This window comes from Heptranchias perlo, chromosome 6 (assembly GCF_035084215.1).
Source record: "Heptranchias perlo isolate sHepPer1 chromosome 6, sHepPer1.hap1, whole genome shotgun sequence".
In the NCBI taxonomy this organism is placed as follows: domain Eukaryota; kingdom Metazoa; phylum Chordata; class Chondrichthyes; order Hexanchiformes; family Hexanchidae; genus Heptranchias; species Heptranchias perlo.
Genome location: NC_090330.1, coordinates 34,214,632 through 34,791,347, shown reverse-complemented (window position 1 = coordinate 34,791,347; position 576,716 = coordinate 34,214,632). Strand labels below are relative to the sequence as shown.

Sequence of the window (576,716 nt, the reverse complement as noted above, 5' to 3'; positions counted from 1 at the left end):
TTGGGCATAAAGGAGGACATGGCATCCACAGAGCAATAATATTCTCTGATGCCGGAAATTTGTCAAAATGTAAATAATATTTATTGGGTATAGTTATAGGACTCCTCGACAGGAGGAGAGGGAGACAGGAAATATTTTTACAGATAAGAGAGGCCTGTAAAAAGCCTAGTACATTAATCATAATTACCCAGAGACTAGAAAAACAGTAGAGGAATAACCAAGGAGGACTGTATGTTTCTGGAGGGGGTGTAGGATTATTTGCACAGTTTGAAAAATGACCAACAGCCAAAGGCCATTCTAGATCTAATCTTTAGTAGGACCCAGATATGGTCAATAACATAGAAGTAGCAGAGCATCTGGAATACAATAAAAAATTAATAGAGCTAAAATGATCCAGATGCAAAAAGGAGAGTGACACAAAAATATTCAACTTTAAAAGAAAAGATTTAATCGGAAATGGTAAATGAGTTAAAAAGGTTAAATAGAACAGTAAAATGGTTGGGAGATCTACAACAAAAAAGTGGGAAGGATTTAAGGAACTTTTGGTGAGGCACGATTGTATTAATTCCAGTTAAGATTAAAATGTAAATCCATTCCAGCTAAAATTAAAGGACAGTGAAAGGTAATATGATTAAAGTTGGGATATAGGGATCGATAATGCCATCCTGGAGCAATGGCGGGACTGCTACTCTTCAAGCACTCTATTTGCCTGCACTCCTTTGAGCCAGTCTTGTTCACAGAGCTGGGTGAGAGTTGGGTGAATCTGCTAAACGGAGTGGCTTGCTATACAGAGTGACAATGGAAATTTGGTCAGAGTAGGAATTAGGTGCTAAGTAATTTAAACCAAGGAGCAACAGTAAATAGGCAAATCAATAAATAAATAATCAGTGTAATTAATTAGATCTAATGGGAAAAAAATAAAATTAACTAAATAGAGAATACCAACATTAAAGGGATCCAAATTGCATTAAATAAAAATCTGGTATACATAAATAATAAATAGAAGTTAAGGGGATACTAAAATAAATAAATTAATAAACAAAAAACAAGGCTAACTAGTTACAAATTCATCTGAAATCAAGCTAAATCCATCTACTAAATATAATCTAGCTTTAGTATAGTTATGGAAAAGGACAAAGATAGAACAGGAGTTAAAGTTCTCAATTGGGGAAAGGCCAATTTTACTAAGTTAAGCAGTGGACTGGAAACAGCTACTTGAAGGTAGCTTGTCAGAGCAGTGGGAGGCATTCAAGGGGAAGATTCAAGGGTTGCAGAGTAAACATGTTCCCACAAAGAAAAAGGGTGGGGCTGCCAAATCTAGAGCCCCCTGGATGTCAAGGAGCATAGAGGGTAAGATAAGGCAGAAAAGGAAAGCTTATGTCAGACACCGAGAACTCAACACTACAAAAAGCCTAGAGGAGTATAAAAAGTGCAGGGGTGAAATTAAAAAGGAAATTAGGAAAGCAAAGAGAGGGCGTGAAAAAATATTAGCAAGTAAAATCAAGGAAAACCCAAAGATGTTTTATAAATACATTAAGAGTAAGAGTATAACTAAGGAAAGAGTAGGGCCTATTAGAGACCAAAAAGGTAACCTAAGTGTGGAGGCAGAAGATGTTGGTATGGTTCTTAATGAATACTTTCCATCTGTCTTCACAAAAGAGGGGGATGATGCAGACATTGAAGTTAAGGAGGAGTGTGAAATATTGGATGGGATAAACTTAGTGAGAGAGGAAGTATTAAGGGGATTAGCGTCTTTGAAAGTAGATAAATCACCAGGGCCGGATGGAATGTATCCCAGGCTGTTAAAAGAAGCAAAGGAGGAAATAACGGAGGCTCTGACCATCATTTTCCAATCCTCACTGGATACCGGCATGGTGCCGGAGGATTGGACGACTGCTAACATTATACCATTGTTTAAAAAGGGAGCGAGGGATAGACTGAGTAATTACAGGCCAGTCAGTCTAACCTCGGTGGTAGGCAAATTATTGGAATCAATTCTGAGGGACAGGATAAATCGTCATTTAGAAAGGCACGGGTTAATCAAGGACAGTCAGCATGGATTTGTTATGGGAAGGTCGTGTCTGACTAACTTGATTGAATTTTTTGAGCAGGTAACAAGGAGGGTTAATGAGCGTAGTGCATTTGATGTAGTCTACATGGATTTTAGCAAGGCTTTTGACAAGGTCCCACATGGCAGACTGGTCAAAAAGTACAAGCCCATGGGATCCAAGGGAGAGTGGCAAGTTGGATCCAAAATTGGCTCAGTGGCAGGAAGCAAAGGGTAATGGTCGACAGGTGTTTTGTGACTGTAAGGCTGTTTCCAGTGGGGTTCCGCAGGGCTCAGTATTAGGTCCCTTGCTTTTTGTGATATATATTAATGATTTGGACTTAAATGTTGGGTACATGATTAAGAAGTTTGCAGATGATACAAAAATTGGCCGTGTGGTTGATAGTGAGGAGGAAAGCTGTAGACTGCAGGAAGATATCAATGGACTGGTCAGGTGGCAGAAAAGTGGCAAATGGAATTCAATCCGGAGAAGTGTGAGGTAATGCATTTGGGGAGGGCAAACAAGACAAGGGAGTACACAATAAATGGGAGGATACTGAAAGGTGTAGAGGAAGTGAGTGACCTTGGAATGCATATCTACAGAACCCTGAAGGACAGGTAGATAAGGTAGTTAAGAAAGCATATGGAATACTTTCCTTTATTGGTCGAGGCATAGAATATAAGAGCAGGGAAGTTATGCTGGAACTTATAAAACACTAGTTAGGCCACAACTTGAGTACTGTGTACAGTTCTGGTCACCACATTACAGGAAGGATGTAATTGCAATAGAGAGGTTACAAAAGAGATTTACGAGGATGTTGCCAGGACTGGAGAATTTTAACTATGAGGAAAGATTGGATAAGCTGGGATTGTTCTCTTTGGAACACAGGAGGCTGAGGGGCGATTTAAATGAGGTGTACCAAATTATGAGGGGCCTAGATAGAGTGGATAGGAAGGACCTATTTCCCTTAGCAGAGAGGTCAATAACCAGGGGGCATAGATTTAAAGTGATTGGTAGAAGGATTAGAGGGGATCTGAGGACATTTTTTTTCACCCACAGGGTGGTAGGGGTCTGGAACTCACTGCCTGAAAGGGTGGTAGAGGCAGAGACCCTCAACTCATTTAAAAGGTGCCTGGATGTGCACCTGAAGTGCCGTGACCTACAAGGCTACGGACCAAGTGCTGGAAAGTGGGATTAGGCTGAGTGGCTCATTTTCGGCTGGTGCGGACACGATGGGCCGAATGGCCTCCTTCTGTGCCATAAATTTTCTATGATTCTATGATGTAATTCTATTATATCTAGAATTAAATTACTACTAATAAGTAAATGAATATGTAAAAACTAGAAATGGCAGTGCAGGCTATGTGTCGGGACTGTGATATGTGGGAGTTTGTGGACAGTGAGACTGTCCCAGATTGCAGGGTAGCGGGAACCAAGGGGAGATAAAGGAGGAGGTCCCAGATTGCAACATCTGCAGGAAATGTCTCTGCCATGAGACACTCCAGCTAAGCTAGAGTGTGAGCTAGAGACACTCCGACACATAAGGGAGGGGGAGGAATTTCTGGATCATTTTCTCCAGAGTAGTCACACCTCAGATGAAAGCACAGGTGCAGGAAGGGAAAAGTGTGACTGTCGGTCAGCAGGGTAGCAGGAACCGAGGGGAGATAAAGGAAGAAGTCCCACAGACATTGGTCCTATCCAACAGGTACAATGTACTTGATACCTGTGAGGATAAAGAAAAAGACTGCGGGAGGACAGCCACAATCTGACCTAGGCACAATGGAGCAGAGGGCTGTCCAAAGTGAGGAGGAGCAGAATAGAAATGTAGTAGTTATAGGGGATTCAATAATTTGGGGGATTGATACCATCCTCTGCAGCCACAACCGAGGGTCCCGAAAGGTGTGTTGCACACCTGGTGCCAGTAGGGGATATCTTGTTGCATCTGGAAAGGAATTTGGAAAGGGAGGGGGAAGATCCAGTTGTCGTGCCTCATGTCGGGACCAATGACATAGGGAAGAAAAGGGAGGAGGTCCTGTTGAGGGACTATCAGAAGTTAGGAGCTAAATTAAAAAGCAGGACCTCAAGGGTGGTAATCTCAGGATTATTACCCAAGCCATGGCTAATTGGCATAGGACCAAACAGATCAGGAAGGTGAACAGGTTTCTAAAGGAGCAGTCTGGAAATGAGGGGTTCCATTTCAAGGGACACTGGCACCAGTACTGGGTGACCTGAACTCTGCTCTTATACCTTTTTTTAAATCTTTAAACTATCATTTTTACTATTGTTTCTGATTGAGCCCTCTCCCCTTTTATTAGTTTAATGTCCTTTTTAACACCCTATTTATCCTTTCTGCTGGAACCCAGCCCAGTTCAGGTACAGCACATCCCAATGGTACAACTCCCTCCAGGGTTTGAAAGGAAGTAGGTGAGGAAATTGCAGATGCTTTAGCCATAATCTTCCAAAGCTCTCTCAATTCAGGAACTGTCCCTTTAGGTTGGAAAATTGCAAATGTAACTCCATTATTTAAGAAAGGTGAGAGAGAAACTAGGAAATTATAGACCTGTTCATCTAACATCTGTTGTGGGGAAGTTATTGGAATCTATAATTAAGGACAGAGTGGCTAAGTATTTAGAGAAATTTGAACTGATTAGAGAGAGTCAACATGCATTTGTAAAGAGTAGTTCGTGTCTAACGAGCCTAGTTGAATTTTTTGAGGAAGTAACTAAAGTAGTAGACAGGGGAATGTCAATGGATGTAGTTTATATGGACTTCCAGAAGGCATTTAATACGTTTCCACATAAGAGACTGTTGGCTAAAATTAAAGCTCATGGAATTGAAGGCAAATTATTGACCTGGTTAGAAGACAGAGAGTAGAGATAATGGGTATGTACTCAAATTGGAAGGAAGTGACTAGTGGTGTCCTACACGAGTCTGTGCTGAGGCCTCAACTATTCACTATATTTAGTAATGACTTTGATAACATAATAGAGAGCCATTTATCCAAGTTTACCGATGACATAAAGATTGGTGGCATCGTAAGTTGTGTCGACGGGAGCATAAAATTACAAAGAGACATTGATAGATTAAGTGCGTGGGCAAAACTGTGGCAGATGGATTCAACTCAGGTAAGCGTGAAGTCATCCATTTTGGACCAAAAAAGGACAGGTCTGAGTATTTTTTAAATGGTGAAAAGCTAGGAATAGTGGAGGTCCAAAGAGATTTAGGGGTCCATGTACACAGATCACTAAAATGTAGTGGTCAGGTACAAAAAAAAAATCAAAAAGGCGAATGGAATGTTAGCCTTTATAATGAGAGGGCCAGAATATAAAGGGGAGGAAGTTTTGCTACAGCTATACAAAGCCCTGGTTAGACCACATCTGGAGTACTGTGTACAATTCTGGGCACCACATCTTAGAAAGGATATATTGGCCTTGGAAGGAGTGCAGCGCAGATTCACCGGAATGTTACCAGGGCTCCAAGCATTAGATTATGAGGAGAGATTATATAAACTTGTCTTATATTCCCTGGAATATAGAAGGTAATGGGTGATCTGATTGAGATTTTTTCGGATTTTGAAAGGAATTGATAGGATAAGTAGAGAGAAACTTTTTCCACTAGTGGGGGAGTCTAGGACAAGGGCACATAACATTAAAATCAGAGCCATTCAGGAGAGAAGTTAGGAAACACTTCTTCACGCAAAGGATAGTAAAAGTGTGGAACTCTCTCCCACAAAAAGCAAAAGATGCTAGCTCAATTAATAATTTTAAATCTGAGATCGATAAATGTTTGCTGGCCAAGGATATTAAGGGATATGGAGCCGTGGCGGGTGGATGGAGTTAGGATACAGATCAGTCATGATCTCATTGAATGGTGGAACAGGCTCAAGGGGCTGAATGGCCTCCTGTTCCTATGTTCCTTCCTATGTTCCTATAATGCAAGTTCATTTACATAAAATTGCTGTATTCCTAACACAGCGGATGATGCTGGGAGCACGTGAGGAGTCAAGTGGCACGTTATCCAGCACCAGCAGCTCTTAAAGGATTCCTGTTCATCCTTGAGGCTGTCCCGATACTGAGAGGGAGAAATGGTTGAAGCAAGGGAACAAAACAGAACTGCCCCGTTCAATGAAGCAACTTTAGAGGTCCTGCTTCAAGAGGTCCAGCAGAGAAGGGTGGTCCTATTAGGAGCTGAAGGTCATGCTGCAGTCAAAAGCCTGGGTGGAGGTGGTTGAAAGAGTAAATGCAATGTCACCTGTGCACCAAACCTGGGAGCAGGTGAGGAAGAAGTGTGCTGGACTCAGTTGCCAAAATTACATTTGCTTTATTTTACAAAGTTGCCGTACAATGCATGTCAACAGCACTTTTACTGCAACCTTGCGGGAGCATCATAGAGGGAGAATGCACAGCACTCTGGAAACATATGTACTTTCCAAATGCACTGGGCTGCCCATGTTTTAGCAGGGCAATCTGTATTACTACCATATCAATGTGTTTGTCTTGAGGACCATTAAATATAACAAACAACAAACATCAAGCATCTGTCAATATAAGTTACCCGTATGCTGCACATTCACAGAATTACACACGGTGCCTACTGGGCTGGCACTTGAGTGATAACATCTCTCATATTCCTCTTTCCAACATATGTCCCTTTTGTACCTGGTTTGAGAGTGTGCCAAAAAGCCTACACACTTCGGGGGCATGTATGAAGACACCATATTTCTGACCTCCTGACCAAGCTTCAGGCCACCATGGAGAGTATGGCCACTCCAGGTTTCTCTGAAGCAGGAGTCTGCCTTAATCAAGGTCCTAAACTGTAGCAGAGCTTCCCTAATGAATACTCTAACTGAGGCTTTAGAGACTTTGGGCTCCATTCTACAGCAATCTGTCTTGCCTAGACTCACCATTTTAGGGAATGAGATTGACAGAGCCATAATGCAAGGCTTCAACAACCTCATTGTTGCCCAGTGGTTTGCCCCCATACAGGTCTTTGGGCATGGGAATAGTAGGAACTGGCATGGATGGAGATGTCGCTCAGGGAAATATCCATATCACCTACCTGCTCTGTTCAAATGACTTGAAAGTGAACAGGCCCTGGTAACCACTGCAGCTATTTACAGGGTCATCTACTGATCCAGAAAAATACTGGAGCAGCTCCATCAACAGAGGCTGATATTTCCTCCTTTCATCAGGGAAATATTGAGGAGCATACAGTTAGGAAGTAGAAGTTTCACACCATACAGATTACTTAAGGGGAAGCACATGGAAACCACAAACTTTTAGGTAACTAAAACTGGGGCTAACTGGTACTCTATTGTGCTGTGACGTTTCATTTGGAATAAAGCAGAATAAGATAATTAGGAAGAAATGCAGTTGTATTTATGAGTGTTGATATAAGACTAATAGTTTATTTGTCCAAGGTGTGGCGCACATGTGCAAATGACTCTGGTACATTGCACAGTGGTACAGGTACTTAAGTTTAAAAAAAAGACTTGCACTTATATAGCATCTTTCACAACCTCAAGGCATCCTCAAAGTACTTTACAACCAATTAAGTACTTTTGAAGTGTAGTCACTGTTGTAATGTAGGAAATGCAGCAGTCAATTTGCGACTAGATCATCTGTTTTAGGTGTTGGTTGAGGGATAAATGTTAGCCAGCACACTGGGAGAATTCCCCTGCTCTTCTTTGAATAGTGCCATGAGAAGAAAAACTGCTTCTGAGTGAATGGTTGGTTCAGCTGACATCACTGGTTGAGATCCTCTTTTGCTATTGGCTGGCTACCCTCTTCTTAATGATCCATAGCAATGGGCCTTTGCACTATTCTGGGATACCTTGACTGGCATATACAGCAATACTCCCCTCGTCCAGTCGAGGTATCTGAATCTTTAATTCAGTATCCTGATGGTCGCTGCACCAAGACCCTGATTGTTGTACATGCTTCATTGTATTTTGTTCAGATCTAATCTCTGGATGCATTAAAAGAATCATGAGTCAGGGCTCCTTGATTGCTAGCAGCCATCCATGGTGAAAGGAATATTCCTGGCCAGGACAAACAGTACATGATGCAACTATGCATGACAAGTAGGGTGATTCGTTAGAGATTTTGTTCTGTTGTTTGGAATGACACAGTGTCATAAGAATTGAAGGCACCTGTCAACTTGACAGCCACTGACAGATTCCTCACTGCCCTCGAAGTGGTTTCAAGGTTTGGCTGCAGGATATTGTAAAGTTCTGTCATGCCTTTGCTGCTAAAACAATGTCTCTGCATGCAGAAACTTAACTGGACCAGCCACATAAATACTGTGGCTAGAAGAGCAGGTCAGAGGCTGGGTATTCTGCGGCGAGTAACTCACCGCCTGACTCCCCAAAGCCTTTCCGCCATCTACAAGGCACAAGTCAGGAGTGTGATGGAATTCTCTCCACTTGCCTGGAGGAGTGCAGCTCCAACAACACTCAAGAAGCTCAACACTATCCAGGACACAGTATCCCGCTTGATTGGCACCCCATCCACCACCCTAAACATTCACTGCCTTCACCACCAGCGCAATGTAGCTGCAGTGTGTACCCTCCACAGGATGCACTGCAGCAACTCGCCAAGGCTTCTTCGACAGTACCTCCCAAACCTGCGACCTCTACCACCTAGAAGGTCAAGGGCAGCAGGCACATGGGAACAACACCACCTGCACATTCCCCTCCAAGTCACACACCATCCCGACTTGGAAATATATCTCCGTTCCTTCATCGTTGCTGGGTCAAAATCCTGGAACTCCCTACCTAACAGCACTGTGGGAGAACCTTCACCACACGGGCTGCAGCAGTTCAAGAAGGCGGCTCATCACCACCTTCTCAAGGGCAATTAGGGATGGGCAATAAATGCTGGCCTTGCCAGCAATGCCCATATCCCATGAATGAATAAAAAAAAGATTCCTCAGACATGTACAGATATAAATGCCTTGGCCTGTAACACAGATGGCCAGCTCATTCTTGAACTTTTAAGGTGTGGAGGCACTTTGCTTTCATTCCTCCACTGATCCTCCTCTTATTCTCCAGAATCTGCAGATAGACAGAGATGTACAGTGGGTTACTCATAGGTGCTATGAGTTTCTGTATAGTTTCAGTCCCTTTGGCTAACACATGCAGATGGGAGAGGGACTGTGGGGGATGCAGCTTAAGAAACTGTAAGAAGCACTGGCAGCGAATGCTAATAAACAGAAAAATCAATGAGTTAAAATACAGCGACTTGATGCAACTACCATACAGACTTCTAGTAAAACCATTCGTCCCATTGTGTCTGTTCAAACCTTTTTCTACACCAATCCTGAACTAATCCCACCGCACTGCACTCTTCCTGTAGCCCTTTATCTTCCTCTGCTTCAAATATTTATCCAATCTTCCCTTAAAAGAAGCAATGGTCTCTGCCTCAACCAATCCCTGTAGCAAAGAATTCCATGCTATCCAACAACCCTGGGGGTAATTTAGACTTTGTGCGATAGTGTAAAATTGGTGATAGTGAATCGGCAGCCTGTTTTACATCTCTCCTGATTTTTATTTCCATTGAAACATATGCATTTCTAAATTCTCACTGATTTTATCTAGAATTATGGATTCTAGGAGTTTGCCCACAACTGACATTAGAGTAACTGGTCTATAGTTACATGGTTTATCCTTCTCTCCCTTTAAGAAATAAGACCCAACGTGGCTGACTTTGCATTCAATGCCTGTTTCATATGAACACTGAGTGACTGTAGTGCTGGTCAAGTGCTGAGAACACACTGTCAGGCAAGGGCCTCATTAACAATTTTTGGAGACTTTAATGAACGTGGCACATACCCGGTGACATAGACGCTTTCTAACTGTATTATCCTTTGCAATGGGCACATAGCAGGCATCAACACACAAGAATATAGTTCACCTGTGCTCAATTTGCATTAGTTCAATGGGTGATGACCATTATCAGCCCACAAAAAGAAGTATTAATGATAAGCAGTAGGAAAAAGAAAGAATCCAAAAGGCAGAGTTTGAACGCGTGCTGCACACAATTTTTTAATATACACCAAAAGTGGCATATGGATGAAAGCTCATCGACCTGAAATATTAATTCTGTTTCTCTCAGATATGCTGCCTGACCTGCTGAGTGTTTCCAGCATTTTCTGTTTTTATTTCAGATTTCCAGCATCCGCAGTATTTTGCTTTTATATAATTAAAAGTATCTATTAGTAAGAAACACACACAATAATTACAAGTGCACTCTGCTAGCCTGCCAGGACTATCATTTCACTTGTGGGTACAGCAGCTGTACCCGCCTGCAGACTGACTTCATTTTACTGGCGGCATCTGGCACCATAACAGATGTGAAAGGCTTTCAGTGTCTCATGGTGGTCATGTAAGGTTGGGCGTGAATTGGCTTCATTAGTGAATGAAATTTATAAGTATAAAATTCCAAAATATTGATACATTTAAAAAAACAGCATTCTCATAAGGAATGAGGGTGCATTAAATTTACATTTTAATAATACTGTATACAACAATTTTATAGTTACTTAATGAAATCCTCAGTTCTGCAGTTAAGTAAGTGATCTTTTTGTACTAAGAGCATTTTCTTTGCTGTGTTTCCTTGCACTAATAGCTTGGTCCACACCATTTCTCATTAGCTGATTCGTTGATTTGATTATATACATTTCAAATTATCTATAGAACCGGGTGTAAAAGAAACTGAGCCCGAAACTTAAATTACTTTGGCGCAAAAGTGAAGTATTTCTGGCATAAGGGACTGGAATTTCGGGTGTAAGTTAGAAACACCAGATATCTCTTTTAAGATACACGTTAAGTTCCAGTAGAATTGACTGCTAGCAGAAGATGCTTCGACCCCCAAAATAACACGTGCTGCTAATGACAGGATAATGAGGGCCAAAGCGCAGTCTCAGAAATTCCATCACTTACACCAGAATTCCAACTGTCTTAAGTTATCTGCATGACTTGTCAAACCAGGAAGTGATTGAGTTCACAGGCTTTGAATGTCCACACACTTTGTCTGAAACATCATCTTCAACTGAAGTAATTACAAAAATCTGTTCTCAATTACTCCATTAAGAAATGATTCTTCTAGCTGCCTTTCAGCAGTTTCAGGCAGGGTTATCTTTTGTTTATCTGAAACATCCCTTATCAAAGTCACAAATGACATCTCATGTGATCGTGACCATGGTAAACTATCCCTCCTCATCCTTCTCGGCATGTCTGCAGCCTTTTGACATGGTTGACCACACCATCCTCCTCCAATGTCTCTGCTCCTTTGTCCAGCTGGGTAGGACTGTGCTCGCCTGGTTCCATTCTTATCGATCTAGTCATAGCCTGAAAATCACCTGCAATAGCTTCTCTTCCCGCTCCTGCACCATTACCTCTGGAGTCCCCCAAGGACCTATCCTCGGCCCCCTCCTATTTCTCATCTACATGCTGCCCCTTGGCGATATCATCCAAAAATACATCAGGTTCCACGTGTACGCTGATGACACCCAGCTCTACCTCACCGCCACCTCCTCAACCACTCCACTGTCTCTCATTTTTCACACTGCTTGTCTGACATCCAGTACTGGATGAGCAAAAATTTCTTCCAACTAAATATTGGGAAGGCCGAAGTCATTGGGCCCGATATTAGGAGGGAGGCGGGTTGGCAGCGGGGAGTCGACTGGGCGCATGGGTTTTGCGCCCAGTGAAATAGGGGTGCTCCGCACGCGATCGCAGCCTAATTGAATGTACTTACATGTGCTTCCAGGTTTCCCGTTCCAGACCTGCGCAGCGGGCACACTGTGCACCCGCATCACGGGCTGTCAGCAGGAGGAGCCCTATTTAAAGGGGCAGTCCTCCAATGCTCCTCTTGCAGCAAAGAACCAAATTGGCAGCATGGAGCAAGCCAGAGGCAAGGCTGCTTCAAGGTTCTCAGACTCCTCGCTCCAGGTGCTGCTCGATGGGGTCAGGAGGAGGAGGGAAACGTATTTCCCAGCGAACGGGAGGAAGTGGCCTGCCTCTGCCACCAAGAAGGTCTGGCCCATGGTGGCAGAGGAGGTCAGCAGCAGCAGTAACATCTCCCGAACCTGGGTCCAGTGCAGGAAGCGCTTTAATGACCTAACCAGGTCAGCCAAAATGAGTATACTTACACATTCTCCCACACTCCGTCTTCCACATCACCTCCACCACCACACAACTCCTTCTTCACTGCAACCACAACGCTCTCGCAAAACTCCTCACATCCACTCTACCATCATCCTCACCTTGCCTGCACTTACTCACCGCCCCAGTTCCCATTTCAACACTACCACGTGACCCAATCCTCATACAATCTCATGGCTATGTCTCACAAGCACCCTCCCATGCATCTCCCTCACAGTCACCCCCACCCACACCAATGCATGCAGCGGTCACTATGCAACCATCACTTAATAGGAACACAGGAATATAGGAACAGGAGTAGGCCATTCAGCCCCTCGAGCCTGCTCTGCCATTTGATAAAATCATGGCTGATCTGTGATCTAACTCCATATCCCTGCCTTTGGCCCATATCCCTTAATACCTTTGGTTGCCAAAAAGCTATCTATCTCAGATTAAAATTTAGCAATTGAGCTAGCATCAATTGCTGTTTGCAGAAGAGTGTTTCAAACTTCTACCACTCTTTGTGTGTAGAAATGTTTTCTAATCTCACTCCTGAAAGGTCTGGCTCTAATTTTTAGACTGTGCCCCCTACTCCTAGAATCCCCAACCAGCGGAAATAGTTTCTCTCTATCCACCCTATCTGTTCCACTTAATATCTTATAAACTTCGATCAGATCACCCCTTAACCTTCGAAACTCCAGAGAATACAACCCCAATTTGTGTAATCTCTCCTCGTAACTTAACCCTTAAAGTCCAGGTATCATTCTAGTAAACCTATGCTGCACTCCCTCCAAGGCCAATATGTTCTTCCGAAGGTGCAGTGCCCAGAACTGCTCACAGTACTCCAGGTGCGGTCTAACCAGGGTTTTGTATAGCTGCAGCATAACATCTGCCCCCTTGTACTCTAGTCCTCCAGATACAAAGGCCAGCATTCCATGAGCCTTATTGATTATTTTCTGCACCTGTTCATGACACTTCAATGATTTATGTACCTGAACTTCCAAGTCCCTTTGGACATCCACTGTTTTTAACTTTTTACTATTTAGAAAGTACCCTGTTCTATCCTTTTTTAATCCAAAGTGGATGACCTCACATTTGTCTACATTGAACTCCATTTGCCACAGTTTTGCCCATTCACCTAATCTATCAATATCGCTTTATAATTTTATGTTTTCATCTACACTGCTTACAATGCCACCAATCTTCGTGTCATCGGCAAACTTAGATATGAGACTTTCTATGCCTTCATCTAAGTCGTTAATAAATATTGTGAATAATTGAGGCGCCAAGACAGATCCCTGCGGGACTCCACTAGTCACATCCTGCCAATGTGAGTACCTACCCATTATCCCTACTCTCTGTCGCCTTTCGCTCAGCCAACTTCCTAACCAAATCCGTACTTTTCCCTCAATTCCATGGGCTTCTATCTTAGCTAACAGTCTCTTATGTGGGATTTTATCAAATGCCTTCTGGAAGTCAATATAAATAACATCCATGACATTCCCCTGTCCACTACTTTAGTCACCTCTTCAAAAAATTCAATCAGGTTTGTCAGGCACGACCTACCTTTCACAAACCCATGCTGGCTCTCTCTGATTAACTGAAAATTCTCGAGGTGTTCAGTCACCCTATCCTTAATTATAGACTCCAGCATTTTCCCCACAACAGATGTTAAGGCTAACTGGTCTATAATTCCCTGGTTTCCCTCTCTCTCCATTCTTAAAAAGCAGAGTGACATGTGCAATTTTCCAATCTAGAGGGACGGTTCCTGAATCTAGAGAACTTTGAAAGATTATAGTTAGGGCATCTGCAATGTGCTCACCTACTTCCTTTAAAACCCTGGGATGGGAACCATCTGGTCCTGGGGATTTGTCACTCTTTAGTGCTATTATTTTCTTCATTACTGTTGTTTTACTTATGTTAATTTTATTGAGTCCCTGTCCCTGATGCAATATTAGTTTTCTTGGGATTTCGGCATTCAATCCTCTTTTTCTACTGTAAATACTGACGCAAAGTAATTATTCAATATGTCCGCCATTTCCCCATTGTCAATGACAATATCCCCACTTTCAGTTTTTAAGGGGCCAACACTGCTCCTGACCACCCTCTTTTTCCTAATATAACTATAAAAGTTCTTCGTATTGGTTTTGATATCCCTTGCAAGTTTCTTTTCATACTCGCTTTTTGTAGCTCTATCTGTTTTGTGACCCTTTGTTGATCTTTGTATCTTTCCCATTCGCCAGGTTCTGTGCCATTTTTTGCCTTTTTGTATGCCCTTTCCTTATGTCTTATACTGTCCCTTACCTCTTTAGTTGTCCATGGCTATTTTTTTTGGCAATAGAGTTCTTGCCCCTCAGGGGTATAAACCGACTCTATCACGATAAATGTTTCTTTAAACATTTCCCACTGATCATCAGTCGTTTTACCCATTAACAGATTTGCCCAGTTTACTGTGGACAGTCTCTGTCTCATCCCATTGAAGTTGGCCTTACCCAAGTCTAGAATCTTAGCAGCTGATTCATTTTTTTCCCTTTCAAACATTACCTTGAACTCAATCATGTTATGATCGCTATTGGATAGATGTTCACGCACAGTTAAGCCGTTAACTAAATCTGGTTCATTACTCATTACTAAATCTAGTATGGCTTGCCCCCTTGTTGCCTCTAGGACATACTGCTGTAGAAAACTATCCCGGACACACTCAAGAAATTCACTACCTTTCTGACAGTTGCTAGTCTGCTTTTCCCAATCTATGTGAAGATTAAAGTCCCCCATTAAGACCACTATGCCTTTGTTACACGCTTGTCTAATCTCTGCATTTATACAATCTAGCACCTCAGAGCTGCTGCCAGGGGTCCTATACACAACTCCCACTATAGTCTATTTCTCAATTCAACCCATAGGGTCTCTGTTGGCTGCTTACCCCTCGTTATATCCTCCTTTATCATTGAAGTGATTTCATCTCTAATCACTAAGGCTACTCCTCCCCCTCTTCCATTTCCCTATCTCTCCTGTAGACCTTATAATCTGGTATATTTGGTTCCCAATCCTGACCATCCTGCAGCCATGTCTCAGTAATAGCTATCATGTCATACCCTCCAATTTGAATTTGTACCTGTAGTTCATTTCATTTATTCCTTATACTCTGTGCATTTGTATATAGAACTCTTAGTTGGGCCACACACCCTAGCCTGACCTTCAGCTTTGATGCTGGGTCAATCGCTTTACACCTTCTAGTTTTCACTTTATCTGTAATGCCTAAAGTACATTTTCTTTATGCTGCTCTACGCTTTTCCCTTTCACTTGTTCTTGAACAACTATTTGTATTGTAAATTTCCCCGGGTCCTCTCCTCTCTTGCTGCTTTCAACTTTACTCTCTTCTGACTCCCCGCTCAGGTTCCCATCCCCCTGCCACTCTATTTAAACCCTCCCCAAAAGCAGCAGCAAACCCCCCTGCAAGGATATTAGTCCCAGATCTGTTAAGGTGCAACCCGTCCGGCTTGTACAGGTCCCACCTTACCCAGAATCGGTCCCAATTACTCAGGAATCTAAATCCCTCCCTCCTGCACCAACCCTCCAGCCACGCATTCATCTGATCTATTCTGCTATTCCTATACTCACTAGCAAGTGGCACTGGGAGTAATCCTGAGATTACTACCCTTGAGGTCCTGCTTTTTAACTTATTTCCTAACTCCTTATATCATGCCTCTCTGTGTTTTGCCTTGAAAGGAGAAGAGATGCCAGGAGGCCCAGGAGAGGGATGACGGCGAAAGGGGACATGGAAGTGGGGACGCCACTCAAAGCGCTCCCACGTCTCACCTGTTGCCCCCTCTCAACCAGTACCTGCAATGCTGCCTCCTCTCCAGTTGGCCGAGTCTGCCCCTGCACAGGTGCAGGTGGAGCAGTCTTTGGAGGGGCCCTCACGGGCACCAAAACCCAGAGGGCGTCCGCGCAAAGCATCTCGTCGGTCAGGGCATGGACAAGAGCAATCTGTCACAACCTCTGCTGAAGCCACAGGGGTAGCACCACGTAGAGGTTCCCGTAAACGTACGGCTAAGGTTTTGTGAGCACAAAGGGGATGCACAAGGATAAGAACATAAGAACATAAGAAATAGGAGCAGGAGCAGGCCAATCGGCCCCTCGAGCCTGCTCCGCCATTCAATAAGATCATGGCTGATCTGATCCTAACCTCAAATTTAAATTCATGTCCAATTTCCTGCCCGCTCCCCGTAACCCCTAATTCTCTTTACTTCTAGGAAACTGTCTATTTCTGTTTTAAATTTATTTAATGATGTAGCTTCCACAGCTTCCTGGGGCAGCAAATTCCACAGACCTACTACCCTCTGAGTGAAGAAGTTTCTCCTCATCTTAGTTTTGAAAGATGTATGACAGAATGTCATGTTTTTCATTTAGTTTTGTTTGTTTTGCCAAGCACATTAAAATTTGTTATCACCACTACTGTCACTTCTTTGCAAATCTTGTCTGGTTTGTGCAATAATTCCCTTTCCTGAGGATCACCATGAAGACCCATACCTGATGCCACCCATTGTGTCACTGCAGAGTGGGTGTAGGTGTATTTGCAGGGCTCTTTTGTGCAGACGACTGAGAGATACCAGCGATGTCCCCGGTGGCACCCTGGAAGGATCTGGAGGAGAAGTTGTTGAGGGCAGTGGTGACTTTGACTGTAATAGGTAAGAAGATGATGCTCGGGCCAGCCGGGAGCAGCTCGGCATCAAGGAGGCTGCAGATGTCCACGATTACAAGTCGAGTGACTCTGAGCCTCCGTGTGCACTGCTCCTCAGAGAGGTCCAGGAAGCTGAGCCTCGGTCTGTGAGCCCTGTGGCGAGGGTAGTGCCTGCTGCGACGCATCTCTCTCTGCGGTTGCGCTCCCTCCTGCTGTACAGGTGGATGTGCCACAGCACTGTGTTGTGGAGCTCCACGTGTCAGAATGTGGACGGCATGGCCGGCGAGGCTGATGATGCTGTTCGCCCTCCGAGGAGGTCATGACTGCAGCTATGGCTTCCCCCATCTGGAAGATGTATGTTTGAGGGGGTCTGCAAGGTAGGTAAATGTGACTGCACACCGGGGTTGAGGTTCCAAGTTGGTGAATTTTAGTGTTAGGAGGAGGGTGGTAGGCCAAACTTTGTCCAAAGTGACAGAGTGGCCTCCTGCAATGAGTGAGGGTCTTCCCCCCACCCACCTGTCAAATGGACCTTTGCAGCTCCCACAGGCTGGTGGCTGCAACACGTCTGTTTCAACTGGGAGTGTCTCCCCCAGTACGGGAAACACGCTCAGTTTAGATGAAAATCCCACCCCTCCTAAAATATCCTACAAATCAGGTCTGCAAACGACCTGAACTATCAAATTAATTGATTTAAGTGGGATCCCGCATGCAGAAGCTGCGCGCGCATCTAAGCGCGACATTGGGGAACCCAGAAGTGGGCGGGTTGGAGCTGGGCTCCGGACCCGCCCTCGGAATCCCTAATTTTCAGAGCCCCCCCCGCCACGAACGGCACCTGCTCGGCCATCGTAAAATTGACCCCATTGTCTTTGTTCCCCGTCACAAACTCCGTTTCCTAGCCACTGACTCCATCCCTCTCCCTGGCCACTATCTGAGGTTGAAACAGATTGTTTGCAACCTTGGTGTGCTGTTTTATCCTGAGATGAACTTCCGACCACACATCCGCTCCACTACCAAGACCGTCTACTTCCACTTCCGTAACATCACCCGTCTCCGTCCCACCTCAGCTCATCTGCTGCAGAAACCCTCATCCATGCATTTGTTACCTTGGGACTCAACTATTCCAATGCTCTCCTGGCCAGCCTCCCATCTTCCACCCTCCATAAATTTGAGCTCATCCAAAACTCTCTGCTGCCCGTATCCTACCTCGTATCCTAAGTCCTGTTCACCCATCACCCCTGTGCTCACTGACCTTCACTGGCTCCCGATCCAGGAATGCCTCGATTTTAAAACTCTCATCCATGTTTTCAAATCCCTCCATAGCCTCACCCCTCCCTATCTCTGTAACCTCCTCCAGCCCTACAACCCTCCAAGATCTCTGCACTCTTCCAATTCTTGCCTCTTGCACATCCCTGATTTTAATCACTCCACCATTGGCGGCCATGCATTCAGCTGCCTAGGCCCCAAGCTCTGGAATTCCCTCCCTAAACCTCTCTGCCTCTCTACCTCTTTCACCTCCTTTAGGAAGCTCCTTAAAACCTACCTCTTTGACCAAGCTTTTTATCACTTGTCCTAATATCTCCTTACGTGGCTCGCTGTCAAATAACACTCCTGTGAAGCACCTTGGATGTTTTACCACGTTGAAGGTGCTATATAAATGCAAGTTGTTATTGTTGTTGTTTCCCACCCTTCTGTCATGAAGCACTTACCATGGGGTTCAATATGGGAATTCCCACATAGGTCCATATAATGGAGGCAGAACAGGAGCAGGAGGAAGAAGAAATGACAGAGGCACATATGATGAGGCTACAGCAAAGGTGAAGCCAATCGACTAGGAGGTACCCTTCCACTAGAGTCTACAGACCATGCTACTCCCTTGATAATGTAACAGAAGAGATCTGCTTAAGGATGCAACAATTTAGTAAGGAGGTACAGAAGGGGCTCTGGGGATGATTTTAGACTTCCACCTGAAACAGCCATGGAGTCAGAAGAGCACGGCCCTGGTGTTGGGAGGCCGGAACCATTTTTAGGTTCGGACCTTACTTAAATGCTGCCAGCAAGCTGCAGGCAACAGGAGGGTGGGGGTGGGGGTGGGGAGTCGGGGGTGGGGGAGAAAGCTGATCTCGGTGGGGCTCATACACAGGCTTCTCTGTTGGGGAGACAGATGCAGATGTTCATGGTGACACCACCCACTTCAGTAGTGCTGCATTGGGTCAAATTCTTTATGGATATTGGCACTGAGGATGGCATTAGACCTCCATGACATCTGCCATATCCTACACGATGGACCTCAGAGCCTCCATGTGAGTGTGATGCTGATCCAGCATTTTCCTTTTTAGAGCAGGAACCCAGAGATGAGTCTGCAGTTTCAGGAGCCAGGGCCTGACTTCTGTGGAGCTAGCGCAGCTTACTTTCACATCTGACTCCTCTGGCACCATGAGGGTAATGAATAAAACAGTGCCCTATGTATAAAGAGATGGCCAGGAAGGATCAGTGGGAGCAGGTAGCTCACTTTGGCTGCTCTGGTGAGGTAATTAAGTATCTTCCTGCACTGCAAAGGAGTCCTTGGTCTCAAGGAGTTGGCACTGCCACAGCCACCTCCCTCTACAGAGTGCATGCCACATTCTTGGTGGATGTTCAGCCCCAAACTCCAAATAGCTTGTCCCTTCTGCTCCATATCTCCAGCTCCCTGAAACTTGCTGCTTGTTTCTTTGATGGGCCTTCCATCCTTGTCATTCAGATTGCCTGATTCCTCCAATCTTGGTTTTATATCCTGCTGCTGCACCAGCTCTCTGCCTTGACCCCAGGTTTGTTCCAGCCTCCACCGCTCCTGCCCCCATCCTATTCCTCCTCCTCCAGGTATTTTCCAGGCCCACCTCTTCATGGCCTATTTGGGGTCTAACCCCTGCCCCTTCAAGATTCCCCTCCTCCCCATTATATTTGAGGCATTGTAGGCAGCATGCTTTCCTCACCCCATTTAAATTAGCTGACCCCACAATTTATGACTTTATGGCATTCCGTCTCAGTTCCAATGGCACGATGGGAATTTCAAGCCCACTTTTTTTTAAACAGGTATTTCTAGAAGTTACCCTTTTAATGTTTTTGAACCATATATTTTATGTATCTACAAAGAAAAATGGTACTATACAGATTGCTAGCCAGTGAATAGCCTTACAGCTAATACAACAGATTGTTTTACAGTACACTCACGCATGACCTTATACCGTTGTCTAGTTAAAGCTGAACAAGGAGTTCATAGACACAAAAAGAAACCCATGCATGCCAGATCCCACATCTTATGACAACTTACCATTTGTTTGTCTGTTTGAAGAGAAGTGTACTGAAGGCTTTCATGGAATTTTGTTCAGAGCTATTGATCTTATTAAGAGTCGCAAGATTTCCCTGGGTTGGAAGCACTATATTTTTCAGAATGGGCAATCAGTTGTTCTGAAATTTATTATTACTGTGTCTCATTTGAACCCTACACTGACTATGCCACATCCCTGTTATGGCAAACTCCTATAAACAATAGAGCCAATTTTCCTCCCAGCCCCATGTTGACATAACATAGGTGTGGTGGGACTTATGCACCCCTGAACCTGACCAATTTCCCGGGGTCAGGTTAATTTTAATATCCTTAGCAGGTTCACAATGGAATTCTCACCTGTGTCAGGAAGCCCGCCTCAAGGGAGGGAGTAAAATCACTACTGCAGACCTTGAGTCCCTGTCACAGTATAATCTGGCTGTCTGCCTCTAGCGTGGCCAAAGAAATTCTTTTTTTACATTAACAAAAATGGTGTAGCAAGTATATAACCATTGCCTTACAATCAATTACACTCCTTTGGGGCATTTAAAATGCCGTTGTAATGCCATAAACTAATAACGCATGCTGTTCCTGGTACCCAGCATTGCTACAGAAATAATGGGAAATATATTGTATGATACATCGCCATTTCTTGCATGTCATTACAATAAGCCCATTCATATTTGGGCAGATACATTGAATACGCAACATTACTTCTGGTGGGAAATCCCAGAAGTGGCAGCAGGTGGCAGGGAGTCGGCTGAACGTCTCCCCGCCTAATTTTTCATCCTCGCTTACTGGAGTTACTAAGGGAGCCACCATAGCTCCAGAGCAATATCAGCATAGAGGAAATATATATTACATAACAGTTATCTGCACAATCTAGCCAAATAAACTATTGCGGCCATTGCACAACATTTTACATCAGGACTCATGAATACAATAGCATTTCTCTTCAACTATCTTATTCTGCTACATCCCAAGTGAAGCCTCAGTGCATTAGAGTAGCAGTTAAAACAAATTTTATTTATCTAAAACAGTGTATGATACAGTTATGTTCAATGTGGTTTACTCTGGTGGTTCCCCTTTGTGAAAATATGGTGTGTCTTCTACCTCCTATAAATGTGCCCCTTCTGAGTGTTTCCTAAGTGGGATGAAGAAGTGAGTATCTGCCTGTAGGGATGGAGGTGGTCCAGGACTCCTTATGCCCGCCTTTGCTTCCACTGCTGGACACTTCTGTAGTAATTTGAACAGCGTGGCTGGATATTAGAAATTGTCATCACCCTGACAGACATCTGCAACATCTATGTCAACTCCTGCCACTCTCTTGCTGCTCGGCGCTCTCTTTGCATGACCAAAGATCAGTGCGAAAACAGATTGCTGGGCAGAAAAGGGATGTTGTAGCCTGGCATTATGGCGACCTCGATCTGAATTTCCCCACATGGTGAATCCAGACTGGAGAGACTGCTGATGAGTGCAGATCAAGGTTCCCAGTCAATGCACTCATGATGGAAGCTATGGCTCAACTTAGGACTTTGGCCAAGGTGCGGTGCTGCAGAGGGCCCTGGAGTGGACAGCAGCCCCTGTGAGGTCTGAATCCCTGGGCTCAGCAGCTGAGGGAGTTCTGGAGCTGGCCCTCTGGCCAGCAGACTGTGGCTTCTCCAACTGCACCTGGAAATGGGTGATGCAGAATGCTGTGAGCTATTAGGTTAAGTCCACACATTGGGCTCTGCTGCTTTCTGCTCTTGGGCACTTGAAACAGGGCTTAAACGGCAACACATTCCAGCACTCTGTGCTGCAATACTACACTGTATGCCTGTGTGAGAGAGTGAATGACTGAATGAGTAAGGAGATAAAGAATGAAAAGCAAAGGATAATATCAATCATGAGTTTGGGGAGGCCTCCAAACTCAAACTCTCTCATTCCTTCTTTTGGCTCCTGAGGTCAGAATAATATTAGAAAGTAATTTGTGCAATATCCCAGTGTTCCCACCAGGATATTGTTGTGAATTGTTACTAGGGACCAAGCTGTTTGCTGAATTGGATTTAAAAAGCCCAGATGAAGACTGGTGATGTCATTTCTGAGGCTTCTTCCTTTTTTTTGAGTTTTTTCCTCCGTCTGTTCAGCTCATCAAGTATTTTTGTGCCCATTGTTGCAGCACTGCCATTTTTTGAAACAACAATAATAACAATAAAATAGGTTTCCCCTGGGCATCTCCCTTTAATTGTGTTTTTTGGAGGATGACAGAATTGTGCCGTGTAATCCAAGATGATCTGCAGTCAAACTTCTCCAGAGAATTAGCTGTCAAAGTCAAAACCACCCTTAATGTTTATGCTGCAGGATCACTGGATGTCAGAGGGGACATCAGCAACATAAATCAATCAGGCTTCCATAAATGTATAAAGCAAATGAACAATGCCTTGTTTGCTCAAGCTGGTTGGGCCACTCAACGCCTGATACAATTGGGCAGAGTGTACACGGCACACGCTCCATCCATTTGTACCTGAAATTGCCTACAGCCAGCCTAGGACCCCTATTTGCATAATTAAGCAGCCTTCTGCCTGATCGGGCAGGCGGGCTGCTTGCCCATTTGCAGACCTGCCTGAAAATTGCATCGGGGGGCCTTGGGTGTTGATGGGCAGCCAAGATGTCCCCCCACGACCTCTGATTTTCAATTGCTGGACACCCATTTTTCATGCAAAAAACATTCGGCCAACAGCTGAAAATCATCTCCATGCTTCCTGTGAGTGCAGCTCCCCACTGGGAGTACCACATCACAGAATTTCTCCTAGTATATCCAAGTGTCATCATACAGGCTGTTATGACATGCACATGAATTATGCAGATACACTAAATGAAAAGACTATGTTGTGCTGAATGCAGATAATATTATGAATGAAGGAACACATAAAAGTGAAGGCTGTGAGTTCAAAGTCACCCTGTTGCATAATGAGCATGAATAGTAAACAGTGAAAGTTGTTAACATATTGTGAGGGGGAGGTAATTAATTGTAAGTATCAAACATACTCAGCACACAGTACAAATGGAAGGTAATATTATGTGTTCTTACCTTAGCTGATCTGTTAAGGCCATTAAACTTCTTGCAGCATTACTTCCATGTGCACTGAATCGTGGAAGTAGCAGTGACTAGCACTATTTTCTCCCATTCCCCTTAGCCTGTTTTTCTTGGGGCCCTACAGCACACAATGCTAAAGAGGAATCCTCCACTATCTGACTTCCTGCAGAAAAATGTTTGTGGCCCCATCAGATGAATGTGCTGTTGTCTACTCCCTGTACTCTTTACAGACATTTCTGGCCAAGCTACTTTTCTGTTTCTCAAAGTACAAAATCGCCATGCTTTATGCTGCCAAGGGCTTTTAAGTACTGCAGCAGCTCCAGATTTCCAGCCCACCAACAGGCAAGCTACCAGTCACAGATGTTTTCAATGCTGGGAACTCAACTACATTATTATGAGGCTGACTCTAGAAATATATGTGAGGTCAGCACAAAAAAGGTCAGCGGTTGTTATTCCCTCACTGCCTGACTTCCAGTCGTACATACATTTAGTCGGAAAATCAAGGCCCATGTGTCTATATGATCAAATGATATACACCTATACATACAAAGCTAAGATCCATGAGCATGCAGAGTGGAATATGGTGAGTTATTCATTAAAATTAGGGTCCAAAGCAGGGTTGCCACAAATGGGGGCAGAGGATTGGCAGTTCTGTGTCACCTTTCTGCTTATGGAGTAACAGACTCTTCATGTAAATTCTGGGGAATTTAGCTGTCAACATAAAATTAAATATATTATATTTGACTGGAAACATAATGCCCAGAAATATTAAGGTACAGAGAAAACCACCTCCCAGTGTGTACATGGATCATTCAAGCTACAAGGATAATTGTGTAAGGCTGAGACATGTAGGGTTTGTCAATGCCAAGGTGACTAAATCCTGATTTTATTTGTCAGGTGAGAATGCAGTTATTAATGTACTTAGCAGATCATCAACGAGCATTGCTCCTTTGCTTTTGGCAAGGTCTGTTTTGTATCCTAAGAACATAATAATAATCTTGATCCTATTAAAGATTTTATAGAGTGATAGAGAAATTGATGTACATAAAATACCCCAAATCTGCTCAGTGTAAGGCAGTTGGTGGACATTTTGCACGTTGCATTTGTGGGTTCAGGTCATTTGAATCTCATAGATAAGTGTTTATAAATCACTGGTTAGACCTCAGCTGAAGTATTGTGTCCAATTCTGGGCATAACACTTTAGAAAGGATATCAAGGTCTTAGAGAGGGTGCAGAGGAGATTTACCAAAATGGTACCAGGGATGAGGGAATTCAGTTAAATGGGGAGATTGGAGAAGCTGGGATTGTTCTCCTTAGAACAAAGAAGGTTAAGGGAGATTTAATAGAGGTGCTCAAAATGATGAGGGGTTTTCATAGAGTAGATAGGGAGAAATTGTTTCCATTGGCAGGAGGGTCGGAAACCAGAGGATACAGATTTAAGAAAATAGGCAAAAAAGCTAGTGGGGAGTCATGTAGGTACCAACGACATAGGTAGGACTAAGAAAGAGGTTCTGCTGAGGGAGTTTGAGCAGCTAGGGACTTAAATTAAAAAGCAGAACCACAAAGGTGATAATCTCCGGATTATTACCTGAGCCACGAGCAAATTGGCACAGGGTACGTCAGATCAGAGAGATGAATGCGTGGCTCAAAGATTGGTGTGGGAGAAGTGGGTTTCGATTCATGGGGCACTGGCACCAGTACTGGGGAAAGAGGGAGCTATTCCGTTAGGACGGGCTTCACCTGAACCATGCTGGGACCAGTGTTCTGGCAAACCGAATAACTAGGGCGGTAGAGAAGGCTTTAAACTAAATAGAGGGAGGGGAGGGCTCAGGTGAGGCGAAGTTTAGATTGATAAAGAGAAAAGACAAGGAAGTAGTACAGGAAAGTGATGTGGGTAATGATAAACAGAGTGTGTCTGGAAGGGACAGAGCGTACAAACATAAGAGTGCACTAGCAAATGGGGCCGGGGTAGGAAAGAATGGTAAAAAGACAAAATTAAAGGTTATTTATCTGAATGCGCGCAGCATTCGTAATAAGATAGAGAAATTGACAGCACAAATAGAAACAAATGGGTATGATCGTGGCCATTACAGAGACGTGGTTGCACAGTGACCAAGGTTGGGAGCTAAATATTCAGGGTTATTTAACATTTCGGAAGGATAGGAAAAAAGGTAAAGGTGGTAGGGTAGCCCTGTTAATAAAGGATGAAATTGATATAATAGTGAGAAATGATCTTGGCTCAGAAGATCAAGATGTCGAATCAATTTGGTGGAGGTAAGAAATAGCAAGGGAAAGAAATCACTGGTGGGAGTAATATATAGGCCCCCTAATAGTAGCTACACTGTAGGGCAAAATATAAATCAGGAAATAAGGGGGGCTTGTAAAAAAGGTAATGTAATAATCATGGGCGATTTTAACTTTCACGTAGATTGGACAAATCAAATTGGCAAAAATAGCCATGAGGAGGAGTTCATAGAATGTATTAGGGACTGTTTCTTAGACCAGCAAGGGAGTCAAAGGATATGGGGAAAGGGCGGGAAAGTGGAGTTGAGGTAAAAATCAGATCAACCATGATCTCACTAAATGGCGGAGCAGGCTCGAGGGGCCAAATGGCCTACTCCTGCTCCTATCTCAAACTGGATATGAAATTCTATCACGTTATGATCACTGCTTCCCAAGGAATCCTTTACTTTGAGATCATTAATTAATCCTGTTTCGTTACCCATTACCAAATCCAAAATGGCCTGTTCCCTGGTTGGTTCCCCGACGTATTGGTCTAAGAAACAGTCCCTAATACACTCTACTCCGTGAGTTAGCAAAACCCTTCTGAATTTATGCTAGCTAGAATGCCAATCACCTGAGTCAGCCCCAGCTGACAGTAGATTACCAGTTCTAACCAGTCACTTAATTAACTAGGTGACCAACTGCCACTTCAGGCTGCTTGTTTACCATTAACTGAAAACTGCAAGTTAAGATTAAATTTAAGTTAAATGCTTGATGCCAAACTTAGTCAAATTTTAGATAAAGATCACTGCACCACACTTCACTTCCTTCTCCTCTCACTCATACTCTGCACCTCCTACTCTCACCCGAGCCCGACTGCACATCCTGTCCCCTGTAGAAGAAAATGTGCTGGCCTTCACAGGCAGGGTGGAGAGTAATGGCCATGGCAAGTGGCAATGCTGGAGAAGACGTCGCACAGGGTTTCTTCACACCTTATCCTATTTTTCGTTTCTTATTTTTATCTCACCCTAAGCACCCTGCATGACAAATCGTAGCTGCTTTCAGCAGCTGCTCATCTCTCCCCGATCTCCCTTCACACCAAAAGCTAATCCATGTCCCTCTTTCATTTCAGGTGCTGAAAATGTGGACAACCCTCTACCACCTCAGGAAGAGGACAGCATTCCTGAATATGCAACATCACCTGCTCTAACCCAGCAAACACCAGCTCAGAGATTGGCAATACACGTACTTTAGAGGGTAGGCTAGAGGAGGGGTCTTCAAGTAGTGAATCACCGACCACAAGTATGCAGGAGCTAGGGCAGGGGATAGGACACCACAGATGCCAGTGTCTGAGATCACATACTAGCTCTGCTGTAGAGAACTCAGATGCTGACTTTGGGTGACCAGGCAACTGAAGAAGACTGATGGGCAGAAACCTGGAAACGTCAGGTGCACTGGGCAACCTGCCAGCAAGCTTGCGCCAGCTCCAACTTGTGTCAGGGCTTTGCGCAGAGCATGGAGACCATTCTGTCCAACATGGAGCAAGTGGTCAGCTCCATTAACAAGACAGTGGCACCCACCATGATGGAGCCTCAACTGACAATTCTGACAGTTTCCAAGGAAGCTCATATGGCTGCTAATTTTGCTCTGGGGGCCACTGTTGACAGAGGCTTCCAGAGCATCAAATCACTCCTGCACTGTCTCACGCAGAGATGTAGGAGTGCCACCCCAGGAGAGTGGCATTGTTTCCATGGGAGAGGCACCTACTCCCCCACCACCCACTCTGCCATTGCCCTGGTTAATGCCACACAGCTAGCTGAGCCAGACTGTCCCATCCTGCGCTGAAATGCCAACGTATTCAGCAGGGCCCAGAGCTGCTCAAGGTTGCCCGCCACAGCCATCTGTCGCGTCCTCAATGGAAGCTCAGCAGCCTTCCACCTCCTAACCTGTAGCACAGGGGATACACCTCGTGGGAGTATTAAGATAGGATAGCACACAAAACAGGCACTATGGGTTGCACAAGGGTGATTCTTAATTATTCCTGTTAAATTTTAGAAACAGATGGAATTGAGTTGTTGCATTAAATTTCTTTTCTGGATTTGCTGTTGGTGTTAATATTTGTAGTGAAATGAGGGCAAGACCCATAAGGCTGGACTGAAGGGAGGTAATAGGATGGGTGTAGTAAGTACGGAGGTGATAAGGATTATGGGACTGTTGGTGTATTGGGGATGGGAAGGATGGTTCACGTGAAGCATTTTTGGATGAGCTGCTTTCTGAGAGCTCTGGCAGCTTGGGACCCTGGCGGTCAATGTTGCTCCTGCTCTTCCTCCACATTGTGCTGCTCTTCCTCCTCCTCCTTCTGCTCCTCCTGCACTTCTTGCTGCCCAGGTGGTGGTAAGGGCTGGTACCTCGTTATCGCGAAGTTATGCAGCATGCAGCAGGTGATCACAAATCTCGAAACACGGTCAGTGCTACAAAGCTACAAAGGACTACAAACCTCCTCCTGAATGGTCCAAGTGGCGGAAGCATTGCTTCAACTCAATGATATTTCTGGTGGCGGTATGGCTTTCATTGTACACCAGCTCTGCAACTGTGCCCAGGTTCCTGACAGGAGTCATGAGCCAAGTATATAGGGGATAGTCCTTGTCGTCCAGTAGACAGACCGTGACCTGATGGCCTGGTTAGAATAAGGGCAGCACAGAGGACTGGCGCAGGATGAATGAATCATGACTGCTACCAGGAAACCGGGGACAGACATGCATGATGAACTGCCTGTGGTCACAAACAAGTTGGACATTGAGGGAGTGGAATCCTTTTCTATTTAGAAAGATGCCAGGCTGGTGATGGGGAGCACTGTGGGTACAGTCAATAGTACCTCGCCTGGGAAGCCTGCAATGGGGTTGAAGCCTAGTGCTCCGTCATCCTGCTTTGCTCTGTCCATTTGGAAAGTATTGTAGCTGTTCCTCCTGACATAGAGAGCTTCAGTGATCTCACCGATACAAAAGCGAACAGCAAACTGGGAGATGCTGCTAATGTCACCTGCTGCAGCCTAGAATGGCCACATGGCATAAATGTTGAGGGCAATGGTGACCTTGACAGCCACAGGTAGTGGCATCCATGCCCTGGTTCAAGGCTCGAGTTGTGGCTGCATCAGGAGACATAGCTCGGTGATAACCTCCTTGGTGAAGTGAAGGCACCTGATTTGTTGCTCCTCATTGAAGCTAAGGAAGGATGGATGCTCCCTGAAGACCAGTTGTGGGTATGGTCTCCTGCACAGTGCCCTCCTCCTCCTTCTTCCTACTGCTCCCCCTCATCCTCCAGCCCCACAGGCAGACCCACCAAACCACCCATGACTGCAGTAAAACTGTTTTGAAGGCAGGAAATGACCATCTCCAACAAGAGAGAGTCTAACCACCTCCCCTTGGCATTCAACGGCATTACCATCACCCGAATCCCCCACCACCAACATCCTGCAGGTCACCATTGACCAGAAACTTAACTAGACCAGCCACATAAATACTGTGGTTACAAGAGCAGGTCAGAGGCTGGGTATTCTGTGGCGAATGACTCAGCCCCTGACTCCCCAAAGCTTTTCCACCATCTACAAGGCACAAGTCAGGAATGTGATGGAATACTCTCCACTTGCCTGGATGATTGCAGCTCCAACAACACTCAAGAAGCTCGACACCATCCAGGACAAAGCAGCCCGCTTGATTGGCACCCCATCCACCACCCTAAACATTCACTCCCTTCGCCACCGGCGCAACGTGGCTGCAGTGTGTACCATCTACAGGATGCACAGCAGCAACTCACCAAGGCTTCTTCGCCAGCACCTCCCAAACCCACGACCTCTACCACCTAGAAGGACAAGGGCAGCAGACACATGGGAACAACACCACCTGCACGTTCCCCTCCAAGTCATACACCATCCCGACTTGGAAATATATCGCCATTTCTTCATCGTCGCTGGGTCAAAATCCTGGAACTCCCTTCCTAACAGCACTGTGGGAGAACCTTCACCACACGGGCTGCAGCGGTTCAAGAAGGCAGCTCACCACCACCTTCTCAAGGGCAATTAGGGATGGGCAATAAATGCCGGCCTTGCCAGCGACGCCCACATCCCATGAACGAATAAGTTAAAAAAGAGTCAAAGGCAGTCCAGCACTAGCAAAAACTTGTTAGTGGAAATTATTTGTACAAGGCAGAAAATAGGCACAAAAAGCCCAGAAGTTAACCAGCAACCTAAAGGGCCAAAGCAACTAAACTGTATGGGATGGATGAGCTCTTTCTATAGCGTTGCTGCAGGGTCCTAGCTGCCACAAGTTGTTGAGTGAGTTTATCAAGTGGCAAATCAGGCATTGGTGCAGCCCAATTACACAAAAGGGTCCTACAACAAGCGTAGGATCCGTATTTAAATATTTTAATGAAGCTTTTTAATACTTCCGGCGTGCGTAATTCAATATGGCGGGCAGTGCACTTCTGGCGCAGAATGAGTGTACACACACCATCTGCCATATTGGTACCTTCGGCACTTGTTTTACATCTGTAAAATGGCTGCAGCGAAATCGAATTTTTAGGCAACTGACTTTGATCCGATCCTTCTGCTGAACACACTATTTTTTTTTATTAGAGAATTTTCCCATTCACTTTTGTTTTGACTGGGTGCTACACTCACCTTTCTATTACTCCTCTGTTGAGGCACAAATGATCTTACTTGTTTGATTCGTGGGCAAGAATTTTACAGTCACGATCAAAGCTTTTCAGCAGGTGAATGCACTTCTCTGTGACATCAGCAGAAGTCCTTTTATGTTTTTTTAATGTGCACTGTAATATCCCAGCCTGAGTCGGAAATTAATCTTACTAGTTAACAAAAGATGTGTTCTGAAAATCTACATTTGGCAGAACCAGAGGGCTCTCAGTCTGAGTGGAGCGGAAAACAAAGCTTTTTTTTAACATGTGGAATGAATACAAGCGTAGTGATGCAACCAAATTTTAAATGGGTCAGACTAAAGACTTCTGTGATTTACTGAACAAATATTTAACTAAGCATTTGTTCTATTTATCACCACATCTACAAAACAATGTTCTTGGTCCTTTTGAATAAGTCTTCCTTAGTCTTTAATTTTTCAAGTGGTAAATATTCAAACTTACCAATTACGTTTGGATGTTTTTTTTATTTTGGAATTCATACCCAACTGCTCCAGACTTATAGCTGTAACCTGTTGAACGACACATTAGTACAGCATTGACATTCCTTTATACAGCAATATGGATTTTGTATGACTTCTAAAAATACTTCAAAATATCTGGACAACAGCTTTAATCCTATGTTATGTACACGTACAAAACAGTTACATTTCTAATGTAACGCAAATGAAGGGTTAAAAGTAAATCTAATGTGAGCAATTTATGATAGACAGTATTAACTTACCAAATTTTAAATAAACCAACAACAAATCAATTAGTTTCATTAATGGCATGAATGAATGATGTGAAAGAGTAAAACCCTTGAACTTTCATTTTGCTAGACAATAGTCGTTAGAAACAATCTAAATACGATCTCCAAACAATAGCACAATCTTAAAGATGTTAGCTACTTTGTTTGTGCAATTATTTTACTTTTTAATGGGGAACTAAATGCTCATACTGAGTTATTGTTTTCATGACATTAGCTTTCTTATGATTAGTCTTCTCACTATACCTCATTAATTGTAGGTAAGTAAGTAAATTATTATGCTCTAACTGAACTTTTAAAGACTTCATAATCACATAACATAACCAGAATTGTAAGCAGGAAGAAGGTGCGATGAAATCCCTGATGACCTAATTAAGAGAGCACTGAGCACTGATCAGTATTGTAACAAACAGCTGAGAAACGTCCACAGTAATTAAATGGATTGAAAAGTGAACCATGTAAGGAATGAATGGCCAGGACTGAAGTTTAGTTACCTTCGAGATTTAGGTGACAGGTATTATAAAGCATCATTTTTTTTTTATTAATAATTTAATCCTTAGACTTCTGGCAGCTTTTGGGAATTCAAGTTCCCTGGGCCATTTTAAAAATATTTTTGGCCTACGCACAATGATAATGAAACCCAAATATTTATCCTAATTCTAATAATTGCTCTAATAAAGCTACTCATATGTCAGAAACAGCTTTATTATTGTAATATCAACTTACACTACTGAAATAAATACTTAAACACTAAGATCTCTTGTAGCATTGCTCATGGTAAGTCAGAGAATTTAGGGATGTTTTGTTTGCAGAAAAAAAGTGGCAGGATCTTTCTCAGTCAGTGCCAGTGCAGGGTCTCTCTCACTCAGTGTCAGTACCAGGATCTTTCTCAGTCAGTGCCAGTACAGAGTTTCTCATTTACTGCCAGTACTAGGTCCTTCTCAATCAGTGCCAGTGTCTCCCATTTAGTGCCAGTGCTAGGGTCTCTCATTCAGTGCCAGTGCCTCTCATTTAGTGCCAGTGCTAGGTCCTTCTCAATCAGTGCCAGTGCCAGCGTCTCCAATTTAGTGCCAGTGCTAGGGTCTCTTATTCAGTGCCAGTGCCTCTCATTTAGTGCCAGTGCTGGGTCTCTCATTTAGTACCTGTGCTAGGGTTTCTCATTCAGTGCCAGTGCTAGGGTTTCTCATTCAGTGCCAATGCTAGGGTTTCTCATTTAGTGCCAGCGCTAGGGTCTCTCATTTAGTACCAGTGCTAGGGTTTCTCATTCAGTGCCAGTGCTAGGGTTTCTCATTCAGTGCCAGTGCTAGGGTTTCTCATTCAGTGCCAGTGCTAGGGTTTCTCATTCAGTGCCAGTGCTAGGGTCTCTCATTCAGTGCCAGTGCTAGGGTTTCTCATTTAGTGCCAGTGCTAGGGTCTCTCATTTAGTACCAGTGCTAGGTCTCTCATTTACTGCCAGTACCAGGGTCTCTCATTTAGTGCTAGTGCTAGGGTCTCTCATTTAGTACCAGTGCTAGGGTTTCTCATTCAGTGCCAGTGCTAGGGTTTCTCATTCAGTGCCAGTGCTAGGGTTTCTCATTCAGTGCCAGTGCTAGGGTCTCTCATTTAGTACCAGTGCTAGGGTTTCTCATTCAGTGCCAGTGCTAGGGTCTCTCATTCAGTGCCAGTGCTAGGGTTTCTCATTTAGTGCCAGCGCTAGGGTCTCTCATTTAGTACCAGTGCTAGGGTTTCTCATTTAGTGCCAGTGCTAGGGTCTCTCATTTAGTACCAGTGCTAGGGTTTCTCATTCAGTGCCAGTGCTAGGGTTTCTCATTCAGTGCCAGTGCTAGGGTTTCTCATTCAGTGCCAATGCTAGGGTTTCTCATTTAGTGCCAGCGCTAGGGTCTCTCATTTAGTACCAGTGCTAGGGTTTCTCATTCAGTGCCAGTGCTAGGGTTTCTCATTCAGTGCCAGTGCTAGGGTTTCTCATTCAGTGCCAGTGCTAGGGTTTCTCATTCAGTGCCAGTGCTAGGGTCTCTCATTCAGTGCCAGTGCTAGGGTTTCTCATTTAGTGCCAGTGCTAGGGTCTCTCATTTAGTACCAGTGCTAGGTCTCTCATTTACTGCCAGTACCAGGGTCTCTCATTTAGTGCTAGTGCTAGGGTCTCTCATTTAGTACCAGTGCTAGGGTTTCTCATTCAGTGCCAGTGCTAGGGTTTCTCATTCAGTGCCAATGCTAGGGTTTCTCATTTAGTGCCAGCGCTAGGGTCTCTCATTTAGTACCAGTGCTAGGGTTTCTCATTCAGTGCCAGTGCTAGGGTTTCTCATTCAGTGCCAGTGCTAGGGTTTCTCATTCAGTGCCAGTGCTAGGGTCTCTCATTCAGTGCCAGTGCTAGGGTTTCTCATTTAGTGCCAGTGCTAGGGTCTCTCATTTAGTACCAGTGCTAGGTCTCTCATTTACTGCCAGTACCAGGGTCTCTCATTTAGTGCTAGTGCTAGGGTCTCTCATTTAGTACCAGTGCTAGGGTTTCTCATTCAGTGCCAGTGCTAGGGTTTCTCATTCAGTGCCAGTGCTAGGGTTTCTCATTCAGTGCCAGTGCTAGGGTCTCTCATTTAGTACCAGTGCTAGGGTTTCTCATTCAGTGCCAGTGCTAGGGTCTCTCATTCAGTGCCAGTGCTAGGGTTTCTCATTTAGTGCCAGCGCTAGGGTCTCTCATTTAGTACCAGTGCTAGGGTTTCTCATTTAGTGCCAGTGCTAGGGTCTCTCATTTAGTACCAGTGCTAGGGTTTCTCATTCAGTGCCAGTGCTAGGGTTTCTCATTCAGTGCCAGTGCTAGGGTCTCTCATTCAGTGCCAGTGCTAGGGTTTCTCATTTAGTACCAGTGCTAGGGTTTCTCATTCAGTGCCAGTGCTAGGGTTTCTCATTCAGTGCCAGTGCTAGGGTCTCTCATTCAGTGCCAGTGCTAGGGTTTCTCATTTAGTGCCAGTGCTAGGGTCTCTCATTTAGTACCAGTGCTAGGTCTCTCATTTACTGCCAGTACCAGGGTCTCTCATTTAGTGCTAGTGCTAGGGTCTCTCATTTAGTACCAGTGCTAGGGTTTCTCATTCAGTGCCAGTGCTAGGGTTTCTCATTCAGTGCCAGTGCTAGGGTTTCTCATTCAGTGCCAGTGCTAGGGTCTCTCATTTAGTACCAGTGCTAGGGTTTCTCATTCAGTGCCAGTGCTAGGGTCTCTCATTCAGTGCCAGTGCTAGGGTTTCTCATTTAGTGCCAGCGCTAGGGTCTCTCATTTAGTACCAGTGCTAGGGTTTCTCATTTAGTGCCAGTGCTAGGGTCTCTCATTTAGTACCAGTGCTAGGGTTTCTCATTCAGTGCCAGAGCTAGGGTTTCTCATTCAGTGCCAGTGCTAGGGTCTCTCATTCAGTGCCAGTGCTAGGGTTTCTCATTCAGTGCCAGTGCTAGGGTTTCTCATTCAGTGCCAGTGCTAGGGTCTCTCATTCAGTGCCAGTGCTAGGGTTTCTCATTTAGTGCCAGTGCTAGGGTCTCTCATTTAGTACCAGTGCTAGGTCTCTCATTTACTGCCAATACCAGGGTCTCTCATTTAGTGCTAGTGCTAGGGTCTCTCAATTAGTGCCAGTGCTGGGGTCTCTCTCAATCAGTGCCAGTACCAGGTCTCTCATTTAGTACCAGTGCTAGGGTTTCTCATTTAGTACCAGTGCTAGGGTTTCTCATTCAGTGCCAGTGCTAGGGTTTCTCATTCAGTGCCAGTGCTAGGGTCTCTCATTCAGTGCCAGTGCTAGGGTCTCTCATTTAGTACCAGTGCTAGGTCTCTCATTTACTGCCAGTACCAGGGTCTCTCATTTAGTGCTAGTGCTAGGGTCTCTCAATTAGTGCCAGTGCTGGGGTCTCTCTCAATCAGTGCCAGTGCTAGGGTCTCTCATTCAGTGCCAGTGTTAGGGTTTCTCATTCAGTGCCAGTGCTAGGGTTTCTCATTTAGTGCCAGTGCTAGGGTCTCTCATTTAGTACCAGTGCTAGGTCTCTCATTTACTGCCAATACCAGGGTCTCTCATTTAGTGCTAGTGCTAGGGTCTCTCAATTAGTGCCAGTGCTGGGGTCTCTCTCAATCAGTGCCAGTACCAGGTCTCTCATTTAGTACCAGTGCTAGGGTTTCTCATTCAGTGCCAGTGCTAGGGTTTCTCATTCAGTGCCAGTGCTAGGGTTTCTCATTTAGTGCCAGTGCTAGGGTCTCTCATTTAGTACCAGTGCTAGGTCTCTCATTTACTGCCAATACCAGGGTCTCTCATTTAGTGCTAGTGCTAGGGTCTCTCAATTAGTGCCAGTGCTGGGGTCTCTCTCAATCAGTGCCAGTACCAGGTCTCTCATTTAGTACCAGTGCTAGGGTTTCTCATTCAGTGCCAGTGCTAGGGTCTCTCATTTAGTACCAGTGCTAGGGTTTCTCATTCAGTGCCAGTGCTAGGGTCTCTCATTCAGTGCCAGTGCTAGGGTTTCTCATTTAGTGCCAGCGCTAGGGTCTCTCATTTAGTACCAGTGCTAGGGTTTCTCATTTAGTGCCAGTGCTAGGGTCTCTCATTTAGTACCAGTGCTAGGGTTTCTCATTCAGTGCCAGAGCTAGGGTTTCTCATTCAGTGCCAGTGCTAGGGTCTCTCATTCAGTGCCAGTGCTAGGGTTTCTCATTCAGTGCCAGTGCTAGGGTTTCTCATTCAGTGCCAGTGCTAGGGTCTCTCATTCAGTGCCAGTGCTAGGGTTTCTCATTTAGTGCCAGTGCTAGGGTCTCTCATTTAGTACCAGTGCTAGGTCTCTCATTTACTGCCAATACCAGGGTCTCTCATTTAGTGCTAGTGCTAGGGTCTCTCAATTAGTGCCAGTGCTGGGGTCTCTCTCAATCAGTGCCAGTACCAGGTCTCTCATTTAGTACCAGTGCTAGGGTTTCTCATTTAGTACCAGTGCTAGGGTTTCTCATTCAGTGCCAGTGCTAGGGTTTCTCATTCAGTGCCAGTGCTAGGGTCTCTCATTCAGTGCCAGTGCTAGGGTCTCTCATTTAGTACCAGTGCTAGGTCTCTCATTTACTGCCAGTACCAGGGTCTCTCATTTAGTGCTAGTGCTAGGGTCTCTCAATTAGTGCCAGTGCTGGGGTCTCTCTCAATCAGTGCCAGTGCTAGGGTCTCTCATTCAGTGCCAGTGTTAGGGTTTCTCATTCAGTGCCAGTGCTAGGGTTTCTCATTTAGTGCCAGTGCTAGGGTCTCTCATTTAGTACCAGTGCTAGGTCTCTCATTTACTGCCAATACCAGGGTCTCTCATTTAGTGCTAGTGCTAGGGTCTCTCAATTAGTGCCAGTGCTGGGGTCTCTCTCAATCAGTGCCAGTACCAGGTCTCTCATTTAGTACCAGTGCTAGGGTTTCTCATTCAGTGCCAGTGCTAGGGTTTCTCATTCAGTGCCAGTGCTAGGGTCTCTCATTCAGTGCCAGTGCTAGGGTTTCTCATTCAGTGCCAGTGCTAGGGTTTCTCATTCAGTGCCAGTGCTAGGGTCTCTCATTCAGTGCCAGTGCTAGGGTTTCTCATTTAGTGCCAGTGCTAGGGTCTCTCATTTAGTACCAGTGCTAGGTCTCTCATTTACTGCCAGTACCAGGGTCTCTCATTTAGTGCTAGTGCTAGGGTCTCTCAATTAGTGCCAGTGCTGGGGTCTCTCTCAATCAGTGCCAGTACCAGGGTCTCTCATTTAGTGCCAGTACCAGGGCCTCTCATTTAGTGCCAGTGATAGGGTCTGTCTCAATCAGTGCCAATACCAGGGTCTCTCATTTAGTGCCAGTGCTAGGTCCCTTCTCACTCTGTGCCTGTGTTTCTCTCACATAGTGCCAAGGCCTCTCTCACTCAATGCTCTTTCACTTAGTGCCAGGGTTTCTTTAATTCAGCATTAGTGCCAGGGTCTCTCATTCAGTGTCAGAGTTTTTGCCTGCACGATCCGACCCAGAGACCACTCCAGGTTATAATCACACTTTGGGTGAAGAAGTGCCTCTTGACATCACTTCTTTATTTGCCTTTTACTAATTTGTACTTGTGTTCCATTGTCCCACAGTCATGATTTAATTTGAAATAGTGCTCCAAACTTTGCAAAGTGTTCACTGTCGAAGTACCAAAATGCTCCTGGTCCAAAAATGCAAACTTTAAATGCAGCCGGCAAAACCACCTTTCTTTAAGAATGACAACTAAGCAGACCTTGTCTACCCAGCAGTCATGCACTTAGTTTTAATGGCAAGGCTAATGGTGTAGACAGATCCTTGACCAAAATCATGAATTGCAGTGTGGCTCCTGTTGTAAGTAATTTCCACATTTTAACGAGGGCTGCACATATCGGTAGCGTGCCATCACAAAAAAGCCTCAAAACACATTGAAAATCTGGTCGATTTCCTGACCCATCCACTGTCCATGAGCCCCATTCCATTGGCAGAGCCTCATAAAATTGGCCCTACAATGATAGCCTATATATATATACTTTACTGCACGATAGGAATGGCAAATAGCATAGTAAATTTCTTCACCTGATTAATTCACTGTATGTTTTATTTAGCAAAATTTGAAATTCTTAATTTCTCCCATACCTTTTCTTCCCCTGTGCATTAATACTCTCACATGCCAGGTGGGCTGTAACAAGATTTCAAATCTATCACCATAGAGGTGTAAGGTTTAAAACCACATCCTATATCATGAGTTGATCTTTAACTAGAAATTTTCTTGTTGCAGTATACAGCAGTACTCAACATCTTTTTTTGGCACCAAAGAAAGTGAGCACTATAAAGTACCTCAGCTACAAAGCACACTGATATTTTATAAACAACTCTGGTCACACCTTTAGAGTGATGCACTTCCATCATTACGCAAGGAGGTTGACAGGTTGGAGAGCAGACACTCAGTCTGGAGAATGATCCTGGCGCCAAGAGGTCTACTCCGAGTTCATTGTAAAGTAACATAGAAAGATATATTGACATAACTCATCTGCCCAAACCGTTTCAATGTTTCCCAGCCAAGCCTTTGAGTGTACTTAAAGTCAACTGTGTGCAATATGAAATGACTATGCCACTCTATGATGGGTTATTCCAGTCAATATACTCTATTAGCAGGAGGGAGGTTGAAAACACTTAAATTATTGTTGACTTTGTATCCAGGGATGACACAGACTCAGAATGACACATGCTTTTAGTTCCTCTCCATCTTTCTCCATTCAGTCAGTCTAAGTTTTTCCAGGAACTTGATCTGAAGGAGCACATCAACAAAACCTATGACCATCATCTGATTAAGAATAAGACACGCAACAATAGTAATACATTTCACATACTAATAGACTTTTATCCAGGAATCTATGGGGCGCTAGTTTATGAAATGCTTAATGTATTCATCTGAAGTTCCTCTCTGCTATTTTAATGGAGGTGTTAAGTCAATTATTTTAAGCCGATTAACATCTCCACTAAAGTAGCAAAGAGAAATTTCAGATAAGTGCATTAGCTGTTCGTACAATAATGAAGTAATTTCAGGGCCTTTGTTTTGGAAATTGCTTGTAGCAGAGAAATCTCATAAATATATGGAGAATGGTGAACTCCTTTGTAGTTTGCCATCTGAATAAATACCTGACATTTGAGTGATCCCATATCATTTTATGTTCCAACTCAATATTATGTGAGTCTCCATGTCATTTTGCATTGGCATTCAGGACAATTAAATGTCAGCTTTGGTTCAGTGGTAACACTCTCACCTCCAAGTCACAAGACAGTGGGTTCATGACCCACGACAGAGACTTGAATCCATAATCTAGGCTGATACTTCATTGCATTACTGAGGGAGTGCGGCACTGTCAGAGGTGCCATCTTTCAGATGTGATGTCAAACTGAGGTCTTGTCTGCCCTCCCAGGTGGATGTAAAAGATCCCGTGGCACTATTGGAAAAACAGCAGTTGAGGCCTCGTGGTATCCTGGCCAATATTTATCCCTCAACCAACATTATAACTAAATTATCTGGTCATTTATCTCATTGCTGTTTGAGGGACCTTGCTGTGCACAAATTGGCTGCTGCATGGGTGATGCACACTAGGGCCAATATTACAATCCTGGTGTAAGTGCTGCCAGTCTGGGAGAGAAGGGCTGGGTTTACTGGATATTGTCAGCACATTCAAAGAAGCTCCCTTAGCTGCTGGTTTCTTGCACAGGTAATATCTATATCATGGGGTGGAAGGTGGAGGAAGCATATGTGTTTGTGGTCCTCAAAGGCTGCAGCTTCATTTTAAATAGATACATCCACTTTAAAGGAAAGTGGCTGCATCTGGGGACAAGAAAATCGGTGAGCATTTTTAAAGGTTTTTAAAAGTTAGGAGCTTTTACAAAGGCTGTATGAAGGTAGAAGAAATGCCAGATTGGGCTAAAAGGAAGGAAAAGTCAATGTGCAGGCATGAAATGGCACCTATGGAAAAGTGGCAGAGTGGCATTGCACTCAATCTGCTGTTTGGTGCCTGATGAAGTGGACATGGTGCTACACATGGTGGCTGCAAGGAGGGATGCTCTGTTCAGCACTCTAGGCCACATTCCCCAGAGGTGGACAGAACACTCGCCTCAAAATTCCATGGTGTGTTGCTCTTGATTTGCATCATCGTGTCTGGAGTTGACCCCAACTATGCTTCGCAGTGCTGCCTGCATCTGCCAAAGGATTTCCAATGCAAATCCCACATAAAATGGGAGTAATGTTCCAGGAGTATTTGGAAATTAGAGTGCAGTTTTTAAAATGCCTAGTCTGGCTGACAATTGTAGCAGTGGTCTGGGGAGCAGCAGGTATGTTTCAAAGTGCTTGGCTCAGTGACTTCACTGTCAGGTAACTGCACTAGTTGGCTCATGTGTCATTGTGTCCCACTTTTCAAAAATATCTGCCACTGCAAAATCTGGCACTGACAACCAAGACAGGAACAAGGGCATGGCAAGGAGGAAAAGATATAGAGCTCACAATTTCACTGACACATATTTCCAAACACTCCCCGAAGAGAAAGAGCAGAATGGAGACAGACTGCTGGATCTGTATGGCAGGAGTTCTCCGAAAACCGTGTCTTGTGCCAAGTGGAGGGAGGGGCACTAGCCCTGAGTGTTAACCCTCTCACGCTGTAGACCAGTGCTGCAAGGTTCAATGACTTGACCAGGGCTGGCAACTTTCCTTTTTCTTCCCTGGGCTCCAGTACACTCTTCTTCATCTGCAGATCAGCTAACATATACAGATTGTCACCATAAACCAATTGTGGCCACATGGTCAACCACTTCCACATCACCAAATGCATTGGTAGGGTTTGTACTAAGGACTGCCAGGCCCTCTTCCTCTTGCTTTTTAGTACCTGATTTTAGTACCTGTATGTCTGAGGGGTCTCCCTCTGTAGCCAGTCATTCCCTAGCATTATGCGCTATGTTCTCCTGCAGGAAGAATCATTGTGTGAATTGGCTGAATTAGTCTCCAAACCTTTTTGTTACAGGGAATAATGGAAGCAAGGTCACGAGATGTGAGGCTTCAAAGGGCAAACATGTATTGTAGAATGTGAGAGAAGGTGTATTATAGGGTTCCATGTGAAAGAGGTGCTGAAGCATGGACCAAAAGGTGCACTGTGAAACCAGTGATTGAAAACGATGAGGGAATAATGCCTTTTTTCTCAGAATTTCACCAAGCAGTCGTGACACTTTGCTGGCAAGTCACTTACCTTTGCTGCCCATGTGAAATCATCACACTTCTTCCTAAATTGTAGAGGTGTCCTGGGGTTTTGGAGTGTCACTCACTGCCAGAGTTTGCCCTGCGAGGGTCCTACGTTTTACTAGACAATGATACTAAATACTACCTACTTATTCTGGTGTCAAATCCGCATCAGTATCAGAGAAAAAAATTCTCTGGACTGGTCTCCATCCAAAACATTAATCTGTCTCTTCAAATACTGACTGAGCCACTGCATAAATTCCAGCATTTGTTAGTTTAACTACAAAGAGTTGAGTTTTAACTAGCCCATATTTTTAAAAATCTGATTCATTTTTAGAGACATTCCTTAAATGAATGGGGCCTGAGTGCAATCCAGTAACATGGGAAGTGGCGGGGGCGGGGGGGGCAATTTTCCAGCAGCATGGGAAGTGGGGGGCAACTCCCCAGCATTATGGGAAGGAAGGGAGGGAGGAGGGGAGGGAAGGAAGCAAAATAGAAGTAGTTGTCCTTATAACCTCGTGTCTGAAGTTGATTGTCTATAGCTTGCTTCTGTACTCTCACAAAGGCAATATCCTTCTTATGATTAGATGACCAGATATGCACACTGTACTCTATCAAAGCGATTTTGATCAGTACTCAATTCTTCTGCTGATGCAACCCTGGATCTTATTTGCTCATACAATTTCCCAATACACACTTCCAACAGGCGAGACTCCCTGCCAGGAGCACAATTTTGCAAAGTATCATCTGGGCAGGTAAGTACTGAAAATATGAGGAAAAAGCTCTCTGAAAGTGAAGCTATGAGATTTAAAGTGAAAGGCTGTATAAATTGAAATACCATTTTAGCTGTGGGAACTGTGCAGGTTTGATGATGGGATATTAGATTATTTCATACAGCTAATGTTAAATTCTGATTGGCTCATAAAAACATGATTTATATTAGAAGGAAAAATTGAAATTAAGAAAAACAACAGGAAAACATATTCAGATCAGCTTCCTACAAAGAGTTGTGACAATCTCCAACATTGTGTATATTTGTATTCTTCAAACTGTCATGCAATGTGGTATGTAGAGTTCACTTTTGAAAATCTAGTACCAAGATAGTGTTTCATTTAGGGAAAGGTTGCTTTGTCAAAATAGTAAGTCTGCCCAAGCTGAATCAGTTTTACAGTGAAACCTTTATGTAGAGTTCAACGTTTTGGCTTCAAACCAGATTTTTTTTTTGAAAAAGACTTGGCACAAAATTCTTTGATTCTTCATGTTTGATTTTTGTGACTATTTGAGAAGGAAGAAACTAGAGCTAATCCTCAATTTTCTGTAAAATGAGACACTTTCTCTGAATGGAACTTTTGTCACTTTAAAATATTCAATCAAACAATGTTGAGGATTTCAGTTCATTCTAAGAACTATAACTGAAAGATATGTGTGAGAAACTTTTAATGTGATTGAATAACTGAGGCACACTGTGGTTCTGTGAATAAAGGGGAAGTTCAAAGATTAAAAATCATTGTACTGTTTCTAATTTTTGCTTTGGCCTTGATTCAAACCAAGATCAGCTCTGTGACTCAATGGTAGGAGGAGGAGGGGATTTACTAGAGCACATGGTTAATAATTATGTTTTTGATGTTGGTCAATATTTTGGAAGCTTTTTGGTTAAACATCATTAGGACTAATTTGGAGGTTAGCCCTCATATCAGAGTTCTCAAACATAGTGTAGATGATGAATTGTCACTGAGTGAGTCATAGAACAGAAGGAGGCCAGAGGATGTGGCAGTGGAAGAGGAACCTGATGCTCCTCGGGAGGCCCAGGAAAAATCTGTCCCTGACTCTAGAGAAGACAATGATCTTAGGGGTTGTGCTATAAAGAGAAGTTGCTAGCGTGTGGAGGCTCTGAGTACTATCTCACATGATGTGCTGCATATGGCTGTGACTGTGGTAGGGTTCAATACTGTCCTCTGTGGCACAATCAATCAAAGAGGAATACTGATTGATGCCTTGCATCCTAGAGTGAATGACAGCTGCAGGAACATCTGCCGTAACAGGGAGGTTTCTAGGCCTTTGTTTATTGCTATGAAATTTGTTCAAGACTCAGAATATGTTAGACACTTTAATTTGTTTGTTATTTACATGCCAATATAAACTGGAACTGAAATTGCTAACATGGATTACTTTCAGAGATTCATACATGTGAATCTAAGTGAATCCACTGAAAAGGGATCCCAGGGCAGTAGTTGCCAGTAGCTCACTCGAATGACCCTATGGAAAAAAACATGTGGCAGAGTTATTACTTTCTCCTATACTGTGCAGCCCAACCTTGTACATGATATAGTCTGGAGTTTGTCCTGTAGGAGAGTGCAAAGTCCTGCAGGGTGCCAGAAAAGGAAATAGGTCGTTGAAGAGATAAGTCTAATGAGATGATCAGGAAAGGAGTAGAGTGGTCTGTAGACAATGCTCTCAGGTCTGTCTCTTCTCTGGACCTGGCTGATTCATCTGGCTTTATCATTAGCCTCTTACTGATCACGATCTTCTTTCACCAACATACACTGCAAGCTTAAAAACTGCAATTCCATGTTGCAGCCATTGATTACCGTTCCAGCAGAATTAAATCAGTGTAAACAGTCTTGCAAAATACTTCAAAATGAAGCCCGTGGCACCCAAAGTGCAGCCCCAAATTTATTTATTTACTATTTTTTCCCAAAAATACCAAACCAAACAGAAATAACAGCAGCAACAAGTTTTGAAGATGGTAGGAATGACTATCACACAGTCCTTCTGAAGACAAAGTCTCTTTTTCACAGAGAGGAAACTCTTCATTGTGTAATGTGGCACTATCACCATGCTAAGTGGGACAGACTAAGGTCAGATCTAGTAACCTAAAACTAGGCATCTTTGAGGCACTGTGGGCTATCAGCAACAATAGTAACTTCACAGCCTGGCACATTTCTCACTCCTTCACCACCATCTAGCCAGGAGAGTGGTTCAATGTAGTGGGTGTGTCAGGAGCTGCACCAGGGATACTTTAGAATGATGCACCAACCTAATGAAGCTACAACTCAGGGCTACCTGCATGCTAAACATCAAAAGAAGCAGGCTCCAGCCAGACATAAGTGGTTCTACAACTAATGGATCAGAGCAAAGATTTGTAGCTCTACCATAGCCAGTCAAGAATGGCGGTGGACAATCACACAACTAACGGGAGGAAGAGGCGCCATGAACATCCTCATCCTTATCCTCAACTATCCAGATGAGTGCAGGATAAGGCTGATCCTAATGGCCCATGTCTGAGTCTGCACCACGATACTGCCAGTGTCCAGCCAATGTGTTTCATGCCATGTGACATTAAGAGGTGCTGTGTAAATGGAATATTGCAAAGGCCATGGACCATGGCAACATCCCGGCTGTGGTGCTAAAGATCTGCACATCAGAACTAGCCCCCCCATAGCAAATCTATTTCAGTATAGTGATTACACTGGCATCTATTCAATAATGTGGAAAATTATCCAGCTATGTTTTATCCATAAAAAGCAGGGCAAATTTAACCTGGCCAATTACCACCCTAATAGCCTCCACCCAATCATTAGCAAAATGATGGAAGTACTCAATAGCCTCATCAATAACCTGCTTATCAACGTGCTGTTTGCCTTCGTCCAGACATAGACATGAGCTAAATGCAAGAGCAGAGACAAGAGTAACTGTCCTCAACATCAAGGTAACATTTGACCAAATATGCCACCAAATAGTTCTAGCATTTGGAGTCAAAGGGAAAACCTTCCAGTGGCCGAGTCATAGCTGGCATACAGGAAGGTGGTATGGTTACTGGAGGCCAAACATCAATGTCCTGTGGTACTGCCAGAGTTCTTCAGGGCCAAATGCTCAGCCTAATCTTCTTCAGCTGCTTCAGAGGAGGTCAGGTGTGTGGCTGCTCACTGACAATTCTAGTGTTCAGCTTTATTCACATCTCCTCCAATAACGAAGGAGTCCATGTTAGCCTACGGAGGAGCTCCGTAGTATCCAGGAATGTGCTGACAAGTGGTAGGTAACATTTGTGCCACATAAGTGCCAGGCCATGAACATCTTCAAGATGAAAAGGCCCAACCACCTCCCCTTTATCTTTAATGACCTTCAACCTCCCTTGGGTGGGGTGGGGAGATTTAACCTTTGACTAGAAGCTGAACTGGACCAGCTTTATCAACAAGAGTAAGGCAATGGCTGGGTACTCTGCAACAAGTGGCTCACAGCTAGATCCCTCCAAGCATCTCCATCAACTATAAGGTTGGCAGGAGTATGAAGGGATACTCAGCGAGGCCTAGATGGGTGCAGCCGCATCAACACTCAAGAAATTCAACACCATCCAGGGCAAAGCAATCTGCTTGATCAGCGCCCCTGCCACTAAACATGATATTCATCGCCACCACCACCAGGGCACTGTGATTAAAGTATGTGCTTTCTATAGGATGCACTGCACAACTGTCAAACTTCAACAGCACCACCCAGCTCTGTGACCTCTACCACTGAGAAGGACAAGAGCAGCAACAACATTCCTTTAACACCACGGGATCAAAATTCTAGCGTTTCCTAACACCATCATGGGTACACCATGAGAACAGGGACAACTGTTCCGGAGCAGGAGCGGGAGACCCGGTGAGTATAAACAGAGCTGTGAAACTGATGGAGTGGCATGAAAGCGGAATCAAAAGATCAAGAAAAAGTCAAAAAGTGACATCACAGCACAAGGAACAGTGCCAAGGGTAAGTCAGTAAGTATTTAGTTTATTGATTAGTGTTTTTAGTGGTTACTGTTCTTAATGGTTAGTGTCTTTAATGGGTGGTTAGTGTTTTTAGGGGTTAGTGTTTTAGTGTTAGCTGAATAGTAAATTGCCTTAAAGCTAAACAAACAGTTTAATTAACTGTTCGCTAACATGGCAAGTCAGCTGGAACCCGTCGCATGCACATCCTGTTCCATGTGGGAATTCCAGAACACTTCATGTGTCCTGGAAAACCATGTGTGCAGGAAGTGCCGCCAATTGCTTGAGCTCAGAGTTTCAGAGCTCGAGGGGCGGCTGGCGTCACTACAGTGCGTACAGGAAGCTGAGAGTTTCGTGGATAGCATGTTTCAGAGGTGGTCACCCTGCAGCTACAGAGAGTTCAGGCGGAGAGGAGTGGGTGACCACCTAACAGACTAAGAGGAACAGGTAGGTAGTGCAGGAATCCTATGGGAGTGTGGCACTCACAAGCCGGTATTCGGTGTGGACACCTCAGAGGAGTGCAGTCGGGAGCAAATCCATGGAAACATGGGAGACTCGGCTGCATGGGGGCACAAGAAATGCAGTTGTTATCAGGGATTCAATAGTCAGGGGGATAAACAGGCGTTTCTGCAACCGTCAACGTGAGTCCCGCATGGTGTGTTGCCTCCCTGGCGCCAGGATAAAGGACATTACTGAGAGGGTGTGGCTGGAGGAATGATGCAGGAGGGAGGGCTTCAGATTTCTGGGGCATTGGACCAGTCTGGGGCAGGAGGGATCTGTTCAGGATAGATGGGTATGGCAGGGGATGAGCACCAGGATGAAACATTAGAGAGGAGAAACAAGGTGCAGAGGACTGGGAGGGACAAATAGCACTAGAGTAAAGAGTTCAAAAATAGGACGGATCAGACGGTGGGCAAATGCTAAGCAGTCTAAGATGAGTTTGGAGTGCATGTGCCTAAATGCACGTAGCGTGATAAATAAGGTTGGTGAACTGCAGGCTCAAGTCGCCACATGGGACTATGATATAGTGGCAATAACAAAGACCTGGCTCAAAGAAAGGGAGGATTGGGTACTTAATATTCCTGGCTACAAGGTATTCAGGAAAGATAGGGAAGGAAAGAAAGCAGGGGGGGGGGTAGGGTGGTAGTATGGATGAAAGAAACTATTATATCACGAGAAAGTGCTGATGTAGTTGAGGGATCAAAGACAGAATCTATTTGTTTAGAATTAAGGAACAATAGGGGAGCTATTACACTACTGGGTGTATACTACAGGCCACCAAATAGTGGGAAGGGGATTAAGGAGCAAATTTGCAGGCAAATTACAGGAAGATGCAAGAACTATTGAGTAGTAATAATGGGGGACTTCAATTATCCCAATATAGACTGGGACAGTAACAGTGTAAAGGGCAAAGAGGGGGAGAAATTCCTGAAATGTGTACAAGACAGCTTTTTTGAACAGTGTGTTTCCAGCCCAATGAGGAAGGAATCTAGTTCTGGGGATTGATGTGAAGCAAGTGGAGCATGTTTTAGTGGGGGAGCAGTGATCATAATATCATTAGATTTAGAATAGTTATGGAAAAGGACAAGGAACAATCAAATGTTAAAATACTTAACTGGAGGAGGGCTAATTTCAGTGAGTGAAAAAGGGATCTTGCCCGGGTGCATTGGAATCAAAAATTGGTAGGCAAAACAGTAATTGAACAATGGGAGGCCTTCAAGGAGCAGATGATTCGGGTACAGAGTTGACACATTCCCACGAGGGGGAAAGGAAGGGCACCCAAAGCTAGAGCTCCCTGGAGGACTATAGATATAGAGATTAAAATGAAACAGAAAAAAGAGGCTTATGACAAATGTAAGGTTCATAACACAGTAGAGAACCAAGCTGAGTACAGAAAGTACAGAGGAGATCTAAAAAAGGAAATAAGAGGGGCAAAAAGAGAGTATGAGAATAGATTAGTGGCTAACATAAAAGAGAAGCCAAAAGTCTTCTATAAACATATAAATAGTAAAGGGGTAGTCAAAGGAAAGGTGGGACTGATTAGGGACAAAAAAGATGATCTTATGGAGGCAGAGGGCATGGCTAAGGTACTAAATGAATACTTTGCATCGGTGTTCACTAGAGAAGACGATGTTGTCATTGTAGCAGTAAAGGACGAGGTAGTATCGATATTGGGTAGGATAAACCTAGATAAAGAGGTATTTAATAGATTAGCAGTACTCAAAGTAGAAAAGTCACCCGGTCCAGATGGGATGCATCCTAGGTTACTGAGGGAAGTTAACATACAGGTACAGCAAGCATTAGGAAGGCAAATGGAATGTTTGCCATTATTGCAAGGGGGTTGGTGTAGGAACATAGGAACAGGAGTAGGCCATTCAGCCCCTCTTGCCTGCTCCGCCATTTGATAAGATCATGGCTGATCTGTGATCTAACTCCATATATCTGCCTTTGGCCCATATCCCTTAATACCTTTGGTTGCCAAAAAGCCAACTATCTCAGATTTAAATTTAGCAATTGAGCTAGTATTAATTGCCGTTTGCGGAAGAGAGTTCCAAACTTCTACCACCCTTTGTGTGTAGAAATGTTTTCTAATTTCACTCCTGAAAGGTCTGGCTCTAATTTTTAGACTGTGCCCCCTACTCCTAGAATCCCCAACCAGCGGAAATAGTTTCTCTCTATCCACCCTATCTGTTCCACTTAATATCTTATAAACTTCGATCAGATCACCCCTTAACCTTCGAAACTCTAGAGAATACAATCCCAATTTGTGTAATCTCTCCTCGTAACTTAACCCTTGAAGTCCGGGTATCATTCTAGTAAACCGACGCTGCACTCCCTCCAAGGCCAATATGTCCTTCCGAAGGTGTGGTGCCCAGAACTGCTCAGTACTCCAGGTGCAGTCTAACCAGGGTTTTGTATAACTGCAGCATAACTTCTGCCCCCTTGTATTCTAGTCCTCCAGATACAAAGGCCAGCATTCCATTTGCCTCATTGATTATTTTCTGCACCTGTTCATGACACTTCAATGATCTATGTACCTGTACCTCTAAGTCCCTTTGGACATTCACTGTTTTTAACTTTTTACCATTTAGAAAGTACCCTGTTCTATTCTTTTTAGATCCAAAGTGGATGACCTCACATTTGTCTACATTGAATTCCATTTGCCACAGTTTTGCCCACTCACCTAATCTATCAATATCGCTTTATAATTTTATGTTTTCATCTACACTGCTTACAATGCCACCAATCTTTGTGTCATCGGCAAACTTAGATATAAGACTTTCTATGCCTTCATCTAAGTCGTTAATAAATATTGTGAATAATTGGGGCCCCAAGACAGATCCCTGCGGGACTCCACTAGTCACATCCTGCCAATGAGAGTACCTACCCATTATCCCTACTCTCTGTCGCCTTTCGAGTACAAGAGTAAGGAAGTCTTGCTGCAATTGTACAGGGCTTTGATGAGACTACACCTGGAGTACTGTGTGCAGTTTTGGTCTCCTTACCTAAGGAAGGATATACTTGCCTTAGAGGCGGTGCAACAAAGGTTCACTAGATTGATTCCTGAGATGAGAGGGTTGTCCTATGAGGAAAGATTGAGTAGAATGGGCCTATACTCACTGGAGTTTAGAAGAATGAGAGGTAATCTCATTGAAACATAAAAGATTCTAAGAGGGCTTTTTTTTTTTTATTCGTTCACGGGATGTGGGCGTCGCTGGCAAGGCCGGCATTTATTGCCCATCCCTAATTGCCCTTGAGAAGGTGGTGGTGAGCCGCCTTCTTGAACCGCTGCAGTCCGTGTGGTGACGGTTCTCCCACAGTGCTGTTAGGAAGGCAGTTCCAGGATTTTGACCCAGCGACAATGAAGGAACGGCGATATATTTCCAAGTCGGGATGGTGTGTGACTTGGAGGGGAACGTGCAGGTGGTGTTGTTCCCATGCGCCTGCTGCACTTGTCCTTCTAGGTGGTAGAGGTCGCGGGTTTGGGAGGTGCTGTCAAAGAAGCCTTGGCGAGTTGCTGCAGTGCATCCTGTGGATGGTGCACACTGCAGCCACAGTGCGCCGGTGGTGAAGGGAGTGAATGTTTAGGGTGGTGGATGGGGAGCCAATCAAGCGGGCTGCTTTATCTTGGATGGTGTCGAGCTTCTTGAGTGTTGTTGGAGCTGCACTCATCCAGGCAAGTGGAGAGTATTCCATCACACTCCTGACTTGTGCCTTGTAGATGGTGGAAAGGCTTTGGGGAGTCAGGAGGTGAGTCACTCGCCGCAGAATACCCAGCCTCTGACCTGCTCTCGTAGCCACAGTATTTATATGGCTGGTCCAGTTAAGTTTCTGGTCAATGGTGACACCCAGGATGTTGATGGTGGGGGATTCGGCGATGGTAATGCCGTTGAATGTCAAGGGGAGGTGGTTAGAATCTCTCTTGTTGGAGATGGTCATTGCCTGGCACTTATCTGGCGCGAATGTTACTTGCCACTTATGAGCCCAAGCCTGGATGTTGTCCAGGTCTTGCTGCATGCGGGCTCGGACTGCTTCATTATCTGAGGGGTTGCGAATGGAACTGAACACTGTGCAGTCATCAGCGAACATCCCCATTTCTGACCTTATGATGGAGGGAAGGTCATTGATGAAGCAGCTGAAGATGGTTGGGCCTAGGACACTGCCCTGAGGAACTCCTGCAGCAATGCCCTGGGGCTGAGATGCTTGGCCTCCAACAACCACTACCATCTTCCTTTGTGCTAGGTATGACTCCAGCCACTGGAGAGTTTTCCCCGATTCCCATGGACTTCAATTTTACTAGGGCTCCTTGGTGCCACACTCGGTCAAATGCTGCCTTGATGTCAAGGGCAGTCACTCTCACCTCACCTCTGGAATTCAGCTCTTTTGTCCATGTTTGGACCAAGGCTGTAATGAGGTCTGGAGCCGAGTGGTCCTGGCGGAACCCAAACTGAGCATCGGTGAGCAGGTTATTGGTGACTAAGTGCCGCTTGATAGCACTGTCGACGACACCTTCCATCACTTTGCTGATGATTGAGAGTAGACTGATGGGGCGGTAATTGGCCGGATTGGATTTGTCCTGCTTTTTGTGGACAGGACATACCTGGGCAATTTTCCACATTGTCGGGTGGATGCCAGTGTTGTAGCTGTACTGGAACAGCTTGGCTAGAGGCGCAGCTAGTTCTGGAGCACAAGTCTTCAGCACTACAGCTGGGATGTTGTCGGGGCCCATAGCCTTTGCTGTATCCAGTGCACTCAGCCGTTTCTTGATATCACGTGGAGTGAATCGAATTGGCCGAAGACTGGCTTCTGTGATGGTGGGGATATCGGGAGGAGGCTGAGATGGATTATCCACTCGGCACTTCTGGCTGAAGATGGTTGCAAACGCTTCAGCCTTGTCTTTTGCACTCACGTGCTGGACTCCGCCATCATTGAGAATGGGGATGTTTGCAGAGCCTCCTCCTCCCGTTAGTTGTTTAATTGTCCACCACCATTCACGACTGGATGTGGCAGGACTGCAGAGCTTTGATCTGATCCGTTGGTTGTGGAATCGCTTAGCTCTGTCTATAGCATGTTGCTTCCGCTGTTTAGCATGCATGTAGTCCTGAGTTGTAGCTTCACCAGGTTGGCACCTCATTTTTAGGTACGCCTGGTGCTGCTCCTGGCATGCTCTTCTACACTCCTCATTGAGCCAGGGTTGATCCCCTGGCTTGTTGGTAATGGTAGAGTGAGGAATATGCCGGGCCATGAGGTTACAGATTGTGGTGGAATACAATTCTGCTGCTGCTGATGGCCCACAGCGCCTCATGGATGCCCAGTTTTGAGCTGCTAGATCTGTTCTGAATCTATCCCATTTAGCACGGTGGTAGTGCCACACAACACGTTGGATGGTGTCCTCAGTGCGAAGATGGGATTTCATCTCCACGAGGACTGTGCGGTGGTCACTCCTACCAATACTGTCATGGACAGATGCATTTGCGACAGGTAGATTGGTGAGGACGAGGTCAAGTAAGTTTTTCCCTCGTGTTGGTTCGCTCACCACCTGCCGCAGGCCCAGTCTGGCAGCTATGTCCTTCAGGACTCGGCCAGCTCGGTCAGTAGTGGTGCTACCGAGCCACTCTTGGTGATGGACATTGAAGTCCCCCACCCAGAGTACATTTTGTGCCCTTGCTACCCTCAGTGCTTCCTCCAAGTGGTGTTCAACATGGAGGAGGACTGATTCATCAGCTGAGGGAGGACGGTAGGTGGTAATCAGCAGGAGGTTTCCTTGCCCATGTTTGACCTGATGCCATGAGATTTCATGGGGTCCAGAGTCAATGTTGAGGACTCCCAGGGCCACTCCCTCACTGTACCGCCACCTCTGGTGGGTCTGTCCTGCCGGTGGGACAGGACATACCCAGGGATGGTGATGGAAGAGTCTGGGACGTTGGCTGAAAGATATGATTCTGTGAGTATGGCTATGTCAGGCTGTTGCTTGACTAGTCTGTGGGACAGCTCTCCCAATTTTGGCACAAGTCCCCAGATGTTAGTAAGGAGGACCTTGCAGGGTCGACTGGGCTTGGTGTTTTGCCGTTGTCGTGTCCGGTGCCTGGTGGTCCGATGCCGGGTGGTCCGTCCGGTTTTTTTATTCTTATGACTTTTCGTAGCGAGATTTTACAACTGAGTGGCTTGCTGGGCCATTTCAGAGGGCAATTAAGAATCAACCACATTGCTGTGGGTCTGGAGTCACATATAGGCCAGACCGGGTAAGGGCGGCAGGCTTCCTTCCCTAAAGGACATTAGTGAACCAGATGGGTTTTTACGACAATCCGGTAGTTTCATGGTCATCATTACTGATACTAGTATTTTAATTCCAGATTTTTTATTTAATTAATTGAATTTTTAATTAATTAATTGAATTTAAATTCGCCAGCTGCCGTGGCGGGATTTGAACTCATGACTCTGGATTTTAGTCCAGGCCTCTGGATTACTAGCCCAGTAACATAACCACTATGCTACCAGGGTAGATGCTGAGGGGATATTTCCCCTGGCTGGAGAGTTTAGAACTAGGGGACATAATCTTAGGGTAAGGGGTCAGACATTTAGGACTGAGATGAGGAGGAATTTCTTCACTCAGAGGATCCTGAATATTTGGAATTCTCTACCCCAGAGGGCTGTGAATGCTCAGTCATTGAGTATGTTCAAGACTGAGATTGATAGATTTTTGGGCTCTAAGGGGATATGGGGATCTGGCGGGAAAGTGGAGTTGAGGTCGAAGATCGGCCATGGCCTTATTGACCGTAGGGCCTAATCCTGCTCTGATTTCTTATGTTCTTAGGTTTCCAAAGGCATTTGATAAAGTACCACATAATAGACTTGTTAGCAAAATTAAAGCCCATGGGATTAAAGGGACAGTGGCAGCATCGATACAAAATTGGCTAAGTGACAGAAAGCAGAAAGTAGTGGTGAACACTTGTTTTTCAGACTGGACGGAAGTACACAGTGGCATTCCCCAGGGGTCAGTATTAGGACCACTGCTCGTTTTGATATATATTAATGACCTGGATTTGGTTATAGAGGGTATAATTTCAAAGGTTGCAGATGACACAAAACTCGGAAATGTGGTAAACAATCTGGAGGATAGTAACAGACTTCAGCAGGACATGGACTGGTGAAATAGACAGACACATGGCAGATGAAATTTAACGCAGAGAAGTGTGAAGTGATACATTTTGGTAGGACGAATGAGGAGAGGCAATATAAACTAAATGGTACAAATTTAAAGGGAGTGCAGGAACAGAGAGATCTGGGGGTGTATGTACACAAATCTTTGAAGGTGGCAGAACAAATTGAGAAGGCTGATAAAAAAGCATATGGGATCCCAGGCTTTATTAATAGAGGCATAGAGTACAAAAGCAAGGAATTTATGCTAAACCTTTATAAAACACTGGTTAGGCCTCAGCTGGAGTATTGCATTCAATTCTGGGCACCCCACTTTAGGAAAGATGTCAAGCCCTTAGGGAGGGTGCAGAAGAGATTTACTAGAATGCTACCAGGGATGAGGGACTTCAGTTATACGGAGAGAATGGAGAAGCTGGGGTTGTTCTCCTTAGAACAGAGAAGGTTAAGAGGAGATTTGATAGAGGTTCAAAATCATGAACAGTTTTGATAGAGTAAATAAGGAGAAACTATTTCCAGTGGCAGAAAGGTTGGTAACCAGAGGACACAGATTTAAGGTGATTGGCAAAAGAACCAGAGGCGACGTGAGGAAACATTTTTTTACGCAGCAAATTGTAATGATCTGGAATGTACTGCCTGAAAGGATGCTGCTAGCAGATTCAATGGTAACTTTCAAAAGGGAGTTGGACAAATACCTTAAGGGAACAAATTTACAGGGCTATGGGGAAGAGAAGGGGAATGGGTCTAATTGGATAGCTCTTTCAAACAGCCGGCACATGCACGATGGGCCGAATGACCTCCTCCTGCGCTGTACCTACTGATACTGCAGCAGTTCAAGGTGAAATCCCACCACTACCTTCTCAGTGTTACATAGAAACACTGAAAATAGGAGCAGGAGTAGGCCATTTGGCCCTTCGAGCATGCTCCGCCATTCAATATGATCATGGCTGATCCTCTATCTCGATACCATATTCCCGCTCTCTCACCATACCCCTTGTTGCCTTTTGTGTCTAGAAATCTATCTAGCTCCTTCTTAAATATATTCAGAGACTTGGCCTCCACAGCCTTCTGTGATAGAGAATTCCACAGGTTCACCACCCTCAGTGAAGAAATTTCTCATCTCAGTCCTAAATGTCCTACCCCGTATCCTGAGACTGTGACCCCTCGTTCTGGAACCCCCCCCCCCACCCCGTCAGGGAAAACATCCGCCCTGTATCCAGTCTGTCTAGCCCTGTCAGAATTTTATATGTTTCAATGAGATCCCCTCTCATTCTTCTAAACTCGAGTGAATACAGGCCGAGTCGACCCAATCTCTCCTCGTATGACAGTCCTGCCATCCCAGGGATCAGTCTAGTGAACCTTCGCTGCACTCCCTCTATGGTAAGTATATCCTTTCTTAGGTAAGGAGACAAATACTGCACACAATACTTCAGGTGTGGTCTCACCAAGGCCCTGTATAACTGCAGTAAGACATCCTTGCTCCTATACTCAAATCCTCTTGCAATGAAGGCCAACATACCATTTGACTTCCGAACTGCTTGTTGCACCTGCATGTTTGCTTTCAGTGACTGATGTAGAAGGACACCCAGGTCCCTTTGTACATCAACATTCCCCAATCTATCACCATTTAAATAATACTCTGCCTTTCTGTTTTTCCATCCAGTGCATAACTTCACATTTATCCACGTTATACTGCATCTGCCATGTATTTGCCCACTCACTCAACTTGTCTAAATCGCCTTGAAGCCTCTTTGCATCCTCCTCACAACTCACGGGATAAGGGGAAGTTACAAACTGGTTTGTGAGCTGCTCATAAGCCATGCTGTCATGATGAAAACTCAGCTGTGCTATTTAGTTATGTTAGTCCTATAGAGAAACAAATATCTTGATCATTGTCACATTTTGAGATTTTTGACCATTTTTCCACAGAATGGGTTTGTAAAGTAAAAGAGTTACTTTTAATGTTGGGTTTTTAAAACAAGTAAAATAAGGCACCTAGAGACAAAAGGTACTTAATAATGAAAGTTGCTTTCCCCAAAGATTGCAAACAATAAGCAATTTGATAGATTGTCTCGGTAATCGATAAATAGCATGCACACTTTGTGTTGGAAGGTCTTTGATCCCTTTCCATCTGTGAGTAGAGGAAGACAAAACACAGAGAAACAGGAAGGCAGTCAGGCTTTTAAAGAGAAAATCATGGGTGTGTATCCGCACCCATCAAAGTGGAATTTTAACCCATGGTGCTTATCAGCCCCTCCCCCCAACCATTTCGATCACTTTGGCTTTGCTTCACACATTTCTTAATCCACCTGCTCCATATATGGGAATTCCTCCTGTTATGACTCTCAAGGCAAGAAATGTGAAATAATTTTAGAATTCTACAGGTGATTCCTTTTAGGCCGCCACTTTTCTACTTCACTATTTTGTTAATTGACAAATACAAAAGTGTTAATCAGACCCAGGTGAGATCATACAAACCATTGAACACTTCTATTTTAGTTTTTCTGCATTGCTTCTTTTAACCAGTGTCATTTCACTCCATTTCAAAAGCTTCTCTTACACTTAGTTTTATTTTTAAAATGCAGTTCCTGTTGGTGGCTTGATGTGATGCCACACTGCTCCACCAGTTTCTGACTCACATGAACCTCGGAGGGAAAAATCAACAGAAATTGCATTGTCATCAGCCTCCATGCCACATTGTTACTCAGCTTGGCCAAGATCTTGTGCAGTAGATCATTTCCGAAAAAATACATAGAAACATAGAAAATAGGAGCAGGAGTAGGCCATTTGGCCCTTCGAGCCTACTCCGCCATTCAATATGATCACGGCTGATCCTCTATCTCAATACCATATTCCCGCTCTCTCCCCATACCCCTTGTTGCCGTTTGTGTCTAGAAATCCACCTAGCTCCTTCTTAAATATATTCAGAGACTTGGCCTCCACAGCCTTCTGTGATAGACAATTCCACAAGTTCGCCACCCTCAGTGAAGAAATTTCTCCTCATCTCAGTCCGAAATGTCCTACCCCATATCCTGAGACTGTGACCCCTCGTTCTGGACCCCCCCCCCACCCCAGTCAGGGGAAACATCCTCCCTGCATCCATACTGTCTAGCCCTGTCAGAATTTTATATGTTTCAATGAGATCCCCTCTCATTCTTCTAAACTCGAGTGAATACAGGCCGAGTCGACCCAATCTCTCCTCGTATGACAGTCCTGCCATCCCAGGGATCAGTCTGCTGAGCCTTCGCTGCTCTCCCTCTATGGCAAGTATATCCTTTCTTAGGTAAGGAGACCAATACTGCACACAACACTCCAGGTGTGGTCTCACCAAGGTCCTGCATAACTGCAGTAAGACATCCTTGCTCCTAAACTCAAATCCTCTTGCAATGAAGGCCAACATACCATTTGACTTCCGAACCGCTTGCCACACCTGCATGTTTGCTTTCAGTGACTGGTGTACAAGGACACCCAGGTCCCTTTGTACATCAACATTTCCCAACCTATCACCATTTAAATAATACTCTGCCTTTCTGTTTTTCCTTCCAAAGTGCGTAACTTCACATTTATCCACATTATACTGCATCTGCCATGTCTTTGCCCACTCACTCAACTTGTCTAAATCGCCTTGAAGCCTCTCTGTATCCTCCTCACAACTCACAATCCCACCTAGTTATGTGTCGTCAGCAAACTTGGAAATATTACATTTGGTTCCCTCATCCAAATCATTGATATATATTGTGAATAGCTGGAGCCCAAGCACTGATCCCTGCGGTACCCCAATAGTCACCGCCTGCCACCCCAAAAAAGACCCATTTATTCCTACTCTGTTTCCTGTCTGTTAACAAATTTTCAATCTATGCCAGTATATTACCCATCCAAACCCATGTGCTTTAATTTTGCACACTATCCTCTTTTGTGGGACTTTATCAAAGGCCTTCTGAAAATCCAAATAAACCACATCCACTGGTTCTCCCTTATCTATTCTACCAGTTACATCCTCAAAAAACTCCAGTAGGTTTGTCAAACATGATTTCCCTTTCATAAATCCATGTTGACTTTGTCTAATCCCGTTGATATTTAATAAGTGTCCTGTTATCACATCCTTTATAATAGACTCTAGCATTTTCCCTACTACTGATGTTAGGCTAACCGGTCTGTAGTTCCCTGTTTTCTCTCCCTCCTTTTTTAAATAGTGGGGTTACATTTGCCACCCTCCAATCTGCAGGAACTGTTCCATAATCTATAGAATTTTAGAAGATGACAACCAATGCATCCATTATTTCCATGGCTACCTCTTTTACTACTCTGGGATGCAGATTATCAGGCCCTGGGGATTTATCGGCTTTCAGTTGCATTAATTTCTCCTGCACTTTTTTTTTACTAATACTAATTTCCTTTAATTCCTCTTTCTCACTAGACCCTTGGTTCCCTAGCATTTCTGGGAAGTTATTTGTGTCCCCTCCCGTGAAGACGGAACCAAAGTATTTGTTTAATTGCTCTGCCATTTCCTTGTTCCCCATTATAAATTCTCCCATTTCTGACTGTAAGGGACCTACATTTGTCTTCACCAATCCTTTTCTTTTTACATACTTGTAGAAGCTTTTACAGTCCGCTTTTATGTTCCTTGCAAGTTTACTCTCATACTCTATTTTTCCCCTCTTAATCAATCTCTTGGTCCTTTTTTGCTGAATTCTAAACTGCTCCCAATCCTCAGGCTTGCTACTTTTTCTGGCAACTTTATATGACTCCTCTTTGGATCTACTACTATCCATAATTTCTTTTGTTAGCCATGGTTGGACCGCTTTTCCTTTTGTGTTTTTGCACCAGAAAGGAATGTATAACTATTGCATTCGTTCCTCAAATGTTAGCCATTGCCTATCCACCGTCATGCCTTTTGATGAAGCTTCCCAATCTATTATAGCCAACTCACTCCTCATACCTTCGTAGTTTCCTCTGTTTAGATTTAGGACCCCTGATTTGGATTGGATTACTTCACTTTCCATCTTAATGAAGAATTCTATCATGTTATGGTCACTCTTCCCTAAAGGACCTCGCACAACAAGATTATTAATTAACCCCTTCTCATTGCACAAGACCCAATCTAGGATAGCCTGTTCCCTAGTTGGCTCCTCAACGTACTGGTCCAAAAAACTATCTTGTACACACTCCAGGAATTCATCCTTCACAGTATTATTGCTAATTTGGTTTGGCCAGTCTATATGTAGATTAAAGTCACCCATGATTACTGTAGTATCCTTGGTACATGCATCTCTAATTTCCTGTTTGATGCCATCCCTTACATTACCACTACTGTTTGGAGGCCTATAGACAGCTCCCACCAGTGTTTTCTGCCCCTTGGTGCTTCTTAACTCCACCCAGACTGATTCTACGTCTTGATTTTCTGAGCCAATATCCTTTCTCACTATTTCATCCTTTACTAACAACACTCTACCTCCTTTTCCTTTTTGCCTGTCCTTCCTAAATATCGGATACCCTTGGATATTCAGCTCCCAGCCTTGGTCACCCTGCAGCCATGTCTCCATATTCGCAATTATATCGTATCAGTTTACATCTATTTGCGCTGTTAATTCGTCTACCTTATTACGAATGCTTTGTGCATTCAGATACAGTGTCTTTAGATTTGTCTTTTTAACATTTTTAGACATCTTAACATTTTTTTGTACTATGGCCCTATTTATCTTATTACCATTTTTTCTTACCCGGACTCTATTTGTTAGCGCACTCTTTTGATTGTACGTTCTGTCCCTTCCTGACACAATCTGGTTATCCTTACCCCAATCACTTTCCTGCACTGCTTCCTTGTCTTTCTTTTTAGCATTTTAGATTTCTCTCCACCGGGACCCTCCCCTCCTTTATTTAGTTTAAAGCCCTATCTACCTCCCTAGTTATTTGATTCGCTAGAACTCTGGTCCCAGCATGGTTTAGGTGTAGTCCGTCCCAGTGGAACAGCTCTCTCTTTCCATAATGCTGGTGCCAGTGCCCCGCGAATCGAAACCCACTTCTCCCACACCAATCTTTGAGCTACACATTCATCGCCCTGATCCTATTGACCCAATGTCAATTTGCTTGTGGCTCAGGTAATAATCCAGAGATTAATAACTTTGTGGTTCTGCTTTTTAATTTAGTCCCTAGCTGCTCAAACTCTCTCAGCAGAACCTTTTTCTTAGTCCTACCTATGTCGTTGGTACCTACGTGGACCACGACAACTGGATCCTCCCCCTCCCACTCCAAGTTCTTCTCCAGCCCGGAGGAGATATCCTTAACCCTGGCATCGGGTAGGCAACATAGCCTTTAGGACTCATGCTCCTGACTGCAGAAAACAGTATCTATCCCCCTAACTGTACTGTCGCCTACTACAACCACCTTCCTTTTTACACCCCCCCACTTGAACGGCTTCCTGTAACACGGTGCCGTGGTCAGTTTGGTCGTCCTCTCCACTGTCCCCGCACTTGTCCACAAGGGTTGCAAGAACCTCAAATCTATTGGACAAGTGCAGGGACTGAAGCTCCTGCAACACTACCTCCTGGATCCCCGTACCTGCCTCACTCGCAGTCACACCCTTCTGTCCCTGACCACGTGTCAATTCTAAAGTATTTAATCTAAGGGGTGTGGTTGCCTCCTGGAGCAAAAGGTCCAGGTAGCTTTCTCCCTCCCTGACGTCTCGCAATGTCCGTAGCTCGGACACCAGCTCCTCAACTCAGAGCTGAAGTTCCTCGAGCCGCAGACACTTGCTGCAGATGTAGTCGCCCTGGACAAAAATATCCACAAGCTCCGACATACTGCAGCAACAACACATCTCCTGTTCTCCCATTATTTTATTTATTTCATTAATTAGTTTAGTTCAAATTATTTACCTCGTTTAACTTATTAAATTAAGTTTAGTTTTTTAAAATTTAGTTATATGCTATATGTTAACTTAAAACTTAGCCCACAGTCACTACCAATCACTTACCTGCCTCACCTGTGACGTCACACTGCAGTTTTCTCTTATTGTTGCAGGTCTGCTGCTGCTTTTATCCCTGCTCTCGGGCCTCGGTCTGCTGCTGCTCTGGTCCGCCACTGCTCTGTGGAAAAAGTTAGGAAAAGCAAGGCAAAGCAAAGCAGCACCTCCTTCCCCCACTTCACCAAACTCCCACACTTATCAAACTCCCAAGTTGTTCACTCTGCCCGATGCACAATCTCTTTTTAAAAGTGACCTACTATCCATTCTATGATATAATGTAGTTATATACCAGCTGAATAGTTCCCTTACTAGTCAAGGTATGCTGTATAATTCTTTTAAATAATCACTCTTTTGCAGCTGTAGTGATACCCGTGGTGGTAACACTAAGCTGAAATACCTTTGGAATTTATTTGCCAACTCAAGCAATGAAGATAAATCAACTTATATGAAAATAGATGTTTTAATGAAAATAGACAAGTACAATACTGAATAATAACAGCCCAACTTCCTGTCATGTGGTAATTTGAAACTAATCTGCCCGGTGGGAAACCGACAGGATGGGAATGAGAGCCCGTTTTACACTCTGCCTGATTTTACTTTCCAAAAGGGCCCCCAATCTAATCCTGTCAGTTTCCCACCGGTCAGGTTAAGTCAAAATTACTATGCGTCAAGGGTGAATCCCTACAATAACTTTTATGTCATTTAATATGAAGATTAATACAAAACTAGATGAGAGGGAATGGGTGCACATTTTGCAGTATTTTCAATCGAGTGTAAAACTATGATTTTAATTTTAATAAAATTATTAAATTCCATCCCTGCACCATTATTTCTGGAGTCCCCCAAGGATCTATCCTCGGCTCTCTCCTCTCCCTTACTTACATGCTGCCCCTTGGTGACATCATCAATGGCCTCAATATTAAACATCCCCACGACCGGCGGGAGAGGGGTTAAAAATGAAAACACGACCCCAACCCGCCGCGTTTGCGCCGTCGTTTTTACGCCGACGGGTTTCGAGGCGTGCGGGTGTCCCGCCAGAGAGGTGGACGCCTCGTTCACATATTTAAATCAGGCTCCCAGGGTGCAATTGGGAGCCTAATTTAAATTTAAACAGTTGCTGAGCGGGTTTCCCAGGGCTCGGGAGACTCAGCAGTGAAAGGGAGACAGGAGCTGCCTGCTCAAGAAGGTAAGTGCCTTTTACAGCAGTCCTTGTGGGCCAGGAGGAGCAGGATTGCTCCGCCCGGTTCCTCAAGGAAGCCTTCAGCCTCCACTCTACCAATTGCGGGCTCTCTCTCCCCCCTCCCAATCACCGATCTTCCCACCAAGTCCCTACAGCTGCTCCATGCCGCAATCGCGGCCCACCCTCAAGTTTGTCCCTCTCTTGATTGCCGGGGACTGTCCTGAAGGGTTCCAGGCTGTGGCCTCCTACCACTGGTTTTCCCGCCCGGCAGCCAGCCAGCCTCTCAATTTGGCTGGCTCCCGGGCGGGAAACGGAAGAAAAAAAATTATAACTAGGGCCTGCCGTTAAATTCGGCAGGATCTCCTTGTCCCCAGCTTTGCAGAGCATTCCCCGCGCTACACCGCACCCTCCCCACAAATATCAGGGCCCATAGGGTCAGGTTATATATATACTCCGAAATCGAGCTAACCTCTCCACCACCTCTCTCGACTGCGCCCCCATCCCACTGCCTTTGTTGTTACATGTGTGACTGACATCCGGTCCAGGATGAGCTGCAATTTCCTTCAGCTAAATGTTGGGAAGACTGAAGTCATCCCCTTCGGCCCCTGCTACAAGCTCAGTTCCCTCACCACCGATTCCAATCGCCTCTCCAGCCACTATCTCAGGTTGAAATAGACTGTTTGCAACCTCGGTGTCATATCTGATTTCAAGCTGAGCTTCCGACCCCATATCTTCTCTAGTGCAAAGACCATGTACTTCCATCTCTAACATTGCCCGTCTCTGACCCTGTCTCAGCCCATTTGCTGCTGAAACCCTCATCCATGCCTTTATCACCTCCAGACTCAACTATTCCAATGCTCTTCTAGCCAACCTACCATCCTATACCCTCCAAAAACTTCAGCTCATCCAAAACTCTGCTGCCTGTTAACATATCCCGCACCAAATCCTGCTCATTGACCTACATTGGCTCCCAGTCCCACAACGTCTCAAATTTAAAGTACTCATCCTCGTGTTCAAATCCCTTCATGGTCTTGCCCCTCTCTATTTTTGTAACCTTCACCAGCCCTACAACCCTCTGAGAACTCTGCATCCTTCAACTCTGGCCTCATGCATCCCCGACTCCCTTTGTCCCATCATTGGTGGCTGTACCTTCAGCTATCTAGGCCCTAGACTCTGGAATTACCTCCCTATACCTCTCCGCCTCTTTCTCCTCCTTTCAGACCCCCCTTAAAATCCACATCTTCGAGCAAGCATTTAGTCACCCCTCCTAATATCTCCTTTTTTGGCTCAGCGTTGATTTTTGTCTGATTATGCTTCTGTGAACACCTTGGAATGTTTTTCTATGTTAAAACTCTATATAAATGCAAGTTGTTGTAAAATCTTCTTAGAGAATGAGTACAAGCATAGTTCATCGCCAAACAGAAACTTTTTATTGATGTTCCAATCATATTTAAGGGAGTCCCTGAAACCATACCCACCCATGTTTGTAATAAGATAAACCATCATGACTTGCATTATCTAATCTTTTAAACTTTTAGAATAAGTTTATTAGTTATAAGATTTTCAATGGTTTAATAAGATCAGAGGAAAGAGAAACCTCTCATCTGAAAGAATCATTCTTTTATAGGTTAAGATGATAAAACATAATTGTGTATATTTTCCACAGAATACTAATTTTAGAGGAACAGTAAATGAGTATAGAGCAGAGTTCCTCACATTAGTCACGGCTGTGGTCACTAATTTTAGCAAAAAGGAAGCTTATGACATTCTGATATAAAAACACATGATACTTACAGTCTTGATGCATTTTTTGATTTTGTACAATGTAGATAGTGCCAATTCTTTTCTTGTAAATAGAATATATGTTTTTAACAAGGAGAAAATATAACTTGGAAATTTTATTGACCACTTTCAGCTCGGGTGCAGTTCAACGATCTGGTTTACTCAATCCACATAAGAACATAATAAATAGGAGCAGGAGTAGGCCATAGGGCCCCTCGAGCCTGCGCCACCATTCAACAAGATCATGGCTGATCTTCGACCTCAACTCCACTTTCCTGCCCGATCTCCATATCCCTTGATTCCCTTACAGTCAAAAAATCTATCGATCTCAGTCTTGAATATATTCAATGACTGAGAATCCACAGCCCTCTGGGGTAGAGAATTCCAAAGATTCACAACCCTCTGAGTGAAGAAATTTCTCCTCATCTCAGTCCTAAATGGCTGACCCCTTATCCTGAGACTAAGCCCCCTAGTGCTAGACTCTCCAGCCAGGAGAAACAACCTCTCAAATTACCCTGTCAAGCCCTCTCAGAATCTTATATGTATTAATGAGATCACCTCTCATCTTCTAAACTCCAGAGAGTATAGGCCCATTCTACTCAATCTCTCTTCATTGGACAACCCTCTCATCCCAGGAATCAATCTAGTTAACCTTTGTTGCACCGCCTCTAAGGCAAGTATATCCTTCCTTAGGTAAGGAGACCAAAACTGTACACAGTACTCCAGGTGTGGTCTCATCAAAGCCCAGTACAGTTGCAGCAAGACTTACTTACTCTTGTACTCCAACCCCCTTGTAATAAAGGCCAACATACAATAGATTTAATCTTACTAGAGTACTTTAATGTGCAAGACTCAAGGTTTATGCAGTGATTAATAAATCCATTTCTAAAAAGTCAAAAAGATACCAGTAATCTAAATACATATATTGACAGGTTGCTCTTAAAACCAAGATTTTTTTTTAAAAGTTAAAGCTAATTGCAAATGCTATACACAGATGATTCAGTTCATAAAATACTAAATGAACAGACAAGCCAAAGTTAACATTAATGTTAAAAAAGTTTAATATAATTGCATCTTTTATATTGCTATATATTTTAAGGTCACAGATATGAGAGATAAACCTCAACAGAATCTTGCTTCAGTCTGACTTAATTTCCTTATTCAACTTTGCAAGAGCAGCTAGACATGAATCTCTCCACTGTCTTCGTGAGTTGAGGTGTTCTGGATCAGGTGGAATCCTTTGAGACATTGCCTAGGTGGTTGAAAATTATTCAAGGCGGTTACATATATGTCTAATGTTCAGCTTAAAGAGAACTGTCCATTTCACTAAAATAATTTCAAACCATTAAAACTTTTCAGAAACTTCACCAAATATAATCTTTACTTGTAGAAGTCTTTTTGCATATAATTAAATGACCTCTTTTGGCTTACTTTACTTTCTTGAATTACAAAATGCACATTTTCTGACTAGTTCACTGATGATGGTTTTAACAGATTTATTTCAGTTTCAAACCTATTTTTCATGCTTTTCCAGAAGTTTCAAAGTAGTATTTTTCTGCCTTTTAGGGTTCTCTCCCTCACCCATGAACAAAACTTCAACAGAGTTGGCAAGTAGTTGACCTGCTCCTACACTGCTACTATTGTTGTTCTGAAGATGGCTGCTGGAAGGTTTGCAAGAGATTCCAGAGAGACTTGGCCTCAGATTTTTCCCCTCCTTTCTGGGGAAGTAACTTACTTATGCTTTTTCCTACTGGAATGACTGACAGATGGGGAGCTCTAACTTGCATATTCTTATATTATTAAAATGAGTATGTCGGTCGCAAAGTCCATTGAAAAGTCCTATGTAAACATCTTCCTATAGACTTTCCCATGTTAAATATATCCACATCTACCTGTTAAAGCTTGGATGTAACCCTTGCCTGTGACACCTGTACATAGCGCTCCAATAGGATTTCCAGTGTTAATCTGAGCACTGAGGTGTAAAAGTATTAAAAATATCCTGTCAAAATATTGAGCTGAATCTTCAGTTTACAGTTTCAGTTCTCCCACCACTGGTGGTGCTGAAGGGCAATTGAATTTACCTACTAGCCCTTGGCTCCATTTCTCTCTACAATTTAAAAAAATAAATAAATGTGGGTCCACACATTTTGAAAGTAACCAGTGGCTGCTATTTCCCTGTAGCAAATTTAAAAAAAAAATGTCAGCTTCATCTCCCAAGGATTTGGTATCTAGGATTGCAGGCCTCCATCTTGTGCCTCAGGAAACGGCTCACCCGCCACTTGATCTCCATAATTACTGCTTGATGTCCACTGCCTGCGAGCTAGGGTTGCCAACTGTTTGGAGGCATTACTGGAAGTTTGATCACATGAGATTCTGGCCACATGACACCTACATATGTTGCTGCATTTACCTTATATAGGTTGGGTCCCCTGTAGCTCAGTATTTTTGCTCGTGGTTTTGAGCCAGCAGCTTTTGTGCGAAAACTTCTAAGAACCATGAGACGAGCCACGGGCGGGGGAAAGAGGGGGAGCCGCGGGGAAAGCAGAGGTGGGAGGAACTTTGATTCCACCAGTAACTAATGGTAACTCACTGAAATTGCACTGATAACTAATAATAAAGTGGTAACACTCAGCTTCGCCTCATAACTAACAGTAATACAATAACTCACTGGTAGTAATAAATGTAAAGCCCCGATATCCTACCTGTAACTAGTAGTAATCCTATAACCTGCTGATATTCACCCTAAAACCATAGCCAAGATCCCGCTGCATTGCACAAGGTGCGGTTAGGCTCCCCAGTCAATGCCACTTTTAACTGGCCCGATCTCTCTCCCTATCTCCTTGGACTCCGGTTCCGTGTGAAGGTGACAGCTCTGAACTGGGAACCTCAATCAGAGCTGATCTGTGCTTGCATTTCACATGTTAAAACCGGGCAGCATGGATCGATCTGAACCAAACCAAGAGATCGCACACAGCGCAGTGGGCTAAGTGTTTGGGGTATTTCTCACAGGGCAACGTTGTCCTAAACTCAGCTCAGCACCAACATTTCTAAACTACTCTCCCTGAACTTGGACTCGAAAAAGGAAAGTTTTCATAGAATTATAGAAATTACAGCACAGGAGGCCGTTCAGCCCCCGGTGCTGGCGTTCTCTCCTGTAACCTCATTACCTCCCAAAGATCATCTTATATTCTTCAGTTTTAAATATTTAACCCATTCCCTTTGAGATGAAGTTTTCGTCTCTACCTCAAGAGTCACGTGGCGAAGTATCCCACTGTTTAATAGTCCTCAGTTCAAGAACTTTCCTCCTCCCTTCCCCTTATTTCATCCAGTAAGAATCCTTGGTTTCCGTTCCCCAGTTCCCCATTCACTCACCAGTGGAAATAATCCTCTGTCAGTGCCGCTCCCACTCACCACCTTGCTGCTGCTGCTCCCAACTCTGCGGGAAATGCTGGTCTCCATGCCCACCCCCAACCCATTTCTCCAACACCCCCCGCTTGGGCGCCAATCCCCCAACCCCTAGTCCCCTTTGAGGAAGTAACGGGCAGGGTGGATAAAGGGGAACCAATGGACGCAGTATATTTGAATTTCCAAAAGGCATTCAATAAGGTGGCACATAAAAGATTACTGCACAAGATAAGAGCTCATGGTGTTGGGGGTAATATACTGGCATGGATAGAGGATTGGCTAACTAACAGAAAACGAAGAGTCAGGATAAAAGGGTCATTTTCAAAATGGCAACCTGTAACTAGTGGGGTGCCGCAGGGATCAGTGCTGGGGCCTCAACTATTTACAATATATATCAATGACTTGGATGAAGAAACAGAGTGTCTTATGGCCAAATTTGCTGATGATACAAAGATAGGCGGAAAAGCAAGTTACGATGAGGACACAAATTGTCTGCAAAGGGATATTGACAGGTTAAGCGAATGGGCAAAAATTTGGCAGATGGAATATAATGTGGGAAAATGTGAAGTCATCCACTTTGGGAGGAAAAATAAAAAAGCAAAATATTATTTGAATGGAGAAATACTACAAAATGCTGCAGTACAGAGGGATCTGGGTGTCCTCGTACATGAAACACAAAAAATCAACATCAGGTGCAGCAGGTAATCCGGAAGGCAAACAGAATATCGGCCTTTATTTCTAGGGGAATGGAGTATAAAAGCAGGGAAGTCATGCTACAACTGTACAGAGTGCTGGTGAGACCACACCTGGAGTACTGCATACAGTTCTGGTGCCTTTACTTAAGGAAGGACATACTTGCATTGGAGGCAGTTCAGAGAAGGTTCACTAGGTTGATTCCGGGTATGGAAGGGTTGTCTTATGAGGAAAGATTGAACAGGTTGGGTCTATACTCATTGGAGTTTAGAAGAATGAGAGGAGATCTTATTGAAACATACAAGATTCTGAGGCGACTCGATAGGGTAGATGCTGAGAAGATGTTACCCCTCATGGGGGAATCTAAAACTAGGGGGCATAGTCTCAGAATAAGAGGTTGCCCGTTTAAGACAGAAATGAGGAGGAATTTCTTCTCCCAGAGGGTCGTGAATCTTTGGATCTCTTTACCCCAAAAAGCTGTGGAGGCTGAGTCATTGAATACATTCAAGGCTGAGTTAGACAAATTTTTGATCAGCAAGGGAGTCAAAGGATATGGGGAAAAGGCGGGAAAGTGGAGTTGAGGTAAAAATCAGATCAGCCATGATCTCATTGAATGGCGGAGAAGGCTCGAGGGGCCGAATGGCCTACTCCTGCTCCTATCTCTATCTCACCTATGGTCCTTCTCTCCCCAGCCCTCAAACTCCCATCCCCAGTCTCCCTCTCCCTGAACCCCCATTCCCCAGTCTCTATCTCGCCCCCCGAGCTCCCGTTCCCCAGTCTCTATCTCTCTCTCCCACCCCCCCCGCCCCCCCAGGGACCCCATCCCCCATCTCTCCCCCGGGGACCCAATCTCCTCTCCCCCCCCCGCCCCCCCGGGGCCCCCAATCCCCAGATTCCCTCTCCTCTCCAAATCCCCAGACCTCCATCTCTCTGATACCCTATTCCCCAGTCTCCCCACCCCCAGTCACCTCTTCCCCCTAACTCGAGCCCCTCCATTCCAGAGCCCTCCCGAATGTTGAGACTCTCGGATTACATAGAACCACCGCCCCCCCCCCCCCGATTGCTGATGCTCCCCTCGCCGATTGCTGAGACTGCTCTGAAAGCTGACACCCACGACTCCTGACGGTGCTCCACGCGGTTAGGGCTCTCTGAGGGTGATGTCACCAAGCCGGAGGCTTCTCTCAGTAGCCAGTGATTTCATGGAGCGGGGGCGCACTGCGCAAGAAATTTAACTGCTGAAACTCCTGGGCTGCTGGAGGCAGCATTCGGGGGAGGAACCCCTGGTTCCGGGAGACTCCCGGACATTCTGGGAAAGGAGGGAATCCTATTGCGAGCAGATCTCCAATCAGCACCGGTTGTCCCTTACCTATTCGCGGGCCTCAGACTGGATCTGGGTCATCTCTTTGGCTGCTTGTGAGCCTTCGACTGGTGCTCATCCTATTGTTAATCTTTTTATAGCATTTTGAGCACTTTAAAGAAGAAAATCCTTCCTAAGACCTAAATTCCACAATTTTTAGAAATGTTAACATATAAAGGTTTAAGGAACACATTTGTTGTTTAAACTCTTTAGAGTCAGCCTGATGGGTGTTTCAGGGGTCACACAGATAAGTGAGATGGAGGATAAGGGAGAGGGTCAATGGAGTTCAGGCAAAGAAGGAGGAATAAGGAATAACACGACGAGGGATGCGTATTAACATGGAGGTGGGGGGGCAGGGAAAGAGATGAGTCCAGGGTTGGTGAGCTGTTAAGAGGCAACCAGATGAGGTGTGGACAGGAGAATATAGCAGGTGAGCCAGTAGTATAAAGTCAAAGTGATGGCAGCATGATAGTAATACAATGGGATGATGATGATGGGAACAGGGTACATATGTGCACTGTAGCCTGCCTGATGTGGCAGATGTCTCCCGAGGTGGCTTGAAAGTCTCACGTTGTGCTAACCTTCACTTTTACAGCCATCCCTGATGAACCCAAATGATTGGGCAACAAATGGCATAACTCTGCGGCAGTCTGTCTTGTGATGTAGAGTTGGCAAAGATGAGACTCCTCTGACATGTCTCAAGATAGCAATGGGTGTGACTAGAATGACTCAGGGGCTGTTAGACTTGCATTTATTGGCTCCTCAAAAACAATTCCTTCTCAGTGCATTACTTTATGCAACACATTTAGAACTCCCAAAGGAATATCCACCCTCACTGGTAAAAGCCCCAATGCGCCCAGTTTTTATGAGTGAGGTTCGTGCTGTGGGCGAAGCCTCGCCTGAAGTCAGAAAATCTAAAAGATTCTTCAGAACCTAATTTAAATCTGATTAAGAAGCCTGCACATGCTGAAGTACAGATCTTAAAAAAAAGCTCCCAAAAGTGCTACTGGAAAACCTGCATGCAGAGCACATCCAGCACACAAGGTCCTGTGCCTGATTTTATGGCAACACCAGCTGCTGGTCAGGCCTGGCAAAATCACCTCATAATTCCAAACAAAGGACTTTCTACCTACCTGGTTAATTTTCTCCATGACTTCACCAGAAAATTCAGGAACGGGTCCAAAAGATGATGAGACTCTTCTCATACCCACGTCATAACGTTCACAGTAATTCTTGAGACCTAACAAATTGATAAACTAATTAAAATTAGAATTTAGGCAAGTTTCTGGCGGTTTCAATTTCCTACATGCTCCGAATAGGGAACATAGGAACAGGAATAGGACATTCAGCCCCTCAAGCCCGTTCTGCCATTCAATTAGATCATGGCTGATCTGTCCCTCATCTCCACTTGGTACCCTTACCTAATAAAAATGTCAATCTCGGACGTAAAAATTTCAATTGTCCCAGCATCTACAGCCTTTTAGAGGAGAGAATTCTACATTTCCATTACGCTTTGTGTAAAAATGTGTCCTGATTTCACTCCTGAATGGCCTAGCTCCAATTTTAAGATTGTGCCCCCTTGTTCTGGATTCCCCCACCAGGAGGAGATAGGTTCTCTGTATCTAATCTATTGAATCCTTTTATCATTTTAAACACCTCAATTAGATCATCCCTCAACCTTCTAAACTCAGGGGAATACAACCCAAATTTATGCAACCCGTCCTCATTATTTAACCCTTTAAGCCCCAGTATCATTCTGCTGAATCTGTGCTGTACTCCCTCCAAGGCCAATATATCCTTGCTGAGGACCGGTGCCTAGAACTAAACATCACACAGATGGGGTCTGACCAAGGCGCTATACAACTGAAGGATAACTTCCTCCCCTTTGTAGTCCCACCCTCTTGAGATTCTATTAGCTTTTTTGATTACTTTTTATACCTGTGCACTAGTTTTTAGTGATTTTGTGCACCTGGACATCCAAATCCTTTTGCTCCACCACAGTTTCTAGTCTCTCGCTATAAAGAAAATATTCCAATTTGTCTTCATTGGATCAAAAGTGGATTACCTTACATTTCCCCATACTGAATTCCACCTGACAGTTTTGCCCACTCACTTCATCTGCCGAAGTTCCTTTGTAACTTCCGGCTCCCAAACACACAACTTACTGTTTCTCCTACCATAAATCATGCAACACTGATTATCAGGTAAGTACATAGTTACAAACAATAAAATCAAAATCAGTTTTGGTTCAGTCTCTACCCATGATCTGCAATTGCCACAGTCATGGATTCATTTAGGAGCTGAGCGACATTTGATGAGGGTTTTTACTGTAATGATAAATGTGGAAATGGAGCTGTTTGAATGCAGTTAAACAAGCCTGGGCACACAAGCTTGTCATCCCTTCCAACAAAGAAGTTTAGTGGTTTGGAGATATCTAAATAGCCCCATTCAGTATCATGAACAAAGTGTTAATTCCACATACTTTGCCATAATACAAAAGAGGGAACACGAAGGACATATAAAGAGGTAAATACAATCTTTATAGGGGCATTAAACTCTTCAGTTGGTAATTCCAATTGGATAGTCAACATCAAAATCTCCTTTGCGTGTTTTGTATGAGAATGGTCTCGAAATGGCTGATCCCAGCCGTCACCTCTTATACCAATGTCACTACTGATGAGTAACAGAGTGGGGTTTAGGGTTACCAGACTCCCCTGTGATTGTTCGGGAGTCTCCCGGAATGGAAGATGAATCTCCCGGAACTTCTCGCACGACAGCTGCTGGCATGAAATTATTAGCAAAGATGTGGAGGACCCTATTTACCTTTATAAGGTAAATGCAATAACATTCGCAAACCTCCAGGAATACGTCCAACCAGAGTTGGTAACCCTAGTAGGTTTGGAAGTCCAGAGAGCTGTCTTCAGTTAAGATGGCTACAATGCCTATATGGAGAACATTATCCTGGGTTGGTTGTCATACAAATATATGGGGAAATCAGACCTATTCCACAACATTTGAGACAAGGTAGAGTACAGCTGGCCACCCCAAAAATATGCACTCATTCCCAAAATCTCAATTTGGAGTGATAGTGTTCTAGTGGGGGGGCGGGTGGAGAAAAGAAGATTTCTGTCCAAATTCAATTTAATTAATATTTTGTTCCTTATTTCCATAAGGTTTCATTTCAGCTTAATTTTATGCTGTTTTCTATCCATTCCCTGATTTCTTGGGCTAAATTTGAGCAAAGACTATCTTGAGACATTCTTTAACTTGCTAATTTCTTTTTCTAAAAACGTATTTTCTTTCTTTAATTTTACATTCTTTTTTACGTTCCTTTTGACTCTAGAGCACTGCTTCTGGCCTTTTCTTTAGCTTATTCTTTCATTGCATTACACACAATCACTTATCTGACTCAGGGAAGGCAAGAAGGCAAATTAGAAAGGTCTAACCACCAACTTTCAGCACTCAGGGAGGCCTTCGAACTGGTTCAGTGATACTTGAGGGCTTTAAAAAAATTACATTGATAAATATCAACATCATAACCTGACCCATGTTCTTCAATGTTATCAAAATCTTGATCTGCTAAACTTTTCTCTCGCAAGTAAGAATGATTTTAGTGTATGAGTACTTAGGTACTGAGATGACATACTTTGCTACAGCAAACTGGGATACACCAGCACTCACCTTCTGCATTGAGATGAATAGTTTCAAAAGGTCCCATAAAAGCATAGCGCATTCCTAAACCTGCAGACATCACAAGGTCTACATCCTCAGGTGAGAGTATGCCATCCTGATGAAAAGCAAACAGAAGCACTGTTACACAGATTAAGGAACATAAGGGGTAACTTTCCAGCCGCAATGCTGGCAGAAGCTGCGCCTACTCAAAGCACATATTAGAAACTTGGACATACGATTTTTTGACCATTAAAGGTCAGAAAATCAAGCACGGCACCTGCTTGAATTTCCAATCTGTGCTTCTGGTGAGCAAGGCTCCCTGCCAGCAGATGAAGCTGGAAAATTCCAGTAAAGCCAACTTCGCCCTAATTCCAGTTGCACATAAATCAAAAGATTGCGTACTATTATGGGGAATTCTTCTGTGTCTGTTAGCAAAGCACTGGGATTTTTAAGATCACTGTATTCCCGTTGTGGAAATCAGCAACTAAAAACTGTAGTGAATCTTTTAATTTTAAAATCAGTGCCAAAAAACTTACCACATAATGAGACAGTCCGGGAGCCATTCATAGGACAAATGCTTTGTTCTTAGTATTGTTCTAATATTACATTGTCACTGCCTCTAGGACTGTTAATGCATAATTGTGGTGCTCCTGAAGCAAATCGCACTACATGTTGCAAGTGTATAAATTCATGGGATATGTTTGGGGGGGGGGGGGGTAGGGGGAAGGGTGCGTGGTGCCACACCATATCACTTGCCCTATCCAATTAATACCAAGTTTTGAGGTCTTTTGAAAGCTAGTAATGGCAATGCCTGAACATGTTACCAGGGAGCACCAGGTGCTGTTGCCACCAAAACAAGGAGTCATGCAAAAAAATAATCAGAACATTGTGCCAGCGCTTTCCTGGAAGAATTGAAAGCTTGCCAGAAAACCAATGAATACCAGAGAGAAAAATTAAATTCCTTTCCTACCAGCACTTTGTCACTTATTGACTATTTTGGTATTCAACTGTTCCCTGTACTGTACCACCCAAATACAAGAAATTAGAAGGAACTGTTTTGGTTTTAAATTAGAATGGATAGTTTTTTTTTAATTCGTTCATGGGATGTGGGCATCGCTGGCGAGGCCAGCATTTATTGCCCATCCCTAATTGCCCTTGAGAAGGTGGTGGTGAGCCGCCTTCTTGAACCACGGCAGTCCAAGTGGTGAAGGTTCTCCCACAGTGCTGTTAGGGAGTTCCAGGATTTTGACCCAGCAATGATGAAGGAACGGCGATATATTTCCAAGTCAGGATGGTGTGTGACTTGGAGGGGAACGTGCAGGTGGTGTTGTTCCCATGTACTTGCTGCTCTTGTCCTTCTAGGTGGTAGAGGTCATGGGTTTGGGAGGTGCTGTCGAAGAAGCCTTGGCGAGTTGCTGCAGTGCATCCTGTGGATGGTACACACTGCAGCCACTGTGTGCCGGTGGTGAAGGGAATGAATGTTTAGGGTGGTGGATGGGGTGCCAATCAAGCGGGCTGCTTTGTCCTGGATGGTGTCGAGCTTCTTGAGTGTTGTTGGAGCTGCACTCATCCAGGCAAGTGGAGAGTATTCCATCACACTCCTGACTTGTGCCTTGTAGATGGTGGAAAGGCTTTGGGGAGTCAGGAGGTGAGTCACTCGCCGCAGAATACCCAGCCTCTGACCTGCTCTTTTAGCCACAGTATTTATATGGCTGGTCCAGTTAAGTTTCTGGTCAATGGTGACCCCCAGGATGTTGATGGTGGGGATTCGGCAATGGTAATGGTAATGCCGTTGAATGTCAAGGGGAGGTGGTTAGACTCTCTCTTGTTGGAGATGGTCATTGCCTGGCACTTTTCTGGCACGAATGTTACTTGCCACTTATGAGCCCAAGCCTGGATGTTGTCCAGGTCTTGCTGCGTGCGGGCTCGGACTGCTTCATTATTTGAGGGGTTGCGAATGGAACTGAACACTGTGCAGTCATCAGCAAACATCCCCATTTCTGACCTTATGATGGAGGGTAGGTCATTGATGAAGCAGCTGAAGATGGTTGGGCCTAGGACACTGCCCTGAGGAACTCCTGCAGCAATGTCCTGGGGCTGAGATGCTTGGCCATCAACAACCACAACCATCTTCCTTTGTGCTAGGTATGACTCCAGCCACTGGAGAGTTTTCCCCCTGATTCCCATTGACTTCAATTTTACTAGGGCTCCTTGGTGCCACACTCGGTCAAATGCTGCCTTGATGTCAAGGGCAGTCACTCTCACCTCACTTCTGGAATTCAGCTCTTTTGTCCATGTTTGGACCAAGGCTGTAATGAGGTCTGGAGCCGAGTGGTCATGGCGGAACTCAAACTGAGCATCAGTGTGTAGGTTATTGGTGAGTAAGTGCCACTTGATAGCACTGTCGACGACACCTTCCATCACTTTGCTGATGATTGAGAGTAGACTGATGGGACGGTAATTGGCCGGATTGGATTTGTCCTGCTTTTTGTGGACAGGACATACCTGGGCAATTTTCCACATTGTCGGGTAGATGCCAGTGTTGTAGCTGAACTGGAACAGCTTGGCTAGAGGCGCAGCTAGTTCTGGAGCACAAGTCTTCAGCACTACAGCCGGGATGTTGTCGGGGCCCATCGCCTTTGCTGTATCCAGTGCACTCAGCCGTTTCTTGATATCACGTGGAGTGAATCAAATTGGCTGAAGACTGGCTTCTGTGATGGTGGGGATATCGGGAGGAGGCAGAGATAGATCATCCACTCGGCACTTCTGGCTGAAGATGGTTGCAAACACTTCAGCCTTATCTTTTGCACTCACGTACTGGACTCTGCCATCATTGAGGATGGGGATGTTTACAGAGCCTCCTCCTCCCGTTAGTTGTTTAATTGTCCACCACCATTCACGACTGGATGTGGCAGGACTGCAGAGCTTTGATCTGATCCGTTGGTTGTGGAATCGCTTAGCTCTGTCTATAGCATGTTGCTTCCGCTGTTTAGCATGCATGTAGTCCTGAGTTGTAGCTTCACCAGGTTGGCACCTCATTTTTAGGTACGCCTGGTGCTGCTCCTGGCATGCTCTTCTACACTCCTCATTGAGCCAGGGTTGATCCCCTGGCTTGTTGGTGATGGTAGAGTGATGAATATGCCGTCCCATGAGGTTACAGGTTGTGCTGGAATACAATTCTGCTGCTGCTGATGGCCCACAGCGCCTCATGGATGCCCAGTTTTGAGCTGCTCGATCTGTTCTGAATCTATCCCATTTAGCACGGTGGTAGTGCCACACAACACGTTGGATGGTATCCTCAGTGCGAAGACGGGACTTCATCTCCACGAAGACCGTGCAGTGGTCACTCCTACCAATACTGTCATGGACAAATGCATCTGCGACAGGTAGATTGGTGAGGACGAGGTCAAGTAAGTTTTTCCCTCGTGTTGGTTCGCTCACCACCTGCCGCAGGCCCAGTCTGGCAGCTATGTCCTTCAGGACTCGGCCAGCTCGGTCAGTAGTGGTGCTACCGAGCCACTCTTGGTGATGGACAGTGAAGTCCCCCACCCAGAGTACATTCTGTGCCCTTGCCACCCTCAGTGCTTCCTCCAAGTGGTGCTCAACATGGAGGAGGACTGATTCATCAGCTGAGGGAGGGCGGTAGGTGGTAATCAGCAGGAGGTTTCCTTGCACATGTTTGACCTGATGCCATGAGATTTCATGGGGTCCAGAGTCAATGTTGAGGACTCCCAGGGCCACTCCCTCCTGACTGTATATCACTGTACATCCGCCTCTGGTGGGTCTGTCCTGCCGGTGGGACAGGACATACCCAGGGATGGTGATGGAAGAGTCTGGGATGTTGGCTGAAAGGTATGATTCTGTGAGTATGGCTATGTCAGGCTGCTGCTTGACTAGTCTGTGTGACAACTCTCCCAATTTTGGCACAAGTCCCCAGATGTTAGTGAGGAGGACTTTGCAGGGTCGACTGGGCTTGGTTTGCCTTTGTCGTGTCCGGTGCCTACGGGTCCGATGCCGGGTGGTCTGTCCAGTTTTATACTTATTGTGACTTTTTTTAAGCGAGATTTTACAACTGAGTGGCTTGCTAGGCCATTTCAGAGGGCAATTAAGAATCAACCACATTGCTGTGGGTCTGGAGTCACATATCGGCCAAACCGGGTAAGGATGGCAGGTTTCCTTCCCTAAAGGACATTAGTGAACCAGATGGGTTTTTAAGACAATCCGGTAGTTTCATGGCCACCATTACTGATACTAGTATTTTAATTCCAGATTTTAGTTAATTAATTGAATTTAAATGTCGGGATTTGAACTCATGACTCCGGATTATTAGTCCAGTAACATAACCACTATGCTACCATACCCCTATGTTTACCATTGCGGGGGATGTATACAATCTTCCTCGTACAACTCATCAGAAAAAGTTACATAGATTACATTAAAACTTAGTACCAACCACACAAGTGTGAGGTGGTGCATTTTGGTAGGAAGAATAAGGAGGCCACATATTTCTTGGATGATAAGAGACTAAATGGGATAGAGAAACAAAGGGATCTCGAAGTACAGATACACAAATCCCTAAAAGTAGCGACGCAGGTTAATAAGGCCATAAAAATGGCAAAAAAGGAACTGGGGTTCATTTCTAGAGGATAGAATTGAAAAGCAGAAAAGTTATGTTGAAATTGTATAAAATCTTGGTTAGTCCACACTTGGAGTATTGTGTACAGTTCTGGTCTCCATATTATAAAAAGGATATAGAGACATTAGAGAATGAGCAAAAAAGGTTCACAGGGATGATACCAGAACTGAGAGGATATACTAGGATGCTACCGGGACTTGATGGTTTGACTTACAGGGAGAGGTTGGATAGACTGAGACTCTTTTCCCTGGAGAGTAGGAGGTTTAGGGGTGATCTTATAGATGTCTATAAAATAATGAGGGGCATAGATAAGGTAGATAGTCAAAATCTTTTCCTAAAGGTACGGGAGTCTATAACGAGGGGGCACAGATTTAAGGTGAGAGGGGAGAGATACAAAAGGGTCCAGAGGGTACAATTTTTTCACTCAAAGGGTGGTGAGTGTCTGGAACGAGCTGCCAGAGGCAGTAGTAGAGGCGGGTACAATTTTGTCTTTTAAAAAGCATTTAGACAGTTACATGGGTAAGATGGGTATAGAGGGATATGGGCCAAGTGCAGGCAATTGGGACAGCTTAGTGGTATAAATTGGGCGACATGGACATGTTGGGCCGAAGGGCCGGTTTCCATGTTGTTAACTTCTATGATTCTATACTTATCAGGAAAGACTAAACAGGTGGGGTTCTTTTCTCTAGAAAAGAGAAGGCTGATGGATGACCTAGAAACATAGAAAATAGGAGCAAGAGTAGGCCATTCGGCCCTGCTCCGCGATTCAAAATGATCATGGCTGAATGTCTAACTCAGTACCCTGTTCCTGCTTTTTCCCCATATCCCTTGAGCCCTTTAGCATTAAGAAATATATCTATCTGGTCATGGATGGATGTCTTTAAGATAATGAAAGGGTGTGATCGGGTAGACGTAGAGAAAATGTTTCCACTTGTGGGGGAGTCCAAAAATAGAGGTCATCAATATAAGATAGTCACTGATAAATCCAATAGGGAATTCAGGAGAAACTTTTTTTACCCAAAGAATGGTAAAAATGTGGAATGCGCTACCACAAGGAGCAGTTGAGGCAAATAGTATAGATGCATTTAAGGGAAAGCTAGATAAGCACACGAAGGAGAAAGGAATAGAAGAGTATGCTGATAGGGGTAGATGAAGTAGGTAGGGAGGGAGGAGCCACATGTGGAGCATAAACACCGGTACAGGCCAGTTGGGCCGAATGGCCTGTTTCTGTGCTGTAGACTCAGATTATTCCAGATAGTCACCTTTCAGCAGTCATAATGACAAGTGTATGCTTTGAAACCTGTAACATTTTACTCCTACCAATCATTATCAGCAAGCTTTGGTTGAATTTCACACATTTGAAATCTATTGTTCTTAGTTTCAAAGTAGAACTTGGGCGGGTGGGGGGGGGGGGGTCAGAGGTTGGGTGACAAATGGGAAAAAAGACATTAAAGCAGGCTAAAAAAACATAAAACAAACAGAAAAACCAAATTGTCTTGCAAGTTCAAGAACTTCACAATGCAAGATTCCAATTGTAAAGAAATCTTCAATTCAAGTTTTGCACATTATATATTTTTTGAAGTTTGAACTATAAACGATCAACCAATCCAATTATTAGAATTTTAAGCTAAAGTTATAACAAAAATTTTGCTGGATTAAGTTACAACAGCTGAAATTGTGATCACTAAATAATAATTAACTCGTAGCATTTGAGTAAAAGACAGATCGTCATGCCTCTGTGGCCCATGTCACACTGCTTACATTGGCAAAATAGATTTAAAGCTGCAGTGCCCATAATTGCTGCAATCATTTAATTAAATCCAACTTAGTTTAGCCAATTTGAAACGAGAAAGAATCCACAAGGAGTTTTTTTTTCCCCAACCTGGCTTATTTAAACTTCACCATATTTAATTAATCTTTAAAATGTAGTATTTGTGGGATATTATAGTTTTAAATATTCTGTAACATAACTGTTTTCAAAAAGCCTGTTTTAAAAAAAGTCAAAGAATTAGTTGGTAATTTTATCCTTATGACAAATTATATTCGCTGCTGTAGCTCATGTATTATTTAAACACTGAAGTGCCCAACAGCAAAACCACAAGGGGTTTTATTCAGTTGGTGCCTCTGCACCCGAAACATTGGGGGGAATTTTAACCCTCCAGGAGAGGGGCGGTGGGGATTAATATTTCAAAAATCGGAAACCCAACCCCAACGTGAATACTTCCAGTTTTAACAGCGGCAGGTTGGGGAGTGGGCGATTAACCCGCTCTCAAGAGGTGGATCAGTAATTTAAATAGTTAATGAGGTTGCATGCCTCAAATTTTACCAGAGTTTTAAAATTTAACGGCTGCGGGCTGGGTTTCCCAGGACTCAGGAAACCCAACACCTTAAGGAAGGCGAGAACAGTTGGATCGAGCAAATCAGTGCCTTTCCAGCAGTGCTATTGGGCCAGGAGGAGTGCTTCCCCCCAAACTCCAAGCAAACCTGCCGCCATCAGCCTCTCTCCCCACGATCGAATGACCCCCACTCCCCCACCGCGATCGACCGACACATGATCTCCCTCCCTACCTCTACGATCTCTCCCTCCCTCCCTCCCTCCTCTCCATTCCACTCCCTTGCTGCGGCTTTGTGCCACAGGCCTTCCTGCCTAACAGCCAGCCAGCCTTTCAAACTGGCTGGCTGCCAGCCAGGAAAAAGAGAAAAAAAATTAAAATGATGTTCTGCCATTAAATGTCTTAAAAACATAAAATGGGACCAAAGCATGAAGTGTACATTTAACTGCATTCAAAACACAAAATTGATTAATGCTTATTATATAAATAAGGAATTACTGACCTAGAGCTGTCAATTATATTTAAATCAGGTTGTGACATCTTCGAACTCAGTACTGTCCCCAAACTTCTTATTTCCTCACCAATAGTACATTCTCCAGTCTGCAGCAAGCAGCATCCTTCCAGAGGCCGGGGGTACACTTCACCAGGCCACCAGCTTGATGAACTTTTGTGCTCTTCAAGGTGAGGGATGATGGTGCTGGAAAATGAAATACTTTCCCATTTGAGGCAACTAGGGCTAAATTCTAACAGGGAGCCAGCAAGAGAGCGGAGAGGGGGATTTCCTGATAGGAAACCTGGAAGTATGGGTTTCCCAGACGTCCTTACGATTTTGACATAAGGACATCTTTCAATTTTTTTCAATAGGTTTCCAGCCCGACAGCCACTTAGACAGGTAAGCTGTATGTCAGTCGGACGGGAGAGCAGCAAGGGAGTGGATGCCAGCAGGTAGTTCACAAATTTAATGGCAGATCAACATTTTCATTTTTTGCCTTTTTTTCCTGGGTCGGAGCTCATGGGGGGGATGGGGGACGGAAATAGTGGGTCGTTGGAGGCCGCAAGATGGGGTGGGAGCGGTGTAGGAGGCCATGGGGTAGGGGCGGGGTCCGGTGGATCATGTGTGTGGGATCGTGGCAGGTGAGCTTGTTGGGCCTGGAGGAAACACCCATGCTCCACCTGGCCCACAAGCAGTGCAATAAAGGCACTTACCTGTTCATCTGGCCCTTCTTGTCTCCTCTTACGTGGTGTGAAGCAGAAGGCCTGGGAATCCCTGCCCCCAGGAGTTAAAAATAAAAATTCTTTTAAAATGGAGGCCCGCAGCCTCCATAAAAGATTTAATGACCGACCCGCCTCCTGAAAACTGGTTGGTCGCTCGCCCCTGTTAAAATCGGAAATTGAAGGCGAGTTGAGGTCGGGTTTTACTTTTATTTTTAAGAATAGTTTTTACCTTCCCACCTGCCTCCAACCCACCCATTCATAGAGTGAAAACTTACCCTATTGTCAGCACCACTCACTGCTAGTTCAGATATTTTTAGTCACCCCTCCTAATATCACTTTCTTTGGTTCAGCATTGATTTTTGTCTGATTACCCTTCTGTGAAGCGCCTTGACATTTTTCTACTTTAAAGGCACTCTGTAAATCCAAGCTGTTGTTATTATTCTTGTTGTACGGCACAGCCAGCTTCATAGCAAAGCTCCCCCTAGTCTACCCAACAATACTTCTTAGCCAAGACCTCACAAAAATCCTACTGGATCTCTGAGCATAATTCTTTGATGTCCATCCCCTATTGAGCTTTTCTCTGTTGGACTTCCATCCATGGCTATCCATACTCTCCTCTCTTGCATTGACTGGGCCCCTCTGCCTCCAAATAAGCATGGCTCAGTTTAACTTTAGCTTGCCTGCAATTTTAAGTCTGCTATACTGCTGCCCTTGCACCTTCATTGCACAACCTAAACATTGAGAACTTTGGACCCAGCTCACCCTGATGAATTACTACTTCTTCTGACGAAGGAGATAATCTCCGAAAGCTTGTGATTTTAAAATAAATTTGTTGGACTATAACCTGGTGTTGTAAGATTCCTTATACTTCTTCTGTGGGTGACTTGAACTCATGCTGATCTGGTGGTTCTTGGATTGGAACTGCTCCTCCTGTTTTGGCTGCTGCTACCTTGGTTCATGAAAGCGAATCACCACTCCACCAACCTTGTTCTTGCTGCTGGTCTGTTGCTCTTCTCCAGGACTCTTCCTTGGATCTGCTCATGCTTAGGGACGCTGACCTACTTGTGTTCTGCAGCAGTCCAGTTTTCAACTCTTGGTTAGGACTCTCGTCTCACTTCAGTTGGGATTGCTTTCCTGCCTTCAATGCTCTTTACTGCCTAGAAGTTTCAACACAAATTACCTTTGCTGCTCCACTGGTTTCCTCGGGTTGAACTCTTGCTGTCCAATGGCCCCTGGGCTCAAATCTGCAGGTTCCCAGGCTGAATTCCACTATTCCTCTAGTTCCTGGGCTGAACACCACGGGCTCTATTTTAGCACCCGCTATCAGGTGCGTTCCTGGCAGGGGGGCTCCGAAAATCAGGGAATCCCGGAGCGGGTCGGGAGCCCGGCTCCAACCCGCCCACTTCCGGGTTCCCCACAGACGCGCCGACGTGCGCGCGCAGCCCCTGCATGTGGGACTCCCACAGGCAATTAAAGCCAGCGGGGTGCCACTTGAGAGTATTTACCTTGCTATTTCAGGTCATTAACAGACCTGATTAAGGGAATATGTCAGGAGGGGTGGGATTTTAGAAACAACTGGGACTGTTTCCCATACTGGGGGAAACACTCCCAGTTCAAATGGACGTGTTGCAGCTATCAGCCTGTGGCAGCTGCAAAGGTCCATTTGACAGGTGGGGGGGAGACCCTCACTCATTGCAGGAGGCCACTCTGTCACTTGGGACAAAGTTTGGCCTCCACCACCCTCCTCCTGACAATCAAAGTCACCAACTTGCACACTTACCCCGGGGTCCAGAGACATGTACCTACCTTGCGGACCCCCTCAGATGTACATCTTCCGGATGGGGGCCGCCGTAGCTGCAGTCATGACCTCCTCGGAGGGCGAACAGCATCACCATCCTCGCCGGCCAAGTCGTCCACCTCTGACACGTGGAGCTCCACAACACAGTGCTGTGACACATCCACCTGCACAGAAGGAGGGAGGGCAACCGCAGAGAGAGATGCATCGCAGGGGGCACTACCCTCGCCACAGGGTCCACAGACCGAGGCTCAGCTTCCTGGACCCCTCTGAGCAGCAGTGCACACAGAGGCTCAGAGTCACTCGACATGTAGTCGTGGACATCTGCAGCCTCCTTCATGCCGAGCTGCTCCCAGCTGGCCCGAGCACCATTTTCTTACCTGTCGCTGTCAAAGTCACCACTGCCCTCAACAACTTCTCCTCCGCATCCTTCCAGGGTGCCACCGGGGACATCGCCAACGTCTCTCAGTCGTCTGCACAAAAGAGCCCTGCAAATACACCTACACCCACTTTGCAGTGGCACAATGGGTGGCATCAGGTGTGGGTCTTCATTGTGATCCTCAGGAAAGGGCATTATTGCACAAACCAGACAAGATTCGCAAAGATGTGGCAGTAGTGGTGCCAATATAATATGTGATGTGAGTTGATCAGAAATTAAATAGAAGTAAAAACCATGACAAACCCTCAAACATCCTTGTGCATCCCCTTCATGCTCACGACTCGTTTGCCTTATGCTTCCTACTGCACATATGTGATGCATGCCCTGTGGCTGCAGCACAGGTAGTGGCAGGTTGAGTGAGGCTGACTGTGAAAGAGATGCATGAGAGGGTGAGTATGAGATAGAGCCATGAGATTGTATGAGGATTGGGTTGAGTGGTAGTGGCGGGATGAGTACTGGCGAGGTGAGTAAGTGCAGGTAAGATGAGGATGAGGTTTGAGTGGGTATGAGGGGTGATGTGACAGAGTAGTGTTGGCAGTGCAGAAGGAGATGTGGGGTGGGGGTGGTGATGTGGCAGACGGAGTGTAGGGGAGTGAGTAAGTGTGCTCACTTCGGCTGACCTACTTAGGTCATTGCAGCACCTCCTGCACTGTATGCAGGTGGGCGATATGTTGGTGGTGCAGGTGACCTCCTCTGCCACCTCGAGCCAAGCCTTCCTGGTGGCTGAGGCAGGCCGCTTCCTCCCACCCGCCGGGGGGGGGGGGGGTGAAGATCTCTGTCCTCCCCCTCCTCCTCACCCCATCTAATGATACCTGGAGTGAGGCATCATTAAACCTGGGAGCAGCCTTCCCCCTGGGCTGCTGCATGCTGTATTTTTTCCTATTTGTTGCAGCATCTGTCAGTGGAGGACTGCCCCTTTAAATAGAGCTCCTCCAGCTGACAGAACTTACTGCGCATGCGCAGCCCGCCCGACGCGCAGATCAGCAGCGGGGAACCTGGAAGACCAGGTAAGTGGATCCAATTATGCTGCGATCGCGCGCGGGGCAGACTGATTTCGCCGGGCGCATTACCCACGCGCCCAAAAGCCCCCCCGCCGCAAACCCGCAGCCCTGGCAATATTGAGCCCCATAGCTCTGCTGGTTTTTTGGGCTACATTTGTTCATCTATTGTCTCCTGAGCTGGACCCCACTCTTGCTTTCCCAGTCTGCATGGTCCTCTGCTGGTTCATTGGATCAAGTTCTGCTTTTCCGCTGGCTCCTGAATTAAATTCTGGTCCTTCACTAGCTCCTGTTCCATACTCTGATCCTCTGCTGAGTCCTGAACTGGATTTCACCCCTCTGCTGGATCCCAACCTGAGGATTCCCCCTCAAGATACTGGATTAGTTACTTTTAGCTTCTATCCTAAGAATCTTCCTGGCCATACCAAGTTTTTTGACACTATTTAGGGATCTTGCTACCTGGCAAGAATGGAGAGGGCGGGCTGTTAAAATTACCGTAGAGGACTTACCACTCCTTTCCCTGAGCACCATTTTAGTCAGCCGAGGAGCCCACCAGAGGGAAGCAGGGGACTCATAAATACATACAAATTGGGTCCTGTGACGTTAGGATTAGGATCCTGACGCCATTTTAATGTGAAATTACGGAAGTCCCGCTCAGCACCCAACCTGCCAGTAAAATCTAGTGGGTTAGTCTCTCGGAGCCACTGAAGCAATGTTCAAAGGGGCATGCAGCTGCAGGTAATTGTGTGCCATTGTGCCTGGAGAGTTTTCATTTTCCAGAAGGCTTCTTTCTCACATTTTTTGCCTACTTACTGTCAGTAAGATCTATCCACTTATCATTAGTGCTTTTATTGCGAGTTTCGTTTAGATGGAAGAACTACTGGGCGAAGAGGAGCAGCAGCCTCAGCAACCAGCATGAGCAACAGCTGGGCCTATTATAAGACAACAGGTGCGGAGGCCTCCATGTAGGAGGCCATACCCAGCACATAGGGTGTACAGACCAAGAGTCACTTTCTTGGATCTATCTGAAGAACAATGTATCTGGAGGCTGTACTACTCCAGCAGCCTCCTGCAACAGGACTTGCTGCCTGCTGAGCCAGGGGCCATGCTTTGCCAGTGGCTCTCAAATTTACCACAGTCCTTAGCTACTTCGCCACTGTCTCCTTCGAGTCTGCTACAGGGGACATCTCCTGCATCTCCCAGTCTGCAGTACACAGCTGCATTGAGCAGATCTCCAATGCACCAGGCTTAAAGGGTTGAATTATGAGGACAGATTGCACGAATTTGATTTGTATTCTCTCGAGTTCAGAAGATTGAGGTGTTTAAAATGATAAAGGGATGCGATAGCTTAGATACAGAGAAACTATTTCCTCTTGTAGGGGAATCCACAACAAGGAGGATCGACAGATATTTGTTAGGTAATGGTATCAAGGGATATGGATTAAAGGTGGTTAATGCAGTTGAGGTACTGATCAGCCATGATCTGACTGAATGGCGGAACAGACTCGATGGGCTGAACAGCCTACTTACTCCTTTTCCTATTCGCCAGGGCTAACCAGTACATCACCTACACTATTGACTTCAACAGTCACCACAAGAGAGGTCTGTGGTTTGCAGTAGTGGCTGGCTTACCGCGCATCCAGGGCATTATTGACCGCACATGTGTTGCCACCAGGGCACCTGAACACCAGCCAGCAGCAGTTGTGAATAGGAAGGGCTACCACTTCATTAATGTCCAGCTAATCTGATCAAAGAAACAAGATCATGTAAGTTTGTGTAAGGTTATTGCTCAATAACCATCCTGGTCATCCCATGGCATTGAATATACCTATTTGCTCAGGCATGGTGAGATTATTGAGAAGTGTTATGAGCCACCCACCCCCCTTATCCTCCAGCAGCCATCCTGTCATATTGGAGGAAGGGTCAAATATTAAGAAGATGATTGAGTGTCACAGGATAAAAGCATTGTGATAGCTGCCTGGGTACCTTACACAAACTTACATGATCTTGTTTCTGTGATCAGATTAGCTGGACATTAATGAAGTGGTAGCCCTTCCTATTCACAACTGCTGCTGGCTGGTGTTCAGGTGCCCTGGTGGCAACACATGTGCGGTCAATAATGCCCTGGATGCGCGGTAAGCCAGCCACTACTGCAAACCACAGACCTCTCTTGTGGTGACTACTGAAGTCAATAGTGTAGGTGATGTACTGGTTAGCCCTGGCGAATAGGACTGCTGATGCAGAGGTTCAGATATCTGGACATTCCCTACAACATGCTCTACAGAGTCTCCCGCGTCAAAGTGGTATGCTGCAATCTGCACATACTTGCCATACAGCGAGGCCTGCATTTAGAGGAGGCAGAGCAGCAGCCGCAGTCCTCATCAGACCAAGGTGAAGGCAAGGAAGAAGCAGAAGAGGGAGGGCCACCTCAACGCCTTGCAGCCAGAGATATAAGGGATGAGTTAATTGCTCAGTGATTCTGCTGACCTGTTCATTACCCTGCCCCGAAAATTTACACAAAACCTTTCTGCATTAACAGTCGTTTTACATCCTTCACCACTCCCACCATCCTGCATTAAAGAACATTGAAAACATTCAGCCAACTTTTTTAATCAATCATTTTCTGATAATGCCAGACTCAGAAGCTGCTATAAACCCACAATGAAGGCCAAAGTAGTAAATGTGATAAAAGTGAAGAATTTAATTCCCAGCACAATAATTGCCTTCCATTCATTTCTCTCACAAGTGTTAACCCACAGTGCCTTTCTTATAAGAAGGTTTCCAACTCTACTGCTCCTACAAAGTGCTTTCCTAATGGCCTCAGCAAAGATGGTGGAAGGCTGCTGTTGCTCACACTGGGAGCCTTGAGATGCCATTAACTTCTGGGTGTTTGAGCCTGACAGAGTCTGGCCGCAGACTACTACTTTGGATGCTGCCAGGGCAGTCTGGCCCATCTGACCTCCTGGCACATTGGTGGGTATTGGTTGAGGGGATGGTACGGCCACTCCTATGTGGCAGGTGCTCATCACTTCCACTGATCTGCAGGAGAGCAGACTACAGAAGATGAGTGACTCCTTGAAAGACATGTGGCACACCAGTCAGTCCAAGGTGGATACCTGTCTCTCCAATATGGAGCCCAGAGTGCGCATGGCAGCCATTTGACAATCCCCCCACCCCCAGTCTTCCTCCTATCCCTAGCATTATATGCTGTTTTGTCCTGTAGAAAGAGGGGGTGAGAGTTAGGGTGCTGTTGAAAATTGATGAAAAGTGGATATGTAGGGCTTGTGCATATAGTGCATATGCTGAGAGCTGGAGAAGAAGGTGGCGACATGATGAATGTAAAGGCAAGTGTGTAGAATGTAAAGTGAGGAAGGAGTCCTGAGACGAGTTGCTGGTTCTGCAAGTGTTAGATATGAGAAGAGAATGCTATTAGTGTCTGGTGTGAAGGGAGTTAAGGAAGAGGTGAGTGTTTTTGGAAAGAGGAAGAGAGGTGGTGCAGTGTATTCTTGTGATTGGATGTTAAAAGATGTGATGGAGGTGGGGGGGGATTGTTGAGAGTGGTGGGGAAGGGGGTGTTGGCAGGTGTTGTTGAGAGAGATGGGGACACGAGGTGCTGAGCTCACCCCTGCTGCTTTTGTGAGAACACTGAAGCCAGGTCCTGGAAGTGATGCTGCTGGCACTGACTTCCAGCTACCTCTGACGAAGCCTGCTGGATAGTGGCCCTGGGGATGGTCCTGCAGTACAATACCTCCCTGCTCGCCTTCAGAGAAGCACCAACCTGGGGGCAGCTCTGCTACTCATTCTCCTAATGGTTCTTCTTCCAGCAGTACAATGAAATCTGGCATCAGGGAATACAACCTCCCTTTAAGAGGTGCATTCCCGCTTTAAATAGGTCTCAAATGGCCCGCCGGAAATTGTGCTGAGAAGATTCCTGACGCGAATGGGTGAGCAGCCCATCAATCAAATTAAAATGGGGCTCGGGCCTCAGGCTGGCGAAGTCATGGGGCTTGCCACTCATCTCACTCTCCGTCCATCCAATTCCCACCCTGAGATACAATTGGGGCTTCAGTTTTTACTGATTTCCACCAATAAAATTCACTCATTTTTTTCAATGGTGAATCAGTAAAAGCCGATTTCTTCCAAATTTGAGAAAACCCCCCAGAAATTTCCCATTGTCTTCTTACCAAAAATTGGGTCCAGAGATGTCCGTGATGTCAGCACACATGTTGCATGCTGTATATGTGATGCTGAGGTCACTGCTGCAATGTGTGTAGATTTCTCAACCTGATTTTACACAGGAAAAGAAATAAAGGCTGTGCAATTTGATTTTTTTTTAAAAAAGGGAACTGAATTCTTCTTTAGGTATTACTGTGAGAACTATATTCTTTATACTACAGCAAATGTCAGTCTTTCATTCCTGGTTAGGTATGGAGCAAGGACAGCAAAAAGAACATCGGTTGAGGGGTAAAATGGGCTCTTGATTCGTTATCGTGCTACCGCCAAAGACCAACTTCACCCCCCACCCCATGAAACAAAGACTGACTCAGGTCACACTCCAAGGCATTGTTTACTAAAAGCACGATCACAACTGTTGTCTTGGGCATAATCTTCAACAATTGTTAACGTCCCACCATCATAGTGACAAGTAAGTGGTTGGAGCCACAGCAACGAACGTAGTGGGGGTAGAATTTCCACAGGGATTCCCCATATCTCATCATAACTTCAGCGGAAGATTGGCGTAAGCCCTGGAGAAATGGCAGCTTCTCCAGGGTTTCCGCTGAAGTCACAGTGGGGAATCAGGAGAACCCCTGTGGAAATTCCACCCCAGATTCTTCTATTTTACTTTTAACTTATTAAAAAAAAATCTATCTACGGGTGTCACATTTTGAGATTTTTGGCTATCTGACCTTGGAAGAGTTTTGGGTAATTTTTATCAAGACGTTGCTATTAAGTTAAATTCACCACAAAACAGATTAGATTCAAATAAACCAGCTGGAGAAATGAGGAAATGAAAATCTATCCCATGGTGTTACCCATATATTACATCAACTTGAGACAAGAAGAGGGGTTCGTTAGGACATTTCATTAAACAACAACTACAACTTGCATTTATATAGCGCCTTTAACATAATAAAACATCCCACGGCGCTTCACAGGAGCATTATCAAACAAAATTTGACACCGAGCCACATAAGGAGATATTAGGACAGATGACCAAAAGCTTGGTCAAAGAGGTAGGTTTAAAGGAGCGCCTTAAAGGACGAGAGATAGCAAGGTGGAGGTTTAGGGAGAGAATTTCAGAACTTCGGGCCTAGGCAACCGAAGGCACGGCCGCCAATGGTGGAGCAATTAAAATCGGGGATGCGCAAGAGGCCAGAATTGGAGGAACAGAGAGATCTCGGAGGGTTGTAGGACTGGAGGAAGTTACACATATGTTTGAATGGCTTCCCTCAAGTAAGTCCAGTGAGTGGCAGCTGCCAGGAGTCCACACCTAGGACAGCGGTAGCAGCTTGACTGACCAATCCCGAGTCCTGGAGAGCTGAGATTGGGTCAAAGGTCAAGTCTTTGGCTCCCCATCTAGCTGGGACAATGGTTGTCAACAAAAATCTGCTGTGGAAGACTGACACAGAGGGGAAGATAACGCACTCCATAAGGTTGGCGCCAACTAGCTTCAGAGATTTGCTAGATATTAAAGTAAATTTAGCCTGCCAGCAGGGATAGTGTGGTGTGCTTTGTTATGTTCTACATTATGAGGACTGTTATGAAAGTCCAACTTTTTCACAATGATTTTCAGTCTAGAAATCTGGAAAAACAAAGAAAAGGTTTTTTTTTAAATTGGCAATAGAAACTGACTCTAATAGTCCTTACCACTAGTGCATATAATCCAAGGTTGGCCCACTCCAGAACCAAGTCCCCCATCCTGTCTTTTTTGGGCTATTCCCTGGCCTTGCTCGGCTTCTTCCTCCTCATCTCTTATAACTCCTCTTCTCCAGTATCATGTCCTCCCAATCCCTCTCTCCACTTGATAGTAGCCTCCAACTTTTCTGTCATGTTGCTGTCCCAAGCTCGAGTCCTCCTTGCATGAACCTCCAGCCTCCTTCTGCTCCTCCTCTGATATTCTCCTCCACACCAAGTCACTAGTTCTGCCAGAGCAGCAGCTGTCTCATCCTCTGTTCCCAGCGACTATCCCATCCAGATTTCTCCTCAACATCCCTTTTAACTCTTCCACTTCCCCTTTTACACCCTACCAGTGGATCACCAACCACTATTCCGCTCCATAACTTCCTCCAGAAAAAACAGATAGGCATCTCCTCAAATAATCCAGCTGCTGGAGAATTTACTATGAGGGGATCGCAAGTAAGAACCTACTTAGTATTTCTACACAGTTGAGATCAGGTACACAGTGCTATTGAGGAATCACAGGCACTTGCTCTGCTTCTAATCACACTATAGTGCGACATAATCGCTCCAACATCTTAGTCCAGCCCTATTGTATTTATCAATGGGATAAATTTTAATCCCATGAATGGGTGGTTGGGGGCAGGTGGGAAGGTAAAAATTGTAAAAAAGTAAAACCCAACCCCAACTCGCCTACTTCCGATTTCAATGAAGGCGGGTCGAGGGGCGGGCAACTAACCCGCTCTCAGGATGTGAGTGTATCAGTAAAATCTTTTAAGGAGGCTGCAGGCCTCCACTTTAACAGCATTTTTGTTTTTAACTCTTGGGGGCTGGGATTCCCAGGCCGTCTGCTTCATGCCACCGTAAGAGGAGGCGAGAAGGCCCAGATCACAGGTAAGTGCCTTTACCGCACTGCTTGTGGGCCAGGAGGAGCAGGAGTGTTTTCTCCAGACCCAACAAGCTTAACTGCCGCAATCCCACACACACGATCGGCCGACCATCGCCCCCCGCCCCCAACACTCTCTGAACCCCCCCATGACTGAGCCCCTGATGACTACTGACTCCGATGACCCCCCCCCACACCAAATCTAAGACATCTGCTGGCATCCGCTCCCTGGCTGCTCTCCTGTCTGACTGCCAGCCAGTCTGTCAATCTGGCTGGCCGTCAGGCAGGAAACCTACTGAAAAAAACTGAAGGACATCCTTACATCAAAATCGTAAGAACGTCCTGGAAACTCATACTTCCAGGTTTTGTGTCAGGAAATCCCCCCCCACCCCCCATCTCCCCGCCTCTCTCTTTTGCCGCTCCCCGTTAAAATTTACTCCAATGTCTCTGCCATTATAAATCAGTTTAAGTGCCATCAGTAAAAATACCACTCTACACTTTCACTTCACACTTCTGAAGATTCGAGAAACAATTTAGGGTTCTTCAACTCTGTTCAATCCCAATATGGAACTCAAGCTCTTTTGGTAGCTGACACCGAACATGCTTCAGTTTTGTCTGGTGTCATGCTTTAGTGTCCAATTTAATTTAATTACTGTTTCAATGCCACTCTACAAATTTTGGAGTTTATTAACAATGAACAGATTTATACCCAACTGAGATTTGAGGGTGTAGAATTGCTGTTCCAATTGTTCAGAGAACTTTTTAAATCAGACAACAATAAAGTTCTGTAAGGTCTACAATTCACCTGAATGAGGATAAAGAAAGTCTGCATCACATGGGATATTAGTATTTTTCACATAAATCCATCACCTGACAGGATAATATTAAAAAAATCTGAAAAATGTATTATAAAAGATGGGATGAACAGAGATCAAAAAGACAAATGTAACACTCATTGCTATAACAAAATTCTAATTCAGTCATTACAAGCATGTCAAATGCCAACAGTTAAAACAAAAACAAGGCACAGCCTGTTAGTTCACACTTGCAACACACCACTTTTACTTCCAACTTCTATCACACCAGAGCCTCCATATCCTGAAATCTGAGCTATGCATCATCTTCAATTTAACTTTAACTTGGTCAGAAGGATTTTGAGATAATGATTAATTTGGAGAAAAAAAATCTGCAAACAGCTCTGCTAGGTGCAGACTTTAAACAGTGGGTAAAGTTTAATAGGAGGTGTTCTGGAAACCTTTAGCATTCCTTCTGCCTCAATCAGCATCACACCTTTACTGTAGGGTCAAAGTTTAGGAAAATGTGCATGTTAAAATCCAAATTTTGGTATATATTAACATCTCGTTCCAAGTTAACAATAAATTGAAAGCAAATTAAAAGCCTATGCCTCAGGGTGTATTAAAATTCAGTGTTGTAAGCCTGCCTTAGTTTGAGGAAATTGTAAAGAAGGAGTAAAGGGATTGATCTTTTAGAATGAGGCTTAGTTGGGAAACTCAATAGGGAATTAAGAAAAATATTTTCCACCCACAGACAAGCTTAGATTCATCTGATCACTTGACTTACCATGTCTTTTCCAACTTTTTCCATCCGTGGTGGTGTCTCACACTGTGGGCCTTGGCCCTTCATTTAGGTTTCTTGGCAACTAAAATAAGTGTTTCAGCCCTCACCACAAACTCCTTGCACTGATTCCATCCCCCTCCCCCGCCACTGTTTCAGGTTGAGCCAGACTATTTGCAGCCTCAACATCCTATTCGCCCTTCCTACCCCATACACTATCCGTCACAAAGAATGCTTACTTCCACCTAAGTGATATTGACTGCCTGAACCTCTTCCTCTGCCCATCTGTTGCTGAAACTCTCATTCATGCTTTTGTCACCTCTAGGCTCCACCATTCCGATGTTCTCCTTCTCCACCCTCCATAAACTTCATCTCATCCAAAACTCTGTTGTCTGTATCCTAACCCATACCAGATCCTACTCACCCATCACCCCTGTCCTTGCTGAAATACAGCCCTCAAATTTAAAATTTTCATCCTTGTGTTTGAATTCCTTCCTGGTAGACACTCTGCCCAGTAGACATAGAAGAGTCAGGAGCAAGAGAAATGGCTGACTACTCATGGGGCAGCTTGGAAAAACAGACAGAAGCAGGAAACCATTGTGCATCTGAAGTTGTCCAATCGTTATTCAGCGCTGAATGCCTGTAATGAGGACGTGATCAGAGATACAGGGGAGAGTAACCATAAGCAATGCCATAGTATTGTACAGCAAGTGGTTACCCAGTGGGACAAAAAGAAAGAGGATAACAGGAAAATGGTAGTTGGGGGAGATTCAATTATTAGAGGGATAGACAGCTTTTTTTGCAGCTGTGATAGTAAATCCCGAATGCTGTGGTGCCTCCATGATGCCATAACGGAACAGGTGGAAAAACTTTTCGAAAACGAAGGAGAGCAGCCAAAGGTTATGGTCCACGTAGGAACCAATGACGTAGGAAAGAGTAGTATGGAGGTCTTGCAGAGATAGAATGAGGAGTTAGAGTCAAGGCTGAAGAGCAAGACCTCAAGGGTGGTAATTTCAGAATTACTTCCTGTACCATGAGTTGGGCAGGTTAGGCAAGGATAGATTAGATCCATTAATGTGTGGCTTGAGAGATAGCGCAGGAGTTGAAGCACTGGGGCAAGCTGTTGAGGAGGGATGGACTTCACTTGAACTGAAGGGGTACCAATCTGCTTGCAGAAAGGGTAAATAAGGTAGCAGGGGTGGATTTAAACTAGTATTGCAGAGGGAAGGGGAAAGCAGAACATATTGCAGGTTAAGAATGATTAGGAAAGCGTAAGTAAGGATATTAAAAGATAAAAGATGGTAGAAGGATTAGAGGAGAGCTGAGGAGAATTTTTTTCACCCAGAGGGTGGTGGGGGTCTGGAACTCAATGCCTGAAAGGATGGTAGAGGCAGAAACCCTCAACTCATTTAAAAAGTACTTGGATGTGCACTTGAAGTGTTGTTTGCTACAGGGCTATGGACCAAGTGCTGGAAAGTGGGATTAAGCTGGATAGCTCTTTTTCGGCCGGCACGGACACGATGGGCTGAATGGCCTCCTTCTGTGCCGTAATTTTCTATGATAACCTGAATTGTGTTAATATGAATGAAAGGAGTTTATGGATTAAAATGGTTGAGCTTGAATTGCTGGTACATAGGGAAGAAATAGATATATTGTCGGAGTGACTGAAACCTGGTTGAAATCAAATGATGATTGGGGAGTTGACTTGCAGGGGTATAAACTGGTTATGTGTCTGTCTAGAAAGGACCAGGGAGGTAAGGCAGGAGGGGTGGGGTGGCATTATTTGTTAATAAATTGGATACAGTTTTTTGAGGAAGTCACCAGGTAAGGCTGACTTCAACGGGATGAGACAGAGACAGTCCACAGTAAACTGGGCAAATCTGTTAATGGGTAAAATGACAGAATGTCAGTGGGAGGTGTTCAAAAAAGAATTTAAGGTGATACAGAATCAGTTTATACCCCTAAGGAGCAAGGGTGCTACTTGCCAAAAAAAAGCCATGGATGACAAGAGAGATAAGGGACAACATAAAACTAAAAGAGAAAGCATCCAAAAATGCAAAAAATAGCACAGATCCTGGCGACTGGAAGAGATACAAAGAACAGCAAAGGGTGACAAAACAAATAGTAAAAGCCACAAAAAGGGAATATGAAAAGAAACTTGCAAGCGATATCAAAATCAACACAAAAAATGTTTACAATTATATTAGGAAAATGAGGATGGTCAAGAGCAATGTGGACCCCTTAAAAACTGATAATGGTGATATTGTAAATGAAAATAAGGAAATGGCGGACATGTTAAATAATTGTTTTGCGTTAGTATTTACAGTAGAGGAAGAGGATAGCATGCCGGACACCCCAAGGGAAGTCATTTTGAATCAGGGATGAGGACTCACCATAATTAATGTAAGCAAATTAACAGTAATGAAGAAAATAATGGCACTAAAGAGTGACAAATGCCCAGGACCAGATGGTTTCCATCCCATGGTTTTAAAGGAAGTAGGTGAGAACATTGCAGATATCCTAATTATAATCTTCTGAAGTTCTCTCGATTCAGGAACCGTTCCTTTAGATTGGGAAATTGCACATCACTCCACTATTTAAGAAAGGTGAGGGAGGGAAACTAGGGAATTAGAGACCAGTTAGCCTAACATCTGTTGTTGGAAATTACGAGAGTCTATGATTAAGGATAGAGTGACTGAACACCTTGAAAATTTTCAGCTGATCAGAGAGAGCCAGCATGAATTTGTAAAAGGTAGGTCAAGCCTAACGAACCTGAGTGAATTTTTTGACGTGGTGACTAAAGTAGTGGACAGGGGAATGACTATGGATGTTGTTTATATGGATTTCCAGAATGGATTCAATAAATTCCCTCATAAGAGACTGTTAGCTAAAGTTGAAGCTCATGGAATTGAGGGCAAATTATTGACCTGGTTAGGAAACTGGTTGAGCGGCAGGAGACAGAGTAGGGATAATGGGCAGGTATTCAAATGGTCAGGAATTGACTAATGGTGTTCCACAGGGATCTGTGTTGGGGCCTCAACTATTCACTGTATTTATTAACGATTTAGATGTCGGGATAGAGAGCCACATATCCAAGTTTGCCGATGACACAAAGATAGGCAGCATTGTAAGCAGTGTAGATGGAAGCACAACATTAGAGAGAGATATTAATAGATTAGGTCAATGGGCAAAACTGTGGCAAATGGATTTCAACATAGGCAAGTGTGAGGTCATCCATTTCGGACCGAAAAAGAATAGATCAGTGTACTTTCTAAATGGTGAAAAGCTCGAAACAGTGGAGGTCCAAAGAGACTTAGGGGTCCATGTACGTAGACCCCTAATGTACATGGGATACATGTACATTAATATATCATGGACAGGTACAAAAAATAATCAAAAAGGCTAATGGAATGCTGGTCTTTATATCTAGAGAACTAGATTACAAGGGGGTAGAAGTTATGCTACAGCTATAAAAAGCCCTAGTTAGACCACACCTAGAGTACTGTGTTTCAGTTCTGGGTACCGCACTGTAGGAAGGGTATATTGGCCATGGAGGGAGTGCAGCGTAGATTTACTAGAATGATAGCTGGACTCCAACAGTTAAATTACGAGGCGAGATTACACAAAGTGGGGTTGTATTCCTTGGAATTTAGAAGATTAAGGGGTGATTTGATTGAAGTTTTCAAAATATTAAGGGGAACTGATAGGGTAGATAGAGAGAAACTATTTCTGCCGGTTGGGGAGTCTGGACTAGGGGACATAGCCTAAAAATTAGAGCCAGGACTTTCATGAGTGAGGTTCGGAAACACTTCTACACGCAAAGGTGGTAGAAGTTTGGAACTCTCTTCCACAAACGGCAGTTGATGCTAGCTCAATTGTTAATTTTAAATCTGAGATTGATAAATTTTTGTTAACCAAAGGTATTAAGGAATATGGGGCTATGGCGGGTATATGGAGCTAGGTAACAGATCAGCCATGATCTCACTGAATGGCGGAACAGGCTCAAGGGGCTAAACATAGAACATACATATCATTTGCAGGGAACGATACTGAAAGAGGTTGAGAGAGAAAAAGATCTTGGTGTTATTGTACATAGATCACTAAAGGTTCATGACCAAAGTGGAGAAACTGTAGCTAAAGCTAAACAGGTATTGGGTTGTATTAATAGAACCGTTCAGTATAAATCAAAGGACACCGTTTTAACACTAAACAGGTTGCTTGTCAGGCCGCTGGAGTACTGTGTCCAATTTTGGTCCCCCAACATGGTGGGTGATATGGTGGCCTTGGAAAAGGTCCAGAGGAGAGCTACAAGAATGATTCCTAGCTTAAAGAACCTCAGCTACTCAGATAGGCTCAAGGACCTTGGTCTATTTACTTTAGAGCAGCCCAGACTTGAAAGTGACCTGATAGAGGTCTATAAAATAATTAAAGGGCTGGACAGCTGATTGGTGGGACCAAGGGACACAAATTTAAACTATGTAAGAATAAGAATAGACTGGATGTTAGGCAGTTCTTCTTTTCCCAGATAATTGTGAGCCTCTGAAATATATTGCCAGCTGATGTGGTGGGTGCCGACTCTCCATGCCTTCAAGAGGGAGCTGGACCAGTTCCTGACTGGGGCAGAGATCACATCATATAGAAGTAAGTGTCTTTATAGACAACACTTGGGCCATGTGATCTCCTGGACTAGTTTCGGTCCTTTGAGGAGGTCAGAGAGGAACGTTCCAGTGTATTTTTTTCTCTTAATGGCCCTGGGTTTTTTTCTCTGGTTTTTTGCATCTCCCGGGAAATTAAATGGCTGTGGGGGTGGGTGGGAAGATGTGTTTAGTCATGATGGTCTGGCAATCATGGTGTGGGGCAGGCTTGATGGACAAGCTGGTCTCTTTCTGCCCATCAATTTCATATGTATTACAGAAGGACTAGTTACAATGAAGCGGTATTGAGTCTCTTTGAATAGAATTAAAAGACTCTAAAGGGAAAAAGTTAGTAATAGAAATATGCTACTGGCCACCAAATAATCAAAGGGACAGTGATATGTCTTCTCATCTCCAGCAAAACTATATGAGTGCCAAGTCTCCAGTAGTAATCCTGGAGGACTTCAATCTTCCTGCGATTGAGTGGAGTGCACAATGGAGACAGTCTGCATACGAGCGAAAATGTATTGATATTGTGAGGGATTCGTTTAAAACAGTATGTTAAAGAACCCAAAAAAGTGTAATGCAGTATTGGATTTAGTTCTAACTAATGAGGAGGGAACAATAAGCCAAGTAGAAATAGGGAAACATTTGGGATCCAGTGACCATAATGTTCTCACATTCAGGATAGACATGACGGTAGAAAACAAAGGATGCCAATAAAAAGATAAATTTTAAACAAGATGATTTTCAGGGTATGAGAGAATACATGGGAATGGCAAAATGGGAAGAGATACTGGAAGGAAAGGATGTGGAAGGAAAATGGAATCGTTTCAAAGGGATAGTTTTTAAAGACGCCAAAGGAATTTATCCCTGAAATAGGTCAGGAACAGAATAAAAGAGTAAGATCAGTTTGGATTACTAACAAATTTGTGAAAGGAAGAGATAGCATATAACATCTTTAAATGTTCAGGAAAGAAACAGGATGGGGAGATCTATAAAGATAGGCTGAGTAATGCCAAGAAACGGGCGAGGACTACAAAGAGGGATCGTGAGAAAAACATAGCTGGAAACATAAAGCAGAACGGTAAAGCATTTTTCAAGTATTCCATGAATAAACAAAGGGTGAAAAGATGGGCTGGCCCACCAAATATGACACTGGAAAAGTGGTATCCAAAGATAGAGAAATTGATGAAGTACTTGACTGTAATCTTTCAATGGTGTTCACAAAAGAAATGGGGGGAAAATGCCAGAATTGGGAGTACAGTTTAAAGGTCAATGGAGACTAAAAAATTTTAAAATCACAAGAGAGGACATATTAGGGAGGTTGCTGTAGTTCAAGGTAGATAAGATTCCTGGCTCGGACAACTTTTGTCCCAGGATTCTGAAGAAATTGGCTCAAACGATTGCAAGTCTGCTTGCAGATATTTTTCAATGCTCGCTGGACTGCAGGCCAAACCCCAGATTGGAAAATAGCAAATGCGATTCCCATCTTCAAAAAAGGAGTGAGGGGTGAACCATCAAATTATAGACCTGTAAGCCTTAATTCCACTGTTTGGAAAGTGTTTGAAAGTATTACGAGAGATATTATGAGGAAGCATCTTGAGAAGCATTAGCTAATCCGAGACAGCCAGGGTGATTTTAGGAGTGGAGGTCATAGTTGACTAATTTATTGAATTTCTTTGAGGAGATGACAGACCTAGTAGACAGTTTCTCGTCAACAAATGGATTCAGGGTTCTTAGCAATGCACCAAGAGAATATGTAGATAGGTGGGCTAGATGGACTAAAGGTCCTGCCTGTCACTATGCTTCTAAAATGGCATTGGGGTCCTACATTTGTCATAAAAAGCTGTTTTGCATAGATTAATGAGGCTCCTGCCCGATTCAGGTGGGCATCTCGGCTGCCCAGCCAAAAACCCCAAGAAAAATGGTAGTGGAGCATGAACGGTGGGGGCGGGGGGGCTGGGGGTAAGTCCACCACCTCCAATTTAACTCCGTTTCTGCAAGGCAGAGGGAGTTAAAATCTCCCCCATTATCTGGTCATTCATTCACTGTTTGCGGGTCCTTGTTATATGCAAATTGGCTGTTACGTTTGTCTGCATGAGGGTGTGAAAGGTGCCATATGCATTTTGGGTAACTGTAGTGGAAATTGTTTAGACATGCATAAAATGAGTTTTTTTTTAATAATTGTTCTGGTGAGTTATCTAAGTTAGCATTCAAAAGAAACAATAATAAGCCCTTATTTCTCTCATGATCCAGTGGTTTTAATTTAAAATTCTCTACCCTGCTCAGTGTCCCACAATCATCCACTTCCCCTCTCCTACTCTGCATGTCCTCCCTTCAACTATGGGCTGTTCCCTGATCTCCTACTCCCAACACCCCACACTCTGGCCTTTCTGCCCACTGTTGCACTGGCATCATGCAAAAACATCTAACCGCAGTACATTCTCCGGACTACGTTAGCACAGGAGATCCACAATCATACTTAATAGTTTTAGCTCGGGTACTGCATGTGCCACCTGTATAGCAAACCAAGACCCATTAACATTTATCAGATGAGCAACCATGTTACTACTTTACAGAACGGCAGTAAATCTAGAGGAAAAAAAAGTGTTTTTCTTTTTTTTTCTCCAAAAAGAAAACAAATTTCTAAGCCAGTTACTGCTCATTGAGAAGCAAGGCTACATGATCATGATCAGTACAGGAATGTGGAGCAGAACTTGGAGGGGTAAGGAACACAAAGATATCTTCTATCAGCAGGGGTAGAAAGACAAAGTCCATGATTCTGAGTGGACACCAGTGTTCGTTATGTCTCCAAAAACTGCTCAGGTAAATTCCATGTATGATATGGTCACTGCTTGCACTAGCCTGAGGTGACATATTTGTAACATGGAGAACTGCTGTGATGTTCCAGTTAACAGATTCACACTACAACAGTAACTACCTTTACATCAACAATTTTTTTCCATGTATATACATCCAAGCATCACCACCACCCACTGCTATAACCTATACTTGTGGTTTTGAAAGTGAATTCCAGGGGACAGGATCAGACTGCCGGAAAGATTGGGATCTGATGGTAGAGCAGGGAATAAGCAGTAATTCAGCATCTAAGGAATGGAGGGTGCAGTCGAGGACGTTTGACTGCAGAAAATTCCCTAGATAATATGGACTGAGGCCATAGAGGGAGTTGAAGATGAGGATTTTTAAACTTATTCTTTGAAATTACTCAACCACTGTAATTAAATCTTTCTGAAGCAACAAAAGTAAATTAAACAAGTAACTATTTATGTGTAATAGCCACATTTTTTCCTGTCAATTAGGCTTTTCCAGGTCACAAGCCACTCCCTGGAGAATAGGCAACCTGCTCTCAGATGCCTAGTAGTGGCACTCTAATTGGTTCCTGGAAGGTGCGAGATACACAAGCATTAGATTTTTTCTTTCCTTCCCTGTGGGAAAGTGTCCGATCTCAGGAACATGCAGGAGAAATCACCAGAAGCCTACCATCCTATGGCACAATGTAATGGAGCACCAATCTGCTATGTCATTAAACGTGTGTACTAATATCTTAACAATCAACATATTTAGTTCTTAACCATACAGATGGCTAATTGCAGTATCCAATAGTTGATTTTACTAATCACATGATTGCTGTAACACTCAAATCCTCATAAATACACAATAAATTGTAAAAGACGGCATACATACATTGACAAGTCTCCATGACTCTCCAATGATCGCATATTGAATTCGATTCAAAACAAATCCATCAATCTCTCTTGTCAGTTTGACTGGTGACTGGCCAATATCTTTCATAAGTGCATAGGTCTGTTCCAGAACAGCAGGATGTGTTTCAGGATGAGGAACTAGTTCAACCAGGGGTACATAGTATGTTGGATTCACCTGAGAACATAAACACAATGGGCTCGATGTTAGCAGGGCTGCGGGTTTGCGGCGGGGGGCTATTGGGCGCGTGGGTAACGCGCCCGGTGAAATTAGTCAGCCACCCGCGCGATCGCAGCCCAATTGGATCCACTTACCTTTTCTTCCGGGTTCCCCACTGCTGATCTGCGCGTCGGGCGGGCTGCGCATGCGCAGTAAAATCTGTCAGCTGGAGGAGCTCTATTTAAAGGGGCAGTCCTCCACTGACAGATGCTGCAACAAATAGAAAAAATTACAGCATGGAACAGCCCAGGGGGAAGGCTGCTCCCAGTTTAATGATGCCTCACTCCAGGTATCAATAGATGGGGTGAGGAGGAAGGGGAGGACAGAGATCTTCCCCCCGGCGGGCGGGAGGAAGCGGCCTGCCTCTGCCACCAGGAAGGCTTGGCTCGAGGTGGCAGAGGAGGTCACCTGTACCACCAACATATCACGCACCTGCATACAGTGCAGGAGGCGCTCCAATGACCTCAGTAGGTCAGCCAAAGTGAGTACACTTACTCATTCCCCTACACTCCGTCTGCCACATCACTGCCCTCACCCCACACCTCCTCTGCACTGCCAACACTACTCTGTCACATCACCCCTCATACCCACTCAAACCTCATCCTCATCTTACCTGCACTTACTCACCTCGCCAGTACTCATCCCGCCACTACCACTCAACCCAATCCTCATACAATCTCATGGCTCTATCTCATACTCACCCTCTCGTGCATCTCTTTCACGGTCAGCCTCACTCAACCTGCCACTACCTGTGCTGCAGCCACAGGGCATGCATCACATATGTGCAGTAGGCAGCGTAAGACAAACGAGTCGTGAGCATGAAGGGGATGCACAAGGGTGTTTGAGGGTTTGTCACGGTTGTTACTTATATTGAATTTCTGACCAACTCACATTACATATTATATTGGCACCACTACTGCCATGTCTTTGCAAATCTTGTCTGGTTTGTGCAATAATGTCCTTTCCTGAGGATCGCTATGAGGACCCACAACTGATGCCACCCATTGTGTCACTGCAGAGTGGGTGTAGGTGTATTTGCAGGGCTCTTTTGTGCAGACGGCTGAGAGACGTCGGCGATGTCCCCGGTGGCACCCTGGAAGGATGCGGAGGAGAAGTTGTTGAGGGCAGTGGTGACTTTGACAGTGACAGGTAAGAAGATGGTGCTCGGGCCAGCCGGGAGCAGCTCGGCATGAAGGAGGCTGCAGATGTCCACGACTACGTGTCAAGTGACTCTGAGCCTCCGTGTGCACTGCTGCTCAGAGAGGTCCAGGAAGCTGAGCCTCGGTCTGTGGACCCTGTGGCGAGGGTAGTGCCCTCTGCGACGCATCTCTCTCCGCGGTAGCCATCCCTCCTGCTGTACAGGTGGATGTGTCACAGCACTCTGTTGTGGAGCTCCACGTGTCAGAGGTGGACGGTGTGGATGGCGAGGCTGGTGATGCTGTTCGCCCTCCGAGGAGGTCATGACTGCAGCTACGGCGGCCCCCATCCGGAATATGTACATCGGAGGGTCGGTACATGTCTCTGGACCCCGGGGTAAGTGTGCAAGTTGGTGACTTTGATTGTCAGGAGGAGGGTGGTGGAGGCCAAACTTTGTCCCAAGTGACAGAGTGACCTCCTGCAATGAGTGAGGGTCTCCCCCCCCCCCACACCTGTCAAATGGACCTTTGCAGCTGCCACAGGCTGACAGCTGCAACACGTCCATTTGAACTGGGAGTGTTTCCCCCAGTATGGGAAACAGTCCTAGTTTTCTATAAAATCCCACCCCTCCTCACATAATCCCTTAATCAGGTCAGTTAATGACCTGAACAAGCAAGATAAATACTTTCAAGTGGCATCTCGCTGGCTTTAATTGCCTGCGGGATTCCCACCAGCGGGGGCTGCGCGCGCACGCCAGTGCGTCAGTGGGGAACCCGGAAGTGGGCGGGTTGGAGCCGGGCTCCGGTCCCGCTCCGGGATTCTCCGATTTTCGGAGCCCCCCCACCAGGAACGCACCCGATAACGGGTGCTAAAATGATGCCCAATGCTTCTTCTAACTTTCCTTAACAAAGCAATTTTGTGACATTGAAAACTTTGCAGATGGCGGCAAGGGACAGTAAGCTATTGTGCTGGCATCATTTAATACCCACTATATAGTGGGACCATGAGTCCACAACATCCCACAGCCAACCATATCAAAAAAACTCCCTTCTTTATTTTCAATACCTACATTTAAAAAAATAAAAGTCTAGACTACATGCAAATAAAATACTGCTGATAAAGGTGTAAATCACTTCAATTCAAGCTGCTGCTGGCATACTCGATAGGCAATTCTGCAATCCCATGCTCTTTATGGAAAACCGTACTTGCAGGAATTCAGGTCTGAGAAGGTTACTTCTCTCATGCGAGAAGCATTATAGTACAGTACTTACATCCTGTAAAGCAATCACTATTTATTACCACCCTCAGAAGTGCCTCCTGACATCACCCCTGAATGGCAAGTTGAACCTAAAAACGTGAGTCAAAATTGCACAATTTGGATAAATTTGAGCTAATCCAGAATTTACTACATTCAGACCCCTACAGAAGCATGATTTTAATTTGGAGTCAGGAACTCAGCGGGTGGGTGGATTTGTGCATGGGGAACCCAGAAGTCAATAGTGTGCATTTAAATCTGCAATTGTAACTCAATTGCAGGCAATTATCTTTGCTTCCAGGTTTCGCATCTCCAAGCTGCGCAGCGGGCCTACTGCGCACCCGAATGACGCGATTTAAAGCTAACTATTTAAAGGCCCAGTCCAAGATTGGATTTTGAAGGAAAAAGGAGAAATGGAGTCCAGGAGCGCAACGGCTGTGCCTAGATTTGCTGATGGCTCCCTAGATGTACTACTGGTTGCAGAGAGAAGCAGGGGGGAGGCAATTTATCCCAGTGACGGGAGGAAGAATTATAGAATGGTTACAGCACAGAAGGAGGCCATTCGGCACGTCAAGCTCCTGCCAGCTCTCTGCAACAGCAATCCAGTTAGCCCGGTTCTGTCACCAAGAAGGCATGACTGGAAGTGGTTGACGAGGTGAGCAGCAGGAGCATGGTGCCCAGGTCTTAGATTCAGTGCAGGAAGCGTTTTAATGACCTAACCAAGTCAGGAAAAGTGAGTACATCTGCTGATTCACCCATATCCTGTGAAATGCAATGCGTCCCTCTCACTCTATCTTGGCAAGCCTACTCCATCACATCACTCCTCACACCCACTTAAGTTTCAGCATTAACTAACCTTCATTTTCTATGCACTTCCTCACCTCCCCATTTGTGCACCCACCACTGCCACTCACCCCAATTCTGATTCAATGTGATGCATCTGTCTGATAGTCACCCTCTGAGGCATCTATTTCATGGTCAGCCTCATCCAAAGCAATGCATCCATCAGGTGAATACATCACCTTCAGTCACTCACAGGTCTGTTTTTTCTCCCCTTGTAGAAGAGAGCGCAAAATGCATGACAGGAGCAGAACTGGAGGTGGACCACCACAAATAGTCCAGCTGACAGGTGCAGAGGAGGAGCCATAGAGATAAGTCGCACTGTTGCACGCCTATCCGTCGGAGATGGAGAGACTGGCAACCAGCAGATGGCTGGTGACAGAACTTTAACATCTTTCACACACATGATGAATTGATTTTATCAGTGATTATACTGACCGAGGTCACTGATTCAGCCAGTGGAAAGATTGTCAATTTTTCGATGAATAATTAATATCGGCTTCTGCTGTCTTCCAGGACCTTCACGCCTTCAAGAAGCTGCCGCGATGGAAGAAAGTGATTCCTCAGAGGATCTCATTCCTTCTGAGGGCGCAGTCACAGGACATACAGCCATGCACCAGCGCAGATACTGGCACTTTGGTGGATCATGTTAGACAGTTAGTTGGGTTGTCATCTGGTGATTCACCACTCACAAGTGTGCACAAGCAGACACTGGTGGCAGGGGCAGCTGTGGAGCATCCTCTCCAAGCTCTGCTTAGCTGGACACTGATGCTGAACCCCAGGGGCCATTGTTGAGAAGGAGGATGCTAAGCGGTGCAGCAGCAACTTTGCAAAGTAAGGGAAAAGTGCCACGCACTCTCTCCACAATAACAGAGAGGATGGAGGAGTCCAACTCCATCGCTAATGGATTGGTGGTGCAGGTAAGTGTGGGAATGTCTGCGATGGAGAGAATGGTAGCCTCCATTGCGCTTCAAGCACGGCTCTCACGAGTCCATTCAGGCCATGACAACAGCCGTGCAAACTCTGAATGCATCACATCTGCCGCCTTAAACTGGCAGATACTTTAGCTGTGGCCTTACAACGTGTCACAGATCTGCTCCAAGCTGCTGTCCAGCAGAGTGGTAGGAGTGATGTGGCCCTGGCCCAGGAGAGGGACGATGGCGAAAGGGGACATGGAAGTGGCAACTCCACTCAAAGTGCTCTCACCCATTGCCCCGCCGCCAGTACCCCCACCCCCCCAACCAATACCCACAATGCTGCCTCCTCTCCCGATGGCCAAGTCTGCCCCTGCACAAGTTCAAGTGGAGTAGTATTTGGCGGGACCCTCACGGGCTCCAAAACCCAGAGGTCGTAGGCCAAGAGCATCTCAGTCAGGGCAGGGACCTGCCACTAGCTCTGCTGAAGCCACAGCGGATGCACCACATAGAAGCGGTAGGAAGAGAGAGGCAAAGCAATTGTAATTCAGTAAGGGTATGCACAAGGGTGTTTGACGAGCTGTCGTATTAATTTATATTTTTTTTGTTATGGCACATTAAATTTAATAATTATCACCACCACTGCCACGGCTTGGCCATTATTGAGTCCCATTTGTGAAATCGCCCTTTCATGTGCTTCATCATGAATGCCAAGACATTATACCATCCATTGGGCGCGTGAGCAATGGGTATATGCGCGGTTGAAGGACTGTTTAGTGCAAACGGCAGGGGGATTGGGGGTGGTGGTTGTTCCAGGCGGCCTGAGTATTTCAAAGTCTTCAATTTGCACGTCTCATTATGTGAACCCGTTAGAGATGAAGGAATCCCTGGCATCACGGGCAGCAATGTGCGCCGCTGCTCTGGTAATTAATACCCTATCTTCATTTCCCTCCTCCTCCTCTTCAATATTGCCGCCAGATGAGGGTGCTTGATGAGCGCGTTCAACTTCCTCCACCTGTAACCCTCTCTGCTGCGTTATGTTGTGCAGAACACAGCACACAACGATTATTCTGCACACACTTGCTGGTGAGTACTGAAGGCACCTGAAGTGCATCTTCAACATTCCTATGGCTTGCTCAATGACACACCTGGTGGTCATGTAGCTCTGGTTGTACCGATGCTGTGCCTTGTTGGTGAGGTTTCTCACTAGTGTCATGAGCCACGTCTGCAGCGGGTCTCTCTTGTCTCCAAGGTGTCAGCCCGTAAGTCTCTCTTCTGTGTGGGAGAGGTCCAGGATGTTGGACGCACGCAAAATGAATGAATCATGACAGCTGCCAGGAAATCTGGCACATACCTGCAGAAATCTTCCGGGTCGCACACCAGCTGAACATTGAAGGAGTGATATCCGTTCAGTTTAAGTCCTGGCTTACGTGGAGGTCCTCGGATTGCTACGTGTGTGTAATCAATTGTGCCCTGCACTCGTGGGAAGCCAGCCAGAGTTGAAACCCACTGCCCACAGTTTGGCTGATGTCGTCGCAGGGGATGTTGACGTAGTCAGATGCGCTGGCAAACAAGCCATCTGTGACCTGTCGTATACACTTATGTGCAGACGACTGAGACACCCTGGAGATGTCACTGGTGATGCCCTGGAAGGATCCAGAGGCAAAGAAATTGAGCTTAGTGGTTACTTTAATTGCGACGGGCAATGCGTAGCCAGCCACCAGGTCCAGCCGAGGGCAGCTCTTCATTAAGGAGCGCGCAGATGTCTGCGACCATCAGCCAACTCAATCTCAGCCTGCGTGGGCACTGCTCCTCAGAGAGATGCAGGAAGCTCAGCCTCTACCTGTAGACCCTCTCATGTGGGTAGTGCCTCCCGTAACCTCAGACCCTCCGTTGATCCTCTGTGCTCTTCTACAGGTCCTTGTTGCGCACCTCTGTTTGTTTTTGTTTTTTTTTATTCGTTCACGGGATGTGGGCGTCGCTGGCAAGGCCGGCATTTATTGCCCATCCCTAATTGCCCTTGAGAAGGTGGTGGTGAGCCGCCTTCTTGAACCGCTGCAGTCCGTGTGGTGACGGTTCTCCCACAGTGCTGTTAGGAAGGGAGTTCCAGGATTTTGACCCAGCGACAATGAAGGAACGGCGATATATTTCCAAGTCGGGAAGGTGTGTGACTTGGAGGGGAACGTGCAGGTGGTGTTGTTCCCATGCGCCTGCTGCCCTTGTCCTTCTAGGTGGTAGAGGTCGCGGGTTTGGGAGCCTTGGCGAGTTGCTGCAGTGCATCCTGTGGATGGTGCACACTGCAGCCACAGTGCGCCGGTGGTGAAGGGAGTGAATGTTTAGGGTGGTGGATGGGGTGCCAATCAAGCGGGCTGCTTTATCTTGGATGGTGTCGAGCTTCTTGAGTGTTGTTGGAGCTGCACTCATCCAGGCAAGTGGAGAGTATTCCATCACACTCCTGACTTGTGCCTTGTAGATGGTGGAAAGGCTTTGGGGAGTCAGGTGGTGAGTCATTCGCCGCAGAATACCCAGCCTCTGACCTGCTCTCGTAGCCACAGTATTTATATGGCTGGTCCAGTTAAGTTTCTGGTCAATGGTGACACCCAAGATGTTGATGGTGGGGGATTCGGCGATGGTGATGCCGTTGAATGTCAAGGGGAGGTGGTTAGACTCTCTCTTGTTGGAGATGGTCATTGCCTGGCACTTATCTGGCGCGAATGTTACTTGCCACTTATCAGCCCAAGCCTGGATGTTGTCCAGGTCTTGCTGCATGCAAGCTCGGACTGCTTCATTATCTGAGGGGTTGCGAATTTAATTAATTAATTAATTGAATTTAAATTCACCAGCTGCCGTGGCGGGATTTGAACTCATGACTCTGGATTTTAGTCCAGGCCTCTGGATTACTAGCCCAGTTATGTTACTGGGCTAGTAGATCCCAGAACTGCACGACATGCCTGCTGTGGATGGTGATGTGCCTCCTCCGCAGATGTACTGTGGAATAGCTCCATTGCGCCCCCCCCCAGTTTGAGGGGCTCCAAAATGTAGGTAAATTTGTTTGAACGTAAGAATTCTCAGTCTCAAAGAAATCTCAGTCTAAACACAAAGAACTCCCAGCCAAATGTTTGTCTGCGAGATCTGAGAGCCCAGCTGCAATACCTAACCCTTTATTGAGATGTGTCAATCACTGGTTTAAAGGGCCAAATGAGCTTCGGCTGCAACTCACCGCCGTTTCTATGGCGTATTTCAGAAGCCATGGGAGATACGTTCAGGAGAAGTTAAATCCATTTCTGTTACAGAATCCACAAAACGTTAAGTAGCTAAAGTGTTTCAACTACCTGAATTGGCCCTTTATATATCGACCCACTGGCTTTAAGTGACGACGGGATTTCCGGGTTTCTGTTGTGCACGCGCATCCAAACAGCTGGGTTAAACCTGGAAATGGGTGTGTTGGAGCTGGGATGCGGTCCCGCTCCAAAAACTAGTTTTTTACTGCCCACCCACCCGGTCTTGGGGGTTAAAATTACCCCCCACCGGAGTCCTGGGTCATTTCCATTAAAGCTTTGCTTTGGAAGGAAACAAGGACCGATTTTTACCCACTCTGCCCTGTGGGAATGGGGTGGGTCGGCAGTTAAAATCGTTTTGAGTATTTACCGCTCCGTTCCCAATTCTTTCTCACTAACCGCCATTTTAACCAGTTTCTTTAGTTAGCCAAGGTGCCCGTCAAAGTCAGATGGGGGCCTCATGAAAACATGCAAATGGGTGTCTTATGATTTCATTAGGATCTCAACATGATTTTAATGCAAAATTGTGTAAATCCTGCCCAGCACCCAACCCGCTAGTAAATCCAAGCGGGACGATCTCTCAGACAATAGAAGCACTATTTAAAGGGGCTCTCAGATGCAGGTAATTAGATTATAAGGATCTGTGTGCCATTGCGCTGTTTGGATTGCCAGGAGTGTTTCCAGTTTCCAGATTGCTTCTTTGAGATTTTTTGCCGTACTTACCCCCATCAAGCTCGAACAGCTCATCATGGGTGCCATTATTGCCAGTCTTGTTTTGGATGAGAAAGAGGTGGAGCAAGGGGAGCAGCAGCTTCAGCAATCAGCAGGAGGGCCTATCAGAAGACAGAAGAGGGGGGCTGCTCTAAGGACACCTTACCCAGCACACAGGGTTCTACAGGACGGTTTCTTGGATCTTGGATTCAGGACGGGGTCAGGCTTTGCCAGTAGCTGTCAAGTCACCATAGCCCTTAACTTCACTGCCACTGGCTCATTCCAGGCTGCTGCAAGGGACGTCTCCCGCATATCCCAGTCTGTAGCACATAGTTACATTATGCAGGTCATCAACGTTCAGGGCTAACTAGGACATAACTCTTCCCCATTGACATCAACAGGATAGAGCTCAGGGAATTGCAGCAGCGGCTGTCTTCCCTCGCATACGCAATGTGATAGACTGCAGGCTGCACACGTTGCCATCGCCAGTCGTAAATAGGGGGAAGGGCTACCACTTAATTAATGTACAGCTCGCCTCCAATCACAGAAACAGAATAATACAAGTTTGTGCAAGGTTCCCAGGCAGCTGTCACAACGTTTTTATCCTGTAACATTCAACTATCCCCCCCAATATTCAACCCTTCCAGGAACGTGACAGGATGACTACTGGGAGACAAGTGATACCCCCTACATACATGGCTCACGATACCCCTTCGCAACCCCACCATGCCTGAATACAGGTAAAATCAAAGCCATGGGACTACCAGGATCATAATGAAATACCATAGTGCTCCTCAAATAAAGGTTCAGATGGCTTTTTCAGGTGTGTGGGCTCCCTACAATTTGCCCCACAAATGGTCCCGCACACCATTGTGGTGTGTTTCATCTTGCACAATCTTGTCAGCCAGAGAGCAGTGCATTTGGAGGTTAGCACAGAAGCAGCAGCAGGCAAGGAAGAAGTAGAAGAATGACACAAACTTCTGCTCTTTGCAGCTAGAGAAGCCAGGGAAGAGTTAATTGCATAGCGATTCTGCTAACCTGCTCATTCCCCTTCCCTGAAAACCTACACAAAGCCCCTCTGAATAAACAGTCCTTGTTGTATCCTTCCCACTCCCTTCATCCTATATCACGGAACACTGAAACCATTCAGCCAACTTCTATATCAATCATATACTGACAATGCAAACTCAGAAGCTGCTATGAAACCACAACACAGACTAAATTGCCAAATGTGATAAACGTGATTAATTTAATGCCAAACATAATAACTGCCTTGAATTTATTTCTCACCCATGTCAACCCATGGTGCCTTTCTTGAGTGATTTTACTAACTCTACTACTTCTACGAGGCACTCTTCTAGTGACCTCTCCTCGTAGCTGGTGGGAGGCTACAGTTGCTCACGTTCGGATCCTTGAGATGCTCGTGGCCGGCAACTTCTGGGTGCTCGAGGCTGCGAGGGTCCAGCTCCAGACTGCTTCACCTCAGCTGCTGTTGGGACAGTCTGGCCCAGCAGACTTCCTGGCACCATGGTGGGTGTACATTGAGGGAGTTGTGAAGGAGCAGACATGCTGAGATCCTGAAAGAGGGCAACACTTATTGCTCCCAGAATGCCACTGCCACTCCTCTGGGGCTGGGGCTTATCGCCCCCACTGATCTACGGAAGAGAAGACTGCAGAAGATGAGTGACTCTTTGAAAACCCCTATTCACATGGTCCATCATTCTCTCTAAGGTGGACATCTGTCTTTCCAACGTAAAGCCCAGAGCTTACATGGCAGCCATTTGAGTTTCCACCAAAGCTGCAAAGGTTGTGACTCCTGATGTGAGGGTCCGTCTGCAGCGTCCCTGGAGGTGGTCCCACTCTCCAAGATAGACTGCGGAGTGCTGATGCCATACAAGATGACAACACACAGGCTGGAAGTGGATTCCTCCGTACTCTTAGCAATAATGTTGAAATTTCATTGCAGTCCTTCCAATACCTTGTATAACTGCTTGTGTGAAGCAAGCATCTTTCTTTTCATAACTGGATCCCTGAAGTCCTCATTGTTCTAAATGGACAGCCAGACAGTGAGGGGTTAATACTTACAGTTGCTTGTAAACTTTATTTGCTGGGATTCGCAATACAGCCAATGCATCCCTCACACAAAAACCCAGAACCTTGCCCCAAGCCTACTCTCTTATAGGAGCCGGAGAGTTCCCAATTGCTCATGCACCTGAGCTTAATATTTAACCAATGTTGTAATTGATTTATATACAATTAACAATCATCTCGATCCTGTTCAGCAGAGCTGGCAAGCTCTCGCCTGAGCTGTCCCCTTCACCAGTACGTGCTGCTGTTCACTGGTGCAGAATGATTCACCACATGCAGACCCTCTAACTCCCTATCTAACCCATGCAGAGTGCCAATCTTGGTGCTGGTGCTTGGGAGGGATGAAGTGCATGATGGTGCATCTTCAGGGGCATTGTCCTCCTCTGAGGTGTCTTCTGCAGGAGGCTCTTGCTGCTGAGAAGGGCCTAAAGGAAAGAGAAAAGGGTTAAGAGTTAGCATAGCACTAACAGTCTCCAAAATACAGCTTGAAGTTGTCAAGCTGTCTAAATGTGCAATTTGTTGAGGTGAATGAACGATTACAAGTAATAAGCAGGCCTCCTGCTCAGATAAGCCCCCAGCATTGCCTTCCCCAATGATTATGGCTTTTGCTGGGCCAATAATCTCCAGGAGGTCCTGCTCCGTTTGGGTGAGGACTATGGTGTCAGGTCCCCCAGTCTATCCCCTTTCCCTGGCATTATATGCTGTGTTGTCCTGCACAAAGAGTGGGTGAGAGTTGTTGAAAAGGAAACTGGAGATGTGTACGGCTTGTGCATATAGTGCAATGCTGAGAGCTGGAGAAGAAGCAAGATAGAATGAAGATGCAAGGTGATGAATGGAAGGGCAAGTGTGTGGAATGTGAACTGAGGAAGGAGTTCTGAGAGGAGTTTCTGGTTCTGCAAGTGCTAGGATGTGAGAAGAGAATGCTGTTAGTGTTTGGTGTGAAGACAGCAAAGGAAGAGATGAGTGTTTGGAATGAGGAAGAAAGGTGGTGCAGTGCCCTTGTCACTAGAGGGGAGGGGGATGAAAGGAATGTTGGGAAGTATTATTGAGATGGATTGCTGTACTCACCCTTGCTCCTCTTGTGAGATCATTGAACCTCTTTCTACACTGAACTCCGTACCGGGATGATGCTGCTGGCGCTGACATTCTCAGCCATCTGTGTCCAGGCCTGCTGGATATCAGGCCTGGAGAACTTCCTGCAAGCCAGGAGGAACAGTACATCCCTCCTTGTCCTGATCTACTCCACCAGGACTTCCATTGAGGCATTAGAAAACCTGGGGGTAGCCCCCTGACTCATGATTGCTATGGGAATTGTGTCCACCATATTGTCATGAAATCTGAACGCAGGGAATGCAACCTTGCTTTAAAATTTGCATTCCTGCTTTAAATAGGCCTCGGGTGACTGCCGGATATTGCACTGTGAAAATGGGCAGACTGCTCGTTTCCCAACATGATTGGGTGGGCAGTTCTTCAAGCATATTAAAATGAGGCCCAGGAGTTAAAATCGCCAGAGGCTGATGCTGGCAACGTATGGGTGGTTTGACACTCCCCCCCGCCCGCCTGATTCCCAATCCAGGTTCAAACTGGGGCTACAGTTTGTAATTTTCTGACTCAGCTGTAAGGATGCAAGTTGAGATTTGGAATTTTTGGAACCTCAGTCAGAATGCAAATCAAAGGCTTTATTCATCCCTAGTTTACAAGTATAGAATTCCTATTGATAAACATTAGAAACTAGAGGCTTTTGCTGCTCAAAGATCAACTTGTGGAGTGATAATAATCATGGCAGCAGCAACAGATTAGATCCACTATGATTTCTACAATAAACAGAGTTTTGGAGTTTCTGTTTGATCATTTCATATATGCATGCTTTGCATCTGAATATTGCTAAAATGACCATTACTTAAGGGAAGATTTTCTACCTTGGTTTTGTTGGCACAAGCCAGGGTTGCCTATCAGGAAATTTAACACCCCTTGGCTTGTGATTTTCTGACCATTCATTTTAATGAACTGTAACATTTACTATTATATACTTTACAATGGCAGCAATTTGCAATTTCTTGTCACAAGATTTATTTAGTTTCAACTCAGCATTCTGATACATTGTTTTATAATCAAAACTTCTATTTTCACCATTGTAAATGCTATGATTTAAATGATAGCATAAAATTTACACTAGATAAAGATCTTTAAACAATCTTAAGCTATCCTATTGTAAGCACACTTCTCTACATATTCTTAGATACATAATCCTGATAAGTATGTGTAAACAAAGTTCGGTAACCATGCACTGTAGATTTTCAATCAATTATCTATGAACAGCCAGATACAAACACTTCTACTTTAAGCATAACTGCTGCATACTGCAGAAATACTTACAGGATGGGACACAATGCATTGTTTAACATGTTTAAGTCCGCTGAACAATTTTGATGGTAAAAGGCAGGAGGTAGAACTGCTGAGAATCACATCGTCATTAATGAGGTCATCTAACTCTTGAAAAACCTTCCTCTTCAGTTCCAAGTTTTCAGGAACACATTCCTGCATCACATAAAAACACAAAATAGGATCAACATAATTTATGACTGTGCATGCTGCAGCTATGAGGTAGAATGATGTACAGAAAAATAATCTAATGAACATTTTAATGAGGAAAAACATTAAGAGTAAACTCTGGAGTACAAGATGCCACTCTGAATCAGAAGAAAATCAGATTTGTTCCTCTTCACCACATCTGGGTCCCAAGAGAGTTGAGCTGTTAAGCAGAGGTGCCATCTGCTTAATTCACTATCTGAAGTAGAATGACACGATCCAAAGAAAAGCAGGGAGTTCTTCAGGTGCCTGTAAGAAGGCAGCAGGTGAGGGGGGCTGCTTGTAGAAGGCCAAGAATTACCATCTTGGATATTTCTGAGGAGCAGTGCAGGAGGAAGTTACGCTTCACCAGGCAGACTGTTGCTGAACTTTGCAACAGGATCTGCTGTCTACTGAACCAGGGGGCCATGCTTTGCCTGTGGCTGTCAAAGTTACTACTACCCGTAACTTTTGCGCCACAGGCCCCCTTCCAGCTGCTACAAGGGACATCCCCCATAATCTCCCAGTCTGCAGTGCACAGATGCATCAAACAGGTTACCAATGCCAACCTTACCAGAACAAACAAATACATTGCCTTCCCAATGGATGCCAACAGCCAAATGAGAGCGCTCTGGGATTTGCAGCAGTGGTCAGCTTCCCTCATGTCCAGGGTATAATAGACTGAACTCATGCAGCTATTAGGGCACCAGAAAATGAGCCAACAGTTTTTGTCAACAGGAAAGGCTTCCACTTCATCAATAATCAACTGGTATGTGATCACCGCACAAGAATCATGCAGGTTTGTGCCAGTTTTGTTGGCAGCTGCCACAACGCCTTCATTCTGTGACAATCCATCTCCCCACTTTTCCACCCATCTAGGAATGTCAGAGGATGGCTACAAGGGGATGAGGAATGCAATTAAGTGCTCTCAATTACATATGGCACCCATTTAGGTGCAGACTTAAGATTTTTAATTGTTTTCCCCATACAGCTGGTTGTTTAAAACCTTCCTCCTCTTTTTTTTTCTTTCCTTTTTACTTCCCTCCACTGCTGCATTGTATTTGCTTGGCCAAGAGTGCTTTCCTGTAACAGATTGAAAGAAAGTGAGTGAGATGCTTGAGTTGACTTCCATTCTAACCTTTTCTCTCTTTCCAATGGGTTGGCTAAAGCTGGATTTTTGATGTGGGAAATTTAAGCTGCAAACCTGTGACCTGCATTCACTACATCACTGGAATGCCTAGTCAGTTCCTATTTCTATAACTCTGCCACAACTTCCTTTATAAGCAAATACAGTTCTCTAATTTTTTTTAAAATGGCTGTGAACAGCAACTGTTCATTTCAGAAATACACTGTTCCATGGTTGGTTCCAAAGCTGACGTGCAAGCATAAAAATTGCTGTTGCTCTTTGATTTTTAAATTAAATATTCTAAAAATTGCAAACTTTAAAAAAACCACAATACTTCTGAACATTGCAGTGCCACTGAATATTGAAGAATGAATGTATGGCATAGAGTGGAGGAAAGTATGTGTGTTTTCCTTCACCTTACTTTGGCCTAGCCAAACTCTGCAGAAAGGGAAGTTGCAGAGCAGAGACTATTTGTGGGGTGAGTATCAGAAAAGTAAGCTATTGCTTGACTGTTGTCCTTACTTTCTAGTAGCTGACTAAAAGCAACATTGCAGAGTCCAGGCAACAGGCCACTTAGCCTTTTACTGCACTTGCTATGTAGCCCGTGAAACTAGAGCAAGGGGAGAAAGAAACAAAGCATGTTTTAAAAACCAATATAACCTCACTTGTTGTCTTCTCCCCTTTGCTAAAAAAGTAAGATTCATTTGACAACTGATCCCCTATTTAGATTTGAGGGGTAATCAGAAGGGGAAAGTGACCAATATAACTTTTCTAGTATTGAACTGGACGTGACATTTATCAGACTAACTCACGTTGGATGGATTCTGAAATCATGGGGCGAGTGCCCTGAAATCATGGAGGCTCAGAAATTGAGGGGAGGAGAATGGGGGATTAGGGGAGAGATGGAGAGAACGGTTTCCCCTCTTCCCGCCCTCGGTTTCCCCTCTTCACCGGCTCATAGGGAGCCTCCTGGTTCTTGGAACTTCTCGCACAACATTTCGAGGGGGGAAGGGGAACAGCCATAAGTCATGATCCATGTGGGAACCAATGACATAGGAAAAAAAGGGGTGAAGTCCTGGAATCAGAATTTCAGGAACTAGGGAGGAAGTTAAACAGCAGAACCTCAAAAGGTAATAATCTCTGGATTACTCCCTGTGCCACGTGCTAGTCAATATAGGAATAGTAGGATAAGACAGGTTAATGCATGGCTGGAGGAATGGTACAGCAGGAAGAGCTTCAGATTCCTGATGCATTGAGACCAGTACTGGGGCAAGAGGGATCTGTTCAAGATGGATGGGTTGCACCTCAACAGAGCTGGGACCAATGTCCCAGAGGTTATCTAGTGCTATGAAGGAGGGTTTAAACTAATTTGCCAGGAGGATCAGCACCAGAATGAAACATTAGAAAGGAGAAACAAGGTGCACAAGGACTGGGAGAGACAAATAGCACTAGAGTAAAGAATAGTTCAGAAATAGGATAGATCAGATAGGAGGCAAATGCAAGGCAGTCTAAGATGAGTTTGGAGTGCATGTGCATAAATGCACATAGCGTGGTAAATAAGGTTGGTGAGCTGCAGGCTCAAGTCACCACATGGAGCTATGATATAGTCACACTAACAAAGACCTGGCTCAAAGAGGGGAAGGATTGGGTACTTAATATTCCTGGCTACGAGGTATTCAGCAAAAATAGGGAAGGAAAGAAAGGAGGGGGGAGTGGAAGCATTAATCAAAGAAACAATTACAGCACTGGAAAGGGATGATATAGTTGAGGGGTCAAAGTCAGAATCCATTTGAATAGAGGAGTTATTACGCTACTTGGTGCATATAATAGGCCACCAAATAGTGGGAAGGAGATAGAGGAGCAAATTTGTATGCAAATTATAGAAAGATGAAAAAACTGTATAAAGAGTAGTAATAAAGGGGGACTTCAATGATCCCAATGTAGACTGGGATAGCAACAGCGTAAAGGGCAAAGAGAGGGAGGAATTCCTGAAATGTGTACAAGAGAACTTTCTTGAACATTGTGTTTCCAGCTCAACAAGGAAGGAGGCTTTGCTGGATCTAGTTCTGGGGAATGAAGTGGGGCAAGCGGAGCATGTTTCAGTGGGGGAGCATTTAGGGATCAGTGATCATAATATCATTAGGTTTAAAATAGTTGTAGAAAAGGATAACGATAAAATGTGAAAATATTTAACTGGAGGAGGGCTAATTTCAGTGAGTTAAAAATGAATCTTGCCCAGGTGGATTGGAATCAAAAATTGGTAGGCAAAACAGTAATTGAGCAATGGGAGGCCTTCAAGGAGGAGATAGTTCAGGTACAGAGTAGACCCATTCCTGCTAAGGGGAAAGGAAGGGCATCCAAAGCTAGAGCTCCCTGGACAACTAAAGATATAGAGATTAAAATGAAACAGAAAAAAGGAGGTTTGTGACAAATATAAGGTTCATAATACAGTAGAGAACTAGGCTGAATACAGAAAGTACAGGGGAGATCTAAAAAGGGAATAAGAGGGGCAAAGAGAGAATATGAGAATACATTAGTGGCTAACATAAAAGAGAAGCCAAAAGTATTTTACAAACATATAAATGTTAAAAGGGTAGTCAAAGGAAGGGTGGGACCGATTAGGGACAAAAAAGATCTTCTTGTGGAGGCAGAGGGCATGGCTGAGATACTAAATGAATACTTCCCATCTGTCTTCACTAGAGAAGAGGATGCTGCCATTGCAGCAGGAAAGGAGGAGGTAGTAGTGATATTGGATAGGATAAAAATAGATAAAGAGGGGGTACTTAAGAGATTGGCAGTATTCAAAGTAGAAAAGTCACCCAGTCCAGATGGGATGCATCCTAGGTTACTGAGGGAAGTAAGAGTGAAAATTGTGGAGGCTCTGGCCACAGTCTTCCAATTCTTCTTAGATATAATTTGGACAGAAGGGATACAAAGGCAAAAACAGGACAAGTATTTTCAATTCAGAGCTCAATTAGTTAATGCACTATGAATATGGAAAAAGGCACTGTAAGGAACCAACTTAATGAAGAAAATATAGTCGAGTGAAGAGATCACTTCTTAATTGACATGGCATTTGGAAGATGGTGCACTTACTTAAACGGAGGTGAAAAAATACACACGCCCGATGGCTCAGCCAGTAAATGTACTGCCCAATGTGGAACTGAGCCATATAGACTAGCCTGGTTCCAGATTTAATTCTGAGTTGGCTGATCAGTGCAGAAGGTGGAATGCTACAATTGGTTTAATGCCTTTGGGGGTTTGGGGAATGCCATGGGTTCCTGCTCCTAACTATCAGTGACCACTTCTGGGAAGTGCACGTATATGTCAGGTGAGGAGAAGATCTATAATACTTCTCACCACACAGCTGGCAAATACAAATTGCCTACATTCACAAATGAATAATGGCCACTTGGGTAAGGTACTAGATGGTAACTGGCATCTATGGAACCATACACCAGCAAGAGTCGAACATGATGGAGAGAAGGAAAAACGGGGGCAAGAAGAAATTAACTCATCTGGAAGTTTCAGGGGCTGACGGTAGCAAGAAAGAGCGGGGTAAGAGGGAATTAATTTCTTTGTTTATTGAAGAGAACACGAAAAGTTAAAGAATCAAGTTATTTATTAATTTATTGAAAGAAACAGTAGAGGAAAGGAGGTTTAATTCAGTAATGGTTTTGTAACGAAAAGTCAGGGTCTGAAGTGATTAATTATTGGCTGCATTAGGTCAGAGGTGAAAGGAACTGTTCAATTATTCTTGAAGTAAAGGAGGGTGATGTAAAGTATTTATTCATTTTTAGTTGAGTTGCATCACAAAAAAAACTAATTATTCAATGAGCTATTGTTTTAAGTTGAGTGCTGAGGTAAATGCTACTTACTCAGTTGTTTATTAATATTAACTGAAAGTGTGAGGCAAATATTTATTGCATCAAAATAGAACAAGAGTGTAACGATTTATCTAATTATTAATAGTGGAATTGAGTGAGGTAGGAGAAATATTTTATTTAATTGATTTTGAACAAGGAAATGCAGGAAAGTATTAGTTTTTATTTAATCCTCGATGTGTATTGGAAAATTACTTGCAACAGAGACCTGAGCAAAAGTGCGGATTTGGTAAATTAGGCTTAAAATGAATGGGTGTGAAGCATTCAATTGAACCCTTACCGGAGACTGGGTGGAAGAAGAACAATTAGGTAGTAAGAAATAAAAAGAGAAAGGGGTAATTGCTTTAAAAAAAGGCAGGACCAATAAGATACAACCACAGAGCAAAAGAAAAGCTTTGAGCAGAAATTATGGATGACACGAGAGTAAGGAAAAGCAGAGTGATACGTCAAAATTAAAAATAATGAGCAAGCATCAGTTTGAATATCGAGCAACCGTGAAGCCAAAGCAAGTTGGATATGTGTGAGATATAATGCCATCAGAATGTAGGTTACAGTTTTTATGCAACAGTCCACAGTACAATAGATACTGGACAGCGAGAGTGAAGGCCAGTTGCTTTGGGCAGTAAGGATTCTTAGATGCAATTCACCTATGAAAAGCTTAAGTAGTTACAGTATTCCTCATTTGAAGAACTTTCATTTATAAATAGTGCCCTTAACATAGTAAAACGTCTCAAGGCGCTTCACAGGAGGGTAATCAAGATTGGGGCAGAGTCTGATGCCTGCTGTTGATTCTTCCTTCTCCTAAGGACTCATTTGCAGTCTCCCCCAACCCTACACTTAACTGCCGACAGCAGATTGGCGCAACTATGTACAGTAAGCATAGCAGAACTGTGTTGAACTTTCATGAACTAGAAACCTTTAAATATTAGTTTTTAAAAAGAGCCTTCTACTCATCTATATCTAATATGCATGTATGTAGATTTAAACATAAATGGTCAGTGACCAGGGGGCATAGATTTAAAGTAATTGGTAGAAGGATTAGATGGGAGCTGAGGAGAAATTTTTTCACCCAGACGGTGGTGGGGGTCTGGAACTCACTGCCTGAAAGGGTGGTAGAGGCAGAAACCCTCAACTCATTTAGAAAGTACTTGGATGTGCACTTGAAGTGACCAAGTGCTGGAAAGTAGGATTAAGCCTCTTTTTCGACCGGCACGGACATGATGGGCCAAATGGCCTCCTTCTGTGCTGTAACTTTCTATGATTCCATGAAATCCAGAGAATCAACTCCAAATCCATGATTTTTTTTTTAAATTAGTGGTTTCTGGTTGAACTTTGCAACTTTTCTCACAGGCATAGCTCTCAGCAGTCACAATGAAGGTCACGGGGTTTCTTTTGTAGAAAACTGTAATCCTTTGTGTTTCAAAAATAGTCCTTTGGTTTCAAAGTTCTCAAATTTAGGCTCAGGGCAGCTAGAGCATCTCTCTGTTCCTCAGCCACGAAGGGCTGGTTGTAGGGCTGGACAAGGTTTCAGAGATAGGGAGGGCGAGGCCATGAAATGATTTAAACACAACTAGGAAATGTTTTTGAATCTGAGGCATTGGGGGACCTGGAGCTGACCTATGTCTGTGAGCATGGGTGGGTGAGATAGTGCAGGATAGGATACAGGCAGCTGAGTTTTGGATTAGCTAAAGCTTATGGAGAGTGGAGGATGGAAGGCAGGATAGGCAAGCATTGGAATAGTTGACAAAGGTATGGATAAGATTGGGAGAGGTGACAAAGGCATGGATAAGATTTTCAGCAGCATAACATGGCTGTAGGAGTTCCTCAGGGCAGTGTCCTAGGCCCAACCATCTTCAGCTGCTTCATCAATGACCTTCCCTCTATCATAAGGTCAGAAGTCACTCCAGACAAGTGCCAGGCAATGACCATCTCCAACAAGAGAGTCTAACCACCTCCCCAAGACATTACCATCGCCAAATCCCCCATTAACATCTTACTGGGTGTCACCATTGACCAGAAACTTAACTGGACCAGCCACAATGCTGTGGCTACAAGAGCAAGTCAAAGGCTGGGTTTTCTGCAGCGAGTGACTCACCTCCTGACTCCCCAAAGCCTTTCCACCATCTACATGGCACAAGTCAGGAGTGTGATGGAATACTCTCCACTTGCCTGGATGAGTGCAGCTCCAACAACACTCAACACCATCCAGGACAAAGCAGCCAACTTGATTAGCATCCCATCCACCACCTTAAACATTCACTCCCTCCACCGTGGCTGCAGTGTGTATCATCTACAAGATGCACTGCAGCAACTCCTCAAGACTTCTTCGACAGCACCTCCCAAACCCGCGACCTCTACCACGTGGAAGGACAAGGGCAGCAGGTGCACGGGAACACCACCACCTGCATGTTCCCCTCCAAGTCACACACCATCCTGACTTGGAAATATATCGCCGTTCCTTCATAGTCGCTGGGACAAAATCCTGGAACTCCCTACCTGACAGCACTGTGGGAGTACCTTCACCACATGGACTGCAGTGGTTCAGGAAGGTGGCTCACCACCACCTTCTCAAGGGCAATTAGGGATGGGCAATAAATGTTGGCCCTACCAGCAACGCCCAAATCCCATGAATGAATTTTTAAAAAAAGATGGGCTGAGGCAGAAGCAGAGGCAAGCAATGTTACAGAAGTGGAAGTAGGAGATCTTTGTGATGAAGAGGATCTGGGGTCGGAAAATCAGCTCAGGGTTGAATAGAACACCGAAGTTGCAAATAGTCTGGTTCAATTTGAGACAGTGGTCGAGGAAGGGGATGGAATTGGTGGCAAGGGTATAGAGTTTGTGGAGAGGACCAACGATGATGGCTTCAGTCTTACCAATACTTAGCTGGAGAAAATTGCAGTTCATCCAAGTCTAGATATCGAACAAGCAGTTTGACAACAGAGGTAATGAAGGGGTGGTGCAGTGGTAGAGCTGGATTTTGTCAGCACACAGTTGGTGACTGTTCCCATGTCTGCTGATGATGTCACCAAGAGGCAGCACATAGGTGAGGAAGAAGAGGCCAAGAATAGATTCCTAGGAGATTCCAGAAATAATAGTGCAGAGGCGGAAAGAGAAGCCAATGCTGGAGATGCTCTGGCTACAAATAGATAGACAAGTGGAACAAAGCGAGGGCAGTTCCACTGAGCTGGTCAACGGAGGAGAAGCATTGGAGGAGGATGGTGTGATCAACTGTATGAAAGGCTGCAGAGAGATCAAGGGATGTTATTTGTGACTCTAAGGAAATTAAGGGGTATGGGGATCGGGCGGGAAAGTGGAGTTGAGGTCGAAGGTCAGCCATGATCTTACTGAATGGCGGAGCAGGCTCGAGGGGCCACATGGCCTACTCCTGCTCCCATTTTTTAATGTTCTTATGTGACTTTATTTAGGGTTATATTGGTGCTGTGCCAGGGGTAGAAACCTGACTGAAGAGATTTGAACTGGGAGTTGCGGGAAGATGGGCACGGACTTGGGAGGTAACAATATGTTCAAGGACTTTGGAAAGCAAAGGGAAATTGGAGATAGGACAGCAGTTTGCAAGAACAGTGGATGGTTTTTTTGAGGAGGGGTGATGATAGCAGTTTGAAAAGGAGGGACAGTACCCAAGGAGAGGGAACCATGTACCATGTACAATGTCAGCTAGTATGGGGACCAAGGCGGCAAGTTGGGTGGTTAGTAGTTTAGTGGAAATGTGTTCAAGGGAGCAGGAAATTGAGCTCATCTTGTGCATAAGATCTGAGAGGGCATGTGGGGAGATAGGAGATGCAGGTTCAGGGCTGAGGGGGTGTCTTGGAGAGGTTTGGCTTGGTGGGATAGAGGATGGAGGGAACAGCAAAGACAGCTGAACAGATGATCTCAATCCTAGTGATAAAAGTCACTATGCTCCTTGCACTTTTTATTGGAGTTGAGGGAAGAGAGGGCAGGCGAGAGGCATTTTAAAGAGATAGCTGGCAGTGGAGAAAACAAGCTGGCGGTTTATCTTTGCTCTCCTAGATGATCCTGGAATAGTGGGTGGTTGTGACAGAGGAGAGTAAAACTAATAGTGCTTGATGTAGGTCTGGTGAAGGATATCTCAACCAGTTATGTGCCTGGTACAGTCAAGTCTGTGGTCTTTGGCTTTGAGGAAGCAAAGATGGGGCCATACCAGGAGGAACAACTGGAATGGGAGAGATTACAGGTCTTATTGGGTACAAGGGCATCAAAGGTAGAGCAATGGGTTAAGCAGATCAACAGCTGAAGTATTGTGAATGGAAGGCCAAAGGCTAAGCAATTGGGAGTTTGAAAGCGGAGTTGTAAGTGATATGGGGGGCTTTTCCCAGGGACGTACACAGAGAAATTGAGGTTGGAAGGGGGTGTGGGTGGTGAGGAATACAAGGAATTAGTTAGAGATGGCCTTGTCTGTGATCGAGATGGGAGTACAGAGGCCAACGGAGATGGCAAGGTTGATGGGGTGGTTGTGAATATGGTTAGGACAATTTATATGGAGTGAGGTTTAGGGAGGACAGAAGGGTAGTAATTTCAGGGGAGAGAGGGTAATGGAAGGTTGAGATGGAAGTTGAAATCACTGAGGATGAGAAGTTGCTCAGTTCAGAGGCAGAGGAAGAATACCTTGGCGAGAAACATGGGGTTGGGCTTGGGTGGGTGGTAGACAACTAAAATTGTAAAAGGAGGAGGGCTGGAACATGGCGAGGTGCGCGAAGGAGGAAAAGCTGCCAAAGCCAGATATCAATGCAATCACCAACAATAAGGTTGTGGATGGCAAGGGTCTCATTCATGAGTTGAAGAGCATTCTGGAAGGAAATATGGAGTGGGGTAGTGATCGATCCACTGCAGTGTCCAAGAGGTTAGTGGTGGGTGGAGTGAGCAGGATGAGAAGGAGGTTGGTGCCATTAGCCCCCAGCAAGCATGTTGGGTGGGAAAGTTTGTGAGTGAAGAGGATGGGGTAGTTGGCATTGATGCTCGTGACAGGTGCCTCATTGGTGACATGAGAAAAACACTTTTTTTTTTAAAACAGTGAGTGGTTAGGATCTGGACTACCCGAGGGGTTGGTGGAGGCAGATTCAATCATGGCCTTCAGAAGGGAACTGGATAAGTACCTGAAAGGAAAAAAATTGCAGGGCTATGGGGAAAGGACAGGGGAGTGGGACTAGTTGGATTGCTCTTGCATAGGAGCTGGCGCGGACTCAATGGGCCTTCCGTGCTGTAACCTTTCTATGATTGGATGCTTGAGAGAATGCCAAGAGAGGCACAGAGGGTAGCTGTGAGCTTATTCAAAGGGGATTCAAGGAAGGCACAGGAGTAGTGATGGGTAGGGATTAGGAGTGGGCAAATGAAAGGTAGCATGTCTGGGTGATAGGAAGAAGAGAAGTCAGGAGAGAAGGACCTGAAGAGAAAAGTAATTGGCTCGGGTCTGAAGCAGCATCGAAAATGCACAAACGAAATGGACATAGGTTACATAGTCATTGGAAAAGATTAGAATAGATACATCCTGATCGTAAACTGAGGATCTTCCCCCTTACTCCAGGTGCCTTCTATCAGATGGATCAAATATCCTTATACTCGGTACCTTAATGATACAATAAATATTACACTATCTGATTAATCAACTGTCAGCCCACGGGTGCAAAACATCACAGGATCAACAACCTCACCAAACACTAAGGGGCTAATTTTAACCTAACCTACCGGGTGGGAATGGGGTGGATTCGGGTCAGTCGGGAGTAAAATGGGTCCGGGTGTAAAACAGTTGGCCGACCCAATCAAGTCAGCTTCCCGCCGAGTTAAAATTAGCCCTAAATCACTGCACAAAGCAAGGCTCACAAATTCCATAGAAGCTGTCCATTTTTTTAAAAAGTCTCCATCTGCAGGTTAGAAAACATAGATACATAGAAAATAGGAGCAAGAGTAGGCCATTCGGCCCTTCAGGCCTGCTCCGCCATTCAAAATTATCATGGCTGATCGTCTAACTCAGTACCCTGTTCCTGCTTTTTCCCCATATCCCTTCATCTCTTTAGCATTAAGAAATATATCTATCTCCTTCTTGAATACATCTAATGACTTGGCCTCCACTGCCTTCTGTGGTAGAGAATTCCACAGGTTCACCGCCCTCTGAGTGAAGAAATTTCTCCTCATCTCAGTTCTAAATGGCATACCCCGTATCCTGAGACTGTGACCCCTGGTTCTGGAATCCCCAGCCATCGGGAACATCCTCCCTGCATCTAGTCCTGTTAGAATTTTATATGTTTCGATGATATCACCTCTCATTCTTCTAAACTCTAGTGAATATAGGCCTAGCCGACCCAATCTCTCCTCATACGTCAGTCCTGCCATCCCAGGAATCAGTCTGGTAAACCTTCGTTGCACTCCCTCCATGGCAAGGACATCCTTCCTCAGATAAGGAGACCAAAACTGCACAATACTCCAGATGGGGTCTCACCAAGGCCCTGTATAACTGCAGTAAGACATCCCTGCTCCTGTACTGTTCCAGAGTCTATAGAATTTTGGAAGATGTGGATAAAGGCAGCGATACATGGTCTGTCCTGATCCCCCGAAGGTTTATCAGGTAAAGGCACCAATCCTTGGCCTGTGCTGTCTCTCTGATGGCTTATTGGGTAAAAATAGCACATCATCCAACTGATTCAATCTTTTAGCCACTATGCTCACAGAGTTTGGAATGCTCTCTCATAATCACTTTACCTTGCTAGCTTTTTGCTTTCTTTCAAAACCCTCCTCAAAACTTCTCCAACTGAAATAGTGTTCCCCCCATTCCTTTCCATCTGCTGCTGAGCATCCTTTTCTCACTTGTAAAGTTCTCAGAGACACTTTTCTACATAATTGCTATATAATGTAAGTTGGTGCAGACGTTTTTCTCTCTTCTTTTAAGATAGTGGTTTATGATTCATTGGTTTATTAACTGGACATTTAAGACAATCAGAATTTCTTGCTCTACAAACATAATCCAACAATCCACAGGTGTGTACTCAATTATATACAGATAGATATGCAAAGTATTTCCACAACTCCATCCCAGTTAACCATGTTACCCAGTAAATAAAATAAAAGTAGAATCATAAAATGTCACAGCACAGAAACAGACCTTTCAACTCATCAAGTCTGTACTGCTGTTTTTCTCTACATGAGCCACCTGAGTGAAATCCTGCTCTTCTGCTCACTCCCCTTATCTTTTTATGTTCCTCTTTCTCAAGTAACTATCTAATTATTTTTTAAAAGTACATATGGACTGTGCTTCAACAATGGTTTGTGATAGAAAACTTCACATTAAGAAGAAGAACTTGTATTTATATAGCACCTTTCATTACCTCTGGACGTTCCAAAGTGCTTTGCAGCCAATAAAGTACTTTTGAATTAGTCACTGTTGTAATGTAGGGTAACAATGTAACCAATTTGCACATAGCAAGGTCCGATAAACAGCAATGAATAAATGATCAAATAATCTAGTTTAGTGATGTTGGTTCAGGATAAACATTAGCCAGGACACGGAGAACTCCCCTGCTCTTCAAATAGTGCAATGGGATCTACCTGGGAAATCAGATGGGGCCTCAGTTTAACGTCTCATCTGAAAGATGGCACCTCAGTACTGCGCTGAAGTATCAACCTAGATTATATGCTCAAGTCTGTAGAGTGGAGTTTGAACCCAGGACCTTCTGACTCAGAGGCGAAACTGCTCTGAGCTAAGTGTAACCCATTATAACCTCCTTCTGTGTAAAAAACAGGTTTCTAGTCTCCCTCTAATTCTTTTTATGATCATCTTAAATTTGTGCCCTCTCATTACCATCTCACCTAATAAAGGAAACGATTCATCATTAGTTACCGTACCATAATTCTTTACAATTTTGAAGATTCCTATCAGGCCGACCCCCCTTATCCAGTTTCAGCTGCAGTGAAAAAGCCCTATCTTCTCAAGCAATTCTTTCTGGCTATAACCCTGATAACATGCTAGTGAATATACACTGCACTTTTTTCATTGCTTTCTTAATCTTCCTTTAATTGGGTGCCCAAAACTGTACATAATATTCCAAATGCAACCTAACAAGTTCAATATTACCTCCTTGCTTTTGTATTCTATGCCAATGGATACAAAACTAAGGATACTGTTTGCCTTTTTATGGCTTTATCTACTTGCGCTGCAATCTGCATATCTACTTACTAAGATCCCTCAGTTTTTATACTCCTTTTAAAATCTTATCATTTAAGGTGTACTTCCTTCCCCAATTCTTCCTTCTAAAATGTACTTTATACTCTATAATGAACTGCATCTGCCACCTATATGCCCATCCTGCTTGCTTATTTATGTCCTCCTGCAGTTTATCACAATCGTCAACAAGATTTGCCAAACCCTAACTTAGCTTCATTGGCAAATTTTGATATTGTTCCTTCAACTTCTAAGAGCATTTATAGCAAAATATCTCAAATATTACACATTCACAGCACAGAACTTCTTTTGTCCACTTTTTCCAAGCGTAACACAAGGGAATTTTTCATTAAGAAAAATAAGTTTGCTTCTGTTAGAAAATAAAAAATGTATAGTAAGGGTGCAATTAGAAACATTTATGCAACCAAGACAATTCATCTTCATCAGTTAGACTTTTGAAACTCCTGTAACCAATGGGACTTCAGTACGTGTCCTATGTTTTTCTTGCTCCAATCCATTCAGACTACGTGCTACATCAAACTGGCTAGACAAGTCAGATTTCATTTAAAAGTTAACTGCTGCAAAGCCTAAGCCTATTGTTATTCCTGAGAAAATCTGAAGCTACAGTTAAGTGCCAAGGAACTGTACCAAAGTATGACCTTGTATTTCAAAAGTTAATAAACTAATGCTTTGGGTGTGTTTATAGCATAACTCAGTACTGACAGTCCTACAAGGATGAACTGTTATGTTCACCTCATACAATCCATATGTGTCAGAGTGAGTAGAGGCTGTGGTTAACCTTGGTACCTACAGTCTTGCTTGAAAAATGAGGCAACAATGTAACAAGGTAAAACATTTACATGACACCATTGTTAATTACTAAATGAGCTCTGTAACTCGCATTCCATCAGTCTGCCATATGTTTTTCTCTCTATTGACAACAGTTGTATGTCTGATAATTTAAAAAGGGTCACAATTCCACAGTGTTATTCTCTTTTTTTTCATTCATGGGATGGGGGCATCGCTGGCAAGGCCAGTATTTATTGTCCATCCCTAATTGCCCTTGAGAAGGTGGTGGTGAGCCACCTTCTTGAACCGCTGCAGTCCGTGTGGTGAAGGTTCCCCCAGTGCTGTTAGGTAGGGAGTTCCAGGATTTTGACCCAGCGATGATGAAGGAAATGTGATATATTTCCAATCAGGATGGTGTGTGACTTGGAGGGGAACGTGCAGTTGGTGTTGTTCCCACGTGCCTGCTGCCCTTGTCCTTCAATGTGGTAGAGGTCACAGGTTTGGGAAGTCTTGGGGAGTTGCTGCAGTGCATCCTGTAGATGATACACACTGTAGCCAGGGTGTGCCAATGGTGAAGGGAGTGAATGTTTAGGGTGGTGGATGGGGTGCTTTGTAGATGGTGGAAAGGCTTTGGGGAGTCAGGAGGTGAGTCACTCGCCGCAGAATACCCAGCCTCTGACCTGCTCTTGTTGCCAAAGTATTTATGTGGCTGGTCCAGTTAAGTTTCTGGTCAATGATAACCACCAGGATGTTGATAGTGGGGGGATTCGGTGATGGTAATGCCGTTGAATGTCAAGGGGAGGTGGTTAGCCTCTCTCTTGTTGGAGATGGTCATTGCCTGGCACTTGTCTAGTGCGAATTTTATTTGCCACTTATCAACTCAAGCCTGGATGTTGTCCAGGGCTTGCTGCACGTGGGCATGGACTGCTTCATTATCTGAGGGGTTGCGAATGGAACGGAACACTCTGCAATCATCAGCGAACATCCCCATTTCTGACCTTATGGTGGAGGGAAGGTCAGTGATGAAGCAGCTGAAGATGGTTGGGCCTAGGACACGGCCCTGAGGAACTCCTGTAGCAATGTCCTGGGGCTGAGATGATTGGCCTCCAACAACCACTACCATCTTCCTTTGTGCTAGGTATGACTCCAGCCACTGGAGAGTTTTCCCCGATTCCCATTGACTTCAATTTTACTAGGGCTCCTTGGTGCCACACTCGGTCAAATGCTGCCTTGATGTCAAGGGCAATCACTCTCACCTCACCTCTGGAATTCAGCTCTTTTGTCCATGTTTGGACCAAGGCTGTAATGAGGTCTGGCGCCGAGTGGTCCTGGCGGAACCCAAACTGAGCATCGGTGAGCATTGGTGAGTAAGTGCCGCTTGATAGCACTGTCGATGACACCTTCCTTCACTTTGCTTTCTCTCTCACATTACTTAGATAGGATTGTGCCTTGCGTGGCTGCATAGGATTAGAGCACAGATTTTTACGAACTTCCCAAAATATTCTACTAATTGAGACAATTAACCCAAAATAAGCACACAGAATTGCAATCAATACTCTTGATGCCACAAGGAATAAATGTACAGATTGTCATGGCAATGAAGTATAAAGACGAGAAGGAAATTTTCATCTTCGCCACATGGGAATAATTTGACAAAGCAGATCGTCCAGCTGTTATAGAACCTGTCCGATTTTCATTCCAATGAAACCGGTATTGCCGGGAAAGCCGATAGTTCTAGTTGCCTTTTTACAATAAAGTGCGAGCACGAGCTGGTCATCTTCAACGCGGTTTTCTGCCCAGTAGACAATTATAAAACAATCCCGGATGCATCCCTGGCTAGAACTGAAATCTGATCGATTACATCATTGGCAGGCAACGTAACTGTAAGAACCGCAATAATGTGTGGAGAAATACACTAGAAGGACCATAGTATGACGCACTCTAAACTATTATTGGGAGTGCAACCACATTGTCAAAAAATGTGAAGTGGTTGAAGGACCTAAACAACATTTATATAGTACCTTTAACAGAAATATCCCCAGGCACTTTACAGTGACTGGAGGGGCGAGGGAGAAAGAGAGAAAATCAATAAGATAAAAGAATGGACACTGAGCCATGGTTGGTAAGTTAGGAGAGGTGACCGAAAGCTTTAACAAAAAAATTGGTTTTAAAACGGCTTTTAAAGGTGGAGATGCTGAGGGTTTTAAGGAGACAGTTCCAGAGAGAAGGACTGAGGCGGCAGAAGGCTCTGCCATCAATGATGAGGTGGGAGGGTGTAAAAGAATTCACAAAAGACCAGTAGAGGACTGAATGGTGTGGGAGGAGAGAGGCAGGCTGTGGAAGGATTTGAAGACAAAGATAAGGATTTTAAATTCAATGCATTGGGGAGCAGGGAGCCAATATAGGTTAACAGAGAACGGCCTGTACTTAGTGTAGGACAAAATTTAGGTGTCTGAGCTTTGGATAACTTGGAGTTTATGGAAGGTGGAGAATGAGAAGCAAGGAGGGCATTGGAGAGATCAAATCTAGAGGTGACAAAAGCAGGGATAAGAGTTTTAGCACCATTGAGGCTGAGGTCAAATTGGACACCAAGATTTTGTGTGGTCTGGTTCAGCCTGAACGAGTGGTTAGAGTGGAGGTGGAGCTAGTGGGAAGGGGGTAGAGTTTATGTTGGGGGCCAAAAATGATAGCTTCAGTCTTCCCAATATTCAGTTGGAAGCAATTTTAACTCATTCATGACAATGTCAGGCAGGCAGTCTGACAATAGAGTTGTAGGGTCATGGAATGTGGGGGAGGGAAAGAGCTGGGTATCATTAGCATAACTGTGGAAGTTGGTCCAGTGTCTGTAGACAATATTACCAAGCACGTAGACGAGGATACATCCTCGGGAAACTCTAGAGAAGCCAGTGCTGTAGATGTGTTGGCTGCATTCAGATAGTTAGGAGTGGAACAACGGTGGAGAGGTAATGGAGGAGGTTGCAACATTTGATTATGTCAAAATGTTGCTGGGAGGTCAAGGAAGATAAAGGAGGGATGCAGCATCATGGTCACAGTTACAGAGGATGTCATTCATGACTTTAGCCAAGGCAGTCTTGGTGCTATGAGCACAGCAAAAGCCAAGCTAAAGAGATTCAAACAGGGAGTTTTGGGATAAATGAACAAGGGTGTAACATTTGCCGTATCATAGGGTTTAGAATAGCTTTGGAAAAGGACACGGACCACTCTAAAGTAAAAATACTCAATTGGAGGAGGGCCAATTTCAATGGGATGAGAACAGATCTGGCCTGGGTAAATTGGAATCAAAGATTGGCAGGCAAAACTGTAATTGAACAATGGGCACCCTCTAAAGAGATGTTTCGGGTACACTCTAGGCACATTCCTACGAGGCAAAAAGATAGAGTAACTAAAGCCAGAGCTCCTTGGATGGCAAAAGAGATACAGAATAAGATGAAACGGAAAAAAGGGGTGTACGACAGATATCAGGTTGATAACGAGTGAGAACCAGGTTGAATAGAGGAAGCTCAGAGGGGATGTGAAAAAGGAAATAAGAGGGGCAAAGAGAGAATATGAGGATAGACTGGCGGCCAACATAAAAGGGAATCCAAAAGTCTTCAACAGGCATGTAAACGGGTAGCAAGAGGAAGGGTGGGGTCGATTAGGGACCACAAAGGAGATCTACTCATGGATGCAGAAGGAATGGCTGAGGTACTAAATGAGTACTTTGCATCTGACTTTACCAAGGAAGATGCTGCCAGAGTCTCAGTAAAGGAAGATATAGTTGTGATACTGGATGGGCTAAAAATTTATGAAAAAGAGATACTAGAAAGGCTAGCTGTCCTTAAAGTAGATATGTCACCTGGACCGGATGGGATGCATCCTAGGTTGCTGAGGGAAGTACAGGTGGAAAAGGAGAGGCAATATAAACTGAAGGACACAATTCTAAAAGGGGTACAAGAACAGAGAGATTGGGGGGTATATGTACACAAATCACTGAAGCTGGCAGGGCCAGTTGAGAAAGTGGTTAAAAAAGCATATGGGATCCTGGGCTTTATAAATAGAGGCAGAGTACAGAAGCAAGGAAATCATGATGACCCTTTATAAAACACTGGTTCAGTCACAACTGGAGTAGTATATCCAGTTCTGGGCACCGTACTTTAGGAAAGATTGTGAAGGCCTGAGAGAGGGTGCAGAAGAGATTTACTAGAATGATTCCAGGGATGAGGGACTTTAGTTACGTGGATAGAGTGGAGAAGTTGGGTTGTTCTCCTTGGAACAGAGATGGTTGAGAGGAGATTTGATAGAGGTATTCAAAATCATGAAGGGTCTAGACAGAGTAGGTAGAGAGAAACTGTTCCCATTGGTGGAAGGGATAAGAACCAGAGAGCATAGATTTAAGGTGATTGGCAAAAGAACCAAAGGTGACATGAGGAAAAACTTTTTTACACAGCGAGTGGTTAGGATCTGGAATGCACTGCCAGAGTAGGTGGTAGAAGTAGATTCAATCATGACCTTCAAAAGGGAACTGGATAACTACTCGAAAGGAAAAAAAATTGCTGGGCTACGGGGATAGGCTGGGGCATGGGACTAGCTGGATTGCTCTTGCATAGAGCCGGCACGGACTTGATCGGCCGAATGGCCTCCTTCCGTTCTGTAACCTTTCTACGATTCCAAATGATTCTAACTAAGCAGATGGGTTGAAGGTGGATTTTGTGAGAAGTGAGCAACAATGGTGATTTTCAGAGGGAGAGAGAGGGTACCTGAACAAAGGAAGCCATTAATGATACTGGCCAGCATAGGGGTAAGGAAAGAATAGTTTAGCGGGAAAAAAAAAATCAAGGGAGAACGAAAATTTCTCAGAAGAGATAAGCTTAGAGAGGCAGGAGGGAAGTTCAGGGATTGGCGCTGGAGTGGATGGTCAACTTATGGGAACCCCACCCATGGTCCCGACCATTCTGATATGGCTGGCGTTATAAAGAGGGAAAAGTGGGTGGGGGAGGGAAGCCTCAACCCGTTACATGGGATTTCCCAACTGAGGTTGTGACCCTTTTCCGAGCTGGACTCAAGACTCCTGCCAGAGTTACAGTGAGAGCTTAATGAAGCAGCTGAGAAAATTTGGCCCCACTATTCCACTTGCCACAACACAACTACACAACAACTAGATAAATGAAAACTTTACTATGGGACTCTTGTTGCAGCTCAGGTCCCACAGGAAAATGAGTGCAGCGCAGGCACAGAAATTGTACTGAATAGATTTTTCAGAAAAACACAAAAGTGGGGGGGAAAACAACTCCAGGTTCAAAGACACTGAGAAAAGCAGACACTTGGGGCTCAATTTTCAAAGTAAAAAATGGGTGGGTTGGGGGCGGGGGGGGGGGAATTGAAAATTGCCACCGTTCAAACCCGCCCATTTCTGGTTTTCTAGGGGGCGGGCGGACAACCCGCTCCTAGGAGGCGCGTCGAGCCTTAAAACCTTTCAAAGAGGCATCAAGCCTCCATTTCTAACTAACTCCCTATTTCAACCTCGGGGGGCTGGGATTCTCGGGCTTTCTGTTTTACGCCTTGTGAAAGGAGGTGAGAAGGCCCGGTAAGTGCCTAGAAAGACACAGCTTGTGGGCCCAGAAGAGCAGGAGTGCTTCTCCCAGGCCCAACAAGCCTGCACTGACCCCCCAACCCCTCCCGATCGCGGACCCCCTCCCCCAATCCTCCCCCTCCGACCCCGACCCTCGTGGACCCCTGCGATGACCCCCAATCCCATCCCCCATGACTCGCGACCCCCGTGCCCACCTATGCCCCATGTCCCTCCATCCATGCAAACAAAGACTTACCTGCAGACAACCTCTCCCTGGCTGATCTCCCGTCCGACTGAGACCAGCCTGTCAATCAGCCAGTCAGACAGGAAACCAACAAAAATAAATAAAAGAGGTCCTTACGTGAAAATCGTTAGGCGGTCCGGGAAACCCGTACTAATGGGTTTCCAGACTTCAAATTGACGCCCTCCACCACGGCCTCTTCCCAGCTCCGTTTGAAAATTGAGCCCTTGATGTGCATAGTGAGCTTCGTAATTAAAATTTTTAAGAGGTTGAAAGAATTTTAAGCTCAAAAAGCAATCCATTCATCAGGAAGATTTCTAGAGCCAAAACTGATTACACAGAGATAAATGAGTCAACTAACACAGAATGGTGTCAAACAAACTCAATTACCTGTCCCCAGCAGGTTAATGACACAGCAAAGTGTCGGATTTCCAAAATATAAATGTTCCCTATATTATAAAATTGACCTACTCCAGGAGGTTTAAAGGAAAGCATTAGGTTCCAAGGTACATAATTCCAGCTCTCCTCTGATGTTCAACTCCATAATTTCCCCTTCACAGAGAATTTATGTTTTCAGGTGAATGATTTTTTTTTACAACCCATTACTGATAATAGACAATAACTTTTCTCTCCAGGTGATGTTAATATTTCTTATGTTTAAAAAAAAGTGTAAGATTCTTGACCTTGGCTGTCCTCATTTCTTTACTGTAATGTAATGTAATCCACCATTTTCCTTATTCATTTACTCTCCAAATACAAATAAATTATGTCAAAGTGGTAAAAAGGAGGTGGGGTTCTCTACGACTTAATGTCGAGGCCAAACTGGAGCACCACAGCAAAGTGCTTGTTGCTGTGAGTTGTCAGATCAAGACAATAATGCTTTGTGAAACCATGTAAAGTACTCCATGTAGATGCCTTTCAGGTGTGGTCAAGAAAAAAACAGTTGCATATTGGCCAATGATGCGGCTAAAACATAAGTAAATAAATTAACTTGTGCCTGGCAGATCAGTCAGCTAAACAGTAACCGAAAATCACATTCCATTATTCAATCATCTAACTCCTTCTTAGTAATTAATTAGTTTACCCAAGATTTTGCAATCAAACAAAATAGCTGCTTAGATTAACTAAAATCCTTGGCTCTAAACTACATTAATTGCTAAGGCACTGTAATCAGCAGTTAAATGGTACTTCCGTTGTAGTGAGGAGTCATAAGGTAGCAGGTAAAATTTTGGCATTGTTATTTCTTAGGATAAGTTTTACTTCAGATACTGTTGCAATACTCAGTTGGCAGATCTGAGTCGCACTTGTGGCTTGCACTGAACTCAGCAACAACAAAGCTCTGCACACCTGCTAGGATATTGCCACAAAGCTCTGATTGGCTAATTTTTAATATTATGGGAATGTAGGAAAGAGCAGCACCTCTCTTATAACATTGGAAAAGAAAATTTATTAAGTTTCAAGTCGAGTTAACCATCTGAGCACTTTTAAAATGTGGCTTCACACCAGGCTAGGGTTACCATCCAGCATTAGAGGTGCCACACACTCTTCCCTCTGGTGGGTGTAAGATCACAGACCTGATTCGCAAATTATAGTTCCACTTTCAAACCAACGCAAAAGTGCCTTAGATAAGCGGAGATACATTTTAGGCATAAGCTGTACTACCGTATCTGCATAGAAACAACATAAGATGCCACAGTAATAACTTCGACAACCTGAGCTAAAGTAAAAAGAATTACTTTCTTTAAAGAATTAATAGCTGCAAATGTGTCTATCAAAGATCTGATCTTTTTGTGTAGACTTATAAACAAAATATTGAACTAAGTTTGCTGTCAAAAGCTAGGAAGCTGCATTGGCTGCCATGTGAACCGTAAATAAACCAGATAAGTGATTCACAAACCTTTTCAGTGCATACACCACCAAATTCTCTTAGCCTCTCACAACTCACTAGCAATGGATACAGGCATCAGTATGTCGGATCATCTGAGAGAATTTAGAAGTTAATTTAAAATCATTTTCAGGGAAGTGGTGAACTCCATAATCCTTTGTAAAAACAAACAAGACTTTGAATATCAATGTTCAGAAGCAAGGGCTCAATCTCCCTCTACCAAGAGGATTCATTTTTATCTTTCCATCAGTATGGAATTCACATGGCCATTTACTGTAATACTAGAGTATGGGCTGTGAGAAAAAGAAAAGGGAAATATTAAGTTGCACTATTTGAACTTTCAAGGGTGGTGCTTTTATGTGTGCATATCACAGAACTGTAAAGAAGCAATTTAAGATAAAAAAAACTGATCAAATAAATTTGCATATTTTTGGGCAAAAACACATTTATTTCCCTAGGGTATTGATGTGATTTTTTTTCTGCTCTCACAACTCTGATAAATTCACATTCAGTAAAATAGATTTGGGTGGATGGAAAAACTCCAGTAGATTTTTACCTGCAGCAATGTTGGGATTTAAATGATTGTAGTTTCGATGTAACTCTAGCACAGAAACAGGTCATTCGGCCCAACTGGTCTATGCAAGCGTTTATGTTCCACATGAGTATCCACCCTCCCTACTTCAACTAACCCTACCAGCATACCTTGATAGAGTATGCCAGTATCAGATAATGCCATATCAGTCACAATGTAAGATGCTGCTTAAAAGATCCATTTAGTACTGATCATTTCATATGTAGTGGATCAGAGCTGATGGCCATTCATTCATTCCAAGTAGGTCTTCCAACTAAAGTAGATCTTTTTGACCTGGTTCATTTTTAAACAAATTTTGATATACAATGTCAGCTTTCTTGTGCTTTCAATGCATGTGTTGCAGTGTATAGTCTCAGGTTGCTTGTACAAGATTTTGACCGACCCCATTTGGAAATTGTTTCCACTCAGCGCTCCCCACCAAGTCAGGGATCACACCCACCAGGGGGGCACTAGACAACAAATACCCTTCGTTAATCAATAACACTGCCATTAGGAACAGATAATTGGAATATTATCCTGGTTCCATTCCTGGATATTCCTTTATTATTCCTGGAAATCCTTGCCAAGCCATTTTTATTTAGTATTGTAAGCTTTTAGCTTGTGCAATTTACTTGCCCACAACTGAAAAGAAAAATCCAAACAATTTGGCTGGCCCTTTCAATGACCAAGCTGTAAGATGGAGACTTTTGAGAACACTGCACTGTATCTGGCCCTTCATCTGAGACAAAATTCTTGCCTATATGAAATCTCTCAGTTCTTGGAGGTCCAACAAATCCTTCAGTATTGAGCTCATCAGAATTACTGCTGTCTCCTCTGTTCAGATATTGTGAATGATCCTGGGTAGGCTATGAGAGGAAATGGTGGAAAGGCATAAAGGAGAGCATTCAATACTAAGAGTAAACCACAGGGGAACATCCAAAACTAAGGGTGTCTTAGCTCCTGTAGCACTTAGAATTTCCCATATGACTGATTACTAGAGAACTTCACTTGTTTCCAGATGAATAACCCAATATATGGTTGGCCCTTGCCCTTGCCCCCTTGCCCAAGTTTGCCCTATAACAGCCTAAACCGCTATGAAGCATTGCAGAATACAAATGATGAGGTTCTGAAAAATAGCAATGGCATATCTACATTGCACTGAAACACAGGAGTTAGAAATACCTTCTTCCTGGTTTGCTTAGTGTTTGAATATAGTGGTGTTCTCTGTCTGGATTTATTCCTTATAGAACAGTAGAGGCTGCCATATCACACAACACTCAAGCCTGATAATGTGCATTTACACAAAAAGGGGAAGATAATATAGCCTGTGAGCAAGTAGTCTTGCTAACCATTCTGCCTAGGATTGAAATGTAATTAAGGCACCTAAACAGAAGAGAGAAAAAAAAATCCAACCTTCATTATCCAATTAAAGCTCTGCTCCCCATGCTCTCAAACTTTTCTGACCCAGTTCTTCGTAAAGTTCTGCTCTGCCCCATGCAGCAGTTCTAATACTGCAGGAGACACAGCAGGAAGAAAACAGTTGGATGCATAAAGGAGAACGAGGTAAAGATGGGAGAGAGAGCATGTAGGAGGTGGATGGGATAAAGTGTGGGAGGGGGAGAAAGGGGGCAAAGAGAGAAAGACATCTACAATAAGTATACACACACCAATGAAAGATAAGATGCTCGAATTAGAGGCTGTTGTGGCAGTAGGAAACTCCAATGTTGTAGCAACATCAGAAACATGGCCGATGCTGGAAGATCGCAACAAATACAAAATTGAGGGGTATACAGAGTTCAGAAAAGAGTGGACAGGAAAGAAGGTGGTGTAGCCTATAGGTCAGAGACACCTGGAAGAAAATTGACGATTATCCTGTGGTTGGTGGAAATTTATGCATTAAACATCCCTGGTCAAACATCTTTACAGCCTTCTTATGGAGGCATACTCAGCAAGTTACACTTAAATTTTACATAACATTCATGCCCATATTACCATCGGCAACTGACGCCGAAATTTCCTGTCAATCTCACTAGCATAAAATGGAATGTAAAAGTTGCCGTAAATAAGCAGAAATCAGCGTAAAAAATCAGGGCCTGAGGAAAGTGCAGAGTTCACACCATATATTCCTTCGTTATGTATGAAAATTAAAATTTGATGCAATCTAACCATTATTTAGGCACATTAGGTAAAGCGTGTTTAAAAAATGCAATTGTGGAAGCTTTTCAATTTTTAACGTGACTTATTCTGATGCCATAAAAATGCATTCAAAGAAAATGAAAATACAGTACCAGTGTGTGTAAGGGGAAAAAATTTATGACTTTGGATCCTGATGCACCTAAAATTTTGGGCCTAAATTTACACCCATTCTGAACCAGCGAAATTGTAGGAAATTCCTGTTTTCCGTTCTTTTGCATAGGGGTGGATCTATGTTAATAAGCAGAGGAGGATCTTGGTGATGGCTTTGAAGAACCGGTGCAGAATAGCGAGGAAATTCAGGCATAGCGCGAGAACAGGAGTAAATCATTTATGCCTGACTTTTCTCTCTGTTCTGGGCCAGAAATTGGCATTAGGCCACTATTATGCATTTGTATGGGTGCAAATTTACAGGAAGTTCTGGACCCTTTAATGCAAAAAAGGTTCCAGGGGTATACTGCAGACCGCAAAGTCAGAAGGAAAACAGAAGATAGGAATGGCATGCGAGAACAGGAAAGTTATTTTAACTTTCAAATCACCCAAATATAAATTGAGAATACCCAAGTGGCTTAGAGTTGTATTTGGTAAATGTAATGCATGACTGTTTCATGACCCAGTGCATCAGGGAAGCCATAGGAGGCAGTGTACATCTTGACCTGGTATTTGTAAGTGACTCATAACATACAGGAAACAGAACTCATGATTAGGAGAGTTTGTTCAACAACACTTAATTAGAGGACAAGTGGGATATCTTTAAAAGCATAATGTTTTGCATTCAGGATAAATATATACCTAGAATCGGCAAGCATTGATTAAACAAGCATGCGCATAAATAGATTAACATGGATTAACTTCAACCATCAGAAGTGGAATAAGGAGGAAGGAAAAACTCTACAAATCCTGCAGGGAGAAAGAATGACCTGAGATGAATGTAGGGATATGCAGAAATGCATTAAAAAGGTGATGAGGGGAACAGAGAGACCTAGGCAAAAGCATAGCTGTAGACACAAAATATAACAGTCTGAAATTCTTTTCAGTATTTCAACAGTAAGAGGGCAGTAAAGGAAGAAGGGAGAACCAAAAAGATGCAAATAGGGCCTGCCATTTTCTATGGTACAGTTCCCAGCTTTGCTCCCTTAAATCAGAGGGCTGCAAACTCATGCGCGCCTGGTGAACAACCAGTCTAGACTTCCATGCTCATATTTGGGACATGGGACAATCATGTCAAGCAGTACCGTGCCTTGGGTCTCCTCAACCAAAGTGGCATACTACTCCAGGATCATTCTGGAGGGCAAGGACCACTCGATGCTCCTTTTCTCTGTCTCCTCACATCCTTCCCCCATCTCTTCCATCCTCATCTCCAATACCAAGTGTGAAGAGCTCCAAGATTGAAACCATCCATGCAACTGTCTGTTGCTACCTACCTTCCTCTCTGTTCTGATTCCAACCTCCCTCTAGCCTTCCACCCACTCTAGCCCTGATCTCCTGCCGCTCTGCAGTTTCATTCTCATCTCACCATCATTCTCCAAGCTCATCTCTTTATTGAGTCCCACCACCAACTCCCTTGCTTTCCCCCCCCCATTCAGCTCCACGCGGCCTCTAGGCTAGCTGGTGTTGTTAACTGGACCAGCCATATAACATCATGGCTCTAAGAGCAGGGCAGAGACTAGGTACTCTGTGATGAGTGGCTCACCTCCTGATCCCTCCATTTACTAGGCTCAAGGAAGGAGCATGATAGAATGCCCACAACTTACCTGGATGGATGCAGCTACAAAAGCATTCAAGATGCTTGACACCATCCAAGACAGAGCAGTCCACTTCACTGGCGCCCCGGCTTCTCTACTCAATATCTATCCCCTCCATCATTGATGCACCATATCTGCAGTATGTAATATATACTCTTTGCACTGCAGCAACTCACCAAGGCTACTTCAAATGTACCAACCAGCCCTGCAATCTATACCTGGCTTTCTCTTGCTTTGAGTTAAAAGAAATATTTTCTTCACGTACAAAACTGTACTGAGTTTAATATAACCTAAATGAGTATTAAATGCTCTTAGCAAATCTCTGCTTTGTTGACCTAGACACAGGTGAATCAAGCATTTGCTTGTGGAAACTTGGCTTGTACATAAGTAACCATTGTAACCCAGTGGAAATACTGACCTGGACATGAATAGCACCCTCTACTGCTTGTGCAAGATCACTACAGGCACTGATCAGCAGCATTTGTTCCTCAGGTTTGCAGGTTCCTCTAAGCATGCCAGTCCTCTCAAGTTCATTCAGCTGCTGTCTAAATTAAGAACAGAATGTATGTTACTATCTATGTGACAAATAGGGAGCTTCATCACCTTTCATATCCGAATATTTTTAATGTCTATCACCTCAACTATCTAGAAGATCTGGCTTGTCCCATTTAAAATTTTCCTTACTACAAAAAGCCAGCCTAGATCTTTGTACGAAAGAACATTTCAGAGGTTTATGGCCCAGGTAAAGGGAGTGGCGCGAGAGCAGACCCGGCCCAGGTAAAGGGAGCGGCGCAAGGAATCAAATAAAAATTTTTTTTCCAAGAAGTCAAAAAGTGACGTCATAAAACAACGAGGAGCGTAGAGGTTAAGTTAGTAAGTATTTAGTTTATTGGTTAGTGTTTTTAGTGCTTATTGGTCTTCGTTGTTAGTGTCTTTAGTGGTTGGTTAGTGTTTTAGTGTTAACTAAACAGTAAATTGCCTTAAAGTTAAACAAACGGTTTAATTAACTGTTCGCTAACATGGGAGGCCAGCAGGGGCCCATCACATCCACATCCTGTGCCATGTGGGAACTACAGAACACTTTATGTGTCCTGAAAAACCACATGTGCAGGAAGTGCCACCAACTGCTTGAGCTTGAGCTCAGAGTTTCTAAGCTCAAGGAGAGGCTGGCGTCACTACAGTGCATACAGGAAGCTGAGAGTTTTGTGGATAGCACGTTTCAGAAGGTGGTCACCCCGCAGTTACAGGGAGTTCAGTCGAAGAGGGAGCGGGTGACCACCAGACAGACTAGGAGGAACAGACAAGCAATGTAGGAGTCTGCTGGGAGTGTGGCACTCAAACCGGAATTGTGTTGAATACCAGTGAGGGTCTTGAAACCTTGGGAGAGTGCAGTTAGGAGCAAATCCACGGCACCGTGGAAGACTCGGCTGCACAGGGGGGCACAAGAAATGCAGTCGTTATAGGGATTCAATAGCCAGGGGGATAGACAATGAGAGGCCTTCAAGGAGGAGATGATTCGGGTACAGAGTAGACACATTCCCATGTGGGGGAAAGGAAGAGCATCCAAAGCTAGAGCTCCCTAGATGACTAAAGATATAGAGATTAAAGTGAAATAGAAAAAGGAGGCTTATGACGAAAGTAAGGTTCATGATACAGTAGAGAACCAGGCTGAATGCAGAAAGTACAGAGGAGATCTAAAAAAGGAAATAAGAGGGGTGAAGAGAGAGTATGAGAATAGATTAGCGGCTTACATAAAAGGGAACCCAAAGTGGGACCGATTAGGGGCAGAAAAGGAGATCTTCTTGTGGAGGCAGAGGGCATAGCTGACGTAATAAATGAATACTTTGCATCCGTCTTCACTAGAAAAGAGGATGCTGCCATTGTATCAGGAAAGGAGAAGGTAGTAGCGATATTAGCTAGGATAAAAATAGATAAAGAGGAAGTACTTAGGAGATTGGCAGTACTCAAAGTAGAAAAAAGTCACCCGGTCCAGATGCATTCTAGGTTACTGAGGGAAGTAAGGGTGGGAATTGGAGAGATTCTGGCCACAATCTTCAAATCTTCCTTAGAAATGGGGACGGTGCCAGAGGATTGCAAATGTTACACCCCTATTCAAGAAAAGGGAAGAGGGATAAACCAGGCAATTACAGGCCAGTCAGTCGAACGTCGGTGGTGGGGGAACTTCTAGAGGCAATAATCTGGGACTAAATTAATTGGCACTTGGAAAAGTATGGGCTAATAAATGAAAGTCAGCATGGATTTGTTAAAGGAAAATAGTGTTTGACTAACTTGATTGAGTTCTTTGATGAAGTAACGGAGAGGGTAGATGAGGGTAGCGCAGTTGATGTTGTGTATATGGATTTTCAAATGGCATTTGACAAAATACCACATAATAGACTTGTTAGCAAAATTAAAGCCCATGGGATTAAAGGGACAGTGGCAGCATGGATACAAAATTGGCTACAGGGGAGAAATCAGAGTAGCGGTGCACCATTACTATTAGGACTACTGCTCTTTTTTGATATATATTAATGAATTGATCTCGAGTATGGAGGGTATAATTTCAAAGTTTGCAGATGACATGAAACTCAGAAATGTAGTAAACAATGTGGAGGATAGTAACAGACTTCAGGAGGACATAGACAGACCGGTGAAATGAGAGATCAAATTTAACGGAGATAAGTGTAAAGTGATACATTTTGGTAGGAAGAATGAGGAGAGGCAATATAAACTAAATGGTGAAATGAGTGCAGGAACAGAAACATCTGCGGGTGTATGTACACAAATCTTTGAAGGTGGCAGGACAAGTTGAGAAGGCTGCTAAAAAGCATATGGGATCCTGGGCTTTATTAATAGAGGCATATAGTACAAAAGCAAGAATGTTATGCTAAACCTTCATAAAACACTAGTTAAGCCTCAGCTGGAGCAGTGTGTTCAATTCTGGGCACCACACTTTAGGAAAGATGTCATGGCCTTAGAGAGGGTAAAGAAGAGATTTACTAGAATGGTACCAGGGATGGGGGACTTCAGTTATGTGGAAAGACAGGAGAAGCTGGGTTGTTTTCCTTAGAACAGAGAAGGTTAAGGGGAGATTTGATAGAGGTATTCAAAATCGGCAAGAGAGCCAGAGGCGACGTGAGGAAACAATTTTTTTATGCAGCGAGTTGTAATGATCTGGAATGCACTGCCTGAAAGGCTGGTGGCAGCAAATTCAATAGTAATTTTCAAAAGGGAAATGGATAAATACTTGAAGGGAAAACAGGGCTATGGGGAAAGAGCAGGGGACTGGGACTAATTGGATAGCTCTTTTAAAGAGCTGGCACAGGCATGATGGGCCAAATGGCCTCTTCCTGTGCTGTACCATACTATGATATTGCAATCTTGACTCCGTGTTTGCTTTGTTTAGGCAAATGGTCAGTTAAGTCAAACGTATTTTGAGAATAAGTGGAAAATGGATTTGTCTCCAACTTCTGTTGACAATACTGGTCACAGTCCTGGGAGCAGCAAACAGTTTCTATAGGGGTAGATCTTGACTTTGTGTGATAGTGTAAAACAGTTGGCAGCCCGTTTGACATCTCTCCTGATTTTTATTTCCATTGAAGTCAATGGCTGTAACCAGGAAGCAGGTTTCTAATGGGGAACATTATGCAGCGGACATAGGAGGCCGAGGCCCACAATGGGAGCTGGAAGCAGCGGCAAACCGCAGCTAAATCCTGAAGATTAGGCAGTGGAGCAGGAGTCCACATAACGGACAGAAGACCACATATGGGGCAAGGAGCAAACATTTGGGGGAGGTGAGGCCTTGGTTCAGGCTGCAAGAAGAGGTTGATAGGCTTGGGTTTGGGAGCAGGGACAGACCATAACAGGAGTCAGAGGCGGCGAAAACTATGGCTAAAGTCATGAAGGTTAGACAGCTGGAGGCGGCTCGATTGGCAGCATAAGTGACAGGGAGGCACCTCAAATTGGAGTACAGGGAGGTAATAGGTGCCTTGGATCATGGAGCGGGCCTCAAGTGGGGTTAGGAATGAAGTGGGTTGGCTTAGAGGTGGGTGGAAAGAGCAGCAAGAGGTCGTGGAGATGGACGACCACAACGATGTTTTGCACTGATTTGACCGGATTGCGCTGAAAAAGCCAGCGCAATCTAGCGGAAACTCTGGGCCTCCATGCCTACTTAAGGCAGGACTGCACCTCTTAAAAGTGAGGTTGTATCACCCACTTAAATTTTTCACTGCACAACAGTGGAACATTTTTTTTTAAGGAGGCAGCTGTGTAGGAGGGACGCTGCTGTATTTCAGATGCCTTCCTGAAGGTTCTAATGGAGGACAAGAAGGAAGCAGCTTTTTCCCAAAACCCGCAAGGCCACCATGAAGCAGAGACGACTGAAAGCTCAGTGCCACCAGCACCAACCCCAGGACCTGGCTACAATGTAGAAAGAGGTTCAATAACCTCAAGAGCAGCAAGGGTAAGTACAGCTCCTCCCCTCTCAACACTTCACACCACTCAACAATTCTCTCCCTTCCATCAAACGCTTCAGCATACAATCACAAGGGCACACTGCAACACCTCTCTTTCTCATTCTAAGCCATTCTCCTCTCACATTCTACCACTTTCATAACTGCCAACTATTCCCACACTCCTTCCTCACTTCACATCACACATATCTGCCTTTATATTCATCACTTCTCCATCTCCATTTTGCGTCTTCTACACCTCTCAACACATCCACAATGTGCATAAGCCCCACGCATAGCACTTACTTTTTCAACACTCACTAACTCCCACCTCTGTAGGGCAAGACCACGTATAATGCCATGGAGAGAAGCAATACCAGGGGAGGAGTACCCAACATCATAGACCTCATCCAAGCAAAGCAAAAAGACCTAGAGATCATTGGCCCGGAAAAAGTCACGTGTATCAGGGATGAAGAGGCTGGCGGCTTACCTCAGCAAGGTATCTGCATGTTACTTGTAACCTTCATTCACCTCAACTAATATGCAACCATCAGAACTTCAAGTTGCATTCTTAAGACCTGCAAATGTCCAGCTTCTATCTGCCATCTTAACTCTTATCCCTTTTCTCTTTCATTTAGGTCCTTCACAAAAAGACACCTCAGAGGAGGGATGTCCTGCTGAGGATGCACTGTCACACGCTCTATCCTTCCCAGGTACCAGCTAAGACAATGGTATTCCACGTGGGGTTAATAGTGAACTAGAGGGCTCTGCACACAGTGAAACACCCAGCACCAGTGGGCAGCAGCGGATATTGATGGGCAGAGGTAGAGGCCCTTTCCCTGCTCTGCTGATTGCAGCAGAGATGAGGACTTCATGGTCCCAGCCAAAAGAAAATGTCTGGCATCAAACAAGCAGTTATACGAGGTATTGGAAGGCCTGCCAAGAAGTTTCAGCACTATGGTGGAGAGTGTGGAGGAGTCCGCTACTAGCCTGTGTCCTGTCATTTCACATGGCATCACCACTCTGTAGTCAACCATGAAGAGTTTGGTCACTTCCAAGGATGCTGCAGCAGGGCTCTCACAACAGGAGTCCATGTTCACAGGCTTTGTGGGAATCTCAAACAGATGCCATCCATGTTAATTGTATCCATGTGATTTATATCAATTAATGTTAATTGTATTCAGGTAGTGTATATTAATTGAGGCTCTCTTGTATCCATATATAAGAGCTTATCTAGGGTGTGGTGTGTACAATGTGGAGCACTGTGAATAAAGGCTTGGAAACAACGCAAGACCTGGCTCTAGTATTCTATCCTTCACCACTGGGCGATCCAGTTTAGAACAATCCAGGCTCTGAACTCCACCATTGACAGATTGGTGGATCGAAGTTGTCTGAACATTCTTTAATGTAGGGTTAAGGATGCATCAATGTCTGTTAAGCAGGCCTGCTCTGTGCAAGTTCTCAAAGCAGGGTTATGATTAGCTCAGCGGAATCATTGAGCAATAGGCTGGTCCCTCGGAGCTCTTGCTGAAACTTAATGAGCTGGCCCTCTTTTTTTCTGCTGATTTCTCCCCTTCCCCCTGGCCTTCCTTGTTCGTGAGAACTCACTGCTATTCTGCCTCCTCCAAATGCAGGCCTCTATGTAAAGTTGTGCAGTATGCAGCACACCTCAACGATGCAAGAGACTTTATCTGGGGCACATTGTAGTTAGCCCACTAAGCGATTGAGACATCTGAATCTCCGCTTCAGCACCCCTATGGTGTGTTCTTTAGTGGACTCCTGGCTTTAGTTATATCTGTGGTCTGGTGGGTTTGCACTTGGGTACTGGTAGCCATGATAGGGGGTATCCCTGGTTCCCTAGCAGCCATCCTTCACGTTCCTCAAATGTGTTGAATACTGAGGGGATGGTAGATTGTCTCAGGATAAATGCACCATGGCAACCCCCTGGGTACCTTACACGGACCTGCATGATGGTGTTTCTGTGATTGGCCACAAGCTGGACATTAATGGAGTGGTAGCCCTTCCTATTCATGAATGCTGCTGGCTGGTGTTCTGGTGCCCTGATGACAACATGTGTGCAATCAATGACGCCCTGAACACAAGTGAAGCTAGTCACTGCAGCAAATCTCAACTGGCAAATCTGCTTGATGCAGCTGTGCCCCATGCAGACTGTGATATGTGGCTGATGTCCCCTATAGCAGCCTGAAAAGATCCAGTGATGAAAAAATTAAGGGCTGTGGTGACTGGCAAAGAACGCCACTCAGTCCAACAGGCAACGGGTCCTATTGCAGGAGGTTGCAGAGGTCTTCAACAGCCTGCCTAGAGAAGCACAGCCTCCTCCTGCACCGCTCCTCAGATAGGTCCAAAAAGATTACTCTTACATGTTACACTGTGCGTAAGATAATGGCTAAATACTTCAGACTAATAGCTAACTCTGACTTTGTCTAGCTGGCTAGCGCAACCGATTGTTCCAGCTCGTACAAACTGCAGCCTAGCACAAAATTAGCCATTGCCTTCTAACAAGGAAGCAAGATAATAAATGTTAGTAGAACTGAGAACTCTGCAAGGATGACTGTTAACCTTGTTACCCTCAAGGTAGACAGTTGTTTCGCAAAAAAGGCATTTGTGATACCCTCGGCAACTAAGATATAAAAGAGTCAATATAGCCATGGGTAGGACATCTTGGAGCTACTGGACTACTCACCAGAAATACCCAACAACCCTGGGTCTGATCAACCCACAATCTAGCATAGAAGCGCCAGGTTGTATATCTGCTTGCTAACTAAAATTTTGATAATCTGTACCATACTGTAACGTACAATTGGCTACTAATTTGTGCCATGTTTGGAGTATCAATAAACTCTCATATCCCAAAAGGAAACTCGTTGTCTGAATCTGTAACTCTGCTACATTTGGTGTCCAACGAGGATTTAAATACCCAATTGGGGAGTGAGAGTCATAATTGATAACCAAAACAGGAACTTGCATTGTTTATACATATAAAAAGTGGAAATGCAGGGTATCGGTAGTGTAGGTAACCACTGAGGTAACCAATATCGGGGTGTTGGTCGTGACCGAAGTGACGTAGCCAACACAGGAATTTATGTCAAATTTGAATTGGCTGGAAGACCCATTAAGGGGTAGGTGGTCTAACATGGCGACACCAGAATGTTCATTGATAGAAAGACCAAGAAGTATATTCAATAAAATAGGGATATGCGCAGTGGTAACCTGAAACAATTAGAAGATAAAATGCACCAATTGATAAAAGAGACTAAAAGAAAATGAATGGAAGGCGGAGCTCATGTTGTTTCAAACACAAGAATTATCTGGACTCAGACAGGAATTAGAACAGGCTGAGGAGTTAATTGACATACGAGGTAAAGGGGAACAGACGGAGAAGGTATTGGGAAAAGGAAAATAGTGCGAGGATAGGGTACAGGGGTCGGTAGTCTATTTACTGGCTACTGTGGCTAGTAAGACCCATGAGATGACTGAAGTAAAAGCAGAGAATGAAGAATTAAAAATTAGACGGACCAAACAAAGACAAAATGAAATTAGTGGCCACCACCCATACTATGGTTGAATTAATGAAACGGGATCAAGAGAAACAAATACAGGGTCCAGACCACAGCTCCTGCCGCAGGGAGATCCTTAAGTTAAAACAACAAATGAAGTCCCAGAGAGTCATGGGTCTAGCATGAAAAACTGAACATCATTGGATTGGTGAGGATGACCATTATCCGGATTAGACCCCCATGGCACCGGTACTTGTGGTCAAATGGGAACCCCCAAACAACCAGGGAGAATCAAGAAAGGAGACCCACAGAGTCATGGTTGTGTGTAACACCACCCAGATACAGGACATGGTCAAAATCATTCCCTGAATTAAATATAAGGGGAACCAAGTCCTATCCTTTTAACCATAGAGCAGACTGCCGAGTTACACAATTGCGACTTGGGGGAGGTCAAATTTCTACTCCATGTACGTCACCCCGAGGTTTATAAAGTACTGCCTGCAGTGGTCCGTAATGGCAGCTCAAATTGGGAAATTACCGCTGCCATGCTCTGGAAGGCAGCAGGGTATGGCACTAATGCCAGCTGTACACGTATAGGGTCCCTAGTTGACTATCATCAGGAAGTCGGGGAAAACCCCACTGCTTTTGCTGACCGCTTATGAAACTACTACAAAGCAGTGTTTCCCGGTCATGATTGCGAAAGACTGGACCAACAAGTGTCGGATCGGGTATTTGATAAGGGCTGCCCATGAAACCTATTAAGCCACTGGGGATATTTATGACTTCTCCAATGCAGACCATAATGAAAAATGGGTCATGAGCTGGATGGAAAGGAAGTTTGAACAATTTAAAGCTAGGAAAGGCAAAGTGCACAGCATCCAACAGACTGACCATGGGCGCCATCCACCAGAAGGCGGGGTAAACATGGGACAGGAAAATTTTATGAGGAAGGGATCAGGTATAGGAACGAGGGTAGAGACATCGAATGTTGGACGCATGGGGGAAAAGGGTAACTTGACGAGGTCCTGCCCCTCTCAACCAAAAGGGAAAAGGCAACCCAACAATGAGGTTGGGAAAGAACAGGAATAACTCTTTAAACAATTTAAAGAATGGCAGAAACTAGGTGGACCCAAAGCATGCGACACTGGTCGCATAAACAGGATACAAGCTTCTGCCCCTCCGGCAGAGGGGTCTGGCCTCCTGCACCAAAGAGTCCTTAGCAAGATTGCAATTCAAACCATTTGGGAGGCCTCATGTCGATGTTCTAGTAGGAGGCCACCAGAAACTCTTTTTGATCGACACAGGGCCATCTTGCACTTGCATTTGGGGGAATCTTCCTCCTCAACATAAAATTGTCAGAACTATAAAATTGGGAGGTTTTGCTGGCGGCGTCAACAGGGGATGGCTGGCCTGAACCAACCTGACAGTGGATAATACAGACTGTCAAGTGGTCACCACCTAGGTGCGAAACCGATCAGGAAAGGCAGATGGAATTTTGGGGGTACAATGGTTTGATAAATAAAGGATTGTGGTAGAGATGGCCAATGACTGTGGAAAACAGGGAAACTGGGGCTGGGATGCATCAAAATCAAAAAGGATGGGTGTATACACCTGATTGGAGTCCAAAAGACAAACAGGGTGTCGGGCCACACAGAAAAACGATTACAGCCAGATAAAACAAGAGGTAGATATTGTCAGGGTGGATCTCCAGAGACCCAACCGACTATACTACTTCCCAAAGGGGGCAGAACAACCCATCTTGAGACTGTCTAATCCCCGTTAAAACAAGCGGCAGCTACTAATAATTCACCCATCTGGCCAGTAAAGAGACCAGACGGATCATGGTGCCTGACCATTGACTATAGGGAAATTAATAAGTACATACACTCTGAGTCACTTACAGTAGCCTCATGGTCAGAAACTCTTAAGACGACACTGGCAAAGTCACAGGTCTTTTCCGTTTTAGATATTTCAAATAGGCTTTGGTCGGTGCCCCTAACCAAACAGTGCCAGTATAAATTCGCATTCACTCTCCGCGACCAACAATATACTTGGACTTGCCTGCCACAGGGCAATGCACCCTCGATTTTTCACCAAATCTTAGGAAATGTACTAGCAGATGTCACAAAGCCTGAGGGCACAGATTTAAGGTGATCAGCAAAAGAGCCGGGGCCACATGAAGAAACATTTTTTTCTGCAGCGAGTTGTAATGATCTGGAATGCACTGCCTGAAAGGGTGGTGGAAGCAGATTCAATAGTAACTTTCAAAAAGGAATTGGATAAATACTTGAAGGGAAGAAATTTACAGGGCTATATGAAAAGAGTAGGAGAATGGGACTAATTGGATTTTTTTTAAATTATTCGTTCATGGGATGTGAGTGTCGCTGGCAAGGCCACAATGTATTGCCCATCCCTAATTGCCCTTGAGAAGGTGGTGATGGGCTGCCTTCTTGAACCACTGCAGTCAGTGTGGTGAAGGTTCTCCCACAGTGCTGTTAGGTAGGGAGTTCCAGGATTTTGACCCAGCGACGATGATGGAATGTTGATATATATCCAAGTCGGTATGGTGTGTGACTTGGAGGGTAACATGCAGGTGGCGTTGTTCCCATGTGCCTGCTGCCCTTGTCCTTCTAGGTGGTAGAGGTCGTGGGTTTGGGAGGTGCTGTTGAAGCTTTGGCGAGTTGCTGCAGTGCATCCTGTAGATGGTACATGCTGCAGCCACGGTGCGCCGGTGGTGAAGGAAGTGAATGTTTAGGGTGCTGGATGGGGTGCCAATCAAGCGGGCTGCTTTGTCCTGGATGGTGTCGAGCTTCTTGAGTGTTGTTGGAGCTGCACTGATCCAGGCAAGTGGAGAGTATTCCATCACACTCCTGACTTGTGTCTTGTAGCTGGTGGAAAGGCTTTGGGGAGTCAGGTGAGTCACTCGCCACAGAATACCCAGCCTCTGACCTGCTCTTGTAACCACAGTATTTATGTGGCTGGTCCAGTTAAGTTTCTGGTCAATGGTGACCCCCGCAGGAAGTTGATGGTGGGGGATTCGGCGACGGTAATGCCATTGAATGTCATGGGGAGGTGGTTAGACTCTCTCTTGTTGGAGATGGTCATGCCTGGCACTTGTCTGGTGCAAATGTTACTTGCCGCTTATGAGCCCAAGTCTGGATGTTGTCCAGGTCTTGCTGCATTCGGGCACAGACTGCTTCATTATCTAAGGGGTTGCGAATGGAACTGAACACTGCAATCATCAGCAAACATCCTTATTTCTGACCTTATGATGGAGGGAAGGTCATTGATGAAGCAGCTGGAGATGGTTGGGCCTAGGACACTGCCCTGAGGAACTCCTGCAGCAATGTCCTGGGGCTGAGATGATTGGCCTCCAACAACCACTACCATCTTCCTTTGTGCTAGGTATGACTCCAGCCACTGGAGAGTTTTCCCCGATTCCCATTGACTTCAATTTTACTAGGGCTCCTTGGTGCCACACTCGGTCAAATGCTGCCTTGATGTCAGGGGCAGTCACTCTCACCTCACTTCTGGAATTCAGTTCTTTTGTCCATGTTTGGACCAAGGCTGCAATAAGGTCTGGAGCTGAGTGGTACTGGCGGAACCCAAACTGAGCATCAATGAGCAGGTTATTGGTGAGTGAGTGCCGCTTGATAGCACTGTGAACGATACCTTCCATCACTTTGCTGATGATTGAGAGTAGATTGATGGGGCGGTAACTGGCCGGATTGGATTTGTCCTGCTTTTTGTGGACAGGACATACCTGGGCAATTTTCCACATTGTCGGGCAGATACCAGTGTTGTAGCTGTACGGGGACAGTTTGGCTAGAGGCATGGCTAATTCTGGAGCACAAGTCTTCAGCACTACAGCCGGGATGTTGTCGGGGCCCATTACCGTTGTTTTTTCCAGTGCACACAGCCGTCTCTTGAAATCACGTGGAATGAACCGAATTGGCTGAAGACTGGCTTCTGTGATGGTGGGGATATCGGGAGGAGGCCGAGATGGATCATCCACTCGGCATTCTGGCTGAAGATGGTTGCAAACGCTTCAGCCTTGTCTTTTGCACTCACATGCTATACTTTATACGTAATGGTATAAAGATTAACCGAAGGAAAGCTAAGATTGTCAGGGCTCAGGTACAGTGTCTGCTCAGTGATTTTAGAGCATGAATCTAGACAGGTAGCAGGCGATAAGATATCAGCTACAGGCAAAACACCGATGCTCCTTTACCTAGGATGTACTTAGGCTTGGTAGGCTATCATCGGGAATTCACAAAGAATTTCGCAGCCAGAACAGTGTTATATACTCTCCTTAAAAGGGGAGCAGTATGGGAATGGGGGCTGGTTCAGGAATAGGCAGCTACTGACTTACAGAAGGTTGTGGCCTAGGCATTGGCACTCAAGACACTTAACCCTGATGAGCCTTTTTGTCTAGAGGTGGAGGGAGGTCTTCCGATTTCTCACTCTCCACGGTTCTATTACAAGAACGTCACGACATTCAGATCCCGGTTGGATATGCCTCCCAAGTCTGATACCCGTAGAGCCAGCGTATAACACCTGTGAAAGACACTTACTCGTGGTATGTTGGGCTACGAATAAATTTGCCTACATAACCAATCTGGGACAAGTCACCCTACTCACTGCCCACACCCCAACCGAGTTATTGTTGTCCGGACACTAAAGGATGGGGCAATCTCTAGTAACCGAGTAGCAAGATGGACCTCAGAACTACAAGAGCGCAACTTCGAAGTAAAACACACCTCTCTATATCTAGCGGCAGGGTTACTTCTCTTGGGAAACCCGCATGGTGCTACTGTCAATCCCTGAACTGGGGAGGGCCCCTTCCAACCAAAGCCTATGTTTTTGTGGACGGTTCCAGTAGATTAGCACCAGGCGGACCTACAGCAGGATTTGGAATCTATATCCAGAGTTGGAAATTGAGAAATGCGTCAGGTTTAATAACGGCCGATCTGCATAAGCAGCTGGCATGGTTCAGCATATGATCCGTACTATCAAATCCAGACTAAAGTCCATTTCCGAGGTGGGGAAGAATTGGGATGTTGTATTACCTTTAATCCTGATGGCCAGCACTGGTCGGACAATGCGACAACCTGAGGTATGGCTGACTGGCGGCTTGTCTGCTCCTCAGCAAGACTGCGTTCACGCTGACACGTATATGGAACAGCTCCACTCCCACCTTCACCAAGTGTACCTCAATGCCGCTAATAACAAAGGCCACTCAAACTACATAACGGTAGGAGGGACCACCTTTTGCCAAATCATGACACCCAAGGTGAGCTTGAGTTATGACCCACCAGATTCTAAACTACTGGACGTCAGCCAGGAGCATCAAAACCATTTCGCTTCCGAATCATCAGCTACCGATTTTAATACCCAATTACTGTATAACGATGTTAAGTTTGACATTTTTCCAGTACTTTTTAATCTATCACAAATTGAAATGCCCTTTGGTTTATGTGATAAGAACTAAGAGATTCCACCAGCAGATGTTGACCACCGAGATAAGGCAGTTTATAGAGAGGAACTCTCAGGAAGCCCGACACTACCAGCCGAGCCAGCAAAGAAATTCACAAAGGAAGTGGGGTTTAGGAATGACTGGGTATAGGAGCTGCAGGAGCTACTGCGGTGTGGAACTGAATAGATATAGAGAACATATGGGAACAGGACGAGACTATAAGGAAACAACTTAAGGGCATCTTGAAGGGAGAGAATAAGGTAGCCCAGGGCTCACTGAATGAGCAGCAGCAAGTTTTGGTCTCGACGAGGGAGATAAGTGATAACTTTAATAAGACTCAGAACAGGATAAATGAGATCAGGAATATTAATAAGTCTAATAGCCGGATCTCAAAGGTTGTGCCATGTAGCATGTGTGGAACTTTTGTGCTCTCGCAACTACATAAGGGGCTAGAGGACATTGAAAACAATAGTATACCTGCATTTATAACTAATGAACAAATGGCCAAATGGAACCCAAAAGAGGGCGAGCACTGTGATGTACAACATCTGGAGTCCGTATATCCGGTGGAACAATCCTGCAGCGAATGGCAGGATGGCCAACCTCTGGCTTTAACATTAGCCCTACCCATTCTCACACCAGCCAATAGCCCCTGCAAGTCTTTAAAGTTACATCCATAGGGGTGAAAGAAGACGATGTGCATAAGGAATTTGTCAACTACCCTAGAATTCTGGTGAAGTCAAATCTCACCTGGATTACACCTGACCTATCATGTTGTTCGCTGATCAAAGACACCTGGATTTGTAAATGCAGCATGTTGCAAAATAACATGCCTGCATGTGGGTTCACATTAGATGAGCACTCCCCGAATTGTACAGCGTTGGAAACCAGGAAGAGCGAAACATGGTTACGTGGGCCGAGGGAGATATTGTGTGACCATGTCAGATAACCGCTACCGATATGGGAGTAAGACCTGTCCGGTGAGTGCCCTAACTTTCTGTTTTAAGCCGGAAGAACCAACAAAGGTGGCTGACACCATCGTGATTCCAGTCCAGACATAACACAACAAAGATCAGGGTTGAAATGGACCTCCAAAGCATGGCACAAGAAGCTGTCATAAAGTTCAGACATCCCATTCTATATCCCTCCATGAGCCTTAAGACGAACATACTGCCAGGTCAGAAAGACACCTCACCAAACTCAAACAAGAGAAAGAGGCCGCAGCTGATCAGATTAATAAGCTAGGCGATCATGAGTCGTGAGAGGTTGTGTACAACATAGGACAGCATCCTTGGGCTAGAATTCTCTCCCAAGTCTTAATGATCTTACAATGTGTGCTCGTGCTTGTCACATTTATCCTGTGTATTAAAGGTCGACAGCTTTATACCCACCTCGATCGCGAGGACGACATGGTGTGATATCGTGCAGTCCAAAGATGAGTTAAGCCTTAGGCTAGCCTAAAGGCTCAACAGGAGGAAGATGTGAGATAATGGCTAAATACATCAGGCTAAGACCTTGTCTAGCTAGCTAACGCAACTTATTGTTCCAGCATTCACAAACTGCAACCTAGCACAAAATTAGCCATTGCCTTCTAACAAGGAAGCAAGATAATAGATGTTAGTAGCACTGAGAACTCTGCAAGGACGACTATTAACCTCGTTAATCTCAAAGCAGAAGGCTGCCTCGAAAAAAGGATATTCGTGATACCCCAAGCAACTAAGATATAAAAGGGTCAGCATAGTTATGGGAAGAAGGTATCTTGGAGCTACCGGACTGCTCACCAGGAATACCCAAGAGCCCTGGGTCTGATCGACATACAATCTAGGATAGAAGAGTCAGGTTGTATATCGGCTTGCCAATTAAAATATAATAATATTGATAATCTGTACCACACTGTAAAGTACAATTGGCTACTGATTTGTGCCATGTTGGAGTATCAATAAACTCTCATACCCCAAAAGGAAACTCGTCCGAATCTGTAAATCTGCTACACCATGTGTGTTGGATGTGGCTTACTATGTATGAGCAGGCCCTCTCACCTGCTTTCTTTGGAGTGGCACAGCTGCTGACAGTGATTGCTGAGGCTGCTACCCCTCCTCCACCTCCTACTCCTCCAACTGTTCCTCAATCCGGAATAGTGAAGCAACAATAGCCCATACAAAAAAAGATAAAGCTTACTGACGGTGATAACGGCAGAAAATTGCGAAAAAAGCGATCTGTAAACTGGAAAATCTACCAGACAGCAAAAAACTCATCTCATTCAGGAGCTGCAGCTGAGAGCATTTTTGAATACACCTTCAAAAGCTCCCACACAACAATCCTGTCAAGTTTTCCTGGTGGGTCCATGACTGGGCGGGGATTCATCTATTTTAGGTTAAAATGGCTTGCGGGTTCCAGATTATGTCTTCAGAGGAGGACTTCACATTTTAATAGGCCCCCGCTTGCCTGGTTTGGGTACCTGTTCCAAATGGAAAGTATCACCAGTTAAAATGGCAACCGGCATAAAAGGTTTGGGAACGGTGCGACAAGCACCCAAATGCGATTTTAACTCCCTAATCACACTGTTCCCGCTAGTTGGGCAGGGTTAAAATCGGGGCTCTCATTTTTGAACCATTTTTGCTTTCTTGGTTTAGTGATCAGGAGTAGGATCCCCAAAATACTGTTTGTAATGAGAATCCCTTTAAATCTCAGTAATCTGATGAATTACACATTATCTCAACCATTTTATTTCAAAGTACAAGCCACAGGCCACCATGTCAAAGTAACAACAAAAAAGTGCTGGTGTTTACTAGAGGTTCCTTTTTCTAGAACCAAAACTGCTGACCTAAAGTTCTTTCAGTAAAAACCCTACAGATGTTTCCTGACTAAGCCTGACTTTTATGTTTTAGCAACCATCTACTGGCAATGGCAGTATCCTGATTTAAAGCTGCAATGCCAAACAATTTGGAACCCTACCCGAACAGTTAAATATGCAACTTACCCATTTGACATAAGTCGAAACCGTCTGGTTTAAAATATACAAGTTTTAAAAAAATATCTGCACATTCTTAGCAGACATATCACACAAGTATACAAGCAGAACAAGACCAAAAAGATCTAAACTTGTGGAATTACGGAATTATTTTCTAAGAATTATCTTGTAAAGCAACAAAACAAATGCAAGACAACTGGTTCTCAAGTTTAGAAATTTTATCAGCAGCCAGCTGTTACTTTTAAAAACGTCTCACAGCCTTTTGATTGCTTCTCAAGGTTGGCCCTGCTTTTTTTTCCCCCTGGTTTGAGCCCTGGGGTTTTTTCCAGTTTGTTTTGCCTCTCTCAGGAGATTACATGGCTGCAGGGGTTGGGTGGGTGGGGGGGGGGGGGGGGGGGGGGGGGGAGGGGTAGGAAGTGTCTTGTCATGGTGCTCCAGGCATTATGGGTCAGGCTTGATGGACCAGCTAGTCTTTTCCTACCTGTCATTTTCGGATGTTCATAAAGCTATACCAGAGTTACATTCAAGGGACAACGAACACATAATATTTAGATTCATCAACAGCTTGGTGGCACAGTGAATTGGCATACCAACATGCTGTGTCATAGCGTGGTAAAGAAGCATATTTGTGCCTGGGATTCCAAACACAGTAAACTTTCCATCTCAGTTCAGCCATCAGTGAAAGTACAGGATCGTCACATCTGCACAGGAACAGGGAGTGAAATATTAGAGAGTGAATCACATCACACCATCATATTGAAACGACATCTCCGATGGGAAATGGTGCATTGCGAGGAGAGTCCACAGAAAAAAAAAAATGAAACAAAAAAGTGGTTCCCCCCTATCAACAACGCCAGGTTCCACATGTACGTTGACGATACCCAATTCTACCTTACACTACCTCCCTTGACCCCTCCACTGTCTCTGATTTGTCACACTGTTTGTCCGACATCCAGTAATGGATGAGCAGAAATTTCCTCCAACTAAATGTTGGGAAGTCCGAAGCCATTGTCTTCTGTCCCCGCCACAAACTCCGTTCCCTAGCCACTGAATCCATCCATCTCCCCGGTCGCTGTTTGAGGTGAACAGACCGTTCGCAACCTTGGCGTTGTATTTGACCCTGAGATGAGCTTCCGACCACATATCCGCTCCATTTCCAAGACCGCCTACTTCCACTTCTGTAACATCGCCCATCTCCGTCTCAGCTCACCTGCTGCTGAAACCCTTATCCATGCCTAAGTTACCTCCAAAACTCTGCTGCCCGTATCCTAACTCATACCAAGTCCCATTCACCCATCACACCTGCGCTCACTGACCTACATTGGCTCCCGGTCCAGCAACGCTTCCATTTAAAAATTCTCATCCTTGTTTTCAAATCCCTCCATGGCCTCGCCTTTCCCTATCTCTGTAACCTCCTCCAGCCCTACAACCCTCCAAGATCTCTGCACACCTCCAATTTTGCCTCTTGCAAATCCCCGAATTTAATTGCTCCACCATTGGCAGCCATACCTTCAGCTGCCTAGGCCCTAAGCTCTGGAATTCCCACCCTAAACCTCTCCACCTCTCAACCTCTCTCTCCTCCTTAAAACCTACCTCTTTCACCAAGCTTTTGGTCACCCACCCTAATAGCTCCTTATGTGGCTCGGTGTCAAATTTTGTTTGTTAATTGCTCCCATGAAGCACCTTGAGACGTTTTACTACATTAAAAGCGCTATATAAATGCAAGCTGTTGTTGTTGGTTGTCCCCATGCAATGAAAACTCAAACAGCAGATTACAGATGTTGCTGAGAAGTTTTCTTACCTTCAGTTTCATCTGATTACAGACTGGCATGTCACTGCTAAATGACAACAGAATCAGATCATCTATTACATAGAATTACATAGAATCTACAGCACTGAAATGGCTGCATATACAGCACTATTCCCGGCCAGAACAGAGATGATTGGGTAATTCCCCTGTCAATCACTGTTGTAAATGACTGGGACTGATTTTACTGACATATGTTCAGTTGGTTGCAGTTTGTAGAGACTCTTTTTAAATAAAGACTGTAAATAGACCTTGTTTGCTTTGCTGGTTGCTGAGTAAATAAACATTGTTGGCTTTGCTGTAAAATACACTGCTTGGCTGCAAGTCCTGCCGGACCCATGTCCTGCCCCCCCTCCAACTCATTGGCTGATTCAGTGGTGTCAATAGACACGCTGCACAGGAACAGCCCAATTGATCTATGCTGGTGTTTATATTCCACTCTAATTACTTCTTTGCACCTTGATAGTTTGAATAGTTTTGTTTTATTTTTATAAACAGGAACGATCTCCGTGCCATAACGGATAGGCCCCAAACCCACCCAATGATGGGCCTCAGGCCTTATTTACATGAGACCGGCAAATTGCAGACACCTGCTGGCGCTTCCAGGTAGCTCGCCGGAGGAGAATATTCCAATTTAGGGCTGTTGCGTTGCAGGCAGCGGCCCTCAGGTAGGTCCTTGGAGAGGGGAGAGGAAGAAATCAGGAAAGAAGGGTGATCGAGAGAGGAGGGCAGTGATTGGTCATTACGGGCCGCTAGTTAGACTGAACGTAGACCATGTTTTCCTGAATGCAGGCAGCGCCAAGGGGGCCTTAAACAAGAGTTAGGTCCTCTATTTGTATATGCAAACAGACTAATGCCTGTAATGGAGGAAGTGGATGGGGTTTGTCTGGTGGGCTGCTTTGTCCTAGATGATGTCAAGCTTCTTAAGTGTTGTTGCAGCTCCACCCATCCTGGCAAGTGCAGAGTATTTCATCACACTCCTGACTTGTGCTTTGTAGGCAGTGGAGGGGCTTTGGGAAATCAGTAGGTGAGCCACTCGCTGCAGAATACCCAGCCTCTGACCAGCTCTGGTAGCATAAAAATACATAGTTCATAACATGATTAAAGTTGCCTATAAAATTGTCTTTTGTGTGTTTGAGTAGATTCACTAATGTTTTTACATGAATGCCTCAGTTTCACCTAAAAGCCTGGGCTTAAAATTCATACTTTGGCCCAGAGCAATAATTTTGTTACCTTCATGGAGATGTCAAAGTCTATGCATGTGCAGAATTTCACATCAGAACTGGGAATGCATATTTCTTCATAGTGTAAAAGGATTTTTTCCAAATGATTTGAAAAGAAGTTAAGTTTCATATGTTAATTTTTAGTTGAGAGACAGCACAAGTCAGAGACAGCTAGTCAAACATAGAAAGGGGGGAAAAAAGTCCCTTTCCTGAACCTGTCAAGTAGTTTTCTTTCTCCACATACATAACACAATTTGAATTTAGAAAGTTTCTCAAATAGATGCATAGGATTTGATTATCATCACCTGTGTTTTAGTAACAGTTAGAAAATGTAAACATTCTAATTAATCACAGCTACGTTAGCTATGTATCTAAGTGCAGAGAAGATATACATATTATTTAAAAATTAACATGTGCACACACTTCCTGTCTGCACATCCTAATTTCTTAGTTTCTTGTTTTTGTCAGACTTTGTGTCAACATTTTAACCATTATAAATTCCGAAAAGGAATTATACATTCCTTTCTGGTGCAAAAACACAAAAGGAAAAACAGCCCAACCATGGCTAACAAAAGAAATTAAGGATAGTAATAGATCCAAAGAGGAGTCATATAAAGTTGCCAGAAAAAGTAGCAAGCCTGAGGATTGGGAGCAGTTTAGAATTCAGCAAAAAAGGACCAAGAGGTTGATTAAGAGGGGAAAAATAGAGTATTAGAGTAAATTTGCAAGGAACATAAAAGTGGACTGCAAAAACATCTACAAGTATGTAAAAAGAAAAAGATTAGTGAAGACAAATGTAGGTCCCTTACAGTCAGGAATGGATGAATTTATAATGGGGGACAGGGAAATGGCAGAGCAATTAAACAAATACTTTGGTTCTGTCTTCACGGAAGAGGACACAAATAACTTCCCAGAAATACTAGGGAACCAAGGGACTAGTGAGAAGGAGGAATTAAAGAAAATTAGTATTAGTAAAAAAAAGTGCTGGAGAAATTAATGGGATTGAAAGCCAATAAATCCCCAGGGCCTGATAATCTGCATCCCAGAGTACTAAAAGAGGTAGCCATGGAAGTAGTGGATACATTAATTGTCATCTTCCAAAATTCTATAGATTATGGAACAATTCCTGCAGATTGGAGGGTGGCAAATGTAACCCCACTATTTAAAAAAGGAGGGAGAGAAAACAGGGAACTACAGACTGGTTAGCCTAACATCAGTAGTAGGGAAAATGCTAGAGTCTATTATAAAGGATGTGATAACAGGACATTTAGAAAATATCAATGGGATTAGACAAAGTCAACATGGATTCATGAAAGGGAAATCATGTTTGACAAACCTACTGGAGTTTTTTGAGGATGTAACTGGTAGAATAGATAAGGGAGAACCAGTGGATGTGGTTTATTTGAATTTTGAGAAGGCCTTTGATAAAGTCCCACATAAGAGGATAGTGTGCAAAATTAAATCACATGGGATTAGGGGTAATATACTGGCATGGATTGAAAACTGGTTAACAGACAGGAAACAGAGAGTCGGAATAAATGGGTCTTTTTCGAGGTGGCAGGCAGTGACTAGTGGGGTACCGCAGGGATCAGTGCTTGGGCCCCAGCTATTCACAATATATATATATGATTTGGATGAGAGAACCAAATGTAATATTTCCAAGTTTGCTGTACAGAAGGCTGTGGAGACCAAGTCACTGAATATATTTAAGGAGGATTTAAATAGATTTCTAGACACAAAAGGCATCAAGGGGTATGAGGAGAGAGCGGGAATATGGTATTGAGATAGAGGATCAGCCATGATCATATTGAATGGCGGAGGCTCGAAGGGCCGAATGGCCTACTCCTGCTCCTATTTTCTATGTCCACGTTTATAATGGATTTTACATAAGTAAACTTGCCATGATGTAATTGCACAATCTGGCCACTGGGTGGAGCGAATTTGTAACCTGTTTCTCAGAGCTCTGAAGATATGTTTTCTTCAATGTAAACATTTGAATTTGAGATTTCTTGTTTTCATTTTATAATATTTAGTTTTTTCTCCCCTTCTAAATTTTTCTCTAACCCCTGCTTTTTCAGTGTAGCTCCCAAGCAGCGGGCTTTCCATTCAGACGCCCACTCTGCCTCACATACTCTTTGATTCCAATACAGAAACCCCGGTCTGCCTCTCCCAACCTTAGACTCACTACATCCTCCCAATTTGCCCTGGATGGTGGTCGGCCATCATTGTCCCCAGCTTGTGCGCATATTTATGTTCCACCCACGCCGGTCAGCATGTTCTTGGCCGCTGCTGCTTCCTGGTCCCACCGATAAAGATACTTCAGAAGTATCTTTCGTATCTTTCTTTAATAACAAGAAACATTCACTCCACAGCATTTTCAAAGAGGTAAGACAGTTGGGGAATGGAATGGACAGCAGAAAATGAAGTATGTTGTAACCTCTTGTTTAACAAACTAGTATCCCTACTGAAATAAAAACAGAAAATGCTAGAAATACTCAGCAAGTCAGGCTGCATCTGTGGAGAAAGAAAGAGTTAACATTTCAGGTCGATGACCTTTCGTTAGAACTGAAAGAAATAAAGATTTAGCAGTTTTGAAGCAAGTACAGAGCCAGGCAAAGGGGGAAAGGAAGGGGAGAGGAGGAAAGGAAACTAAAGGTAAGTTCTGTGATAGGGTGGAGAGCAGGAGTGATTAAATGACAAAAGGGATGATGGTGAAAGGCAAGGAGGGTGGTAAAGAAACAAAAGATGGGTCTAGAGGAGCTGTAAGTTGTAACAGCAGAACTGTTACCAGCACCTGCTGCCCAAAAAGATGGGAGCAGTGGTTATTATCTGAAGTTTTTGAAATCAATGTTGAGTCCAGAAGGTTGTAAACTGCCTCATCGAAAGAGGAGATGCTGTTCCTCAAGCTTCCGTAGAGCTTCAATGGAACAGTGTAGGAGGCCGAGGGCAGAGAGGTCAGAGTGGGAGTGGGACGGAGAATTAAAACGGCAAGTGACCGGAAGGTCAGGGTCACGCTTGCGGGCTGAGTGGAGGTGTTCGGCAAAGCGATCACCCAATCTCCCCAATGTAGAGGAGACTGCATCATGAGCAGCGAACACAGTATACAAAATTGAAAGAAGTACAAGTAAATCGCTGTCTCACCCGGAGGAAGTGTTTGGGGCCGTGGACAGTGGGAAGGGAGGAGATGAAAGGGCAGGTGTTGTATCTCCTGCACTCGCACAGGAAGGTGCTGTGAGAAGGAAAGTGGGCGTTGGGGGTCATGGTAGAGTGGACCAGGGTGTCGCGGAGGGAACAGAAGATGTGTTTGGCGGTGGCATCGCACTGGAGGTGGCGGAGATGGTGGAGGATGATACATTGAATGTGGAGACTGGTGGGGTGAAAGGTGAGGACAAGGGGGGCCCTATCATGGTTCTGGGAGGGAGGGGAAGGGGTGAGGGCGGAAGTGCGGGAAATGGTCCAGACACAGTCGAGAGCCCTGTCAACTACAGTGGAGGGGAATCCTCGGTTAAGAAAAAAGGAAGACATATCGGAAGCACAGGTGTGGAAGGTGGCATTGTCAGAACAGATCTGAGTACCTGAGTTATAGAGTCCAATATTATTATTCAGAATTGATGGTTTCAATAAATTCAGTCTTCAGGTAGGCATTTAGCAACGTTTGAGAATTTTTAAAAATTCTCATTATTTTCCTGTGAATGTGCTAGATGTGTTTGTACTCCAGTACGCCAGGTGAGGTTTCACCAAAGCAGTGTACGATTGTAGTAAGACTTCCTTACTTTTGTACTCAAACCCCCTTGCAATAAAGGCCAACGTTCCATTTGCTTTCCTAATTGCTTGCTAACTTTTTGTGTTTCTTATACGAGGACACCAAAGTCTCTCTGAACACCAACATTTAATAGTTTCTCTCCATTTAAAAAAATATTCTGTTTTTCTATTCTTCCTACCAAAGAGAATAACCTCACATTTCCCCATATTATACTCCTTCTTGCCTACTCACTCATCCACATAGTATTACAATTCAAACTTTCTCCCTTTTTTATATATTCTCTTGTTATGTATGAATGTAACTCAGATACTGTCCCCATCTTTTTCAATGCCACCTTCATCATCACCTCCTCAATAAAACACCCTTGATCCTCTGTCCTTGCAAATTATCACCTCTTTCCTCTCCAAAGTTCTTAAACGTGTACTCACCTCCCAAATCCTTGCCCATCTTTCCCGCAACTCCTTGTCTGAATCTTTCCAATCAAGTTTCCGCTCCTCCCACAGCATCAAGACAGCCCTAACCAAAGTCACAAATGACATCCTATGTGACTGTGACCATGGTGCATTATCCCTCCTCATCCTATATGACTTCTCGGCGCAATTGATTGCACCATCCTCTCCAATGCCTCTCCTCCATTTTCCAGCTCAGTGAGACTGCCTCACTTGGTTCCAATTTCACCTATCCTATTGTAACCAGAGTATCTCCAGCAATGACTTCTCTTCAAACGCCTCTGGAGTCCCCCAAGGATCTAGCCTTGGCCCTCTCCTCTTCCTCTTCCTCATCTACATGCTAAAACCCTTGGTGACATCATCCGCAGATATGGGGTCAAATTCCACATGTATGCTGACAAAACCAGCTCTATATCTCCACCACCTCTCACGCCCCCTTCAATGCCTCTGTTGTCAGACCGCTTGTCCAAAATCCAGTCTCAATGAGCTGCAGTTTTGTAAAGGAATATAGTTTTCACACATATGTAGGAGGAATTCAAAGGGTTAGACTTAACAGGGTTATGGTTGAGAAATAACAGGAACCAGCCTTAGTGCTGTAATACTCATGGTTAAAACACACACAGCTATGCTATCTGAGGCAAAAATAGTGAAACAAAGGATGGGCCTGTATGTCCAAACATGTCGCTAAACAACTATATTCCAGAATCAAGGAAGAACGATTCATGGGCCCCTAAAAGTGCTGATAAGAGAAGCATCTACAAGTGGCATAAATTTGCTGCAGTAAAAAGGGGAGCCAGGGGTTAACTCAGTGTATAAGTAGCCAGCCCGTACTCAGACTCAGGGTAGAGGAGAAAGAAAGTAGAAGCGAGAGGAGCGAGAAGCGGACACACCTTCTACCCAGAACGGAACGAGTAATATAATTCTTGTTCTGTACTGTTAACTATTGCTTAGACACTTACATGTGTTGATCTTTGTGTGAAGTTAATAAAGTATCACTATATCCAATTGGAGTCAAGTCGAATCATTCTGACAGTTTCCTCTGGCTAATCATTGGAAAGCTATCATCTTAGGCTCCCACCACAAACTCCATAACCATGGCACCGATTCCATCCTCCTCCCTGACCATTGTCTCAGGCTAAATCAGACTGTTTGCAATCTTGACCCAAAGCTAATTTTCCAACCTCATATCGTTACCATCACAAATGCCGTCTACTTCCACCTCCGCAATATTGCCTGCTTCTATTCTCCTGGTCCCCGATGCCTCAAATTTAAAATTCTCATCCTCTTGTTTAATCCCTTCATTGCCGTGCCCCTTCCTATCTCTAGAACCTCCTCGAAACCCCCACCTACGCCCTCAAATCTTCATTCCTCAGACTCTGGCCTTTAGTGCATCCCTCCCTCCCTTTGCACCATCATTGGCGGCCATGCTTTCAGCCACCTAGGCCCTCGCTCTTTAATTCCCTCCCTAACCTCGCTGCCTCTCCACCTCCCGCTCCTCCTTTAAGATTTCCTGAAAACCTGCCTCTTCAACCAAGCTTTTGGTCATCCCTCCTAATATCGCTTTCTTTGCCTCGTCGTTCATTTATCCCTCACGCCCCTGTGAAGCAAATGGAGATGTTTTTTCTGTGTTAAAGGCGCTACAAAACTGCAAGTTATTGTTGGACAGTTTTGACCTATTTTATCTTCTTTCCCAGTACAATCAATTAAACGTTACTATTTATGGGACATTTTACAAAATAAGTGTGTTTGCAAATTGAGCAGTTCAGGGGGTGGTCCAATTGAAAGGATTTTGAATTTAATGTTTGTGATTTTGAGTTGCATGGCTACTGATCACTGAAGCCCTGGTTCAGTGTATTCAGTCAGCACACAGCTAGGTTGCTGAATGAAATGTTATAGTGAATTTTCAATCAGGTATCTGACATTCACGGAAACCCATCACCATGTTTAAGAGTGTCTACAGAGAAATCTACAACCTACAGGATTTTTCTTTGCCCAACATGGAGATTACACTGCCTGCCCATCAGTGGTAGATCAAAGGCTTAGAGACCCCCAAGTGTATGCGAGGGTAGTGCTGGAGTTAATAGCTAAAAGTGTACAGCTTATGAGAGTTGCTTCAGTTCTTGTGCTTGCTTGCATCTCAACCCATGACCTCAGACTCTCCAACCCTTGACCCCACTGTGATCCCAGAACTTCACGACCTCTAACTCCATGAGCCTACATAGGCAGAGAAATAGGTCATTCAGCCCCTTGAGCCTGTTTTAACATTTAATTAGATCATGGCTGCTCTGTACCTTAACTCCATTTAGTTGCATTTATTCCACATCCCTTGATACCCCTACCTAACAAAAATCTATTGATATCAGTATTGAAAATTTCAATTGACCCAGCATCCACAGCCTTTTGAGGAGTGAGTTCCAGATTTCCACTACCCTTTGTGTGCTTTGATTTCACTCCTAAATGGCCTAGCTTTAATTTTAAAATTCTGTCCCTTTGTTTTAGATTCCTGCACCAGAGGAAATAGTTTCTCTGTATCTACCCCTATCAAATCCCTTTATCATTGTAAACACATTGTTTAGATCACTTCTCAACCTTCTATCAAGGGAATACAAGCCAAGTTTATGCAACCTATCCTCTTAATTTAACCCTTTAAGACTTGGTATCATTCTGGTGAATCTGCACTGTACCCCCTCCAAGGCCAGTATATCTTTCCTGAAGTTCAGTGCCCAAAACTGAATGCAATACACAGATTGGGTCTAACAAAGGCTCTGTAAAACCGTAACATAATTTGTTCACTTTTGAATTCCCACCCCCTTGAAATAAAGGCCAACATTCCATTAACCTTTCTGATGACTTTTTGTTGGATTTATGATGGATTTTCAGAAGGCTTTTGATGAGGTAAAAAGTTTCCTGAGACACATAACTTAATGTGCATGATATAGAGAAAATGTAGCAGCTTGGATAGAAAGTTGATTGTCAGACAGGAAACAAAGAATTAGGATTAATGAGTGTTGTTCGGTTCGAGAATGGTTGGAAGTGGTGTATACTAGGGGTCGGTGCTAGATTCACCTTTGTTCCTACTATGTGATTTTTTTTATTCTTGGGATGTGGGCGTCGCTGGCAAGGCGGGCATGTGTTACCCATTCTAGACAGAGAAAGGATATCGAAGTTAAACTTATACAGCTACACCAGCCAGGTATAGCCAGTTAGTCTTCAGTTGCCTAGGCCCTAACCTCTGGAAATCCCCCCCAAACCTCTCCGCCTCACTACCTCACTCTCCTCCTTTAAGACGCTCCTTAAAACCTACCTCTCTGACCAAGCTTTTGGTCACCTGTCCTAACCGCCTTATGTGGCTCGGTGTCAAATTTTGTTTGACAATTGCTCCTCAAACGCCTTGCGACGTTTTACTACGTTAATGGCACTATATAAATGCAAGTTGTTGTTGTCGTCGTCATCGTCCAGATACAGCTACCAGGATGAAAGGTTAATTTACCCAGGAGCAGAGAATCCAGGAAGAACAGATAGCACCTCTACAAATGGTGGTTCACAACTGTGACATCTCAGAAGGCTAACACCATCCTCCCAAAGGCGGGGGAACATGTTAATTCACACCAGCTTATAAGGACGAAATTGTATAAATTCTGGAAATATTGCTAACTACAAGCACATAGACTTTAATCTATTCAATAGACTGGCTATCTAATGCTGTTAATTTGTCAGCTATCTAAGGAGTCTAATCCAAAATTAATTTCACCAATTTATATCAATCTGAGACAACGATCTCAACTGTAAATTTATAAATCAGCAAGCAGTTCATACTGAATTACTGTGACATAATTGAACTACCTTTGTAACCTGTTATTTATTTTGTCAATTATATCTTTCTACTACTCAAAGTTTAAGTGCTGCTAACTATGCTTCTGAGGTTAATAAACAATTGTTAGTTCACGCCTTTGTTTTCTGACTTTGATGACTGGCAAGAAAGGATTAATTCATTCACTCAGTAGCTTATGCAGATCCTGATGGGAAGTTGATAGTGTAAATGCCAATATAATCCAAACTGGTCAATATATGACAGTTTCGCAAGCCAAATTTAGGTATCATTAATTCCTAAGCATAAACTAGGTGATAAGCTCCAGACAGTTTCTTGACGGAGGAGTTACGGTGAAGGGTTATGGATTCATCTGGTGTCCCTGATGAATATTCTTGTCAAGGTATTAATTCCAGTGTTCTTAGATGCCTAAGTTTGATTAGTTTATCAATTATCTTCCCCCTTTCTATCATAAATGTCCTTATTTTTTTTAATCTCTTTTTCTATTGTCATGCCCTCCATGTTAATCTCCCTGGTAAGTAGAGGCAAACTAATTATTAAGTATTTCTGCCATTTCGCTGTCATTACCTGTGAGTTTATCATGTGTATCCCATAGCAGCCCTATCTCTATCCAGATTTCTCGTTATGCGACAGTAGAATACTTTACTACTTCTTTTTATATTCCTTGATAATCTAATTTCATAGTTTCTCTTCCTTATTGTTTTTTTGACTTCTTTCCGAACCTTTTCGTATTCCCATTTGTCATCCTCGTACTTAGTGTAAGCCTTTCACTTTAGTTTCAATCTTGTCCTTATTTCTGCATTCATCCATAGTGTGTTTGTTACTGACTAGCTTGTTCTTGATTTTTAGTGGGATATATTTCTCCTGGAATCCATTGATCACCATTTTAAACATTTCCCACTGCTGTTCTGTTTCTTTGTGTATCAGTAAATTTTCCAGTTTATTTTCCCTAGTTTTTTCTCATCCCCTTAAAATCAGTTTTTTTCCAATTTATTATGTTGTTCTTTGTCTTACTTATATCCTTCTCAATCTTTATCTTAAACCTTATTATGTTGTGATCACTATTGCCTGGGTGTTCCCCTACACTAACTTCTCTTATCTGTTCTGGTTCATTTTCCATCACTAGGTCCAGCAGTGCTTCCTCTCTTGTTGGGCTTTTTATATACTGGGTAAGAAAGGAGTCCTGCACACATTGTTAAAACTCTGTTCCCTGTACCCCTTAATCTACCTCCTCTTGCCAGTTTATTTGGTGGTAGTTAAAATCACCCATGCTTATTATTCTATGTCCTTAACTCATATCACATATTTCTTCCTCCACCTCCTTTCCACTATTAGGAGATCTGTAGTATACCCCTATCAGTGTGATCAATCCCTCTTAACTTTTATTTCAATCCATATAGATTCTGCTTCTAACCTTCTGTTCATAGTATCAGAGTAGGTACAACACAGGAGGAGGCCATTTGGCCCATCGCGCCTGTACGGGCTCTTTGAAAGAGCTATCCAATTAGTCCCATTCCCCTGCTCTTTTCCCATAACCCTGTACATTTTATTCCCTTTTGAAAGTTACTATTGAATCTGCTTCCACCATCCTTTCAGGCAGTGCATTCCAGATTATAAAACTCGCTGCATAAAAAATGTTTCCAATTGTCGCCTCTGGCTCTTTTGCCAATCAACGTAAATCTGTGTCGTCTGGTTACCGACCCTTCTGTCACTCAACACAGTTTCTCCTTATTTACTCTATCAAAACCATTCATGATTTTGAACACATCTATCAAATCTCCGCTTAACCTTCTCTGTTCCAAGGAGAACATCTACAACTTCTCCAGTCTCTCCACATGAAGTCCCTCATCCCTGGTACCATTCTAGTAATCTCTTCTGCACCCTCTCTAAAGGCCTTGACATCCTTCCTAAAGTGTGGTGCACAGAACTGAACACAATACTCCAGCTGTGGCCTAACCAGTGTTTTATAAAGGTTTAGCATAACTGCCTTGCCCAGAATCGCATTTGCTTTTTTAAATGCCTTCTCAACTTGTCCTCCCGCCTTCAAAGACTTGCGTACTTACACCCCCAGGTCTCTCGGTTCCTGTACTTTCTTTAAAATTGTACCATTTAGTTTACATTGCCTCTCCTCATTCTATCTACCAAAATGCATCACTTCACACTTCTCTGCAATAAATTTCATCAACCATGTGTCTGCCCATTTCACCAGTTTGTCTATGTCCTCCTGAAGTCTGTTACTATTTCCGAGTTTCAGATCATCTGCAAACTTTGAAATTATATCCTCTATAGCCAAGTCCAGGTCATTAATATATATCAAGAAGAGCAGTGGTCCTAATACTGACCCCTGGGGAACACCACTGTATACTTCCCTCCAGTCTGATAAACAACCAACCATTCACCACAACTCTCTGCTTTCTGTCCCTCAGACAATTTTGTATCCACACTGCCACTGTCCTTTTAATCTCATGGGCTTTAATTTTGCTAACAAGCCTATTATATGGTACTTTCAAATGCCTTTTGAAAGTCCATATACACAACATCAACTGCACTACCCTCATCATCCCTCTCTGTTACTACATCAAAGAACTCAATCAAGATGATCAAACATGATTTTCCTTTAACAAATCTGGCCTGACTTTCAATTATTAATCCATACTTATCCAAGTGCCAATTAATTTTGTCCTGGATTATTGTCTCTAGGCTGACTGGCCTGTAATTGCCGGGTTTATCCTTCTCCCCTTTTTTTAATAGGGGTATAACATTTGCAATCCTCCAGTCCTCTAGCACCGTCCCATATCCAAGAAGGATTGGAAGATTGTGGACAGAGCCTCTACAATTTCCACCCTTACTTTTCACCTTCAGTAACCTAGGATGCATCCCATCTGGACAGGTGACTTTTCTACTTTGAGTACTGCCAATCTTTTAAGTACCTCCTCTTTATCTATTTTTATCCTAGCCAATATCACTACCACCACCTCCTTTACTACTACGATGGCAGCATCCTCTTCTCTAGCGAAGACCGATGCAAAGTATTTATTTAGTATCTCAGCCACGCCCTCTGCCTCTACAAGATGATCTTTTTTGTCCCTAATCGGTCCCGCCCTTCCTTAGATTACCCTTTTAAGAACATAAGAAATAGGAGCAGGAGTAGGCCATCTGGCCCATCAAGCCTGCTCTGCCATTCAACAAGATCATGGCTGATCTTCTACTTCATGCCATTTTCCTGCACTATCCCCATATCCCGATGCCTTTAACGTCTAGAAATCCATCGATTTCTGTTTTGAATCTCTATTTTAATCTTTACATGTTTATAAAAAACTTATGGGTTCCCTTTTATGTTAGCTGCTAATCTATTCTCATACTCTCTCTTTTCCTCTCGAATTCCCTTTTTTTAGATCTCTTCTGTACTTTCTTTATTCAGCCTGGTTCTCTACTGTATTATGAACCTTACATTCGTCATAAGCCTCCTTTTTCTGTTTTATTTTAATCTCTATATCTTTAGTCATCTAGGGAGCTCTAGCTTTGGATACCTTCCTTTCCCCCTCGTAGGAATTTGACTACTCTATACCCAAACCAACTCCTCCTTAAAGGCCTCCGATTGTTCAATTAATTATTCCATAACTATTCTAAACCGAATGATATTATAATCAATGTTCACCAAATGTTACCACTGAAACATGCTCCACCTGTCCCACTTCATTCCCCAGAAATAGATCCAGAGCTGAATCCCGCCTGGTTGGGCTGGAAACACACCGTTCAAGAAAGTACTCTTGTACACATTTCAGGAATTCTTCCCCCTCTTTGCCCTTTACACTGTTACAGCCCCAGTCTACAATGGGATAATTGAAGTCCACCATTATCACTACTCTATAGTTCATGCATCTTTCTGTAATTTGCCTGAACATTTTCTCCACTATCTCCTTCCCACTACTTGGTAGCCTATAGTCTACACCCAGTAACATAATAGCTCCTCTATTGTTCCTCAATTCTAAACAAATAGATTCTGTCTTTGACCCCCTCAACTACATCATCCTTTTCCAGTGCTATAATCGTTTCTTTGATCAATACTGCCACCCCTCTCCTTTCTTTCCTTCCCTATCCTTCCTGAATAACTTGTAGCCAGGAATATTAAGTACCCAATTCTCCCCTACTTTGAGCCAGGTCTCTGTTATTGCCACTATATCATAATCCCATGTGGTGACTTGAGCCTGCAGCTCACCAACCTTATTTACCACGCTATGTGCGTTTACGCACATGCATATTAGACTCATTTTAGATTGCCTCGATTTTGCCCCCCATCTGATCCCTCCTATTTCTGAACTATTCTTTACTCTAGTGCTACTGACCCTCCTAATCCTCCGTGCAACTTCTTCTGCTCTCTAATGTTGCATCCTGGTGCCCACCCCCCTGCCAAATTAGTTTAAACCCTCCCCCATAGCACTAGTTAACCTCCCCTTGAGGACATTGGTTCCAGCTCTGTTGAGGTGCAACCTGTCCATCTTGAACAGATCCCTCCTGCCCTAGAACTGGTCCCAGAATCTGAAGCCCTCCTTCCTGCACCATTGCTCCTGCCACGCATTAAACTGTCTTATCCTACTATTCCTATACTCACTAGCGCGTGGCACTGGGAGTAATCCCTAGCTCCTGAAACTCTGACTACATGACTTCAACCCTTTTTCTTTCTACATCGTTGGTTCCCACAAGGACCACAACTTCTGGCTGTTCCCCCCTCAAAATGTTCTGCACCCTCTCAGTAATGTCCTTTACCCTGGCACCAGGGAGGCAACACACCATGCGGGACTCACGTCGGTGGTTGCAGAAATGCCTGTCCATCCCCCCCTGACTATCGAATCCCTTATAACAACTGCATTTCTTTTGCTCCCCTGTGCAGCCAAGTTTCCCACGGTGCTGTGGATTTGCTCCTGACTGCACTCCCCTGAGATGCCAACATCCTCACTGGTAATCAACACTGAATACCTTTGTGAGTGCCACACTCCCAGGGGACTCCTGCACAGCCTGCCTGTTCCTCCTAGTCTGTCTGGTGGGTCATCCCTTTCCGCCTGAACTCTCTGTAGCTGTGAGGTGACCACCTCCTGAAATGTGCTATCCACGAAACTCTCAGCTTCCCGTATGCACTGTAGTAACACCAGTCGCCCCATAAGCTCAGAAACTCTAAACTCGAGCAGTTGGCGGCACTTCCTGCACGTGGTTTTCCAGGATACACAAAGCGCTCTGGAGTTCCCACATGACAGGGAATGTGCATGCAACGGGCCCCAGCTGTCCTGCCATGTTAGCTAGTTACTTAAACTGTTCATTTAGCTTTAAGGCAATTTACCATTTATCTAACACTAAAAAACATTAACCAACCACTAAAGACACTAACCACCAAGAACAATAACCACTAAAAACACCAACCAATAAATTAAATACTTACTGACTTACCATCTGTGCCCTTCCTTGTCTTATGGCGTCATTTTTTGACTTTTTCTTGATTTTTGATTCCTTGCGTGGCTCCCTTTATGCTCCACTCAGTTTTAGTCAAATTCCCAGTTGAAAGCCCTCACTCTGTTAGCACTTAACTCCGTTAGAGGTTCACTTTACCAACCTCTATGCTCAAAGATTTGTCCCTTTTTTCCCCCTTTGCCAACCTCTGTGCTCGATGTTATGTCCCTCTGTGTTAGAATCATAGAATGGTTACAGCATAGGAGGCCATTCCGCCCATCGAGCTCAGGCCAACTCTTTGCCAGAGCAATCCAGTCAGTCCCATTCCCCCGCTCTTTCCCCAGAGCCCTGCAATTTTTTTCCCTTCAAGTATTTATCCAATTCCTTTTTGAAAGCCACGATTGAATCTGCTTCCATCACTCTTTCAGGCAGCACATTCCAGATCGTAATTACGCGCTGCGTAAAAACTTTTTTCCTCATGTTGCCTTTGGTTCTTTTCCCAATCATCTTAAATCTGTGTCCTCTGGTTCTCCACCCTTCCGCCAATGGGAATAGTTTCTCTTTATTTACTTTATCTAAACCCTTCATGATTTTGAACACTTCTAACAAATCTTCTCTTAACCTTCTCTGCTTTAAGGAGAACAACCCCAGCTTCTCCAGTCTATCATTCCTGGAACCATTCTAGTAAATCTTTTCTGCACCCATTCTAAGGCCTTCACATCCTTCCTAAAGTGCAGTGCCCAAAATGGACACAATACTCCAGTTGTGACTGAAACAGTGTTTTATAAAGGTTCAACATAACTTCCTTGCTTTTGTACTCTATGCCTCTATTTATAAAGCCCAGGATCGCGTATGCTTTTTTAACTGCCTTCTCAACCTGTCCTGCCACCTTCAAAGATTTGTGCATATATACCCCCAAGTTATTGTTAGTTATGTTCCTTTTTTCTACTGCCTTTATGTTATCTCTAATTAGTACAACTACTCCACCCTCCCCTTCTTCCTTCCCTATCCTTTCTGATTATGTTATAGCCTGCAATATTTAGTTGCCAGTCCTGTTCTTTATGTAGCCATGTTTCAGTTATTCCTGTTACATCTAGTTCCTCGTTACGGATTATTACCTCCTGTTCCCCCATTTTATTTTGGACATTGTGCACATTGCTGTACATCCAGTTTAATTCGTCTTTAATAGTTATTCCTTTTACTTTATTTTTAACAGTCCCCTATACTTCTACTTTATAACTGTATTTGTTGCTTGACCATTTATGTTATCTTTATTCCTTACCCTGGTCTGACCTTTACACTCACCTACTGTTTCTTTTATCTTTAGGCTCTTGTCATTGCAACCAGACCCCTCCGCCCATCTTGCTTCTTAAGGAAGGTCTTAAAAGGAGTGGTTGGTGCAGAGGTTTAGGGAGGGAATAGGGCCTCGGCGGCTGAAGGCACAACCACGAATTCTATTTGATGTTTTTTAAAAGATCGACAAACTAAGTAACTAATTGTCTATATTAAAAATGCAGGTGATAGTATGAAAATGAATATAAATTGGAAAGGCTGCTATTGTATATATTGAAAATACAGGTGATAGTATGAAAATGAATGTAAATTGGAAAGGCTGCTATTGTATATTATTAAAAATACAGGTAATAGTATGAAAATACAAGGGCAACTATTGTGAATTCCGTACATTGCATCATACTGTACCTTATATTTTCAATTGCGAAGGTGACCTGTTGCTGAACAACATCATAAAGATTGACTCTGTACCCTGCGCTTGCAAACACCATGGCCCAACTCCGTCCAACGATTCCACTAGTAATTAAAATAAAAAGTTTGGATAGATCGTATCACTCAAATTGCAACTTTACAAAATAGAAACGACATAGTTCCTTCCATCGAATATTATTCTAACGAACGATATATCCGCCTACTGTAACTTAAGACAAAACAATTACCTTCCCACGATTAAGATGCTGCCCTTTTTACAGTCGCTCATGTTTACTTTTTTGAGGAAAAGACGTTCTACAACCCAGGCTCGCGCGGCCTCTGGCGCTCACCCGAGGGCGGGGCTATGCTCACAAAGTGTTTGCAGTCATCAGTGCCAGCGTGCAAACCCATTGGCTAAAGGCTCCTGATTGATGGAGCAAAATCACGGGGCGCGCCCACCAGCAGTGAGCAGCATGGGTCACAGTTCCGGGGTAGAAAGTGAAGATAGTTGGAGTCCAAAGATGTTTATTAGGTTTTGTACGTTTACATTGTCAAAAGCACAAAAAGCAACGTTCAATTTCCCATTTTCCTGTACTGAAGGTGCAGACTTTACATACTGGCATCTAAAAAGGAAAGAACTTGAGTTTATATAGCCCCGTTCACGACCTCAGGATGTCCCAAAGTGCTTTACAGCCAATGAAGTACCTTTGAAGTGTAGTCACTGTTGTAATGTGGGAAATGGGGTACAGCAAGCTCCCACAAACAGCAATGTCTTAATGACCTGTGACAATGTTTTAGTGATGTTGGTGGAGGGATAAATATTGGCCAGGTCACTGGGGAGAACTCCCCTGCTCATGGGATCTTTTACATCCACCTGAGAGGGCAGATGGGGTCTTGGTTTAACATCTCATCCGAAAGATGGCACCTCTAAGAATGCAGCATTCCTTCAGTACTGCACTGGAGTGTCAGCCGAGATTTTGTGGTCAAGTCTCTGGAGTGGGACATGAACCCAAGACCTTGTGGCTCAGGCAAAAGTGCTACCACTGAGCCAGACTGGATGTCACCAGAGGCATCAGTAGCCCGGATGTCCTGGTGCTATGTCCGGTCCACGGACATCCAGGCACTAAAAGTCGCACTTAGCCCTGACTCCACTAGATGTGTCAAGGAGGCTCAAGCGTGTGGAGTGATCCCATCCGAACTTCCATTCGGATGGAATTTCTCATTGGCGCGATGCCCAGAAACTTCCCTCGGGAACCTGCGCCTCACAACTTCAGCCATCTCTCAGAAATTCCCACCGTGGCATTCCACTCTGCGTGGAGGGATTTCTTGTACAGGCTGCTCCTGCACACGCTCCACTTCCTCGCCCTCGTCTTCCATCCAGATACCATCTTGCTGTCTAGCGGAGTGGGGGGCCCCAATGGAGTGCGCTGTGCTCCGGAGTCCTCCCCTGCACCACTGGGGATCTGGGATGGAGAGTGTTGCACAGAGCAGTCCCATCTAATAGGTTTTTAAGCAATTTTATGGACTCCCAGGCCTTTGTGACCTGGATGTGACCGTTTTCCATATTTCTGTTCAATGTGAGAGGTTGCAGCCCCTCTTCCACTATTTGAAGGGGCTGTTCCTCATCTTCTGGCACCGCATCAGTCCCACGCTCCTGATCTTTGGCCACACGTTGTGGATGGGGGGGGTGCTGACAAGTCGGAGGGCCTCCTCCTGTGTCTGCTCCTAGGCCTGGCCAAGGTGGCCATCTACAGGACAAGATTGGACACAGCCCATAGGGTTGGTCACCCTGGCTGCCTGCCTTTCTTCAGTGGTCATGACCGGGAGTCGGGAATAGTATGTTGTCTCCCTGGTGACAGAGTGAAGGACATCATGGGTGGGAAAGCAGTCAAAAGTCGTGCTCTATATCGGAAGCAGACAGACATAAAATTTTACAGCACAGGAACAGGCCATTTGGCCTAACAGGTCTATGCCGGTGTTTATACTCCACAGGCGTCTCCTCCCGCCTTACTTCATCTCGCCCTATCAACTTTTCCTTCTATTCCTTTCTCCCTTATATACCGATCTAGCTTCCCCTTAAATGCATCTATGCTAGTGACCTCAACCACTCCATGTGGTTTTCACCACTCTCTGAGTGAAGTATGCTTGAGAGGTCTTGCATAGGAAGTTTATGAAATTAGGGATACTAGATTAAAAAATAACAACTCAAAAGTGATAGTCTCTAGATTGCTTAATAGGTTAAGCAGTAACCTGATATGCTGGACAGGTTAATGGGAGGAAGATTAGGAAGGTCAACATGTGGCTGCTGGGCTGGTGCAGCGGAGAAGGGTTCATGTTCCTGGAGAACTGGAGTTTTTTTTTTATTCGTTCACGGGATGTGGGCGTCACTGGCGAGGCCAGCATTTATTGCCCATCCCTAATTGCCCTCGAGAAGGTGGTGGTGAGCCGCCTTCTTGAACCGCTGCAGTCCGTGTGGTGACGGTTCTCCCACAGTGCTGTTAGGAAGGGAGTTCCAGGATTTTGACCCAGCGACAATGAAGGAACGGCGATATATTTCCAAGTCGGGATGGTGTGTGACTTGGAGGGGAACGTGCAAGTGGTATTGTTCCCATGTGCCTGCTGCTCTTGTCCTTCTAGGTGGTAGAGGTCGCGGGTTTGGGAGGTGCTGTTGAAGAAGCCTTGGCGAGTTGCTGCAGTGCATCCTGTGGATGGTACACACTGCAGCCACAGTGCACCGGTGGTGAAGGGAGTGAATGTTTAGGGTGGTGGATGGTGTCGAGCTTCTTGAATGTTGTTGGAGCTGCACTCATCCAGGCAAGTGGAGAGTATTCCATCACACTCCTGACTTGTGCCTTGTAGATGGTGGAAAGGCTTTGGGGAGTCAGGAGGTGAGTCACTCGCCGCAGAATACCCAGCCTCTGACCTGCTCTCGTAGCCACAGTATTTATATGGCTGGTCCAGTTAAGTTTCTGGTCAATGGTGACCCCCAGGATGTTGATGGTGGGGGATTCGGCGATGGTAATGCCGTTGAATGTCAAGGGGAGGTGGTTAGACTCTCTCTTGTTGGAGATGGTCATTGCCTGGCACTTATCTGGCGCGAATGTTACTTGCCACTTATCAGCCCAAGCCTGGATGTTGTCCAGGTCTTGCTGCATGCGGACTCGGACTGCTTCATTATTTGAGTTCTGGAACAAGGGAAAGCTATACCAAAGGAATGGACTTCATCTGAGTCAAGATGATACCAACATCCTTGGAAAGAGGGTAAGTAGAGCAGTGGGGGAGGATTTAAACTAATATGGTAAGGGGTGGGAAAGTGTAGGCTTGAGACTGGAAAGGGAGAGCAGAATTAATAAAGCTGTTGGAATGGAAGCAGGTTTAGCTGAACAAAACAGTGAGAAAATATTACCAGAGGAAACAGGGAAAGAAATAGGTTTAAGGTAGTGAAAGATAAAAACACTGTTATGGAATGGACAAGGGATTTCAAAAAGTTAAATGAGAAAACCAGGAAAAAAAATGAGTCAATATTCAAAAAAATTGGAGTCAGGATTAAGTGGTGTGACTGTGAATGCACAAAGCATTGAAAATAAAATCGACAGAAGTAATAATAATGATGATATAGCAGCTATAACAGAAATGTAGATCAGCTTTGGATTGGACTGTGAACTTAATTTATCTAGTTTTATAACATTGGATTTATTAGTGACTATTTTATATTTATGACCTCTAGTTTTGGACTCCCCCATAAGTGGAAACATTTTCTCTATGTCTACCCTATCAAACTCTATCATTATCTTAAAGACCTCTATCAGGTCACCACTCAGCCTTTGTCTTTCTAGATAAAAGAGCCCCAGCCTGTTCAGCCTTTCCTGATAAATATATCCTCTAAGTTCTGATAGCAGCCTTATGGATCTGTTTTTGTATCTTCTCCATTGTCTCTATATCCTTTCTATAATATGGAGATCTGAACTGTGCACAATACTCCAAGTGTGGTCCATGTGTGGTCTAACCAAGGTTCTATACAAGTTTAACATAATTTCTTTGCTTTTCAATTCTATCCTCTAGAAATGAACCCTAGTGCTTGATTTGCCTTTTTTATGGCCTTATTAACCTGCATTGCTACTTTTAGTGATTTGGACCTTAGATCCCTTTGCTCCTCTGGCCCATTTAGACTTTTATTATCCAAGCAGTATCTGACCTCCTTATTCTTCCTACCAAAATGCACCACTTCACACTTTTCTATTTTTCCATTCTGCAAGTTTTACTAATGTCTTTTGAAATTGTACTTCCGATTCTTGAGTCCAAGTCATTTATTTAAATGGTGAACAACGGTGGTCCCAGCACCAATCCTTGTGGAACACCACTTCCCACCTTTTGCCAGTCTGAGTAACTACCTTTAGCCCCTACTCTCTGTTTTCTGTTTTGTACCCAGCTTGCTATCTACTCTGCTACTTGTCCCCTGACTCCACATGCTCTGACCTTAGTCATGAATCTACTATGCGGTACCTTATCGAAAGCCTTTTGAAATTCCAAATATATTATATCTACTGCATTACTTTTGTCCACCCTTTCTGTTACTTCTTCAAAGAATTCAATAAGATTGTCAAGCATGACTTTCCCTTTTGAAATCCATGCTGACTACTCTTTATTAAATTTTTGGTTTCTAGATGTTTTTCTATTACATTTTTGAGTAAAGATTCCATTATCTTTCCTACCACCAACATTAAGCAAATTGGTCTATAGTTCCCTGGACTTGTTCTGTCTCCCTTTTTAAATATAGGAATAACATTAGCTGTCCGCCAGTTCTCTGGCACTATTCCCTTTTCTAGTGAATTTTTATAATCGCACCTCCGCTATCTCCTCCCTAACTTCTTTTAATATTCGCGGATGCAATCCATCCAGGGCAAGAGTCTTATCCTCCCTAAGTTTGATTAGTTTATCAATTATCTCCCCCTTTTCTATCTTAAATGTTTTAATATCTTTTTTGACCTCTTCTTCTAATGTCCTGCCCACCTTGTTAGTCTCCCTGGTAAATATGGACGCGAAGTAACTATTCAATATTTCTGCCATCTCGCTGTCATTATTTGTGAGTTTATCTTGTGCATCCCTTAGTGGGCCTATCCATATTCTGATTTTTCTTTTGTTATTTTTGTGTTTGTAGAATACTTTACTATTTCTTTTTATATTCCTTGATAATTTAATCTCATAGTTCCTCTTTGCTTTACGAATTGTTTTTTGACTTCTTTCCTAACCTCTTCGTATTCCTTTTTGTCATCCTCTCCTTTATTGTCTATGTACTTAGAGTATGCCTTTTTCTTTAGTTTCAATTTTACCCTTATCTCTTTATTCATCCATTGTGTTTCATTATTGGCTAGTTTGTTCTTGCTTTTTAGAGGAATATGTTTCTCCTGAACTCTATTGATGACCATTTTGAATATTATCCACCACTGTTCTATTTCTTTGACTGTCAAGATTTTTTTCCAGTTTACCTGCCTTAGTTCATTCTCATCCCCTCAAAATTAGCTTTTTTCCAATCTATTACTTTGGTCTTTGTCTTACTTATGTCTTTCTCAATCATTATTTTAAACCTTATTATGTTATGATCGCTATTCCCCCATTCCCCTCTCTCTTATCTGTTCTGGTTCATTTCCCATTACTAGATCCAGCAGTGATTCCTCTCTTGTTGGGCTTCTCACATATTGGGTAAGAAAGGAGTCATGTACACACTGTAGAAACTCCATTCCCTTTTCTCCTTTCCCCACCTCTTCTTGCCAGTTTATTTGGGGGTAGTCGAAATCTCCCATGATTATTATTCGATTGTTTTTACTCATTTCATAGATTTGTCTCCATATTTCATCCTTCACTTCCATTCCACTATTAGGTGGTCTGTAGAATATACCTATTAACGTGATTGATCACTTCTTATCCTTTGTGTTAATTTATATGGATTCTGTTTCTATCTTAATGTTACTTATATCCATTTTTCTATTGCAATTATGTTGTCTCCAATTAGTACAGCTACCCACCCCCTTCTTCCTTCCCTATCCTTTCTAAATACATTATATCCTGCAATATTTAACTGCCAGTCCTGTTCCTTATGTAGTCATGTTTCAGTTATCCCTACCTCATCTGGCTCCTCACTATGAATTATTGCTTCCAGTTCCCCCATTTTGTTTTGGATACTGTGCACATTACTGCACAGGCAATTTAATTTGATTTTAGTAATTGTTCCCCTCTCTTTGTTTTTAACTGTAATTTTGTATTTATCTCCTATGATTGTATTTGTTCCCTGACCGTTTATGTTACCCTTATTCCTTAACTTGGCCTGACCTTTACTCTCATTTCCTATTTCTTTTTTCTTCAGACTTATGTTGTCTTCCTCAGATCCCTCCCCCCGTCTTACTAGTTTAAAGTCCTTTTGACAGCCCTATTTATATTTTCTGCTAGGACACTGGTCCCATTCCAGTTCAGGTGGAGCCCGTCCCAACAGTACAGCTCCTTCCTGTCCCAGTACTGCTGCCAGTGTCCCATGAAATGGAACGCCTCCTTCCCACACCAGTTTGTTACTGTATTTAGCTTGCTAGATACACCATGAGCCCTCTTACGATCTCCTATACTTCAGAAAGTGATAGAATAAACACTATGGGCAGCATTTTAGCACCCGCCAGCGGGTGCGTTCCTGGCAGGGGGGCCCCCGGAAATCCCGTAGCGGGACCGGAGCCCGCCTCGAACCCGCGCACTTCCGGGTTCCCCGCTGACGCGCCGGCGTGCGCGCGCAGCCCCCGCTGGTGGGAATCCCGCAGGCAATTAAAGCCAGCGGGGTTCCACTTGAAAGTATTTATTTTGCCTGTTCAGGTCATTAACTGACCTGATTAAGGGATTATGTGCGGAGGGGTGGGATTTTAGAGCAAACTGGGACTGTTTCCCACACTGGGGGAAACACTCCCAGTTCAAATGGACCTGTTGCAGCTGTCAGCCTGTGGCAGCTGCAAAGGTCCATTTGACAGGGGGGTGGGGTGGGGGGTGGGGGGTGGGGGGGAGACCCTCACCCATTGCAGGAGGCCACTCTGTCACTTGGGACAAAGTTTGGCCTCCACCACCCCCCTCCTGACAGTCAAAGTCACCAACTTGCACACTTACCCCGGGGTCCAGAGAGATGTACCCACCTTGCGGACCCCCTCAGATGTACATCTTGCGGATGGGGGCCGCCGTAGCTGCAGTCATGACCTCCTCGGAGGGCGAACAGCATCACCAGCCTCACCAGCCTCGCCATCCACGCCGTCCACCTCTGACACGTGGAGCTCCACAACAGAGTGCTGTGACACATCCACCTGTACAGCAGGAGGGAGGGCTACCGCAGAGAGAGATGCGTCGCAGAGGGCACTACCCTCGCCACAGGGTCCACAGACCGAGGCTCAGCCTCCTGGACCTCTCTGAGCAGCAGTGCACACGGAGGCTCAGAGTCACTCGACATGTAGTCGTGGACATCTGCAGCCTCCTTCATGCCGAGCTGCTCCTGGCTGGCCTGAGCACCATCTTCTTACCTGTCATTGTCAAAGTCACCACTGCCCTCAACAACTTCTCCTCCGCATCCTTCCAGGGTGCCACCGGGGACATCGCCGATGTCTCTCAGTCGTCTGCGCAAAAGAGCCCTGCAAATAGACCTACACCCACTCTGCAGTGACACAATGGGTGGCATCAGTTGTGGGTCCTCATAGTGATCCTCAGGAGAGGGCATTATTGCACAAACCAGACAAGATTCGCGAAGACATGGCAGTAGTGGTGCCAATATAATATGTAATGTGAGTTGGTCAGAAATTCAATATAAGTAACAACCGTGACAAACCCTCAAACACCCTTGTGCATCCCCTTCATGCTCACGACACGTTTGCCTTACGCTGCCACATATGTGATGCATGCCCTGTGGCTGCAGCACAGGTAGTGGCAGGTTGAGTGAGGCTGGCCGTGAAAGAGATGCACGAGAGGGTGAGTATGAGATAGAGCCATGAGATTGTATGAGGATTGGGTTGAGTGGTAGTGGCGGGATGAGTACTGGCGAGGTGAGTAAGTGCAGGTAAGATGAGGATGAGGTTTGAGTGGGTATGAGGGGTGATGTGACAGAGTAGTGTTGGCAGTGCTGAAGGAGATGTGGGGTGGGGGCAGTGATGTGGCAGACGGAGTGTAGGGGAAAGAGTACGTGTACTCATTTTGGCTGACCTACTGAGGTCATTGGAGCGCCTCCTGCACTGTCTGCAGGTGGGCGATATGTTGGTTGCGCTGGTGACCTCCTCTGCCACCTCGAGCCAGGCCTTCCTGGTGGCAGAGGCAGGCCGCTTCCTCCCGCCCGCCGGGAGGAAGATCTCTGTCCTCCCCCTCCTCCTCACCCCATGTATTGATACCTGGAGTGAGGCATCATTAAACTGGGAGCTGCCTTCCCCCTGGGCTGCTCCATGCTGTAATTTTTTCTATTTGTTGCAGCATCTGTCAGTGGAGGACTGCCCCTTTAAATAGAGCTCCTCCAGCTGACAGATCTTACTGCGCATGCGCACCCCGCCCGACGCGCAGCTCAGCAGTGGGGAACCTGGAGGACCAGGTAAGTGGATCCAATTAGTGGATTGGATGCTACAATCGCGTGGGAAGCTGACTAATTTCACCGGGCGCGTTACCCACGCGCCCGATAGCCCCCCCGCCGAGAACCCGCAGCCCTGGTAACATCGGGCCCTATAAGACTGTGGCAGGCTATAACCTATCGAATGGGTTTATTAAAAATAACAGATAAACAAAGACAATGTAACAGTTTTCACTATTTTTACAGAACTTTTAACTCACAATAAAAGATACACTTTTGCTAACTCTACTAATACTCAACCTGGATCTGCATCCATAACCTAACTTGTATGTAAGGTTTTACCAGACCCACAGAATCTCCAGCCCTTATCTCAATTGATGCAGAAGCATTAGGAGCATACTCCCTACCTTTTTGAAGTTTGATTAGGAATAATGGAAATCAATAATGTATCTATCAAATCGAATAAAGCTGCTAAAGTTAAAGACACAGAGGGTCTGCAATAACCATTAATAAGTGTTGAAGATTTTTTTTTATTCGTTCATGGGTGTGGGCATCGCTGGCGAGGCTGGCATTTATTGCCCATCCCTAATTGCCCTTGAGAAGGTGGTGGTGAGCCGCCTTCTTGAACCGCTGCAGAAGGTCAATCCATTCATCACCCAGTTGAAAATGTCTTTAGTTTTAATGGATCAGTCACAGACCAAAGCAAGTCATTGTGCTAAATAATTCTTAATTGAAGAACATTTATTCTTAATGAGCTTTGCAAATGAAATCTATTTGATTGGGAACAATGTCCTCTCGGCTCAATTAACTATGAAAACAATGGATCTTGTCTGCAGTGGTTTCTGTATTTTGAACTAGATACTGAATGTGGCAAAAAACTATACATCTATCTACCTTTATGTTATTAAAAATCCAGTCTGCATGCATTTCTTCAATACAAACCTTACTTCCTATCACACTTTGTGTCAACTTTTTCATTATAAATTCCTTTGTCCGCATTTAATATTGAAAACTGCTATGTTAACTGTCATGACTGTAACTGTAGGCTATTGGCATCTGATGATTCTGTGAACCTAATTTCTAGTCTGTCTATCCCAGCTTGGTCACCATCGCTTTTGTTTGTATCTGATTTTTTCCTCTATGGTATGTTAATTTTAAACTTTTAAATTTAAGACTTCTTTTGTTTTCTATTTTTAATATTAATAATCTTTATTTCCTTATAGTTTTTCCTTTGCCTCCCCAGCTCTTTCATCTGAGTAACATGGCCCAGCTCAGCTACCCTCCCCACCTCAGTGTTTCACCCCAGTAGCACAGCTCCGGCTCATGACCCTGTTCTGCTCGGTCCCCCACTGTTATATTCCAATAGCACAGCTCCTGCTGAGGGCTGCATGCTGCCTCTGCTCCCACTGCTTAAATGCTGCAGCTGCCCACCTCTGCCAGGTGACCGCATCCACAACCTGTTTTTGGCTTCTACTGTTCTCCAGGTCAGTTACTGGGCCATTCTGAAACCTCAGGCCAAGCCTGCTAGTTTCCCTCTTGACTGCCCAGCTTATCCTTTTACAGCTGCTTGATTCTCTCTTTACTCCTCTCAACTTTCAGGTTTCAGGTTGCAAAGTCAATGGAATCCAGCAAATTTATTAAATAATATGTGGCTGAGTTCCTATGTAAACCAGCAAATTCATTAAATAATATGTGGGTTAGTCTCAATGGTGTTCAACAAATTCATTAAATAATTAATTGATCACCCATGGTATTGCACACGGGAAGTCAAGACCAAGTGTAGTCTCCAAGTGAAGCAAGATTAGGGGGCATGGGATAAATTGGACCAAGGCGCACAGAGTTAAGATTTTAATAAGATATCGGTAAACAAAGAAATAGACTTGGTTGTATAATAGGAGTTTCTCTGCAGTACAATGTTGGGAGACACAAAACTGAAGTGCTACTGCACCACCACTGACAAGAGGGTACAATAACAGTGTGACAAGTTTACATAGGCATTTTCCATTGTAATGTGGACATAAGAATTTATAATGGAAAAATTGACATAAAAGTGTGACAAAAGATGTGGAATGAGAAGAAGTACATTTTTTTAGACAAGAAGGTGTAAGATTTGTGGAAGAGTTTCAATGGAATCCGGCAAATTCATTAAGTAACTAGTTGATCTCCTGTGGTGTTGCATATGAGGACTCAAGACCAAATGTATTATTCAGGTAAAGGGCAGGGAGATAACTTGACCAAGGCTGGGTGGGGGAGGGGGGAAGAAGAAAGGAGAGATAGAGATGAGGAAGAGAGAGAGAGGATGGGAAGAGGTAGAAGGAGAGGGGTGAGGGGGAAGGGGAAGCTCTTTCCACAGTCAGTGCACTGAAACACTCTCACTCGTAGAATAGAATTACAGAATCATAGAATCCTACAGCTCAAAAGGAGGCTGTTCAGCCCTTCGTGCCTGTCCCGGCTCTTTGAAAGAACTGTCCAATTTAGTCCCACGCCCCAGCTTTTTCCCCATCCCACAACCCTGCAAATTAGTCCTCTTCAATCACATGTCTAATTGCCTTTTAAAAGTTCCTATGGAGTCTGCTTCCAACACCCTTTCAGGTAGTGCGTTCCAGATCTTAACAACATTCTGTGCAAAAAAATTTCTCCCAATTTCCCCTCTAGTTCTTTTGCCAATTATTTTAAATCTATGACCTCTGGTTACCGACCTACTTGCCAGAGGAAACAGTTTGTTTTATTTGCTCTATCAAAACCCTTCACTATTTTGAATACTTCTATTAGGTCTTTCCTTAACCTTCTCTGCTCTAAGGAGAACAATTCCAGATTCTCCAATCTCTCCACATAACTGACGTCCCTCATCTCTAGTATCACCCTGGTAAACCTCTCCAAGGCCTTGACATCCTTCCTAAAGAGTGGTGCACAGAATTGTACACAATACTCCAGCTGAGGCCTAAACAGCGATTTGTAAAGGTTTAGCATGACTTCCTTGTTTTTGTATTCAATGCCTCTATTTACAAAGCCAAATATCCCATATGCTTTCTTAACCGCCTTACCAACTTGCCCTGCCACCTCAAAGATTTATGAATATACAACCCCAGGTCCCTCTGCTCTTGCACCCATCTCAAAATAGTACCATTTAGATTATATTGCCCCTCCACATTGTTCCTCCCAAAGTGCATCACTTCACACTTATCTGCACTAAATTGCTTCTGCCATGCGTCTGCCCATTTCACCAGTCTATGTATGTCCTCCTGAAGTCTGCTACTATTCACCTCACTATTTACTACGTTGTCAAGTTTTGTATCATCCACAAACTTCAAAATTGTACTCCCCGTACCCAATCTAAGTCATTGATATATAGCAGGAAAAGCAATGGTCCTAATACCGATCCCTGGGGGACCCCATTGCATACTTCTCTCCAGTAAGAAAAACATCCGTTCACCACTACTGTCTGCCTCCAATCCCTTAGCCAATTATGTACCCAAGTTACCACCATCCCTTTAATCCCATAGGCTTCTATTTTCCAAGTAAGTCTGTTATGTGGTACTTTATCATGTGCCTTTTGGAAGTCCATACATACATCTATTGCACTACCTTCATCAACCCTCTCTGATACTTCGTCAAAGAACTCAGTCAGGTTAGTCAGACACGATTTGCCTTTAACAAATCCGTGCTGGCTGTCCCTTGTTAACCCATGCTTCTCCAAGTGAGAATTAATTTTATCCTTGACAATGGTCTCTCGTAACGTTAGGCTGACTGGCTTGTAGTTACCAGGTTTATCCCTCTCCCCTTTTTTGAACAGTGGTGTAACATTTGCAATCCTCCAGTCCTCTGACACCACTCCCATATCCAAGGAGGATTGAAAGATTGTGGTCAGAGCTTTCCTCAGCAACCTAGGATGCATCCCATCTGAACCGGGTGACTTGTTAACTTTGAGTGATGCCAACCTATGTAGCACCTCCTTTCTATCTATTTTTATCCTATCCAATATCTCTACTCCCTCCTCCTCTACTGCGACATTAACTTCATCCTCTTCTTTTGTGAAGACAGATACAAAGTACTCATTCAGTACCTCAGCCATGCCCTCTGCCTCCACAAAAAGATTTCCTTCTTTGTCCCTAATCGGCCCCACCATTCCTTTAACCATCCTTTTACTTTTTATATGTTTATAAAGGATTTTTGGATTCCCTTTTATGTTACCTGCTAATCTTTTCTCATATTCTCTCTTTACCTTTCTTATATCCTTTTTCAATTTCCCATGCAATCTCTGTATCCTGCCTGGTTTTCTACTGTATTCTGTACCTGACATTTGCCATAAACCCTTTTCCATTTTATTTTAAACTCTATTTCCTTTGTCATCCAGGGAGCCCTATCTTTCCTCCTTATGGGGATATGCATGGTTTGCACACAAACTATCTCCGCCTTGAAGGTCTGCCATTGCTCATTTACTGTTTTCTTGGCCAATTTTTGTTTCCAGTCCACCTGTTCTAGATCCCTTCTCAAATCACTGAAATTGGCTCTCTTTCAGTTGGTATTTTCACCTTTGATTTTTCTTTGTTCCTTTCCATAACTACTGTAAACCTAATTATATTATGGTCACTATTACCTAGATGTTCTCCCACTGAAACACACTCAACTCACCCTACTTCATTCCCCAGAACTAGATCCGGCACTGCTTCCTTCTTCGTTGGGCTAGAAACAAACTGATTAAGAAAATTCTCCTGTACACATTTTAGGAATTCTTCATCCCCCTTGCCCTTTCCCAGTCTATATTAGGGTAACTGAAGTCCCCTGCTATTACTGCTCTATTATTTTTACATTTCTCTGAAATTTGCCGACAGATTTGTTCCTTTATCTCCATCTCACTATTTTGGGGTCTATAGTAAACACCCAACAAAGAAACAGCTCCTTTCCTGTTCCTTAACTCTAACCAAATAGATTTAGTCTTTGAACCCTGCAGTATATCATCCCTCTTTAGAACTCTAATATCAATACTGCCACCTCCCTTCCGTTCTTTTTTCCTTCCCTATCCCTCCTGAATACATTGTAGCCAGGAATGTTTAGTTCCCGTTCCTGCCTATGTTTAAGCCAGGTCTCTGTTATAACCACCATATCATAACCCCAGGTGGCAACTTATACCTGCAGTTCATCAACCTTATTTGTAAAACTCCTCGCATTAACACACATGCATTTCAATACCATGCTAGTCTGCTTTGCTTTATTCCTCCATCTAATTCCTGCTCTTTTACAATATTCTTTATTCTGTTGTTATTTGTTCCTCTTCGTTTTCTATGCATCCTGTCTCACCTCTCTGCTGCTGCGCCCTGGTTCCCCTCCCCCTGCCAAATTAGTTTAAACCCTCCCCCACAGCACTAGTTAACCTAGAAGGAGAAGCAAGAGGAAGGGAGAGAGTGGGGAATGAGAGGGAACAGAGAAAGGAGAGAGGGGTAGGTGTAAAAGGGATGGAGCGAGGAATCAGAGGGGTTGGGGGAAGGATGTGAGTGGGGAAACGCACGAGGAAGGTGAAGCGGTAAGGGACAGGGGAGAAGGGAATGAGGAAAGAGGACAGGGATAGGGAATGGGTAGGGATGAGAGGGGCAGGGCTGACAAACTATCAGGGGGGAATAGGCAGGAGACAGAAAACTCTTTGGGAGGGGGTTGAGGATTTGGGCCATGGTTGGTAAAGTGGCAGCAGAAGACTGACATTTTCAATGCTGCTTCAGATTTGCTGCCACATTGGTTGCAATGGACCAACACTCTGACTTTTGGCTTGTTCACTGTTAGCAAGTGACAAGGGGTGGCAGTGGCCCAAGATTTCAGCAGCATAAACCAAGAAATGTTGATGGAAGGGTTTGGGGGGGTGGGGGGGAGAGAGTCAGAATTACTGGCACCAGAAAAGGGGTATTTCGTCCTTTAAAGTTTGTTAACAGGGCCCTTTCTTATTGTGAGAGGTATTTAGAGGGCTAGTGCAGAAGGAGTGGGAATAACTTCAGTTCGATAGCAGTCATTGGGTTTCTTTGGATTGTTGGGGAGGAGGCATATAGAGTTCCTGATGCTTCATTGGTGCTTGGTAGAAATTTTGTGTTTACCTTTTATTTATTTTATCAATTTTATTACGTTTTAAAAACACTTACTTTCCGCCTCATTATTACAGCCAATGAAGTACTTTTGAAGTGTAGTCACTGTCGTAATATAGGAAATCCATGTGTTGGATTCCTTTGACTCTTACCTCTTGCATCACGATTTTGTTATGCCTGGAAGTCACAATTCTGCGACACCTTGGCTAACGCTTGGGAATTAATTTTTACACAGAATTACATAGAATGTACAGCATAGAAACAGGCCATTCGGCCCAACGGGTCCATGTCAATGTTTATGCTCCACACGAGCCTCCTCCCACCCTTCTTCATTTAACTCCATCAACATATCGAGTTACATCAAAACTACAGCACAGAAACGGGCCTTTGGCCCAACTTGTCTATGCCAGCATTTATGCTCCACATGAGCCTCCTCCCTCTCTACTTCATCTAACCCCATCAGGATAACCTTCTATTCCTTTCTCCTTCGTGTGCATATCTAGCTTCCCCTTAAATGCATCTATGCTATTTGCCTTAACTACTCATTGTGGTAGAGCATTCCATGTTCTTACCACTCTTTGGGTAAAGAAGTTTCTCCTGAATTCCCTGTTGGATTTATTAGTGACTATTTTATATTTATGATCTCTAGTTTTGGACTCCCTCACAAGTGGAAAGATTTTCTCTACGTCTACCATATCAGACCCTATCATTATCTTAAAGACCTCTATCAGGTCACCCCTCAGTCTTCTCTTTTATAGTCAAAAGAGTCCAGCCTTTTCAGATAAGGATAAGGATATCCTTCTATTCCTTTCTCCCTCATGTGTTTATCTAGCTTCCCCTTAAATGCATCTATGCTAATCACCTCAACTACTCCTTGTGGTAGCGAGTTCCCACATTCTAACCACTCTCTGGGTAAAGAAGTTTCTCCTGAATTCCCTATTGGATTTATTAGTGACTATCTTATATTTATGGCTCCAAGTTCTGGTCCCCCCGCAAGTGGAAACATCTCCTCTACGTCTGCCCTATCAAATCCTTTCATAATCTTAAAGACCTCTATCAGGTCACCCCTCAGTCTTCTCTTTTCTAGAGCAAAGACCCCCAGCCTTCTCCAGTGCCTCTCTATCCTTTTTATGATATGGAGACCAGAACTGTTCACAGTACTCCAAGTGTGGTCTAAACAAGGGTCTATACAAGTTTAACCTAACTTTCCTGCTTTTTAACTCTATCCCTCCAGAAATGAATCCCAGTGTTTTGTTTGCTTTTTTTATGGCCTTATTAACCTGCGTCGCCACTTTTAGTGATTTGTGTACTTGTACCCCCAGATCCCTCTGCTCCTCTGTCCCATTTACACTCTCATTTTCCAAGGATTATGTGGTCTGCTTGTTCTTTCTAGTAAAATGTACCTCTTCACACTTATCTATACTGAAATTCATTTGCCAATTACACCCATTCTGCAGGTTTATTAATGTCTGTATTCCTGTATTTTGTCACAGTCCTCCTCAGCATTAACTATACCCCCCAATTTGATGTTGTCTGCAAATTTTGAAATTGTACTTCTGATTCCCGAGTCCAAATCATTTATGTATATGGTGAACAACTGCGGTCCCAGCACCAATCCTTGTGGAACACCACTTCCCTCCATTTGCCAGTCTGAGTAACTACCTTTAATCCCTACTCTCTTTTCTGTTTTGTAGTCAGCTTGCTATCCATTCTGCTACTTGTCCCATGACTCCACATGCTCTGACCTTAGTCATGAGTCTACTATGTGGGAATTTATCAAAGGCCTTTTGAAAATCCAAATATATTACATCTACTGCATTGCCCTTGTCTACACTTTCTTTTACTTCTTTAAAGAATTCAATAAGGTTGGTCAAGCATGACCGTCCCTTTTGAAATACGTGCTAACTATTCTTTATTATATTTTCGGTTTCAGATGTTTTTCTATTACATCTTTGAGTAAAGATACCATTATCTTTCCTGCCACTGACGTTAAGCTAATTGGTCTATAGTTCCCTGGGCTTGTTCTATCTCCTTTTTTAAATTTAGGAATAACACTACCTGTCCGCCAGTCCTTTGGCATTATTCCCTTTTCTAATGAATTTTTATATATATGTAATAGTGCCTCTGCTATCACTCCACTAACTTCTTTTAATATGCGTGGATGCAATTCATCCAGATCAGGGCTTTTAACCTCTCTAAGTTTGATTAGTTAATCAATTATCTCCCCCGTTTCTATCTTCTAATGTCATGCCCACCATGTTAGTCTCCCTGGTAAATACTAAGGCAAAGTAATTATTTAACATTTCTGCCATTTCGCAGTCATTACCTGTGAGTTTATCACGTGTATCCTTGGTGGTCCTATCCCTATCCTGATTTTTCTTTTGTTATTTATGTGTCTGTAGAATACTTTACTATTTCATTTTATATTCCTTAATAGCTTAATTTTGTAGTTTCTCTTTGCCTTCCTAATTGTGTTTTTGATTTCTTTCCTAAAGTTTTCATATTCCCTTTTGTCATTCTTTCCTTTGTTGTCTATGTACCTAGTGTATACCTTTTTCTTTAGTTTCAATTTTGCCCTTATTTCTTTATTCATCCATGTTATGTCATTACTGGCTATTTGTTCTTGCTTCTTAGTGGGATATATTTCTCCTGGACTCCATTAGTCACCCTTTTAAATGTTTCCCACTGCTGCTCTATTTCTTTGTTTATCAGTAAATTTTTCTAGTTTATTTTCCCTAGTTCCATTCTCATCCCCTTAAAATCAGCTTTTTTTCCAATTTTGGTCTTTGTCTTACTTATGTCCTTCTCAATCTTTATCTTAAACCTTATTATGTTGTGATTGCTATTGTCTAGATGTTCCCCTACACTTAATTCTCTTATCTGTTCCCATTACTAGATTCAGCAGTGCTTCCTCTCTTGTTGGGATTTTTACATACTGGGTAAGAATGGAGTCCTGCACACATTGTAAAAACTCCATTCCCTGTACCCTAACCCTAACCCTCTACTTGCTAGTTTATTTGGTGCTGGTTAAAATCTCCCATGATTATTATTCTATATCCTTTACTCATTTCACATATTTGCTTACATATTTCTTACTCTGCCTCCTTTCCACTATTAGGTGGTCTGAAGCATGATCGATCCTTTCTTATCTAGCTGCCTGCTTCTCTTCCACAGTCTTGACCGTGCTCGGGTGGCCCTGGAGAGGGAGCATATGGTGTCCATCGGTACCCTTGATGCCTTCCATGACCAGTGGGCACTGCAGAGTATGGAGTGTCTTGTCGACATCCATAATAAAATCCTGATTTAGTTGGGAAGGTATCCCTTTGTTTTTGGTGGCATTTGATGCTTATGTTATTTTAGTTTGATTGGACCATCAAATATTAATGGTGCCCTAAAAGGGGCACTTGTTATGAGGATTTTTTTTCTTTTTTAAGTGTGCAAAAACACCACCCTCCTCTTCCCCTTCCTTCTGTTGGGTGTAGATTTGAACAACCAGACCCCTGCTGTTGATGGTGTCTTTCTTTCTTTCTTTACTGCTGTTGTTGTTGTTGTTGTTGTTTCTCGTTCTCGCTCCTCTGCAAGTCCTCTCCCTCCATGTAGAGTTCTACTTTCAAATGTGGAGGAAGCCTCCAAACACCTGTACAAGGTGTAGGAAGCCTCCAGGCACAGTTCTGGACCTGCAGTAGCCACCAAAGTCAGGAAGACGAGTGTAGCAGCAGTAATGGTGACTTTTTGTTTGTTGGCCCTGGGGCAGTCCAGTATCACCCTTATTGGTCCATCAAAAAATGTAGCCAGCTGACGACCCAAGGCAATAAGTTCGTTTACTCGCCGGTCTCACAGCAACGGAGCGCTCGCCAGCATCGACATCGTCTGCAGCCAATCACATCTGTCCTTCTATTCATGCCCTTCAACTCGTCCAATCAGATTGTTCATTTTGCTTGTCGTCGCACCGGCGCTTTGTATTGTGGGAAGGAAGCTGCCGGATTGTTGTTGGATTGTGGCCGTTTGATTCAGAACTTTTGAATTTTGCTTCGTTTATTTTTTGTTTCTGTCGGAGGACACGAGCTGGTTGAGAGGTATTTACAATGAATACTTTACTATCCATTCTCGATTGCTTCAGATTTGCAGGAGCAGACGAAGGTTCGCACTGTAAGTAAGGTGGCAGTAAGTCTGCCTCGCTGGTTATCTGGGAAACATGTCCATGCCTTCTGATGTGATACCCAAAAGACTGATAAAGATCCCAGAACACCATTTAATAAACAAAAATGACTTAGTTACCATAAATCAGTGGCCCCGATGGCATGTTCTACATGGAATAACACCCTTATTTTTATAAAACAGCACCTCCTTTGACTCGCCATGAGTAACGTCACAGGAGATCTACTGGTAATATATTTAAAAGTCTTGCTTATAACAAACATTTCCAGTAAATATCTCACTTGCTGGGTGTCACACTTTGCTGGTAACACCCCTATTGTTACAAAAACAGTCTGATTTCCAATGTGCCATTAGCAACACCGCAGAAGGTGTGCTTAATATATACATATAAAAATAAATAAACTCTGATACACATCAGTATTTGAATTGCTGCCTGATTAAAAAGGTTATATATTTTAATATGGTAGTTCAAGGTGTATAGGAAGAGCATGATTACGGCCTGTTACTTTATTGAACAAACTGAAAAGGAGTATCTTGGCCTTACATATATTGTAATCCCAAAGCTGAATGTGACTGATGTTACTGAGTTGAACTAAGTTATACTGTGTTGAATTGAACAGGCATGATGTGGAGATGCCAGTGATGGACTGGGGTTGACAATTGTAAACAATTTTACAACACCAAGTTATAGTCCAGCAATTTTATTTTAAATTCACAAGCTTTCGGAGGCTTCCTCCTTCCTCAGGTGAACGAGGAATTGAACAGAGTTAGTGTTGTGCTATTGAAATTTCAAAACCAAGTTATTATTTTGTTTTGTGATTAATAATACTCATCCTTGTCTGACATAAAAGTAGTGGAATAAAGTATTACTTGCACAGAAAATTATATTTTTGTTTAGCATTTGATACCTTCAGGGTGAGTCAAGAGTTAAATGGGTCAATTTAGTTTATGTAGGATGACTTAAGAGGCAATTAGGTATCATGCATGAAAACCTATAGAAACAAATCTAAATTTCAATCAATTATTTCTACAGTTTACAATGCAAACATTTTATGAGACTAGCCTATCTATAATCATAAGCAGGTTAGAAATTCCTATCAATTTAACTGAAAAACTTAGTTTGCAAGAACAAACTCCATTATGGTACAATGTCAAATTTAACTCTAGTTATATTGTTCATGCAGAGTGAAATAATGGAGCATGTGCACTTGGCAGCACTAGATGAAGAGGATTTGTACTCTGGATATAATGACTACAACCCAACTTATGATACAGAGGTATGGTTACTTGAACATTGGTGCTTTAAATAGTTATTTTATCAACACAAGTTTATACAGTATTTAGGTTAGAACTGAGTGGGATAAATCTGTGGTTCATTTTGTTGTAGATAAAATGTCTGATTCTGTGATTAAAGAACATTTTCTATAATACTGCTCCAATACTGTAAAAACAATTCAAAGGCAATGTAAATACAGTCAAAATCTAGTGTAACATTTTTTTGTGAACATTGTGAGATCACAAAGAGAGTATTTGTCTTTGTTAATATTATGTATTTGTATACATAATTTTCTGTGTATTTAATGAATATTAGGTAAGCATTGTTTGTAAATATTTGGGTGACAAGCTCAAAGAATATTCAAATGCGAAGAATAGTCTATTTTCCTTTCCAAAACTTTTACACTAATAATTTTTGTCACCAATAATCAAGCAGATCCTTATAATAACAATAATAATAATTTATTTTTTTCTAAAGAGAATACTAAAGGAAAAAAGAGCTGCTTAAAAATAAAATACAGAAAACACAATCATTGCATGCACAATTAGAGTTGTGTAAGACTATCCCTGTGTTTAAAAAAATATATATTATATAACCATTTTATGTTGTATGTAGGAACTAGAGAATGATGCGGCTTTTCAGCAAGCTTTGAGGACTAGCCATGGAAGGAGACCACCAGTAAGTGAATTCCAAGAATAGTTGTACTTAGATAGAGTTAATGAAGTTCATTGACATAGTGAAAACTCCTGTCCCCCACACCCGCCTTCCTCTGGATTCTTTGGCCAGTCCCAACTGTGCCCATGAGTCCAAGAAGACAATGAGCTTCTAAGTTTCTGCTGGTGAAACAATGAACTAGCTTGCATTAGAGCTGCAGTAACAGCCTGACAATTACCTGAGCTTACCAATTTTTCCTCCTTCAATGTTGCAATGCTGTGCTTCAGAATTTCCTCACCATGCCAATGGCTGAGTTCAGGAACTCAGTGGTGCAGTTTATCTCTGGTACTAATCTGCATTCCATCACTTTGTGGCATCTATGTCATTCAGCACACTACATCACTATGTCACCACAAGCTCATTCAGTGTTTTATATGGGCTTTATGTTGGTTAGTGAGCCATTTAAAACAGTCATGGTATATCTTTTTGTAAAAGGGGTCTAAATATAACTGGTGTCAATAATTTAGACAGGTAAAAAGAAATACTTGCATTTGTATACTGCCTTTCATATTGTTGAAACATCTCAGTACTTGATATGTTTTCATTGTTCAGACCTGGGTCTGTGCTAATCAGCATTTACTGTTACTTTTTGTAGTTTTGATAAAACACACTTTATCACCTGTTCTGTTCCTTTACAAAAGTTAATGGGATTTAGAAAAAGACTGACTTATTACCAAAGTGAAACATGTGAATCACCTTTGAAGCCTAAGGTTACCAAATGTGTTTTAACAATTATTTTGTAGATGACTGCAAAAATGCCAAGTACTGCAGCAGTACGTTCCTTCGGGAATATGGGGGTATGTACAACATATTAAGCAATACCTGTGTAGTAGTTTGTAATCACTGAAAATAATTTGATTAGTGCTATAACTGCTATTGTTTAAAATTACTGTGAGCTATATACCTTGTGTGATGTGCACTTTATGTATAGCATGCACAATATAATATATTTTCATAGAATGTCTTTAACATTGTTGTCTCCTTTCTATATATCCCCAACTCCTCACCTTGCCCCACACCATAACTCACCTGAGGGTTTGTGGGTAACTTGCTCCCACCCCTGCACTAATGCTACTACAGCCAGCTCTTCAGAGGTATGCAAGAGTGGGCTGAGGTGACTTGTCCTCTAATTTTCAAACTCTCCTGGCCTGGACATTTTGCCATGAAGACTTAGCTGAATTAGGACTTCAATGTGTGAGTAATCATTGATATGAACCTGGATCTTACCATTCCATGACACATCAAGTTGGGTCTCCAATAGACTACGCCATCTTGTCCTTTGGAGCAATCGTAGATGGCTTTATGGGACTTGACTTTCAAAGTAAAGCAATTTAGAATGCAAATAATAGTGTTTTGTTAATCAGCCAATTAAAAGACAGCTGGTCAAGCTGCAGTACTGGCTATTTGAATTCAAAGGCCCCGATATTTACGGGGAGGAAGGGAGGGAGCAGATGCAACTGTCAGCGACTGGAAAACCCGGAGATACTGGAAAGGCCCAAATTTAACAGCAGGACCTGATTTTAATTTTTTTTCTCTGTTTCCCGCCTGGCAGCTGGCCAGATTCAGAGGCTAGCTGGCTGCCAGACGGGAAGGCTTGCTGTAGAAGGCCACAGCCAGGGATTGGAGAGGAGGGAGGGAGAGATCGTGTGGGGGGTTGGCTGATCACGGGGGTGAGGGGGGCAGGCGGAAAGACATCGGATCGCGGGGATGGGCCGACCGCAGGGTGGGAGGGGGACATCAGATCACGGGGTGTCGGCCGATCCTGGGAGGGGGGAGGTTGGGATTAAACCACGTAGAGAGCTTTGCCCTACTTTTCATCAGAGTGCTTCTCCCTGAAAATGAGTAATTATATGGAAAAAATATTTCATTCCCCAGTGATATCTCTCGCCTTGATGCATGTATAAAGCTTTGCATACAGTTTTTTGTGCACCTACACTTGGATTCATAGTATCATAGCATGTTACAGCATGGAATCATAAAAAGGTTACAGCACGGAAGGGGGCCATTTGGCCCATCGAGTCCGCGCCGGCTCTTTGCAAGAGCAACCCAGATAGTCCCACTCCCCCCCCCCCCCCCCCCCCCCACCCAATCCCCATAGCCCTGCAAATTTTTTACTTTCATGTACTTATTCAGTTCCCTTTTGAAGGCCATGATTGAATCTGCCTCCACCACCCCCTCAGATGGAGGCCATTTGGCCCATCGTGCCTGTGCCAGGTCTTTGAAAGAGCTATCCAGTTAGTTCCATTCTCCTACTCTTTCTTCATAGCCCTGTAAATTTTTTCCCTTCAAGTATCTATCCAATTCCCTTTTGAAAGTTATTACTGAATTTGCTTCCCCCACCTTTTCAGGCGGTGCATTCCAGATCGTAACAATTCTCTGCCTAAAAAAATGTTTCCACATGTCGCTTCTGTTCTTTTGCCAATCACCTTAAATCTGTGTCCTCTGGTTACCGACTCTTCTGCCACTGGAAACAGTTTCTCCTTATTTACTCTATTAAAATCGTTCATGATTTTGAACACCCCTATCAAATCTCCTCTTACCCTTCTCTGCTCTAACGAGAACAACTCCAGCGTCTCCAGTCTCTCCAAATAACTGAAATCCCTCATCCATGGCGTCATTCTAGTAAATCTCTTCTGCACCATCTCTAAGGCCTTAACATCCTTCCTAAATTGTGCTGCCCAGAATTGAACACAATTCTCCAGCTGCAGCCTAAACAGTGTTTTATAAAGGTTTAGCATAACTTCCTTGCTTTTGTACTCTATGCCTCTAATAATAAAGCCAGGATCCCAAATGCTTTTTAACAGCCTTCTCAACTTGTCCTGCCACCTTCAAAGATTTGTGTACATTCATATATGTTTCAGTTTTCTATTTTATGTCAGTGATGTATAGATGAGCATTTGTACTGTAAAGTTACTAGAAATTTCTTGTGTTCTCCACATCATTTATATATAAATGTTTTAATGAAGTAAATGGTGGGGGTAAATACTATGAGAAAATCAGAGACAATGGGCCCATGATTTCCAATGCACACTCATGACATACAAGGTACCTCAACATGAGCAAGGATTTGGAAATTTACCCTATAGAGCACACATTTGAATAGTGTTTCAATCGCTTATTTCAGCATAGAACCTTGTTGTTCCATGATATGTCGCTATAGTAAAACGGTGAATTCCTTGTCTCATTATTAAATCACATAAAAATTAGATCATTATTTTAGTTTCTGACTACCAACTGGCTGATTGTTGTCCTTTGCTTCTGTTAAGTGGAAATACAACCAAATAAGATAACTGTACATTCGTAATTCTACTCCACTCATAAATGTTACCCAAAGATTTTAGCCCCAAAATTCCTGGGGATCGGCATCTGCTAATGCAAGTGCTCCACCCTAGTCTAGGCTGAGGACTGCTTCTGGAATCCTGTCATTTTCATGGCCAGGGCCGTCGGCCGACACCTGCAAGGGTGAGTCAACACTGCCTATCGATTGACCCTTGTAAGGCAAAACAGCTCAAAACTGCTTTGCTTTAGGTCCATCTCTTAAAGTCCACCCTCCAAGAAGAACACTGCACCATCTCTAGTTGTGAAAATGCCCAGGTGACTTTTTCCTAAGCCTCTGCTTCACATGGAGCAAAGCAGTGGTCTGACCGTCAAAACTTCTTTTCCTTCTAGTGTATGGCTCTTTTCCCCTGTTGCCTCACTCCTATGGTCAGCTGATATTGGGAGTTCACAGTGGGATATATTTTTCCTGTTTTATACTCACAGCATCTTTTTCAATAACATTAGTAAAAGAAAAATAAACCCAGTATGAGAAGTCTTAAAATACTCACTTAATATGAACCTTCAAACAACACTATCTTCACATTTACTTCTCTTGTATAATATGTTAATATATTAAGTGTATTTTAACAAATGTTTTTTCAAATTTAGGCAAGGGTGCCATTGACCTCTTCAATGGGAAGGCCTGCAACTGGGGCTATTCAGGTAAGATAGTAATCAACTTCTTTTTAACGATCTACTGGACACAGCATTTCTGGTTATCAACAACAAATTATTACTCAATAATAAACATTCATCCTGGTTAACTTTCTGCCCTTCATTTTGTTGTTGTATAATTATATTAGATTTCCTCAGTATTAAACACTATCGGCCATTCCTCTTCCCAATTGTTAAGTCTCTGGATTTTGTATCTTTGAATTATATCGTTATCCTAATTTTTTACACAGCATCATCTGAAACTCAGATATTTTGCTGTCAACATTCTACTGGTACAACTACCCAATTAGGATCATGACCATTGATCATTACCCTTTGTTTAATATTATGCAGCCACTTTATTATCAAGTTTACAATTTAGGCTTTCCTCGCTGGATCTTTTAGTTTGTCACAGGTTTCCTATGCAACACTTATCAAGTGTTTTCTGAAAGATAAGCTTTATAATATTAACTGTATTAACTTCCTCCAGCAGTTTTGTTACAACATTCCAATGATTGTGAATCGTGTTCTATTTTTCATAAAACATTGGCAGCTTGGAATTCTGCCCTAACATTTGTTCAATTTACTTGGTTTGATTCCTTTATATTAGGACAGGATTGTATTGTGGTACTGTGTTACTACAAAGATATTTTGGTTGTGCATCAACAGAAAAATGTGGCAGTATAACTTAAATATCAGATTCCAATCTGGCACTCCAGCCCAGTAAATCGAAGAGGCCTTTTCACATTGGCCTGAGTGTCTGTACAAAATATTTTAACTTATGACTGAATGGACACTCCTGTTATGTAGGTGTTAATACTCACGAAGCCCCTGAACCCCAGGAGCTAGCTTATGATGCCTTAATGAAATAATTATTTTGTTGTCCATTATGTTTTGTCAGAGCATTTACTACTACTGCTTTAGTCCACCTAATGTTTTTAACTACTCTGATGTATTTCATCCACTCTTGATACAGAATGACTGTTAAAAGTACCACAGTTTTTTTTAATGGTCAGCTGTGTGAAGGAAAATTTAAAGGAGTGAGACCCGGTTTGTAGTGAGTTCTTCAGGCTCAGAACAATTTATTATAAATTAAAAATTGTCAGTAGTCTCAAAATTCTAATGATAGTGCGCCTGTAGTTGGCGCTGTGAATTAAAGTACATGGCTCAATTAACTTGAGTGGGACTCCACCTAACATTACATGACATTCTTCTGTGGTCTGCCTTTACTATGCAGATACTTAAAATGCATTATATTTTGAAATTCCTTATTAACCTTTGTATTTAAAAGCAATGATATAGTTTAAGTATCTTATTTTGCATAAAAGTGGTAGAAACAAAAACATAAAATGTCCCTATTATCTTAGAATCATAGAATCGTTACAGCACAGAAGGAGACAAATCAGCCCATCGAGCCTGTGCCGGCTCTTTGTAAGAACAATCCAGTTAGTCCCATTCCCCCGCTCTTTCCTCGTAGCCCTGCAAATTTTTTCCCTTCAAATATTTACCCAATATCCTTTTTGAAAGTCACGATTGAATCTGCATCCACCACCCTTTCAGGCAACGCATTCCAGATCATAACTACTCGCTGCGTGAAGAAGTTTTTCCTCACATCGCCTTTGGTTCTTTTGCCAATCACCTTAAATCTGTGACTTCTGGTTTTCGACCCTTCCGCCAGTGGGAACGGTTTCTCTTTATTTACTTTATCTGAACCCTTCATGATTCTATCAAATTTCTATCAAATCTCCTTTCAACCTTCTCTGCTCTAAGGAGAACAACCCCAGCTTCTCCAGTGTATCCATGTAACTGAAGTCCCTCATCCCCGGAGCCATTCTGGTAAATCTTTTCTGCACCCTTTCTAAGGCCTTCACATCCTTTCTGAAGTGCGGTGCCCAGAATACTCTAGTTGTGGCTGAAACAGTGTTTTATAAAGGTTCAACATAACTTCCTCGATTTTGTACTCTATGCCTCTATTTATAACGCCAAGGATCCCGTATGCTTTTTTAACCGCTTTCTCAACAAGTTCTGCTACCTTCAAAGATTTGTGCACGTATACCCCCAGGTCACTCTGTTGCTGCACCCCCTTTAGAATTGTACCATTTAGTTTACATTGCCTCTCCTTGTTCTTCCTGCCAAAATGTATCACTTCGCACTTCTCTTCATTAAATTTCATCTACTGTAGAACATGAGAACATAAGAAATAGGAGCAGGAGTAGGCCATATGGCCCCTCGAGCCTGCTTTGCCATTCAATCAGATCATGGCTGAACTTCAATCTCAACTTCACTTTCCTGCCCGATCCCCATATCCCTTGATTCTCCTAGAGTGCAAAAATGTATCAAAAATGTTACATATATACTCAACGACTCAGCATCCACAACCCTCTGGGGTAGAGAATTCCAAAGATTCACAACCCTCTAAGTGAAGAAATTCCTCCTCATCTCAGTCTTAAGTGGCCGACACCTTATCCTGCGACTGTGCCCTCTAGTTCTAGACTCTCCAACCAGGGGAAACAGCCTCTCAGCATCTTTTCATCTTTACTGCTCCGTTTACCATTCCTTTGATGGAAGCCACTTTTCATGTTAGTGACCCGATACTGTTGATGGTGACATTTTGGATCTTCCACTATAACTGAAGCAAGGGAAGCAATCAAACTCTTATCTGTCGGATGAGACAATAAATCGAGGCCCTGTCTGCCCTCTCAGGTGGACATAAAAGATCCCGTGGCACTATTTCGAAGAAGAGCAGGGGAGTTCTCCTCGGTGTCCAGGTGAATATTTATCCCTCAACCAACATCACTAAGACAGATTATCTAATCTTTATCATACTGCTGTTTGTGGGACCTTGCTGTGCGCAAATTGGTTACCGCGTTTCCTACATTACAACTGTGACTACACTTCAAAAGTACTTTATGGCTCGTAAGATGCTTTGGGATGTCCGGAGGTTGTGATAAATGCAAATTCTTTCCTTTTTAGGAAAGCTTCTTTTGAATCGACTGATGCTTGCCAGTGAGCAGTACTTACCTGACTGCTGCTCCCGAGGTCAATCTCCCTGTGTGCTCCTTTCCACCAGCCCTTTTTGAAGTTGTCCTCCTCTCTGTGGCTTCAACCTCTTATCCCAAATCACCCATTGTGATAGGTGTCCGGCAATGGTTCCCATTCCATGCATTCCATGTTCCACTCCTGCTGTCTGGATTTCCTGTTCACTGCACCCTACCCCTAGCTGGCTAGCTTCCTCATGTCTCAACCCCTCCCCAGCCCTTGCTAGCTGAATTTCCCATGCCTGCAACTCCACCTGTCCTGCTGATCTGAATTACCCTTCCTCAGCAATCCTCCAATACCACACTTGCTGGCTTCCTGTGCCTTAACCCCTGCTACTTCCATTAACTGAATTTTCTGGAGCTAGCAGCCCTCCCATCCTCTTGCCTGCCACATTGGCTGAATTTTGTAATGAGCTCAGCACCTCCCTCCCACCTATGAGGATTTACCAGCAGAAGTGCTGTCCACTGAACAGCGGCCCTTCCTGTGCCCCTTCTTTTCCCCTCTCCTCCTCCGTCCCATCACCCCTCTCCCTCACCTCCTCTCCTCTCCCCATCCCTTCTCTCCTTTCCCCTATCTCCCTCCTCCTTTTCCTCCTCCTCTTCCACCTACTTGCTCCATCTTAGCCCCCCGCTCCCTCTTAGCCCCCCGCTCCCTCTTAGCCCCCCGCTCCCTCTTAGCCCCCCGCTCCCTCTTAGCCCCCCGCTCCCTCTTAGCCCCCCGCTCCCTCTTAGCCCCCCGCTCCCTCCGAGCCCCCCGCTCCCTCTTAGCCCCCCGCTCCCTCTTAGCCCCCCGCTCCCTCTTAGCCCCCCGCTCCCTCTTAGCCCCCCGCTCCCTCTTAGCCCCCCGCTCCCTCTTAGCCCCCCGCTCCCTCTTAGCCCCCCGCTCCCTCTTAGCCCCCCGCTCCCTCTTAGCCCCCCGCTCCCTCTTAGCCCCCCGCTCCCTCTTAGCCCCCCGCTCCCTCCGAGCCCCCCGCTCCCTCCGAGCCCCCCGCTCCCTCTTAAGCACCTGGTCCCCCTTGGCCCCCCGCTCCCCCTTGGCCCCCCGCTCCCCCTTGGCCCCCCGCTCCCCCTTGGCCCCCCGCTCCCCCTTGGCCCCCCGCTCCCCCTTGGCCCCCCGCTCCCCCTTGGCCCCCCGCTCCCCCTTGGCCCCCCGCTCCCCCTTGGCCCCCCGCTCCCCCTTGGCCCCCCGCTCCCCCTTGGCCCCCCGCTCCCCCTTGGCCCCCCGCTCCCCCTTGGCCCCCCGCTCCCCCTTGGCCCCCCGCTCCCCCTTGGCTCCCCCTTGGCCCCCCGCTCCCCCTTGGCCCCCCGCTCCCCCTTGGCCCCCCGCTCCCCCTTGGCCCCCCGCTCCCCCTTGGCCCCCCGCTCCCCCTTGGCCCCCCGCTCCCCCTTGGCCCCCCGCTCCCCCTTGGCCCCCCGCTCCCCCTTGGCCCCCCGCTCCCCCTTGGCCCCCCGCTCCCCCTTGGCCCCCCGCTCCCCCTTGGCCCCCCGCTCCCCCTTGGCCCCCCGCTCCCCCTTGGCCCCCCGCTCCCCCTTGGCCCCCCGCTCCCCCTTGGCCCCCCGCTCCCCCTTGGCCCCCCGCTCCCCCTTGGCCCCCCGCTCCCCCTTGGCCCCCCGCTCCCCCTTGGCCCCCCGCTCCCCCTTGGCCCCCCGCTCCCCCTTGGCCCCCCGCTCCCCCTTGGCCCCCCGCTCCCCCTTGGCCCCCCGCTCCCTCGCTCCCTACTCCCCTCTCCCCCTCGTACTCACCTCTCGCCCTCCTACTCCCCTCTCCCCCTCGTACTCACCTCTCGCCCTCCTACTCACCTCTCGCCCTCGTACTCACCTCTCGCCCTCCTCACCTCTCGCCCTCCTACTCCCCTCTCCCTCTCTCGCCCCCCCCTCCTCTCTCGCACCTCCTCTCCCCTCCTACTCCGTTCCCCCCTCACCCATCCCTTACCCTGCTTACATAAATATTGCCCTTGGTGTTGACTCCCATGTGCATTGCCATGGCATATAGACTAGTTATATAAAATTGTAATGTGGGTCACAAAATTCTATCCCCCACGGATCACTTCCTATTTCCCCACCCCTAAGGTATTTTTCCTATCTTCACCTGCACAGATACTTTTCTTATCCCCTTCTGCCCCTGCTGAGGTACTTTCCCTCCCACTTCCTCCCTCTCTCACCCTCCTTCTCCCTATATCCCCAATTTCTTCCCCCCTCCTTCCCCATTATTCCAATTATCTCCACAACTCTAACCATGCTTGACCAGAAGATGACACTATCTGTGTGCAAGGCGACTAGTTTTCTAAATTTTCACTTCATGAATTTTGTCATTTATCTCATATTATTCATATTTACATATTTTAAAGAGAGTGATTTTATGATCTTTTTTATGTATGGTAAAATGCCTTGATACAATCCACTTTAAAAGTGAAGAATCACTGAGTTGTTTACATCTATTCTTTAAGGACGGAATCTCTGTTGCTAGACCTATGACAGCAGTGCGTGCAGCTGGCTATTCTTCCGCAGCTTACAGAGGTTTGTTTAATTTGAAATATTTCACTAGATAATTATGGATCATGGAGGCCATTTGGCCTATTTCAGCTCATCCATCCAAAAAAAAACCTGACGTTCTGTCATTGCCATATGCAATTGGCCCTTAAATGATTCTAGAATTTTCACTTCTCCGGCCTTTTCTGGGAGTCCATTCCGTGTATGTGTGAAAAATTCACTGTTTGTGTGAAAAAGAGCATCCTGATGTCAGACCTGATTTTGCTTGTGACCCCTTGTTCTACTCTCTCAATTTAAAATAATTTTCCAGATTTAACTTTTTCCATACTGTTTCCAGTCTTGTACACCTCTGTATAATCACCTCTTAGACATTTTGCATTGGGTTTCTGAGTCCAAATCATTGATATAAATGAGAAACAGTAGTGGCCCCAACATTGATTCCCGCGTCAACCCACTTAGTACTTCCCCTCCCCGCCCCCAACAATCCGACGTAACTCCCCTAACGAGTACCATCATTTTTTACCCTTTGGCTAATTTCATATCCATTCCCAAGGTTTGCCCGAATCCCTAAAGCTTTGAACTTAACTAATAGCTCTTTGTGTGATTAACATTCTCAAATAGATTCTGGAAGTGGAGATACAGCATATCACAGGACTTACTACACTCCACCTGGGATGTTACTTCCTCAAAGAAGTTAAGAAGATTGGTCAGGCTGGATATTTTCCTTCTGAAGCCATGTTATCTGCTGTTAATTAAGTAATTATTGTACAGATAGTCTCCAAGTTACATCTGATAATCAATTCCATTATTTTGCATGGTATGTAGTAGGACTGGGTCTGTAGTTGCCTGACTTTGCTTTGTCACCTTTTTTGAATATACATAGAAGTTAGAACACAGAAACAGATCATTTGGCCCAACTAGTCTGCGTCGGCGTTTACCCTCCATGCAAATAAATAGTTCTAATCAAATTTACCCATCCTGTTCCCATATCCCTTCAACCTCTTTTCCTTCATCCACCTATCAATTAAATCTGAAATGTTGACATAATTTCTGCCTCAACCACTAACCCTGGAAGTGAATTCCACAGCTTCACAACTCTCTTGTGTAAAGAAATTTCTCCTGCTCTCTGTTCTAAATCTTCTACATTTAATCTTGTATCTATGACCCCTTGTTCATGACCTCTCACCTACTGGAAACAGCCTGCTTCTATCTACCCTATCTAATTTTTTCATAATATGGGACATATTGGGGGTAATTTTAGGAGGCAAATGCGGGTGCATTGGGGGCTGGGAGTTCCGAAAATCGCGCAAATCCTGCTCTGGTTCAGAAGCCGGCTCCAACCCGCCGGCTTCCGAGTTTCCCAGGGACCCACCTATGTGCGCACGGGTGATCCGAAACTGGAAGTCCCGCCGGCAATTAAAGCTGGCAGGATGACAGTTAAAGAGCCAAATGTACTTCATTGAGCTACTTAAGGCACTTTACCTTTGACAGAGTAAGTGATTAGAAAGATTTTTAACTTACCTGGGCAGCTTGCCCACTGCTTCTGATCCATGCCTGGTGAAACCAGACGTGAAGGGCCGGATCAGGGAGAAAGAAACTAAATAAATTAAATTTTTAAAAATGCAATGACATTAAAACACTAAATGCACCTACCTTTGAAACCTGCTCCGATGTCCCCCTCTTCACCATCCCGATCCTCCCCCGATCTCGCCCCCCCGCCACGATCTTCCCCCTCAGTCGTCCCCCGCCCCCGGTCTTCCAGTCCAGTGCCGGATGACGTCTGGCTCTCTCTGCTTCCCGCCACCCCCCCCCCCCCCCCCCTGCCTCGTGTTGCAGCTCCTGATGGCAGCCAGCCTGTCAATCAGGCTAGGTGACGGGCGTGAAACCCAGAGAGGACGTTAATCATCAGCAATCAACGTGCAATTGCGTTGGAAACAGTAAGTTTGGTTCATGCGGGTTTGTCGCGTGCCCAATCGTCCCCTCCCCCCCCCCCCCCCCCCCTGCTGCCAACCCGCCTCCCCGCTAATATCGAGGCCATTGACTCTATTTCAATCTACTGGAACCTACCCAGTGACTCTCTTATCATGATTGTCAATGCCTCGCAATTCTCAATTCTCGCCCCATTCTCCTTTAGCACTCTGAGATAAATCCCCAGGGATAAATGATATTTATTGTTTTTAAGCCTTTTTAGCCTGTCTAGGAATTTCATATCAGTTATGTCGGAGTTCTTAATTTTGCCTGGGATAACTCTGTTTGAAAGTAAAGGCAGCATTTCTTCATAATTTTTTAAAATTTGGTTACTTCAGGCTCTGCATTTGATCCACTGGGACAATCAAGAGGTCCTGCTGCTCCTCTAGAAACAAAGAATGAAGATACGTAAGTTAGAGTTAATAGTTAATAATTCATTGAATAATACAGCAGATCTTCTCTGTAACATTGAGGTAGATTTTTATCCTTACTGCCTGGGCATTAAGCATCATCTGGGTGGAGCGCAGAGAAAATCAGGCAGGTGTATCACACGCCTATAATAGAACCTGCCTGCTTTTTCTTCCATTAATTTAAATGAGAGGAAAATCAGTCACATTCCCTTACCGAAGTGCAATCTTCCTCACCACATTTTCCTTTCTGCACTTCATCTAGATGATGCTTAGTGGCTAGGTGGTAAAAGTGACCGGATCAAGTCGACTGACCGTTTTACACCCTACCTGATTTTACTCTCTGTTGAGTGGTAGCACTCTCGCCTCTGAGTTAGATGGTTGTGGGTTCAAGTCCCACTCCAGAAACTTGAGCACATAATCCAGGCTAGCACTTCAGTGCAGTACAGAGGGAGCGCTGCATTGTCAAAGGTGCCACCTTTTGGATGGGACGTTAAACCGAGGCCCCGTATGCCCTCTCAGGTGGACATAAAAGATCCTATGGCACTATTTGAAAAAGAGCAGGGGAGTTATCCCTGGTGTCCTGGCCAATATTTATCCCTCAATCAACATCACTAAAACAGATTATCTGGTCATTATCACATTGCTATTTGTGGAATCTTGCTGGGCGCAAATTGGTTGTTGTGTTTCCTACATTACAACAGTGACTACACTTTAAAAAGTACTTTGTTGGCTGTAAATCGCTTTGGGATGTCCTGAGGTTGTGAAAGGCACTATATAAATGCAAGTTCTTCTTTAATAAATCTGGCACCAGAAAAAAATTGATTATGAAAGCTACCAGATTGTCATAAAAACCCAACTGATTTACAAATGTCCTACAGGGAAGGGAGCCTGCCACCCCTACCTGGTCTGGCCTACACGTGATTCCAGTCCCACAATAAATGGTTGACTCTTAATGCCCTCAGGGTATCCATGGATGCACAATAAATGCTGCTTTGTCAGTATCGCTTACATCCCTAAAACTACAAGAGGCTGAGCTAGCTGAATTATGCCTTGCATCATTTGTGCATTATTTGTTTGGGTTAGTCCTTTGGATATAATATTTTGTGTTCCATTTGGAGTAGAGCTATGCAGGAATTTGTACATAAAATATGCATGGTACTGTACTTGATAAAAGATACTACAATCTAATGTTACTAGGATAAACAATGATTTTTATTTATTATTATGCAGTATATGCAGTTTAGGTTTAAATTTATATTTAGACCTAATATACCTGCAGCTGGAAACAGTGCCAAAGTATTCTTCCAGGTGGAACAAAAGCACACCTTTCTGCTTCCAGAGCTCCAGTAGCTTTTGTGCAATTTTTTGATGGTCTTAAATTCATAGTTGCATTCAAATTTCCTTCCTTTCAGTTAATTTCACTCAACTAGATGGTCTAGAAAATGCTTTGAATAGCTTTTAAAATACATTTTCATTGGAGGACTGGATATTATATAATTTTTTGGCAACTCAGTAACAGATGCCAAAGCAATATTTAATGCAGAACATTTTTTAGTTGTCTGATACAAATTATTATAGATCTCACCAAAATTTATAATTGTGCTTCCCATACAATCTCTTTTAGGCCAGAAGAAAAGGTTAAGAATTTAGAGAAGATTGTAAATGAGTTCATTGAAGAAAGTTGCATTGCCAATGGGAATGGAGACCTGCAGTTGGTAAGAATCTCACCTGCCGAACATGTTCAACAAACATAGAATCAGACAACACAGAAGGAGGCCATTTGGCCTATCGTGCCTGTGCCGGCTCTTTGAAAGAGCTATCTAATTAGCCCCACTTCCCTGTGCTTTCCCCATAAATCTGCAAATGTTTCCTTTTCAAGTATTTAACCAATTTCCTTTTGAAAGTTACTATTGAATCTGCTTCCACCACCCTTTTAGGCAGTGCATTCCAGATCATGACAACTCGCTGCTTAAAAAATTCTCCTAATTTCCCCTGTGGTTCTTTTGCCAATTACCTTAAATCTGTGTTTTCCTGCCAGTGGAAACAGTTTCTCACAAAGTGCTCTATTAAAACCCCTCATGTTTGAACACCTCTGTTAAATCTCCCCTTAATCTTCTCTGCTCTAAAGAGAGCAATACCAGCTTCTCTTATCTCTCCACATAACCTCATCCCTGGTATGATTCCAGTAAATCTCCGCTGCACCGTCTCCAAGGCCATGACATCCTTCCTAAAGTGTGGTACCCAGAATTGGACACAAGCTGAAGCCTGACCAGTGATTTCTAAATGTTTGGAACAACTTACTTGTTTTTGTATGCCATGCCTCTATTTATAATGCCAAGGATCCCAAATGTTTTTTTAACAGCCATATCAACTTGTCCTGCCACCTTCAAAGATTTGTGTACGTAAACCCCCAGGTCTCTCTGTTCCTGCACCCCCTTTAAAATTGTACCATTTAGTTTATATTGCCTTTCCTCGTTCTTCCTTTTAAAATGCATCACTTCACACTTCTCTGCATTAAATTTCATCTGCCATGTGTCTGCCCATTTCACCAGTCTGTGTCTTCCTGAAGTCTGTTACTATCCTTCTCACTGTTTACTATATTTCCAAGTTTCGTGTCATTTGCAAACTTTGAAATTATGCCCTGTATACCCAAGACCAGGTCACCAATATATATCAAAAAGATATACCGACCCTTGGGGGAATATCACTGTATACTCCCCTCTAATCTGGTAAACAACTATTCACCACTAATCTCTGCTTTCTGTCCCTTAGCCAAATTTGTATCCGCGCTGCCACTACCCCTTTAATGCCATGGGCTTCAATTTTGCTAATGAGCCTATTATGTGGTACTTTATCAAATGCCTTTTGAAAGTCCAACATCAATCATACTAGCCTCATCAACCCTCTCCGTTACTTCATCAAAGCACTCTGAATCAAGTTAGTCAAACACAATTTGTCTTTAACAAATCCGCGCTGGCTGTAATTTATCAGTCCACGTTTTTCCAGGTGACAATTTAGTACCTCAGCCATGCCCTCCTTTTTGGTCCCTAATCGGTCCACCCTTCCTTTGATTATCCTTTCACTATTTATATTTTTATCAACATACAGGCAGGAAAAGACCAGCTTGTCCATCAAGACTGCCCCACACCTCATGATGGCTGGAGCATCATGACTAGACACTTCCCATCCCCCATCTGCAGCCATGCAGATGGGGGATGGGAAGTGTCTAGTCATGATGCTGGGAGAAGCAAAAAAACAGAGAAAAATCCAGGGCCAATGAGGGGAAAAAAACTTTAGAAAATTCCTCTCCGACCCCCCTCAGGCAATTGAAACCAGTCCAGGAGATCACAATATTGTGTGTTTCATTCTGTAAGTTAAGTTCTGAACATATAAAAGTTTCTAAAGAGAGCAACAGTTCCAGACATAATTTGTAATAAGTTTCAACAGGAAGGGTTAGCTTTGCTCAGTGATAGTACTCTCACCTCTGAATCAGAGATTGTGGGTTCAAACTCTACTCCAGGACTTGAGCATATGATCTTGGCTGACACATAAGGTACAGTTCTGAGGGAGTGCTGCATTGTCAGCAGTCCTGTCTTTCACTTGAGACATTAAACCAAATTGGCCCTCATCTCCACTAGATTACGTCCAAGGGGCACAGACTTAAACATGTAAGGCGGACAACTGGTTTAGCCATTCATCGCCAGATCTGGCTGGACCACATAAAGCACTATTAGGTCCTGCTCTGCCAAAACTGCTCACTCTTCCATGATCATCCTGGAATGCAAAGATAACCCCTGTCTTCTCTTCACTACAAACCGTCTTCTTAAACCCCTCTCACCTGCCTCCTCCACCCTCTCCTCCAACAACAAGTGCGAGGAGCTCATGGACTTCTTTGTCACTAAGATTGAGACCATCCGTTCAACTGCCTCCGCTGCTTCCTTCCCTTCCCCTAGTCCACCAAGCCAAACCTCCCTTAAGGTTTCCCCCTGCCCTAGCCCTGAACTTGCATCTTTCTCTAGTTTCTCTCCTGTCTCCCCCCATGCCCTCTCCGAGCTCATCTTGACCATGAGACCCACCTCCTGCTCCCATGACCCTATTACCACCAAAGGCTGACCACTCAACTTCCCTTCCTGGCCCTATGTTAGCTGATATTGTTAATGGTTCCCTCTCCTCAGGTACTGCCCCTCTCCCCTTCAAATCTGCTGTCATCACCCACCGCCTCAAAAAATACGACCCGTGACCCTTCTGTTCTTGCAAACTACTGCCCCATTTCCAAGCTTGCTTTCTTCTCCAAAGTCCTTGAACGTGTTGTCGCCTCCCAAATCTGTGCCTATCTTTCCTGTAACTCCATGTTTGAACCCCTCCAATCAGGTTTCAGCCCCTGCCGCAGCACTGAAGCGGCCCTTATCAAAGTCACAAATGACATCCTATGTGACTGTGACCGTGGTAAACGATCCCTCCTCATCCTTCTCGACCTGTCTGCAGCCTTTGAAGCGGTTGACCACACCATCCTCCTCCAACGTCTCTCCTCCGTCGTCCAGTGAGTGAGATGCCCTCACCTGGTTCCATTCTTATCTATCCAGTTGTAGCCAGAGAATCACCTATAATGGCTTCTCTTCCCGATCCTGCACTGTTACCTCTGGAGTCCCCGAAGGACCTACCCTTGGCCCCCTCCTATTTCTCATCTACATGCTGCCCCTCGGTGACATCATCCGAAAACACATAATCACGTTCCACATGTACGTTGATGACATCCAGCTTTACCTCACCACCACCTCTCTCGACCCCCTCCACTGTCTCTGATATGTCACGCTGCTTAGAATCATAGAAAGTTACGGCACAGAAGGAGGCCATTCGGCCCATCGTGTCCGCGCCGGCCGAAAAAGAACTATCCAGCTTAATCCCACTTTCCAGCACTTGGTCCGTAGCCCTATAGGTTACGGCACTTCAATTGCTCATCCAAGTACTTTTTAAATGAGTTGAGGGTTTTTGCCTTTACCACCCTTTCAGGCAGTGAGTTCCGGACCCCCACCACCCTCTAGGTGAAAACATTTCTCCTCAGCTGCCCTCTAATCCTTTTACCAATTACTTTAAATCAATGCCCCTGGTCACTGACCCCTTTGCTAAGGGAAGTAGATCCTCTCTATCCACTCTATCTAGCCCCATCATAATTTTATGTACCTCAATTAAATCTCCTCTCAGCCTCCTTTGTTCCAAAGAAAACAACCCCAAACTATCCAATCTGTTCTCATAGCTAAAATTCTTCAGCCCTGGCAACATCCTCGTAAATTTCCTCTGCACATCTCTAGCGCAATCACATCTTTCCTGTAATGTGGTGCCCAGAACTGTATGCCGTACTCAAGCTGTGGCCTAACCAATGTTTTATACAGTTCTAGCATAACCCCCTGCTCTTATATTCTAAGCCTCGGCTAGTAAAGGAAAGTATCCCATATGCTTTCTTACCCACCTTATCTACCTGTCCTGCTACCTTCAGGGATCTGTGGATATGCGCTCCAAGGTCCCTGTGTTCCTCTACACCTTTTAGTATCCTCCCATTTATTGTGTACTCCCTTGCCTTGTTTGCCCTCCCCAAATGCATTACCTCACACTTCTCTGGATTGAATTCCATTTGTCACCTTTCTGCCCACCTGACCAGTCCATTGATATCTTCCTGCAGTCTACAGCTTTCCTCCTCACTATCAACCACATGGTCAATTTTTGTATCATCTGCAAACTTCTTGATCAAGCCCCCCACATTCAAGTCCAAATCATTAATATATACCACAAAAACCAAGGGACCCAGTACTGAGCCTTGCAGGACCCCACTGGAAACAGCCTTCCAGTTGCAAAAACACCAGACAACCATTACCCTTTGCTTCCTGCCACTGAGCTAATTTTGGATCCAACTAGCCACTTTCCCTTGGATCCTATGGGCTTTTACTTTTTTGACCAATCTGCCATGTGGGACCTTGTCAAAAGCCTTGCTAAAATCCATGTACACCACATCAAATGCGCTACCCTCATCGACCCTCCTTGTAACCTGTTCAAAAATTTCAATCAAGTTAGTCAGACATGACCTTCCCTTAACAAATCCATGCTGACTGTCCTTGATTAACCCGTGCCTTTCTAAATGATGATTTATGCTGTCCCTCAGAATCGATTCCAATAATTTGCCCACCACCGAGGTTAGACTGACTGGCCTATAATTACTCGGTTTATCTCTTTCTCCCTTTTTAAACAATGGTACAATGTTAGCAGTCTTTCAATCCTCCAGCACACGCCTGTATCCAGGGAGGATTGGAAAATGATGGTCAGAGCCTCCACTATTTCTTCCCTTGCTTCTCTTAACAGCCTGGGATACATTTCATCCAGGCTTGGTGATTTATCTACTTTCAAAGATGCTAATCCCCTTAATACTTCCTCTCTCACTATGTTTATCCCATCCCATATTTCACACTCCTCCTCCTTAACTGCATTGTCCCCCTCTTTTTTTAAGACAGACGCAAAGTATTTATTAAGAACCATACCCACATCTTCCGCCTCTACACATAGGTTACCTTTTTGGTCTCTAATAGGCCCTACTCTTTCCTTAGTTATCCTCTTGCTCTTTATGTATTTATAAAACATTTTTGGGTTTTCCTTAATTTTACTTGCCAGTATTTTTTCATTCCCTATCTTTGCTTTCCTAATTTCCTTTTTAATTTCACCCCTGCACTTTCTATACTCCTCCAGGCTTTCTGCAGTATTGAGCTCTTTGTGTCTGACATAAGCTTCCCTTTTTTGCCTTATCTTACCCTGTATGCTGCTTGTCATCCAGGGGGCTCTAGATTTGGCAGTCCCACCATTTTCTTTGTTGGAACATGTTTACTCTGAACCCCTTGAATCTCCCCTTTGAATGCCTCCCCACTGCTCCGACACTGATTTGCCTTCAAGCAGCTGTTTCCAGTCCACTTTTGCTAAATCACTTCTCAGCTTAATAAAATTGGCCTTTCCCCAATTTAGAACTTTTACTTCTGTTCTAACTTTGTCCTTTTCCATAACTATGCTAAATCTAACTGAATTATGATCACTACCAGCAAAATGCTGTCCCACTGATACTCCTTCCACCTGCCCAGCTTCAGCCCCTAAAACTAAATCCGGAACTGCTCCCCCTCTTATTGGGCTGGCTACATACTGGCTAAAAAGTTCTCCTGAATGCAATTTAAGAATTCTGCGCTCTCTATACCTTTTGTACTGATTGTATCACAGTTAAAATTAGGGTAGTTGAAATCCCCTACTATTACTGCCCTATTGTTTATGCACATCTCAGAAATTTGCCTACATATTTGCTCTTCTATCTCCCTCTGACTGTTTGGGGGTCTCTTGTACACTCCCAGCAGTGTGACTGCCCCTTTTTTTGTTCTTTAGCTCAACCCATATGGCCTCATGTGATGATCCTTCTAACATATCATTCCTCCTCACAGCCGTAATTGTTTCTTTAACCAATATTGCCACCCCCCCCTTTCCTTTTTTATTCCCCTCGCTATCTCGTCTGGAAACCTTGGAACCAGGAACATTGAGCTGCCATTCCTGCCCCTGTTTACGCCTTGTTTCTGTAATAGCTAAGCTATCATATTTCCATGTGTCTATCTGTGCCCTTAGCTCATCTATCTTATTTACTATACTCCTTGCATTGAGGTATATACCATTAAGCACTACCAAACTCCTTTGTTGTCTAGATTCTAACCTTTGTTTCCTCTGCCTTCCAAACTCACTTACTCATTTTCTGCCTTCTATTTCCAGCTTAGCTTCTCTCCTTTCTGAATCTACGCTAAGGTTCCCATCCCCCTGCCAAGCTAGTTTAAAAACCCTCCCCCACAGCACTAGCAAACCTCCCCACGAGGATATTGGTCCCGGCCCTGTTGAGGTGCAACCTGTCCGGCTTGTTCAGGTCCCACCTCCCCCAGAACTGGTCGAAATGCCCCAGGAATCTAAAGCCCTCCCTCTTGCATCATCTCTCCAGCCACGCATTCATCTTCTCTATTCACCTATTTCTATACTCGCTAGGGGGTGGCATCGGGAGTAATCCGGAGATTACTACCATTGAGGTCCTGTTTATTAATCTCTTTCCTAACTCCTTCAAATCTGCCTGCAGGATCTCATCCCTCTTTCTACCTGTGTCATTGGTACCAATATGGACCACGACCTCTGGCTGTTCACCCTTCCCCTCCAGAATGTTCTGCAGCCGCTTGGTGACACCCTTGACCCTGGCATCAGGGAGGCAACATACCATTCTGGAATCTCATCTGCGGCCGCAGAAACGCCTATCTGTTCCCCTAACTATAGAATCCCCTATCGCCATTGCTCTCCTGACCTTTCTCCTCTGCCCACCCCCCCACTCCCCCATACAGCTGAGCCACAGGTGCTATGGACTTGGCTCTGGCTGCACTCCTCGGAGGAACCCTCTCCCCCATCGGTATTCAGAACTGAATACAGGTTAGAGAGCGAGATGCCCTCAGGGGACTCTGCACTGTCTGCTTGGTCCTCCTTGTCTGTCTGGCGGTCACCCAGCCCCTCCCTGCCTGCACTCTCAATCTGTGGGGTGACCACCTCCTGAAACGTGCTATCCACGAAACTCTCAGCCTCGCGGATGCATTGCAGTGATGCCAGCTGCTGCTCAAGCTCCGAAACCCGGAGCTCGAGCTCCTCCAGCTGATGACACTTCCTGACCTGTAGTTGTCCAGGACACTGGAAGCATCCTGGAGTTCCGATACGGTACAGGATGTGCATTCGACAGGACTGAGGCGCTCTGCCATGCCTCGATTTATTATATTATTAACTAAAGTTAACAAAAATAAACTTAAAGACTTTAAAAAAAAACACTCACCAGAAAAAGAACACTCACCAGCTACTCACCAATCAGCTCCTTCCCTTGTGCTGACGTCACTTTAGGTATTTTTTCACCTCTCCCCGCTGTCGCTCCTCCTTTTATCACTGATCCCGCGCTCTGCTCGCTCTCTCCTCTCTCGCTCCTCCTTTTATCACTGATCTCACGCTCCGCTCTCTCTCTCCTTTTATCGCTGATCCCGCACTCCGCTCTCTCCTCTCTCGCTCCTCCTCTTATTGCCGATCCCGTGCTCTGCTGTCTCTCTCCTCTCTCGCTCCTCCTTTTATTGCTGATCCCGCGCTCCGCTCTTTCTCACTCCTCTCTCGCTCCTCCTTTTATCGACAATCCCGTGCTTCGCTTTCCCTCTCCTTTCTCACTCCTCTTATCGCTAATCCCGCTACTCACCAGTCAGCTCCTTCCCTTGAGCTGACGTCACTTTAGGTATTTTTTCACCTCTCTCCCCGCTGTCGCTCCTCCTTTTATCACTGATCCCGTGCTCTGCTCCGCTCTCTCCTCTCCCGCTCCTCCTTTTATCACTGATCTCGCGCTCCGCTCATGTCTGACATGAGCAAAAATTTTCCCCAACTAAATATTGGGAAGACTGAAACCATTGCCTTCGGTACCCGCCACAAGCTTTGTTCCCTAGCCACCGACTCCATCCCTCTCCCTGGCCACTGTCTGAGGCTGAACCAGACCGTTCGCAACCTTGGCATCCTATTTAACCCTAAGATGAGCTTCCGATCACATATCTGCTCCATCACCAAGACCGCCTATTCCACCTCCGTAACATCGCCCATCTCCACCCCTGCCTCAGCTCATCTGCTGCTGATGAAACCCTCATCCATGTCTTTTTACCTCTAGACTAGACCGTTCCACTGCTGTCCTGGCTAGCCTCCCATCTTCCACCATCCATAAAACATGAGTTAATCTAAAACTTTGCTGCCCGTATCCTAACTCGCACCAGGTCCCGTTCACTCATCACCCCTGTGCCATCACCTACATTGGCTCCTGGTCCGGCAATGCCTTGATTTTAAAATTCTCATCCTTGCTTTCAAATCCACCCGTGGCCTCGCCCCTCTCTATCTCTGTAACCTCCTGCAGCCCTACAACCCTCTGAGATCCCTGCGTTCTTCCAATTCTGGCTTGTTACACATCACTGAATTTAATCGCTCCACCATTAGCGGCCGTGTCTTCAGCTGCCTAGGCCCAAAGCTCTGGAATTCCCTCCCTAAATCTCTCCGCCTCTCTACCTCTCCTCCTTTAAGACTGTCCTTAAAACCTACCTCTTTGACCAAGCTTTTGGTCACCTGTCCTAATATCGCCTTATGTGGCTCGGTGTCATATTCTGTTTGATTCCACTCCTGTGAAGCGCCTTGGGACGTTTTACTACATTAAAGGCGCTGCATAAATTCAAATTGCTGTTGTTGTCCGTAAAAACTGTCAAGGCACTTTTGGTCAACATTAATACCTCAACCAACACCTTCAAAACGGATTTCACTTGTTACTAATCTCATTATCATTTGTACGACCTTGCTGTTCACAAAGTGGCTGTCATTTGCCTGCAAATCAACAGTGACTTAACTTCAGAAGTAATTCATTGGCTGTGAAATGCTTTTCGAGGTCCTGGGGACATGATACGTGCTATATAAATGCCGTTCTTTGCACCAGGCGTACCTAAAAATTAGGTGCCAACCTGGTGAAGCTACAACTCAGGACTACATGCATGCTAAACAGCGGAAGCAACATGCTATAGACAGAGCTAAGCGATTCCACAACCAACGGATCAGATCAAAGCTCTGCAGTCCTGCCACATCCAGTCATGAATGGTGGTGGACAATTAAACAACTAACGGGAGGAGGAGGCTCTGTAAACATTCCCATCCTCAATGATGGCGGAGTCCAGCACATGAGTGCAAAAGACAAGGCTGAAGCGTTTGCAACCATCTTCAGCCAGAAGTGCTGAGTGGATGATCCATCTCGGCCGCCTCCCGATATCCCCTCCATCACAGAAGCCAGTCTTCAGCCAATTTGATTCATTCCACGTGATATCAAGAAACGGCTGAGTGCACTGGATACAGCAAAGGCTATGAGCCCCGACAACATCCCAGCTGTAGTGCTGAAGACTTGTGCTCCAGAACTAGCTGCGCCTCTAGCCAAGCTGTTCCAGTACAGCTACAACACTGGCATCTACCCGACAATGTGGAAAATTGCCCAGGTATGTCCTGTCCACAAAAAGCAGGATAAATCCAATCCGGCCAATTACTGCCCCATCAGTCTACTCTCGATCATCCGCAAAGTGATGGAAGGTGTCGTCGACAGTGCTATCAAGCGGCACTTACTCACCAATAACCTGCTCACCGATGCTCAGTTTGGGTTCCGCCAGGACCACTCGGCTCCAGACCTCATTACAGCCTTGGTCCAAACATGGACAAAAGAGCTGAATTCCAGAGGTGAGGTGAGAGTGACTGTCCTTGACATCAAGGCAGCATTTGACCGAGTGTGGCACCAAGGAGCCCTAGTAAAATTGAAGTCAATGGGAATCAGGGGGAAAACTCTCCAGTGGCTGGAGTCATACCTAGCACAAAGGAAGATGGTTGTGGTTGTTGGTGGCCAATCATCTCAGCCCCAGGACATTGCTGCAGGAGTTCCTCAGGGCAGTGTCCTAGGCCCAACCATCTTCAGCTGCTTCATCAATGACCTTCCCTCCATCATAAGGTCAGAAATGGGGATGTTCGCTGATGATTGTACAGTGTTCAGTTCCATTCGCAACCCCTCAAATAATGAAGCAGTCCGAGTCTGCATGCAGCAAGACCTGGACAACATCCAGGCTTGGGCTGATAAGTGGCAAGTAACATTCGCGCCAGAAAAGTGCCAGGCAATGACCATCTCCAACAAGAGAGAGTCTAACCACCTCCCCTTGACATTCAACGGCATTACCATCACCGAATCCCCCACCATCAACATCCTGGGGGTCACCATTGACCAGAAACTTAACTGGACCAGCCATATAAATACCGTGGCCACAAGAGCAGGCCAGAGGCTGGGTATTCTGTGGCGAGTGACTCACCTCCTGACTCCCCAAAGCCTTTCCACCATCTACAAGGCACAAGTCAGGAGTGTGATGGAATACTCTCCACTTGCCTGGATGAGTGCAGCTCCAACAACACTCAAGAAGCTCAACACCATCCAGGACAAAGCAACCCACTTGATTGGCACTCCATCCACCTCCCTAAACATTCACTCCCTTCACCACCGGCGCACAGTGGCTGCAGTGTGTACCATCCACAGGATGCACTGCAGCAACTCGCCAAGGCTTCTTCGACAGCACCTCCCAAACCCGCGACCTCTACCACCTAGAAGGACAAGGGAAGCAGGCACATGGCAACAACACCACCTGCACGTACCCCTCCAAGTCACACACCATCCCGACTTGGAAATATATCGCTGTTCCTTCATCATTGCAGGGTCAAAATCCTGGAACTCCCTTCCTAACAGCACTGTGGGAGAACCTTCACCACACGGACTGCAGCGGTTCAAGAAGGCGGCTCACCAGCACCTTCTCAAGGGCAATTAGAGATGGGCAATAAATGCCGGCCTTGCCAGCGACGCCCAGATCCCATGAACGAATAAAAAAAGCTTAAATAATCTTCTTTTCATCTATCAATTTTGCAGTTTATAAAAGGAATTTAATGCAAATAATAAAAGTACAGTTTTCCAATGATGAGCATCTACAGCGTAGACAACTTCTATTCCTTACCCATCATTGTGCTGCCCAACTCCTTGACCAACAACAACTCTTGGCAACTCAGTATTGGCAAGACCAAAGCAATCCTGATCAGCTCCCAGCCAAAATTCTGCACCTCCATTGCTCACAGGCTGACCCTGATGTTGCGCAACCTCCACCACGTCACCTGCCTCCTTTAACACAAGACATCCCAAAGTGCTTCACAGACATAAAAACATCTGGATGCCGAGCAATGCTAAGAGGAGGATTAGTAGTAGTGACCGAAGGCATGACCAAAGAAACAGGTTTGGAGGAGGGTTTTGAAAGAAGGAAGAGAGCTCGCAAGACAAAGTGGTTTAGGGACAATATCATACCCCTACCTCACCCCCATTAACGTCAAAATACTTATTTATATGATGGTGACCTCCAAACTCAGTTACTTCAAAGCTCTCCTTGCTGGCTACCCAAATTTTGCCCCTCACAAAATGTAACTTGTTCAAAAATCCCCCATCATGCACTAACTCTTGCTCCCCAATTATTTCTGTCCTTGCCAACCTTGTTTGGATCCCTATCCCCCAAAACATCAATTTCAAAATCCTTGTCTTCATTTATAAGTCCCTCAATGATTTTAACCCTTCTACCACAGTAGCCTTTTTGAGCTATTGTTCCTGCATGTGCTCTCTGCTCTTCCAATCTGGCCTCCTTTGCACCCCACTTTTGGCAGCAAAGCCTTCAGCTATATCAATTTCACACTGGAATACTGTCCCCAAGCCCCTTCATCTTGATATCTCTCTGCTGCAAACCTATAGCTAAAGCGAATAGGGTGCTAGGGCCTATTTACAGGACAATTCACTATAAAACAAAGCATATCATTTGTCCTTGTACAAGACCTTGGTTAGGCCACAGTTAGAATAATGTGTCCAGTTTTAGCCTCCTCACATGGTGGGTGACATTGAGGCTTTAGAGAAGTATAGAGTTAGTTTATAGAGTGACTAGTTTCGAAGTCAGAAACTAGAGTCTTAAACTTAAATAAAGCCAATTACATAGGTATGAGGGGCGAGTTGGCTAAGGTAGATTGGGAAACCAAATTAAAGGGTATGACGGTTGAAAAGCAGTGGCAAACATTTAAAGAAATATTTCAGTATTCTCAACAAATATATGTTCCATTGAGAAATAAAAACTCCGTGGGAAAAGTGATCCACCCATGGCTAACTAAAGAAGTTAAGGATAGTATTCGATTAAAAGAAGTGACCTATAATGTTGCCAAGAAGAGTAGTAAGCCTGAGGATTGGGAGGGTTTTAGAAACCAGCAAAGGACGACCAAAAAATTGATAAAAAGAGAGAAAATAGAATATGAAAGTAAACTAGCAAGAAATATAAAAACGGATTGTAAGAGCTTCTACAAGTATGTAAAAAGGAAGAGAGTAGCAAAAGTGAATGTTGGTCCCTTAGAGGCTGAGACAGGAGAAATTATAATGGGGAATCAGGAAATGGCAGATGTGTTAAACAAATATTTTGTATCTGTCTTCACAGTAGAAGACACAAAAAACATACCAGGAATAGTGGGGAACCAAGGGCCTAATGAGAGTGAGGAACTTAAAGTAATTAATATCAGTAGAGAAAAAGTACTAGAGAATCTAATGGGACTAAAAGCCAACAAATCCCCTGGACCTGATGGCCTTCATCCAAGGGTTCCAAAAGAGGTGGCTGCAAAATAGTGGATGCATTAGTTATGATCGTCCAAAATTCCCTAAATTCTAGAATGGTCCCAGCGGATTGAAAGGTAGCAAATGTGACCCCATTATTCAAGAAAGGAGGGAGAGAGAAAACAGGGAACTACAGGCCAGTTAGCCTGACATCAGTTGTTGGGAAAATTCTGGAATCCATTATTAAGGAAGTGGTAACAGGGCACTTAGGAATCATAATATGATTAGGCAGAGTCAACATGGCTTTATGAAAGGGAAATAGTGTTTGACAAACCTATTAGAGTTTTTTGAGGATGTAACGAGAAGGGGAGATAAAGGGGAACCAGTGGATGTTGTATATTTGGATTTTCAAAAGGCATTTGATAAGGTGCCACATAAAAGGCCGATACACAAGATAAGAGCTCATGGGTTTGGGGGTAACATATTAGCATGGATAGAGGATTGGTTAACGGACAGAAAACAGAGAGTAGGGATAAACGGGTCATTTTCAGGCGAGCAGGCTGTAACTAGTGGGGTGCCGCAAGGATCGTGCTTGGGCCTCAGCTATTTACAATCTATATTAATGACTTAGATGAAGGGACCAAGTGTAATGTATCCAAGTTTGCTGACGATACAAAGCTACGTGGGAAATTAAGCCGTGTGGAGGACACAAAGGGCCCTATATTAGGAGGGAGGCAGGTTGCCAGCGGCGGGGTTGACTGGGCGCGTGGGTAACGCGCCCAGTGAAATTGGTGTGCTCTGCATGCGATCGCAGCCTAATTGAAGGTACTTATGCGTGCTTCCGGGTTTCCCATTGCAGACCTGCTCAGTGGGCGCACTGCGCACCCGCATCACAGGCTGTCAGCAGGAGGAGCCCTATTTAAAGGGGCAGTCCTCCAATGCACCTCCTGCAGCAAAGAACCATATTGTCAGCATGGAGCAGCCCAGAGGCAAGGCTGCTCCAAGGTTTTCTGACTCCTCACTCCAGGTGCTGCTCGATGGGGTCAGGAGAAGGAGGGAAACATTTTTCCCATTGGACAGGAAGAAGTGGCCTCCCTCTGCCACCAAGAAGGCCTGGCTCTAGGTGGCAGAGGAGGTCAGCAACAGCAGCAGTCGCCCGAACCTGGGTCCAGTGCAGGAAGCACTTTAATGACCTAACCAGGTCAGCCAAAGTGAGTATACTTGCGCATTCTCCCACACTCCGTCTTCCACATCCACTCAACCATCATCCTCACCTTGCCTGCACTTACTCACCGCCCCAGTTCCCGTTCGAACACTACCACGCACCCCAATCCTCATACAATATCATGGCTATGTCTCACACGCACCCTCCCATGCATCTCCCTCACAGTCACCCCCACCCACACCAATGCATGCAGCAGGTCACTATGCAACCATCACTCAATCACGCTTCTCTGTGTTTTGCCTTGACAGGAGAAGAGATGCCAGAATGCCTGAGAGAGGGCAAGGACCGGAGGGGGCCTGCCACACCAGGTGGTCCTAACGGACACAGAGCAGCAGGCACTAGAAATAAGCCGCACGCTGGAGTGCCTGTCCATGGCCGACGCCGAGACTGGGAGCGCACAAGCGGCTGGTGACAGAAATCTAACACTCAGCACTCATGATAGCGAATGATCTTAACATCACTTGGCATCTGCAGCACCTCAACATCCGTCCACATGCTTAATATTGCTTTCTGTTCTCTTGCAGGGCCATCTGTGACCGCCGTGACTGCGGAGGGCGATTCCTCAGAGGACCTGCCGGCCTCTGAGGGTGCATCATCACGTCTGAGCCAGCGATCCACCAGCGCAGATACACACACCTCGGTGGGTCCCCGTCCTCAGTTAGTTGGGGTTGCACATGGTGAGTCACCACGCACATGTGAGCATGAGCAGACCCTGGTGGCAGGCGCAGCCTTGGAGAGTCCGCGTCATTGGGAGCACTCTTCTCCAGGCTCTGCTCAGCTGGACCCAGATAGTGAACCCTGGGGGCCAGCCATGAAAAGGAGAGTCATCGAGGGGCGGCAGCACGTTGCCAAGGGACTAGAACAGTTGCCATGCACACTCTCCACAATCGTGCAGAGGACGGAGGAGTCCAACTCATGCATGAGTGGAAGACTGTCACTGGGACGTGAAGGCATCTCTGACATAGTGTTGCGGGTAGGTGCGGGAATGTCTGCAATGGAGGGAAGGCTAGCCGCCATGAGTCCATTCAGGCCCTGACAACGGCCGTTCGGATTCAGGGTGAGCAACATTCTGCCGCCTTAAACAAGCTGACAGATACGTTACAACTGGCCTTCCAAGGCTTTATACAAGACCTCCAAACTGTCGTCCAGCAGGGTGGAAGGAGTGATGTGGGCCTGGGCCAGGAGAGGGATGATGGCGAAAGGGGATATGGAAGTGGGGACACCACTCAAAGCGCTCCCACGTCTCACCCGTGCCCCCTTCTCAACCAGTACCCGCAATGCTGCCTGCTCTCCAGGTGGCCAAGTCTGCCCCTGTGCAGGTGGATCAGTCTTTGGAGGAGCCCTCACGGGCACCGAAACCCAGAGGGCGTCCGCGCAAAGCATCTCATCGGTCAGGGCACGGACAAGAGCAACCTGCCACTACCTCTGCTGAAGCCAAAGGGGTAGCACCACTTAGGGGTTCCTGTAAACATAAGGCTAAGGTTTTGTGAGCATAAAGGGGATGCACAAGGGTGTCTGACAGAATGTCATGTTTTTCATTTAGATTTGTTTCTTTTGCCAACTACATTAAATTTTGTTATCACCACTACTGCCACGTCTTTGCAAATCTTGTCTGGTTTGTGCAATAATTCCCTATCCTGAGGATCACCATGAAGACCCACACCTGATGCCACCCCTTGGGTCACTGTAGAGTGGGTGTAGGTGTATTTGCAGGGCTCTTTTTTGCAGGCGACTGAGAGACGCTGGCGATGTCCCCGGTGGCACCCTGGAAGGATCAGGAGGAGAAGAAGTTGAGGGCAGTGGTGACTTTGACAGCGACAGGTAAGAAGATGGTGCTTGGGCCAGCCAGGAGCAGCTCGGCATGAAGGAGGCTGCAGATGTCCACGACTACACGTCGAGTGACTCTGAGCCTCCGTGTGCACTGCTGCTCAGAGAGGGCCAGGAAGCTGAGCCTCGGTCTGTAGACCCTGTGGCGAGGGTAGTGCCTTCTGCGACGCATCTATCTCTGCGGTTGCCCTCCTTCCTTCTGTGCAGGTGGATGTGTCACAGCACTGTGTTGTGGAGCCCCACGTGTCTGAGGTGGCCAGCGAGGCTGGTGATGCTGTTCGCCCTCCGATGAGGCCATGACTCCAGTTATGGCGGCCCCCATCCGGAAGATATACGTTTGAGGGGGTCCGCAAGGTAGGTAAATGTGTCTGCACACCGGAGTTGAGGTTCGAAGTTGGTGAATTTTAGTGTTAGGAGGAGGGTGGTGCAGGCCAAACTTTGTCCAAAGTTACAGAGTGGCCTCCTGTAATGAGTGAGGGTCTCCCCCAACCCTCCCCCCCAACCCTTCAAATGGACCTTTGCAGCTCCCACTGGCTGGTGGCTGCAACACGTCTATTTGAACTTGGGAGTTTTTCCCCCAGCACGGGGAACACGCTCTGTTGACATGAAAATCCGACCCCTCCTAAAATATCCTCCCAATCAGGTCTGCAAACGACCTGAACTATGTAATTAATTGCTTTAAGTGGGATCCCGCAGGCTTTAATTGCCAGTGGGAGTCCCGCACGCGGGGGCTGCGCGCGCATCTAAGCGCGTCATTGGGGAACCCGGAAATGTGCGGGTTGGAGCCGGGCTCATGACCCGCCCCGGGAATCCTCAATTTTAGCAGCCCCCCCCGCCACGAACGCACCCGCTCGGCCATCCGAAAATTGACCCTAAAGAGTCTGCAAAGGGATATAGTCAGGTTGAGTGAGTGGGCAAGAAAGTGGCAGATGGAGTATAATGTGGGGAAATGTGAGGTTATTCACTTTGGTAGGAAGAATAGAAAAACAGAATATTTTTTAAATGGTAAGGAACTATTAAATGTTGGTGTTCAGAGAGACTTGGGTGTCCTCGTACAAGAAACACCAAAAGTTAGCAGGTGCAGCAAGCAATTAGGAAAGTAAATGGAATGTTGGCCTTTATTGCAAGGGGGTTGGAGTACAAAAGTAAAGAAGTCTTACTACAATTGTACAGAGCTTTGGTGAGACCTTACTTGAAGTACTGGGTCCAGTTTTAGTCTCCTTATTTAAGGAAGGATATACTTGCCTTAGAGGCATTGCAGCGAAGGTTCACTAGATTAATTCCTGGGATGAGAGGGTTGTCCTATGAGGTGAGGTTGAGTAGAATGGGCCTATACTCTCTGGAGATTAGAAGAATGAGAGGTGATCTAATTGAAACATAAGATTATGAAGAGGCTTGACAGGGTAGACGCTGAGAGGTTGTTTCCCATGGTTGGAGAGTCTAGGATTAGGGGGCATAGTCGCAGGATAAGGGGTTGGCCATTTAAGACTGAGATAAGGAGGAATTTCTTCACTCAGAGGGTTGTGAATCTTTGGAATTCTCTACCCCAGAGGGCTGTGGATGCTGAGTCATTGAATATATTCAAGGCTGAGATAGACAGATTTCTGGACTCTAGGGGAATCAAGGGATATGGGGATTGGGCAGGAAAGTGGAGTTGAGGTTGAAGATCAACCATGATCTGATTGAATGGCGGAACAGGCTTGAGGGGCCTTTGGGCCCACTCCTGCTCCTATTTCTTACGTTCTTGTGTTTTTATATTTATCAGATAATAAGAGACTAGATTGTGATTGTATAGACCAATTGTTTCAACTGAATAAACTAGGGAGGACCAGGGGTCACTCTTACAAATTATATAAAGGCAGAACTGGTTATGTTAGGAGGTGGTTATTCCCAGAGAATAGTGGACCTGTGGAACAGGTTGCCGGCTCGTGTGGTGAATGGTGATTCGTTGAATTCCTTCAAGCGAGAGCTGGACCTGTTTCTAGTTGGGGGTGACCATGTATCATTAATCAAGGCCAGGGTAGATTCTTGGACTAGTTTGATTGCTTAAGGGGATTGGAGAGGAATTTTCCAGATTTTGTTGCCCCCCCCCCCCCCAATTGGCCTGGGGTTTTATCTTTTTTCACCTCTCCCGAGTGATTACATGGCTCCGGATGGGGTGGGGAGTGTATGAATTGTGATGCATACACAATATGTATGGGATTGGTTGGATGGACCAGTAAGTCTTTTATTGTCCGTCATTTTTCAAATGTTCGTATGCTCTCCCTTTTTTCAAAAGACTCTTAGAACTTGCATTCTTGTTCATACCTTCTGTCCCCATTCCTAACCTTTATCTTACCACTGCTTGGTGTTCAGCTGTTTTTACCTCTATGACATTGAGACATTTTGCTACATTAATGGTACTATACAAATGCAAGTTGTTTTGATTTTTCTGGCCCGTTATTAAGATATTTTATATTTTTAAATGCCTCATTCCCTGGCAGAGAGGCAATGGATGCCTTTTTCACACGCATCTGCCAGTGCGACTCCGTACCTGGCTGGATGGGAGTATGTGAGTTAGCACCTAAACCGGACTATCCTATTTATTTATTCCTCAGTATAAACACTGCGTATAAGTTCATTTGTTTGTAGTACTTAGTGTCAAATAAGGAGTTCCAAAATAGATGCATGCCCTGTTGAGTTTTCAGTCCTTTTCTTCTGGACATATCTGATACTTAGATTCAAACTTTAAAACAGCATATAATTCATTTTATATTGCTTCAGGCTCTGGAAAAAGCAAAAGAAGCAGGGAGAAAGGAGAGAATGCTGGTGAGACAGAGAGAGCAAACAGCATCTGCAGATCACATCAATCTGGATCTTACTTATTCAGTGAGTTGGATATTGAATGGCAACCATCTCCTTATGCTTCATGAGATTAAAATCTGGCCCAAATATGATGCTTAACACTGATTTCCAGAATATGGGTTTTCTTGTAACTGTGTATGTGTTAAAGCAAACATTTAATAGCATTTTCAAGTATATGCTATTGAAAATGTTGAAAATTCTTATACATCTTCATCTACATTTAATCTGAAATGAATTTATCTGGTTATTTGGAAATGTACTGATGGAGTTGTAATAAAGTACAATGCAGATATATTTTTAAAATTATATTGTTTTGAGTTGATCCTTCACTGAAAATATTAAAATTGTAGAGTTTTATTTTTGATCGTGAATGTATTTTCCTTAGGTGCTTTTCAATTTAGCCAGCCAGTATGCAGCCAATGACATGTATGCAGAAGCATTAAATACCTATCAGGTGATAGTAAAAAACAAGATGTTCAATAATGCAGGTAAGATTGATCTATGGTACATTTTTTTTTAAATTACATACTTAGGATGGTTTATTGCATTTAACGCAGAAAAATGCGAAGTGATACATTTCGGTAGGAAGAACGGGGAGAGGCAATATAAACTAGAGGGCACAACTCTAAAAGTGGTGCAGGAACAGAGAGATCTGGGGGTATATGTGCACAAATTGTTGAAGGTGGCAGGGCAGGTGGAGAAAGTGGTTAAAAAAGTATGGAAGTCATGATGAATCTTTATAAAATACTGGTCCGGCCACAACTGGAGTATTATGTCCAGTTCTGGGCACCGCATTTCAGGAAAGATGTGAAGGCCTTAGAAAGGGTGCAGAAGAGATTTACTAGAATGATTCCAGGGATGAGGGTCTTCAGTTACGTGGATAGACTGGAGAAGCTGGGGTTGTTCTCCTTGGAACAGAGAAGATTGCAAGGAGATTTGATAGAGGTATTCAAAATCATGAAGGGTCTAGACAGAGTAGATAGAGAGAAACTGTTCCCATTGATGGAAGGGTCAAGGACCAGAGGATATAGATTTAAGATGATTAGCAAAAGAACCAAAGGTGACATGAGGAAAAACTTTTTTACTCAACGAGTGGTTAAGATCTGGAATGCACTGCCCGAGGGGGTGTTGGAGGCAGATTCAATCATGGCCTTCAAAAGGGAACTGGATAAGTATTTGAAAGGAAAATATTTGCAGGGCTACGGGAAAGGGCAGGGAAGTGGGGCTAGCTGGATTGCTCTTGCATAGAGCCGGTGTGGACTCGATGGGCCGAATGGCCTCCTTCCATCCTGTAACCTTTCTATGATTCTATGATTTCTATGATTGTTATAAGCTGCACTTGACTGTATTTCTGTCAGTAAATGTCTGTTGGAAACATTGTGATTTCATCAAGAGTTTTGAAGCTAATGACAATACATTGCTTTTTATTATATCCTTAGAACTATTACTAATAGGTATGTTAGAAAATAGTCTTCACTGTTGCCACAGGTTGATGTTGAGTGAAGTAATCTCCAGTAATTGGTGTCATTGTATTATAAAGCAGATATAAGAACACTTGGGCTGTAAAGTGGTTGAGCACTTACTAGAATCAATGATATTTTCCAACCCCCTTGAGATAAAGGCCAACAATCCATTAGCCTTTTTGATTACTTTTTGTACCTGTGTACCTGCTTTTAGTGATTTATGTACATGGACACCTAAATCCCTTTGCTCTTCCACAGCTCCTAGTCTTCCAACAATAAGAAAATATTCCAATTTGTCTTTCTCGGATCCGAAGTGGATGACCTCACATTTCCCCACGATGAACTCCATCTGCCATAGTTTTGCCCACTCATTTAGTCTGTCTATGTCCCTTTGTATCTTTCTACTCCCATCTACACAACTTACTATGTCTCCTAACCTAGTGTCATCTGCAAACTTGGATATAGAACTCTTTATTCCTTCATCCAAGTCGTTAACATATATGGTGAAAATATGAAGTCATTCAACCATTCACAGGGTTGATACCTGGTATGAAAGGTCTTAGCTGTGGGTAAGCTTGGGTTGCATTCCCTGGAGAGGAGGAAGTTAAGGGGTGATCTGACTAAAATATTTAAAATAGTGATGGGAATTGGCAGGATAGGTAGGGAACTACTGTTCCTTCCAGTAAGTGAATCCAGAATGAGAGTTTATAACCTTAGAATTTGAACTAAGCCGAGTAAAAGTGAATCCAGAAAAAAATATTCAAATGAATGATTATGAAAATGTGGAATGCACTGCCTAGAAGATCACAGATGCAATATTTAGTTGAGATGTTTAAAAGAGAGATAGATAGTAAGGATATTAAGGGATATGGAGAAAGGGTAGGAACTTGGATTAAAAAGAATTACCATGGTTAATAAAATGATGGAGCAGGCTCGATGGGCCGAATGGCTTACACCAGTTGCTAAGTCTCTACAACTTAAACATTTCAATATTCTTTCTTCTGTAAAAGAGAGCTTCAATAGAAGTGTTTTTAAAATGTCACTTTTTCTGGTAGGTCGGTTGAAGGTAAACATGGCAAATATTTACTTCAAGCAAAGAAATTATCCCAAGGCAATAAAATTTTACCGAATGGCGCTGGATCAGATATCAAGTTCTCATAAGGAGATGAGGTGCGTGTTACTAGAACTAATGTGGTGAAGCAGCCTTTTCCCTACCCCCGTCCCCACAAAAAAAGTTGTAAGTGTATAGCATAATTATTTGTTTTTTTACAATTTTTTTTCTGCTCTTTTCCTGCGTTGTGTTGGCAGGTTATTTGACTGTGGAGATCATTGCAGCTAAACCTAAGCCTGCCCCCATCCAAAATCTACACACGTGCTGTCCAGCAGGTTGAATAGCAATCAGAAGAGGGATTATTTTTATTATTTTTTCTTCTTTTGTAACCCAAGGTGCAGAGGTCAATTTTAATGCCTCAATTGTTGCCATCATCTAATTCAGCACAATTTTGGGATTATATCTCGCACCTTCTGGTCTGTATGACTCTCTTTAAGATCTACCGCTTTGACCAAACTTTTGGTCTCCTGCTCCAATATCCCTTTACGTGGCTCAGTGTTAAATTTTGTCTGATAACGCTCCTGTGAAGTGCCTTGGAACGTTTTTACTATGTTAGAGGTGCTATATAAATACAAATTATTGTTGTTCTAACATCACCTGCTTCCACCCTTGCCTCAGCCCATCTGCTACTGAAACTCTCATTCTTGTCACTTCCAGGCTCAACTATTGTAATGCTCTCCAGCCCAGCCTCTCATCTTCCATGCTCTGTAGACTTCACCTCATTCAAAACTTTGCTGTCCGTATCCTATCTTGCATCAAGACCTGCTCACCCATCACTCCTGTCCTTGCTAACCTACATTGTCTCCCAGTCCCCCGGTGCCTCCAATTTAACATTCTCAGAAATATAGGCCCGACACTCAGAAATTCCCTCTCGAACCGCTCTGCCTCTCCACCTCCCTCACCTCCTATAAAACCTACCTCTTTGACCAAACTTTTGGTTGCCCTCCTAATATCTCCTTCTCTGGCTCGGCATGCATTTTTGTCTAATTATGCCTCTGTAAAGCGCATTGGGACATTTTTCTATGTTAAAGGCGCTATAAGAATGCAATTTGTTGTCGTATAAAATTCCCACTTTTGAAAAATTCCATTCCATCTCTGGCATACAAATTTTAGATGTTAGTTCCCCTGCCTTACATTGCATTCACCTTACATCAATGTTGTTTGGAATGGAGATTAGCACAAGGATAAGATCTTAACCCATTGCATATTACTTTTGCCAAAGCATGCAGGTGTCCACAATTGAGCAGGAATCGCATTTATATGCATTTAAAACCAAAACAACTGAAAGTAACAATGCATATATAGATGCCATAATCAGTGGAACATCTAGCCTATACTTTGCTGTTGATTTTAGAAAGTAGATTGAAGTAGTAAAGGATGCATAGTGGGCATTAACTAGATATGATACTAGTCTGTTGGGTGAACCTGAGCAAATGACGTTGGTTTTATTTGTTGTGTCATACTCAGTGCATGCCAGAATTTTTTTGTATCTATGAATTTCTGGGAATATTTATAAAATTGAGGTGCCAAAAATGTTTTCTTTCAAAAAGATCCTATGTCATTATTTAAAAGGTGGTGGACTTGCCAGCAGAGTAATTAATGGCCTGAAAAAATTTGCACTGAAGTGTTTTTTGTAAGAATACATGATGCTACTGCATTTTATTCGTGACCATGGGATTATTATAGTGTTTATGAAGTAGAATGCAACTATACAATACCTCCTAAAGGCTATTTTAAATAGAAATTATAATTTAAAGTCACTTACAATCTTCTAGCCAAATATTTAAAAACAATTCTTAAATAAAATCTTTAATTTTTGGCTGTTATTTCATGGGTTAGACAATGCAATATTGAATGCTAATTTAATACTGAACTTATTCCTTTTTGATCAATTGCATTTTTTTTCTTTTTAAATAGGATTAAAATAATGCAGAACATTGGTGTTGTGTTTGTCAAAATGGGACAGTACTCTGATGCTGTCACCTCCTTTGAGCATATTATGAGTGAAAGCCCAAATTTAAAAACAAGCTTTAACCTCATTCTGTGCTACTTTGCCATTGGTGATCGTGAAAAGATGAAGAAAGCATTCCAGAAACTGATAGTGGTTCCACTTGGTATTGATGAAGATGACAAATACATTCCACCCAATGTAAGTAAGATTGAGAATTAAATGGGAACAAGGTACCGGATACATGCTGATTATCTGTGTAAATTTACTCGAATGTATTGTGTAAGTTTTTAAAAATTGGGCTTATTTCTGGTATAAAAGTCAAAATTAATATGAAGAACAAAGAAAATTGTAACATTTATATAATGTGTCTCCTCATTTATTAACTATTCAAGATTTTATCTGTAGGCTCTGCCGTAGGTACTTGGGGCTCGATTTTCTTGGGAAATTGCGGGTTCGTTTTTTTTATTATTCGTTCATGGGATGTGGGGGTTGCTGGCGAGGTCGGCATTTATTGCCCATCCCTAATTGCCCTTGAGAAGGTGGTGGTGGTGAGCTGCCTTCTTGAACCACTGCAGTCCGTGTGGTGAAGGTTCTTCCACAGTGCTGTAAGGTGGGGAGTTCCAGGATTTTGACCCAGCGACGATGAAGGAACGGCGATATATTTCCAAGTCGGGATGGTGTTCCCATGTGCCTGCTGCTCTTGTCCTTCTAGGTAGTAGAGGTCGCGGGTTTGGGAGGTGCTGTCGAAGAAGCCTTGGCGAGTTACTGCAGTGCATCCTGTAGATGGTACACACTGCAGCCACTGTGCGCCGATGGTGAAGGGAGTGAATGTTTAGGGTGGTGGATGGGGTGCCAATCGTTGGGGGGGGGGGGGGGGGGGCTCTGAAAATCAGGGAAATACCATTCGGGTTTGGAGCCTGGCTCCAACCCGCAGACCTCCGGGTTCCCCATTGACACGCCTGGGTGCGCGTGCGCCTCCCGAATGCGGAAGTCCCACCGGCAATTAAAGCTGATGGGATGATCATTTACACAGTTGTTGAGGTAGTTTAAGGCCTGGAAGTACTTAATTTTCTCCACATTTTGGCAGGGGTGCAATTTTGAAGCATCCTCAGCGTGTTTCCTGTGCTGTGGGAAACACTCCATGTTGCAACAGACATGTTTCAGCCAGCAGTCAGTGGGAGATTTGACAGATAGGGAGAAAAGGTCATTTATTGCAGCAGGGCACTCTGTTATTTTAGATGTGATGTGGAGATGCCGGTGATGGACTGGGGTTGACAAATGTAAAGAGTCTTACAACACCAGGTTATAGTCCAACAATTTTATTTGAAAATCACAAGCTTTCGGAGGCTTCCTCCTTCGTCAGGTGAATGTGGAAATCCTTGAACGTTTCGCATTTATATTCAGAGAACAATACCTGGTGATTACAGATAATCTTTCCAACTGCCCGTTGTCAAGGCAATCAAAGTGTTCAGACAGAGAGGTGTTACCTACAGGACCACCGAATATACAAACGGCCAGAGCACAAAACAGAGAGAGAGAGGGAGAAACATCCGAAAGGAAGAGAAAGACAGAAAATGACCCGTTGTATTAAAAACAGATAACTTTTATTCGCTGGTGGGGTTACGGGTAGCGTGACATGAACCCAAGATCCCGGTTGAGGCCGTCCTCATGGGTGCGGAACTTGGCTATCAATTTCTGCTCGACGATTTTGCATTGTCGTGTGTCTCGAAGGCCGCCTTGGAGAACGCTTACCCGAAGATCGGTGGCTGAATGTCCTTGACTGCTGAAGTGTTCCCCGACTGGGAGGGAACCCTCCTGTCTGGCGATTGTTGCGCGGTGTCCGTTCATCCGTTGTCGCAGTGTCTGCATGGTCTCGCCAATGTACCATGTTCCGGGGCATCCTTTCCTGCAATGTATGAGGTAGACAACGTTGGCCGAGTCACAGGAGTATGAACCATGTACCTGGTGGGTGATGTCCTCTCATGTGATGGTGGTATCTGTGTCGATGATCTGGCATGTCTTGCAGAGGTTGCCGTGGCAGGGTTGTGTGGTGTCGTGGACGCTGTTCTCCTGAAAGCTGGGTAATGCCATGGCTGCATTCACCATTACAAGCGATGACAAGTAACATCACCAGCCTCGCTAGGCACAGCGTCCACCTCCAACACGTGGAGCTCCACAACCCAGTGCTGTGCCACAGGCACCTGCACAAGAGCACAGAGGGCAACAACAGAGAGAGCGACATCGCAGGAGGCACTACCCTCACCACAGGTTCTACAGACCAAGGCTCAACTTCCTGGATCTCTCTGAGGAGCAGTGCATACGGAGGCTCAGAGTCAGTCGCCAGGTAGTCACAGACATCTGCAGCCTCCTTCATGCCGAGCTGCTCCTGGCTGGGCCGAGCAACACCTCCTGCCTGTCGCTGTCAAAGTCACTATTGTCCTCAACTTCTTCGCCTCCAGATCATTCCAGTGTGCCACCGGGGACATCGCCTGGGTCTCTCAGTCGTCTGCACACAAATGCATAAGGCAGGTTTTGCAGGGCCTTGCATTACGTCAACTTCCCCATGGACGACCTCAGCCAGACAGAGAGGGCAGTGGGATTCCATTCCGTAGCTGGCTTCCCACGGGTGCAGGTTGCAATCGATTGCATCCGTATAGCAATACAAGCACCTCCACACGAGCCAGGCCTGTTCATCAACAGGAAGGGCTATCAATTCATCAACACTCAGCTCGTTTGTAACCATCGCAAAAGATTCCTTCATGTGTGCCCCAGATTCCCTGGCAGCTGCCACGATTCCTTCATCCTCTGGGAATCCAACATCCCGCCCCTCTTCCATGCACCAAACACCTTCAAGGGCTGGCTGCTCGGGGACAAGGGATGCCCCCTGCACACATGGCTCATGAAACCTCTGAGGAATCCCATCACCAAACAACAGTGCCGATATAACGACAGCCACATCGCCACCAGGTCTACAATTGAGTATGCCTTAGGGCTGCTCAAGATGCGCTTTAGGTGCCTTGATCATTGTGGGGGAGCACTTCAATACACACCAGACAGAGTGGGGTGCATTATAGTAGTGTGTTGTGCCCTGCACAACATGGCACAACAGAGAGGGGTGCCACTTGAGGAGGCCCCATCCACATCTGCCACCCATATTGAGGAGGAGGAGGAGGAGGAGGAGGCGGAGGAGGAGGAACAGGAGCAGGAGCAGAACCTATGGGCAGAGCAGCGGCTCACCTGGCTGCTCATGAGGCCAGGGAGTCACTGATATGTGAATGATTCTCCTAACATCAGACTGTGTGAAGAATCCAGTCCTCACACCACCTGGATTGAGTAGCGCCCACACCAGCAACCCCCACCCCTCCCTGCACGAAACAGGCCTGTAACGACACATATATCCTCTGTAGAGTGAACCAATGGGTGGCATCAAGTGTCGCCGTTCATGGTGAACCTCATGAAAGGGCCCTATTACAGAAGCCAGGCAAGAATGGCCAAGACGTGGCAGCAGTGGTGACAATAATAAAATTTAATGTGAGTTTAACATAAAGCTAATATAAATAAAAAACATGACCAACCGTCAAACACCCTTGTGCATACCCTTCGTGCTTACAAAACCTTCGCCTTTCTCTTCCGACTACTTCTACGTGGTGCATTCCCTGCAGCTGCAGCAGAGGTAGTAGCAGGTGCTCATGTTCATGCCCTGACCAATTAGATGCTTTGGGCCTATGCCCTCTGGGTTTCAGTGCCCAGTGAGGGTCCCTCCAAAGACTGCTCCACCTGCACCTGTGCAGGGGCAGACTCGGCCACCTGGAGAGGAGGCAGCATTGCAGGTACTAGTTGAGAGGGGGGCAACGGGTGAGATGTGGGAGCGCTTTGAGTGGCATCCCCACTTCCATGTCCCCTTTCGCCATCATCACTCCCTGGGCCAGGCCCACATGACTCCTACCACTCTGCTGGACAACAGTTTGGAGGACATGTGTGAAGCCTTGTAAGGCCAGTGCTAGTATATCTGCCTGCCTGTTTAAGGTGGCAGAATGTTGTTCACTGTGAGTCCGACTGGCCATTGTCAGGTCCTGAATGGACTTATTTATGAGCTGTGCTTGAAGCTCAATGGAGGCTAGCCTCCTCTCCATTGCAGACATTCCCGCACTTACCCGAGACACTATCTCAGAGATGCCCTCACGTCCCTGTGACAGTATCTCAGAGATTCCCTCCCATACCTGTGCCACCATTCCACTCATGCAAGAGTTGGACTGCTCCATCCTCTGCGCTATTGTGGAGAGTGTGCGTGGCACCTGTTCCAGCACCTCGCAAATGTGCTGCTGTCCTCGATCATTCTCCTTTTAAAGGATGGCCCCCAGGGTTCAGCATCTGCCCCCATCTGAGCAGAGCCTGGAGAGGAGTGCTCCCACTGACGTGGACTCTCCACAGCTGCCCCTGCCACCAGTGTCTGCTCGTGCTCACATGTGTGGTAACTCACCAGATGCTAACCCAACTAACTGAGGACTAGGATCCACCGAGGTGTGAGTGTTTGCACTGGTGGATGGCTCGCCCAGATGTGACAGTGCACCCTCAGAGGCCGGCAGGTCCTCTGAGGAATTACCCTCTGCCATCTCAGCAGTCACAGAAGGCCCTATAAGAGATCAGAAGGCAATATTAAGCATGATCATAGATGTGTCATGTTGTGATGAGCATACTGAGAGTGCTGAAGATGGCAAGGCATGTTAACATCAATTCATATTGTGTGTGCTGAATGTTAAAGTTATATCACCAGATGTTTGTCGGGTGCCAGTCTCATCATCCCCGACGGACAGGCATTCGAGGTTCGGCTAAGCTCCAGCGCCTCCTGCTCCGTGTCTGTGAGGACAACCATTTGTTGCGGCCCCCCTCTGGTCCCCGCCCTCTCCCGTGCATTCTGAGCTCTCTTCTGTAAGGGGAGAAAATACAGACGTGTGAGTGAGAGAAGGTGACGTGGCCAACCAATGAATGCATTGGTTTGGGTGCGGCTGACTGTAAAAGAGATGCATCAAAGGGTGAGTATGAGACAGAGCCATGGCATTGTATGAGGATTGGGTTGAGTGGTAGTAGTAGGGTGAATAATGGAGAGGTGAGGAAGTGCAGGTAAGTTGAGGATGAGCCTTAAGTGGGTGGGGGGAGTGAAGTGATACAGTAGTGTTGGCAGTGCAGAATGAGTTGGGGGGTGGGGGCAGTGATGTAGAAGACGGAATGTAGGAGAATCAGTAAGTGTGGCTGACCTAGTTAGGTCATTGAAACGCTTCCTGCACTGGACCCAGGTGCGGGAGATGTTGCTGCTGCTGGTGACCTCCTCTGCCACCTCGAGCCAGGCCTTCTTGTTGGCAGAGGCACTTCCTCCCATCCGCCGGGTAGAACACATCCCACCTCCTCCTCACCCCATCCAGTAGCACCTGGAGTGAGGCATCATTGAATCTTGGAGCAGCCTTGCCCCTGTGCTGCACCATTGTGGTGTGTGGGTGTTTGCTCCAGGAGTAGCCATTGGAGGACTGCCCCTTCAAATAGAGCTCCTCCAGCTGACAGCCTGTGATGCGGGTGCGCAGTCCAAATCGCTGCGCAACTTTCGGATGGCAAACCCGGAAGCCACGTTAAGTTGATCCAATTGACTTGCGATCGCGTGGGAAATGGACATTTTTTATTGGGCGGGTTACCCACGCGCCCAATCACCCCTCCCCCTCGCTGCCATCCCACCTCCACGCTAATATCGGGGCCTTGGTCTTAAATATTTTTAATAATCGTTACTACAGCAATACTAATTAATGTTAGTTGTTATCTGTCAAGCTAGTAACTATTGTACCATGAGGGAGGCCGTTTTTCTAGAGAATCCTAAAAATTTACGGCACAAAAATTTTCAGCCCATCATGTCTGTGCCGGCGGAAAAAGAACTATCCAGCCTAATCCAACTTTCCAGCTCCTGGTCTGTAGCCTTGTAGGTTACGGCACTTCAAGTACATATCCAAGTACTTTTTAAATGCGTTGAACATATCTGCCTCTGCCACCCTTTCAGGCAATGAGTTCCAGACCCAGATTCCAGAGTGAAAAGATTTCTCCTCAACTCCCCTCTAATCCTTCTACCAATTACTTTAAATCTGTGCCTCCTGGTTGTTGACCTCTCTGCTTAGGGAAATAGGTCCTTCCTGTCCACTCTATCTAGGTCCCTCATAATTTTATACACCTCAATTAAATTTCCCCTCAACCTCCTCTGTTCCAGAGAAAACAACCCTAGCCTATCCAATCTTTCCTCATAGCTAAAATTCTCCAGTCCTGGCAACATCCTCGTGAATCCCCTCTGTACCCTCTCAAGTGCAATCACATCTTTCCTGTAATGTGGTGCCCAGAACTTTACGCAGTACTCAAGCTGTGGCCTAACTACTGTTTTATGCAGTTCTAGCATAACCTCCCTGCTCTTATATTCTATGCCTCGGCTAATAAAGGAAAGTATCCCATATGCCTTCTTACCCACCTTATCTACCTGTCCTGCTACCTTCAGGGATCTGTGGACATGCACTCCAAGGTCCCTCAGTTCCTCTACACTTCTTAGTATCCTACCATTTATTGTGTATTCCCTTGCCTTGTTTGCCCTCCCCGAAAGCATTATCTCACACTTCTCCAGATTGAATTCCATTTGCCACTTTTCTGCCCACCTGACCAGTCCATTGATATCTTCCTGCAGTCCACAGCTTTCTTCCTCACTATCAACCACACGGTCAATTTTTGTATCATCGGCAAACTTCTTAATCGTGCCCCCTACATTTAAGTCTAAATCATTGATATACACCACAAAAAGCAAGGGACCTATTATTGAGCCTTGGGGAATCCCACTGGAAACAGCCTTCCAGTTGCAAAAACACCTGTTGACCATTACCCTTTGCTTCCTGCCACTGAGCCAATTTTGGATCCAACTAGCCACTTTCCCTTGGATCCCATGGGCTTTTACTTTTCTGACCAGCCATGACCCATGTGCGTCCTTGCCAAAAACCTTGTTAAAAGCCATGTAGACTACATCAAATGCGCTACCCTCATTGAACCTCCTTGTTACCTCCTCAAAAAATTCAAAATTTTTTTTTTATTCGTTCATGGGATGTGGGTGTCGCTGGCAAGGCCAGCATTTATTGCCCATCCCTAATTGCCCTTGAGAACATGGTGGTGAGCCACCTTCTTGAACCACTGCAGTCTGTGTGGTGAAGGTTCTCCCACAGTGTTGTTAGGTAGGGAATTCCAGGATTTTGACCCAGCAACGATGAAGGAACGGCAATATATTTCCAAGTCGGGATGGTGTATGACTTGGAGGGGAACGTGCAGTTGGTGTTGTTCCCATGTGCCTGCTTCCCTTGTCCTTCTAGGTGGTAGAGGTCGCGGGTTTGGGAGGTGCTGTCGAAGAAGCCTTGGCAAGTTGCTGCAGTGCATCCTGTAGATGGTACACACTGCAGCCACTGTGCGCCGGTGGTAAAGGGAGTGAATGTTTAGGGTGGTGGATGGGGTGCCAATCAAGTGGGCTGCTTTGTCCTGGATGGTGTTGAGCTTCTTGAGTGTTGTTGGAGCTGCACTCATCCAGGCAAGTGGAGAGTATTCCATCACACTCCTGACTTGTGCCTTGTAGATGGTGGAAAGGCTTTGAGGAGTCAGTAGGTGAGTCACTTGCCGCAGAATACCCAGCCTCTGACCTGCCCTTGTAGCCACAGTATTTATGTGGCTGGTCCAGTTAAGTTTCTGGTCAATGGTGACCCCCTGGATGTTGATGGTAGGGGATTCGGCAATTGTAATGCCGTTGAATGTCAAGGGGAGGTGGTTAGGCTCTCTTGTTGGAGATGGTCATTACCTGGCACTTATCTGGCGCGAATGTCACTTGCCACTTATCAGCCCAGGCCTGGATGTTGTCCATGTCTTGCTGCATGCGGGCACGGACTGCTTCATTATCTGAGGGGTTGCGAATGGAACGAAACACTCTGCAATCATCAGCGAACATCCCCATTTCTGACCTTATGGAGGGAAGATCATTGATGAAGCAGTTGAAGATGGTTGGGCCTAGGACACTGTCCTGAGGAACTCCTGTAGCAATGTCCTGGGGCTGAGATGATTGGCCTCCAACAACCACCACCATCTTCCTTTGTGCTAGGTATGACTCCAGCTACTGGAGAGTTTTCCCCCTGATTCCCATTGACTTCGATTTTACACATGGCCTCCTTGGTGCCACACTCGGTCAAATGCTGCTTTGATGTCAAGGGCAGTCACTCTCACCTCACCTCTGGAATTCAGCTCTTTTGTCCATGTTTGGACCAAGGCTGTAATGATGTCGGGAGCCAAGTGGCTCTGGCGGAACCCAAACTGAGCATCAATGAGCAGGTTATTGGTGAGTAAGTGACGCTTGATAGTACTATCGACGACACCTTCCATCACTTTGATTCATCCCCCTCTTTTATGAAATGTTTCATTGTCGGCACACAGACAGGGTGCGGGGGAGCACGGAAGCGCATCCAAAGCCTGGGGACGCGAATGTCCTGCCAATATTAACGGTAGGATGCTTAGGATTGGAGCTTGGGTTTGGGTGGGGAGGGGTCAGAGCCCGGCAGGAGGCTCGAGATCGGGGCTTGGTTGGGGGGGGGGGGTTGGATGTTGGGGGTCAGAGCCCAGCAGGAGGCTCAAGATCGGGGTTTGGTGATGGGGGGGAGGGGCGTCAGAGCCCGGCAGGCTCGAGATCGGAGCTTGGTGCGGGGGTCGCCAATCGTGGCAGCGAGGAGAGGCCATGATCGACAGAAGGGAGGCCGAAGGCTTCCTTGAGGTGCCGGGGGAGCACTCCTGCCTCCAAAGCCCTAGGAAACCCGGCTGGCAGCTGTTAAATTGGAATCAGGTTCCCAAGTGCACTGTGGGAGCCTGATTTAAATATGATAATGAAGTGTCCCGCCTCTCCAACACGGGACACACGCACGCCACGCAACCTACGTACGTGGCGAACTGGGGACGCGTTCCTCGATTTTTAATTTTCGACCCTATGCTCTCCCGCCCATGGGGAGTTTAATACCAAGGCTTTGTGTGCACATATATAATCTAGAAGTTAAAATCCCGTCACGGTGCTGATGACATCATCGGGCCATGACTTTCCAATCTAAAGTAGGCCTGTTTGAGTTTGGCGGCCCCCCTGTGCCTGTTCTATGATAAGCTAAGATGGTGGAGGGTGGGAACACGTCGGGGATGCTGTACAACCCCTCCCACCATCTTCACCCTGCATCGTTCCCGCCGGGTGGAGAGTCGTTAAAAATCTACCCCTGTGTTTTATACGGCTGACTGCTCCTGCCCTTATAAAACAACATATCCTCTGACTCATGCCCTGGAGATGCAGAACATAGGATGATTGGACATAGTACTTTCTATTGCTGTCATAATTTGCCTGGTTCCAGTTGCTGTTGGCGCAGACTGTCATTTCTCTCCATTTTCAGCCTCCTTAAATATCCTTTGAGGTGATGAATAAATGGACAGGAGATGTAGGGTATCAGTAGAAACAGTCTGCTGATATATATGAGAGAGATAGACTTGGTCTGAAACTAGAGGACAAGTGGCAGTGAGTGATTTTGACACAAATTGAAATTACTGGTTATGGAAGCCTTGCTTTGGGGGCTGTTGGCGTCTGCATGATTGGTTAAATGATGCCAAGCAGTTGTTTGGATTAATTACATCTCCTTTGAGACCCTGTGCCTTTTCTTGTAACAGCTGCTTAAGTGCATTTGTTTCATAGATCATTGTATTTACGTTACAGGGCAAATCCTTACTGTTTGTTCATTTGATGTAACTTAATTTGAGTTCTGTGTATGCCAAGTTTATTGTTGACTGACATGATCCTGCAGTCCTGAGTGATACATGCACTTTGTTTGGTTATGCCAGTCTGTTACTAAGAAAAAGAAGGAGCATGTTTATTTACTGATTTTTTCCTCTTGTCATTGACTCATGCCCTGGAGATGCAGAACATAGGATGATTGGACATAGTACTTTCTATTGCTGTCATAATTTGCCTGGTTCCAGTTGCTGTTGGCGCAGACTGTCATTTCTCTCCATTTTCAGCCTCCTTAAATATCCTTTGAGGTGATGAATAAATGGACAGGAGATATAGGGTATCAGTAGAAACAGTAGAGAACCTTATGAGGTTAACTGTCTTGTCTGCTCAATACGAGGCTTGGAGACCCATGGTAAGACTCTTTTATTAGCAAATCTATTCTCCCCCAACCCCAAGAGATGTAATTTATACAATTGACATTTTATCAGCTCCTACTTTGATAGTTCTTTCTTGTCTGGCTTATATGATTCTATGAACAAGTGCCAGGCAATCACCGTTTCCAACAAGAGAGAGTCTAACCACCTCTCCTTGACATTCAACGGCATTACCATCGGCAAATCCCCCACCATCAACATCCTGGGGGTCACCGTTGACCAGAAACTTAACTGGACCAGCCACATAAATACCATGGCTACAAGAGCAGGTCAGAGGTTAGGTATTCTGCGGCGAGTGACTCACCTCCTGACTCCCCAAAGCCTTTCCATCATCTACAAAGCACAAGTCAGGAGTGTGATGGAATACTCCTCCACTTGCCTGGATGAGTGCAGCTCCAACAACACTGAAGAAGCTCGACGCCATGCAGGACAAAGCAGCCCGCTTGATTGGCACCCCATCCACCACCCTAAACATTCATTCCCTTCACCACTGGCGCACAGTGGTTGCAGTGTGTACCATCCACAGGGTGCACTGCAGCAACTCGCCAAGGCTTCTTCGACAGCACTTCCCAAACCCACGACCTCTACCACCTAGAAGGACAAGGGCAGCAGGTACACGGGAACAACACCACCTGCACGTTCCCCTCCAAGTCACACACCATCCCGACATGGAAATATATTGCCGTTCCTTCATCGTTGCTGGGTCAAAACCCTGGAACTCCATACCTAACAGCACTGTGGGACAACTTTCACCAGACGGACTGCGGCAGTTTAAGAAGGCGGCTCACCACCACCTTCTCAAGGGCAAATGGGGATGGGCAATAAATGTTGGCCTTGCCAGCGACGCCCACATCCCATAAATGAATAATAAAAAAAAAGAAAATTTACGACACAGAAGGAGGCCATTCGGCCCATCGTGTCTGCGCCGGCTGAAAATGAGCCACCCAGCCTAATCCCACTTTCCAGCACTTGGTCCGTAGCCTTGTAGGTTACGGCACTTCAGGTGCACATCCAGGTTCTTTTTAATTGAGTTGAGGGTTTCTGTCTCTACCATCTTTTCAGGCAGTGAGTTCCAGACCCATATCTACCTCTGGGTGAAAACATTTTTCCTCAGCTCCCCTCTAATTCTTCTACCAATAACTTTAAATCTATGCCCCTGGTTATTGACCTCTCTGATAAGGGAAACAGGTCCTTCCTATCCACTCTATCTAGGCCTCCCATAATGTTGTACACCTCAATTAAATCACCCTTCAGCCTCCTCTACTGTTCTTGTGTACAGAGTATTTCCTACTTTGTTTGTTTTTTCATTGAATACACATTGTACTTTTGTTTTTCTCAGCTATGGAGTGGCTTCCCTGTCAATGTTAGTTTCGGTGAATCTTGGCATCTTTAAGTTGGCTTGATTCATGGTGCCCTGGGATCAAGATTTTGTTTTATAATCTTCTTTCCACTCCTCTATCAACTGACAGAAAGATTAGTCTATATCTAAGATGTGGAGGGTAATTTTAACCCCCAAGAACAATTGGGTGGGGGTGGGTGGGCAGCGAAAATAATGGATTTTCGGAGTGGGACTGCATCTCAGCTCCAAAGCGCCCACTTCCGGGTTTGACCCAGGCGCTTTTGGACGCACACGCGTAACAGGAACCTGGAAGTCCCGCCCCGACTTAAAGCCGGCAGGCCGATACTTAGAGGGCCAATGTACCTCATTGAAATAGTTGAGGTACTTAATTTTTTGTTTGTTACAAAAGTAAAACAAATTTAACCTTATCTGTTTGGTTTCCCATCGCTTCTGATTCACGTCAGGTGAAAGCAGGCGGGAAGGGCCGGATCGATGAAGTGGGTGCCTTTATTGCACTGCTTGTGGGCCCAGAGGAGCAGGAGTGCTTCATCCAAGCCCAACAAGCTCACCTGGCACGACATGCGCCCCCCCCCCTCCAACGATGCTGGTGCTGGACACCCCCCCCCATTCTCCCAATGCTGGTTCCTCCCCCACTTCTCCCGATGCTGGACTTACCCCAATGCTGGACCCGCCCTTCCGATTCTGGACCCTCCCCGCTTCCCTCGCCTCCCGGTGCTGGAACCCCTCCTGACCTCCGATCTCTTCCTGGCCATCAACCCCCGCACCCCCCATCTCCTCCCGGCATCAGCCTCCCCCCTCCCCCAAAATCCTCGTGGCATCAGCCCCCCCCCCACCATGGCCTCCACAGCCCACAATCCCATCCTCCCTCTTCTCCGATCCTCGTCCTTCCTGCCTGACAGCCAGCCTATCAATCAGGCTGGCTGCTGGGCATGAAGCCCAGAAGTAAAATTTATTGACCTTATTAAGGTTGTGATCATAGATCGAGACATGCCAACTTACCTTCCGGGTTTGGTGGCCGATTATGTTCCTGCCCCTTGTCCCTTCCAGCCTCCATGTTAAAATCATGCCCATGGTGTTTGACGATTTTTAGATGCTGTTAGATCCGTGCATTCTGTATTTTAGAGATTTATTTTTGTTTCTGCCTTGCCTTCAATATTGTGTTTTTTCCTGAAAACTATATGAAAAATTCTCAAGCGACTCAATGTTTCATTTCAGCATGTTAGTGAAACAGTTATACATACAAAACAAATTAAATATTACTGAGAAAGGAATATTCAATTTGTGCAAAAAATGTTTGTTTTAGTTATTTTTGTGTTTTATACACAATGACAACTTGCATTTATACAACAAGTTGCACCACCAACTCCATCTCCCTCCCTGGTCACTGTCTCAGACTGAACTCGACTGTCATAGCATCAATGTACTGTTTGACCCCAAGGTGAGCTTCTGTCCCTCTTCATTGCAAAGACCGCCTACTTCCATCTCTATAACATCATCTGACTCCACCTGTACCTCAGCCAAACTGCCGATGAAACTCATCCACGAATTTGTCACATCCAGACTTGATAACTACAATGCTCCACTGGCTGGCCTCCCATTCTCCACACTCCATAAACTTCAGTTCATTCAAAACTCTGCCTGTATCCTATCCTGCACCATAAGCTCACCTTATCCTGCTCCTATTTCTTATGCTATCATCCCTGTGCTTGCATTGGCTCAACACCTCAAATTTAAAATTTTCTGTTTAAATCTCCCCATTGCCTCACCCTACCCTATCTCCATAACCTCCTCCAACCTCACAACTCCTTCCCACCCAGACTCTGTTCCTCTGACTCTGGACTCTTGTGCATCTCCCCCTGCCTTCACCCCATCACTGGTGGTCACACTCTTTGGAATTCCCTCCCCAAACCTCTCCACCTCCCTCTCCTTAAAACCCGCTTGTTTAATCAAGTTTTTGGTTGCCCCTTGTAATCTTGCCTTCATTGAGTTGGTGTCTGATCTCCTCACACTTCTGTGAAGCACCTTGGTATTTTTCCATGTTAAAAGCTTAATATAAATGCAAGTTGTTGTGAAAGTACAGTAGGGCATGTGCTTGTTATAACTTTAGTTATAGGAATACCTAACATAGGAACATAGAAACAGGAGTAGGCCATTCAGCCCCTCAAGCATGATCCGCCATTCAATTAGATCGTGGCTGATCTGTACCTCTACCGCATGTATCTACCTTTGCTTCTTATCCCTTGATACCCTTACTTAACCAAAATCTATCGGTCTCAGTCTTGAAAGTTTCAGTCGATCCAGCATACACTGCCTTTTGGGGGAGAGAGTTCCAGATTTCTACTACCCTTTATGTGAAGAAGTATTTCCTGATTTCACTCCTGAATTACCTGGCTCTAATTTTAAAAATGAAGAGATATTTGCAATTTTCCAATCTAACAGCACAATTCCCAAATCAAATGAGCTTTGGAAGATGATTACTAACACATCTGCAATTTCCTCCCCAATTCTTTTAATACTCTGGGGTGAAAACCATCGGGTCCTGGAGATTTAGCTATCTTAAGTCTCATTATTTTCTCCATTGTCATTTTTTAAAAACTTAAATCCAGTAAGTTCTTCCATTTGATTTACTTTTAGTCTCCCTTGTGCCACTGTTATTTTGTCCTCTTCCTCTACTGTGAAAATAGATGCAAAGTACTCATTTTAACAAATCTGTCATTTCCTTATTGTTGATTACACTATTCCCTTGTCTGCCTTCAATGGGCCCACATTTCCCTTAGCCACCCACTTTCTTTTAATATATTTAGAAAAGCTTTTACTGTTAGCCTTGATACCTCGTGCAAGTTTTTTTCCGTATTCTCTTTTTCCAGCTCTAAGTACTTTCTTTGTGTCCCTTTGATGCTTTTTATAGCTCTCCCAGTCCGCTGGATTTCCTTTGTATTTGTGTAAACCTCTTAACTTTATACTGTATCTTACCTCATTTGTTGACCATGATTGTCTAACTACACAAATGAAGCTTTTGCCTAATATTCCATCACTTGTATAACATAAGATAGTGGCAAAAGAAGTGGGAATTTCCCCCAAATTTCTTGTGAAGAATTTGTTGATAGGGGTGTATTATGAATATCTAAACATCTATTGATACTCTATGTGCTATATCTGATTGTCAAGTGATGCAGTATCCTCTCCCAGTGCACAGAGGCAATTTTCTACCACAGTTCACAGAGGCACTCTTTCTCCTTTCTTCCCAGTTCAAAATGTTGGTCATTCCTCCTCCCCACACTTCCCAGTGACACTCCGTCTCCCTCCCCAAGTTCACAGTGACACTCTCCCTACCCGCGTTCACTGTGATATTCTTTCTCCCTCCCCAATGTTCCAAGTGACACTCTTGCTCCCTCCCCGAGTTCACAGTGACACTCTGCCTCCCCCTCTGGGTTCACAGTGACAGTCTTTCTCCCTCCTCGAGTTCACGGTGACACTCTGTCTCCGTCCTCAAGTTCACAGCGACTCTCGCCCTACCCCGGTTCACAGTGATGCTATCTCCCTCCCCGAGTTCACAGTGGCACTCTTCCTCCCTGCCTGGGTTCACAGTGACACTCTTTCCCCTCCCTCGGTTCACAATGACATTCAGTCTCCCTCCCCGAGTTCAAAGTGGCACTCTTCCTCCCTGCCCGAGTTCACAGTGACACTCTTTCTCCCTCCCCGATATCAGTAACACTCTGTCTCCCTCCCCAAGTTCACAGTGACCCTCTTTCTCCCTCCCCGCGTTCAAAGTGACCCTCTTCCTCCCTCCCCGAGTTCGCAGTGATACTCTTTCCCCCTCCCCGGGTTCACAGTGACACTCTGTCCCCCTCCTCGATTTCACTGTGACACTCTCCCTCCCCGATTTCACTGTGACACTCTTTCTCCCTCCCCGATTTCACTGTGACACTCTTTCTCCCTCCCCGATTTCACTGTGACACTCTGTCTACCCGAGTTCGCAGTGACACTCTGTCTCCCTCCCCGAGTTCGCAGTGACACTCCTTCTCCCTCCCCGAGTTCGCAGTGACACTCTTTCTCCGTCCCCAAGTTCACAGTGACACTCTTTCTCCCTCCCCAAGTTCGCAGTGACACTTTGTCTCCCTCCCCGAGTTCACAATGACACTCTGGGGAAAAATTGGATAAGGGCCATTTTTGGGTGCTTGTACCGTGATGCGCTATTACCCCGTGCCCAATGACCCCTGCGCAGGCAGGACGCATGTTTCGGCTGGCCCGAGGACTCACCTGCAATCAACGTTCCATTCCACGTTGCAAGTGGAATCAGTGCAATTTGCAGTTTCCACCACCGGGGGGAGCTCAATCTCTTAAAGAGAGGATGTTTCTTAGAAATCTCTTAAAAGGTAGCTGGTACCTGTTATTTGCTGAAAATAACAGTCTACTGTCAGCACGGAGATCAGACATCGAACATGTGAAACACAGATGCAGGTCCCGTCCCTATGTTTACACACTGATGAGTTATGTTAAAACATTGAATAAAGGTTGCGCGCTACTAAATCCCACATCCTCCAATCTGCACGCCAGACCTATCAAATCTGCCGATCTGAGTTGGTACTAGGCCTGCGAGAGTGCATGCACCAAGGTTCTCTGCTGATGCACTAGAGACCTTGGTGCAAGAGGTGGACAGAAGGAGGGACATCCTATATCTACATTGGGGGGCGGACAAGAGGCCCTCCAGACATATAGCCAAAAGGCAGTGCGAGGCAGCGGGGGACGAAGTCACTGCCAGGTGCACAGCATCAAGAACATGGATGCAGTGCAGGAAAAAGTTCAAGGCTTTGATATGAGAGGTCAAGGTGAGTGAGATCAACTGTCAAGTGGCATCTCCTACCAACTGCACCACGCACTACACCCCCCAGCTCCCACGTACCAACAAACTCACTCTTTCCATCAGTACTCAACTCTTCCAATCAGATGCTTCCTCTCACCCTTGCACATTACCACTGTTTCAAGCCGCCCACCCACAACTCACAGGCCACACACACTGGCAGCTATTTAACCATGACAGGCACATCACCCAGACACACAACCCATTTTCTTGCAGGAGAAGGTGGCGCATATTAGGAGGCAGCAAGTGGCAGTGGCATTTAGCCCCTCGACCCTGTTCCACCATTCAATGAGATCATGGTGGACCTGTGACTTAACTCCGTTTGCCCTCCTTAGCCCCATACCCTTAGTTCACAGAAATCTATCAATCTCAGATTTAACATTCACAAGTAAGCTAGCATCAACTGCCATCTGCAGAAGAGCGTTCCTGCAGATGGCAGTCTCCCACCCTTTGCGTATAGAAGTATTTCCTAACTTCATTCCTGCACATCCTGGCTCTAAATGTTAGGCTATGTCCTTGCGTCCTAGTATTCAAGTCTAGGAGACCTCCAGAAACAGTTGCAAATGTCTCGGCAGCCAGAAGCAATAATCTAGCCACTAATCTGCAAATCCTGCATGGTCCCTTTAAATAGCCCTAGTGGGGGGCCCTCCTGGCAATGTAAGACACGTTCAGATGGCCAGGGTTAAGACTGTGCGTTGAGTTGAGCGTTAAGTCCCAAAATGGTATCTATCACTTTAAATCAGCATTACACACTGATTGAAGCCATTCTCTCCCTTCTTTACATGATTCCAGTGTTCGTTATCTGCACCTGCGTTAACTCCTATACCAAGATGGCGCCTGGCGCACATCATGCTGGAAACGTGCGTGTGCATCCAAGACGCCATCTTGGATGTCAGAGAGGCCGTGTAGCGCCGAAACAATGGGCGCTACATGACCTAATTTGGTGCCCTCTGTCTCCCTCCCAGAGTTCACGGTGACATTTTTTCTCCCTCCCCGTGTTCACAGTGACACTCTTTCTCCCTCCCCGTGTTCACAGTGACATTCTGTCTCCCTCCCAGAGTTCACAGTGACACTCTTTCTCCCTCCCCGTGTTCACAGTGACACTCTTTCTCCCTCCCCGTGTTCACAGTGACATTCTGTCTCCCTCCCAGAGTTCACAGTGACACTCTTTCTCCCTCCCTGGGTTCACAGTGACACTCTTTCTCCCTCCCTGGGTTCACAGTGACACTCTTTCTCCCTCCCCGTGTTCACAGTGACACTCTTTCTCCCTCCCCGTGTTCACAGTGACATTCTGTCTCCCTCCCCAAGTCCACAGTGACACTCCTTCTCCCTCCCCGGGTACACAGTGACACTCTTTCACTCTCCCCGAGTTCACAGTGACACTTTTTCTCCTTCCCCAAGTTTACTGTGATACTCTCCCTCCCCAAGTTCACAGCGACACTCTTTCTTTCTCCCCGGGTTCGCAGTGACTCTCTCCCTTCCCGAGTTCACAGTGGCACTCTCTCTCCTTTGCTGAGTTCACAGTGACACTCATTTGATAAAGACATGCTTCTTCTCCTCAATATACAGGGATGCCCTTCTTGTTTCCCACCCTGCAGTATTGAAACACTTTTCTCCCTTCTGTTCACACTGAAACACCCTTCTGTCCCTCCAGTTCACAGACAAGCTTTTCTTTCTCCTACTTCACAAAGACAGTCTCTTTCCCCCATGTGCCCTTTACCATAGCTTCCAACTCCTACTTCTGCTGCTGCTGCTGCTTTCTTTGGCATCCAGCAGGAATTCCTGATCTGACAACACTATTGTTAGATCAGTAATTCCGAAGTGTTAATACAGTTTCTTATAATTTAACGCAGTAACATAGGCTACTTTCATTCAACGTTGCTTCAGGTCACCACCTTTGTTTCTTGTAGAATTTAATTCTACAGGTCAAATCCAGGAGAGGTGCAAGATCATTAAAACTGAGCTATAGGGGCGAACTCAGTGTTGCGAAGAAGTTTAATTCCCTGATGATTTTTACTTACAAGCACAGGCTTAACGACAAAGCATCCACTGACTGTTATTGTAAAACATGCATGGTTGACATTTTTCTGACAACCATTTTACACTGTGTTAAGTAGCATACTATTATGTAATATAATTAGTTTTGCTTCAAAGTAAACTTGCCTCATTGTAAACTATTTTTAATTTTTTTAGGATGATCCACATATGAATCTGGTCATTGAAGCCATCAAGAATGACCCACTCAGACAAATGGAGCGAGAACGGTAGCATACGTCTGCTGTTTTGCAAACTAACATACCATTTTTAAAATTGCTAACTCTGGAACAAGTTATTCCTGTTAATAATTGCGCTCCAACCAACCTGCAACAAGAATCACATTTCAATATTTTTTTTAAGTCGCTTGTTCTAGTAGGCTAATAACTTCATATTTATGAGCTACTTGATGTTTTGTAGAAAGCAGATCACAGTCGAAGTAATTAATGTTGATTTCACTAATATTTATATATTAATACCATATTCTTGTATAGGAATCATGTAGCTGAATTTTCTGGTAGGAATACAGAATTAGAGAAGCAGACATTTTCAAACATCAAATTCTTGCCATTAAAATTATTCTTTTCATTGGTCTCCTTTTAGAGGAATTTAGACATAAAATTTAGAAAAACCATGAAAGACAACCATTTTGGACTGTGCCACAACTGTGTTAAATATTTTATTGCAAAGACAGATGTATCTATATTCTATAAATGTTCAATTTTGCAGGAAAGCAATGGCAGAGAGATTTATCATGACAGCAGCTAAGTTGATAGCACCTGCGATTGAAGCGTCTTTTGCTGCTGGATATGACTGGTAGGAACTGAGTTAATTTGGTTTATTAGACCAACTCTGGATTGACTGTCTTAATCAAATAACTTCAAGAAAAAGTTACAATGAAAAATCCTGGACAGGATAATTATGTCTGTATTTAGCCTCAAATACAAGGTATTAATCGCACCAGTATAAAAGTTGCAAGTGCATCGTTCTCCAACAAAGAAGGTATGTGGGTAGCCTGCTCCTGAACATCTGTTAATGTTGTTCTTGAACCTGCCATCAAGAGGTCTGTGAGTGTAGTCTAGTAGCAAATGCCCAATATTTTTTCCTTCAGCCTTGGTAAGTTTAGGAGTTCATTTTTTGGTGCTTTGTGCTTTCGAACCACATAGTGCAATGTACTATTACACCAATGCATTATGCCCAGAACAAATTCAGCTACAACAAATTCCACTTATATTGAACTTTTAACTAAAACACAACCCAAGGCACTTTATAGAAGGTGTGTCAGAAAGGGGAGAGTGGGAACCACAAACTTGGTAAAGCGATGGGCTTTGAGGAGCTTTTTAAAGGATAGAGGGGTGGCAACCGAAGGAGTTTATGGAGCAAAATTCCAGAAAGTGGAAATCAGATGGCTAAAGGCTTTGCCGCCAGTGGTAGGGCACAGAGAGGAAGAAATGCCCAAGAAGCCAGAGTCAGAGTAACAAAGGCTTCAAGGAAGCATATATGGTTGGAAGAGAGTGCAGAGGTAGAGTGGGATGAGGCTATAGAGGAATTTGAAGTTGAGGACGAGGATTTTAAACTTGAGGCATTTTGGGATGGGGAGCCAACATAGGTCAGCAAGATGGGTGAGCAGGCTGTTGCAGGCTGCCTGTGGCATACTTATGTTTCAAATAATTTTTTTCCTGCATTAACTCCCGTCCAGTAGAATATCAATTCCTTGTCCTTATAATTGACTTGGTGTGGCTCGCAACCTGGCTAGATCTTTCTTCTTTCTCTCCTGCCACCTGCATTTGGTCTGATTTACTTGTGAATTGTAATTCACCAGTGCACCTTCCTTAGATCACTCCCTAAACTCTTTGGGATGCTAGAATCTATGCTGGTGCTAGGGGAAAGAGAAGTGCTTGTCACAACCTGGCGTGATGTGCTAGGTCAGTGATGTCACTTGCTGCTGCTTCATCTTGGGAAGAACCTTTAGGAAGAGAAAAAGAATAAGATTTACAATACATCCCAAGACAGTGTTGTCAAAGATCATAAGACATGTTGTGCCTCATGCAGCTGCTTGAGGATTAAGAAAGTGAGTATGGGAAGTATATTAATGAATGGAGGATATTTGCATGGTGGTGTCTCCATGCCTCCAATCTCATCCACAGCTTCTCGGCCAAAAAGGGTGAGACCCATGTCCTCATGTTGCATTAGCTGCTTTAACATGTCAGGCCTCCCACCTGTCCTGGTCCTCTCTTTGGTTGTGTGTAGCATTGACCTGTAAGCAGAACACATTTAGAAAGATAATAACAACTACCTGAGCACCCCAAATAGCATCTGACGATCTCCATCAAAGGACCAGGACTTTGCAAACTAGTTAACATAGAGTTTCTGTTGGCAGTACTCTTTGTGAACAGGATTTTGAAATGCTATGTGCAAGATGTTGCTGTGGACCTCTGCAGTTGTGCCCACTACCTTATGTTGTATGAAAGAGTTTGAGGGAGGAGATTAATAGTCTTTGCATGCAGTCTCCTTGAGGGTGCCGGGCAGAAACATTTACATTCGTGCCATACCTCCTATGGATGAAAAGTAAGCATGTGTCAGAGCAGTGGGGGGGATTCAAGGGGGAGATTCAAGGGGTTCAGAGGAAACATGTTCCCACAAAGAAAAAGGGTGGGACTGCCAAATCTAGAGCCCCCTGGATGACAAGGAGCATACAGGGTAAGATAAGGCAAAAAAGGAAGCTTATGTCAGACACCAAGAGCTCAATACTGCAGAAAGTGCAGGGGTGAAATTAAAAAGGAAATTAGAAAATTAGGAAAGCAAAGAGAGGGCATGAAAAAATATTGGCAAGTAAAATTAAGGAAAACTCAAAAATGATTTATAAATACATAAAGAGCAAGAGGATAACTAAGGAAAGAGTAGGGCCTATTGGAGACCAAAAAGGTGACCTATGTGTGGAGGTGGGTATGGTTCTTAATGGATACTTTGCGTCTGTCTTCACAAAAGAGGGGGATGATGCAGTGATTGTAGTTAAGGAGGAGGAGTGTGAAATATTGGATGGGATAAACATAGGAGAGAGGAAGTATTAAGGGGATTAGCATCTTTGTAAGTAGATAAATCGCCAGGCCCGGATGAAATGTAACCCAGGCTGTTAAGAGAAGCAAGGGAGGAAATAGCAGAGGCTCTGACCATCGTTTTCCAATCCTCCCTGGATACAGGCACGGTGCCGGAGGATTGGAGGATTTCTAACGTTGTACCATTGTTTAAAAAGGGAAAAAGAGATAGACCGAGTAATTATAGGCCAGTCAGTCTAACCTCGGTGGTGGGCAAATTATTGGAATCGATTCTGAGGGACAGCATAAATCATCATTTAGAAATGCTCGGGTTAATCAAGGACAGTCAGCATGGATTTGTTAAGGGAAGGTTGTGTCTGACTAACTTGATCGAATTTTTTGAGCAGGTAACAAGGAGGGTCGATGAGGGTAGTGCATTCGATGTAGTGTACATGGATTTTAGCAAGGCTTTTGACAAGGTCCCACTTGGCAGACTGGTCAAAAAAGTAAAAGCCCGTGGGATCCAAGGGAAAGTGGCTAGTCGGACCCAAAATTGGCTCAGTGGCAGGAAGCAAAGAGTAATGGTTGACGGGTGTTTTTGCGACTGGAAGGCTGTTTCCAGTAGGGTCCTGCAAGGATCGGTACTGGGTCCCTTGCTTGTTGTGGTATAAATGATTTGGACTTGAAAGTGGGGGGCTTGATCAAGAAGTTTGCAGATGATACAAAAATTGGCCGTGCGTTTGATAGTGAGGAGGAAAGCTGTAGACTGCAAGAAGATAACAATGGACTGGTCAGGTGGGCAGAAAAGTGGCAAATGGAATTCAATCCAGAGAAGTGTGAGGTAATGCTTTTGGGGAGGGCAAACAAGGCAAGGGAGTGCACTATAAATGGGATGATACTAAGAGGTATAGATGAACAAAGGGACCTTGGAGTGCATGTCCACAGATCCCTGAAGGTAGCAGGACAGGTAGATAAGGTGTTTAAAAAGGCATATGGGATACTTTCCTTTGTTAGCCAAGGCATAGAATATAAGAGCAGGGAAGTTATGCTAGAACTGTATAAAACGTTGGTTAGGCCACAGCTTGAGTACTGCATACAGTTCTGGTCACCACATTACAGGAAAGATGTGATCGCACTCGAGAGGGTACAGAGGAGATTTATGAGGATGTTGCCAGGGCTGGAGAATTTAACTATGAGAAAAGATTGGATAGGCTGGGGTTGTTTTCTTTGGAACAATGGAGTCTGAGGGGAGATTTAATCAAGGTATATAAAATTATCAAGGGACTAGATAGACTGTCTAAGGAGGACCTATTTCCCTTAGCAGAGGGGTCAGTGACCAGGGGGCATAGATTTAAAGTCATTGGTAGTAGGATTAGAGGGGAGCTGAGGAGAAATGTTTTTGCCTAGGGTGGTGGGGGTCTGGAACTCACTGCCTGAAAGGGTGGTAGAGGCAAAAACCTTCAACTCACTTAAAAAGTACTTAGATGAGCAATTGAAGTGCTGTAACCTACTGGGCTACAGACCAGGTGCTGGAAAGTGGGATTAAGCTGGATAGTTCTTTTTCGGCCAGCACGGACATGATGGGCCGAATGGCCTCCTTCTGTGCTGTAACTTTCTATGATTCTATATGTACAAAAATGGGTACACATGTTGCAATGCTTCTGATACTAGCAAACGTTTTCCGTATTTGCTCCTAGGTTTGATGGATCTAGGAGACTGCACTAACTCACTTCTTGGCTTTTACTTCGGCAGCTTGGTCCTCTGCTTAAAGATGGGTGGCTTTTCATTCCCAAGAGTGTCACTCTCCTTTGCTGCCTCCTGCAGCAGGGCCGCCAATAAATCGGTGCTAAGCACTGAAATCTTCCTCATAGCCATCACGGCACACATTTTGCAAGGAATGTTTGCTTCCAACCAGCTACTGCACTCATTAACTCCTCGTTCAGAGCAAGCAGCTGCCCTTTAGGTGCTGCTGCCTTGTCCAATTGTGCACATCCAAGCCTACTAACATGGAGGACTCCTTGAACACCTTTTCCATGTATAGGGAGCCTCTCCGCTGCCAGCGCAGTTGCAAAAACTCCACGGTTGAGCACAACCTTGATTTTGCTGGACTCTCAGAATCAGGGCTATAGAGCGCATTTGAACTTGTATCCAAGTTTCACTTTGGTGCATTAAAATACAACAGTGCATTCCGTATTTGTAATCAGGAAATGGGGCATCACAGTGAGTTAGAACGCTGATATCCAATCTTATGATCTTGGGTTTTAATAAAGACTAGATTGTTGGGCTAAACTTTTCCTCTCTTTGGTTATAAAGGAGTAAGGAAATAAGTTGAGCCAACCAGCTTTTTGATGGCTATAAATCCACAGCACAACTTAACCATAATTTGACACTTGTTTGGCAGCCTCATCTAGAAGCTACATTGATATTTAATGTGGGAAATGAAAACCTGACACTGGCGCTGTAGGTGACAATGTTGAGACACATTTTGGTTTAGTGGGAAACTTATTACGCATCTAACCGAGGAATGCTAATCCTGATGTAGGATCCAAAAAATGGAAACATATTCAATGCTCTAACACTGAAATCTTCACTTTGATTAGTATAAACTCTCTTTGTCGTCCCCCTTTCTTCCCCCAAAAAATGTTGTAACTTGAACTGTAATGTGAAAAGAATCTGGACTTTGTTTTTAAGAAATGCTTCATATTTGATATTGTTAATTGTTGCAGGTGTGTGGAAATGGTGAAGGCTTCCCAATATGTTGAACTGGCTAATGACCTGGAAATTAACAAAGCCATTACTTACCTGAGACAAAGGGATTTTAACCAGGTAACACAGGGCACCACTGTTATTTCTACTGGATACTTGTAAACTGTTCCAAAATATGGACCATAATTTATTCTTTCATATTTATTTAACCTCCACAAACATCCAATAATGCTATCCAAATGGAAAAAAAAGTTGTAAAATTACCGTACAAGAATTTACACTTGTATTTTTTTTCAGTTGAGAGACACAAGAATTATGTAATCACAAAACAGAAAGTGCAGGAAATGCCCAGCAGGTTGATCAGCATTTAAAAGAGAAAGTTAGGTTTTCATTTCGGGTGTGCTTCTTCATCAGACTTCCCTTTGCAAGCTCGTTTTCCCTCAGCTCCCACTGCATACAAAGAGTTACTCTGGTGATGTACCTTAACATTTTTCTTCCTGTTTCCTGCAGGAAAATGTAAATCTCCATTTTATCTTGTTCATCTATGGTTCAGTTTATTAATGGTAGCCTCGTGCTTTTGCAAATTCTTTTCAAAAGTTTGTGAAAGGTTTCCTGGCATTTTCATGAGTTTTCAATTGCTGTAAAGGCATTGAGTTTACATTCTGAATACATTTTGTTTTTTGGAATTAAGTTTGCTGTGTCAGTTTGTGATGATGTGTCATTCAAAAACTCTCCCTAGTTGACTCATTATTGTGACTGACATCAATGACTGGGTTCAAGGTAAACATTAAATTCATGGAATGAGATCTTGAAAGATGGGGTACAGCAGCAGTAGAGGTCTGACAGAATGGTGCCTCTCCACTCTCACTATGTGACACAAGGGGACTTAGGTGTGGAGGAAAGCAGGAAAATTGCTGATTTTTAAATGGGAAAAGGCAAAAATAAATCTGGGGTAAACTTTTGGGTTTTCTTCTCACTACACCCCAACATTGCATAGCACTATACTGTAGCAGCAGGCAGAATTCTCATCCCTCATCCCACTAATCTGGATCGAGCCACTGTGGAAAGTGGCCTAATCACTGAGGCACAATCAGAAGATCTTCAGATTTGGTCTCCATTGTTGGCCTATTGGCAACAACAGATAATCATGCCAACAAATCATCCATCCAAAAAAGAGTTACAAGGATACGGCAAAAAAAGGCTGAGCAAACATAAAAAATTACTTTGGTGTAATCCTACATGTATGTAGAAGTTAAACAAATGAAGAAGAAAGTTAGATTATCTACTGTAACTGTGGTCTTTCTCATTTTCTTTTGAAAGAAGTTCACCCTCCACATGCAAAGCTTTCTCTAACCTTACCTTCTGACCCAGTGCTGCTTGGAGCTACTTTTTCCATGTAACAGTGAGCTCCATTTGTCGGAGATGCAATTTGTTTGGACAGTCAGATAAATTGGGTAAACCAAATGCATGTACAAGATTTGTTGGTTTGTCAGGACAGAATTATTAGTTTGTCTGGACAAATGAACAAATCTTGTACATATTAACTGGTTCTGTACCTTGTGTGCGAACAAATTTTTTCAGGCCTTCTTTCCCTCTCCAAAGTCCTTGTACATGTTGTCGCCCCCCAAATCCGTGCCCATTTTTCCCAGAACTCCACATTTGAATCACCCCAATCAGGTTTCCTTCCCTGCTGTAGCACCAAAATGGTCCTAAGCAAAGTTGCAAATGACATTCTCATGACTGTGACTATGGTGCATTATCTCTCCTTGTCCTCCTTGGCCTTTGACACAGTCAGCTGCACTATCTTCTTCCAGTGCTTATCCTCCATTGTTCAGCTCAGCAAGAATACCCTTGCTTTGTTACATTCTTACCTATTTGATCATAAGCAGAGCTTTTCCAGCAATGGCTTCTCTTCCCGCCCCGCATTATTACCTCAGGAATGCCCCAAGGATCTATCCTTGGGCCCCCCTCGTTCCCCATCTGCACGCAGCCCCTTGGTGATATCACCTGCAGACACTGGGTTAGCTACCACATATACGTTGATGACAGTCAGCCTACCTTCTCACCATCTCTCTTTATTCCTGTGTTGTTAGCCTGCTTGTCCAACATCCAATCTTGGATGAGCTGCAATTTCTTCCATTTAAACATTAGGAAGACCGAAGCTATTGTCTTTGGCCCCCACAACAAACTCCATTCCCTTGCCTCTAATTCCATCCCCTCCCCGGCCATTGTCTTAGGCTGAACCAGACTGTTCATAACCTTTGCATCCTATTCGACCCCAAGCTGAGCGTACAACCCCATATCCTTTGCATCTCAAACGCTGCCTACTTCCACCTCCGTAATATTGCCCACCTCTGCCCCTACCTCATCCCATCTGCTGCGATAACCCTTATCCATGCTTTGCCGCCTCTAGACTCGACTGCTCTAATGCTCTCCTATCCGACCTCCATTTTGTGTAAACTTCAGCTTATGCCACACCAAACCGTGCTCACCTATTCCCCTGTCGTTGCTGACCTGAATTAGCTCCAATTTAAGAATCTCTTCCTTTGCTCCTCCCCATCTCTGAAACCTCCTCCAGCCAGACAACCACCCCACTGAACTATCCATTCTTCCGACTATGGATAAGTGCAGCTGCAACAACACTCAAAGCTTGAAACCGTCAAAGCAGCTCATTTGATTGGTGCCCCACCACTGAGTTCAATATTCCCCAGCTCCATCACCAGCACACTGTGGCTGCAATATGTACTATTTACAGGATGCACTGCAACAGCTCACTAAGCTTGCTTCAACAATCCCCCCCAGCCCCACAATCTCTATCACCAAGGAGAAGAGCAACAATATCATGGAGCACCATCACCTCCAAAATCTCCAAATCGTACACCATTCTGACAAACATAAATCACCATTCTCTCATTGTTGGGTCAAAATTCTGTAATTTCCTGCCTAACTATCATGGGACCACTATCAGCGCAAGAACTGCAGTGGTTCAAGCGAAAGGCACACCACCAACTTTTCAAGGCAACAAGGGATGGACAATAAATGCAGCCTTGGCAGTAATGCCCATTTACCATGAACAAATATAAAAATGGATGGCAATGAAAGGGGGCAAATTGAAGAAAATGAAAGACAGTAAATGTATATAAAATAGTTAAGGGAATGGAAAAGGTAAATCTGAATATTTATTGTGTCCAGTTCTGGCCCCCTCACATGGTGGGAGATATAGAGGCCCTAGAAAAGGTTCATTAGAGGGTCACTAGTGTAATACCTAGTCTAAAAACCTTAGCTATCATGATACAGGGAGCTGGGTTTCTTTATTCTAGAAAAGTGTAGAATTTGGGGAGACTTGATTTGAAACATTTAAAATAATGAAAAGACTGGATGGTGTACATGTGGACAGATTATTTGAATTGGATAAGTTAGGAAGCTGTGTAAGCATAGAACCAGGTTAGATGTTAGGAGGTTTTTCTTTTCCGAGTGGGTTATTGACCTTTGGAACAGGTTGCCGGCTCATGCAGTGGATACAGATTAGCTGCAAACATTCCAAAGGGAGTGGGACAAGTGCCTGGAGGAAGCTGATACTGTTGCATACAAAAAGTAGGAGGGATGTTGGGAAAAGAATGTTGTGGTCATTGTTATTTCCTGGACCACATTTTTTATCGCCTTTGAGAGTTAGAGAGGAATTTCCTAGAATTCTTTTTTCCCCTAGGGTTTTTTTTATTTCCTGTTTTGCCTGTCCCAGAGTTTACATACCTTTTGGTGGTTAGGGAATATGTAGGGGGGAGGTAGCATTGCTTAGTTGCAACATGGCTGAATGGAACAGACTTAATGGACCAGCCAGTCTTTTTCTATCTGTATGTTTAAATTAAATTGCAAGAGTCCAAAAGGGGACACAAGTTCTTTCTAGAAAAAGGTAAATTTAGTACGAATATCTGGACTTTCTTCTTCATACACAGATTGATCAATGTATGGAACAGACTTCTGGAAAGAGTAGTGGAGACAACAATCCTGGAATCATTTAAGAAATAATTGGATGCTGCAATGGGGACTTTAGGATCTTAGCTAATGTCCTTCCTTATCCATAACTATCTTGTGAAATGGCTGAAAATGAAAGGGGCAAATGAATGACAATGAAGGGGAAACCATTGGCAATGAAAGGGAGAAAGAAGGGGAAAATGATGGGGAAAGAGAGGGAAATGGATGGCAATGAAGGGAGGATTAGGTGATAATAAAGGGAAGAGAGAGAGGGGGTAGAATGGCAGCAGTGCTTTGGTGGGGGATTGATGGGAGAAGCTGGGAAGTGGCACTTTGGGCTGGTGAAGCAAGGCCAGAGCTAGTAATAGTTGATAGGTAGTGGGAAGGTAAAGTGCTAGCATGAACAAGAGAGTGGAAGAAGACTGTCAGCTTAACTCGGTTGGAGAGGGAATGTAGTGCCAGTACGAACTGGAAGGGTTGGAAGTGAAGAGAATAGGTTAAATTTTAACCCCCCAAGAATGGGTTTGTGGGAGGCGGGTGGGTGGTAAAAATAATCCGTTTTCAGAGAGGGACCACATCTTGGCCCCAACACGCCTACATCTGGGTTTAACCCAGGCAGGTTTGAATGTGTGTGGACAGCAGACACTAGAAAGTCCCAGCCCCATTTAAAGCCGGCGGGCCTATACTTACAAGGGCAATGTATCTCATTAAGATACTTGAGGTACTTAATATTTTGTGTATTGTAATAATAAAACAAATTTAACCTTACGTGTTTGGGTTTCCCATCGCTTCCTATTCACCTCAGGTGAAAGCAGACAGGGAGGGCCGAATCCATAAGGTAAGTGCCTTTATTGCACTGCTTGTGGGCTGGAGGAGCAGGAGTGCTTCAGGCCTAACGAGCTCACCTGGCCATCGGGACCCCCGCGATCGGCCGCCCCCCACCTACCTCCGACTCTTCACCCGACCTCCAGCGACCTCCGATCTTCTTCCCAGCCTCCCGATTTTCTTCCCGTCCCCCGATTTTCTTCCCGGCCTCCCCAATCCTTCCTAGGTCCCCCAATCTCTTCTTCAGGCCCTCCCACCGATCTCTTCCTCAGCATCCCCCCAATGTCTTCCTCAGCCCCCCACCCCCACCCTGATCTTCTTCCTAGGCCCCCCGATCTCTTCCTTGGCCTGCCCCCCGATCTCTTCCTTGGCCTGCCCCCCGATCTCTTCCTTGGCCTGCCCCCCGAGCTCTTCCTTGGCCTGCCCCCCGATCTCTTCCTCGGCCCCCCGATCTCTTCCTCGGCCCCTGGATCTCATCCTTGGCCCCCTCGATCTCTTCCTCGAACCCCTGATCTTCTTCCCGGTCCCTCCCGATCTCTTCCTTGGCCTCCCCGCTCTTCTTCCCCCTCCAATCTTCTTTCCTAGCCCCACGATCTTCTTCCCGGTCCCCCGATCTCTTCCTCGGCCTCCCCGATCTTGTTCCCGCCCCACCCCCCGATCTTCTTCCTGGTTCCCCGATCTTCTTCCCAGCCCCCCCCCCCCCCCCACCCGATCTCGTCCTCGGCATCCCGATCTTCTTCCCTAACCCCCCCGATCTCTTCCTTGCCACACCGTCCCCCCCTCCCCCGATGATGATCTCCTCGAATCCCCAGCTGCGACCTGCTGCAGCTAATCTCCCTGCCCGACAGCCAGCCAGCCTATCAATCAGGTTTGCTGCCGGGCGTGAAACCCAGATGTGCAATTGATTGGCCTCGTTGCGATCGCGACCCACTTACCATCAGTCTACTCTCAATCATCAGCAAAGTGATGGAAGGTTTCGTCGACAGTGCTATCAAGCGGCACTTACTTACCAATAACCTGCTCACCGATGCTCAGTTTGGTTCCGCCAGGACCACTCAGCTCCAGACCTCATTACAGCCTTGGTCCAAACATGGACAAAAGAGCTGAATTCCAAAAGTGAGGTGAGAGTGACTGCCCTTGACATCAAGGCAGCATTTGACCGAGTGTAGCACCAAAGAGCCCTAGTAAAATTGAAATCAATGGGAATCAGGGGGAAAACTTTCCAGTGGCTGGAGTCATACCTAGCACAAAGGAAGATGGTAGTGGTTGTTGGAGGCCAATCATCTCATTGCTGCAGGAGTTCCTCAGGGCAGTGTCCTAGGCCCAACCATCTTCAGCTGCTTCATCAATGACCTTCCCTCCATCATAAGGTCAGAAATGGGGATGTTCGCTGATGATTGCAGAGTGTTCCGTTCCATTCGCAACCCCTCAGATAATGAAGCAGTCCGTGCCCACATGCAGCAAGACCTGGACAACATCCAGGCTTGGGCTGATAAGTGGCAAGTAACATTCACACCAGACAAGTACCAGGCAATGACCATCTCCAACAAGAGAGAGTCTAACCACCTCCCCTTGACATTCAAAGGCATTACCATCGCCGAATCCCTCATCTTCAACATCCTGGGGGTCACCATTGACCAGAAACTTAACTAGACCAGCCACATAAATACTGTGGCTACAACAGCAGGTCAGAGGCTGGGAATTCTGTGGCGAATGATTCACCTCCTGACTCCCCAAAGCCTTTCCACCATCTACAAGGCACAAGTCAGGAGTGTGATGGAATACTCTCCATTTGCCTGGATGAGTGCAGCTCCAACAACACTCAAGAAGCTCAACACTATCCAGGACAAAGCAGCCCGCTTTGATTGGCACCCAATCCACCACCCTAAACATTCACTCCCTCCACCACCGGCGCAATGTGGCTGCAGTGTGTACCATCCACATGCACTGCAACAACTCGACAAGGCTTCTTCGACAGCACCTCCCAAACCCGCGACCTCTACCACCTAGAAGGACAAGGGCAGCGGTCACATGGGAACAACACCACCTGCCCGTTCCCCTCCAAGTCACACACCGTCCCGACTTGGAAATATATCGCCGTTCCTTCATCGTTGCTGGGTCAAAATTCTGGAACTCCCCACCTAATAGCACTGTGGGAGAACCTTCACCACACGGACTGCAGCGGTTCAAGAAGGCAGCTCACCACCACCTTCTCAAGGGCAGTTAAGGATGGGCAATAACTGCTGGCCTTCCCAGCGACGCCCACATCCCATGAACAAATAAAAATAAAACTTACCTTCTGAATTTCACACCCGAAAATCTCCCCCCCCCAACTTCCTTCCCGGCTCGCAGTTAAAATTTACCCCAACATCACCATGAAAGAGTGGTGAGTTGGACGGAGTATAATGAATTGAGTGTGTTGAGTGTGTCCAGAGGGGATAGACTGCCTTGGTGAACTGGGGCATGGGGGTTGGGGAGAGGGGTTTAAAAGTGGGAGATTTACTGTTGCAGTAACTTTTAGGTGACTTTGTTGTTTCTTTTTTTATTAGATTAAAAATCTGTCAATTTTGAAGTATGAAAGTAGTTCAAAATAACCAGAATGCAGCACCAAGTTTATGCCATCCGCATTTGGATTTTCCCATCAAGCTTTTGTGTATATATGTTTGTTATTCCTCTAATTGAAGGAATATTCTGTATGCCTACCATTTAAGTTACAAAGCACATGAAACTACTTATTGCCACTTGTTAGAAGTGTCTTGAATTGTCAGCTTTTTGAGTTGTGTCACTTTAAGCAGCTGCTAGTTTTCTAGGTTAGCATTTTTGTTCTCGTATGATATCTTTACATATGTATGACAATTTTTGTTCTCATGAGACATTAGAAGCTAGTGTGGGGAATGGAACACTTAGCTATGTACACCCAGGAGTACACTTTCATCCACCACTTGGGCAGTAATCTGGCGGAGCGGATTGCCTGTCCTTTATAGAACCCATTTGATTTTCATTCCATTAATTTTAACAGAATGAAAATTAAGCAGGTTCTATAAAGGACATACAATTCCGCCCTGCCACTTTACCACCTGTGCAGTGGAGACGAAAATCTACCCTCCAGTGTCAGCATCAAGCACTCCAGGTTGAGCAGAGCAAAATTAGATGCGCAATTAAGTTTCCTCTACTTTGCTCCAACAATGTGCCTGAATCCTAAACTTAGAAGCACATGAGCTACCCAGTGGCTTCTCTGAATAAGAGTGTCAATTTAGTACCAATATTGCCAAATTAGGGGCAGTTCTGTGTTGTGGGCTTATGCTTACTAGGAACTAAATTGAGACTGCTAAACTCATTTCATGTAAGATTCTCACAGGCAGCAGGCAGAGACTTCATACCATCAGAATGGGCTGGATTTAAATCCAAGTCCCAGAGGTGAAAGCCTAGTACACCATCCCAACCACTTGTATGTTCTATGTTTCAGGACATATGCACACCCTTTCTCACATTGAGATCTTGTTAATTTTTAGATTACTGTACAAAACTGTAGCATCATAAGTGATAAGAACCTATCAATATAAAAAATAAGTTATAGGCCATTTGAAGCTTATCCCTCAAGTACCCTAATTGTCTCATCTTAATATCCAAATGCATTTTGAATGTATTTGGGTGGTGGATTATCTGTTAGTGATAATCTCATATTAATCTTAAACTCTATATTGATGTAGTTAGTATGTTTTGTATGTACACTCATTTATGTTTTCATATTTTCGCTCATCCATCTGATAGCAGCTGCTTGCAGTGTGTTACCTGTGCTTTATTTGGGCACATGTTTAATAAAAAGCCTTATTTCTATTGGGCCAGATTTTGCAGTGAAAATAACGCTGAGCTTAGCTTCAACGTTATTTCTACGCAAATCGGACAGCAACTTCTGGTGAGTGCAGTTGCGCAGTTGAACATGAAAATCCGGAAGTTGCTGTCAGAGATGCGCTGCCCCTCCGTAAAATGTGCAAAAATGGCATCTCCAGGCCTGGCTCCCCATTCAAATGTATTGAATAGTGTGAAGTTCTTATACTGATGTCGTAGATATGGACTAAACACGCCACAAAATGTTAGGGCTTGTTCATTCCAGTCTAAGTACCCTTTTAATGGCATGGTAAATCTTAATTACTGCCAAACAACCTCGCTGGCATTGAAAATTAACTTCTACAAGTATGGAGTCTCATTCCTTCAGCTTTTAATTATTGTTGGAGATTTAATTTTTTTAAAAATAAGTGGAAGCTTTTTACGACACTGACAACTAGACCAGTAAATAGAATGACTCGAGTTGATAGTACTAAAAATCTTTAGACATTATCTTTAGACATTATCCTGATTTAAGGAACACTCAAATTATGTTCAATTGCCGGCGGGACTTCCAGATTCGGGACATCCGCGCACACACAGGTGTGTCTGTGGGGAAGTCGGCGGGTTGGAGCCGGCTTCCAAACCCGCTCTACATTTCTGCAATTTTCGCAGTCCCCCCACCCCAACCCACCCACAATTTAGGTTTAAAATTGAGCCCAAAATATCTGTTCAACACCTCTGCCATTTCCGTACTTTCCATTATTATTTCCCCAGTCTCATCCTCTAAGGGACCTATATTTACTTTAGCTACTCTCTTCCTTTTTATATACTTATAAAAGCTCTTACTGTCAGTTTTTATATTTCTTGCCAGTTTACTCTCATAATCTATTTTCTCCCTCATTACTATTTTTTTAGTCCTCCTTTGCTGGTTTCTAAAGTTTTCCCAATCTTCGGGCTTACCACTAATCTTTGCCACGTTGTATGCCTTTTCTTTTAACTTGATACCATCCTCAACTTCCTTAGTTAACCATGGTTGGTACACCCTTCTCGTGGAGTCTTTCCTCCTTACTGGGATATATTTTTGGTAAAAGTCATAAAATATCTTTTTAAATGTCTGCCACTGCTTATCCACCATCATACCTTCTAACCTGTTTTCCATAACATGGAAGAATATAACTAAAAGTAGCAGAGTGAAACTATATTATCCATGGGCTGAGAATATTCTTTCAAGAACTGTAAACTGAACAGTTCTATATGACTATGTAATCTTTACCTGCCGTTATATTTGATATTGATATTATAGTTTTAAATTTATGTAATCTTACAAATGTGTGCTTTCATCCCTATTCTAATGCAGTCATGTATTTAATTTATATATTAAGCTATTTTTTAGTACTAAGTTTGTGTTATTTCACATTGATGGAATTCTGGGATTGCCATTTGATCAGAAATAAAAATTAATCTTTTTAATTATCAGACTAGGATTCTCATATCTTATAACCTTAGCTTTAAGCATTTTTTTGAAAGACAAATAAATTAATATATTGCCATTTTTGTTTTGTAGGCTGTGGAGACTCTGAAAATGTTTGAGAAGAAGGATAGCCGGGTTAAGAGCGCAGCTGCAACAAACCTCTCTTTCCTTTACTTTTTGGTAGGTGTTGAAGAATATTAAAATATGTCACAATTACGGCATTTGCAAATTAGCAGACACAGTACACAAGCATGTCAGATTTGAAATGGTTTTGCAGCGGTTCATATGATATTGAAGCATTATATGCATGGATCTTGCAATTCCACATTTGGAATTCAACATTTACCAGCCAATGTATTATCGCTTTTTTTAATTCACTGACCAAATAAAATCAGTGGATCAGTCAGTGTCTCTTTATTAAAAGTACAATATGCCATTATTGGCTCAATGATTAAATGCACCACTTGGTATTGTACTGATCCACATAGAAAAGGAAGGACTCATTCAATTCTTGATGCATTTATAAATTTAAAAATGTTTTTCTATAAAAACAAAAAAATTGAAGATTCAGATATTGCAAAATGGAACACGTTTTCCCAACTGAAGAGGTAGGTAACATGAGTCCAAAATTGTTTTATTTATATTTTCCCATCTTCAGGCTTTCAATGTTGCCTTCTCCATCACCCTTCATCACTGGGCAAAGAGAGTGGAATAATCTGCGCCTTGAACATTTCTACAGTCACCATCAGTGCTTCTCAATAATCAGCTAGTGCAGGAAGTATACTTGTGTTGGGAGGAATTGGTCTCTCCTACTAAGCCTAACCAAGAGCTAATGGGATTACCTCAGTGTAGGGTACTGTGTTTAAATAGCTGAAAAGCCTTCATTTAATCTTGGGCACTTTGGTTGAAATCTAATAAAGCTACAAATTGGCATGATCTGTAATGAGCAAATTTCGCACCTGCAATTATTTTGCTATTGCGACTGTAGTGCAAAATGTTACTTTTTTATGAATGTCCTATATTTGAAACAATGCTGTGGTGAATCTCCTGTAATTGATGCGGGGAAGAAAATACAAAAAGTTGGCCATGCAAACCGGGATTAATTTTCACTGAATTTGTGCAGGAAAATGATTTTGGACTTGCAGACCGATACGCAGATCTTGCTATGAATGCTGATCGATATAATCCAGCAGCACTGACAAATAAAGGAAACTGTGTCTTTGCACGTGGTGACTATGAGAAAGCAGCTGAATTTTATAAGGAAGCCCTGCGGAATGATTCCTCCTTTACCGAAGCACTCTATAATTTGGGTGAGTTGCAATTTCATTTATATTTCATTTACTATGAATGGGAAACCTTCTGATTTCTCAGTATTAATCCTTTAATAATTTTAGTACATTCTTATGCCAAGAATGCCAAACCTTTAGTTTACTCAGTGAACATTATGTATTTAGAATTGTTCTGTGATTTCATACATCCAGGGCTTATTTTTTTCCCCTAAAAACATACCCATCTGCTTAATTAGTTCAGATCTTTTTGCATGTTATTTATCTCCCTCATATTTTGCTACCTGGGCATATAGCTTAGTATATAGTAGAGCAAATTTTATAATATTGCAAAAAGTAAAGATGTTAAGATAATGCAAAAATACTCTCCTCCAAGCCATTTATCAACAATATGAACAGCAAGGGACCCAGGACAGACCAATTCAGAACTGTGGTAGCCATTGATCCCAGATGAAGCTTTTCCCATTTATCATCTTCTGCTTCCTATTATCAAATATCGTCTGAAAATCCAAGTTATAATGGGCTCGATATTAGGAGGGAGGCGGGTTGGCAGTGGGGGGTCAACTGGGCGCGTGGGTAACGCGCCCAGTGAATTCGGGGTGCTCCGCACGCGATCGCAGCCTAATTGAAGGCACTTACCTTGGCTTCTGGGTTTCGCGCTGGAAAGCTGCACAGCAGGCGGACTGCACACCCGCATCATAGGCTGTCAGCTGGAGGAGCCCTGTTTAAAGGGGCAGACCTCCACTGACTGATGCTGCAGAAAATAGGCAAAATTACAGCATCGAGCATCCCAAGGGGAAGGCTGCTCCCAGGTTTAATGATGCCTCACTCCAGGTCTTACTGGATGGATGAGGAGGAGGAGGGAGATCCTCCACCCGGCAGACGGGAGGAAGTGGCCTGCCTCTGCTACCACGAAGGCCTGGCACGAGGTGGCAGAGGAGGTCACCAGCACCACCAACATACCACGCACCTGCATACAGTGCAGGAGGCGCTTCAATTACCTAAGTAGGTCAGCCAAAGTGAGTACACTTACTCATTCCCCTACACTCCGTCTGCCACATTATTGCCCCCACCCCACATCTCCTTCTGCACTGCCAACACTACTCTGTCACATCACTCCTCACACCCACTCAAAGCTCATCCTCATCTTACCTGCACTTACTCACTTTGCCAGTACTCATCCCACCACTACCACTCAACCCAATCGTCATACAATCTCATGGCTCTATCTCATACTCACCCTCTCATGCATCTCTTTCACGGTCAGCCTCACCCAACCTGCCACTTCCTGTGCTGCAGCCACAGGGCATGCATCACATATGTGTAGTAGGAAGCGTAAGGCAAATGTGTCGTGAGCATGAAGGGGATGCACAAGGGTGTTTGAGGGTTTGTCATGGTTTTTACTTATATTTGATTTCTGATCACCTCACATTACATATTATATTGTCACCACTACTGCCACGTCTTGCAAATCTTGTCTGGTTTGTGCAATAATGCCCTTTCCTGAGGATCACCATGAAGACCCACAACTGATGCCACCCATTGTGTCACTGCAGAGTGGGTGTAGGTGTATTTGCAGGGCTCTTTTATGCAGATGACTGAGAGAAGCCATCGATGTCCCCGGTAGCACACTGGAAGGATGCGGAGGAGAAGTTGTTGAGGGCAGTGGTGGCTTTGACAGCGACAAGTAAGAAGATGGTGCTAAGGCCAGCCGGGAGCAGCTCGGCATGAAGGAGACTGCAGATGTGTACGACTACATGTTGAGTGACTCTGAGCCTCCGTGTGCACTGCTGCTCAGAGAGAGCCAAGAAGCTGAGCCTCAGTCTGTAGACCCTGTGGCGAGGGTAGTGCCTTCGGAGACGCATCTCTTTCTGTGGTTGCCCTCCCTCCTGCTGTGCAGGTGGATGTGTCACAGCACTGTGTTGTGGAGCTCCACATGTCAGAGGTGGACGGCAAGGCTGGTGATGCTGTTCGTCCTCCGAGGAGGTCATGACCTCAGCTATGGCGGCCCCCATCCAGAAGATGTACATTTGAGGGGGTCCACAAGGTAGGTAAATGTGTCTGCATACCGGTTGAGGTTGCAAGTTGGTGACTTTGATTGTCAGGAGGAGGGTGGTGGAGGCCAAACTTTGTCCCAAGTGACAGAATGGTCTCTTGCAATGAGTGAGGGTCTCCCCCCCAACCTGTCAAATGGACCTTTGCGGCTGCCACAGGCTGGTGGCTGCAACACGTCCATTTCAACTGGGCGTGTTTCCCCCAGTAGGGGAAACACTCTCAGTTTAGATGAAAATCCCACCCCTCCTAAAATATCCTACAAATCAGGTTTGCTAACGACCTGAACTATCACATTAATTGCCTTAAGTGGGATCCCGCCAGCCTTAGTTGCCGGCAGGAGTCCCGCATGCAGGGGCTGCGCGCGCATCTAAGCACATTATTGGGGAACCCGGAAGTGGGCGGGTTGGAGCCGGGCTCCGGACTCGCCCCGGGAATCCCCAATTTTCGGAGCCCCCCCGCCACGAACCCACCCGCTCGGACATTCAAAAATCGAGCCCAATGTATCTACTGATGGCCCTCATCCATTAGTTTAGTTACCTCCTCAAAGAATTCCAGCGGAGCAGTAAAGCGACCCATTGCTTCTAAATCAACTATCTCAAGGGTTTCTGCACTCTTTAGATGAGAATTTCTAGTATTCTTTACTACAGATGTTGGGCTAGTTGGTCTGTAATTTGCAGTTTCACATCTCAGTTCCCTTTTGACTATCAAGATATTTACTATCCTCTGGTCCTTATGTAACTTCAGTGTTTATGGAGCTCCTAAAATATTTGCCAGAGTTCCTCTTATTTTCTGATTCATTTTCTTGAAGCTTTGAGACTGTATCCCATCTGACCTAGGCACACTATAGATATGTAATTATTTGAGTTTCTCCATGACACATGTTTTGTTGATGCCTATGGTGTTAGAGATTCCTAAGCCAAAATGACTGGATCTGGAATCTGACCACAGTGTTCATTGTGAATAAGTACCTGTAAGTCTGTTGTTAATGTGGATGCACCTTTACCTTGCATTTAATTTTTTTCCTCTCAACCATCTCCATTAGGAATGCATAATATGGACCTGGTGAAAATCCTATTTCAACCGTATGCACCAATGATCAGGTCATGTTGCGCTTTTTAAATAAAAGAACTTGTGAGACAAGTGGGAGCCTGTCTGTATCAAAACAAGTGTTCAATCATAGATGTGCTACATAAGAATATAAATGTCAACAAATTTAGATGTTAGAAAATTGGGCAACACAGAATGTTGACACATCAGTGCAGAGTGATAGAATGCAAGTTTGCTCCCACAGTTTCCTCTGGTAAGAAATTACCAGGCCATCTGGGAAGTGGTGCTTTCGCATAGTCACAGAGGGAAAATCAGAGGGCCAGTCTTTGTAGACTTCTTAATCATCCATAGTGGCGGGCTATCAAATGGCAATGGCAATGGCAAAGGAAAACCTGGAATTGAGAGGGAAAGTAACAGGTAAAAACTTTTCTTATGTAAAGGAAAGAAAAGGGGGTACTTCTGAAGAAGTGAACTATCAGATATGTCATCAATTACATGGGCCTCATGTGATGTCTTGTGAAAAGTCTTTTGAGTTTATGTAGTTCAGTGATGAATTGCAAGATGCCTATGACGTTTCTGGTTAGTTTCATAAAATAGATTGAAAGTAGCTTTACACTTCTTATGACCTCATGTCCATTATTATAAATTCTTACACTTTCAGAACTCCTTTTCTGTTTTTGAGCTCCCCCCAAACAAAGTAATGCTTTACTAATTTTCAATTGCCTAGATTTTTGGTTGTATGAACTAATTGCATCTGCAGCAATTTGGAAATATTTACTTGTGGTTCAGCATCCACATACAAAGTTGAACAGTGGCTTGTAACGTGAAAATGTAATTTTGAGGATAGCACTCGATTTATTTTCCCTCCCTTTTCAACAACTGTATCCTTGCCCAATGGGAAGGAAAGGTTACCTGCTTCCAGACGTCCACTCATGCAGCTGTGAATGATCTCTAGGAGGTGTCTGTAAGTGACCCTCTCTGCAAGAAATCACGTGGTGTTTTCTCTGCACCTTACAAAAATGATGCAATTAAGATTAGGAACTTTATGGTATGAGGGCTTAGAGGCACAAATCCTCATCACAATAGTTTCAGATAAAGAAGGCCCATCAGATCATTTGCTCTCATTCTTACAGAAGACCAACATTACTGCATCATCTCACCATTCCATGGTGCCATGCAGTAGTGATCCAACACACTTTGCTATTTTGCTACTGCTTTACATTCTTGTACTTTTTAAATTCAGGTCTTACTTACAAGAAGTTGAATAGACTGGAGGAGGCTTTGGATTGTTTCTTGAAGCTCCATGCAATCATGAGGAACAGTGCTCAAGTTATGTACCAGATTGCAAATCTGTATCCTTTCCAAAATATTCTTGTCAAGCTTTGAGACTGTAAATGCTTCATTAGAACAACAACGGAATTTTTTCTAAGTGATGATTGCATTAATATTTTGGGAAAACCTTGTAGCTTCCCTGATGGCTTAGTGGGTAAAGGCATTGCCTACTGTAGTAAGAAAGAAAAGAAAGAACTTGCACTTGTATAGCGTCTTTCATGACCTTAGGACATCCCAAAGTGTTTTACAGCTAATTAAGTGCTTTTTGAAGTGTAGCCACTGTTGTAATATAAGGAAATGCAGCACCCTAAAAGCGCACAGCAAGGTCCCACAAACAGCAATGAAATAATGACTAGATAATCTGTTGGTTGACGCTTCCTCAGGACTGCATTGAAGTGTCAGCTGAGATTACATGCTTAAGTCTCTGGAGTGGGGCTTGAACCCTCAACCATCTGAGACAGAGGAGGTGATTTTAAACCCCAAGAACGGGTGGGTTGGGGGCAGGTGAGTGTTGAAAATAGTTGTTTTTTTGGGTCGCAACCGCAAAATTTTCGGACTTTGCGTTCCCAGTGGGAAGCCTGTACTTTTACGCACCGACGTTAAACCTGGAAGTAAAGCCAGGTTGTGGTCGCGACCCAAAAAACAATTATTTTCAACTCCCACCCACCCCCAACCCACTCGCTCTTAGGGTTTAAAATCACCCCCAGAGTTGAGAGTGCTATCACTGAGCCAAGGCTTACAGCCTACTAAAGCATAGGAGTATTTTATGAATAACCACTTCCGACACAGAACTTCATACAACATGAGTGTTAATCAGGAATTCAGGTGTCTATATTCTTAATATGCACTTCCATAGTGCAAATCTCTGCATCAGGAGTGCTAGTTTGTAAAATCTACCCTATATAGACCAAAAGGTTCCAGGTTCAAATGCGTCTTAGCTGATTTCAGCTGAGGCAGCAGTTTAGGGCACTACAATTAACCTCAACTCCCTGGGAGGAAAAAAATCAACCAAGGTTCCTGCTATCCAGTGACTTGCTAGAACATACAAGTGTGTGTGTGTTGGGCGAGGACAGGATCGGGATCGGCTGTGATGTCATACACAGTCAGATATCCTACCGGCACTCAACATGTAGGCTCGTGCGTGTCGAATTGCTGCTTGAGCAAGGTACTGGAGGCCTGCTGGTCGTCAAGGAACTAGACCCCAGCAAAAGTCAGCATCCTTGGGAGAAGAGGTGAGAAAAGAGGGGGAAAATGCTTTGAAAACACAAAGAAGCTGGAAATAAAATTATCTTTTCTGGTTTAGGTGTTCTGTGCATTTGTAAATCAGAGAATATTAGAGCCCCAATTTTCCAGCTTGCTGTTATCCACATTTATGATTGTTCATGAACCAGACCAGCAAGAATCAGGGATTCAAGGTCAGGTCAGATTGTGTCTTATGCTGGTCTGTACAAAATATAATTAGACTACATCAGATCCTTTGAGTTGGGTTAGATCTTGTCTTTGGCTGTAGAAAATACAGCCAAAGCACTCTATACAGAATTTTGTACGTTGGGTTAGGCTGTGTAAACTTCTTTACATTGCTAGGCTACCTCTTTAGGTCGGGTAGAGGATTCGGGTCTGGTCAGATGGGATGGGGTCACGACACCAACAGGAGTAGGACTATCAGCATTGACAGGCATTGTTGCTGAATTAAATGCTTTAGTTACAACACTGTCAATTCATAACTAAATTTTGAAAAATGCAGGTAAAAATGCTGTACAGTAATATCCTCCCCATATTATTGACTAAAATCCAATGAGTAAGATTTTTACAGTATTGGTAAATAATATCTTCATCATGGAAAGGAGACAAGAAGCCTTAACACAAGAGCATCATTTTGACAATTGAGAAGAAACTTGAAATTTTAAATCAATTGAATTGAAATATCTCCAGCATCAAAACTGCACAGAAGAGTGGGTGTAACGAGCCAGTGTACCCAGAGTAAGGTCACTCATTTTGCTTCAAAGTCTGATAGCAATGTTGGACCTTTAGTTCATAAGACTGAAAAATCTAACTATGTTGAACTCAATAAAGCATTGTATACACATGGTTCTGGAAGAAATGTTCACAGAGAATTTGTGGTTCCCTAATAATAGCTAATACTAAGTATGTTCAACCATGTATAGAGTCATCATGCAATGCAACTAGTGGATGACTGCAGAGACATAGGTCATGGCATGCAGGATCTTTCTTTTATTCATGGTAAAAGTATTGCCTGCCAACTCTGAAGTTCTGTCTGTCGTCTGTGATTGTTTCGAACAGTGCATCAAAATTCAGAGGTTGACTGCTGATCATATTTACAATGAACATGAGCAAAATACTATGGATGCTGGAAATCTTGTCCAGAACAGTAGAACCAGAGGACATGGCCTATGCTTGAAGGGAGTAAATTCAAAACTAATCTGCGGAAACATTATTTCAGTGAGTAAGTGGTAAGTCGGTGAAACACGCTCCCTAGGGAGATGGTGGAAGCAGATAGTGTAGATTCATGACATATGGTAAGTGTAGCATGCTTGGGAGGAACAGGTGACTTTGGACATATGGGGCATGATTTTTACTTGGAGCCGGGAACCCAGCGGGTAGATAGATGTTCGCGTGGGGAACCCGGAAGTGAGTGCATTGCAATCTGCGATCACAACTCAATTGGAGGTCATTATTTTTGCTTCTGGGTTTCCCAGATTGACAGGTTGACTACCTGTCAGGAGGGAAAGGAGCCACAAATCGAAGAGGAGGGAGGGAGAGATCGTGTGCTGTAGACCATATCGGTGGGGTGGAGGATGTAGAGGACCTCGGGAGGGTCGTAGAGGACATCGGGTGAGGGGGGAGCCTTGAAGAAGATCGGGAGCAGGGAGGTGATTGAATCGGTAGTCGGATGAAGAGTCGGAGGTAGGGGGCTGTGTACCATCGGAAGTGGGGGGGGGCACGTGTTGGCCGATCACGGGAGTCTGATTGTGTCAGATGAGCTTGTTGGACCTGAATGAAGCACTCCTGCTCCTTCTGGCTCACAACCAATGCAATAAAGGCACTCACCTCGTGAATCCAGACCTTCTCGCCTGATGAGAATCAGAAGGCATGGGAAACCCATGCAGATGAGCTTAAATTATTTCAGCTTTAGAATCTGCAAAAAATTAAGTACCTCAACTATTTCAATGAGGTACATTGTCCCTTTAACAATCTGGCCACCGTCAATAAGTGGGGACAAGACTTCAGGGTATCCAAGTGTGCCTGGGTTAAACCTGGAAGTGGGCCCGTTGGAGCCAGGTTGCAATCCCACTTCAAAAACCTGTTATTTTTACCTCCCACCTACCCACAACCCACACGTTCTTTGGGGTTAAAATTACCCCCATGATTACCAAAGCTGTGTGGTGTGTACTGGAGATGTCTTCCAAACAAGACTCTTATACAATAAGCTGCTGTCCAGGACACAAGGCATGAACTAAATCACATCTCTTTGCTGCAATAATGCCAACTGTACTTATAAGCTGCAATTTGCCTGCATAGAGAAGGCTAAGAATCCACATTCTTTTAATGGAACAGAAGTGAATTGAACTGTAGACCACTTCAACCAGTTATCGGTGTGGATAAATAAAAATATTTTTACTTCCTATCTTCAGGACAAGTTTGTCACCTTAGAACTTGGATCCTGCCTCTAAAAAAACATTTTAATGCCCATTCACATACTGATGGAAGCAGCTAAATGTCAAATCATAATCAGATATTATTGTATATTTTCCACCAAATATGACATCGATTGTTCAGCCTTTTGACCATGGTGTTATCCAGTGTCTGAAGTGCCATTGCAGGAGGAAGTTATTGAATAAACATTTCACAGAGGAGGCTTCTTGCTGTAGTTTTGGAAACCCCCCACAGTGAAACATGGAGCTGCTCATATCTGGGACCAGGTGAACATGATATTTCATCAGAACATAGGAATTGCAAGACAAAAAAGAACCAAGGTCTATCTAGTTCACCTACCATCCTGGTAGTCGCATGATACAACAATAAATGAGTTATTCACTAATCATAGCAATCCATTTCTGTCGATTAGTCTACAACAGACCCAGACATGAGGTGAGGCAACCCGTCACCCGCCACACCTCGCAGTAGTGGAAAGCTTTGGAAATCATATGTCCAAAGTCATCTGTTTCTCACAGGCAGGCTACACTTACTATATGTCATGTCTCAAATTACTCATATGTTCCAAAATATTATTTTCTGAAAGAAATCTATCTAATTTGCATTTGAATGAATCTACACTATCTGCTTCCACCATCTCCCAAGGCAGCCTGTTCCATGGACTTACTACTCGCTCACTGAAATAATGTTTCCACAGATTAGTTTTGAATTTATCTCCCTTTAAGCACAGGTTACGTCCTCTGGTTCTACTGTTCCGGACAAGGTGAAACAGCTTATCATGGTCCACATTATCTAGTCCCTTTAGAGTCCTAAAAACAGAAATCACATCACCTCTCAATCTCTTGCTTGCATAAGCTTTGATCTGAAGCTGACGAATTGGGTGTTCCTGACTTTTTTGGCTTGCAGGAAGATAAGGAGAAAGAGGAGCTCCTCAAACTTCCCTTATAGGGAAATGTTTGGTATGAAAGAAGAAACCAAGTTTTTTAGAAGATAGCTTTAGCATTAGAGAAGTGGGTGTTCCATTTGATTCAGAGGAGATGGTGAGATCAAGAATGTTAACAAGAAGAAGAAATTAGAATGGAACCATGTCCAATAGAGTTCAGAAACTGTACAGCACAAAGATAAAATAGTGAAACCAGGACTGAAAAAAAAAATGTCCCATTTCCCATGCTTCTACTTTCATCCCTCCCCCCACACCTACTGTGATTGGTACCCCTTGTTCTCACTTTCCACCCCACATTTGTCAGATTATCTTCTGCCATTTCTGTCACTCCAACACAAAAGGTAGGTTTTAAGGAGGGTTTTAAAGGAAGAGGTGGAGGGGTTTAGGGAGGGAATTCTAGAGTGTGGGTCTTGGTAGCTGAAAGCATAGCAGGTTGGGACAGGTGGTAGCAAGTAGAGGGAGGAGGGGAGGCTTCAGTAAGGGTCAAGGTGTCGCCACCCATGGGCCATGTTTCAATCAAAGGCAGCATGTTCATTAAATCATCTGCAATAAGGTTATGGATGGCAAGGTTTTATTCATGAGTGAATGTATGTTGTGGAGGGCAATGCAGAGAGGGGTGGTGGTGCACGGGGTGAGCAGGATGAGAAGGACATTGATGAGGTTATCCCCGAGTAGGTGAGCTGGGCAGAAAGGTCAAAGAGAGAAGGATGGGGCAATTGGGGTCGCTGCTTATAAAAAGGCAGCAACGGGTGTCTCGATGGGCCCCTCGCAGATGCCAAGAGAGCCATAGAGGGTTGCAATGGGCTTATTCAAGGGTGATTCGAGTCTGGAACAGCTGCAGAAGAGTAAGATGGCAGAGAAGAAGTAATGAGTTGGGTTAGGGATTTGAGGGCAAAGTACCCAAGAGGGGAGAAATTAAAGGTGGCAGATCTTAACTATAGCTCCCATTTTCTTTGCGGCAGGAGATGCTGGCAATGTGGAATGGGTGTGTTAGCATTCCACTCCCTTCCTTTTGTTCTGTTCTTAAATATTTTCCAGTTCTGATGAAGAGTTGCACCTGAAACATTATCTTGTATTTTCTCCTCAGAGATGCTGATCGACTTAACTGAATGTTTCCAGCATTTTCTGTTGTTTTTAGATTTTTCATATCTGCAGTTTTTTTCTTTTTGCTCATTGATTATATGCTTGATGTGGCTGTTCATTCTCAGTTGCTACCTGGTGCCACTTTTATGCATTCATGCATTTCATTATTATTTTGTTGTCTTCACATAATTACGATGACAGCTTTTAAAGATTATTGCCGAATCCAGATTGTTTCCCATGAATGCTACGTTATATTGGAATTTAACCCTGCTACTATATTATTTAGTCTACTCAAACTGACAATCTATCAATCTTCTATACTGAAAGGGTTGCTACAGGATATTTATCCACATGTGATGGTAGAACTTGTCACTTAAAAGAAAAACTGATCCTTGACTTACATTGTTTTGAGATATGAAATGTTGGAAGATCTAACTCAAGCCATTGAGTGGCTCATGCAGTTGATTAGCGTTGCCCCTACAGACCCACAGGCACTTGCTAAATTAGGGGACCTGTACGACAATGAGGGAGACAAGTCCCAGGCTTTCCAGTACTATTATGAGGTACTTTTAACCACGAGTGGAAAAACAGTAACTCTAGTTGGTCTGATGATAAAAATATTTAATATTTACCTTTTCACAAAAGTGACCTGGACCCCACTGGTAGGGCCCACTTGTGCCCTTCAAGAGACTAGTATGCCTCATCTCACTGGGTATATTGGCGTCCACACACGCCAGGCCCCACTGAGGAAGCTGGAATTCTCGGCATAGATGGTCCTCGCTCCCTGCCCTGGTCCCTCTGGTGCAGACCATGTTTGGGGCTGATGGAGGTTCTGCCACAAAAAAAGCCCCCTGCCCCAGAAATTACCAGTTAAGACCAGGAGCCAGTACAGCCTATTTTGCAGGCCTTCTGTGGTACTTCCACTAGATTTGTGGCAGGACTGCAGTTGAAAGCCCTGTCATTTTCTGGTCATCGTGTTTTAGAAGAATTCTATACCACTTTAAGTAATGTCACTATTAACTTTGCAGCAGGAAATGGTGAATTTTTCGTATGTTCGTATGTCATAATAGCTACTTTCTTGAATGTGTTGCAGTGATTACATATGTAATCGAATAAAACAAAGGTGTCAGATTTGACCACTATTTAAATCAGAATGGTCTGAAATTCAAATTAGATTTAAACTAATTATTCATGCATTAGAACATACAAATTAATTTTCTGTAATTAGATTTATTTTTGTCTGCCCATGATATCACACATCGTTCAGCATATATGCACTTAGCTCTTCCAGTTGTTCTGCTAGTCTTGTTTGGGGTTGGGAGTGGGGGGGAAGAGGAGAAGTACATTGGGTACTTAATTCAGAAAATAATATATTTAGGGAATGAATTAGATATGTGTGCGGTCCTCGTCAGTCTGAAATTTGCCCCAAAGCTACAGGGGCCGGCACAAACTTCTGTGATTCATCCCAAATTATTAAGTGTCCTATAACACCACAAAAATTAATATTTGGAAAACTGAACCCCAAATTCATTACAAATAATAATTTAAAAATACTACAGCATTACTGATTAGTTTCAAAATCTTTTTAAAAAATTAGTACTATTGCTGTAAATTTGATATCTGTTAATCTTTTAATTAGAATCATAGAAGTTTACAACATGGAAACAGGCCCTTCGGCCCAACATGTCCATGTCGCCCAGTTTATACCACGAAGCTAGTCCCAATTGCCTGCACTTGGCCCATATCCCTCTATACCCATCTTACCCAGGTAACTGTCCAAATGCTTTTTAAAAGACAAAATTGTACCCGCCTCTACTACTGCCTCTGGCAGCTCGTTCCAGACACTCACCACCCTTTGAGTGAAAAAATTGCCCCTCTGGACCCTTTTGTATCTCTCCCCTCTCACCTTAAATCTATGTCCCCTCGTTATAGACTCCCCTACCTTTGGGAAAAGATTTTGACTATCTACCTTATCTATGCTCCTCATTATTTTATAGACTTCTATAAGATCACCCCTTAACCTCCTACTCTCCAGAGAAAAAAGTCCCAGTCTATCCAACCTCTCCCTATAAGTCAAACCATCAAGTCCCGGTAGCATCCTAGTAAATCTTTTCTGCACTCTTTCTAGTTTAATAATATCCTTTCTATAATAGGGTGACCAGAACTGTACACAGTTTTCCAAGTGTGGCCTTACTAATGTCTTGTACAACTTCAACAAGACATCCCAACTCCTGTATTCAATGTTTTGACCAATGAAACCAAGCATGCCGAATGCCTTCTTCACCACCCTATCCACCTGTGACTCCACTTTCAAGGAGCTATGAACCTGTACTCCTAGATCTCTTTGTTCTATAACTCTCCCCAATGCCCTACCATTAACAGAGTAGGTCCTGGTCCGATTCGATCTACATTGAATTTTTGAATTTTTAATCGGTGAGAATATATTATAAATTTATGCTGCAAAAAACATTGTCACCTAGAATTTCTGTGTGGGTTCTCCCGAAGAAATGGTCACGCACGTCCTTTCTCCAGGGATTCTGCCAGTCTCTCACCGAAGTTATGGCAGCAGATTGGGCGAAACACTCGGACGTTCAGGGCCAGTGAATGCAAATTATTAGATAAGTGTGCAATAAAAGAGAAAATGAGAAACATTTTACTATTTAGCCAGAACAGAAATGTAGATTATATGGACTAAAAACCTTCAGAACCAGCATGCATCCTTATTGGCAACTTGCAAAACCAATATTTACAATAACAATTTGTAAACTGCTGTCTGGACTCCACTCTAGAATTCTTTCCTAAAACCACTTCACCTTACTACCTCTCGAAAAACTCCTTAAAAAAAAATCTCTTTGACCTTTGGTCTATTCTTGCCCACAGCCCCTTACCCTTTTTTTGCTCTGTGCCCTCTTCTTCATTTAAAAAAATGCTCTAAGACGATCTTTCACATGAGCACTATATAAATGTATGTTTTTAGTAAATTTTATAATTAAGATAAAAGTGGAAACCTAATTAAATGGATCAGATGGAATATTATTGGAATAGTTATCATGAACTTGTTATTTTTTTCTCTAGCTACTTTCCAGTTTACTGTATTAAGTCGTGGTTAAAAAAGTAATCCTGGTAACACTGCAATCTTATATCATAAATTCAATATTCCTTCACATCCCATATCCTAAAATGAACATGTCTTCAGACAGGTATTGGAAATGGAAATGTGCCACAACTTTAAGAAAAATATTGTAAATAATACAATGTATATATAGCAGCTGTGGGCCACTCCGCTTCAAAAGGGCAAATTAAGGCAGGTGTTGCTGATATACCTTTGTAGGTGCCAACAACCTGCATTCATGAAATTTAAGTTTGTGTCCCTGAGAGAATTAAACAAAAATCATGGTGGTGAAACAAATTGGATATTCTTAAAATAAACATGTAATGCAGTCTGTGACTGCCGTACAAATGATCTCATCCCCAAGATCTGGAATGGGGTCTACAGCCTGGGCTAAAATAAATGTAAGGAATCTTACAACACCAGGTTATAGTCCAACAGTTTTATTTGAAAATCACAAGCTTTCGGAGATTATCTCCTTCGTCAGGTGAGTGAGTGAAAGGTTCTCAAATCGCATATCTTATATTAGGCTGGGACACGATCACACCAATCAAAGGTGTCGTTGGTGTTCAGACAGGTTAGCCACGGAAAACAGTACATCCCAGTATACTGAATACACAATGGGTCAGATTACAAAGCCAGAGAGAAAAAGAGACCCGAAAGGCAGAGAGAGAGAGAGAGAATGTCCAGTTGTATTAAAAACAGATAACTTTTTTTTCCTGCTGGTGGGGTTACGTGTAGCGTGACATGAACCCAAGATCCCGGTTGAGGCCGTCCTCATGAGTGCGGAACTTGGCTATCAATTTCTGCTCGACGATTTTGCGTTGTCGTGTGTCTCGAAGGCCGCCTTGGAGAACACTTACCCGAAGATCGGTGGCTGAATGTCCTTGACTGCGAAAGTGTTCCCCGACTGGGAGGGAACCCTCCTGTCTGGCGATTGTTGCGCAGTGTCCGTTCATCCGTTGTCGCAGCGTCTGCATGGTCTCACCAATGCACCATGCTCTGGGGCATCCTTTCCTGCAACATATGAGGTAGACAACGTTGGCTGAGTCACAGGAGTATGAACCATGTACCTGGTGGGTGGTGTCCTCTCGTGTGATGGCGGTATCTGTATCGATGATCTGGCATGTCTTGCAGAGGTTGCCGTGGCAGGGTTGTGTGGTGTCGTGGACGCTGTTCTCCTGAAAGCTGGGTAATTTGCTGCAAACGATGGTCTGTTTGAGGTTGGGTGGCTGTTTGAAGGCGAGTAGTGGAGGCGTGGGGATGGCCTTAGCGAGGTGTTCGTCGTCATCGATGATATGTTGAAGGCTGCGGAGAACATGGCGTAGTTTCTCCGCTCCGGGGAAGTACTGGACGACGAAGGGTACTCAGTTGCGTCCCGTGTTTGTCTTCTGAGGAGGTCTATGCGATTCTTCGCTGTGGCCCGTTGGAACTGTCGATCAACAAGTCGAGCGTCATATCCCGTTCTTACGAGGGCGTCTTTCAGCGTCTGTAGGTGTCCATCGCGTTCCTCCTCGTCTGAGCAGATCCTGTGTATTCGCAGGGCCTGTCCATAGGGGCTGGCCTCCTTGACGTGGTTAGGGTGGAAGCTGGAAAAGTGGAGCATCGTGAGGTTGTCCGTGGGCTTGCGGTGGAGTGAGGTGCTGAGGTGCCCGTCTTTGATGGAGATTTGTGTGTCCAAGAAAGAAACCGATTCTGAGGAGTAGTCCATGGTGAGTTTGATGGTGGGATGGAACTTGTTGATGTTATCGTGTAGTCTCTTCAGTGATTCTTCACCGTGGGTCCATAGGAAGAAAATGTCATCGATGTATCTGGTGTATAGCGTTGGTTGGAGGTCCTGTGCAGTGAAGAAGTCCTGCTCGAACTTGTGCATGAAAATGTTGGCGTATTGGGGTTCGAATTTGGTCCCCATGGCTGTTCCGTGTGTTTGGGTAAAGAACTGGTTATCGAAGGTGAAGACATTGTGATCCAGGATGAAGCGGATGAGTTGTCGGATGGCGTCTGGAGATTGGCTGTTGTTGGTGTTGAGTACTGAGGCTGTTGCAGCGATGCCGTCATCGTGGGGAATACTGGTGTAGAGTGCCGAGACGTCCATCGTGGTGAGAAGTGTTCCTGGTTCAACTGGTCCGTGGGTACTGAGTTTTTGTAGGAAGTCTGTAGTGTCGCGACAGAAGCTGGGGGTTCCCTGTACGATGGGTTTCAGGATGCCCTCGACGTATCCAGAGAGGTTCTCACACAGGGTTCCGTTGCCTGATACGATAGGACATCCGGGTGTGTTGGCTTTGTGTATCTTTGGGAGGCAGTAGAAGTCTCCCACGCGGGGAGTACGTGGGATGAGAGCACGTAGGATCCCACCATCAAACTCACCATGGACTACTCCTCAGAATCGGTTTCTTTCTTGGACACACAAATCTCCATCAAAGACGGGCACCTCAGCACCTCACTCTACCACAAGCCCACGGACAACCTCACGATGCTCCACTTTTCCAGCTTCCACCCTAACCACGTCAAAGAGGCCATCCCCTATGGACAGGCCCTGCGAATACACAGGATCTGCTCAGACGAGGAGGAACGCGATGGACACCTACAGACGCTGAAAGACGCCCTCGTAAGAACGGTTTATGACGCTCGACTTGTCGATCAACAGTTCCGACGGGCCACAGCGAAGAATCGCATAGACCTCCTCAGAAGATAAACACGGGACGCAACCAACAGAGTACCCTTCGTCGTCCAGTGCTTCCCCGGAGCGGAGAAACTACGCCATGTTCTCCGCAGCCTTCAACATGTCATCGATGACAACGAACACCTCGCTAAGGCCATCCCCACGCCTCCACTACTCGCCTTCAAACAGTCACCCAACCTCAAACAGACCATCGTTCGCAGCAAATTACCCAGCTTTCAGGAGAACAGCGTCCACGACACCACACAACCCTGCCACGGCAACCTCTGCAAGACATGCCAGATCATCGACACAGATACCACCATCACATGAGAGGACACCACCCACCAGGTACATGGTTCATACTCCTGTGACTCGGCCAACGTTGTCTACCTCATATGTTTCAGGAAAGGATGCCCCGGAGCATGGTACATTGGCGAGACCATGCAGACACTGTGACAACGAATGATTGGACACTGCGCAACAATCGCCAGATAGGAGGGTTCCCTCCCAGTTGGGGAACATTTTAGCAGTCAAGGACACTCAGCCACCGATCTTCGGGTAAGCGTTCTCCAAGGCGGCCTTCGAGACACACGACAACGCAAAATCATCAAGCAGAAATTGATAGCCAAGTTCCGCACCCATGAGGACGGCCTCAACCGGGATCTTGGGTTCATGTCACGCTACACGTAACCCCACCAGCAGGAAAAAAAAGTTATCTGTTTTTAATACAACTGGACATTCTCTCTCTCTCTCTCTGCCTTTCGGGTCTCTTTCTCTCTCTGGCTTTGTAATCTGACCCATTGTGTATTCAGTATACTGGGATGTACTGTTTTCCGTAGCTAACCTGTCTGAACACCAACGACACCTTTGATTGGTGTGATCGTGTCCCAGCCTAATATAAGATATGCGATTTGAGAACCTTTCACTCACTCACCTGACGAAGGAGATAATCTCCGAAAGCTTGTGATTTTCAAATAAAACTGTTGGACTATAACCTGGTGTTGTAAGATTCCTTACATTTGTCCACCCCAGTCCATCACCGGCATCTCCACATCTGGGCTAAAATAGGCAGGGGCTTCTCTCTGCTGTACTTGCACTGGCAGAGCAGACCTCCAGGAATTTTGTGGCCAAAGTATATTATGATATTCCAAACAATTGATGCCTTTCAGAAAATTTAAGGCTGTTAACGGATCTTAAGGTTTAAGTGAAAATAAACAGCTTTGCTTTTACGGTGTCATCTGATCCCCTAGATTGCATTGCTGCCTTGTAACTTAGTGAAAAGAACCCTTTATCCTCTCTATATGTTTTTTTTTAAAAACACACGCTTGGTATCTAAGTTAGCCTGTTTAATGAATATGTTTTGGGGGAAAATGTTGATTCTGTACAGTACATTATTTTAGTAAATAATTTGTTTGTTAGTGTGGTTTTAAAGGTATTACAACCTGCATTCATGAAATTTAAGTTTGTGTCCCTGAGAGAATTAAACAAAAATCTTGGTGGTGAAACAAATTGATTATTCTTAAAATAAACATGTAATGCAGCCTGTGACTAAACCTTTACTTTGTTTACTGTTATTTTTGTCAGTCATTTAGGTATTTCCCATCGAATATTGAGGGCATTGAATGGCTTGGAGCCTATTACATTGACACACAGTTCTGTGAAAAAGCTATTCAGTACTTTGAAAGGGCAGCACTTATCCAGTAAGTAGTATTTTGTCTTTGACATCCTGTGTTGTATCTTGTATGAGGTATAGCAAGAGGTGTCCAATTGTGCACACGCTGGCTTCTCTGAGTATCTATCACTCATGGAAACTAATGGTTTTCTAAAGGGATCTTTTACGCCCATCTAAACAGGCTGATGAGGTCTAGGTTTAACATCGTATCTGAAAAATGGCACCTCTGACAATGCAGTACTTCCCCAGCACTACACTGAAGTGTCAATCTACATTATTTGCTCAAGTCCTGGAGTGGGCCTTTAACCCACAACCTTCTGACTCAGAAGCAAGAGTGTTACTTACTGCTGAGCCATTCTTTAGATGCTGGAGTCTCCCCAACTGACACCCACACATATACATCTAATGGCGAGGGGGAGAAAAAAATCTAATGTTTCCTTCTTAGCTTGGAGACATTGACCTTTCTGATTATATTCACTTGCTGAGCCATCAGAAGAGAGTTATTCAATAACTTAAGTTTGAAAATCTGCCTAGCTTTTTTTAATGTGAACATGCTGTGTTAAGAAGCATGTTAATGGCATTACTGTGCAACTCTCACAGTACTAGGTTCAAACAAGCAGTTTAGGAGTTCCCCTAGAATCACACATTTTAGTTAGATGGAAACTCTTTGATGATGTTGGGCAGGGAACCGCACAAATGCATCAGAAATCTGTGTTTTACTTTTAAAACTGTCCCAGCAGAGATTTGCTACTTACAAACTTGCCAGAAATGACCGTTTATTTATTTAATACTGAAATTCTGATTTATTTGTATTGTTTGTCAGCAATTGTTAAACATTATAGTGGTGCACACAGTGCCAAAGAGGGTTAGGGCATGTGTTCATATATGTGCCTCCTATGCAGTGATCCCTTATTCTCAGTTAGGGTGAGGTATCAAGCAAAGCACTTAAACCATTGGGAGAGAGGGAAAATCAGATGGTAAGTCATCTCTCCTCTCGCCTTCCTTTTGTATAACTCCACACAAGAATATGAAAAGCAACAGTGTCGGAGGCCTGGGAAAAGGCTACATCTCTATGCTCTTGTATAAGGAGACCTAAATTGTGGGTGGTAATGCAATACAATAGATTTAAGAAATGAAGTATGGAAAAATTACTTAAAACCCTGAACAAGAAATAGTTATAATTGAAAACTTTGCAAAAGTAATTAATGTTTCTTCTCACCCAATTCTGCAAACAGCAGATGAGGGTATGAAAAATAATGCTTTATAAATGTATTTTAATGCAGACCTACTCAAGTGAAATGGCAATTAATGGTGGCTAGCTGTTATAGAAGAAGCGGTAAGTCAAGAATTTGATTTTTGTTTATATTACCCAGATCCAAAATACTTCAATCTCAAAATACATTAGATACCTGAAACAAAAATGACAGCGAGAGTTTAAAAGAAATGTTGTAAATAATTTTTCATTTTTGAATTAACTTGTAACACTTAGTAGTAAAATTTACAGGAAACAGTGTAATACTTGGGGATTGAATGATGTAATACAGAGAGGGAGATTGACTGACTGGGTGCATAATAAAGAGTGAGTTTCACAATCAGTATCCCACATATAAATGTAGTTGTTTGAAAGAGATTTCTGAAGCAAACTTGGTTAATAACTATATTTGTCCTGATGGTAATTCATCTCCCTTACTCTCTAAATTTATATATAGAATCATAGAAGTTTACAACATGGAAACAGGCCCTTCGGCCCAACATGTCCATGTCGCCCAGTTTATACCACTAAGCTAGACCCAGTTGCCTGCACTTGGCCCATATCCCTCTATACCCATCTTACCCATGTAACTGTCCAAATGCTTTTTAAAAGACAAAATTGTACCCGCCTCTACTACTGCCTCTGGCAGCTCGTTCCAGACACTCACCACCCTTTGAGTGAAAAAATTGCCCCTCTGGACCCTTTTGTATCTCTCCCCTCTCACCTTAAATCTATGCCCCCTCGTTATAGACTCCCCTACCTTTGGGAAAAGATTTTGACTATCTACCTTATCTATGCCCCTCATTATTTTATAGACTTCTATAAGATCACCCCTAAACCGCCTACTCTCCAGGGAAAAAAGTCTCAGTCTATCCAACCTCTCCCTATAAGTCAAACCAAGTCCCGGTAGCATCCTAGTAAATCTTTTCTGCACTCTTTCTAGTTTAATAATATTCTTTCTATAATAGGGTGACCAGAACTGTACACAGTATTCCAAGTGTGGCCTAACTAATATCTTGTACAACTTCAACAAGACATCCCAACTCCTGTATTCAATGTTCTGACCAATGAAACCAAGCATGCTGAATGCCTTCTTCACCACCCTATCCACCTGTGACTCCACTTTCAAGGAGCTATGAACCTGTACTCCTATATCTCTTTGTTCTATAACTCTCCCCAACGCCCTACCATTAACGGAGAAGGTCCTGGCCCGATTTGATCTACCAAAATGCATCACCTCACATTTATCTAAATTAAACTCCATCTGCCATTCATCGGCCCACTGGCCCAATTTATCAAGATCTCGTTGCAATCCTAGATAACCTTCTTCACTGTCCACAATGCCACCAATCTTGGTGTCATCTGCAAACTTACTAACCATGCCTCCTAAATTCTCATCCAAATCATTAATATAAATAACAAATAACAGCGGACCCGGCACCGATCCCTGAGGCACACCGCTGGTCACAGGCCTCCAGTTTGAAAAGCAACCCTCTACAACCACCCTCTGTCTTCTGCCGTCAATCCAATTTTGTATCCAATTGGCTACCTCACCTTGGATCCCGTGAGATCTAACCTTATGTAACAACCTACCATGCGGTACCTTGTCAAAGGCTTTGCTAAAGTCCATGTAGACCACGTCTACTGCACAGCCCTCATCTATCTTCTTGGTTACCCCTTCAAAAAACTCAATCAAATTTGTGAGACATGATTTTCCACTCACAAAACCATGCTGACTGTTCCTAATCAATCCCTGCCTCTCCAAATGCCCGTAGATCCTGTCTCTCAGAATACCCTCTAACAACTTACCCACTACAGATGTCAGGCTGTAGTTCCCAGGCTTTTCCCTGCCGCCCTTCTTAAACAAAGGCACAACATTTGCTACCCTCCAATCTTCAGGCACCTCACCTGTAGCTATCGATGATTCAAATTTCTCTGCTAGGGGACCTGCTATTTCCTCCCTAACCTCCCATAACGTCCTGGGATACATTTCATCAGGTCCCAGAGATTTATCTACCTTGATGCGCTTTAAGACTTCCAGCACCTCCCTCTCTGTAATATGTACACTCCTCAAGACATCACTATTTATTTCCCCAAGTTCCCTAACATCCATGCCTTTCTCAACCATAAATACCGATGCGAAATATTCATTTAGGATCTCACGCATCTCTTGTGGTTCCGCACATAGATGATCTTGTTGATCCTTAAGAGGCCCTACTCTCTCCCTAGTTACTCTTTTGCCCTTTATGTATTTGTAGAAGCTCTTTGGATTCACCTTTGCCTTATCTGCCAAAGCAATCTCATGTCCCCTTTTTGCCCTCCTGATTTCTCTCTTAACTCTACTCCGGCAATCACTATACTCTTCAAGGGATCCACTTGATCCCAGCTGCCTATGCATGTTATATGCCTCCTTCTTCTTTCTGACTAGGGCCTCAATCTCCCGAGTCATCCAAGGTTCCCTACTTCTACCAGCCTTGCCCTTCACTTTATAAAGAATGTGCTTACTCTGAACCCTGGTTAACACACTTTTGAAAGCCTCCCACTTACCAGACGTCCCTTTGCCTGCCAACAGACTCTCCCAATCAACTTCTGAAAGTTCCTGTCTAATACCATCAAAATTGGCCTTTCTCCAATTTAGAATTTTAACTTTTGGGCCAGACCTATCATTCTCCATAGCTATCTTAAAACTAATGGAATTATGATCACTGATCCCAAAGTGATCCCTTATTTCCTTGGGAAATAAGGAAGGGCAGGTGACACTTCTGTCACCTGCCCTTCCTTATTTCCCAAGAGGAAGTCAAGTTTTGCCCCCTCTCCAGTCGGGCCATCCACATACTGAATGAGAAATTCCTCCTGAATTTCTCTCCATCCAAGCCCCTAATGCTATGGCTGTCCCAGTCAATGTTGGAAAAGTTAAAGTCCCCTACTATTACCACCCTATTTTTCTTGCAGCTGTCTGTAATCTCCTTACATATTTGCTCCTCAATTTCCCGTTGACTATTTGGGGGTCTGTAGTACAATCCTATCAAGGTGATCTCTCCCTTCTTATTTTTCAGTTCTACCCATATAGACTCCGTGGGTCTATATGGGTAGACAAGTATACCCATATATACTTGTTTAAACAAAAGTAGAAACAAAAGGGTACTAAAATTAATAATATAGTAGCGATGCATATGTGGGGCCAAGGAATGGAGGTACATATGTTCTATTTTCCCAACTCGAGCTGACTTGTTTTTAGCCAGGCTGCACGGGGTTGAACTGGTCAGAGACCAGACATGTCCATGTAAAGAGGAAAAATTAGATAGAGAGTCTCCACCAGGCTGCTCTTGCCTGCCTTCTGTTGAAGAGTCAAGAGCAATTTTGGCAGCAGCCTGGGAGCTAGTTGCCCACCTCAACCTCTTTGCCACAGGAGGTGCAAAGGTCCAGGGAGGGCATGCAAATGGCAGAAACAGTGGGGGTAAAAGGTATAATCCATCAAGAGAAAGAAAATCCATTTTCATTTTAAAGGATACTAATGGCTAATTTCCTTTAAATACATTTAAAGGCACATATGCACCATCTTTAGAGGTTCATGTTGCTATGGTATTTTGCACATCTATATACAGTGCTAATTTGTCACGTGTTACTGTGTGCAAAGTTGCAACAGTAACAACAACTTGTATTTATATAGCACCTTTAACGTAGTAAGACGTCCCAAGGCGCTTTACAGGACCGTTATCAGACAAAATTTGACACTGAGCCACGTAGGAGATATTAGGACAGTTGACCAAAAGCTTGGTCAAAGAGGTAGGTTTTAAGGAATGTCTCAAAAGAGGAGAGTTAGAGAGACAGAGAGGTTGAGGGAGGGAATTCCAGAGCTTAGGGCCTAGACAGCTGAAGGCAAGGCTACCAATGGATGGGCAAAGGAATTTGGGAATGCACAAGAGGCCAGTATTGGAGGAACACAGAGTTTTTGGAGGATTGTAGGGCTGGAGAAGGTTACAGAGATAGGGAGGGGCAAGGCCATGGAGGGATTTGAACACAAGGATGAGAATTTTAAATTTGAGGCATTGCTGGACAGTGACATTTTATTCTGTACAATATTTTTTATATATATATATTCATATTAATTTTATCCTGACAGATGTTTTTGTTTTAATATTAGGAAAGTGTTAATTCTTACATTTATAAAGTTGCCCGTTGCTAAAATAGTCATTATATTATGGTTAACTTTGTTAATACAGGTAACTATCAAAAAGCATTGGAAACATACAAAGACATTCATCGGAAATTCCCCGAAAATGTTGAATGTAAGAGATGTTCTCAAAATAAACAATATATAATGGTCATAGGGTCTGGTTTTCATAATGACTAATCTTTACTGTGTGACAAACTTTTGTGAATGCGTGTGAGATTTACTTGTTGCAGGTTTTACTGTGCCTAATTTTATAGTGGAAAATGTTTTGTAGCTATGACTTAACAAATGTGAACGCATAAATTGTACATTTGATTCCCAGTTTAAGTAAGCTGCCAATAAACCCATGTAAGTTGTTTTAATGTAGAGTAAAACTGCATTGGGGGCGATTTTCACGTAAATCGAACAGGTGATTGGCAGCGTGTCCATAAGACCCGCCTGATGATCTCAGCTTGAGGCCTGATCCATTTTTGTAGTCAGGCCTTATTTTAATATCAACAGTGAGAATCAACGCTGAACAAATGTTTATAGACAGCTCATCAATTGGGGTGGGGGGGGAATACAGCCGCTCCCCTGCGGAGCCAAGCTGGGGGAGGCAATCGGGGAGGGGGTATGGAGAAATTTTTGTGGGCCAGGAGGCATTCATGCTCCTTCTGGCAATAATTGGCAAAGCTGTTATTTCACGTTTTTTGCAGCAATGGCCCCTTAAAGGACCAGTGGTTTTGGCCACTCAATGTTCAGTTCTGTTGGGTGGAGTCAAAATTGCATCTGGATCATAATGCATCTTAGGCCCCCAATTTAAATATTTTAATGAGGCTCCTGCCTGTTTCAGGCCATAGTGCTGGCTGCCTAAATGAAAGCCCACTTGAAAATTGCATGGGACTGGCCTCGGGCAAGAAATAAGTGCAAAGCTTTTCTTTTAAATTTTTGACCTGTTACCGCCCTATTCACACTGAAAAACAGGGCAGTAGTTGACGAAAATCGCCCCCATTGATTTTGTAATGAAACTGATGTGTCTTTTGCATGCAGACATATCAATAAATTGAAAGCCTACTAATTTGAGGAATTTGCTGCTACTCTGTGAATGTTTTTTAGGTTTTTTTTATTTGTTCACGGAATGTGGGCGTCGCTGGGAAGGCCAGCATTTATTGCCCATCCCTAATTGCCCTTGAGAAGGTGGTGGTGAGCCGCCTTCTTGAACCGCTGAAGTCCGTGTGGTGAAGGTTCTCCCACAGTGCTGTTAGGTAGGGAGTTCCAGGATTTTGACCCAGCGACGATGAAGGAACGGTGATATATTTCCAAGTCAGGATGGTGTGTGACTTGGAGGGGAACGTGCAGGCGGTGTTGTTCCCATGTGCCTGGTGCCCTTGTCCTTCTAGGTGGTAGAGGTCGCGGGTTTGGGAGGAGCTGTCGAAGAAGCGTTGGCGAGTTGCTGCAGTGCATTCTGTAGATGGTACACATTGCAGCCACAGTGTGCCGGTGATGAAGGGAAGTGAATGTTTAGGGTGGTGGATGCGGTGCCAATCAAGCGGGCTGCTTTGTCCTGGATGGTGTCGAGCTTCTTGAATGTTGTTGGAGCTGCACTCATCCAGGCAAGTGGAGAGTATTCCATCACACTCCTGACTTGTGCCTTGTAGATGGTGGAAAGACATTGGGGAGTCAGGAGGTGAGTCACTCGCCACAGAATACCCAGCCTCTGACCTGCTCTTGTAGCCACAGTATTTATGTGGCTGGTCCAGTTAGATTTCTGGTCAGTGGTGACCCTCAGGATGTTAATGATGGGGGATTCGGCGATGGTAATGCCTTTGAATGTCATGGGGAGGTGGTTAGACTCTCTTGTTGGAGATGGTCATTGCCTGGTACTTGTCTGGCGCGAATGTTACTTGCCACTTATCAGCCCAAGCCTGGATGTTGTCCAGATCTTGCTGCATGTGGGCAGGACTGCTTCATTATTTGAGGGGTTGCGAATGGAACTGAACACTGTGCAATCATCAGCGAACATCCCCATTTCTGACCTTATGATGGAGGGAAGGTCATTGATGAAGCAGCTAAAGATGTGTGAGCCTAGGACACTGCCCTGAGGAACTCCCGCCGCAATGTCCTGGGGCTGAGATGATTGGCCTCCAACAACCACAACCATCTTCCTTTGTGCTAGGTATGACTCCAGCCACTGGAGAGTTTTCCCCCTGATTCCCATTGATTTCAATTTTACTAGGGCTCCTTGGTGCCACACTCGGCAAATGCTGCCTTGATGTCAAGGGCAGTCGCTCTCACCTCACCTCTGGAATTCAGCTCTTTTGTCCATGTTTGGACTGAAGCTATAATGAGGTCTGGAGCCGAATGGTCTTGGTGTAACCCAAACTGAGCACGGTGAGCAGGTTATTGGTGAGTAAGTGCCGCTTGATAGCACTGTCGACGACACCTCCCATCACTTTGTCTTCAGCACTACAGCCGGGAAGTTGTCGGGGCCCATAGCCTTTGTTGTACCCAGTGCACTCAGCCATTTCTTGATATCACGTGGAGTGAATCGAATTGGCTGAAGACTGGTTTCTGTGATGGTGGAAATATCGGGAGGAGGCCGAGATGGATCATCCACTCGGCACTTTCTCTTTCCAGTTCAGCAATAAGATGTGTTGATTTTGTTTAATTGATTCTTTGTTTAGGTTTGCGCTTTCTAGTTCGCCTTTGTACAGATATGGGACTGAAAGAGGTTCAGGAATATGCCACAAGACTCAAGAAAGTTGAAAAAATGAAGGAGTTAAGAGAACAGGTGCGTAAGGACTACATGCAGTAAAGACAAATTTTTTTTTTAGCTTGCCCTTTTTAAGTCACTTACGAGGCCCCAATTACTTGATTTTAATGTGCACTGTATGGGAAAATTCCTGCCCACACATAGTCACTGCAGAAAATCTAACCTAATCTGCTTTTAGCAGTGGAAGGTCATAAAATGCATGCAACAGTAATAATTTAGTGATATACCTAATTATCCTTTGCACTTCATCCCAAGCTCAGAAGAAAACCCTCTCCTGTACTAGTGCGATTTTTCTGCTTCTCATACCAGCCCTTCTCATAAGCCTTCTCATGAGTTTGATTACCTAGTTGTCAGCATTTTTAACCTGTGCCTGCTAGGAACAATGATGTGGAGATGCCGGTGATGGACTGGGGTTGACAATTGTAAACAATTTTACAACACCAAGTTATAGTCCAACAAATTTATTTTAAATTCCACAAGCTTTCGGAGGCTTCCTCCTTCCTCAGGTGAACCGTTCACCTGAGGAAGGAGGAAGCCTCCGAAAGCTTGTGGAATTTAAAATAAATTTGTTGGACTATAACTTGGTGTTGTAAAATTGTTTACAATTGCTAGGAACAAAGTTGATACTGCCCAGGTGCTACTGCTGCCTTTGGGAAAATATCCTTCAGACCCCTGCCTTCATCTGATGCTGTGAATCTTGTTCCAGTTAGAAAACTGGCTCATAAACCCCTGGAGATGGCATTCCAGATATACGTTTACTAACCCCATACAAGAAGCAGGCTTTGGAGCTCCCGGGGAGGCACTTCCCCTAGCTGGAGACAATGGTTTAATTAATTGACCAATGCCAGGTGCAGGTGAATGAGTGCAAAGAAGTACCTGCACCTGCTACAGCACTTAAAAGAGCAGAGCTGTCTCTGTCTTGCCACTTTCCCTGGGTGCTGTACACCCATTCTTAGTTCATTTCCTCCTCTTGCACAGAACTGTCACAGCAAAGGGTGGGAGCAGAAGAAGAGCCCACCAGATCTATACAGCCAGCAAAACCTTTCCTTCAAAACCCCTTTAGACCTCTCAATTACTACTCAGTTAAAGTATGGGTCTTATTGTAGCGATGTTCAGCTGGTGAGATGGGCCCTCGAAGTGGGGTGATAAGCTGTGGAAACAAGAGGTAGTCTTTGTTGTCCAGGAGCCATCACTATCTACGTTGAATAGAGCATGGACCTTTTCAAAATAAAAAGGTTGTGATGACTTCATGCAAATTTTGCATTGACATGGAGAATTTGTTGTGGCTGTTCACAAACAATTTGATCATTGAAAAAGTGGAATCCCTCTCTGTTGAGCAAATTCAATGGGTCCATAGTAGGATCCCACAGTGCATTGTGGATGCATGCTGCTGCCTAGGAGTCAATGATCTGCATTTATATAGCACCTTTAATGTAGTAAAATGTCCCAAGGCGTTTCACAAGAGTGTAATCAGACAAAACTTGACACCAAGCTAAAGAAAGAGGCATTAAGGCAGGTAAAGAGGCAGGAGTGTTTAAAAGGAAAACAGAGAAGTGGAGAGACGGAGAGGTTTAGGGAGGGAATTCAAGAGCTCAGGGCCTAGACGACTGACTGCATAGCCGCAATGGTGGGGCAAAGGCAGTGGGGGATGCACAAGAGGCCAGAGTTTAAGGAATGTAGAGTTCTTAGAGGGCTGTAGTGCTGCAGGAGGTTTCGGAGATAGGGAGTGGCAAGGCCATGGAGGCATTTGAACATTAGGATGAGAATTTTAAAACCAGTGAGTTGGTGGACCAGGAACCAATGTAGGTCAGTGAGCACAGGGATGATGTGTGAACAGAACTTTGTGCAAGTTAGGATACGGGCAGCAGTGATTTGGATGAGCTTAAGTTTATGGAGGGTAGAAGGTGGGAGGCCGGCCAGGAGAGCTTTGGAATAGTCGAGTCTGGAGGTAACAAAAGCATGGATGAGTCATCCCAAAATGAATGAATTCTCAGCTCTCCTGAAAATGGCATCAGTGACATGGCAAATGCAGGCCTAGACATCACCAGGGTGATCTTACAGAAGTCCCCCTTTGCAACCTGGAAGGAGACAGTGGCATAAAAGTTGAGAGCTGTACTGATTTTGATAGCCACTAGCAAAGATGTTTGGCCATTTAGTCTGGGCTGCAGGTCTGTGTGCAGAAGCTGGCATTGATCATCTAGGGCTTCCTTGCTAAATATATGTCTGTGAAGCAAAGCTCCTCACTCATTCCCTCATAAGATCTGCGGGATCTGTAGGCTTATTGTGGAGGAAAATAACGGGTTGGCCTCAACCTCCTTTGAAGCTGCCTCATTTTCCATTGCTGCCTCCTGTTCTCTTCCTCCATCAAGATTGCATATAGTGGAACCCCCCATAGGGAACCCCGTGCTGCTTTACTGTAGGTGGAGTCAAAAAATTTGTAGATGAGCAGAGAGTCTCTCATTTTATCAGTTTAAAGTCCATCCCAGTAGCTTCTCAAAGCAAAAAAATGTTCCCAAAATATGCAGGCATGAGATATGCGCAGAAATGGTCTAGGCTGCAGGCAGCTTTAAATGGAAACAATCTTACAACACCAAGTTATAGTCCAACAATTTTATTTGAAAATCACAAGCTTTCGGAGGCTTCCTCCTTCGTCAGGTGAATGTCAGGAAATCCTTGAACCTTTCGCATTTATATTCAGAGAACAATACCTGGTGATTACAGATAATCATTCCAACTGCCCGTTGTCAAGGCAATCAAAGTGTTCAGACAGAGAGGTGTTACCTACAGGACCAGCGAATATACAAATGGCCAGAACACAAAACAGAGAGAGAGAGGGAGAAACATCCGAAAGGAAGAGAAAGACAGAAAATGACCCGTTGAATTAAAAACAGATAACTTTTATTCGCTGGTGGGGTTACGTGTAGTGCGACATGAACCCAAGATCCCGGTTGAGGCCGTCCTCATGGGTGCGGAACTTGGCTATCAATTTCTGCTCGACGATTTTGCGTTGTCGTGTGTCTCGAAGGCCGCCTTGGAGGACGCTTACCCGAAGATCGGTGGCTGAATGTCCTTGACTGCTGAAGTGTTCCCCGACTGGGAGGGAACCCTCCTGTCTGGCGATTGTTGCGCGGTGTCCGTTCGTCCGTTGTCGCAGTGTCTGCATGGTCTCGCCAATGTACCATGCTCCGGGGCATCCTTTCCTGCAACGTATGAGGTAGACAACGTTGGCCGAGTCACAGGAGTATGAACCATGTACCTGGTGGGTGGTGTCCTCTCATGTGATGGTATCTGTATCGATGATCTGGCATGTCTTGCAGAGGTTGCCGTGGCAGGGTTGTGTGGTTTCGTGGACGCTGTTCTCCTGAAAGCTGGGTAATTTGCTGCGAACGATGGTCTGTTTGAGGTTGGGTGGCTGTTTAAAGGCGAGTAGTGGAGGTGTGGGGATGGCCTTAGCGAGGTGTTCGTCGTCATCGATGACATGTTGAAGGCTGCGGAGACCATGTTCTCCGCAGCAAATTACCCGGAGCATGGTACATTGGCGAGACCATGCGAATAAAAGTTATCTGTTTTTAATTCAACGGGTCATTTTCTGTCTTTCTCTTCCTTTCGGATGTTTCTCCCTCTCTCTCTCTGTTTTGTGTTCTGGCCGTTTGTATATTCGCTGGTCCTGTAGGTAACACCTCTCTGTCTGAACACTTTGATTGCCTTGACAACGGGCAGTTGGAATGATTATCTGTAATCACCAGGTATTGTTCTCTGAATATAAATGTGAAAGGTTCAAGGATTTCCTGACATTCACCTGACGAAGGAGGAAGCCTCCGAAAGCTTGTGATTTTCAAATAAAATTGTTGGACTATAACTTGGTGTTGTAAGACTGTTTACGTTTGTCAACCCCAGTCCATCACCGGCATCTCTACATCATAGCTTTAAATGGAGCACTTCTGCCAGGCTCAGTTGATTTGGCAAGCCATAATGCCTCATTTATTTGGTCATAGGTTACACTGACTGTAATCGGGATGGAAATGATGGGAATTACAATGTCTTACACCATCCCATCATTTTCATCTTGTTTGGATGTGTGTGCAGTAGAAGGGGCAGGCAGAGAAAACGCCCCGCACCCAGCACCCCCCCCCCCACCCATCCTGCACCAGAAATGTCAGTGCACACACAAAAACAGGGCAGAAATCTGACAGAAGCAGGACCCAACCCAAAATCTGCATCTGAAAATTGATTCCATATATCTCACTAAGAAAGTACAGATTATTAAGACTGTTGTGTTTAGAATGCAATAGCGGATTTACCAGGAGTTACGAGCAGTGGTAAAGTTGATTTGAATGCTTCAGACTGATCAAAATTGCAGTTGCAATAGGCACAAATTTTATGAAACAGTAAAATGATGGGCATGATTGAAACAAGATGTAGTAAGGGAAGCGTGAGGTATGAAATTTCCCATGCCAGCCAGAATAACATCAGTTAATTCACTGAGACAGATAGAAGGATCCGAAGAACAAAAGCAGCAGTTGAATCGGAAAGACAATAAATAATTCTCTCAAAGGCTGTCCCAGTTGACTGACTTGCAATGCCAAACGAGACAGAATTACTCAATCTTGTTTTGCAGCAACTTCAACTGATCTACTTTCAGGCTGTTCATAAACAAGTTTGAATACTGAATAACACTGGTTAAGTATCAAATTCTGTGATGAGCTATGAAAACAGTCCTTTTAAATATTGTGAATTCAGCATAAGCGGCTGAGCAATCATGTGAGCCACTGTAAAGTTTATATAACAACAGCAAATTCAATGGAATATGGAATTCAAAATTATGCCCGTTCACATGAACATTCACTTGCTGGTTTTTCTGGATGAATAAACTAAAATGAGCTGAATGTCCTGCCTCATTCATATTTAACAAGTGATCTTGTGGATTCTGAAGGGAATTTAATGACAGAGTATCTCCTCATATCTTTTTGCCTAATGAAAGGGAAACAACTCTGAGGATGGAGAAGTACATTTTAGATGGGGGATATAGCACCAACTTTCTCCAGTTAATATTTCCCAATAACAACAAGCAGGTTTTGTGCTAATTTCTTTATTAATCGTCTTCCATGTATGGGGGGATAGGGTGAATCTCGGTACCATTGTGTATGTTGTAATGCCGCCCGCCAAGGGTTCCAGAAAGAACATGAAGAGAAGATTGAAGAGTCTTGACATGTTTCCCTAGATTAGGAATAGAGTTGCTGAAGACTATTACAGCAATTTCAGTGTCCATGAGACTTGACCCCCCTCCCCAACTTTTCTCACCAATTTTCTCCCTCATCCTCCTCCCCCCAGCCCAAAAAGCATTTACTCCTTGCTGGAGTATGGTTCACAGGCTCCAGCCTTCCTCTTGTACCTGGCCAAGTCACTATTATGCATGTATGAGCTTTGATAGTGGGTAGCAGGTGGGCCATTTGACCATGGGAGGGGGGCCATCACACCCAAAGCCAATTCTGTACTTACCTAGGGCCAATATATGCAAATTTGCACCATGTTTCCCCGAAAGGAAAGTGGTTAGGAACAGGATTTTTGCCTGATTTCTTCCTCCCTAACCTCAGCGCACTAAATGGCTCAGCTACTCACTGCATAAGAGATTACGGGGGTTAAATTGCATCAGGCCCGAAATCGGGCGTGGGGATTGCGACCTGAGATTGACCTGCGCTCAGTACTTCCGTCGCAGGTAGAGCGAGGCATTCGTCCTGCCTGAGCACTCATCTGAACGCAGATTTCCACACCAGCGTTGTCACGAGGATTCAATGACATTTGCACTTTTCACCAGCGGGGGAGCCCGAATCTCTGACATGCCTGTCTCTCTGACAGGCAGCCAAAATCTCTTAAAGATAGCCGGTACCTGTTACTTGCTAAAAATAACAGTCTGCTGTCTGCATGGAGTCTGAATGGAGATCAGACATTGCACACGTAAAACACAGATGTAGGTCCCGTCCCTATGTTTACAAACTGTTGAGTTATTTTAAAACATTGAATAAAGGTTGCGCACTACTAAATCCCACATCCTCCAATCTGCATGCCAGACCTCACCAATCTGCCGGTTCAATTTGGTACGAGGCCTGCAAGAGTGTGTGCACCAAGGCTCTCTGCTGATGCACTAGAGGCCTTGGTGCAAGAGGTGGACAGAAGGAGGGCTGTCCTATATCCTCAGTGGGGGGGCAAGTGGCCCTCCAGACCTATGCTCAAAAGGCAATGGGAGGCAGTTGGGCACGCAGTCAATGCCAGGCGCATAGCACCATGAACATGAATGCAGTGCAGGAAGAAGTTCAATGCTTTGACATGAATAGTCAAGATGAGTGAGGTCAACTGTCAAGTAGCATCTCCTACCAACTGCACCACCAGCCACATCCACTGCTCCACGCACTACACCCTCCCTCATCACCCACATACCAACAAATTCTTTCCATCAGTACGCAATTCTTCCAATCAGATGCTTCCTCTCATCCTTACACATTACCACTGTTGCAAGCCGCCCACCCATAACTCACAGGCCACACGGACTGGCAACTATTCAACCATGACAGGCACTTCATCCAGACACACGTCCCGCTTTCTTGCAGGAGAAGGTGGCGCATAACAGGAGGCAGCAAGTGGCAGTGGCCTTTAGCCCCTCGAGCCTGTTCCGCCATTCAATGAGATCACTGTTGATCTGTGACCTAACTCCATATACCCACCGTAGCCTTGGTTCACAGAAATCTATCAATCTCAGATTTAAAATTCACAAGTGAGCTAGCATCAACTGCCATTTGCAGAAAAGCGTTCCAAACTTCTCCCACCCTTTGCGTGTAGTAGCCTTTCCTAACTTCATTCCTGCACGTCCTAGCTCTAAATGTTAAACTATGTCCCCTCGTCCTAGTATCCATGTATAGGAGAGCTTCAAAAACAGGTACAAATGCATCAGCAGCTAGAAGCAATAATCTAGCAACTAACCTGTAAATCCTGCATAGTCCCTTTAAATAGCGCTGGTGGAGGGATCCCCCAGGCATTGTAAGACATGTTTAGATGGTCGCGTTTAAGACAGTGCGTTGAGCGGAGCATTAAGTGCCAAAATGGTGTCTATCCCTTTAAAACAGCATTGCACACTGATCAAATGCATTTTCTCCTGACTTTACATGATGCCAGCATTCGTTATTTGCGCATGTGCTAAACCCCTTGCCAAGATGGCGTCCAGCATCCAAGACGCCATCTTGGATCTCCGGCAGGCCGCGTAGCGCTGAAACAACGGGCGCTACACGGCCCAATTTAACGCCCTATTTCTAGTACAAAAGATGTCAATGTGTAGTTCCAATGTGACCATGTGATCATTCTACAGTTTTTGGCTGTAGCAAAGCATGATTTTTCTTCATACAAACAATTGTTTACTGCAGTGTAATGTGATTTTTGTGACAGGGATACTTGTTGACTTAGCAGACGTTGAGGTCTGGTTTTCTGAATGCGTGCTACCTGTGGGATCCTCGCCTGCAGGCTACACATATCAGGAAATCACATGTGCTGCCAACGATTCACTAAAGTGAATGGACGGAAAATCATGGGCATTGCACATTTGGATAATTGGCCACTAAGGGCCTGATTTTTTAAAAATGTCTTTATTCCAGCTTCATATTTCCTTTGCTCCCACCCCCAAAAAAATTTCCAGAACTTGTCCATTGTCGACCATTCAAGCTGTGAGCTTGATACCCACAAGGTATGCATTTGGTTTTCAGCCAAGAGAATAGACCTTAAAGAAAGTTTTTAATATGTTTACATTTCTGCATTTATTTTGCTTTGTAACAGTTCCCCTATGGTAGTTTTTTTTGTACTGTACATATGGCTTTTTCCAATTAAAGTAAATCAATAAAAACACCAGTTTTACTCCATATTTACCTGCCCTGCACCATAGTTTGGAAGTAGTTTTTCCAAGTCAGTATTTGCTGATATATCTACCAGCCAATCAATTCCATATTGCCTGGTGGCAATGGAAATGATGCATACTTTTGATGACCTTGTCAATTGTATTGAAACCTTTGCATTTGTGCAGAAGTTCAATTTCAGTAGAAGTGCATTGAAAATATAACCCAATGCAATGGAAATGCAAGTTGTGACTAAATTGGCTATATATTCTAAATATTTGGCTCCAGAGGTGATTTTTTTGTATGCTGTTTTAGTAAAATCATAAATGTGTTTATAAAGCAACAGATTTACAATTTTACTACCAATAGCAAACAGGACATTTTCCCCCAAGTCTTTTTTTTACAATAAAATGACATTTACTTGCACTTTTCTTTCTAAAATAGCGTGTGAAGTCTGGCAGAGATGGCAGTGCACGTGGGCGCAGAGAAGGCAGTGCTGGCAGCGGTAGGTGTACAGATTTAATTACACTGAAAATTTATTCCTGATTAAGTTAGATTGTGTGATTTTTCTTTTTGCTTGAACAGTCTGGAGAATCTTCATCCTTTCATCTTTTAATTTTAAATATGTGTGGTGATGAAATTTCTTTCTTCACTAATTTCAGCAAAAAAGTAGATGTGAGTATAAAGTAGTGAAATGTTCCTTTAACTCATGTCTATTTTTTCATTAAAGTTAGTGAAGACAGGAATGGCACCCTGAATCATCTTCCATCACTATAATATTGATTATTCTTTCAATTATACCGAATTTATTTCTTATTTATCAACCTTTTTATGTTGCTGCATCTTAGTATTCTGCCCAAAGAGGGTGGCTGCTTTTCTGTTACATACGTTTAATTGTTGCTTTATGAGTCAATGCCTCTTTCATATTAATTTAATTATTGGGCTAGTCTACCCATGAATAGTCTTAGGGAAAAAAAATCAGTCTTCACAAGATTTGCAAGCAAAGGAAAAGCAGATTTGAGCAGATTAAGGATCTGCATATAATAGCTTTATGTTAATGAGAATCCTAACAAGTGGAAGCAGAGAAGGTTTAAAAAAAGTAATTGCAGAAATTTGCAATTTGACCAAGTAAATGGTATTGGATGATAATCTAATAATTATAACCAAAATCACCTAACAAGAAACAAATTCATGGAACCAATTATAATTTTTTTATAACAACGTAATGATGTTCAAAATCAAAAGAATGTAAAACCCAGGCAAGGTTTTAAAGTGGTATGATGAGACCAAACCACAGGGATCAAAAAATCATATTAAAGTAATTTGCAAGTATACAGTTGCTTTAAAAGGCAGATTTAGTTGTTCCGATTCAAATAGATGAAATAGATTATAAATTTAGTGAATGCAATTTGGATATCGAATGTAAGCTTGATAGGGGTATAGAATGATGGTGGTCTCAATTTGTGTTGCTGCTTTTCTACTATGGCAGTATTGCCAGTCGAGAATGTTCTTGTTTTATATTACTGATGAGCATAATTGTGTATCTCTTTTACAGACTTCTATTACCAATATATTTGGTGGTAGTCCCTTTAAAGAAGAGTTTTTTTTACGTTTGTTTGTCTCATTGTATGTCTACTCTGCTATTACTAGTACTGGTTGAGGCAACATATGGTTTTAGAATGTTGAATTGAACTAACTGAGCTCTGTGTGCATTTTTCCCCTCAAAAAAAATTAAGGGTGTATAATCAGTGAAAGGCAGATCTGGTTACTACAACAGATATGTTTTTCTTTGGCATTTTACCAAGGGTCTCAGTAAGTTGCAGTATATAAAACTGGAGATTTAATGAATTAAAATCAGAGAGTATAATTTTACAGCATAGAAGGAGGCCATGAGGTACATCCGTGCCTGTGCCAGCTATCTGAAAGAGGTGGTCACTTAGTCCCATTCCACTGCCCTTTCCCCATCCCTCTTAATTTTTTCTTCTTCAAATATTTATTCACTTCCTTTTTAAAAGCTATTATAGATTCTGTTTTCACCAAAGTTTCTGGTGAAGTGTTGAATGCCTTAACAGTCCTCTGTGTAAAAAGAAATCTGCTAATCTTTTGTTGATTATTTTAAATGTATGCCCTTTAGTTACTGACTCACCGAGCAGTAGAAATAGTTTCACCCTTACTTACCTTATCAGCAACCTTAATAATTTTGAATACCTCTATCAAATCTCCTCTAAACCTTCTTAGTTCTAATGAAAACCCTTCCACTTTCTCTAGTCTCATGATTAAACCCTTTCATCACTGAGATCATCTTAATGAATCTCTTCTGCACCCTTTCCATGGCGTTGACCTTGAATCCTAGAGTAAAGCACTCAAAATTAGACACAATATTCTAACCAATGATATACATAGGTTTAACATTATCTCTTTGTCTTCGTACTCTATGCTCTTATTTATAAAACCTAGGATTCCATTTTTTTTTGTATAGCTTTATCAATGTGTACTCCCATTTCTAAAGATTTGTGTATCTGAACCCATAAGTGTTTCTGCTCCTCTAATCCTTTTAAAGTTTTACCATTTAGTGTATATGTCCTCCATATTCTTCCTCACAAGATGTATCACCTCAAATTTCTCCACATCAAGTTTCATCTGACATCATCTACCCAATCTATTAATTTGACAATGTTCTCCTGAAGTAGCTTGCAGTCCTTTTCACAGTTAATCATGCTTCCTATTTTTGTGTTGTCTCCAAATTTTGATATTGTGCCCCATACCTAAGTCTAGCTCATTTATATACAATTAGAAGGGCAGTAGCGCCAACATTAACCTCAGGGGGACACCACTGTTCACATTCCTCCACTCTGAAAAACATTCAGTTAACAACTACTGCACCTTTAACCAACTTCCTATCGATGCAGCCACATTCCCTTTAATACCATGTGCCTTAATGTTATAAATAAGCCTCCTATTTGGCACCTTATCAAATGCCTTATGGAAATCCATATTCAAAAAATTCACTGCACTTTTGAGTTCCACCAAATCATCTGCAGATTCCAATGCAGTTGCACACGCTCCATTAATGTCTGCAATGAAGAAAATGTTTCCCTGATGTTGGCACAAATGAGAGCCGTAGACTTGAGAGTCCTACCTGTCAGTTGCCGTACATGTTCAGAGACTGACCTTGGCGCCTTCACATAGATGTGCATGAATGTCCTTTTTAGGCAGGTACCCATGAGTTCTGGGTCTTGGGTTTCTGAAGCTCTGCGAAGCCTTCTCCTGAGCCTCTACTGGGAAGGTAGCAAATCCTTGTCCACTCCCCACTTCTCCAGCTCTGTGAACCATCTGGTGCCATATCCTCACAAACATTATCTAAATCCTCCTGGCTAAAAGTATCTGAGCTGGCGCATGGTAGGGAAAAGGCAAGTGATGTAGAGGGTGTGATCAATGGGTCATGGCAGAGGAACACGGGATGGAGGTCATTGCAGAAACTCATTGGTGGGCTTGAGTTTGACTTCATAATCATCTTCTTCTTCCTGGACCCTCCCCACTCCCTACCATTACTGTGATGAATCTGCAGAAAAGGAGGGTGCAAGTTAAGAATGGGTGAGCATTGCCTCCTTGAGATTTAGGAGGAAGAGAAGGAAATAGAAGCACAGGGCTGTCAGGTATTTCACAGTGATACCACAGCAATTGTGTAGATGTTCAGTCTCGAACCTGGTGCTGGGGCTGTGCCCCAAAACCAACCATCTCACATGGAAAGAGCATGTGCCTCCCCATGAGCTCTGTGGCCCGCTTCTTGTAGGGAGTGAGGTCTTTCAAGTTGGGATGTCCTCTTCGGTGGCCCGCCTCTCATAGGCATTGTACATCAGCTTGTCCTGCCATACGTTTGAGTGAAGTAGGTGAAGAGTAGCAATCAAGGAGTGTATTCCAGGTGACAGAGGAGAGATGAAGTAAGCGATATGGTGGTATTATCCTATTAAAATGGAGGACAGGATTTTAGGATTGTACATGCAAGTAATTGTTGTTAGGCAAGATGGGTAGCCAATACTGTAAGATCCTGAGTTAACCAGAGTGCACTCTGAAGGGTTATTTGTGCAGCTGTTAATTTTAGAGGGTGAAAAGTGTACTGATGCCCAGAGAGCCCAAGGAAGAAAATGGAGAGTGGCCATTGTCTTAACTTGCCTGCCATGGTCAAGCTATTGAAGTTCTTGTGATACTGGTCTACAGTCCTGGGAGTGAGAGAGTTGGCAATCGGTGCCTGTGCCACCTCCCTTCTCATGGCACAAGTGACATTTTTGTCAGGTTTTCTGCCAGGGAATCTAGCAATCTGTCTCTCTTTAACTCAATTTCATCTAGGAGGGTTTGCAGCTCCAAATTGTGGCATCTTCCATGTCTCTGCCATGCCCTTGTCCCTTCCTTGGCTACCCCTGCTAGTTGTTCCTGAGGTAGGCATTCTTAAAACGTGGCACAAAAACACTCATGATACATCCAGTCAAGCTAGCTGGCTGTCAACTCACTGAGCCAAGCACAGCTGCTCCCCTTACCTGTTGCTGCAACCTTCAGCCAGATCTAAATTATTAAAGGCTGCTCTCTAATTTCCAAACACCCCAGCAAATAAGCTGCCCACGAAACTGGTGCAGAAATTTGTTGGAATTGAAAGGTGTGATGAGCAGTGTTAGGGGTCCGTCCATATTGGAGCTGCTGTTATTAACTCTATACATAAATTATCTGGATTTAGGAATTGGAACAATATTGAAATTTACGATGACACCAAATTGGAGGCTATGGCAAGTTGTAAAGACTGCCGGAGGACATAGTTAGGCTAGCAGGATAGGCAGTTAGATGACAGTATAGAATTCAATATAGAAAAATGTATAGTAAATACATTTTGGAAGTAAGAATAGGGAAAGGAAATACACCTTAAATTGTAAAATTTTAAATAGAGTAGAGGAACAGGAAGACCTTAGTGTGCAGATACACAGGTCATTAAAGGTGGCAGCAAAAGTAGACTTGGTTTTGTAACTAGATGCAAGGAGATAATGTTGAACTTGTATAAGACCTTAGTAATACTGCAATATTGGAATATTGAGTATCCCTTTAATGGAAAGCGCCAGAAAGAAAGAACTTACATTTAGATAGCACCTTTCATGACCTCAGGATGACTCAAAGCGCTTTGCAGCTAATGAAGTACTTCTGAAGCATAGTCACTGTTGTAATGTAGGAAAAAGGTAGAGTATATTCACTAGGGAGAGGAGGTTACCGTTATGAAGAGACTTGGGAAGTTGAGGCTTTTTTCACTTGAGCTAAGGTTAAGGGGTATCCCAATAGCGGCCCTCGAGATGCTCAAAGGTGATAGATTGTTTCCCCTGATTGATAAGACGGTAACAAGGGGGCAAAAAATTAAGATAATCATATAAAAAAAATTAAAGAGGTGGTTTAATAAAATCTCTTTGCATACTGTGGTTAGAATGTGAAATTCTTTGCCACAAATCATTGCTGAAGTGGAGTCCTTAAATTCTTTTAAAAGAGAATTAGACAGTTTCTTGAAAAAGAGGAAAATCAAAGGGTATGGGAAGTGAGCAGGAGAGTGAGATTGGACTAGATGGTTAATGTGGAGGAAAACACCTGCATGGACTTTATGGATTGAATGGCCTGTTTCTATGCTCTAATATTCCACGAGCTCAAATATTAAACATAAAACAACTAATATGATAAGAGTTTACTCACAGCTTCATTATCTCTGCCTTTCACATCCTCATCCTCCTACTCAGCAGAGACTTAACATGTCCCATCTTTCATTGCTGTCTCTGGTACAACACCCACCATCGCAAATTTGTGGCCCGCAAGCTTGAGCACATATGCCGCACAACTGGCTTTACCATCTAAAAATATATTGCCTCTTCCTCTCTACAGCCAAATCAGCTCATTATTCTAGGATCATTTTGGAGGTCAAGATGAATCCCAAACTCATTTCTCCACTACAAGTTGACTTTGAGTTCCCTCCCTTTCCCCTACCGTCACCACATCTGATGTCAGTTACAAAAAGCTTCATAGATTTCTTTATCACCAAAATTGAGCTGCTCTTCTGCCTCCGCTTCCTCCGTCCACTCTGTGCTCCCTGACCACACCCAAGCCCCTTTCCCCCACCCCAGGTCTGACCTCGCAGCACCCTAGAGCTTCTCCTATTTCCATCCAGCCCTGACCAGATTCATCTGTTCCATGAAACCCACTTCCTACTCCCTTGACTCTTCTGAATCAGCTGCAGACCACTCATCCACTCGTCCTCATCCCAATGCTCACCAACACTATCAACTGCTCCCTCTCCTCAGGCATTGTAACCCATGCCTCAAAACCTCCGCTTAAAAAGCCTACCCTTGTTGGATGACACCTTGGGTGAATGTCAGAGACCAGGATGAAAAAGGTTAATTAGGGATATTGCAACAGACCTGATTGATTCTTTGAAGAGAACTGTTAGTGTAATTTGCTGTGCTGGTGTTTTAATTGTAACTGTGAAATGTTAGCTTTTTTTTAAGAAACAAAATAATGTAGTTTTAAACCATAATATTTTGGAGTAGCTAATCAATGTCTGGGATGTTTGGAATGAAGCATATGTGGGAACAAATCAGATAGCATGTAAATGCCCGTGTGGGAAATGCCGAGGTTGGATGTATGAAAGGGGTCTGTAGACATGTAAGTTGGATGACTGCTAAAGTCAACTGGCACGGAAAGGGAAAGAATAATCTAGATGAATAGCCGTTGATATTTACCAGTGTTAATTACAATGACATCAGCAGCATAGGGGCACCATCCGCTCAGACAAGCGTAATAAAGTTCATGTGAAAGCTGAGAAACAAAAGGGAGTTGCAGCAGATACAGTCACATAGCAATGATAAGAAATGGTATAATAGGAAAGGGTATACACCTGGCGGGGAGCTACATTGAATCCTCCACAGAAGAAAGAAAACCTTGATTGGCGTAGTTCCCAGGACAGAGATAATCTTTGTGTCCTGTTGGTAAGGTTTCCCTACAGCAGGATTGAAGTGCAATGTTCTCTTGTTGCTGCTTTGCTGGAATACTTGAAGTCTATCATAAATAAAGATTGCATTGATTTTAAAATATGCATGTGTAGTTGTGTTTGATTTGACAGGCCCGAACCCAAATTGTACTTAGAGACACAGTATATCATTTGACTAACACCATCAACCCCTCTGTTCTAACTACTACCCCTTCTCCATCCCTCCTTTCCTCCCTAAGGTTTTAGAATAGGTCATCACTGCCCAACTCCGTACTGACCAATCCCTGCTCAAATATCTTCAGTCTGGCTTCTGTCCTGCCCACAACCCTGAGACCATATTTGTCAAAGTCACCAATGGCATTCTGTGTGACTGCGATTTCAGCGGTTCTGTCTTCTTTGCTTCTGCTTAGTTTTTGAATAGCATCCTGTTTCAATGCCTCTCCTCTGTAGCAACTGATCTTTCATGGTTCCAACCTTATTTAGCATGCACATCACCTACATTGGATTCTCCTCCCTTGCCTGCAGAGTAACTTCCAATGTGCGCAATGGTTCTATCCTTGACTCTCTCCTGTAAGCAAAGGATCAGCTTTCATATGTATGCCCACAAAACCCAGACGTACCTCTTTACTACCATCCTTGATTATGTGACTGTCACCACACTGTTTGACTTTTTCGTTGATGTGAAGCAGTAAATTGTTTGCAGCTCCACAGTGGCAGGACTGAAGCCATCCTGTTTGGCTTCCATCAGAAACTCCTGCTCTAGCCTCCAATTCTATTTTCCATTCCTTGATACCTGGTGAAGCTCATTTCAGCCTCCGTGCCCTACTTAAACCTGAGTTGAGCTTCAACCCCCCCCAAATCCAGTCCAGCACCAAGACTGTCTACTTTCTCCTTTGAAACATTTCCTGCGACAATCTCTGCCTCATCCCTACTGTCACTTAAAGCTTCATTCATATCTTTGTTGCCTCCAGTCTCGATTTTGCTCCTCCTTGCTGGGCTCCCAAACTTCATCCTACATAAATTCCAACTCATCCAGAAGTTCACTGCCCGCATACTATTCCGCACAAATTCCCAGTCTCCTTCCTAATCTCCATCCCTCAGCGCATTGATTTCAAAATCCTCTTTTTCAAATCCCTCCAAAAGCTCGATCCTCCCTACCTCTCCAACCTTCTCCCGATAGGTCTTCGCAAGCACGCTCCCCTCTTCCTTTTCTGCTCTGTTACACATTTCCTTTATCTCTGCTCAACCATTTATGGCAGAGCTTTCAACCAACATGCTCACATTTTGGAACTTCCTCCCTAAAACCACTGTGCTATATCTCTCCACACCTTGAAAAGCTTCCTTAAAATCTATCTCTTTGACACTACCTTAAGCTACCTTCCCATCCTCCCATTTAATTCCTACTCATGTCTGACCCCAATTGTGAAGCATCTTAGGATATTTTGCTATGTTAAAAATGCTGTACAAATCTAAGTTGTTTGGTTTTGACAGAGTTAATGTGTACCCTCTCTTGGCTGCAAATCATTAATACAGAAAGATAAAAGGCCAAAGAATTGAAAATATTTGCTGCCATCTCAGTGATCCAAGTTCAGATTCCTTTCCAGAAAAAAGAATGGTCACAAGTTTGTTTATTCAGCAGAATACCTTGAGAATCATTATCTGAATTCCTCTGCGATACTGATATCACTAAAGGTGCTTAATCCCTATTAGCAGTGTCAATAATTAGTAGGAAGTTTCTTACAAGTTACAAATTTATCATCCAGTAATCAAATGTGGGCTGCAAAATGTGCAGATGATTCATCAGATTTTGGGATGAGGGGTAAAATGATTGGTAATTAGAAAAAATGGGCAGCGATGCTACAATAATGTATATGTGTACTTTCCTTAAAGCCTCTGCACTTTCCAATCTGAGATCTGATCTCAGACATGGCTACCTATGTCTTTTGTCAAATAGGCATCTATTTAAGTATGGATAATGAATTTACAGTCTGCAAACATTAGTGTTATATGGATCAACCTGTCCTATCATTGCCATTGTATCTTCTGACAATCCTGACCTACTATATACCCAGGACTGGTGGAGGATTCATTAGGTTATGGAAAATCTCTTACTTTGCCATTAGTACTCTAGTAAAGTTTGCCCAAGTCTGTTTTTGTTTTGAGCAATCATAAAGGTCAAATTTGTGACAGATGTTGTCTTTGTTATGGTTGTTTTTAGCTGCAGTCACCAAGTATCTATCCATCATTAAAAGTGTTGCATCTGCCTGCACTTCCAGTCCACGTTACCCTTACATCGTGTGTCACACATTTCTAATTGTAAACCTGTACATCAACATGTCATAGGAACATAGGAACAGGAGTAGGCCATTCAGCCCCTCGTGCCTGCTCCGCCATTTGATAAGATCATGGCTGATCTGTGATCTGACTCCATATACCTGCCTTTGGCCCATATTCCTTAATACCTTTGGTTGCCAAAAAGCTATCTATCTCAGATTTAAATTTAGCAATTGAGCTAGTATCAATTGCCGTTTGCAGAAGAGAGTTCCAAACTTCTACCACCCTTTGTGTGTAGAAATGTTTTCTAATCTCACTCCTGAAAGGTCTGGCTCTAATTTTTAGACTGTGCCCCCTACTCCTAAAATCCCCAACCAGCGGAAATAGTTTCTCTCTATCCACCCTATCTGTTCCCCTTAATATCTTATAAACTTCGATCAGATCACCCCTTAACCTTCGAAACTCCAGAGAATACAACCCCAATTTGTGTAATTTCTCCTCGTAACTTAACCCTTGAAGTCCGGGTATCATTCTAGTAAACCGACGCTGCACTCCCTCCAAGGCCAATATGTCCTTCCGAAGGTGCGGTGCCCAGAACTGCTCACAGTACTCCAGGTGCGGTCTAACCAGGGTTTTGTATAGCTGCAGCATAACTTCTGCCCCCTTGTACTCTAGTCCTCTAGATATAAAGGCCAGCATTCCAATAGCCTTCTTGATTATTTTCTGCACCTGTTCATGACACTTTAATGATTTATGTACCTGAACCCTTAAGTCCCTTTGGACATTCACTGTTTTTAACTTTTTACCATATAGAAAGTACCCTGTTCTATCCTTTTTTGATCCAAAGTGGATGACCTCACATTTGTCTACATTGAATTCCATTTGCCACAGTTTTGCCCATTCACCTAATCTATCAATATCGCTTTATAATTTTATGTTTTCATCTACACTGCTTACAGTGTCACAATGGAAAAACCTTATCCAAGCAATTCTAATGGGAAAACCCTACATCAACATTGTGTCATCACACTTTGTTGATGAACCAATCAAATCACTTCAAAATGCTTATTGAAACAATTTTCGGCCACCATTTTTTCTCAGTAACTGGAATTAGATGTAATAGAGAAACATCTAGAAACCGAAAATATAATATAGAATAGTCAGCACAGATTTCAAAAAGGAAGGTCATGCCTGACCAACCTTATTAAATTCTTTGAAAAAGTAACAGAAAGTGTTGACCGGAGCAATGCAGTAGACGTAATATATTTGGATTTTCCAAAGGCCTTCGATAAGGTACCACACAGTAGACTCGTGACTAAGGTCAGAGCATGTGGAGTCAGGGGCCAAGTACCAGAATGGATAGCAAGCTGGCTACAAAACAGAAAACAGAGAGTAGGGGTTAAAGATAGTTACTCAAACTGGCAAAAGGTGGGAAGTGGTGTTCCACAAGGATTGGTGCTGGGACCACTGTTGTTCACCATATACATAAACGATTTGGACTCTGGAATCGGAAGTACAATTTCAAAATTTGTAGACGACACCAAATTGGGGGATATAGTTAATACTGAGGAGGACTGCAACAAAATACAGGAAGACATTAATAAACTTGCAGAATGGGCATACAATTGGCAAATGAATTTCAATGTAGATAAATGTGAGGTGGTGCATTATGGTAGGAATAATAAGGAGGCCACATACTCCTTAGAAAATAAGAGTCTAAATGGGGTAGAGAAGCAGAGGGATTATGGGGTACAAATACACAAATCACTAAAGGTAGCGACGCAGGTTAATAAAACCATTTTAAAAAAAGCAAGCCAAGCACTGGGGTTCATTTCTAGAGGGATAGAATTGAAAAGCAGAAAAGTTATGCTAAACTTGTACAGAACCTTGGTTAGACCACACTTGGCCAGATCTGGCTTCCATACTATAAGAAGGTTATAGAGGCACTGGAGAAGGTGCAAAAAAGATACCAGAAATGAGAGTTTATACCTATTAGGAAAGATTGAATTGGCTGGGGCTCTTTTCTCTATAAAAGAGACGACTGAGCGGTGATCTGATCGAGGTCTTCAAAATTATGAAAGGGTTTGATAGGGTAGATGTAGAGAAGATGTTTCCACTTGTTGGGGAGACCAGAACTAGGGACCATAAATGTAAGATAATCACTAACAAATCTAATAGGGAATGTGGAAGAAACTTCTTCACGCAGAGAGTGGTAAGAATGTGGAACTCACTACCACAAGAAGTAGTTGAGGTGACTAGAAAAGATGCTTTTAAGGGAAAGCTAGATAAACACATGAGGGAGAAGGTAATAGAAGGATATTTTGATATGGTTAGATGAAGAAGAGTGGGAGGTGGCTTGCATGGAGCATAAACACTGACATGGACCTGTTGGGCTGACTGGTCTGTTTCTGTGCTATACATTCTTTGTAATTCTAATGTCTAAAATAAGGTTATAAGCAAAATTTTAAAAATATATAATTACCTGTTTCACAGTAACATGGCTAAATATATCCATTGGATTGTTTTTTGGGGTCTCAGCTCAGTGAGAAAGTCTTGCAGAGTTGTGGATTTCTTCATAGATCCTTCAAACTGTAGAAGCTGCTTAGCACCCTCTCAAATAACTGCATGAACTGCTGACACTGAACTACCAAACTATATTTGTAGGCAGGCCCTGTGAGTTCCAAATCCCTGAGTTACTAGAGCTCTTGAGCAAATTGCATCTCCTTCAGTTCCACTGAACTTGCTCCTTCTCACTTGTGCTCTGTACTTTTCCAAGTGCTCCCTCCTGCATCTCACTAAATGCCGCTCCCCCCCCCCCCACCCCCCGCAATGCATATATCTGTGCTGGTGTTTGTTACTGCAGGAGTGGATGACACAGGGTGTTGTGAGGTACTTGGTTGAGGATAGTCATTGGGTTCTGACAACACCTCTTCTTGAGCATCTAGAGAAACAGAAGAACATATTTTAGAATGCTTATAACAACACATCCCCTGAAACAGAGCTTTACATGGCAAGACAGATTATGCTGTAGTATGTGTGTGAGATTGAATGAGTAAGTGAATAAGAAGAGAAAAAATGGAAAGCAAAGAATAATAGCCATGAACTTGGGGGAGTCCTCTGACCTCAACATATCACACTCCCTCTGTTGCCTCCATGCCCAGAATCTCCAAGGCCTTCTATTTGTATGAAGTTAAGGGTTGTAGCTTACGTGTTTAGCAAAAATGAAAGCAATATTGGAGGCAACCTATTGACCTGGGTAGAGAATTGGTTAGGAGGTAGGAGACAGAGAGTAGGGATAATGGGTATGTACTCCAATTGGCAGGATTTGACTATTGGTGTTCCCCAGGGAACTGGACTGGGGTCTCAGCTTTTCATTATCAATGACTTGGATGAAGGAATAGTAAGCTGTATATCCAAGTTTGCTGATGGCACTAAGTTAGGTGGCACAGTAAAGGGTGTAGAACCTTCGCCACACGGACTGCAGTGGTTCAAGAAGGCAGCTCACCACCGCCTTCTCAAGGGCAATTAGGGATGGGCAATAAATGCTGGCCTCGCCAGCGATGCCCACATCACATTAACGAATAAAAAAAAAGATGGGAGCAGAAAGTTACAAAGGGACATTGATAGGTTAAGTGAGTGGGTAAAACTGTGGCAGATGGAGTTCAATGTAGGAAAGTGTGAGGTCATCCATTTTGGACCCAAAAAAGATAGATCAGAGTATTTTCTAAATGGGAAGAAGCTAAGAACTGTGGAGGAGCAGAAAGATATAGGGGTCCACTGACAGAAATCACATGCTTTTATCACAGATTGTTATTGACTGGGAACAAATGAACAGCTGAAAACCTTAAAAATCTTTGCAATCTTTTAAGTAGCTTAGATATGATTCTGCATCTAATTTTATTTTAATTAACTAATCAGTCTAAGTTAAATGTTTTAGGAAAGCTGCTTCAGTGCGACCTTGAGTTTTAGATTACTAAAATAATGATTGAATTTTCATGCAGCTAAACATTTTTAAAATAGTTTTTGGTGCTGATTTTGTTAGCTTTCGCCAGGCATTACATTATGCTGTTATTTTTGGGCTTTTTTGCTACACAAACTGCTGCATAAGGTCTAGACCTCCAAATATCCCAGACAGCAGAAATTCTGGTGTGACCACTGCTGTTTTAGGTTTCTGCTGGTTGGTTGCAAAAAAATGTAATATTAACAAATAGGGAATTGCCTTGCTATTTTGTGATACTCTAAAGGTTCAGTAGGGATATACAGTAGACTTCTTTATTATCATTTTGTTTACAGAAACCAAACAAGAAATGTTTTAAGAAAGATTGTTGGGGAAACCAGAAAAGATGCAATATTGGAGAATCTTATGATCAGGACCTGCAGTATTTTTTTAAGTACCATAATGGTGCTTCAGATAAATACATATCTAAAATTAATTTTGTTTTTCAATTGCAGTGATTTTAACATGTTTCCTGATATCATTGCTGCATGTCAGAGATGTGTTGATGGACCCTAGATATGGACAGTTCCCAAATTTAGAACCACTAAATATTTGATGGGGGATCAATTAGTGAATTTTTGGAGCAGAGTTAATATCTGTTAATGACTCCATCATTCTTAAATCACCTTCAAATGTCTGAACAGTAACGTGCAAATATTATTGTACATGTTACCGTCGTTCTATGAGCAGTAATAAAAAAAACTGAGAACGAAAGATGAGCAGTACTGGTCTGAAAAAAATTAAACCCGTTTATTTTCTGGGTCAGTCAAGCTGGATTTGTGTTAAATGGCAAATTTTTTTGAAAAGTTGTCCAAAAGCCACCAACACAGACTGATAAATCCTGAAGTTGAGGTGAGCTTTCACACATACTGTTGACTTTGGTAACAAGATTGATATGGCGTAGAGTTCATTTGGATTGAATTGTATTAAGACAAGTTTTTTCATGCCTACCAAAAATCTTAAGTAACCAATCAAACTTCTAAAAAAAAATACAAATTTGCCAATTTTCAAAAATCACAAAATTAATATCCTGTACCTCCCTAAGCTTTAATTTCTTCCTTTGTCCTGAATATGACTTTTGTGAAATAAAGCATTCCATTCACAATAGATATTTACATGATAGAAGCACAGAATTCCAGTCTCTCTCAGTGCATGGTATGGCGTGCTACTGCGTTTGGAAAGTCCCAGTCTCTAACCTTAGGTGTTTACACTGGCTTAGTGGTAGCACTCTCTCCTCTTGAGACAGAAGGTTGTAGGTTCAAGCCCCAATTCAGACACTTGGCTGACACTACATTGCAGTGCTGAGGGAGTGCTGCATTGTCGGAGGTGCCACCTTTTGGGTGAGATGTTAAACTGAGCCCCGTTTGCCCTCTAGGTGGATGGAAAAGATCCAATGACACTATTTCAAAGAAGTGCAGGGGCGTTCTCCTGGCCAACATTTAACCCTCAACCAACATCACTAAAACAGATTATCTAGTTATCTATCTGATTGCTGTTTGTGAGACCTTGCTCACAAACAGCAATCAGATAGATTCTAACATTCTAACAGTGACTACACTTCAAGAGTACATTAGTGACTGTGAAGCACTTTGGTATATCCTACGGCCATGAAAGGCGCTATGTAAATGCAAATTCTTTTTTCCTCCTTTGATCTGTGCTGAATTGATTGATCTTAACTGGGCCATTACAACCAGACTTAATATCATTGGGCAATGGAAGGAGAAAACACCAGCACAAGTCTGCTTTCAGGGAAAGATGAAAGAGGGGAGAAATGAGAGGAAGGGATTCCAATATACTCCCTTGAAGAAATTTCCTGTCCATGGATAAAATGTTTTCCCCAATTATTTGCTTTTTTAATGCTAAGCACACTAATCACTGCCACAATCCTTCTGGAAGCAACAGTACATCTTAGAAGCTGTTTTCTATTATATATATATTGCTTCTTTCTCTTCTTGATTTTTGCTTAAATTCACATGTAAACTCAACTCCAGTACCTTCAATTAGGTTTTAAAAAACATATTTTAGACTGTAGTGCCCTCTAGTGGTAGGACTTGTGTCTTACATATCCACACAAAATCATAAAGTAGACATATGGGGCTCGATTTTAGGAGCGTGTTTCCGGCGGGTTACCAGCGGGGTGGCCCCGAAAATCCCGATCTCCGGTCACGTGACCGGATCGCGACGAAATCCCGGCCACTTCCGGGTACCGCGCTGACGTGCGGGGCTGCGCGCGCAAGCCCCGCTGGTGGGAATCCCGCAGGCAATTAAAGCCAGCGGGGTTCCACTTGAGAGTACTTACCTTGCTCGTTGTGGTCAGTTAATGAGCTGAAGCAGCTGTCAAAAGAGGAAGTGTGGGATTTTAGGTTCAAGGCAGTGAGTTTCCCACACTGGGGGAAACAGTCTCCCTCCAACCAGGCGTGTTGCAGCCAGCAGCCTGTGGCAGGTGCCAAGGTGCGCTCCACGGGGGAGAGCCCTCACCCACGCAGGAGGCCACCGCGTCACATAGGGCAACCCCTGCCCTCCACCACCCCCCGCCAAGCCAGAGGACAGACCGACACGAAACCGCAGCCCCAGTCCGAGGAACCACACACCTACCCTGCACAACCCCTCAGACCAACACCTGCCAGATGGGTGGTGTGTGGAGACCCTCGGAGGACGAAGAGCATGACCAGCCCCAGCAGCCTCGCAGTCCACGCCGTCCGCCGCAGGGACGTGGATCCCCCCAACACAGTGTTGTTGCACGCCCACCTGCACAGCAGGAGGGAGGGCTACCGCAGAGAGAGACGCGTCGCAGAGGGCACTACCCTCGCCACAGGGTCCACAGACCGAGGCGCAGCTCCCCGGACCTCTCCGAGCAGCAGTGCACAGGGAGGCGCAGATTCGCTCGACATGTAGTCGTGGAGATCTGCAGCCTCTTTCATGCCGAGCTGCTCCTGGCTGGCCCCAGCACCAACTGCTTACCTGTCGCTGGCAAAGTCACCACTGCCCTCCACACCTTCTCCTCCGCATCCTTCCAGGGTGCAGCCGGCTACACCGCCGTTGTCTCTCAGTCGTCTGCGCGGACGAGCCCTGCAAATACACCTGCACCTACTCTGCAGTAACACGATGGGTGGCATCAGTGGTGGGTCCTCATAGTGATACCCAGGAGCGGGCATTATTGGACACAACGGACAGGATTCGCGGAGACATGGCAGTGGTGGTGTCAATATAATGTGTGCTGTTTGTTGCTCTGAAATTCAATATGGGTAACACCCATGACAAACCCTCAGACACCCTTGTGCACCCCCTTCATGCTGACGAGACGTTTGCCTTACGCTGCCTACTGCACATATGTGATGCATGCCCTGTGGCTGCAGCACAGGTGGTGGCAGGTTGAGTGAGGCTGGCCGTGAGGGAGATGCACGAGAGGGTGAGTATGGGATGGAGCCATGAGATTGTATGAGGATTGGGTTGCGTGTTAGTGGCGGGGTGAATACTGGCGAGGTGAGTAGGTGGAGGTAAGATGAGGATGGGGTGTGAGTGGGTATGAAGGGTGATGTGACAGAATAGTGTTGGCGGTGCCGAAGGAGATTTGGGGTGGGGGCAGTGTTGTGGCAGACGGAGTGTAGGGGAAAGACTTCGTGTTCTCACTGTGGCGGACCTACTGCGGTCATTGCAGCGCCTCCTGCACTGTATGCAGGTGGGCCATATGTTGGTGGCGCAGGTGACCCCCTCTGCCACCTCGAGCCAGGCCTTCTTGGTGGCAGAGGCAGGCCGCTTCCTCCCGCCCGCCGGGGGGAAGATCTGTGTCCTCCCCCTCCTCCTCACCCCATCTGATGATACCTGGGGTGAGGCATCATTAAACTGGGAGCAGCCTTCCCCCTGGGCTGCTCCATGCTGCAATTTGTTCCATTGGTTGCAGCATCTGTCAGTGGAGGACTGCCCCTTTAACTAGAGAGCCTCCAGCTGACAGATCGTACTGCGCATGCGCAGCCCGACCGACGCGCAGGCCAGCGCCGTGGACCCCGGAGGAGCAGGTAATTGATTCCTATTAGTGGGTTGCCTGCTACGATTGCGTGGGCAACCCACTAATTTCGCCGTCCGCGTTTTCGACGCTCCCGGAGGACCACCCGCTGGGAACCCGCAGGCCTGCTAAATTCGAGCCCATGATGAGGGAGGCCATTTGGCTCGTCCATCTAGAATAAAAAACTTAATTTCCCTCATCACATGATCCAACTGTCTCTTAAATGAATCTAAGGTTTTGACATCCATTACCCTACATGGAAGACCATTCCAATTGTCGATAACTTTTTGCATGAAATTCTTTCTGACATCAATCCTATATTGTCCTTTTACCAATTTTCCCTTACGCCCTCTTGTTCTTGTATCCTGGAATATGTTGAAATAGTGCTATGAATTAACCTTATCTATGCCTCTTAATATGATGTATCCTTCTATGAGATTCTCTATCAGTCACCTCCTTTCAAGGCTATGCTTGCTTATAACTTGCTGTTTGTTTAAAAAGTTCTAAGTATACTTTGGTTGGGTGGCACAATTCTCCCTTTTCTAGTCATATTTTCCTCAAGCTAACAATGTTCCTAAAAACTCTGAGTTCTGATGAGCAATATTGAACATATCCATCTTCATTTTTCTGTTTAGTTTTTATCTAACTGACAGATGATAATATGATTGGAAATCAACAGAAGAAATGTCTTTACATGTTTAGAGGAGAAAGAACGTGTGGGCAAAGTACAGTGGTATCTCCTGTTAGGTGACATTTATTTAAAAATATGTAGAAGTGAAGTACTTTATGTTGAGAGGTATACACTTCCATCATCTATTTAATTTCCACAATAGCAGCAAACATCACTAACCTTGTGAAAATAATATAAATGTTATTACTTCCACTACTTCAAACCTCTCTGATTGATTCTGCCAATTTATTAATAAATCATGCTGTCAGCTGCATCTTGTAGGAAGTGAGTCAAGACTGTTTCAAGTCAATTCACACAGAATCTTTATAATGAGCGCGGAGAGGATTTTAATCCCATCAGTTTGGATTGCATTTGAACCCAACTCTCAGTATTGAAAAGGGCAGTGTGATAATCCACTGTGCATCCAGTTCCCCGGCTTCCAGTATTCAGATTCTGTAGTATGCTTTCAGTTTATTAAAATGGCTGAGACATATATATGAGATCATGAAGTCATTGTGACATATGAGTGGAGTTGTGAAATTCATTCCCAATCTTTAGAGGTCCTGCTAGCTTATAATACAGTTTACATGATGTTATTTTTTTTAAAAAACTGTAGTGTAAAATTATTGCATAATGTTTTTAGAAAGTTCCAATTCATCCAAGCTCACTGATGTTGGAAGTGTGAATAACTATCGACATAAAATAATCTTGCATATTATGTTACACTCATCAATAAAGTATGCATCGTTTTAAACTAGTGCACAATGCAAGAACATACCAAAATACGGGAATGTGTGCAATGTGTTCATTTAAATTGGCCTTCTCATTAATTACTATTCTCTGTGTTATATATTTATGTTTTGAAACACTATGCCAATACAACTCCTGAGACCCACTTCCTCACATGATGTACCAGAGGATTTAGTATACACAGTTTGAAGTTTGAGATTGTCAAGTTAACTGTTGTTTTTAGAGTAACATACCTTCAAATAGATCACATTTTGCAATCTTACTCAGAAATTCTAACAGGTCTGTGTGTATCTGACTTTCCAGAGTCGGCCATTGGTGGAGAATGCTCTGTTGATTACCTTTCAAAATGACTGATAGCTTGTATCTTGTTTGCTTATTTGACCTCTTGTTATATTATCTTTAATCAGGCCTGACTGTCTGATTTTGAAGCTACAATACTCAGGCAGTGAGAAAGTTGTGATCGAAATCTGTAGTGTTATCTTTTAACTGATGTTAGTTATACTAGCTTCAAAAGCATCCTTATGAGCTCCAGTGTAAAGTAATTTCTCCCTTATGTTTCCGTATTACTGCTCCTAGTCTATCAATGCACCATCTTAAAATTGATGTATAGGTTTAACTTCCAATGTGTGAACATATTTGCATCTCAGCCTTTCCTGCATTATTTCAGAAAATGGACAAAGTAACTATGTTACTAATGCCAAAGGAGAACGGATGAGTGCCAAGTTGAGGTCGCTGCCTGGGGTTAATGATCCTTATGAAACCAGCAACAATAAAGATATAGGCAAGTACATGGCTTTTTTTTCCTTTTCTTTATGTTGTGGAGAAGGTCCCTCTTTATACATACTGGTGATGCAGAAAAGTATATTGCATTGTACAGTAATCATTAGACGAAGTGACTAAATAGTTCTATACTTCCCACACGTGTAAGACTTTTGGTATTCTACAAGAATAGCAGGTGTTTCATAATATTAATAAAAGGATCTTTTTGCCATTAAGGTGAAAGTTGACCTATATATCTAATATCAAAATAAAAATGCACAACAAATTCGCTAAGGATTATCATGCGTATTCGTTAATCCTAAATATCAACTGTAATACCAGAATCTGTGAAATATCATTTTATCCCTGATAAAAGCCACAGTTAAGGTCAGTTTACCTTTTGGTAAAATGCATTTGGAATTTTCAGGGTTTCCATTGCATTTTGAATTTCCTACATTGCTTTGTTTTATGCTTATGCATGTGCAATATTCCTTCTCAATCTACACAAGTTTGAAGGCAATACTTCCTTCCATTTTTTGCAGTCTTCTCAGTATAATTCTGTCATCACACTGGATCTCTGACACCTGTTTTGTGTTTTTCTGTGGTGGTAGCAAAGGCACAGTTAGAACACTCAGACATTGTGAAAATGGCATCTGCAGTGAGACCACCTTCAAGAGTTGATTTTGTATCATGGGTGCTACATTGGCATTCTAGTGCAACTGCAGCCACTGCCACTTCTGATTGAAACATAGAAATATAGAAAATAGGAGAAAGAGTAGGCCATTCTGCACTTTGGGCCTGCTCCGCCATTCAAAATGATCATGGCTAATCGTCTAACTCAGTACCCTGTTCCCTCTTTTTCCCCATATCCCTTGATCCCTTTAGCATTAAGAAATAAATCTATCTCCTTCTTGAATACATCTAATGACTTGGCTTCCACTGCCTTTTGCGGTAGAGAATTCCACAGGTTCACCACCCTCTGAGTGAAGAAATTTCTCCTCGTCTCAGTTCTAAATGGCATACCCCTATCCTGAGACTGTGACCCCTGGTTCTGGACTCCCAAGCCATCGGGAGCAACCTCCCTGCATCTAGTCTCTCTAGTCCTGTTAGAATTTTATATGCTTCGATGAGATCACCTCTCATTCTTCTAAACTCTAGTGAATATAGGCCTAGTCGACCCAATTTCTCCTCATACGTCGGTCCTGCCATCCCAGGAATCAGTCTGGTAAACCTTTGTTGCACTCCCTCCATGGCAAGGACATCCTTGCCATGGAGGGAGTGCAACAAAGGAGACCAAAACTGCACACAATATTCCAGATATGGTCTCACCAAGGCCCTGTATAACTGCAGTAAGACATCCCTGCTCCTGTACTCAAATCCTCTTGCAATGAAGGCCAACATACCATTCGCCTTCCTAACTGCTTTCTGCACCTGAATGCTCGCTTTCAGCGACTGGTGTACAAGGAAACATAGGTCTCGTTGCACCTCCTCTTTTCCCAATCTGTCACCATTCAGATAATAATCTGCCTTTCTGTTTTTACAACCCTCGGTCACCCTGCAGCCACGTCTCCGTAATCGCAACTATATCATAACTGTTAATATCTATCTGCACTGTTAATTCATCTAGCTTATTGCAAATGCTCCGCGCATTAAGACACAATGCCTTTAGACTTGTCTTTTCAAGATTGCAAATCATCTTAGTTTTATTTTGCACTATGGCCCTATTTGTTTTTCGCTCTTGTTTTTTCTGCCTTCCACTATTGCTTCTTCCCTTTCTGTCTTTTCTTTCTATCCTTGTTTCCCCCTCCTCTGTCTCCCTGCTCAGGTTTCCATCCCCCTGCCATTCCAGTTTAAACCTTCCCAACAGCACTAGCAAACACCCCCGCGAGGACATCGGTCCCGGCCCTGCTCGGATGTAACCCGACCCGCTTGTACAGGTCCCACCTTCCCCAGAACCGGTCCCAATGTCTGAGGAATCTAAATCCCTCCCTCCTACACCATCCCTGCAGCCACGCATTCATCTGGTCTATTCTCCTGTTCCTATACTCACTAGCACCTGGCACTGGTAGTAATCCTGAGATCACTACCTTTGAGGTCTTGCTTTTTAATTTATCTCCTAACTCCTTAAATTCACCTTGCAGGACCTCATACCTATTTTTACCTATGTGGTTGGTACCGATATGGACCACGACTACTGGCTGTTCACCCTCCCCCTCCAGAATGCCCTGCAGCCGCTCTGTGACATCCTTGACCCTAGCACCAGGGAGGCAACATACCATCCTGGAGTCATGTTCCGCAGAAACGCCTATCTGTTCCCCATACAATTGAATCCCCTATCAATATAGCCCTGCCACTCTTATTCCTCCCCTCCTGTGCAGCAGTGCCACCCATAGTGCCACAAACTTGGCTCTTGCTGCTTTCCCCTGATATGCCATCTCCCCCAACAGTATCCAAAACGGTATATCTGTTTGAGAGGCAGATGGTCCCAGGGGACTCCTGCTGTACCTGCCTAGTCCTTTTACTCTGCCTGGCGGTCACCCATTTCCTTTGGGTGATTGGGTTATTTTTGCCCCGCAATACACAGCAATATGCAGCAAATCGATATCACAGGGCATGTACACTTTAAGCGTATTTTTGTGAAATTCTGAGGACTCTTATCTTGTCACCCTTATAATTGGAATTAGCAAGCAATATAACCTCATATCTCCATCCATAAAATTGACCTAGTGCAACACAGTAACCGATAAAGATAGTAAAAGATGCTATCTTGCAACATGATTTTCACAATGTCCTAACGATGTTTTCATTGACTGCAATTTTCTCCTTTCCTCTTATCACCAATTTCACAACCCATTAAGGAATATTGTGTAGTCTCACATACTGAACATGTTCAAGCCATTTGAGTTAGTATTGATAAGTAAGTCTTACTGCTGCTAGCTGCTCATTTCTCATGTTGTTTCCCCATTGGTCCTTCTAGATGTCATTTAGCCAGCATGTTTCGAGAGTATCTAAGCTCCACTTTTTTTTTACCCTTCATAGACACCACCTTTGCATTTCATATTACTATAATTTATTAAAATTGGAATGCCTTGCCATTTTGCCTGTAAGTGATATTCCTGATAGAATTTTTCAATGTTATGCAGCACTCTGTGACTGCTGCAGTTGTTTATATATCAGAGTTGTCTTGTCTCTGGGTTGTTTCTGGAATGAAAGGCATTTTTACATGGACAGGTCGTTAGCCTGACTCACAACCTCTTACTCGGAGGACCAGTGGACTGCCTTTAGTCTGGCTCCTACCTTTCAACCTGCCTGACTTGCCCTACCAGGAGTTATATTCCTGCCAAGTTCATAGAGGTTCCATAACTGCACTCTCACAAACATGGAGTCACTGCAAGATAACCAAAGCAATGTTGGCCAGAGTGTCTCCAGCTCTTCTTGAGGGAAAGCAGAGACGTGCTACTGAGCTGGAGAAAGCCTTCATTTTAAAAGATACAAGCCTGATCAAAGTAAACTAATCTGGAATAATTTCTTTACTCAAATGGTAATGAGCATTTTAAATAGACTTCCCGGTAGGGTAGTGGAGGCGAATCTTCCAACTCATGAGCAAACTACAGGAGATCAACAAGTAGTGATATTAGTGGAAATGATTTCTACCCATTGCTTAGTTTTATAATGAACTTCATGGGTTCAGCTGTAGTCACTTGGAGCTGATTTATAAAAAGTGCTGCTTTGCATTTTTAGATATTGTATATTTGAATTGCATGTCTTATCTGTAAACTTGTATTTTAATTGCAGGCCTTAATATTCAGTGCTGTGTTGGTTAAAATTATCCATGTAAAAGGAATATGTGCTAGTTCATAACATTTATACTTACCGATAACTTTACTTGTTAATAAATTTATCCTGACCTCAGTGATTACCCATGAATGCATCCTGTAGTTTTCTAGTGGAGAGTGTTCAAGTCTTTGGCTTCCACTTTTATATCACCAAAACTAAAGCTTATCAGGTTTCTGATTGAACTTTGGCTTTAACTGTGAAACAGTTGAGTAAATCACAGGGTTCGGATTTCAGTTTCAATTAAATTTATTAACCCACAGCCCAAGTTCTAATTTGTGAACAAAGAACAGAATATGAAATTACTCATTTCTGTAGGGTAAGTAATATAACATTTTTCAAGCAATTTTTTTTGACTGGCAGATTCTTGGTTTCAAATGTACATGAGGGACATCTAACAATTCCTCCTAAATGTTTGCATTGACCTGTATAATAATTTGGTAAAAATGTGTGCTGTTTTAAATTGATTTTTTAGTCGCTTTCTGTAATAACAGATGCTTCATACGTGGATCCACTTGGACCACAAATAGAACGGCCCAAAACTGCAGCTCGAAAACGGGTTGAAGAAGATGAATTTGCAGATGAAGAACTAGGAGATGATTTGCTACCAGAGTAATGACTGCACCCACCCAGGTAGAAAACCAAATGTCACTTTCATAGTTGATGTAGGGTATTTTTGCCTTGATGATGTATACATTAAATTAATTCATTTTTATATTTGCCACAATTGTATTTGCTTTAATGTACTTACTAATCTGTGGTATGTATTACATTTATAGTAGTTAACTATAAATTACTTGTAAATATAAAACTTGTATATTTTTGATATTTTAAAGATTTGTAATAATCATATTGATATAATGTTAAAACAATTGTAGTTCTATGGTTCTCTGAACTGTCTGTATTTAAAGATAGACTAAAATCTCCAATTGTGATTACATTCAATTATCAGCATAGATTAACTGTTCAATATTTCATTTATGGATAAGAAAGATATTTAAGTATTTAGGATTGAAGGCATGTGACAATTTCTGTTTACCTTTATGCCAATATAATCTCATTCTTGCACTTTTTCTGGATATTACTTTCTTATTAAATATAAAATCAAAATTGATATGTATAACTGTAGTTTTGTAAATAAAACTATATTGGCCAAATGGCCTGTTTCTGTGCTGTAAATTCTATGTAAAATAAATTAATAGGTAACATTTCAGCTCCAATTCAACACCAGCACAGAAGCGATAGGCAGACTGACTTCCTCCTCTGCTGTAAACTCTATGATTCTAGTAGCTTAACGTACAATAAAAATGAAAAGCAAAATACTGCGGATGCTGGAAATCTGAAATAAAAACAGAAAATGCTGGAAATACTCAGCAAGTCAGGCAGCATCTGTGGAGAAAGAAACAGAGTTAACGTTTCAGGTCAGTGACTTTTCATCAGAACCTTCTAACGATAGGTCATTGACCTGAAACGTTAACTCTGTTTCTTTCTCCATAGATGCTGCTTGCCTTGCTGAGTATTTCCAGCATTTTCTGTTTTTATACAATAAAAATGGATTGTTGTTGATTTCACTGAGTTAAAAGGAGAATGGAACATGCATGTGATCAGTTTGCTTGTTCCTCTGACCATACCAGTTTTCTGATGGAGAGATATGACCAGGGCAATTTCTCCCCAGGACTCCATGGCCTTGCCACCTGGGATCCATTCCTTGTCCAATATACACAGCTCCTGGGCAACTACTCAGTTCATGGTTTCCATTATCAGCATCAGTAGCGGCTCTGTGAAGTTGAACTAAGATTTGCAGTGAGTTTCTCTATTCAGAAAGTACTGTCACAATTGTTCCGGTAAATCTTGTGCAACAATCTTTTTTTTCCCACTTTTGAGTCTCGGCAGCTAGAGATGTAATGACGAGAACACCATTCCATTAATATTTTAATCAGCATAAGCTGTAGTTTAAAGTTTCCCATGTCCTTTATAAAGTCCATTATTATTAATTACACATAAAAATTTATGCTGTGCCGGGTCATAAAATATATCCACAGTTCTGTGGCTGCATTTGTGTGGCAACACTGATGCATGTCACAATGTGGATGTAGCACATGCTATTCAATTGGGATAGATAAAATGGTGGCAGAGGAAAGAAAGCAGCAAACTGTGTGCAATTTTAGAGTTAAGAGAAATGTAACTGTTGGTGGCAATGAAGCTGTAGAATGAACGGACAACTGGCCAGCTGCTATGTAGAAATTTTAAAGAGCTGACCATCCTTGGATAAACTGTCGTAACAAGAAAGTAGTATCTGAGGTCTGCAGTACTCTCTGTTGGAGTGTTCTAAACTCAAAATGTATCAGTGTCAAGTGAGTGGTGAAAGTTTTGGGAAACATACAAGAGTATAACTAGAGAAACTAAATTACGATCTTTGAGAAAGGTGATATTGGAACACAAAAGCTCCTTGATCCACAAAACAGCTGTCAAGATTCTGGATGAAATTTAAAAAAAGAAATTATGAAAAAAAATGTGGACAGAATGTGTGCAGCTGAACTGGATTCTACCACAACAATTTTCTACACTGCATACTATCTGACCAGGAATGATTGCCCATATTTGGACCATCCAGAACTAATTGAACTACAGGAAATAAAGGACCAAATCTTGGAATTGGACTACACTCATGTTACAATGCAACAGAAGTCAATGACCACATCGCCAAGGAGATGCAAAAGAAAATCTGCAACCAGACTAAAGCAGATCAAGGTAAGATATCAATTTTAATTGATGAATCTGCATCCATTAATATATCAATATATCTTGGATGTGACACTAACAAAACATGAAATTCCTGATCAGAAACTATTCAACAAGCTTGCTTCAGTGTTTTAAAAGTCATGGATTTGATGTCAGCATATATATGTCTATTGATTCTGGTGAGGAACAGGTGTGATCCCAGTTTACAGATTTGAACTTGCTCCACGTATTATAAAAGGGTCTGTTTGACTTTGAAGAAGATTTTCACACAGCGAGTTGTTATGACGTGGAATGCACTGCCTGAAAGGTTAGTGGAAGCAGATTCAATAGTATTTTCAATATGGATTTGGATATATACTTGAAAAGGAAAACTTTGCAGGTCTATGAGGAAAGACCAGGGGAGTGAGACTGAGTGGAGGCCCTTTCAAAGAGCCGGCACAGCATGATGGGCTGAATGGCCTCCTTCTGTGCTGTATGATTCTATGAAGATGCTGGACATAATTGCCCCAAGGAACTTGCACTATTAGTTAACTGTGCAAAACAGAAAGCTCATTTTACAGTTGACTGCAAGTGCAGTTTTAGCCACATGAACTTAATTTTATCCCTTCACACTCTGTTCTTAATCAGGCATGTGTGGTTTATCAAACTGTATGGACCGCGAGTCTGCACAAAGAATTCAGAGGCATATATGAAAACTTGGCTTTGATCTCACAGGTCTGAAAATGATACGAGAACTCACGATGCATCCACAACCAGTTATCATGGACTCCCAATGGAAGTTCCTTTGAACTCAGCTCAGTGACTGTATGGCTTTTGTAAACTGAAATTTTCTCCTAATTTCATGGCAATATCATGTATACATACTTGTACAATGTAATTTGTAATAATTAGTTAAAATTAAATTTATTCAAGTTTCAAAACCAAACTATTTACTTGGAATTGTTTCATTGTACTGTGTACAGCCCAGTGATCATCTGATATGTTGCTGAATGCCAGAAAGCATTTCTGCACTTTGAAATTTGCTGCAACACTATTGTCATCGGCTAAGATAATGGACTGGAGAATTATTCCCAGATCTCCATCAATGTCACTATATTGCCAGCTGATAAGAGATGGGAAAAAGGCCAGATCAAATGCCCTTCTAATTTTTCCCTGCACAAAGCACCTGGCCTCCTTCTGTGTCTCTCCATGACCGTGTGAATCAGATTGAGAACTCAGTGGGGGTAATTTTGACTTTGGACGATAGTGTAAAACGGGTGATAGCAAATTGGCAGCCCATTTTACATCTCTCCCCATTTTTATTTCCATTGAAATCAATTCAATGAAGTTAACCTGCCGATTCATCATCACCCCCGTTTTACACTATCACACAAAGTTAAAATTACCCGCAGTATGTGAGAAATAGGGGCATGAAATGCACATTGAAGCTCCACCTGTGCTATCATGTCAACCGTTATTATTAATAGTACTTGCATTTATATGGTGCCTTATCACAGCAAAACCTCCGAATGCTTCGTGCAATTAAGTACTTTTGAAATCCAGTAACTGGTATGTGGGGAAATGCGGCAGCCATTCTGCAGCAATAATGTCCCAAGTAACTTGTGCAGTGTTTTTTTATTGACTGGTTGACCTCAAAATTGATAAATTTTGGTTATCAACAATATAATATAATTTGCATTCATATAGTATCTTTCATGTAATAAAATGTCCCAGAGCTCTTTGCAGGGACACCATGCAGTGAGGGGAAAATATTTAAGGGAGGTAGCAGAAGGAATGGTCAAAGAGATAGAAACTGAAGAAGCTTTTGAAAGAGGGAAGGGAAGGGAAGTAGTGAGATTTAGGAATTTAGGGAGGGCATTCCAGAGTCAAGACAACTAAAGGTGGAGCAGAGAGAGGGGTGAAGCAATGAGGTCAATTTTGGAAGGCTGGAGGGCATGTGCTGGCATGTAGGGTCTTCTTTCTGGGCATAAGCCAAGTCTCTCCTATTTGTCCTCATAACTCAGACTCCTGATACTAGGGATCAGCCTTGTAGCTCTTCTCTACACTGCTGGCAGTGCTTTAATGTCTCCTTTGTTTCTTGGCGATCAGAACTGGACACAGTACTCAAGCTGCGGTCTGACCAGAGCACTGTATAGTTCAATCTGATTTGTATTGTACAATTTGGGCTATATGGTCCAGCATTCTATTGGTTTTGTTGATTGCTACTCTGCATTTGCTGGATCTGTTGAACGTTGGGTTGGCTAAAAACTCCTAGGTCTCTTCCAACTTTATCCTTAGCTATTTCAGTGTTCTTCATGGAGTCTATATGTTGTCCATTTTTCTTTCATGTGTCCAATACTTTTACACTCGTCTGCATTAAATTTCATTTGCCATTGTTTGGTCTATTCATAAGCATTCCCTGATGCACTGAGTCATAAAGCAGTCATGATTTGCATTTATCAACTCTTGACTCTAAACCATTTGTGTTTTTCCATTTTATTTGAAGTCTCCCATTAAAATGATTTTCCTGTTCTCACACATCCTTCTTATTTCATGTGTTGACCTGGTCGTCTGTAGCATACTCCTGGTAGCTTAGGTTTATTCACATTAGAGATTTGTATCAGAGTACTTCTTTATATAACTTACTCCTCCTGGCTACCCCTGACATAAATGGCTACATCTTTGCTGTCCCTTCTATCCTTTCCGAACATTCTACCTCTGAATGTTAAATTTATTTCCATCCTCTGCATTTAGCCATGTTTGTGATATTTAGCCATGTTTGTGATCAAGTTGCTTTAATTCTATGATGTCATCGTTTAGAAACAACGATAACATCATAATTTTAAGGAGTTATTTTGTTCCCTCTGGAGGAGCGCCTGTGGGAGATGGAACTGTAACGCTACATGGCTGATTCTGGAACCCGTGTTCCCATTGAGGAAACCTCTCCCTACACAATTTCCTATTTAGTCTCAAAGTATGAATGGTGCGATTCAGCAGAATTTCCTGTACAATTCCAGAAGAAATGAATTGCTCTAGAAATTTTGCTCTGGAGTTTTGTAAAAAAATCACTATTTTCGGTATTTTCTTTTTGAAACGTGTTACTTTCTGATTTTCTGTACGATAGAGATACAAAGACACCCAAGAACTAATAGCTACAACGAACACCAATAAAAGTATCATTTACAACTACTGTATTATCTTACAACCAATGCCAGTAACAAACCTCATCATGCTGTTCAACAAAGTTTTAGAAGCGAGATAATGGATTATATTTGGAAATAGAACTAATCGTCCAGGTCACAGGTCTCACAGGTCAAACCGTCTGCGCGATATTCACATATCAATACAGTGGTATGAAATCCCTCTTATTTTTATAAAGGCGTTAATCTGTTTATCATGTCAACGTGTTGAGATGCTAATATGATGTGGAGATGCCGGTGATGGACTGGGGTGTACAAATGTAAGGAATCTTACAACACCAGGTTATAGTCCAACGGTTTTATTTGAAAATCACAAGCTTTCGGAGGCTTTCTCCTTCGTCAGGTGTGAGTGGGATTCCTTGAAAGTTACCGCATATATAGTCAGAGAACAATGCCTGGTGATTACAGATAATCTTTCCAACTGTCCGTTATCAAGGCAATCAAAGGAATTGAATAGTGTTCAGACAGGGAGACATTAGATACAAGACTACTGAATATACAAACGGCCAGAACCAAAGACAGAGAGAGCGAAACATCCGAAAGGCAGAGAAAGAGAATGACCAGTTGTGTTAAAAACAGATAACTTTTTTTTCGCTGGTGGGGTCACGTGTAGCGTGACATGAACCCAAGATCCCGGTTGAGGCCGTCCTCATGGGTGCGGAACTTCTGCTCAATTTCTGCTCGACGATTTTGCGTTGTGTCTCGAAGGCCGCCTTGGAGAACGCTTACCCGAAGATCGGTGGCTGAATGTCTTTGACTGCTGAAGTGTTCCCCGACTGGGAGGGAACCCTCCTGTCTGGCGATTGTTGCGCGGTGTCCGTTCGTCCGTTGTCGCAGTGTCACACGGCAATTACACTCATTTCTTATTGGAGATTAACACAAAAATGGAAGACCATGGGTCATAGGAGCAACCGACAGGTAACTGGATATTGTGGCGGGAGAAAGAACTAAAAAAAACCTAGGCAACTTGAGTTAAAAATTATTTCAGTTACATAGAAGGCAGGCTAACAAACTCTATCCGGGGGAGAATGGGAGAACTATGGGCTTGCATATTGAGTGTTTACTGTAGGATGGTAGAGCAGACAGCTGAATAAAATGATTCGCCGGCTCGTCCACCGTAACTTCGGCGGAAGAGCGGTGGGAAAATGCCTTTTTTACGAGGTTTCCTGACACTTCCACCGAAGTTACAGTTGACATGATGCTGGAGGGCAGTTGCATCCTGTATAGAAGTAGTTTTTATTTGTGATGCTTCATGTTACATTTCACATTTCCCTCCATCCATAAATCGTCATCCAAGCCACCGATCTCACCTATCTTTACCTGCTGCATCGAGGCTGAATAGCAGCAATTCTCAGGCCAGGCTCGCCTGTGCTGGGCACCGAACAGCAAAAAATTAATCACGGAAACTGTTACCCGAATCTTGGCAACATGTCCCAATCCAGGTCGTGTGCATAAATTTATTACACGTCAGGAAACTTTTACAGGCAGAATTCCAAACTGCTTTGATTCTGTTTCGAGACCTGTCGTGTGCTGTAGGTTCAGATCACCCAAATTAATTTCATAACCATTGGTGTTATGGTGAAGTCATACTCATTCTGCTGATGCTCAATCTGATCTGCTCTCATCTGCTGCTGAAACCCTCATCTATGCCTTTGTTACCTCTAGACTTAACTATTCCAATGCTCTCCTGACTCACCTCCTATCTTCCACCGTTCATAAAATTGAACTCATCCAAAATTCTGCTGCCCATATCTTAACTCGCACCTGGTCCTATTCTCTCATCACTCCCGTGCTTGCTGACCTACATTGGCTCCTGGTCCAGGAACACCTCGATTTTAAAATTCTCATCCTTGTTTTCAAATCCCTCCATGGCCTCGCCCCTCCCTAGCTCTGTAACCTCCTCCAGCCCGGCAACCCTCCGAGAGCCTTGCACTCCTCCAATTCTTGCCTCTTGCACATACCTGACTTTACTGCCCTCAGATGTAGTCTACTACAGTAAACAGTCAACCATGTTGGTGTGGGACTAGACTCCCACTGCCTTATATATATTAGCATGGTAGTGGGACCAAGGAGCATAACAATAAAACTTGTTTGTGTTCTGGGCTGGATCTCTGTGGTTTCCATATGTACACTTCTTCAATCTCTGTGAAGACGGACTCAAGTTAGCACTAGGCGGGATGACCTTCAGTTCGATTTGTAAGCTGCTTTATTCCACATTACATAAAACATACAGAACACGGAGTATGATGAGAGATAACTGGTACACAAAATCAGTATAATTTCTGTTATAATAAAGAACATGTGCACCCTTGTTCGCTTCAGGGTGAGGGGGCCTAAAGAACTTCTCATCTCACATTGTAAATACCATTCGTCTGCTTAGCAATCCACAACTCAGCATGGAGCCTTGAAAAGATAACCCCTTTTAGGCAAGCTTTTGTTAAAAAAACAAATCTTAACATAGCACATACCCAAATCTTTCCATGATCAAAATGGCTAAGGAATCTCAAACTGTGAGAGTCTGCTTAAGGTGTCTTTCATCCCGCTGGTAGCAATCGATTAATGTAGCTACAAATAATTTTTTTCTTCCTTTTTTTTAAGATACTATAATGAATGAATTCTTGATACTGCCCTTGGTTCCTTGTGGGAGAAAAGATATTGGAAATCTGGAACTCTCTCCCCCCCAAAAAAAACTGTTGAGGCTAGGTCAATTGAAAATTTCAAAACTGAGATTGATAGATTTTTGTTAGGTAAGGGTATTAAGGGTTACAGAACCAAGACAGGTAGATAGAGTTAAGGCACAGATCAGCTATGATCTAACTGAGGGACTGAATGGCCTACTCTTGTTCCAATGCAACTGCCCCCGCTAACAGCATCCAAAATCACAACCACAGCACGCAGAAACTGCATGCCCACAACTTGATTATATATTCCACCTAGGAACTCTCTTATTTCATATGGACTGAAAAAAATATATTTTGAAAATATTTCTTTGTGGAATATATTGCCAACTGCAGCACACAAATCTGGATAGGGAGTTAGTTTAATAGACAATACATTACATGATGAGTCCTTGTGATCCATGTTATCAATATTTAGGGCATTCCTTCAGTTACAACTCTTTTATAAATCAGGGTCTTTCCAATTAATATATGATACAGCCAGTATTTATCTCTTTTCAAACATTTAAACGATGGAGTCCAAATCTAATCTAGATTCATAGTTTGTGTAACAGTGAAATTCATTTGCTAAATTCCTATTGTGCTCTGGGAGAAATTTACACATTTTCACAGAGAGTAACTTTGCTGCTAGGTCTTCCATGATTCCACCTGAAATAGAGAAAGTCAAATATATTATAATTTGATAACTCACCCAGGTGACCATCCTGAGTCTAGACAAAGAATTTTGATAAGCTGTTCAACTGCTTAAGGCATCACAGCTGAGCCCAATCTAGTCCTCATTTTATATACAGAAACATATATTTTTCACCAAGAGTCGATGGGTGGCAATCGGGAGTGGGAACCCTGGTTAATTGTTCCCCTTTTCTAATTGAGGGCCACTGAAACCAACTGGAGCACTGTCATCACTGTCCCAGCTGACACCAGTTAAGACCAGCTAAATTAACAAAGACTAGGGAAAATGGGAATCAAATCTGGGACCTTCCTGGTCTGTATAGCTCAGCACACCATTTACTCACTCAGCCATTATATTTATAAAACTTACATTTATATACTGCCTTTCAAATAATGAAAGGCACTTTTTAGGAGGAATGGTGGACAAGAGCAGGAATTCGGGAGAAGTTAGGGGAGGTGACCAAAGGTATAGTCAAAGAGTTAAGCTTCCAGGAGGCTTTTGAAATTGGGGTGAAGTTTAAGAATAGATTGGCAGAGTGCAAGGGAATGGTGTATGAAGGCTTGGACACCCATGGTGGAGTGAAGGAGGGAGAGGGAATAAATTACCCATTAGACCAGAGGCAGAAAAGTAGAGAGGACAGGACACAGGGCTTAAGATGATTGCAGAGGTTGAGTGCGGCAAAATCATGAAGGGATTTCAAATCGAGTTGCTGGAGGTCGAAGACCAGCGGACCTACTGCTGCTCGTGGCATGCCTTTCTACACACTACGTTGAACTATGGTTGGTCTCCTGGCTTGATGGTGATTAAGGAGTGAGGGATGTGCTGGGCCATAAGGTTACAGATTGTAGTGGTATGCAATTCTGCTATTGCTAATGGCCCACGGTGCCTCATCGGTGCCCAGTTTTTGGCTGCTAAATCTGACCTTAGTCTGTCCCACTTAGAAAGGTGTTCGTACATAATGGAGGATGTACTTATGGCGATGACAAAAATTGATCTCCACAAGGACAGTACTGTGGTCACTTCCACCAATTCTATTGTGGACAGATGTGTCTGGAACAGATAAGTTTTTGAGGATGAGGCCAAGTACATTACTTCATGTTGATTCCTTCACCACCTAATGCATGTCCAGTCTGGCAGCTGTGTCCTTCAGGGTTCAGCCAGCTCAGTCAATGGTGGCACCACCAATCCACTCTTGGTGGTGGACACTGAAGTTCCCCAGTGAGTACAATCTGTGCCCTTGCTGACCTCAGAGCATTCTCCAAGTGATGTTCAACATGGAGGAGTAGTGATTCATCAATGGAGAGGGGGCAGTGGGTGATGAAGATCATGGTATTGAAGGTCATGGAGTGATCAAAAAGGAATGTCAAGGCTGCAGTAATATAGTATGTTGTTGGTGACTTTCACCTTGGTGACTGTGCTATGGTCACGACAGAACCTAGACTGGAAAAGTGAGCAGGAATTGGTTGACAACATGTTTGAAGGCCCTGAAGAATACTACAGATGGGCCATCATAGACATAGACATTCAACCGTGTGTGTAGGGGAGCGGCAATATGATCTAAAATAAGCTAGGCTGACACTGCAGTGAAGTATCATAGGACAGCTACGCTATTGGAGGTACTGTCTTTCAGAATAGACATTAAACGGAGGCTCCATCTAACCATTCAGATGGACATAAAAGATCCTATGGTGCTATTTGAAGAAGAGCAAAGGAGTTATCCTGGTTGTCCAGCCAACATTTATTCCTGAACCAACACCACCAAGAGAGAATAACTGGTCATTTATCACATTATTGTTTACGGACCTTGTGTGTAAATTGGTTGTCACATTTACCTATAGTGACTACACTTCAAAGGCGATTAATTGGCCATGAGATGAGGAGAGGTGAGGACTGGCATGGACCTGTTGGTCTGAATGGCCTGTTTCTGTGCTATACATTCTATGTAATTCAATGTAAAAATGCACCATATAAATGCATGTTTTTTTTCATTAAAACAGAACTTAATGAAATAAGACAATTTCATCTCAAATTTTTTTTAAAAAAAGAAATCTTAGTGCAGGAGCAAATACCAGGAATCAACTGGACTTACATGCCATTACTTGCCTGACTGCAAGTCAATGGAATCACTACCGTCAATGGAGTCACTACTGTCATGGAATCATATGTGTAGAGCCATTGGGAGAGCCCAATCAATGAATTTCTATTCGTATTCCTTCAATACGCAACATTCATTTATCGTTAACTGGCAAAAGTTGGTGAATGCTTTTCTATGAACACAACCAACTGAATGATGTCCACATACCAGTACAAAGAAGAATCTTTCCTTTTGTTAGATATTTGACTGTTAGTGCTGTTTTGCTGAGACACTCTTCTGAGAGGTAGGGTGGGTCGACTACCACTATATCACAACTGTGAGGATGGAGATCTTCATGTAAATTCAGAGGGTCGTTATAGTCGTAGAAAACAAACTCCTTGCCATAAACAGAAAACCGCCTGTCATACTCCAACAGAATAGCAGAGAACTCTTCATTCCAAAGCTGTTTCAATTTCTGATATACACTTGGGGCACTGATGCAAGCTATTCTGAAATAGAAGTTACATGAATTGAAGGGTCTTTGATGTTTGAAGGAAAAGTTAACCCATACAACTTCAAATGGATATCAAGAGTGGCTGAACTGCAGAGGCTTGAAAGGAATTTGCCTGCCTGGTCCCTGATGGTTCTGTAGGTAATATGACCACATAGTATAGCCATAGCCATAAAGACCAGGAAGGTCCCAGATTTAACCTTGAGTTATCCAGTTTCAGCTAGGGGCACTACCTTTGGCCTCACTGCCCCCAGGAACTCTGCAGTGACGTCATAGCCAAATACCCCAACAAAACTAAACATGGAAAATGGTCACTTGGGCAAGATACCAGGGGGACGACACTGCCCCTTAGAATCATATCCCAGCATATCCTGATGGGAAATAAAGCTGCTTAATGATTTAGCACAAAGCTAAAATTTTCATCTTTGAATCATCATCCACTCTGTGAAAATAAAAGCTACTCACACCACGTAGGAACACTGCCACATTCAGATACTTGGTAGAAATAGCATTACACTCGAAAGCTGTGGTACAGAAATGAGCAACAGGAGAATTTACTTTCCTATACAACTGGTTGATAAATTATAAAACTTAATGGAGTCCAACATGCACACTAACTCTGTGATTCATTGGCAGCATGTGCCACTGTACCCTAACATGCACCGTTCATCAATCAATGCTATAACCTAAAGGTTTTGTTCAGAATTTCCTCACACTAAAACAAGAGTCATTGTTTGTACATGAATTGCACTGCTGCTTTAGTTTTTTTTGTTTTGCCAATGTTACTCCTCTGCTGATGACATTAATTGTTGTATGGTTCTATCGGCAATGATCACCACTGATACCTCGCTCAAGTCGTTATTCTTCATGTGTGAGTCTTGATGATGAGTGTTGGCAGGATACACCTGATGGGGACATCAAAGTCAAGCTCAATCCTGTCCTCAACCGATATCGACACTTCCAACACTGGTCCCTGGATAGGAATCAGCACAATTTCCCCCTCTTTAATCTTGGGTGCTGAGTCAATATGTAACATCTCTCTGCCACTCTGGCTGAGATCAGCTATATAAACACAATATCAGGAATCGAATATGGAACCTTCCTGGTTCATATGTCTCAGTTACTGCCCGCATAAATATACAGAGCCACTGATTTGCTTCTTGATGCTTTAAATAATGCACTTGAGGAACATTAAGCTACTGGTCCAGTTGGAGGTAAGAGCATACATACCTGCCGCCACTTCCTGCAGCTTCAATTGCCTCCTGGGCTAGCCGTAGAGCAGTTTCACCACTGTACCAAAACTGGCTTAATTGCTATTAAAAATAATAATTTTAGAAATTATAGTTTAGCGACATTGTTAGTCAGTAATCTTATTTAAACATTGTATTATGCAGACAAAAATCAATAGAACCCAAATATAAAAGCACATCTTAAAACTATAATTCTTTGCAAATGATTCCAATATTCCTCAACAATATTCAAATTACAATCAAGTTGCGTGCATCACCTAAAAAAAGTTCTTTAAATCCACATTTAAAGAAAAGCTAACTTAAAGCAAAAACTAACAAGGAAAAAAAATCATAAGCATGTATGCAAAAGTAAATGTTCAAAAGGATTTGCCAAATAATTTGCAATACCAGAAGCCTGAAAGAGTAAGTGTTTTTTTCAACTTAAAATGCATTGCTCAGCCATCAAAAGAAAAGGTTTCCTTAACGTTATATGTGCAGTCATCTGTGACGTAACAGAATCTTCTGCCTGATATCAGAGAAATGCTGATTTGCCAGGTTTCTGACAGTAGGTATATGAAAATAAAAACAAATCCAGTACTGCACTGATATTGCAATCTAGATTGATCACAAAGTGAGTAATCAGGTCTGAATCAATTAACTTGAAAATGCCCAACTTGTTCATATGGGAATGAATCAAAGAGCAAGCTGTTGATCTCAAGAGTAACTCCTTTAAATTCAGAGATCTATGCATGAGTATCCAGATGCAGTTTCCTTTATCAGCACAATTTCCAGACCTAAACACAACTCTAAAGGCAGGGTGAGTGCTGCCAAACTAGTACTAATGCCAGCAGAGTCCGCAGGCAGAATACTTGTGCTAACCAGTCCAAATGTACCATTACAGTTAACGAGATTTTCTTTACTTCTGTATTTTTGTTTAAAAGAGAAGAATGTTCTGCTAAATTCCCCCACAATCCCTTAATCTTATAAAGGAAGAGATCTCGACAATTGCTGGTACTTTTCAGGCATCCTTTGTTACCTTGTTAAACTGCTGGTGAGAGGCAGTCTGGGATTGAACATTTTGTAAGAACTATCTTTATGTGACATCATGATTCACAGAATCATACACAACAGTGGAGGCCATTGGGCCCATTGTGCTTGTGCCGGCTCTCTGAAAGAGCTACCAATTAATCCCACTCCCCTGCTCTTTCCCCATAGCCCTGCAAATTTTTCCTTTTTAAGTATATATCCAATTACCTTTTGAAAGTTACTATTGAATCTGCTTCCACTACCCTTTGAGGCAGTGCATTCCAGATCAATACAACCCTGAGTAAAAAAAATTCTCCTCATCTTCCCCCTGGTTTTTTTGCCAATTATCTTAAATCTGTGTCCTCTGGTTACTGACCTTCCTGCTGGTGGAAACAGTTTACTCCTATCTATTCGATCAAAACCCCTCATCACTTAACCTTCTTTGATCTAAGGAGAACAATCCCAGCTTCTCTAGTCTCCACATAACTGAATTCTCTCATCCCTGGTACCATTCTGCTAAATCTCCTCTGCACCTTCTCCAAGGCCTTGACAACCTTTCTAAAGTGTGGTGCCCAGAATTGGACACAATACTCTAACTGATTCTACAAGTTCTACAATGAAAAAAGTCTGAAACCGTGTTTCTAGACTGTCATAAGAACATAAGAAATAGGAGTAGGAGTAGGCCATATGGCTCCTCAAGCTTCCTTCACCATTCAATAAGACCATGGCTGATCTTCGACCTCAACTCCACTTTCCTGCCTGATCCCCATATCCCTTGATTCCCTTAGAGTCCAAAAGTCTATCGAGCTCAGTCTTGAATAACAACTGAGCATCCACAGCCCTTTGGAGAATTCCAAATCTTCACAACTCTCTGTTGAAGAAATTCCTCCCCATCTGAGTCCTAAATGGCCGACCCCTTATCCTGAGACTATGACTTCTAGTCCTGGACTCTCCAGACAGGGGAAACATCTTCTCAGCATCTACCCTGTCAAGTCCTCTTGGAATCTCATATGTTTCAATGAGATCACCTCTCATTCTTCTAAACTCCAGAGAGTATAGGACCATTCTACTCAACCTCTCCTCATAGGACAACTCTCTCATCCCAGGAATCAATCTAGTGAATGTTCATTGCATGGCCTTCAAGGCAAGCATATCCTTCCTTGGGTAAGGAGATCAAAACTGTACACAGTATTCCAAGTGTGGTCTCACCAAAACCCTGTACAATTGCAGCAACGCTTCCTTATGCTTGTACTCCAAACCCCTTGCAATAAAGGCTATCATGCCATTTGCCTTCCTAATTGCTTGCTGTACCTGCATGTTAACTTTCTGTGTTTCATGTACAAGGACATCCAAATCCCCCTGAAGACCAATATTTAATAATTTCTCACCATTTAAAAAATATTCAGTTTTTCTATTTTTCCTACCAAAGTGAATAACCTCATTATAACCCCACATTATACTCTATCTGCCACCTTCTTGCCCACTCACTTAACCTGTCGATATTCCGTTGCAGACTAGAATCATGGAAAATTTACTGCACAGGAGGCCATTCGGCCCATCGTGTCCGCGCTGGCCGAAAATGAGCCACCCAGCCTAATCCCACTTTCCAGCATTTGGTCCGTAGCCCTGTAGGTCACGGCACTTCAGGTGCACATCCAGGTACTTTTTAAATGAGTTGAGGGTTTCTGCCTCTACCACCCTTTTAGGCAGTGAGTTCCAGACCCCACCATCCTCTGGGTGAAAACATTTTTCCTCAGCTCCCCTCTAATCCTTCTACCAATCACTTTAAATCTATGCCCCCTGGTTATTGACCTATCTGCTAAGGGAAATAGGTCCTCCCTATCCACTCTATCTAGGCCCCTCATAATTTAGTACACCCCAATTAAATCACCCCTCAGCTTCCTCTGTTCCAAAGAGAACAACCCCAGCCTATCCAATCTTTCCTCATAGCTAAAATTCTCCAGTCCTGGCAACATCCTCGTAAATCTCTTCTGTAACCTCTCTATTGCAATTACATCCTTCCTGTAATGTGGTGACCAGAACTGTACACAGTACTCAAGCAGTGGCCTAATCAGTGTTTTATCCAGTTCCAGCATAACCTCCCTGCTCTTATATTCTATGCCTCGGCTAATAAAGGAAAGTATTCCATATGCCTTCTTAACCACCTTATCTACCTGTCTTGCTACCTCACTCTTTGCGTCCTCCTCACAGCTCACTTTCCCACCTAGTTTTGTATCGTCAGCAAACTTGGATACATTACACTCGGTCCCTTCATCTAAGTCATTAATATGGATTGTAAATAGCTGAAGTCCAAGCACCGATCCCTGCAGCACCCCACAAGTTACAACCTGCCAACCTGAAAATGACCCAGTTATTCCTACTCTCTGTTTTCTGTCCGTTAACCAATCCTCATTCCATGCTAATATATTATTCCCAATCCAATGAGCCCTAATCTTGTGTAACAACCTCTTATGTGGCATCTTATCGAATGCCTTTTGAAAATCCACTGGTTCCCTCTTTACTACCCTGCTAATTACACCCTCAAAAAACTCGAATAGATTTGTCAAACACAATTTTGCTTTCATAAAACCGTGTTGACTCTGCCTAATCATATTATGATTTTCTAAGTGCCCTGTTACCACGTCCTTAATAATAGATTCTAGCATTTTCCCTACTGATGTCAGGCTAACTGGCCTATAGTTCCCTGTTTTTTCTCTCCCTTCTTTCTTGAATAGCAGGGTTACATTTGCTACCTTCCAATCCATGGGGACTGTTCTATAATCTAGGGAATTCTGGAAGATCAAAACCAATGCATCCATTATCTCTGCAGTCAACTCTTTTAAAACCCTAGGACGTAGGCCATCAAGTCCCAGGGATTTGTCGGCTTTTAGTCCCATTAATTTTTCTAAAACTTTTTCTTTTCTAATCTTGATTACTTTAGGTTCCTCATTCTCATTAGACCCTTGGTTCCCCACTATTTCCGGTATATTTTTGTGACTTCTACGGTGAAGACAGATATAAAATATTTGTTTAACGTCTCTACCATTTCCTTAGTCCCCATTATAATTTCTCCTGTCCCAGCCTCTAAGGGACCCACGTTTACTTTCACTACTCTCTTCCTTTTTACATACTTGTAGAAGCTCTTACAATCTGTTTCTATATTTCTTGCTAGTTTACTGTCATATTCAATTTTCTCCTTTATCAATTTCTTGGTCGTCCTCTGCTGATTTCTAAAACCCTCCTAATCCTCAGGCTTACTGCTCTTTTTGACAACATTGAAAGCCTCTTCTTTTAATCTAATACTATCCTTAACTTCTCTTGTTAGCCACGGATTGGATCAATTTTCCTGTGGAGTTAGGAATTATGAATTATTTCTTTTAATGTTTGCCATTGCTTATCTACTGTCATATCTTTTAATCTAATTTCCCAATCTACCTTAGCCAACTCACCCCACATACCTATATAATTGGCCTTGTTAGAATTTAAGACTCTAGTTTCGGACTAAACTACATCACTTTCAAACTCAATATGAAATTCTATCATATAATGATCACTCTTCCCCAGAGGATCCTTTATTATAAGATTACGAATTAATCCTGTCTCATTACACAATACTGGATCGAAAATAGCCTGTTCCCTAGTTAGTTCCTCGACATATTGTTCTAGAAAACAGTCTCGGATGCATTCCATGTACTCGTCCTCCAAACTACTTTTGCCAGTTTGGTTTGCCCAGTCTATATGAAGATTAAAATCCCCCATGATTATTGCATTACCCCTGTTACATGCTCCTCTAATTTCCTGATTTATACTCTGTCCAACACTATAGCTACTGTTATAGGGCCTGTAAATCACTCCCACCAGTGTTTTCTGCCCCCTTTTATTTCTTAGCTCCACCCATACTGATTCTACATCCTGATTTTCTGAGCTAAGATCCTTCTTAAAACTGTCTATATCTCATCCTTTATTATCATGGTTACCATCCCCCCCCCCACCCCTCCTTTTCCATTTTGCCTATCTTTTCTAAAAGTCAAGTACCCTGGAATATTTAGTTCTCAACCTTGGTCACCCTGCAACCATATCTCAGTAATGGCTACTAGATCAAACCCATTTATCTCTATTTGTTCCATTAATTCATATATCTTGTTACTAACGCTTTGTGCATTCAGATACAGCACCTCTGATTTAACTTTTTACTTTTCTCCTGTTGTGACCTTAGCTTTGTTAAACTCTTTGGGCCCGAATTTAGCAGGCCTGCGGGTTCCCAGCGGGTGGTCCTCCGGGAGCGTCGAAAACGCGAACGGCGAAATTAGTGGGTTGCCCACGCGATCGTAGCAGGCAACCCACTAATAGGATCCAATTACCTGCTCCTCCGGGGTCCACGGCGCTGGCCTGCGCGTCGGGCGGGCTGCGCATGCGCAGTACGATCTGTCAGCTGGAGGCTCTCTAGTTAAAGGGGCAGTCCTCCACTGACAGATGCTGCAACCAATGGGACAAATTCCAGCATGGAGCAGCCCAGGGGGAAGGCTGCTCCCAGTTTAATGATGCCTCACCCCAGGTATCATCAGATGGGGTGAGGAGGAGGGGGAGGACACAGATCTTCCCCCCGGCGGGCGGGAGGAAGCGGCCTGCCTCTGCCACCAAGAAGGCCTGGCTCGAGGTGGCAGAGGGGGTCACCTGCGCCACCAACATATCGCCCACCTGCATACAGTGCAGGAGGCGCTGCAATGACCGCAGTAGGTCAGCCACAGTGAGAACACGAAGTCTTTCCCCTACACTCCGTCTGCCACAACACTGCCCCCACCCCAAATCTCCTTCGGCACCGCCAACACTATTCTGTCACATCAGCCTTCATGCCCACTCACACCCCATCCTCATCTTACCTCCACCTACTCACCTCGCCAGTACTCATCCTGCCACTAACACGCGACCCAATCCTCATACAATCTCATGGCTCCATCCCATACTCACCCTCTCGTGCATCTCCCTCACGGCCAGCCTCACTCAACCTGCCACCACCTGTGCTGCAGCCACAGGGCATGCATCACATATGTGCAGTAGGCAGGGTAAGGCAAACGTCTCGTCAGCATGAAGGGGGTGCACAAGGGTGTCTGAGGGTTTGTCATGGGTGTTACCCATATTGAATTTCAGAGCAACAAACAGCACACATTATATTGACACCACCACTGCCATGTCTCCGCGAATCCTGTCCATTGTGTCCAATAATGCCCGCTCCTGGGTATCACTATGAGGACCCACCACTGATGCCACCCATCGTGTTACTGCAGAGTAGGTGCAGGTGTATTTGCAGGGCTCGTCCGCGCAGACGACTGAGAGACATCGGCGGTGTTGCCGGCTGCACCCTGGAAGGATGCGGAGGAGAAGGTGTGGAGGACAGTGGTGACTTTGCCAGCGACAGGTAAGCAGTTGGTGCTGGGGCCAGCCAGGAGCAGCTCGGCATGAAAGAGGCTGCAGATCTCCACGACTACATGTCGAGCGAATCTGCGCCTCCCTGTGCACTGCTGCTCGGAGAGGTCCGGGGAGCTGCGCCTCGGTCTGTGGACCCTGTGGCGAGGGTAGTGCCCTCTGCGACGCGTCTCTCTCTGCGGTAGCCCTCCCTCCTGCTGTGCAGGTGGGCGTGCAACCACACCGTGTTGGGGGGATCCACGTCTCTGCGAGGCTGCTGGTGGTGGTCATGCTCTTCGTCCTCCGAGGGTGTCCACACACCACCCAACTGGCAGGTGTTGATCTGAGGGGTTGTGCAGGGTAGGTGTGTGGGTCCTCGGACTGGGGCTGCGGTTTCGTGTCGGTCTGTCCTCTGGCTTGGCCGGCGGGTGGTGGGGGGCAGGGGTTGCCCTGTGTGACGCGGTGGCCTCCTGCGTGGGTGAGGGCGCTCCCCCGTGGAGCGCACCTTGGCACCTGCCACAGGCTGCTGGCTGCAACACGCCTGGTTTGAAGGGTCCTGTTTCCCCCAGTGTGGGAAACTGACTGCTTTGACCGTAAAATCCCACACTTCCTCTTTTGACAGCTGCTTCAGCTCATTAACTGACCACAACGAGCAAGTTAAGTGCTCTCAAGTGGAACCCCGCTGGCTTTAATTGCCTGTGGGATTCCCACCAGCGGGGCTTGCGCGCGCAGCCCCGCACGTCAGCGCGGTACCCGGAAGTGGCCGGGATTTCGTCCGAATCCGGTCACGTGATCGGAGATCGGGATTTTCGGGGCCCCCCCGCTGGAAACCCGCAGGTAACCCGACCCTAAAATCGAGCCCTTTGTCCCTTCCTGACACGCTCTGCTGTAGAGCCTTGACTTTACTTTTTAGACTGTGAAATTACCCTTACCTGAACCCTTCCCCCCCCACCTTATTTGTTTAAAGCCCTATCTACCGCCCTAGTTATTCGACTCGCCAGGACACTGGTCCCAGCCCAGTTTAAGTGGAATCCGTCCCAGCGGAACAGCTCCCCCTTTTCCCAGTACTGGTGCCGGTGCCCCATGAATTGAAACCCCTGCTTCCTACACCACTCTTCCAGCCACACATTTATCCATCTAATCTATTTGACCCTTTGCCAATTTGCGCATGGCTCAGGTAGTAATCCAAAGATTATTATCTTTGAGGTTCTCCTTTTTACTCCCCCCACTTGAATGGCCTCCTGTACCACGATACTGAGGTCAGCTTGCCCATGCTCCCTATAGTCCCTGCTCTAATCTATATAGGTAGCAAGTACCTCATACCTGTTGGACAAGGTCAAAAGCTGAGGCTCCTCCATCACTACATCCTGGGTCCCGATACCTGTCTGATTTGCAGTCACATCCTCCTGTCCCTGACCACTGACCAAATCTAAACCACTCTAAGGAGTGTGACTGCCTCCTGGTTCAAAGTATCCAGATAACTCTCCCCCTTCCTGATGCATCACAATGTCTGCGCCTCGGACTCCAGCTCAACAACTCTGAGCCGAAGTTCCTAGAGTTGCAGACGTTTGCTGCAGATGTGCTTGCCTGGGATCACGCTGCTCTCCACAAATTCCCACATGCTGCAGTTATGGCACACCACCTGCACTGCCATCTCTATTTAACCTTGTTTTATTTATTTACTTAGAGTTTTTATTCACTTGATATTTTTAGTTTTATTAACTAATTAGTTTATCTAGGTTAAGTTATTAATTTAATAAAGTAATAGCAAGTTATAGTTTCCCAGCTCTTAGTTTAAACCACTGCCCTAACTTAGAGAGCAAAAAAAAGGCAACATTCACCAATCAATCACCTACCTGCTGTCCTGTGAGGTCACTCTTTCAAATTTCTGCCTGTGCGCGTTGGTCTCCAGCCTTATATCCCCACTCTACTCTCAGGTCATCTATCCCCGCTCTCCTCTCGGGCCATCTATCCCCGCTCTCCTCTCGGGCCATCTATCCCCGCTCTCCTCTCGGGCCATCTATCCCCGCTCTCCTCTCGGGCCATCTATCCCCGCTCTCCTCTCGGGCCATCTATCCCGACTCTTGAGCCTCTCCTCTCGGGCCTTTTATCCCTGCTCTCCTCTCGGGCCTTTTATCCCTGCTCTCGGGCCTCATACCCTGCTTTCAGGCCTCCAGTCTGTCTCCAGTTAACAGTCTAAATGCTGATGAGGGTCAATGGAAATAAATGTTACAGGTCTCTCCCTTTACAACATTTAGAATTATGAAGCAATTTAGTACAATATGCTTCCCCTTTAAACAGTGAGCACTGACTGAGGAGCAAAACTAGAACAGAACCATTATTGAGCCCAAGAGGCAATAGTATTAGAGAAATTACTGCAGAAGTGCTAGAAAGCATCTATTCAGGTTGATTGAGACTTTTTATACTGAATTGGCAAAGCAGTGATCCCTGATCACCCAACACCAGCACTTACATTTAAACAACAAAAACATTTAAAAGTTAAATTTAAAACCTAAATAGATTAAAAAAAAGGATACTGTATATTTTCTTTGTACAGACGTTCTTAAAAACGAATTGATAAAAGAATGCAAACATCCCGATGAGCTAAGCCATTGAGACAACCTTCACATGAGTAGCTCATGCTGCACGTTACAAATTGAAAAGCAGGACACTTTAAAATAAGATTAAAATAAGTTCCCCCAAACATTTTTTTTCTGAGTAAACAAAAAATTTTTCAATGGCACAGAACTGGTAAAATGCAGTCTAAAGTGATAATTGTAAAATAACATTTACAGGACATGGGAGATTTCTTTTAATGAATGGTAAAGCTTAGGTTGTCTTGTTTTTACAAAAGTAATTTTTTAATGATTTTTTGTTTTGATGAAGATGAGAAATGTCAGTCCTGGCGAATGGAACACTTATCAAAAGTTAGCATCAAACAGACCCAGGTAAGTATATGATAGGCTGCACACAGAGTAAAGCTCCCTCTATTCTGCTCCAATAATGTGCCTTAACCTACCTCAGAGATCAGTTATCCTTTAAGGCCACCGTAAGTGAGGCTACAGTTAGTACAAGGTTATATGCTTTGTGTGCCTTGCACCTGGTCTCAGAATATGATTTGTCTAAACTCATTCCACAGCCAATAGCAAGGCAAATTTGGGTTGAATTGAAACCTAGGTTTCTGTGAAAGGGCCCACTTTGTCACCTGATCCTGTTGTCAGCACTTTTGAGAAGACTTGTTCGCAACTTGCTCTAAGTATATGTCCTCAAAAAAGTTATTGCCTGAACTATGGGAGTGGAAAGAGAAAGCGTTTGGAGATGTGATAAACATAGAAAGAATGAAGAATCACTTCCAGACCTATGGTTCCACTGTCATACTATACAGATCTCAGTTTTAAAAAAATTGAGCAAAATTAGTCATCTAGTCTGATTTTAAAATTAATACCTGATTATTTAGCATATTGGTACCAAAATTCTATAAGAAAAACAAAATTCACAATTCAACCACAACAGTTCTTGTGTGATAATCTTAATTTATCACTTGAGTGGACCCACCCTACATGTACTTTGTAGCTCAAAGTGCTCTTTTCAGACACAACCTAAGTTTGAAAAGCAAAAGTATGTAAAAGTACTGAGCAGCTTTCACAGTTCATGTGGATGCAATACAAAAATTTTGCATGCCTATCATCATTTATTAAAAAACTATTGAAAAGAAACTTCTTAGTGTAGTTGAATGAAAATTTCACCAGCCCACCATTACACTTGAATAAAATCCTATTGACAACATAGTCTACCCATACTATTGCAGTGTACATAAAAATTGTGACTATGCCAGAAAATGTTATCTATGTAATATTATTTCAACTATGTTTCAGGAATAGAAAGCCCACAAAACAAGTCACCATTATTTTACCCAGTTTTCTTCTATGGACCCAACAAAATAACTATTGAACTCTGCATATTGTTTCTTCTGCTGATCAAGATAGAACTCTTGTAGGGCGACCAAAGCATGGGCTGACAGCTGAGTGGCATCGTCGTCACTGTCATTCATACTGAAGACAAATTATCCTGGGACAAATCAAAAGGATGGACAGTACACATCAGATAATAGATACATTGTTAACACCCAGTTAGTCAAGCACCGATTCTTTACCACATTTACAATGTTTACTTACAGTTAAGGATACTATTTTAGCTTGAAGATAATGTTTTAAAAATTCCTAATGGGCCAGTTGGTAAAACTAGTTTGTAACTGAGACACAGAGATCAGGAGGATACCTGGTTTGATCCCAGTCTGTTCTGAATGTACTGACCTCAGCCAGAACAGCTGATTGTATATTAATCAGTAGTTGCCCAGTCTCTCCTGGCAAGGAAGGGAGGGAGGGGGAGGGGAATCTGCCAGGGCTCCCGTTCCTGATCATTCTGCTGGTTATTGGGTGTCAGGTAATGACAGGAATAAGCTCAACTGTGATGTCTCCATGACCAAATAACCTGCCAACACTCGCTATCTAGTATCACACACGACTACTGGTCATTTGGAGGATGCCCAACATCGGTGTATCCCAGCAAGAAGACAGCATGAGGAGAGAAGAAGGTGATCAGATCTACATTACATGTACTTTTTCAAACCAGTAGCCAGACATTATTGTACAAAAAGAGCTGCACTCGCCGCACCCAGCCAATATTTGCATGTGAGTTGCAGTGTTTAAATCACTGCACCAGTTGGACAGACCAAGCCCCTGGATATTTCACTGCATGTCTGGAGTTCCCTTCAATGATGATAAAAACAGAAAATGCTGGAAAACACTCACTCAGCAGGTCAGGCAGCATCTGTGGAGAAACAGTTAACGTTTCAGGTCGATGACCTTTCATCAGAACTGGAAGATGTTAGAGATTAGCAGTTTTTAAACTGGCTCTGCACTTGCTCTCCAACATCTTCCAGTTCTGATGAAAGGTCATCGACCTGAAACCAACGGTTTTTCTCCCTCCACAGATGTGGCCTGACCTGCTGAGTCCCCGCCCTCTTTACTTAATTCATGATTAAACCCCAAACACCCACAGCCGCAGCCCCTGTACCGGTATTCACACCTCCCGGTACCACACACACAACATCCAGCAACAACTCACCTTTTCCCTCTGCCATCTGACCCAATAACCTCGTGACGTTGCAGAGAATGTCGTAACGAGAGTGACGCAATGACGTACGCGCGCGTTTGGAACGCTTGGGCAGAAGTCTCACGCCGCCGACGCAGGAGCGTGTGCGGAGTGTCACTGGTTCGCGTGCAGGGTGAAAGGTCAGAAGCTGTTGGTGAACGGCTTGTGGCCTGTCCGTTTGCAGCTCCTGAGGATAGTGGAGGAAAAGCAGGCAGGCAGGTTGGGGCTTTCCATCTTTGGGACTGTTTTCAAAGGAAGGGGGCAAGGTGTTTCCCCTCGCAGAGAGGGGGGGAGGGAGGGAGGGAGTTGATGTCACATTTTGCTCGGCAGCTTTTACTGCCTTTCCGAGGAACTGGTTACCGAAGAGCGAGATTAACCGCGGAAGGTGGGCCTAAAACAGGCGAAAATAAAATGAATGGTTTAAAATCAGGGTTACTTTTCGAAAGCACTGTATTGGATTTCTATTATAGTTAATTTTCAGACGCTTATGATTAGTTGTTTCCCAGTTAGCACAGCTGGAAGATGCATAACTTTATTTTGATTCATTCATTGGTACGAGGTGCACCTAATTGATTTTTCAGAGGGTAGTCGCAATCATCTTTCCCAAATTTATTTCGCTGTCAACCTATCCATACAAATGTCGAGAAAAGACAAGTTGATGTTTTGCTTCTAATGAAGGGTTTCACCCAAAACGTTATTTTTTCTTTTTCATAAAGCTGATTTGCAGTATAGTAACAGCAGTTTCTGTTTCAGATTTTCAGTTTTTAATTATTTTTATTGATACACAAGATGAATTATAAAACAAAGCCGCTGGGGGTGACCTGCCTGCTTGTTTATCTTATACAGGACAAGGCTAAGTCTGCACTTGACATAGCTTCCTAATGATAACTCACCCAAGTGGCTATTCTTCATCTGTGAGCCTCATCTTTTTCACAGTGTCAAAAGGCAATTTGACTGTAAGAGAATGGGGTGGGTTGGATCACAGATGAGCCCCATCCTATCTTCATCTGAAATCCAGTCACTGAATAGCAATCAGGAGCAGGAAACTTAGTTGATTTCTTCTTTGCTAGTACAGGGAAGCTGCGACAATTGTATTGCCCCCACATCTGACCTGACTGAGACCAGCTAACAACGCAAACTGGGATTTGAACCGTGTGTCTTTCTGACTAATATGGCTCAGTATTATGTAGGATATTTATTCCCAGAGCCATTGGCCCCATATGCCTGTTCTGTGGTTTGGGTGAATTTAAAGACACTATTCAAAGAGCAGGGTGTTATTGTAGTTTCCTGCCCAACATCCCTTCCTCAACCAACACCAAAAACAAGTAATTTATCTCTGCTGTTTGGTGGGATCTTGCTGTTTTGCAAAATCAATGCTGCACTATTCTTTTAACAACAGTTACTGCACTTTAAAGTAATTAATTGTATGTGAAGTGCTTTGAGACATTCTGAGATGTGAGAAATAAATTCAGATATTTCTGCAATATTTATTGCCACTGGCTCATCCACGGCATTGCTCATGGCAAGTCAGAGCATATCGCCTGTCTCTTACCTGTCCCTGATCTTCAAGTTGCTGCTGCTTTCTCTGTCTCTGTCCTCTACTGTTGTTTCTTTCCCTTCTCTTCAGCTACTCTTCTTGTAGGTGGGAGATGTTGGGTGGCATTGCATGGTATGGTACATCAGGGAAAGGAGAACCTGAGAGTTGCACTTTCCATTCACAAGCTGCCAGTCATGGGAGCAAGCTGGGCAGCGCCATTGACTGTTGGGTTGCTGGTGAATGGTCCTGGGTAAGGGATCAAGCTAGGGTTGTGCGTTTGCTTTGGTGTGGCCGCAGGGTGTGTCTGTGGTTCCAGATGGCAAGGGGAGCAAGCAATCCACGATGAGAGGCCTGAGGCCTGTGGAGGTAGCAATAGGATAAATAATTGCAAGAATCTTACATAAAGTTAAATTAAAATATTAAAGTGAAAGAAGCGCTGGGAGAAGCACCTTATAAGAGTAGCAGTAACAGTTAAAATTGGGAGGACTAGAAAGCAAATATAATGGTCAGTCTACATACCTTATAGTTAAAAGTAATACCCAGATGTGAAACCCAAGCATGACAAAATTGTGACGAAGCAGGGAAGCAAGTATAATCAACAGAATGTGCATGCACTGCAGTACTGAGAGAATGCTACACTGGTGGAGGTGCTGTTTTTCCAATGAGACGTTAAACCAAGTCCCCGCCTGCCCTCTCAGGTGGACTTAAAAAATCCCATGCCATTTATTCAAAAAAGAGCTGGGACTTCTTCCGACGTCCTGGCCAATATTTATCCCTGAACCAACATCACTAAAACAGATTATCTGGTCGTTATCACATTGTTGTTAGTGGGAGCTCGCTGTGCGCAAATTGGCTGCCGCATATCCTACATTACAACATTGACTACACTTCAAAGTACTTCGTTGGCTGAAAAGTGCTTCGGGACATCCTGAGGTCGTGAAAGACGCTATATAAATGCAAGTCCTTTTCTTTCTAGATGCAACAACAAGAAGTTGCATTTATATAGTGCCATTAACCTAGTAAAACGTCCCAAGGCGTTTCACAAGAGTGATTATCAAACAAAATTTGACACCGAGCCACACAAAGAGATATTAGAACAGGTGACCAAAAGCTTGGTCAAAGAGTTAGGTTTTAAGGAGCGTCTTAAAGGTGGCAAGAGAGGCGGAGAGCTTTAGGGAGGGATTTCCAGAGCTTTGGGCCTAGGCAGCTGAAGGCACGGCTGCCAATGGTGGAGTGATTTAAAATCGGAGAGGCACAGGAGGCAAGAATTGAAGGAGCGCAGGGATCTTGGAGGGTTGTGGGGCTGGAGAAGGTTACAGAGATAGGGAGGGGCAAGGCCATGAAGGGATTTGAAAACAAGGATGAGAATTTTAAAATCGAGGCGTTTCTGGACTGGGAGCCAATGTAGGTCAGCGAGCACAGGGGTGATGGGTGAACGGGATTTGGTGCGAGTTAGGATACGGGCAGCAGAGTTTTGGATGAACTCAGGTTTATGGAAGGTGGAAGATGGGAGGCTGGCCAGGAGAGCATTGGAATAGTCAAGTCTAGAGGTAACACATGCATGGATGAGGGATTCAGCAGCAGATAGAAGTCTGGACCAGCAAAGATCATTTCAAAGGCCCAGGATGGTGAACAGGCAAAGAGTAACTACACTAGGGTTGGATAGATGCAAGACTTTTAATATATCACTAGTGGAACTCCCATGGCATTTCTCACAACTTTCAGGATACATTATCTATGTTGTCTTCATGTTGCTAGCTGCATGTCTCTCTTTCATTGTTTGTTTTTGTTGTCTCTTTGTGGTCTTCTGCTTCTGTGTGTCTGTCTTTTGTGATTCTATCTGTTGTTTTGCTTTCTCTGTGTCATTTCTTTTGTGTTTTGTCTCTATCCTTGTCAGATCTTCTCTCCTGCCCATTATTGCTGTTTCTGCTGCTTTTCCCCCAGTGTGTGTCTTGCTGTCAGTACTCCCCATATCACTCTTTCTGATGCCACCTTGCACTATTGTTATCCTGTTCTCCTCTTGCTCTCACAGTCCCCTCTTGCTTTCCATTCTTGCTTCTCTGAACGCTAGTTGTCTCCTTTGCAGACATCTAACCTTTTTGCTCTTCCCCATCTCTATCTACGCTCATTCTCTTCTTCCCCTTCCAACTGTTCATGTCCACTTCCCACTGTCCCCCTTTTCTCCCTCAACCCATCCCATTCCCTGTTACGTGTTCTCCAATTAATATTTTGCTTGGTACTTGTCTTCCCATGCTGGTGGTTTGCATTTTTTCATATTTTCATATTTGCACTAAAGTTCCTATAACTTCCCCTATGTAACCCCAAAACTTATTGGACACTCCTCCCTGACTCGCAAGCTGCCCTTGTCAGGTTTTCCAGCCTGGACTGGAAACCAGCACTTTAATTTTGAAAGTGTTTATGCTCACTGACTGTAAGTCAGGCCCAGGATGGGGAACGGGCAAAGAGTAGCTTCCACTCTAGGGTTGGAAAGTCTGTGGGGCTGAGGAGCAGAAGATGGAACAGCAAAGAGAAAGAGCAGACAGAAGGCAGTCTACTGAAGGGGAACAGTCAGGAACAGGAACAACGTGGGCCGGTAGACTTAAATCAGCCTGTGGGCTGGAGTAGGAATGGGACCGGGAGGTTGCAGTTCAGAAACCGGTTGGAGCAACAATGGAATAGTTCTCCCAAGGGCATAGTGCAGCCACAGCAGCAATGGAGGCAGAGTGGGAGCTGCGTGATAATTTATCATGGGAAGTAGCCCAAGAAGTGGGCAAGAAGTCTTGTGTGGTTTAAGTGCAGCAATTGGGATCAAGGACAGGAAGCCTCCATTGTCAATGGGTGTAGGAAAAGCTGGGGTGGAAATTTATTAGCAGGGAGTAGGCGCTGGGCTGTGGTAGACTCAACAATCATAACAGGGCAGAGTTAAGTTTGGGGGAAAGACTCCAATGGCATTGAAAAAAAACTGATAATAGAAAGAATTTGCCTTTATATAGGGCCAGATTTTGCAGTCACAATATCTGTGTGGCTAATGGCGCTCACTGTTATTCATGCATAAATAGTACAGCAACTTCAGGCGAGGAGCAGATGGGTGGTTAAATGCCAGTATCCAATAGTTGCTGTCAGAGTTGCTCCGCTCCACCATTAGCTTCGTGAAGTTGCTGTATTTGTGTGGTAGATATGAAGTAAACTTGCCACAGAAAGTTAAGTCTTGTCATTACAAGCATAAGTACCATTTTAATGATGTAATAATTGTTAATTACAGCCAAGCAACCTCCTGGAGTCTCATTCCTTCAGGTATTAATTGTTGTTGGAGATTTTAAAAATGTCATTTAAAAATGTTAATTTTTTTCACTTTTCCTCTCCCATAATCCAATCTTTATTTCTCTTTCTGTACCTGATGAGACATTAAATTCACCCACTCTAATTTACATTTCCTTCTGCTGTTTATTTCTCAATCCTTCAATCTGATTGATAAGGAGACACAGTTTCTTGCCCTGTTTCCCTCACTGCACCATTATGAGCTCACACTTTCAGCAATTTAGTGAGCAAAAATGTTTTGAGCTGAAGGGTACGACAGATGCCATTAGATGCCCTGCCATAGTAAAATCTGGCCCATAGTGCCTTTCATGACCTCAGGACGTACCAAAGTGCTTTACAGCAGATAAATTACTTCTGAAGTGTAGTCACTATTTTGTAAACAAACACGACAACCAATTTGCACAGACCAAGGTCCATCAAACAGCAATGAAATGAATGACCAGCTAATCTGTTTTAATGGTGTTGGTTGAGGGATAATCATTGGCCAGGACACCAGGAGAGCTTCCCTGCTCTACTTTGAATAGTGCCATGGGATCTTTTCTGTCCAGCTGAGAGGGTAGATGGGGTCTCACTATAATGTCTAATGTGAAAGACGGTATCTCTGACAGTGCAGCATGCCCTCAGTGAAATATCAGCCTAGATTATGTGCCTAAGTTCTGGAATGGGGCTTGAACCCACAATCTTCTAACAGGCAAGAGCGCTACCCCTCTGCCAAGTCTGACACAATAAATAATAATAGTAAATGAAGTTGTTTGGGGAAAATTAGGCTGCTTTTGAGTGTTGAATTGGGCTAACCAGCAGAGGTATATATGCATTGACTTGGGGAGATGTAGAAAGACTAAAAGAGGAGTTGCTCTTGTGAGATCAGTTGGTCAGTGAGAAGTTACGGTTCCAATGTATATTGAAAATAATTGATTTATACTGTGAGAAGAGGCATGATAGCTGCTGTTGACATATATAGCCATGACGGAACTATAGCTGTGATTAAAAATGACAGAAGTACGACGTGTACAAGAAGTGTGCACTCTATGAAAAGCTTTGTTGTCTAGAGTTGTTGTCTGATATCCAGTCTTTGATGAGCTCAATTTCCTCTAATCATTGTTAAGACTGAAGCCATCATCTTTGGCCCCTGCCATAAACTCCATACCTTCACCAGATTCCAGCCCCATCCCCCTCCCTGGCTATTGTCTCAGGCTGAATCAGACTGTATATGGGGCTAGAACTGAGCTTCTAACACTATATGCTCTATCACAAAGACCACATCCGTAATAATACTTGCTTCCACCCCTCCCTCAGCCCATCTGGTGCTGAGACCAGAATAATCTCAGGATAGCTTCTGGTGTATTTAGTGGTTGTATTATCTACCATAATGGTTGACATGCCTGTGATTACTTTGAGCTATTAGAACAGGTTGTTTCATTATACTTCATTTGAACAGAATCTCAAGATAGTAAAAAAAAAATTGTTTCAGTCTCACTTAGAAAAACCTATTTGAATAGGTGTTAAAACTTTTCTTGAAAAAAAATTCACTCCATCTTAGTAATTCTGAATACTACAAAACTGTAGAGAATTACTGTAACTCAGACCATCTCAAACTCACGCAATACTTATTACAAGTGATTCAACGGAAACTTCTATAATAAATCAAAGTTCCCCCTTCTAGTTTTTCTGTTCATTCACATATCACAACTTAATATTTATATTGTGCCTTTAAAGTAACAAAACATCCCAAGGGATTTCACAGTTGGGGGTCAGCACCAATCAGGAATAGGAGGGTGACTAGGAAAGTTGGAAAATTTTGAAGTGGGAAGAGATGTAATAAGACAAAGAGGTTTAGGAAGAGAGGTCCTCTCTCAAGTGCCTTGGAAAGTACAAGAGTCCAGATGGTAGAAAGCTGTTTGAAGGAAGGGGGAATAAGCAGAAGACCATCTTTGGAAGAGCAGAGTATCGCCAGCAACAAAGCGCTCATTGTGTAGACAGGGATGGACAAAACATGGAGAGATTTGAAAATGAGGATTTTAAAGATGTACCAGGTGATTGGGAGCTAATGGAGGTCAGCAAGGATCAGGGAGAAAGCTAAGTAGGAGTTTGTGCAGAATAGTATATAGGAGAGGGGGTGTGAAATTCTTGAGTTGGTCTGTGAGGTGGAGCCCGAGAGGCCAGCGTCAAAGGTTGGGTCAACCTGAGACGATGGACAGGAGGGCGATGGAATTTGTGGCGAGTGTACAGGATTGTAGTGGGGCCAAAGGTGACTGCTTCAGTCTTCCCAGTGTTTAACTGGAGGAAATTGTGATTCTTTCAAGTCGGGATGTTGGACAAGCAGTCTGACAACACAGAGGCAGCGGTGGGGTCTAGACAGGTGGAAGGTAGAACTGGGAGCAGTCAACGTACATGTGGAAGCTGACTCCATGTCTTCGGATGATATCTACATGCTGCCTCTTGGTGATAAGGATGAGGAGGGAGCCAAGGACAGATCCTTTGGGGGATGTAATTGGTAATGGTATGTGGATGGGAAGAGAAGACATTGCTGGAGATGCTGTGGCAGTGATTGGATAGGTAAGAGTGGAACCAAGCAAAGGCAGTCGCACTGAGCTGGACAATGGAGGAGAGGTGTTAAAGATGGTGTGGTCGACCATGTCAAAGGCTGCAGAGAGATCAAGGCGGATGTTATTTGTGATTTTGAATAGTCATTTCAGTGCTGTGGCAGGAGCAGTAATCTGATTGGAGAGATTTATACATGGAGTTGTGGGAAAGATGGGCACGGATTTGGGAGGCGACAACACCACCGAGGACTTGAGAGGAAAGGGAGGATGGAGATCGGTGGTAGTTTGCAAGGACAGAGGGAACAAGGGTGGATTTTTTTTTTTTTTTTTTTTTTTTTTTGAGGATGGTGGTTTTGGAAAGGAGGGGAACAGTATCAGAGAAGGGGGAAGAGACACCAAGGTGTGATTTGGCAATGAAGACCATACTGCCACTGCAGTGGTTTAGCAGGGCAGATGGTGGAAAGTGTAACCAGGCAGGGAAGCTTCAATAAGGGGCATAGTTCCATCAAATCCAGGATGTTACAGCACTCGTCCACAATAACATTGTGGATGGCAAGGGCCTTGTTCTCGAGTGAACAGACATTCTGGAGGGAAAGGTGGAAAGGGGCAGTGACTGTTGATCCGGTGTCTGAGGGTGCAGTGATAGGTGAGTGGGATGGTAATATTGGCGACATTAGGCCCCAGTAGATGCGCTGGGTGGGAAGGTCAGTCAGAGAGGAGGCAATTAAGTGGTGCCATGATAGGCTCTTTGGAGAATGCCAAAGGGTAGCTGTGAGCTTGTCCAAGAGAGATTCCAGCCTGGAATGGTGGCAGGAGAGTAGGAAGGCAGAAGAGTGGTGATGGGTTTGCCTAAGGATTGGAGGGGCAAAGTACCTGGGAGGGGAGAAATAAAAGATGGCATGATTGGGTGATAGGAATGGGAAAAGACAGGAGAGAAGAGCCCAAGAGAAAAAAGAGAGACCTAATGGGCTTGGGTCCAGAGGTGCAGACAAAGTGCGCACACGAATGGATAGGGGGATGTTAGGTTAAATAGGCATGGAAAAGATTAGGAGAGATGTGACCTGGTTATAAACAGAGGACAGTGAGATGATATAAAAGAGCCCAAATTTAAAGTCTGAGGTCCTGTGATGGGATATTGACTTGTAGACAGGGTGGAGTCAGCTTGGAGCATTGATAATCCAATGTCCAAGTTCAGAGAGAATTGCGGAGAGGAAGTGAATCCATGAATGGTTCAAGAGGCAGAATATCATTGGGCACACTGCTGCAGGTTGTCCAGTGGAAAACAGGGCTGAGGAGGAGTGGAGAGTCAGCCATAGGAGATCTGGTCTGAGGAACAGCTGTAGGGAGGTGAGGAGCACACATGATCGGGAGTAGCAGTAGGACTTGAGGAGCATGTCCAACTCAGTCCAGCAAAGGGTGAAGTAGTTCTGAAGAATGAATGGTCAGGCCATGGGAAGCAAGCCGAAAGCAGCAGCAAGGGAGCAGAATCCAGACCATGTGAGAACCAACAGGAGCAGATCAGAGCTAACTCAGCAGAGTGAAAAATTCCCAGCGGAGATGCAGAAAACTGAGGCCGCAGGAACAGACCAGCTACTAGAATAAAGGCAGTCCAGCAGAGAAGAGTCTCAGTAGCAAGTGGCAGTAAAAGTTGAGGTCACTTTAAAGTCCAAAAGGCAGCAGAGAAATGGACTTTGGCTCAGGAGAAAGTGGATTTCGGTGCAGCACAAATTTACAAATGATTAGTTAAATGAAGCATTTGTTGGCAAACTGTGGGGTACAGCAACTTTAACATTTCCATACCTGTAATAATCGCAACTAAATTTGTAGAAGTTTCAGAATTAAAATCTTGAAATAAAGATTTAAAGAAACAAAAACTGCAGATTTTCAACTGCATGTCTTACTATTGGTGCAATAATGTAACTTTTCTAAATTACCACAATGACTACACTTCAAAAAAAAGTACTTAATTGGCTGGAAAGTGCTTTGGGACATCCTGAGATCGTGAAGGGTACTATAAAAATGCAAGTCTTTCTTTGAAACTAATGATACAACCCACTTACCGGAACAGATTACAAATCCAAGAAATTCAATGTTGAATCCAAAAATCACTATTCTCTCATTCTCATTCCACATAGTTTGAGGGGTAATTTTTAAATGAGTGAGCACTCCTGGTTCAGAGTTTCACTGAACAGGAGTGCCTATCAGGAATCGAAGTGCAGAGGTCAGGATGCTAGATTTATAGCCTGCGTGATTTTCAGTCCATCCCACTGTACCCAAGTCCCAGTATGAGGTCCCATCATGGAAAGCTCTGCACCAGAAATGCTAAATCATAAAATGTTCCCCTCCTTTCCTGAAGATGCTGATTCATACTGCTGTATGCTTCCATAGGTGGCAACAGCTCTCCTGTACCTCACCCAGTTGGTCTTTTTCCTAATATGAGCCTAGATAGTTAGTAATGGCAGGGTGTTCAGCCCAGGGCGGGCAGTAATCACAGTTCAGTCCAAACGTAGTCTCCAGCAGAAGACATTCAGTGTGACACTTCTGTGTCAAATTTGTGCAGAGGTACAACCGATTACTAAATGCAAGGAGATATTAAAATACATTTTTATTAGAAAAACTCTGATTACTGAATGTCCAAAGAAAATTTCAGGTTAACAATTTTGAAAAATTTGTAAAAATTTTCACTTCAAATTCATTTATGCTCTCTTAGAACTGACGTTTGTAACTATATTACATGCTATTTTACCAAATGAGATTTCTTCCTTTCCAATATATTATACACAGGCACGTACAATATATGGGAAAGTTATCTTCATTTAAAAAAAAATCAAAATTTCAACATATCAAAATAACTTGGTCAACAGAGTTTTAAAAAAATTGTATATACAGTTGGAGATTTACAGATGTTTCATTCAATTTAAATTAACAGCAGCCAGTTAAACATCAGAATCTCAACATAATGCACCAATGTGTTCAGATCCATACTTCACCGTAACCTAGATTTTTAAAAAATCAATTAAGTTTTTAAGACATAGAAAATGAATGCCCTATATTGCTGGTTCGCAATAGCTAGAACCTAATATTGAAGTTGCCCACAATTCTTGCAATCAGATCTAAGTTGATGTTTTTAATTTTATGTTCAACCTGGATAGTTATGCCAGGGTAGTAGAATCATCAATAAACACTAAGATGAAGTCGGAGGATGAAATCAAAGCAAGATTTGGTAACTGGAATGGATGTCAAGAAGACAGTCTTTAAAAAATTTCTCTTGCATAAGACAGCATTTCCATTATCCCTTTTATAATGCAGGCAGAAAAGTTCATTTGCAGCAACAGAGTCGGGTGTCCTTTAACAAACTCATCACTGTTTTGAAGCAGCTGTCAGATACGATTCAGGGTTTTGTGTACTTTGAAGTAACTCGGTCTGCTTACAAGACTACTTTGAATGCTTTAGAATATTTTCCAATACTATTCCCAATATTCACTGAACAATTTTCATTTTCTGTCCAAGAATTAAACCAAACATGTTGAATAATATCACATAAAACTTTCTTTAATGAACAAACATAACTGACAGTTCTATGCAAGGATGGTTCTACAGTTCGTTGAAGTGCATTCTGACCTCCCCACAGTCCATTTCTACACAGTACACTTAGGCAGCAAAAAGGATCTATTTGTATAGAAACGAAGGGATTGGGGAAAAATAAATTGGAATTGTATTGATCAACAATCCAATCTACACATTTTAGTTGACAGTTGGAAAATATAAAAGGGCAACATAGTATTTGATAAAGTTAGTCAAATAATGTTTAAGAACGCACATCATACCATTATTAGCTGTATTCATAAAACTGAATACCTATGTGAAAATTAAAGGGATAAGTGACATCAAACATTAACGTTCAGTTATAAAACAGTTCTATAACTGCAGAAAAATTACATTGTAGGGCAAATTCCTTTTTTTAAAATTTCCTATAATATATACAAGACTTAATGGAGTTGGAAAAATGTTTGTTCGGTTTGTAGCTGAGGACAAAAATGGTCAACAAGTTAACCCACCAGCAAAAACTAACTGGAGGGAGTCAAAGTTAGCAGCAACCTAAGTGGCGTAACAGGGAGTGGACTGTTACATTCTATGGAAATGTCAGTCGTGGCTCAGTGATAGCACTCTCACCCGATTCAGAAGGTCATGGGTTCAAGCCCCACTCCAGAATCGAGCATATAACCTAGGCTGTCTATTCAGTGCAGTACTGAGCGTGTACTATATTATCAGAGGTGCTGTCTTTTGGATGAGACAGATGCATGTAAAAGAGCCCATGGCACTATTTGAAGAGCAGGGGAATTCTCCTGGTGTCCTAGTCAACATTTATTCCTTAATCAACATCTCCTAAAACAGATTAACTGGCCACTCTTGTGCACAAACTGGCTGCCACATTTGCCTACATTATAATAATGACTAATTTTGAAAGTAATTAATTGGCTGTAAAGCGCTTGGAGATGTCCTGAGGACGTGAAAGGCACTAGATAAATGCAAGTTCATTCTTTGACTGATGTGGCTGATCATAATATGGTACAGCATATCTCTGCTTTATCAGTTTGAAGCTGGAATTGTACAAGTCCTTGTTTGTAATACAGTAAGTCGCAAGTAGTTTTAACAATTTAATCTCAATTACGCAGATATATACCTAATAGTGTTGTTCTACTCAACATGCTTTTAATGAAATGCTGATGGATAACAGACACAGTTGGTAAATGAAGTATGGTCAGAGGGGTACTGCAATACATCATGCAATTCGTAGACAAATGGTGAAGCTTGAATAAATGTGTAAATTGATTTGTAAATCCATTTAAAATTGAAAGAGAGCAACTTTAAATGGGGTTGCCAGTTCAGTAATAATCCTTGCTTGCCTAAAAAAAGTGGATTTGAAAATCACCACTTACATCTCTTCCCAGGGTTCCATCATTACTGTCTAACGAATATATCTGGTACCTCAAGTTGAAACACTTAATGATGATCTGAAAGGTATTCTAATTTATTAAATGTCCTTGGATTTTAACAAGCATTACAAAGTTTGGGAATTTGTTGCTAAGCTGTGTTTCAAGAATTTTCAGGCCAATTTTTAAACAAAGGGACTTGAATTCTCTATATACATATTCACTACAGGAAATCAGGGATGGTCATTATTGAATATAATTTCTATACACCTATGCAACTGATAAATCAATTTACCCAACATGTCAAACAGAATTAATGAATGACAAAATTGCTTGCAAACAGGTGTCGAATGGATGCTTGCTGAGTTCATAGAAAGCTGCCTTAAGGAAAATGCATGAAAATTATAAGATTTCTACTAACAAACCAAAAATATTTTGTTTCAAAGAACCATCATCTGTTTTGTTTTACAACATTCCTCAGTATTCCAAATTAATCAATATTACATCCTTAATTATAAATGGATATTTTAACCCTCATAGTTTAGTGTTAACTATAATTAGTGTCACTTTGCATGCTTGGGAAAAAAAGTACAGAACAGATTAAAAATGTTATAACTCAAACATTAAGAAAAGTGGACCATCAAATTCTTTGCTGTTTAAATGTGGTGTGAGCAAGCCTAGAAACAAAACCAATTTTTATTGGTGACAGAAGATTTAAACAGCAGCCAAAGTTTATTTGGTCGTCACTGCATATATACAGAGAAACATTCCATGTGTATTTTTCTTTTTAAAAATGTATCTTGTACTATGCAAGAAGGGTAGACTATGCAATAGTCAGAATTTGTACTGAACTCAACTGCACCAAAACATTAAAAACTTTTATAAGAACACTTATATGATACATTTTAGGTTAGACGAATGTCCCCAAAACATATCTTCAAACCTTTACAATTCCTTCTATGTGCAATTAAAAAAAACTGAAATGGTCAAAATTTCTATAAAATAATGTACATTAAATGATGCTTGCACACATCAGGGATGTAATATAACATGACAAAATAAATCACAAAAAGGTACAAAACAATGTACAAAACACGAGACTATTCATTTAAATGCATCACAGCTATTAATTTATGCATAACCACCCATGAACTGGTTACACATCAAGAAAAGCTATGATTCATTCAAGGCAGATTCCAGATTAATTAAAAAGGTCACAGTAGTTGTCACATGGCAGCAATTGACAGAGTATTTTATTTTTCTTGACCTGCAGTATTTCACAGCATAGTTAAATACTTTGTTCAACAGTCCTGGAAATTCCTGGTCAGAACAAGGGCTGAGACCATGGAATTTCAACTAAAATGTGGCATTATTCAAAAATATCAAAAGTATGAGAGCCAGTAGTGAAGAGGCATTCATTCTTTACCTATAATTTATTTTTATACAAGTTTTAATGGTTTTTAGCACAACTTGGCATTGTGTGATTTAATTTAATTTTTATGATTAACTGAGACAACAAATAGTTTCAGCAGTTTAACCTTGTGTAGGATAGAAGTTATTTGCATAACATGATAAAATGGCATATTCAATATATAAATTTTTTATGGGCATAGAATACTTATGCTGAGTCCTACCATCCTTTGAACTTTTACATTCACACACAATACAACATTAAGTGAATGCTGAATAAATCTGTACAATTCATCCCTTGCCCAACTACCCCAATTTTGTATCTGAGTCAACACAATAGACTCTAATTCCATCATAGCAGGGAAAGAATCTTGGTCTTCAGAATGTATTTGCATTAGTCTGGTGATACGAAACGCAGAATTCAGACATACAGCCAGGTTGCCTTATCACTAATTTGTATACATGCAGATTGAACAAGGAATAATTACTCTGCTACAGAGCATATATGGTGATTACGATTCATTATTTCAGTGTGCTGATCATCTCTCATTTTGCACTCCAATAAAAATCAATGTTGGTGGGTAAACTGCATCAGATTACATCTTTTGAAGAAATACATGAGGTTGGAGGGAAGGGGAGAGAAAAAAAAAGAAAAGCCAATGTTCATTTTTGCTAGACAATCTTTACGCTGCATTTTGTGCTTAAATTAATTTTGAGACTATTAATTTTTGTTGGTCTTCCTACAACGTACAACTTGTATATATGCAACTCCTTCAAACTTGATTCATTTAAATAACACCATTGTCCAGTGCACCCATAATGTATCACCAATTTCCTGTGTGCCCATTTGAAAACAAAGGAAGATTGATTGAAATGCAGTAATGGTACAATACAGAACACTGCAATAAGTTGAATGGGAGACATGGGGAAGGGAATAAAATATGAAGTTAAATCCCAATCATATAGGCCACCAAAAAGGATACTCATCTCAAGCACTTTGTGACATATTGATCACTCACCTTTTCTTAGAACAGATGTAGAAACATGGCATGCTTCTATGGCATGCAACATGGTAATAATTTGACAAATCAGAAAAGAAAAATGCAATGTATCGTTATGGTTCCTGATATGTCCTATAACCATGTTAGTGGCCTGCTCGCAGAATTAGATACAAACTTAATTTAAAATAAACAAAGTAGCTGAAAATAATTATATTGAGAGGACCAGTCCAAATGTTTCCTTGTTAAATAACCTGTTCACTTTGTACATTGAATTTTGAAATCCTGGGAAGATGGGTAGCAAAACAGAGGCAAATGTGCCATAGGTAAAGGAGGAACCTAAAACTTGATAAACAAGGTATTGTGAAAAGAATTGGAATTTGGGAGGAGATTGAAGAGGAAAATAAATATTAGTCCCCTACAGAAAAGTGATCTACAACACAGTCTGCAGAGACTCTCAAATGTATTGTTTTTTTCCCCCTCAGTTATTTAGATCTGATGCTCTAGGAAAAGTGAAAAACAAAAAAAATGCAGCAACTTTAATTCCATTAGCTACTTTAATTTTATTTTAAATTGAGTCTGTTATGTGACCCATACAAAATTCCACTGAACAGGTTTGCTAGCCTCAAAAGAAACTAAATACAATTATTTTTCAGTAGTTTTGACATACAACCTGTACATAGTTCATCAAAAAGGATACTCTCTCTTTTAGGGATAACAGAAAAACCACCAATACACATCAAGTTAGTCAAAACCGGAAAGGGAAAGATAGGTGAACATTTTGGATCGAGGCTTTCATTAGAACCGGATCACATCCAAAATGTTAACCCATCTTTCTCCTTCAGATGTTAATCGATCTGCTGTGCATTTTCCGTTTCACTTTTTAAATGGTGCGGCCACAAGCTTTGTTCACTTCATCCGTATATTTAAAACTAATTTGCATGTTCATACTCAGAATGGACTCATCCTGATTCTTTTTTTTTTATTTTGGAGCCCTGAATATACTGTGCAGTATTACAATATGCTGTTACTTATGTATGTACATTGTGATTTATTGACCAACAGCAAGTCAAGGCAAATTTGTCACAAACAAAATGCCCAACAGCTTATTTATATTTTTTCTAAAAGTTTGATTTTGATTATGCAACAGCATAAACTAGAGCTTTTTTAAAAAAAAACTAATGCCCCAGTTTATCCTGGTGTGCATTACTAAAGAACAATTCACACTCTAGAATTCGTTATTGCTCAAATAAACATAAGAACGTAGCAGTGTGACAGTTCAGGTGTAAAGTTTTTTTTTGTTTAAAATGTAAATCCCTTTAAGCCTTAATGCAGAATTTAAATGACTTAATTTTAGTATCCAAAATGACGACTTCCATTCTTGTGTAAATGTTCTTAACATTACTCTTGACACCAAACAGTGACAAACTTTTCATTTTAGAGGAAGGGGAAATTACAAGAAAAAAACACACAAAAGTTGCCACTTTGGCAATCCAGTTTCAGTCTTTCAGAACACAAAGCTTTCATATTTACAGAAAATAAGGCAACTGGTTACAATTCCTAAAATTCACGGTTGGGAAGCAAAAATATATACTTTATTCTGAACAGCAGGCAGTACAAAGTGAATCTGAAGTATTGTGTACGACGTGATCACTGCCTGATATGAAAAGAAATTAAGATTCGAACGCTACAATTTGGTGTTTTCTTCTTTAGGTCACAAATAAATCCATATGCTGGGAAAAAAAAATAAAGCTAATTTCAGCCATAACATTTACAGCTGTGTATTTTGTCTACAGTGATTCCCTTAACGCAAGGGTTCAAATATAAGCAATAAGACAGTTTCTCTGGCCATTTGGGCAGCTGGTTTAAACCAGACATGAAAAAGGCACTGGATTCATTCACTGTGCCCATTCATCCACACATACTGGAATTCTCTAAAATACACTATTTTTCATTCGTTATTTTTAAGTAAACGATTAGTTTATATGACAAATCATGGCTAAGAAACACTGGCAACTGAATAGTAGTGGATTCATCCTTCTATCTGACTGTGGTAAGCTTAGACCAAATATCCTGAGAGTCTAAAATCCAAGATGGCAGGCAACAGCCTTGAAACAGGTATAAAATTCAGTCAACTTTGATTTCCATGCTTTACAGTGCATTCTTCAACAAGGGCCTTTTGCAGCTCGAGTCTATTTAACACACAGAAGACCACCAACGTTTGCCATAAAGTCTTTAAGGCTTTTTAGGAAGGCCATCCTCTGCTTGCGGTCCAAGGTGGGGGGAGTGCTGCTTCCAGTAAGATTGTTGAAGGCATCTGCTAATCGTTGATATATAATTGGATCCTGCTGGCTTGACAATAGGGTTTCAACTAATTCTGAATACTCAACCTGTTGAAACAATACATGGAATGACTTATCAGCAATTTCCCTCAAAAAATAAATTTAGAAAATCTAATATACCAAATCTGATATCTGTTCATTTGAAAAAAAAGGGACAGAGGAAGAGAGTTTGTTTTTTAAAAAAGCATTTTTACCTGATGCAGACATACTAGTGTGTAGAATGCTTCACCTGCAGCATCAGTAAGTTCTGCATTGTGCTTCTGCAATACCAGCATGTCAAAGACGAGCTGCAACGACAAATAAACTCTATAGAATGAAAATACATACCAAGCACAATCAGAGATGAGTTATGTCACTTGGCAAATTTTGCATATGCATACAAATGTACTATAAGGAAAAAAGTGCAGCATTTAAGCCAATATGCTTCAAGGATGTTGTTGTTCTTTGATAATATATCACCTCAAATTGTTACATTAGCACTGTGACAGATCTGTAATCAGCACTTTACCCTTGTAAAGCTTTAGAAATGAAAGTAGAAACTTCATGGAGATAGGCAACTCCAATAGGTCCAGGATTCAGATATGATCTGAATCTTGAGGGTAATAGGCAAATGCTCTCAACCCTCTTCCCATTTTAAATCAGAAAGATTAATATCTTCCATATCAAATGAGCAGAATGTACTGTGCCCAGTCAATGTGGCTGAACCCATAGTGCCAATATCTTCTGAAGGGTTGGCTGAAACCAAAGCATTGACTAGATCAAAAAGATCAAATTTTCACCACAAGAGGATTTCTTGGAAGGGGCATACTCATCCAAATGACTTCCTGTAACTAATTTTAGCTCTGCATGATGAGAGCACTTGAAATGGTGCTAGTCAGGCCATTCTTTGGAGACTGAAGATGGTGCTATCAGCCCATATATCAGTTGGAATACAGGAATGATCTGAAGGACCTATTTGGAATCATGAGTGCCAATTAGAGCAAATGCAAATCAATGGTTTATGTATTAGCTAACAACCACGTGACCAAGGTGCCAGTTGGAACTTTAAAGTCCAAGACAATACAAATATAATTGCCTGGAAGATTGAGAGTAGCCCTGAGAGCACACTGCATCATAGCTTCCACAACACCTGCTTCTGCTGAGGTTTTAAACCAAAGGGCTAGAGAGAAATCAGTGGGTATTTCTCCCCAATCATAAATGATAGGAATGGCACCTTGACTGGTATCCTTACGTTAGGTCAATCTGTGACTTGGTAAGATATCTTTGACTAGGAAAGTAAAATTAAACCCTGGTTTGGGTAAGTAATTTTTCAAATTTGTACAATGACATTCTGCAGTGATATATATATAAAACTTTTTTGACCAAGAGGATGCTAAAACATGAGTAGTAAGGGCAGGTCTATTTGCAAAGAATCAGCTAACTACAAATGCTAACAGCAGGACGAAAAGAACAAACTGAGGAATGGATTATAGGCAGAGCCTTTATACCAATATAAAATTGGGGTGGGAATCATAGAGTCATAGAAGTTTACAACATGGAAACAGGCCCTTCGGCCCAACATGTCCATGTCGCCCAGTTTATACCACTAAGCTAGTCCCAATTGCCTGCACTTGGCCCATATCCCTCTATACCCATCTTACCCATGTAACTGTCCAAATGCTTTTTAAAAGACAAAATTGTACCCGCCTCTACTACTGCCTCTGGCAGCTCGTTCCAGACACTCACCACCCTTTGAGTGAAAAAATTGCCCCTCTGGACCCTTTTGTATCTCTCCCCTCTCACCTTAAATCTATGTCCCCTCGTTATAGACTCCCCTACCTTTGGGAAAAGATTTTGACTATCTACCTTATCTATGCCCCTCATTATTTTATAGACATCTATAAGATCACCCCTTAACCTCCTACTCTCCAGGGAAAAAAGTCCCAGTCTATCTAACCTCTCCCTATAAGTCAAACCATCAAGTCCCGGTAGCATCCTAGTAAATCTTTTCTGCACTCTTTCTAGTTTAATAATATCCTTTCTATAATAGGGTGACCAGAACTGTACACAGTATTCCAAGTGTGGCCTAACTAATGTCTTGTACAACTTCAACAAGACATCCCAACTCCTGTATTCAATGTTTTGACCAATGAAACCAAGCATGCCGAATGCCTTCTTCACCACCCTATCCACCTGTGACTCCACTTTCAAGGAGCTATGAACCTGTACTCCTAGATCTCTTTGTTCTATAACTCTTCCCAATGCCCTACCATTAACGGAGTAGGTCCTGGCCCGATTCGGTCTACCAAAATGCATCACCTCACATTTATCTAAATTAAACTCCATCTGCCATTCATCGGCCCACTGGCCCAATTTGTCAAGATCCTGTTGCAATCCTAGATAACCTTCTTCACTGTCCACAATGCCACCAATCTTGGTGTCATCTGCAAACTTACTTACCGTGCCTCCTAAATTCTCATCCAAATCATTAATATAAATAACAAATAACAGCGGACCCAGCACCGATCCCTGAGGCACACCGCTGGTCACAGGCCTCCAGTTTGAAAAACAACCCTCTACAACCACCCTCTGTCTTCTGTCGTCAAGCCAATTTTGTATCCAATTGGCTACCTCACCTTGGATCCAGTGAGATTTAACCTTATGTAACAACCTACCATGCGGTACCTTGTCAAAGGCTTTGCTAAAGTCCATGTAGACCACGTCTACTGCACAGCCCTCATCTATCTTCTTGGTTACCCCTTCAAAAAACTCAATCACATGACTCTCAAGATTTGAGATGAAACTGATGGGTGATTTTGTTCATGATTTCACACCCCCCGCCAGCCCGCCCACTTCCCTCAGAGATGATGAGTGAAGGATAAACAAATATCAAATAATGGAATGTAAGAGTGCTAAAATTTCAACTCTGGCAAACAACACCTTGTGACCTTTGTGCAAAGTTGGTTTTCCAACTTCTGTTTAAAAAGCCAAGTGTGCAAATGTACTTTTTGCAAAGTGACTGAAAATGGCACACTCATGGCAACTGAGTAAATGTTATTGGATAAATGTGACAAAAATTCCTTAATACAAACAGGATTTTAACCACACAGAACACAAGATTAAGAACATAAGAAACAGGAGCAGGAGTAGGCCATACGGCCCCTCGAGTCTGCTCCGCCATTCAATCAGATCATGGCTGATCTTCAATCTCAACTCCACTTTCCTGCTCGATCCCCATATCCCTTGATTCCCCTAGAGTCCAAAAATCTATCTATCTATCTCAGCCTTGAATATATTCAATGACTCAGCATCCACAGCCCTCTGGGATAGAGAATTCCTAAGATTCACAACCCTGAGCGAAGAAATGCCTCCTCATCTCAGTCTTAAAAGGCCGACCCCTTACCCTGTGACTATGCCCTCTAGTTCTACACTCTCCAGCCAGGGGAAACTCTCAGCCTCTACCCTGTCAAGCCCCCTCAGAATCATATATGTTTCAATGAGATCACCTCTCATTCTTCTAAACTCCAGAGAGTATAGGCCCATTCTATTCAACCTCTCCGCATAGGTCAACCCTCTCATCCCTGGAATTAATCTAGTGAACCTTCATTGCACTGCCTTCCAAGTATACCCTTCCTTAGATAAGGAGACCAAAACTGTACACACTACTCCAGGTGAGGTCTCACCAAAGCCCTGTACACCAAGAGTGGCTGGGTAGCACCATGACTGACCGAGCTGGCCGAGTCCTGAAGGACATAGCTGCCAGACTGGGCCTGCGGCAGGTGGTGAGCGAACCAACACGAGGGAAAAACCTACTTGACCTCGTCCTCACCAATCTACCTGTCGCAGATGCATCTGTCCATGACAGTATTGGTGGAAGTGACCACTGCACAGTCCTCGTGGAGTCGAAGTCCTGTCTTCGCACAGAGGACACCATCCAACGTGTTATGTGGCACTACCACCGTGCTAAATGGGATAGATTCAGAACAGATCTAGCAGCTCAAAACTGGACATCCATGAGGCGCTGTGGGCCATCAGCAGCAGCAGAATTGTATTCCAGCACAATCTGTAACCTCATGGCCCGGCATATTCTTCACTCTACCATTAACAACAAGCCAGGGGATCAACCCTGGTTCAATGAGGAGTGTAGAAGAGCATGCCAGGAGCAGCACCAGGCGTACCTAAAAATGAGGTGCCAACCTGGTGAAACTACAACACAGGATTACATGCATGCTAAACAGCAGAAGCAATATGCTATAGACAGAACTAAGCGATTCCACAACCAACAGATCAGATCAAAGCTCTGCAGTCCTGTCACATCTAGTCGTGAATGGTGGTTGACAGTTAAACAACTAACGGGAGGAGGAGGCTCTGTAAACATCCCCATCCTCAATGATGGCAGAATCCATCACGTGAGTGCAAAAGACAAGGCTGAAGCGTTTGCAACCATCTTCAGCCAGAAGTGCCGAGTAGATGATCCATCTCGGCCTCCTCCCAATATCCCCACCATCACAGAAGCCAGTCTTCAGCCAATTCGATTCACTCCACGTGATATCAAGAAACAGCTGAGTGCACTGGATACAGCAAAGGCTACGGGCCCTGACAACATCCCGGCTGTAGTGCTGAAGTCTTGTGCTTCAGAACTAACAGTGCCTCTAGCCAAACTGTTCCAGTACAGCTACAACACTGGCATCTACCTGACAATGTGGAAAATTGCCCGGGTGTCCTGTCCACAAAAAGCAGGACAAATCCAATCCGGCCAATTACCGCCCCATCAGTCTACCATAAGAGAAAGGAGCAGGAGTAGGCCATTTGGCCCCCCGAGCCTGCTCCGCCATTTAATGAGATCTTGGCTGATCTGATTTTTACCTCAACTCCACTTTCCTGCCCTTTCCCCATATCTTTTGACTCCCTTGCTGATCAAAAATTTGTCTAACTCAGCCTTGAATGTATTCAATGACTCAGCCTCCACAGCTTTTTGGGGTAAAGAATTCCAAAAATTCAGGACCCTCTGGGAGAAGAAATTCCTCCTAATTTCTGTCTTAAACCGGCGACCCCTTATTCTGAGACTATGCCCCCTAGTTTTAGATTCCCCAATGAGGAGTAACCATCCTCTCAGCATCTACCCTATCGAGTCCCCTCAGAATCTTGAATGTTACAATAAGATCTCCTCTCATTCTTCTAAACTCCAATGAGTATAGACCCAACCTGTTCAATCTTTCCTCATAAGACAACCCTTCCATACCTAGAATCAACCTAGTGAACCTTCTCTGAATTGCTTCCAGTGCAAGTATGTCCTTCCTTAATTAAGGGCACCAGACCTGTACACAGTACTCCAGGTGTGGTCTCACCAGCACCCTGTACAGTTGTAGCATGACTTGCCTGCTTTTATACTCCATCCCCCTAGAAATAAAGGCCGTTTGCCTTCCGGATTACCTGCTGCACCTGTATGTTGACTTTTTGTGTTTCATGTATGAGGACACCCAGATCCCTCTGTACCACAGCATTTTGTAATATTTCTCCATTCAAATAATATTTTGCTTTTTTATTTTTCCTCCCAAAGTGGATGACTTCACATTTTCCCACATTATATTCCATCTGCCAAATTTTTGCTCATTCGCTTAACCTTGTGTCCTCATCGCAACTTGCTTTTCCACCTATCTTTGTATCGTCAGCAAATTTGGCCTCAAGACACTCTGTTCCTTCATCCAAGTCATTGATATAAATTATAAATAGTTGAAGCCCCAGCACTGATCCCTGCGGCACCCCACTGGTTATAGATTGCCATTTTGAAAATGACCCTTTTATCCCGACTCTTTGTTTTCTGTTAGTTAGCCAATCCTCTATCCATGCCAGTATATTACCCCCAACACCATGAGCTCTTATCTTGTGCAGTAATGTTTTATGTGGCATCTTATCAAATGCCTTTTGGAAATCTAAATATACTGCATCCATTGGTTCCCCTATATCTACCCTGCCTGTTACTTCCTCAAAAGAACTCTAATAAATTTGTCAGACATGATTTCCCCTTCATAAAACCATGTCGACTCTCCTTGATTGTATTACGAGTCTCCAAATGTCCTGCTACTTCCTCCTTAATAATGGAGTCTAGCATTTTCCCAATGACAGATGTTAGGCTAACTGGTCTATAGTTACCTGCTTTCTGTCTCACTCCCTTCTTGAATAGGGGTGTTACGTTGGTGGTTTTCCATCTGCTGGGACCTTTCCAGAATCTAGTGAATCTACTCTCAATCATCAGCAAAGTGATGGAAGGTGTTGTTGACAGTGCTATTAAGCGACACTTACTCACCAAAAACCTGTTCACCGATGCTCAGTTTGGGTTCCGCCAGGAAAACTCGGGTCCAGACCCTCATTACAGCCTTGGTCCAAACATGGACAAAAGAGCTTAATTCCAGAGGTGAGGTGAGAGTAACTGCCCTTGACATCAAGGCAGCATTTGACCGAGTGTGGCACCAAGGAGCCCTCGTAAAATTGAAGTCAATGGGAATCGGGGGGAAACTCTCCAGTGGCTGGAGTCATACCTAGCACAAAGGAAGATGGTAGTGGTTGTTGGAGGCCCCAGGACATTGCTGCTGGAGTTTCTCAGGGCAGTGTCCTAAGCCCAACCATCTTCAGCTGCTTCATCAGTGACCTTCCCTCCATCATAAGGTCAGAAATGGGGATGTTCGCTGATGATTGCAGTGTTCAGTTCCATTCGCAACCCCTCAGATAAAGAAGAAGTCCGTGCCCGCATGCAGCAAGACCTGGAGGGCTGATAAGTGGCAAGTAACATTCGCGCCAGACAAGTGCCAGGCAATGACCATCTCCAACAAGAGAGAATCTAACCACCTCCCCTTGACATTCAACGGCATTACCATCACCGAATCCCCCATCAACAAAATCCTGGGGGTCACCAATGACCAGAAACTTAACTGGACCAGCCACATAAATACTGCGGCTACAAGAGCAGGTCAGAGACTGGGTATTCTGCGGCGAGTGACTCACCTCCTGACTCCCCAAAGCCTTTCCACCATCTACAAGGCACAAGTCAGGAGTGTGATGGAACACTCTCCACTTGCCTGGATGAGTGCAGCTCCAACAACACTCAAGAAGCTCGACACCATCCAGGACAAAGCAGCCCGCTTGATTGGCACCCCATCCACCACCCTAAACATTCACTCCCTCCGCCACCGGCGCACAGTGGCTGCAGTGTTTACCATCCACAGGATGCACTGCAGCAACTCGCCAAGGCTTCTTCGACAGCACCTCCCAAACCCACGACTTCTACCACCTAGAAGGACAAGGGCAGTAGGCACACAGGAACACCACCTGCACATTCCCCTCCAAGTCAAAAACCATCCCGACTTGGAAATATATCGCCGTTCCTTCATCGTCGCTGGGTCAAAATCCTGGAACTCCCTGCCTAACAGCATTGTGGGAGAACCTTCACAAGGACTGCAGCAGTTCAAGAAGGCAGCTCACCACCAACTTCTCAAGGGCAATTAGGGATGGACAATAAATGCTGGCCTTGCCAGTGACGCCCAGAGCCCATGAATGAATTTTTAAAAAGTTAGACTTCCTCACTCTTTTACTCCAACCCCCTTGCAATAAAGGCCAACATGCCATTTGCCTTCCTAATTGCTTGCTGTACCTGCATGCTAACTTTGTGTTTCTTGTACCAGGACACCCAAGTCTCTCTGGATACCAACTTTTAATAGTTTCTCACCATTTAAAAAAATATTCTGTTTTTCTATTCTTCCTACCAATGTCAATAGCCTCACATTTCCCCACATTATACTCCATCTGCCACCTTCTTGCCCACTCACTTAACCTGTCTATATCCCTTTACAGACATTGTGTCCTCCTCACAGCTTACTTTCCCACCTAGCTTTGTATTATCAGCAAACTAAGACACACTACACTCGGTCCCTTCATCCAAGTCATTAATATAGATTGTAAATAGCTGAGGCTCAGCACTGATTCTTGCGGTACCCCACTAGTTATAGCCTGTCAACTGGAAAATGACCCGTTTATCCCTACTCTCTGTTTTCTGTCCATTAACCAATCCTCTAACCATGCTAATAGGTTACCCCAACCCCATGAGCCCTTATCTTGCATAACAACCTTTATGTGGCACCTTATCAAATACCTTTTGAAACTCCAAATATACTACATCCACTGGTTCCCCTTTTTCTACCCTGCTAGTTACATCCTCAAAAAACTCTAATAAATTTGTCAAACACGATTTCCCTTTCATAAAACCATGTTGACTCTACCTAATCACATTATGATGTTCGAAGTGCCCTGTTACCACTTCCTTAATAATGGATTCCAGCATTTTCCCGACGACTGATGTCAGGCTAACTGGCCTGTAGTTTCCTCCTTTCTTGAACAGCAGAGTTACATTTGCCACCTTCCAATCCGCTGGGACCGTTCTAGAATCTGGGGAATTTTGGAAGATCATAACCAATGCATCCACTATCTCTGCAGCCACCTTTTTTTAGTACCCACGGATGTAGGCCATCAGGTCCAGGGGATTTATAGGCTTTTGGTCCCATTAGTTTCTCAAATACTATTTCTCTACTGATAATTACTTTAAGTTCCTCACTATCCCCTGGGTTCCCCACTATTTCTGGTATGCTTTTTGTGTCTTCTACTGTGAAGACAGATACAAAATATTTGTTTAATGCATCTGCCATTTCCTGATTCCCCGTTATAATTTCTCCTGTCTCAGCCTCGAGGGGACCAACATTTACTTTTGCTACTCTCTTCCTTTTTACATACTTGTAGAAACTCTTAGAATCCGTTTTTATATTTCTTGCTAGTTTACTTTCTCCCTTATCATCAATTTTTTGGTCGTCCTTTGCTGGTTTCTAAAACTCTCTCAATGCTCAGGCTTACTAGATTAAGAGATGTTACAAGATTAAAAATGTTGTCCCAATGAATAAAAGTGTAGTAATTTGAAAACAGATTAAATCAATTTAATTAAGTCACTTGTATATGAGCAATCATCCTAGAGTTTTTTTTTGAACAATCCACATTATGATTCGCTATTTACACTGTAACAAGGCAAAATGTGTTCGGAAGTATTAGCTACTAGGATTTTACCAAGATAAACTATACCTTAAGGAAATGTCTGGTTGCAGCGAAGAGTGGTGATTCTGTCTCTTGTGCCTTGGCACACTGTTCTGCCAAAGGTGTGAGGGCTTCTAAACAGAGTTGGGAAACTTCAGATGTCATTCTAAAGGAAAGGGTTAAGGAAACATGCAGAAATTCCACAGGTATTCATTTTCCTCATGTGCAAAGTTTAAAAGAAACAGGCTATATGTGAGAAATTCAAATGGGATCTAATTCTGTGAATGAACAAATATATTAAAAATATAATTCAGAACGGATCGTAAATGCAGTAAAGCAAGACAGGTTGATTCTTGGGGCCCTGACGATTATACAGAATAAATTGTGCTCTGCTCGAGCCTGTCTTCAATGCTATGTAGAAACTCTTCCAAGACACTAAATCCACAATCTTATTCAAGTGGCCATTTAAGTGTCACCCACTTTTGTATTCTATTATCCTATTAAAAGGTTCGTAGTTCCACTGAAGTTCAGTAAAATGCTGAAGATTAATGGCAGTGTGTCAAAAAACATTGCAGAGGAAATTATACACAATGCTTTATTATTTCCACCTTAATCCCAAAATAAAAACTCAACCATAGCAATAGTTAAGGGTGAAGCTGTCAATGGTTACTTGTGGAAGGTTACATGTATTACTCCTAATATCCATATATAGATTCTTGTAGTCTCTGGAGGGAAAAATATGAAACAGATCTGTGTCTGTATTTAGCACAAACTCACAGACTGCAGCAATCACTACCATCCCAGCCCACCCCATCACTCCCAGATACAAACCAAGCCAAACATTTTATCTGTCAATGCTGTAAATCATACAATCTAATGGCAGTAAAAGGATACGAGGTCATGCCCAATTCCAATGAGTACATAAGACTCTTAAAAAGTTCTTCAGGAAGTTGTGGTATTTTCTCAGGAAATATCTCACAAATGAAGGTAATTAATTTGTAATACTGGTTACACAATGATGGAAACTGTCAAGGTAGAAAAGCAAAGAAAAATTCTTTTTCAAAATATGCATCTAGCTTAATACACACCCAAAAGGATTTTAAAAGCCACAAGATGCTTATATCATGAAATGCCCCAAAACTAGAACTACGAATTACATCCCCCAACAATGTCCATACTGTTCCATGACCTGATTATTTTAAACTCTACAAATACTGAAACAAAATGTCTAGTTCTACTCTTCTATACTATTCAGCACTCTTTCCAGTCATTTATAGTCTTCTAACAAGCTATGCAAACCTGCTACCAGTCTCTAGTGGCAGGAACTATTAAAGGGTTTGTTACTGATTTTCTCACTGGTCTGTCATCATATTAAAAAAACGCAACCTTACCTTTAGCAAGTCTTGTGACATTAGTGGCAGTACAATATTCACTCCGTAAAGGACTACATCAGCAGCTGACACTGATCTGTTTCCAGACTGTCCAGGTTCCTGCCCACGGAATACTTCATCTGTACAGGAAATACAGTGTAAAGTGGCTTAAAATAAGCTTTTTTTAAAAAAAGAAAAAGAAAGTGATCAGCAGTCACTGAAGTACCCAATATGCATTGGAGGGAGGTGTGGGGGGCGGGGGAAGACATAAGAAGCTTGCATGTAATGTTTAACTTAGTTCCAACAACCCTATAAGGAGGCAGTTTGCTATTATTCAAGACGACATCACTTGCTGGAAGACAAGTAAACTTTGAGAACACGGATCTGCTGGTTTTAATTGATCAATTAAAAAGCAAAATTAAAGTTAGGTCTACCTCCCTGTGTTTTTTTCAAATAATTGATTGTAATCAAACTATTTCTAAAATATAGAAAATCAAAGGTTTTCACAATGGCTTCTCAGGTCTGATGATGAAAAAAAAACAGAAATTCCCCTACCACCTCAGAGCTAATCATTCCAAGTTAATATTTACAAGTGTCCTGAGGTTCCAACATTAAACAGCACTGCTGAGAATAATAGCTGTACACGAGATCCCTATAAATGGATTTTCCTGTTACTGTCACAACAAAGGGTTTTTAGTCCTTCAACAATAACTTAGGTGTAATTCGGGCCCAAGTGGTTATTCAACAAGTTTTAATATTGACTTGCAATAGAACTGTACTACACAGCTGTCTTCAACATCACATTAAATGACAAGCAGTTCATACAACCTGGACTCAAGGTGACTCGACCTCCGTTGGCTGCCTTTATGGGCTGTGGACTTCCGACTGAACCGAGAGCTCTAACTTTTGGGAGGGAGCATGCCCTATCTTTATACTATTCGACTGCTTTGTTCTGCACGTAAGCATCTCTGTCCTTATCTCCTAGTTAATTATCCCGCCAGGCTGGCGGCACGTTAGCAACTCAAGATGAACTGTTTTACATAATGTAACTGATGACCTCAACCTTCATCTCTGTCTATAAGCTGTTATTGTTCTCAGGAATGTGTAGATTCTTGTAATCTGTATCTCATGGCCTTGTGTGTTCTCTTTTGCTTCAAACAGAGACAAGAACTTCGCCCTCCCCCCCTCCAGCATTTGTCCTCTTGCTAAAATGCCTGGATGCTATGCTAGATGGGATAATGACTATGCATGCTTTATATTCTTACAATTCCTAAACCAACAAAAATCAGAAACAATGTTCTTGCACCCGCACAACAATACTGTTGATAAAATGCAGATTGTATGCTAGAGCTTCAGTGTGAATGCAAGGGAGGGATGGTGGAACTGCTCCCAACACTCTACACCAGTGGTCATTCTGAATCAGCCCCACAACACTGTGGCAACAGTAATCTGACAAGTTATTTTCTCTTCTCCCCAAGTGGCACAGCAGAGGTCAGTGGCTTGGGGATCGTAAGCCTGAATCCAGATCTCACTACTTTGTATCACAGCACTTTAGTGCTGCATTGCTTTGTACCACACCTTATTACAGAAGCTTGGTCGTATTTCCAGATATAGTAAAGATTAGCTGCTTTCAAAAGCACAATACTATACCTTTATTCCATGTGTGATAATTTCAGTCCTAAGCAACATAGTAGCATTCATTGCAGTGAAACTGAAAATAATTCACTACAGTAAATTAGACCCTAGGTACCCAACTCATAAGATGTGTTCCAGAACACAAATACACTTATGGAATAAATTTAATACTGCATTACTGGAATTTTACACACTGTCAAAGGTAGTCAGCATTTATACCTGTGGTATTCATGAGTTATGGACACTTTGCCCTCATGAACCAATTTCTATAATGCACAATAATGTTGCACTATCCTATATTTATCTGACTTTTGAGATTTACTGCATCAGCTATATAGTACTCAAAAGCTAATACATACCTGTGTCACTGAAGTCTATAAACTCCTTTGATAGGAGGTTAGTCAGAAGTTCCATAATGAGCAACAGGTCTTGATACTGCTCCTCTTCTGCTGCCACATCAGTCCGTTTCCTGCCTAAGCTGTTCTTAGAATAAACCTGCAGTAATGTCAGGCAAGCTTCATACAACTTCATGGCTTTTGACTGAAAATTAAAAAATTACATTAGATCTGATCAAATATTTCAAAACTACTGTAAACCTTCTTCTGTACAACAATCCAAACAGGCACTGGACTTTTTTTTATTTCCCTCTTGTAAAAGACTCATGGCTAGAAATCTGGTAAATGTATGGAGATGAGAGAGTGAATTCATGTTAAGACTTGACACTAGCATCATAGGTGCTGTGGAATTACTTATCATAGAAATTTACGGCACAGAAGGAGGCCATTCGGCCCATCGTGTCTGTGCCAGCCAAAAAAGAGCTATCCAGCCTAATCCCACTTTCCAGCTCTTGGTCCGTAGCCTTGTAGGTTACGGCACTTCAAGTGCACATCCAAGTACTTTTTAAATGAGATGAGGGTTTCTGCCTCTACCACCCTTTCAGGCAGTGAGTTCCAGACCCCCACCACCCTCTGGGTGAAAACATTTCTGAACTCCTCTCTAATCCTTCTACCAACAACTTTAAATCTATGCCCCGTGGTTATTGACCTCTCTGCTAAGCGAAATAGGTCCTTCCTATCCACTCTATCTAGGCCCTTCATAATTTTATACACCTCAATTAAATCTCCCCTCAGCCATTCCAAAGAAAATAACCCCAGCCTATCCAATCTTTCCTCATAGTTAAAATTCTCCAGTCCTGGCAACATCCTAGTAAATCTCCCCTGTACCCTCTCTAGTGCAATCACATCGTTCCTGTAATGTGACCAGAACTGCACGTTGTACTCCAGCTGTGGCCTAATTAGTGTTTTATACAATTCCAGCATAACCTCCCTGCTCTTATATTCTATGCCTCGGCTAATAAAGGAAAGCATTCCGTATGCTTTTTTAACCACCTTATCTACCTGTCCTGTTACCTTCAGGGATCTGTGAACATGCACTCCAAGATCCCTCTGTTCCTCTACACTTCTCAGTATCCTACCATTTATTGTGTATTCCCTTGCCTTCTTTGCCCTCCCCAAATGCATTACCTCACATTTCTCCGGATTGAATCCCATTTGCACTTTTTTGATCACCATACTTATATTATCATAAAACAAATTCAAATTTAAAAACATTTACCATTACAGGCAGTTAAAAATAAAAGGTGGGGGTTTATATTATTTTGGACATTAAGCACTGTCATTTGCAGGTGTACGAATTAAAAACAAAAGAACTTGCATTTATATAGCAACTTTTACATTCTCAGAGCATTGCAAAATGCTTTACAGCCAATGAATAACTTTTAAGTGATGTCACTGTTATGTAGACAAATGAGGCAGTACAGCAAGGTCCTGTAAACAGCAAATGAGATAAATGATCAGTTCTCTGTTCTGGTGGTGTTGGTTGAGATATGCATATTGGCGAGGATACCAGGGAAGCTCCCCTGCTCTTAATAGATTCCATGATACTATTCGAATATGTCCATGTATCTAATAGAATAATATGGGATCTATTACAGAACCTGGTTAATGGAGCTTCACTTTAAGGTCTTGTCTGAAATGGCATCTCTCTGACAATCCAGCATACCATCAGTAGTGCATTGAAGTACTAGTCTAGATTCTACTCAAATCGAGGGATGGGGCTTCAACCCAGGACCTTCTGATCCAGAGGCAAAAGTGGGGCAATCTTACACTTTTACTAGCAAATGGTTAGTGAACTAAGAGATAGAAACTTTCAGAGGCAAAATTAGAGCATTTCTGCTTGGAACAACTTCTACTCCTTCGAAGACAACAAAACTCAACAAGTACTTTTCAAACACAGAGACCATTTTAACAAAGCATTTTTCAATTATTTTCCTCCTTTGACTTCTTACATCCAATTGTGTTTATTTTTTATCTGTCTTTACACTGAAACAAGACAACAGATGCAAAAGGCAGACAGAACAAGAGCACAGATCAGACTAGATCCTCTAATGTAACAAACTAAATGCAGATATGAGATGGAATTCTCGTTTTGTCTTTATAAGCTTTCGCGATTAGCATACTACCAAAACAACCTATTCTATAAGGAACTGAGCAATCCTGCGGATTTACTCAAAATCACAGCAGCAAATTTGGACAAACATTTTTATGAATGAATTACAATGAAATATCAAAATAATGGAATCTGCTGTTACTCCATGATCAAAAGCAAGCATCAGAAACACTTCTCCCGTGTACCAGGAAACACCAACAACAAATGAGAGAGTATAAATTATGAACCAGTCAGTTGTTTTCCAGTAAAAAGTCCTAATGTGAAGATATGAACAACAAAGTAGCTTTGACTGATTTTACTTACCTCTCCAAGGTAGCAGATTTGTTTATGTGCAACTTCAACAAAAACTTCTATGATCAAGTTAACAGTCTCAGGTGTGTTCTTGTAAATTTCCATTAAACCAATGCAATTATTGAGAAAGTCCATTAAAAAGGTGAAGAGAATGGCTACATTGTCTATCTGTGTTGCTTCAGCTATTCCACAAAGTGCCTCCAGTGTAGCAACGATCTCCTGCTTCACCTCTTCTTCCTGACAGATTTGTTGAAAGTTTTCTTGATTTATAACATTAAGAAATCGCTGTTGGAGTGGCTGGAGAACCTAAGAAAAATATATTTTACAAATGTATGAAAAGTGAATCATCATCATGGAATGTTTCTCATCTTGAGATGATCTTGTAATAGGGTTTCAAAAAACAAATCCAATTTTGTGCCTCATGACACTATGACCTTCCCTTGGAGGTGATCATCACGGTATGAGAACCTATCCTCTTGGAAACTTTCTAATTAAAAATTAACTCTGCCAGATTTCTACAGACAAATTAGACAGCCAATGTCCTCAATGGACATAAGTGTGAAGAAGCCTTGATGGTAACTCATCTTGCATATCACAAGCCTCTTGAAACTGTAACTTGGCATTCTACTTTTGATCTTCTAGGTTAGAGGGCTAGGGGGATTCCTTGATGAGAGGGCATTCTCCCTAATTTGGGTCTGAAGCACATGGATTTGTACTGTAATTTAGGATTTATGTATACTCTGCTATCCACAAGTTGGGTTCAAAGAATCAACAACAGCAACTTGCATTTATATAGCGCCTTTAACATGGTAAAACATTCCAAGACGCATCACAGGTACATTATCAAATAAAATTTGGCACTGAGTTGCATATGGAGATATTAGGACAGGTGACCTGTCAAAGGTCAAAGAGGTAGGTTTAAAGGAGCATCTTAAAAGGTGGAGAGAGAAGTAGAGAGGTTTAGGGAGGGAATTCCAGAACTTAGGGCCTAGGCAGCTGAAGGCATGGCCGTCAATGGTGAAGCGATTAAAATTGGGGATGTGCAAGAGGCAAGAATTGGAGGAACGTAGAGATCTCAGAGTGTTGTAGGACTGGAGGAGGTTTCAGAGATAGGGAGGGGCAAGGACATGGAGGGATTTGAAAACAAGGATGAGAATTTTAAAATTGAGGCGTTGCCAGACCGGAGCCAATGTAGGTCAGCGAGCACAGGGGTGATGGGTGAACGGGACTTGGTGCGAGTTAGGATACGGGCAGCAGAGTTTTGGATGAGCTCAAGTTTATGGAGGCCGGAAAACGGGAGGCCGGCAGGCGAACATTGGGATTGTCAAGTCTAGAGGTAACAAAGGCATGGGGGAGGGTTTCAGCAGCAGATGAGCTGAGGCAGGGGTGGAGACGGGAAATGTTACGAAGGTGGAAGTAAGCGGTCTTGGTGATGGAGTGGATATGGTGTCGGACGCTCATCTCAGGGTCATGTTGGACGCCAAAATTGCAAACAGCCTGGTTCAGCCTCAGACAGCAGCCAGGGAGAGGGGTGGAGTCGGTGGCTAGGGAATGGAGTTTGTGGCGGGGACTGAAGACAATGGCTTCAGTCTTCCCACTATTTAGTTGGAGGAAATTTCTGCTCAACCAGCACTGGATGTTGGACAAGCAGCATGACAAATCAGAGGCAGTGGAGGGGTCAAGAGAGGTAGTGGTGAGGTAGAGCTGGATATAGTCAGCTTACACATGGAAGCTGAAGTTGTGTTTTCGGATGATGGCGCCAAGGGGTAGCATGTAGATGAAAAATAGGAGGGGGGGCCATAGATAGATCCTTGGGGGACTCCAGGAGGTAACTGTGCGGGAGCAGGAAGAGAAGCCATTGCAGGTGATTCTCTGGCTACAGCTGGATAGATAGGAATGGAATCAGATGAGGGCAGTCCAACCCAGCTGGATAGATAGGAATGGAACCAGATGAGGGCAGTCCAACCCAGCTGGACGAAGGAGGAGAGGCGCTGGAGGATGGTGTGGGTCAAAGGCTGCAGAGAACTCAGGAAGGATGAGGAGGGACAGTTTACCATGGTCACAGTCACATCGGATGTTATTCGTGACTTTGATAAGAGCCGTTTCAGTGCTGTGGCAGGGGCGGAAACCTGATTGGAGGGATTCAATCATGGAGATGCGGGAAAGATGGGGATGAATTTGGGAGGCGACAACACGTTTAAGGACTTTGGAGAGGAAAGGGAGGTTAAAGATGGGGTGGTAGTTTGCAAGGACAGAGGGGTCAAGGGTCGGTTTTTTGAGGAGGGAGGTGATGATGGCAGATTTGAAGGGGAGATACACAGTACCTGAGCAGAGGGAACCATTAACAATATCATCTACGTGGGGGTCAGGAAGGGAAAAAGGGTGGTCAGCAGTTTGGTGGGGATAGGGTCGAGGGAGCAGGAGGTGGGTCTCATGGACAAGATGAGCTCGGAGATTACGAGGGGAGATAAGAGAGAAACTGGAGACAGATGCGAGTTCAGGGCTAGGGCAAGGGGTAACCTTAGGGGAAGTTTGGCTTAGTGGGCTAGGGGGAGGGAAGTGGCAGAGGCAGCTTAACAGATGGTCTCAACCCTAGTAACTAAGAAGTCCATAAGCTCCTCGCACTTGTTGATCAAGGTAAGGGTCAAGGGAGAAGGGGAGAGGGGTTTAAGAAGACGGTATGTAGTGGAGAAGAGAAGCCGAGGGTTATGACAGAGGACAGCAGGACCCAATAGTGCTTTATGTGGTCCGGCCAGATCCAGCAATGAATGGCTGAATGGCTAAACCCATTGTTCGCCATAAACGTTCAAGTCTGCATCCCTCTGACTTAAGGGAGTGGAGATGCGGGAACAACCAGGGAGAGAGAGAGTAATGGTTTAATGGGGAGATGGGCATTAAAGGTGGAGGTGAGGGTGTGATTGAGCAGATTGGTTGCTGCAGAAAAGTTGTGGTGAATGGAGGGCCAAAGGCTAGGCAGTTGGGAATTTGAAAGTGCCGCTGTAAGGGAGCTGAGGAGAGTTTTTTCCCCCCCCAGAGGTGGGCACAGAAGGAAGAGGGGTAGGGAAGGGGGAGGGGGATCTGAATAGAGAGGGATACAAGGAAGATTACTACAATGACACTGATTAAGAAACCAGAGATTCAACCACATGGCTGCCAAATTAAGCTCATCTGACCACTTCGTCAATCTGCTCTTATCCCATGTAGAGTGGTATCTCGTGAATGCATAATGCTTGACGTTGTATTTCCCATTGCAACATATTGACTGTCCTAAAGCCAAAATCTAAAAATACAATGTCTGGATTTAATGCTAGTGATGCTACTCCAGGCCTTTTTTTCCATTGAATGTATCAGATGGTATGAAAAGAGCAAAAATTCCAATTGATATTCGGAGTCAAATGGTTGTCATTCCCCACTTTATCTCTAAATGCCTAACGATCAATGGACAGGAATCAGCAGACCCAATGTTCAGGCATATGCTTAACATGGAGCATAACTTGGTCGGAATGCTCAAACTATTGGTTAAAATGTCTGCATTGTTAATGCAGCTACCCATCTTTAGATGGCAAAATACATATTAAGCAACTGGCCTCAGATGTTAAAACATGAAATGCAAAAGCAATTTCAAGTACCCAACATTCAAAGAGGAAACCGAAGTGACTGTTGGTCACAGCAACCCTCCTTAACATTAGCCAATGCCACAGGTGTGGAGACCTCGATAGTTTGAAATATTTAACTTTGTATCAATATTTTTAACTTTGCATATGATCAGGTAATCAATTAATCTAGGGTTGTTTTAAAAGGAGGAGCAATTGTTTTAAATTTGCACTTAACTTGTCAAGTGATTTTCTTCCCCATCTCTCCTGAAGGCACAGACTCGTACTGGGTATAGCTCCACAAGTGCTGGCTAGTAACTCGCCCAATGAGCAATTCTTGGTATACGAGCCTAGATATTCTTGGGTCCCTGATGCAGGAGTATGACTTCTGCCTGAAATTGGAGGAGGCTGACCCCTTCACAAATCCCAGGGTCAACTAAATTAAATAATGTTGGCGGGACATGGGTGATTGGCACGCCAGCAGAGGGCCGGATATGCCAGGGGAGCCTGAAAAATTCAGGAAGGGGGGGCAGATTAAGGATGTGACTTAGAGCTCCATGCAGTTGAAGAGCGGAGCAGGTTTTTTTTAAAATTTGTTCATGGGATGTGGGCGTCGCTGGCAAGGCCAGCATTTATTGCCCATCCCTAATTGCCCTTGAGAAGGTGGTGATGAGCCGCCGCCTTGAACCACTGCAGTCCGTGTGGTGAGGGCTCTCCCACATTGCTGTTAAGTAGGGAGTACCAGGATTTTGACCCAGCGACGATGAAGGAACAGCGATATATATACTAAGTCGGGATGATGTACAGACTTGGAGGGGAACGTGCAGGTGGCGTTGTTCCCATGTGCCTGCTGCTCTTGTCCTTCTAGGTGGTAGAGGTCGCAGGTTTGGGAGGTGCTGTCGAAGAAACCTTAGCGAGTTGCTGCAGTGCATCCTGTGGATGGTACACACTGCAGCCACAGTGCGCCGGTGGTGAAGGGAGTGAATGTTTAGGGTGGTGGATGGGGTGCCAATCAAGCGGACTGCTTTGTCCTGGATGGTGTCGAGCTTCTCGAGTGTTGTTGGAGCTGCACTCATCCAGGCAAGTGGAGAGTATTCCATCACACTCCTGACTCGTGCCTTGTAGATGGTGGAAAGGCTTTGGGGAGTCAGGTGAGTCACTCACCACAGGATACCCAGCCTCTGACCTGCTCTCGTAGCCACAGTATTTATGTGGCTGGTCCAGTTAAGTTTCTGGTCAATGGTGACCCCCAGGATGTTGATGGGGAATTCGGTGATGGTAATGCCGCTGAATGTCATGGGGAGGTGGTTAGACTCTCTCTTGTTGGAGATGGTCATTGCCTGGCACTTGTCTGGTGCAAATGTTACTTGCTTTTGGAAGAGGGACTGAAATGGATGGTGCAACAGAAGGGAAAAGGCAAGCCTCTAACTTCTTTCAGATTGAAGTGCTGCTAGCCCAAATTAGAGGAGAGGGATGCAATAGTTGGAGTATCAGGGAAGAAGCAGTCACATGTAGCAGGATAGGCCATGTGGAAGGAGGTGATTGTGACAGAGTGGGATCCCCCATAACCTCCTTGCAGTCAGAAGAAATTTAATGAACTTACTAGATCAACAAAAGTAAATGTTTTCAGATGAATAAAAGGGCAGATAACCAAATCACTAAGAGGTGCATGGGTCTTCCCTACAATAGTCAAGCATTCTTCTTAAGAAAGAACTTGCATTTATATAGCGTCCTTCACATCCTTAGGATGTCCCAAAGCATTTCACACCCAATAAGTACTTCTGAAGAACAGTCACTGTTTGAATGTAGGGAAACACAGACAACAAGTTCCCACAAACAGCAATGAAATAAATGCCTCCTTAATCTGTTTTGGTGAAGTTGGTTGAGGAATAAATGTTGGTCAGGCCAGAACTCTGCTGGTCTTCAAATAGTGTCTTGTATATCCACGTGAAGGTGAAGACGGGGTCTCAATTTTTAATGTCTCATTCAAAACATGATGTCATCGAATGGCACTATATTTCTTGTTATGGCATTATATTTCTTGTTCCAGAAACAAAGTCACTTGGCAGCACTCACATCAAATGTTTCACATCCTGCAATGCTTGCCAGTACACTGAAGTCTCACAGCCAAGATTCTTGCTCCCTTAAACTTGCCATTACTGTCATCCATTCCATGAATCCTGAATGACTGTAACTGAATGATCTGGAATCTGCTGCAGCTAACACTATGCATTCCTTCTGTAGGAAAAGGCAGCACATGCCATAGCACTCCGGGCCACTGGAGGACGATGTGCCAGCATACGACATTTAACAACCCACAAAGAGGCAGCAATGGCAATAATTGGCTTCCACTTTGGGCTGGCAGTTAGGGATAGGGAGATGTGGGAGTCTCAGCCTTCACTCGGCTCAAATTAATGTATCTCTTTTCTTATTTAATATTCTTATGTAATACTCATTATGTATTCTTATTTAATATTTATGTATTCTTCAATCTTTTCACCAGCTACCATTTTCTTCATATGAAATCAACAAATTAGCTAATTAAGATAGAATGCTGCTCAAGCAAACCAAAGTTAACAGCACTGTTTTTTCTTCCAGCGGCTACAAGCCAGGATACAGCTGAGAAGTTGCTAACAACAAGACCTAGCTCTAGCTCTGGCAACCTGCAATCACTCACTCACCTACCCCTACATTCAGTAGCCCAGAGACACCCACACAAGGGGGCACTGATATTGTAAATGAGGAACTGATGTGGTGAGACACGGAGCACAAGGAAACCAGAGGATGCAGGTGCAGAAGTAGAACCTGACGTAGTTGAACAGAGATATAACACGTCAGTCCCTGGCTGTGAACCATATGGATGATGATGTCAAGGGCGCAGCCATGAAGAGCAGGATGCCAGCACAGCATCAGTTACATATGCAGGCTGGAGAAAGTAGCAGCTGCAGGAGCATATGCAAACCTTCCCCCACTCCATCAAGTCAGTCAACTCAATGTGGAGGTACTGAATGAACGACTGAGGCATTGGGGGACCATCTGGAGAATACGTCAACTGGATTGCAAAGTATACAGCGCAGCATCTTAGAGGAACTAAAGAGAGTGTTTAGTTGACTCTCTCTCAGGGATTCAAGGATCTTTCTGATTCAGTGAAGTCCATTCTCCCAATGATCTCTGGTAACCAGACTCCTGTTCCCAGTACAAGTGGAGATGTTGATGTTTGTGCCTCATTTGCCGTTTTTGCTCACAGCAGCAGCATTCCATCAGCGCCCCACAGAACCCTTCCTCTTTGCAAGACTGGGCTGCCAAGGTGACCAAAGAGACAACCTGTCCCATGTGCATCCCCGGATTTGGGGCACTGAGAGAAAGATCATCTCCATCACAAGAGGTTGATAATATTTTGCTACAGCAGTCTACATCTCCGACTCCAGGCTATCGGGTGGTACATAGGAGAAGTGTTAGAACAGGGCAGAGAAAAGCTCACATGGTCACAAGAGGTGTGAAATGACAGAACTGAACAATGTTTTTGTAAATAGTGGTAATAAATCACCAAATATGTGATACAAGAGATTCAAACACCAAGCAGTCTTTGCATAACAACAAGGAAAAGGTAATGAATGCGCTGATTTTGAGCCTCAGGATTAAGAGGTGATGGGGCAAGGATTTTACTTAGACCATAGAGAGCTTGGTGAAAGGAGGAGGAAGATCTTTGATGGCCTGAAAATTCCAAATAATAGTATTCTTTTTATCTGTGAAGATGTGCCAAATAAGTCTGTCTCGCAGGCGTCTAGCAGTTGTTGCCACTACACCCGCTTCCTGTTTTACGTGGATCGGATTGTCAGCATCAGCAGTGTCATCTTCTGGGACACCCAGCATCAATCCTCTCCTGGTTGCAGTTGTGAAGCACTCAACATCCTATTACAATTCATAAGACGGTGGCAGACTGCAGAACCTTCCTTTCAGCATCCAACTGCCTTGCTCAATTCTTATCCTTGTCTTAATGTGTGCTTCAATCTAGCACTCCTCTGCAGCACTGGTGGTCCTACAAAGAAGCGTCAAGAGCTTTGGGAGTAGTGGGTATCCCTAGTCACCAGCAGCTATCCCGTCCCTTGCCACTGCTGTTGAAATAGAGCCGAGACACTGGACTGACAAAATATAAAAGCACCACGACAGCTCCCAGCATATCATGAATTCATGTGCAAGAAGCTGTGTCGGTCATTGCAAATGAGCTGTACATGTAGGGAACGGAATGGAAGCCTTTGCAGTTCATATCAATATGAGCGTTTACATTTGGGACATGCAAAGCCACATGGGTGCAATCAACAGCCTCCATTATCCGGGGAATCTTGCAATCCTGAAAAATTTGATGGCCTGCTCAGTCATCTGTGCGGGAGCGCTGTCAAATGTATGAATTGACAAAGAGGGCATCGGTAACTTGCCTTATAGAGGAGTACATATCAAAATTGGCTGATCTGGCAAAAACCACTGTGGCTCAATGGAATCAGCCAGTGGCATAAAAGTTAAGACCTGCGATCACTTCCTCTGCCACAGTCAGAGCTGTGCCTGCCATGGACCTTGGTTGCAGATATTACTGCAGCAATGTACAGAGCTCCTCCAAAGATTCATGACTGAAGTGTAGCCTCCTGAGACAGAGCTTCTGGGAACGGTCTTGGTAATTGCGCATAGTCCATATATCATGCTGGGACGGTGTGGCTCTCCCCCGGTGCTGTCTGATTAATCTGGCTTTCCTCCTCCTGGGAGTGGTAAGGTGAATTATAATTAAGATCAGTTAACTTAGTGGAGACCAGGAATTGAACCTGGAACCTTCTTGGTCTATATGACTCTGCTCCAAACTGGGCAATGCATATATTATTTAAACCAGTACGGCAACACTCTGTTTTTCTAAAATTGCACTTAAGCACCAACATAGAGACCATCACTACGCTTCAGCCAACTCCTAGAAACGGTCTGAACTGGAGCCACTTAATACCTGAAAACTCCACCTCAAACACCTTTACTTTTCAGCTATATAATTCTCTTCCACAGACATTTACTCCATTACATTAAATAATACTTACTTTAGAGACGCTAGCAATCCCTCATAAAACTTTGGACAAAATATTAACTTAAATCCACATACAAATTCTCACCTCTGTCCAATACTGTTGTTTTGTTTCTGTATCCACATGGGCAAACCCTGCCAAAACCAGGGCTTTCATCAATGTTCGCTGTACACTGCTGGGAAGGTAGTTCAATGGTGGACTTCGACTTGCATACTGTTTTGCCAAATTCCACCAGCTTTCACATTTTATTACTAAATTGGCCCTAAAAGGAAATAGTTATCAATTAACACTACTTGTAAAATCTGTGCAAAAAGACTAAGAGAACCAGAGTCATCTGATTGCAGTTATGACCCTGTAATTAACTCTATAATTGACATTAAATAACTCATCTTGAAAATAAATAGTGCCTTAAAAAATCATGAATTCTATATTTCATTGCATGATTTAAGTGGTCACAAAAGAACTACAATGCCAAGTGAAATGGCCTAATCTTTCAAAAATACATTTTTGACATGGATTTAAAGTTACAATTGTTTTGAACATTCAATTACGATTTTAGAAAACCTTTGAGTTGTGCATACTTTTTAACATATATATATACACAACTGTTTAGAACATTTCAGTCAATCTAATAAACTACTTAATGTGTAACTCCTAACTCTAAGTTAAATGTTCTTGTAATCAATACTCCAGATAAAGCTTTGAATGGCAGTAAGGATGATTTGTGTGTCAAAAATGCAACCCTATTTTCTTAAAAATTTATAATCTTATTACACAGTGCTGGCCGCCTTTGAGGCTAGGCACTGAAATAGGACATCATCCCTTCGCAGCAAATCTCCCCCTCAGCACACAAATAATTTTAGTGAAGCAGCGTGTAGGTAAGTAATCTTTTGGAGAAACAATTGAAGAAGTCATTGCAGGTCCTTACGCTGGAACACAACATACAAATGGAAACAAAAATAAGGCAAGAGCATTATATTTTTTAAAATTGCAGCATAGATTTCTATAAACATATTAGGAAATAAATATAATTTGAGTTTATATTATACAGGATTGAATATGAAAGCAAAGATGATAACTCTATGCAAAATACTGGTTAGGCCACATCTGAAATACTGTGTACAGTTTTGGGCTGCTCAATATAGGGGGATATAATAGCCTTGGAGAAAATGCACACAGGTTTACCAGGATGAGCGGTTTGATTTATGAGGAACGCCACTATGGGGCACTATTCTCTCAAATTGAGAATACAGACAAGGATTTTAGAGGTTTTCGAAATGATAAAATGGAGGACAAGGTAAACATAGATTATTTCCATTGGTGAATCCAAAGATAAGGGAACCATACTTGCAAGGAATGCATTAGATACATAAATGGGGAGATCAGAAGAAACTTTATTCTTGCAGAGTCATCAGCACTAAAATCAATTGTAGGATACAAAAAAGGTACTTAATAATTACTTAAATAACATAAAAGAGAATGAGGAGAAAAGCAGGAAAATGGGACTGTGCAAAATCAGCCTCCAAGAGGGGTCTAAATTCAGTGTAGGCAAGGAGGACCAAATGGCCTTCTCTTGTTCCAAAATTTCAATGTTTTTTTTATTCCTTTAAATACCATTCAGGAGTTGAAGGGCTGATTTCTACTGGTAGCTGTGGAAACATGAATAGGCAAGTGGCAAAATGTGTCTCAATTAGAATGTTTGTTTTGAGAAAAATCAGCTACTGTTGAGAGTTGAATAGTTAAATCGTGGTCATTGATGGGTTTTGTCCTATCATGTTATTGTCCACTGCACTAAGTACTCACCGTTCTCTCCTCTCTACCAGCGTTACAAGGAGTTGAACTGTGTCATTAGCCAGGTCTTGTTCCGCAATCCACACCGAAAGATTACTGATAACTTTTTCTAAAAGGTACCCAACAATCCACTGAGCACCTTCAGTGTCTGCACCAAACGCTGTACTTAAAGGTAAACTTATCTGTAAGGAGAGAGGACATGTTTTAAAAAGTTAGTATTAATGCCCTATGAGCTCTTTGGGCTAAAAGGGAACTTTGCAAAAGTTCTCCAATGATGGGCAGTGCACCACTATCGTAGGCTGAATGCATGTGCTCTTGAGATGGCACAAATAAATCTTTGAATTTATTTTTGCTTCCTCAATAATTTTGTTAAATTTCAAATTCATTGATTGATCTTTTAAACCATCCTCAAATGTTTTACTTCTATTGAGTATTTCTGCACTTCCACTATCCTAACACTATTTTTCATGATTTATGAAAGAATGAAGAAACTTGCATTTATATATCAGGTTATCACACCTTTAGGATCTCACAAGGTGCTTACCAAAAAATGGACTACTCTTGAAGTGCAACCATTATTGTTATGTGGCAGCCAATTGTGCATAGCAAGTTCCTACAAACAGCAAATAAATGAAAGACTAAATCATTTATTTTTGGTGGGGCTGTTTTAGGGAAGAAAGTTGGCCAGGGCACTAAGAAAACCTCTTGCTCCTCTGAATAATGGCATGGGATCTTTTACTTCTAAATGAACAAGTAGTTGGGACCTTGGTTTAATGTATTACCCAAAGGGGAGCACCTCCAGCAAAGCAGCACCCCTTTAGTAACGAACTGAAGAGACAGCCTAAATTATGTGCTCAAGTCCACAGGTTTGAAGCCACAACCTTCTGACTGTTAGGTCAGCACTACTAACTAAGCCAAGTTGATACTTTTACCTTGTTTACACAATTAGAAACACAACATATTCTGATCTCCACAATTTTGTTCTCCCCCCACCCCCGATTCATTGTAGCTGTGTCTTATTTTCTTCAAAGTGAATCAAGAGACTTCATAAAGCACCAGTAAAAGATCCCTTTAACATGTTTTCCTTAGTCATTTCTTTTAACCTATCATAAATAAGGGGCAAAACACGAGACAAAATTTCACAATAGAGTGCAACTTGACTAATAGTATAGAAAACTGAAAATGTTCCAATTGTGGTCAAACAGGCAAACCAAACTGTTGGGTATGAAATCATATAACAAAAGAGAAAAAAAGATTGTGTGGTTAGGCTCCAATAATCATTTAACAGTCGCCCAAACAAAGCACTGTTCTCTCTTTGATAAGAAAAGAAGTCCCAATATGAAACTAAGTCCTGTAATAAACTTGATGACTTTATGTAGACAAATCAGGAAATCAAAAGTTGTTTTCTTAAATGATCGGTTCGACACCAGAGATGCTGTATGCAGGACATTCCTGCTAGGCAGGAACTACAAAGGTGAAGATGACTGGAGTTGCTGTTAGGCCACTTATTACTAGTATACATCATCTGGAGCAAATCATTGAAAATTACAACTTGAATGAATACTGAGTTAGAATCAGGGATCCTGCAAAACAATGCTTCACAATCTTTGGGAAGCTCAGATATGGGTATTTTAATGGATTCAACTTTGAACCTTTCTTTCCCAAGACATACATTTAAATGGAGTACAGGCTACCTGTTCACAAGTCTGAGGGACCACCAATGCATAGATATTTACTGATGTGGAGATGCCGGTGATGGACTGGGGTTGACAATTGTAAACAATTTTACAACACCAAGTTATAGTCCAGCAATTTTATTTTAAATTCACAAGCTTTCGGAGGCTTCCTCCTTCGTCAGGTGAACGATGTGAAAATGAAATCCTCGAAATGAAATCGCATTTATAATTCACAGAACAATGCTTGGTGATTACAGACAGTTTTTTCAACTGCCCGTTGCCAAGGCAATCAGTGTGCAGACAGACAGGTGTTACCTGCCAGGTCTCAGAATATACAAATCACCAAAAAAAAAACAAACAAAAAAAAAAGAGATAGAGAGGTAGAAACATAGAAAAGACAGCAACTGACCCGTTATATTAAAAACAGATAACATTTGTTCGCTGGTGGGGTAACGTGTAGCGTGACATGAACCCAAGATCCCGGTTGAGGCCGTCCTCATGGGTGCGGAACTTGGCTATCAATTTCTGCTCGACGATTTTGCGTTGTCGTGTGTCTCGAAGGCCGCCTTGGAGTACGCTTACCCGAAGGTCGGTGGATGAATGTCCATGACTGCTGAAGTGTTCCCCGACTGGGAGGGAACCCTCCTGTTTGGCGATTGTTGCGCGGTGTCCGTTCATCCGTTGTCGCAGCGTCTGCATGGTCTCGCCAATGTACCATGCTCTGGGGCATCCTTTCCTGCAACGTATGAGGTAGACAACGTTGGCCGAGTCACAGGAGTATGAACCATGCACCTGGTGGGTGGTGTCCTCTCGTGTGATGGTGGTATCTGTGTCGATGATCTGGCATGTCTTGCAGAGGTTACCGTGGCAGGGTTGTATGGTGTCGTGGACGCTGTTCTCTTGAAAGCTAGGTAATTTGCTGCGAACGATGGTCTGTTTGAGGTTGGGTGGCTGTTTAAAGGCGAGTAGTGGAGGTGAGGGGATGGCCATAGCGAGGTGTTTGTCCTCATTGATGACATGTTGAAGGCTGCGGATAACATGGCGTAGTTTCTCCGCTCCGGGGAAGTACTGGACGACAAAGGGTACTCTGTTGGTTGCGTCCCGTGTTAGTCTCCTGAGGAGGTCTATAGCAAAAAATCGCATAGACCTCCTCAGGAGACTAACACGGGACGCAACCAACAGAGTACCCTTTGTCGTCCAGTACTTCCCCGGAGCGGAGAAACTACGCCATGTTCTCCGCAGCCTTCAACATGTCATCAATGAGGACAAACACCTCGCTATGGCCATCCCCACACCTCCACTACTCGCCTTTAAACAGCCACCCAACCTCAAACAGACAATCGTTCGCAGCAAATTACCTAGCTTTCAAGAGAACAGCGTCCACGACACCACACAACCCTGCCACGGTAACCTCTGCAAGACATGCCAGATCATCGACACAGATACCACCATCACACGAGAGGACACCACCCACCAGGTGCATGGTTCATACTCCTGTGACTCGGCCAACGTTGTCTACCTCATACGTTGCAGGAAAGGATGCCCCAGAGCATGGTACATTGGCGAGACCATGCAGACGCTGCGACAACGGATGAACGGACACCGCGCAACAATCGCCAAACAGTTGCTGTCTTTTCTATGTTTCTACCTCTCTATCTCTGTTTTTTTTTGTTTGTTTGTTGTTTTTTTTTGGTGATTTGTATATTCTGAGACCTGGCAGGTAACACCTATCTGTCTGCACACTGATTGCCTTGGCAACGGGCAGTTGAAAAAACTGTCTGTAATCACCAAGCATTGTTCTGTGAATTATAAATGCGATTTCATTTCGAGGATTTCATTTTCACATCGTTCACCTGACGAAGGAGGAAGCCTCCGAAAGCTTGTGAATTTAAAATAAAATTGCTGGACTATAACTTGGTGTTGTAAAATTGTTTACAGATATTTACTGTTTGCAATGGTGTAAAAGGGTTCCAAAGAGGGGAGCCAGTACCCTCCCCGTAAAGTACAAAGCAGCTCTAAATGTACATTTTGTTTGGATAGAAATATCTCTCAAATAAATTTGAGGTCCAGGAGTCCAAAGTGATCTTAGCAGAACTTCTGCTTTTACAACTTCAGAATGCCCCTTACTAACAATTTTAATAGGTTATGGATGTAGTATTTCCAAGAGGAAATACCCACACTGACGAAGGCACCTTTGGTAGGTGTGATGCAGATGTTGTACGACAGTCTAAACAATGACCCAAAAGCATGCCCACAGCTTTTGTTGGATACACAAGGATAGCTGAAGAATTCTTTAAACATTCTTGAAATAAAGATCAATTACATAGAATTGACTGCATTAGGACTGCACACTCTAGCATTTCTTTGATAAAAAAATTATATCCAATTTTGAACGGAGAAAGAAATTGGCCCAAATTTGGATTTTTTTCCAACCAGAAAAAAATTAATATTGGGACTGGTATATATTAGTATCAAACACAGAAGTGAAAAATATAGGGCATTATGCACCGGAGTCTACATTACATAGAACGTACAGCACAAAAACAAGCCATTTGGCCCAACAGGCCCATGCCGGTGTTTATGCTCTACACGAGCCTCCTCCCACCCTTCTTCATCTAACCCCATCAGCATATCCTTCTATTTCTTTCTCCCTCATGTGTTTATCTAGATTCCCCTTAAACGCATCAAATCTAGTTGCTTCAACTACTCCTTCTGGTCGTGAGTTCCATATTGCAACCACTCTCTGGGTAAAGAAGTTTCTCCTTAATTCCCTATTGGATTTATTAGTGACTATCTTATATTTATGGCCCCTAGTTCTGGTTTCCCCCACAAGTGGAAACGTCTTCTCTATGTCTATCCTTACAAAATCTTAAAGACCTCTATTAGGTCACCATTCAGTCATCTCTTTTCTAGAGCCGCAGCCTGTTCAATCATTCCTGATAAGTAAAACCTCTCAGTTCTGGTATCATCCTAGTAAATTTTTTTTGCACCTTCTCCAGTGCCTCTACATTCTTTTTATAATATGGAGACCAGAACTGTTCACAGTATTCCAAGTGTGGTCTAACCAAGGGTCTATACAAGTTTAGCATAACTTCCCTGCTTTTCAATTCTATCCCTCCACAAATGAACCCCACAGCTTTGTTTGTGTTTTTTTTTAAAAATGGCATTAACCTGCATCGCTACTTTTAGTGATTTGTGTATCTTTACCCCTCGATCCCTTTGCTCCTCTACCCTATTTAGACTCTTATTTTCCGAGGAGTATGTGGGCTCCTTATTCTTCCTACTAAAATGTACCACCTCACACTTATCTATATTGAAATTAATTTGCCAATTTCACATCCATTCTGCAAGTTTATTAATTCCTTCCTGTATTTTGTCACAGTCTTCCTCAGTATGAACTATACCCCCCAATTGGTGTCGTCTGCAAATTTTGAAATTGTACTTCCGATTCCAGAGTCCAAATCGTTTATGTAAATCATGAACAACAGTGGTCCCAGCACCGATCAAAGAAACATAGAAAATAGCAGGAGTGGGCCATTCGGCCCTTCGAGCCTGCTCCGCCATTCAATATGATCATGGTTGATCCTCTATCTCAATACTATATTCCCACTCTCTCCCCATAATTTTGATGCCTTTTGTGTCTAGAAATCTATCTAGCTCCTTCTTAAATATATTCAGAGACTTGGCCTCCACAGCCTTCTGTGGTGGAGAATTCCACAAGTTCACCACCCTCAGTGAAGAAATTTCTCCTCATCTCAGTCCTAAATGTCCTACCCTGTATCCTGAGACTGTGACCCCTCGTTCTGGACCCCCCCCCAGCCAGGGGAAACATCTTCCCTGCATCCAGACTGTCTAGCCCTGTCAGAATTTTATATGTTTCAATGAGATCCCCTCTCATTCTTCTAAACTCGAGTGAATACAGGCCGAGTTAACCCAATCTCTCCTCATACGACAGTCCTGCCATCCCAGGGATTAGTGTGGTGAACCTTCGCTGCACTCCCTCAATGGCAAGACTCATTTATTCCTACTCTCTGTTTCCTGTCTGTTAACCAATTTTCAATCCATGCCAGTATATTACCACCAATCCCATGTGCTTTAATTTTGCACACTAACCTCCAGTTGCCCTGTCTTATGTTGGACACTGTGTATATTGCTGTACAGGCAATTTAATTCATCTTTAATAGTTATTCCTTTTACTTTACTTTTAAACAGTCCTTTTATACTTCTGTTTTATAACTGTATTTGTGCCTTGACCGTATATTATCTTTGTTGCTTACCTGGTCTGACCTTCACACTCTCTCCTGTTTCTTTTATTTTTAGGTTTCTGTTATTGCTACCAGATCCCTCCCCCCACCTTGCTAGTTTAAAGCCTTATCCACTGCCCTATTTATCATTTACGTTTGGAGTCTGGTCCCATTCCAGTTCAGGTGGCATCCGTCCCAGCGGTACATTAAAGCTTAAAGTTATCAACAAAGGGATGCAACGACCCTCCAGATATAATATTCATCCAGATGGGATGATGAATTGGCATATACTACAGGTCCAATTAGGGGGCATGCACAAGAATTTAAAAATATTTAAGTAAACATACATGTATTGATGTGGAAAACCAGTTCTTAAGGAAAATCCACAAAATTGATTAAGGAACAACAGTCTGTAAATCTACAAATGCATTCAATGTTGAACACACTGGAAACACCCGATTTCTGACCTGGTCATAAAGTTTTTCATCTACTAAAAGGTAGGTCTTTGCCCATCGTTTCAGGAACCACATAATATCTTTTCCCATTTGTGGACTGAGCAGTTCTGTCAAGTTTGCCCTTGTGGCTCGAGACTCAACTTCTGAAGCTCGGAGAACAGCAGATAACAACCTGGAAAAAGGCATTGCACATCAGTTTGAATAATGTTAACAGGTCATTTCAGATTTACTTACAGTTTCAAAGAACACTACACTTTACTAAAGATACAATTTAATACATTTGTATTTAGCAACCCTTTTTTAAAAAATTGCCCATCTCTCCTAAATGTAGTGACATGCCGGGGTACTGTTCAACAAGTATGTTGTGCTCTCTGTACCTTGCCCAAGTGCTATTCTTCATGTGTCAGCTGGCTATTTGAGCATGTATTGAGCAATTCTGTATTCACCCTACACATAGTAATGAAAAATGAGAACCGTGACTGATGTGTCCCCTCCACCGGAGTCGACGGTAATGCCCTGCCATTGGGCTGGCTAAGATCAGCGAGTTCAGCAGAGTCTAAGGATCAAACTCTGAACCATCCTGGTTTGCACTGCTCAGCACCACAACATGGGACATGTTGGTAGAATCTTAAGATGGACTGTTACACAAAAGTTAGATATATAATTTCGAAGAGATGGAAAAGATGCATCCAACTGACTGCTTAAATTGCTAACATCCTACTGACAATTACACGGTGAGAGCAGTTTGCAGATATTTGCAGGACAGATTATGCTGCCCTCCGGAGTGGTGTATGTAAGAATAAATACATAGGCCGGAACTTCTAACTTTGGTGGGGATGTAAAATGGGCAACGTCAGATCGGCCACCTGATATATGCCCCCCTCCCTGATTTTCCTTTCCAATGAAGTCCTTGAAGCCCCCGAAGTTGAAAGTTCCACCCAGAATAAAATGATGGCGAGTGAACTGAAAAAGGAAAATGATGTAAAATCAAATTTAAAAACAAGATCTGTTTGCATTCATAATTTAGAAAGTTACTTTTCTTCTAATATAGTAACCAATGTCCAAAGTAATAAGCTAGAAACCTTTAAAACAGTTAAATGTATAAACCTTCAATTTTGTAGTAAGCATTTAAGGGCACTGTTTGTTTCAAAAACAGTTTTTTTAAAAAAAAGAGAACACTAATTAATCCATCCCCAGCACTATTGCTGAATAGTTCTTAAATATTATGCATTTGCAACACTTAAAACAAATTGTTACATGCTTAATCACGATGCTTAAAATAAAAGGAGTTACCAACACAACTCCAGGACAACGAATAGTTGGACTGGACTTTAAAAGTTAACCTAAAACTTTATACTATTGATAGGTCCTATAGCTTTCGGTGGAACAGATATTCATTTTTAAAATTATTTTTTATTGATTACAACTAGCTTTAGAAAGATTTTAAATAAAAGCTACTATATGTAGCAACCTTTCTTCCAATCAAATCACTCAAAATAAATACTTACCTAATCACAGAATCTGTTCTGTTGCATCCTGGGATTGAGGAGGCTTTTTCCCCTGGGGAACCCAGAATCTGAAGTGTTGTGTTAATGTCAACTTCAGTCGCGTGCTTAATGGAATATTCCATTATCTCTGGAGGTATAAGAGGAGTCTCTCCCTGAGTATCATCAGCTAAGAGGTAGCCTAGCAACATCAACACAAAAATACCAGGTTACAAGTACGGTTTAGAATTCTAGAAGAATAATGAATTAATTTCATATTATATCAACATGCTACAAGGTACATAGAACCAAATTGAATTTCTTCATGCAACAAAATATTTCACTAAGTAGCCAGAAGAAAAATCATGCAACTAAGAAGGAGCATACAGTTTAAAGCAGACTTGCCCCTCTATACGCATTGTTATCCATGTCAAGATTCTCCCAAGCTGAATAGTACTTTGTTAAAAGAGCACTATTTTTCTTCCTGCAAATCTTTAGATATCCACACCAACACTCCAAATCCACATACAGCATTGCTTTTCACAATCTGAAATGTTTTGGGTACATTCCTTCTTGAAGTAATTTTTCTTCATGAAATGCTTATAGGAGGTAGCCATCTCACACCACAGCTACTTTTGATCTCTAGTTGGCTAAAATGAGCACTCTACCCCAGCAAATACCCATTTCATCTTTTTGGCAACTTTGTGGTAAATTTTTATGTCAGCACACTTAGTCTGAAAGAAACATTTCTGAAGAGAGTCCTGAACATACCAGGCGTTAAGAAAATTGCCTTGTTTGATGGTTAGCAAAATTAGTTACAGCCTTTTTAAAGAACTTGCCAAGTCAGTTCCTGTACAGTACGCAGCCTTCTTTTCAATGAAGAAAAATACAAATAGCAATTAAAAACATTATCTACTCAATATATTTTAGAATACATTTAGTACTGATCCTACCTGTGACTAGAAGTAGCCAATGAATATCCTCATACAAATCATCCAGTACTTTATTATCCAATGACGCTGGCCCTGGTGATGAAAGGAACTGCTGCTGTTGTCTCTGTAACTGACCATGAAGCCTTGTTACTCTATCTTCTAATAAGCTGCATCAGACAAAAGAAAATTCAGTTTATCAAATTACAGAATTCATATTTTGGCATTTAATCACTAACAATGTGCAAGCAACAAATCTCTAATGATCTATTAAAAATGAGTGATTATTTTTGTTCCAGAGGCTGGTCGTAGCACACTGTACAGAGGCACACTGTACAGGATTGCATGACTGGCTATCCCAATTGCATTGGTGAGATGTGGGCAAATCGTCCTGGGTCACTATTATTAAGATCTTAAAAGGTTAATATAACTACACTAATAGAAACATTGGAGCAGGTTTCCAAGAAAGAAATGTACAAACAGAGATTTACCAAAACATTACATGATCACTAATTAAATCAGAAACTAATATTTATCACACATTCCTTCATCACTCCCATTAAAACATGTTCTGGTTTTTACATAAGACCATAAGAGATAGGAGCAGGAGTAGGCCATTCGGCCCCTCGAGCCTGTTCCGCCATTTAATGAGATCATGGCTGATCTGATTTTTACCTCAACTCCACTTTCCTCCCCTTTCCTCATATCCTTTGACTCCCTTATAGGAACATAGGAACAGGAGTAGGCCATTCAGCCCCTCGTGCCTGCTCCGCCATTTGATAAGATCATGGCTGATCTGTGATCTAACTCCATATACCTGCCTTGGCTCATATCCCTTAATACCTTTGGTTGCCAAAAGGCTATCTATCTCAGATTTAAATTTAGCAATTGAGCTAGTATCAATTGCCGTTTGCAGAAGAGAGTTCCAAACGTCTACCACCCTTTGTGTGTAGAAATGTTTTCTAATCTCGCTCCTGAAAGGTCTGGCTCTAATTTTTACATTGTGTCCCCTACTCCTAAAATCCCCAACCAGCAGAAATAGTTTCGCTCTATCCACCCTATCCGTTCCCCTTAATATCTTATAAACTTCGATCAGATCACCCCTTAACCTTCGAAACTCCAGAGAATACAACCCCAATTTGTGTAATCTCTCCTCGTAACTTAACCCTTGAAGTCCGGGTATCATTCTAGTAAACCTACGCTGCACTCCCTCCAAGGCCAATATGTCCTTCCGAAGGTGCAGTGCCCAGAACGGCTCACAGTACTCCAGGTGCAGTCTAACCAGGGTTTTGTATAGCTGCAGCATAACTTCTGCCCCCTTGTACTCTAGTCCTCTAGATATAAAGGCCAGCATTCCATTAGCCTTCTTGATTATTTTCTGCACCTGTTCATGACACTTCAATGATCTATGTACCTGAACCCCTAAGTCCCTTTGGACATCCACTGTTTTTAACTTTTTACCATTTAGAGAATACCCTGTTCTATCCTTTTTTGATCCAAAGTGGATGACCTCACATTTGTCTACATTGAATTCCATTTGCCACAGTTTTGCCCATTCACCTAATCTATCAATATCGCTTTGTAATTTTATGTTTTCATCTACACGACTTACAATGCCACCAATCTTTGTCTCATTGGCAAACTTAGATATGAGACTTTCTATGCCTTCATCTAAGTCGTTAATAAATATTGTGAATAATTGAGGCCCCAAGACAGATCCCTGTAGGACTCCACTAGTCACATCCTGCCAATGTGAGTACCTACCCATTATCTCTACTCTGTCGCCTTTCGCTCAGCCAACTTCCTAACCAAGTCCGTACTTCTCCCTCGATTCCATGGGCTTCTATCTTAGCTAACAGTCTCTTATGTGGGACCTTATCAAATGCCTTCTGGAAGTCCATATAAATAACATCCATTGACATTCCCCTGTCCACTACTTTAGTCACCTCTTCAAAAAATTCAATCAGGTTTGTCAGGCACGACCTACCTTTCACAAATCCATGCTGGCTGTCTCTGATTAACTGAAAATTCTCAGAGGTGTTCAGTCACCCTATCCTTAATTATAGACTCCAGCATTTTCCCAACAGATGTTAGGCTAACTGGTCTATAATTCCCTGGTTTCCCTCTCCTTTCTTAAAAAGCGGAGTGACATGTGCAATTTTCCAATCCAGAGGGACAGTTCCTGAATCTAGAGAACTTTGAAAGATTATAGTTAGGGCATCCGCAATGTGCTCACCTACTTCCTTTAAAACCCTGGGATGGAAACCATCTGGTCCTGGGGATTCGTCACTCTTTAGTGCTATTATTTTCTTCATTACTGTTGCTTTACTTATGTTAATTTTAATCGCGTTCCTGACCCCGATTCAATATTAGTTTTCTTGGAATTTCCAGCATGCTATCCTCTTTTTCTACTGTAAATACTGACGCAAAGTAATTGTTCAACATGTCCGCCATTTTCCCATTGTCAATGACAATATCCCCGCTTTCAGTTTTTAAGGGGCCAACACTGCTCCTGACCACCCTCTTTTTCCTAATGTTCTTCGTATTGGTTTTGATATCCCTTGCGAGTTTAAAGGGTTTCCACACTTATTTAATAACCCTACTTAACAACTTGATCTAACATACAAATCTATAATCTCCACAACTATGGATCATCTATCTTTACATAGATCAGCGTTGTTCAATAGAAACTGTTGACTAGCCACAGGTGCGGCTGCGGCAATACTGTTTTAACCACACACACTAATTTTAGTAGAAAACACCCTCCACATAATACAGGCAAATGTACTTCATGTATATATTTACTTAACAAACATCTACCACCATTTAGTACAAAACTTTTCAATTTTTCTCTTTCACTAAAGTTTGGAATTCTGGCATGAATTTATCAGACACAGCACATCTGAGTGCAGCTTCTAGGTTTTTGTCCAGTAGTTGCGAGCGGTACTTTGACTTCATCAATGTGATTGCTGAGAATGTTGACTTGCACAACACGATGCGACAGACCCACCCTTGCTCTCCATCCAGAATGCAGTTGGATGCTACATGCCCTTTGCCATAATGTGTCCTGTTGGAGCTGCCCATTATTGGTTGGGCTTGCTTTCTTCTTCTAGCCTTCAGCGGTTGTTGCGATTGGTTGAGCTGGCCACGATGACTGCTCCCCTCTTCGTACAATGTTGTTGGTGTTTGCATGGTGCTCCAGTCCAGCGTTATCACCCATGTTACACACCATTTTAACAGATAACCAATAAGCAATAACCAAAGAAGTAAAGCCGCACAATGATCAAAAAAAGACTCGCGCTCACTGCTTTTTGTCTTACCATTTTATCAACAAACGCAAAAAAAGGTTAAATTACACATGCTGTGCGAACATGAGTATTGAGATCACATGCCCAACGGTGTCCATTACTCATTTTTTATTTACTAATCAAAAATGCAATTAGCCACATCTGGATTCCCAATTAACCACGTGGCTAGTGGCTAATGTATTGGACATCACTGACATAGATGATTTATAAGTATGTCCGTTCACCGAACAATTTTTGGACTTTTATTTTAATTTCAATTTCAGGACTTAACATTTTAGGTAAACCTCTACATGATGTTCTTTGTGCTGTATCACATTTGTTGCTAGGCTCATGCTCATCAGGTCCAACACATTATAGTGCGTGTGCTTGTTATTTGGAGCTATCCGCATTGTCTGTGCTATCACAACATGCCTATTTGATAGGATCTGATTACATCCTCACTACATCCCTAATTTGTCTGTGCCAGCAGACTGTCCCAATCCCACTAACCACACCAGCTCATTCTTCCATATGTACATACCAAAGGGACAAGAGAAGATGGACAAGTCGGAGATCTGTCTAATTGCATTTCATAAAAGATTATTTCTGATATTTCTTCATAGGAATTCAGAGCTGGGCCAGTACTGCAGTCACCTTAATTTGATTAGAACAATGAAGTGCACAACATAGCAGGCTGACACTTGGCCCATTGTGTCTATCCCAGTTCTTTTCCAGAGTAATCCAAAATTATCCCACTGCCCTGCTCACTCCCCATAGACCTGTATCGTCCTCTGCTTCAAATGTTTGTCCATTCTTCCCTGATAAAGTGCAATTGTCTCTGTCTCAACTACCCCCAAAAGCAAAGCATTCCATATTTTAACAGCTGTTTTAAAGAAACTTCTCCTAATCTGTCTTCTCCCTCAATAACAATTTTAAATTCATGAGCCTGAATCACTGACTCCCAACCAGGAAAAAAGTCTCTTCATAATTTTAAAAAGCTCTATTAAATCTCCTCTTATCTTTCTCTGCTCCAGTGGAAATAGTCCCAGTAGCTCAAATCTCTCCTCATAACTATAGTTCCTCATTCCTGGTATTAGGTTGTACCAATTTAGCACTCACCCAGTTTGCTGAGGGCAGGGCTGGAACAAGCCACTTAAATGTTGGGGCTGGTCTCCTTATGCTCTCTGCATCGGGCTGTTGCAGAGGGGAAGGGGAGTGTTGCATTTTGGCCTTGGGGGGGAGTTTGCAGGTTAGAATCGTCATCGTGGTTCCAAGTGCTCCAAATTTAAAAAAGCATGCTCTGCACCCAGCTACTGGTGCTTTGCAAACCAGGCCGGAGAGACGGAGTGCTTGAATGGTGGTAGATTCTTCAGGAAAAAAAAATCAAAAAGATAATTTCTACCCCTTGGGCAGATCCCTAAGGGGACAGAATCTATAGCCCACTTTATCTCAAATACCGTTCAAGTCCTGTCAAAAGTTCATCCATCACACTCTTGAAATTTATATCATCCTCCACTTTCACTGCCTCCTTGGGCACTGTTCCATATGTTCATCGCCCTCTGCGTGAAGAAGTTACATCTTGTCTGTGTATTCACCGTTTCTCATTCAAACTTAAATTCATGTCCCATTGCTAAACAGCTTATATTAATATTGAACATCTTTGAGATTCAATTGATATATTTCTTTTAAGATATTAAATACTTTAATAAGATCACCTCTAAGCTTCCTATTTTCCAACTGTATAGTAATTATGGTCTCATTTTTCTTTGCACTTTCTCCAAGGCCAGGACTGCCCATGTGGAATGGTGCCCAGAAGTATACATAATCCTCAAGGGGAGAACCAGTGCCTTTTACAAACTAAATTGTAAACAATTTGACAACACCAAGTTATAGTCCAGCAATTTTATTTTAAATTCACAAGCTTTCGGAGGCTTCCTCCTTCGTCAGGTGAACGAAAGCTTGTGAATTTAAAATAAAATTGCTGGACTATAACTTGGTGTTCTAAAATTGTTTACAATTGTCAACCCCAGTCCATCACCGGCATCTCCACATCACTTTTACAAACTAATCATTGTTTTCTGGGACTTATGGTCTATTTCTTGAGTTATACATTCCAAGATCAGGTTTGCTCTTTTCGCCACTGTTGCATTGTGCAGATGGTTTAATGGTGTTTTCCACTAAAATTCTTTTAAAAAAGGAATTAAATAGTTGCTTGATGGGTATGGGGAGTAATCTTGTATTCTCATATCATTTTCTGTACACTGTTCCCATTTATTTTGTATTCCCACTGCCTCATAGAATCATGGAATGTTGCAGTACAGAAACAGTCCATTTGTTTAAGTCCATTCCAGTATTTTATCACATAAGCTACTTAGTCTGATCTCATTCTCTGGCTTACTTCCCATACCCTTTAATATTCTTTTTTTTTTTTAGAGGAACGATTTAATTCCCTTTTTTAAAAACGTAGGGACCGATTTAACAATGGTTTGTAGCAGAGAATTCTACATTTTAAACACCTTTTATGTAAAGATTTTTTACTTATTGTTTCCGTCCCCCAGCTTCATGACTTTGCATTTCACTAACATCTCCCACTATTTGGTCCCATCTTCCAACCCATCCTGAACCCTCTGCAACGGGCCTACTTGTTCCTTACTTTGTTAATTATGACCACTTCCAAATTTGTATCAACAAGCTTGAAGAGCTTCCTTTCTTCCAAATTTATACTAAAAACAATGGCCCCAGAACCAATCCCCACATTATCCTGCCAGTCATCTTTCAATGTTGATGCTGCTCTTTTACATCCTCTGCTTCAGCTACTAATCTACTGCAAAAGCCTCTTTCCTAGTCTGTTCCCTTCTCCCTTATAAAGTAATCTTTTATGTGGTACTATGTCAAAGGCTTTGCAAGGTCCTAGGTTTATTAAATCTACCGAATTCCTTTGTCGACAAATTCAGTTATATCCTCTAAGCCACAGATTGTCAAGCAAGAACCAACACCTGTAAAGCTATGACTGTATAGTATCTTAGCAAGGTACAGCACAGGAGGCAGTCATTCCACCCCTCATGCCTGCTTTTTATCCCCTGTATTACTTATCAATCCCCATATTGGTTTCCTATCTCCTTTATTACACTATATAACTACGGAATGCATTTGTTTTACAGTCCCCTAATTAAGTCTCTAAATATATTCTATTGTCCCTCTGTAACTATCTCATCTAATAATGCATGTGAATCAATCATTCATAGAATTTAAAGGGATGAAGAAAGAACTATCATGTTATTGTACTCTTCTCCTTTTCTCCTTAACTTTTATTTTAAATTCCACCACACAGAATAGAAAGTTCCATTACTATGTGCAGGCATTGGCCTGTGAAACAATGTCCTTTTCCAATAATTCATGCAAGAGTTATGCCATGTAATGTTTGTGATGTTAAAATTATGAAAAACATCCTGGAAAACAGGATGGTCTTAAAACTGTTTATTTTAAAACCATTAATCAGGCATTACAAAAGACTGGGGTACACGTTTCCATCTTTCCAAACCAAGCTTATTTTTGTAAACAATTTTACAACACCAAGTTATAGTCCAGCAATTTTATTTTAAATTCACAAGCTTTCGGAGGCTACCTCCTTCCTCAGGTGAACGATGTTCACCTGAGGAAGGAGGTAGCCTCCGAAAGCTTGTGAATTTAAAATAAAATTGCTGGACTATAACTTGGTGTTGTAAAATTGTTTACAATTGTCAACCCCAGTCCATCACCGGCATCTCCACATCAAGCTTATTTTTGTCAGTATACAAGGTTAAGATTATATCTATAGGCTATAGTAATGAACACTATCTTTTCACGTGCCCCAAGCATAAGTTAGACGGTGGTTACAAAGTTTGGCAATGTCCACCTTAATGTTACCAGTTAAATCTAACTGTAGTGGCTCACTAAATGCCTAAATTTAAAAGTAGCTAATGATGGCTCAGTTATTTATCCAGAGGGTAGCTGAGACCAAGAAGGTTCCAGATTCAATCCTCAAACTCCTGAGTTAGCTGATCTGAGTTAGGGCATTAGTAAGGTACTACAAAATAAGAATTAACCATGAAGTGCCTTTGGATTTTTTGCTTTGTCAAAGATGCTTTATAAAATGTAAGTTGTTACAATTAGCCTCAGGGCTCCTGGGTTAAGGAGGGTAAAATAGGCCAGGGTCTTCCCTCCTAATTGCTCTCCAGCAAACCCTGCTGAAATGCAGTGTGTAGATGTCAGGTTAGGCCATGATTGAGCTTGGCTATGATGCTCCCCATGAATGAATAGCCCATCAACACTCACCATTAAGGCTGACACATTAATAATTGCCACTTGGGCAAGGTACTGGAGAGAGACTGCCACCAATGTTACTGTACCCCAGCAATGTCTTCAGGAGGAAAAACTGGCAAAACAAAAATTTCGATTTCTTTTAAATCTGACTGATCAAGGACAGATTAAATTGAAGCGGTACCACTTCCCAGAACACTCCCTAGATATGCTATTGCCTCAAATACTTAACAGCAACTAATTCCATTTAAAACTCAGTTTTGGACATTTCCCAAAAACAGCACTACACAGATGGTCAGATGATGATTTATTCTAAGTCAATTGTGCACCAAATTCTTGTGACAGTAAATTAGCTACCCACCTTATAAGAAGAGGTATGCAGTGGTCTGCTGCTATTCTTCCTAGCATGCCTATACTAGCCAACTGGTCTGAGAACATCTCTCGGTCATCTTCCTGTACTTCACTGATTTCTTCCTCATCATGTGTTGTTACACCATTGGTGGTCTGTATAAAGACAAAAAAGTTAGATATTTGATATTAAATAAAAAGGTGTAAAAATTTTCAATGCAAAGTTCTATGGTAATACTGTATAATTAAAATGTCAAATATCAATTGACTTTTTATTACTCAACTTTGCCAGTTACTTTTGCCTCATTCTTCTTACAATGCCCTGACCCAGACAACACCGAGGTAATCAATTCCCAACGTTCTATGAATGTTGCTTTTAAACTGTCTGCTAGGTGGTGGGGGGAAAGCACTAAGCGTGATTTATTTTCACATGGCCTTTTTTTCCTATTCAGTACTTCATTATGCAGCCTGAATAAGATTCCTAAAAGATTTTGTGAGTACAAACCCATACCTTATCATCACTGTTCCCTTTAAGCCGCGCAGCAGTCTGTTGTGGGACGCGCACTTAAACATTTAGTCTGCGCACCAAACCAGTGCTCTCGGCCCCTCTCTCACACTGACCAGTCCCCAGGCCCCCCTCTCACACTGACCAGTGCCAGGACCTTCCCCAGCTCTGCCTCCCCAGTCCCCAGTGCTCCAGCCCCAGGCAGGCTGCTCTGCCTCTGGTGCTGGGGAGTGTCCGGAGGTCAGAGTGTCCAATTCCGCAGCTCTGGCCCCAGCTGCCACGTTGTTTACCGCGTTGCTAGGAACTGAGTCAGCAAGCAGCTGATTAGCTACGCGGAAACCAGACCAGGAAGTAAAATCGAAGCCTTTGTCAGTACCCAGAGACCGGGCACCTGCACCAAACAAGAGATGAGGGGCCCACACATAGAGGCAGCTAAAACTAATGAGGCCTGCAAGATGTACAATTGGAATGTAATAATTTTTTAAACCCCGCTGAGGATATTCAATGGAAGGGGCGGGGGGGGGGGGGGGGGGGGGAGCTTTAATTAAAAACTGCTCCCTATCCCCAAATTCACACTGACTGATTTGACAGCTGTTTTGTATTTCTGACTCAATTTAAAAATTCTGATTGCACGTGATTTATTACTGTTTGAATCAGTATCATTAAGCTGATTGGAATCGTTCCCATCGGATAATTTTAAAAATATAATGAGACTGGTCTGCTCAATCCTAGTGCAACTTAAGAAACCCATTTCATAAATAATATAAATTTATCAGCCAATATAACATTAATTTGTTACAATTATCCATTATTTTGTATACTTGCTCTGTTAGTTATTTACCCTGAATAATGTTTTCTAAAAAGATTTAAGACTTAGATTTAAAGTTGTGGTTATTTTTAATGGTGGTGCACACAGCCTTTATATCAGTGCACAAACCCAAATTCATCCGCACATGGCCGAAAAAAATTAGAGGAAACCTTGCTTATCATTCTGTGGATCAGTATGTCGCAAGCAAAAACATCTTTCAATGAACATAATTCTAGATAAACATTAGAGCTAGGTGGGGTAGGAGATGTGCGTGTGTATGTATGCGAGTATATGTACATTTATTTTAGTATTAATATCAGGGAACACTTGAATCCAGAAGAACTGCATGGAGTCTGCAAACAAGTCATTCCATTTGAGCCCAGTTCTTTCAAAGATTGTAGACAACAAACCATGTGGAGACAACAGTACAAAAGATTCCAATCCAATGCAGTGGTCATTATGTATAAAAAGATTTTGATATTGAGAAAACAAATATACCACCAGCAATGTTAGGTGCAGTTAATGGATCAGCACACTGCATTCAATAATAATACAATATTGGAAAATGTGAGGTTATGCACTTTGGCAGGAAAAATCAGAGAGCAAGTTATTATCTCAATGGCGAGAAACTGGAAAGTACTGCAGTACAAAGGGATCTGGGGGTCCTAGTGCAAGAAAATCAAAAGGTTAGTATGCAGGTGCAGCAGGTGATCAAGAAGGCCAACGGAATGTTGGCTTTTATTGCTCGGGGGATAGAATATAAAAACAGGGAGGTATTGCTGCAGTTATATAAGGTATTGGTGAGACCGCACCTGGAATACTGCATACAGTTTTGGTGTCCATACTTAAGAAAAGACATACTTGCTCTCGAGGCAGTACAAAGAAGGTTCACTCGGTTAATCCCAGGGATGAGGGGGCGGACATATGAGGAGAGGTTGAGTAGATTGGGACTCTACTCATTGGAGTTCAGAAGAATGAGAGGCGATCTTATTGAAACATATAAGATTGTGAAGGGGCTTGATCGGGTGGATGCGGTAAGGATGTTCCCAAGGATGGGTGAAACTAGAACGAGGGGGCATAATCTTAGAATAAGGGGCTGCTCTTTCAAAACTGAGATGGGAAGAAACTTCTTCACTCAGAGGGTAGTAGGTCTGTGGAATTTGCTGCCCCAGGAAGCTGTGGAAGCTACATCATTAAATAAATTTAAAACAGAAATAGACAGTTTCCTAGAAGTAAAGGGAATTAGGGGTTACGGGGAGCGGGCAGGAAATTGGACATGAATTTAGATTTGAGGTTAGGATCAGATCAGCCATGATCTTATGTTCTTATGTTAATGTCTGAATCCCTTCTCACTTAACACTATCAACATTGCTGCTCAACACACATGAAATGATAAATTGATCACAGCCAACATCAGGCATGACTCCAATTATGCGTGTGTGTACTTCATCTGCTTTTAAAAAGTTACATATTTTATATCAGTCACATCTAGCAACTTACCTGAATAACAGGTTCCTTGTCATCCCTTCAAAGGTCCAGTTACACTGCAGCTACTGATCCAAAACTAGTATTTCCCAGCTATGATGTGTAGTTAGCAAATCCTTGTTATACAGCAGACTGAACAATGTTTGACTGGGTAGGTGGCAATGAAACTCTATTTAGAGCTCCATTCCCCCAGCAGCTAATGTCCTAATAAAATACATGAAAAGTTTTTTAAATTCCCAGGAGGTCCAATGAACCCCTTATGTACTTTTAAAATGCAACTTCGCATTAGCCCAAGTTATACTGCAGTATGTGTGAACTTTAACTGACTTGAGAGGGTCTGTTGGCGATCTCACACTGCTTATCTTTAGTGCACTAGTGCATTAGGTCAGCATCTGGTATATTGCCATATTTCATGTCATTGCACACCTGAAACCAGATCACTAATTCAAAAGCAGCAGTATAACTGCACCATGCATCATTAAGCTACCAGGGCATTTCTTGTTCTAGCTCATTTTCACTTTCTGCCAAGTCAAAAACTACAATGATTGTTACAGAATATAAACCTTAAAATCTGTGCATTGTGGGTATATTTCTTTCTGTGCAAAAATACAGAGATAAGACATGGTACCCTGGAGCAGACAAACATAAATTCCTGCTTACAGTTTCACGTAATTCACAGTCTCAGCCATGCTCTAACGGCAAGATGCTTAATGGAGGCCAGCACTTGTGCAGAACATACATGAATGCAGTTTTTCTTCTTTCTTTCTTGGAGGGAAATGCCTGAACAAGTGAATCATTTTGGGCCTCTCTTTAGCACTGCTTAGTAACCTGTAGTGACCGTAGCAGCATTAGCAGAATGCTGGGAACTGGTCTGCCTTTCAGCTAAGAAAGGTCTGTGGCACGGATTGTTGAGGGCGGCTTTTTGAAATAATTTTCTATATTCAACATTCTCTGGAACAACCAGAGATCGGAACTAGATTAGTTTAACATCATGCATTTTAATATTCTGCTACAGGCAGTAGATTTGCAGTTGCACCACAATCTCACCTGCCTATATTTACTTATAAATGCTCCACATTAAAAAAGGGTGCAGCACAGGTATTAAGTGCAAAATTTGAGAATGTCAATCAGTTTCCTGTGCTTCCTATTAAATGATCAAGATATACCACACTTCTGTGCTTAGGGAATCTTACATTTTAGCAGAAAAAACATTTTTATCTAAAATTAAAAATTACAGTCTTACAGCCAGAGCTCTAAATATTCAGGACCTCTTGAGAAGGGCAGTGTGCACACATACCTTTCATTACACTACAGCTGACTGTATATATAGCAAGTGTTAACGGTAAGATCACAAGCCAACAATCTTCAGTTTCATATAAATGCTTCATGGATCACAGGGCTAGATATTTAAACATCTGTGCCAACTGATTTCAATATAATATGAGCAATGGACTTCAAGATGATAGCCAAGCACCTCTGAAAAGAGGTGAAAGGCAGTTTACATGACATAATGGGGAGTTTTAAGACACCCTTTACAATAGCCACCGTTAAACTGAATAAAATATGGAGATAAGTAAACACTAAAGAAATATATTTGTTACATAAACAAAACATTACATGGTCAGCATGGAGAATCTGATAAACATCTCCATTTATGAGGCTGATAAGCTACTTGCAACTTAGTCACTTGTGAATTACTTCATCAGCCTAAGTGTGTAGATATTTTTTATATTAATATCCAGAACATTCTCCAAATGTAGTTAATAACTGTCTTGATTGTTGCTTTACTGCATCAACCAGTATTATAGATCTTCCATCTAAACAGTGCATATGGCAATTCCATTTTTGTTTTTAGGAAGAAACTCCAATATATGTGAACCTTATTAACTAAAATCAACAAAATAAAAGGAATGACTTCAAAGTTTCAACACAGAAGGACTGACTAGAATGCCAAGTTTCACAAACATGTCAGGAATGCAAGCAATCTCTCTCAGTAAATACTCAAGTGCACACAATAACACGTACCCAGCAGTGACACAGACATTCTTGTATCTAGGAATCTGATTGATCAGACTAGCCTGGGATTTAAAACCCCTCAAAGAATCCTCTTTTTAAAAATTAAATATCTAACTGAAACCATATTCGCAATGAGTATATGTCCATTCTAGTCATTACATAAATGATATTGCATTACACAAGTGCAATATACCACTAGAAAGCATTCTTCTGAATATGTTGAAGACAGTCTGCTCTGATGCATGATAAGAATCCTGCGTGGCTGAATTTATTGCACACGCTGGTCTTCATTTTAGAGGATGTTGCTAATTATAAATGTCAGCAAACTAAGAATAAAATCCCCAATGTGAGAAAGGATTATTAATTGAAAATGCCCTGACCAATACTTGTAAACATGTTAGCATTACTGGTTGAATTCAAATTTCCTTTACTTAGTATGCAGTGGTTTTGTTGCATGCAAAGGAAATATATATTTCTGCAATTTACTACAATCATGATAAATTCATCAGCACTTTTGGAGGGATCCAAAATTAAATGTGAATATTTTGTTGAGGTTAAGGGGAAACCCTAATTAGCATATGCAAGGATACAACAAAAAAAAGTTTAAAAATAAGATTCATCAACAAAGTTGCAATAATAAAGTCATGTTTCAGCTTGGCTCAGTTGATAGGACAATCGTCTGAGTCAAAGGTTCAAATCCCACTCCAGGATTTGAACACAATCTAAGATGACACTTTAGTGCAGTACTAAGGGAGTGCCAGCTTTTAGATAAGTAAAAGGATAGTCAAAAGAAAGGTAGGGTCAATTAGGGAACAAAAAGGAAATCTTCTTGTGAAGGCAGAGGGCATGGTTGAGGTACTAAATGAGTACATTACATGCTCTTCACATAAGAGGAGGAGGATGCTGCCAGTGTCAATGTAAAGGAGATGGGGTAGAAACAGTTGGCCTTGCTCAAAGTAGAAAAGTCACCCAAGTCCAGATGGGATGCATCCTAGGTTGTGGATGGAAGTAAGGGTGGAAATTGCAGAGGCTCTGGCCACATCTTTCAATCCTCCTTAGATATGAGAATGGTGCTAAAGGACTGGAGGGTTGTAAATGTTACCCCCCCCCTGTTCAAAAAAGGGGAGAGAGATACATCCGATAACTACAGGCCCAGTCAAAGAAGAGCAAGGAGTTCTCCAATTGTTTTGGTTAACATTCCTCTCTCATTCACCACCACTAAAAGCAGATTAACTGATTATTCACCTCACTGATGTTTGTGGAATCTTGCTACGCAAAAATTATTGCTGCATTTGACATTAATTAATGGCATTTCAAAAAAAAAGTTTTAAGTACTGAGACATTGCTCAGAGATATGATAAGGCACTACATAAATGCAAGTCTTTCTTTTCTTTTGTCTCATTCCTAAAGACCACATACAATTATTACCATCTAGATATTGCTGATTCTTTGTGTGAAATTATCCAAAAATTATCCTTTACAATATAATGAAAAAGCCAATCAATTCTAATCAGGAAATCGCAGATATAATGCCCTTTAATAATCTCTTTGATGCTTCCCCAGTACCGAGTAACAACAATGCCCAGTGTAATACTAAGTCAATCAGAGAGAGGGTGACATCTTCAATTCCCAGATTGTCCTGAAGTAGATCTCAGCTGGGCTAGATGCTGCAATTGGCATCAGCACCCCAAGCTAGGAAGGGAAAAAGAAACACCCATGGTTCCTGTTGATTATCGGGGGAAACTCCTGTACATGTGAAGACATCTTGTTAGGACAGGACTGGACTTAACTGTTATGCCTGCAGAATTGCTAACACTTATCATCCAGGCTCATACACGAAAGTTTACTTGGGCAATGTGACAGAGGGTTGCTGCTGCCCATAGAACCATAACGGAGCTAGTTAGCCACCTATAGGAAAGCGGCAAGAAAGTTTTTAAAAAGTCAAAAATTATAGAGGTAGAAATTCTTGTCGGTGTGCAATTCAGGCAGGAAGAGTGGGAAGTGGCAGATCCTGCTATATTTTCCTCACATGGCTGTTCTCACCAGAAATTTGGCATTTACATCAATTTAATAATCAGAGCAAGTTCCCACTTGCAAAGTAGGTAGCTTGAGGGAGCACTCACACAGCTGACAGGAATTTTAAAATGCTACAGCAGCCATTTACAGCACTGCCTTAACACCAAAGGAAGGAATTGATGTTGCAATATTCTTAGAAAATGGAGGGTACTTACCTTTGCATGTACAGAGTCATGGATGCTGCCCTTGAAATCATGTTAAAAAGGGTAAGGTGATTGGCAAAAGAACCAAAGATGACACGAGGAAGAACTTTTTAACACAGCAAATGGTTAAGATCTGGAATGCACTGCCTGAGGGAGTGCTGGAGGCAGATTCAATCATGGCCTTCAAAAGGGAAAGGGTTAGTACTTGAAAGGAAAAAATTTGCAGGGCTACAGGGATAGGGTAGGGGAGAGGGATTAGCTGGATTGTCCTTGCATAGAGCCAGTGTGGACTCGATGGGCCGAATGGCCTCCACCCATGCTGTAATCTTTCTATGATTCTATTCTAAGGTAAAGGAGAATTGCTCTCTTTGGCATGCAAGGCTATCTTCCTCAGAAAAACATGGTCCAAAGTGCATTGCCAGAGAAAATAGACGAGCAAATACAGCAATGGCCACAGCTCATGGCTCCAAATGAGGAAGAAGATGGAAGACCTCAGGAAAGCTGCCAAAGTAAAACTGTCCTAGAGCTTCCAACATCAAATAACTGCCCTAAGTACGCATGCCACAAAGTGTTTCCTCATGAACAGTTACTCTTTTACTACTGCCCAATGCAAAGTACTCAGACAACTTTACAGTTTTTTGACTACTTACTGTGAACGACCATACTGTAGCATGACGCAAATTCAAGCTGCAAATTACAACTGAAGCTGGTCACACGAACATCTTAAAGCGGCTTCACAGAATTCCTTCTTTCACAACCTAGGTGCATTTTCAAGAATTCATCCACAATGGGTTGTATGATGAGCACTTGTCACGATATGTGCTCTTGAAATTTGCAACATCTCAAGACTACCACTCTTTTTGCAAGACAAGATGGTGCATAACAAAAAGAGAGCAAACCAAAAGTGGAGGAGGGCCCTGAAATTCAAACCCTTGACTCCTTTAGAAGAGGTCACATTGGACATCACAAACTATGAACACACAAGAATTGGACAAAGGTGAACCACAGGTATCCCTCCAGCTTAGAACTAGTAGAACCCTGCAGTGTGTTCCCTCCCCCACACACTTACTCACAAATGCATATACTCAAATACAAAAGCATCATATGCAGCAGAGGTGTCTTACAGCTGGCATTATGAAAGTGTGCTTCTGTTTTGTAGGCCTGAAAAAAAAGCCTAACAGCACAGAATTAGCTAGTGCTTTACAGCAGCCTGCGTCATTGCCACAAGCTGATACATGTGCCAACAAAACCACACTGACTACACGGATGCAATGAGCTGACTCCTCTGCACACCTGGCCAGACCTTGTTGTGTATTTTGGACACACTCAGTTGACACCTGTAAACGATCCTACTCAAACAGCTGTTTGCTTTTGTAAATCCCAAGATACTGCAGTTCAGCAAGAAAGGAAACTAGTCCGCGAACAGGTCCCTCCTTATCCACTGCCACGACCAATGGCTCTTCTTTGCTTTTGCACTGTGACTCAACCAGTGCTACCTGCTCAAAAAACTATCTACATCCTCTAGTGTGGGTGTTGGTACTTGCAACAGTTGCTGTTAATGGCACAGGGTACTGTTAAGTGCTAAGTTATTGTGGATGTACTAACCATGCTGTTCTTGCAGACCTACAAAGCAGTCTACCATGAGCTCATGGCAACTCACGCCAGCTTCAGGGTTATCTTCAGTGAAGCTCTCTGCAGGTCCTGAGTGTAGTGGGAGTATCTTTCATGAATGTTCACATTTCTGCTATAGAATCTTGGACTTCGATCTACAAGGTGCTCTCTTGCCTCTGTGAAGCACTTTCTACATTAGAGGTATTATATAAAATCAGCCACATTTACTACTTCCACTGGGGAGTCATTTGGAAGTTATCACAGGAGTTAGAAGTTACACACAATAAATACACTCCAATTGCCTTTACAGATGAATGTAAAAGATCCCATGGCACTATTTGAAGAGCAGGGGAGTTCTCCCAGTGTTCAGGCCAATACTCATCTCTCAACCAAAATTATCTGGTCATTTATCTCAATGCTGTTTGTGGGGGTCTTGCTGCATTTAAATTGGCAGCCCTGTTTGCCTACATAAGTAACTATACTTGAAAAGTAACTGATTAGCTGTGAAGCGCTCTGCGATGTCCTGAGGCCATAAACAGCATTATATAATTGCAATTTCTTTCTTTTATATATTAGCACTAAAGGGAAATACTATGGAAAAAAATACCAACATTGCTGACAAATGGTTCAAAGTAGGTGAATAAATTGATTGCATTGTATTTGAACTTCATCCGGAGAACTTTCTGATAGTTAAAAAGGTAGCTACACAGCAAAGGTGGGGCACTGATGTTAGCTGAGGGATTGAAATTGAAGGTGGTGTTGGAGCCACTTTCTCAGGGTCATGTGGACAACAAGGCTCCTTAAAGCTGTAGGTAAGGACTAGGTCGATGTCTTGTGGATGACCACCTGACTCAAGTCTTCCTGCCTTCACTGGTGTTTCTGCAGCAACACTCTTGGTTAGTATCTGCGTCTTGCTCTAGCCTCAATTGTAGGTTGCCTCCTTCTCAATGACTAGTTATTATGAACAAACAACTTTCTGACTCAGGTGAGTGGTACCACTGAGGCATGATAACACTAAAAGGTGGAACTAAGCTACAAGAACTTAAAACAAGGCCAGAGAATTACCCTACCTTATACCAGATTAGATGGGGCCTTTTTATCAGTGACCGGCGCAAACAGTTCACACACTCTTTACTTCACAGGATTATGGGAAGATTGATTACCTGCTTTGGGATTTTTATGAACAGCGCTTCAGCAAATTATCACTTGAAAATACTGTTCCGGGTGAACACTGAAGGACACCCCCGAACTAGCTGATTAGACTCAAAACTAAGCACTGAAGGATGACCTCATCATCAAGATGAACCCACCATAATTTTATAAACTGAATTCAGTGTGTTAACTAGAAGTCATTTAAGAGGTTTTAAGTTTGATGATCCTTTTGTGAAAGTAATCTGGTGTTTGATGCCCTTGCAACTGCACCCCTGGAGCCAACACCTTCATGAGCCATAGGGAAAGAATAGGCACAAAAAAAAACTGACAATGGCAAAGGGGACATTCCAGTACAAATATACAGTCTCCTCTATAGCTATTATTGGATTATCTGACATAAAGCACCTCCACGCTATTAAAAGTAACACATTTTTTATATGAATCACACGATTATTTCAAAACGCCATTAAAATTCTGGTAGCACTGGAGCCCTCTAAAATGGAAATGGCAATATAGGGCAAGAGCAAAAGATATACTATTCTATTACAGTTAAAACCTGCTGTTTTGCTGGTTGAAAAATATAATGCTCTACATCTTTTATACCAGAGGGAAGGAAAACAAAGCAAGCAAATTTTGACAGAGAACTCACCAAGTTTCTTGTGCCCTCTGGTGCTGCCAAATGGCATTGAATGTAGGAATTAAAAACTTGTACAGCGTGTTGAGTGAAAAACCCTTTATGGAAATGTTTGTTATCTTGCACGAGCGTAAGCCATGACTCAAGGAGTTTATCGTATGCCTCCATATATACCATGTCATCCTTGTCCAGCTAGAAACAAATATATTGCATCAATGTCACATTTCAGTAAATGACTTAATTGAATAGAAAGTAGATATATAGAAGTGAATAAACGTGCATTTCTCCAGACAAAAATAGCATTACAAGAATATCTACACGTGACTATAAGCTCTAAGCACCTTCCACCTCTTTCTGAAAACCCATAGCAAGATCAGTACAGTCAAAATCTTAGTGTACACATTTTTCTGTTTAAATATTTTTGATCATCTGAATGTTCCTCTACAATATCAATGGTCAAATCTACAGACAGAATGGATTGCACTGTTAATACTCACTTATAAAGCATGTGATGCAGAACAAATTCTGAGCACTTTGTACTCCTAATTAAAGACTGATAATTTAGTCACTGGTGAGATTATTGCCTGTACAGTTTATACTTTGAGTAGAAACAGGATACAAAAGGCAAAAGTCAACAATCCTCTAAATAAAGCCATCTTACTAAAGGAACCATAAGTATTAATGAAACATTTCAGTGTTTGAACAGCTTGGATCTTCCACACACACGAGTGAGTAAATAATGGATTCAGTTAATTCATCATCTAAATTCACCTTTATAAAACACTGGTTCGACCACAACTGGAGTATTGTGTCCAGTTCTGGGCACTGCACTTTAGGAAAGATGTGAAGGCCTGAGACAGGGTGCAGAAAAGATTTACTGGAAAGATTCCAGGAAAGAGGAACTTTAGTTACGTGGATGGACTGGAGAAGCTGGGGTTGTTCTCCTTGGAACAGAGAAGATTGAAAGGAGATTTGATAGAGGTATTTAAAATCATCACAGGTCTAGTCAGAATAGATAGAGAGAAACTGTTCCCATTGGCGGAAGGGTCAGGAACCCGAGGACATAGATTTAAGGTGACCGGCAAAAGAACCAAAGGCGACATGAGGGAAAAACTTTTTTTACACAGCGAGTCGTTATGATCTGGAATGCACTGCCAGGACGGGTGGTACAGGCAGATTCAATCACGGCTTTCAAAAGGGAACTGGATAAGTACTTGAAAGGAAAAAATTTGCAGGGCTACAGAGATCGTTTGGGGGAATGGGACTAGCTGGATTGCTCTTACATAGAGCCGGCATGGACTCAATGGGCCGAACGGCCTCCTTCCGTGCTGTAATCTTTCTATGATCATGTCACTTTTAGCTTTCCTCTTTCTCCACAGACCCCATTAGTGAGGAAAATATGTTACAGATATGAACAAGCATGTTTAAGGGTTAAATCCAGGGATTACTAAAACTAACCCACAAGTCTTATTTATAGCAGGATATATTTATTTTACAAATACCAATAGCAGCTGGAGTGAGAATGCCTTGAAGAAACATTATTCTTTATAGTATAAAGTTAGCAATTACGATTTCTTTAAAATTGCATTTCTAACATTTTGTCTTGAAAATACTACAGAATCTAGTTATTGCACAGTAGGTGTACACATATTAAAAGAGTGCAACTAAACTTACATAAAACAGACTGCCTTTACAATACTGTCTGCGCAAACTTGATATGGTGCCAATTTGCACAGGATCAGAAATTTCCTTTTATCTGTACTACCGAATTTGTGGGTTTGACTTTGTTCACTTTCAAATTTCCCAACTACATTTTTCAGTTTCTTCAACTGTTCTTTATAATCACAATTTCTCCCTCTCTCCATCAGACTATGCACCATTCTCCAAGAATGCCTTCAGGCTTCTGCCTATGCTACTACAAAATGACTAGCATTGTACAAAGGCAGCATCAGTTTTCCTATTAATCTTTCCTATTTGGGAAAGAATCTTGGATGACAGTGAAACAAACACATGGGAAGTTGTCAAAAGACATGCCCAATTGTCTCCTAATCCTAGTTCTTTCATTTCTTGTCACCACCAAATCATATATACTCATTTTTCAAATATGCCACATTATAAATACATTTTTCAATGGGTAGGAATGTTCCCAAAGGAAAACAGAAATTAGTCAGTACCATACTTTACTATTCAACACATCCAGAACAAATACCGTATGTGCATGTCACTTAAATGCACAGCAAACACTGACATTTTACAGAATAACGCCAACATTATATTTTACAAATTGAAAGTAAAATTAAGAGATGAAGTTGGCATGGAACCTATGAAAAGAACTCAGAACAATGCACAATTGACATCAACTACCAAGACATTCAATATTCTCACATAAAATAGTGATATGCTGCTGCTAAATTTTCCAAAATTGGAAACACCATTATAACTACTCTGCACAACCTACAGTATTACTAGCATTTCCAACTCTCCTTAAAATTTACTGAAAGCTGTCTCTATCACAGCAATTACATGCAGTGTAAAAATACCAAATCGGAGGCCGCAAAGCATGTTGTTCGAAATATAAGGTGGCGACTCCCTCTCACCATTTCCCCCCCGCTAATTTACTTCGCTCCCCTTTGCCTGAAGGTGTTTCCTCCTTGTTGGGGTATGGTTTCATGGGACCCAGGCACATTGTTGAAATAGCCATTTTTCAGATTAGGTTCAGACTGAGTGCCAGCAGGATATTCAACTCCAGGAAACATTACAGTCAAGCCCAATCCTGCCTTCACTCAACATCGACATGCATGTACTTCCAGCAAGAGTTGATGAATTACGACAGGCAGCAAATTTTTTCATCAATAATCCAGGATGCCAAGACCAATAACTGCGCCCTTAGTGCCACCCCATTAACTCAGCACAACACAGACCAAGGCTCGGACCAAGGCTTGGTCTGTATGGCTCAGCTACTCACTGGCTTAACCAGTCAAGTCATTGGCGGAGCCTTTTTCTACTTTCAACTGTTTTTTTGCAAGCTCTTCTGGCTAGTATGCCATGATGTCAAACTATTAAAAGCTAAGGCTGTTGCAATAAAATAAATTTCTCTCTCTTCAGAATAAAATAGCATCAGTCACACAAATAAATGCATCACAGCCGTTTGGTTATGTAATTTACTGCACAGGAAAATATACAACTAAGATTAGAATCCGAACTGTATTGGTATCATAGTAGTTACAGCACAGGAGGAAGCCATTCGGCCCATCGTGCCTGTGCCGGTATTGTTCAGATCCTTTCAGAACTAGCCAGTCCAGACCATGCATTTTCTATTCTATAATCAAACAATTTTGGACTAAAAGTTGCCATTTTGAGACGAGCAAACCACTAGAAATGCGTCAATAGTCCAGTTTCTGTAGAGGAATGACAATGATATATTATGTGAAGTATTTCTGAAATGTTTGATTTCAAGTCATAAATTAAGGCAAAATATGTTACAGTAAAATGAAAAAATACTTACTACTTCTTCCAGGGCAGCACTCCGTCCAAAAGAACAGGTGAGATGTGTGAGGCAGTTTATGAAAGAAGAAAATAGTTCACTTGGAATGGCAGTTAAGATACTGCGTGGGAACTCTGAAATCAAGTTGCTCATAATATTCGAAATCCCCACGGCTTCAGAATCCTCGATTTCTATCCTAGAAAATTAAATGGGCTTGAAGTCAACTTCCACTAAACAGAAACTGAAATAATCAAAACATAACACAAAAGAAAAAGTTGATTTACTAAAGAAAACTTCAGTCTCCAAAACTCTATAGTTTGACTTATATTTGCAGTTTTTCAGTTGAGATTAAACTACCACAGAATTAACACACAATTCAGATCCTATACGTGTGGCGACAAAGATACAAATTGAATGCAACTCATATGTCCTGATAACTTGAAAAATAGAAATGGAAATTTACAAGTTTTTAAAACAATCTCAAGGGAAAATCTTTCTGGCAGCTTTTTACATTAAATTGCCTATGACAAATGTAAGGTTCATAATACAGTAGAGAACCAGGCTGAATAAAGAAAGTACAGAGGAGATTTAAAGGAAAAAATAAGAGGGGCAAAGAGAGAGTCTGAGAATAGATTAGCAGCTAACAAAAAAGGGAACCCAAAAGTCTTTTGTAAAAACATATAAATAGTAAAGGGTAGTCAAAGGAAGGGTGGGACCAATTCGGGACAAAAAAGGAGATCTTCTTATGGAGGCAGAGGGCGTGGCTGAGGCACTAAATGAATACTTTGCATCCATCTTCACTAGAGAAGAGGATGCTGCCATTGTAACAGTAAAGGAGGAGGTATTAGCAAAATTGGATAGGATAAAAATAGATAAAGAGGAGATACTCAAGAGATTGGCAGTACTCAAAGTAGAAGTGTCACCCGGTCCAGAATGGGATGCACCCTAGGTTACTGAGGGTGGAAAATAAAGGTGGAAATTGCGGAGGCTCTGGCCACGATCTTCCAATCGTCCTTCGATATGGGGACGGTGCCAGAGGACTGAACGATTACAAATGTTACACCCCTGTTCAAAAAAGGGAAGAGGGATAAACCTGGCAATTACAGGCCAGTCAGCCATGGTGGGGAAGCTTTTAGAGACAATAATCCAAGACAAAATTAATTGCCACTTGGATAAGTATGGGCTAATAAATGAAAGTCAGCACGGATTTGTTAAAGGAAAATCATGTTTGACTAACTTGATTGAGTTCTTTGATGAAGTAATGCAGAGGGTTGATGAGGGTAGTGCGTTTGATGTTGGGTCTATGGACTTCCAAAAGACATTTGATAAAGTACCACATAACTGACTTGTTAGCAAAATTAAAGCCCATAAGATTAAAGGGACAGTGGCAGCGTGGATACAAAATTGGCTAAGGGACAGAAAGCAGAGAGTTATGGTGAATGGTTGGTTGTTTTTCAGACTGGAGGGAAGTATACAGTGGTGTGCCCCAGGGGTCAGTATTAGGACCACTGCTCTTCTTGATATATATTAATGACCTGGACTTGAGTGTAGAGGGTATAATTTCAAAATTTGCAGATGACACGAAACTCGTAAATGTAGTAAACAACTTGGAGGATAATAACAGACTTCAGGAGGACACAGACTGGTGAAATAGGCAGACACATAGCAGATGAAATTTAACGCAGAGAAGTGTGAAGTAATACATTTTGGTAGGAAGAATGAGGAGAGGCAATATAAATGAAATGATACAATTTTAAAGGGGGTGCAGGAACAGAGAGACCTGGGGGTGTATGTACACAAATCTTTGAAGGTGGCAGGACAAGTTGAGAAGGCTGTTAAAAAAGCATATGGGATCCCAGGTTTTATTAATAGAGGCATAGAGTACAAAAGCAAGGAAGTTATGCTAAACAGTTATAAAATATTGGTTAGGCCTCAGCTGGAGTATTATGTTCAATTTTGGGCATCACACTTTAGGAAGGATGTCAAGGCTTTAGAGAGGGTGCAGAAGCGATTTATTAGAATGGCACTGGGAATGAGGGACTTCAGTTATGTGGAGAAACTGGAGAAGCTGGGGTTGTTCTTCCTAGAACAGAGAAGGTTAAAGGGAGATTTGATAGAGGTGGTCAAAATGATGAACGGTTTTGATAGAGCAAATAAGGAAAAACTATTTGCAGAGGCAGAAGGGTCAGTAACCAGAGGACACAGATTTAAATTGATCGGCACAAGAGCCAGAGGTGACCGAGGAAATATTTTTTTTTAAAAACACAGCGAGTTATGATGATCTGGAATGCACTGCCTGAAAAGATGGTGGAAGCAGATTCAATAGTAACTTTCAAAAGGGAATTGGTTAAATACTTGAAGGGAAAAAATTTACAGGGCTATGGGGAAAGGACAAAGGAATGAGACTAATTGGATAGCTCTTTCAAAGAGCCAGTGCAGGCATGATGGGCCGAATGGCCGCCTCCTGTGCTGTACCTACAATGAATGTATGTAATTACCAAAAAGATTACAACAGAGGTATCAAACTCAATTTACGTGGTGGGCCTGATTTGACATTCTGGCACTTTGCGTAGGCCACATTTAGCAAAAGCTATTTGGGGACACGGTGTAAAACGGGGGCAATGTATACCAATTTCTGGGTGTGAGGTCCTGCACATAATCTGCGCCAGCGTCCTCACTGTTTTTAGTTGGACCTGGTGGCTGCCTGAAATCAGTGTTGAACCAATTTAAATATGCAAAGAACGGTCCTGCACCTATTTCAGGATCCTTCTGCAAAATGTGTGAAAAACTAGGTGGAGCATGCACCGTGCAAGCTTCAGCTAGTTCTTCCAGTTCTACAGCAGCCTAAATAGCAGCCCTTAAAGGGACCGCTGGAGGCCACTGAGGAAATGGTTGGGAAAGTTTTTTTTTTTACTTCCACTTATGTGGAGCATGGAGGAACAGGAGTGCTCCCCCCAACTCCACAGTGGGCCGCTGCCGGTCTGTACTCGGCCATCCTGCATCTCACTCCATGTACTGGAGCTTGTGATGCTCCAAAAGCAGTGAGAATCCTCAGTTGCCGTCCCCTTGTTCCCCATTCACCCAGTACTGGAAACAATCTTTTACTATTTATCCACAGGGTTTCACTACCTCCTTTGCTGGCTGCTCCGCTCTCGGCGCCACTCGTGCTCCAATTTCCCCCTCCCCCCGTCTCAATCCCCTGATCTTAATCTCCCAAATAATTACTAGATTGGTATGGTTGCACCAAAGGAAGAATGTGCTGTCCCGCTGTTACCCTCCTACCTGCAAACACAGGCAGAAGAGTACCACTGAATTTGTCCAAGGAACTCTGTCTACAGATGCTCAGATTCATGACATCACCCCGGCATGGGTGGATTGGGGGGGGGGGAAGTGACGTCATGAAGCAGGAAGGGCCGATGGTAAAGTTTAAATGGGTGCTGTCCTCCTGGGCTGTTAGAAGCGGCGCCCGGGAGAGTCATGTCCCATTTCAGGACACACAGCACACCGTGGGCCGGATGAAACTGTATTGCGGGCCGGATCCGGACCATAGGCCATATGTTTGACACCCCTGATTTACACTATAGTACATTTCCTTAGAAGTAATGGGTAACAGAAAAGACGTACAAGAAAAACTGACAACTTAAACTGATTTTTTTTCCATTGTATACAATATTTTCAAATCCGAATTCCAGTTATCAGGGTCTCTTATACAAGTCTATGTAAATTATAATGGTAATTGGTATTAAATGGTAATTAAAATTTTGATTAGCTAAGCTGCACAAACCAGGAAGGTCTTAAGTTTATTCCCAAGCCTGTGCGGAGTCAAGTGATCTCAGCTGGGGTGACAGGGAGGGGGGAGAAAAAAACATTTCTATCAAGCAAACTTTCCTTTAAGACATAGGGGTGTAAGTTTTACAAAATCATGTTCCTGGCCTGAAGCCTCACTTGCAGGGAGCACATATCAGGAGTACATGCGCCCCACGATTTTCTGCCCATTAATTTTCTGATATAAAAATTGTAGAGCAATTTTGTAAAATTACTCCTTAAATGTTCGGTGTAGAATACAAAAGAAAAGTGATTCATCCTGCTGCTTTATAACTTATGAACGTACCCATTAATCATATTGAGTAATCCTTCAATAAAATGAGCCAGGTAATCAACCTGTGCTCTCTCATCAGGAAATATAGGTCCATGGATGGAGGCCAGCTGCGCCAGGCATTGCAAGGAGTCCTGGGCCATGTCAGAATCTTCTCTGATTTTACGATGTACCTACAAGAGAAAAAAAAATCTCAATTCCAACTTCCCCCTTTAAGTATATGTATTAAAACATGGGACTTCAAAGAGATCAAAAGGTTTATTGGACTTTATTACGTTCATTATCTGGATCACTCCAGATAAAACCAATGCAAAGTTGAGTAAACTGTTGCTCACTGAATAGATTTTTCTCATATCTAGAGAGTCATAAGAAAAAGGAAACCATGTACTTAGATTGGTTGCCCATTACTTAGCGTTCAACTAATAGCGAACTTCCTGAGTCCTACCAAAAACCTGCAAAACACTGACATTTGACACATATTCACATGATCCCTTGAGGGACAGTTCAGGTCTCAATTTGCTGCGTATGAATCACAATAGTGACTTGCAACATTCAAATTGGCAAATGAACACAATGCTCTAAATTGTGTAAAATCAGAGATACTAAACTTGGCATTTACATGGTCTTATTTTTGGACCAGGTTTGCGTGTTTCATGCTTGAACTTTACAAGTCAACATTTTTATTAAACCAACAGACAAGTTTTTAAAAATCTATGTCCCGGTACATTTGTCATACATCAGAATACTACCCAAGTAAAAGTCAAAATTGAGCAGGGGAAGGGGGCTAGAGAGAATTATATTTAATGACATCTTGGTTTGAGAAACTGAAACGAAGAGTTAAACATTAGTACTATTACAAAATACTAGAATAATGATAATCAATCTATCAATATGTTGTTGATTTTAGTGTGCCTGCTTATTTAGTATAAATGGGTGACAAATTGCAAACAGCTTTGGCAAGTAAACACAGACATCTGTTTTAGCATTAATCCATCAAGGATAAGAAATTCAAGTAGCTTTAAATTACTGTCATGTTGCCAATAATAAAAAATGTATTGTTAAATATACTGTGAATATAGATCAGTTTTATTGCACTAACAGGAAATATAAATGCAACAAAGAAAAATATAGAAGAAAATGTAATACATTCCAAGGGGATAATGGCAGACAGCAACCTATCCATTACAGTCACCGACGGGACCAGTCTGATCAGCCATAATATACTGGTGGCCGCTGTTAAACCTGCCTTGCTTTCTTCCTGAAATTACAATATTCCCGTTGAAAAATAGGCTTTATCCAGGATCACACGAAGAATACAATTAGTTTGATCCATGTTAAAATGTCACACAGTTCACAGCCAATCACTATTGATAGCGGTGCTGCGCTACATTTTCACTCTTACCTGTGAATTCAGTGATGTTATTACTTTTTTAAAAAAAAATCCAACCAGCCATTTGAAGTTTGAATTTAGTTTCCTACTTACTAAGCAAATGCGAGGGCCTCTTCTTGCACTACTGGTCCCAAAAGCTAAATATTTTATGCCTTTATTACCCATATTTTCCTCACTCAATGAATTTAATCTCTATTCAAGATCATCATCTTAATTTGTGTCTGCCCACATTTGAACTGATCAATTTTCAGCTGCTTGTTCTATCATCCACAAGTTTGATAACATGAATTTAATCTGCAAGTGGCTAACGAGGTCCCGATTTTTTTGCCGACAATTTTTTTTTGTCCTTCCAACAAAATCCACGATGTCAGTGACAGCGATGTAATCCTCCTATAGTTCCTCCAAAATGATTCAAATCATAACTAATGCATGTAAACAAGTGTGTGTTCTGGGGAGTATCCAACACTCCTTTATATATCCAATAAAATAGTGAGTGTGAACAAATCCAAAGTTGTGTTATTCAATGCCATCAGAGCACTTAACTACAGCAAGTAGGGGGAGGCATTTAGTTCACCTCATTCAAACTGAATTAAAGATCTTTCAAGGGTTGGATGGTGTTTTGAGTTAAAGCACAAGGTCAGTGATCACTTAGAAATTCTGAAACATTGTTGCATCTTTAGTTAGCATTGAAGAGTAGAACGTATCAACTTTGGCACATCATTTACTCCCTACTGTCAAGTTTCAGAAGTGATTTTTCCATTTACAAATGCAACGCAATTACAAACATAGGCAGCACTTCAAAGGCATGTGCAATAGGGTTATTTCCACTCGAGGTTAAAAGTAACTTGAGGTCAGTATCTTCTATGGACACCGTGGAGCCAGATCACACTTATACTGCCAATCTTAAGTCATCCTGTGGTCAAGCTAAATGGAGCACTGTGCATTGTGCTTGAACGCATATGGAAAGTTCCACCCATCAGCATACGAATGTCAGTTTAGTTTTAATGTTAGCAGATAGCCAACTGTCAACTTTTTAAACTTTGCTTTGCATATAATGTCTTGCATGTAGCGTCTCCCAATTCATGTGACTTCACATCCAAATAATACTAGTTTGTATTAATACAAAGCTGAAACCATGCTACAACACATATGATGTAAAATTATACAGATCCAATATTTATAAACAATAAATCTTTAGGACAAGTAACGGAATCATCACAGAATTATTTTTCCTCCCTGGGAGTGTGGAATTCAATATCAAAATAAAATCCATGCATCTGACAAGAAGAAGTCACTTACGATAAAAACATTTTTAGTTATTTATTCAAGTCACTGAAGTAAGTCAGTCAGTCAGTCAGTCAGTCAGTGTTTATAGATGTAGGATGCATGACTGGCTCCCAAAATACTACTTTATCTAATTAACCCAGTATCTGATGACTGGAAACAATTTTTGAACTTAGATTTAAATTGAATAGTATCTAAGGGTTATTAATGGTGAAATGTAAAGGTAAAATATCTAGGGATGGATGAGACACAGAGCAGAAATTGAAACAGGAGTTCTGGAGGAATTATTTTTATATATAAAAATACTACATGGAAACTCTATTACTGAACATTCTGGTTCATCTCTGATTTACTGCATCTCCTGAAATACACTTATGTGTTGCTGTAATTGAAGTAATTCAGGAGGATTTGCAGCTGATGCTATAGCACATACTATAGGAAACAGTGAAAATTCCAAATATTGAGAGGGGAAAGAGAGACAGGTCCATTCTTTAAAAAAAAATTGGATGTTATTTTGACACGGTGTCCATAGAAGATACTGACCTCCTCAAGCTACTTTTAAAGTCAAGAGTGGAAATAACCCTATGTTTTTCACGGTTGATTTTTGGCCAATATGTAAAAGTTTGGGATTAATGGTGCAGCATTTTTCAAATGAAAGAGAACACTAAAGCCTCCAATATTTGACATTATTACACTATATAAATGCAAAGTACTTACTGGCAAAGGTTACAGGATTTACATTGATTTGATTTCTTTTTGTATAAAGATGGGACTATATTAATGGTACAGCAGATTAGTAAAATAAGTTATGATACTAAAGTCACATTATTCTATCATTCACAGGCACAATGATCTGAGTGTGTGTGATCTAGCACTATATATAACACATCTTGTGGAACAATCCCAATAGATGCAGAAACAAAAAACACATCTCACCATATTATAATTTCTTGCAAAAGTGTGCAAATATTTAAACACTAATTTCCAAAAAATACCTTCAAGTGTGGGAAAGACCTACTCCACCATAACACATGATCAATAACTGATTGAAATATAATGCAGAACTTACAATGGTACAGCTTCTCTGGTCTTCAACCCAATTAGTGGATATAGATTTGGAATACTACTTACTGTAAAGAACAGATCCATAACTCTGCTGTCCAGAAGTGTCTCTCGCCAGGATTCTGTTGGCTTTAACATCACATTTTGGGAGGATTCAAACATAGCTATATAATGCCTGCCCAGTTATCTGGAGTCAAGGTCAACAGAGGAGCATTACTGGGGGGAAAATACTTCTTAGCTACAACTAACAGGAGTTCAGAGGGAGAATGTAATGGAAATAAACTTTAAGCCATGTTAAATACATGGAATAACTGCAGCATGAGGCCAAGGAATAAAAGCATTTAACTGTTCAGAAACAAGACCCATGAAGGGTCGCAAGATAAAAGTTTGATTATAATCATGTGGCATTCCATTGTGATATGATCACATGAATAACCACAGTATCTGAAATGACAAGAGTGGGCAACAGAAGCTTCAATTAACAGGTGTCACGATTTATGAGTGATAGTACAGGTTCCATAATTGTCCCAATACCTTTTATAATGTTCACCGAGGTTAAACATTTACATATAAACATTTTCTAAAATGACAAACTGCAGCCATTAGTCTGTGGCACTCTTTTGATGCTGCAAATGTACGTACAACAGGTGTCAGCCTTGGCTCAGTGGTAGTACTCTTGCCTGAGTCAGAAGTCATGGGTTCAAGCCCCACTCCAGAGACTTAGCACATAATTTAGGCTAATACTTCAGTGCAATACTGAGGGTGTGCTGCACAGTCAGGGGTGCAGACTTTCAGATGAGACATTAAACCCTCAGGGCAGAAGAGATCCCATGGCACGATACAAAGAAGAGCAGGGGAGCTCTCCTGGTGGCCAACGCTTATCCCTGAAATCACCACTAAAAACAGATGATCTAGTCATTTATCTCATTGCTGTTTGTGGGACCTTGCTGTGCACAAATTGTCTGCTATGTTTCCTACATTAGAACAATGACTACAATTCAAAAATACTTCATCAGCTGTGAAATCCTTTGGGATGTCTTGAGGCGTAAAAGGTGCTATATAAACGCATGCTCTTGTTTTTTTAATAAAACACATGTGCAGACTGAACATATGTAACTTTTAAATAGTAATTTCAAGGAAGGTAAAGGGCCAGCTTTAATGAACCCTTCTTGTTAAATACTTTTTGGATCAACCTTGGAATCAGAGGCAATTTTTTTTTTCAATGAAGAAACACAAAAGCTGCTGAAAGTATGCATTTTAGTTGCTATAAAATGCAGACTTCAAACACACAGACCCACAATATCACACACGTGGAATCTCAGGTGATATGCCAGCGTAATTTGGATTTTCATTTTTAGTATGAAAGACTGGGTAACACATAAGCACTACAGACACAGTGACAAGAACAAAAGGCAGGATTACACTGTCTGATTGCCATTATTTATAGCTGATTTAAAAATAAAACCAAATGCTTTTTTAAAAAAAAAATCAGACTGGCAAATGACCAGCACAATTTCACAGCATCAATACTTAAGTTCCACTAAAAGTAGTTACTCAATGTGACCAACAATGTAAAAGTGCGGCATGGCACTGTAAAAACAGAAGATATAAGTTATGTTTCTTTAGGGAATACTAAAATTAAGTTTAACATCCTATTCAAAAAGATCAGACATAATTCTCATAAGTCAAACTGATTTTATGATGGGAGATCTAAACATATAATAAAAATCTTACTTACCTATTAGCAATATCTCTTAACTATTGCTGCTGGATGTCTGGCAAACTTTACCTCTGGCTGAAGTTACGTGATAATTACTTTATACATTTAGAGAAAACTGTGAAGTGCACATAATAATAAAACAGCACAGCTGAAGAGCATCCCTTGAAAGGAACACCTATATATAGCTTGTGCCTGCTGCACTCATGCATTGTTTGGCTCTTCTGACTTGGGAGGCATTCCACAGATTTTGCAGTGCTCTGGCATATTCTATGCTCTCATTTTGCCAAGAATGCAGGTAGAAGTTTAAGTGGCAATAGTTTTGCACCCTTTTAAGTCACAAATCACACCATCATTTGGGATGCAATTATTTTACAATTAAAGTTCAAACTTTAAACCCCCTCCCCAACCCCCCACGAAAAAAAAAGTAAAATAAGAATCACAAAATAATATTTTCAAAGCTCTGATTAAGTGGTTTAAAATGAAAGTTGGATCCATGCAACCAATACTTAACCTTAATACCAACTGTTGAATAAAATAACAAAGACCACTTAAGTTGGATGGGGTCTAATAAAGCTGTAAAATTTCTCCATGATCACTTTAAACAACTGCATACATGCAAAGTCACAGATTTTTCAGTTATATTAAACTGTTAAAAAAAACACTTTCTTCAAAGTAATGAGGTGAAGAGGCATTAAACTACATACATCTTAACAACTGGATTTAAGGGCAAAATTATGAGATCTTAAAATGTTCACTTACCTCAAATGATCAGAACCACACTAGACAACTCGTGATCTCTTCAAAGCAGTTAGGTTTATTGGCACTATTTTAACCAGCCGCAATATTTAGAATCACATCCTGTTATTTTTAGTAAGACAATTCATACTAATGTACTGATGACAATTTTGGCACTGTCGGATTACTTCGCTATTTAGTTCACATCAACTCTCAAAGATCTAGCAATAAGCTAGTTACTCAGAGTTAAATGAAGTTATAAATATTAAGGGTATACTTCATTTTTTTTTTACAATGCGCTATACCGGACTACTTGTACTTATTAAATTCAAATTTTATAGAAATCCAGTTTGACTGTGCACTCAAGGGTCAAGTAAGCATTCAAACTATTGTTATATCGGAATTTTTTTTCTTAAACCATAAAATGGTTAAATAACATAACCAAATGAAATAGTTAATGAAAAAAATACTAACCTGTGAAATTTACCTTCTTTCTCCTCCTCTCCTGAAGATATTGACTCAATGCTCGGCTACTGCTCCACTGGGCAGCTACTGCCCTCCACCCAAGTCCCTATTTTCAGGGTTGAATGTTGGCAGGTTATTTGATTTTGGGAGGGGGCCATGACAGTGAAGCCCAATCTTGTTCTCACCCAATATCCACACAAAAAAATTCCATCAAAAGGTACTGATCATTAATCTGCAGCGGGGATCCCAGACAATTTCCCTTCTCCAGCCAAAGGGCGCAGAGGTCAACTGCAGTGCCTCTACTGCCACTTTGGCTGAGATCAACTAATAGCACAGAACAGAAATTTTACCCGGGACCTTCCTGGTTTGTATCGCTTAGAGGTGGTGTCTTTACCTCCAGGTTGATGGGAGTGCCAATGGCACTTCATTTCAACCAAAATGGGTTTTAAAAAATATTTTCTAAAACCCAACCAACCTTCATCGCCCCTCTAACTCCCAAAACAAACAAACATATACGCAACCAACCCCACCCCCCACACACACAATATAAAAGTGAAGTTTTTAAGAAAGGATATAATTCGGAGGGAGGAAGTTCCAGCTCAAGACTTGATTAGCTAGTGCAAGGTAACGCTGGAACACAGAAGACATCTGAGCACTGAGGTTTTCCCGGCGGCTGAATTCCTGAAGCACCTCAACCGTCAAAACAAATATTTGGCGAAGGTCATCTTCCTGTATTTTCGGTAACAAGAACAAAAATAAACACACACATGATCTAGTTAAATTCAACGCTAATATAAGTATTTTGATTCCTACTTTATCGTTTTTTTTAAAGCTAGGCATAAAAGAGCTTCCTACTGTGGTGATCCTCTATTTGTCTGCATATTACTATGTATGATTTCAGAATATGTGGAAAAGATGAAATGTCCTAACTGTACCTAACATGCATCATTGGAAACAGTGTTTATAAAGTTTGAAAATGTTAGTGGTTGCATGTAAAAGTACAATGGTGTATTGTGGTCTGTTTTCTGCATGCATTTCCCTCTTTTCTTCTACATTCCTATTGCAATTAGTAGCTTAGGGAATATGCAACATTATGGAGACAGAACTGTAGAGTTTCTGGTGGATTAGATTAGCTCCCTTCCCGAATGGATTAGCTGCCATGGGGGAGGGAACTAACCTAATCCACCAAATGAATGTCAAAGCTATACAGATCAGGAAACTGCCATGTTCAATCCCTGGTTTGTGCTGAATTAGCTGATCTCAGCCAGGACAAAAGCAGGAGCATTGCAATTGACCTTGGTGTCCCCTGAGGGAAAAACAAGGCAGGGTTCCCATTCCTAATCACTAAATAACAATCCTGCTGGAAGTACATATGGAAATTGAGTAAAGATGGGATTGGGTCCTCCTGCGATGCAGCCTGTGATTGAATAGCCATCCAACACTCAAATTCAAGGCTCACAAATAAACAATGATCACTTGCTGAGGTGCTAGAGGGTGACTTGCACCTATAGAACTGTATCCAAAACAAGTAATCAAATAGCTAATAACACATGGGACTCCAAATGAAAGCTCCAAAAACAGGCCACACGATTGGGAAGGAGGTGGAGAGCTGGGAATATCATGAAAAGTCAAAACAGAAAAAAAGATTGCACATAAGAGTGTGAGATCATTCTGTAAGAAAATAAAAAGGTACAGGGAAAGGGCAGGAAATTGCAATTACAGTAGATAACTCCAATAACATCTAGTGCCAGCAACAGAAGCAAGATAGGCTGAATGACATCCTCCTATTTGTGGTTCTTTGTGTGTTCATATTTCCAAACCCATTAGAGGATAAGATAACCAGGGCCACTCGAGCTCCTCCTGACTTTATTTAGTTTCCCACTAGTTAATTTAAAACATTTAGCTCCTTCTCAGGCCAAGCTCACAGTTCTTCTGTCATTAGCCTATGTTGCAGCAGCTCTCAGACAAGCCAGCATCAATTAGGACAACAGCAAAAATGAAAAGACACACACAAGCCCACAGGACAAGTGCACCTGCCCAAGTCCCTAGGTCAGGATGCACTTGTACCCTGGCCTAGTGATTGTCTTATAAGGGGTGCTGGATGCAATAAGTATTAAAATGCAATGCTTTAAAAATATTAAATAAAGGAATACATTTTTAAGACAGACATTCAAGGATAAAGTCATTGCAAAACATTTCAGATCTCAAGTTATAAATAATAGTCCAACTCAAGGATGGTCAGTCAGAAAAGGTTTGTCCACTGAGATATTTAGTTTCATTATTTCCTAAAAGATATAGCATATTTAATTCTATAAAGTTGCATATTAGTACACAAACCTTACCTGAAACATTCTTTTGCAGCTCCCATGAAACTCCATACTGAGGCCAATATTGCTGGTTTTAGTGGAACTTGAGAACTCACTCAATAGTGCTGTTAGGATTGAACAGGCCAATGTCTGCTGCAAGATAAATTCAAGTAATATTTAAATTTGAATTGCAGTAGCTACAGCTTTAAAATAACTATACAGACAACAAATATTGCAACAGTATATTTTGGATACCAATAACATTCTGGATGTCCCAAGAGCCTGAAAGAGAGAGGAAAAGACAGCCACTGGAGTAGGTACAGCAAAAGGGGAGGTGGAAGCAATAGTACTCAGAAAGGGGTGGGAGGGGGAAGAGGTAAGGGGCAGGGAGAGAAGTGGCAAGAGCCTGCAACAGCTAGAGGGAATTGCCAGAGACAGCAACAGGTAATTGTCTTAACTTTCCCTGGTCTCTCAGGCAGGGGGTGCTGTAGAGAACAGTGCCATACTGCCACCTACCTTCAAAAAAGAGCTAGGACAACTCGATGATAAACAGGACTGGGAGAGGTGATGTAAATAGCTCGATGGGAAAAGCATACCAATTACATTTGCAGTAAGTGCATGCCTTATGCAACACTTATTATAGATATATACACCATGGATTTTGTTTAAAAAATTAACATGGGAGTGGCCTTATGGTGTGAGAGGAGCCGACAAGCAAGCCACTGCTTGGGATTTTGGCCCTTGACCTTAGGTTAAGTGAAAACTCCGGATTTAAACTGTTCATTCAGAAACTAAATCTACATATAAACAATTAGCCAATACTTATTTTTCACAAATGTGATTAGACTCCCAGAAAATATAACAGTGTCTAGGAAAAAAAAGGAATGGACCGTGTAAACCTAATATGGCTAGCATTAAAGATAACTGAGGAAATATTTTAGCATTCAATCAGAGACCCTATAAAATGGAAGTGATTAGCACTGATTTGGTATGATAGAAGTCACTGGGTTGCATCTATAACAATCAAACACTGGAAATTGGTCAGAAAAACTTGCACATCTCTCAAACATCAGTGTGTACTTTGCATACTTTGAAACAGTGACTATAGTTATGTAGACAAACATGGCAGTCATTTTGTGCAAAGCAAGATCCCATGAATGACCAATTAATCTTTTTTTCTGTTCATATTGCTAGTTAGAGGGAGAAATGTTGACCGGAATACTGGGAGAGCAGGATCTTTGAATAGCACCATGGAATCTTGAGCATCCATGTTAACAGCTATAACCAGCTAATGCAGCCTTGATTTAACATCTCACCTGAAAGACAGCAGCTCACTATTAAGGAAGTACATCATTGGAATGTCAGCCTAGCTTATGAACTCAAGTCCTGGAGTGGGGATCCAACCAAAAACCCTATGACCCCAAGATGAGGATGCGACCAACTGAGCCAAGTTGAAATTGAATCAGACATATACAGCATTTTGATATGAGATTCAAAACTTCTCCAAAAATCAGTATTCTCAAGTAAGAAAATTCTGCTAAGAATATAAATACTGAGTTATTAATAACTTTGGGCATCAAGGCTACAAATAAAAGAGGCAACACCTCCCCAAATGGCTCAGTAAGTTTATCCAGTCAATAACTGAGCCATGCAGACTAGAACAGTTCCAGGTTTGATCCACAGCATAAGTTGAGTTCACAGATCTCAGCTAGAATGGAAATTGGGACACTACAACTGATATCATAGCTCCTGTGTTAAGGGAAAAATCAGACAAATTTCTTAGTGTTTATCCCTCTCCAGAGATCCCTGCTGGAAGTGTACATGTTGGACATCGGAGGACGATAGGATTGGGCTCCATTATGACAGCCCCTTTGGTCGAATAGCACATGAATAATTGCTGCCTGAACAAGTTATTAGAGGGAAACCCAACAACTTGCATTTATAAAACACCTTTAATGTTGAAAAACATCCCAAGGCACTTCACAGAAGCATAACCAGACAAAAATGGATACTGAGCTATAGAAAGAGATATTAAGAGGGGTGACTAAAAGCTTGGTCAAAGAAGCGTGCTTCAAATTACACAGAATGTACAGCACAGAAACAGGCCATTCGGCCCAACAGGTCTATGCTCTACACGAGTCTCCTCCCATCATTCTTAATCTAACCGTATCAACATATCCTTCTATCCCCTTCTCCCTCATGTGCTTATCTAGCTTCCCCTTAAATGTATCTATGCTAGTCACCTCAACTACTCCTTGTGGTAGCGAGTTCCACATTCTAACCATTCTCTGGGTAAAGAAGTTTCTCCTGAATTACCTATTCGATTTTAGTGACTATCTTATATTCATAGCCTCTAGTTCTGATCTCCCCCGCAAGTGGAAACATCTTCTCTACAACTACCATATCAAACCCTTTCATAATCTTAAAGCCCTCGATCAGGTCACCCCTCAGTCTTCTCTTTTCTAGAGAAAAGAGCCCCAGCCTGTTCAGTTTTCCTGATAGGTACAATCTCTCAGTTCTGGTATCATCCAAGTAAATTCTTTTTGCACCTACTCCAGTGCCTCTATATCCTTTTTATAACATGGAGACCAGAGTGTTCACAGTAGTCCAGGTGCGGTCTAATCAAGGTTCTATACAAGTTTAACATACCTTCCCTGCTTTTCAATTCTACTCCTCTAGAAATGAACCCAACCCACTGCTTTGTTTGCTATTCTTATGGCCTTATTAACCTGTGTCGCTACTTTTAATGATTTGTGTATTTGAACCCCCAAATCACTCTGCTCTTCTACCACATCTAGACTCTTACTTTCCAAGGACTATATGACCTCATTCTTCCTACCAAAATGTACCACCTCACACTCATCTACATTGAAATTCATTTTCCAATTACACATCAATTCTGCAAGTTTATTAATGTCTTCCTGTATTTTGTCACAGTCCTCCTCAGTATTAACTATACCCTACCACCCCTCCCACCGCAAATTTGGTGTGAACTGCAAATTTTGAAACTGTACTTCCAATTCCCAAGTCCAAATCATTTATGTAAATGGTGAACAACAGTGGTCCCAGCACCACATAAGTGGAACACCACTTCCCCCTTTTGTCAGTCTGAGTAACTACCTTTAACCCCTTCTCTGTTTACTGTTTCACAGCCAGCTTGCTATCCATTCTGCTAGAACATAAGAAATAGGAGGAGTAGGCCATATGGCACCTTGAGCCTGTTCCTCCATTTAATAAGATCATGGCTGATCTTCAACCTCAACTCCACTTTCCGGCCCCATCCCCATATCCCTTGATTCCCTTAAGAGGCCAAAAATCTATCGATCTCAGCCTTGAATGTACTTAACAACGTAGCATCCACAGCCCTCTAGGGTAGAGAATTCCAAAGATTCACAACCCTCAGTGAAGAAATTCCTCATCTCAGTCCTAAATTGCCCACCCATTATCCTGAGACTATGGCCCCTAGTTCTAAACTCTCCAGCCAGGGGAAACAGCCTCTCAGCATCTACCCTGTCAAGCCCTCTAAGAATTTGATATGTCTCAATGAGATTACCTCTCATTCTATGAAACTCCAGAGAGTATAGGTCCCATTCTACTCAATCTCTCCTCATAGGACAACCCCCTCATCCCAGAAATCAATCTAATGAGCCTTCGTTGCAACGCCTCCAAGGCAAGTATGTCCTTCGTTGGGTAAGGAGACCAAAACTGTACACAGTATTCCAGGTGTGGTCTCACCAACGCCCTGTACAACTGTAGAAGACTTCCTTACTCTTGTACTCCAATCCCCTAGCAATAAAAGCAAACATACCATTTTCCTTACTAATTGCTTGCTGTACCTGCAGGTTAACTTTGTGTTTTGTGGACAAGAACACCCAAATCTCTCAACATCAACATTTTAAAAATATTCTATTTTTCTATTGTCCCTACCAAAGTGAACAACTTCACATTTCCCCACATTATACTCCATCTGCCACCTTCTCGCCCACTCACTTAACCTGTCTATATCCCTTTACAGACTCTGTGTCCTCCTCATAGCTTACTTTCCCACCTAGTTTTGTATCATCAGCAAACTTGGATATGTTACACTCAGTCCCTTCATCTAAATCATTAATATAGATTGCAAATAGCTGAGGCCCAAGCACTGATCCTTGCGGCACCCCACTAGTTACAGTCTGCCAACCTGAAAATGACCCGTTTATTCTTACTCTGTTTTCTGTCCATTAACCAATCCTCTATCCATGCCAATATATCACCCCAACCCCATGAGCCCTCATCTTGTGTAACAACCTTTTGTATGGCACTTTATTGAATGCTTTTGAAAATCCAAATATACTACTTCCACTGGTTCCCCTTTATCTACCCTGCTAGTTACAGCCTCAAAAAACTCTAATAAATTTGTCAAACTCGATTTCCCTTTCATAAAACCAAGTTGACTCTGCCTAATCATATTATGATTTAAGTGCTCTGTCACCACTTCCTTAATAGTGGATTGCAGCATTTTCCCGACGACTGATGTCAGGCTAACTGGCCTGTAGTTCCCTCCTTTCTTGAATAGCAGTGTTACATTTGCTACCTTGCAATCTGCTGGGGCTGTTCTAGAATCTAGGGAATTTTGCAAGATCACAACCAATGCAGCCACTATCTCTGCAGCCACCTCTTTTAGAACTCTAGTCCTAGCTACTTGGCCCTCTGACTCCACATTCTCTGACCTTAGTCATGAGTCTGCTAAGCGGTACCTTATTGAAGGCCTTTTGAAAATCCAAATATATTACATTTACTGCATTTCCCTTGTCTAACCTTTCTGTTACTTCTTCAAAGAATTCAATAACATTGGTCAAGCATGACCTTTCCTTTTGAAATCAGTGCTGACTATTCTTTATTATATTTTCGGTTTCTAGATGTTTTTCTATTACATCTTTGAGTAATCATAGAAAATTTACGGCACAGAAGGAGGCCATTCAGCCCATCGTGTCCGCGCCGGCTGAGAAACGAGCCACCCAGCCTAATCCCACTTTCCCGCATTTGGTCCATACCCCTGCAGGTCATGGCTCTTCAGGTGCACATCCAGGTATTTTTTTTTTAAATGAGTTGAGGGTTTCTGCCTCTACCACCCTCGCAGGCAGTGAGTTCCAGACCCCCATCACTCTCCGGATGAAAAAATTTTCCTCATTTCCACTCTAATCCTTCTACCAGGAGGAGGAATAAACGGGTCTTTTTCCGGGTGGCAGGCAGTGACTAGTGGGGTACCGCAGGGATCAGTGCTTGGGCCCCAGCTATTCACAATATATATCAATGATTTGGATGAGGGAACTAAATGTAACATTTCCAAGTTTGCAGACGACACGAAGCTGGGGTGGAATGTGAGCTGTGAGGAGGATGCAAAGAGGCTCCAATGTGATTTAGACAAGTTGGGTGAGTGAGCAAGAACATGGCAGATGCAGTAGAACGTGGATAAATGTGAGGTTATCCACTTTGGTTGTAAAAACAGAAAGGCAGATTATCATCTGGATGGTGAGACTGGAAAAAGGGGAGCTGCAACAAGACCTGGGTGTCCTTGTATACCAGTCGCTGAAAGCGAGCATTCAGGTGCAGCAAGCAGTTAGGAAGGCGAATGGTATGTTGGCCTTCATTGCAAGAGGATGAGAGTACAGGAGCAGGGAAGTCTTACTGCAGTTATACAGGGCCTTGGTGAGACCACATCTGGAGTATTATGTGCAGTTTTGGTCTCCTTATCTGAGGAAGGAGGTCCTTGCCATGGAGGGAGTGCAACAAAGGTTTACCAGACTGATTCCTGGGATGGCAGGACTGACGTATGAGGAGAGATTGGGTCGACTGGTCCTATATTCACTAGAGTTTAGAAGAATGAGAGGTGATCTCATCAAAACATATAAAATTCTAACAGGACTAGACAGACTAGATGCAGGGAGGATGTTCCCGATGGCTGGGGATTCCAGAACCAGGGGTCGCAGTCTCAGGATATGGGGTATGCCATTTAGAACTGAGATGAGAAGAAACTTCTTCACTCAGAGGGTGGTGAACCTGTGGAATTCTCTACCACGGAAGGCAGTGGAGGCCAAGTCATTAGATGTATTCAAGGAGGAGATAGATATATTTCTTAATGCTAATGGGATCAAGGGATATGGGGAAAAAGCGGGAACAGGGTACTGAGTTAGACGATCAGCCATGATCATTTTGAATGGCAGAGCAGGCCCGAAGGGCCGAATGGCCTACTCTTGCTCCTATTTTCTATGTTTCTATGTTTACCAATCACTTTAAATCTATGCCCCCTGGTTAGTGACCGCTCCACTAAGGGAAATAGGTCCTTCCTATCCACTCTATCCAGGCCCCTCATAATTTTGTACACCTCAATGTAAGAGTAAGGATCCCATTATCTTTCCTACCACCAACGTTAAGCTAATTGGTCTATAGTTCCCTGGACTTGTTCTATCTCCCTTTTTAAATATAAGAATCACATTAGCTGTCTGCCATTCCTCTGGCACTATTCTTTTTTCTAATGAATTTTTACATATATGTAATAGGGCCTCTGCTATTACTTCCTTAACTTGTTTTAGTATGCACGGATGCAATCCATCCGGACCAGGGGTTTTATCCTATCTAAGTTTGATTAGTTTAATCAATTATCTCCCCCCTTTCTATCCTAAATGTCTTTTTTTTTAACCTTTTCTTCTAATGTTATGCCAACCATGGTCGACTGCCTGGTAAATACCGAAGCAAAGTAATTATTTAATATTTCTGCCATTGCATGTCATTACCCGTGAGTTTATCGTGTGTATCCCTTAGTGGCCCTATTCCTATCCTGATTTTTCTTGTATTATTTATGTGTCTGTAGCATACTTTACTATTTCTTTTTGTATCTCTCGATAATTTAATTTTGTAGTTTCTCTTTGCCTTTCTAATTGTTTTTTTGACTTCTTTCCTAACCATTTTGGAATTCCCTTTTGTCATCCCCCCATTTTTTGTTTAGGTACTTAGTGTATGCCTTTTTCTTTAGTTTCAATTTTGCCCTTATTTCTGCATCCATCCATGGCAGTTTGATCTTGCTTTTTAGTGGGATATATTCCTCCTGGACTTTATTGATCACCATTTTAAATGTTTCCCATTGTTGTTCTATTTCTTTCTTTGTCAGTAAATTTTTCCAGTTTATTTTCCCTAGTTCCATTCTCATCCCCTTAAAATCAGCTTTTCTCCCCAATTTGTTACTCTGGTCTTTGTCTTACTTATGTTCTTCTCAATCTTTATCTTAAGCCTTATTATATTGTGATCACTACTGCCTAGATGTTCCCCTATGCTTACTTCTCTTATCTATTATGGTTCATTTCCCATTACTAGATCCACCAGTGCTTCCATACTGGGTAAGAAAGGAGTCCTGCACACATTGTAAAAAACACTATTCCCTGTATCTCTTTACTTACCTTTTCTTTGCCAGTTTATTGGGAGGGTAGTTAAAATCATCCATGATTATTATTCTATGTCCTTTACTCATTTCACATAGTTGCTTACATATGTCTTAATCCACCTCCTTTCCACTATTAGGTGGTCTGTAGTACACCCCTGATAGCATGATCGATCCCTTATCTTTTATTTCAATTCATATGAATTCTGTTTCTATCCTTGTTCGTGATGTCCCTTTTTCTACTGCCATTAAGTTATCTCTAATTAGTACAGCTCCTCCACCCTTTCTTTCTGATTAGGTTATAACCTGCAATATTTCACTGCCAGTCCTGTTCTTTATGTAGCCATGTTTCCTCACTACGGATTATTGCCTCCAGTTCTCCCGTTTTATTTTGGATACTGTGTACATTGCTGTACAGGCAGTTTAATTTGTCTTTAATAGTTATTCCTTTTACTTCATTTTTAAACAGTCCTTTTATGCTTCAGTTTTATAACTGTATTTGTTCCATGACCATTTATGTTACTCTTATTCCTTAACCTAGTCTGACCTTTACACTCATCTGCTGTTTCTTTCATCTTTAGGCTCTTGTTATTACTACCAGATCCCTCCCCCATCTTGCTTCTTAAGGAAGATCTTAAAGGAGTGGGAGGTGGAGAGGTTTAGGGAGGGAATAGAGACTCAACGGCTGAAGGCACAACCATCAGCTGTGACACGAAGGTTTGGGGGTGTGGGGGTGGCTGATGCAAAAGCAGCCTGAGTGAGAGGAATGCAGAGTTCTCAGAGGGTTGTAGGGCTGGAGGAGGTTAGAGATAGGGAGGGACGATCAATGGAAGGATTTAAATACGAGTGTGAGTGTCTTAAATTTGAGGCATTCGGGGACTGGGAGCCAATATAGGTCAGTGAGCACAGGGGTGATAGGCAAGAGGGAACTGGTACATGGCTGCAGATTTTGGATGAGCTGAAGTTAATGGAGGGTGCAGGTTGGGAGGCCACCCAGGAGAGCACTAAAATAGTTGAGTCTGCAGGCTACAAAGGCATGGATGGGGGTTTCATCAGCAGATGGGCTGAGACAGGGGCAGAGGCGGCTGATATTACGGAGGTGGAAGTAAGCCATCTTTGCGATGAAGAGAATACAAGTCAGAAGCTCAGCTCAGGGTCAAATAGGATGTCATGGTTGTGAACAGTCTGATTCAACCTGAGACAATGGCTAGGGAGGGGGAAGGAATCCGTGATAAGGGTACAGAGTTTGTAACGGGGCTTCGGACTTCCCAATGTTGAACTGGAAGAAAGTGCTGCTCATCCAGGATTGGATGTCAGACAAGCAATCTGACAACACAGAGATGGTGGAGGGGTCAAGAGAGGTGGTAAAGACAGCTTACGTGAGATAGCTGACCTCATGTCTTCAATGGGCAGCGTGTAGATGAAGAAGAGGAGGGGACCAAGGATTGATCCTTGGAGGACTCCAGAGGTAAAGGTGCATCTGGCTACATTTGAATAGGTAAGAGTGGAACCAAGTGAGAGCGTCCAACTGAGCTGGACAACGAAGGAGACACATTGGATGAGGATGGTGTAGTCCACCGTATTAAAGGCTGCACCTCAGTCACAGACAAGAACAGTGAAACTGTAACTCAGCAAGAAATCAATAATTTGCAATAGCATCTTCATTGTAGCAAATATCCCACAGTGTTTAATAAAGTTAAATGATTGGGGAGGTGACCAAAGGCAATGTAGAAAGATAAATTGAGAAGTTTTTCAAAGAATGGAGAGGCAGCAAGGCATGTTCATTTAGGGAGAGTGTGCTATAGTGTCGGGCCAAGACAGCTGACGGTTCTACTACTGAAATAGAGCAGAGGGAGGGTGAGATGCAGAGGTGACCAGAGGCAGAAGAGCTGATGACACTTGCTGGCACATAGGGCTGGAAAGGGGAGAGGAGAGCATAAAATTGGCAAAAAAGAACAGTTGAAGCAAAGGGAGCACTGGATTGTGTGTTAAAAATGAAAGCGTTTGTGCCATTGTGTCTGCACCCATGAATACCAGTCATACAAATAATAAATTCACCTGTACTTCAATTTTTCTGTAATCAATATACACTGGCAGAAACCTAAAACAAAATCTCAAATTGTTCCTTCCAAGTAGATGATAAAAGTGGATGCAGTTGAATATAAGGGGTGGAAAAAGTGTCATGGCTTTGTTACAGTTTTAGTGTTGCACACACAATTTGCGAAATCATGCATTAGTCATGCAACAACTTGAGGGAGAAAAGTGGTGCAGTCTTCGAATGCCAATTTTGAATCAATCTTGCTGCTTCCTCTCCCCCTGTAGATTTATCCCTAGATCATTGTCAGCATTGTTACAACTTCAAAGTGACTGGCTGGAAGCCCAGACCATATGGTGCCAAGGTGGGGTCCTCAGAAGTGTTAATGTTCAAAGTTATGCCTGTGAAGCCAATGTCTAGAGGGAAAATGCTGTGCGTCTTGCTACCTAGTTAATCACTGTACACTGAAAGTATGTTACCAGTGTGCTTCTATTTATACAGCTGCACACAACAGCTGAAGTAATGCTGTTGGTCAGCTGCAACATTTCAGTTCAGAAATGCCACTCATGAGTAATACCTTGACCTTGGTAGCTGAATTAATTCATTGAGTTTAAGTGTATTCAGGCCCCAGTCACATCATGTTAAAAAACACTAGTACATCTTTTGCAGTACAGAATATTAGCCAACTTTTACCAAGGTACAAAAGGACCCATTACAATGTCCCATTAAGTTCATTTAGATGCAAAACACTTCATAAAATAATTGCTTCTGTGAAAATTATGGTTGATTTCTATCTTTGCCACTATTATTGATAACTAGTTCATAGTCCTGTCACTTTTGATTCAAAAGCCAGAATTCCTAATAAGCTAATCCTTTACCAGTAAGAGCCATCACATGTGCGCTAATTTTGTGAGAAGTAAGTCTAAAATCAAATAACATCCTCCACTATGAAATAGTGAGAACCCAGGGGGGCAGGGGGACAGGGGGACATTTACTGTGTGAACTGTAACAAAATTATAACCCCATTCTTTATGAATGGCTTTACATTTTTGCCACATACAGTGTTCAGAGGAAATCCTTCCTCTTGGCGTTGACAATCATGATTAATGTCAATTATGGATAATGTAATAGAAAAACTGTTTTAAGGAGACATTCGTTCCAGCATCAAGTAATTGCCTCACACATTCTAATATTAAAACTACTGCACTTATGCGAAGGGTGCATACTGGGTTTGGTGCTTTTCGTCATCATTCATATATGCGCAAAAGTCTCCTTTACAGTACAGTTGTAAACTTCCATTTGGTGCAGCTGTTTCACAGCAAATTCCTAAGTGGAAACGGTGCAGAAATATTTACTCTGATCTTGGATCAGCGTTAAAACCCCCACCTCTGTGAAGCAGATCTGACCTCAGCTAAGAAAAAAAATGTCAGATTCACATAAGGCTGGATAAAATACTGAACATAAATCTCCTGCTTACTGTATCAACTGATATGAAACACTGGTATACCACCCTGCACCAAAGTGTTAAGACCCAAGATTGTGGCCAATAAAACAGTCAGAGCTGAACTTTTTAAGATATTGGAATGGCAGAATCAATATTTGTGGTGCAGAAGCCCAATTCTGCTCAGTTTGATGGCAGACATCTGGAGAAAGATCTGTTCTCCATGTCTTCTATCTTTCACAAGCAGGAGACCTGAAATAGTGATTCTCTCAAGCACTTTTTGAAAGGCACAAATCAGTATATCTTTTCTCAGTAAGTCATTTTTAAAGAAACTTGGACAATACTCATTTCTCCTCCCAAAAAGTGATACAAAATTTTCAATATCATAATACCACTGCACTTTAAAAGATAACATTTGTTTTGCTAAACACACATTTATTCACCACACCACGAAAAAAGTTAAAGGAAAGTTTTTCAAGCATGCCCCATTCTTTGCCACAATGACAAATGGTATCAGTTTACCTACCACTAGATGTTATCAAATTTTGTACTGGAGTGTTCACAAAATGTACTGGCATCAATGAGCAGCAGAAAATTAGTACTAAATTCAAATATTTGAACAAAGTGTCATCATATAAAATGAGAAATAGGAGAGGCACAAAAAATGGACCTTGGGGCACACTGGAGGTGACCATTTGGACACGAGAGGAAAAGCCATTGCAGGTGATGCGCTGGTTACATTGGGAAAGACAGAAATGGAACCATGTGACGACAATGCTACCAAAGTGGCCCATGGAAGATAGACGCTGGTTGAGCTTCTCAAAGACCATCGAGAGGTCAAGCAATGATAAAACACCAAAGTTGCAGTATTAGAGGATATTGTTGGTGACTTTTACCACGGTGATCTTAGAGCTATGGGCAAGACAGAAATCAGATTGAAGGGATTCAAACAGGAAAAAGTGGTGTATAGATGTGTAGCGATTACATATTCAAGAATTTGGGAGGTGGAGGGAGGGGGGGGGGGGATCAAGATGGAGTAGTAGGTGAAGAGGACAGAAGAGTTAACAATGAGCTTTTTAACAAGGAAGTGATCCAACTGCAGCTAACTAGGGAAGTTAAGTATAGTATCAGATTAAAAGAAGAGGCTTACAATGTTACCAAAAAGAGTAGTAAGCTTGAGGATTGGGAGAGTTTTAGAAATCAGCAAAAGATGACCAAGAAATTGATAAAGGAGAAAGTTAAATACGAGAGTAAACTAGCAAGAAATATAAAAACAGATTGTAAGAGCTTCTACAAGTATGTAAAGGAAGAGATTAGTTAAAGTAAACATGGGTCCCTTACAGGCAGAGACAGGAGAAATTATAATGGGGAATAAGGAAATGGCAGAGACATTAAACAAATATTTTGTATCTGTCTTCACAGATAGTGGGGAACCAAGGGTCTAATGAGAGGGAGGAACTTAAAGTAATTAAGATTAGTAAAGAAAAAGTACTGGAGAAATTAATGGGACTAAAAGCTAACAAATCCCCTGGACTCTATGGCCTGCATTCATGGTTTTAAAAAGAGGTGGCTGCAGAGATAGTGGATGCATTGGTTTTGATCTTCTAGAATGCCCTAGATTCTAGAATGGTCCCGTGGATTGGAATGTAGCAAAAGTAACCCCGCTATTCAAGAAAGGAACGAGAGAGAAATCAGGGAACCATAGGCCAGTTAGCCTGACATCAGAAGTAGGGAAATGCTAGAATCTATTATTAAGGACGTAGTAACAGGGCACTAAGAAAATCATAATATGATTAGGCAGAGTCAACATGGTTTTATGAAAGGGAAATTGTGTTTGACAAATCTATTAGATTTTTTTTGAGGGTGTAACTAGCAGGGTAGATATGGGAACCAGTAGATGTAGATACATTCGATAAGGTGCCACACAAGAGGTTGTTACACAAAATTAGGGTTCATGGGACTGAGGATTAGTTAACGGACAGAAAACAGAGTAGGAACAATCGGGTCATTTTTGGGTTGGCAGATTGTAACTAGTGGGGCGCCGCAAGGATCAGTACTTGGGTCTCAGCTATTTACAATATATATCATTGACTTAGATGAGGTGACTCAGTGTAATGTTTCCAACTTTTCTGATGATACAAAGCTAGGTGGGAAAGTAAGCTGTGAGGACGCAAAGAGACTGCAAAGAGATATAGACAGGTTAATTGAGTGGGCGATAAGGTGGCAGATGAAGTATAATGTGGGGAAATTTGAAATTATCCATTTTGGTAGGAAGAATAGAAAATCAGAATACTTTTTCCAAGGGTGAGAGGCTAAGAAATGTTAGTAATCAGAGATATTTGGGTGTCCTCATACACGAATCACAGAAAATTAACATGCAGATACAGCATGCAATTAGCCTTTATTGCAAGGGGGTTGGACTATAAGGGTAAAGAGGTCTTGCTGCAATTATACAGGGCTTTGGTGAGACCACACCTGGAATACTGTGTCCAGTTTTGGTCTCCTTAACTAAGGAACAATATATTTGCCTTAGAGGGGTGCAACAAAGGTTCACTAGATTGATTCCTGGGATGAGAGGGTTGTCCTATGAGGAGAGATTGAGTAGAATGGGCCTATATTCTCTGGAGTTTAGAAGAATGAGAGGTGATCTCATTGAGACACATAAAATTCTTAGAGGGCTTGACAGGGTAAATGCTGAGAGGTTGTTTCCCCTGGATGGAGAGTCTAGAACTAGAGGGTCATAGTCTCAAGATACAGGGTTGGCCATTTAGGACTGACATGAGGAGAAATTTCTTCACTCAGAGGGTTGTGAATCTTTGCAATTCTCTACCCCAGAGAGCTGCTCAGGAGGCTCAGTCGTTGAGTATATTCAAGACTGAGATCGACAGATTTTTGAACACAAAGGGAATCAAGGGATATGGGGATAGGGCAGGGAAGTGGAGCTGAGGTAGAAGATCAACCATGATCTTATTGAATGGCGAAGCAGGCCCAAAAGGCTGTATGGCCTACTCCTGCTCCTATTTTTTTATATTCTTATAACAGCAGTTTTGAAGGAGGGGCAAGAAAACAATGCCAGGCGACAGGGAGCAACAGGTTACATTTCTAGAGTGCTCCTCATATGCAGAGATGTCTCAAAGCGCTTTAAGTAGGGGATAGACACTGAGCGAGGGAGTTCCAGAGGATGGAAGCAAAGCAGCTGAAGGAGCAAATGTTGATGGCGGAGTGGAGGGAACAAGGAATGGGAAGTAGACCAGTATTAGAGCAGAGGGAGACATATGGCTAGAGAAGATTATTTTTCATCAAACCACTGCAGTCCTTGTGGTGCTATTGCACCACTATGGTATGTCAGTTAGGGAATTCCAAGATATTGACCAAGCAACAATGAAGGATTGCCGATATATGTTCATGTCAGGATGGTGTGAGACGTGAAGGGGAACTTGATGTTCTCATGATATTGTTGTCCTTCTCGGTGCTAGAGGTTGCAGGGGAAGGAGATGCTGTCAAAGTAACCTTGGTGACTTGCTGCAGTCCATCTTACAGTTGTACATACTGCAGGCACAGTGCACCGGTGATGGAGGGGGTGGACATTGAGTCCAGCGGCAGGGGAGCTGATCAAGCAAACTGTTCTGCCCTTGATGGTGTTGAGCTTCTCGTGCTGTTGCACCTGCATCCACCCAGTTGCAGCTGCACGCATCCAGGTGAATGTGTGTATTCCATCACACTCCTGACTTGAGCCTTGTAAATGTTGGAGAGGCTTTGAGAGGGTCAGGAGATGAATCACTCATGGCAGGGTACACAGGTTCCGTCCTGCTCTTGTAGCCATGATGTTGACAATGGCTGGCCCAGGTCAGCTTCTGGTCAGTGGTGACTCCCAAGATGTTAATGGTGGAGGACTCTGTGATGGGATGCCATTGAACATAAGGGGAAGATGATTCTGTTGTTTTGGATGTTCTGTAGTTTATGGAGGTGGAAGTGGAAAGTGTTAGAAAAGTCCACTCTGGAGGTTTGAACAGTGTGGATTAGGGTTTCAGTGGCAGACTGGGAGAGGTTGGGACAAAGTGTGGCAATGTTTTGGAGGTGAATGATTGATGTCTTTGTGCATGACTGTATGCGAGGGAGGTAGCTTAGCTTAGGTCAAGCAAGATGCCACTGTTATCCTGAGATGGTAGCCAGACAGTTGATGGAATTGAGGTAGGTATTTCAGGAGCCCAAGTGGATAGCATCAGATTTGCTGACATTTAGCTGGATGTTTTGACTTATCCAGAGTTCATGTCAGATAGGCAATTGTAGAGTGATATTGTCATACACGTGCAAGTTTACTTGATGTTTCTAGATCCAGTCACTGAGCAGTACCATGCAAATGGAAAAAAAAGGAGTTATCCAAGGATGGAACCTTACCAGAGATGGCCATATATGCATGGGAGAAGCTATTGGAGGCAATGTAGTGTCTACAATGTAACAGGTTGAATCATGAGAGAACAGCCATAAAGATGCACTGTGGGGGAAGAGGCACTCATGAAAGATAAAATGGTCAACTGCGTCAAAGGCATCACAGAGGTTGAGGAGGATGAGGAAACAACGAGCCGTGGTCGGTCATACAGGATGTTGTTGATGAATTTGACCAGCATCGTCTCCATGCTGTCAACAAGAAGGAAGCTTGATAGCAGGGCTTTGAACAGGGAGGGACGAGAGTGAACTTACAAGTCAATAACGTATTCCAGGACTTCAGAAAGAAAAAGTTGGAGATAAGATGGGAGCTAGACAATATAGAAGAACTAAGCAGGTTTTTTGAGGAGGGAGGTGATGACAGTGATTTTGAAGGATGTAGAGACCAAGCCAGGATGATGTCAACAAGCATGGGACTAAGGTAGAGATGTTGGATGGCCGGGAGCTGGGGCAGGATAGGGTCAAGGGAGCAGCTAACTATGTCAGAAAAAAGCGGCAGTTGAATGGTCAAGAGCTGGGGTTGGGAGGGTGGCAAGAGAGCAAATGGTGCATCTCAAGAAAGAGTTGGGTACGACGAGGGCTGGATGGAGATGGGGGAGAAGTTATATAGCATCCACCAGTTCTTCATACTGAATGCATTGGGACATTGTTCCCACATTCAATTTTTGGCAATTAAGAGATTGGAGACATAATGTAGAAAATATTTGCCTTTCTTCCCCCATGCCCCTGCAGGAGTTACAGGAAGGGAGGTGGTGAAGAGAGAAAAACAAAAAGCAAAAATAAAACCATCTGAGATTTGACAGAAGTGCACAGAAATAAAGCACCACTAGTGAAGGTAGCAATTACTGCAAAAATGTAAAAACCAAAAGGCAGCAGTGAGTACTTACCACTGCTGGGTTACCACTGCTTATTAGGTGGTTGACTTCATGGAAGATGCTGTTGCAGACAATGGTTTTGTCTAATGAGCCTCGCTTTACAATTACTGCTACCGCTAATAATATCTGTTCTCGAACATATTTCTGAAGGCTATAAAGAAACAACAAACACATTAACTACTTTCGATAGAAAATTAGGGCAGGTATACCATTAATCTTATTAACTGTGATCAACAATGTATCAAAGAATTGTATGTCACAAGAAATTCACATGAAGGTGGTCCTTTAGCCCATTTGACCTTCCAAAATACCAGCTCTATTATGTTCCCATTACAGCACCTATTTGTCTCTTAAATGAGTCTAGTGTCCTGGCTTCAATGACTCTTCCAGGCACCCAGTCCAGCTGGTGATTATCATCGGTGTCAATAAATACTTCCTGACACCCGTACTAAATTTGCCCCTCACAGCCCTAAACCTGTGACCCTTTTGTCTTGCTGTCCTAGTGTAATAAAAATATTGTTTTGGTTCACTTTTCTATTCTTTTAATTATCTTATAAACAATTAGAATGCTCCCCCTGCCCCAAAGCTATTGTGAGGCTGAAAAAGTTGCTTATTAAGTCAATCCTCAGTTTCTCTGACACGAAGGATCAGCCTTATACTCTCCTGAGTTTTGCCTCTAGACCCTGCTTGGCTCCCTTTCACGGTGACCAGAACAGTATAGAGTTCTCCAGCCTCATGAGGGAACCGTGCAGCTTCAGTTTGACTACTGGGAATTTAAACTCAACTGATTTGGCAATATAATCCAGTATTACAGGGAGGTACATGCAGAAAGAATCCATTGGAAAATGTCCAAAAAATTTGCCAGATAGTTTAAAATTGCATGCAATTATTTTTTTCCCTTGAATGCAGCAGCAGTGTGAAATTGATGCTACTGGAAATAACTGAAGAAAAATAAATATGATTGACTGAAGGGGGCTCAATGTATACAGCATGAGTAGGGGCAAGTGATGCAATTGTATGATGCAACAACAACTTGCATTTCTATAGCGCCTTTAACTTAGTAAAACGTCCCAAGGTGTTTCAAAGGACCCTTATCAAACAAAATTTGATACCGAGCCACATAAGGAGATATTAGGACAGGTGACCTAAAGCTTGGTCAAAGAGGTAGGTTTTAAGGAGCGTCTTAAAGGAGGAGAAGTAGAGAGGCGGAGAGGTTTAGGGAGGGAATTCCAAAGGTTAGGGCCTAGGCCGCTGAAGCCACGGTCGCCAATGGTGGAGTGATTAAAATCGGGGATGCGCAAGAGGCCAGAATTGGAGGAGTGCAGAGATTTGGGAGGGTTGTAGGAGGTTACTGAGATAGGGAGGGGTGAGGCCATGCAGTACTCCTAACTCAGTTACACTGCATTGTGAATATGCATGAAGCTTTGCCTTTCCCTCCTTCAGTAGCAAAATAAGCAGGCAGTAGAATTGTAGCGTCAGTAGCCAACCACAGTTATATTGCCACTGAAAGGAGAAAAGGCAAAGCTCTACAAACATGTATTAAAATGTAAGTGTAAGATCTGCTCACGAACTGCCAGTCAAATTTCCAACAATTTAAAACAGCTGAGGGTTTTCTTTTTTAAAAAATGTTGTAAATTCTGCTGTGCACCAACAGTACTAATGCACTGCTACTACTTTTCTCAAGTAGGATCTCAACTGCCGCTGTGATCCCAGATTAACATTGGTAGTTTCAGGTCTTGTGTTGGAGTGGTCTGAAATTCTACACTGCTCCAATGCAAGATCTGTAGTATAATTGAGCATTAAATAGGCAGGTACCCAGAAAAAATAAATTCCCTCTGATTTGTTAGCTTAATGATGAAAGGAAAACCCACTAAACAAACTCAAATAAATGCTCAACTGACAAACTGCTTACTTTGCACTTGACTTATAATAAAATAAATAAAATCAATCGGTTGGAAATATACTCCAAACAAATCCATTACTACCATAAAAAGTTACAAAAATCAAGTTCAGGCAGCATACTTGAATAGTTCCTAATATAAAGCAATCTCTGTTAGAGTACAATGTGTGACAAATATACTTAAGACAGTTTCTACCAGCAAATAAAGATGGATTTGAAAACAATTTACACACCAAATTTCACCTCCTAATAAGACACTTTCATTGTTTGTCAGTGGAATACGACAGGCTCATACCATTTTTACTGCTGTTTATTGAACATATTGTTAGAGAGAACATATTCTTCACCCACTTATGAAAACTTGATTAATTTTAAGGACATAATTTTAGTTCAATATTAAATTGTAGGCCTAATGGATTTCAGAAATGCTGGAGCAACACTGAAATTTTCATTCCAAAAGCAGAATCTGATTCCATCTGATCGCCAGTTGCTATATCTTCTGTTAACATTATGAAGAGATAGATTAGGATGACAACTGATTAATAACTTGTATGGCATGATCTGATTGTCTCTCCTTTTAATTTACTCAAATAGCGATTACCTGCCTAAATTCTTATATAGTCAGAGATTCACATAAAATTTGTAAACTAGAAGTTATCACTTAACTACAACGGAATTTCTGAAGTCAAACCACTCTCAACAATGAGAAACTATTTTGTGGCAGTTTTAGGCCAACCTCTGGAGTACTTTATTTTAATACCGATGTCCCATTATCCCAAGACCCAATTTACATAGTACGTACTTAGGCCTTTGTAAGACGTAAGTTAATAGGAATGTCCGTAGCGACTCAATGCTGTTTTTTTCCAACAGTACCCATTCTCGCACAACTGCTTCCATTATGGTTGTGGCAGCTTGAAAAAGAACGTAGTCAACTTTACTTGTTTCTGCAAAGAAATCACACCAAAAAAAATTTCAGACAATTATCTTTCCTTGAATTCAATGAATTATATAGTAGGAACCAAAACACAGGCAGATTAAGCATGATGAGCAACAGTTGGGAATGCTTAACCAACTGGACTATGTATCAATATCTGTCAAAAAACCATAATGAGAATTGGACCACATTAACACGCTGTGTCCCAGGTATATGCCCATAATTCCTCACATGGGGGGTGCCAGTCTCAGCTAGACAGTTGAGGAGATCATTCTCTCAAAGTACAAAGGGAAACTGAAAACACAGTTTAATTAAATATGTTCATACCCTTTCTACTAGCTGTTTACAGAACTGCACTAGTGGACAGGTCATTAATCAGCTCAGTCAAGAAGTGGCATGGCAAGCAAGAAAAGTAAGGGGAGGAAAATTACTACTTATTTTCTGAAGTATAAATAGTGAACAAAGGCTCTAAGTTATGCTGGTAAAACAAAGGGAACATGTTAGGACTGCCCTATGCACTGTTACTTAGATTTAGATCTACCAGTGTCTGAAATGTGAAGCTCAGTACACTGTGCCTCGTTATCTGACTTCAGATTCTCACCTGCAGAACTAACAGTTGCTCCACTTGTTAATTCATATTTCATAGTCAGAGTCAGGCAAGAACTTCCAGGTCAGGTGCAAGTCCCTCTACTTTGCTCCAACAATGTGCTTTAATTGCAGTATCAGAACAGCAACTGCCACTGTACCAATGTGAATTTTTCCATTTTCCACACAGCTATCATCCTTGTGGCCTCACTAAAAACTTCCAACTCAAGGTGCATTGGGAGAGTTTCAAGTTGGGTTAAGACTGTCCAAACTTATTTAACAAGATCCTGATAGCCAGCAGATTCACTTAGTTCTCTAGCTTAAGCCATCGTTTGGTATGTCTGTGAACATATGACGAGCACAACTGTCAATTTAATTGCCCATAGGATATGTAAAAAGAAACACTAATTCACAATTGCGGGTAGCCTTCATAGAATGGGTACAGCACGGAAGGAGTCCATTCAGCCCGTCGAGTCCATGCCGGCTCTCTGCAAGAGCAATCCAGCTTGTCCCACTCACCCGCCCTTTCCTCGTCCCCCTGCAAATTTTTTCCCTTCTTTACCTTATCCAATTCCCTTTTGAAAGCCACGATTGAATCTGCCTCCAACCCCTCAGGCAGTGCATTCCAGATCTTAACCACTCGCTGTATAAAAAAGTTTATCCCTCATGTCTCCTTTGGTTCTTTTGCCAGTCACCTTAAATCTATGTCCTCTGGTTCTTGACCCTTCCGCCAATGGGAACAGTTTCTCTCTATCTACTCTGTCCAGACCCTTCGTGATTTTGAATACCTCTATCAAATCTCCTCTCAACCTTCTCTGCTCTGAGAACAACCTTAGCTTCTCCAGTCTAACCACATAACTGAAGTCATTCATCCCTGGAACCATTCTAGTAAATCTCGTCTGCATCCTAAAGACTTCACATCCTTCCAAAAGTGCAGTGCCCAAACCGAACACAATACTCCAGTTGTAGCCAAACCACTGTTTTATAAAGGATCATCATAACTTCCTTCCTTTTGTACTCAATACCTCTATTTATAAAGCCCAGAATCCCGTATGCTTTCTTAATCGCCTTCTCAATCTGCCCTGCCACCTTCAAAGATTTGTGCACATTTACCCCCAGATATCTCTGTCCCTTTTAGAATTGTACCCTTTAGTTTATATTGCCTCTCCTCGTTCTTCCTACTGAAATGTATCACTTCGCACTTCTCTGCATTAAAATTTCATCTGCCACGTGTCCACCCATTCCACCAGCCTGTCTATGTCCTCTTGAAGTTTATCACTATCCTCCTCGCCATTCACTACCCTTCCAAGTTTTGTGTCATCTGCAAATTTTGTAATTGTGCCCTGTACATCCAAGTCCAAGTCATTACTATATATCAAGACAAACAGTGGTCCTAGCACCAACCTCTGGGGAACACTACTGTATACCTCCCTCCAGTCCGAAAAACAACTGTTCACCACTACTCTCTGTTTCCTGTCACTTAGCCAATTTCGTATCCATGCTGCCACTGTCCCTGCCCCTTTTTATTCCATGGGCTACAACTTTGATGACAAGCCTATTAAGCGGAACTTTATCAAATGCCTTTTGTAAGTCCATATACACCACATCAACCGCATTGCCCTCATCGACCCTCTCTGTTACCTCATCAAAAAACTCAATTAAATCAGTTAAGCACGATTTGCCTTTAACAAATCCGTGCTGGCTTTCCTTAATTAATCCACACATGACCAAGTGACTATTTACTTTGTCCCAGATTATCATTTCTAAAAGTTTCCTCCCTACCGAGGTTAAAGTGACTGGCCTGTGGTTGCTGGGTCTATCCTTACACCCTTTTTTGAACAAGGGTGTAACATTTGCAATTCTCCAGTCCTCTGGCACCACCCTCCGTGTGTAAGGATGATTGGAAGATTATGGCCAGTACCTCAGCAACCTAGGATGCATCCCATCCAGACCAGGTGACTTATCTACTTTAAGTACAGCTAGCCTTTCTAATCCCTTCTCTATCAATTTTTAGCCCATTCTGTATCTCAACTACCCCTTCCTTTACTGTGACTTTGGCAGCACCTTCTTCCTTGGTAAAGGCAGAATGCAAAGTACTTGTTTAGTACCTCAGCCATTCCCTCTGCCTCCATGCATAGATCTCCTTTTTGGTCCCACCCTTCTTCTTACTACCCATTTACTGTTTATATGCCGATAGAAGACTTTTGGATTCCCTTTTATGTTTGCCGTCATTCTATTCTCTTGCTCTCTCTTTGATCCTCTTATTTCCTTTTTCACTTCCCCTCTGAACTTTCTATATTCAGCCTGGTTCTCACTTGTATTATCAACTTGACATCTATCATATGCCCCCTTTTTCTGCTTCATCTTTTTATCTCTTTCGTCATCCAGGGAGCTCTAGCTTTAGTTGCACTACCTTTCCCCCTCATGGGAATGTACCCAGACTATACCTGAACCATCATTTCTTTAAAGGCTGCACATTGCTCAATTACAGTTTTGCCTGCCAATTTTTGATTCCAATTTACCCGGGCGTGATCCGTTATCATCCCACTGAAATTGGCCCTCCTCCAATTGAGTATTTTTACTCTAGATTGCTTCTTGTCCTTTTCCATAGCTAATCTAAACCGTAGGATATTATCACTGTTCCCTAAATGTTCATAAAGCCACACATTGATGGATAAAAGTCTTTATACAGCAACAATCTGTGGCAGCAGAGCAGAGTAACAAATTCAAATCCCCCACATTTCCCACAGGTTCAACTCTCCCCACATTCCAATCCTAGCCATGCTGGTGTAGAGAATTGCTGAATGAAAGATATGTGCCTAGCCATGGTAGGGGGAGAAAAAAAAGCAAAGGGAAAGTCATCACCAGGCTACTGTTGCACATCTAGTGACTGGCTGAAGATTAACAATGGCAGAAGGCCGACAGTAGGATGCCTACCTATCCCCTCATACTGTAGTAGGTGCATGGCTCAGCTAGACACGCATGGAGAGAGGGGGAAAAAAAAAAAAAAAACAGAAAATCAAATTTCACACTCCCATTAAAAAAAATACCAAACCAGAGGCTCCATTATTTCACACACTTCAGTATGTTTTCACAACTCATGAAGGGAAGATATCCTCCGGGCTATAAGCAGCAAAATTGCAAACACATTTATAAAGCAGTAAATAGAAAAATCACACTTCTAGTAATCTTGATTTTAAACAGATAGAAACAGGACAGATTTACCTAATATGTGTTTACATACTGCAAACGGCGATTTTGATTTTCTAAATGACAGGAATATGTGTTCTGCATGTTGACGTTGCTCATGACTGACCATAGACGGGGGTGCCTATGGGGAGAGGGAAAATAAATTCAGTTATTCATTATAATTGGCCCTACAGTGGTCACTAAACATACAAATCAGTGGAACACTAAATTCAAGTATTCTGTAACCCGGCTGTATATTTTATTTTGAATTGGTTAACAGAAATACTGAAGCTGTCATATAAGACTAATACAGTAACTTTACAGCTACATGCATGAGCGACACAAAACAATATGCTGAATAAGGATCACCGCTTTCAAAGCACCAATCACTTAAAACAAAGTGAAAAGTAAATCCTCTTAACTCAAAGGCCTGAAAACAGAGAGCTTTGGAACTACTTCAAATCAATAAATATAAGAATTGTAAAAACTCAGCTCCCAACCCTTTTTGTTAAATTCATTCATGGGATGTAGATGTTGCTGGCAAGGCCAGCATTTATTGCCCATCCCTAAATGCCCTTGAGAAGGTGGTGCTAAGCCGCCTTCTTCAGCTGCTGCAGTAGCGGGATTGTACAACTGAGTGGCTTGCTAGGCCATTTCAGAGGGCAGTTAAGAATCAACCACGTTGCTATAGGTCTGGAGTCACATACAGGCCAGACCGCTTAGGGACAGCAGGTTTCTTTCCCTAAAGGACCTTAGTGAACCAGATGGGCTTTTACGACAATCCGGTAGCTTCATGGTCAACATTACTGATATTAGCTTTTTATTTAATTAACCGAATTTAAATTCCCCAGCTGCCATTACAGGATTTGAACTCATGTCTCTGGATTATTAGTCCAGGCCTCTGGATTACTAGTCCAGTACCATAACCACTCTGCTACCGTACCCTGTTTTTGCCCAAATGGCCACTTTACTTTAGTCATAAATTGAGTCAGAATTTTAATATACAAATATTCACCTATTAGGTATTCTCTCAAATTCCAGGATTTACTGTGTTGTATCCTCCTGGCTTAGGTTATAGCACTCTAGCCTCAGAATGTTGTCGGTTTGAGCCCCATTCCAGGACCAGCACATAATCTGGGCTGACACTTCAGTGCACTGAAGGGGAGTGCTGCAGCCCTTCCAATGAGACATTAAACAAAGGCCCTGTTTGTCTTTCCATGGATCAGGTGGACCTAAAAAGATCACATGGTACTATTCGAAGGAAAGAATGGAATTCTCCCAAGTGACCTGGCCAACACTGTTCCCTCAATGAACGCCATCAAAAACAGGCCATTCATCTTACGTGCTGTTTGTGAAACCTTGCTAAGTAAATTGGCTGCACATTTACCCATTCAACAATAACTGCACTGCATTTATTTTTAAAAATTCAATGAATATGGAGCTTTTTTGCGACATCTAGAGGGACACAAAGTTTTACGGAAACACAAGCTGTTACTAACTAAATTGAACTGTTAGTTGGTAACTTTGGCAGCAGCCTAAGCAAATTATTAAGTGAAGGGGACATAAAATGATTAAAACCCCTTTATATAAATATGAATATTCACCTGTTCTCATATACTGTGTAACAACTGGACCAGAAATAAGTTCAATATTTCAGACTACAGCTCCCTCTTTAGCTGAGAGTCAGTAGTGCAGCCACATACTGTATGCTGTGCTACTAAACAAAGTAACAGAATGAAGCAACAAAATTTTACTTGCAAAATGGATTAATCAATTCCATACATAATTGGAAACTCAAGTCACCCGTTGATCAATGACTGCTTCAGTCATCATTTTAGTGCACACCAGGTTTTCCTCCCAAATGTGTCACAATTATTCAATCACTAAAAATTAATTGCAAAGGAGTGACATAAACACTCGTGTTCCCCTGCACCTCACCATAACGGTTAAGACATTTCCTTGAATCTCCATAAAGTTCCTACATCTTAACCACACCACCATTGAGGAGACGTCAAAGGAGGTCTATAGTTTCCAACAGTCCCCCATACTGCATTTTGTGTCTCTGGAACATTGCCCACTTGCACCTTAACCATCGTTCCTTCCTTCCTCTACTGCCAAAAACCTAATCCACACCTTCTTCACCTCAAGATTAATTTCTTGAATCCTCTCTTTGCCGGCCTCCGCTCCTCCACAATCTACTCAATCCCACAAACCCAACACCCCGCCCCTCCCCCCCAAACCCATCAAACTCTAGTGGCTCTGTACCTCAGTGTATAGCCCTTATTTTCAAGTCCCTCCACCTTACTTGAGCGATCTTCAACCACATATCCCAGCCCATACCCTCCACTGCCGTTACTCTGCATTACTACTTGTCGCCTGCTTGCTCTGTTCCACCAGTGTAGGCCGCTCTTTTAGTCAGTACAACCATGATCTTTGAAACTCTGTTCCTGATTACTTCTTCGCCTTCCTTTGAAAGTCTCTCTCCAACAGTTCTTGCATTTTCTCCTCCCCCCACCTCCAATTCATCTCCTACTCGATATAATCCTGTCCCTCATGGAAAGCTCTCCAGCACACTCTTCTATGTCATGGGCACTATATTTGTTGTTGAGGAACGGAAAGTACATCAACTCGGCCACTCATGTGCCATCCAGTGCCCAGCTACAGAGCTTCAGAGACCTGGAAGCAGATCTTCGTCCCATTTTCTTAATCAGGAAAACAGCACGGAGAATAAAGGAGGAGAAAATAATGAAAACAATTAGGAATGAACTAAAACATCCTTTATTTGTAATCTTTAACAAAATTGAAGACATCATCTGGAGAATTGTTTGGAAAAAACCCAACCAACCAACTAGATTCACTAATCCAAAGTACTTCACTCATTCTGACTTTGCTTTTGTATATTAAACTGCGTCATGCAGTATGGCATAATGTGATAGGGGAGCTTTCAAGGAAGCAGCCAGGGTTACTGCTAGTCACATATCTTGTTTGCACCATTCTGTCTGCCATCCCAACTTCCTTTTGGAATAGGAGGGTCTCCAGGCTCTAGTATCTGCTAAAGTGAAAAATATGCACCTCAGTCTATAGATGTGGGTGTGCAGGTACCAGCAGGCGGACATAAAGCACCTCTGGTACAGCCTGACCTGTTTGGCATCCCCCCATTATTCCTCTTTCTCTTCCTCCAAAGAATCGGATAGAGGATTCCCTGTTGGGAAACCCATTGGTGGCAATAATGATGCTGGTAGCAAAATAACATAGCACATTTTCTACAACAATTAAGGAAAACCCACGTGCCAGCTGAGAGAAATTTTTTTTTAAAACTAGTCGACTGCCCTTTAAGTTAACTTCCGCATATTAACCATTATTTAGCATCCGAGATGCTCATCCCATATCAAGGTAATTATAAATTAACATCTTCCACATATGAATGTCAGGAAATTCAATATGGGACACTTGGGAGACTAATTTACATATTTAATAAAGATCTTGCCTATTCCAGGTGGGCACTTCCTGCCCTGGATATTTTGCGCGTGGAAAATAGGCGTGTGAAGGGGGAAATCTGGCATTAGATGTCTGCCCAATTTTCCAATTGGAAAATTTAAGCTAATGAATCATGCTATAATAGTTTAAACCCCACCACATTTTACTGTATTACAAATAAATGCACGAATTCGCACCTACATCCTACTCTCTTCCACTGGCTGTTGCACACCTCTTTTGGAGTCTGCTGTGAAGGAGGGTCAAACGGCATTTTAAATGAGGTGCCACGGCATGTTTAACTCAATTCAGTTGATGGTACACCTGCTGGGGGTAGTGAAGTTATATTGTGTGTTGCAGCATCAACATATCATGATGGAGTGGAAAATGCAGCTTTGATTCTTAATTCCACCAAATTTACCATTTCATTGGGAGAAGGTACCTGATGGAAGTCAGCTGTTTCCCTACTGGAGAGAAAGGAAGACAAGAAAATAGAACCCTTGACAAGATTTGAAAATTAAACAAGTGCTATGCCCAACTGGAGTTGAAGACAAATCAACTGGACTGACACAACCTTAGAGTGACCCCATTAACAGCATGGCAAACATGTTCTACGGCAAAACTAGGTGGCTTTGCAAAGTTGAAAAAATCTGAAGTAAATCAAAACTTCAATGTCTGCACTCTCATACAACTTTGCAAAAAGGTTACATTACAGCATCACTAATCCCGAACAGTTTCGAATAGCAATTCTTTGCTCAGAATTTGATATTTGGGATACTGATGACTAAATAAAATGTAGTCAGAAAGAAGAATTGCCTTTTGAATACTTAAAATCACCAGCGGGAGCCAGCAGGTAATCAAGTGGGAGAGTTGTCATTTTTGTATCACAGGAGTGCAACACAACATCAGCTGCTTATACCACTCTTTGTCCCTCTACCGTTATATTTAAATGGCAAGTCTCCCTCCTGATTCTTGATTTTAAGTTTAAGCAGTATTTTTAAACTTGAAATTTCTCGCTGTCCCGGTCATTCAACCAGTTTTACTCATTTGTCTATAGCCAAATGTAACAATTCTGATTTGTGGATTATTCATTTTAAGTTCGAAAGCATTTCATAGATAATATTCAAGAATGATTCACATGGTCCACAAAATAAAGTACTCAAGCTGATAAAAGACTTTTCCTAATTTTGTACTCATAGCAAGTGTTCTTTTCGGCACTATCACCCGTTTGGATTGCTGATTTGTGACGAACAGTGGTGTTACACTGCATGAACAATTTCGACCCTTGTCTGTGCTGAGTTGGTTGGCTGACTCAGACAGGATTGCAATAGGGACATTATAACTGCCGTCAACACACCTAGGGAGGGATAAAGAGTTACCCAGGATTCCTGCTCTTGCTTGCCATCCAGTGACTCCTGCTGGAAAGTGCATGTATGTATGTCAGTTGATAACAGAAACTTTCTCAGCTGTGATGCCCCACAGTCAAACCGTCTGTTGACACTCAAACAAAGGCCACTTAGGTGAGGCACTGGAAGGCACCCAGCAATCATGGATCTGGATTTCAGCATTAAATCAGCAGTTTTGTGAATTGAGGGGTGGGGGAAAAGAGGGAGGTAAATGAAACAAAAACAAAGACCAAACTGAATATATTTAACATATTCAACATTCCTACTTTTAAAGGAGGAAGAAAATTGTTACAATTAGTTTCTCATCAAAAAAAATCAGTAATAGAATAGATTTCAATATCCCAGATAATCAATGATTAGTCAGAGGTCTCCCATGACATGTTAATGGTAAAACAAAAATGGAATACGCCAAGAAATCACTGTTTCTACGTATTACACAGAATCACAAACTGCCTTCTGCTACTTGGCAGCAACAAATATTGAGGTTAAGACGTCAGTTTGTGATACCTCTGGCATTTTTACACTGGTGCTTGCTTGGGTCGAATTCTGGAGGACAGACATCTATGAGCCAACTCCCATATTCTAGTAATCATAGACGCAGAAAAAGAAGATCTATGATTTTGATGCAGGGATAACAGCAAGCACGGATACTCATCTCCTCGAATCTGAACTAAACAAGCACTATTGTAAAAGTGGTTTCAGCTCCTTGATCTATTGACTTGTAACATGCTGCAGGACAACACAGATCCAGTGGGACCAACCTGTTATGAGGTAAACAATGCAGAAACACAATTTCCAAAAGAGTATGTTCCTGAACTAAGCCACACCGCTGTTTTTGGGGGGGAGGGGGGGGGGAGGAGTGGAGAACAATGAGCGAAGAAAGAGGGGCAAGTCTCTACCACAGGGAAGGGGAAAAATAGATAGCCACCATACAAGTCACTCTAGTCCCTAGTTATATTTAAAATCATGTTAGAAGCACAGTACAAGGATAAAGGGCAATAAAATCAATTCATCACACTGGCATCCCCTGTTTCATGGAGACACATTAGAAGAAAGTTGACACTGGTATTGTAGAAGACAGTAAACTGCAATACACTAGTGTCATATTTGTACAAAAGCCAAAGTAGCAGTAATTGTTTGTGAGATTCCTATTGATCACTTAATGATACTCAGGTGTGTTCTCATTTATAGCATTAGAATTCTAAGAGAACCTTATCCCTTGTAAACATCGTGGTTCTGCCATCCATTTACTGTAAACACCTCCAGAAATGCTGCAAATTACTGCAAATCATTTCTTGTCCCATAAAAAACAGTAGTTTTTCTCCAGGGAGAACATGCAGCTAAAATTCAAGCTAGTAGTACTGTGATTGAGCAGATAGATTAAATTTAATGAGAGAAATGTGATGCGATACATTTTGAGAGGGAGAATGAAAGAAAATATACACATTAAATGATAAACCTTTGAAGCAAGTAGAAAAGCAGAGACTTAGCGGTTCAAACACGCAGATCTTTAAAAGTGTGGGGGACAAGTTGATAAAACTAAAAAAATACAGGATTCCAAATAAATAAGAGCATAGAATACAAAAGCAAAGTAATAATGCTAAACCTATACAAATCATCGGTTGGGCCACTGCTGGAATACGGTGTCCTGATTTGAGTATCTTACTTTAGGAAGAATGTCAAGGTCACGGAATGAGGCTTTAGGTATGAGGAGAAACAGAGGCTCTTTTCATAAAAACAAAAAAGGCAAAGAAGAGATCTGATCGGTATTCAAAATCAACAGTTTTGATAAGGTAAATCGGGAAAAATTATTTCCATTGGTTGGAGTCATTGTGTAGAGGCCATAAATTGAAAACCACCACGGAGAGGTTCGGAGAACTTTTTTTTCTTCACTAGGGCATGAAACGCCCCAGGTGTAGAAAATAAATATTTGAAGAAGAAAAATGTAAATGGGTAAATGTAAAATGAAAACTGTATATCTAAACTTATCACACTGTAATTACACTCTCTCCCCAGTGGAACTGATGCAGCACCACCATTGCAGGATGTATAATTATAGTGTGACAAGTTTACATAGGCAATTTCCATTATAAATATGGACATAGGAATTTATAGTGGAAATATATAAAAAGTGACAACGTAGGACCTTAAAATGGAACTGAATTATGTATGTAATGCCGGAGGATTGGAGGACTGCTAACGTTGTACCATTGTTTAAAAAAGGGAACGAGGGATAAACCAAGTAATTACAGGCCAATCACTAACCTCAGTGGTGGGCAAATTATTGGAATCAATTCTGAGGGACAGGATAAACTGTCACTTAGAAAGGCACGGAATGATCAAGGACAGTCAACGTGGATTTGTTAAGGGAAGGTTGTGTCTGACTAACTTGATTGAATTTTTTGAGGAGGTAACAAGGAGGGTTGAGGAGGGTAGTGCATTTGATGTAGTCTACGTGGATTTTGGCAAGGCTTTTGACAAGGTCCCACATGGCAGACTGGTCATAAAAGTACAGCCCATGGGATCCAAGGGAGAGTGGCAAGTTGGATCCAAAATTGGCTCAGTGGCAGGAAACAAAGGGTAATGGTCGACAGGTGTTTTTGTGACTGGAAAGCTATTTCCAGTGGGGTTCAGCAGGGCTCAGTACTAAGTCCCTTGCTTTTTGTGATATATATTAATGATTTGGACTTAAATGTAGAGAGCACGATTAAGAAGTTTGCCGATTATACAAAAATTGGCCATGTGGTTGATAGTGAGGAGGAAAGCTGTAGACTGCAGGAAGATATCAATGGATTGGTCAGGTGGGCAGAAAATGGGCAAATGGAATTCAATCCAGAGAAGTGTGAGGTAATGCATTTGGGGAGGGCAAACAAGGCAAGGGAGTACATAATAAATGGGAGGATACTAAAAGGCGTAGAGGAAGTGAGGGACGTTGGAGTGCATGAACACAGATTCCTTGAAGGTAGCAGGACAGGTAGATATGGTGGTTAAGGCGGCATATGGAATACTTTCCTTTATCAGCCGAGGCATAGAATATAAGAGCAAGGAGGTTATGCTGGAACTGGATAAAACACTGGTTAGGCCACAGCTTGAGTACTGTGTACAGTTCTGGTCACCACATTACAGGAAGGATGTAATTGCAATAGAGATGGTACAGAGGAGATTTACAAGGATGTTGCCAGGACTAGAGAATTTTAGCTATGAGGAAAGATTGGATAGGCTGGGGTTGTTCTCTTTGGAACAGAGGAAGCTGAGGGGTGATTTAATTGAGGTGTACAAAATTATAAGGGGCCTAGATAGAGTGGATAGGAAGGACCTAGTTCCCTTAGCAGAGAGGTCAATGACCAGGAGGCATAGATTTAAAGTGAATGGTAAAAGGATTAGAGGGAGATGAGGAATAATTTTTTCACCCAGAGCATGGTAGGGGTCTGGAACTTACTGTCTGAAAGGGTGGTAGAGGCAGAAACCCTCAACTCATTGAAAAAGTACTTGGATATGCACCTGAAGTGCCAAGACCTACAAGGCTACGGAACAAGTGCTGGAAAGTGGGATTAGGCTGGGTGGCTCATTTTCGGTTGCCCCAGACACGGTGGCTTGAATGGCCTCTTTCTGTGCCTATATTTTCTATGATTCTATGTCTGCACACTCTGGTCCTATTAACCCCCCGGCCTCTAAACCTGCTTCAACAACAACAACTTGCATTTATATACCACCTTTAACATAATGAAATTTCCCAAGGTGCTTCACAGGAGCGATTATCAAACAAAATTCAACACCAAGCCACATAAGGAGATATTAGGACAGGTTGATCAAAGAGGTAGGTTTTAAGGAGTGTCTTAAAGGAGGAGAGGGGGTAGAGAAGCAGAGACGATATTGGAGGGAATTCCAGAGCTAAGGCCGAGGCAGCTGAAGGCATGGCGGGCAATGGTGGAGAGATTAAAATTGGGGATGCGCAAGAGGCAAGAATTGGAAGAGCGCAGAGATTTCGGAGGTTGTAGGGCTGGAGGAGGTTAGAGATAGGAAGGGGCAAGGCCACGGAGGGATTTGGAAATAAGGATGAGAATTTTTAAAATCGAGGCATTCCCGGAACGGGAGCCAATGTAGGTCAGCGAGCACAGGGGTGATGGGTGAACGGGACTTGGTGCGAGTTAGAATATGGGCAGCAGAGTTTTGGATGAGCTCAAGTTTATGGACGGTGGAAGATGGGAGGCCGGCCAGGAGAGCATTGGAATATTCAAGTCTAGAGGTAACAAAGGCATGGATGAGGGTTTCAGCAACAGATGAGCTGAGGCAAGGGCAGAGAAAGGCAATGCTACGGAGGTGGAAGTAGGCGTTCTTGGTGACGGAGCGGATATGTGGTCAGAAGCCCACATCAGGATCAAATAGGGCTCCAAGGTTGCGAACAGTCTGGTTCAGCCTCAGACAGTGGCCAGGGAGAGGGATGGAGTCAGTGGCTAGGGAACGGAGTTTGTGGCAGGGAGCAGAAAGAGAAGCCATTGCAGGTGATTCTCCAGCTACGACTGGATAGATAAGAATGGAACCAGGCGAGCGCAGTCCCACCCAGCTGGATGACGGAGGAGAGGCGTTGGAGAGGATGGTGTGGTCAAAGGCTGCAGACAGGTCGAGAAGGATGAGGAGGGACAATTTACCACGGTCGCAGTCACATAGGATGTCATTTGTGTCTTGATATGGGCCGTTTCAGTACTGTAGCAGGGGCAGAAACCTGATTGGAGAGGTTCAAAAATGGAGTTGCAAGAAAGATGGGCATGGATTTGGAAGGCAACAACACGGTCAAGGACTTTGGAGAGGAAAGGGAGGTTGCAAATGGGGCGGTAGTTTGCAAGGACAGATGTCAAGGGTGAGTTTTTTTGAGGATGGAGATGATGATGATGGCAGATTTGAAGGGGAGGGGGACAGTACCTGAGGAGAGAGAACCAATCATCAATATCAGCTAACATGGGGGCCAGGAAGGGAAGTTGGATGGACAGCAGTTTGGTGGGAAGAGTCGAGGGCGTAGGAAGTGGGTCTCACGGTCAAGATGAGCTTGGAGAGGGCATGAGGGGAGATCGGAGAGAAACTCGGCCCGAGTTCAGGGCTAGAGCAGGGGGGGACCGTAGGAGAAGTTTGGCTTGGTGGGCTAGGGGAAGGGAGGGAAGCGGCAGAGGCAGCCGAACGGATGCCTTAATCTTAGTGTCAAAGTAGTCCACAAGCTCCTTGCACTTGTTGTTGGAGGTGAAGGTGGAGGAGGCAGGGCAGAGGGGTTTAAGAAGACTGTTTGTAGTGAAGAGAAGCCAAGGGTTATCTTCGCATTCCAGAAGCAGTACCCGATTGTGCTTTATGTGGTCCAGCCAGATCTGGATAAATGGCTAAACCAGTTGTGCGCCGTAACCGTTTAAGTCTGTGTCCTTTGGACTTAAGGGAGTGGAGATGAGGGCCGTACCAGGGTAAAAGACAGTAATGGTTTTAATGGAGACAAGGGCATCAAAGGCAGAGGTGAGGGTGTGATTGAGCAGATCGGTAGTTGCAGAAAATCCGTGGTGAATGGAGGGCCAAAGGTGAGACACCCCAAGAGGCTCATCCAAAGATAAAGCGAGATGATATAACTTCTATATTCAAGTAGATAAATTGTGAACTGTAGACTCCTGTTGGGATAGATTAGAACTAATGTGACCAATTTTCAACTCGGTTCACATGGCGTAATGGACCGGAAAAAGGGGCAGAGATCAGCATCACTGGATCTCTGCTCTATTTGCATAAGGCCCGCCACTACTCTGGTCTGGGGGTGGGGGGAGGTCATTATAATATTTAAATGAACCAGGAGTGATTGCACAACATCTGCCTTGTCTTTTTTTGGCTTTAACATCAGGTGTAAATCACAGCTATTTAATGGAGGTCCAAGGTTGCCAGGAGATCAACTAAAATATTTAGTGTCTTAAACATAGAAAAACATCCCAAAGCACTTCAGAGAGTCATAAGGGAAGGGAATATTAGGAGGGGTGACCAAAAGCTTGGTCTGAGATGGGTTTTAATGAGGGTCTTAAAAGGAAGAAAGAGAGGTGAAGCGGTGGAACGGCAGAGGGAAAGAAAGCCGGAGGAACAAAGAGTTCAGGAGGGGTGTGGGGATGTAGCACTAGCAGAGGTTAAAGGCATAAGGATGGGAAAAGATTTAAACACAACGATGAGAATTTTAAATTTGAGGCACTGGGAGGCCTGGGGCCAAATTGTAGGTCAATGAAGACAGGGGTAATGGTTCAGCAGGGTTTGGCACAGGTTAAGGTACAACCTGCACAGTTTTCAATGAACTGAAGTTGATGAAGAGTGAGAGGCTGGAAAGGAGAGCATTGGAATTGTCGAGTCTGAAGGTGAGAAGGGCACAGATAAAGGTTTTAGCAGTAGATGGGCTGAGATATGAACAGAAGCGTGCAATGTTACCGAAGTGGATAAGGTTATTAGCAAAAATAAGAGCGCCCAAATTACACACCTTACCTGCAGCTCAAACTGCAATCACTTTCCCTGTAACTTGTCAAGTTGACTAGCTATTTCCGTTAAAGATTAACAGCAACATGAAACAGAATTATAAATTATGTAATTTTTTTTTAAAGTAATACTCTCTACAAGTTCCTGGTAGGGAATTTTTAAATCAGGTTATTAATTTTCAAATAAACAAGCTCCCCTGATTAATAAATTGCATTCATGTATCATTTTTAATCAATGTAGAAAAACATCCCAAGGCACTTCACAGAAGAGTAATCAAACAAAATGGATGCCAAACCAAAAGGAGGGAATATTGGGGGTAACCGAATGCTTGGTCAGATAGGTGGGTTTTAAGGAGGGTCTTATCCTCTGAGTGGCTAAGCCATACAAGGCAAGCATCAAAGCTGAAGATCAGGCTAGGGTGTGTGGCCCAACTAAGAGTTCCATTTACAAACGCACAGAGTACAAGGAATAAATTAAATTAACTACAGGCACAAATTCAAATTGGAGGGTATGACATGATAGCTATTACTGAGACATGGCTGCAGGATGGTCAGGATTGGGAACCAAATATACCAGATTATAAGGTCTACAGGAGAGATAGGGAAAATGGAAGAGGGGGAGGAGTAGCCTTAGTGATTAGAGATGAAATCACTTCAATGATAAAGGAGGATATAACGAGGGGTAAGCAGAGACCTTATGGGTTGAATTGAGAAATAGGAAAGGATCTAAGTCTATAGTGGGAGTTGTGTATAGCACCCCTAGCAGCAGTTCTGAAGTGCCAGATTGTTTAAATGCACAGTTTAGACAAGCATGTAACAAAGGCATAGTGGTCTTAATGGGGGACTTTAACCTTCACATAGATTGGGAAAAGCAGACTAGCAACTGTCAGAAAGGTAGTGAATTTCTTGAGTGTGTCTGGGATAGTTTTCTACAGCAGTATGTCCTAGAGGTAACAAGGAGGGCAAGCCATACTAGATTTAGTAATGAGTAATGAACCAGATTTAGTTAACGGCTTAACTGTGCGTGAACATCTATCCAATAGCGATCATAACATGATCGAGTTCAAGGTAATGTTTGAAAGGGGAAAAAAATGAATCAGCTGCTAAGATTCTAGACTTGGGTAAAGCCGACTTCATTGGGATGAGACAGAGACTGTCCACAGTAAACTGGGCAAATCTGTTAATGCGTAAAACGACTGATGATCAGTGGGAAATGTTTAAAGAAACATTTAACGTGATAGAGTCGGTTTATAACCCTGACGGGCAAGAACTCTACTTGCCAAAAAAAAGCCATGGACAACTAAAGAGGTAAGGGACAGTATAAGACATAACGAAAGGGCATACAAAAAGGCAAAAAATGGCACAGATCCTGGCAAATGGGAAAGATACAAAGTTCAACAAAGGGTCACAAAACAGATAGTAAGAGCTACAAAAAGAGTATATGAAAAGAAACTTGCAAGGGATATCAAAACCAATACGACAAACTTTTATAGTTATATTAGGAAAAAGAGGGTGGTCAGGAGCAGTGTTGGCCCCTTAAAAACTGAAAGTGGGGATATTGTCATTGACAATGGGGAAACGGTGAACATGTTGAACAATTACTTTGCGTCAGTATTTACAGTAGAAAAAGAGGATAGCATGCTGGAAATCCCAAGAAAACTAATATTGAATCGGGGACAGGGACTCGATAAAATTAAGTAAAGCAACAGTAATGAAGAAAATAATAGCACTAAAGAGTGACAAATCCCCAGGACCAGATGCTTTCCATCCCAGGGTTTTAAAGGAAGTAGGTGAGCACATTGCAGATGCCCTAACTATAATCTTTCAAAGTTCTCTAGATTCAGGAACTGTCCCTCTAGATTGGAAAATTGCACATGTCACTCTGCTTTTAAGAAAGGAGAGAGAGGGAAACCAGGGAATTATAGACCAGTTAGCCTAACATCTGTTGTGGGGAAAAGGCTGGAGTCTATAATTAAGGATAGGGTGACTGAACACCTCGAGAATTTTCAGTTAATCAGAGAGAGCCAGCATGGATTTGTGAAAGGTAGGTCGTGCCTGACAAACCTGATTGAATTTTTTGAAGAGGTGACTAAAGTAGTGGACAGGGGAATGTCAATGGATGTTATTTATATTGACTTCCAGAAAGCATTTGATAAAGTCCCACATAACAGACTGTTAGCTAAGATAGAAGCCCATGGAATCGAGGGAAAAGTACGGACTTGGTTAGGAAGTTGGCTGAGTGAAAGGCGACAGAGAGTAGGGATAATAGGTAGGTACTCACATTGGCAGGATGTGACTAGTGGAGTCCCGCAGGGATCTGTCTTGGAGCCTCAATTATTCACATTATTTATTAACAACTTAGATGAAGGCATAGAAAGTCTCATATCTAAGTTTGCCGATGACACGAAGATTGGTGGCATTATAAGTAATGTATATACAAACATAAAATTACAAAGGGATATTGATAAATTAGGTGAATGGGCAAAACTGTGGCAAATGGAATTCAATGTAGACAAATGTGAGGTCATCCACTTTGGATCAAAAAAGGATAGAACAGGGTACTCTCTAAATGGTAAAAAGTTAAAAACAGTGAATGTCCAAAGGGACTTAGGGGTTCAGGTACATAAATCATTGAAGTGTCATGAACAGGTGCAGAAAATAATCAAGAAGGCTTATGGAATGCTGGCCTTTATATCTAGAGGACTAGAGTACAAGGGGGCAGAAGTTATGCTGCAGCTATACAAAACCCTGGTTAGACCGCACCTGGAGTACTGTTAGCAGTTCTGGGCACTGTACCTTCGGAAGGACATATTGGCCTTGGAGGGAGTGCAACGTAGGTTTACTAGAAATGATACCCGGACTTCAAGGGTTAACTTACGAGGAGAGATTACACAAATTGGGGTTGTATTCTCTAGAGTTTCGAAGGTTAAGGGGTGATCTGATCGAAGTTTATAAGATATTAAGGGGAACAGATAAGGTGGATAGAAACTATTTCCACTGGTTGGGGATTCTAGTAGGGGGCACAGTCTAAAAATTAGAGCCAGACCTTTCAGGAGTGAGATTAGAAAACATTTCTACACACAAAGGGTGGTAAAAGTTTGGAACTCTCTTCCGCAAACGGCAATTGATACTAGCTCAATTGCTAAATTTAAATCTGAGATAGATAGTTTTTTGGCAACCAAAGGTATTAAGGGATATGGGCCAAAGGCAGGCATATGGAGTTAGATCACAGATCAGCCATGATCTTATCAAATGGCAGAGCTGGCTCGAGGGGCTGAATGGCTTTCTCCTGTTCCTATATTCCTACCACAGATTTGATTACCAGTCTGTGTTGAGTTAGCCGATCCCACAGCTGCTGCAATTGACCTAGTGATAGAAATGCTTTATATGGACATCGGGTAAAGACAGAATCAGACTCAGCTGTGATGCCACCTATGGTTAAATGGCATCCTAATGCTGACTGTCAACACTGACGTGAAAAGCCATCACTTGGGCCTGGCGCTAGTGCATGCCTGGGGAATCATAGTCCACCAAGGACCCAACACCTTCAGATCACGTGAGGAAAGAAAAGATGTCAGAAACGAAAAGGAATGAATTGTAGTTACAAATAACAGAAATGTCATACTATTGCTACCTAAAGATCAATAAAGGTTATGGCTTATGTTTTTCTTGCTATCTTATATTCCAATCATTTCTTTCCCCTATTGCCATCGCCTTCAGATATACTATCCCCCAGCATCAGTCACAACTGAAAGTTAGACCAAAATCAATATCTTAAGCAATGAACTTGTCAACAGTGTAAATGTGACTGGTTGACTGGTTATATGGAGCATGGATTTCATTCCAAGGTCAATCTATGCTCGACGACTGAAATGTGCTCTCCCATACAGAGGGAGTTTCTGGCACAGGCTTTCTACAAACTTACTTGAAACACCTGTAAGTTTGTAAGTTACTGCAGCCATTTCAGTTTGTCAGTGGATCTTTTAAAAAAAAATTGCAAATCAGTACCAGTCAAATGCAGCCTTAAATTTAAAACCTGTGATCAAATTTAGTCAGACAACCCATTCCAAAGTCTATGACACTCATCAATAGCTATTAACGTGGGCTCGAGAATGTCAGTTTGAATCACCTATTTTCTTCTTCTCTCCAACATAGGCGTGCTCCCCATCCCCCATCTAGACAAGATGAAATTAGGAACTCATCACAGGGGTGTGGGAAGAAAATGATAGGATCCTGCTAATCTGTGCAGCAATATTCCATGGCTATTGATGAATTTTGAAAAAAGCCTTGCCATGAACAGTGCAATGTCTACTATATATTAAAATCACTTAATGGGTCACAACATTCCATTTCAAATTGCACTGAAAAGTTCCTGGTCATACTATCTCAATGGGAAAATCCATAATAAGTGTCATCATTTACCTGGAGCACATGTTACGCTTGTAGGTGGCATTGCAATTGGGCTTTTCAGTGTTAAATGCCACATAATATTAGCTGCTATTCAGCTCGAACATAGCATAAGAGTTAATACCACAAAAACTGGTATAGTCAGCACGAAGTTGCAGGCTATGGCCACCATGTGTCACTGTGGAGCAGCCTAAATTTTTGCCCCTTTGCTATCTCAGCCAGCAACCATTCTGGTATAGGTAAGTAAAGAAAATATAGATTTATAAGTAATTGTAAAACTGATTTTGTTAAGGGGCCAAAAAACTTACTGCCATCCTGGACTTCTTTCCAACTTACCCCATGTGCACATTTACCCTTGGATATCCCACATATAGCCTCCCAATGATCCAACAGTCCTTTTCATCCATTAGCAGCCCAATCACCTGGCCCAGGTTGTTCCCCCTTGTGGGCCTTGCACGACAAACTGACTGCTTATGTCCCAGTGTTCTTCAGGCCCCTCACCCGCTGTCCTGTTTGGTAGCCCACCCACTCTTCCAAATCCTAGGTTGTAGGAAAAATGTCCTAAGATCTGCTTTAAATGTGTCCTCAAAATTGAATCAGTAGTCAGACTGAATGCTGGGAAAGGAAAGCAGTGCTAATTAAACCATAAAGGCTTATACAAACAAAAAACATTCCTTACCATGGATAGAGACAAGCAGTCAAGGCAACACGCCTGGGGATAGCTAGTTAAGGAGGACATAAAGATGACCTGTCTTACCTGGAACTGAGAGACCCCCTGTTCGTCCAGACTCGAAGAGCTAGGTAGTAAACTAGCGACCTGTCATGTATGGAAGGTCATCAGGGGTACTAGCATGGCTGTTTGAGCTAACTGACACCAAAAGGGCTGAAAGTTTCATTAAGATTGGTCAATAGAATGTCCAATGCTCTCCTGGCCGGCCCCTTACCTTGCACCCTCCATAAACTGGAGCTCATCCAAAACTCTGCTGCCCGAATCCTATCTCACACGAAGTCCCATTCACCCATCACCCCTGTGCTCACTGACCTACACTGGCTCCCGGTCCGGCAAAGCCTCGATGTTAAAATTCTTATCCTTGTTTTCAAATCCCTCCATGACCTCGCTCCTCCCTAACGGAGAGGGTTGATGAAGGTAGTGCGTTTGATGTTGTGTATATGCACTTTCAAAAGGCATTTGTTAAGGTACCACATAATAGACTTGTTGGCAAAATTGAAACCCATGGGATTAAAGGGGCAGTTGCCGTGTGGATACGAAATTGACTAAGGGACAGAAAGCAGAGAGTAGTGGTGAACGGTTGTTTTTCAGACTGGAGGGAAGTGTGCACTAGTGTCCCCCAGAGGTTGGTGTTGGGACCGCTTTTTATATATATATATATATATATATATATATTAATGACCTGGACTTGGGTATACAGGGCATAATTTCAAAGTTTGCAGATGATATAAAACTCAGAAATATAGTGAACAATGAGGAGGACAGTAACAGACTTCAGGAGGCCATGAACAGACTAGTGAAGTAACCAGACACATGGCAGATGAAATTTAACACAGAAAAGTGTAAAGTGATTAATTTTGGTACAGAGAATGAGGAGAGGCAATACAAACTAAATGGTACAATTTTAAAGGGGGTGCAGGAACAGAGAGACCTGGGGGTGTATGCACACAAGTCTTTGAAGGTGGCAGGACAAGTTGAGAAGGCTGTTAAAAAGGCATACGGGATCCTTGGCTTTATAAATAGTGGCATTTTGTACAAAAGCAAGAAAGCTATGCTAAACGTTTACAAAACACTGGTTAGGCCCCAGATGGAGTATTGTGTCCAATTCTGGGCACCATACTTTAGCTAGGACATCAAGGCCTTAAAGATATTGTTTTAGACAGGATTAAGAACCTGAAGATAGATGGAGCAGCCGGGCCGGATGATATCCTCAGGGAGATGGGATACATGCTGTGAGCCCCTTGCCTGTATTTTTAATAGCTTAATGCACTCTGGGCGATTCCCGTAGATGGAAGGCGGCTAATATAGTCCCTATCTTTAAAAAAGGAGACGAGACGGACCCGGGTAACTATAGGCCCATTAGTTTGACATCAGTAATCATAGAACATAGAAAGATTACAACATGGAAGGAGGCCAAATGGCCCATTGAGTCCACGCCGGCTCAATGCATGAGCAATCAAGTTAGTCCCACTGCCCTGCCCTAGCCCCGTAGCCCTGCACATTTTTTCATTTCAAGTACTTATCCAGTTCCCTTTTGAAGGCCATGATTGAATCTGCTTCTACCACTCCCTCAGGCAGTGCATTCCAGATCCCAACCACTCGCTGTGTAACAAAGTTTTTCCTCATGTCACCTTTGGTTCTTTTGCCAATCACTTTCAATCTATGCCCTCTGGTTCGTGACTATTCTGCCAGTGGGAACAGTTTCTCTCTATCTACTGTGTCTAGACCCTTCATGGTTTTGAACACCTCTATCAAATCTCCTCTGAACCTTCTCTGTTCCAAGGAGAACAATCCGAGCTTCTCCAGTCTATCCATGTAATTTAAGTCTCTCATCCCTGGAATCATTCTAGTAAATCTCCTCTGCACTCTCTCTGAGGCCTTCACATCCTCCCTAAGTGTGGTGCTCAGAACTGGGCACAATACCCTAGTTGTGGTCGAACCAGTGTTTTATAAAAGGTTCATCATAACTTCCTTGCTTTTGTACTTTATGCCTCTATTTATAAAGGCCAGGACCCCGTTTGCTTTTTTAACTACTTTCTCAACCTGCCCTGCCACCTTCAATGATTTGTGCACATATACCTACAGGTCCCTCTGTTCCTCTACCCATTTTAGAATTGTGCCCTTTAGTTTATGTTGCCTCTCTTCTTTTTTCCTACCGAAATGCATCACTTCGCATTTTTCCATGGGCAATAAATACTGGCCTCACCAGCGACACCCACATCCCATGAACAAATTTTTAAAAAACTTCATCTGCCACATGTCCACCCGTGCCACCAGAGTGTCTACATCCTCTTGATGTCTATCATTATCCTCCTCACTGTTCACTACCCTTCCAAATTTTGTGTCATCTGCAAATTTTGAAATTGTGCCCTGTACTTCCAAGTCCAAGTCCAAGTCATTAATATACATCAAGAAAAGCAGTGGTCCCAGCACCGACCCCTGGGGAACACGACTGCACACCTCCCTCCAGTCCAAAAAACAACCATTCACTGCTACTCTCTGTTTCCCATCATTTAGTCAATTCTATATCCATGTTGCTGTTTCCCTCTTTATTCCATAGGAAGGATGCTTGAGGGTATTATTAGGGATGTAATATATGACTACTTGGATAGAGGGGGACATATTGGGGACACCCAACATGGCTTCAAAAAAAAGTCATGTCTAACAAATTTGATTATATTCTTTGAAAAAAGTCACCAAGATGGTGAATGAGGGAAGCCCAATTGACATTGCCTACTTAGATTTCCAAAAAGCATTTGACAAGAAGCTTCTCTAGAAGATCGAAGCCTGCGTTATTAATGGTAATGTATTAAGCTGGATTGAGAATTGTCTGGAAGACACAGGCAGAAAGTAGTTATAGATGGATTTGGATCTGTTTGGAGACCAGTGGTGTCCAGCAGGGATCGGTGTTGGGACTGTTGCTCTTTGCTATTTAGAATTTACTATTTTTATTAATGATCTAGATGTAGGTGATGGGGGCATGATCTGCAAGTTTGCAGATAATACCAAGATCTGTGCGAGTGTCGGGGCTGTAGACGATGCTCGACTGCTTCAGGCAGATCTTGATGTGTTGGGGGTCTGGCAAATAATGTTTAATTTGGAAAAGCGCAGTGTTTTGCATGTGGGCAGAACAAATGCTCAACATATATACACCCCTCAGGGTCAAGCATTAAATCAGGTGGAGAAAGAGAGATCTGAGCATTCTGGTGCATAGATCTCTAAAGGTTCATGAACGATGCCGTGAAGCGATAGCTAGAGAAAATAGGGTATTGGGGTGCATTTATAGGACAGTTGACTAAGACAAAGCATACTTTTTTGTCCTGGTACAAGACCTTGGTCAGGCCTCAGTTGGAATATTGTGACCAGTTTTGGTCTCCTCACATGGTGGTGACATTGAGGCTTTGGGAAGAGCGTAGAGGAGGGCCACTAGACTAATTCTCAGTTTAGAGCATCTTAGTTATCAAGATAGGCTAAAAGAGCTGGGACTCTACACTTTAGAGAAGCAAAGACTTAGGGGTGATCTGATCGAGGTTTATAAAATGATGAAAGGAATACATTGTGTTTCAGTTGACAGATTGTTCCAACTAAATACATTAAAATTGTGACCCCTAAGTTGTACAAGGCCAGATCTAGGTTAGATGTTAGGAGGTGGTTCTTCTCCCAGAGAATAAGGGAATGCTGGAACAGGCTGCCAGTTCATGTGGTGGACACCGATTCGCTGAATTCCTTCAAGCAAGAGCTGGATCTGTTTCTGGGCCGGAGATCACCTTTTACAAAAGGTAGGTCACGTACTGCATCGAATTATCAGTCAGAGTGATCTCCTGGAATAGTTTCGATCGCCAAAGGGGTCAGAGAGGAATTTCCCAGATATTTTCCCCCTCCAAATTGGTCTGTTTTATTTTTAAAATCTGTTTTTTCGCCTCTCCCAAGAGATCACATACACACAGTATCACAATTATGTGGGACAGGCTTGATGGACCAGCGGGTCTTTCCCTGTCCATCATTGTTCGTATGTTCAAGAGGATGCAGAGGAGATTTACTAGAATGGTACCAGGGATGAAAGACTTTGTTGTGTAGAGAGACTAGAGAATCTGGGGTTGTTCTCCTTAGAACAGAGAAGGTAATGGGGAGATTTGATAGAGGTGTTCAAAATCATGAAGGGTGCTGATAGAGTAAATAAGGAGAAATTGTTTCCAGTGGCAGAAGGGTCGGTAACCAGAGGACACAGATTTACGGTAATTGGCAAAAGCACCAGAGGTAACATGAGGAAAAAACTGACTCTTTAAGGAGCTAATATACTTGGTAGATGGGGGAAATGCAGTAGATGTAGTCCAAATCAGGTTTCGGCCCCAGCCACAGTACTGAAACAGCCCTTATCAAAGTCACAAATGACATCCTATGTGACTGTGACCATGGTAAACTATCTCTCCTCATCCTTCTCAACCTGCCTGCAAGCCTTTGACACGGTTGACCACACCATCCTCCTCCAACACCTCTCCTCCGTCGCCATCTGGGTGGGACTGAGCTCGCTTGGTTCCATTCTTACCTATCCAGTCATAGTCAGAGAATCACCTGCAATGGCTTCTCTTCCCACTCCGTTACCTCTGGAGTCCCCCAAGGATCGATCCTTGGCCCCGTCCTATTTCTCATCTATGTGCTGGCCCACGGCAACAGCATCAGAAAATACAATGTCAGGTTCTACATGTACACTGATAACACCCAGCTCTACCTCACCACCTCATCTCTTGGCCCCTCCACTGTTTGATTTGTCACACTGCGTGTCCAACATCCAGTATTGGATGAGCAGAAATTTCCTCCAACTACATATTGGGAAGACCAAAACCACTGTCTTTGGTCTCCGCCACAAACTCCATTCCCTAGCCACCGACTCCCTCTCTCTCCCTGGCCACTGTCTGAGGCTGAACCAGACTATTTGCAACCTTGGCGTCCTATATGGCCCTGAGATGAGCTTCCAACCACATATCCGCTCCACCACCAAGACCACCTACTTCCACCTCCATAACATCGCCCGTCGAATCCCTCATCAAGGCAGATGATAGAAAATTGGACTAAAAATTAGTTAGAAGGGAGGAAACAGAATAGGAGTTAAGGGTAGTTTTTCCAGAGTGGTCAAAAGATAGTAGTGGTGTCCCACAGGGTTCCATTCTGAGGCCACTTATGTTCACTGCATTTATCAATAATTTGGAATAGGCCTAGATGCAAATTTTCTCCTCTTTCTCCTTCCCACTATTTGGTGGCCTACAGTATACACCCAGTAGCGTAACAGCTCCACCATGCAAGTCTCACATCAGCAATTGCAGGGTCCAATTCAGATTCACTCGGATGCTGCCTGGTATGAAGACTTGAAAAATTGTTTCCTTTTTTGTTAGGACAATGCAGATCATAGGACAATATCATAGAAGTGTTTAAAATTATGAAGATGGGACAGGTAGATAGAAGCAAAAGTTTCAAGCAGTTGTGGGGGGTCACGAACAAGGAACCATAGAAGCAAGATTAAATGCAAGAGATTTAGAACAGGCAGGAGAAACTTCTTTACACAAGAGTTGTGAGGCTGTGGAATTCTCTTCCAGGGTTAGTGGGTGAGGCAGAAACTATATCAACTTTCATGATTAGATTGGATAGGTGGATGACAGAAAAAGTAATGAACAGAGTGGATAAATGTGATTTGGACTATTTGTATGCATGGAGGGTAAATGCAGACATGGAGTGTTTGGGCCAAATGGCCTGTTTTTGTGTAACTTCTATGTAATCATTAGTAATTTTCTCAGTCCTGTTTGTGGGACCTTGCTCTGTGTAAACTGCCTGCCACATCTGCCAATATAACAGTGATAACACTTCAAAAGTAACCCAATATGTGTGAAACACTTCAAAAACTTGAAAGGCACTATATAAATGCAAATTCCTTCCTTCTTAGGGTATTGAAGGAATCTAACATTTTTGTTGAGAATTTTACATGTTTTACTGTAAGTGTATTACACAAAATTGATTTTCAGGATGTCTGAATTCTAGCTCAAGTGTAAATCAGAAGTGATTGTTTTGGTATTGATTTATTACAAGCATTGAGTGCACAAATACGTGAGCTAACTTTAAAAAGCAAAATTAGAAGTTCTTCATATCGCTTCCAAAAATTATCAAGAACAACTGGGTGGCACAGTGGCCTAGGTACTGGTGCTTGACCTGTGACTTGGGTTCAAATGGGAGGCCACAGGATGGATGGCTGGAGTGAGAAATCAGCAAGATAACACACAAACTAGTTGCTTCTTGATGCTGGGACTAAGGCATATTGTTGCAGGAGAGGAAGCTTTCCTCTCATCTAACTGCTCAATGCAGACACTGCCCAAAGCGAAGTGTTCCATTCAACTCTCTCATTGAGTTAAAAAAAAAACACAAACACACACCAAACAGCTGTTCTTGTTTCAAGATGAATACTTTAGCACCTCAGAAAGAGATTTATTTTTCAGGGTAAAACTAGAAACTTAGTAACCAGCCAAACTACTTTTAATACTCATCAGATCTGGTACCTGTCCAAAAAAAAAGTCATCCAAGTTAAAAGACTGTAAAAGAGCCCATTCAATGCTGCTCTGTTCTCCCTGGATGGAAATTCTGACTTTACATGTTTAGGCCATGTGGAAATTTAAGTTAAAATAACAATTCTTAACATTTGAAACTTTGTTGCCCAACTAATATTTTGACAGAATTTCACATGAGCCCCAGACTATCATTTTAAAATCTCTCTACAGTAATACAATGTTTACACAATGTTACTGTCACACCCAGTTATACACAATTTCAATTTGCCATAAAAATTCAAAACTTGCACAAAGCACACTGAATCAATACAGGTTTATACAAAGAGAACCAATAGTTCTCGCAAGCACAATCATTTTTGTGCAGCGCCACCACTTCCAATAGATAATTCTGACCAAACTTTTAATGTGCAAATGGGAAAACAAGTCACAAGTTTCCTAATTATTCCAAAGCCACTAAATAGTACATAACATGGTTAAATTTCCAGATGGAGCCTCTAAAATTGTTTCTTGTTTACAAAAATAATCAGCATCTCTGTATGCAAAATGTGTGACACGGCTTGTGAAATTAGTTTGCAGCAGTAAAGATGAAACAAATCCTACAAAATTCCTTTGGTGTCAGATGTCTTGTCTTAACTCATTTTTGTTTCTTCTCACTGCCAAATCTCTAACCAGTGTGTTAATGGTCACAACATTTAACAATCAGTAGATCACTGTTTTATCTTCAATACCAACATTAAACAATGCCACCTCACTTGTGCTAATAACATTATATAGGCTGCAGTTAGTGGTGCTCAGGTTTCCTTAAAAATTCTTCGTACACTGCACATCAACACAGACATACCTCATCGTGCATCATGTATGTAGCTATGCAACTGTGCTCGAAGTTTAGGAGGAAACCACACCACCTGTTGCGTACAGCCCGTTTCATCTAACTACAGAGGAACAGGAGTAGGCCATTCAGCCCCTCGAGCTTGTTCCACAATTCAATTAGAGCATGGCTGTTCTGTATCTTAACTCCATTTGCCTGCCTATGTGAAATTAGTTTGCAGCAGTAAAGATGAAACAAATCCTACAAAATTCCTTTGGTGTCAGATGTCTTGTCTTGACAAACTGAATGCAGTACTCCAGGCATGCTCTGACCAAGGCTTTGTACAACTGAAGTATCACTTCCTCACTTTTGAATTCCAACCCCCTTGAGATAAAAGCCAACATTCTATTAGCCTTTTTGGTTACTTTTTGTACCTGTGCATTAGCTTTTAATGATTTGTGTACATGAATACCTAAATCCCTTTGCTTCTCCACAGCTTATATTCTCTCACCATTAAGAAAATATTTAGATTTGTCTTCTAATTTAGTGTCATCTGCAAACTTGGATATACAATTCTCTATTCTTTCATCCATGCATGTATGCATGTATGCACATACACACACATACAACATCACATCCTGCCTGAGAACAAACCCTTTAAAGAAAGACTTGCATTTATTTAGCACCTTTCACAACCTCAGGATGTCCCAAAGCACTTACAGCCAATGAAGTACTTTTAGAAGTGTAGTAACCATTGTAATGTAGGAAATGCAGCAGCCAATTTGGGCACAGCAAGGTCCCACAAACAGCAATGTGATAATGACCAAAGTTAGGTGTTCGAAATAGTGCTATGAGATCTTTTACGTCAACCTAATGGGGCAGATGGGGCTTTGGTTTAAAGGCTCATCCGAAAGACGGCACCTCCTACATTGCATCACTCCCTCAGTACTGCACTGGAGTGTCAGCCTACATTTTGTGTTCAAGTCCCTGAAGTGGGACTTGTATTCACAGCCACCTGACTCAGAAACTAGAATGCTACCACTGAGCCGTTGCTGGCGCCTACTCTCTACCTCCAACTTCCAAACAATTATTGACCCATGTCACACGGTTACTTACAATTCTGCGCGATCTATTTTTTGCTAATAATCTCTTGTTTGGAACCTTATAAAATTCCTTTTGGAAGTCCATACAGCCAATATCCATAAGACACTCCCCTATCCACCATGCTAGTCAGACATACACTTCGATCTATTCTTTAATACAAGTCTACCAGCCTTTGGGTTGGGGATTTGAGTCTCAATGGCAACTAGATAGGTAATTGATCAGTAAGTTCGCTGATGATACAAAAATTGGTAGGGTGGTAAATAGCGAGGAGGATAGCCTCAGTCTGCAGGACGATATAGATGGGTTGGTCAGATGGGCGGAACAGTGGCAAATGGAATTTAACCCGGAAAAGTGCGAGGTGATGCACTTTGGAGGGACTAACAAGGCAAGGGAATACACAATGAATGGGAGGACCCTAGGCAAGACAGAGGGTCAGAGGGATCTTGGTGTGCAAGTTCACAGATCCCTGAAGGCGGCGGAACAGGTAGATAAGGTGGTAAAGAAGGCATATGGGATACTTGCCTTTATTAGCCGAGGCATAGAATATAAGAGCAAGGAGGTTATGATGGAGCTGTATAAAACACTGGTTAGGCCACAGCTGGAGTACTGTGTGCAGTTCTGGTCGCCACACTACAGGAAGGATGTGATCGCTTTGGAGAGGGTGCAGAGGAGATTCACCAGGATGTTACCAGGGCTGGAGCGCTTCAGCTATGAAGAGAGACTGGGAAGATTGGGTTTGTTTTCCTTGGAGCAGAGGAGGCTGAAGGGGGACATGATTGAGGTGTACAAAATTATGAGGGGCACAGATAGGATGGATACTAAGGAGCTTTTTCCCTTCGTTGAGGGTACTATAACAAGGGGACATAGATTCAAGGTAAAAGGCGGGAGGTTTAGAGGGGATTTGAGAAAGAACTTTTTCACCCAGAGGGTGGTTGGAGTCTGGAACTCACTGCCTGAAAGGGTTGTGGAGGCAGGAACCCTCAACATTCAAGAAGCATTTGGATGAGCACTTGAAATGCCATAGCATACAAGGCTACGGACCAAATGCTGGAATATGGGATTAGAGTAGACAGGGCTGATGGCCGGCGCGGACACGATGGGCCGAAGGGCCTCTATCCGTGCTGTATAACTCTATGACTCTATGAGATAGGGTAATTTCAGTCCACACTATAATTGTGTAGGCTGTAGGTAATATTCTATAGTCAAGCATAGTGCGATTCCAGCATCAGACCTTCTAGCTGTGTGAATCTCGCAGAAGTCAGTGTAGCTGAAACAAAGTGCATGGCAGCTGCTATATTTTAGGACTTTCATGTTGACTTTCTGCCACAAGTGGAAGCTTGGCATGCAAATCTTTGTCCAAGAACATTAAACATCAGAAAGATTGCACAGAACAGGGAAGAGCAAAGCAGATGTTTCAAGCACAAACAGGACACTTAGCTGATTCTTCAGGAGTATGAACAGAGTTTTAAATTCTTGTTACGTAAGTCACTAACATTTTCTATTTGCACATACCTGCTTTAGCATGTCAGTGCACTGAAACACCATGCTCTGCAACAGCATAGAATGATGGAATGGAGATTTGTTCCCCTCCAAACTGAGCTCCTGATAAAGGCTGTATATTGTGGGCAGATACTTTCCAAACTTAGGAGGTGGGGAATGGAAGGAGAAGAATTATTCATTCCCAGGCTGTTCTCACTTACCTTCTGGCATTGGTAGAGAACAGTGAATAGCCAGAAGAGAATTTTTTTTAAAAAAGTCTTACATTCATACAATGCCTCATTAGGTCTCCCAGAAACATCTCAAAGCAGTTCATGTACAATGAATTATTTTGAAGTGCAGTGACTTATGAAGATAAATGCAGCTGTCATTTTGCACATAGCAAGAGCCCACAAACAGCAATGAAATGAATGACCATTTTTAGTGGTGCTAGTTAAGGGAAGAATGGTGACCAGGACACTGAGTTATCTCCCAATTAATTCTGAATAGTACCATGGGTTCTGTAACACGCATTTGAACCATCAGCAGGTAGACAAGCCTTAGTTAAATATGTCATGCAAGGAACGGATGAAGGACAGCACTCTGACAATGCAGCACTCCCTCAGTGTGTCATCCTAGATTATGTGCTCAAGACCTGGAATGAGGCTTGAACCTAAAATCCTCTATCGAAAGGATGGCTGCAATTAAAGTAGATAAGTCACCCAGTCCAGATGGGATGCATCCTACGTTGCTGAGGGAAGTAAGGGTGGAAATTGCAGAGGTACTGGCCATAATCTTCCAATCATCCTTAGGTACAGGGGTGGTACTAGAGGCCTGGAGAATTGCAAATGTTACACCCTTGTTCAAAAAAGGGTGAAAGGCTAAACCCAGCAACTACAGGCCAGTCAGTTTAACCTCAGTGGTGGAGAAACTTTTAGAAACGATAACGCGGGACAGAATTAACAGTCATTTAGACAAGTGTGGATTAATTAAGGAAAGCCAGCACGGATTTATTGAAGGCAAATCGTGTTTAACTAACTCAATTGAGTTTCTTAATGAGGTAACAGAGTGTGTTGATGAGGGCAATGCATTTGGTATGGTGTATATGGACTTCCAAAAGGAGTTTGATAAAGTGCCACATAATAGGCTTGTCATCAAAGTTGAAGCCCATGGAATAAAAGGGGAAGTGGCAGCATGGAAACGAAATTGACTAATTGAGCATTGTGTCCAGTTTTGGGCACTGTACTTTCGAAAGGATGTGAAGGCCTTAAAGAGGGTGCAGGAGAGATTTCCTGGAATGATTCCAGGGATGAGGACTTCAGTCAGATGCATAGACTGAAGAAACTATGGTTGTTCTCCTTAGAGCAGAGGAGGTTGAGAGGAGATTTGATAGAGGTATTCAAAATCATGAAGGGACTGGACAGAGTCGAGAAACTGTTCCCATTGGCGGAGGGGTCAAGAACCAGAGGACATAGAATTACGGTGATTGGCAAAAGAACCAAAGGTGACATAAGAAAAAACTTTTTTTTTTAAAAACACAGCGAGTGGTTAGTATCTGGAATGCACTGCCTGAGGGGGTGGTGGAAGCAGATTCAATCGTGGCTTTCAAAAGGGAATTGGATAAGTACTTGAAGGGAAAAAATTTGCAGGGCTACAGGGATAGGGCAGATGAGTGGGACTAGTTGGAGTGCTCTTGCAGAGAGCTGGCATGGACTCCTCGGGCCGAATGGCCTCCTTCCGTGCTGTAACCATTCTATGACAGAAAACAGAGTAATGGTGAACAGTTGTTTTTCGAAGTGAAAGAAGGTATACAGTGGTGTTCCCCAGGGGTCGGTACTAGGACCACTGCTTTTCTTGATCTATATTACTGACTTGGACTTGGGTGTACAGGGTACAATTTCAAAATCTGCAGATGACACAAAACTTGGAAGTGTAGTGAATAGTGAGGAGGATAGTAATAGACTTCAAAAGGACACAGACAGGCTGGTGGAATGGGTGGACACGTGGCAGATGAAATTTAACGCAGAGAAGTGCAAAGTGATGCATTTTAATAGGAAGAATGAGGAGTGGCAATATAAACTAACGGCTACAGTTCTAAAGGGGGTGCAGGAACAGAGAGACCTGGGGGTATATGTACACAAATCATTTGAAGGTGGCAAAGCAGGTTGAGAAAGCAGTTTAAAAAGCATACGGGATTCTGGGCTTTATAAACAGAGGCATCGAGTACAAAAGCAAGGGAGTTATGATGAACCTTTATAATACAGTGGTTCGGCCACAACTGGAGTATTATGGCCAATTCTGGGCTCCGCACTTTAGGAAGGATGTGAAGGCCTTAAAGAGGGTGCAGGAAAGGTTTACTAGAATGGTTCCAAGGATGAGGGACTTCAGTTACATGGATACACTGGAGAAGCTGGGGTTGTTCTCGTTAGAGCAGAGGAGGTTGAGAGGAGATTTGATAGGGGTATTCAAAATCATGAAGGGTCTAGACAGAGTAGATAGAGAGAAACTGTTCCCATTGGCAGAAGAGTCAAGAACCAGAGGATACAGATTTAAGGTGATTGGCAAAAGAACCAAAGGCGACATGAGGAAAAACTTTTTTTTTTAAACACAGGGAGTGGTTGCGATCTGGAATGCACTGCCTGAGGAGGTGGTGGTGGCAGATTCAATCGTGGCTTTCAAAAAGATAAGTACTTGAAGGGTAACAATGTACAGGGCTACGGGGATACGGCGGAGGAGTGGGACTATCTGGATTGCTCTTGCAGAGAGCCAGCATGGGCTTTACCAGCCAAATGGCCTCATTTTGTGCTGTAACCATTCTATAATTCTACTCATTAAATGAATGATGTCAGGGTGGAGAGGTGGGGTGGGGCAGGTGGAACAGTGCCAAGTGGTGTTTCCCGATGATCGTTGTTGGGGTCCCTACTGCTCCTAATCGACAATAGCAACTTGGATTCAGAAATCCAATACAAACTGGTCAGAGTATCTGCCCATCATGGCAGCATCCAAATGAGAATGGCACCAAAGGGCAAAACTGAAGTCAGTAGCAGTCAAAGGAATATCTCCATGGCTGATGAAGGGATGGTCACTGATGAAGCAGCTGAAGATGGTTGGACCGAGTCATACCTGACACAAAGGAAGATGGTTTTGATTGTTGGAGGAAAATTATCATAACCCCAGGACATCACTACAGGAGTTCCTCAGGGAAAGCACCCTCGGCTCAACCATCTTCAGCTGCTTCATCAATGACCATTCCTCCATCATGACGTCAGGAGTGGGGCTGTGCACTGATGATTCTACAATGTTCAGCTCCTTTCACAACTTCTCTAATAACGAAGCAGCCCGTGACAGCTTACATCAGAACCTGGATAACATCCAGGCTTAGGCTGACAAGCGACAGGTCACATTCTCACCGGATATGTGCCAAGTAATGATCATCTCAAACAAGAGAAAGCACAGTCATCTCCCCTTGACCTTTAACAATACCATCATTGCCAAGTCCACCGCCAACATCTTGGGGGTCACCACTGACTAGAAGCTGAACTGAACCAGTCATATCAACACCGTGGCTTCAAAAGCAGGTCAGAGGCTGGGTACTCTGCAATGAGTTGCTCACCTCCTGACCCCTCAAAGCCTCTCCATCCACAAGGATGAAGTCAGGCACGCAACAGAATATTCACCACTTGAATGGATGCAGCTGCAACAACATCGAAGGAGTCAGGTCCCATCCAGGATAGAACAGTTCACTTGATCGGCACCCATGCCACATGTCTTAATATCTACCCCCTCCACCACCGGCGCACTGTGACTGTAGTATACACTAACTGCAGCAACTCACCAAGGTTACTTTGATGGCACCTCCCTCTCCTACAACCTCCACCACTGAGTAGGACATGAGCAGTAATGTCGTGAGAACACCATTATCTCCACTTGACCCCGTCCTCAACAACCTACGGTCCCAGACACACCTGTTCAAAATAGAATTGGTATAAGTGACCACCACACAGTTCTCGTGAAGACTTGGACATATATTGCCTTCGTCGTCACTGGGTCAATACCTTGGAAATCCTTACCTAACAAAATTCTAGGAGCACCAACACCACAAGGACTGCTGTGGTTCAAGCAGAAGGCTCACCACCACCTTCTCGAGGCAACTGAGGATGAGCAATATGCCTTTCCAGTGTCATCCACATCCAGAGAACAAAATAAATTTTAAAAGTCATAAACGATACTAAACTGTGGTGGGAGGATGGAGCCAAGTAACCACAAAAAAAAGATAAAATCTGTAAATGAACTATATAAGTGGCAGATGAAATTCAACGCAGGCAAGTATTACACATTGGAAGGATAAGCTATGTTCAATGGCCTCTCTATTTTATGATCACTCAGCAGTCAACAATTCCAAAATGATAGTTATACTAGAGATGAAGGGCGGGGGTGGTGGTGATCTTCCACAAGGGTTCTCTCGCTCATCCACTATATATTTGGTGGTGGATCAGTGGAAAGACCAAAAAAAGCTGTATTTGCAGCGTCCTTCTAGGGTTTCCATGACTCTACCACCGCAAGTACAGCGGAGGAGCCGTGGAAACCCATGAAAAATGGCGCAAACGTGTTTAAACAGGTTTCCATGGATCTGCCGTTATAGATACGGTGGATGAGGAGAACTGCTGTAAAAATTCATCCCCACAGTAACCATAGAATTTTTAAAAATAACTGTCTCATGCACGTGTGAATCATTCTCATACTATGACCAATTCCTCCATGGTTCAAATCTGCCAGCTAACTGAAAAACGTCAATAGATAACTATCATATCGTATGTTGGGAATTCTGTCAGACTGGTTAGAGGTGTACTATCGGGATTTGAGCCAAGAACAAAGATTCAGACAAAAATCACACCGTCAACATTAGCAACCCAATTTACAACTTTGGAGCTATCGTATCATTACACTTACTGTTGCTAGATTTAAGTAGTGTTGGAATTTCCACTAACAAAATCACATGAACCAACAGAATTCTGCCCATTAATATCTGGGGCATAGAACTCCCTTTTTACTTAAATGCATCCCATTTCAATTGGGTGTGCAAGAACAGAAAAAATTGATTTTAAAGAGATGTTTTGTCAAATTGGCAACCCTCACAAGTTAATTGAGAGAGATGGCTTCTTGTAGTTTTCAAACTACACCTACTCCAAAAGGAGGCTTACTAAGCAAGTACAATATTTCCAGACACAAAATAAATGGTACTGTACTTTATTGAATTGTTTCATAATCAAACACTATGAATGGAGATAGTTGTATTCATAGTAGTGTTTAGCTATCATCGCTTGCTAATGTGTTCTATGCTTCATGATGACAGTTACACTTTATATTTTATTAACAATGCTATCAAGGATATAATTCAGGGCTCATCCAAGGAAGAACAAAAAGGTCTGCAGGGCAAGTGGTGCTCTCTACGTACCTCATTCTAACACTACATAATTGCCTAGAATTTGTTCTATAATTCCAGGATGTCAGTGTACACACAAGCCTTGAAATTGCTGTTGGTGATATTAGGGTGAAAGCCCTTAAAATGTTAGCTTGGCATTCCTCTATCCACTATTAACACAGGAATGATCTTGTTTGATTTAAATAGGTTAATGCCTCCTCTAAAATAGTACACAAAATGATTATCTGAATGCGTTAAGCTTTCATCTGCTAATATGGGCAATAATTGTAATTAACAAAAATTTTTTGAGAATGGGTGCAGTTCAAATATTTTTACTACCTCCAAAATACCTGCAATAATGGAAAAAAATGGCTGCAATTCACAAGTTTAATCTGCTTTTAGAAAACTTGGCTTTGCAAGCATGAATACGGTTAGAATTTATACTGATGAAAGGATCAACAAACCCTTGTTTTCTCCCTCTCCTTATATGTAATCATGCAAGCAGACCCTCAACCAGGGGCCCAGTCTTCAAGACAGTATAGTCAGAGACACCATTAAGACCCTATTACATTAATCTCTATATCACACAGTGCCAAAGGAAATAAGTCTACCAGTGGGCTGGAACATGTAGCTAAATCTGTCACTTCACCTGTATTTAAAGACTACCGCCTGATTAAAATCCGACTCCAGCAGAGAATTAAGAAAAAAAATCTAAAATTTGTTAGAAATGGGACTGCATTTTTTTTTTTAAAAAGCAGCAATATTAGTTTTACGGCATTTTATTGCTTTCCCCCTCCTCACCGCGTCACTCCTTGCCACATACCATCACAGCCAAGATGGCAATCGGCCTGGTTCCAGGTCTTTGCCAATGCTGTTCTGTAACAGCCACTGGGATGTGTGAAAGAGTGGAGACCTTTGATAAAGCATATAGATTTGGGTAGTGAACACAATCTTTTTGAAGTATGGACAGGGGATCCCAGGAGTGTGTCAATATTTACAGGAACTCCCCACACAAACTTGCATACTCAGTTTACCCAATTGAGCAAGTGGTTCTTTCATTACACTTACATAAACCACTGTTTTTTTTGAACAGTGTTGATTTTTGCTTAAATTTACCAAAACCAAAGGCAAACTTTCTAAATGCTCAGTTACTCCAAACAAAATAGCTCATTCACAGTAGCTTAGCTTCTGAGATATGCAACTAAAATGTAGCATCTCATGAGTTGAATTTAGAGATTCTACTCATCAACAGCTGAAAGTTTTGAATTCAAAACTGTGCACTACAGGGATTTCAGAACTAATAACATCCTCAATATAGTATTGAGGCAGCGAACAGAGTCCTCTACATTCTTAAACAATGTCCTCAATATGGATAGGAACAATTCACAACACAAAACAATGATCAATCCAATATTCTCTCTAGACTGATCTGAAGCAATTTTTGAGGAATCTTTGTAGGAATTAGTGAATCTCGAAACAATTGGGACTAATCTACCATCCCTCAGTTACTTATTCAAACAGGTGAGCAGTAGGCAAAGTTTGGATTCTCAGATACCTTTATTTACCACAGATGCTCAGTAATGCACATTTCTCATCAAGGCACAGAGTGATAGGGAAATTAACATGCTTATATTTTTCAATTCCAGCATCTCTATGTACAGTTTAGTATTGATCTGAAACAATATACAGCACCCCGTATTACCCCTTTGATGTCTTGTAACTTACCCTAACCTCAAAAAGCAATCACACAAGGTGATATTTCTATTCACAAACATTGCTGCAGCAGTGATTATATTTTTCAGCTATTGACTGATATCTATTAAGTAAAGACTTCCCAAAACAAGTTCATTTCAAAGCTTTAATAGCAGCAGGTTGGGTATCAAAGGCTACTTGTAACATCTGAAATGTGTGGATATCAGCCAAAAACAGGATTGGGCTCTGTTGTGATGCCGTCCAAACTCAGTCTATTGACCCTCACTGTCCAAGATCTCACAAGAAATTCACTTTTGTTTTTTATTACGTCTGAGGATAGGGCACTGCTAGCAAGGCCAGCATTTATTGCCCATCGCTAGTTGTCCTTGAGAAGATGGTGGTGAACCTTCCTCATGCACCACTGAATCCATGTGGTGAAGGTAATCCCAGAGTCATGTTTTTAGGGAGTTCCAGGATTTTGACCGAGCAACAATGAAGGAACGGCAATATACGTCCAAGTCAGGATGATGTGCGATTTGGAGAGGAACTTGGAGGTGATGGTGTTCCCACGCACCTGCTGCCCTTATCCTTCTGGGTACCGGAGGTCGCGGGTTTAGAAGGTGCTGTAGAAGAAGCCTTCATATGACTTTCTTCCCTGTCTGGAGCTATGTGACTATTAAGTCAGGAATTCATTGAAGTAGTGAAACTAGAGCTTCATTCTACTATTCCATGACACCATCCATTGGTGGCAAGATAATACTCTCCACTTCTCTCCTGACCTAGGATATTCTATGTAGCTTGGTACCACACCTCACAATTCACTAAGCCATTAAGAGACCTCCAAGACAAAAAACTTTAATACCCATCAAGAAATATATCAGGACTTGCTGAAGACGACTAGTAAATACATTTGCAGGGCATTGGTTACCACATGAATTATCAGGCACTGTTGAGGTTCTGCAGGAATAGAGGCAAGCAAATGTGGTATATTTTATTTGAAAAGGACAATGAATTTTACCTGGACAACTACAGGAATAAAATAATGGAAGCTATTCGAAGGGATAAACTGGTACACCTGCTCTGGAGAAATGTTAATATAAATAAGCTCCTCCAATGGCAGATCAAGTCACTACCCAGTATAGTACTGGTGACGAGAAGGTTCCAGGTTTAATTCATGATCTGTACTGAGTTGATTGATTTCGACCAGGGCAAAAGTAGAGGCACTACAATTGGCCTCAATGTATCTGGGCTAGGGTGCGGGGGGGGGAAGAGAAGGGTGGAAAATCACCCTGGGTTCCTGCTCTAGATCGATATCCAGTGACTCCTGCATGTGTGGATATCAGCCAGAAACAGGATTGGGCTCTGCTATGAAACTGTCCAAATTCAGTCTACAAACACTCACTATCCAAGAGCACACAAAAAATACACACGCGTGAGGTGCAATGTCAGGTTTGAGGAACATATTTTGAAAGAAGTTCTGCAAGTGTTGTTGTTTCTAATTTACATAAATGACCTGGATACCGAAAGTAAACTTGTCAAATTTGCTCAACACTAAAATAGGGAAAGCGGTAGATACTGGAGGTACAGGTAAAGATTTGCAGATGGATTTAGATCACTTGTGCAATTGGGCACACAAATCACCGATAAATGTAAATGATCGGTATCGGCATTAGTACACAAGACGAGAAATGGAATTGCAACAGGGAGTCTTCAACCCCTGCTGGGAAAAATGCTTGCGTGCTGTACAGTGATCAAAAGCAGGAACCCTGACCAAACTTCCCTTCACTCCTTATGCTAGGATGTAAAGCCAGAATAGAATAGAACAGAAATTTAGAAAATAGAGCAGCTCAAGTTCTACAGTTGAGAAAAGTGTTAAGGGGGGAATCTCATCAAAGTATATAAAATAAATGATACAAGGTAAACCCATAATGCTACTTCGAAACTATCTAGGAAAGGGGGACGACAGGACATACATTTAAATTTACTTTCCCTTAATTTAAATGTAAGAGGAATTCTTTCTGATATCTAAATGGGATAAATGTTTGGAATAATCTTCCAGGTAAGACAGTAGAGATAAAAACAAAGACTTCCAAATGCATTTGGATGTAGCGATGAACAAAATGAAAAAAATTTAGGGTACTAGAGAAATGAGTTTCAGTGGACTGAATGGCTATTTCTCTTCAACCTTACATATTCCCCTTTTGATTTTTCTCTTTAATTATCTTCATAGGCAGCATTGTGTGTAGACAATTGAAAACTTTATCTGGTCCTCTTCAATGGTGGAATACACCAGTTATTTCACAATTCACCCTCAATGTCAGCACAATTACACAGTGATTAGCTCAGATAGGGGAAGAAAGAGATCAAACAAGGTTTCTGTTGCTGACCACTATCCAGCTCTCCTGATGGAAAGCATTTTTTTTTGGGCAGCCAGGTATCTGGCACTCGTGGGAACCCATCTCCATGTCTAAGAGTCTCCAATTCAAGCAAATGAGAAATCTACACCCGCCTGTTTCCATCTGTCCAATATGGAGTGTGCACATACTGTCTGAAGTGACATATCTCACTCATCCAAGTCCAGAGAGTTAACACCAACAACTTTACCTTAAAGATACTATATAAATGAAAGAAGATCCAAGGGATTTCACAGACAGACATAAGAAATAGGAGCAGGAGTAGGCCATACGGCCCCTCGAGCCTGCTCCACCATTCAATCAGATCATGGTTGATCTTCAACCTCAACTCCATTATCCCGCCCTATCCCCATATCCCTTGATTTCCCTAGAGTCCAGAAATTTATCTACCTCAGCCTTGAATATACTCAATGACCCAGCATCCGCAGCACTCTGGGGTGGAGGATTCACATAAGGAAAAAGGACACTGAACCAGAAAGGGAGAGGCCAAAAAGAAACTTTCTTGAGAAATTTTTAAAAGAGGACAGTGAGGAGGCTTAGTGAAGAAATTCCAGAGAGTAGAACCCAGGCAGCTGAAGGCTCTGTCACCAGTGGTAAAGCAAAGGGAGAGTGGGATGCATAACAGGTCAAAGTCAGAGAAACAGAGTGTTCGTGAAGGCGGTGGGGGGCCGGGGGGAGAAAAGAGAGAAGCAGCAAGAAAGTATAGGCCTGGAGAAGATTACAGATATTCAATGAATCCAGGTTATGGAGAGATTTAAAAATGAGCATTTTAAATTTAATGCACTGGAGGACTGGGAGCCAATGTAGGTCAACGAGGACAGGGGTGAAGTCCCAAACAGGGGTTAGTGCAGGAAAGGATGCATGCAGTAGTTTTGGACAAATTGAAGTTTATGGAGAGTCGAAGTTAGGAGACAATGAAGGCACGCATAAGGGTTTCAGCAAATGGACAGAAGTGGTGGCAGTGGCAGTGGCAGGGGCAGGGAATGTTGCTGATGTGAAAATAAGTTGTATTTGTGGTGGAGAACATAAGAACATAAGAAATAGGAGCAGGAGTAGGCCAATCGGCCCCTCGAGCCTGCTCCGCCATTCAATAAGATCATGGCTGATCTGATCCTAACCTCAAATCTAAAGAACACAAGTAGGAGCAGGACCCGGCCACTCAGCCCCTGGGCCCGCTCCACCATCCACAGGGCCTTGACCGATCCGAACTCAGCTTCATGTCCAATTTCCTGCCCGCTCCCCGTAACCCCTAATTCCCTTTCCTTCGAGGAAACTGTCTATTTCTGTTTTAAATTTATTTAATGATGTAGCTTCCACAGCTTCCTGGGGCACCAAATTCCACAGACCTACCACCCTCTGAGTGAAGGAGTTTCTCCTCATCTCAGTTTTGAAAGAGCAGCCCCTTATTCTAAGATTATGCCCCCTCGTTCTAGTTTCACCCATCCTTGGGAACATCCTTACCGCATCCACCCGATCAAGCCCCTTCACAATTTTATATGTTTCAATAAGATCGCCTCTCATTCTTCTGAACTCCAATGAGTAGAGTCCCAATCTACTCAACCTCTCCTCATATGTCCAACCCCTCGTCCCCGGGATTAACCGAGTGAACCTTCTTTGTACTGCCTCGAGAGCAAGTATGTCTTTTCTTAAGTATGGACACCAAAACTGTATGCAGTATTCCAGGTGCGGTCTCACCAATACCTTATATAACTGCAGCAATACCTCCCTGTTTTTATATTCTATCCCCCGAGCAATAAAAGCCAACATTCCGTTGGCCTTCTTGATCACCTGCTGCACCTGCATACTAACTTAGATTTTCTTGCACTAGGACCCCCAGATCCCTTTGTACTGCAGTACTTTCCAGTTTCTCGCCATTGAGATAATAACTTGCTCTCTGATTTTTCCTGCCAAAGTGCATAACCTCACATTTTCCAATATTGTATTGCATCTGCCAAATCTCTGCCCACTCACCCAGCCTGTCTATATCCCCTTGTAGGTTTTTTATGTCCTCCTCACTCTCCACTTTCCCTCCCATCTTTGTATCATCTGCAAACTTTGATATGTTACACTCGGTCCCCTCCTCCAAATCGTTAATATAGATTGTAAAGAGTTGGGGACCCAGCACCGACCCCTGCGGAACACCACTGGCTACTGGTTGCCAGTCCGAGAATGAACCATTTATCCCAACTCTCTGCTTCCTGTTAGATAACCAATCCTCCACCCATGCCAGAATATTACCCCCAATCCAGTGATTCTTTATCTAGAGCAATAATCTTTTATGTGGCACCTTGTCGAATGCCTTCTGGAAGTCTAAATACACTACGTCTACTGGTTTCCCTTTATCCACCCTGTACGTTATGTCCTCAAAGAACTCAAGCAAATTTGTCAGACATGACTTCCCCTTCGTAAAGCCATGCTGACTTTGTCCTGTTAAATTATGTTTATCCAAATGTTCTGCTACTGTCTCCTTAATAATAGACTCCAAAATTTTACCCACCACAGATGTTAGGCTAACTGGTCTATAATTTCCAGCCTTCTGCCTACTACCCATTTTAAATAAGGGTATTACATTAGCAGTTTTCCAATCTGCCGGGACATTTGCTGAGTCCAGAGAATTTTGGAAAATTACCACCAAAGCATCCACAATCCCTACTGCCACTTCCCTCAAGACCCTAGGATGTAAGCCATCAGGTCCAGGGGATTTATCCGCCTTGAGTCCCATTATTTTACTGAGTACCAATTCCTTAGTGATTGTAACCGTATTTAGCTTCCCCCCCACCGACCCCCGAGAATATATGGTTTGAAACTAAGCTCTGGGTCATAGAATCATAGAAAATTTACAGCACAGAAGGAGGTCATTCGGCCCATCGTGTCTGCTCCGGCCAAAAATGAGCCACCCAGCCTAATCCTACTTTCCAGCACTTGGTCCGTAGCCTTGTAGGTCACAGCACTCCAGGTACTTTTTCAATGAATTGAGGGTTTCTGCCTCTACTACCCTTTCAGGCAGTGAGTTCCAGACCCCTACCACCCTCTGGGTGAAAATAATTTTCCTCAGCTCCCCTCTAATCCTTCTACCAATCACTTTAAATCTACACCCCCCTGGTTATTGACCTCTCTGCTAAGGGAAATAGGTCCTTCCTATCCCCTCTATCTAGGCCCCTAATAATTTTGTTCACCTCAGTTAAATCACCCCTCCACCTCCTCTGTTCCAAAGAGAGCAGCCCCAGCCTTACCAATCTTTCCTCGTAGCTAAAATTCTCCAGACCTGGCAGCATCCTCGTAAATCCCCTCTGTACCATCTCTAGTGCAATTACATCCTTCCTGTAATGTGGTGACCAGAACTGTACACAGTACTCAAGCTGTGGCCTAACTAGTGTTTTATACAGTTCCAGCATAACCTCCCTGCTCTTATATTCTATGCCTCAGCTAATAAAGGAAAGATTTCCATATGCCTTCTTAACCACCTTATCTACCTGTCCTGCTACCTTCAGGAATCTGTGGACATGCACTCCAAGATCTCACTTCCTCTACACCTTTCAGTATCCTCCCATTTATTGTGTACACCCTTGCCTTGTTTGCCCTCTCCAAATGCATTACCTCACACTTCTCTGGATTGAATTCGATTTGCCACTTTTCTGCCCCCACCGACCCCCGAGAATATATGGTATCTTCCTGCAGTCTACAGCTTTCCTGCTCACTATCAACCACACAGCCAACTTTTGTATTGTCTGCAAACTTCTTAATCATGTACCCTACATTTAAGTCCAAATCATTAACATATATCACAAAAAGGAAGGGACCTAGTACTGAGCCCTGCTGAACCCCATTAGAAATAGATTTCCAGTCACAAAAATACCTGTCGACCATTACCCTTTGCTTCCTGCACTGAGCCAATTTTGGATCCAACTTGCCACTCTCCCTTGGATCCCATAGGCTTGTACTTTTTTGACCAGTCTACCATGTGGGTGGTATAGAATACCAATGTTCTGAACAGGCTGGTTGAACCAGAGACAATAACTAGAAGGCGATTGGTGGAAAGAGAATGGAGTTTGCAGTAGGGGCCACAGACAATGACTTTAGTCTACCTGATGTTGTGCTGGAGGAAATTATCCATCTAAGAGTGGATGCTGGGCAAGCAGTCTAACAGCACAGGGCCAGTCGAGAAGGTCAAGAGAGGTGGTGGAGGTGTCATCAGTATACGTGTGGAAACTGACCCCGTGCCTGCAGATGACATTACTGAGGGGCAGCATGTAGATGAGGAGGAGGAGGAGGAACAGGCCATACATAGATTCCTGAGGGACTGGAGGGTACGATGAGGGGGAAGAGAGAAGCCATTGACTATGATGGAGGCACAATGGCAAGGATATCATGGTCAAACCAAGTTCAATGCTGAGGACGGATAAAGCTTAGGAGCAGGTTGTCAGAGGGATTAGTGTACACAGGATTATTGTTGGAGTTTAACCAGATAAAATGGAGTACCTTACCAAAGCTGCTTCCCACCCTATCTGTTGCAACATTGGCTTTCAGGGTTATCTGGAGTCAAGTGGGCAGAATCATAGTCTTCACTATCAGCAGTTCCCTAGGAATACCGCAGACCTGCCTGGTTCAGGTATCGGATTACTGAGTCTGTCACAGAAAGTTGACTTAGTTCTGAGCTTCCCTCACTATCTAGGAGCCATCTTGACCTCAGAATAGACGCTCCTCCTCCCCCAGGAGAATAGTTATTATTTAGTAAGTAACTGGCAAATGCAGGTTTAAGACCTCACTAGCAGTAAACAGATATCACGGGTTGCATGGTAATCAGCATAACACAACATGACATGCACGAGTGCATTGTCACCATCCTCTTGACCACAGCATAGACAGACCATATCTACTAAATGGTAGTTCCACCAGTTGGATATGCAGAGCTTCAGCAGCTGCTTGGCTCTCTGCAACCCAATCATAATGATCCACACTGATCCCAAGATATATTAGCATGCGTTTTTATACAGGCTCCAGATAATGCCTTCTAGGGGTTGCTTAATTTCCTCATCAGCTACAAAATGAGCATATGCTTTCAGCATGTTGGAAGAACCCACACAGGGCAGAATGCCTCAAGCCAGCCTCCTTGATATTATTGACATCCAAGTCCAATCCCTTGTACCAGATGACTGCTTAATCCAGCACCTCATGTGAGCAGCTTTAGCAAAGAGGCATGCCTGCCACAAGACTGACACCCCTTCCAGGGTACTCAGTGACAGGCTAATTTTGTAGGCTGGAGCCTGCTCTTGTAGCTGCTTTCCCTTTTTGCCATAAATCTACCTCACAGCTTGGGCCTGACCCTCACACGGACTTCCATCTGTTGCAAGCCTAGGAGTTCTGAACCACAACAGGAGAACTGTTTGGACATCTTATAGGCCAAAAGCTTAAGCTGTATTTTGACTTTGTTGTTACCAAAGAAAGTTGAGAAAGAAGAAAAAGAAAGGAAACTTGCATTTATAGTGTCTTTCATGACGTCATTACGTTCCAAAGCGCTTAACTACCAAAGACCAAAGCGTCCTTCAGCCCTTCTCGGCATGCTCCCAGAGGACTGTGACTAGGCCAAAGTTGGTATCCATCAGGCATCGACATGGAACAACTGGGACAGATACACATCGTATTTGACAATCAACATGCTGGAGGCCTCGAGCCATGCAAGACCATAACACTACATTTGAAAGAATCCACCACATCCTACTGGATAACCTATTCTTCAAAATGGTGAGTGAAGCACACTAAATTCCTAACAGTCTTCCAACAACACAATACTATCTACATAAAAGGGTGCTGCAATATTTTCAGAACTGTCTGGAACAGACACCCCCGAGGCAGTACTGTATGATGTCATCCACGACATAACTGCTACTCAGACCGGCAAAAGGTGGGAAGTGGTGTTCCACAGGGATCGGTGCTGGAATCACTGTTGTTCACCATTTACACTGATGATTCGGAATCGGAAGTACAATTTCAAAATCTGCAAATACCAAATTGGGGGGGGGGGGGGGGGGGGTGTACTTAATACAAAGAAAGAATGTGTCAAAATGCAAGACGACATTAATAAACTTGGAGAATGGGCCTGTAATTGGCAAATGAATTTCAACATAGATAGGTTCGAGGTGGTGCATTTTGGTGAGAAGAATAAGGAGGCCACATATTGCTTGGATAATAACAGTCCAAATGGGATAGAGAAGCAAAGGGATCTCGGGGTACAGATACACAAATCACTAAAAGTAGCAACGCAGGTTGATAAGGCCATTAAAAACGGCAAACCAAGCAATGGGGTTCATTTCTAGAGGGATAGAATTGAAAAGCAGAAAAGTCATGTTAAACTTGTATAGAACCTTGGTTAGACCACACAGAGTACTGTGCATAATTCTGGTCTCCATATTATAAAAAGGATATAGAGGCATTGGAGAAAGTGCAAAAAAGATTCACAAGGATGATACCAGAACAGAGGATATACTTATTAGGAAAGGTTGAACAGGCTGGGGCTCTTTTCTCTAGAAAGTAGAAGGCTGAGGTGTGACCTGATAGAGGTCTTTAAGATAATGAAAGGGTTTGATAGGGTAGATGTAGAGAAAACATTTCCACTTGTGGGGGAGTCCAAACCTAGGGATCATAAATATAAGATAGTCACTAATAAATCCAATAGGGAATTCAGGAGAAACTTCTTTACCCAAAGAGTGGTAAGAATGTGGAATGCACTGCCATAAGGAGTAGTTGAGGCAAATAGCACAGATACATTCAAGGGGAATCTAGATAAGCGCAGGAGAGAGAAGGAAATAGAAGGGTATGCTGAAAGGATTACATGAAGTAGGGCGGGAGGAAGCTCATGTGCAGCATCAATGGCGGCATCGACTAGTTGGGCCGAATGGCCTGTTTCTGTGCTGTAGATGAGATGTAATTGGTTAAGACATCGAATAGGATGATCAAAAGTGCATAATCTTGCCTCACTCTTCTTTTGAGAGATAGGTTCAATAAGTCTCATCTACCATTAGACATATCTTGGAGCTGGAGTACACGTCCCGGATTTGGCCTTGTACTTCCATTTCTTCCAGCTTCTTCACGAGAACCATCTGAGGCACTAGGTCGAAAGTTCTCTTTTGACACACACTCACAACAGACTTTAGCCAATGAAAAAACTATTTAGGATCATGGTTGCATAATTGGGTGCACTTGTGGATAAATGCAACCTAATGATCTTACTTCATCTCTCCAAACAATGACGCCTGGCATAACAACAGACAGCATTATAATCTACCTTTGCAGCAGCTCTATTGCTCCAAAAGTGCACCCTGCTTTCGCCAAACAGTTCTCTTTCCTTTTACAGTTACCTTAATAAGGTGCTGCTTCGTAACGGGCTTTAGCTTCAGTTTGTTTGCAACTTTAGTGGCTGAGGCAAGGAAATCACTGGCCACATCATCTACGGTTAAATCTGCCCTACTAGTGGTCACACAAACTCAGTCCCAAGTTTTGAAATCATTGAAAGTCAGGTGAGAACAGGATTATGGCTATCAACACTCAACTCATGTGAATAACAGACATTTGAAAGGAAGAACTTGCATTTATATAGTACCTATCAAGGCCTTGTGTTGTCCCAAAGCACTTTACAGGCAATGAAGCACACAAATATATCGATATTGTAACTGTAGAGAATCACAGCAGCCAAGGTCCAATAGCAATGAAATAGATGACCAGATAATCTGTTTTGGTTGAAGGATTAAATATTGGCCAGGACACCAATAGAACTCTCCTGCTCTTCTTCGAATAGTGCGAAGGGCTCTTTTACGTCCAACTGAAAGGGCAGACGGGATGTCGGTTTAACATCTCATCCAAAAGACAATGGGAAAGGACCTGAAGGGTGACCAGCACCCACAGAACTATATCCCATCAAGGAGTCAATCCCTTTCAGAGGGCAAGGGAGGAGAGAATTGAAGGAAAAAACACTATACACGTACATATGTGCTAACAGAAGTTTACACAATATGCAACTAAATCTAAATTATAGCAAAATAAATATAGGGAAGCATTTCAAAGTGTTATATTAGTTATAATCTAAAGTGTTTAAAGTCTAACAATGACATTTCTGCATGCATTTTAAAACAAGTCAAGTCAAAATACTTTTTTTTTGGGGGGGGGGGGGGGGGGGGAGGAAATACTATACAGTAATACCTTACATATAAAGGCCACACAGGGCATGCCATTTTAGTTCGATGAGCATGTGCTCCTTAGTTTCTTTTTCACCCTTCGCCAATATAAACATTAATGCAATCAGATATTAGTCATGGTTAAGAATTCTGGTTCATATTTAACCGTTTTCAAAGAAAAGATTATAATCCAGTGACGTTATACAGCGAAGAATAAAGCTCCCATTTCACAACTTTCCAGCCAGTGGATATATTAACTTAGACTGAACGTTAAAGATGAGGCAATAAATCTTTACCATCCCTAACCACCTATCTGTGGTGTACCTGAGCGGGTCTCACCAAGAACCACCGAGGCTTTAACCTGAAACAAAACGCCATTTTAAAGCTCAAGTACAGTATTTTATTAAAAGTTTCAATTTAAACATCACAATTCCAATATGTACAACCGATGGTAAATTCCTTTTTCTTCCCATGGGTTTGACTGAATCGCAACTCAAGCCCAAAAATGAATCTTTAAAATAAAAATATTTTTAAAAAGGTACCAAGAAAACAACCGATGATGAGCAAACAATCTGACATGAATCTCAATAGTTCCCTAATTAAAATAATTCTAAGATGTACAATTAATAATGTGATGGTAGCACCATGCGTGATTGAAACAGATAAATAAAAGTAGAGCAGAGCTGAGCTGAGCTGCCGACGCTCCCGGGAGCAGAGTTTAATGAAACCCCGGGGTCTGAGGACTGCGCCACGCACGGCGTTTCACTCCTCGTCATGTCAGCTCCTTGTAACCCGCGAGAAACAAAAACAAAGCCGGGACCGGCAGGCAGACCCCGTGGACGGGGAGGGAAGAGAGGGGTGAACAGGCCCTTACCATTAAAACTTTGGCTGCGCTTTCCAGCTGTGCTATCACTTCTGGTGCATTATGAGCCGCCATCATGGTCTCTCTTCAGTGACGCGCCATGCGGGGAATTGTGGGATAAAGCGGCAGCGGCGGCGGGTCCAATGGACCGGTTGCACCAGGGTCAGGGTAGCCCCAGGCACACTACAAGGGATGGAGATGATCCCATGCATTAACAGCTGAATATTCAGGAGGAGCTAAAACAACACATGCATTTATTCGCGAAATTTGAGCAGTGTCAGTACATTTTTTTTCGGATTGTTGTGGAGACAAGTTTTCTGGGTCGGCTCAGTTCTCATTTGGAATACCAGCATGTGGCTCATCTGATGCCTGTGTGAGTTTACCCAGTGAGTAGCAGAGCAACCACAGTCCAGGATGGTCCTGCGATTCAGTCCCTAGTTAGTGCTGAGTTAGATTAACTCAGTTGCAGGGGCATCATAGTTAGCCTCAGCAGCCCTGTTCTATGCTTTCCTAAGTTGTTAATAGTCTTCATAAACTACCACTGGAGAACCAGGAACTCTGCTGCAAAACAATATTTTTCCTGCCAGTTTTAAATTGGAAAGTATTCAAATTCATTTCCCTACGTTTTTATTTTCTTCTCCCTCTCCTTTGGATACCCCCATACCATGAATCATTCCTCCAAGCCGAGAGGACAGGTAGGAAACCTTGCCCTAGCCCTCTGCCAACAATCTTGTTTATATACTGAGCTGCTAAGAAGTTTCTGTGAACCATACATTGACTTTTCCACTATTAATTGCTTCCCTGTACTTTTCCAACAACCAGTCTTGAATGAGTCTTAACTTCCTTCAGCTCAACATTGGGAAGACCAAAGTCATTGTCTTTGGCATCCACCATAAACTCTGCTCCCTTTCCACTGATTCCACCCCAGCCATTTTCTCAGGCTGAGCAGGACTGTTCACAACCTTGGCATCCTGTTCAATCCTTTGCTGAACTTTACACCCCATATTTTCTCCATCACAAACACAACTTACCTATACCTCTGCATTTTCCACTTCTATTCCTACCTTAGCCCCTCTGCTGCTGAAACCTTTATGCATGCCTTTGTCACCTGCAGACTCAACTACACCAATGTTCTCTGCATAAAATCTCTCCATAAACTCCCTCCATAAAATCCAATTTGTCCATAACTGCTGCATGTATCCCATCCTGCTTTTACGTCCTGCTTGCCCATTACTCACTGGCCTACATTGGTTTCCCATCCCCCAGCACCTCAGGTTGCAAATTCTTATTCTCAATTTTAAATCTGTTCATAGTCTCACTCCACCCTATCTTCATAACCTCCTCCAGCATTATATTCGGCCTCTTGTGTATATTCCCCTACCTTTACCCTGCCATCTGTGGCAGAGTCTTCAGCCACCTGTGTCTTATTCTTTGTAATTCTCTCCCAAACCTCTCTGCTTTTCCACCTCCTTCCTTTAAAACCCTGTCTCTTTAACCAACCTTTTGTTCACTCATAATCTTTCCTAGCTTGGCAGCAATTATCCATGCTCTCATCAATGAAGTGCTTTGAGGCATTTTTTATGTTAAAGATGTTATATAAATGGACAATATTATGGTTGATGTTTAAAGGCAATTGAGCCATAATACATTGGTGAAGACAACGGTCAAGAATATTAATGATCCCTGAACATTGTAATTCTTATAATGAAATTGCTTCAGAACAGATCCAAAGGTACTTGGTGATTTGACTCAGGTCTAAACTTCAGAGGAGGTAAATTGGGAAAGAAGAAAGTCACTAAACAAGTTGAGTTTCCATTTAGGCTCTGCTCTGGAGATCTAGAAGAAATAAAGATTTAAAAAAAGATACAACATCTTATCATGTCTCAAAAACATCCCAAAGCATTTCACATACTTCTGAAATGCAATGACTGCTGTTATGTAGACAAACAGAGCAGCCATTTTGAACACAATAAGATCCCACAAACAACAATGTTAATAGTTAATCTTTTTTTTGGTAGTACTGGTTAAGGGACTAATGTTGGCCAGGAGACCCTCCCTGCTCTTCTTCAAATAGTGCCATGAATTCTTTAACATCCAACTGAACAGGCAACATCTAATTTATGGGACAGCATCTTGGACAATATAGGTTTCAATACTATGCTGGGTTATGCACTCAAGTCATGTAGTGGAGTTTAACCCCAAACCTATTGAAGTAAGCATACCTAGTTTGGCTGTACAGTACTTATAAGGCAAAATTGTGTGCAAAGATCCTCTGCATATACAGACAAAAGGTGTCAGAAAAAAGTCCTCTGTATGTACAGACAAAAGGTGGATGCAGAGGCATATACATACCTATAAAGCTTTCAGAGATAATAGATGCATCTGAAAGTTCTCAGTGCATGTCAGTACCACATCAAATTATATTGGAGCTAACATACAGCCATTATGTAAATGACCATCACTGAAACCAATCAGTGAGGGAATAGTTGCATTAAAGACTTACTGACACTTAAGAAACATTGATATTAAAGATTTTTATGAGGCACACCAAACAATGGAAGATGTAGCTAGAAAATAGTGCAGTAATTTGAGTCAAGTTCACTGAGCAATTCATTTATTATGGAACAACCATATAAATATCCAACTGCTAGAACCTTTCCATTTCCCTCCCTCTAAAGAAACACATACAATATAAAATAGACGAACTAAATATCAGAAGATTGGAATAGGCTAGATGGACCAGTGGATCTTTTCCTGTCCATCATTTCGGTTTATTTATATGTAAGGTTCTTAAGATTATTTTGGCAATATTTGTGGTCAACACTAAAAGAAGAAGAAATTGCATTTATATAGCACCTTTCACAACCTCAGGACGTCCCATAAGCGCTTTACAGCTAATTCAGTATTTTTGAAGTGTAGTCACTGTTGTAATGTAGGGAATTGTAAACAATTTTACAACACCAAGTTATAGTCCAGCAATTTTATTTTAAATTCACAAGCTTTCGGAGGCTTCCTCCTTCCTCAGGTAAATGTTTACCTGAGGAAGGAGGAAGCCTCCGAAAGCTTGTGAATTTAAAATAAAATTGCTGGACTATAACTTGGTGTTGTAAAATTGTTTACAATTGTCAACCCCAGTCCATCACCGGCATCTCCACGTAATGTAGGGAAACATGGCACAGCAAGGTCCCACAAACAGCAATGAAATAAATGACCAGGCCATCTGTTCTTAAGTGTTGGTTGAGGGATAAATTTTGGCCAGGACAACTCCTCTGCTCTTGTTCAAATAGTGCTGTGGGTTCTTTTACATCCACTTGAGGGGGTAGACAAGGCCTCAATTTAATGTCTCATCCAAAAGACGGCACCTCCAGCGATGCAGTATTCCCACAGTATGGCACTGAAGCCAATGCTAAGATACATGAAGAAAAGAAAGAACTTGCTTTCATATAACACCATTCACGTCCCCAGAATGTTCCAAAGTGCTTCAAAGCCAATGAAGTACTTTCTTGACGAATGGTCACATAGGAACAGGAGCAGGTCACTCATAGTTGATCAACTCCACTATTATATAGGCAAACATCACAGCCAATTTGCACACTGTAAGGTCCCATAAACAGCAATAAGATAAATGACCAGTTAATTTGTTTTTGATAAAGGGATAAATGTTGGCTAGGATACCAGGACAAATCCCCTACTCTTCTTCAAATATAGTACAATGAAACCTTTTACATCCACCTGAGCAGGCAGAAGTGGCCTCGATTAACATCTGATCTAAAAGATAGTGCCTCCGACAGTACACCACTCTCTCAGTATTGCATTGAACTATCAGCCCAGATTATATGCTCAAATACTGGAGTAGTGCTTGAACTCACAACCTTCTGACTCACAACTGAGCCAAGGTAGAAATGTGCCTAACTTTGAATGTGTGTCCTGCTTGAGTATGGGCACACATGGTAATCAATGGAAGAACTATATGATTATCTCAGGATGTGACAAATAGGGAGTTTCAATCTCATTTCTAAGGATTAGTCTATATATTTTAATTTCTACGTATAAGAAATTGAGAGTCGCTTAAGTTTTGGTTACTGTCACAGTCAATATTCAGCTTGAAATAGAAAAGCCACTGCAGATGTAATCCATGGCCTTCATATTTAAATGAATAGACAAGACATTCTTCCCATGCAAATATATCATAGAATCATAGAAATTTACGCACAGAAGGAGGCCATTCGGCTCATCGTGTCTGTGCCGAAAAAGATCTATCATGCCTAATCCCACTTTCCAGCTCTTGGTGTGTCGCCTTGTAGGTTACGGCACTTCAAGTACATATCCAAGTACTTTTTAAATGCGATGAAGGTTTTTGCCTGTACCACACTTTCAGGCAGTGAGTTCCAGACCCCCACCAGACCCCACCACCCTCTGGGTGAAAAAATGCCTCCTCAACTCCCCTCTAGTCCTTCTACCAATTGCTTTAAATCTATGCCCCCTGGTTATTGACCTCTCTGCTAAGGGAAATCGGTCCTTCCTATCCACTCTATGTAGGCTCCTCCTAATTTAATATACCTCAATTAAATCTGCCCTCAGCCTCCTCTGTTCCAAAGAAAACAACACGAGTCTATCCAATCTTTCCTCATGACTAAAATTCTCCAGCCTTGACAACATCCTCGTAAATCTCCTCTTTACCCTCTCAAGTGCAATCACATCATTCCTGTAATATGATGACCAGAACTGTACACAGTACTCAAGCTGTGGCCTAAATAGTGGTTTTATACAGTTCTAGCATAACCTCTCTGCTAATATGGTCTATGCCTCGGCTAATAAAGGAATGTATCCTGTATGCCTTCTTAACCACCTTATCTACCTATCCTGCTACCTTCAGGGATCTGTAGACATGCACTCCAAGGTCCATTTGTTCCACTACACTTCTCAGTATCCTCCCATTTATTGTGTACTCCCTTGCCTTGTTTGCCCTCCCCAAATGCATCACCTCACACTTCTCCGGATCGGATTCCATTTGCCAATGTTCTGCCCACCTGACCAGTCCATTGATATCTTCCTGCAGTCTACAGCTTTCCTCCTCACTATCAACCACACAGCCAATTTTTGTATCATCTGCAAACTTCTTAATCGTGCCCCCTACATTTAAGTCTAAGTCATTGATATATACCACAAAAAGCAAGGGACCTGATACTGACCCCTGCGGAACCCCACTGGAAACAACCCATCAGTCACTAAAACACCCGTCGACCATTACCCTTTGCTTCCTGCCACTGAGCCAATTTTGGACCCAACTTGCCACTATCCCTTGGATCCCATGGACTTTTACTCTTCTGACCAGTCTGCCATGTGGGACCTTGTCAAAAGCCTTGCTAAAATCCATGTACACTGCATCGAACACGTTACCCTCATTAACCTTCCTTGTTACCTCCTCAAAAAATTCAAACAAGTTAGTCAGACACGACCTTCCCTTAACAAATCCATGCTGACTGTCCTTGATTAATCCATGTCTTTCTAAATGACGATTAACACTGTCCCTCAAAATTTTTTCCAATAATTTGCCCACCACCGAAGTTAGGCTGACTGGTCTGTAATTACTCGGTCTATCCCTTTCTCCCTTTTTAAACAATGGTACAACATTAGCAGTCGTCCAGTCCAACGGCACCATGCCTGTATCCAGAGAGGATTGGAAGATGACGGTCAGAGCCTCCGCTATTTCCTCCCTTCTCTTAACAGCCTGGGATACACTTCATCCGGGCCTGGTGATTTATCTACTTTCAGTGATGCTAAACCCCTTAATATTTCCTCTCTCACTAAGTTTATCCCACTCAATATTTCACACTCCTCCTCCTTAACTACAATCTCTGCATCGTCTCGTCTTTTGTGAGGACGGACGCAAAGTATTCATTAAGAACCGTCTTCTGCCTCCACACACAGGTTACCTTTTGGTCTCTAATAGGCCCCACTCTTTCCTTAGTTATCCTTTTGCTCTTTATGTATTTTTAAAACATCTTTGGGTTTTCCATGATTTTACTTGCCAATATTTTTTCATGCCCTCGCTTTGCTTTCCTAATTTCCTTTTTAATTTCACCCTTGTTTGCAAAACTCATTAAGAGTAGATGTTCTTCATTTGACAACCATTTGGCACAATGGTTTGCTTTGTTCTGCAGATGGTTCATTAAGAGGAAAGGAATATACAGTCAGGTATCAAATGGTCTTGATCAAACACCTTTTGGAGGCTACTCACGCTCTCTGTGTCTTTCAATGCATGTTTGTTTGGCAGCTTTACTTAATTTTGAGAGACATTTTTGATTTGTTCTCTGATATATCTCAGTAAACATGCTCGGAGATCACAATTTCTTCTGAGATCTTTGAGATAGTGGCCAGAAACCTTGTGGATCTAATTAAACCCTTTGTATAAGTTATGCTATGGGTGCAGATCCAAAATTAGTAGCAGAGATTTTCCGGTCATTTATCTCATTGCTATTAGTAGGATCTTGCTGTGCACAAATTGGTTGCCGTGTTTTTCTACTCATCCTTTAACTCCTGGCAACCATCCATTAAGAGCTGCTAATGTGCCTGATATTCTTCTCCACCCTTGGCAAGCTTTCAGTACAAGGCCCAATCTAAGCTGGGAGCTCACCATGCACATGAAATGAGTGCGGACTCCAGAAGATCCAACAGGATTGGCTGTTCTTCTGCTCAGGCATTGCACTGTTCCTGCAGCCCAATTGCTGGGATGAGAAAATCCAATCCCTAGATCTGGGCAATTTAAAGTTCACTTTTTTTATTGTAATCTGGGTATTCTGTTCTGTGGTAAACATTTTTTTGTTGCTGCCAGATAGTAAGGGACAGATTTTGCCATTATTGCACTTGGACAGAAATATGCCTGAGTGTAGTGCATCAAGGAAAATCAGTGGGTAAGATTGCACGCCAATTTTATGTCCATTAATTTAACATTTAATTTATGTCCATTTAATTTTCTGGTCAGAAAATCAGGTAGGCTCCGTTACGCATGGTGGGGAACCGTGACTGCTGGGAGAGCATAATGAAATTTGTGCACTTGCTGTGCACAATTTTCCAATCATTTATTCCCATATGTGCTCTCAATAGGCATGACTCTCCACCAGAAGAACAAGGTCGAAAAATTACCCCTTAAGTGTCAGCAGGTTATTTGATTCTGGGGGCCGTAACAGTCAAGCCTGATCGTGTCCTCACCTGCTATCCACACATATGAATTTTCCAGCAGGTATCACCAGAAAGCAATCAGAATTCCTGACTAATCTTCTCCCTTCCTGGCTCTGTTGTGCTGAAGCCAACTGTAATATTCCTGATACCACCTTGACTGAGATCAGCTAACTCAGTGTAGACCAGGGAACAAACCTGGGTCTTTCCTGGTCCATGTGTATCAAGATAGTACATTTAATGAGCCATCAGGGAAGTCGATGTCCATGATTTGTTATGTAACAATGCAGACATTTACACTGTGATTTATTCACGCAGTTACTCATCTGTGTTATGCCACTTTGAAAACTTGCTGAGCAAAGGCTAGGCACATCCTTTCAGAAGGGGATGGGAAGCAAACATTAACAGAATCACTTTAGGGCATTCACGTACCACATCTTGTGGTCAATTATACAGTGAAATAGGTGGAAGGAAGAAGAGTTGGTTGCCTACCAGCTCTCTTGGTCAGCAATGGTGCATGATGCAGTGAGAAAATAATAAATAACTACTAAAATAAACATCATGTTCTCGATACAGTATATCAGATTTCCCCCAGCTGCAACAAAATATGTTCAAATGATTAAATACTAGGACAACAGAACACATTGTGGATCTTTTCAAATTATTTAACCCATTTACAAATTGTCACAAAGGCACAGAAAACAAATTTTATTTTTATTTTTTTTTACTTTTGTGATTTTGCCAAAACAAGGATCCAAAAAGGCATTCATAGTACACTAATAAATAAAGTTATATTTGAATTCCTGAGGAAAAACTTAACATGAGAAAGCTCACCTGTTAGATATAAGTGACAAAGTTATAAAACCAATAATACTGGATAATCAAAAGAGACTGTCGCAGAACAAACACAATACAATAACTGTCAGATGTTCAGAACACTCCTTTTATACATAAATGTAAACAAGTACAAACAAAATAGATAACATTTTTCATAAAGTCTGATGAATACCATATGCTTTTTATTTTAGAAAAGATTGTGTGTGCTCTATAAGGTTTACAATGACTTTTAGTAATTATATCTCCACATTGCATAGATACTCCAAGATTTTCAAAATAACAGAACTTGATATATTATACAGTCAAATATAAAAGTGTCATAATAAACATGTATACAATTAAGCTAAGTAATGACCAGTTCCCCAAATCATATTTGGGCATATTTTATAGCGATTGCGTAACAGAAATATCTTCCAGTATTCAACCTCCTTACATTCTAATTTGACACCGAATGTTATTCTGGATAACGATCTTTTCCTCTGTACCTCTTCTCCAACATACTTCCTGCTGCCCCCCAGCCCCATATATACACACACATTCCCATTGTAAGTCTTAGCTGTTTTCTGGAACCATTCCTTTGGATTCCTTTTCAAAATGCATTTAACCTTCAAATTTCTAATGAGAAATGTCAGTATTAATCTCTTTAACACAGTACAGGAGAGCAAATGGCACTGTATAATGTGGTACTGAGCCATACAAGCCAGAAGGATAGCAGGTTTAACCGCTGGTCTATGCTGAGTCAGCTGTTCTCAGCTATGGCAGCAGTGGGAATACTGCAACTGGCCATAACATTCGTCAGCTAAGGCAGCCAGGGATCCTGCTCCTGATCACTATCCATTGATCGTGTGGGAAAGGGCATGTGTTAGGATGCCAGAATCGGGCTTGGCTGTGACACCGTACTCCTCATGGTAGAATATCCTTTCAATATTTACTGTTTAGGCTCCCACTTGAAAATGGCCAGTTGGGTAAAGTACTGTAACATTGTCAGCACCTGTAGAACAATATTCCAACATGAGTCAGCATCATCAGAAGAGGGGAGAAATGGGTAGAAAAACGGGGGGAAGAAAAAATGACATAATTAGTCTGCAGGAAACAAAACGGCAAAAGGATCCAGACTGAATGTAATCAGGCAGACTAAACAGGTAAGAAGAGTTTCAAATCTAGTAATGTGAATATCCTAGGAAGAATTTTAGACGTGAATAACATGACTAAATGTTTTGTTTGTGCATTCATGAATTGCTGAACAATATTTACAACAAAAATCTTACTGAATGTTAGTCCACTAATATTGTAACCGTCAACTTTACTGTTGTAGGTTTTTTTTTGTCTTGAATCAAAACTCAACATTAACTAGTATTTTTTGTTACACTGGCTTGTGAATAGTTGCTATCCATATATCATTTTATCTTTGAAAAATAGTGGAAGTTTATCTAACCCCTAAAAAACACAGCTGTTATTACGTCCCCGAGAAATGTGTCAAAGTGGAAACAGCAGCAATTGAATATACTGTTCTTTTTTTGAAATGGATAATTTCAAATTTGGGTAGATCTTGAAAGAAACCAAATAAAGATTTGAAATTAAATTTATGCCCAATTACACCTCATTGAATAATAGCAGGTGGGATTTCTCAATTCTTAACTGTTGAGCTTGATTGAGGAGACTTTGGTAATGCATAAATAGTTTGATATTATGTATTCAACCACAACATAAAAGTTTTATGCATAGCTGAGTATTTGGCCAAAAAGGAAGAAAACAATTATATTAGCATTCCTATATGTGGGATGTGTCTAAATTTGTGTTCCAGCTACCTATACATAAAGAGCCCAACTTGTGCACGGCCATATTCTTGCACTTTATTTTCATAAGTTGAGCCATTCCAACTAGTGTTACAGATGTGACTGAATAATGAATGAGTATGCAAATGTCTTAACAAACTGAAAATAAGATAAGACTAATGGAGCAAAACTCTAGTCTCATACTTCAATCATCTAATTGATATTCAATTTAACAAAGAGTATACACACATCCATTATTCTTTATGTCCAAATTAATTTTAGAAGTAAGTAAATACCATAAAGGTTAGAATGCAAGACAAAATTGATAATAATTTTGGTGTTTATCAATATAAATGAAAATTCAATAAGTGCAGTTAAGAAACTTATCAATTGCTTTGCAGGACTCACTCAGTTATTGTACATCTGTGGAAAAGTTTATCTTTTATAAATAATTACATCAATAGGTCTCTGCTGTTACTAACTTTCTCAGACAGTAACCAATAAGAATAGTACCTTGTTAATAATTTTACATTCAGACTATTACCATACATTTTTCACATTCTGTGTCCATACTATTTTGTAAAAAGGCTGAAGAAATGGCACTTAGTAAGACTATAATAACATCTTAAGTATGTATGAATACAGTGGATAGAAAAAAAATCAAAAAACCTTATGAGATGGAGAACACGTCAAAGGACACAGATTATAAAATCAGTGACAGTACTAAAGATGCAAACTAACATAATAGCTTCTCAAGAAGGAGCATGATTTTTTTAATTAATATAAATGAATCAACTCACACAGGACCTGCCTGTGGTTTAAAAGTATTCCATAAACTAGTTTAACTGAAAAGAAGAAAATACTGTTCATGCATCAATTCCACACACCAATAGCATACCATGATGCATAATCCGCTCATCAACTCACTCTTCTCACGTTTTGTATTGAAAAATACTTGGTATATATATCATACAAGGACATAAAGCAGCATCAGTGTAATGTAATTTGCTCCAGACCTTTCAATATAGATTATTATAAAATTAACAGAATGTTTATAAGATAATTGTACATTGTATTGTATTACAGTTACTAATGGCACTATATATAAAAACATAATATATTGATTTACATATTATTGCACTTAGCCATTTTTCAAAACTTCTTTCAGCTTTCTGTATATATTTGCAATCCCGTCTATATATTCTAGATGTATCCAGAGTTCGTTATCTACTTATTATCTAGTTCTACTCTCTGCTATAAAATTAGTGCTGATTCTAAATATCGCACATTTTTAAAAAAAAATTAGCAGCTGGAGCCCAACAATCATCCCTAGAGGGCACGATATGCCACTAAGACAAGGTAAGTGCTTTCTGTTTTCGACCATTAATCTTGATCTTTTTTTGTAGATTGTACTGTTTCAAATGCTGGAACAAAAAAAAAGAAAAACACAATTTACAGAAAATGTTACATAACCTCTCTAAACATACACAGGCTGATAGCTTTCACTATGGTCAATAGAATCTCTCTGGCCCAAATCTGACTGATTTTGTTTGGGCTCGCCATTGTCCAAGGGTTTTGGGTACCGAAAGGGATAACCATTGTCATCAAAGAATCTTCGGAAAGTGAACTCGTAAAATGCATGTTCTGGATGTTTGTTACCACTGACATGACTAGTTAATGTGTCAGATGTTTTGGTGCTGTCACCGCTGTCATTCCATGAGTTCTCTTCTTCTATAGGGTCAAAGTTGGAGGTGTCCATGGGATGGCTAATCTTTGGGACATAGGGTGCTGGTTGTCTGCGGATGTCTTCAGAAAAATCAATGGAAGTAAAGAAAGGATGAGCCTTGATTTCATCTGCTCCATTTCCACCCACTCTGTCATTGGCTCCACAACAGAGCTTTGTGATGAGATCTGTTGCCTCAGAACTAAGTCTTACTTGTGGTGGAATGTAGAGTGTGCTCTCCCAATTTATTACCTGAGGAACAAAAATTAAAAAGCACAGGATTATCTCAGTACCTTATGTTAGATTAATTTATACCAAGTGTGAGCTGAGAAGCAATAGCTTATTTCTCAGTCAGTCTACTTTCACTGCGTGTTCCAAGCCTCCCACCATACATAGACTCTTTGGAAATGGGGTTCAATTTTAGACAGCAATCAGAAGCAGGAACTGTAATGCCCCATCCCATGTGAGACTGGCTAACTCAGCACAGATGAGAGATTGAGCCAACCATCTTCCTGATATGTATGGCACATACTGGATTTACCTTTGGTGGAATATTTCTCTCGCTCACCAGCGTTTCCACCACCACCACCCCCCCCCCCAACCCCGGCCAAACTACCTAAATAAGGGGTTCACCAAAACTACCTGAAACCACTCCCTACATTATTGGACCTGCACTGCAGGCACACTTTATCATTTCCCACATCTACAATGTACTTCCTGCATTTTATCTGACCCTGTCCATCTCTTCACTAACAACCTGGACCTGAATCTTCACCTTGCTACTCTCCCTGCATGTACCTCACCATCTTACTAATTTCCCTTGTAGAAGGTAAATGCTCTTCATGCTGTGATACTAAACCAGACCCAGTCTGTGCTGAGTTAGCCAATCTTAACTCAGTTAAGATGGAGTGTTAGTGAGGACATTATAATTGACCTCAGTGTCCTCAGGCCAGGAAGGATCTGCACTAGATTACTATCCATTGAACCCTTCTATGGATGTCATGTGAAGACTAGATCATTTTGGGACATGATGTCTCCCTTCCCAAGTTGAAAAGACCACCAATTATCAGGCTCACACATGAAGAATGACTATTTTAGTTAAGCGAGGTACCAATCACTGGCATGACATGCCACGTTCATGGCTGAATGGGTGAAGGAAGAAAAGTGGGGAGATAAAGTTGTTTTTGCAGATTTAAGCTGTACTGCCATCACTTGACATTTCAAAAATATCACCTTGTTTGACAAACCAGGGATCACTCAGCCTTCCATAAGCCTAAAAAAATCAAAAAGATTGATGGAAACTGCATTTGACTCTAAAAGGTTTGTATGTTCTTTCAAGAGTTCCTAATGGATTCTAGTGTTCTTAATATGCAAAAGGAAAAAATGTACCACTCCATATACACACCTTAATGTGACTAACAACACATTACCCCAGGTACATATCATAATCTGCATTACAGTATAGTACACCATTTGGGTTATGGGGTACTGCACCAAGTAGGAACATAGAAACAGGAGTAGGCCATTCAGCCCCTCGTGCCTGCTCCGCCATTTGATAAGATCATGGCTGATCTGTGATCTAACTCCATATACCTGCCTTTAACCCATATCCCTTAATACCTTTGGTTGCCAAAAAGCTATCTATCTCAGATTTAAATTTAGCAATTGAGCTAGTATCAATTGCCGTTTGCAGAAGAGAGTTCCAAACTTCTACAACCCTTTGTGTGTAGAAATGTTTTCTAATCTCACTCCTGAAAGGTCTGGCTCTAATTTTTAGACTGTGCCCCCTACTCCTAAAATCCCCAACCAGCGGAAATAGTTTCTCTCTATCCACCCTATCTGTTCCCCTTAATATCTTATAAAAGTACATACCATAATATAGGTTCTGGTGTACTGCACTAGGAATAATTCTTAAAGAGGATAATGATGTACTCCTCCAGGTACCTACCTTAATTTGAGTTTCTGCAGGTGTTGGAGCAAGAAAAGGAGGCTGCCCCACTAACATCTCAAAGAGTATAACTCCCACGCTCCACCAGTCACAAAGTTGAGTGTATCCTGAAAGAGAGACACCATTAGTTAAGACAATTCTCAAATGTAAGTGAAAATATGTAGGTGACTAACTGAGACTGGAATAGAGCAGTTAACTTCTATTTATATCAAAAACTATGTTAAAACCGACACAGACCTGCTGGGCCGAATGGCCTGTTTCTGTGCAATAAATTCTATGTAAAAAGTTCCATAGAAATGGTCTGTAACCAATATCTGTGTGTAGATGAAAATTATGATGTATATTCATTTTATTTCATTATAGTTTCCCCTCCCCCACTTGCTAGACACCATTTCTCAACATAACAAGAGACAAAAAATGAAGTTTGGCCCTGTCTGTTCTCAATACCTGTTAGCAGTTAGCTCAATAATCACATTTCCAGAAATGTGGAAATAGATTGCCTGCTTAGCCTCTCATGGAATAGAGTATGACATAGGGAAAACATTAGTTTTTAATTTAAAATAAATTTACTTACTATCTTAAGTCTAAATATCAAGAATTTGACTTAATTGATTTATTAAATGTGGCAAAATCCTTAAATTAAAATTAGGATACTTAAAACAAGTGTTTCAAATGAACTGAATTTTTTTATATTTTCACTAAAGTGTTTTATTTTGCATATCAAAGATACATTTTTATTCTGTCCCACCCTCTCATCTCCATTTTTCAATGGTTACATTGTTCTCCTTCTCACTGGGACCACTAAGTGGCACACCTTGTGTCTGTGACCTGATCCATCTCAGAAAGCTGGAGCAGCTCCCCAGATAGCTCAATGGGTAAACATAATAGCCCAGAATTTGTTGATAAAATAACGGCGTGTGAACGACGCACACCATTATTAATGTGCAAATCGGCCAGCAACTTGTGGCGAGGAACAGATACCCCGTGAATTGCGAATCCCCACTAGTTACTGGCCGATTTGCACCACTTTGCACCACTCTTTGCGAAAATGGCATCTCGTCCTTAACCTCCTTGCAATTTTCATGAAGTTGCTGCATTTGCAAGTTAACTGCCCGTTAAACTCGCCACAGAAAGTTAAGTCTAGTAATTAACAGAGTAAGTACCCCTTTAACGACGTGATAATTGTTAATGACTGCCAATCAACCTCTCTTGCCCAGAAAGAGAACAATTAAAAGTGTGGAGTCTCATTCCTTCAATTGTTGTTGGAGATTTTAAAAATGTCAAATCTTAAATTTCATTTTTTTTCTTACTTTTCCTTTCTGTCCCTTTTTCCTCTCTCTCATAATAAAATCTTTCTTTCCCTCTGCTTTATTTCTCTTTCTGTACCTGATTTGACATTGAATTCACCCACTCTAAATCACCCTCCTTCTCAATACTTCCTCTGTTTATTTCTCAATCCTTTAATCTCAATCCTGTTGTTCACCAAGGTCCCAGATGCCCTGTTTCCCTCGCTGCGCCATTATCAGCTCGCATTTCCAGCAACTTTGTAGGCAAGATTTTTTTGAGCTGAAGGGTGCAGGAGCAAGTCTAACTAACAGGGCACGCTGTGAGATGCCCTGCTCCAGCAAATTTTGGGCCATTGTATAGTATGAGTTTTGATCAGGCTGCACCTGCAGTATTGTGTGCTGTTCTGGAAACTTTACTGCAGGAAGGATGTAACTGAGCTGGAAAAGGTCCAGACAACAGCTACTAGAAAGACTGGAAACTAGAGAATAAAACATATAAAAAAAGACTCACAGAGCGGGGGCTCTTCTTGTTGGAGAGAAGACTCCGGGAAATGATGGATGGATTCAAATTAATACGGAGGTAGAGGATCAGTCAATGATATTTGATCTGGTACAGGATAGTGGAACAAGGAGTGTAAACTGAAAAGGAGTAAATTCAGGCAGAACGTAAAAAAGTATTCATTCAATGAGAGATTGGTTTGTTTTTGGAATAAGTTACCTAAGAAAGTTGTAGGAGCAGGTAACTTAAATTTCCTTAGGTCAAATTGGATAAGTATCTTGAAGAAAAACACATCATCAGTTACACCTGATAGGAAGGCAGATTAGATGGACATGTGAGGGTTGATTTTCCTCTACTCTGTACTCAAGATACACATTTCCTGGACACAAGAGGAAAAAGATACACATTTCCTGGACACAAGAAAGAGGAAAAAGAGGCGGAGAGCTATTATGCCGGGTGCCCATGTCTTTTGCACTTCATACGCACTTCTGGAGGTTTCCAGAGACGGGAAGAGGGGCAGGGCATACTTTTGTCTGGAACAGGTGGAAGCATGTTAATGCGATGGTAATGAGTTGCAGGTGATGTCACCATGCCTCTCTTCTCATTTTCCTGGATCTCTGCTTGGAAGAGACCCAAATGTAGTGGTACCTGCAGCAAGCAGGCCATTAGTGCTCCTGCCCAGCCCCCTCAGATCATAGAATTACAGAGAATTTACTGCACAGAAACAGGCCATTCAGACCAACAGGTCTACGCTGTTGTTTATGCTCCACACGAGCCTCCTCCCAACCGTACTTCACCTCACCCTAACAACGTATCCTTCTATTCCTTTCTTCCTCATGTAATTATCTACCTTCACCTTAAATGTGTCTGTGCAAGTAACCACTCTCTGAGTAAAGAAGTTTCTCCTGAGTTCCTTATTGGATTATTGGTGACTATCTTACATTTATGGCCCCTAGTTTTAGACTCTCTACAAGTGGAAACATCTTCTCCTAATCCACCCTGTCAAACCCCTTCATAATTTTAAAGACCTCTATCAGTTCATCCCTCAGCCTTCTCTTTTCCAGAGAAAAGATTGGGAAAAAAAGATCTGAGATGGAGCTGGCAGAAAATTCTTCGAGGCTCCAAAAAGGTGACTTTTTTTTCCAGGACCAGCAGGATGATCACTGGGCCTTGAAGTCTTCTGGCTACTCTTTTTGGACAGGGCAGCCATAAGGCTCCAAAGCTGATGGCTATTACTGCTGATGCAGGCCTCTCAGCTCAAAGCAGCTGTATAGTTTCCTCCCCTACTTTTGGGTACAAGCCCCTTCCAATGGCACTCTGTGTTGTGGAACTGCTGGAGCCATTATAATGACCTGAATGCACAAATATGAGTGGGTTCTGGTCCTTTTAGGTGGTGTGCACTTCGGGTGTGCTTAGACGAGTGGATGGAGGGAGGAAAATCAGCCTCTATGGGGACCTTTGGAGATTTTCCATGTTTCTATGAACTGAGCTATACAGTCCAGGAAGGTTGGAGGTTCAGTTCTCAGTCTGTGTTGAATTAGCTGATCTCAGCCCAGGTGAAGGTAGGATGGCTATAACTGGCGTCAGTGCACCTGTATCAGGGAGGGAAGGTTGACCAAGGTTCTTGCCCTTGATCATTATCCAGTGATCCTTGCTGAAAAAGCGCATGTGTGAACATCACACGAAGAGAGGGTCAGACTCGGCTGTGGTGCCTTTCCCATATGGTCAAACTCTATGAAATTTACTATCTAGGCATACATGTGAAAAAAAGCCAATTGGGCGAGGTATCAAAGAGCAGTCAGTGCCCTTGGAACTATACCCAGCAGGGGTCATCACCTTCAGAAAAGGAAGGAAGAAAAGTCAGTTGTTATGGGTCATCAATTTAAAATTGGAACTACGAGAGTGAGGAAGGAGGATAGGAGAGATTTCTTTACCCAGTGGTTTGTTGGAGCATGGAATGCTTTGTAATAGATAGTGGTTGAAACACATTTTGAGGGAAAATTGGATAATTATTTGAAGCAAAGAATTTCACAGGCTATGGGGAGAGAGTGAGGCAGTGGAATTAGTTTCCAATCACTCTAACAAACAGCTGGCACATGTATGATGGACTGAACATTTATTATATATTAAATTCGGTATGTGGGGCACGCTTTTCATTGAAAACTCATTTTAATTACCAGCATTACCCTATACTCCTGTAGGTAGTGCTGTAATAGGCATTTTCAATGTTAACTGTTTTAAGGAGGGTCTTAGAGTAGAAGAGGGAGGTGGAAGGGTTTAGGGAGGAAATTCCAGTTTGGGGCCTAGACTGCTGAAGGCACGGCTGCCAATTATAGGGTAAAGAGTGGGGGGATAGTAGGATGCATTAGAGGCCAGAGTCAGAGGAATGGAGAGGGGGACTGTAGGAGGATACAGAAATAGGATGAGACAAGGCCATGAAGGGATTTAAACATGAGGATAAGAATTTTAAATCTGAGGCACTGGCAGACTGGAAGCCATTGTAGATCAACGAGGACAGGAGTGATAGCTGATTGCAACTTAGTGCTGGATAGGATACAGAGAGCAGAATTTGGATGAGCTAAAGTTTATGGACTATAGAGAATGGGAGATTAGCCAGAAAAGCATTGGTATTGTCAACTCCAGGGGGTGACAGAGGCATGGATAAAGGAGGAACAGAGGCGGGCAGATGTAAACGATGATGTGTTTTTCTTCAAGATACTTCCTTCTGTGTCCACCCAAAAATCGGGAAAGGTATGTAACAAGCAGCCAATCCGTTACCACATGTTTTCCACCACTGTCAAAAGTTGAAATCAGCCCTTATATAAATGCAAGTTCTTTCTTTCTTTCTGCTTTGAATGCGAGGGAAGGAATAGTTTCACTAGTCATAGTTGTTACTCGTACTCCTTAGTGTAGGTAAATGTTTTCCATGTACCTGACCAGACGCTTTCACCTATGCTGAAGAGCGTGGATATGTATTACACTAAGTGATGAAAAGAGAAATAATGAAGGGATGAAAGAGATGGATATGATGGACAAGATTGATAGTAAAGGTCAATGAGAACCACCTTGGATGTATGAGTTAAAAAAATACCCAAAACATTTACAAAGTATCTGTGTGTGCTTATTTCATGCAACATACAGATATACTTACAGGGCTTTTTTTGCTTTATTTTCCTTGAACAGTTAATGTTTGATGATACAAAGAAGAACCAAAGAAGAGATCTGATTACGGTTGGGTAAATTCAAGGTAATGCAGGGACTGTCAGCATTACACCGCATTTTGGGGGAAAATCAAGTACGATGCCTGCCCGGAAAGTACAGGACAAAAGAAATGAGTGCTGATTTGGCTTTTCATGTAACTTGTAATAAGACACATGAGTCAAGAAGCCATAAAGATTAGCAAGGTCCTAGATTTGATACCTAGACTGTACTGACTGCATTGACCACTGCCATAGGATGGCAAGGTTTTAAAAAAATTATTTTGTTCTTGAGATTTGGGCCATATTTTATTGCCCATTCCTAGTTGAGCGCATCCAGATGAATGGTAAGTGTTACAATGCACTCCTGACTTAAGCCTTGTAGAAGGTGAAGAAGCTTTGAGAGGTCATGAAGTGAGCCACTCGTGACAGATTACCCAGCTTCTGCCATGCTCTTGTAGCCACAGTGTTGACATGACTGGTCCAGTTCAGCTTCTGGTCAATGGTGGCCCTCAGGATGCTGCCGGTAGGGGACTTAATGAAGATCAGGGAAAATGGCTGGACTTTATTTTATTTGAAATGGTTATTACCAGGCAATTATGTGCTGCAAAAGTTTCCTGTCACTTGTCAACCCAAGCCTGGATGTTGTCCAGATCCTGTGATAGGCTGGCATTGGCTGCTTCATTATTTTAGCTATTGTGAATGGGCCTGAACACCGTAGATTCATCAGAGAACAGTCCCACTCCTGACCTTCTGATGGAGGGAAGGTCATTGATGGTGCAGCTGAACATGATTGGGCCAAGGCACTGCCATGAGGAACTCCTGCAGCAATGTCCAAGGGCTGCAATGAATGGTCTCCAACAACCACGACCATCTTCATTTGTCAACCATTGGGGGATTTTCTCCTTGGCCCAACTGACCTCGGTTTCTCTAGGGCTCCTTGGTACCTTGGTTGAATGCTGTCTTGATGAATGGGCATTACAATTGGTCCCAACAACCTGGGTTAGGGTGGGGAAATCGACCAGGGTTCCCATTCTTGATGACTATCCACGTGTGGTCAATTGATGAGAACAGGATTGGGCTTGGCTGTGCTGCTCCTGTCGGTACTCAATGTACAGCCTCATACAAGAAGAATGGCCACTCGGACAAGGGACCAGAGAACAACTGATACATGAGACCACACCTCCTCCTTCAGGGGAGAAAGAGAGGCACAAGAAAAGATGGGAAGAAAAAAGTTGAATTCATTTGTAAATTTGAGAAAAGAAGTATTTTGCTTGCTGCAGCTATGTTGCAAACAAGACACTGGGGCTGAAATTCTTTGGCAGCAAGATACTGGCAGTTACATGCCTGCTGCTGAATTCCACTGGTGATCCCACTAAAATTGGAGGGGCCAGGAGAAGTGAGCCTTTGGAAGTTTGGCCTTGCCAAAGAGGTTTGACACTCCAGCCAGAGCTTGCTGCGATGGGAGGGGTTGTCTTTTCCTTCCCCATGAAAGCTAAGGATGCTGCCTCATATGTCAAGGGGCCCTTTGAAAAACAAAACAAAAAATTGTGGCCTTGATCTTTGATTCCAGCATGGACCCGCAGCTAGTCCCACTTCCACCACTGTTGGGAGTGGTACGCCTGGTGAAAACAGGCATATCTCCTCTGAAGCTGCACTCAGTTACAAATGAGGGCTGGGTACGGGAACTCCTGACTTAGGTGGTTCCCACTCCCAGCCCTGCCTCCTTATATCAATGATCTTGTAGGGGCAGCTGGGGGCGCTGCCCCACAAAGGCACTCTAGAAACTAGGCCCTGTGGCTGTGACCTAGGAAATCTGGATCCCATTGAGATTTGCGACCATTCTGATGGTCTCCTGCCGGAGTTACAGTGGAGTCTGCCAGAATAGCCGCGGAATTTTGACCCCTGCTATGTATTTCTTTCAAAAATATCCTGAAACCGAGCAAGTCCTGTGGCACTAACCTTTTCGTAATAGAACCTCGGGAGCTATGTAGTTTGGCGTTCCGACCAACGAGTGGGCTAGGCATCTTTGGTGCTGTCGGGCAGCCCTCTGTTCAAGGGTTTTTAACCTGTCGCCGCACCTACAGTCAGACAAGTCTCCCCAGAGATCACTTGGCTCCATGCTGTCCTGTCTGGCATGGCTCCCTTTTGTAAATTGGGAAACAAAACCGATGAAATCAAAACTTTTGTCACATATTTGACTAAGATTACTTTTCACAGGAAAATATTTTGCTTACAGTTCAGACTCTTTCTAATTAATTTGAGTCTAGATTTTAACTCCTGTGACTAAACTATGAAAATTTAAATCTTTAGTTAGAATGCAGTTGTGAATAATCTTACAGACCTGGATTAATCAAAATAATTATCTACACTGGCATTTTGGGGATGGGGAAAATGGACAGTTTCAAAATGGCCACTATGTTTCAAGTCTATTACATTAAGTTTTATGCCATATTCTATCTTCCATTTAAATGATTGACACATGGCATAAAAATACAGATTAAGGATTACAAAATTAACAGCCCTAATGCAATATATTGGTTTTTTTTAAAGTCAGACATTAGACAGGATTTGCATGAAAGACACAGAATTAAAAAATACAACAAAACCGATATTGTAACCATGTTTTATCTATTCAGCATTGCATTACTGTACCCATTCATATCAGAAACACACGGACTGACAGTACGATGATACCCATTCCCCAGAATTTGGGTGTGGAGGATTGAGGCATATAAATTGCCTAAGATGCTCAGCACCTCCCAATAGGGTCAGTAAGTGTAAAAGGGGCAAGGAGCTAGTGTGCAAGTTAGGCCCCTGACTTTCAATTAAGCTATGTCCCCCTCCCCAGTGCGGCAGGAGAGGGCCTGAACAGCGCAATAGCTGCACAGTCACTGTTTGGAATGAGTGCTAAAGGAGCTCCATATTTAAATTTAAAAAGAAAACTGAGCACTGCTGCCTCTCCCAGTACTGCTGCCTTTGCCACCCCTGCTTTGTGCCTGATCCCTTCCCCAAACACTGGGAAGCACCCAGTGCACAATGGGCAGTCAGCTGACCTTCAGTGGTTGCTGGCACCACATAATGTAGCCCTGAAGTTCCCCATGCCTAATGAGAGACACGCTTGCAGTGGCAGTAAATTATGAAAGCGAGCCGACTTTGCGCTATCCAGCAAGGTCAGCCCATCTGTGTGCAGGCACACGCAGTGCCAGTGTGTTACTTAGGCCATATTATCGGCCCAATCATGGCCTCCTGTTGTGTTGCACTAGGGCTGTAGTTGATGGTATGGTGCTCGTTAGTTGTGGGACTTATATTTGTACTGTATGACATGTTCATAAAGGAGATGGATGACAGTCCTGGTTGATATAATATTCTTCTACTGGGTGACTAATCACTGCAAACTGGTTAGGTTAGGTCAGCTCAGGAATGGGTCAGATGCAATGCAGAATTTCTTTATACTGCTCTGATGATGACTTACTTCAAATCACCTGCTACAAAAGAGTTAAAAAGAAAAGTAGCAAATTAAGGAAATCTAAAGCAAAAACACTAAGTGCTGGAAATGCACATTTTGGGTTCTGATGGAGTCATTGATACATTAACTTATCTTTGTCTTTCAGATGCTGATTAACCTGTGCATCTCTAACATATTTTGCTATTACTATAAAAATGCCCCCATGCTAACAGTAAGATTTTTCTCTCTGCTAATTTTCTATTTTTTTGTTCCACTTCCCTCTTGAAGATGTTGTCTGTGGGGTTATGGTTATATGGGCACCAGATGCCCTTTGGTAAGTAGAGTCATAGAATGTTACAGCAAAGCCGGATTGGTGTTTTCCTTCACGAGTCACCTAGTCTAATCCTGTTCGATCTAATTCCCCTTTAAAAGAATTTATGGACTCTGCTTCAACAATGGTTTGTAGCAGAAAATTTCACATTCTAATTGGGAGGAAGAACGAGAGAGGGGTCGGGGGGCGGGGAGAGAGAAAGAGAGAGAGAGGGAGTGGGAGAGAGAGAGGGGGGAGGGAGAGAGAGAGCAAGCATTTTTTAACCCCCTTTTAATTCTTTCTGTGATTATCTTAAATTTATACCCTTTTGTTACAGTCTCACCGACCTAATCCCATTCTTACCCGACATCCATATATCCACACTTCCAGCAGGAGTTGTTTCATAGTAACCAGGGGCAGGAAATCTCACAGGTTTTTCTGTCATTAATAAAGGGTCCTGTGGCCAACAGTAGTGCTCATACTGCTACCTAGTTGGAACCTTAAGGCGATTTTACCTTTGGGAGCACAGCTGGCTTTCATCAAAAATTAATGCAATCAATTTTTATGGATCTTGTATTCTGCTGTCAGAAAAATTTGGTTCCTCCTGAGTGCTCTGAGTTAGTTCAGTGCATCCCTCATAGCACATAGTAGCGTAGAAAAAAATCTTACTGGTAGCATGGGGGCATTTTTATCTTAAAAGCAGAATATGTTAGAAATGCACAGGTTAATCAGCATCTGAAAGACAAAGATAAGTTAATGTATCAATTACTTCATCAGAACCCAAAATGTGCATTTCCAGCACTAGTATGATGTGAGCCCACTGGTTCACAGAACTAGCTCACATCAATTGTCAGACCCACTATGATATCCCCAGGCACACCAAATCTAATTTCTGTTTTTACATTTGTGGGGACAATTCAAAAAACAAGAACAATCTTCTGTATGGTTTATATTGTCATTTGCCTTCACCCTCTTGCAGGCCCACTGAAGTCCAATTGGAATTGGCTTCCAATGTGTTTACGAGTACAAACAAATGTGTTTACAGGAGAGCAGAACAACGGAAACCATTTTGGCATCTGTTTCACCAATATATAAGGAAAGAACACCCTTAACCTCAACAAACTAATCCCACAGGTGTCTAATATGGCCGCTCTGCACTTTGTTGTTTGAATGGAACAGTACTCAGCACTAAATGCTCTTAGTTGAAGGAAAAGCTAGCATGATTAATTTTCCTTTGTCGTCCCCAAATTCTCAATCACGGTGCATGCTGGACAACAGTTATAGTGAAGTTACTGCACATATCCCTCCATCTGTGTAACTGAGACTTTCATAGAACACAGACTACTCCATGATCCCTGTGAACATTACTCTAGGGTCAGCTGACAGGAATCTAAATCATGCAGGTCAAGCTGGATAATATGTTTTTTTCCATCTCCTTGTACAATTGAGATGGGACACCTTTCTTCTATAAACTGAAAAACTCACACAAGCAGAGCAAGTAAATTGAAGCTCAGGAACTCAAACTGATATTTTGCTGGCAATTCAGGTACAGTATTGTTCTATTATGAGCTAAAAAAGCAAATATAAAAAGCTCTGCAATATTATTAGCAAAGGCAAAACATGTAAAGCACCAAAGAAAAATGTTAGAAATTATCTAAGCAGGACCTACCTTTCTGATAGTATTTGGAATCATGAGTCCACCTAAACCCAGTACAAAGACCAAAGTCTGTGAGTTTAATGTGTCCATCAAGATCAATCAGGATATTGTCAGGTTTAATGTCCCTGTGAATAAATCCCATTTTGTGGACGCTCTCAATGGCTAAAGTCAGTTCTGCAATATAGAACCTTGCCAGTGACTCTGGGAAAACACCCATTCGTATCAAGAGACTCATCATATCTCCACCAGGGATGTAATCCATCACAAAGTATAAGCTGTCTTTATCTTGGAAGGAATAGTAGAGTTTGACTACCCATTCATTGTCAGCTTCAGCCAGAATATCCCTCTCTGCTTTCACATGAGCCACTTGATTACGACTCAGCACATCCTTTTTCCGTAGGGTTTTCATTGCATATAGAGCATTGGTGTCCACTTTTTGAGCCAGGCAGACCTCCCCAAAAGCACCAACTCCCAGAGTCTTAATTTTTACGAACAGTGACTTGTCCATTTTTGCTCTTTTCAGTCTGTTGTAATTAGACTCTTTCTGATTAAGCATTTTCCTCATCTGTTCCTGTTCTGCTTCGGATAGTCCTGCCTTTGGAAGTCATACATTATAAATTAATTGAAATAAGTGAACTGTATCAGAAATAACTTAAAACTATACAAAAAAACTGAAAGACTATTTGGTATTTCCTCTACTGAAAACCAAGCAGACAGCTCCCTTGATAGCTCATTGGGCGAATGTGCCAACCAGTAATACTGAGCCAACAGACCAGGACAGTTCCAGCTTCAGTTCCCAGTCTGTGATCTCAGATGCAGCAGCAGTAGTGATATTACAATTGGTCTCAGTGTCCCAAGTCCTGGAAGGAAAAAATACTAGCCAAGGTCAAAGCTCCTGATCGATATGCAGTGACTTCTGTTGGAAGAGAAATACATGGAGTTCTCAGCTTTTGAGAAACAATTATTTACTATCACCGATAAGAGAAAAAAGAATTAAAATTTAATACATTTGTTTTGATTTTCAACCTCTAATTTCTCCCCTCACTGACTCCTGCTGGAGTATGGTCAGTCATACTGGCAGCCCTCAGTTCCTTCCCATGGTTATTCTTCATGTGTGAGCCTAGCTAATGAGTTTTGGCAGGCTTTTTGACCAGGGAGAGCATTCCAGCTCACTCTGATCTTCTCCTCACCCAAGGGAATATTTTCTTATCAGACAAGTGGACATTACTGATTAGAAAATGAGGTGAAGATTTGTTGCACCAGATCTCTGCACATTTTGTGTATTGCGTGCATTTCCAGGAGGGGAAATCAGGTGCAAGAGGCTCCTGCCTGAAACAATTCAATGTTCAGATAACATCACTTCGATATCCATTCATTTTCCCGACATTTGTGTGTGTGCATTATACAGTGTGATCTACTCATATGAAATGGGCCCTCAGGGTTGCTAAGGACTGAGGTGTTTACCAAAGTTCTTTGAAAGAACTTTGACAAAGAGCCCTAGCAGATTTTTTTGAACAATTTCCAGGCCATTTTGGTACCATTTTTCTGCAACTTATCTGTTCGGAGCTTTTGTAGAATTATTATGGTGAAGCTATAACAGTGTCACAAAGGGTTTCCCCATGAGATTCCCTTTATACCTCTGCTCTTTGAAAGAAGACTAATAGAGAGATGTCAGGTAAGACAGGCTACACCAGAGGCGCTCTGCACCTACCAGTACCGCATACTAGGATTATGTATATACCTCCATTTGGCAGAGGCACAGTGGAGGTTCCGATTTAGCAATGGGTGCCGCGACAGTAGTGCCAAATACTCAAACTCCACCTGAGTTATGGCACTGCCAACGTCAAATGTCACAACCACCCTTACTTTTTATGCTTTCAGGCTATCACTGGGGACGTTAGCAACATGTGCGAATCAGCTGCCCATATGTAAGGCAAGTAGCCAATGTTCCCCAGGGTCAACTAACAACAGCAAGAGAGGGTTGTACAATTTTATAGAATGACAAATATTCCTGAAGGTCCAGAGGGTTATAGATTATACCTTAGCGCCCCTCTGATAATTCCTTGGGAGAAGCACTGACTTGGCATGGCACCCAATGAAGGCATCAGTGCTTGATGCTCAGAAAGAGTTCTTCTTAAATCAGATCCATGAGATGCAGATGCAAACTGGCCCACCAAACATGAGGTTCCTCTGCTACCACCAGTTGCTCCAGCTTACTCATGCTGTGTACTATCTAGTGCATTCTCCTTCTGGTTCACTGTCTAAATCTCCAATGTGGATACATCTGAGCTGGTGCTTGCGAGGGATAGAGTGAGTGACATTGTGCGCCTTGGGACACTTTACTACGTTAAAGGTGCTATATAAATGCAAGTTGTTGTTGTGTGTTGTGAAGATCTACTGGGGCCTGGCTCTGCTTGCTGCGACACACCTAAAGGAAGAGAAGTTACAATGGACTGCCTTTACATACACCTCTCAGTAGAAAAAGTGATATGATAATCATAGAATCATAGAATGGTTACAGCACAGAAGGAGGCCATTCGGCCCGTTGAGTCCGTGCCGACTCGCTGCAAGAGCAATCCAACTAGTCCCACTCCCCCACCCTTTCCCCATAGCCCTGCAAATTTTTTCCCTTCAAGTACTTATCCAAAGCCCTTTTGAAAGCCGTGATTGAAGCTGCCTCCACCACCCACTCAGCCAGTGCATTCCAGATCCTAACCACTCGCTGCACTGTCTATGCCTTGCATTCCCAGGACTTCTAGGGGTTCAGGGTTAGAGGTCATAAACAGGGGGGTTTAACCCACGCCTGGTCGTTGAGATGCAGGCAGCATGTAACATTTGTGCTGCCTGGTGATTCCTATGATTGCTGTGTGCAGCCAGCCCTGCCTGCGCTGTTGAATGGCTGCTCACCAGCAGGAGGCCCAGACATCGCAAGTGGCTAACACCACTTAAAGGCAGCCTGCAGTCTCTAAAGGGAAGGTGCACTACGGCTGCAGGGAGTGGTGGAAGTCAATGGTGAAGTGAATCTGTGCTGCAATATGGTGATGATGGGAACTCTGGAATTTTTTAATGAGCAACAACTTGGCTGCCCAAAGTTTGCAGGACTCTTATAGTTTCAAAATATAAGATATGGGTCTGAAAGGAGATCAGAAATCGGACACATAAAACAAGATGCAGGTCCCGTCCTTATATTTACAAACTGTTGAGTTCCTTCAATTGTAAACAATTTTACAACACCAAGTTATAGTCCAGCAATTTTATTTTAAATTCACAAGCTTTCGGAGACTTCCTCCTTCCTCAGGTAAGGAGGAAGGAGGAAGTCTCCGAAAGCTTGTGAATTTAAAATAAAATTGCTGGACTATAACTTGGTGTTGTAAAATTGTTTACAATTGTCAACCCCAGTCCATCGCCGGCATCTCCACATCTCCGAAAGCTTGTGAATTTAAAATAAAATTGCTGGACTATAACTTGGTGTTGTAAAATTGTTTACAATTGTCAACCCCAGTCCATCACCGGCATCTCCACATCATGAGTTCCTTCAAAACATTGAATAATGTTTGTTCAGCACTACACTCCCCATCACCCACCTGCAACAAACTCTTTCAATCAGTACTCAACTCTTCCAATCAGATGCTTCTTCTCACCCTCACAAATTACCACTGTTGCAAGCCGCCCACCCACAACTCACAGGTCACACACACTGGAAGCTGTTCAACCATGACAGCCACATCACCCATACATCTTGCAGGACACTCACTGACACACGTCCCGCTTTCTTGCAGGAGAAGGTGACGCATAACAGGAGGCAGCAAGTGGCAGTGGCTCCACGGAATTATGAACCTGCTGCCCTCTCTCAGGATGACAGCATTCCTGTCCCAACTCTGCCGCTCCGCCAATGCCCTTGTTATTGCCTGTCAGCTAGCCAGCCCATTCCCTGTAGTGTACTGAAGCATCACTATAGGAAGATAGGAACAGGAGTAGGCCAGTTAGCCCCTCGAGCCTATTCCGCCATTCAATGAGATCATGGCTGATCTGTGACCTAACTCCATATACCCGCATTAGCCCCATACTTCTTAATACCATTGGTTAACAAAAATCTATCAATCTCAGGTTTAAAATTAACATTTGATTTAGGATCATTTGCCGTTTGCGGAAGAAAGTTGCAAACTTCTACCACTCTTTGCGTGTAGAAGCGTTTCCTAACTTCATTTCTGCAAGTCCTGGCTCTAATTTTTAGGCTATGTCCCCTAGTCCTAGTATTCAAGTATGGGAGACCTGTAAAAACAGGTACAAATGCATCAGCAGCCAGGAGCAATAATCCAGCAACTAACCTGTAACTCCTGCATGATTCTTTTTAAATAGCGCAGGTGGGGGGTCCTCCATGCCATTTAAGACCTGTTAAACTGTGCGAGGTTAACACAGTGCGTTGGCTGGAGCCTGGAGTTCCAAAATCACATCTGTCCCTTTAAATCAGCGTTGCACACTGATCTACCGCATAATCTCCCTACTTTACATGCTGCCGGCGTTCGTTAAGTGCACGTGCACAAACGCCTTTACCAATATAATGTCCTGTGCACGTCACACCGGAAGTGTGCGCGCGCGCGCACCGCGGACGCCATCTTGGGTCCTTAGGAGTCCGCATTGAACCTACACAACGGGCACTACGCGGCCCAATTTAGACCCCAAGGAGTCTTCCTCCTGTTGAAGTTCTCTATCTGTTGAAATGGCTATCTTCTCCTGCAGGCAGAGTAGAAAGAACTAAAAATATCAAACTGCTAAGATAAAATGCAGTAATAACCAAAGCCATGATTTTAAATGAGGGGGGGAGGGATGAGCATAGGCCCTAGCTCGCTGACTGAGGCCCAGGCCATTTTAACTCCCGGGCCTCATTTAAATATAGCAGGCGCGATTCCCACCCGAACCTGGCATCAATGGTATTCGTGGTTGCGGAAGGGAATCCCGGGGCACTCCTGCTCCTCCTGGTCTACTAGAAAACCTAAAAAAAATTACTCACCTTTTCGGCCTGCTGCTTCTTCGCGCTCATACGAGGCTGGCACTGGGTGCCAAATGCAGCTGTCCAGAGTTAAAATATAGTTGGGGTCTGAATGACATCATCAGACCCTGACGTTTGAATTTCAATGAGGCCCTCACCTACCTGGTATGAGGGCCTCGCTGGCTGGCCAGAATGCGCCTGTTAAAATGGCGCATGGCCAACGAGGATCAGGTGAATAGGTCGCTGCAAGGATTTTAACTCCCCACACGCCTCGTTCTCGTCAGGATTAAAATCGTGGCTCTAGTGTCAGCGTGCAGCCATAGTGGGCGTGATGATATGTATATGCAACAGTTAGCTACGTTAGATGGATTCTTCAGGGCTAAATGTACATAAGGCTGCGACTGAAGGACCAATGCAGGTGGAGGCTGAGGGTGCGAAGTACACCCTGTACATCATGGGCATTGGTGGGTTTTCCTAATCTGTTACTTGGTAAGGTCTTAAACTTTCGGCACTGCGTCCAGATGCGCTGTGTGGAGATGGCTTTCATACCAGTGGCTACCTGCTCCCATCCCTCTAGGCTGCTGAGGGTACAGTAGCACTCACTGCTTTACTTCCCCCTGCTCTACTTCATTTCTTCCAGTTGAATTTCTATGCCCCATTGGAAAATCAAGGCACTCACCACTCCCTTGTTCTCTTTCCTGGCATATTTTGATTACAGGCTTACTCTCTTCCAAATTTCAAAAATCACGATGCCTGTCCCTTTAAGATGACACAGGATTTAAAGTGATGCCTCCATGGTTGTACAGCATGCTACTACTCATTGTCAGAGTAGACTTACACTGATTGTGTAAGAAGAATGGGAAATTAGTTCAGGTACTGGAGGGCTCTGTGAATGCATATCAAAACATGAGCCGCTGCCTTCAGAAGAGGAAAGGGAAATCCCAATTAAGACAGTCATGAGTAAACCTCCTGTTTGCCGAATCGGCAGTTACACACAGAACAGCGTTGGGAGAGTCCTGAGAGCAGGTCTCCTGTCTGATATTGAACTAGGAGAATTACAGATGCATGGGGAAGGACTTAAAAGGGAAGAAAAATATAGCTGAAATCTTAAAAGGAGATCATAGTTTCAGTCCAGGCAAAAGTGTTTTTTATTACATTTATTGGAGGGTGGCCTTCAGCCCCAAATAGGCCCACTCTTCTTTGGGTACCCTTCCTGCAGCTGCCACCTCCACCACTTCAGCAAAGCGACCTGTGTTGCCCAAATCTCTCCTTTGTGCCATTAATAAATATATATTCACCATATTTATTAATGACTTAGATAACATAATAGAGAGCCATATATCCAAGTTTGCGGATGACACAAAGATAGGTGGCATAGTGTAGATGGGAGCATAAAATTACAAAGAGACATTGATAGATTAAGTGAGTGGGCAAATCTGTGGCAGATGGATTTCGTCCATTTGGACCAAAAAAGGATAGATCTGAGTATTTTTTAAATGGTGAAAAGCTAGGATCAGTGGAGGTCCAAAGAGATTATGGAGTCCATGTACACAGATCACTAAAATGTAGTGGTCAGGTACAAAAAATAATCAAAAAGGCAAATGGAATGTTAACCTTCATATCTAGAATATAAAGGAGAGGGAGTTTTGCTACAGCTATGCAAAGCCCTAGTTAGACCACATCTGGAGTGCTGTGTACAGTTCTGGGCATCACAATTTAGAAAGGATATATTGGTCTTGGAAGGAGTGCAGCGCAGATTCACCAGAATGTTACCGGGGCTCTAAGGGTTACATTATGAGGAGAGATTACATAAACTAGGCTTGTTTTCCCTGGAATATAGAAAGCATTTAGGGGTGATTTGGTTCTTAGATTTTTAGGATTTTGAAAGGAATTGATAGGATAGAGAGAAACTTTTTCCACTGGTGGGGGAGTCTAGGACAAGGGGACATAACCTTAAAATCAGAGCCAAGCCATTCAGGACAGAAGCTAAGAAACTCTTCTTCACACAAAGGATGGTAGAAGTGTGGAACTCTCTCCCACAAAAAGCAGTAGACGCTAGTCGATTAATAATTTTAAATTTGAGACTGATAGATTTTTGCTAGCTTAGGGTATTAAGGGATATGGGGCCAAGGCAGGTAAATGGAGTTAGGATACAGATAAGCTATGATCTCATTGAATGGCAGAACAGGCTCGAGGGGCTGAATGGCCTACTCCTGTTCCTATGTTCCTCTGTGCCACTGTGAACAATTTGTCCACTTTTCAGTCCCCATCATCAATTCCCCTTTTGTGACAAGCTGCAGCCCTTGAAGAATTGCTGCCTGGACAGATTTGATGCTTTCCTTCCATGTGTGCCACAGAGCAAGCTCTCTGAGCAAGCTTTTCATTTGCCAATAGATTAGTCAAATTAGGGGAGAAGAGACTCCTGTAGCAAAATTCAACATGGTTCTCCTGCTTAGCTGCAGCTGCAGACAGTCTAATGCCATGGGCAAGCTCACCCCCGTTTTTGCCCCACTCACAAAATCGGGCTCTCATACAAATGACTGATATTCTCCCATAAGCTACACATCAACTGGTGCCAAAAGAATGATCAGCTGTCAGACCTCCATCGGTGTTTTGAAGTGGCCAAAAGAAGTTATGCAAGTGCAGCCTGGGGACAAATTTCTTGCTGATTTTTCCTGTGAGCACATTATAGGCTTCAATTCATTACCTTAATCTAAAATGATGCATCTGAGATTGGAACTGAGTGGAGTGGGGACTCAAATATGCTTCCCACCATTCCATGGTGTAGCTTGCTATCTTTGAAACTGTACTCTTGAAATTTGTACTTCAAAGAATTGACTGATATAATTTGAAATTTAGTTTGACTTAGTTTGAGTAAAGCATATGCATTAAATGGTTCAATAGTACAGACCAGTCATAATTTAAATAATGTTGAAAATCAATACCTTTGACATCTCTTGCTCCAACTGCAACCTTCTATTTAATTTTTGCTGATATGTTTTCATGATGTTTTCCACATGCTGTTCCATGAAGAACTTAAAAGCAAACGGGGAGTAACTTTTAATTCTTGATTCCCTCTTCTCTTCATCTTTACTATTTTTGCGAACTGGTACAGGCGATGTTTGAATGCGTTTTTTGTCCTTTCCCATCTTCTCTGATTTGTTAGGCTTGCTATTTTTCTCACTTTTCTCACTGCTGCTATCCTCAGCTTTATTGCATGTCAAACTGTGAACACCACGAATACCTTGCTCCACACCCATGCATAAACAGTTAGTATCAAATTGCTCTGCACTGTTCTGTAGTAACAAATGTTTTGGATATGGAGGTGGAGGACATCTGCGCTCTTTCATAGTGTAATCATCAGGCTCAAGGACATAGGCTGCAGCTCCACCTACTGCCAATGGTTTTTGGTCCATTATATCATTGCTGTCTGCACCCTGAGTCTGTAACCATGCTGGATGTGAAGGTGCCACAGCTGTCTGAGGCTCAGGCCTTGGAACTCTAATGCTCTTCACTGGTTGGAGAATAGGGGCTGATGTTACTGCTGTAATAGTGTTGGTGGTGTTTAGGGATGATTCTGTTTTGCTAGTCTGAACTTGTCTCACTGACGGCGATGTCTGCAGTTGACTGTTGAATGAATTGGTTCGGTTTGGTATTTGGGCATCTGACCTAAGATGGACAGCTGGTCTTGGCAGTGTTTCTAGTCCAGTGTTCTGCAAGGAATCCCTCCTTGATGGAGATGGTACTTGCCAATGTGGCACCTGGGAAGGGTTAATATCAAAAATGTCCATGTTCAGGCTATTTCTTGAGGGGGTCATCATATTTGGGGTAAGTTCTGAAAAGTCATTTCCAAATGGTGGAGCTAGGCTTGACAACATTTGTATTTGGGGAGATGTAGGACTCTGTTGTCTGTGATGGGACTGTGGCAAGTATAGAACTGTTGGAGGCTGTTGGTAGGTGTGGCCAGGAATGCCTTGAGTAACAGGGCTTTTGTTCTGAAGGTTTCCATAATTTCCCTCTTGTTGCATCTTATTTTGGAAAGATGAGCTTCTTTGGACAGCATAACCTAAGGAGACACTGTTTTCTCCTTGAGCCATTAAATGCTGCCTCATATAATGTGGATTGTTTGACCCTTGAGGGCCTTGCAATGCGATTGGTTGGCTGCTGTGATTTGAGAGCGTGTAATTAATCATTTGAAGAGGTTGGCCTGTCTCTCCTTTGGCTGAATATGTTTTTTGTTGATGCTTAATATCACAGGTTGCGGATGGGAATATAGCAATAGATGGAGGATTCTGTCCACCAATTGCAGAGTGAGGTCCTATGGGTGAGCACCTCTGCCCTGGATTGTTGACTGTCATAGCTTGTCCAGTACCAACTAAAAAGTTCATATTGGGTGTATTTACATATTGCCTTGATATTTCACTATGTATATTTCCATTCTCGGCTCCAGAATCTGCTACTTCATACATTGGATTGCCCATCTGGTGATAGGTGGACAAAGAGTCATTTGATCCTTCGAAACTTGGCCTACGATCAAGAGGATGTGGTCCAATACCTTTTCCTTAAAATAAACAAATGGGATGAAATTATTATTACAATCCATTTCTTGCAGTAATTTAGAACATTATTAAGGCTGTTATCAAAGGCAGGAAAACGGCTAAAAAGAAAATCAAATTCCTAGTCTGTTTGTACTACCCTAAGATGCCTAATGCCTTAAAAGTAATAGAGACTCCTCTGATGGTTCAGTGAATTTATTCAGTAAGTAGCTGAATAATACGTACCAGGAAATGTCCCAGCTTTAATTCCCAATGTTATCTCAGTGGATGCACCAGTAGGCTTGTTACAATTGGCTTCAGCACTCTCAGGTTGGGAAATGAAAAATTGGGCAGGGGTTCCAATTCTGATTGCTATTCAGTGACTCCTGCTAGAACAGTGTGTGTGTTTTATATATATATATGTATGTATGTAAACCTGAGCCATTCTCATATACTTCCAAGAGCTCAAAAATAACAAAGCAAGAGGCCTGAGGACAAGTCAGCCAAGGGATGGTGTAGAAAGTGGGAAAGAATCTACATCGAAATGAGGTAAAATTAAATATAAAAATTATAATCCAGTAAAATAAACTGCATTTTTTCCCCATAAAACACTCCTCTCATCATGTGAGAAAATGATACATTTTAGTAGCAAATCCTGGCTTAGTATCAATCTTGTTAAAGTGCCATATGACATGGTGCCATGCAGCAACATTTTACAGCTCTTCAGCAGCTGGGTGCAGGACTTTGGCAGGGCGGAAGCGTTTAGCACAAATTCAGGACAAGGTGCTCACTATTTTCATTCCATTAAAATTGATTAATGGAAAATTGTGAGCAGCTTGGAAAACTTAGACAAGCTTGTGCCTGAATTTTTGACAAGTTCTTAATCCCAGGCACTGAAGTCAAAAATCTGCCCACAAATTCCAAAATGGATAAACACAAACAGAAAACCTTGGATACAAAAAATCCCACAGTTTCTCACCAAAAAACAGCCATTATAAAAAAAAATGAATGTGTGCATTTATAGGTATAACATAGTTTATGAATATTATCCAAAACCCTTAAACTGCTAGAATGTGGCTCTCAAGGTTATCTATTTACTTGTTTATTTCCCTCTTGCCAATTTTCTTGTCTCCCCATCTCTCCTTTAAGGTATTGACTGACTCCTTGTTGGGTTACAATTCCACGGTGCCAACTTCCTTCTGCCCCTTCGTCCAAGTGGCCATTGTTCATCTTTGTGCCTTGACACAATTTTCCATTAATCAATTTTAATGGAATGAAAATAGTGAGCACCTTGTCCTGAATTTGTGCTAAACGCTTCCGCCCTGCCAAAGTCCTGCACCCAGCTGTGCGGGGCATTTCAGTCAAGCTTGATCTTGTCCTCACCCGACATCCACACAGGCACTTCCAGCAGGATTACTGGATAGCTACTAAAATTGGGAACCTAAGTCAATTTTCCTTTCCGTAACCCAGGGGCACTGACGCCTACTATAACATTGCTGCAACCGCCCCAGTCGGAGATAGCTAACTCAGCATAGACTGGGAATCAAACCTGGGGCTTTCCTGTCACAATTTATTATGTGATAGATACCTCAAGTACAATCAGCTTGTCACAGAAAATAACAAGATGGCTGAGAATCCAAGAAATGATCCAAAAACAACCACACCCCAAAGGTTATTTCCACCTGTATGCATCGTAAGCTACTGAAAGTGTAGCTACATTTTACCCGTGCGTGTGAGGAATCAGTCACAAAAATGTCAAAATGCTGTCAATACATCACGGATGATTTTGTGATTGCACTCCAATAAGGGGACTTTTACATTTTAAATCCCATTCTGCCTGCCGTAGCAACACTGGACACTAGAAGCACGCTGGTGTTCCATCCATCCAGCCTGCTACAATGGCCCATCATACCTGTGCCAGCTCTTTGGTAGAGCAATCACTTCTGGTGGAAAATCCCAGAAGTGGTGGCAATTAACTGGCCACCAACAGAATGGCTTCCTGGATTTCCATTCCATACTTGCCCCAGATCCACCCAGAATTGATGGATAGGGAGAAGAAAATCTTGCCTAATGTAAAAAATTTAATGCAACTTTTTACAAATATCAGTGTTAAATTTATTTCTTTGAATTGATGCTGTGGGTTTACCTGGTGATGTTTGCTTAATAACTCTTACGATCTGTTCAGTCCTAGGGTCCAGATAGCCCATCTTGCTTATGTAATCCAGAGCTGCTTCTATGCTTCTGCTAGCAGTCTGCTTGAGTGCTCGGATTGCCATTTCCTAAAAACAAAACCAATTTAAAATGTAGAAATAAAATAATAATTTTCAGATTGAGGTGACAAATAGAATTGATTCAATAGCTACGTTTAGGAAACATTTACATAACAAAGTGACCAGGCAAGTATCCCTTTCAGCTGCTGCAAGATGTTTCAGTTCCTGGTTTGGTAAACTCTCCTACAAGACAGAACAGGATAGTGAAAGGGTGCATTTTTGCTCCTCTTCCTGCTAAAAATGTGGCGATTATTATTTTTAACTCCTTATATACAGTTTTCTGCTCACATAATGTGATTCTGATACACAGCCCCTGTCTGTGGAATTATGCCGCAACATGAGTCACCACCTTCAGGAAAGGTAGGGAAACAATTGTATTTTAAATGAAAAGTCACATCATCAATGCAACTCACACTCATGTTATAATTTTCCCAGAAAAGCTGCACATCAGCAGACTTGTGACGCAGATATGTAGAACACTCAGGGTAACAATGAAAATATCATGCAATTATGGCATTTGCATCAGAAAACTGTCCCACAGAATCACAATGTTTTTGGGGATTTATTTCAACTCTCTTCCTTTTTTCTCACCACCTCTTCTCTATAATTCTGTGATCTTTAGATTACAGCACAGAAGGAGGCCATTCAGCCTACTGCACCTTTATGCAGTTAGCTCTTTAAGTGGAGTTATCCAGTCTAATTCCATTTTCCTGCCCTTTCTCTGTGATACTGACTTTTGCTAGCATACATTTCCAAGGAACAGAAGTTAGTGTTATGAACTAGACATAATTATATAGGGCCTGAAAATCCACAGCCCTTCCAGTGCGCGTCCACTATATGTCCAGTAGAAGAGCCATAAATTAGGCCCGGGTCGATAGGCCAAGTCCTAGCTTTCTTTGTCATTTCTAGTGGGCCTTGTTTGCGATGGAGCCTCTAAACACCCAAACAAGAACATCAGTGTAAAAGAGAGCATGACCAGGGTAAAGACTCCCAGGCCAGTAGTTCTCTCATCTCCAGCCTGATTAGAAGAGTAATGGGCTGGACTGGGTGAACTGGCCTGCCAGCGCATGTGGGGCCAACCTGGGAGTCCAAGCTGGATTGCGGGATGCACCCCTAGTGGCGTACCAGAGTATGCTAATAGGGTTACCGCTAGCTAACCCTGCAAACCTTGGCAGTGTCAGAGCCTGATGTTACAGGCGGACACATCCTGGCACTCATGCTGACATGGATCACCCACAGGTTTGTGGACCCATAATCTTTGTGGATAGGATCCTCATATCTGGCCACAATTTTTTTGTAAGAAGTAGTATCTCTTACGTCTCTTGACCATGAAACAGATGCCTGTATTGCCAGTTTCCCCTGCTGTTTCAGTGACAGTATTTCTGTCTTGCAAATCCTGGGGCAAGGGAGCACAGAGGGGGCCTTTTGATAAAGTGCTTCAATATATGTTTAGACAGCAGTGATTGAATGAGAGAATAGGATGAGAAGAAAGAACAGGTGAAGATTACAATGAACCTTGGGTTGGGGCCAGTCTTCCTACTACACCAAGTAGGGTTTGTTGTATCCTTTCAGTTGAAAACAATCGGAAAATCTAGTCTTACATGTTTGGTGACTTGTCATAAAGCAACAGAATGCCACAAGTTCACACTGCAAGCTTGGTGGTATAGTATTCCTGAAACAAGTCAATTCCTACTTGAGAATAAATATTTTGCAATGATTATTTATATATATTTATATCTTTTATTTGATAACTAACAAACTATTCGAAAACTAAGGAGCTTTTTCCCTTCGTTGAGGGTTCTATAACAAGGGGGCATAGATTCAAGGTAAAAGGCGGGAGGTTTAGAGGGGATTTGAGAAAGAACTTTTTCACCCAGAGGGTGGTTGGAGTCTGGAACTCACTGCCTGAGAGGGTTGTGGAGGCAGGAACCCTCACAACATTCAAGAAGCATTTGGATGAGCACTTGAAATGCCATAGCATACAAGGCTACGGACCAAATGCTGGAATATGGGATTAGATTAGACTGGGCTTGATGGCCGGCGCGGACACGATGGGCCGAAGGGCCTCTATCCGTGCTGTATAACTCTATGACTCTATGACTAACTGCTAGTCACAACACTCTGTCACAGAGATAAATGATGATGTTACTTTACTTCCACCTTTAAGTACAGGATTAACACTTTCTCATGTTTCTCTTGTGTGATTATAGTTAGGGTAAACTACAGGATAAAAGGTTGCAAAGTGGACATTGGACATTGTGGAACTTTTATATACAAATTCCTGTACTTTGCTCTCAGTGCCATAGAAGTTTATAAGAAAATAATATAAAATCAATATGTGGCATTTATTAGTCCCAATAAATCCACAAGGACTAATTTACATATTCTGACAACATTTAATGCATTGATTTTTTTTTGGTCAATTTTCTTCCCTGCCCTTCTCAAAGCAGTGACTCCTTGCTGAGGTACAGGTCCCTGAGCACTAGGAGCTCCCCAGTACCTCACCCAAATTGTCATTATACATGTGTGAGTATTTAACCATGGGGGCATCATAACTGAGCCTGATCCTGTCCACATACATACACTTCCAATAGTGGTAAGAGATAGGGATCAGCAGCTGGAACACTGGCAGATATTTTTCCCTCCTTCCCTAACCCAGGAGCCCTGAGACTAATTATTGCCAACGTATTCCACGCTCAGTTTGGATCAGCGAACTCATATAGGAGTTGAACCTGGCTCCTTCCTGGTCTGTATGGCTCACCTGCTCACTGCATAAACTCACTGAGCCAAGGGGAACATACTAATTTCTGTATTTGCATGATTAATGATATGGATCTGAGATGTAAGTAACGTCAATACCAGCATGGACTTAAAAGTATGCAAGATTGAGAACATGATAATGAATAATGTTATTTCATGGGAGATGCATTTTATCTCTGTCACTACTGAGGTCAGTTCTGAAGCCGATAGGTTTCCATTGAGGGCGTCATTTTGATTTTTAGGACTAATTAAGTGATCATTTCTGTTTGCCATGTGTGTATAACACAATAGGACTCTGGTGCAAGTTAAGGGCAAAGTTGCTAGATGGCGTGTTGTAACCAAAAATGCAAAAGGCTTTTATTGCTAATTACTCAACAGAGTTTGTTACTATTAAGTGACATTCTAGTAAGGTTTAATATGCTATATTTGAAAGGTTTTTTTTCCAGTAGCCATAGAGCATTGGACTTCCTTTTAAAAACGAGTTCTGATGAAAACTTAGAACCAAAACACGACTGTATCTTTTCTGTTTCAGACAGTGCATTTCCACCACTTTCAGTTTTTATTTTCAGATATCATAATTTGCAGGTTTTTTACATCTTCCATTCAAATTCCAATTATTACAGTCATTTGAACTCTGGTCTAGAAATTTGATTGCGCCCAAAAACGGGCACACAGAGGGCAGGGCGCGTACCTATTCACATCGGCACAGGGAGAACGTAAAATTGATGCTGGCAGCTCATTATCATTGGTCAGGCGTGCAGCCTACTTATTGGCTGCACGACTATTGGGAGGGGAGGTGGGAAATCGGATGTCTCTGACTCCGCTTAAAGGCAGCCCACACCTCTTAAAGGGGAGGTGCACTCTGGCTGCATGCAGCAGGGAAGACTTGTAGGAAGAGAAATTGCTTCAAGGCCTGCAAATCCCCAGGTTCTCTAATACTGCTTTGGAGGCCCTGGTCCAGGAGGTGAACATGAGATGGGGAATCCTGTTCCCCAGCAGGCGGTAGAGAGCTTTTCAAGCAACACCTCCAATGCCAATGGGAAGAGGTTGAGGAGGAGGTTAATGCCAGGAGCTTAACTCCCAGGATAAGGCTGCAATTACAAAAGAAATTTAATGACCTCAGCAGAGTTGTCAAGGTAAGAATTCTACCTCACCTCAATTACTTTCTTCTCACACTTGCACCACCTGCAGACCCACTATTCACAACACTCTCCTCCCCAGCTTCTCCACTCTCCTACAAACACTGCACCACACTTCACCACCTCCTTCTCCTCACACTCGAGGCCCAAATGCCACTTCAGGAAGAGGAGGGTAGCCTTCCTGAAGATGCAGCATCACTCGATCTGACCATAGCAAACACCAGCTCAGACCCTGGCACCATGCGTACTTTAGAGGGTAGGCTAGAGGAGGGGTCTTCATGTGGTGAATCACCGAGTACAACTATGCAGGGACTAGGGCAGGGGTATAGGACACCACAGGTATTAGCTCACTGGATGGCAAAATCGCTTTCTAGATCTGCTGCAGAGGACTCAGATGCTGACTTCGAGGACCCAGACTACCAAAGAAGAATTTTGGGCATACACCAGGAAATGCCAGGTACACTGGGCAGCCTGCCAGCGAGCTTGCGCACAATGGCTGAGAACATGGAGGAATCTAGCTCTAACTTGTGTCAGGGCTTTGCACAGAGCATGGAGATCATTCCATCAAGCATGGAGCAAGTGGTCAGCTCTGTGCACACGACAGATGGAGATTCTGGTGACAGTGTTGACAGGGGTTTCTGGAGCATACCACCCCTGTACTCTGTTCTCAGAGCTGTAGGAGTGTTGAGATGCAGTCCCAGGAGAGAGGCACCTATTGTCCTCTCTTAGGAGGACAGAATGCCTGCTCCCCCGCCACCCACTCCGCCAGTGCCCATGTTAAGTGTCACAGAGCCAGTTGGGCTAGACTACCCTGGTCCATGTCGAGATGCTGCAGTCTGTAGCTGGGTCCTCAAGATCCAGAAGTTGCCCACCACGGCCATCAGAAGTGTCCTCAATGGAAGCTCAGCAGCACCAGGATAGGTAAATGTGCACACAAGACAGGCACTAGGGGGTTGCACAAGGATGATTCTTAATTCCAGTTAACTGTTATTCAAATCTGAAGTGAATTGTTAAAGTAAAGTTTCTGTTTTCTGCATTTGGTGTCAGTGTTCATATTTGTAGGCAGTTGACTGCACCTTTACTTTGACAATAGATTTTTTTTGGTTTTCCTGATCCCACAGATGCATAACAAAGATGATTGTTTTGAACACTGTTTTTTATGGTCTGGAACAGACTACTACGATGATGAGCTATTGTAAGAACACAGTTTAAAGAAGTACTGTACAGAAAGTTGATGTGCTAGGAAATTGTGCCAGAAACTTGTAGGATGCCTCGCTCTTGAACTCCTCCCAGATGCTGGTTAAAAACTAGTACTGGCAGAGGCCTGGGAGTAAACAGTTTGCCTGCCTGCTTGGCCAGGTAATGTTGCATGGTGTGCAGTCATAATTCTTAAATAGTGGAATGGAAATCATAAAACATACAAAAAATGTGACAAGATTAATTTTAAATTGTCTTTTTTTGTCTTCCAGATTTCCTCTGCTGAAGATGCTAACTCACATTGGGGTAAAGTTCTACAACTGGTCTGCTCGTACCTCACCAAAGTACCTATTCTTTATGTGCAATCACAGAGAGTGAGTGAAACAGGCAGTTTGATCATGCGAGGCATCACAGCCAATTCCAATCTTACATTTACCCAAATTCCACGAACAGCCATTTACAGCGAGGTCACTCCCGGACAACGATAATGAATAGGAACATTAGCAGACTCCACAGCACAGACTATTTTTCTATTTTTGAATTTTCTTTTGCAGGAGCTGCAGCAGTTCACTGTAAGTTATAGTCTATGAAGATTCCCGAGAATAATATTGTTAAACTACACACACTTTTGCCTGAGAATTAGTAAACATATTCCATCCAGCCTCATCTACAACAGCAATAATACATTCCACACTCAGTCCAATACAAGGCAATTCAGCAAAAGTACTGTCTCTGTGTAGAAAAGAAACTGGAAGGAAGCCAAACTTTCTGTCTTCTATGTATATTTTGCACTCCATTTTCCCTCTGTGTATTCAGCTGCAGCTAGTGACGTCTGTTGATTAGATTTATACCAAAACATATTTCTGCCAACATGTGCGTAAAGTTACCACTTGTTTGTACCCAAGTAAAAAAAAAACTCTACTTTGTACAACTATTGAGAACCTTGTTCAAAGGTGCAATTGTGTAATTAAAAACAAACACATTAATGGTTTACTAGCTGCAATACTGAATTATTTATCTGTTTTGTAACAAAAACATTTTCTCTAAAGATATTAATTTCATGGGCAATTGAAACAAAATCTGACAAGTTCTATAATTTCTTTATGACTTTCTTTCGTGAATTTTGTACTCATCAATATGTCAGTGTTGGGGAATGAAGTAGCTCCTAAGGCACCAGCATGATTTTGTTTCCATTTCTCCCACCAGCCACCCTATGACCTCACTAAGAGAAAGTGAAAGTGATAAATTGGGGATCATTTCTGTGCTATTCTGAAACTGACCAAATTCATTTCATTTGGAACTTTAGCCACCACACAGAGGAACCTTCATGACATCAGTATTGGCTGGATTTGATCCAAGGCACCAGAGGTGATGGGCTAGTGTCTAACCCACTCAGCACTCGGTTCCCCCACAAATTCTTTAAATTGCAGGCACTCTGTGTCAGTTATTTAAAAATGCATTATAGGCTCTTAAAATTCCCCCATCAGATTGCAGAAGTTAACTGCTGACTGCTGTAGCATGATAACAAACACTCAAAACTTAAAAACTCATTGTCTCAAAAGATTTAATATAGAATGGTTGTAAATCCTGCTGCAGGAAGTACACCAAAGGAGGGTGGCCCTATTTGGGGCTGAAGGCCACCCTCTAGTAAAATTCCACTGCAAACAACATGGATGGAGATCACCCACTGAATTAATGCAGTTACTTAGATCCCCGGTTGAGGAAGAAGTTTGATGTTATCAGAAGGAATGTAAAGGTAACTTTAGGCTTTAATTTTCATGGGGCACATCAAGCCCCATGAAACCTAAGTTGGAACCTGCTGCACCCCCTCGGAGGTACCAATCGAGGCACTGTACATACCACTGCCCTTTAGCACACTCTATTATTATGCCAAAGCTGCACAGCACATTTTTCTTGAAAGTGGAAGTAGCTGCTGAGGAACAGCAAACAGATGCCAAGACATCAAGGCCAAGGTGCTCCGCTGCTGCTAGGGAGTTTCTCAGTGGGGTCAGTGGCCATTAATGCAGAGGATAGTCCTGTTCTCCTAAGAGACACCCCCTAGTGATTCTTCTCCTTCAAATAATGCATTCAGTGTGGCCTCATTTTGTTGCTCCTAATCGCCTTTTGAAACAGTAGGCAACAGTGTTAAAATTATTATGCAAGGTTGACTGCCAATTTTCCAAACTGTGCCTGCTGCCAGTGAGGCTCAGCACCAGGGATGGAGATTCAAAAGATCGAGGCTATAGTGCTTGCCCATGGTCTTAAAGTTCACTCCAGGCTGATCAAGAGTGACTTATGTTTTATGAATTTTAACTATTTCTATTTATGTACCATTCATGAAACAAATATTATTCTTAGAAATGAATTTCCAGGTTCAGCTCATTTACTTAGGTTGGTCTTCACCCAGGTGAGAATACTGCCTGTGAATGGGCAGGCGCCCCTGACTAGGGATGGGAAGTTGTGTGCTGCTGTAGGACTAAAAGGCCTAGACCAATGCAAATTCCCACCAGCTTATGGGCATTTTGGCTGCTGACAATAACACCACTGCTCCTCCTTGCTGGCCCATAAAAATGTCCAAGTTATTTTTCTCGAGCACCTTTTTGACCTGTAACCACTGTTCCCTCTAAGCTGCGCTCATGCGCGGCTGCGCAGCAGTTTGTTGTGTGCCGCGCACGTCATCATTCTGTCCACGCACCAAACCAGTGCTCTCTGGTGGAGACGCTGCTGAGGTGACGTCAGCTACCAATCAGTTTGCAGCAAGGGCGGGAGTTAAAGTTAGGTTGGATGGGAGCATTGTACTGCAGAAGTCGACGTCTAGTGCGGGTCAGTGGTACAGCTGCTCAGAGACCAGTGTCCACAAATAGTATTCTGTCCAATGGTTGGACATATATATATATATATATATATATTCATTGGACAAATAGTGTAAATGTATATATATATATAATATATTAAAGAAATAGTGTAAAGGTTTATATATATAGAAGAAATAGTGTAAAAGTTTATATATATTATATGAAAACATATACTAATTTGACAAAAAGTGTAGAAGTTTATATATATTTATTTATATATATATTGGATAAATCGTGCAAACATTTATATATTTATATTCATTTATTGGACAAATAGTGTAAAAGTTTATATATATATATACATTTCCAACCCTTCATGATATAACTGATTTGAGTTTCCAATCAGAAAACTTCAGCACACGAGGATTCAGTAAAGATTCAGTGAGGAGATGCGTTCAATTAAATGAAAGCTTTTCACCCCTAGTGCGAATTGTGGAGAACTGTTACTTTAGTTTAAAGATAAACATATTTAAGACATTGGCAGCAAATAACATTGGAGGGAGTCTATGATTAGTGCAATTAACAGTTTTTGTCACCATCCTGTTCGACGTTAGCTTCTGTAGTAAACTACAAATGAACCCAAATTACCTGGCATTTTGTAATAATGGTTTATCAATTTCCATATTTCATATTTACAAATTAAGTAATTCTGACAGATCATATGTAATACTGTTATTAAAGATACTTCTACAATTGTGCTAAAATATATTTTCCAATCACATTGGTACATTGTAATCAAAACAATTAAGTTGATTTAAATTGTTTAATACAACTGCTATCCAAAAGCCCTCAGTTGCCCCAAGGATTGTCTCCTTTTATCTTTGTCCGTTGCCGCCCTCTGTTCAGGTCCTTCATGACCAAACTGCACCCTGCCTTACATAGAGGCAGCCAAAACTAATGAGACCTGCAAGATGTACAATTGGAATGCAATCATTTTTTAAACCCTGTTGAGGATTCAATGGTGGGAGGGGGAGGAGGGAGCTTTAATTAAACTGCTCCCTATCCCCAAATTCACACTGACTGATTTGACAGCTGTTTTGTATTTTTGACTCAATTTAAAAATTCTGATTGCGCACGATTTATTTCTGTTTGAATCAGAGTCATTAAGCTGATTCAACAAAAAGCTGATTGGAATGATTCCCATCAGATAATTTTTAATAAAATATAATTAGACTGGTCTGCTCAATCCTAGTGCAACTTAAGAAACCCATTTCATAAATTATATAAATTTATTAACCAATATAACATTAAATTGTTACAATTATCCATTATTTTGTATATTTGTTCTGTTTGTTATTTACTCTGAATAATGTTTTCTAAAAAGATGTTTTATTCAAAGTTGTGATCTCTTTTTTGCGATGGTGCATACAGCCTTTATATCGGTGCACAAACCCAAATTCATTCCGCACATAGCCGAAAAAAATTAGAGGGGACACTGCCTGTAACACCCACGTACACTGGACAATCTTCTCTGGAGCCGCCTGCCTGGCAGAAATCCTGGAAATGATGCCGAAGGCATTATGGGGGAAAAAATTGGATAGGGCCTATTATTGGGCATAGGTAGCACGATTCGCTATTACCCCATGCCCAATGGCCCCTGCGCAGGCAGGATGAGACTTTTGTGAGGCCTGAAGACTTACCTTCAAGCAGCGTTTCGAATTAGCGTTGACACAAAGATTCAATGCAATTCACACTTTCCACCAGCAGGAGGTGCCCCAATCTCTTAAAGGCAGGCTGAATCTTAAAAATCTCTTAAAGGTAGCTGGCACCTGTTATTTGCTGAAAGTAACAGCCTGCTGTCTGCACAGAGTCTGAATGGAGATCAGACATCACACATGCAAAACACAGATGCAGCTCCTGTCCCTATGTTTACAAACTGATGAGTTATGTTAAAACATTGAATAAAAGTTGCACACTACTAAATCCCACATCCTCCAATCTGCATGCCAGACTTCACCAATCTACTGATTTGAGTTTGTACCAGGCCTGCGAGAGTGCGTGCACCAAGGTTCTCTGCTGATGCACTACAGGCCTTGGTGCAAGAGGTGGACAAAGGGAGGGATATCCTATATCCGCTGGGGGGGAAAGAGAGGGGGCAAGAGGCCCTCCAGACATATATCCAAAAGGCAGTGGGAGGCAGTGGGGAACTAAGTCAATGCCAGGCGCACAGCACCATGAACATGGATGCAGTGCAGGAAGAAGTTCAAAGCTTTGACATGAGTGGTCAAAGTGAGTGAGGTCAACTGTCAAGTGGCATCTCCCACCAACTGCACCACTAGCCGCATCCACTGCTCCACGCACTACAACGCCCCCCCCCCCCCAATTACCCACATACCAACAAACTCTTTCCATCAGTACTCAACTCTTCCAATCAGATGTTTCCTCTCACCCTTACACATTACCGCTGTTGCAAGACGCCAACCCACAACTCACAAGCCACACAATGACAGCTATTCAACCATGACAGACACATCACTCAGCCACACGTCCCGCTTTCTTGCAGGAGAAGGTGGCGCATATCAGGAGGTAACAAGTGGCAGTGGCATTTAGCCCTTCGAGCCTGTTCCGCCATTCAATAAGATCATGATGGACCTGTGACCTAACTCCATATACCCGCCTTAGCCCCATATCCCTTAATACCCTTGGTTCACAGAAATCTATCAGTTTCAGATTTAGAATTCACAATTGAGCTAGCATCAGCTGCCATTTGCAGAAGAATATTCCAAACTTCTCCCACCCTTTGCGTGTAGAAGTATTTCCTGACATCACTCCTGCATGTCCTGGCTCTAAATGTTAGGCTATGTCCCCTAGTCCTAGTATTCAAATCTAGGAGACCTCCAAAAACAGTTACAAATGTCCGGGCAGCCAGAAGCAATAATCCAGCCACTAACCTGTAAATCCTGCATGGTTTATTTAAATAGCGCTGGTGGGGGTCCTCCAGGCAATCTAAGACATGTTCAGACAGTCGTGGTTAAGATTGTGCGTTGAGTTGAGCGTTAAGTGCCAAAATGGTGTCTATCACTTTAAATCAGCCTTGCATACTGATTGTATCCATTTTCTCCTTACTTTACATGCTTCCGGCATTCGGTATTTGCGCACATGCTAACTCCTATACTAAGATGGCATCTGGCGCACGTCATGCTGGAAACATGCATGCGCAGCCAAAACGCCATCTTGGGCGTTGGAGAGGCTGTGTATTGCCGAAACAACGGGCGCTACATGGCCCACTTTAGCGCCAATGACATCACTCCCACAGCGTTTACATGCCAGGGGATGCCTCTGGAAATGTGCATCAAGCATAAAGAGGGTTCTTTTCTTCAGAAACAGGTTCCAATGAGGAATATTGGTCCCACTGTAACTCAGTAAGATTTTCCTCCATGATTTTAAATATGCAGAATTCCCAATTTCACCTGTGCCACTGTAGCAAGGTGCTGAGTAGCAGAGGTTCATCCCAGGTTGCTAAGCAAAGGGAGCTTCATCCCAGGGAACTCTTGCATGCTGCCTAGTGGGTGGTTACAGAGTCCCCCAGCATAGTTCTGGATGTAGGTAGGTCACCTGCCCTTCTATCTTGGCAAGAATATGGTGTTAGCCCATGGATTTTATTCTTTTAAAAAACTTTATTAAAATAACTTTAAATAAGTATGAATCACCACCCTACCATGAATAAAATAAAACTGCAAATTTCTGCAAACAGTTCATTTATCAATCTTTTAGTAATCCATAGGCTATGTACTGTGGATTGTGCAACAGCTGTGCGTGCCTCCACAAACAACTCCCGGTGTTGTAGTTCTGACTCTACGTCATAAATGACTCAAACAGTTAGTTAACCAGGCATTCCACAGTCTTCTAACGAAGCTTTTTATGTCACCTAAAGGCAAGAACAGCAACGAGCAGGATGATTTATCCCACAGTCAAGTTTCTATCCATTTGGAGAGCATTTATGAAAATTATTCACATAGTTTGCACACTCCTGACCAACACATTTCACAGAGGCAACCATTTCACTGGATAGCAGCTGCAAGACTTGTGGGCTCCCCAGCCTCCTATCCAAGCAATGAATAAAACACACAAGTCTCCTGCCCAAAGACATTCCAGAAGCCATTAGTTTAGCTGCAAATGGGCAATAAATGCTGGCCTTGCCAGCGACGCCCACATCCCATGAATGAATAAAAAAAAGCCCTCTCTGATGCCAGAACTATTATTCCAAGCACAGTGTGTAACAAACTCAGCTTATGATCAGTACAGTTAACTCTCTAATATGATATGCTGCACAGGTTCTACTTCTAACTACATTTCAACATTACAACAGTGACTACGCTTCAAAAATATTTCATTGGTTGTAAAGCACTTTGGGACATCCTGAGGTCGTGAAAAGCACTATATAAATGCAAGTCTTTCTTTCTTTCTTTCACTGCACTGTGGATTCAGGGTTCACTGACTATATCTTGCATGACATGTTGGGCGTAGGATACCTGCTTAGGAGCATTTTATAGAGTTCCTCCAGATCTAGGGTAGCAAAAGACCCCTAACAGTTCACTCAGTTACAACCTACAGAAGCGTGTGCCTCATCGTAGTGCTCTTCAGTTGCAGGGTCATGATCCATGGCCGCAGGATGTATTCTTTGTCACCCACAAAACATTTGGTTACTTCAGATTTTTCCCTGAAGAGATCAGGGAGGGCAGAATTCCTGAGGAATAATGTAACATGGCAACTTCCAGCAAATCTGACATTGACATGCAGAATTCTTTGCCTCTGATCACATAGGCTCTATACATTCAGCAAGTGGAAGCCCTGTCTATTCAGAAAGTTTAGAAGGTTTACTACAGCAGCTCACAATGCAGGTGCGAGCTATCTATTGCACCCTGCACTTTGTAGAACCCAACAACTTGATAAAACTGTATGGTTCTATCGTGCTGCTGCCTTCCTGTCAAACTGAATGAACTCCCCTGCTTTCCTAAAATGGTATCAATGATTTGACGAATGCGTACCTGGACGCCGCCCTGGGTTCTCCGTGGCTGCTTGAAATAAGCTGGTGGCATAAAAGTTGAGTGCCATAGTACTACCACAGGCAGAGCTGTCTAAGCAGATGATCTTGGTTGCCGATCTTCATGCAGAAGACGGTTCAGGTCTTCTACAGCCTCTTTGGTAAAGCATACTCTTTTAATGCAGAGCTCTTCATTAAGGACTTTGTAAGATCTGAGTGGTCTGCAAATTGTATGAGAAGGGGTAATATCTTATGGGGCACATCTTCCTCAAATGCTATTTTACTCTCCTTTGCTCCATTCTGTACTGATCTTCCTTCTCCTGCATCAAAATAGCTAAAAAATCAAAGGAATGCTCAGTGGGAATCCCATAACTGTAACTCAAAGCCTCTTACTGTGTGTGGACGCAAAGATTTTTTGGTGTCTCACAAACTCTGAGGCTGCCATGAAGGAATTTAAACATGAGAATGAGATTTTAAATTTGGGGTATTGGGGAGCAGGAGCTTGTGTAGCTCAGCAAGGATAGGGATAATGGTTGAACGGGACTAGGGGCAAGATAGGATGAGGGCAATAAAACACAACCCATTTAAAATTGATATTTGTGAATATATTTTATCTCTCAACATTTTTTTATTATACCTAGTTACTACACATTGCTTGTAGGCTGTACCCACAATTCAGTGAACTTGATTATCTTTCCACAAGAAAGGTATGTAAGTGTGTATAAAGGGGAACAAAATTAAAGGGAAGAATATTTTCAGTATAAATTATGCCCCTCTATGCAAGTACCCTTTTAAATAAAAGTTTCAAATTCTCCTATCCCAAAGAGTTAAGTTAGATGTTAGGAATTATTTATTTTCACTGTCATCATCCTCTGAATCATACAGTGAATATATATTCCCTACCGTCCTTTAATAGGGAGCTGGACAAGTTCCTGAAAGAGGAAGAGATTTCCAGTTATAGAGGGTAAATTACAGGTTAGCTGGGATTCATAAGAATATAAGAAATAGGAGCAGGAGTAGGCCATACGGCCCCTCGAGCCTGCTCCACCATTCAATAAGATCGTGGCTGATCTTCCACCTCAACTCCACTTTTCCGCCCTATCCCCATAGCCCTTGATTCTCTTAGTACCCAAATATCCATCGATCTCAGTCTTGAACATACTCAACGACTGAGCATCTACAGCCCTCTGGGACAGAGAATTCTAAAGATTCACAACCCTCTTAGTGAAGAAATTTTTCCTCATCTCGGTCCTAAATGGCTGACCCCTTATCTTGAGACGAAGACTCTTGTAGTTTTGCTTGATTGCCTTAAGGATCTAGAGGGGAATCTCACAGAGCTTTTCCTAGTCTCAGGATTTTTCCTTTCCCAGGAGATAGCATGATTTGGACCATCACCATTTGGTGATGAGGGGAGCAGGGTGTAAAAGGGGTGGCTGATTCGTTATCGTCCATTTTGTGCTACTGCCATAAGACCAACTTCACTCCCATTGGGTCCAAAAAGCACAGCCAGCCTTATCCCACCATAACTGCCTAACGATTATGATCAGTACATTACTACACCGCACAGATCAGCCATATTCTCTCCCACTCTAGGACGTTCCTCTGGCTTCCTGCTCCCTCCTCCTCTCAGCCCATGACCTGAAGCCAGCTCTCCTCCACTGCTACCCTGCCAGCCTTAGCCGCTCAGCTTCCAACCCGGGTGGAAATCTTTGCAGGCTGCAGCTGCCCCACCAGTTCTTGCCACCTGGCCCCTGTTCTGGCTGTAAATTTTGATGGCCTGCCGCCACACTGCCAGACCTTGCCACCCCAACAGAAATCTTTGTGGACATCAATCTTTCCAGCTTTAGCCGATGTAGAAACAGCCCTGTACTGTTAGACACCATTACCAAACGCTATCAATGATTTCCCCCCCCCACCCCATCATATTCATATTCAGCACTTTGACACATGGATGTATATTTAAAATTAAACTCCATGAAAAGTAAACACAGGTTTCCCTTAATAACATCTCCCTCCCGCTGACCTCTCTCTCCACCTCCACTTCCTCCCTCCCTCCTTATCCCAACTCTATCCTTCTTCCCAAACTGCCTCTCCTCCCCCCAGCTCCACTCTGGCCGGGCTTACAGTATTACTGTCACTGGTTGCAGCAATGCAGCCCCACTCCTGCGCTACAGCAACGCTGCAGCATTCTCTGGTGATCCTTTGATTCTCTTGCTCCCCCCACCCCCAACCCATTGGGCCTCTACACTCCTTTGGCCTCAGACTAAGCTGCATCTTTCCTCTTCTCCTTCCTCCAGCTTCTAATCCTGCTTACTTCCTGATTCCCCACACTGTGCTCTACCTCCTCTGGTCTCTAGTTTTGCAATTCCTCCTTAGCCCTGATCTAATTATCCCTCTATTCCCACTTGACCTGAAGAGTGCACTTGGTCTGAACTCCCTGTGTGTAAAACCATGACAGTTTTTTAATATATATATATAATGTAGTGAGATACAGTTCCCAGGGCATATTGCAAATATGGTCAGACTCCAAAGATTTTCACATTTGTTTATCTTTCAATACATTTACAGTATAACTTGATATTAACTTCAAAGTTAACCTTAATGGATGACACAAAACAGACTATTCATGAGTTGACACTGTAACATATTTTACTCAAAAGATGAAGCATTACATTCAGAATGTAAATTTTAATACAGTAGTAATGAACAGTGTTCGTCAATTAGTACGCGCAGTGGATCTTTAGAAAAAAACAAAATTAAATTACACTTTTCTAGAACTTTTAAAAGCACCATCCAAACTGAGGCATACATCACACCCGAGCAAGAGTTCTAAATGCTCTTGGCTGCCTCACAGGACCTGAGGATTCCAGCTGTCGTACTTACATTCTAGCCTTGGATTTATTTACACATTTTCCTGTTCTGCAATAGCTGCGAACATTCCAAGAGAATTGCAGTTATGTAGCTCAGAGATATATGTTGCACCCTGGATTGCTTTCTGCTGGATCACCTCACAAAAACAATGTTTAAAACAATGCAAAATTAGTTTGTATAAATATTATTTATTATGTATGATTGTTGGGAATAGATGCACGAGTCTCCCAAGATTCAAGTGCTGCAAGTAAAAAAAAGTTGCAGAAGTAAATGACAAGCTTAGAAGACACTGTGGGGTAGATTTTTGTCTTCATCACCAGGGCAGTAATCTGGTGGGGCAGATCATCCGCCCATTATAGAACCCGTCTGATTTTCATTCTATTGATTTCAATGGAATGCGAATCAGGCGAGCTCTATCAAAGTCGGGCGATCCGCCCCACCAGATTACGACTCAGGCAGTGAAGACGAAAATCCAGCCCTATATGTTTGAACTTTCTATTGGAAATTTCCAACAATCACCTCACTAATTAATCCACATATCTTAGAATATACATAAATCTTATTACTCTAGAGTCAGGATACTGCTATAAAGCAAGTGACCATTACAGGGCTGGCATCTAGCTGAATGCATTTCTTTATACTCAGTCCTGCTTAACCAACCAAAATCTATGCCCAACTATTTATTCTGGTTCAGATAGGATCACATTCACAGAATACTGATTACCAAACATTATACACATTTTTTCTCAAAAACATGTTTGATTTTACAAATCTGTGTTTTTAAAACATTGACCGGGAATCTCCTCAGAGGTGCGCCTGCTCTGCCATCATAACTTCGCCGGAAGTGCGATGGAATCCTTTACAAGTGGAAATGGGGTTTCCGCTGCACTTCTGCTAAAGTTACAGCGCCGGAGAAGGAGCAGCTCAGAGGAAATTCCCGACCATTATATTGTACATTTCATCTTTAGGAAATATTTTAAATTACAGTTGTTGCTATGACAAAAATAGGATTTTCATCCTACTAGGCATGTCATTCAAAAGTGGTGGTAACCCAGTTCTAAAATAGTTTGCAGGCACTGTAATGAAAACTGAAATAGCTGCACAGAAACAATTTGTCCGTATCATAGGCCCAGAAATCTTTGATCAAAAATAGTCTATCATTTGACTAATTGTTGAAGGGGAAGATGTTCTATAGATGCTAATTCATTAATTGGCAGTCCTGCAGGAATGTTGTTTGCAATTGGTGTGGCTTATGGCACTAGTCTTCCAAAAATATAGCCCATTATTTGATTGTCCTGGGCTATGTGTCAACTAAGTACTTTGTCTATTTAATTTGTCAGACTTAACTTAATTATTTTAATCTATGAGGATATGCTTACTGCAACACCTGATCTCAAATGGGGTGCTGCTGGTTGTGGTCAGAGAAATGCTACAATTGACCTCAGTATACTATGCAAGGGAGGGGGGAAAATAAGTCAGCCAGGGTTCCTGCTCCTTATTGTTACTGAATGACCTTTGACGGAAAACACATGCTTGTAGCCTTCAAGTGAGGATGGGATCTGGTTTGACTGTGGTACTCCCCCTCTCCACCCCTCAAGAAGAACAATCTGGCAACGTTCACCGTTTAGGCTGAGACATGAAGAATGTCTAATTGGACGAGGGTACTAAAAACTGGGATGATGGGATATGGCCTGTTGAACCATATCCCATCATGAGGCTCTGGCTTCAGGAATGGATGCCATGATGTGGAGATGCCGGTGATGGACTGGGGTTAACAATTGTAAACAATTTTACAACACCAAGTTATAGTCCAACGATTTTATTTTTAATCCCACAAGCTTTCGGGGGCTTTCCCCTTCCTCAGGCAGTGTGGAAAAGGAATGGAGGGGAAGAAGGATAGGAAATTGACATGGGGTGTAAAGACATGACACATTAATATTTGTTTAAGGGACATATTCTCCCAGAATTCTGCAAGTACACTGATACTGGACAAAATATCATGCTGAAAATATTGGTTGTGAGATGAAAAACATGTTGCAATAAAAAACTACAAACAGTGACCAATTCTGGCAAACAGTTGCAATAGAACAGCTATAAAAGTACAGCCACCTTGCCAACTGAGTTACTAAATTCCAAGACCCAATTAACAGCCTAGTACCAAACAATAACTTCCCTGTTAAAATGCCATCCATTTCTCTCTGTAAATTGCTAATTAATTCAGCAAGTTTATCCAGTGCTTATCCTTTTGCTAGCAGCCTTGAAGTATTTTACATGGTTTGTAGGAATTGTTGCACACATTCTCTAAGCTTTGCATCTGTAAAATTCAGCCATGCAAGAGGAAATGTAACATAACGTTTACGAAGTTTACACCAGACCTTTCCTGTTTAGTTCAATGACATTCTCTGTCATCACTTTGTGTTTGGCCTTACAATTTCTGGTGAACAAAGATGAAGATTTATTTAAAACTAAACTGCAAATATTTACTTATGCAATCTTGTCATGGAAATTATTTGAAATCAATTAACACTCAAGGATAGAGCTGTTACATATAAAGCAACCTCTGTGAGTCAAAAAATGCTCGACCACCGAAGTTAACTACAATCCACTGTGAAAGAATTCTCATTGAAAAGAATATAAATCCTGAAAAATGCACGGATGCAGAACATTAACAATACTGGGAAGAAAATCATTCAGAACATTATGTTCTCCAAATGAGCAAAATAAAAATTGTGCAACCGTGGCACATTGAACATTGCATTGATAGGGCTCTTCATTTTAAGTTTAATTTTTACAAATTTTCCAGAAACTGTTCAGTTTTTATTTTAAAAGGTTAAATCCGGCACCCCAGCGGCTTAGCAAGTTTATCCAGTGAGTAACTCAGCCATATGGACAATGAGCGTCCCAGGTACAATCCTTGGGTCTGTGCTGACTTAGCTAATTTCAGTCAAGGTGCAAGCACACTATGATTGGCTTCACTACTGTTGGCTTAGGGAAGGAAAATTGATAAGGTTTCTGATTCCTGATCGTTAAGCAGGGACCTCTGCTGGAAGTGCGTGCATGTATAATTTGGGTGACAACAGAATTAGGCTCTACTACGATACCTTCCTTGGTCAAATAGCCTACCACTGCTCACTGTCAAGGCTCACTGTTAATGGCCACATGAGTAAGGTGACGGAGGGTGATTAACACTCATGGAACTTTACTCAGCAAGGGGTTAACATCTTCAGGTAAGGACGGAAAGGAAAATGTACAAAGAAAGGGAAAAAAAGTTAAATCTATGTGGGAAATTTGAAAGGGGGCAGAACGAACATTACATGTTCCAGCTGATAAAGTCAGCAAAACCTTTTGCACACATGTACTTAGCATTTTCTGTGGGCTTTGTGGTTTATTTTGAATATAATTTTTTTGCCATTAACTTGTGCAAATGAATGTCAGCTTGGCTCAACTGATAACACTCTTGCATCTGAGTCAGATGGATGAGGGTTAAAGACCCCGCCAGGGCCTGAGCACATAATCTAGACTGACACTTCTGTGGAGTATTGAGGGAGTGCTGCATTATTGGAGATGCTGCCTTTCTGGTGAGACGTTAAACTGACGCCCTATCTACCTATTCAAGTGGCTGTAAAAGATTTCATGGCATTATTCCAAGAACAGCAGGCAGCTTGCTTGGTGACCTAACCAAAATTCCACCAACAAGCAGATTAACTCGACACTCATCTTATCTGCAGTTTGTGGGATCTTGCTGTGTGTAAATTGGCTGCAGTGTTTGTCTACATAACAACAGTGACCACACTTCAAAAGTAGTTACGTGGATGTGAGTGCTTTGGGATGTCCTGAGGCACTATGGGGTAGATTTTTGTCTTTACCACCTGGGTGTTAATCATCGCCTGGGCGGAGCGCGATGGGAAAATCTGGTGGGGATGATTGCTCACCAGTAACATAATCTGTCAGATGTTCCTTCCATTCATTTCAATGGAAGAAAAATCTGGTTTATTTTGTTACCAGCATGCATTCCTCCCGTCATGCTTGTCTTTCTGTGCCCCACCAAGGCAATACTTAACACCCTATATAAATGCATATTATTTTTCTTACAAATTCTTTTATATTTTTGAAGGTATATTACAGAGGAGAGGAAAGAAGAGGGGAAGCAATACAGATCACGTGAACCGCTTTCTACATATTCAATCAAATCATATAAATTTACAAAACTGTATTTCATTTGGTGTTGCTATGTGGTCATAGTATTGTTGAAGTATTGATAAGTGCTTTAATTTGAATTAATTTCTGTATCTGCACCACTGGAATTATTACAAATCACAAAAAAAATCTCAGATGCCACAGGAAATGCAATGGGCTACTTTGTTTTTGGTTACTAAAAACTTTCAAACAGCTGTAATCCCTCCCCAGGAGTTCAAGTTGGTAAGTTCATATTTTTAATACTAAATCTGGCAGTAAAGCTCTACGGCTATGCCACCTTAAAGTATTGTTATCTTAGCAAATCTTGGCATCATATGACACTTTTGTTTTTACTTTGTGCTTGAGATGTTGCACAAATACAAATTTTCCCTTCACCTCCCGTCATAGCACCATTACAAGGCACAGGATCTTCATGTTGCTGCCGATGGGAGGGAATTTAAAATGTAACATAATCGTTGTGAAGGAAGAATGAAAAAACTTGCATTTATATGGTGGCTTTCATGACCCCAGGACGTCCCAAAGTGCATTACAGCTAATGAAGTACTTTTGAAGTGCAATCACTATTGAAATGTAGGAAACGTGGCAGCCAATTTATGCACAGCAAGATCCCACAAACAAATCAGAAATCCCCCCACAAATGAGATAATGACCAGATCATCTGGTTTTTTTTGGTGTTGGTTTAGCGATAAATATTGGCCAAGACACCAAGGAGAACTCCTCTGCTCTTCTTCGAATGGTGCCATGGGATCTTTTACGTCAATCTGAAAGGGCAGAAGGGGCCTCGGTTTTACATCTCATCCGAAAGACGGATCGGATTGTGCATCGCTAAGCAGTGTTAGCACTATGATAGTGAGACTAATGTTATTTAGTGATGGTGCTAAGATTTAGCTGATGTGTTATACTATTGAAGAAATCATTGTCTTGGTTATGTGGGATGGACTTTGTTGGGCTTGCAGTACAAATTGTAGCAGAAAATAGATTTTGTTCCTTGGAATAATGGTGAGGTGATTTTTTTTGTACTTTGAGAGTATGGTAATCATACAAGGCACAAAACATTTTGGTCAGGGACATTATAATTTGAGACAAAATTGTGAATATAGTGTACTGATAGAATTTAATTTGGTTTGTCACCTCTTGTGGAAATTGCTCGGTGCCAGTGAAACAGCAAATCTGGTTAGTTTTGTCCAGATCAGAATGGAGCTTAGAAAGACTGACATCAACCTCAACATTAAGTTTCATATAAACAGGGTTTCGCAACACGTGAAGAACCATTTCCGACGACCCTAAATGTGCCAGCATATTCTCCTATATGCACCATGTGACAAAACTGTACTGTGATTTTACCTATTATATAAATGCATTCTACTATCTTAAAGAGTTGTTTTTTAAATATCTGAAAAAAACAACTGCATTTGAAAAAAGATTCTTCCAGGGATTCGGCACCAATGTATGTTCTTATTAAAGACAGGCATTGCAAGGAGGATATCAGAACTTTTACAAGGATGATACCAGAATTTTTACAAGGATGATCCCAGAACTGAGAGGTTATACCTATCAGGAAACATTGAACGGGCTGGGGCTCTTTTCTCTAGAAAAGAGAAGGCTGAGGGGTTACCTGACAGAGGTCTTTAAGATTATGAAAGGGTTTGATAGGGTAGACGTAGAGAAGATGTTTCCACTTGTGGGGGAGACCAAAACTAGGGGCCATAAATATAAGATAGTCACCGATAAATCCAATAGAGAATTCAGGAGAAACTTCTTTACCCAGAGAGCGGTTAGAATGTGGAACTCGCTACCACAAGGAGTAGATGAGGTGAATAGCATAGATGCATTTAAGGAAAAGCTAGATAAACACATAAGGAAGAAAGGATAAGAAGGTTATGCTGACAAGGTTGGATGAAGAGGGGTGGGAGGAGATGTGTGTGGAGCATAAACACTGGCATGGACCATTTGGGCCAAGTGGCATAATTCTGTGTTGCACATTCTATGTAATTAAAAAAGTAAGGACAAATTCTTTTTAGCTATTTAGCCAAATCACAGATTACAATTTTAGTGCAAGACCTGCTAATTCTCTAATATGCTGGTGTGAATCCCGTGTAGATTTAGCCTTAAAAATGGAATGGGCATGGAATTCTCCAAATCATGAGGATGAAACCTCTCCTCCCTTTCCCTCTCTCCAGATCAATACTCGGCTCTTAGACGTCCTTTCAACAAGAAGTGTGGAAATTTTTTTTTACGCAGCAAGTTGTAATGATCTGGAATGCACCGCCTGAAAGGGTGGTGGAAGCAGATTCAATAGTAATTTTCAAAAGGGAATTGGATAAATACTTGAAGGGCTATGGGGAAAGAGCAGGGGAATGGGGCTAATTGGATAGCTCTTTCAAAGATCCAGCACAGGCACGATGGGCCGAATGGCCTCCTCCAGTGCTGTACCTACTATGACACTATGAACCTGTTGTGCAAACTGTATGGATCCATTTGATATTCAGCAGAGCAAAAGTTAACATGTAGGAAAAATGCATAAAAGTTCTTCAAACACCAACGTTTTATACCTGGCTCAAAAATAAAATCTAAAACGTATCCAGTAGCACAAAGAAGAGTATTTTCACAAAGTAAGTATATTTTGCTGAATATTGGGCAAAAGTCATTTTTCTCTTCACATTTCAAGGAATTAAAAATATTTTAAAATTATTTATGTTTAATGTTATTTTTTACATTTTAATCCGCGTTCAATAAACATCAAAAATATGTTGAGGAAAACATGCAATATACAGCTGAGTTATTATCAATTAGTAATAGAAAACACGACCCAGATAAAACTACAGTAATATCATGGAATCAAGGCCAGCAAACACCTTCAATTTTTAAACCTTATCCAATTACACAAGAGACACAAAGTAATGTGCAATGCAGTCAATGAAAAATGTAACATAGTTAACACATAGAAAAGATTCCAGAACCTCATGATGAGATGATGACGGTGTCAATGATAATGCATTTTGAATTCTATAACAGTGACAGATAAAACTTCTCTCAGCAAGCAGCGACTAAGAGAAAAAAAGCCAAATGAATACACGAGGGAGACCGTATGACGGTGGGTTTACACATATGTAAGTTTTGCAATCATACGGTCAGGACATACCACAGTGCAATATCAAGTGATGACAGACAAGAACATCCTGCTTGTGACGTAGACCAATTGGGAGTTATTTAGCAAATATACAAAATAAACACTACGAATCTTTCAAGCAGAATTCCAGCCCTCTTGGAACTCTTCTTCTAACTCCCAGGGGCTTAGGCAATAAACCCACTGGGGGTGATTTTAAACCCCAAAAACGGGTGGGTTGGGGGTGGGTGGGAGTCAAAAATAGTTGTTTTTTTGGATCGCAACCGCAAAATTTTCCAAACTTGCATTCCCAGTGGGAAGCCTGTACTTTTCTGCGCTGATGTTAAACCTGGAAATAAAGCCAGGTTGCGGTCGCGACCCAAAAAACAACTATTTTCAACTCCCACCCGCCCCCAACCCACCCATTCTTGGGGTTTAAAATCACCCCCACTGTGTGGAGTACTACTGAGCCATACAGACCCGAAAAGTCCCAGGACTCAACACAATCTGTGCTGAATTAGTTAATCTCAGCCGAACAGCAGCAGCCGCACTCCGGCTGGCCTCATCCTTCCCAGATTAGGGAAAAGAGTATAACATCAGTAGAGTTCTCATTCCTGATTGTTATCCAGTGACTGGTGTGCATGTGCAAAGATCGAGGGAGGACAGAATGACTCCCACAATGAACAGTCTGCCAACATTCATTGTCTAGGCTCATATGGAGATTAATTACTTGGGTGAGATATTGGAGGGCAGCTGGCAGGGACCCACAGAACAGCCATCAGCATCGCGGGGGAGGGAAAAATCTCTTTTCCAACCACAGATTTTGGAAATGAGGCATGATTTAATGAAACAATGGCCTCAGAAATCCTCAGGCTTGGTCTGCCAGCAGAAGTGCAGTGGAGCAGTCCCCAGTGACCTCCATTCCTGAGAATCCAGGGTCACCTCATTTACACGGTAATGACAAGCATCCACACCACTATAGCTGCGCTGTGGGTACCCACCAAAGGAGGTGGGAAAAGCAGCATCGGATGGTTGCTTGGGGGGGAACCGCTGGCTGCTCCCCTTCCAAAAAATGCAGCAGTGAAAATAATCAGACCTCATGGTAAGAGGGCTGAGCGGGAAACGTCTAGGGGACAATTTCTGAAATCTTTCAGGCCAAGACACGAGCCTGCAGATCCCGGCCACTTCCACCCCTTAGTTGAGCTGTATGCTGGGTTCATCCTGGTCACATGGCAGAAAGGAGGCCATCTCTGAGAAAATTCCTGGTGTCGGAATTCATTTCCCCCTAGTCCTGCCCCCTCAGACGTCACGGGCCATGTTTGCAGCTGACAGAGGTTCCACCCCAAACAGGCCCTGACAAAAGTTCACAATCTGGGCTGGGATCCAGCGTTCCTGAGTCCTGCCCTATTTTCTTTTCCCTCTACTGCACTCTCGGCCTACTTACACCATGAATGTGCAGTTGGCCCTATGGAAATTTGGGGCCAATATATTTTTTGTTACCCAGCAATACTCAAAATCTTCAAGATAGAAGAATAAACTTATAAAATAATGACACACAACAAAAAAATTATAATATCTGTTTAACATACCTGATCACATCCAGCATTCACCAATTCTTGAAGCATCTGTCTGTTTACTTCAACACTGGTAGAAGAACCCGATTCATTTGCAAATGGCATCAGGGAGTTTCTGATTTCTCTAAGAGCTTTCTGATAAGGCCCAAATTTTGGGACAGGTCGCATCTGCTGCTGTCTGGTGGCATCCTTTCCAACCGTGGCTTTAGGGTCAAGCTGGGTTTCATTATTAGAGCTGACATTTAAACCCTGACCTGAAGGTTTATGAGGTTGCTTCAACCCCTCCCGAATTTCTTGCAGTCTCTGGCGGCTGTTTCCAGCATACGAAGTGGCTGGAAATGTCTTTGGCCTCATCACAAAACCAACTTTTGTTTATCATAAATAAGCTCTCTTTGGGTTTCTGGTGCTGCGCAGATTTTCAGAAAGTTAACGTTTAGTTTGCTGTAATCATTGTATTTTTACTCCTTTTACTGATGCACACTTGTGGTCCTTAAATTTTTTCAACATAAAGATTACTTTGACTTCATTCTCATAGGCATCCTTACCTGAAATGTAGAAGAGGTCATAATAAGATTGCGATAATAGAAAAATTAAATGCAAAATTGCTGATGAACAGTCACTAGATTGTATTCACTTTATTTCATCTCTTTTTGTTACTTACTTACACACACATATAAAATATGTATGAATCCTCCGAGAACTGCAGTAAAGAAATAATAAGGTTGCAAATTCTGATGTTCTAAGAATATTTTGAAATGTTATGTATTTTGACATATTTGTCTAACTCTATTTCAGAACATTCACTTTGAAGGTTTTACAGTATCCTGAACTGTGGAAAATGTGTATATTTTTATAGCTGCTGAGAACATCCTGTACTCAGTAGTAGGGTAACTGACTACTTGAATATTTATGAAAAGAGTTTATCCCCCCCCTTTAATTTTTCCCCTTTCTTCCCTGCTCTCTTAAAAGTGCTGACTTTTGTTGGGATACGGTTGCACATTTGCCAGCAGCGCTGGATAGCTCCTTCATGGCCATTCTTTACATATGGGCCTAGGCAGCGAGGCAGGCAATGTGATTATGGAGGACATCACGACCAAGCTTCCCCCTGTCCTCACGAACTGACCGAATAGGCACAATTTCCAGCAGGAGACACTGGATAGCAATCAGAAGCAGGAACTCAGGCTGATGTTTTCTCCTCCCTAGACAGGACTGTTGAGGCCCCTATATTGCACCATATCTGAGAAAAGCAATGCTATTCAAAAGCAGTGTTTCATACTTTCATTTTCTGTGGTGGAACTCCAGCCCTTTCTGACACCACAGCTAACTCATTTTGTCTAAGGGTTAGCTTGGCTCACTGGTCAAGCCCCACCACGGACTTGAGCACAAATTTCGCCTGACATTTCCTACTAAAGTGCTTACACTTCATTAGCTGTAAAGGGCTTTGGGACATACTGAGTTTGTGAAAAGCACTACACATATGCTAGTCCAAAAGTTTGCCGCCCATATCTATCCTGCACTGTCTCCTATCGTTCAAGTGAAATCTCTCGTATCTGCCTACAGGTTAAAGACAAATGAGGTAGTCCAGCTTGGGCAGTACTCCATTCATCCGTGAATTCATCAATGGGGGCACTGGGAGATATATCTAGGATCAGGCCATCTTCCTGTCCTCTATATGTGGCAACAGCATTAAGTCCAGCCAGGCTGAAGAACTGCAATAACTCATCTTGAAAATTATCAAAAAAAATAGAAATTTAAATGAAGAAATAAATTTGCATTTTCCCTCACTTACCCGTATGTCTCAATAAGCCAGAGGCAGAGATGAAAAAGTGATGACCCCCCCCACCCCAAGCAAGTCTAATAATCTGCATCCAAACTCCTAGACTTCAGATACATTAAGTGAGACTGGTTTACTACACACTGTGAAGTACATCTGTACCTCCCACTCCCCACATTTTGTTGTCATCCCAGTAGATCACAGGTTTTCAAACTGGCCCAAGGGTGTCTAGAAAGTCATCAGGTTTCTGTCTGAATGGGGTCACGCATATACTGAGCACTGGAGGCAATATCTCAAGAATTTGGTATGCTGTATTTTATCTATAGTTTTTGATTTACTAGCATGTTATCTTGGTTGCTGTATATTAATAAAATAATTCTTTCTGCAATCATAGCACTGTTTTCCTTTGGGTAGATGACATTCTCTTTCAGAAATTAAGGCAGGAGTCCCCAGAAACATGTTACTGTTTACAGGGGGTAGAGGAGGAAGGTAGTCTAGGTCCCCCACCATTCAACAACTGCCAGATATACTGTTCTGTGTTTGGCCAACAAGGGCAAGAAACACTTATACTGGGCCAGAGTGGACAATGTCAGTTATTTCCTTCCTCTGAAGTGGCCACACCACAAAAGAATAAAACGCATCATAATCAAATCTGCCAGATTTTACTGTCAGGGAATGCAAGACCTTGAACCTTTGCCCTCTGGATTGTAGTGTGAATACTTCTACTAACAGTATGCCAAAAAGAGCCTTACAAACAACAATTACAAAAAAACCCAACAAAAAACATCAATAACCACCACAACCCAACAAATAATACTACACAGTGGGGGGGAATAAAAGGATTACAGCTTAATATTTTAAACAGCAGCTGCCAATTATCTCACAGTGTTTATGTAGAGATGAAATATAACCTGATGAGGACCATTCAATAGAATGTGCCACTCAAGTACACAAAGCAGTCAATTATGCATTTTTCTGGTTAGTAACTGTGTAGCTAGAATGTAGAATTTAAAACAATTGCCGGTTTGTTTTATTTATATTAGATTAATAAAAATGGGACAGTATTTATATTTTTGCATCGTCGTCTCACTATAGGCACTTTGTAGAAAAAATGTAAGCTGTGCATTTTAGAACAAGCTTAGGCAAGTTATTGCAATATTCCTTTCATTTTTTTTGCCTTTAACCCTGAATAGTATCGTAGTGTCAGATAACTTGCAAAGACTTGAAAAGGAAAACAAAACAATTTGTTATACTTATTAAGTAATTAAAAGTATTTACTTTTCACAAGCTAACAAGTACTAACTGCCTGCTAATTATTTTCTGATGGTATACATTTTGTTGTAGGACTTCAATTTGATTATAGTGTTTAATACATTTTTTTATGAAGTTACAATACCTATAACATACTGTAAATATAATTGAATCATAACGAGTTACAAAATATTTTTAAAACAGGCAATTTTTTGAAGAATTCAAATATTTAATAAATGATGGCGTTATTGTCACTTTTAATTGTCTCAATCAAAATTTGAACACATATTGACGAAATTGCCGTAAACTGATTTTGTTGAACTATTCCCTCTTTAATTTGTAATTGCGTACCTAATACACAAAAAAATCCTTCTCCTGAAAGCCAAATATTATATAAACAAATATAAACATAAATGTTAAAGCATTGATGAATAACTGAGATATATTTTCCTCCCTATTTTCTGCAACTTTCTTACCAAAGTTCTTCATACACGATGACTGCTCATAGCTGTTGCAACAATCATTCTGATATGGTGGCTAAATGTAGGAATTTTATATCCAAATTACCAAGCAATGAGTAGGAGATGCTGATGCCCTGTCCTAACTTCTGGAAGAGTATTAGCTACCCACAGGAAAACAGTGCTATAACTGCACAAGGCATAACAGAAATACAGCTACAGAAATAACTGCGAATAAGTCAACAAATACAAGAAGTACAAAGGCCTCCAGATACTGTTCACAGGAGCATGATGTAGCAGAGCCCAGTCCACCAGAAATATGATGAACTTGCAGACCCCAGGATTCACCTTGTGAATGCCTTAGTATCCACAGACCCTAGTTTGAAAACCTGTATTCTTTAGGGATCTAGTAACTAAATAGAAATAGCTAATGAAATCAACATGGATTGTAATTATCAGCCATTGCATTATTAAAGCAAGCAATACAGACATTTTCAAACCAACTTTTAAACACATTAGATACAAATAATGATGAAAACCATGTCAGCTGACCTTTTAATTGGGTAAATACCACAATCTACACTAATGCTGATGTTATTACCGCATTTAATACATATAATGACGATCAAAATGTTTCATATATGTATTGTGTAATTATTGTTTTCTGTCAGAGCAACCTACTAACATGTTATAATCCACCACAATCTTATCCTACTGTATGTACAGCTCAAGGTACCTGTGATGTGTTCAACAGTACAAAATGAAATTACTACTTTTTTGAACAGCACAAATTTATCAGAATGACCAATCATTAACTATCCATATAAATTTTAAAATTCTCTAAAATAATTTATAATATCGACTATACGAAGATTGCACATCAAATAACTGTAGTTAGTTTAATAATTCATAATACCACGGTGTGTATAAATATATATATATAAAGTTGTTTTCCGTTGTAAACGTCTTAGAAATGCCCACCAATGTTCAGGGGAAAAATACAAACATAGAGTTGAAATGCATGTGGTAGTTAATTTGTACAAAAAATACACGCCTTGTAGGTTAAATGCGAAGGAAATAGCATGCGAGTTTTCCCAGGTACTAAGTGATCGCTATCAACAATGTTGCTTTGTGATTTTTCAAGACAACAGGAAGACACACCAATCAAAATGGCATTCAGTAAAATTTTGCATTACGTTGGGTGTATACACAGGGAAAAGTCACGCGTTTGTTTTTAAAATGTAAACGAAAACATCGGCTAGCAGAAATATACAATAGAATAACACTATTTTGGATTATAACATGTTTGCAGATTGTGACAGAAAACAATAATTATACAATACTTACATGAAACGTTTTGACCGTTTTTATAATATGTATCAAATACAGTACTAACATCATCATTAGTGTTAATTGTAGTATTGTCAATATAAGATGCTAAAGTTAAAAACAAAATAACAGAGGATCAAACAAAAATCGATCATTTCAAAGCACCTTTTCCAACAATAGTTGACTCAATTGAAACGTTAATCCATCCCTTTTGGTTGCAGTTTCTTAAATCAACACCAAAAATATGGTAGCTACAATTAAAAGACTTCCATCGGAAATGCACAGTGTGACATAAAATATAGAGTCCGAAAATGAGCTTAAACTCCATTACAGCTTTGTGTTATATACCTAACTCAATATCCAGAATTACCGATGACAGACTTCCGAAAGCATGCAAGTTTCATAGCTGACTATTTTGCGGCCCTGATTCAGCAGACATCGTCGGCTACCCCAAGCTGTCATCGTAGAGTCTTTTGGCTGGTCTCAAAAATGTTCTGAAATCGTTATCGTGTTTTTTTTTAAATCAAAGGCGACACACGAACTCCCCTAAAGTGTGATCTATCCTCGAATTAATCAGGGCCGAATAAGTTTGTGAAAGATGTTTCCTCCGCATTACGTCTTTGAGACTACAGTCAAAAAAAAACTTTGCTTCAAGTTAGTGGAGAGAAACTTTTTATTACGTGACAGCACAAGAAGGAATTCAAATAATACATTACCACTGCCATCGAAGAAATCTCTCTCTCTCTCGTTAATTGTACCTTAAAACACAATCCTCTGCCGAAAAGTCTGTCCCCGAATTAATGGAGTAAATGATGGCAGTTTCGAGCCGCTGGAGTTTCTCTTTTTTGCGCTAAGTTATGCGGATCAGAGCCAATGGAACGTACCTCGTACCAAGCAACCGCATTCCACAGCAGGGAGAAAATACATCTCAATCTGCCAGCTGCAGTTTGTTGAGCTGTGGAAATAAAAACAACTTCCTAATTTACCGACTTCACCATTAAAAGTAATTGTAAAGTCGTATCGACGTGGTTAATCTTCAACAATAACTAATATAAATTATTAACAATTGCATCACACGGGAAGTGTAATACTGTAGAAAAAAAGATAAGCACAATGGCTCGTCTCACAGATTAGTTTGAGTATTCAATTGTAATATCATTATTTTAAAAATGTAGTCCGAGATATATATAATATATGTGCAGAAATGTAACTCAACTGTTGAAAGGTGTGCGGCGAGTTTTAAGTTTATCACTTACTTTACTCACCCCCTGTTATTAGGTAATTTTTTAAAAAATCATTTTTATAGTGTAGCGAGCGAGTACTTTAAATGCCGCCTGTAATCAGGGATCTGGGTCCAGATCGGAGTCTATTTTCTCCCCACTGCTCCCTCCTCAGAATGTGGGCCGGAGTTCGGAACGCACCTGATTGACAGCTGCGCTCCGCATTGTTTTCATTCCATTCAGGTCACGTGGTCGCGCTCGCGCGTAGCTACGCTGGCATACCAATAGGAGGCGGGGCCCCAGATTCAGGCCCGGGCGAAAGATTCGTGACGGTGTTTCAAACCATTCTCTGTGCTCTGGTGGCAGTGTAGTTATTTAAAGGCTACCCCGCATTCCACACGCACACGACCCTCGCCCCGCTGTGCACTTGGAGCAACACCTACATTTAAAAAATAACCAAACTTGTGGTGGAATAAGAATTCTCAATGTGCAACAGCACTCAGGGTAAACAAGACCTTGATAATTCATAGAATCATACAGCAGAGAACGAGGCCATTCAGCCCATGATGCCTGTGCCCGCTCTTTCGAAGAGCTATTTAATTCGTCCTGCTCCCTTGCTCTTTCCCCATAGCACTGCATTTTTTTCCTTTTCAAGTATATATCCAATTCCCTTTTGAAAGTTACTACTGAATCTGCTTCCACCACCCATTCAGGCAGTGCATTCCAGATTACACCAACTCACTGCGTAAAAAAAATTCTCATCTCCCCTCTGGTTCTTTTGGCAATTACCTTAATTCTGTGTCCTTTGGTTACGGATCCTTCTGCCAGTGGAAACAGTTTCTCCTTATTTACTCAATCAAAACCGTTCATAATTTTCCCGTTCATCAAATTTCCCCTTAACCTTCTCTGCTCTAAGGAGAACAATCATAGCTTCTCCAGTCTCTCCAAATAACTGAAGTCCCTCATCCCTGGTATCATTCTAGTAGATGATCTCTGTACCTGCTCCAAGGCCTTGACAGCCATCCTAAAGTGTGGTGTCCAGAATTGGACACAATGCTCCAGCTGAGGCCTAACCAGTGAATTATAAAGGTTTAGCATAACTTCCTTGCTTTTGTACTCTATGCCTCTATTTATAAAGCGTAGCATCTTGTGTGTTTTTTTAACAGCCTTATCAACTTGTCCTGCCACCTTCAAAAATTTGTGTATGTAAATCCCCAGCTCGCTCTGTTCCTGTACCCCCTTTAAAATTGTACCATTTAGTATATATTGCCTCTCTTCATTCTTCCTTCCAAAATGCATCACTTCACACTTCTCTGCATTAAATTTCATCTGCCACATGTCTACCCATCTCACCAGTCTGTCTACGTGCTCCTGAAGTCTGCTACTATCCTCCTCACTGTTTACAACATTTCTGAGTTTTGTGTCACCTGCAAACTTTGAAATTATGCCCTTTATACCCAAGTTAAGGTCATTAATATATATCAAAATGAGCAGTGGCCCTAATACCGACCCCTGGGGGACACCCTGTATACACTTCCCTCCTGTCTGAAAAACAACCGTTCACCACTACTCTTTGCTTTCTGTCTCTTAGCCAATTTCATATCCACAATGCCACTACCCTTTTAATCACATGGGCTTCAATTTTGCCGACCGTTCTATTATGTGGCACTTTATCAGATGCCTTTTGAAATTCCATATATACATGAGTGAGGAAATCAGGAATGAGTTATCAAGGTTTCTCGGCTTGGAAATCAGTTCTGTACGACTTGGTCAGTTGTACAGCACATGATTTATTAAAGGTAAGGTAACTCTAGGAAGTATCATCATTATAAGTCAAAGGAGTATGTTGCTCTGGTCAAATCATATTTTGAATACACTGTCCAGTTGTGGTCATCAAGACACAAGGGAGACATTCAAGTGCTGGACAAAGTTTCACAAGGATGATCCCTACTGTCACGGCCTGAGTTATAGAATCATAGAATCATAGAATGATATGGCACAGAAGGAGGCAATTTGGCCCGTCGTGCCTATGCCGGCTCTTTGAAAGAGCTATCCAACTAGTCCCGCTCCCCTGCTCTTTCCCCACAGCCCTGCAAATTTTCCCTCTTCAAGTATTTATCCAATTCCCTTTTGAAAGTTATTATTGAATCTGCTTCCACCACCCTTTCAGGCAGTGCTTTCCAGATCATAACAACTCACTGTGTAAAAAAATGTTTCCTCGTGTCGCCTCTGGTTCTTTTGCCAATTACAAATCTGTGTGCTCTAGTTACCGACCCTTCTGCCACTGGAAACAGTTTCTCCTTATTTCTTCTATCAAAACCCTTCATGATTTTGAACACCTCTATCAAACCTCCCCTTAGCCTTCTCTGCTGTAAGGAGAACAATCCCATTTCTCTAGTCTCTCCACGCAACTGAAGTCTTTCATCCCTGGTACCATTCTAGTAAATCTCCTCTGCACCCTCTGTAAGGCCTTGACATCCTTCCTAAAGTGCGGTGCCCAGAATTGGACATAATACTCCATATACACATTAACCAAACTACCCTCATCAACCCTCTCCATTACTTCATCAAAGAACTCTATCAAATTAGTCAAACATGATTTGCCTTTAACAAATCTGTGCTGGCTTTCATTTATTAACCCATATTATTCCAAGTGCTAATTAATTTTGTCCCTGACTACAGTCTCTAACACTTTCCCCACCACCGACGCTAGGCTGACTGGCCTGTAGTTGTTGGGTTAAACCCTCTCTCCTTTTTTTGAATAGGGGTGTAACATTTGCAATCCTCCAGTCCTCTGGCACCACTTCCATATCCAAGAAGGATTGGAAGATTGTGGCCAGAGCCTCCGCAATTACCATCCTTACTTCCCTCAGCACCCTAGGATGCATCCCATCCAGACCAGGTGACTTTTGTACCTTGAGCGCTGTCAACCTTTTATGTATCTCCTCTTTATGAGGAAAGGCAAGAGAAACTTGGGCTTTTCAGCCTAGAAAGACCTGAGAGATAATCTTACAGGAGGTATATAAAAGACTAACCCAGAGTATTCCTTAAAATTAAACTGCAGAGAAGAACTAGGGGACACAGGTTTAAACTTGTAAGAGGTAATTTAGGACTGATATAAGGAAATTCTTCACACAAAGAGTCATCAGGATATGATTGATGTAGGTGATGTATTTGTATGGCCTAAATATTTATGGAGAGGCAGGGAGGGTGCAGGGGAGCCGGTAAAAAACCCGGTAAGGTCAGGGACATGGAAGTCCTGTTGAATTTAATGGTAGGACCTCATTCTAATTTTTTCCTTTGGTTTCCCGCCAGCAGCTGGCCAGATTGACAGGCTGGCCAGCTGGTAGGTGGGAAAACAAGCAGTAGGAGACCCTTGGGGATAGACCCCGGCAATCAGGAGAGGAGAAGGTCGGAGATCAGGGTTCGGTGGGGGGGAGAGAGAGGTCATCGCGGGAGGGGCGAAGGCCGGAGATCGGAGATTGGGGGAGGGAGAGAGGCCATCGTGGGAGGGGGGAAGGCCAGAGATCGGGGTTCAGGGGGGAGAGAGAGGTCATCGCAGGAGGGGGGAAGGCCGGAGATCAGGGATTGGGGGGGGAGAGAGAGGTCATCGCAGGAGGGGGGAGGGCTGGAGATCGGGGATTTGGGGGGAGAGAGAGGCCATCGCGGGATGGGGGAGGGCTGGAGATCGGGGTATGGTGGGGGAGAGAGAGGCCGTGATTGCCAAAAGGGAGGCCGAAGGGGCTGGGGGAGTGTACCTGTTCCTCCTGGCCAACAAGGAATGCTGTAAAAGGCACTTACCTTCTTGAGCCGGCAACTCCTGCCTCCCTTTCACTGCGGGGTTTCCTGAGCCAGCAGCAATTAAATTTAAATCAGGCTCCCAATTGCACTGTGGGAGACCGATTTAAATAAGTTAATGAAATGTCCCACCCCTCCACGGCGGGACACTTGCACGCCACGAAACCCGCCCCCGTGAAAATGGTGGCAGGTGCCTACGCGGCGGGTTGGGGTCACATTCCCTGTTTATTTATTTTTAACCCCCCTCGTGGGGGGGTGGGGGGAGTTAATATCGAGGCCTGTGTCAACATTTGAGGATCAGTTAGATAGGCAGTTGAAGGAAAGGGAGATAAAGGGATATGAGAACACTGTGGGTACCATTGGATTAGGACTACTGCTTGTGTGCAGCATAAACACCACCACGGCCTGGTTGGGCCAAACATCCTGTTCCCATGCTATAATTTCTATATAATGTGGAATAAACAATAATAACTTTAGCACCTTTAACGTAGCAAAATGTTCCAAGGTGCTTCCCGGAGGTGCATTCAATACATTTTTTTGCTCAGCTAAAGAAGAAAATATTAGGAGGGGAAACCAAAAACTTGGTCAAAAAGGGGGGTCTTAAAACAGTGGGCACTATGACTTCCATTTCCTGTAAATTGTCAATGACTTGGATGAAGGAATAGAGAGTTATATATCCAAGTTTGCAGATGACATTAAATTAGGAGGCATAGTAAGTTGTGTTGACGGAAGCATCAAGTTATAAAGGGATATAGAAAGGCTAAGTGGCAAAAATTATGACAGATGGAGTTCAATGTGGGGAACATAAGAACATAAGAACATAAGAAATTGGAGCAGGAGTAGGCCAATCGGCCCCTCGAGCCTGCTCCGCCATTCAATAAGATCATGGCTGATCTGATCCCAACCACAAATCTAAAGAACACAAGAAGTCGGAGCAGGACCCGGCCACATAGCCCCTGGGCCCTCTCCGCCACCCACAGGGCATTGACCGATCCGAACTCAGCTTCATGTCTAATTTCCTGCCCGCTCCCCATAACCCCTAATTCCCTTTACTTCTAGAAAACTGTCTATTTCTGTTTTAAATTTATCTAATGATGTAGCTTCCACAGCTTCCTGGGGCAGCAAATTCCACAGACCTACCACCCTCTGAGTGAAGAAGTTTCTCCTCATCTCAGTTTTGAAAGAGCAGCCCCTTATTCTAAGATTATGCCCCCTAGTTCTAGTTTCACCCATCTTTGGGAACATCCTTACTGCATCCACCCGATCAAGACCCTTCACAATCTTATATGTTTCAATAAGATCGCCTCTCATTCTTCTGAACTCCAATGAGTAGAGTCCCAATCTACTCAACCTCTCCTCATATGTCCGCCCCCTCATCCCCGGGATTAACCGAGTGAACCTTCTTTGTACTGCCTCGAGAGCAAGTATGTCTTTTCTTAAGTATGGAGACCAAAACTGTATGCAGTATTCCAGGTGCGGTCTCACCAATACCTTATATAACTGCAGCAATACCTCCTTGTTTTTATATTCTATCCCCCTAGCAATAAAAGCCAACATTCCGTTGGCTTTCTTGATCACCTGCTGCACCTGCATACCAACTTTTTGATTTTCTTGCACTAGGACCCCCAGATCCCTTTGTACTGCAGTACTTTCCAGTCTCTCGCCATTAAGAAAATAACTTGCTCTCTGATTTTTCCTGCCAAAGTGCATAACCTCACATTTTCCAATATTATATTGCATCTGCCAAATCTCCGCCCACTCACCCAGCCTGTCTATATCCCCTTGCAGGTTTTTTATGTCCTCCTCACTCTCTACTTTCCCTCCCATCTTTGTATCATCTGCAAATTTTGATATGTTGCACTCGGTCCCCTCCTCCAAATCGTTAATATAGATTGTAAAGAGTTGGGGAAGTGTGGAAGTGTGAGGTCATCCACTTTGGGTCACAGAATGACAAATTGGAATATTTTCTTAGTGGTGAGAGATGGGGCTGTGGAGGAGCAAAGGGATTTAGGTATCCATGTGTACAAATCATTAAAAGCTAGTGCACAGGCACAAAAAGTAATCCAAAAGGCAAATAGAATGTTGGCCTTTACCTCAAACGGGTTGGAATGCAAAAGTAAGGAAGTGATGCTTCAGTTGTACAGAGCCTTGGTCAGACCGCATCTGGAGTACTGCGGTCAGTTTTGGGCACTGCACCTCAGGCATCACATATTGGCCGTGGAGGGAGTACAGCGCAGATTCACCAGAATTATACCAGGGCTTAAAGGGTTAAATTACAAGACCAGGTGGCACAAACTTGGTTTGAATACCTTTGAGTTTAGAAGGCTGAGGGGTGATTTAATCAGGGTATTTAAAATGATAAAGGGATTAGATAGGGTAAATACAGAGAAACTATTTCCTCTGGTGGGGGAATCCAGAAGAAGAAGGCATAATCTTAAAATTAGATCAAGGCCATTTAGGAATCAGGAAACACTTTTTTTTTACACAAAGGGTAGTGTGGATGATGGGTCAATTGAAATTCTCAAGACTGAGATTGATAGATTTTTATTGGGTAAGGCTATCACGGGATATGAAGAAAAGGCAGGTAAATGGAGTTGAAATACAGATCAGCCATGATCTAAAAGAATGGTGGAACAGGCTTGAGGAGCTGAAAGGGCTACTGCTGTCCGTATATTCATAACATTTAGTGCAGACAATGTGAGAATACAGTTTTTTAATAAAAACTATTTGGAATCTGACATATTGTAAACAATAGGAATGAGGTTTAGAAGTTGGAGCTGTATGAGAATCTTTATCAAGTAGGAGACTGGAGTGTTAAAGCCCACTGAATCTTAACCCACTGATAAGATTTGATCAGATTTTGCTTTTATGATACAACTGTCCGTTTTCCAATGGCTCAGTGAGCTCGTCCAGTAAGTAGCTGAGCCATACATATCAGGAAGGTCCCAGGTTTGATCCCAGTTATGTGCTAAATTGGCTGTTCTTAGCCAGAGTCGCAGCAGAGGTGTAACAATTGGCCTCAGAGCTCCTGGGTTAGGGAGGGAGAAACCATCTGTGGTTCCTGGTCCTATCCAATGATTCCGACTGAAAGGGTGTGTATATTGATGATGATTGAAGAGGTGATTGGTCTCTTGCAGCCAAATATACTGCCAACTCCTACAGTCAAACCTCCCATGTGAATAATTGCCCTTTGAGCAGGAGATGAGGGGAAAGGAAAATTGGTGAAAAGAAGATGCAATAGTCTAATGTGGTATCTCCTTCTTGAGATGGGAAAGGACCCTGTCAGTCAGAGGCAGGATTGTGGTTGTAAATAAAAGATCAAAGCCTCTATTGGCTGTGTCCTGGAGTAGCACGAAGTAGACAGAGCCCCATTATTAAAATGGGGAATTTCAAGATGGTGGACATATTGAAATAAAACATAAGACTCAAAAATCTTATTTATAATATGGGCATAATAAAGATTGGGATATGCAAGCCTAGATTTCAGATCAGGCATAAGCCCAACTGGAAAAGGGGTAGGGCATGATGCATGCCTGTCCAACTTCATGGGTATTGAGCCTTCCCTAATTTCCAGGGTCAGCTTCATAATATTTTGGGCAAGCTTCAGGCATTTGAAACTCCTCTGATTGGAAGATCACATGTTGGAACACAGTAATTAGAATAGTGCTACAAGATTTAAAGGCCTGTGCAGCTTAAATGGACAGGCATCATTATCATTTTTTTGCTGAAATAAAGTTCAGAGAAGAGGGCAGGTGTTCCTCTGCAGATAATTGTCTCCCTGGTATAACTGCAGGCAGCAGGGTGGGGGAGGGGGAGGATTGCATTAGGCAACATGGGAGGTTTAAATAGCTTAAAATGTTTTTGATTTTTTTGGTCTTCTGCCAAAGTCACTGGCCTCTTTATTGCAGCCATTTCCCTCCCCCACTGAGGCAGGGGACCAGGTGGCAGCAGAAACACTACCAGGAGCCCTCTAATATAATGATAACGACTCTGACCCCAGGAAAATGGCTGGGATCAGGGGCGCAGGGATTGGATGAACAGAACTCGGAACAACTTGGAACAAAGGAGGCTGAGGGGAGATTTAATTGAGGTAT

The 576,716-nt window shown here is 43.0% G+C and overlaps 5 protein-coding genes and 1 long non-coding RNA gene across 11 annotated transcripts; 2 read left to right on the top strand and 4 right to left on the bottom strand.

Moving 5' to 3' along the window:
• The first annotated feature begins 45,215 nt into the window (after positions 1 to 45,215).
• LOC137322888 (uncharacterized) lies at positions 45,216 to 64,967 on the top strand. 2 transcript variants are annotated; one of them, XR_010963249.1, is made up of 2 exons: positions 45,216 to 45,271; positions 64,523 to 64,967. It is a non-coding gene; the product is annotated as an uncharacterized lncRNA (long non-coding RNA). The 2 variants fall into 2 exon arrangements; XR_010963248.1 differs by lacking the exon at positions 45,216 to 45,271 and adding an exon at positions 45,280 to 45,378.
• cryl1 (crystallin, lambda 1) lies at positions 63,775 to 174,415 on the bottom strand. Its single transcript, XM_067986084.1, has 8 exons — positions 174,301 to 174,415; positions 174,050 to 174,157; positions 139,838 to 139,964; positions 113,037 to 113,198; positions 100,201 to 100,395; positions 72,093 to 72,198; positions 69,545 to 69,651; positions 63,775 to 64,208 (listed from the first exon to the last, which is right to left on the bottom strand). The coding sequence occupies exons 1-8, from the start codon at positions 174,339 to 174,341 to the stop codon at positions 64,095 to 64,097; spliced, it is 960 nt and encodes a 319-aa protein (XP_067842185.1). The 5' UTR covers positions 174,342 to 174,415; the 3' UTR covers positions 63,775 to 64,094.
• Positions 174,416 to 192,659: 18,244 nt separating this feature from the next.
• Positions 192,660 to 325,152, top strand: ift88 (intraflagellar transport 88 homolog). Of its 3 annotated transcripts, none has more exons than XM_067986081.1 (26): positions 192,660 to 192,762; positions 194,029 to 194,121; positions 194,736 to 194,798; positions 195,578 to 195,631; positions 198,762 to 198,815; positions 204,292 to 204,361; positions 206,641 to 206,710; positions 208,337 to 208,427; positions 226,763 to 226,867; positions 227,229 to 227,331; positions 229,362 to 229,476; positions 231,335 to 231,566; positions 250,016 to 250,086; positions 250,586 to 250,672; positions 255,618 to 255,717; positions 265,787 to 265,873; positions 266,817 to 267,003; positions 271,325 to 271,433; positions 277,527 to 277,677; positions 284,470 to 284,585; positions 285,841 to 285,893; positions 290,033 to 290,098; positions 292,647 to 292,753; positions 301,054 to 301,114; positions 319,977 to 320,090; positions 324,397 to 325,152. In XM_067986081.1, exons 2-26 carry the CDS (start codon positions 194,038 to 194,040, stop codon positions 324,516 to 324,518), a joined length of 2,472 nt encoding a protein of 823 aa, XP_067842182.1. In that variant the 5' UTR covers positions 192,660 to 192,762; positions 194,029 to 194,037; the 3' UTR covers positions 324,519 to 325,152. The 3 variants fall into 3 exon arrangements, with proteins under 3 accessions (XP_067842182.1, XP_067842183.1, XP_067842184.1); XM_067986082.1 differs by having other exon boundaries at positions 192,762 to 192,835; XM_067986083.1 differs by lacking the exons at positions 192,660 to 192,762; positions 194,029 to 194,121; positions 194,736 to 194,798; ... (3 more) ...; positions 206,641 to 206,710; positions 208,337 to 208,427 and adding exons at positions 222,454 to 222,580; positions 222,697 to 222,849 and having other exon boundaries at positions 324,397 to 325,137.
• Positions 325,153 to 332,011: 6,859 nt separating this feature from the next.
• Positions 332,012 to 348,597, bottom strand: eef1akmt1 (EEF1A lysine methyltransferase 1). The gene is made up of 5 exons (XM_067986080.1): positions 348,545 to 348,597; positions 347,331 to 347,485; positions 336,990 to 337,072; positions 335,477 to 335,757; positions 332,012 to 333,149 (listed from the first exon to the last, which is right to left on the bottom strand). Exons 2-5 carry the CDS (start codon positions 347,466 to 347,468, stop codon positions 333,007 to 333,009), a joined length of 645 nt encoding a protein of 214 aa, XP_067842181.1. The 5' UTR covers positions 347,469 to 347,485; positions 348,545 to 348,597; the 3' UTR covers positions 332,012 to 333,006.
• Positions 348,598 to 359,500: 10,903 nt separating this feature from the next.
• xpo4 (exportin 4) lies at positions 359,501 to 502,535 on the bottom strand. Its single transcript, XM_067986078.1, has 24 exons — positions 502,468 to 502,535; positions 487,733 to 487,862; positions 457,502 to 457,607; positions 453,560 to 453,701; positions 450,870 to 451,008; positions 434,683 to 434,799; positions 432,916 to 433,069; positions 429,490 to 429,602; positions 425,700 to 425,857; positions 421,610 to 421,784; positions 418,120 to 418,296; positions 407,688 to 407,830; positions 399,765 to 399,910; positions 398,836 to 399,013; positions 397,340 to 397,499; positions 390,965 to 391,134; positions 389,249 to 389,423; positions 380,521 to 380,814; positions 378,069 to 378,249; positions 376,096 to 376,214; positions 375,599 to 375,729; positions 374,753 to 374,870; positions 365,848 to 365,940; positions 359,501 to 365,701 (listed from the first exon to the last, which is right to left on the bottom strand). The coding sequence occupies exons 2-24, from the start codon at positions 487,787 to 487,789 to the stop codon at positions 365,504 to 365,506; spliced, it is 3,444 nt and encodes a 1,147-aa protein (XP_067842179.1). The 5' UTR covers positions 487,790 to 487,862; positions 502,468 to 502,535; the 3' UTR covers positions 359,501 to 365,503.
• Positions 502,536 to 510,373: 7,838 nt separating this feature from the next.
• lats2 (large tumor suppressor kinase 2) lies at positions 510,374 to 568,446 on the bottom strand. 3 transcript variants are annotated; one of them, XM_067986075.1, is made up of 8 exons: positions 568,321 to 568,446; positions 562,808 to 563,337; positions 537,986 to 538,118; positions 534,250 to 535,865; positions 526,327 to 526,909; positions 522,862 to 523,044; positions 515,918 to 516,024; positions 510,374 to 514,221 (listed from the first exon to the last, which is right to left on the bottom strand). In XM_067986075.1, exons 2-8 carry the CDS (start codon positions 563,144 to 563,146, stop codon positions 513,724 to 513,726), a joined length of 3,459 nt encoding a protein of 1,152 aa, XP_067842176.1. In that variant the 5' UTR covers positions 563,147 to 563,337; positions 568,321 to 568,446; the 3' UTR covers positions 510,374 to 513,723. The 3 variants fall into 3 exon arrangements, with proteins under 3 accessions (XP_067842176.1, XP_067842177.1, XP_067842178.1); XM_067986076.1 differs by having other exon boundaries at positions 568,363 to 568,445; XM_067986077.1 differs by lacking the exons at positions 510,374 to 514,221; positions 515,918 to 516,024 and adding an exon at positions 521,926 to 522,088.
• Between the last annotated feature and the right edge of the window lie 8,270 nt (positions 568,447 to 576,716).

What these genes read in the sequence shown, in the direction of transcription:
- lats2 (XM_067986075.1), bottom strand. Translation starts at nt 563,146, where the DNA reads ATGAGGCCAAAGACATTTCCAGCCACTTCGTATGCTGGAAACAGCCGC. An exon ending in TGAATGCTGGATGTGATCAG is followed by an intron (nt 538,119 to 562,807) that starts GTATGTTAAACA and finishes TTTTGTTTTTAG; the next exon opens with GAAATGGCAATCCGAGCACT. An exon ending in TATTAAGCAAACATCACCAG is followed by an intron (nt 535,866 to 537,985) that starts GTAAACCCACAG and finishes GTTTATTTTAAG; the next exon opens with GAAAAGGTATTGGACCACAT.
- eef1akmt1 (XM_067986080.1), bottom strand. Translation starts at nt 347,468, where the DNA reads ATGAATGACAGTGACGACGATGCCACTCAGCTGTCAGCCCATGCTTTG. An exon ending in GGTCCATAGAAGAAAACTGG is followed by an intron (nt 337,073 to 347,330) that starts GTAAAATAATGG and finishes TATTTTTAATAG; the next exon opens with CAATTAAGCCAGTTTTGGTA. An exon ending in GCTGCAGGAAGTGGCGGCAG is followed by an intron (nt 335,758 to 336,989) that starts GTATGTATGCTC and finishes CTTCTATTTCAG; the next exon opens with AATAGCTTGCATCAGTGCCC.
- ift88 (XM_067986081.1), top strand. Translation starts at nt 194,038, where the DNA reads ATGGAGCATGTGCACTTGGCAGCACTAGATGAAGAGGATTTGTACTCT. An exon ending in ACAAATACATTCCACCCAAT is followed by an intron (nt 231,567 to 250,015) that starts GTAAGTAAGATT and finishes TAATTTTTTTAG; the next exon opens with GATGATCCACATATGAATCT. An exon ending in GACAAAGGGATTTTAACCAG is followed by an intron (nt 255,718 to 265,786) that starts GTAACACAGGGC and finishes TTTGTTTTGTAG; the next exon opens with GCTGTGGAGACTCTGAAAAT.
- xpo4 (XM_067986078.1), bottom strand. Translation starts at nt 487,789, where the DNA reads ATGTCCTACTCAGTGGTGGAGGTTGTAGGAGAGGGAGGTGCCATCAAA. An exon ending in GCTGCAAAAGAATGTTTCAG is followed by an intron (nt 433,070 to 434,682) that starts GTAAGGTTTGTG and finishes CCGAAAATACAG; the next exon opens with GAAGATGACCTTCGCCAAAT. An exon ending in AACAACAGTATTGGACAGAG is followed by an intron (nt 380,815 to 389,248) that starts GTGAGAATTTGT and finishes TATTTTTCTTAG; the next exon opens with GTTCTCCAGCCACTCCAACA.
- cryl1 (XM_067986084.1), bottom strand. Translation starts at nt 174,341, where the DNA reads ATGAGCGACTGTAAAAAGGGCAGCATCTTAATCGTGGGAAG. An exon ending in AGTCATGGAGACTTGTCAAT is followed by an intron (nt 72,199 to 100,200) that starts GTATGTATGCCG and finishes GCTTTTCATCAG; the next exon opens with GATGGCATACTCTCACCTGA. An exon ending in TCATGGAGAAAATTAACCAG is followed by an intron (nt 64,209 to 69,544) that starts GTAGGTAGAAAG and finishes TCAACCACCTAG; the next exon opens with GCAATGTCTCAAAGGATTCC.